The sequence below is a fragment of the Syngnathus leptorhynchus genome, chromosome 1, assembly GCF_054491065.1.
Source record: "Syngnathus leptorhynchus isolate UIUO chromosome 1, UIUO_Slep, whole genome shotgun sequence".
Taxonomy (NCBI): Eukaryota; Metazoa; Chordata; class Actinopteri; order Syngnathiformes; family Syngnathidae; genus Syngnathus; species Syngnathus leptorhynchus.
The window spans coordinates 15,764,012-16,223,354 of NC_141195.1; the positions used below are offsets into that span (position 1 = coordinate 15,764,012).

Consider the following 459,343-nt stretch of genomic DNA (forward strand, 5'->3'; position numbering starts at 1 on the left):
GCTGGAGTGGTCAAATAATTCCTGTTGGCAACTTCTCTAAAATGGATGGATGGATGGATGGATGGATGGATGGATGGATGGATGGATGGATGGATGGATGGATGGATGGATGGATGGATGAAACAAACTAAAAAGTGTATGTTGTGTTGAAACTTGACTATATTGAAACTATTGTAGTTTCTGCAAGTATTTATCGATTCTACAGTAAAAATGCAGTAGATTATGAACATTTACTAGCGTGTCGGCTCCTAAATTTTAAATTATGACCTACTCTGCTCCTAGTAATAATAAATGGTAGTCTGGAGCCCTAGTGGGGGTACAAGTTCCTTTGGTGCAATTCTAACACATTTTGTCAGGATCTTGACCAGGGGCCTCGCGCATTGAGGAGGGCTTTGAGCCACCATGGATCAAGCATCAGTGTGTGTGTGTGTGGGGGGGGGGGGGGGGGGGGGGGGTGACATGGACTCTCGCAGCAGGGAGTATCGGAGACATGTCAGGACCAGGAGACAGAGGCCTCTTGACAGCTGGAGCCCATGGACACATATACACACACACTCACGCACACACTCACGCACACACACACACACACACACACACACACACACATTTATACACTCTGAGAGCCGAGGGCAACCTGTCCGTCATCTCCAACACAGTCAATTTTCTCTCATGCATGTTAGATTTGCGCAGATTTTGTCCTTCCTGCACTGCATGCAGTGTGACTTTTGTGTCCATCACAGTGAGGGTGTGCACGGTGGCTGCAGGCCACGACCAGTCATTGAGCCTGCTCTTATAATTGTAATCACCACTTTAGGCACAGCAATAGTCTGCACACATACTGGCATGCAGCATCTTCTCCTCTTGGCTTGACAGGAAGAGCAATGGATGGCAGGTGTGGTGGTCAGCAGGACTAATAGGGGGACTGAGATCTCACAAATGAGCAATATGTAGGAGTTTGTATCGGCACTAAAGTCAAGTCTATTTTTCTTCTCTTTTTTGGGGGGCCAAATACAGTGGTGCCATGGAACGAGCGTGACCAGACATTTTGCTTTGACTTGAGCTACATAGCACTCTCAAGCAACAGTTAGACAGAGAGGGAAATTATTGGAAAAAAAAAGCTTCATGTTGTCTTTTGCCACTCTCAGCTGAAGTTTCCAGTCAAACTTCACTTAAATCAACACGAAGAGCATGTTGTGTGTTTATACCACAAAACGTTGCCTTAAAGGCTAAATTAATGTTAACACATCGTGGGAAATGCCATAGGCACAGGATAATTAACAGCATCTATGTTGCAGTGTTATAAGTCTCTAGGCAGCGGATATTTGAACTCAAATGCTGTGGAAACACATGTCGAGATATGTATATAGAGATACCACAATGCTCACTCTTTACTAAACGTCACCCTCTGTGAAAAGTGACGAATATTACAGTTATATTGAAAAGCTGAGACTGACTGTCATATTAGTGGTGCATCCTTATAATTGGCATGATATATATATATATCTATATATATATATCACATATATATGTGTGTGTGTGTGTGTGTGTGTGTGTGTGTGTGTGTGTGTGTGTGTGTGTGTGTGTGTGTGTGTGTGTGTGTGTGTGTGTGTGTGTGTGTGTGTGTGTGTGTGTGTGTGTGTGTGTGTGTGTGTGTGTGTGTGTGTGTGTGTGTGTGCTGATGATGCCATTTCCAATCATCATACAAATTTTTAATGTGGTCACAGAACAAATTCAATTTATATTTCAAGGCAAAGGCATGTAGCTACAGCTGTTTTTCATGCCTCAAAGAAAAAGTACGTCGGGGAAAGCAAAGAGAAATAAATGTATTCCTTGTTTATATTTAAGCAAAAAAAAATCATTTGTTTCCTTTTGTTGCCTTGGAGCCAGATGAAACTTACTAATATTTCCAATTTACAAAAAGTATCCCAATCCATCATCCCAAAAACCCACACTAATATTAAACATTGTACACCTGCGCACAAATAAATAAATAAATAAATAAATAAATAAATAAATAAATAAATAAATAAGCATGTCCCTATAATAGGAAACAATACATTCGAATAAATTAAGAGCATCCATCATGAGTTTATTGTATCACTTGTCATCTCATTCACAAAAAAGGCAAATGTGCACCAACATGTCATGTTTTCCCTTTTTTTTTTTTTTTTTATCAAACACACGCATCTTTTCCTCCTCAAGACCCAGGGGATGCTGGAAGCGCCTGGGGGGGGCACAACAGCATGCGCGTGCACGAGGAGAGAGAGAGAGAGAGAGAGAGAGAGAGAGAGAGAGAGAGAGAGAGGCGTTAGACAAGACCTCTCCAATATATTCCAGCCCCTCCGTCCGTGAAGTGCGCCTTTATTAGACGGGGGTCGCTTGGATCTTATCTCATACCGGGAGAGCTATAGGAAGTGTTAATATGCACATCAAGTGACTTCCCATCCCGAAGGCTCTTTATCTCAATCATCATCATCATCATCATCACCTTCCTGCACGGCGATGGAGAAGTAGCCCGCGATCCGCTTCTTTTGTCTCTTCGTCATCACATGTGGAGGAGCGAACCTTCTGACGAACCCCAAAAGGTGGCGGGCACTATCACTTGTATAGCTATAATTCCTCTCCAAACATTTCACCAGCGCGCGTTCCCAAGCGTGCAAGTTGGAAAAGAAAAAGTTGGCATTGAAGTTGCATGTGCAACACCGAGCTGGAATATGACTTCAAGTTGAGCATCCTTTGAGGATATTTGCGAGAGAGGGAAAATAAATCTGACATCTGTATCAAGGTGAGTCTCGAATTTTGATATCGCACAAATATGACTTATTTGCTTGAAATGTTTCCATCAGGATAATCAGCAATAGTTGATATTTCAATATGTTTAATTTCTGACAAATTTATTCTGAATGATTTATTTTTGCATTATCGCTAAAAAAAAAAATATTTTGGCAAGATTCAGCCAAACAGTTGCCGGTATCGCTCTGACAGATGGCCGAGTCTTATTATGTTAATTCGCCAATAAACAGACATGCATAATGGAGTTTAGAATTTCAAAAATAATAGCTTTTTTATTTTTCATTTTTTTCAAAACGAACCAAAATAAACATCTGAACAGTGGGGGACACAGTTCGAGACTCTCTTGCTTTTAAATAGAGGACATTCACTATTTATAATTTAAATGTCATCATGCGTTAAAAATAGACTGCTTTTTGTTTAGTTTCAAATAGATAAATGTCACTTTTGAAAAATAGTTGACCAAGTTTGAACACATTTGTTGCACTTGATTAAAATGTGATTAAAATTTCCACCGTTCTCGAAATTGACTTATGTGAAACCGATTTAATTGAAGTCAATTCAGATTTTTTCACTGCATGGTTACATGTGAAATAAATAATAATAGAAGAACAGGAAAAGAAGTGCTAAATATTTCTACACCCCCCACCCCCCCACCCCTCACCCTTAGTGTAGGAACTTCCGTTCAAAAGGATATTAAAGATGATGCTCAGTCCGGACCAAGCCGAGGCGGATCTGTCATGGACTCAATCTGACCCGGAGACACTGCTGAGCGGCCTCAAGTCGGCTGGATGCTCGTCCGAGGAGCTCGCGGAGGGCGACGAACGGGCCAACAAGTGCCGGGCGGATCAGCCTCTAAGCCGCGAGGAGAAGCGGCGACGGCGGCGGGCCACCGCCAAGTACCGCTCGGCCCACGCCACCAGGGAGAGGATCCGGGTGGAGGCGTTCAACGTGGCCTTCGCCGAGCTCCGCAAACTGCTGCCTACGTTGCCACCGGACAAGAAACTGTCCAAAATTGAGATCCTCAGACTTGCTATCTGCTATATCTCCTATCTCAACCACGTCCTGGACGTTTGAAAAAAAAAAAAAGAAAACATGACACGTTTGGCCTTTGAGATTTTATTGAACAGTGTTTTTCTTTCCCCCCCCCCCCCCCTTTAATTTTCAAATGTTCCCCTTTGCTCCTTGTAGTGTTAAGCGGGTCAACAATGATTTGCAAACATTTGCATGAATAGGACACTCTGTGACGTCATGGAGCGAGGATCCTGAAGCGTATGCATATAAGTCCCATTTTAATTGAGTCCCAAATTTCTAATGTGGGTAAATCGGAAACTAGAAAGATGTCTTATGAATTCTAGGTTTCCACGGGGGAAGAAGGAGAAAATGCGTAAGTGCCACTTAAGACGTATAAAACGGTGACCTTAAATTGTTATTTTATGAAGTGTACGGAATTATTTGTTTAATTGTGTTGCTATTTAAGACTACACTTATTTATGTTTACCTCGGGCTTGTGTGTATATTGATTTTGCTTCGATATCTTAGATTGTGGAGTTCAACTTGGAAAGTGGTGGTCCTCTTTAAAATTGCACTTTCTGTTTGTTTATTTATTTAACGTGAGTCTGATGTCTATGTTTTTATTATTATTATTATGATGCTCATCATTTGATGTCGATTGTCTATCAATAGCAACGATAAGCACTTCAAGATGGAGCACTTTGGCTCTATAAATTATTTATTTCCTTATAGTTAAGAAGGTTAGAAATGGACCGCTCATAACTTTCATTGAAAAACAATTATGGTAAACGGCTCCCATCACCGAGGGATTGATATAATTCAACCTCTATTTTTTGCTGTGACCAAAAAAAAAAAAAACCCAACAACAAATAATTTACACTGAATTTATTATGTTCAATACTTTGATGTTATTGGGGTTTGCGGGGTATTTGTTTTATTGTCTCTGCTTTGTATTTGTAAATTAATGATGTGGTTTTTCTAGTGAAGAGAAAAAAAACATATCCTCTATCCAAAGATTTTTTTGTCTCTTCAGGGTTGTGTAGACTACTTGTTGCTTATATGCACATCTTTTGTAGTAGAGCTATTGTGTGACTGCTGGTTTCTAAAAGACAAACTTTTCATATTTTCCGGTGTTTATTTTCAATTAAAAACGGAGATATTTGAAAGCATATGTTGTTTGTATTTTTATCTTCCTATGATTGTAACACATTTCAAAACGGGGCCTTAAGAATGGCTGGGTATATCGTCATAAAAAGTATATTTATTACATATTATGGTAAGCAATTGTAACATTATACTTAGTTTGACTGACTGCACTTTAAAGTTGGATTTTTTAAAAAAACTTTCATATGATTCATGATTCAATTATAATGTAGGCTACAAAACACAAAACAATGCACTTAAATGTTTGATAACAAACATTTCTAAAGTATAAGCCGATATGCAGTACTTAAAATTTCAATACCACTAAATTCTACTCAAGTGTTCCGTCCCAAAAAATGTTTAGGCTATCGTAACATTCTGCAGAGTTTAAACATTCAATTGAGTGATTCTTTCACAAACCACTAGAGGGAGTCCATATACAACTCATTGTACTCGTACCACATTGTGAGAAGCATTGGATGACTTCACGCTTCTGAATGTGGATGTGTGGAAAGCGTCAAACGTGCACGTGGCAAGCGCGCTGCACGCACACACACACACACACACACACACACACACACACACACACACACACACACACACACACACACACACACACACACACACACACACAAACACACACAGTGTCAGTGGTCAGCAGCTAAGACAGTAGTAGTAGGCTCCTTCGCGTGCGCTCCTGGCTGAAAGGCTCGCTCCCTCCCCAGAGAGGGGGCAGGTGTTACTCCAGACGAGCCAAGACAACCAAATTACTGGCCGTCTGGCACCTCCCGTGGGAAAGCCGGGAGGGCGGGATGCGATGGGAGACATGGAAATTTATGAGCCAGCTCACCACAGAGATGTACAATATGACCAAATGGTTTGAGCAAAAATACACAAATATTTATATTCATTTGTGATAGAGGTCTGTCTGTCTGTCTGTCTGTCTGTCCGTGTGTCCGCCCGTCCGTCTGTATGTTCGCCCGTATGTACGTCCCCGTTCCAATCTTAAAATGTTTGCTGTTCGGTTAATGGAGCCTTGACTTACGTATTGAGTTGGCTTTGTGACCATGCTCATAAATCAAAGCACTCACATCTTAAATCGACTTTCCCCAGCAAAATGAATAGAAAAGACATTAATCTGTTCCGATACCATTTTCTTATGAAGTGTACACAATTCTTCATCAGTGCCAAGGGAGCGGCACATGAAACCATGCCCTTCCTATTTTTTTTAATTTATTTATCAGAGGTGGGAAATCCAAATCCAGAAAGTAAAATCCCCGCCACAGTTTGGCTTTAGCCACAGGTGCTTCTTCTCAACCGGCAAGTAAATGAGCATTTTCCTGCCCGCTGAGCATCTGTGGTGAAAGCCAAATTGTCATATATGGACAAAATATGTGCATATGTGCAAAATACTCTAGATACTCAGGGGAGTGCAAAAGTAGGTGCAGTCATAAAAACACTTGTTAAACATAAAATAAAATAAATAATATGCATAAAAAGTAATAACAATTTAAAATACATTCATTTTAATGTATTTATATGAGAAAGGGTAAAATTAGCTTTACAGTCATAAAAAAGAAAATGTACAATAATTATTCAACATAAAATAAAATAGATAATTCATTAAAAGATTATATATAATGTCACTAATGTCACCCATGTGACACTACGATAGGCTATCCCTACTTTTGCACCCCCCAGTATTTCATTTTTTATAATAGATTTTTCACTGCATGTATAAACATTCTAACCCTAACCCAGCAACAAAGAAAAAGAAATAACTCCACATTATCATTTCTTTCCCTGGGCAAAGGGCTCTTTTTCAAAAACTGTTTATACCGTCCAAGGACAGAACGTAACAGCTGAACAAGGCAAACTCATTTTAACAAAAGAACACATTTACACAAAAATAAATTAACTTTAAATGTTAAAATGATTGAGGTACTACACCTGAACCTCGATTTTACTCGCTTTGATCCTACACAACTTTATTCGTAACGTGGTTTGGTCATGCACCGCCTGATATTGTCATCTGCGTATTGTTTCTCTCACAAACGAACCCCTTCGGCTGCATAAAAACATGCCTCTCTAAAATAACGAGACTTTCTCTACAACCCGCTCTCTGCATTCCCAAATTGTGAACCCCAAAGTCCGCATAAAATAGAGATTTAGGTGTATGTTTGTCCCGCATATTATTCAAAATCCGTGACAAGCTGTTTCGGCCAACTCACATATAGGACACAGACCCAGGGTAAGCACAACAAAGACACGCCTGCCGACTATTGGCATTTGGTGATATTACATCTAAAAACCGAAATCGACCTCTGCTTATTTACAATTCAACACTTGCAAATTCTCATATATGCAGATTTTTATGAGTACTATTTTCGGTCAGAATTTGTTGCTTATGCAGTTACAACATGCTTTTTCGCATCTATGACATTTTGTATTGTATGCCAAGTTAGACAATGTTTTTAATGTTAACTTTGACCGTAAAGATTTTTCAAGAATTGTTGACTATCTGCCAACCTGCTGCTTGTTAAATAAGTTCAGTCAATTCACTGCCACAGGTTCCATCAAAGGTGTTTTGGAATGGATTAGGTTCTACCGCTAAAGTTACTCTGTCACATGATTCAAACTTTACTCAATGAAATAGCTCAAGCGAAATAAAACATTGACAGATTGTGGTTTTCTATACAGAACTAAAACAAGCTGCGAACTTGTGGCATTGCTTGGACTTGTGCTTGATTCCAATGAAAGGCTGTGTCCATCTGTACACTTCCATTAAGGCACTGCAAGGCCATTTGTCCCCCGCCCCCTCATCTCAAAAGCTGTGCTAGCATCAGCTTCCTTCAATTTATTCCTTACCCCATAACCCCCCTCCTCTCACGCCCCATGCCCCACCCCTCCTTTCCTTCTCTCCATCCCCCAAACTGCTGAGGGCGCTGAACAGCCTGGCTGACAGTGTGGCTGCTGTTGCTGTGTGTGTGTGTGTGTGTGTGTGTGTGTGTGTGTGTGTGTGTGTGTGTGTGTGTGTGTGTGTGTGTGTGTGTGTGTGTGTGTGTGTGTGTGTGTGTGTGTGTGTGTGTGTGTGTGTGTGTGTGTGCGCGAGTTGAGAGAGAGAGAGAGACAAGAGAAAACGCGAGAGTCACATTTCACACACACTCACACACAGCACAGCGGGCTTATGTAATGGTTGAGGATGAGGAGCGACCATATGTCAGGAAGTGTGCAGTCCGCAATGCTGCATCTTCTTCTTCATCACTTGGGCGTGCTCAAGGTTCACTCCATGCCAGCATGCACGTGGCGTTCCACTCACACCCGTTTAATTCAGAGAAGTGGCACGCTTTTGTGCAAATTGGGCAGGGACAGTGTGACAACAAACAGCCATATGTTCACAACATTGGAGAGCTGTCATTTTTTTCCTCGCTGGCTTTTATACTCTGCTCCGCATGGATGTGTATTCATGTTCAAAGCGCACACGCAAACACCTGATGGAGGTGTGTGTTCAGTAAGACCCCCCCCCCCCTGTATAAAGAGGGCTTGAGCAGCATAGGTACAGAAAGTACAAAGCCTTGTCCATGTGTTGAAATGCAGCCCCCGGGATGGGCCGTATTATCCGGGCCTACTTCACCAGCCGGGTCCCGAGGCCCGAGCTGGCTCGTGGCCCTTTGTCTCCAAACAGATGGGAATGGGCGAAGAGAAGAAATGGAAAATCAGACAGCGAGAGTGTGTGTGTTTGGGGGGGGGGGGGGTAGGGGCGAGGGACGAGAAGGGGGTTGAGAAAGGGCCAGTCTGTTCTCATTAAGTGCTGTATTGAAGACCCCTCCCAACACATATACACACACAATGCGTCAGCAGCCGCGGATGGTTCCCTTCTCATTCAAACTCACGCTCGGACCATCTGTACTGAGGCTTGTCATAAAGTGTGTGTGCATACATTAGAGGCCTCGGAACCGCATAGCCCAATCTGGACACTTACAATCATGACATTTCCATTTGCCTAAGATCTTTCAAATCCAATTGTTGTCATTGCTTGTAACAAGGTGATGTCTTTCAGCATCCATTTTAGACCGTCAAAAATAATCAATAAATTATGATGTCACTTAACTACATATGGGGACCAGCGCACCAAGAAAACAAAGATATTATATCAATTACTCCTTCCTACTATAGCCAATTGAAAGCTCTGATATGATTTGACACATCATCATTAGTTTTAGCTCTTTTAAAAAGTTGTGCAGGTAAGCCAAAACAACCTCAGCTAAATATTTGTGATGTCTCAAATCAAGTTTACACATTGACATGAGTGGAAGAAATGCCATTAATGCCTTCCCAACCGTCCCCTTAAAAATAATGTGAAGAAAAAAAGCACTATAATGTTGTATTGTACTAAAACATAAATAAAGTTCATGCATCATGATTTACAGTTTTTTTTTAGTGGCTTTGGAACATTTCTCGAATCATTCTTGAAATTTGCGAAACAGTACAAATAGCAAAATATCATGGTTTGCTTGTGTCACAGAACATGGCAATGCCTTGAGAATGACAAATTATTATCATTATTATTATTATTATTATTATATAGTTCAATCTAATTGAAAAAAACCTGTACATGAAGTGATGTAGCAAAAACAGTGCTCACTCCAATACCACACAAATTCTCAAACATGTTACAAACAAGATCTCTTTTGATGAGCTATTTCAGAAAAATGGTTAATTGGTTGATCACATTTGCCGTTTGCTATAAAAAAAAAAGATTGTCCTGAGGAGAATCTTGAATAAAAATATCAAAAAATGTGCTTGATATATGACAACTTGTTCGTCCATGTTTTGCATCATTGTAAATAGTATCAATATGAATGTTTGTTGTGTTTTGTTGACATCTTATTTATTCTCAAGAGCATCCCAAACATATGTAGTCATTCATCAATGCAAAATTTATAATAAATATCTATTGCAACTTTTGGCAATGTACAAGCACCTTCATGCATGATGTTATAAAGTCATCTCTTCCCACTTTATCTTCATTTTTACACACTTTCATTTTCTCTTCCTATTTACCAAAAAGCCCAAACTCATAAACTGTGTGTCTTTGGGGAGGGATCCATCCATCTTCCGGACACCAAATTCAATTCATCGGGGAGTGTGGCGGGGGTTGAGGGGCACGGTACCTCGCCTCCTCAATCGGGGCCATCTGCACGCGTTTCCTACATTGAATAAACACGAGAAGTGGCAGCACGCGTTATGATCAGCACACGCACGCACGCCCGCGCGCACACGCAGTCACACATCGGAATTAACGCATGTATTTAGAAAAGGTACAGTATACAGTTTTTACACTTACTCAATGAGCTCTTAAAGGCAAAGTAGTGTTGCAAATATTGCAACACTCATTGCAAATATTTGAATGAAGACCAAAAACGGATTTTAAAGCAGTGGCTTTCGGACAAGTAATGAAAGGCAGAAATGTAGTTTTAAGCCTAAAAAAACTGGAATGATACAAAACGTGTAGGACACAAGTACGAAATATTATTTCTGAGGTAGAAGGAATTAAGGAGATAAGAAAAAAAATATTTTAGTGAAAAAATGGAGGAGGTGAGGATGCATGAAAAGGAAGGAAGGAAGGAAGGAAGGAAGGAAGGAAGGAAGGAAGGAAGGAAGGAAGGAAGGAAGGAAGGAAGGAAGGAAGGAAGGAAGGAAGGAAGGAAGGAAGGAAGGAAGGAAGGAAGGAAGGAAGGAATTTTCTGGCAAAAGGGAAGGTCTCTGAAAACGCGAAATCACAAGTCAGAACTAATGATTTGCAAGCAGCAAAATGATTACCGTTGTAACAGCCGATCCATACCACAGGATGGCGCCCTAATCTTACACAAAAAAAAGAGACGCCATCGCTGTCTAGTTCTTGCCAAACCAAGTACGTATCCCAGATGTTTCTTATCAAATCCACACACTCAGTAGGGAATGATTTGAATGTGGCTTATGTATCAATGTGAGTACAAACCCACATTTGTAATCTTGTAAAAGTGAGTGTAAAATGAGCAATATAATTTTTTACAATTATAGTTACATCACCCCCACCGCTGACAGAGTATTGGCTTTATTTGGTTCTCCGGGTGCATGGAGAGGGGTCATACTAAAGTCGTGACCTCTATTGTGTTTTGGGGGGCATCGGTTCTAAGGCTGTGGGGGGGGTGAAAGGAGGCCAAAATATTGATTTAATCGCTGCCACTACGTTGCTGGGGGCATTTGTTTATTCGCGTGTGTGCGTTTGAGGGTGCTTGTCTCGGAATTCTTTTGTCTCATATATATATATATATATATATCTCTCATATATATATATATATATATATATATATATATATCTCATATATATATATATATATATATATATATATGAAACATATGTCCTGAGGACATATATATATATATATAAAATCTTTTGTATATTTATATATATATATATATATATATATATATATATATATATATATATATATATATAAATATACAAAAGATTTATATATATATATATATATATATAAATTATTGGGATTCGTCGGGGTACATATTATATATTTGAGATTTAAAAAGTAGGGCGGAGGAGGCCAAAATATTGAAGTATTCGCAGCCACAGCCTAACCCTCGCTCTAAACCTAGCCCTAAGAGTTAGGGTTGGGTGTTACGGTTAGACGCTAACCCTTACCCTATCCCCAACCCCAGCACTAAGCCTAGCCCTATCACTAGCACTAAGCCTAGCCCTAACACTAGCTCTAACCCTTACCCCTAACTTCAACCCTAACCCCAACCCAGCTCTAACCCTAACCCCATTCCTAGCCCAAGCTCTAACCCTAGCCCCAACCCTAGCATTAACCCTAATCCAAGATGCGCTCTATCCTTAACTCCAGCATTTATCCTAACCCCTAGTTTTAACCCTAACTCCAACACTAGCTCTTTCCCTTACTCTATCCCCAACCCCAGCACTAACACTAGCTATAACCCTTACCCCTTACTTCAACCCTAACACCAACTCCAGCACTAACCCTAACTCCAGCACTAACACTTACCCCTAACCCTTGCACTTACCCTAACCCCTAGCATTAACCCTTCCTCCAGCACTAACCCCAACGCTAGCACTAACCCTAACACCAGCACTAACCCCAACACTAGCACTAACCCCAACGCTAACTCTAGCCCTTTACCTAACTCCAAATTTCCATTTTGGTCCCACCGGGATTTGAACTCGGGTCACTGGGGTGAGAGTCCAGCGCACTAACCACTACACTATGGAAACTTGGCTTGCATTGCATGGAAGGTACGTACACGATATGGTTTAACCTACCCTAGTTCTAACTTTAACCCTAATCCTAACTCCAGCATTAACCCTAACCCAGCCCTTACTTTGACCCCAACCCCAGCCTGAACCCTAGCCCTAACTCCAGCACTAACCCTAGCCCTAACTCCAGCACTAACCCTAACCCCAACCCCAACCCAGCTCTAACCCCTTCGCTCACTTATCCGTTCGGTTGGTGAACGGGAAATGCAATTCACGACTCGTTCGTGAACGGGAAGTTAAGTCATTTTCTTCTTCGTTTTGTTTTACGGCGAGGTGGCACCAGCTTCAATGCGCATTACCGACACCTACTGGTTGAAGTCATATGAACTGGAAAAAAGAACGAATCCCTTTAGAAAGTGATTCCGTTCACTCTCGTTCACTGAAAAGATCCGTTTCTTTTGAACGAATCGTTCACTCACGAGCCAACACTATCTCCGATCCATTTGAGCTAGCGACCTCCTCCTAGCGGCCGATCGCCCCACTTACACCCCGATGCTGCAAGCAAGTCACTGCCGCTGAACATTCCAAACTGGCGGTGTGACACCCGCCCCCCTTCCCTCTACCACCACTGTTAGCAAGGGCTGCTTCCCTCCTGTAGCCCAACTATTTTCCAGCCTCTGGATGTCAAGACAACCACAGGAATGAGATTGTTCCTCACAACAGGTGAGCCTCACTTCTCAAACGCGATGGTGCACGTACGTGATGAGCGAATTAATTAGCAAGTTAGCTCAGTGGTGTGCGTGAATAATGTCTATTGCAGTGCTGTTGACGTTATGTGTGTCTGCTTGTTTGTTTGTTTGTTTGTGTGTGTGTGTTGCCTCAGTAACCTGTGCAAATTTAGAAAGTCACTAGTTTGTTTGAAGGGAAAGACACGCCTTTGTCATCTACCTGTATGATTTTTAGGAGACTGACGCACTAACCAAAGCCGAGTACGGGGCACTTATTTTCTACAATTTAGACATGTCACATAATTATTATGGAGTCAATGTTTTAAGTTTTTGAATTAGTTTTGCTTGTAGTATTGTCGTTTCGTGAACGGAAGTTTATTTCGCTGTTTCGGGACTCAGCTGTTAAAGTATTAGCTGCGCAGGGATACATGACAGCAGTTATCAAATGCAACCCGCGGAGTGATCTATTGTATGCTCGCTGGCAATGCAGTAGTCACAGTAACAGCAGACTTCACTGTTTATGCAGTGATAGAATGTGCAAAATGATATACAATTTACCCGAACTATGTTTGACAAAAAGTAAAATAAAGTCTGGCAGAATAGTATGTATTTGAATATTATGTATTTATAGTTTGTATTTTATTTCGAGACCTACCTCACCATGGAGACAGCAAACTTGAGAGACGAGTGTGTTAAATGTTGAGAGTGTGAACTTGAAATAAAATGTCCATCAATGAGTGAACTGAAATCATTTTTTTTTCCTGGAATGCAGGTTGCTATATAAATGTGTGTCTTGATCACACTTGTTGCTAGTTCATCTAAAGATATCATTATTTTTTTCTCATATGCAGTCATTAAGAAATGTACAAAAATGACCCCTAAATTATTAACTTTAATGAGCATGTGCATAGTTTCTGATTCTACTGAGGTATAGGAACATACTACTGTGTTGTGAGAAACTGGAGATATATTTTTTTAATCAAACATCATTGGACTGTGAGATAAGAGTGGGGTCAGAGGTGGGAATAAGTCACATAGTGTAGGTGCAAGTCATAACCAAGTCTCAAGTGTTGCTTTTCAAGTTTCCCAAGTTACTGTGACAAATATCAAGTAAGTCAAGTCTCCCCTAAAATTCAAGCAAGTCGAGTCAAGTCTTGCATTAAGTCGTAAATCAAGTCAAGTCTGACTTGCATGCTTGAAAATGAATTTGGCTTCCTGCTTACTTACAGTTTGTAATTGTGAACTGAGGTCACAGATAAGAAAATGGACAGCAGGTTTAATTAGAACCTTCTTAGTTAAATTATTTCAATTAAATGATGCAAAGAAATGAATCCGAAGTAAGCTCTGTGGCCTAGAATTCAAGGACATTCTGGAATGCCAAGTGAATTCCACTGCAGTAATAACCCTCAACATCAACACAGCAAACATGTGACGCGATATGCTCATTCTCCTCATGCTGCTGCTTGTCTCGTGACTTCATCTGCAATGGAACTTTGATGTCTACTCGAGGGAAGTGACTATTTTGCAGGCGCCTTTTGCGGTATTACAGGCAGCTGAAGTCTGCCATTGCGAGTCAACTGTTAAACTCTGCTTTAAAAAGTCTTTGATTCTGCGAAATGAAAACCAGATGATTGGCTTTCTTGAAACATTTTGTTACCAGTCAATTCTAAGAGGTTACTGTAAACAAAGGACAACAATGACATTCAGTTCTGCATATCTTGTCTGCAGTTAGCTTTAAAGTGAAATAATGCAAGTACCCATGTGATCCTCATCATTTTTGTTGACCGTGTTATTATTTTAATGAATCAGAATATGTCTATATTTTATAAACAAGCTCTGTATAGTGAAAGGCATAAAAATCAAGTCATCCTTAGGATGGCAAAATGTAACAATCATTTTCATAATTTGATATTTTTGTTTATTGGTTACCCTTATTTTTTTTTATTGCAAAATGGGTACCTTGGCTCAACTAATCACAACTTTCCAAGGTATTAAACTCATGCTGCACATACCGTAGACTGACGTGTTTATGTTAACCAATTTCAAACAAACTGAGCTGGGATTAGCGCTACTTGCCGATTTACTGTATTGCGACTGACTGCAACGCCTCATTTCATAAATCCATACGACAGTTGAATGGCACCCTTTAAATGGCTTTCAAAAGCTGTTTGACCCCTGCAGTGTATGCGCTTGTGAGTGCACAGCGGGTTCCTCGTCCCTGCCGTCCTGCTTATTCTGCAGCCACTTAAATTCTGCAGATGTAAAACAGACAATCATGTATCAAAGCCTGATTTTGATCTGAGCATATCTGATTTCTGATTCCGCATTGCAATGATAACTCGACTGGGCCAAGTAAGGGAAAAAAAATTGCAAAAAGGTAATTTGAACCAAGTGGTGTGAATCAAACTATTGTCTATCTTTGTTACCATATTTGGGCTCTATGCACACAATAGCATGACGTCGCATCCATTGCGGCTAATATGATTTAGCTTTTTTTTGGGTCTCGCGCAATATGACACCCGTGTTTTCATCGTCTCGAGTAAACAGTCTTAAAATGAAAGAAGAAAAAAAAATCCTCCCAAAAGCGGCACAAACGATGAGCTTTGTGTTCCAATGTGCACATTGTCATTCAACATCAACAATGTTTTAGTGTAGCAAGGATTTCAAGCCTGCAATTTGGATTGTGAGGTTTTTCGTGCTTCTTCATGTGTCACAGGCAGAAAGCCCAGCCACTTCCTCCCGTCTGTCTGTCTGTCTGTCTGTCTGTCTGTCTGTCTGTCTGTCTGTCTGTCTGTCTGTCTTTCCTTAACAGTTTTGATGCAAAACAGATTAAATGATTCATTCAAATACACATAGAAGACAATATTGTCTCTTTTTTTACTTTTATAACTGGAAATGCTAACATGAGCGTCTGTGTTGGTTAGTTGTCAATTTTCAAAATTAGAAAAGACTGAACTGTATTTTGGAGACAAGGGAGATGATGTGCAAAGAGCTTTTACTCATCTGACAGTAATCGCTGGCATCAATTTAATAAACTGATGTGCACAAATGCCGTTTTGTTTGTTTGTTTGTTCGATTGATTCTCATAAATTAATTCTAATTCAACTGGCAATAAATAAATATTGTTTTGAAATGGCAGAAGACTGCGGAAAATTCCTGGACTCTGCACCTCAGTTGAAACTGAGCAAAATGTCATCCAGGTTGATGTGAAAAGAAGGCAAATGGACTTTTTGGCTGTTAAAGACCTGGATACGCCTTTATGGAGCAAGTGGAATACTGTATAATGGTTTTCAGCAACCCATAGAATTCCAGTAGCCTTTGAATCACTGAGATTGGACAACCACTTGAAGGACTGCCAGTCAGTGAGTCAGATGTTTAAAAATGAGTTGAAAACAGCAGCAGGGGTGTTTCTCCATCCCCCGCCTCCCCACCATTATGTTTTGAGTATCATGCAAGCAGTCATACCCACAGACCGCCCGCGAAGTCACTCGCAGCTGTCCCGATGTCACGCTTCCCCAAAACGGGTCATTGTGAACTTTATATCATTTTGGACATAATTGTAAAGTCAAGTTGTGAATGCAACAATGTTCCCCATAGGGAGAACATGCTCTCCCACTTTCTAAGCACCTTGAGGCTTTCAAAAGAAGTCATAAATCTTGAGATACTGCTGAAAGCATTGCCAGTAAGTTTCAGTGGAAGTTTCCAGCAGTGAGGCAGTGCTGCTATTCACGGGGTGAGGAAAACTTTGATTCAAACCTAGATTCTTTTTTCCTAATCAGAGATTGTTTATGGTCTTGTGGGTGTTTCTTGACAAGAAGAAGTGGACGGGAATGTGATTTACACACCCGTAGGATTGGACTAAAAAATGCGGAGACTCTTCGACAGAGGACGGAATGAAAGAACTGTTTTCGAATATGCAACAACAACATTACGAAACTACAAAGCCGCCTTGTTCATTACCACAGTGATTGAGTTTTGGCGTTGTAGAAATCCACAATTTTTCTTTTTTTTTCTTTTTATTTGCATCACATTTTGCGTGATGTATCGTAAAATATTTCTGACTATATATGGCCAATATCGTAGAAATTGTGTGTCGTATATTCTTGTATCGTGGGCCACATTTCGTCACAATATTGAATCCTAAATTGCCCACCGCTTTTTTTCACAAATCTATATACTATTGCGCAATCCCCACGTGGGACTATCTTTTTGTGAAAGCTGAAATTTTACTTGAATCTGACAAAGTGGCCATTGGTTCCACTGTAATGTTTTATGACGAGGGTGCCGAATACCTGCTGGAATTCACTTTGTTGATGTCAGGTTCTAAATGTGAATCTTTTTTTTGGTCGCCCCACCCAGGTTGGTGTTTCCCCGCCTCAGGATTCATTTCCAAGCCCACGGCCTCTCTGTGAAGAGGACAGACAGTCCAGTGGAACTGCAGCACAGTGTTGCCATGGACACAGAGTCAACCTACTCTGGCTATTCCTACCACTCTGGGCGATCACGAGGTTCCCATCGGCACGGGTAAGATTGAATCCTCCCTCTCTTTAATGTTGAGCCATGCTTGGAGCTGCTATCGGGTTATCTTGCTCATCTTCCTCTGGCGTCCCCACAACTCTGCTTGACAGGCCTAATTTGTGATGGCTCTGCAGATAGGATGAGAGTCTGTGATGAAAGAGAAGCCCTTTCTTCTCACCATTGGAAAAAACTATCTATGTCAAGAGAAGACTTTTGGCTTGAATTTCAGACTTTTTTTTCTACAGGATGACTCAATTTTCAGGGGTCTTTTTTTCCCGCCGTGATTTTGTGACGTTTGCTGACATTTCAGAGAAACGCAGCTCACAACAATTTTCTTGGTCGTAGGCCTGAATGACATGTTAACGTGAAAACTAAGCACCGCAGCCGAGGTGTCAGCCGCTACATTTATCCATTTGGCCAAGGCTTCCTTACAGTAGAGAGGCCTTCAAGCAATTGGCAAGTAATTTGCAATGGAACATTGAAGGATTCCCTACTATGTGCTTTCTCCACGGCTCTTCATTTGGCGTGCCAAATCTACCGTATGGTGCCTAGTTTGAGAGAAAACAAGCTTTCCATGCCCTTGGCATGGTCGTCAGAAGGTAATCTTTACACACCACTAAAGGATCCCACAAAAAGGGCATCTTCCCCATCACTGTTGTCTAATTACGCTCTCAGAACCAGAAGCAGGCTTTGTTTTGTTCCTGCAAAACACACACAAACACACACAATAGCTTTTCAACTATGCTACATTTTCAGCACTGATGAATGCGAAGGGCTCCAAATTTAATTGACAATTCTGAAACTAATTTGCTCCAATTGTTATTATTTCAATATGTCATTATGGGGGTTAAATATGGCCTCTTAGCCATTGTGAGCATGTCAACTGTCCTGAATCCCCACTTGTTCCTGATGGTATGTCACCAGTAGGTGAATGAGGCAGCAGTGTGAACCATTTTGAATACCAAGGATGGAAAAGCGATATATGAATGACACCCCAGCGCAATTATTACAAATATAATGTTAATGATGTCTCACAATGATTAGAAAACAGATAAATGCAGCATTTTATTTCTAAAGCATTCTGCCATTGTTTACATCTTCAAATGATTACCAAACGTCTGCAAGATTCCTAGAAAATCCCAATGTCCCGTCTTTGGTAAACTGTTTTTAGAACAGGCACATGGGTTGCTCATGTGGCCCTTGGGGGGGGGGGCTACCCACTGGCACCACTTTGGACATACCAGTGAAGATATGAAACTAATGATGTGCAGGATGATGATGATGATGATTTGTAGTGTATGTTGGAATAGTGGAGGATGTATGGATAAAGAAAATCTGCTAGGATTTCTTATAATAGACGAGCACCAGAATAAAAAAAGACTAGGTGTCAGAACTGGAACGTGTCTCCTTCTGAAAATCTCCCTTAGTGGTTCTCAAGGCCAATTGAGCATGAATTATGGTACACTGCCGGAACTCATTGGTCACATGGGAAGTCTCCATTACGTGCTGGTCAGTGGAAAAAAATGTGTTCCTCTTGTTTTATGTGCGGTTATTGCACTTTTTTTTTTGTTGCTCTGACGACCACTTGCAAGTGAGGATAGCGATTGTCCCCCACGATCGTATAAATGCACTTATTCTAAGAGAGAGTGTTCTTCTAGAGCCAAACGTCCCAGTGGGCTCCATCCAAGGCAGAAAGCCATAGCCACTTGAGGGATCCATGCAGCAGACCAAATTGCATTAATCAGACTGGAGTATCATAGGATAGCATACGGTTGGAATACAAATGAGGCTGATGCATGCTAATGAAGCAGAAGCAAGTTGTGGGAAGGTAATGAAGGATATTTTGGGGGGTAGAGAGAAGTATGTGTCTTGTTTACCCATGTTCAAAACACTCCTGTGGAATTCCACAAAGATACACTCCAAAATGTGTCTGCAGCTTTGTGATTCTTTCCCCCGCAAAGTCCAAGCAGAGGCCAAGGTTTAACTCGCCTGTACTTCCTGACTACAACAGAATGATTTAGATGCACAAATAGATGTAGCACATGGAAATGTAGTACAGAGATAATGCTCACTTTCATTTTCTACTCCATAATCCTGCCATCAAATCGGTCTCGGATACGCAAATCTCCTTGAAGCCTCCTGCCCTCTCTCGGCATCCATTAATGATTATAATCAGTGATTATAATGACCCCAACCAGAACAGCTATGACATAATCTTATTTGAAGTCATGTTAATTGTAATAGTTTGAAGCCCTGTTGCATCCCCTCTTCCTCCTAGTTTGATTACCTATGCAAAGGAGGTCATATTTTCACTTTTTAGCTGTCTGTGCGATTAGCAGTCAAGGCTGGCATTGAAAGGGAAGCACAAGAATAGAAGCGGAAAGCTATGTGGCTCACACCCTCGAATCAAAACACAGCCCCAGTAGCCTGAAGCAATCCGAGCAGCGTCACTCATTGCTTGCTTCCTCCTTTTCTCCCAGCTCCAGGATGTCCTGTAACTCTGTGTTGTGGTTTGTTATCACGTAAGGGTGTAACATTCGAGGGTCACTTGAAGTTTGGGCTCTTATTCAAGGGCACTGTTTATTAGTGCAGGTTCAGACCTTTTCCTTGTGCTTTTATAAACAAAGCTAAAAGAAAATTCCTAAAGGTGCAACAATCGTTGATCAAATTAATCCATGATTATTTTTGATCACCGATTCATCATAAAAATGCTTTTTGTGTTTTTTCAAAAATTGTCCTATTGCTTGAAATGTCAGCTTCGGTAGTCCTCCTTGAAAGTACGGTGTAGTAATCAGAAAATAATTAACAGATTAGTCAGTTTTTAAAATAACCTTTTGTTGCAGCACTAATTATTATTGCTAACGTCAGGGAAAAAATGCAGTGAGTCCACCATGATGGAGATGCAATGAAATTAAATTGTAAATCATAAAACAGGTCCTATTGACACTCATGCAAGGAGTGCATATAAAAAGCCGACATATTTGTTCAGAAGCCAGGTTTCCGTGATTGACTGTAAAATGAGGCCAAGATGGCCAAGGCTATCTTGGGTCAGTCCACAAAACCCCCCAAATTCTTCAGGAAATGCTGATAAACATTCATTAAATGTCTCCTAGGGCGATGGGGGAAATGTAGAAAATAAATCCTGGAAGCATCTGACATTTTTAAGTAAATTATCTGACCTGACATTTGAGGATTCCAGAAACAGGCCCAACCCTTGATTGATAGTAAATTAGTTGAGTAAATGCTGTCAATATTACAAACTGCTCTCACACCTCAAGCGAGGGGGTTACTAATTTGCGGCAAATAACCTCATTGTGGTTTGAATTAATTCAAGAATTGTCATTTGGTGTTTTGGTTCCATATACAAGCTGGCCGCAGCCAAAATGTGAAGGAGACAGATGAAGGATTAACTGAGGCCTGCATGCCAGCTCCTCAGTGGTAATGGATCCACTTTGGGCACAGTGCCATGTTGCCACAGTGTTGCTGGACTGAGGATTCAGATTCCTGCTGCTTACATTTGACACAGGATTAGAGTTGTAAGTGCATCGGGTCAATGGAGCTCATATGTTGACGCGCATGTTTGACTTCTTTTGGGGTCAGAGTGCCCTTATTAAGTCATAACGAATTAAATCCAACCATGTTTGAAAATTAATCACTGATTGACTACTGCACATTTCCTAGCAGAACTTTCAAGCACGCCATCTTGTTAATAATTTTGGTGGAAACATTTGCTGTATTGACAGAGGAAAAAAAAGATTTGCTAATTATTTTTGGGAATTTTTTTTTTTTTCAGGGAACGAAGCCGGGATCGCCACAAGTCTCGCAGCAAGGACAGCCGCTCGGAAAAATCAGTAACTATTAACCCCGCTCCTGTCGAGCCATTGCTGGGTGACACCGCAGTTCGGGGCGAGCCGGTTCAGGTAGGCCAATCACTCATCGCAACTGTTGTCTAAATCGTGTCACATAAATTGAAAAGTTTTCCAAACAGTGCCAGTAATATCAACTCATTTTGGAAAAGGTTTGGCTGGCGCTCAAGAGACTTAGCACAAATTAAAATGAGATGACGTGTGCTTATCGGCGTTACGACAGGCCATCTGCTATTGACTAGAGGGGACTGGTCCACTCGTGGGCTGCATTTGGTTCGAGAAATGTTTACACCAATACGCAGATTGTAGTAAGTTGCCTCGTTTGTCCCCTAGATGGACCGTTTGTCATTTTGTAGAGAAACACGTTAATCCTGAGAGGGAGACGGTCAGTTTGTTGCAAATGCTTCTTTGGCCCCCACCAGAGATGGACTATGCCAAGCTGCTTAGTTGCTGCAACTCAAACTGGGTGTTCAGTCATCATGCATGCCAATAGAAGATGAACCCTTGCACAATATATATATATGATGGACTGTTTGCCAAATGACAAACACAAGGTAAGAATTTATAGAATATTGCATTTATTAGATTGACAAGAATTATTCTGCTTTCACGTACAATTATACACACTAGTATGTGTGTGATACAGTGTGTGTCGTGTTTATGCCTTCTTATCATCATCTGCTTTAAATTGTTGAATTTGTTAAGTATTAATATCTTTGTAAAGACCGAATATGTTGCTTACATCGCTTGCATCAGATGATACACGAGTGCTTTATTTTGTGACATGCGAGTTTCAATACAGTAGTTTAGTAGCCATGTGTTTTATCGTAATAAGCACCTGCTTCGACTTCATCTGCCATCTTGCCATACTGGTCCCTGTTTTATGATCCCACAAGATTCCAGTCGTTCTTATCAATATCACATCAAAGTCATCCTTCTACCTCGCTCCTTGTATGGGCGAATGAGTTACTGAGGTCCAATGATGACAGCTTGTTACCTCGAGGTCGTGTGACCTCGTCTGGCTGCCTTGTCTGTCATCGGACATCATACGCTTCATGTAGACAAAAAAGCATCTCTGAAAGTGGCCTGGCGCGTGAGTGCATAAAAACGGAACGAAAATCAAACGCTGTAATTATGTTGACCTACTTGGCGTCTACTTTTCCCCTGTGGAAAGCTTCGGTAACGTGCCTGCGTTTGTTTATCCTCGTGTTTAATTTGAATGGAGTGCTGCTTGCCTTCCCTTCCTTTTGTGTTTTTTTCTCCATACTGTGGCCTGCAAGGGAGCATTGCTTCTGGATTTACTCTCACAAGATTGCACACGCATAGTGAGAGTAAGAGCCGTGATTGCAGATTGATGTGCATGTTCGGGCTCACTTTATCCTCTTGTCTTTGAGTTGAGTATTCTTTCACCTTTGTTGAAGCAAACCCAACTAACAATCGCCTCACCAGTACCTGGCTCTTTATGCCATAGAGTTCAATAAAGTAAAGGAAGACAGTAAACACCTGGTTGAGCCCAGTGGGAAGTCGGCATTTTGTGTTCTACTTCACATAAAGAGGATCATCTTTGTTAGACAGGGGAAAAAAATATTTTCTTCAGTTCGACTTCCATTGTTGCAAATATTTGAGGAATCTCTGGCATTGTCATTGATTATTCTTTAACTGTGTAAAGGTGGCAGGCAGCTCACTTTGGTACTGTCCAGAGAAATCCTATGAAAGAACTCAAACAAAGATCTCCCTCAAAATAGACACACCCATAATGACACTTGGATTCAGAGAAATGTAGGTTGTACTACATGCTACTGGACAAAGAAAACATCAGTTAAGACACCATGCACTTGCCTTAGAAATCTCTTTGTGCTCACCATGAAAGATCAAATTACATTCAAAACGCATAATTCATTCTCAGCAGAAGTCAAGAATGCCAGTAGTAACTTCTACATACATACAAGAGGGGGAAAAGAGGAGTGAGAGGAACATGGGACGAGCTAAAACTATCTGGCTTACTCCGTCCGGCTCCACTGACTGACTCAAGTCACCCCTTAATGTGAACATGCACCTCCTTACAGAAAGGCAAAATGTTCTGGAGGACTGTGAAAGTCAAAGGAGATGTTTTAGTATACCAAGATGACCATAATTAAACAGTTAAGTAGAGCGCATTGCCAAGCTCTTAACAAAAATGATTTATGTGCGTTTGCCCATCTGGAGGCTACTTTGTGGTTCATGACAAACAGACGAGCAATGCCTTTATGATTCTGGGGGATGGATTCTTCCAATTGATGCCACAGTGATGGAAAACTGAAAATATACTCCTTTAACCACCAGAGGCATTGAAGCGTTTAGTTAATGAGTCGACTTTACTGCTCCACATTGACATTTAATCCTTAAAGTTGACTAATCACATGTTTTGGGCATTTTGGCTTCTAACAGCTAATTTACAGACGACTTGGCCAAGCTGCTGCTGTAGTCATACAAAAGTATTTTGTGGTGGAGCAAAATGGCTGGACAACTGTGCAGTTTAAAATCTGCCTGAAGTTAAAAAAAAAAAAAAAAAGATGGTTGCAAAAGAGCAGAGCGGTGAGCTTCATTATCTTTGGTACCAGCCGTACTTTTGAGACTGGAGGCTAGGAAAGAGAGAAGCGACATGAAGTGAAGATCCATCTTTGTTGCCAAAATATTGTCTAAAATATTGTCGACTGCGGCGCATGTGCGTAAATCTGCACCCATGAGACCACAAGATCACGATGGCATCCTTTCCATTCAGATATGTATTTTCAAATTGTTCCTGTATGTGCATGTCTCTGTTGTGCACCCTAATCATATATTTTTTTTTAGTTTTGGTATGCCAATAAAATTCGATATTTTACTTTTTTAATGTTGTTTATCTTAAAACGCACGCACGCTTGCGCGCACACACACACACACCCTGACCAGTGTTCACTGGGTCAGAAGCAATGGGCGCAGAGTGGTGCTGAGGCAAACGACGAGAAGAATGCGAGAGGACGCCTCAAGGGACAAATGGAAAAAAGGGATTGGTGAAGAGTGAAGAATACTATGATGGGAGAAGTGCATCTTCTAATCGCTATTTTGTTTATTCTTAGCCTGGCGGGATGGTGTGCACCAATGTTTGTTTAGTGTGCTACTCCCCCTCTCCTGTTTTTCTTTATCTATCCATCCTTTTACCCCACTGTCCATCTTTTCTCCCATGACAACTTCTCATCACGCTCACATTCTCCCCATCTCCTTCACTCTCTCTAACCTCCATAAAGAGCGCCCCCCCCCACCCTCCTCCTCCCTGAAACACACGAAGAGGCAAGTGACGTGCATTACCTCCCAAGGCATGATGGGAAAATTGTATATATAAAGTGGTCTAATGCGTTACTCGGCTTCAAATCCACATTGCGTGGCAAATCAGTCTTACACGGACTCGGTGAGGATTGTGATGGACCGCTTGGGGACAGAAAAATGATGGCTGACGATTTTGAGACGTACACGGCTAGTGCGATGGAGACAGGCGATGAAGTTCGGCAGGTTCTGGAGGTTTCTGAACCTGTAGTTGAGAAAGCGGAGATTATTGTCACAACCATGGAAGGAGACTCTAACCTTCCTCCATTGGTCAGCACTGGTGCTAGCAACACACCAGGTCAGGTAGGTCCAATAGGCCCAAACCGGCTCTGTTTTTGTATTTACTTTGTCAACACCTTTGGGTTGTTGTTGTATGCTGGAATCTTTGAGCATTCCATTCTTCCGTACTGTATTCAAGCTAGTAAAAAAGCGCAGATACTACAACAGCGATACTGCTTTAACCTGCATGACAAAAGGAGCCACGTCATCTGAGTGGAGATACGTTTCGTTAAATGCTGACCATTACAAAGATTTGAAAACATATCCAGCTAAATAGATGGTGAAGAATACAATTGTGTGTTTTTGTTGTTGTTGTATTTTTAGGTTTCAAATATTGTTTTGAAATTTGCACTGGTGTTGGAGAATTGACGCTCAACTGTGAGTGGCAAGCCAGCTTGTGCACTCTAAAGCACAATAGCACTCGTTGACAAGCATTGAAGCAGTACAAGCCTTGTCACGCTTCTCCGACTTTGGACAAACTTTTGATAGGGTTTGAGTGGCCTTTCTTCTCCTGACAATTTCTACAGACGCACAAATACACACATCTTGCCTCCCAGGGGTGAGTTGAGTGCACTTGTTCAACGTTTTGTTTGCAGCACACCGATTGACAAAGAGGCTTTTAATGGACAGTTGATTTACACCAGCTGTTATTTTTACTCCGCTCAGAGGAAAAAGCAACAATACTCTGTGAGAAGCAGCAGACATCAAGTTTACATCGACACTGTAGTGTGTTATATTATTTACACTCACAGTTCACCATTGGAGTCTTATCTAATCTGTGATTTTAGCATTCCTAACAGCAGTAGTGCATTTCTTATATGTAAGGAAATAGATAACCAGGAAAAAATTGGCCCAGGCTTAAAAGAAGTCGCTGCTGTTTTAAGAAGTAATTTAACTTTGTAATTTCAGGCCAAGTCTTCACTGTGGCTCATTCCCTCTTCTCACTTTTAATTGTCGTCTTGTTCCTGAATTGCTCTGGGGCATGTTCTGCTCTTTGCCGCTTCTTCTCCTTCACCTCCTTTCATGTAATGAAGGAAACTCCGAACCTGTTGTTCTGTCTATATAATTGGTTTATCCTGTCGAGAAATGTGGGTCACCACTGTCTATTTTTAATCTGGCAGTCCAGAACAGATTATAGACATATGTATTCACCTACCATAGGAAGTGTACGTGATTTGAAGAGGATTTATCTCCTATTTTAACGCCCAAAATTGACTTCTATGTTAGAAATCTTGGAGAGATGTTTTGTGTTTTTGGCATGTATGAACCCAAGCCAGACATTCCACCGTCTGCGTTCACATTTGAAATATAATTCCAGAGACCGTTTCAACTGCTCAAACATATGCAACAAGGTTGTACTTGTAACATATATTTTGTACAGCTTCAAGATACAGCTTACTTTTAGATTTTGAGACCAAAAAAAAGGGAAATAATAAGTGTACAAGGCATCCATTGCTTTCCTTCTTGCTACAAAATATGATTGTCAATACCAACCAAATATACCCTCAATTTTGCTTATTTTCTAAAGAATAATTATCAGTAAAGTTATTTTTTTTTCCATTGATGGCCTTGGGTCATTCACTGCTCATTTTATGAACATATTATTTTGCAATTCAAAGAACAAAAGGTGTGGGTGGTGTGGTTTAATTGAGTTTATTTAAATCCACACATTTTTCCATGAAGACATAATCAATCATGCTGGGTTTTTTTACAGGCCAAAAAAAACAGCCAGTGAGCAATCAGTGAGTCAATGTACACACTAGCAGCCCCAACCTTTCATTGTTATACTTTGTCATGCTCTTCTCACCCTGAGGCCAGAAGCTGATTTCTTTCCCAAAGCCCCTTTCCTCTGCCCCAGACAGCCAGACTCCCCCCCTCGTTCCCCCATCACTGCCTAAGGACTCCCCCACCCTCCCTCTTCGTCAGCCGGTGTTTCCTCCTCTTTGTGCCGCCAACTTGTTGTTACTGCGGTGCAAAGAGTCCTTATCATTGTTGTTCTAAGGGCTCCGCTCCAACATGGCTGACCTTCACTATCTGCGGATACAGTCTCACCCGCACGCCAGTCAAGCCCAGTTGGCATCACGTACTGTTTTCTTTTTCTGCTTTGCATTTTTGATCCCATCCTTTCTCACATGATTAGATAACGTCCTCTTTCATTCATGGTTTAGTAAAAAAGTAAACATAATCCAGTTCTATGATGCACCAACTGTCATGCAAGTGTACCGTATAATAAACGTTAAATTCAGAAATGAAATACGGATGATGATTTTGAAGGGCTGAAGCGAATGAATGTTTGTAGAATTGATTACTTTTCTGATTATCCCATCAAATAATTGAGTCACCTAACGAGAATAGGGTTTTCACTATTAAACAGCAACATTTGATTAATATAAAAAAAGGTCATGCCAACTTATTTCTACTGAGTCGTGTATGAGCCCGCAGTAATGAGTCCATGTGGAAAATAATCACTACGAAGCTTTGAGGCAGAGATTTTGCTTTGAATGTTTGGGAATTGTATTCATTGATTTTTTTATTTTTTTTATTTTTTATTTTATTGTTTTTATCTCGCTATTTTGGGGGAGGTTTTGATTTGGAATTATAGTGTAGTTCTGTGGTTGTTTTATAGATGGATGACATGCTTGTTGAGTGCTAATTTGTATTTTTTGTTTGTTCTTTTGCTTGTATCTTGAAAGTTAAAAAAAAAAAAAAAATCTAAAGGAGCATCTTGCACATTTTATGTTCCTTTTGCAGGATGACACCTGGGGTGAGACCACCACGGCCGTTACTGGCACATCGGAACACAGTCTCTCTCAAGAAGACATTGTACGCATCACCAAGGACCTGGAGGACAGCGTGGGGCTGGACTGCCGTCGTTATTTCACGCTCACCCTGGCCGTGATTCTGGGCCTCCTGGTGTTCCTCTCGCCGCTGGCCTTCATGGTCCTCCCCCACCTCCTCTGGCCAGAGAAGCTGCAGAGCTGCGGCACAGCCTGCGAAGGCCTCTTCATCTCTGTGGCCTTCAAGTTGCTCATCCTGCTGCTGGCCGTCTGGGCCCTTTTCTTCCGACCGGCACGAGCCAGCCTCCCGCGGCTCTTTGTCTTCCGAGCGCTGCTCGCTGTTCTGGTGCTGCTCTTTGTGCTCGCCTATTGGTTGTTTTATAGCGTGAGGATACTCGATTCGCAGGTGAGATCATGATGTGCTGCCGAATGCATGCTAAATATCCATGAAGGACAAAAGTATTGCGATGTGTGGCCTGAACTAGAAATGCTTGTAAGGCAACAGACAAATCTAACAGTCCTTTGAAATATATTTGAATATTCATGTGTTCTACATCTTGTCTACTAAATGCCAGTTTTTTGCTTGGATATGTAAATCTAGTGATTCAATGTGGTCTTCTTTGGCTTCACCCACCCGTTTGTGCCCTCAAGGATGAAGACTACCAGGGGATCGTACACTACGCTGTGTCTCTGGTGGACGCGCTCCTCTTCATTCACTACCTGGCCATCGTGCTGCTGGAGTTAAGGCAGCTTCAGCCCTACTTCTCCGTGTGTGTCACACGTTCCACAGACGGAGAGACCAGGCATTACAACTTGGGACAACTCAGGTGAGACAAGCAGCAAGCAATGGGTGGCTTGGAAAGTACAGTACACAAAACATGCTCTCGGGTATCCATCAGATGTGTTATTTCAAAACTGATTCAGCTCAGACCCCAATCTCCAACAAATTTCTTGTCGCTGTTGGCCCCAACAAGATGTTCATTTGGGGGCAATAGGAATGCCTTTTTAGGTGTTCCTTCTTGCCACAACTTCCTAATTAAATGGGAATGCAACTCCTCCCAGCTTGGGAGAGGTAGAGACAGCAACCTGTTGGATTGCTGCCTTTGTGCACATTCCCTTCTTGTTCTGCTTAATAATTGACTAAATGTAGCAGGGCCACTGAACAATGTCTTGTTTTGTGAATTTTTACACACACACACACACACACACGCACACACACACACACACGTCCATGGAGTGCTGAATCCGTCCAACTTTTCTGTTTGTCTTAAGCACTACATTTATCTGGACAAAATATGAGTAAATGCACTTGTACAAAATGTTGGGGTTTCAGAATAGCAGCCGTTGCAATTTGAAAATGACAATCTTCTAATTAACAATGTCAATGTAAATGATTGTTCAGCCCCAGTTTCCATTTTGAATGTGTGGGCTTGTATAGTGTGCTCAAATTTCCCAATTTAATGGAGGTACACATTGTGTGTGCGCAGTATTCAGCGGGCAGCACTGGCCATTTTGGAGCACTACTATTGCGACTTTGCCATCCATAACCCGGCTTTGCTCTCCGCCTCCAAGTCGCGCGCCGCCAAGCACCTGGCTGGCCTCAAGGTCTACAACGTGGACGGGGACCTCCCCTCGGCCCCCGCCGAAGGTGTGTGTTGCCTTTTTGTGGAAGCTCCTGCTGTGCCTTTAGCTCTTTTGCATGTCGTTAACCGTTTCTTCTCCTGGTATTGTCTCTTTAAGTCTTTAAAGCGAAACTCAGAGCCTATCTATTGAACAGTAAGTCAAATCTATTCTGATTCTTCTTATTTACCATTTATGCACAAACTGTAGGCACTTTGTAAATGTCCAATTTGTATTTGCATGTCTCGTCACACACGCACACTGGCATGGTATGCCACAGGTTAATGTCAAATATTCAGTCAACTGTGTAAATGTAACACTCAGCTGTTGTTAAATTATCGCCCGTCCTCAAGTGGCATCACTCAAGCCCACAACCTAGCACACTTTTATATATATTTTTTTTTTTTTAAATCCCGGCTTTTGTCTTTATTTGACCAGAAAACAGCTGACAACTTGTTTCCCCACCTTGCACCGCTTCCCTTTCCACGCCCACGCATCCACTCCCAGGCCTGTGCAATTCATTTCCACTCTTCTTGAATCGGTCGTCTGATTTAACTCAATGATGCCTGACAGGCAAATGGCTTTTTTGTATTCTTCCCTAGGAGTTGCAAATCTGTAAAACCTTTGGAACATAATAATCCATAGCAAGTGTCCAAGCAGTGTCATTCTAAGCAGGATGTGCCGAAACGCTCCCCGCTGCTCCCTCCATGAATTATTCCATTCACGCGCCTTCTCTGGCCCACTTGAATAATTTATAGTGCTGCCATCTTTTAACCTGCATTTGCAACAGTCAGGATTTGGCGCTAGATTCTACTTTTGTGGTGGTACAACAGTAGCTTGTGTAAAATATACACACTGGATATTTGGGCTGTCACTTTTGGCCTATCTCTGTTACAAATAGACCAGATAGTTACGCCCAAAGTTATTAATACCCCTGGCATAGAAATAATGTTGGGTTTGCCTGTATGTATGGCAGAGTCATTCTTTCCATCCTTCCATATGCTGTGACAGGCCCGGGGAACAACGCAGCTGCAGGAATGGCACACTCCCAGTCCAGAGCCATTATCGCAGCCGCCGCCCATTGCCGGGACTCCAGCCACAACGAACTCTACTACGAGGAGGCCGAGCATGACAGGCGTGTGCGCAAACGTAGAGCCCGGTGAGTGGGGTGGGGGGAGCAATCGGCAAAACTTGCGCAACGTCTTCATTTGGCTTGTTTTGTCAGTATTGTATGAATCTCTGGAATCCTGCCAAGATTGTAGTTTGTTCCTTGAACTGTTCATAATGTATTTGGTCATTTAGGTGTGAATGTTTGTTTGTTTGTTTGTTTGTTTGTTTGTTTGTTTGTTTGTTTGTTTGTTTGTTTGTGTGCCCTGCAATTGACTGGCAACCAGTTCAGGGTGTATGTTGAACTATGTTGGGATGGGCTCCAGCACCCTCATGAGGATAAGCGGTTCAGATAATGGATGGTCAAAATTTGTCGCTGGAATTCAATGGACTTTTGATATTCGTTAGCTCATTTATGGCGATTATTATTAAGCTAGTGGATGTTATGGTTCATCTATTTAGTTGTTTTGAATACGTAATGTGTTTTGTTTGTCTACGAACGTCATCTGGTGGAGTGGCTATAATTTGCTTGGTTCTTTTTTTTTTTTTAATTGTTCACTGCCAAATTACTGGTTGTTGTGAAGTGAATTGAGTTGAGTTCTCTTCCATAAATTAGTGCTCGTATCCTGAATTTTTGCTCGCAAGTTAAAGCTTATTGCTTCTAAATATGTATATGACACCTACAGTCCCAATTTCTTCAGTAGTGTGTGATGGCCAGATATCAGGGAACCAAGATGTCACCCTTTCACTCCATTTCGCTGCTAGACTGGTGGTTGCCGTCGAAGAGGCCTTCACTCATGTAAAGCACATGAAGGAAGAGGAGCAGAAGAAAGCTCCAGGAGATGTGATGGACCCGCGAGAGGCCGCACAAGCCATCTTTCCGTCCATGGCACGGGCCCTGCAGAAGTACTTGAGGACAACCAAACAGCAGCACTGCCACAGCATGGAGAGCATCCAACAACATCTGGCTTTCTGCATTAGCAACAATATGTCACCTAAGGTCAGATCTCATCTCCCGTCATCCTGAATCAAATATTGCGGCAGGTCACTCAATGTTCCTAAAAGCGCATCTTTATAGGAAAATCAAAGAAATATGTGACAGTTTGGGCATGAGCGTTTATGATCCAAAATAATTATCCAAACAGCCAATGTGTGCCCATTGTCTTTGCCTTTTTTTGTACTCAACCAAACTTTTCCCTGTCACTTGCGCAGGCCTTCCTGGAGAGTTACCTGAAACCAGGCCCTACCCTGCAGTACAGCCGGGACCACTGGTTGGCACGTCAGTGGACTCTGGTCAGCGAGGCGTCAGTCACCAGCGGCCTTAGAGATGGCACCGTCTTTATTCTTAAGTGTGCGGACTTCGGCCTGGTGGTGACCGTCAAGAGGATCCCCTACATCCGCTTGTCGGAGGAGTACATTGACCCAAAATCACACAAGTTTGTGCTGCGGTTACAATCGGAGACCTCGGTGTAGGTCTTTTTTGTAGGTTCTTTTCATTGTGTTTTTTTTTACGGATCTATATAGCACACAGTTTTTTTAAGTTTCAGGAATTTTCATTTTGGACGGAAGACTTGTACGTACATGTGATGGAAATAATGATCTTGTGATAAGCCTGAGTTAGCCGTGATTGCAACGTTTGGACAAACTTCCATTGGATGGACCAGATCATGATTTTCTAACTTCACTCGATTCACGGACCAATATATGCGTACTGGTCAACATGTTTTGGAGTCTCAATCAACCCTGTCGCCGCTTCAGACCATCTTCACGACTATGCACAGACATACCTCATGTCCACCACGGCTGAGTACACAGCAGGATAGTTTTATCTAATGAGGTGGAAAAGAAGCAAGTTCTCAAAAGAATGAGATTTCAAAGTCACTGAGAACGTGTGGTCGGTCACATCTCCAGATGAGGGTTGCATGCTACTGCCACCTGGTGAGCATTGAACACAACTACTGAGTGGTGAACTTGTGGATGCCAATACACTGTATGTGTTTATGTATACACAGACTCGATGTATGTATGTACAGAATATTTGTTAACTTGTATTGTTATCTTTTTAAAATGATGGCCCAAATCTCTTTTTTTTATCAGAAAACACAAAAAACGAACCGCACACTGATATTGCATGGTTTAATAATAATTTCATTTCTGGGGTAGAATTGAATAATCTGTTTAATGAGAGATGTGGCAAATTTTTAGCTGAAGTAACTAAGCATCACGAGGACGTGCGGAAGGCAAAAAATATTCAAATATGACTTGTAGGCCATTATGTTAAGAAGGTGATATGTCACTCGCTGTCCGCTTTTTTTTATCACCGTTTGTCACGCTCTTACCGATTGACGGTGTGCCTGTGTGAAATACAAGAACTTTGACACGGGCCTTTGTATTGGGGAACAAAATTAAAACCCTTTTATGGCCGTTTGTACAATTGCTGTGTCTTAAGATGGTTGATGTTGAACGTTGACATTAATGTATATTATTGTTTCTAAAATGTTACGTTGCAGCACAAAGATCATAGCCTACGTCTAGTTTAAAATTGGCATGTTAGGCCTGAATATCAATGTGTGTCGCTAAAAACAAATTGCCTCGTCCCCGTGCAAATACAGTGTCTAGGTCCGCCTGTCGCAACTCATCTATCCTCGGCTCCAATCCCCGACTTCCCTTCTTCCATATATAACTGCCTTTTGCTTGCAGGATGGGAATGGACCAAGAAGAAAATGAACATTTGCATCTAAATGGAATGCTTTTCCCCCCTTCTATTTGTTTGGTAATGACGTGGTTATGTGCAGGTGGATGCATCGTCTCCTCTGTCGGCTTCATCTTCAAACAAATGTTCTGTCCCGGCTGATAGACACACGGGCTCAACTATACGGTCCAAACAACTCTGGCCAGGTAGTTCATTTCCTCCTATTGCCTCTGGGTGAGTAAAATCAAATACGACATGCAGTCTGTATTGGAGGACTAAAAGAATGCTTTTTTTTTTTTAAATGAGCCTAATTTGAGTAAGTGTACATATAACGTCGAGGTGCTCTTTTCAAATGACAAATTTGTCTGTTTTCCTTATTCCCGGGTAGGCGCTGGAAAATTAGGAGAGTCACAACAACACTTCTCAGTAAAAAGCCAGTTCTAAACAAAGCTCTTGTGTTCCCAAGAGGTGCTCGACATTTTTCAGTGCAATGAGGACTAATGATTGCTTAGAAAATGGGGGTGGGGGGGACCTTTTCAACTACTATGCCTCATGCAACAAAACCTGCTGTAATAATTAGCTTTTTTTTTTTTTTTCTTACCAGTAGTTTCTTGCCAGAGCAAATTAAACTGGTACGCCAAGGCAGCACTGAGCAGTATTTTACATTTACTTCAGCAGCAAAACCAATGTTATGACATTGCGCAATGATTATGGCATTTGACTAAGCATTAGGTGGCCGCCTTGTCGTCTCAAATCTCAGCATTCACATCGAATCTCTTAAAAGAACATCTAATATGAAAAAGATACTATATGAACAAAATTCTAACGAGCTCAGTCATCTGGGTCATAATCTTGGTCAAGGCTGTCGTCACCGTCTTCCGTCATTTCCTCGTCAGAGTCCTCTTCAAAGTCGTCATCGTCGTCCTCCGTGTTAACTCTTCCCGACAGGACGTCCTCGATCCAGTCCTCTAGCTCCTCGGCACTGGGTAGGTCTTCGTCGTTGGACATGTCTAACCACACACTGTCGGCCTGGAGCGTACAACAAACATCTCTTTAAGGTCTAGATTTTTTTTTTGTACGGTACACGAGTAGAGTTTGGCTTACATCTGTGACGTTGACCACACCAATCTGAGGCCTGAACAAGTCCAACTTGAAGGTCTTTTCCCAATAAGTGGTGAGCTAGACAATATGAAACAAGTTACTGCTCAGTGCTCACTTTGTGCTGTGCTGACTAGAAGTGGAAGTCACATGACTCATTTCAAATTCAGAGCAAGACAATCTCAAAGACTTCACTTTCATCTCAGATTGAAAGAAATTGTAAAAATGGTAAATATCAATCAAATAATAAGGACCAACCAGAGGGAAGTCGTCAGGGTCAATCCAGACAATGCTGAGATCCGGGTTGTTGGTGTTGTCTCTCGCCACGTCCTTTAAGATCTCCAGGAATTCATAGCCATCTAAGAGGTGGAGAGGTGGGAGGGGCAGAACAACAGGTCATCACCTTCTGGGCCTGAAGGAGAAGAAAATATTTACAGACCTGGATCCTCCTCTTCGGCAAATGCGACAATATGAATTCCATCCATGTCATCCTCCTGGAGGTGAGCAAAAGGTTGAGCAAGTTCCACGATTATCATCTTCTCTGCATGCGTCACAGCACTAGAAGTTGAATTCTATTTACCCATGTCTCAAACATGTTCTCTGCCCGGAGCTTCCTCAGAGTGGCCCTGCAAACATTTGCAATCCAGCGCCAGTTTTGAACAATATGAGTAAAAAGTAGCACATGAACCTCCTGTGTTGATTGACAAAGTCTACAATCTCCGTTTCTGATAGAGGTCTGCCAGGCAGGACGACGGGCTCCTCCATGAAGGGCTCATAAAAATTCACCTCGTTCATCTTGAGGGAGAGATGTTTGGCCACCTGAAAGAATAGAAATTCTTCGGAGAACTCACATGACGCGTTTGTTTTTGTCTCGTGTGTTCATTATTTTACACTTACAGATTTATCAAATGTGGCAAAGAACTTGATGTACGGTTGAAAACGCTCTGAGGCCTCCTGAAAAGCTTTGTAGTCTGAGAGGCGGGAAGAGAGAGTTAGTGGCACTAGGCAGCAGTACTCTTGCATTTCCAACAATATTATTACTCGAAAAGAACACCACCTGGCTCCTCTGCCAATGTAGAAGAAGTAAGATCTTGATTCGAAAACAACAGAGAATCAAAAGAACAAATGCTGCAGTTTGACCTAGAAATTAGCAAACTAGATGCTATTTAAAGCCTCTCATGAGAAAACCCACACAGTAAAATCAGGTGACAGAGCTCGAGATCCCATTAAAGGTCTTCTGGGAGACAGCACGGAACTATTAGAAGATACCATTTTTTTTTGTCCCAGTTTAACCACAGATAAATAGCGGCGTTACATATTGGTACACTAACATAAATCCTCTCCTTTGAAGTAACCAATGAGGCGAATGTCTTCTTCTATCCTTTCGAAGGCTCGGAGCTCCATTGCGTTGTTGATTATTTCGACTGGGTCCTCCAGCACCTGCGGAAGAAAATTTGCAAGGAATGATAATGTTTCATTGTTTTCTGAATAAATATGTGCATTGGATTTTATTTCGATTGAGAAAAATCTTGGAATCATGCTACATGTGTACCAGGTCCACTCACATCTAGGAGGAACTCCACAAGAGTGTCTGCTGACAGTTCTCCATCAAACTCAATGATGCGATCATCCTTGAAGACATACAGGCTTCCCACCTCATCGAGGCCTGTCCAAAAATGGGTTCAATCCAAAAAAGAATACTCACTGGAAAATCGAGATACTCTATGTGGGTGTAATGGCTTACCGAGCTTCTTGGCTACTTTAGCATCTTTCAGAGCATCCACCATCCCAAATCCAATATCTTTGTTCTCCAGTACCTGAGCTGTCAGCTGATAGTGTTCACATAGAGGAAATATGTAAACTAAAAGCTATTTCCAGAGATTGGAGAAAGTTCAAGTCGTAAATAATTTTTGATTCTTAACTTTCAAATTATGAGATGATACCGTTTTCTTTTTTTCCCTCCCATCCCTCAGATATTTCTTACCTCGAGGACCAGCTCGGTCATCTGGAAGCGCTTCTGCAGACCTTTGTTGGCAGGCACGGGCTCGTGGTAGAACAGACAAAGCAGGTCAAATCTCTTCAAAGCCTTCTTGTAGCTGCGCTCGTTGATATCCAACACTCTGTCCCTGCCATCAAAGTTGGGAAATTCAAGACCTTCCTCTGCCCCACAAAGCAAAACAAAATGAAGGCAGATGGTGCAAAGCAGAGACAGGTGCATTGTTGTCCAATGGGAGAGTGTTCAGAGAAAAGTCATTGGCACGTATCAAACTTTAAGGTGTGGCGATGGCATTCAAAAAAATTGCACCGATCTTATGACAAAGGCTCCACTTTGTGCTCCTGTCAGCTATTGCTGTGTTTTCTCTCTACCCAACTGTATGAGCTTGCTCTCCCGCTCTCTCCATCACCAAGTCAATCCCACTGGAGGCCTTTTTCCTCCTCCTCCTTACCCACATATGAGAACATCTTTCGTGATGATGTTGTCCGTCTGTCCATCCATCCATCTTTCTAAACTACAATGTCTTTGGGGGGGGGGAACAATAATTAAAAAAAAGAAACTACACTGAATTCAATCAAATAAGAGGCTCCATTTTCTGGGAAACACATTTGAGCTCATATATTAGACTTTACGGTAGAAAAGGTTTTGTCCTGCGCATTACCGTAATTCTTGATCTCAGAGAAAAGTAGTCGATTCCAGATGAATACACGCCTCTTTTTGTCTTAGACAAAGCTTTAATATTGAGGGAAAATGAAGCGGTGGTATTTGTGGATTTTTGTGTTTATGCTGCAAGTGTGCATTTTGTCCTTGCTCTGTGAAGCAGGTACTATTTTGTGACTTTGTTTTTGTGCGTTTAGTTAAAACTATTTCGGACGGTCGTTTTCCCCACCTTGATACCTTTTGTCATTCATTAGCCCGCCAGCTAGCTAACTAGCACCGAACTAACTCATCTAACGTATAACTACTTGGTCACATTTACATGTTTGTCGTGTGTGTATTATTACACATCGAAGTCCACATAACCCATTTAATGTTCTACTTTCTATTTGTTTTGCTCATCGTGGCAACATTGTTTACACGTGAGTTCTGCCTTAGATGGTTATCCAGTTACAATGTACTTATGGTTATAGAACTTTTAAAATGAAAGTCAATCTGAAAAACCCACGTTATGGTCTGATGAAAACAAATAAATACTAAAAGAACACCGTACCTCACCAACAGTCAAGCATAATGGAGGCAGCATCATGTTTTGGTACAATATGTAATGATGATTATAAAATGTCTGGAAATGTTTTAGACCATATAAACTTTATTAGGTGTTAATCAGATGAAGGCCTTTTTATGCAGAATTTGATTGGTTAATTCTGAACACAGTCACATCTCAGTTTTATAAGAACATACATTTCCATAAGAAACTTATTGCATGTCTTTGCTATAGTCATATTGCATAGACCAATATTGTAAACTTGAACATTGTTTGATATAATCTGGAAAATCTTGGTCATTTTTTTTTACATCACAAAAACATGGCATTTGGGTAGGGGTGTGTAGACTTTTTATAATCACCCTATAGCCATAAAACAATAAATCAAAGAACAAAATCAATCTTGTGAACATTTTTTTTCACATCATAGTAAATTTAAAGAAAAACCTATTTGAATGAATTTTAGTGAAATACAATCCTGTTAAATTAAAGACAAATATAATTTTCAAATATATTTTGTCCTATGAACAGCAGCTGGTGGATACACAGATGAATTGTACATGGTGCCATCTAGTACACAAACATATACCATAAATATTCTTCCTGTCATTTTGCTTGCGTGAATAAATCAACAAAAATTGCTTATTTGTTGTAACTAAATTGTTCTGGAATACTTGTACAAGTTCATGCATTACTCTGCTATTTCTCTCTTGCTCCAGGCAAGCTGACAATAAAGGACACGATATCCAAGGCTCTTGAAGGATATACTTGGTGTAACCCTGCCAACTGTAGTTGCCATCTAAAGTGAGTGTGATAATCAGTTATTTCAACAATCATCTGCAGAAACTGATATGATTCTTATGACTTTTACATGACATGATATTTCTGCCACAGGGTCTTGCAGCAAGACTTGGCTCCCTTTCGTGGAGGAATTTCGGAGAATCTCATGTCCTCGACGGTCCAAAGAGGGATGGGCACCCACTACCAGATCATTGAGCATAAATTGTACAGGGAACATAACTGCATGTTTCCAGCCAGGTCAGTTCTGCCTAGTAACCGGCATCCGGTTGAAGCATACGTAGCCGCAATTGTGTTGTTGCTGTTTTTAAAGTGTGGTTTCTTTTTGTGTCTTTAGGTGCAGTGGGGTTGAGCATTTCATATTACAGGTGATTGACAAGCTACCTGATTTGGAGATGGTGGTAAATGTCAGGGATTATCCTCAAGTTCCCAACTGGGTGCAACCAACCTTGCCTATTTTCTCCTTTAGTAAGGTTAGCCTCGATTCCCATGGAAAGCTCTAAAAATTCCCAGAATCTTGCAACCGTGTGTGTGTGTGCTCGAGTAGACTTCAGACTACAAGGACATCATGTACCCAGCGTGGACGTTTTGGGAGGGCGGCCCTGCCGTGTGGCCCATATATCCCACTGGGCTTGGAAGATGGGATCTAATGAGGGATGATCTCAAAAAGTAAGATTTAAGATTTCTTTTCTGTAGCCTGTGTGCATTTGCTAAAGGAAGGCATAATGATGTTTTAGGTCTGAAACTCAGTGGCCCTGGCAGAAGAAAGAGTCCAAAGGTTTCTTCAGAGGATCTAGGTAAGTTTTCTTTTTGTTTGCATAGAGATTAACTGTTTTTTGTTTTTACTTTGATTGCCCCCACCAAGTTATATATTTTTTAGGATGTCTGTAGTTGATGAATGGTTGTGAGTCAAACAAGGAAAATATTATTTATTATTAGACCAGAATATTCTGTTGTATTGTGTGATAAACTCATCTTGCTCTTTTTTTTTTCCTCGCCTGGTAGAACAAGTCCAGAGCGTGACCCTCTAATCCTGCTTTCACGAGAGATGCCAGAATTAGTGGATGCAGAATACACAAAGAACCAGGCCTGGAAGTCTGACAAGGTCAGAGTCTCATGAGTCTTCTTTTTTTTTTTTTTCAACCTGTCACCTGAATTTTCAATGCATTGCTTGTTTATTTCTCAAATGTTGACCCATTTAATTTAGGACACTCTCGGGAGACCACCAGCCAAAGAAATCCCACTGGTTGAACACTGCAAGTACAAGTACGGCATCTTTTCTCCCCATGCTTGCATGAGTTGACATAGAAAGATTTGTTTACTATCAGAATCCTTTTTGTTTCATTGTTTTTTTAAGAATGGCTTGCATTTTGTTTCTTCCCCCTTCAGGTATTTATTCAACTTTCGAGGAGTGGCCGCCAGCTTTCGTTTCAAGCATCTCTTTCTTTGCGGTTCGCTGGTGTTTCACGTCGGGGACGAATGGCAAGAGTTTTTCTACCCGCAGCTCAAGCCCTGGGTGCACTACGTCCCGGTGAAGCAGGATCTCTCTGATGTCAGGTACTGGCCAATGTCAATGACAAGTCAGCGTACTTTAATTAATTTCACATTTTGAAAATCCCTTCTGTTCACAGAGAATTACTACAGTTTGTTAAAGACAATGATTCCGTCGCACAAGAAATTGCCACAAGGTAATTGTTGCTCACTAACGTATGAGTCTCCAAACACATATTCTATTGTTATTTCTCGTTTGCTCTTTGCAGAGGGATGGAGTTCATCTTGGAGCACCTGCAAATGCACGATGTTTCTTGCTACTGGGAGCGACTCCTCACAGAGTTCAGTCAGCTTCTTACCTATCGACCCAAAAGACGCAACAACTACAGTCAGATAATGCACAAGTCCGGCAAGACAGAGCTATGATGAAGACATGTACTTTTGATATAGTGCGCTGTTAAGGGATTAGGCCGTTTTGGATGAGTGTCTGAATGTCCAGGGAGCGTAAGGCACTCAAAGTGGCCCACAATGCATTTGGAAAAGTAGAGACAGTGCCATGCACAGTGCCGGACTATCTCATGATTGAAGGCTTAGGGGACAAGACCGGACGTGCAGGACCTGTCAAGCTGTGATTGTAAACGGTACAATTGGTCAAGCAATTTTTGAACAATTGCAGTTTTTCTATTAGAGGCTCCACAAATGTTCTCATTTCTTGGGGAGCTAAAGGTGAAACAATAAGTTGAATATGTTGTAGTATTCACAGTATAGGATTGTTTACTTGACCAAGCAGCTGTGGTGATGTATCTGGTCCAAGTATAGAATATTTCCTAGCTTTTTAAATAGTATCTAGGTTTTTTTTTTTGGGTGAGATTTAATACATATTTGACCTGACATCCTTTATTTTCTGTATGTTAGCATTTACTTGGTACGTATTTGAATTTGTATGATACTGTTTTTACTGCATAAATACTCGTGCTGTTTGCAGATTTTTTTTTGTTTTACTACTGATTGAAAGAAGAGAGGGTGGATGGAGTAAGGACAATTTAGAGGAGCTTAATTGGATGTAGATTCTAATATAAGAAAAATACAAAAACAATTCTCTAAAATGAAATAAAACCAACTGTCCAAATTTAACCTTTTTTCATCAGTTAACAATTTAAGCAAAGTTATGGGAACATGATTCTGCTTAGTTTTATTTTTGGTCGGCATTACAAATCTGAATATTTTCTTTATCTTACCTGGGTAAACAAAGGTTATATAGGCCAGCTCTTAAACGGCATGCAAAATGTAACATGGTATTTTTATTTTATCTTCCAACCACAATGGAAGTTACGTGGGGATTTTTATTTAATCAAAATAGGTCAATTTTAATCAATTAGTACATCTACTTTGTTTAAGGGTTTTATTATTGTTTTTTTAATAAAAAAATATTTATTTGTACAGAGTGCTAGTGTTTTTGTCACTTCTATCCATTCATTTCATTTAAAAAATGCTCCATATCATGTTCGTCCAGTTGGCGGCAGTCGTGCAATACGAAGGTTTGTTATCCGCCATTAAACACAAAAGAAGAACAAGCTTAAAGGTGAAAGGTCGTGAAGAAGCAAGGACGATGTCGGAATAGCGACGCAAATTAATTAAATCACTCATTTAATTCCCCCCCTCCGATCCCACATATCCACGGGACTAGAGTATTAACGTGTTCTAGGTAAGTTACGTTTTTGAAGCTAACCAATACGTTAGCTGCCTGTGCATGTCTGTCAACAAAGTCCTCTTTCCTGCACAGTATCGTGTGCTGCATAGTAGAAGTTCCTTATATATTGTTTAGCTGTCATGCAATCTATAATACACCCATCACTCTAATGAGTCAATAGGTAACTCGATCATCTGCCCTAGGTCGGTTCAAATCTCGATCAGGGCGAACAGCAACATCCAGTTGGAGACCGTTCTGTGCCAAATATTGAGATCGATCAAGTTGTGGCCAATTTTTCAGTCCTTTAACTTCTTTATCTGTCTCCTAAACCATAACTATAAACCTAGCCTTTCTGAAAAACTTGCAAATGTGCAAAGAAGCCATGTCTCCTGTTAAATTGTGCTTTGGCGCCATCTAACGGCGTCTTGTTGCCATGCACCCATGGTGGGGAGGCAGCGATGGGTAACTTGAATGTTGGCGGGATAGGGGGCACAATATTTTTTTTAATCAGTGCTGCCCAACTTGTCATTTTTTATCTCTCACAAAAATCCACTTACTCATAATGTTAAAAATATTCAGGTACTACTACAGTCATCCTGCATATTATTCAAAATCTCTGATGTCGGTGCAAGTAAGGCATTTAGTGCTGACTGTTGATCTCACAAATGGTAAATGGACAGTTGGCATTTTTGCAGTTCAGCGCCTGCGGATTAGCATATTTGAATATTTTGTGGGATTTGTAAAAAACATGGGGAGGAAAATTATTCAAGGGGCTACTTAAAGTGTGGTCCTGTACTCTACAGGCTGCCTGTTGCACATCTCTGGTCTCCCGTATTTATTGCAAAGTGTTTTGTTGTCATCTAGTGTCATCGATACGTCGCAATAAAAAATAAAAAATTGTGTTGCCACCAATTGCTCACAGACTTTTTTTCTATCAGTGGCAGGGCTCAGTGATTATTCCCAGCAAATACTGGTACTTTTTTTTTTTTTAACCTATTGCACCGCTATTACGTTCTCTGCTAATTGAGCAGTATAGAAGAAGGATGGATGCTCCATACGAACACATACTGTATTATTACCTTGAAAACTGAAAGGCCATATAGAGAGTAAAAAGTATAAGTATAGCTCCGAGCCTGCATGTTTATAAAGACTTTGCACCACTTGACATCTGCTTATTTGGACGGCCTCTCTAGTATGGGGTGGTTTGTTTTGAAATGAGGGGGGGGGCTTGAAGCTGCAGCGGCAACTGTAAGCCATGTGTTTGTGCCTCTGCGCCGCAGCATGAACGCCAGCTGAAGCGTGATGCATCCAGAGCAGCCCACAACAGGCTTCACCCTTCGGAGGCGACCGGCAGATTCGGCCCCTCGGGGCACGTTGAGCACCGGGCCAGTGCGGGGCCTGAGCCAGAGCGCCAAAGCTCCTCGCTTCTGCCCCCTGTTCCCCAGGGTCCATGCAGCTGACGTGGCTTCTGCCCAGCCCGCGCAGATGCCCTCATCTCCCCCCTCCACCTGCGTGGCTCCTCCGCAACCAATCCCTGCCCCCGCCTTGCCAAGCAACATAGGCAAGCCAGACTTCCCAGACACGGGCTGGGACCGCATTAAGGATCTCTTTCAAAAAGAGTCAGTGCTTTTATATTTGTCTTTTCATCGTACAATTTTTCTCTGTCGAGAAAAAATATAGCGACCAACCGTTGATGGCAGGGGATACATTCCACACCTGCCCTAGTTGAAAAACATTTTTGCTTGTGAGGTTAAGCAGCACAGAGAATGAATGGACGTAACTGTGCCCTTCCTGCATGCTGCCAAAACATCAAAACACACAAATTGTTCCAACAAAGAAAAAAAGGAAGACTCGCACACGCAGTTCTCCAAGTAAATGAAGTAGCAAAGTTCATCCTCGGCTAACATTTACAAATAAGCAATGTATACAAATGCCAGAATATTCTACTAAACCACTATCTTAATGCTGATGCATGTGAAATGTCATCAATTGGCTCATAGAAATAGCATGGATGTTACGGTGGTTTTAAATATTCAAACAACCGCTGCAGCATCACCGAGTGGAACAATATTGGCAAAACTGTTCATTTTACAATTACCTAACTTTTTTTTCTTGAATGCCGTGTTGACCTCCACTGTATGCCGTCCATCTCAGTGCGACTCAGGGTTATCCAGAGGAGGTGACCAACGTGATAAAAAGTGGCTTTGTGGCCTCTATAGCGGGCTTGATCTACGGAGGCTTGCCGGCAGCTCGCCACGCTAAGCAGCGCTACATCCAGCTGAGCCAGGGAGAACTCTACACCAGTCGTGTGGAAGCAGTGGTAAGGGAGCGTAGCGCTGGTGGGCCCAAAATGTTTTTGAAAAATATTGATGCCACTCTTAAAAGGTCTTTTGGGGGGGGCTATACTATACCTGTCCACACATGGTTTAAACAAACACAAAGAGTAGATTTGTTTTTAAGGAATACTGTATTTTAGGGACTCAAGTCCTTTGGATGATTAAGTTATGTTAGTCGCCTTGGACTAACAGTTATGTGATTGGGGGAAATTTTATTTGGGAAAAAAAACCCCAAAGACTAAAAACAATGCACCTTAGACTTAAAAGACCCCAAATTCCCACTCCCTGTTTGTGTTGACAGCAGCAATGAGTTCAGATAGGATTCAAAATGTTCGCATTGACCATGGTTTATTTATTCATTTGTTTTTCTCTCTCTTATTTATTTATTTTCTTCTCCCTTCTCTGTGTGTTCTGTCAAATCAGCGTTTGGCCCACAACGCAGCTATCCGAGGTTTTGTGAGATATGGACTCCGATGGAGCTGGAGAGTTGCTGCTTTTGTTACCTTGTTCAAGTAAGATAAAAAATCCAATCAGGTCTGCGTGTTGATCACAAACTCATTAGAGCTGCAAGGTTGGATCGGTTCCTCATCCGTAGTTGACGGCCATTTTCAATTTTGATGATACCAAATGATGTGACTCAAAACACATTGTCGTCAATTCTGAATTGTTACACTCCAATCTGTGACACCGGCATTCATCACCACATCGTTTTGTAAATCCAGTTTGGCAACATCGTCACGGTAATTTCCCAGATGATTAAAAACAGATCATTGATGTTAATGTTGTGTCCCCATATGTTTCTCTGTCCTGCCTCCAGTTCTGTAAGCACAGGACTGTCAGTTTACCGCGAGAAGAACACCCTCAGCAATTTTGTTGCAGCTGGAGGTGAGTTGATGGATTCTTATGGTCCCCAAATGGTGGTCCATATTGTTAGTGAAGCTAAATGCTCTCAGTTAAACAATTGAATTGTGCCCATCCTAAGTACTCAAGTTGGTTGATGATGTGGAACCGCTATTGTTAAATGCTACAAATCCTCGTCAAGATGCTCGTTAACCTCCAAATTGTGCATTTTTAAGTTGTTTACGCAATGGATTATAAAATATAAATCATTGTGATTTGGAAAATCTCGGTGTGTCTGTGTGGCCATGCGTGGCGAGTGTAGCTGTGACCGGAGGGCTTTTCCGACTAAACTTGGGCCTGCGAGGCCTCGTGGCAGGCACCATCATCGGAGCAACACTCGGGTAAGCAGCCCGTCGTTCTTTTTGCATTCATCCGCAGCTCACGTCGATAACGCCACGCTCTTCACGTTTGTTGTACATGTTGACAGAGGTTGGGAGCAATGAGCACTCTGGCAGCCAGCTGCGGCCCTTCCAGCAACCCTCTGTGCCCCAGCTGAGGCTCCCCCTCCCTTTCCCGACCCATGTCCTCGACCCTGCGCTGGCTGCCAGAGGCGCTCATATCCTTGGAGTAGTGCTGCGGTTTGGCTAATAGAGCGGAGAGGCCGGCCAAGGCGGCAGCTGCCCCTCTTCTCTCTATCGGCCCTGTTATTCCAGCCTCACTTTTCCCATAAATATGGACTAATGCTTCACTTGCGCTCATTTGCCTCATCTTTCCCTGTAGCTTTGCACGCACAAGTAGGATCGTTAATGTTTGGTCAACTTTGACGTTTATACGTGTGTGATTCCCCCCACCCCACCCCCCTTCAGCGCCATTCAAGGGGAGAAGTGGGTTGGCATCAGGCAAAATGTTTGGACCTGGAATATTTTGGGATTCCTGCCCAAAAGCCATATTTGCTCAACCATTAACATGACATCTTCAATGTGCAAGCTACTTTCAACACTAAAGTTAAAAAAAAAAAAAACGCACGTGTGGACTGACCAATGATTGCTAGATTTATGAAAAAATTTATCAAATTGTGACATATATATATATATATATATATATATATATATATATATATATATATATATATATATATATATATATATATATATTTTTTTTTTTTTTTTTTTTTTTTTTTTTTTCCAATACATACATAAGTGTCAGTTCTAGACTTATTTTGTATTATCCGTAAATAGCATGGGTCCACTCTACTTCCATGTGAAATGATGCCTGCCGAACGCTGTGAAGTCCCCTGCTGCCATCACGTGGCGGAGTGTCTGGACCTCACTTTTACACCAAGTCCCAGTTTTGCGAAAATGCCAAAAAACCTGACAACCAAACCTGATTGATAATATTGAAGAACAGAAGTGTGGGTCAGATTTCAGATGTGGTTGCTTTTGGTTTGGACTTTGTCTGTTTGACTGGCATCTCTCTCACACGCACGCACGCACGTCGCCGCCACCACCACCTCCCACGTTAACGTGTGCCCGAGTGACCAGCCACCTGGAGAGTTTGACGTGCAAATTGGCTCGGCCTTGTGGCAGGTGCAGGCAGAGCAGACGTGAAAGGAGGTTAAGCTATATATCACGCTCCAGATATCGCATCAGATTGATCCAAACGTGCTGTAATTGAGATTGAATGGACAGCCAGCTTGCATCCAGTTCACTTACTCAACAGTGTGCCAAGAATCTTGTTGAAGAAAACTTCAGGCATGCAGCAGGAACACGTCATCCAAGTATCAATGAATTCTATTTGTAGGATTCCTACGGGCGCTGTAATCATCAGCATGATGTCAGTGACGGGAGAAAGTGTCCGAGAAAGGAGGCGGCGAGAACGCAGGGAGACTTACGAGATGAAACTTGCAGAGTGGTGAGTTGAACAAAGACAGACGGCGCTACGGTGCCTTCATTTTTTATTGACTCATGGTTGGTGATCATCAGGTCGGCACGACTTGAGCTGACGGATGACTTGATAGGTGACCTGACTGTGAGTTCAAAGGCAGAGGAGGTGGAACGGGACTTGAAGAGGATCCAGGACCTCCTCGATTTACCGCAGAATGATGCGGCGCAGGACTCGAGCAGCCGATGACGGTGCTACCGGTTAAATGACAAACACTAAAAATGTGACTTCACATATAACGCCGAGGAGAAATAAGGGCTTCACTTGGAGTTGACCCATCGTGCAGCACTTGTGGAGCAAGTCAAAGTAAAAAAAATAAATAAAAAGATCAAATGATGATCGCATCTTGCAGGCCCAACAAAATGAATGATCTAACGCGCTGTGACCCAAATGACACCCGTTTTTCGGCCTCTGTTTTCAGACTCTTACAATATTTCCTCGACACATGAATAAAGTTGATCAGAATTGCCTCAACATATTGCATGTTGTTTTTCATCTCTTGATTTTGACAACAATTAAGGTCAAAGGAGTGAAATTTAATAAATAATCATACATCTAGTAATGCTCCTCTTTAACAAAAATGACCTCTCTACTATTGCGAGTTATTTAGCAAAAGAAACACGTGCTGTTTTTGAATCATTTACATAATTAATTATGTTATTTAGGTTATTTAAGTCCCGTCTCATAGAAACACACACTCAGGGACACCACTGTGTCACCCTCATAGACACACATGCAATTGTTAACACTAGCAGAATATTGTCACATGCACACAGACTTACATTTTTAGGTCATGTTTTTTTTTTTTGTAACATGCCAACAAACCATACTGCCAATTTTTGTTATGTCATTGTGAGTAAAATGTGTTTTGGTAAAACAAATTTCACAACAATTGACATTAATGGCTTGTATGAAAATAGTTGGGTTGGGCGTCTACCAACCCAACAAGTGGAGTTGAGCTGATTTCTTGAACCGGATTGGCTGGGGCTAGCCGGCCCTGCAGGTCTATTCTTAGATGAAATGTCTGCAGGGCATAGAGAAGGCATGTAAAACAGTATTTACACATATTTTAATGCAGATGTTGTTTGTAACGGACTCTATAACTGACTGACTGACATTTTCTGTTGACTTTTTCCTCTTTCTCCTGGGGATTAAGATCAATGGATGTCACTGATATTTGTCAACTGTGGGCATGGGAAACTCTTAGAAACTTCTCTGTGTTAAGGGCGATACAAATAAATTTGACTTGATATCATTGTAGTTCTACGTGCAACTGCAAACCAACTTTTGTGTGCGATACATTTGGATTTAATTACGTTTTTTTAAATGCAGTCTTGGTGTTCAAACTGTGCATTATATTAGAGGCATATATTAAATCTACATTTTAGTGATAAAGCTCTTATTTGTTGTAATAATCATCATCATCCTAAATTGACATTAGGATTTCTAATCATTATCATGTTAATAATATTAATAACGATGATGTCGTTATCTCCATCCATGAAGTGGCGCTCTCCTATCAAAACAAGCGTACAGTTTGTGACATGGTCACGTGACACATCATGTGGACCCCCCATGGAGGAAACCTGAACATCTGGCTTTAATCTTCTGTCTTTGCTAATATCATAGAGTTGAAATTCGGTGGTAAATCCGCCAAATAAATTCAAATACCGGGGTTACTAATGTAAGAAAAGTTGCAGACAGGAGTGTGTTGCCTTCAGGTGTTCTTTCTTATGACTCGTTAAAATGAAAAGCATGACTATCTCAGATCTATAGCTTTTGATTACAATTTAGAATAGAATATCAAACAAGTAACCCAAATTAAGGTAAATGAAATCCTAATTTGTGGTGTTTTTCCCTTTTAACTGCCCTCGAATCGTGTTCGGCTAAAGGAAACGACTCAAGATGCGAAGAGAGACCCAGCGAATAGCTGCCGAAATTTTCCTTTTACATGATGTCCTCAAACTACACATGGCTGTGGCATGCCTGGTGTTGTCGCACGCTGCGGCGAGGTCACTCGCGAGTTTTGCTTCATTGGAAAATGTTCCCGGAGAAAAAAAAAATTGAGAAACCCAACCCTCTGGCAAATGCGGGATTTTTTTCACAGCTTTTTGTATGGTAAGTCAGCGTCCTGTCTGTGCTCGGTCGGGTTCAAGTTTTACACATGCGTCAGAACTGCATTGTATGCTGGAGTTAATAGTGAAGATAAATTCACTTTTTATTCATGGAATACTTTTATGAGTATGAGCTGGGCATTTGTATTCGTTCATCCTAACAATAACATAAATAACAAGATCAAATTGAAAATATTAAAATGGCTTTACTATGGTAAGAACGGTCATGTTCGACGGTCTCGGACATACGCGGCCGGCCTCGAGGTTACGAACGGTGCGCAATGAACTTGGAGCGTTGTAAAAGGTATGAGATAATGAGAGTTTTTATTATTATTATTATTATTATTATTATTATTATTATACTCATTTCAGTGCATTATTCTGTACCCCCAATTTACTCATCTCTACACTCAGTTTTTGCAGAGATGGGAGTAAATCAAACAGAGCAATAAAATAAAAATTAGGGCTACATTTAGGAAGTTGATTTGAACTCCTAAAGAGTAATTTTAACACTTCCAGAGTTCAGTGGTGTCCAGAGTATGTGTTGTTTTTTTACAGTTAATAATCTAGTAGGATTAAATCTGCACATATCATTTTGATCCGTTTTTGCACCTGCACTTCTCCACTGAGTCAATCAGTGTAATTTCTTCCTCCTCGCTTATGTGTGGAAAACACTGATGTTCAAACTAGTTACTTTACGTTCATACAGCAGGGCTTGATGTCCAATTCGGATTTTCTTTCTTTTGAATCTGATTTTTTTATGTACTCGTTTACATAAAATGAGATAAAAGTGATGTGACACCCATGCATCCAATGACGCGCCCCAAAAACAGACGACGGTGTTTACGGGAGTAAATGATGTAGTGATCTATTTATCTTCTCATATTGCCATTGTAGTGAGGCAAGAGGAGGTAGAAATAATTTGGGGAGATGGGGTGATTTTCTTCGATCTCTTCATTTTATGGAGACTTCTACGAATGACGTATTACCAGAAATGTCCAATTAATGCTTCATGTTTCAAATGAGTGAACTATTAAGACAACAACAGCAGATTCACGGACAATGTCAGTAGTGTCCCGAGAACTCTCTCCCCAGTCCACGTGGAGGCTTTTGGTTACTAAAAAAAATTAAAAACTGCAATTGCATTCAGTCTTCTTGGGATTGATTGGAGCTGTGCCGAATAACTGCAAATCTGCACTCAGCCCACACCGATCGTGCATTTCTTTTATTTTCCCTCTCTCTTCTCACTTTTTGGGTTGGAAAACAACCCCGCCGTGCAATTCCACCAGGTAAGTGTGACTTGACTGATGTTCAAAAAATGCTGTGTTTGCAAGACTGTTGAAATTTCAAGATGCTTGTCATTTTAGTTCGCTTTTTATTTTATTTTATTTGGCAAGCAGATGCAGTAAACATATTAGGACATCTTAAGACTGGCTAAGTGCACCTCCGGGGCTCACACACAAAATTCTTGAATCATGGGTAAAGGGAGCAATATTGTAAAGTTTGATAAATATCTGGCGCTCCCATTTTTGTGTCTAGTCTTCTATATGCCACTTGTTTATTTTAATGCACTGCACAATGTTGGCTGTGGATGTGACATAAAGTCGTTGACTGGACTGACCTTTGCACCCACGACTGAGTGATACGCCAGAGCGTGTCAGTTCCGCCTGCTTCCTTAAATGACATAGAGACGTTGGATATGTCAGATTCGTTTATTTACTTTCCACCTGTATTGATGCTGAAAAACTGTGAGAAAGACTCAGATTTGTCAAAATCCAACCAAGAAAATGCTATGTTTTATTGAGGAGGCGCCGAGCCAAGTTGGCTGTCAACGTTGCTGCGTCACTCTCAATCCCTGTGTTTGCGCTAGACGTTAAAAACAATCCACAAAGTCTGACAGTTATAGCATATTCTGTGTCTTGACTTTGAGCTGTAAAAAAAAAAAAAAAAAGAAAAGAAATATAAGACTGACTGCAGACAAATGCTAAACAGGCCCCGCCCATTGTGAAACTACAGCGGAACGTAACGACGCTATACGTTATGCTGATGGACCACGTTCAATCAACACAATATTTTGTTCCTACAAAGTTGTGACATCATTATCTTTAATTCTCCCTGGTTAAACCACTGCCATGTCGTTGCTGCCTCTGATTTCTTTCCTTATAAGAACCTAAAATTTTCATCAATGAATCATCTTATCTCAACCACTGTTGACTTTATCAGTTTCTAGTTATGTCATTGTCTTTTTCAGTTGGAGTATGAAATGCTCTCATTTTTATTTTGCAATCAGCAAAGCTCTCTAAGAATGAACCTATTGCTTTCATTTTGGTTTTATTTGCTTTCGAGAGAATGACCACCTATTGCTTTTGTTTTTTTTAAGCATTGTAAGAAAAATATTACCTCATGTAAAAAAAATCCTAACCAAGTAATAACTTATGAAAATAAACTGCTTGATTTCATATGTGTAGATAATGGCAGAACATTACATTGTGTTTTTCCTGAATGCTCCTTCTTGGTATTAAGGTCAGAGCAGGTCATGCCACATTACTGACCCAGTTACCAAATAACTGTTTGCTCAATTTTGGCACTCAGTCTATCCTGTGGTTAGCAATTCTCAGCATGGTCGCACCTGAAGCAAAGAAGCGTTAAATCCCACACTCAAACATTAAAAAGGAAGGCTCTCAATTGGTGTGCCCAAATTAAGATCCACTGATCAGTTGTGACGGTTGTTCAGTCACAGCCGCTCAACAATTCTACACATCATGCTATGCCTATTGGTGGACCTCTGTTCTCTTCTAAGAAACTACTTTTGGGGATCTGGATGTAAATTAAAAAAAAAAACTCTTTAAATCAACCTCTTCTGATGATCATGTTTATTTTTCAGTTGGGTGAGTCCTTTGCTGCACCTCGGACACAAGCAACGACTAAAGGAGCGTGACCTCTTCACAATTCTTCCTGAAGATGAATCGGAAGTACTGGGACAAGACCTGCAGAGGTACCTTTCTTCTTTGCGCCATTTCATTTGATTCATAGTGTGAATTCAACCCAAAAAGTCAATGCAGTTGAGACATGAGTGACCCAATTTAGGAATTGCTTAACAATTTTAATCTTTAAAAAACAATTTGATTCACGTTACGTCCTCAAAATATAGCCCTCGTCATTTTGTTTGGATTTGTAGAGGTCTGCCAGATGGCCGAAAATGACGTCAGTGTTTCAAAGTGACTTTCAGTTGTTAGTCTGCCAGTGACACAGTGCTAATGCAAATGTATTTGTCGTCTTATTCTATATTTAGATATCGATTCCATGCAACTTGTAAGTCAAGGTACCATCGTACTGAAATCCTGTTGTAGAGTTGTGCTTTTGCTAATTATTCCCCACAACTATGTTTTGAGTATCAAATCCAGGTCCATAATGGACAAACCCAGCAACAGTTTGGCTTTAGCCACGGGTGCTTCAACTCAACCAGCAGGTCAAAGAGTTCCAACTGGTGGTTGAGTAGAAGCACCTGTGGCTAAAGCCAAACTCTGGCAATTTTTTTTTTTCTGGACCTGAATTTGATACTTCTGCTATAAAGTCTTCAATTTTTGGTATGTGCTGGTTTATTTTCACAATTTTGCAACTCTCTCTGTGACTGACCCCACTTTGCTGTGTTCCAATATAATTTATGCTTGTGCAAACCCAATGTTTTCCCATGTCTTGCAGGTTCTGGGATCTTGAAGTTAAAAAGGCTACAAAACAACTTCGCAAGCCCAAATTGGCCAAAGTCCTTATTAAGTGCTACGGGAAGTCCTACGCCATCGCAGGAATCTTTGCCTTTTCCTTGGTATGCACTGATTGGCTTTATGACAGAATGAGGTGACTCAATGAGGAATCCTAATTTATTCATTTTATGTATTATGACTGAAACATGTAATTAGGTAACAAAAAAAATAGAGTCACATCTTTCTCTCAACTGGAAAAGATATCCCTTAAACAGAGGAAGAAGTTTCAGGCTACGTAAAACAATGTTCTGACATCACTCCCCTCAGTGATGGTCTCATTTCATTTTGGGTTGGGCAATAACTTGTAAGTTAATTTCAATGTCGGCTTCATGGATGCGAAACAGGTAATAATGGCACAATCATTTGGAACCTGTTTAGGATTTGGGCAAGTAGAGTTCAGTAGAGTTCTTCACTTTCTTACTTCGACCACAAAATTTCCCCTCACTGATCTCTTTGTCAAGATTTGACTTGAATCTTGAACTACAAGTATTGTTGTACATGTTGTTAATGTTCAAGGAGATAGTGTGGGTTTGATTTGTAGCCAGCTCTCCAATATCCAGCCGCTGCTGTTCCTAAATGTGGATTAAAAAAAAAAAGTGAGTTGCTTGAAAAATAAAAAAATTAAAACTGCGCGAAAGACATCATACAAGCTGAACGTCACAACAACTGAAAAGTCCCTCATTGACTTCTAAGCCATCCGTAATATCAGCAGGCGTCCGTCTTCGAGAGCCTATTCGATAATGTCAAATTTAAATTGGCAGACCAGGCACATATTTGCTGCTTCCAGTCCAATGAGCATTGAGGTACATGACATAATGGCATCCTGCTGATTTCACTTTTAGGAATACAACACACGAGAGCTCTTTGCTGTGCCCTACCAAAAAATAAGCGAGTGACTGTAGCAAATATTAACACCAGTCTTTTTCTTTTACAGGAGGCCATTAAAGTCATCCAGCCACTTCTTCTTGGTAGAATAATAATGTTCTTTGAGAATTATAATGCAGAGGACCAGAGCAGTCTTTGCATGGCCTACATCTGCGCGGGTGCCATGTGTCTCTCCACCTTTGGTTTGACTATCCTCCAGCATCTCTACTACTATTTTGTCCAAAGAACCGGAATGAAGATGAGAGTGGCCTTGTGTCACGTAATATACTGCAAGGTCAGTAACGATGAGGCAGACCTTTTTTTGTTTTGTTTTTCGATGACTGTCACTATTTAATGCAAGATAATACAGTAGTGAAGTATTTGTTTTTACTTCCCGGCACTGATGAAATGTCTTTGCACCTCTCCTCAGGCTCTTCGTCTCAGCAGTCAAGCAATGGGACAAACTACCACGGGCCAAATTGTAAACCTCCTTTCAAATGACATCAACCGTTTCGATGAGGTCAGGTGTGCTGCAACATTTCGAGTACCTTTTCGCATGATTTGCGATATTCTGAAGCATTGCTTGATTATAAACTGTTGCTGGATTGGTGAAGGCAATTCCAATGTGCATGGCTCCTCTCGGCACCGTAGTGAACGAGGGAGAGAGAGACGGAGGGAGAGACAGAGAGAGGGGGAGAGAGACAGAAAGAGAGAGAGAGAGAGTCCCCCATCTTCCCACCACTTGCCCTGACGGCAGGATGTCATCCCCGTGGGTAGACCAAGCACACCTCCCAGCGTGGAGTCTCCCATGAGATGACACTGGAGGAAGACAAAATAAGATTTAAAAAAAAAAAAAAAGAAATTGGGGGAGAAGCTATAAAATCTTATAGAATAAAAATAATAAATAAATAAGTAGGCCTCTATAGAACACAATAAATAGATAAATGAAGAAATAAGTGACTCTAAATGCGACTTTTTTTGTCACGTTGCGTGAATACCGAGTGCATATCTGGGAGCGAGCAGATCACGCGCTTGTACTGAGGCAGCACAGAAACCGCTTGTGCTGCAGTGTGCTTCGTACAGGAGTTGCATGACAGAATGATTCATGGTGCAAAAACTGTGCACAGCCAAACGCTGCTCTGGAAATATTTGCAAAGCTTGACTTTGGCTGAACTTTTCAGAAACCTTGACCTTTTTTTTAATAAAAACTAAATCTCAGAAGACTTGTGGATTACAAGACAAACAGTAAAAACAATATGAAATTTAAAATATGTGTAGACAAGGCCAATCGCACACCCATTCATATCTGCAAAACCTCATGGCTTAGCCCAAAAAAGGTCTGCTTAGGTTAATACTAAGAAACAATTCAAATTCCCACGGATGGCCTAACAAGTAGCATCTGTGTACATTTTCTATACTCCTCATTAGGTAATGGGTTGTCTTATATTAGTTAAATATGTAATTACTTTATTCTGAATGAAGTACAAAATTACAACTTTTTTTTGACATGTGTGATGGATGTCGTCATATTTCTTTCATAACTATGACAGTTTGCGTCAATCTCTTCAAGATTAAATATTGAAAGCACTTCCCTGTCTGCAGCGCATCTAAGGGTGGGTGGGCGTCATGGTCACTGATTGAATTCAATTCACATCTCAAGGCACCGTTCTACTGAAAAAAAATGCAGATTGGTTAAAAATGTGTGATCCTTTGGCCTATAATTAATTCTATGTATGATATCTGCTATCGTGTTACCCTGAAGCAGTACAGTATGTTCGGTATGCTATTGCCATGCGTGTTTAAACCTGGTCGTTATAGCCTTCAAGCATTGCATGGTTTCATTGCATGCTTGTCATTTTTGTATAGATTACGCTCAATCTGCACTACTTGTGGGTGGGACCGCTACAAGCAGTTGTGGTCATCACTTTCCTCTGGTACGAGATTGGTCCCTCATGTCTCGCTGGGGTGGCTGTCCTCCTTCTCATGTTGCCTGTGCAAACATGGTTTGGAAAGCTTTTTGGAATCTTCAGGTGAGTAGGTTTACATTTAGATTGGATTTAGAATGCATATCAATTCATAGTTCTTGCCTCCTTTCAATGGTGCTGCTCTTTCTGATGAAAAAATAGGTGAATATTCTTAAATTGTCTGTCTGCACGTGTTGCTCCCCCGTTTGTGTTCAATTAGAAATTCAAATTTGCTGCAACAGTGATGTTATTTGTTACCCCGTCTTTGACATTTTGTATTTTTTTCATTAATAGTACAATAAATAGACTTTGTTTAAAAATGAGGTTTTAAACGCATCTAAATTATCTTTGTGTTTAGTTTGAGTGTCGACTTCACCTGGTAGTGGCGATAAACAACTTAAATCCTCTTTTTCTGATAATTGTTCACTATTTGCTCAACAGCTGCTTGTTGTGAAGTGAGTTGAGTTTCCTGCCACCATACCAAACTCATATCAAAATACAAATGGCAGAATGTACATATCGTGAAAGAACATGTAAATAGGGCCAGTAAAGTAGCACTGTATTTTCCCCAAAGACAGTAAGTTCCACCCTGAACTTGTGTAATTTCCTAGTTTACTCCAATAAATTGCAATTAACTCATGTAATTTACCTTGGAAATTTTCTAACATAAAAAAAAAAATCCAACCCTGCATGGTAGAACTAACTAAATGTAATGCCCAGACCATGTCCTGAAATGCTGCAAAAATATGTCCTCCAAAAAAAATGCTGTTCTTTTTTTCTTTTTTTTTTTGCAGGAGCAAAACAGCGGTCCTAACCGACAGTCGAATCCGCATCATGAACGAAGTGGTGTCTGGCATCCGAATCATCAAGATGTATGCTTGGGAAGCCCCCTTCTCAGCTCTCGTCACAGAGTCCAGAAGGTAAACACAAGAGAGCTCTTTGTAATATTTGTAAATAATCAGCGCAGGGATACTTCCTGTGACAGAAAGTGATTGCCTACCGCTTGCCTACCTCAACTGAAAACAATGACAAAAACTTGCTTTTGGGGTTGAACGGCCACAAAGGTTTTTTTTTTTTTTTGCTTGGTGCATTTTTCTTTCTTGGTTCTCCAATTGTGTCTCTATTGGTGTGGTGACCCTAAAATAATGAGGTCAAAAATGTAAGAGTCAGCCTTTCTTTTTTTTTCTTCAGGCTATTAGTTCCCATGAGGCCTCACATACAAGCTTTGGAATTTGTTTGTTTAATGCAATTTAATGACCGTCTCTCATTAGATTTGGCATGATTTCCAGTTTGTTGATGTTGGAAAATATTCAGGGTTGAACAAGTAGCTGACTACAACCATATCTCTAGGACAATGGTCTGATCTCTAGCCTAGCTCTCAAGCGAGACCTTGAATCCAGGTCCACATATCAGCCACCATGTAATTCCTACTCTGTCAAGGTCTCATCGAAGTAAGTGGGTTTAAATGCTGAATGAGTCATGAGGTATGGTCAACGAGTCCTGCTGATGTCATGCTAGTCAATGCCAAGTTTTATACTAATAGTGAAGCGAATCAGCGTCGATTTTCTGCCACTTAGACTCAAATGACAAACTAAAAAAAAAAAAACCTCAAGCAACACTACTGGGCACATTTTGCTGTACAATGTTGTGACATCTAATGCAAGATCGGAAAGTTAGTTTTTCATAATACCAGATATTGATGCTGTCAGAGAGTTATTCATCCAACATAAAGTTTACTGTTATTAACTACGACTAGATGAGTTTTTTTATTTTTTATTAACCGTTAGGGCTTTTCTATTCAGATAGTGAACGCAACACGAGAGACCCAGTGTGCTGGTCGCAAGCTGTTGATTGCAACTTCCCGTTGAGGTTTACTCTTAAAAAAATGTAAAACAAAAATAATTAATTCCACTTGAAAATGTATCAGAATACTTTTCAAATGGTCTTTTATTGGAGAAATGCACACCTCTAATACAGGTCTACATATCATACATTTCATGATCAAATGAATGAATATCTAGCCGACTGAGTCAAAAATGCTTTGATACATTAGCGGATTTATGCGTGCCAGCCAGTGAGTGTTAACCAGTAATAATCTTCTTGGCTGTGTACTTTGTTCCATAATAGCGTACTCTTTTGTTCTGGTGCTTTGTCAACCGGTGTTTAGACTTGAAAGGGGATTTGGAATATTTGAACTGATCTGGTTTGCCTCCGATAAATGATGCACGTGCTATCTATTTCTTCCCTGCACGTTGCAGATTGCACCTCGGACTTCCGCCCTTTGAGATAGTGCGCCTTTTCATGAGCTCTCTGCACAGTCACAAAAATTTCACTGTTGGTGTGCCCACACTGAAAGATAACATTCTCACACTCGCTTTTGAGTATGAAATAAATTGCACGTGGGGTCAATACCGAAAGGCAAGCGTTCACATCCAAATATTTTGCCACGTGTATATGCAACCCTCAACGGGTTCATGTGTATCGAATTGATAAATTGATGACCATGTTTTGTCATCACAAACATTTCAATTCACAAAAACAGACTTTTTTGGAAAGTTGTATTCTTTCTCACTATCTTTATTCATCCATATTTTTCACTCTGGTAAAAAAAAAAAAATCAGCTTCAAACGTGTGTTTGTTCTTATCTTCAGAAAGGAAATAAACCAGATCATGAAGAGCTCCTACCTGCGAGGACTCAATATGGCGTCGTTCTTCGCCAGCAGTAAGATTGTGGTGTTTGTCACCTTCATGATGTACGTGCTGCTGGGCAACGGCATCAGCGCCAGCCGAGTCTTCGTCACTGTTTCCCTGTACGGAACCATCAAGCTCACCGTAACGCTGTTCTTCCCGCTGGCTGTGGAAAAACTGTCTGAGACCATTGTCAGTATTCACAGGATCAAGGTAACAATCTCGTCATCACAATACATTGTCGACCTTTCCTTGAAAAAATGTTTATGTCACAGTGACCGTGTACACACCGCGTTACCACTGAACATAAGTAGATTTTTTTTAACGTTCTGTACTTAACTCAAATAATATTTCTGACGACATTTTACTTTTACTCTGCATTTGAAAACAGATTTCTGTACTTTCTACTCCTTATCGTGTAGAAATAGACTTGTCACTTTTCAGCTTTTGGGGCTGATGATGCATTGAAAGAAAGAAAGAAAGAAAGAAAGAAAGAAAGAAAGAAAGAAAGAAAGAAAGAAAGAAAGAAAGAAAGAAAGAAAGAAAGAAAGAAAGAAAGAAAGAAAGAAAGAAAGAAAGAAAGAAAGAAAGAAAGAAAGAAAGAAAGAAAGAAAGAAAGAAAGGGGGAAGAAATACAGTTGAGCCCATACTTTTTTTTGTTTTGAGAACATCAATTCAGTTGTATTTAACTTTTATAGGAACAATGTGCATTTGCCAGTACTCGATATGTGTTCAAGTATTTTGGATGTTATAATCGCTGAGAGAAAGTGAAACAGTTGCAGTATTTTATGCTGTATATAATCTGTCAAACTTGTTATTGTAGCATGTGCAAAAGGATCATTCTTGTTTATAACTCACCTAGAATTTTCTCCTGCTGGATGAAATGAACAGACGGAAGTTGACACTGGAGGAAAAGAACCCAAACACCGTCGAGATGACCAAGTTGACATGCTACTGGGATAAGGTCAGATCATTCAACAGTGAAACCTTTAGGACACGTCAAACGATTTAAAATTCAACTCAAATCGTTTGACCACCGTCATGCATGATGTCATTTTATCATGAGAATCGAGATCAGTGAGCATAAATGGATTATCTCCATAATGCTTTCTCTCTGGCTTATTGTGAATTCATACTTCATACTTTCAGTTTTATTTTTTTAAATCCCCTTGCGACAAGAAAGGTACAAATGAACATCTGTCAAACGTTTGCGACATTGAATAAAACCTGACGAGAAGGCAGCAATCACAACCTTCACAAACACAAATGTTTACCAAGGATACAGGCGTTCAGCAAAAAAAAAAAAAAAAGTCCAAATATTTTCATATTCCACCAAAAACATCACTTCATCAATATTTAAGAATACGTGTATTAATACATGTGACTATAATGTGTGAACTTGTGAAACTTTGTTACGTCTTCTGCTAACCATTCGAGGAAATTTCTTGGAATGCTCATCTGAAGTATTAGGTAGTACTCTTTAACCCGTTAAGTCTTCTGCTAACCTCTCGAAAAAATTCCTTGAAATGCTCATCTGAAGTATTGGGTAGTTCTCTTTAACCAAAGGTGGCCTCTCTGGTGCTACGGGTCAAAGAAGACAAACTATAGTTAAGTGAATCATTTACAAGTTGTCGGGTTGTTCTGTACATCCACTGTTTCTGGCTTTGTTCCATCACACGCAGTCACATGCAACGGTCTCTCAGTTCAGTGGCCAAGGAGCCGCTCCCGCTCTTACTATAGCCACATTAGTGGTATTTTTTTTTCAGCGTATGATGGTGCATTGTCAATCGTCGAGAGACTGTTCGAAAGTCCACAAGAACAACAATTTGGGGGTCTGATTTGAATTGAATTATCGATTTTCTTAATAACAATAATAATAATAATATACTGATCTGGACAGACTAAAGAATTAACAGAGTGTTGAAAGAAAACAGTCCCCTCCCATGTGGAGATACCAGAAAGAGCAAGACATATTTTTCTCAGAAATCTGATTACCCAAGCACATTATAATCTTGACACACTTTTTGTTTTTGAAGTGCAAACAGCTTGCATTTGCTCAGATTTAACTGTCTGTTGCTAATAGGCTACTTGGTTGAAATCTGTTATGGCCATAAAAGGTGTCTTGTGTTCTCGCCCTTTCCATCTGAGGTCAAGGCGAGATTGTGGTTATCATGTTTGTAGGACAGTGTTAGAAGATTTCCATTGCACGATGACCAAGTTACAAAATGACCATATGGTAGTTAAAAATTGTTTTGTACCTTTACAACAGTCTCCAATATACGTACATGTAGCAACACAAATGTCCTGTAGCAACTTTCACTTTGCTTTCACTTCAAGCATGCTCGTAATCCTGCCTGTACTTGAACAGTCTTCCTGGTACAGTTCATCCCAATATTTTGGCTTTCCTGGCACGGAGCATTTAAAAAATCTTCACAATAATATGCGTTCCAAAAGAGCCCTGAGCAACTTAGTGATAGATTCAATAAGTGGATTCTTATGCTTCATTCAAAAGCAAGCCTTACCAGAATGACAACTTTACCCATTTGTATATCATAATCTAGACTTCACCTTCACTATGAATATGTTCAAGCCATGAAGTGATATTAATCAGGCTTGAAGCTGTCAAGAAAAAAAGATTTGCACCTTCGGAACCATGTTGTGTTTTAAAAAATATATACATTATAAATGTCAAATTTTTCCCATTACAGTATTAACAGTCAAATATATCAGGCCAATAAAGACTGCCCATATTTATTATTGTATCGCATGTATGTAAAATGTATGTAAAGTTAGTGAAGTCTAGAAACATTATTTCGGCTGTCTTGATGAAAATCCTTCAACATTACTGTTCAAATGCACTTCCATGAAAGTATTGAAAAAAATGGTTGTCATTTTAATTGTCAGCGTCTGTAACGAATGAAGTAATAATGGTACACTGCTGATAGTGCTCTTTGCCATTATTAATTCTTTACAAGCGTTATGTAAAAAGTGTAGATCCACGTGACGAACTCGAGACCTGCCACGCATTCATTTATCACTGCAGTCGTTTGAGCCTGCGTGTATACATTGGAACTTGTGCGGATTAGAAAATAAATCAATTGAATTCAAATTTGTTCTCCTAATTTTTGTTTGTAGTCATTAAAGCTCTACCATTGCATACTCATTTCATCTATAATGAATGTTCGCACACATTTAATCAAAACTATATGTAATTCTTTTCAGCTTCTGGATTCACCGTCTCTGCAGAACATCTCCCTCACGGTAGAGTCACATCAGCTCCTGGCTGTGATCGGACCAGTGGGGTCTGGGAAGGTGAGCTTAAAGCTTGTTCAATAATTGTCAGCGGGACTCTGTGTGTGTGTGTGTGTGTGTGTGTGTTCCACAGAGCTACGTTTTTAACCAATAGATGCATCTCAAACAACCAAACACAGCATTTAAAAAGTTACGCTAATGTCCATTTGATTCATCTATACCGCCAGTCTTCACTGCTAAGTGCCATCTTGGGCGAGTTGTCCCACGACATCGGAACCATGACGGTGAGAGGTCGATTGAGCTACGCATCCCAACAGCCTTGGGTTTTCCCGGGGACCATTCGCAGTAACATCCTGTTCGGGAGAACCTTGGATCCCATAAAGTATGAGCGCGTGCTGAAGGCCTGCGCACTAAAGAAGGTGAGTCGGCATTAGAAGGGCTGAGGTTTTTTTTTTTTCCTCAGATAATTTTACTGATATACTTCTGTCAAAGCGACAGTTTTAACAAATGTGAGGAAAAAAGTAATTGATTTGAAAATGGAAAACACCCCTTCCATTTTAAAAACAACATAATGAATGCTAAAATAAGTTCAGTACTTTCTCAGTTTGGTTAAAGATCTTCATTGGAACAAAACAGACTCTTCCTCATCTGGGACTTTCTTTATATAGCATAAACGATACCTGATTTGCTCTTTAATTGTCAAACACTTTTTTTTGTCGTTATGAAGCGATTGAATATTTGTATCAATATAGTTTAGATTGCAGTTCATTGTGAATTCATTTTGATTCTATTTCTTTAAAACATCACGTCCATGGCCTCACACTGCAGATTGTGTTGTGTTCATTGTATCGGAGCGCAGGACCTGCAGCTGCTCCCGGATGGAGACCTGAGCCTAATTGGAGACAAGGGAGGCACCCTCAGCGGTGGCCAGAAGGCTCGCATCAATCTGGCCAGGTGGGAAGATGTTGTGCATTTGCTTTCATACTAGTTGTGTTCACGTGTATGTGTTCTCAGAGCGGTGTATGAGGAAGCAGATATCTACCTATTAGATGATCCTCTGAGTGCTGTGGATGCCGAAGTTGGAAAATATCTCTTTGAAGCGTGAGTGTGCATCATACATTATGGGTTACTCAAAAATTGGAGCACAATTTAAAAGCGTCATAAGGAAGGAGTGAAATAGGGCTCGACCGATTCATTGTAACCAAGGGAATCGGGTCATTATAGTCCTTCAAGCATCGACCAGAATCATCGGTCAAATGGATGATGATTGCCATTTTTTTTTTTTTTTTTTTTTACTTTTATGTTGTCTAACCATTTACAGCACTTTGTTAACATTTCTTTCAAAGACCTTTTGAAATGTGAGTGGTTTTGTCACAATTCATTAGGTGCATCTGTGGTCTGCTGAAAAACAAGTGTCGCATCCTGGTTACTCACCAGCTTCACAATCTGTGGACAGTTGATCAAATAGTGGTGATCAAAGAGGTTGGTATCACAATTTTGACTGTCATGGTTGATTCAGGATTCAATGAAAATGTATTGCACGTACACACTGACTGATTTTGCTTCTTCTTGATGTACTTTAAGGGTCGTATCACGGCCAAGGGAACCTACAGCGAGTTGCAGAGCTCCGGCCTTGATGTCGGCATGCTGCTCAAAACCCGGGAAGAGCAAGAGTTTCCATATCTGTCAGCCAACTGTGACAAGGAGTCACTCTCGAGCAGGAGGACAAATCACTCCAACAGTTCACTCTACGCGCACAGCACCCTCCTGCCACCGGAGGGCAGTGCCCCTGACCTGCTTCCTGTAAGTAGCAGAAGTCCATATATTGCATATTTGCAGATTTTCTTTAAGTTTGGAATTAAGGAGGTTAAGACATTTGGCTTCAAAAAGTGGGCAGTCAAAAAAGCTGTTGGTAACTTTCTCCATTGTTTCAATGTGACTGTGTTGCCTGTGCAAAGCGGTGTAGGATTGTTTACGGACAAGAGCAAAGAGAAGCTGATCACCTCCTGAAAAATGGCAAAAACAATTCTGTTTTCAAGTCCCTACTTAAAAAGTTGATGACAGTGCTCGTATTATTTTGTTTGTGCTGGCGTCCGTGCTATTTAAAGTAGTATTCTAGCTAATCCTGTTGCCTCATGCAAAGAATTTTTTTGTTTGCAGTTAATTCAAATCCTTTGTTGATTGACTTTTTTTTTTTTTACAGGTTGAGAATGCACATGCTGCTGAAGAGGAGTCTCGTGCTGAAGGAAATGTCAGGCGGGATGTTTATGTCAAGTACTTTACCGCCCATTGTCACCCTCTGATCTTATTGGCTATTCTGGTGCTCAGTGTCATCGCTGAGGTGAGTCAGAACTTGTTTGGTCGTACAAAAGATACAGTCAATAAAATTCAATTCAATTGAATGTATTGTTGCACAAGTAATATACTGTACACATTGTTGTTGCTCTCAGGCTGCATACATTCTGCAGGACTGGTGGCTGGTCTTCTGGTAAGTCAGTGTGGCCTGGCACCTACACACACACACATTAAATCTCGTATGTTACCTTGTGCTGATATTGTTGTCGACAGGGCCAAAGATGGGCTCAATAACACCGACATAGTTGGGACTGTTGCAAAAAGCACCAATGAAAGTGGCTTACACCAAGACAACATTCTGCCATTTTATCTCGGCATTTATTCTGGTGAGTTCAAAAGTTCTTGCTTTGTCTTTTTGTCCGGAATACTGTCTCCAATTTGACATGTTTTGCAAGTTTGTAGATTAATTGTTCCCAGTAATTTGATTCCTAGGAATCGTTTGTCTGCACTCTTAAGTTTGGCTGTATTTCACAGGAGAAGATAATAACGGCAGCTACTTGCAACACTTGTCAATCATTTTGAGAATGTGGAAATAGAGCTGTGTGATGTCAAAACGTCTGCTGCAAGATTTGACTATCACTAGTATATTTATCTTGATGTGCGAATGATGAGCCGAGAGTAACACAACCTTGGTCATCATTCTGTCTTGGTCAGGTTTGACTGCAGCCGCCGTGATTTTGGGTTATGCCAGGAGCTTAGTGATCTTCCACGGGTTAGTGAGATCCACTCAGACGTTGCACAACCGCATGTTCAAGGCTGTCCTCCGCACCCCAGTTCGCTTCTTTGACGTCAACCCCATAGGTGAGAATTGGAAATGTAAGCGGGTCACATGTGGCCTGTTGACAGTTCATCTAAGACTTGGAATGATGATGGCGCTGTTTCAGCTCTGAGCTGATCCAAACGTTTGCTTGTTTTCCCTGCATGCTAGGAAGAATCCTCAACCGCTTTTCCAAAGATATCAGCCAGATGGACTCCATGTTACCACTCACCTTTGTTGACTTTTATCAAGTGAGGAATCATCTGGTTAGACTAGTGTTTCCCAACCTTTACTGAGCCATATGTTTTAATATAAGACGCTCACGGCACACCACCAAGTATAGCAGATGAAATCTTGAAACGCTTTTTATGAAAGAATGTCCCACTCTGCGTGAACTATACATCGCTGGCATGGATAGATCAGGTGCATCATTAAAAGGCAAAAGATGATAATAATAATGCCGGCCAATAATTTTTTGCGATTTAAAAAGAAAAAAAAAAAATTTACCAAGTAAACCTTTCCAGATTGTTTGTGCTGATTTTCAAATGGCCCATCTCTAGTACATCCATTTTGTAACATAATATAATGCTAAAAATATAAATAAATAAAGCTAAAGAAAATTTTTAATCAGCATAAAAAATGTCTCCAAGATCACAAAGACACCTGTGTACTAATTTGTGAGGCACAGTGGTTGGGAATTACTTGTCTTAGGCTGAGGTCAAAAATATTGATGTAGTAGTTTGATGAAAGGGGGAAAAAAAACTTTCCTTTTGTAGCTTTTTTTGCAGAACCTGGGTGTTCTGGCTGTGGCAGCTTCCATCATCCCTCTCCTCCTGATCTCCCTTGCCCCCCTGCTCTTCACCTTCCTCTACCTGCGCCGTTACTATCTTTCCACGTCACGGGATATCAAACGTCTGGAGTCCACAAGTACGTCAAGGCTTTAAAGCGGTTTGTGAACCGTGCCGGTTCCGTGACATGCTCTGTCTTCCCATGCAGCACGCAGTCCAGTCTTCTCCCATCTTTCATCATCCCTCCAGGGTCTGTGCAGCATTCGAGCACTGGGAGGAGAGGAGAGGTTGACAAAAGCCTTTGACTCACACCAGGACCGACACTCAGGTTTTTCTCTTGCATGCTGGTTTTTCTTGCATGATACGTACATTGTGTTTTCAATGAAGTGTTGTCGTTGATTGCAGAAGCCTGGTTTCTCTTCCTCATGACCTCCCGCTGGTTTGCCCTGCGACTGGACAGCATTTGCTCCGTCTTCATCACCATAGCAACGTTTGGGTGCATTTTACTCCGAGATGGTGAGCATGTTGAAACATTGTGTTCTCTGGTCAGTGTTAAGCGTTGAGTACAGTGGTGCTTTGAGATCCGAATCACCCTCTTGTTTTGATTTGACTTGAGAGCAAAATATTTGAGATCCGAGCCCTGTGTGGTGACAGTGAATTGCAACTGACTTAACAACAAAAGTAGTTTGGCAAATAGTCAAGCATTATTCCAAAAAAGTCTTCAAGCTGTTAACTGCTGCTCCAAGTTGAGGTTTACGCTCAAACGAAACATAAAACAAAAAGAATTGCGCATTGCATATTTAAAGCATCCACGTTCCTTTGCCCAAAAAGTCTGCTTATCTTAATGCTAAAAAAACAATGCAAAATCACACAGACAAACAAATTGCATCAATTTTTTTATAACATTAAAAATGCAGTGTCAAATGTGTAAACTAATAGAATGCAACAACGCTTCCATTTTGACGCACATGCTCTACCCTCAGAGAGCCCATACTTTGCAAGCCATACCACCCATTTATGCAGCTCAAGTGCCTTCAAAATGTCATCACAAAGTTGCTCAATTTGATCTCCTTTGAGTATCTGTAGCATAAAGATGGTAGAGAGACTTGTCAGCCTCCTGTAAGGTGAGGCGTGCTCATCAGGGATTGCAAGACCTACCTATGAAAAAGCATATTACTGAAATGAATAGTGGACTTTTAAAATCTATCAATCTTGAACAATCAAAAATTCCTACGCAAGCAACAGACATTTGAACACAAACAGTGCAGCAGCACATGGACAGACAACATAACAGTACTCACAGCCAACTAGTGGAACGCAACTATAATATGACAGCAACTTACTGAGTCACTTACAGTAGTTGTGTTTATGGCTGAGTGATTGTATTTGACTGCCCCCGGTGGTCATCAGACACACCAAGAGAAGCCGTAATGAATTCATCATCTTGCTATTCTATTTAATTACAATATGTTTATTGCTCTACTTTGCTATAAATTATCAATTTTTATTACAGTGATTGGATTCATGGCATTTCAGCTCATTTCACTGGCAAAAAGAGCATTTAACATATTGTTTTGAGATCCAAGTGTGGTTATGAATTAAAGTGATAACTCAAAGCACCACTTATAGCTATTGAACGTTGTGATTGAGTCACTATGGTGTCATGTACTTATACATTGGTCATAGTTTAAGCCAAGTTTGAATCGAGTCGCTTGACAACCTCGTCGAGTTGAGTCGAAATCCAAAAATCGGTGGGTCAAGTCATGTGACTCTAGTCCCCCATCACTGTTGTGATGTAACAAATAAATATATTCTGTCATTGCTAATTCTGTTTGTATTCATTGATTTTTGTCTCAGGCTTGGAGGCCGGCGAAGTGGGCCTTGTGCTGACATACGCTGTGACGCTGGTTGGAAACTTCCAGTGGACCGTGAGGCAAAGTGCAGAGTTAGAGAACATGGTATATGCTACCCACCATGCAACTACATTGTCCTCATACGATCAATGCAAATGATTAACCATCAAATGCCAATTGTCCTCAGATGACATCAGTAGAGAGGGTGGTGGAGTACACTGAGTTAAAGAGTGAAGCCCCCTGGGTAACCCGCACGCGGCCTCCTCTGGATTGGCCCAGCCGAGGCCAGGTTACCTTTGACCGGGTGCATTTATCGTATAGCGTCGACAGCCCTCTTATCCTCAAGGACATCAACGCCATCTTCTGCCCTAACGAGAAGGTGAGACAAATCTTCCAAAGTGTCAATTCCACTGAGAAGCCAAGAGGAAAGGTTACCCTGTCAATGTTCCATTGGTCAGGTGGGCGTTGTGGGTCGGACAGGAGCCGGGAAAAGCTCTTTGGTGGCGGCGCTCTTTCGCCTAGCGGAGCCGCAAGGGAACATCTACATTGATGGCGTGTTGACCTCTGAGTTGGGCTTGCATGACTTGCGACAGAAGATGTCCATCATACCTCAGGTAGTTGACAGAAGGCACCTGACGTGCAAATATATCTATATTTTCAGTAAAAATCAACCTTTTCATGATGAGCTTGCATTGACACGATATCAAAATTGTAATGGTGTCATTTTTTTGTGGTCTTTGTAAACCAGGACCCGGTACTTTTTACTGATACTGTGAGGAAGAACCTGGATCCTTTTAACCAGCATACAGATGGTGACCTGTGGAAGGCTCTGGAGCAGGCAAATATCCATCTTGTCCTCCGTAGATGCTGACTGTCTTTCATATAAACACACTCACCTTGTCTGACCATCTCCCGGCATCACCGACAGGTCCAGCTAAAGTGCATGGTGGAAGAGCTTCCCACAAAGTTGGAGACGGTTCTGGCTGAGTGTGGCTACAACTTCAGCGTAGGTCAGAGGCAGCTGGTGTGCCTGGCCAGAGCCATCCTGAGGAAAAACCGTATTCTCGTCATTGACGAGGCCACCGCCAATGTGGACCCCAGGTGCCGGAGAGGAACCGGTTGCGGCTACCCAAATCACATTAGGAAATAAAAACTTCAAATAATTACATGAAAAATAAAATAAAAACATCACTGATTTCATGATAGATAATGAAGTTGACTCTCACCTGGTCATTAAAAATGAGGTAAACATTTAAATGCAGCAATTTGGGGTTAAAAAAAAAAAAAAAGATGTTTTCGTGAACACTTGATGACTGTAAGTCAAAGTGTTTTGTAACTTAATTGAAGTAGATTAAAAAAAAAACTTTCATACTTAATTTTTTTATTTTTGCATCAACCCAACACCTAAACATTTACATACTGTAGAATAATTCTGATATTGTTTATTGTTATGCAGATGAATCTGATGCTTATGTTTGTTATCATTGTTGCAGGACCGACGAGCTGATCCAACTAACTATCCGACGAGAGTTCAAAGACTGCACCGTATTCACCATCGCTCACCGACTCAACACCATCATCGACAGCGATCGCATCTTGGTGAGCATCCAACTAATCAGTCCAGACGCACTTCTTGCTACGTCGTCGTAGCTAATCAATCGGAGCGCGAGATGACCACCCCCGCGTTTCCGTCTTGCAGGTGCTGGATGAGGGTAGAATACAAGAATTGGATCGCCCTTTTCAACTTCTTCAGAACAAAGATGGTGCTCTGTACAGGTTGGTCCAGCAGTTGGGCCCAGCTGAGGCTGAAGCTTTGTTGGAGGCAGCTAAACAGGTGAGGTGAGATGCACCATGTGATACATCTGGAGAACCATTTTGTTCTAAACACTATGTGTGGCTCACATGCAGGCAACAAAGACAACCTGACTGGGCAAAGCAATCACTCAAAATTGCTGATGCAAACAGTCACAGCAGAAACACTGAATGAAGTTTCTTGGGGTTTAAAGACATTCAAGAGGGGATCTTTAAAATCCAGAGGGTCTTTTTTTTTTGTGTGTGTGAAAATGTTTGAAAAAATCACTTTGGGGTCAATTTCTCTGTTTTATGACTTAGCTTGTTCCGAGGTTTGAACAAATAGCACTCTATCTCAATAAATGGAACAGATGTTTAAAGGACAATCACAACAGCAAGAAATAATAATCATTAGCTCTTAAATTGTGTTAAACAAATCTTGTTTGATACATGCTGATTGATCGATTGTATCTCAAGTGCATAAAACTTGGTACACTGGTTTAGCTTGCACTTGTACTTCAAATGAAGACAAGCCTTGCTGTCAAGCTCTACATTTTTCTTTACAATCTGCAACATGTAAGAGCTGTCCATGACTTGGACTACTGAGAATCTACACTGAAATATCACCTTGAACCTTCGGAAGGACACCCAGTGTGAAAAATGTCAGGGAACCTTGCAGACAAGAAACCACAGATGAGATGCGAACCGAACAGACTAATATCTTACCTTACGAGTCTTCAAATCCTCCACAAAGCAGTGAATAAACGTCACAGTTGGCACACTTACAATAACTGAGGTGGTCAACCAGAAGAGATGCTACTCCAACAAGAAGCATGAAAACTTCCAGCAGTAGCAACAATCACAGTCCCAGAACAAGATGACTTCCTTGCAGTAAACCAAAGAAATGACGCATAAAGAACATTTCTATTGCTTGGATTAATGGCACAGAGCTGATTACCCAAATGTATTGCAACCAAATATTTGATACCGTCCATACCTTTGAGGAAAGGCTGATGATGGAGATTTGACTCCCACTCCATCCCAAGTCAGTGAGTTTCTTCCACCGGAACTACCCTGGCACTTTATTGTTTACAAACCTTCTGTTGGTCAAACCATTAACTTCCGCATCTCCTTTTTTTTCCTTTTTTTTTTTTTTGTGTGGGGGGTATTAAATAGGTGTCAGATTTTGAAATGCCCAAAGTTTTGATGAATCTCTTTGAAACCAACCTCCATTTCAAAACTGACCAATTGCTTAATTGTCGTTCATGTCAACTCAATGCATTGATGGCGACTGGTATCGATGACTGACTGTTGCTGGGGGGGGGGGGTAGCATTCCTCCCTGCAGTAGCATCAACACACATAGTTTGAGGTTAGCGGCCCATAGACTTTAAGGCAGATTTGATAGCCACGCACTTCACCACAGCACATACGTAGTCGTCAACCACGCCAGGAAATTTGCAGACAGTCCCTCATCTGACAAAAATCCAACATCGTGTGGACTGTAGCCGCCATACGGAAAACAAATATTGACAGTGATATTTAAAAAAAAAAAAAAAAAAAAACACTCCACAAATATTAACATAGTATACAATGACCTATTTCTAAGAATGCTGTGATTATCTCAGAGGACTTAACTGAGTCGATTGCGATCTCTGCTGTACACTGTTTTTGTTTTGTGTTTTTAAAATTTATGGTGATGCATTTTATAAATCAAACATTTCTTGTTTTCACGACTTGCTTTTATTTTGTGATTTTCTTCATGAGCTATTTTTTAATTTGAATGTTTTCATTCACTTCATTTCATTATGTCAGGATTTTGTGTTGATTTTCACATTTTCACTTGTTCATAATCACTCTTCCTTTACCTCTGTAAAGCACTTTGGATCTGCTTTGTTGTGTATTAATGGTGCTATACAAATAAAGTTGCCTTGTATCAAAATCATAAACATTTTTTTTATCTTTGTCATACATATGTATGGACAAGTATGAAATGGAGAATTTTATTTTGAACGTTTGGGAATTTGCGTAACGTGAACAGTTCCCTGAGAAGTTCTGAATTACTGGAATATTTTGAAGTCAGAATAATTTAAATGGGTCAAAATATGTGGAAGGAGAAGGAAATACTATATTTGCTGAGTGTAAGAAGTGAATCGATGGAGAAATATGGAAGGAGTTGGTAAAGGTAAGTTGATGTTGGAATGGTTTGAATTGGTCAAGAAATATGGAAGGAGGAAGAGAAAAGGAAAATGCAATGTAGGTCTTAATAAAGAAAAACACGGTTGTTCGTATCTATTTCATCCACATCTCAATTTTTTACTTTGTGTCACCAAGAGACAGCCAATCAACCCTTTAAAAATCAACTGGAAGTCAGCTTGCAAGGGGGCGGTGCTTATTGCAGCAGAGGCCTCATTGTCTGAGGATGCAGCGGAGCGAGGGAGGAGGGAGCGAGGGAGGGTTGAGCCAGCAGCGACACAAAGACGGGGAGCCAAAGCCAGCGAGCGGTGGAGAGACATAGACAAAGAGGAGGCGGCCACAACTCTCTTTCTTCATATGGGGGAGGAGAGGGGGGGGGGAGGATTAACCGGCTGATCTGCAACACGCGCTCACACAACACACACACACACACACGCTCACATATTATATAGACACACTAAACGCTGGCCAGCATCACCGGGCTCAACATCATCATCACCATCGGTGGCAAGCGAGAGACAAAGAGTGAGACGGCAGGGCTTGGTGAACTGGGACCATATCGGCATCAGAGCAGAGACAGACGGGAAGACCGACAGGCATACTGGAGGAGACTGACTGACGGAAGGACGGAAGGAAGGAAGAGGGAGAAAGCCACGGCCTTCATCACCTCCAGTCGTGTTCGTGTGCTATGGCTGACCACATGTTCCTGCTGTTGCTGTGTGTGCGCTGAGTGCTCTGTCTGTGGTGGTGGGTGTGTTGGCTACAAGCGTGTGTGAAGTGTGTCTGTGATGGGGAACGCGGAGAGTATGGAGAGCCAGCTGGCCGTCATCCGGTCCAGAGCCGCACCGGTCCGACTGCCCATGCCCGACGCCGCCGAGCTAGAGGAGAGGTTCTCCATTGCCCTGGTAACTACACAGATATGGATATTGCTGCTTGTGTATTGTTGTGGTGGTGGGTGGGTGGGGGGGGGGGGCTGCGAGACAGGTACTGACTGAGACCTGGAAAATAACCATCCACACAAGATTATGTCTGCAGAAATATTGATTCCGAAATGAAATTGTGTTTCAGAACTCTATGAACCTTCCTCCAGACAAGGTGCGTTTGTTGCGTTCCTATGACAATGAGAAGAAGTGGGAGCTCATCTGTGATCAGGTACTACCTCGTCGTTAAGTTGCGTTTGAAGACGATTCTTTTTCAATGTGCTAACCATCGTGTTGGCGATGTAGGAGAGATTCCAGGTTAAAAACCCTCCGCACACATACATCCAGAAGCTGCGAGGATTCCTCGACCCGGCTGTCACGCGCAAGGTAGGATGGCCGGTAGATAGAAACCTACAAATGTAAATAGCAGAACAACTGCTTGCTGTTCTATGATCTGTGGAAATAAAAAGAAACTCGACCAAAGTGAACGCAAGCATTGTTTTATGACATTGCAACGCTACTTGACTCAGACTGCACTCTTCAGAACCTGCAGCACAAGGCAATGTGGTCCTAATCTGTCCCGGTATCGGAATAGGTGTCTATATGTTGCATGGCAGTCATTGCTGGGATCAACTCGTTTCCGCAGAAGATCAATTTATCGCCTTCTCACTTGCTGCTATGACTTCAATCAATCAATCAAAGAACATTGAGAACCATTCACTTTACTCTCTGCTTACGTGAACTGACATTGTACTTGCAGAAGTTCCGGAGGCGGGTCCAGGAGTCAACCCAGACACTCCGAGAACTTGAGATTTCTCTTCGCACAAACCACATTGGGTACCTACCATACGAGTGTCCGGCTCTTTCTCTATTTGGCCTGTCTGACCGGTTGTTTTATGCGCAGGTGGGTTCGAGAGTTTCTGAACGAGGAGAACCGAGGGCTGGATGTCCTGGTTGAGTATTTGTCCTTCGCTCAGTATGCTGTTACGTAAGTCTAAAAATGATTCCTGTATTCATTCGAACCGTTTTCTATACTTCAGTAGGATTGTGGATGAGCACGAGCTCATCCGAGCTGGATTAGGGCAAGTTTGGAAAAGCAGTTCGGAGAAATCCAGTTAACAGTGTTGCCATGGAACCCGCTGTGAACACATTAACAATCCTGTTGGGTCTGATTGCAGGAAAAAGCATGTTATCAGATTTTATCAGCTCATTTGTGTCTGTTCAACTTTGCCTTTGTAGATTTGATGGCGAGCAGTCAGAGTCTGGCGGAGACGCCGCTTCAATTGACTCTCCATGGAGTCGCTCCATAGAGGATCTCCACGGTGACTGCAGTCTCCCGTCCCCTTCGTCCTCTGCACCCAGATCAGCGCGCCACTCCATCAGGTAACAAAAGGCAAAAATGTGCAGGTCCCATTTCTGATCAGGTTTTTTTTTCGTTAGTAGTTCCACTTTGGTAACTCGCTCCAACACGCTGCCCAGTAGTCGCACTTTGAAAAATTCCCGACTGGTCTGCAAGAAAGATGACGTCCACGTGTGCATCATGTGTCTGCGAGCTATCATGAACTACCAGGTGGGACAAAAATGATATGGTTTACATCCGATTATTTGAGATAGTCAACTCAAATGATGGCAAGCATGGAAATAATACACGTATTGTTGTGATCTCCTCAGTACGGTTTCAACATGGTCATGTCTCACCCGCACGGAGTCAACGAAATTGCTCTGAGCCTCAACAACAGGAATGCAAGGTTGCTAGCACCATCATACATGATAGACAATGCAGAACAAAGAATTGTGCTAAAAGCTGATCTTTGCTCTGTGTCCACTCCAGGACCAAGGCTCTGGTGCTGGAGTTGTTGGCGGCTGTGTGTTTGGTCAGAGGTGGACATGAGATCATCTTGTCGGCCTTTGACAACTTTAAAACTGTAAAGACCTGACGTCAAAGTGACTTGAAGTGGATCGATCGACTGACTGCCTTGTTGAGTGATTGTCGATGGCTCGGTTGATGTTTTTCAGGTGTGCTCCGAGTCGATGCGTTTTGAAAAGCTGATGGAACATTTCAAAAATGAAGATGACAATATTGACTTCTTGGTAAGGTCAACAACACCACGTATTGCCTTGTGAGCATGAAAATTACAAAATGAATTTAATGATCTTGTCTGATCACAAAGACTTGAATTTGAATTGCCCACGAGTTGTTTTGTTCATCTGTTCAGGTGGCTTGCATGCAGTTCATTAACATCGTGGTCCACTCGGTGGAAGACATGAACTTCCGAGTGCATCTGCAGTATGACTTCACCAAACTCAACCTGGATGACCACCTCGAGGTAACACTTTGGGAACTTTTTCAGTCGGCATCAGTCACATGATCCCTGTTCAACTGAAGGAGAGCCAGCCAAACAATCAATCGTGTCCACAAGAGAATCATTGTCCGCCTGTCTGTCTGCCACCTACCAGAGGCTGAAGCACACGGAGAGTGACAGACTCCAGGTGCAGATCCAGGCATACCTGGACAACGTGTTTGACGTCGGCACTCTACTGGAAGATGCTGAGACCAAAACTGCAGCTCTGGAGAGAGTGGAAGAGCTGGAGGAGAACTTGAGTACCGTAAGAAAAGCTGACACGGCACTATGATGACACAGACCACCATTTCCCACTCACGTGACTCTCTACGCAGATGTCGGAGCGTCTGCTTGATGTAGAAAATGAAGCCATGTTGAAGATTGTGGAACTGGAAAAACAGCTGATGCAAACAAACAAAGAGCTGGACCAACTCCGGGTTAGTCACGTAAATAAATAAATTAATTCATACTTTTTCCTGACATGGGGAGCCCCCCTAAAAGGCATCTTTAATTTTTTTTGTTTCACATTTTCTCCACCTACTTCTAGAAGTGGAATATGTTTCTCGTACATGCTTACACTGGAGGGATTGTTTTTGTGTCGCACAGGATGTGTATGCCAGTGCCAACACACAGGTGCACACACTGAGGCGGATTGTTCGGGAGAAGGACCAGACCATTCGCCGTCAGAGTCGTCTCGAGCGACAGGCCCAAGAAGCCCAACAGGCAGGAGGTCCTGGAGCTCCTCAACCCCAAAGAGGAGAAGGTGATGGGGGCGTGGCCAATTCTGCCTCACCCTCGCCTCCTCCCTGCCCCGCTCTCTCCCCCAGGTAGCACCATTTTTTTTTTATACAACACAAAAACACAAAGAAGAGTTTTTATTCTTATTATTTCCATGATCCAGCCCAGAGACAGTCGCCTATCATAACATGGGAGCCGGAATGGGCGGTGCTCCGGATATGCCGGCCCCGCCGCCGCCGCCTCCACCGCCACCAGTGCCAGCCTCAGGTGAGTGTGAACACTACCAATAAAAAAAACAAATTTCCAAAAGTGGAGTAGATTTGCAGTTTCAAGAAAGTCCCAAATTACTGTGACAAAAAAAACAAGCAAACCATTCTCGGTAATGTCTCATTTTTATTATTTAAAAAATGTTAAAATGTTAAAAAAATGTTGATTTGCTTCCCACCTTCTTCTTTCAAGTGTCCAACGGGTTGTACCCTGCTCCTCCACCGCCGGCTCCTCCGCCTCCTCCCCCGCCTCCTCCCCCTCCTTGTCGGACCAGTGAACTCTCCTCCACCCTCCCGATGCCACCTCCTCCTCCGCCAGTGGCCCCCCCGCTTCCGGGTTCAGGGGGGTCGCCCACCGTCATCTTCAATTCTGGGCTAGCAGGTGAGCGTCGACGCAAAAAGAGTATGAATCACGAAGCCTAATAAGAGTTGCATTTCATTTTTTAAATAAAATTATAAGTATATTTTTTATTAAACTTGTACGTATTGTGTTATCATATTTAGGAATTGTTTTTAGGTGCAGTTTTTTTCCCTACATTCAAGCAGTGTTAACTATTTCTCTTAGGTCTACTATGCTACTGTAGTTTTAATGTTGGTCTTGATGTTTTTTAGGTAGTAATTGGTACTTCACTCTGATTGTCACTAACTAAGTTTGTTCTCTTTTATTCTGCTGTCAGAGGGACCACTCAAGTTATTCTGTATGTTTAATGACTACACACATATGTCAATCATCTGTCCATCATTCATGTGTCAACCTTCTATCCGTCATCCGTCTCCCTCAAGCAGCCACCCGTTTAACACTCGTCCATCTCTCACCATAGTTAATCAATACATTGTCCTTGAACCACCAGACCTTATTTGAAACGACTCACTACAATGTTTCATCCAATCCGTTTCTTCACTTGTGCAGCGGTGAAGATAAAGAAGCCGATCCAGACCAAGTTTCGAATGCCTGTTTTGAATTGGGTCGCCCTGAAGCCAAGTCAAATCAACGGCACCGTCTTTAATGACATTGACGACGAAGCCATCCTGAGGGTACCGGTTAAATCAACCTGTCGCGTTTGAAACTGTGCATCCATTTGATACCGATTTGTTTGTGTCCAGGATCTGGATGTGGAGGGCTTTGAGGAACTCTTTAAAACAAAGGCTCAGGGTCCAGCAATGGATTTGACTTTGTCCAGACAGAAACTTCCCCAGAAAGCTCCATCCAGAGTCTCATTGCTGGACGCAAACCGGGCTAAGAACCTGGCCATCACACTCAGAAAAGCCGGTCAGGGTCCAGAGGTCATCTGCCGTGCCATCCACATGTAAGTCTCAGGCAAACATAATCTGTTCTTAAAGGGGAAGTCAACCCCCAATTTTTTTTGTAAGAATATGTTCTGTTGACAATCCAACTAGTCAAAACACAGTGTTCTGGTTAATGTTGTGTTTTAGAATGTTTAAAGAGGCAAAATCCACCTGGTTTGATCTGTCTCAGGGGGCGGCCATTTTGCCACGTGCTGTCCACTGAAAATGACATCACAGTCTCAGGTCACAACCAATCACGGCTCACCAGTTTTCAGAAGCTTAGCCCTGATTGGATGTGACCTGAAACCTGGCAACTGTGATGTAAAGGTAAAATAAATATGTCCTGTACATTTCATAGACTTGAGAAGAGTGGCTGTCAAGTCTGATGGTTTTTTCCCCTTTCTCTATTTCATCTTTCTCTGTGTAACGTACTTGAAAAATCTCCTCAGCCGTCTGTGAGCAAACTCTCGTGTCTTAGCTGTATCGTGCTTGCTTAGGTTTGATCTTCGGACGATTCGAGTGGACTTTGTGGAGTGTCTGATGCGTTTCCTGCCAACTGAAGCCGAGCTGAAACTTCTCCGCCAGTATGAGAGAGACCGAAAACCTTTAGAGGCACTGAGTGACGAAGACAGCTTCATGATCCAGTTCAGTCGTATTGAAAGACTCAACCAGCGCATGTCCATTATGACCTTCATGGGGAACTTCAGTGACAATGTACAATTGTTAACACCGGTAAGTCACACATTGAGAAGCACTTGATTCCGGTGTGTGTGTGGTTTTTTTTTTTTCAACCAACTTATGTTTTCCTTGCAGCAACTCCATGCCATGATTGCAGCATCTGTTTCTATAAAATCATCCCAAAAACTGAAAAAAATACTCGAGGTCAGTTTGTTGCCATCGCGGGTGTGCACTCACCATTGTCCTTGTCATTTTGAGCCTTTATTGTTTTGTTGATCCAGATCATCTTAGCCCTTGGAAATTACATGAACAGCAGTAAGAGAGGTGCTGTGTACGGCTTCAAACTGCAGAGCTTAGACTTGGTAACACACACACACACACACGTACACACACATGACAAATGACATACAGTGGCGTGTTCAAGAAAAGAATGCTGGAATGTAAAATATGTCAATTCGTCTTATTCAAGTGAAAAGTCAAGTTGAGTCTTTCCAAATTTCTAAGTCGGAAAACTGTTGAGTTAAGTCTGACCTCTACTGACCTTTCCCTGTTGACATGGATTTAGCTCCTGGAGACCAAGTCAACTGACAGAACACAGACGTTGCTTCACTACATAAGCAACGTGGTCAGAGAGAAATATCCCACAGCGGCACTATTCTACAACGAACTTCACTATGTAGACAAGGCGGCTGCAGGTTAGAGGTGGAATGACGACAGCGTCTTTTTCCAGCATTTGCCAACGAGTACGTGTTTGTGTTTGTTCCAGTGAGTCTAGAGAATGTTTTGTGCGACGTAAAGGAGATACAGCGAGGGATGGAACTCACCTGGCGTGAGTTCAGCGTGCAGCACAATGCTACCTTGAAAGATTTCATCAGCAGGCATGAATCGCGACTCAACAAACTTCAGGAGGATGCACGCATAGCCCAGGTATGCGCACACACAACCACACACATAGACGTGCACATACACACAAGCACAACAAAAATGTGGCACAAGGCATACTTGTGGAATTCTTGCTTTGTGGGATTTTTTCCTTTGTGAACAGATGTACTTTGACAAACACATGCATGAGTGTCTCCCAATCGCATGATATATTTATTCTCTCATCGTGTTTGTTTGAACTTTCTGAAGGATGCCTTTGAAGATGTGGTGAAATTTTTTGGCGAGAGCTCAAAAACGATGCCGCCATCTGTCTTCTTCCCAATCTTTGTCCGTTTCATCAAAGCTTACAGGGTGAGTGACACAAAAAGTCGCCTAGCTTTTGAGTCAGTAAGATTTTGTGCCCTGCGCTAACTTGCTAAACTCAGATGGCTGAGGAGGAGAACGAACAGCGACGGCGTCAGGAGCAGATGATGCTGGAGAAACTGGAACAGGAGGAGCAGCAGCAGGATGAAGAAACCAAGGTAGGGTCATATGAAGATGACGGCTCGAAAATATTTTTGACTTTCTGTGGTAAATGTCGCTCAGTACTTCTGAACGTGTTTCATTTTCTTGCTCGTCCCCTCTCAGTCACCGTCTCACAAGGGCAAACGGCAGCAGCAGGAACTTCTCACCGAACTGAGACGACGGCAAGGAAAGGACAGCCGCCACGTTTACGAGGGAAAGGACGGCGCCATCGAGGACATCATCACAGGTAAATGACTTCTGACCTTATGACATCACTTAGGAAGGAATTAGGACTTTTAAGATCTTTTTGATACTATGATTAATATATAATATTTTTGTGTCCGTCTTGCTTACTCAAATGTAATTCAGTTTTCAAAGGATGAGGATTTCTTTGTCTAATCAATCTGTAGCTAGCTAGCTCACGATAGCTCTACAGCAGGGATGTCAAACTCATTTATTGTGGGCCACATCGTAGTTATGGTTTCCTTTGTAGGGCCATTAATGACTTAAATAGAAATGAATATCATCACAGACACACAACAGAATCCAGTTTAAGAAGGTCTAACAATTTTCTAATTTATTTTGAAAATGGGATTGTAACAAATATCGATTCGATTAAAAGGGAAGACAATTTACAGTTTCGGTATTTTAACTAGAAACATTGAGACACATAATTTGCCTTTACGGGCCACATAAAATGATGTGGCGACCTACAATATCTATGTATATTTTGTTTTCCATATAATTGGCACTTTCCCCTTCTTTTCCTCAGCTCTGAAAACCGGCCCCTTCACAGCTAGGTCGGCCAAACGTAGCTCTCGATTTTTCTGCGACCCTGCCCATCCCGAAGAACACTACTGAAGCGGAAAAGATGATCGTCATCGCCTTGCCCACCTTGAAATAATGGCAACAATAAGCACTTTGAACATTTGCAATCGAGGAACACAATGACATTATGCCATCGAATTGGTCATTGAGCACAGTATTGCGCCCTGGTTTTGAAATTGTTTTTGAATACTGGACTTGCTTAGCTGAAATCCTTGTACAAATTTGCATTGTGGATGATTCATCCACTTGTGTACATTGCTCAAACAACAAGGCTGATTTTTTTTGTCTCTGACAGACATTCACAAACTGAAAATGAGTTGTTCCATATGACTATTTGGGGAAGCAGCAGACCTTAAAAAGTAGCGAAAAGCACATGCTAATGTCATGCGGTCCCCAATTGTGTCCCGCCTGATTTTGGACAAGTATATGTGTGTGGTACTAAAAGCTTTGCCGCGTCTTGCAAGTCTGCCAGAGTTTTGGTCAAACTCGAGAAGTTTGTTAAGTGAAATGCGTACAGGGTTATGTTACTGGTTTGTACTGTATTTAAATTATTACTGATCAAATGTCACTTCGGGTTTTATTAATTTATATGAAACTTTGTCAAATCCAGCAAACAAAGCGACCCCCCCTCTCCATGAATATGCTGGCTACACTGCTCACTAGCACATATGAAGTGCATTAGAGAAGGTCCAGGCCCATGTGTCTTAAAATTTTAAATGCACACTACAAGGTTTTTCCTTCAACAGAGGCCCAACAATCAGCCAACTTGTCTACAAAGATTCTGCAACGTTTTCCTTGTTCCTTGCCGAGAAAAGGCAGAAATTGTGTTAGGAACTTTTCTGACATCCCTCACACGAAACCGCCAAACAAGTTCTTTGTTTCTAATGTCTCTTGCTCTCCAAGGAGGCCACGCACCCGGCACCTTCTATCAGTCTCTCGCCTGCTTGTTTCCTAACCGTCAGAGACCCCCAATATTGTCCCTTACCTGTCTTTTCATTCAAAACGTTAACATGAGCACAAAAGAGCACAAAGTTTTCTACATTTTGTAGGTTCTCCAGTTTTTGTTGTTGTTACTGTTGTTGACTATTTAGTGTAAATAAATAAAACACGTTGTTGATACAACGCTAAAATACTTCCCCTTGTTGACTAATTGTTAGTTAAACCAAAAATCTAATATCTGCTTTGTCATGTAGCTCGCATATTTCTCTTCCTTAGTTTAGATCAGTGGTCTCCAACCACCGGGCCGACAATTTGAAAGAATAAATAAATAAATAAATACATAAATACATAAATACATAAATAAATAAACGCTCGTCCCGATCACGTGACTTGTTTCCCCAGTCAAGATAGCAAAAATGAGTAAGAATGTATTTTGAAAAATATTTTTAAAATTTGGCGATTTTCTCCCAATTACATCCGTTGGTGCACCGGTGTCTCTTGACACAGGTAAATTTAAGTCAAGGCATGTCAGCCCAGTCGAGCAAGCGAAGCAAGCAAAACTAAGCAAAAAACAGAGTTGTTTGGAAAGGAGAAAAAGTCCAATGAGGAGACGGAAGAAGAGACTACAACTTCTAAGAAAAGGAAAGGTGCATTTAAAAGAACATTGACGGAGTCCTACTTAAAATATGGATTAATCGCTACAGGTGACTGACGCGCCAAGCCCACTCTGCATAATATGTGGCAACAGGCGAGTTAACGAGGCAATTAAGCCTTCAAAACTGCTTCGGCACAAGGAGACCAAGCATCCTGCATTAAAAGACAAACCTTTGGAATTTTTTGAAAGAAAAAAACGGCAGCTTCTGGTGTCATTGACTCCGATTACGCCTAGATGGGACCAGCCGGCTTGTTTCTGAGAAACAACCTCAGTGCTCCCACTTATTCAACGTAATGGTGAGTTTTATTTTTATGTGGTTTATATTTTTATATATTTATAATAAATGAGTTTTTTATTTATATCAATGTATTATTTATATCAATGTATTATTTATTTATATAAAGGCCGGTCCGCGAAAATATTTCTGACACGTAACCGGTCCGTGGCGCAAAAGGTTTGCATGCATGGTGAGAACCGCAACTTGTGAAGAGTAATACAATTAAGAATGACCGTGATGAATCAAAATGCTTTAACAGTTTTGTATGTGGGGTAAAAAAAAAAAACTGATTTGAAAAAGCACATTCATCTTATCTGTATGGTAGAATCAAGATGGAGTGATAAGAGAAAAAACATTTTAGTGGGTGCTCAAGAGATTTTTCCTATAATTGGAATAGTTAGAGATTACTTTTACTACAGCAAGTGGCAGGTTTTTATAGGTCAATTTTTTTCTTTTGTAGGTCAAATGAAAACATCACAAAAACCTGGTGTGGTAGGAAAAAGGTAATGATATTTTCTAAATCAGTAAAAAAAAAAAATGCTTTTGACCATTGTTATTTTTATTCGTGCATAATATTTGTACGAATTAAGTACAATTGGAGAATTTGTCATGGCGAGAAGCATTCACTAAACCATTTTATGCTTACCACCGTGATGATGACCTACTCAAAGCCTATCAATAAGTTCAGGCACCAGTAGAAACAAAAAAGTATGAGATAAAGATGGCATGATTCAACAAACACTGGTTTAATCACATTCATTCTTTAATTACATACATTATTTACAGACAACAAGCATTATGGGCATTAAGCATGAATTACTTTGGCATTGTGACAAATGTTATGTTGATTAAGACAAGCTCTCCGATGTCCGTCCCAAGCCTGGCTAAATGGGTGGGTTGCATCCAGCATCAATTACTCCATGTATTATAATGATGATAATGAATTATAAATAAGTTATTGAGGAGTAAAACTAGTTTGCGGTACTTCTTTCCGATGACCAGTATGACAAAGAAATAATTTGTGTCATTATTTCATATACATACTGTGCACAACTGTACATATATGATTGCTGAAAACAAATTTGATATCAGAAATCATGGACAGGGCAATGTAGCTGGGAGACATAATGCAGTTCGACTGCCACTTAATATTTCATAATTTTGCAAAGGGAGCAAATCCAACACTTGCCTGGCTAATGCAATACATGAAAAGGCATCTTCCTATAACTGATGATTATCCGGTTTGATTTGCATCTGATAATAGCATACACAGTGTCTCTAGGGTCTCTTTTTGGCAGTGGACAATTTGGCTCGATTTAACTTGTCACTCAACAACCTATCCGTGGTGGAGCATCTTGCGAGGACTGCCGATATTTCTGCTTCGTTCCTGCGCTCAATGGCTGCATCTGCAGCCCCCTCAAGGTCGCTGACAAGAAGAGCACAAATGTTTTCACATAGGAGCAAAGAATTCCCAACTTGTGTGGTTATGGTGGAGGGTTGGGGCTGACATCTTACCCGATGGCTAGGTGAGCTTTGACCTTCTGCTCAAGCGTCACTCTGGAAACGTACTTCTTGGCCTCATACTTATTATTTGACTTGATGCAGACCTCCACAAAGGCCTAAAGATGATATAAAACAACATTGAAAAAAAAAAGCTTAAAGGATCATAGTGGCTAACTGGGCTCTACTTCCACCTACCAGGTACCCAATTGGGGACTTTTTACTCTTTGAGAACTTCTCCAACTCTTCCCATTCCTCCTTTTCTGCCAAAGACTTAAGTTTCAGCCACCAATACCTGAACCGGCAGGCAGAATTTGGATTGAATTAAATATGACGTGTTGAACATATTGCAACATTTACAATTACATATTTTTGGTCACATTTTTTTCCCCCCTTTTAAATTCATCCTACGATTCATTCATTGGAATCCCTTTCTCGATATATACCTCTTGTCAGGTACTTTGAAGTCTCTGTAAAGTTGATCCGTCTGCTTGTAAAGCCCCAACATAAGCAGAGTTTCCATGGTTCCCTGGAAAGGGAGCGACATCATTGGAATAAAGCAAAATCATTTAAATGCCAACCAAAAGGATACCTGCAGTGACAAGCCCATCAGCCCAGTCCCCTTCTCGTCATCCAGTTTCTTTTGGAAACGGAGGAGACGCATCTCGTCTTCAGTGGCCTGCAAAAACGGTTGTTCCGTGTCAACGGCAATTTGGCACGCGATGACGTCATTCGTCCTCCCAGAGAAAAACGTAAAGTCATTCAAAAGCTCAGTCAGCTGGGTCATACCTTGGACGCAAACTCATTTTTGGCTTTGTTGTATTCGTCGACAGCACTTTGCAGATGAGACAAACGGCTGTCTAACCTCTACGCACACAAATGCAAACACACATCAGTTTTTCTTTGTCATGATGTCACACATACACATGGAAAAAGTCCGCCAGTAATCATAAGCGCAAAATAAGCAAAGGGTTTGAACTCCTTAATTCACTTCAACACTAGTCCTTGGCACCAAGACACCACAAGATGGCGGCAAAACAAAACTTTGGATGAATTACTCAATCCAAATATCTTTTTGATCATTGTAAGATAGTTACATCACATTTAGGAATAAATACATGTGATTCGTGTGTGCAGGTCAAACCTTCTCCCTGTAGCTGGTGGCAACATAATAATTGGCCAGCTCCTGGTGGTCATCATCCTGATTGTATAGATCCCTCAGAGTTTCTTGTTCCTGCAGTTTACAAAACTAAAACACGAGGACGCCAAGTTGAGTGATCTGAGAGTTACGTGATAGGAGCCAAGTTCCTAAAGGGGAAAAGTGCTTACCTGTCTGTAGAGACTCAGAGCGACAGGCTGGTTTCTTAGTGTCATGAAGAAATCTCCTCTGTTCATCTCATTCTTCAAGTGAGTTACAACCATGTAAACTAATACACACAATCACAAGTGTCAACAATTCTTCATAAGGTCATGTGAGCTCAAATAGTTCATTAACTGCTGCAGTAGCCAAAAGTAACAAGTAATTGACCCCGCCCCAGATTTAGATCAATCATTGAAACTGTAAACACAAAAAATGACACCTTGTGTATTTAATGCATACTGTAAGTGGACTTTAAAGTCATCTGCTAACTTAACTGTCATGTGGTTTAAGAATTGTTGTTAATTAGCAGATGTTTGCAACCAGTAGACAAACCCAGGTCAGTGTCGCCACTCTCTACAGCTTTACTGAGAGCCAGCTGACTTCTCTTCATCTTCAGTAGAAGAGGAACTTGCTCACCAGACCGAGCCTCCGAGTCCAACAGCTGGAACCCGCACAACGATATTAGATTGTGTAGATTGCTGGAATATTTTCATTCCAATAATTCATGTCCATGCATAACAGCAAGACAAGTGAAGCAATCAAAAATCGAGAAGTGTTTCGACCTTGATGGCGAGCTCTGTTCGTCCACATTCAAAGGCTTTAGCAGCGATGTGTGAGTAGGACACCCCCAGTGAGTCTCCCACCTTCTGGCACACCGCTCTGGCTATGGCTTCATCCGATAGTTCCTTCTGCTGAACCTGGCCGCGCCCACATAGAGAGACAGGACAATTCCATTGGTCAAAGACACTACGACGAGGTGAGGTGTCAACTTACTTTACAGGCGGCCCAGTGCTTGAGAACTCGGCTGACCCCCTGATAATCTGGGATCTTCAGGTAACGGCAAATTTCGATCGCCAACTGATACAGTTGGCGGTACACCAACCTACGAGCACACGTTAATTAGAATGCTGTTGACGGAAATGCTGGGACGTTAAGTCAAGTTGACTTACCTGTCAATCAGCACCTGGAGGGTCATCTGTTTGAATCTGTAACCAAATGTCAAGGAGGTCACTGAGAAATGATTTATGTGCGTGGACACTGGAGAGTGTGCAGAGGCGCTTTCCCCAAAACAAAATGGTGCCAATCAACTAGGACGGCCACTGTGAGTGCGTGTGTTTGCGAGACTGAGCATTAGGATACTGTGTGTGCGTGAGTGGCAGACCAACACTGCACTCTCTGACGGCATTCAAGACTCGCAGCTCTCGACAGGTGGATACAAAATGATCTGGACTGAAGTCTGTCAGGAAACACTTACCAAAGGATGCCGCCTGGAGACACAAACGACACCGAAAAATCACATTAAAATTGGACATGAAAAATGGGCCTGACCGAACATAGATTTTTTTTTCTAGGCCGATTGATTGATTGTTCTCACCCGCAGCAGGGACTTCTGGGTGTTGGAGTCATATTCATGACCTGCCGCCTCCACACACTGTCTAACCGCCTCTCCCAGCATGCCTTGCTCCTTGATTTCCCGCAGGTACTCATCAGCTTTTTGACTGGACTTCTAGGCTCACACACGCAGGATGTTACTTTGGAACAAAAAAGGCCAGCAGTATGAGAGACATACAACGCTACCTCATACTCGCGGTGGGCCTCCAGCAGCAATGCTCCCGGTGCCATCGAAGCAATTTTGAAGATGTCCTGACAGACGATCGGAACCTCCTGCAGCAGCTCCTGATTGGTTGAACTGATGATTCGAACGCCATCCAGCTCACCAACACAAACGCACCGACTCTCTAGTGGGAATCTGCAATGGGGTCAAGGATGAACCCTTAGGGAATGAGGCGACTTCTGGAGAACATGGATGAAGTTTTACAAGAAGAGCAGAATTTCAATCTCGGCTATTGAGGATACTGGATGATGTCGTTGCACACTCCGACCACCAGAAGGAGGTGGTCCCACACCATCACCACAGATGGCTGCTGTGATTTTGGTCTGCGACACCTGGACATACCAACAAGCATGTAAGACATACATTTGGGATGGATAAAATAAACTTGTATAAGGATTAACTGCGCACAATGTGAAATAAATCCTGATTTGATTTTTTTGTTCAACATAATTTTGATGAACATACATAGATGCAGGCATCCATCGAAAACCCTAAATTAGCCACTTGAAAAAATTAGAATATTACATTACAAGCAATCAAAATGATAACCCTGATCCCTAACCCTAAATTAGTTTTAAACCCTACTTTGAAACCTTAGCCCTAGTTAAAAACCCTAGACTCTAGTTTTAAACCCTAGATTGAAACCCTAACCCTAGTTTAAAACCCAGATCACAAAACCAGTAAATGCAGAGAGAGGTACACACCAGACCATCTGCTTGGGTGGTGTCCTCACTTTGGTGTCGACCTCACTCAGCTTGCTCTGGAGACACAGTCGCACATAAATCTCACGCAGAGACCACACCCCTTTTATAAGGTGGTTCAAACGTGACGAGACGACAATGTGGTTCACCTGAAGCTGGGCTAAGCCTGTCCATAGGTGTCCGGTATCAGTGAAGAGCGCAAGATATTTGTAGTTGAACGACGCCGACATGTGGACGATGTTGCCCAACTGAGGACTGAGCCCTGGAGCACACTGACATGGACCAAACACAATGTCTATGTCACTGTTTGCACATCTCTGTATCCTGTATGTTCGCCCGCCGGCAGTGTTCCCGTCTCACCACGGAAGTGCAAGAAGTATTGTCCAGGATATAGAGATCAGATCCAGTAGCCAACAAGACTTTAGTCTGGCGATCTTGGGTAAGAACAACCCAACAGGACGGTGCCACCTGCAAGCCTAACACACAAGACAGATCAGGTGAAAATATTATTTGGGTTGTGGGGAGGTTGTCGCACAAGGCGGGTGTTACCTGGGACGACGGGTAACCTTCTAAGTTTTAAATCAGTGATGTTAGTTGCCAAGATGAACCGAAAAGACCCCGTGACAATGGCAATGCCTGTCCCATAGGGAGAATGGAACACCTTGGCTTCTAAGACCTGAGACTGCACCACTTCCTGCAAGAAAACTCAAGTTCATTTGGCACATTCTAGGAGGAACATAACGGATTCATTCAGCACATGTAATGTGATTTGATTAAACATGAGACAACTTGACATGTCAAAAGGACGGGTGCAACCATGACCGGCAGTTACTGATGGGTGGAAACTAAGAGTGGCTTTGCTAAATAAGTGCTAGCTATTTTCAACAGCGCACAATCTGCTAGCGTTAGTGAACATGCAATAGCGCCTGCCATTTGGAACCCATCTTACCTGTCCCATGCTGAAGTGCCTCTTGAAGGACCCGAACAGGTCATAAATCAGAACAGAACCATCTTCTTGAATACACAACAACTCATCGGAGACTGTCCAACCCAGCTGAATCACAGGACCACTTTTCCACTGCCAAACATACACGCCAACTGTCAGCACACGGTAAAGCCCCCTCAGCGGCCAACAATTGTTTTCAAAGATAGCGAATGTTACCTCATAATACTCGGAATCGTGAGTTAGACAATGCCACTAGTGCTTACCGGGAAACTGGCAATGGCGATTCCAGAAGCAGAATAAATCTCCAATTGAGGACGGGAACTTGGGGAACGTCTCTGGGGTTCTCTTAGGAGAGCTGCAACAAACAATCAAAAACACTCAGTTGGGACATGAAGTCCATATCGTGCGACCACGTGTGTACCTATAGGTCCGCCGTAAGGTGCCGCCGCTACCAAGCAGTCTTTCAATCCATCTCTCAGGTTCCAACTCATCTCATACAGCTCTGTTTTACTGCCAAAACACAACACACGCACACACATCACATCTTACCCTACAAATCCGCATTCTGATTGATCGATTTCTATTGAATACTTTGACAACTTTTGATCATGTTAATCTTAATTGAAACGAACATTATATAATTGTTTTCATACAACCTGGTTACAAACAGTGGAGGAAATCTACAAAAGCAGTCAGCGTTGCTCACTTTGCGATTTAGCAGTGCACCTTTTCCAATTCCTGTGGAACTATATATGGAATTAATAAACTTTTAATTCACACTAAGAAAACAAATAAAACAGTCTTTTATTTTTATTGTATTTTCTTTTTACTTTTTTTTTTAAGGATGCCTATGTCATGGGATGACATTTCTCCAAGCATGATTTATGTTCTGCAAAAATATAATTATTTATTTCTGGGGTAGTTAATGCAGGGCTATGTTTGAAGAAAGGCGCCTTAGAAATAAAATGTATTATTATTATTATTATTATTATTATACCACCCACCCCCCAAAATGTTGTATTTATTTCTGCAAATAAAACACGGAGTCATCAAAACTTCGACGAAGATAGCACGGCAGAGTCCGCGTCACATAAGATCAAAGTAGATCCAAAGCCGGCAAAATAAATTTGAATGTGAATAAAGAAAATGTAGATTCTGACTGCAGTTTGCATGTGCCGCATCTTGTTCCCTGACAGTAGCCGCCCCGTGATGCTGAAACTTACCGATAAAAAGCTTCTTCCATCGGATTCCAGTTGGCTGTTATTAGAGCCATGCTGTACATTCCTTAGCCGGAGACCAAATGTATTATATGGTGTTGCATATACTGTACGTATTGATTTGGTTGCTCAAATTTGTTAGCTTCAACTCGATCAGCTGATTACTTCAACCATGTAACTTCTTCTTCATTTAATTTACTGGCGGAATACGTCCTTTTGGTGCATACTGCCACCTACTGTGCAGAAAACGTAAAGGGCCTTGGCAGGCTATTCTTGGTGCACGAATTGGAGGAATGTGATAAGATTTCCTGAATCAGAGCCGGGTCTAGGAATGGGCAAGAGGGGGCCTGGCCTCCTCAAATAAATGATGTGCCTCCTCAAACTAAATCCCCCAAAATATGATATTTCATATATCTTTATTATCTCATGCCTCTCTCCTCCACTCTACTTTTTAATGTCTTAATATCTTGCTTGTCCCCTCAAATATGAAATATATCAAGTTGTTTCTTCTTAAAAGGTACTGGCGCATAATGCCCCCCCCCCCCTCAAGATTTATGGATGCCCCCCCCCCCCCCCCCCCCCCATACATACCTGTCTCCCACCTGCCCAATCCTGAATGTGTGTAATTTAGGAATGGGAATTTAATTCTTTAAATCATGTGAATTTGGGATAGATATTGATATCCAGTGTCAAATTTGAAATCCGAACTGATTTTATTTGTTGAGAAACGTGGGAGTTATTTGAGATGAGTGACATGGAAAATGGGCAATGATTTTAAATTTGGGCATTTTGTCCATGTGAAAAAATGTGTTCTCAATATATTCTGAATGAGCTGAACAGTTTGAAATTGCAATGGCAAACATCAGGAACTCTTTAATAATATGCACTCACCATTTTGCATTTCACTGTGTATGTGTCGTAAATGTGTTCCCTTTCAACTGTCTCAAACTGATTAATCGCTTCCACAAAACGATATTTCTCCACCGTCTTTGATATGTCGCGTGTAAACATATTTTGTTTTCCTGCTTCTTTGTCAATGTAATTGGTCTCAAACTTCCTGTAATTGTTATGTGTACCATGATTTTTTTTTTCACTGATTCAATAACATTTCATGCATTCTTTTTTTGGCAGCGCAACAGCACTTCCTCTAAATCCTATGGTCTGTCTGTCTGTCAATAACGCTTGTCTCCTCCAACTTCCACACAAAAAGCGAGATCAGATTGTAAGACTGAACTGTGGAACTGCGAGGAAGTTGCCCACCACTCTATTGTGCTTCTAAATAATGTGACTTCCTTTATGTCTTCCTTGATTCTTGTTCAAAGTCTTTAACATGTGGACAAACAAGTTAGCCTCTTGTCATCTGTAAACAACTGCCGATTCCAAAAATCATCACTTTAAACAATGTTACATAAATACACGTTACTTAGATGTGTCATCATAGCTTAGTCTGAAAGAAGAACCAAAATTGTTGAACTAGAAGGCCAAAAAAAATGAACATTTGTATGCTTAATGAATGGATGAAAACCAACCACAACTTCATGTCAGAGAGCGGGAGAGCACGGGAGAGCACTTTCTTTCCAGATGACTTCATCTGGAAAACATGACGGTGAGAGAGATCAACCCCTTACACTCTGTTGTCATGGCAACAGACTGTAAGGTTTTCTTTTAACTCCTTCCCGACTCGAGTTGACAGCGCCACGTACTGTTTTACACCGTGAAACTTATTTTCATTACAAGATGTGGGTGTGAGTAGGGCTTTCATTTGAAGTCATTGTTGTTCTGTATTTATTTAGTCACCTAAAAGACGTGTGGTTCCATTCCACTTTATTGTACAAGCTTAGTTACCGTGTAATGCTTTCTATATAAATTGCATCTTATTTGAATGAAGAAGACATTCATATGTAAAAATGCATGTGAATTAAATGGGACATAATGTCAATAGTATAGCTTTTGTTTTTCCAGTTTTCTTCTGCACTTGCTGTCCCATTGGGGAGTTGAATTGGCTCGCAGCTCCAGATTGTTTCACCCTTGTCTTGTTTGTGCAACTTGTGTCAAGCTGCACGAGTACAAGTACTGGTTTGTTCAGGCACTGGAAGAGTTAAGGGTGTGCACTTCCCTACAGGGAAGTTAGGCGGAATGTTTTTCCAAGTGCCAACCAATCAGAGCTCAGCACACACACACGAACACACGCACACACACAGTTCGCACTGCTTTTCAGCCTGCAGAACTTTCTGACCAACTGCTGTCTTTGATGAGTGAGGACGGCGCTGAAGCCAGCAAGAACATGGTGACCACTGACACCCACCAGGACCAGGACCTATTGGTTCCTTCCCAGATCCAAGAGCCAGAGGAGCAGCTCAAAGAACAGGAGAACCCAGAGAACCAGGAAAATACCTTAGCAAGCCTGATTGGGTTGGACCCAGAAAAAATGGGCCAGGGCCCCGTCAACGCCATCACGGTCCTCACTTTGCTGGACAAACTGGTCAACATGCTGGACGCGGTGCAGGAAAACCAGCACAAGATGGAGGTGAGTGAAGGGTGGGGCTGCTTGCGTTCTACTCTACTCTGTGACAGTTACTCCAGACTTACTCCCCAATTTTTTATTAGAACTTTATAAGGACTTACATGGTCCAGAACACAGTCGCAGTTGCAACATTTGATGTAAAACCTTTCAAATTCAGAAAGACGTGATTATCCTGGCCAAGTCAAGAGCTGAGCATTCATTCCAAACAACTTGACTGAACTTGATAAAGCAGGGCCTACATAGTTGTTGTAACTTTATTGGATTACATACTCTCCAACGGAAATTGTTAAGGGCCCAAAGCCGGTCCAACTTCAGCTATCAAGCTACTTCTTTCTAATTTAAACTAATATAAAGTTGAGACTCCTTTCTTTTTTCTCCTCTTTTTATCATCGATGAAACAAGACTTTGATTGGCAGCTTGCGACAGTATTAGAAGCTTTTTTTTCATCTTTAGTAGAATGTTCACAGAAAAGGGTGTTGCCCAAGAGTTGGGCATGGAAGATGGTGAGGTTCAAAGCCCTGGTCCAATTTCTTCTCTGCTGACATTCGGTTAAATCTGAGAAGGGTGTGGTCACGCAGGCATGCGGTAACTGTAAACTCCTTTGGTTTTTAGGGGCACCAGGTGGAGATGGAGGGTGTGGTCAGGGGGATCCAGGCCGATATGATTAAACTCTCCAAGAGTCACAGTCACACCTCCAACACCGTCAGCAAACTGTTGGACAAGAGTCGCAAGCTTTCCGTCACCATGAAGGAGGTCAATGACTTTGACATGTGAAATGCCAGGGAGAACTGCAGGGATGTTTAAAATAAAACGGGATTGTGTTTCAGGTACGAGAAAGGATGGAACGTCAGGGCACGCAGGTTAAGAAACTGGAGGCGAACCATGCCCATCTGATTGACAGAAACAACTTTAAAGTACTCATCTTCCAGGTCTGTGAGCTGAAATTATTTTAGTCTCTCAATCCTTTGATGCAACAAGAGGTCATATGATCTCTCCTGATCTCCTTTTTCCAATCATGAATTACAGGGTACCATGACTCCTCTCGCCGATACACAACATTCCCCAAATTCCTTATGGTCATGTGTTAGCATGTGTCTATGTGTTAATTAAGCACAGGGGTGCTCTGAGATATGAAATCCATATGACAAAGCTTATAACTTAAAGCACACTTGTCTCAAATGATCCGATTCATTCCATATCATTTGGCATCATTTCATATCTGTCAATATCATTTCACATTTTTCACTATTGTATTGCAATTTTTTTTTAATTTTTTTATTTACGCTACATTAGTCCGAACAATGATTCGTACCTTGAAAAACTTTCAAGTCAGCCTCATATCTTTTACTCTTCTTCCATATCATTTTATGTATCCATACATTTCAGTATCCTTCTGTAGCATTCAAAAATCCTTGGCCAGCGCTCCACATCTTTCAACATCAATCCATTTAATTCAAAATGAATGACATTTTTGATCAACATATTGAACATTTCTTTACCAATAGCATTTCTTATCATTCCATGATTCAATAACATTAATTGTCATTGGATGTCATTCCAGATGATTCCATGTTTTATCACTTAATATTCCAGCATTCACACACACAAGTTTTCCAAAAGTTGCATTTTTTCAGTACTAGTCATTTATGGCATAGGATAAAGAATATTTACCTGTGAAAATAGTGATATTTACTGTCAACATGTTTTGCGCCACAGTTAGTGTTCGAATAGCCACTGCTTATAGGATTAATACACTCTTGATGCTAATAGTTAGCCTGCTCATGGCATTTTACATTATGTGTTAGCATTCAGCTATTGGGTGCAGTTGTTTGGTTGTTATAAATACACAATGTGAAACTCTCCCTTTTTTATGTTTAGGGTGACAAGAAGCTTCAATGTAGTACATTAACCAATTCTTTTTTTTGGAAGAATTGTTCTCAAGTTAGACCAAAAAAGTCACCAATGACTCGTATCTATAAAAAATGTAAAAAATTAGGTCACTGTTCGCTGGTTCGTCTCTAGTGTAGGATCAGAATGACAGTTTTTTCACTTTAGGCCCGTTTTTGGCTCACTGTGGTCATGCTATCCCTTGAAGGAGGAGAACGAGATCCCCTCCAGTGTCTTTGTGAAGGACCCGCCGCCGTTCCCTCGTGATGAAATTCTGGAAGAAGGGGATGAATCCGGTGCTGTCGAAGGCAATCAGCCCTCGGAGGGTGGACTCCACACTATTGACCTGTCATCTGATGAGGACGTGGGCCTGGAGGCCGATCTGGATGAGGAGATGTGGCCTCAAGACCTTGAGAACATGGAGAAGTCCAAGGCTGAGAAATTAAAACTATCCAGTATGAAGAGGGTAAGCCACACATTGCCCCAAATCTACTGTAGATTTTGTTGTAGTGGCTTTTTGCTGTAAAACTATACAAATTCCTGTTCTTCTAACTTGCTCGGCAGGTTGACAGCCTGAAGAAGGCCTTCTCCCGACAAAACATTGAGAAGAAGATGACAAAGATCGGAACAAAAATTGTTTCCGCTGAACAACGAGAGAAAATCAAACAGAAAACATCCAGCCTCAAGGTTCCTCCTGTGACCTTTGGCATCAAGAAGGTATGAATGCCGTGATCTGGATCTTGTCTCTGTGTGACCTCTGACCTGTGTATGTTTGCAGCCTCGCAGCAAATCAGCCTCCCAGCCTTCCGAAGAACAATCTGCCCAAATGGAAGAGTCCCCCCTCCCAGAGGATCACGTCGAGCTGTCTCCGCTGGGCAGTGATGAGCAGGAGCTCACCTTCATGGAGATCCACAACGAGTTGGCTCCAGAGTCAGAGAAAGAGCAATCGTGTGCGGAGGTCAGCGCAATATCTGAAGGGGTTGCTGAGGACTACGCTTTGTCCACCACACTGCCTCAAGACCAGGAAAGCAAGGAGGAGTCTTCCATGTCACTCCAGGAGTAAAAATTGCAATATTTTCTTACTAACACATTTCTTACACTGAAAAGCATGAACACAAACACACTATCTGAGCTGGGTAACAGAGGAGAACACTGTGGGGGACCTTGTTTGAAAATATTCATGTGCTGTTGACTGAAGTATGTTCACCCAGAAATAGAGGCTTTGATATTTGGACCCCAAAACATTTATTCAAGCTTATTATTATGAGCACATTCCATGTTTAGCAACAAAAGCAACACCTCATGCTAACCTTGAGCTACGTAGCTGATGTCTAACCACACAAAACCCAGCTCACTATGATCAACCAGTTTAAATTTGTATAAAACAAACTGGTTTTGATGGCTTGCACAAATGCAATATAACGCAAGTGTTTACTTTGATGTAAAAAGAACTTTTGCAACCAAAGAATATGTCCTGTTAAATGTGCCACAAGATTTCCTGTCTGGTGCAACACAAATAAATAACTTTAATCAAATTGATTTGAGATACTGTATATATTTATTTCTTAAACAACATTTGTCCATCACACCTCTTCACATTCTACATTTACATTCCTGTTAGTTTTTCTTGATGAGTTTGGCGACGGACGTGAAGGCTTGACGCAGACCGATTCCTTTCAGGGCGCTGCATGCTTGGATCTCCCAACGCAAATGCGGATAGTTATTCAATCGCAGTTGGTCCGAGATCTGATTGCAAATATGTGGCAATGAAACACGAGAAGGGCACAAAGGATAGAAAAAAAAAAATGTTTTGTAGGTTCAAGCTGATATGTTCCACTATGCGTCTAGAATATTGTCTGTGTTCTACCTCCTGTACAGTCATGGCGCCAGGCTGGTCCATCTTGTTGGCTAGAACCATCAACGGAATATTTCGGAACTTTTCTTCACTCAAAACCTTCTTCAATGTCGTCTGAGCCTCCGGCATCCGACGGGGTTCGCTGCTGTCAACCACGAAGATCAGAGCCTTGCAATCATCCAGATAGAACCTAAGAAAGATGGCAAAGAGGAAGAGAAAGTAGCAAAGAACAGTAATACTTCAAATTACCTCCAGTTGGGCCTCATGCTTTTTTGTCCTCCGACATCCCAAACTGTCAAAGATGTCTTCTTGTCCACATCAAATGATCCTACATTGAATCCAATGGTTGGTGATGTGCCCATCACCTGTCAGGTCACAAGCAGATCACGGTAGCGCACGCAGACAAACCACAATGCCATATTAGCCAGAGCCTCACCTGGCCAGTTAGCAGTTGAGTTAGCAAAGTGGTCTTTCCCGCAGAGTCCAAACCCATCAGGATCACCTGAATCCATGGTGGACATATGCACGTTAGCTTAGCATTTGAAGTCTAAAACTAATAGACCTTTTCACCAGGATGTCACACGTACTTCAAGGTGGCAAGAGATGAAGAGACCTCTGATAGTATTTTTAGAAGGCAAATCTTGTTCTTTGAAAAAGGCTGAGACACAGGGTCAAAATGGCTTAAATTGTGATTTTAGCCTTCTTCTCTATCGCTCTTTAGTTAATGTGGCGTGTCAGTCAAAAATAGGATGATAGTTTTTTTAAACCGAGACATATTTTGATTTTAGCAGGTATGTTTTCCAAAAATAGACATGGTGGAATTTCACACATAAATATGGAGGAATCAGAACGCACATGCTCTTTTGAAGATGAAATGGATAGTGTGCAGTTGTCTATTCAAAGGCTAGCTCTTATATTTCCCTAAACTACTCAGACAACCAAACCCAACAGGTTTTTTTCCACATACCCATGACAAATTTACTTCCACAAATCCAATGATGTTTTGGTCCCAGTCTGCCCCTTAAAAAAGTGGCTATTATCTCCTGTTATTCTGAAAAGCTCTGCAGATGTGAGCATACAGATGAGAACCAGTATGTTGGTTAGCTAACGGTAGATGGAAATCTCATTTCATTTTAAAGTTTGACATCTAATACCCTAGAAATGCCTCTTTATGACTCTGAAGTTAATCTTACCATACTATTCCAAAATCATGAACAACATCTTTGAAGTTTTTAACACTTGAAAAAGCTAACCTTGTGTGAATGACAGCTGCAACTCTGGCTGAAACACTTGAAATGCTTGTTAAAGCTTGTTCCATTCATGCATTTAAACAGGCAAAGAGTGGCGCCTAACCTGTTTCAGGGTGGATCCGCGTATCCGTCCAACACGTTAAGCCAATGTGTGTGTTACCTGTTTGTTAAGTCAACGTGCCAAAAATGCCTCGTGTTACCTGTGGACGTTTAGTTGACTGAATTAGTCCCATTAGTCCTCTTCTGCTTTTTGTCCCTTTAACATCAGAATCCAGTCACTTTCTTGCTAAGTAATTGTCTACCAAGGTAGGAAGTTACACATGACATCACAAACCGGTTGGACTACATTTCTTTATGCAAACGGCACTAAAACAAACATGTTCTTTCTATTACAAACTGTGCCTACAAATGGATACCCAAAACAATTGTGATGCAAGAAAAAAAAAAAGCATTACATCCTATACAAGTCCAGCAAAATACTAAAAGAAAGCGGCGAGGATTAACGAAAACAGATTCAGAGAAGCGAGATAGTTACATGTACGTACACTGAAGGTATAATTTGGGGGGCCTATGCAGATTTCCTTTTATATCCAGACGAGATGATGTGGAGGAATGATTGTTGGACTTCTAAAAATGCTTAAGGCAACAGTGCCTCGAGTGCAACCTTTACCCCAACTTTAGTATAGGTTACTCATAACCAACCTCTTAAGCAACAGGACATCAGCAGTCACAGTAAGCCGCTGCAGAGTACAGAAGCAAATGTTAAGGGAATACCAATGGAAAAGAGGCAATTAATCACGATTGGGGTTTTTTGTGTGTGGTTTTTTTTACAAGTATGAGTCAGGGGCAAGGCAACTCCATGCACCGGACCACCCAGAGAGGCGCAACACAGCCCTAAAGAGGGTAAACTCGACTTGCATTGGCAAGAAGATTTTTATTTTCACCCCAAGTGCAGTCTACCTTGGGGGCCTGTGATTGTTTTGTTTTGAAAAGTCCGTTTAAGAACCTTACTTTAAAAAAAAAAAAAAAACTACATCAAAAGCATGTGCAGCGTTTAAAAAAAATGCAACTATGTATCTGGAAATTATACGTAGGTGCCACTGGCGAACTGTAAGGGGGGTTCCGGGACGGGCACGACTGGGGAGGAGCAGGAAGGAGCTGGAGTTGGAGGAGGAGGAGCCTGTCCACGGCTATAAAATGGCGCCTTGCCTTCTCGTAGGTCCTTCTTCCTCACGTAGTGAATACCTATTACCATCATGGGTTTTGGTGACCTGAAAGCACCCTCTGGACTCAAAGTGCTGAATGATTTCCTTGCGGATCGCAGCTACATAGAAGGGTCAGTGCATCTGCGGCAATGTACATATACACATCCAGTTTAAAACGGGTGGATGTCCCAAGAATTCCAATGTGTCCTCGTTACCGGCGGCGCCATTTTGAATACGCGTGGCTAACGTCTTGCAAGCTGAACGATGTGAATAATAACCGAACATAAAAGTTTAATATAGTTAATTAGATGCGGCAAACTTATCGTCAAGACTACCTTGAGAACCGATGCTTTGGGTTTTTGCACGTTGCGTTTTGTTGAATAAATGAGATTCTGAAGCTATGAGCCACATGCTGGCGAATTGCTAGTGATGATTGCATAGCGTGTCGCTAAAGTCTGGACACGTAGGCATAACATTTCCCACCGTGATAAATTCCTTTGGAGTCTTGACCTAATGTGTTCAATATCTATTATCTGAGAGGGCACAGTTTGCTTGACTTGGACACAATAATTTCACATTTCTGATTATTTTAGTACACTCACTCGTGTGCAATCGTGTGTTAAACGTGATTTTCATTTAGCATACCTGCTATAAGTTATAGATCAATTCACTTATTCATTTCCTTTATCATCTATCTAATCACTTCTTCAAATACTTTGCTCACAGTCTTGCCATCACGACCAAACAGCATTACGCTGCAATAGCGTAGTGTTCATCACAAAAAAGACAAATTGTTCCTTAAAAGTATATTTATTACTGTAAGTCACTGTAACGTTATTCACAGTTTGAACTTAAATATAGGAGAGAAGAAAATTTACTTGAATACCTGTTCAGTTAAAACGTTATTAAAATGTGCACTACCTAAATAAAAGTAGCACCTAAATGTTGAAAAAACACTGACCTAATTAAAATGCATTGCAGTGATTCATTTTGTGTACAATTAAAAGGGAGCCTGCTTACCCCCAGTGTTACTACTTATGCATTGAGGATCATAAATCGATTGCATATCCTCAAAGGAAATCATTGTGGTCAACCGCTATGCTATATTTAATCCCTGGAAGGGGAAAAAAAAAATATATATAATTAATATTTGCTTGCTATGTTGTCCAGACTTTAAGGATGTCTAAGTGCTTCCATACCAATGCTATACTCACTATTGATAAATCGAAGCTTAGTAAAACAACTCAATGCAAACTCATTTACATGTTTACTGCAAAACATAATTTGAAATACTTTGCTTCTTTCCAGGATTTATACAGTCTGGTGACAGGACTAACCTCATCTTTACTTTTAGGCATGTGCCTTCCCAGGCAGATGTTGCTGTTTTTGAGGCAATCTCAGCCCCACCACCATCGGACCTTTGCCATGCCCTACGTTGGTTCAACCATATCAAGTCGTATCAGAGCCAGAAAAATAGGTGTGTAGTGTTGCTGTAGTGACAGACAGAAGCTCTCTGGAACTGTAGCTAAAGCGCCTGTTTTGTCAGTCTTCCAGGTGTGAAGAAACCTTTGGGTCAGTACGGCCCGGCAGGTGTAGGCGACTCCACTGCAGCAGTCGCTCAAAAGGCAGATGATGACGACGACGATGATGTTGATCTGTTTGGCTCTGACGATGAGGTGAGGATGCAACTACAGGGCTATTGAATATTTTTGTTGCTGCCAAACTTAAGCGCCACACTTCTGCCTATTCATTAATAACACAGTGAAAATGAATGGTGTGAATATTCAGTTGTCAATTTGAAATGGGTGACCTCAACATTTCTACTTATACCCGAAAAATGTCCCATTACGGACAACTGACTCAAAGGTTGGTTTGATCCCAGAAATATGACTTGTACATCAAAAAAGAACATTTTTACAGTGGCTCTTTAATTGCGAGTTTAATATGTTCTCTCGCCATACTTGTTACCCAAAATGCATTTCTCAGCCCCATCTTTCCTTTGTGATAAAGACAGTCTAAAGAAGCTAGCTGCAAATAAGGAGTTTTTTTTTTTTTTTTTTGCAGATGATAGGGATAAGAATATAGGCTTCAGTATTTTTTATGCTCTGGCAGTTTAGGTTTCTGCTACTTGTTTTCAAGTAAGTTGTTTCTGATTGCTGTAGCATCAGTAGCCTAGTTAGTAGGCCCATTTTGCATTGGTAGCATTAAGATGTGAGACATTTCATGTTATTGGGAGATACACTGTTAGTTTTCTCTTTGGCGTAGATTGGGAATGACAAGGAAAACATGTTTACCGACCAACATAACTTGTGAAGTCACTGCCACCACAGGTATTGCTTGGAACTCATGTTATTATTTTTGCTCACAAGAACAAAAAAAGCCAAACTGAAGGTACAACTGTGTTTCTAAAGTGCCGTTAATGCTAACCTGCCATCTGTCGTGTTGTAGGAGGAGGATGCAGAGGCCGCAAAGCTGAAGGAGGAGCGTGTCGCAGCGTATGCCGCCAAGAAATCAACCAGTAAGTGACAACTTTTTTTTTTTTCTCTTCTTCCCAGTTTTAAGTTCGACATCAATACCGCTGGTGTCAATCTTAGGTTTGGACTCTTTATGATGATTATCAAACACCATCTTTCGGCTGATGTGTGATGTACGCTATACTTACCTGACGCTGTCCAAGGCATGGCCTAGTATAGCTGTTAAGTTGTTTCCATGGTGGTAATAGACCCTGCCCTCCGTTCATTCAGAACCTACCCTCATTGCCAAATCCTCGATTCTTTTGGATGTCAAACCATGGGATGACGAGACCGATATGGCCAAGTTGGAGGAGTGCGTCCGCAGCATTCAGATGGATGGACTCGTCTGGGGACAATGTAAGCGAGTGGCGGTAGACGTTTCTTTGGATTTCAGGCCGTGCACCACTTAATGATGATTCTTTCACCATCTTTCGGCTGAAGATTGTGATGCCGCTCAAATGATCTGAAACAATTGGTGGAGTTCAGTTAGCCTCTAAATGTCGACGTGAATTCATCATGTTAATTTGTGGATGTTCTCCGACAGCAAAACTATTACCAGTGGGATATGGCATCAAAAAGTTGCAGATCAACTGTGTGGTCGAAGACGATAAGGTGAGTAATGGGCTGTCGTGACACTGAAGTAAATAAATATGTTCCAGAAAAGTTTTTCTTATTTGTTCAAAAAAAATTGACTCCAAGTACCACGACAATGAATATTAAAAAAAAACAAAAAACATTTTGCACAGTTTCGACATGAGCACTGTCTCATTTATATAGGAATGGGGAGCTCTTTGAATTATATGTCAATCAAAATGTGTTGCACAAAATTGAAAAACTCTAAATATTTTAAAAACTTCTACAACTTTAAATACGTTTGTGTTGTACTTAAAAGTTAAATGCAGATGCATTTTACAAAAAAATTTAACCTATAACCTGAAGGAGCCTGCATACAATACCGACTCGATGTTTGTAAGATTTCACCGTAATTTAAATTTACAGTGAGGTTTTTCCACACTTGTTTGGGCATATGAATGTCGATATGCATACAGTACACAATATGTCACAACATTTGTGTGGCACCAAATTCAGATCAACTGAGTAGATTCAATCGGTTTGCTGCTGTTGTGCATGCCTACCTATAATAGATTTGTATGAAATTTTTTCTGGTTTCTCACTTGTAGTTTTTTTTTGTTTTTTTTCTCCCCTCCTTTGTTTCATTCAGGTGGGCACTGACATTCTGGAGGAGCAAATTACAGCATTTGAGGATTTTGTCCAGTCGATGGACGTTGCTGCTTTTAACAAAATATGAAAAGAAAAGAAAAAAAATAAAGCACTTGAATATAGGTGGTTTATGATGTAATTTTTTGTGTAATGATTTTGTAGCACTTTGACCAACCTGCTTCAATGTTTTGGGCTATAAATTATATTGAAATGGGTGTTGATGGCATTTTTTTCTTAAAATAAACCGTATTCAGATGAAAAGAGACAAAATCAATTTACAATTCAAGTTTCCCCTCATAAAAAAAACAGGTTTTGCGTTTTCTGGGCGCTACTCTGATTAAGTTTGAAATTAAGCGAAGTGTATTTCTCCATTTGGCCTTTTGGTGGCGTCAGACACGAGAGCAAACGAGTGGCAAGCTGCAGAAGAAGGAAACAGCGGAAACTGACACATAAGCCAAAAGCGCGCGTTGGAAGATGATTTCGTACTGTCCGAAAGTAAAACAGGTAAATAAAATGATCTTTTAGATATCTTTTATGAACCAAGCCATTTTAAAATGACTTGGCTACATAACAGCACGGCTGTGATGAAGAGCCGATTTAAAAGGCGTAACACGTATAAAACCATGTCACGTGATTATTTCAGGCTAACGCGGGACCGAAGCCAGTGAGTTGCCACAGACCCAACTCCGGGAGCGATACTTAATTGATGTACCTCACTTGATGTCGATCCGTCGGCAACCTACACAGCTGTGCAACTGTCCTCGTGTAGAACAAGGCATCGCCAACTTTTTTTTTTTCCGTCCAGGGACCCCCTACTTATAAACGGGCATTATATGGGGGCCAGCCCTCAAAATCCAAGTTTCGCTCAATCCCACCTACCATACGTGCACACCTGACTGTCACAATTATGCTTTCAACCTCAATCGTTATGACGTAATCTTTCTCTGTGGCAAAGTTGAAGAATTGTGGCTGTAAACAAACCTTTTCATGTCATATGACAAATGCAGCTCCACAAATCTTTTGGCGCACTCCAATTTTAGGGCTCATACCTCTTTGGGGTTAGGGTTAAGGTGAGGTTTGGGTTGAGGTTAGGGCTAGAATTGGGGTTGAGGTTAGGGCTAGAATTGGGGTTAAGGTTAGGGCTAGGGTTGGGGTTAGGGTTAGAGCTAGGGTTAGGGTTAAGATGAGGTTAGGATAGGGTTAGGGTTGAGGTTAGAGCTAAGGTTAGGGCTGGAGCTAGGGTTAGGGTTAGTGCTGGAGTTAGGGATAGGGATAGCTCAAGCAAATAGACCAGAGACTAGTTGAACTAAAAGTCATCAGCCTTAACTCTGCTACACTCGTGATGTGGTTTTTCATTTGATTTAATTTCTTATAGAGTGTCCTAATGACGTCACAGAATTGAGAATACACCAACATCCAAGAATAATTTGAATGAAAAATAACAGTTCAAGTTTATTTATTCACTTAATAGTTTTTATTTTTATTGTATTTTAAATAAGGCCAAATCTTCAGATTTAACAACAGTCAGCAGTTTGTTTTTCTATGTCAATGATATGTTTGTCACAGTGGAAATATTTTACAAAGTAAAGAAAATATTCATAGATGCTGACAAATAATGACAAATTACATTGAATGTATGTGTATCACAGGATGTGGGCTGAGTCTCAGCCCGGGCCATCCAGATGCACACCACGTGGACCAGGATACTGCACTTACTGCCGAGTCTTCTACAATGACCTAAATCAGGTGACATGTCATCTTGTTCATGTGTTGCGGTGGGCAATTTGAAGATCGCTTACACTAGCGGTTTTAGTAGGGGGAAAAAAAAATGATGATTTTGTTTATTTGATCACAAGTCACACATACATCTAAGTGGCGATACTTTCAATGTACCTTCTAGTCAACAACAAATCTTTTGTCATTTGTCCATGGCAGCATGATTGAGAAAGCAGATTCGAAGGCTTAAATGCTGATTGCAAGACTTCTCTACTCCCCGTAGTCTTATTGTGTAAACTATCAGTTGAAAGTGAGCTACTCAGAGAGATAAATTGATTCCAAGGGACCAGAGACAGACCGGCGGCTTTTATTGTAATTGCAACAGACAGACTCAGCGGAAATTCTGATTTAGTCAATGTGATCACCCAGTACGATAGTAACTAACTTTTCTGTTACTCAGAATTTGATTCCACTAATGTTCTTATTTGACGGAAAAAATGATTAGCAGGTCGTTGCTAGCAAGTTATGTTTTCTTAAAATTGCTAGACCTATCCAAACATATTCTACATAGCCTCAATCAATCTAGAGAATTAGTGTTCTGTTTAGTTTGCATGTTAAATCTGTTGGGACCATTATGACTCTAAAATTCTGATGATTGTTCTCAGCACTTGGCCAGTCTCAAACACCTGGATCAGGTTCAAGCGTCCTCCATTGGCTCCTCCAGTTGTTCCTTTGCTGACAGCAGCCGAGCCAAAGGCAGTCTGCTGGAGCGATTCCTACACGATGTCCTGTTGCACCACCCCCACTGCTACAATGACCCTAGGTAACAAATCCCAAATATGAGATATTACAAATTGTTGAAGTGTAATGTAAAAAATTCTTTGTCAGTTGGCCATTCATGGGCAAAGATACAATAATAAGAATAAGGAATTGTTGACAAAGCATATTCTGCCTTTAACAATGTTTGATGATGGATTGTGCTGTATGTTTGTGTCCCTAGACCATCTCATGCAGACCTCCCGTCCATTCCCACTCCTCTTTTGCCCAGGGAGGAACTTGATGAAGTCTGTTGTTCTGGCGATGACAACTTATCATTGGGGACACGAGATCGCCTGCCTAGCTCTAACAACGTATCAACTAATCAAGATGATGATCTCGGCCTTTGTAGTCAATTCGAGAAGAGACTATCGGAGGGGGCAGGTCAGGAGAAGCCTTCTACACAAGCAAAAGAGCAAGAGGAGGCAAGAACCATCTACTCAAGGCATACAAATGTGCCTAAACATCAGGCCCCTCTACCCGTGCACAGGAAAGCACACAGGAAGACTGACAGGAGGAAAAGCAGCAAGTCTCTGACCTCTGCGCTTTCACCCAAGGGCCCACATCCAGGTACATCTCCCCCGCGTCTCCCTGTGTCACAGCCTTGGCACAGCTGGCAGAAGGAGCGTTGGGCCACTTTAAAAGAGGAGGTCTTCTCAGTGCCACGCGGTGACCTTGTGGACCAAACTATTGAGGAGGTTGGTTCTAATTGTAAAGGATGGGAAAAAAAAGATTTTGAAAATCTCCAAGAAATTGCCATGGGATGTTTAGATGTGAAATTTGTAAGTTGATTCTAGTCACTATGTATGTATGTTTTTTTTAATTAATCGACATTACCATCGGCCTAAGAAAATTCCTCTTCTCCTCTCCCCCCCAAATCTCTTATTAATATGAATGCTTTGTGTTGGTGTCGGGCTCCAGGTTATCCAAAGATGTTGCCATGGCGACAGCTTGACTTCCTTTCCGCTTGATGAGACAGACAGCTTCCACATCAGTCTGCCGCACTCTTTTGAAACACAGAGTGATTGGGACTCACCTGGACAGGTAAGCGAAGAAGGGAAAGGTTGGGCGAGCCAGCTTTATATATTCAAGGGTTGTTTCACTAGCTTGTCTACAAATAGTGAGGGCTCTGGAGTGCCTTCCCACTCACCATCAAGTGTGAAATAAAACAATCATGTCAATCTTTTGTTTGCTGGCTGAAAATGTGTCTGAGAGGCCAATGTAAGAAATATTTTGTAAAGACACCAAGTCACTTTTTAAAATTGTGAAACAAAAATACATAATATCTCCTCTAAGGTAAGAAATGTGTTCCCAGGTAGACTCTTGTGTCCCGCTGGTCCATATAGAGGTGGGGGATATCAGTCATCTGACTGATGCTCAGGTGGACTTGACGGACCAAGTCTACTCCACTCAGCTGGAATCCGTACTCCACACCAAGCCGCGAGCAACCAAACACAGAGTATGCAGGACTGTGCCAAGAGAAATGCCAAAGGATTTGCCAGAGTCCTTCCGAGGGAAGACATGGTCCCAGATCGAAGAGGAAGATGAGAAGAAGGTTGATGAGCTGGTCCGACAGTTCCGACAAGGTCGTTTTGTCTGCTATTTTGACAGTGAATCCCCCGCCAGGTAACAGAATGTTTTAGTTACACTTTTGAAAATACACTACATAAAACTTCTTCGTTTAAATGCTTTTATTTAATCTGTATAATTTGGCTAAGTACTTAAGCTTCTCATATTGAACAACATGCACGTTGGAAGACATTAAATGGTTAGTCTGGGTAAATTTGAATTATAGTCTCTGAACAGATGGATCTTTTTAACTTAGCATATTATAATTTATTGTGGTATACTTACATATATTTGGTTTGCTCATTTTGCTGACGTTCTACTTACAAGGAGCAAGAGCAAAAACGTGAACGCACCTGATGAGACAGTGGCAGAGTCAGACATGGGCCTCTTTCCTTTAATGGACCATCATGAAGAAGAAGTCCCAAGGAGGCGGGACTTCAGAATGGCATCTAGGTGTCAGGTGAGCATGACAGAAACATCTACAAATAGGTAGAGGTGGCAAACATACTCACACTCTTTAATTCATAGGGGTACAAATAAGCTTTAAGTAGCTTCTGTGGGGTGTCTCTTCTGACCATACGGTAAACTTCAGGCTTCCTTCACAGTGGTGAATGTGCAGGTGTAATATTTAACATATAGATAAAGTGAAACTTTTTATCCCCAGGTGGTCAAAGTGAGTCACGCCACTCAGACCGTCCGCTTGGTCGTCCCAACTGTCTGTCAAACAGCCCCGGAGGTCACGCCCACGAGAGTCCATCCAGGCGATCGGGCCGCAGAGGAAAAGACTCCCGAGGTCCGATGGTCTCGCCTGCCGCCCTCGTACTCGCCTGTCATCACACCGCTCCAGTCGAGCACATCTCTGGTTTACCTTCTCTGCTCCCCTACTTTTCCCACCACCACCTACACACCCACCCCAAGCCCCACCTCCAAACGCAGTCGCAAAAGAAAACGCCCACCTGACTTCCACAGACTCAAGGTAAAATATAAACAATTGCCTGTCCGCTATTATGACCACCGCAGCAATCGCATCATTAAGAACCCGCCCAAAGGTTTCAAGGTGGGTAAAAGCTCCACCCCCGCCAACCCCTTGCCGACACATGTACGTCAGCTGTTTCGTAGTCTGAGCCCGGACCTGAACACTGAGAGGCGGTCCGGGCAGGGTGGCTCGGATTCTCCCGGAGTCAAAAGTCAGAAGCTGTCGAGCGCCGTCATCACAGACTCTGCGCAGACTCATAAACACGAAACCTCTCCTTCGGTGCATCAAAGTCGCTTGGAGGAAGTAAGAGTAGGTGGGAAAGAAAGGCCCCCCAAGAGGAGAGTAAGACTTCAGACCACACCTCCACCACCCAGGAGAGGTGGACTCCGTCAAAAGGGCCCTGCGCCCCAGCCCTCTACAGAACCAAACCTCCGACGAGGGAGGTCTCGGAGGAGTAGGGGCTGTGAAAAGACTCACAAGTAGCACATTTGTTACGGCAACACTGAAGGACCATTTTAAAATAAAAATGTATTTATTTATTTAAAAAAAAACTAACTTGGTTTTTTGGCCCCTCGTTTACATAACACAACAAACAAAAAATATTTGTGAATTGAGATGACATTAGAGAGTACGTCTCATGGATGGATGATTATCGGATAGATCATCCCACTTGACGATTTTTCTGGAGACAGAAATGCGTTTGACACCATTGATTTCGAAGAATGGTCTCCTGTGGCATAAACCTTTTTTTCTCCGTCTAAATGGGGATTTGCCTCAAACTGTCCACCAGGTAGAGTAAAGAGTCTCCAACTTGGTCCGCAGCCTCAATAAGTGCCAAACCCTTGTTATCACCTAAGAAAGAAAATGAAAAATAAATAACAAGTTGTGACAATACAACACTAAATTATAATTTTGTAATGGGACAAATACTGTATACTGTACTAAAGTTGGGTTTTCAAATTGATGCTTTTATTTTTGGCAACTTACACTTTGACTCAACTATTATGAGGAAAAAATCTTTGTTACTTGTTAAAATTATGATTTGTACCAAACCAAGGAAACATAGCTCTCTAATCTACCAAAATAAACCCAGTAATGAAACAACAAAGACATTTTGACAAATATTTTGCTTGAGTTCAATGGACATTGTGTCACTCTTTGTAGTGTGGCCCCACGGCCACTTGATGGCAGTATAATGCAGGCATACGTTATAGTACACAGGGATGGTAACTCCACAGTAAGCCGCAGTGAGTATTGTTTTGTGGACTGCAAAACTATTTATAAGCCTGTCTAGGGCATTTTGGATTGTTTATTAGTATTAAGTTGGATTTTGCTAAGGTGTTATGGTTGTTTTAAATGCATATGAAAATAGTTGGACTCGGACTTTACCAAGGTGTTGCGGTTGTTCTAGATACATATGAAAATTCACTTTGTTTTGTTTAATTTGAGTCTAAAATTCTATTGGGAGTGGCAATCAACTGCTTGAAGGCTTTTGTTCAAGAATTATCTGCCAAACTGTCGCTAGTTGTGAAAAGATGAGTTGAGCTGGTTGCAATCGTACAGTGGCATGAATCTTCCAACTCAAGGCACCATTGGAAATCTGATATCAGAAAATAAGAGATTTTTAAATGACAACTCAGAGATACACCAAAATTGTCTTCTACTAAGACATGTATTTGTATTTTTAATCAGGTATCACTTTAATGTTTTTTATACAAGACTGCTCATTTACATGCAAAACAAAAACCAAACGTCGGTTTTACCTGATTGTTCAAACTTCTTCCTGCCAGTCCCAAAGACACTTATTAATCGGTCTGTCGTTTGCTCCAGCAACTCTTCCGGACTACAAGGTCCACAAGCCTGTTCATCAGTCGTACCTTTGTCCACCTCCTTTCGTACATCCTCTTGTTGAATGGATTGACAAAAATGACTATTACCAGCACACTTCTCCTCCTCATAGTGGATGTCGAGTGACCAATCTTGGTTTATTGTTGTGAGTGAACTTTCCTCACTCTCACTCCCCTCGTCTGTCTTCAACATGAATTCTTTGTTTTTATCTTCATTTACGCACGTGTCTACATCAGACGTTGGTGTCATGGTTCCTTCCGTGTTCTCCATCTCATTCTGGTGTTGTGGCACATTATTGGCAGATTGTTGTAGTTCCAGCTTGTTCAGTGTCTGAAGAATGAAAATGCTCATGGGTGAAGTTAAACACTCAAAGTGGGGAGAGTCAACTGAGTCAAGTCAAACTTATGTTGCCAACTTTCGGTCTTGGGACTCGACATGTGTTTGTCTTGTTATTCATTTGAATTGACTCGACTTGAGGAGTCTATGCTTAGACATTAGTCGTCTCACGATAATGTGTTCACCTGAGTGAGGGTCGTCTGCAGATGGATGTTATGTTCCTTAACTGTTTCCATAGTAACCTCCATCTCCGCACATCGTTCCTTCAGCATACACTGTTCGGATTGGACAGCGAGATGCCACACCTGCAGTTGCTCTTCCAGAAGCCTCCAACAAAGAACAAATCAAGTGTTGATGAATACACATCCTGCTAATTGGCTTTTTAACATTGGAAGGTTTTTATTTTCCACTTACCGTTTGTCTTTGTGTAGGTTCCTAACTTCAGTGAGCAGAGTGGATACTTCCAACTTAGAATGCAAAACAAATGACCATCAGATATCCATTTTAGAAAAACATCCGTGGCATTAATCAGAGCAACGAAAAAAATATAAATTATCAGTCACTCAGTGATCATGTTCTTCATGTCTTGAGATCCTACCACATTCGCTTTTGAATCAGCTAACCTGTTGGAATGTAAATTGCGCCCAATGTTCCATTTATCATCGACCCAATTTACATGAAGTTGGCTATAAACAACATTCAAGCCACATAGCCTGTTTTCTCCATTGCACTGCCGATCAAATGACAAAGAGCAGTTTGTTTACTAGTGATGACGTCTGACCTATTGCCACTCGAAATAATTTGTGACGTCACGGTCATTCTCTGTTGTGTAGCCAGACTTTCGGGTGGGAGGTAATCAGAGGTCACCTGTTCTGGCAGTGTCTCCTCAGTCTGAAGGGACTTGGATGAAAAGGATTGAAGTTGTACCGCGGAATCATGGGAAACACAGACAATGGTGCTCCCACATTCTTCCAGAGTGACGGTAGAATGGGCAGGTGGCGCACTAGGAAACAAATTTGGATTTGATTGGACTGACATTGATCGATTGATAGTCATAAAACCTGGCTCACGTCTTATGGCTGTCCTTTACTTCCTCCCTCGTTGGACTCTTTGCGCTGTCAGCTCCTCTTTGAGTAGATCGGCGTGGTAACAGCAAGTGACGAGCGCGGTGCGCAATTGAAGAGAAAGTCTCTCGCCATGTGGGCTGACAGGGAGAAGGTTTGTAGGAGATTGCTTCATTCAACCAACTATGTGCCTCTTTCAAAATTTTCTCTGTACACTTCATGTCCGCTGTCTCTCAACTCTTACCGGTGTGCAGAACTCCATCACCGGGTGGTGACTCTTGTGTTTGCGTGTCTGTTGCTCCGACAGGAAGCAGCTCTGACATATGTGGACTTTCAGACACTTCACACAGCGATACCTGAATCCACACACACTTTATTTATTGATAGCGAATAATAGAGGATCGTGAAAAAAGATGGTTACACTCACCTGAGTCCACTGATGGGAAATATCTTGCAGATATGACAGCGGACGGGGTGAACGACCTTCTGACTTATGAACAGGCGATAGAGAACAGGTAACCATAGCAACAAACGAGGCTCACTCTGTAACCATGATAAGACGTGTTCCCTGCTTACGGTGGAGGTCAGCACCTGTGAAAATTTTGTGTAAATTTTACCATGATGACCAATGACAACTTCTAGAATCTACATCATGGTTTATAAGTTTAGGGATTTTTTTTCTTACGAACAAACAACAAGCGAAGGTGGCTGAAGTGGTGATGACGTGTTAATAAAACTCCAAATAGCTGAGGAAATATTTTTTTCCTCACCTCGTGAAAACATGATTTCACTGCTTCTTCAACAGCACCAAACACTCCTTCCTCCTGGATGACCGCTGGAACCTGAACATGCATTACAGGAGTCAGATGACGAGAGCATGATGGGAAATGTAGTTAGTTTGGTTTACCTGGTTGACATCCTCCAATAAGGATCGAAGAGATGACCTACTTACGGATCCGGAAGCACTTGCCGCTGTACACACCAGGGCTGAGACACAGTCGCTCACGTTAGCAAGTGCATTTTGTCAAAAATAACAAACACATTTCCCACCTCCATATTTCAGCAGGAGTGTTTCTGCCGATAAACAGATGAGAGCAATACGGAGAGAAACAGCTCGTATATGACCCAACTGATTCCTGAAACACACACGCAGTCCACACTTAATTGAACAAACACGCACAAACCAAGCCACACACCAGCATTCAATCTGCCAATAAGATTTTACCCATCAAACATCCTGAATATAAGACTGCTCAATTTCTCGGCCGGCTCCACGGTGGAGTGATCTGCAAATTCCGGTGACACACTTCTGAACATCTTCTTCAGCTGCTGGGTGACTTCATCCTTGCATAGGACAGAGTCCCGCTGCCGCTTGCCTCTGCCCCCCGGGTCAAGGGCGGCCTCGATGTGGCGAGTCAACACGACATCCACTGGAAGCACAACAAAGAATCCATTTCTCAAATCAGTAAGTAACTTCAAGTCAAAACAGTGTTAGAAACCACAAAACCAAGATGCTTTGTATAAAATGAAAATGAAACACACTGACTCTGACAAATGTTCTGTAGACTTTCAAGCTTCATTGCAACTCTGTAGGCTGGGGGTCGGATTTTGTTCAAGTCCTCTAGCCCTGAAACTGGAAACAAACAAACAAACAAACTTACATTTCCCTTAAAAATAAATGCCTTATCGATTATTGGGCTGAGAATTGATGTCACAATGACATAACCCTTTAAGCGATGGCTATTTAAAAAAAAGAAAATAACTTACTGAGACCGTTGACGTCCATGACAGGTTACAGTCTGAAAATGAGATAAGAATGTTAAACTTTCCGACTTTGTTATACGTATAGTCATTTTAGCAGAGACTCATTCACCTGCAGCCTTTCCTAGCATGGAGTCGAGCAGAAGCTGTTAAATTTTTAATGCCATTTTGGTTTCATCTATCATCACAGCCGCTGCTCACCTGTCTGCTTCGGACCAATGGGCAGCCAGAACGGCTGATGACATCATATGGCTGAAAGAGGAGGTGAGGGGCATCAAAGTCAGGTTTGTAGCTGAAGCAAACAATCTGTGTCACTCAGTAGCATCTTTGTTTGCATTGGCGCTGCAAACCCTTGTCTCGGCTCACACTGGCCATTTGTGTCTTCTATGCTTTCTTTGTCCCGTGGCACCATGACACACTCAAACATTTCTTCTTCTTAGATCAATGAGCTTGTGACGAGGTCAGCGTGGTGCCACTCTGATCCAGACCCCAGCTTCATGTTCTCGAATTCAGTGGTATTTTATTAGTGTGCAGAAAAACTGTAGCTGGCAGGCGACTGGTCAATTGTGGCTGTTATTGGTGGAGATGAAGGCGTCTTCTTTTGCACACCTGACAGTTTGGTGATAGACACAAAGAACATAATAAAGAAAATATTTGAGTTGACTTTCCCTTGAAATGTTTTGGTCCATTCACAGATCAAACACTGGGACAGATTTTTTTGTTTTTGACATTTCAAGTAAAAAATATAGCAATTTGAAAGTATGGAAATGTGTAATATTCACCGAAGAATAATTACATTGACCTTTTTGTCTTTTTCAACCAATGGAACCCATTCTTAAACAGGCTCCTCCCCAGGGGGTGTGGTCTCACGGCCCAATTTTTCAGCACCTTACACTTTTGGTCAGTTAGTGATTGACTTGGCATCACTCAAGCTCTGCAGTTGGGTGAGAGGACTGATACACACATGCACATACACACACATTAAAATATACAAAGTGGTACATAGTCAATAAACAGTCGGTGGAATGTTACTCTTGCATCGCTTATCGTGAGTACACGCTATAAAGTAGTACATTTATCATTTCAGGATTTGTGCTACGCTGTGGTGAACATGAAGTTCTCTTTTAGCATCTTTCTGCTGACCTGCTTCACTCTCATGGGACTTGGTATGTTTCATCCTCCAAGTATTTCCTCTTCTTATTGTTACACTATGCCCTTATTCATATATGACAATTGAGTCGTTGTTAAACAATGAAAATAAGAGCTTTGTGATCTTTGTTTTAGACAAAAAAATTAATTGTTCTAATTGTGCTTGTTTTTGTAAACCCTGCAGAAAGAATGTGAAAAAAGTGATGTGAAATATGTGCTGATTTTTTTTTTTTACAGGCTCAGCAATTCGCTGTTACAGTTGTAAAGACTACACGGCCAGTTGCTCCAAACAACGAGACTGCAGCTACGACGACGCCTGCCTGACGCTCACAGAGAGAGGTGCCGAAATGATTGAATTTTGAAATCATTATTATGGCCCGTTTTCTTCTTGCGCATTAATTAAATTCATCGCTTTACCTCACCACCACTGTAACTTTGTGCATGTTGGCACTCACATAAAAGAATTTGTAGTCATGTGGCATGATCAGGCACGTTCAATTAGTGGTGCGTGCAGTATTTATACAGTTTTACAGAATATCCTTGAAGTGTTTTAAATATTTGCTAAAATGATGACTTTACTATGGTGTTGTTGTCGCCATGGTGATGGTGATAAGCTACAGATAATTCCCACTTATCACAAAATACATTCTTTGTATCCTTGGTCGGGTTTACCTTTTTGTTGAAAAATAACATTGTTTTGACAGGCATACATCAGAAACATCATACTCAACCTTTGTGGCTGTATTTGGTCTAATTGTGCTTTTACTGATTTTTACGCACACAGTTGTAATTTTTATCCTCTGGGTATGACGCTGGTCATTTGTGTCCACCTCACTACTTTTGCCGCAACCATATTTAATGCCGATGTTGATGAAACTTCCCGAGCGTGATGACGGATGTTCAACTGATTCTTTTGTTCCAGGAGGGATGACCTTCCGCCAGTGCCTCAAATATTCAGACTGCGAGTACAGCCGACTGGGACAGATGTTCCCACAGGTAGAAAACCCAGTCCTTCAGTGATGAAGCCACAATCTTCTGGAAATAATCATTCCCATCTTTTGGTTTGAAGGTGTCCAGTTTTACATTCAAGTGCTGCAACTCGGATCTGTGTAACTCCGCCCATTCTGCCACGGCGAGTTCTCTGATTGGTGTGCTGGCATCCGTAGCCGCCACATGGTGGGTGATCCGCTAATGCCGCCGGTTTGACCACTCATCCCAGCTTACTGTCAAGCTATCAATGTCCAGGTGTCTTTTTCCAATTTATTTTTTCTATAAATACTCACTGACGTTTGTAGAATTTTAATGTGTTTCCAATTTAATTCATGTTGAACAATGAAACAAAAAAAAAACAGCACTTCAAGACTGGTCTCATGATGATAAGGACATAGAAAAGTAAAATACTAGCAGTTGATGAGTCATATACATAATTGCAGGGGACTGGTTGTAATGGTAAAACCACGTAAATATGTACGAGGGTGTAAACGTACACAAAAATCACGTGAAGAAAATGCAAAACAAACTGCTAATCCCTTTTGTAAATGGACATATTTGATGACATTTAAAATGAATCAGCAACAGTGCAATAGTTAGTCTTCATTTTGGGAAATGACGCGGGCGACTACAGTAACAGTTTGAGCATTCTGAATTCTTATGCTGGCTTATTATGCTCTTTAAATGCCTCTGGAAGTTGCGTTTCCACTGTGCTACTTTAAAAAAAAAACATGTGGCTAGCCATGACGTTGTCCGCTAGCCAGAAGCTGAGCTGCACTGTGTTTGTTTGTTTGTGGACTTGGTGTGTGGCTACTCCTTGTCCCTTACCTAACTGTTCAGTGTGGGAATAATCATACAGTCATGTTCCATAACTGCCCCATGAAGTTGGTTATGAATTTAAGGCTTGATTTGTGGCAAAATGTGGCAAGCTTTTGCAGGCCTTGAGTTTGACACCTGTGCTTGAATGTTTATGTAATCTTGTGATTTACCTTGTAACTAATATTAACAAAATAAATGTGCACAATGTAAATAATTTATCATTCTACTTGGATTCTACTCTTTGAAATAATGTTATTTGAAACATTGTAAAAAAAAATATTATTATTGCAAATGATAATGATCTAAACAGGCATCAGTATTTTTTCCCTTCATTTCATCATCATGCAACTGTGTATTTGCTCCACCTAGTGGAAAATATTGTGAATTGTTGTGGTGTCGATGGTTTCACTCTAAGAAATGTTGGCGTTCTTGAAATTTCAGGATGAAACTACAGTGCACCATAACATTTACAGGTAGTTTAAACTTTGAATACATATCCAAATGTTCAACATTTCAGCACCTTTTTGAAGAACTTGCTGTCATGAAAAAACACCCACACAATTCACAACAGATATTTTTTAAAATAATAATAATGATGATAATTATTATCATTGTTATTGTTATTTGTTTGTTGAGGTAAGGTATGTTTCATTTGTTTGGCGTCCACTTGGTCAAGATGAAGAGAGAACTATTTAAGTACCAATTGCACCCAGAAATATAACTGGCCATTCATAGAGCAACTGTGACCTTCTGACAAAAACAAAATTACATTTTAAACAAAAAATTATTCCATTTAAAAGTACAAAACTATGGTGTCCTTTCCTATTGCTGCTGGTGTTGCTTGCAAGTAGTCATTCAACTATCATCACGTGTTAGCCTGACGTAGCATGAAAAGTTGTTTGCCTACAGCAGGCAGCCATGAGACATGGTTGTCACATTCAGCCCTATGTGTCAGTATATAGGTGGCTCAGAAGTAATACTAATACACAAAGGTGGCAAAACCTTTCACATTCCGCCCTTACCGTAAATAAACACCGTGCAGTTAAAAAAAAAAAAAAAAGAACTGGTCTGGTTAGTTTACCTAAGTAAAATTACAAATACATTTTCTCAAACGATCTTTAGTGCACTTTATTTTTATTGTCAGTTCCACACAGTAGCTACCCATCTATAATTAATTGCTAGTTAATAGCTATGTAGCTAGCGTTGGCTCAAAATTTTATGCAACCAAAATGTGTTTCCATATCTTTGCTAGTCAACTGGTGTGCAAATTAAAAGCTCAATAAATAATGTTTTCCGTGGAACTATTTGTGAATTCTGAGAACGGCTCCAACGAAACCAAGCCCGAGGTTCTGAGCTAAAGGCACTCATCACACATATTGCCTGTTTCAGTCAGTACTTTTTTTTATGGACCCTGGATACCTGAACTTTTCAGAGTCCTGGCTTCAACAAAGTAGCCTATTTATTGTGAGCATGATCCTGATGATGTCAGGACATGTGATCAGCCGACCTTCTCAGTTAAACGCTGGGTGATTCAGCAGTAGCTGCACTGAGGTGGGTTTCCTTTTCTCTTCACTATTTTCTTTATTCAAATGCATGGATTTTAACTTTAAACCAGAAAGCATAACATTGCTTCCTTGACATTTTGTTGGCTAGACTTAGTTTTGATTTATTCTGCATTTTAACTTGTAAAGCTTTGATGTCTTTAACTATTTAATTATATCATTTAGAATGTGCTTTAGAGAACCTTCCATTTATTTTGTATTTTGTATTTTTCAAAATTCTGAGACTGTTTACATTTTTTTTCTGATTGTCACTGACGTAGAATTTCTCTCGATATCAACATGTCAGGGTTTTACTAAACAATCGTTGGGAAATGTAGTGTCCCCATAACACAATATTTAAATGTTAAATAAATAATAACAAAAAAAGATGACAGTAAACTTGTTTCTTATATCCTCAGAAAACTGACCTCACCATGGATCATAAACTGGATTTGTCTCGCCTGACGGACGAAGAAGCGAAACACGTCTGGGAGGTGATTCAACGTGACTTTAACCTGCGGAAAAATGAAGAAGATCGACTAGGGTGGGTTTAATTATTGATCATGTATCTTAACTAAATACTTGTTAGAATATAATGGAAATCGTTTGTCCTTGTGGTAGGGTGAAGATGCACCCAATAATCGATTGTATCACAAATATATACATGAACGTGTGAAATCTAGTTTAAAAGTGTGACACAATCAATTCAGTTTTAATGCGACTTTGGGACTCAAGTCATGCGACATGTTTTCATGCAAACAATCAAGGAATGTGAGCGTGAAAGCTGCAGTACATCATGACAGTCACACGGAGAGGCCACAAAGACACTCTTGTGTCTCCAGAGCAGTTTTAAAATCCCATCAGACCTGGGGTGGGGGCACACACACGCAAACACACATACATTTGAAGGATTCTTCCCTCGTAACCCAATTCTAGCATTTTCATGAACGAAATCGGCGGTGAAGCGAAAAATTCTATTTCTGATAAGACTATCACGTCACGTTTACAAACACTATTACAAGCATACTCAATTTTCAGGGACGCAATCAAATAGGCATGAATGCCTCGTAAAAAAAAACTGTCTGTTAACTTGCATGCCGTCTTTTTTAATACACCCCTTGGAATTTTTTTGGGGAGTCAACATTTCTGCCCATAAAATGATTTCTTTGTCTGGGATCGGGAGGCCTGGGGGGGCTGTGGATGCCCCAACTCAGGCAGCATTCTGTCCGCCCTCTCGTTTGCATGTGATTGCACTGAACTAATAAGCTGCTGTGGTTTCAAAGCAAATTGAAGGACTCCATCGAGAAGGAGGACACCAAGCGTGAGCTGCTGGGGGGGCAGACCAACTTGGCCGACTCGCTGTGTATCCGCTGCCTGCAACCTTTTAAGTTCCTGGTGAACAGCAAACGCCAGTGCCTGGATTGCCGCTTGTTCGTCTGCAAGTCGTGCAGCCGCTACAACAAAAAGGAGCACGGTTGGGTGTGCGACAACTGTCGCATGACCAGGTGAGCCACGCGTGGGAGCATTTCTCGTACGGCTCAGTTGCACCACAGTCAATGGAGCTGTCCACTCCTGCAGGGTTCTGAAGATCGGTACCCTGGGGTGGTATCATGACAACATCCGAAACCGTTTTAAACGCTTCGGGAGTGCCAAGGTGATGAGGTCACTGTACAAGAGACTGAACGGAGACGGTAAGCACTGAAGTGGGTGCAGTCTGAACAGTGTTGGTCATTTTGAGGTTACAACGGTTCTTTGAGTTGCAAGTTTAATTTGTTCTGTGACCACGCTCGAGAAATAAATGGCCGTACTTTCTACTTCTATGAAATGAACATTGTGTAGACATAGAGCGGTCACAATAACTCGGCAGTATTATTAGTCATTCTTTATAGAGGATAAAGAATGTATGCCTGTGAGTAATTTTACATTGTCTGTCTACATGGGTTGCTGCAACCTTTGTGTTATCAGTTGATCATTCAAGGATGATAATGGAAAAAACAAAACAGAATATGGTTTGGTGCACAAGCATACAAATCCAGCAATTTAATCAGAATCTCGTGATCTGCCACAAATGACCATCAAAAGAATCATGCTGACAATGTTTATTAAAATGATGCTAATAGCGAATTAAGTACTTCTCTGTGACAGGTGGACGAGATGACGACACTCAGAGCATGCCCGATGTCCGCAGCAGTGAGTCCTTGCACAATGCACTTTATCTCCTTTTGTTAAGCGTGAAATCATCTCATACTTGTGGCATTTTTAGAACTCTTTCCTCCTGGCTACTCTGCAGTAACACTCAGTGTGGAAAAATAGTCATTTAAAAATTATGATATAAGTACAGAAAAAATAGGGCAGGTAATAGGGCATGAAAGGAAGAGATGTTTAATTTTTCTGCAATGTTATCCTTGAAAACAAAAATATTTTGTACTGACCAGTTTCTTATTCATTACTCTAAAATGTGCACTCTGATTTTGATTACTGTTTAGCCTTAACCTAACATGTAAATAATATTGTGTTGCAGACCACTACAACCCTAATGACGATGATCAGGGAGAAATGGAGGCTCAACGATACAAATCGGTAAAAAACAAACAAACAAACAAACAAACAAACAAAGAAAATGGGAAATTAATAATAAATTTTTTTTATACAAATTGTCTTTTAGATGCGTAAAAATAAACGCCTGTTGTCAGTTCATCCTTTTGACTTTGATTCCGAGGATTATTTCCCCCATTCACGGCGCTCATCAGTGCAGGTAAGACACACAAATGTTCAGTAGTGGCAATGACACACACACACGCACACACACACACGCACGCACGCACACACGCACGCACACACATGCACGCACGCACCCACGCACACTTGAGAGATTTCTGTTGGAAGAGTTTTTCTTTTTGAATAACAAAAAAATATACACAATACTAACTTATCTGCACGTTGAAAACAGATCATTTTTGGATATTTTCCCGCACGGCAACTATAATTTACACATCAAATGCACGTTTCTATGTTACATCGCAGCAAATTCAGGAGGATCGCGCATACAGGAATGACATAGAATACGACTTGAACCAACAGCGAATGAATCGCAGGAGAAGTTTGGATCGTTTTGCAATGAGAACAGGTGCAAAACAAACTCAAACTCCACATTTGCTCAATGTAAGGGTTTTCATTGTGTTATGTAACTAATGACGGACTTTCTACCCTGCTGCAGACGATTTTGGTGAGAATCGGATGGTTCGTACTCGATCTTTGTCCAAGATCAGCTCGATGGCTCGTCAGCAGTACATCGATACGTCTGATGAGGAGGAGTGTCAGCGCTTTCCACCCATGTACCAGCCACCCCACCACCGCCGTCGCAACAGCCGGGCCTCATCTCAGGAGAACCTTGGACAAAACCCTCCAGTAAGAAGATCAAGAAATGTGAAAAAGAAATCAAAACCCAAGTAGTATGAGGAAGAGCAACATCTGCCTCACAGTTGCATCCATGCCAGGGGTGGACAAAGCATCACATGAAAACTGGAATGTTTGCCGAGGGTTACGCCATGCAACTTTTATTTTTAAAATATGTAAAAAAAAAAGTATTTTGTCTTGTGGGCACTCGTGAGCAACCACGCCTCACAGTTCAGTGGTGCAGGGTTCGATTCCGGTTCCAGCCTTCCTTTTTGCAGTTTGCATGATCTCCCCGTACTTGCATGGGTTTCTCGGGGTACTCGGGTTTCTACTTGTGGCTAGATCGAGTGGCCTTGTTTGATATTTAATCCAAAATACCTGAAGATAGAAAGTTGTTTCTCATGATGTGTTTTTTTGAACCCCGCAGATAAACGAGTTGAACAAACGCATGTCTGCCATCGAGGGTCTGCTGAATCGTTTGGAGGAAAAGATGTCTCCTGCCGACAAGGTGATTCCTCTTTACAAGTTCTTCTCGTTAAATTCTCATCATCAGTCCCACCTTGAAACGTCAGCACAGTTACTGTTGTCACATGTGCTGGAGTAGCCCAGCAACGCAATTCATGAGCCAATGTTTGGCAGGCGTCTGAGTCATCAGGACTGAACGAGGAAGAGAAGCTAATGAAGAAGTTGAGCGAGTTGGCAGGGAACCTAGGCAACAAGCGCATGTCATCAGATGACGAGGTGGACAAGAAGGCCTTTTCGGGAGGAAAAAGCATCGCCGGTGGCAGGGCGGCGGCCGCTTTGGATTCGATGAAGAACCTGAGCTCATCCAGCGATGACGTGCCAAGTGAAGCACAGAAGGTAAGATGATTGTGCTGCTTGAACATCTGGGCAAAGCGGGAGGAGACAAGAAATGGGAAGCTGGACGTCACATCAAAAATGGACATATTTGCTTTGTGTTTGTCAGCTTGTGTCCATTCTGCTTCTGCTTGTTCCCATAACATAATCTAAGTGCATTCATATCTTAACACAGTATTTTCTTTAACAATGTCCAATTCCTTCACATTACCTTCTGTTTGCTTTGAAACACGAGCTTTGCTTTTCACCTTGTTGTTCATTAAATCAACAGATGCTTCTCCACGAGCAACAGATTACGTCATACATATTTTAAATAGCCTTTTAGATAATTGAGTACCAGCCACATCAAGAGTTTTTCTCCAGAGAGTTTATCCAACTGACAATATGGTACCTTCGTACATACAAATATGTCAATAAAAACAATTATTCTTATTTTGAAGGCAAAAATAAAATAAAAAACACCCACAAAAACATTTTAAAAATTGTTGTTATTTTTTCAAGGCAAAAATACACAAAAAAAAAACCCACTCTCAAAAACTTTTAAAAAATCTATTTTAAAATTTCAAGGCAAAAGTACAACAACAAAAAGATGCCCCCAAACAAATCCCTGCTTTTGAGTAAAGGCTTTCATGATTCCGGGGTTCTCGTTGAAGAGTCGCTAAACTGGAAGGTCAAGCTCTCCATACTCCACTTGTAAACTTTGGCCATGGGATTTGTCTAATCATAAAGTGGCCACATAAGCTGAGGATCTTTAACTCGACCTGAAGCCGATTTTACAGAAGATGATGGTTCCAGTTTGCCGCCGGCGTCCTTCTCAGATAAAGGGAGGAGGATTAGGGGTGCCTTCAGGCTGGTAGTGCTGCGCAGGTTTGATCATGTCCTGCTAACATCTGTGCCTCTACATGACTTTCAGAGATCGACCGCCGCCGCCCTTTGTGACCTCACCACTGAGGCCCTGAGAACCATTAATGCCACAGAAAACGCGATGGTTGAGTTCGGCCTGTCAGAGCCGGTGGACAGAACCCACATGTTAGGGACTGATGCTAAACAAGCCGATGAGGCGTTCAGGCAACTTGAGGAAAATGTAAGCCTCCGGCAAATTGCTCGCCTTCTTGCCTCTACCCCTCCTTCTTAAGCTCTTTCTGTGTGAACGTCAAGCTAAATTTCTTTGTTTTTAGTCTTCCGCCAAGGCAGTCATGTCCTGTACTCCGGCAATGTCCTGTCTTTCGTTTAACGGGGGAAACCAGAAAAACTCACACTCTCCCAAAATTCCTCCCATGAATACAAAACAAAACCTCAAGTTTAGAAATAGCTTCTGTTATCAGTCACCCTCAATTTATGACTCTCAGACAAAAATAAGAATTTGTTAGTGTCTTTGAGAAGGATTCTTTTCGTACGTGGGAGTGGCAATTGTCATTTTCTACCGGCTTGGGACACCTCATACATCACGCGTGTGTCACAGGTGTACATTGCCACCGGGCAGTCGTACGAACTGGAAACAAAGCTGCGACGACTGGAGCAGAGTGCAAAGAATCGCTTTGGCGGCACAACAGATTCGGAGCTTTCCGAGCTGGAGGACGTTGTGGCCTTGACAGCCGCCAGGATGCAGAGTGCTGAAAGTGAGGTAGGCGGGGCCTCACGTATCAACCAATCACAGTTTTTCTTGGATAGTTGTTTCTTAAGATGCAAGAAATTGCATCAATGACACCATCTGTTCTCTGCAGGTATCTGATATCGAAAGTAAGCTCGCAGCTCTGCGGGCTGTAGGATCGAAGAAGAAGGTAATGAAGAATTGTAATCATTGGTTTGATGCACTGTCGTGGAATATAATTATTGTTTGGGTTTATTTTAGGTTTCTGGATCACAGAGGAAGAAGTATAGCCAAGATCACATTGCCAGTAAGGAAGGCTACTTGCAATTTCATGAATGTATCAAGTAATTTTCAAAACAGTATGTGTGAACTGGCCAATATAATAAGTATGGGGGGGAAAATGTGAAATTTCTCAGATTGTGGCATAGGAGGTTTCGGGCTGGCACCAGTGATATATCATTTTAATAAAAATTATATATATGTTGTCTCTTCACAGAATCTGAAAGAAATGGAGCTGCATGGAAATCCAACATCTCTTGAACCAAAATGTTTCTTCAACTCTGTTAAGGTCTCAAAGGATTTGAATTTTTGTTTAGGCCTCCTTATTTTCGAGACAATAATTAGAACAAAATGATACAAATGTAATACTTAGCCATTGTTTCCAACAGTTAGAATATTTAAAATTTCGGGATGTTCACGATAAAATAGGTTCCAGAATCAAAAGCCATTTGAAAATATAGATAATTTCCGACTATAAACCATTTGCTGTTTTTTTTCCAATATTTTTTTTCAATATATACTTTTAGGGGGTGTTTTCCACCCCCCACACCACACACACAAGCACACACGCACGCGCACGCACACATACACACACACACACACACGCGCACACACACACACGCGCACACACACACACACACACACACACACACACACACACACACACACACACACACACACACACACACACACACGCAGACCTAAAAAAGCATTGCAGTTATGAATTTAACAATTTGCGAGCTGGCCTGGTCTCTGTCCCCTATGGATAGGGTCCATTGTGTTCTGTTCAAGGTTTCCTCCCTTAGAGGGATTTTTTCCTTGCCTCTGTTACGCATTGCTTGCCCCTTGTTTTTCTTATATTATATTGCATATAATGTACAAGGTGTGCGTGTGGCTCTTGACCTGCTCAATATGTAAAGTGCTTCCAGATTAACGTCACTCGTAAATTGGCCTCAAATGTTGATATTAGTATTATAATAGCTTTCTAATCATTATTGTGAAGATTCATGAGCATAATCAATGTCCTAATGCTCTGTAAAGAAAACGGATGGATAGGGATGAGTCTGAGCTGACCCTAACGCAAGCCCAATGAGGATAAGCACTTTAAACACAAATGAATGGATGATGGATATGACATGATGTCAGTTTTGCTCTCAATTTTAATGAGTCCTCCCAATCATTATTAGTGATTATTGGAAAAGATTTTGAGCAATCCATTCAGATGACATTATGCAGTCTTCTCTCTCTCTTCTGTGCATTATGGACATGTCATAGACACATTTTGAATAAACAATAGTTACCAACCTGTGCCAAATCTTGTGTCATTTGTGGGACAAATCCCCTGCCCCAATTGTTGGATACATTTTGGGTTTTTATTCATCTGTGTAGTTTTTTCCCCCACCATTATATTCTTTATCCTTAAAAAGACGTGTTACAATTTAGTGAGTGACTGAAATTAGATGTGACTTCGTTTTTCCATGACATGCACACAAACTGTAAAAATGGTTTATATTCTTATTAGTAATTATGTTATGGGAAGTTTTAATGGGCCATGTGATTTGAGATATGACATCACCATAACCGTTTTGATAAATGGGCACAGTTATTTTTTGTTTTTGAACTCAGAACATAATCATTTGCAATCCATGCAGTCACCTCATTTAGAAGAAAAAAACCACGCCCCCTTCGTCGTCACACTGCGGAAGGTAACGTAACGTATCGTATCGTAACGTAACGTAACGTGTTTGGGATGCAGCGATTCTGGTCCACCGGTGGCGTCCTTCTTCGCATGTCACCTGTCGCGTGCGTTTTGCTTCTTCACGTCCCGGAAGCAACGTAGGCGGCTCCCAGGCTCGCGGCGGATGTTGACAGAGGCGGATTAACGAGTTTTCTGGGCGGAGGAGGGACGACAATTGTCACGGAGCCGGTTTCAAGCGTCTTGTGGTTCCGAAGCGGAGCTGGCGTTAGCTTAGTCGTGAACGACACCGAACCTTCAATGTGAGTTCGAGCCCAGAAAAGGACTTGAAGCTGAGCCGCACCTCTGTTCCTCCGTACCTCTTTGATGGACCTGCAACGCGTCTGTCTAGGTTCGTGAAGGTTGTGATTGCAAGGCTGGTGTGCTCCGGAAGGAGACGAAGGTGCACGAAGGTACTGTACGTCGCCGGATAATTCTGTCCTGAACGATGGGGACTCAAGGACCCGGTAGAAAGAGGCTGCCCAACCAGGAGAAGATGACCGCAGAGGACGATGCTCTCATACAGATCGCCCGGGACGTGAGTCAAAATAATTATTTCCATTATTTTCACACGAATTTCCAGGATGATGATTTTTAGTAGTCATTTTTTTGTGATTACTGTATTATTATGATTATTAGAAATGTGTATAAATAAGTAATAAATACTTATATTACTGTAAACCATATTATTTTAATTGCAATTCTTTATTATTATTATTATTATTTTTACACATTTATTGTTTATTTTCATTTTCACTATATGTGTTTTCTGTACAATAATCTAATATGAATGATAAATAAATATATTAATATTATTACTGTTCTTATTAGTTGTTGTTATGATTACTATTGTTATTAATAGCAGCGAACTATTCAGCATATTTATATTCTGTATTATAATAATAACAAAAATAACATTTTCAAAAGGAAAATAATACTAATTATTATTATGATTATTATTGTAAAGCAAATTGATACACCAAACATGATAAGATAAACAAAAATGAATAAAAATAACAACCCAAATTATGGCAAGTATTATAATATAACAAAATGGGTACGACTATTACTACGACTGCTAATAATAATAATAATAATAATAATGTATTATTTTCAGTCTATTTGTATGAGGTGTCATGATATAATAATATGTAATAATTTCTGTAACAATTACAAAATGTTATTAGTATTGTTCAGAATATACATTCCGTCTCATAAACATATAATGTATTTCTCACTACGAATGGTGATTTGTGCTGTAGACAAAACGTGTGTCAGACTAGTCATGTGACTGTTGAGATGCAGATTAATGTTTAGAGGCTTAAAGAATGGGGGTCACTGGCACAGCACGCATGCACGCACATGGACACACTAGGCCAGTGTAGTGACGAGAGAAAACAAAATGCAGCCTTGGGCTTGTTTCTCACCCAGACCAGTGATGGGAACCCGCCCAAATTTCTAGCCCAAAGAATACCCGCAATCGGGATGCACACTAACTCACTCACACCTCAGCAGAATTAGTTATGCTATTTGGTAGAAATGGCTGTTTACACATACAGGCACGTCTGAAAATGACACTAATGGATAATTTGCATATCACATGAACAGTTACAGGACGTTTGAGTAATTGTTTTGCGTGTGATGGTGGTTCACACGCGTTTTTTGCATGGTAGGCTGTGTGGATTAAGTCCTGCTTGTCTGTCCTATTGTATACTCTATATGTGCTTAGATGCCATGTTCAGTCTTTTTTTTTTTTAAACAAGGAACACATTACCCAAACCAGCCTGCCATTGTGGCACTGGGTCAGGAGGAAAACAATAAAGTCAGTCTCCAGTCATGCAGTGCAGTCATGCTCGTTCATTCATTCAGTGAATTTTTAGGGTAATTGGAAGTTGAGTGATTGGGTCAAATGATTCTTTCTTTGCTTTGAGGGGATACACTCTGACACCAAATGCTTGTTTTGCTTCTTTACAATTTTGCAAACTCCTCCTTGGGGCATCCCCATGTGGCCATGACACTTGCAGCCACATTCTACCACTTCAACGTTTTTTCCACCCCCTTTGGAATGCTGCCCTGTGCTGCCACACATATCGCACATACCAGAAACCAACACAAGATGCCTGACACACCGATGTGTTTAGAGATCATAAAAAGAATGATAAGGCAAGCTGTTTCATGATGAACAATTTATAAAAATAATCAAATTATTCATATTTTACTCAATATTGCAGTTGAAATTCAATATGCAATTATTTTTTCAGTGCCCTCTTCCTATATAGGTTAATCATTCTCAATATTGCACTGTACAGTGGTAACATACCAAGTCATTGCCTAAGTAGAGCCCATTTTATAGTTTGCATGAAACGGTGAATTAATATTTTTAAAATAGATACATATATGTACAAATTGAATCATTAATTAGTGTTTTAATTTTTCTATGTTCAAGCGCAGTTCAAACTAGAGGTGCATACTTTTACACTGGCTTACAATAATGCTGGGTATACTGTTAGGAATAAAACCTGTCTCGTTTTTACGAACACTACACTTTAGTTTACTTCTAGAGGTGTAAAAAACCAAACCGCTGATGTACAGTAGATCTTGATGTGATTTACGTCTTTGACAGGCAGAAGCGCGGTTGGCAGCGAGGCGAACAGCAAGAGCAGAAGCCAGAGATATTCGGATGAAGGAGCTAGAGAAGCAACAGAAAGAGGTGAAGTGCTGTCACTCACGTCAACATCCAGTCTGAATGGCCCAAAGTGCATTTTTAAAATGGCCTCGGACAAAGTGGGCGGCTTTATAGAACATGTAGATGATATGTGTAGATATACACTGTACAATTGTTTGTTTGTGTCAATCTAAATGAGTACAAATACTGTAACAGTGGGGAATACACACACACCAGTCATCGGATCAAATTTGAGAATTTGTCCAAAAAATTATCGCTACTTATTATCCTGATCTTCTTGGAAAATAATCAAACGCCAAACCTGTTTAATATTTACCATGCAAATACAACACCAACACCAAGCCACGGAGTCAATGATTATGATGATAACCAATTAAAGAGCAACCAGAAGCTGTTTCCTGATAAAGAGAAGAAGTGGTTGTGTTGAATGTTTGTAAAATATTTCTCCCACTCCACTGCAATATAAATGACAAGTAGTATCTTGCAACCTCGTCTAGTTACCAACACGCTAACAGTGAGCCTAGCCCGCTCCATTTCTTCTCACGTTGCTCTTACTACTAAGATTACAGTGTACTTTGGTATAACATTTTAATTTGTACCATGATCAACAATAATGCAAACGAATCTGTGGCTTTATCAATTCAACTTTTCATGTTTCATGAAACCAGGAGAAGTGCTTTTGGTGTCCTCATCAAATTCATTCAGACATTGTTGGAGCTTGACCAGTATGAATTGCATTCCTTAGATCTAAACATCTACGTACTTCATAAAATAAATATGCAATGATTTAAGTTCAAATTCAAGGTCCAAGAATCCCAAGTTTATTATTTATTTATTATTATTTATTTATTTATTCCTACAGTGATATTGACTAAAATGTTTCTGCCCCAAACTTTGTAAGAAAAGAAAAAAGAGCCATTCATCACCACTAATCAACTAACTTCCACTGAGTGGCAATAAGCAGACATGTGACACACCCTGTGGTCAGAGGTCAGGTCAGACAGTAGGAGAGGCAACAGTGTGACTGTTCTTCAATCGTCAGTCATTAAAAACATTCATCCTGTGCGGTGAGTCACTTCTCTCTTGTTCTCCAACCTTAATTTATTGTCTGCGCTTTATTTGAACCTTTCTCACTAGAGCATGTAATTACTTTTACGCACTAACTTAGGTGTGGCCCATTTGGACCTCAAACAAACAATTTAGCTTAAAAACCTGCCGAGGCTGGAAAAGCACCACTCGCCTTCGACTTAAAAACAATCGAAACGGAAAAATGTTTCTAATGTGTGCTCCTTTTCCTCTACAGAAGTATTATGGTCTGGATTTTAAATGGGGTCGCATTGAGCAGTGGATGGTACGACCACACATCTGCTGCCGGCCCGTGAAAACCTCCTGCCACCTAATCTCATGAAAAAACAAATAAAAGAGTTGTATTGATCTGCTAGAGACTGTCACGTCACGCTATTCAGAATGAAGTCACTAATGTGACATAGTAGCCGTCTTTACGTTTTTAGATAGATGTCACAATTGTCACAAAGTAAAAGTCACCTGGGTGGAGTTAGAAGGTTTTTACGAGTCAGCTACACTGCATGTCAGCCTCTTGTGCGTATGCTCGCATAGTATTCAGCGATAATGACGTCACTACTGCCACCTTGGAGTTTTTCATTCCAAGTAGCTGCCGTACACTACCTAGATAGTTTTATTTTGAAATCCTTATCTTTTTCAGTTTGCATGTTAGGCATGTTATCAAGCTTACAGCAAGCTTGGATCATTTGATTTTTAAGATGTTACCTCTGCTTTATTGTAACCATCTCCTCTTCTTCTATTCTCCTTCGCGGCCTATCAGGAGGACGGCGAGCGCTATTCTCGCCACTCGCGGAGAATCGCTTCGGTCTGTATCGTTTAGGACATTTCTTCTAATCTTCCTGTTTTGAAAAAAGATGCGGTTACGTCCGGCAACGTGAAGCCACATCGTCATTGCAAGTGGTTTGTGTACTGTGTAGTCAACGTGTCTTCATGTTTGTGTTTTCAGCTGTCAGATGATGAAGAGCGCATGTCTGTAGGGAGTCGAGGCAGTCTGAAGGTGACTACGCTCCACTAGTCTATCCCTGGTTCTTCTTCTTCTTCGAGTTCACTTCTGTCTTTTCCTTCACTTCTCCTTCCTGGGACACATCCTTGTCTCATCTCCTTCCATCCTTTTATCCTTGCACTTGTTCTTCAGCCTTCAGATTACAGCTCATTTCTTGGTTCTGGTTCCCGGGCATCCTCCAGAGCTAGTTCCGCTCGTGCCAGCCCTGTGGTAAGTTTGGCTAGGTCTGTTAATCCTGATGTTTGTTGCAGCTGACTGCGGACTAAGTGGTGGAAAATAGCTGGAGTTTTCTTTGAGGGCGCGGTTAAAAAAAACAAAAACATATCTCTGGTCTGACTTTGTGTGTGCTTAGGTGGAGGAGAGACTGGACAGAGACTTCCTGGATAGAGTAAGTCAAGTTAATGGGTTTGGCTCATTTGACCTAAAATGAAAATGGCACTACAGCCATTCAGCAATTTCACATCCAGAAAACACAACTGTTTTCTTAATATACCCGACAAGTTAAGATATGAAATCAACATGGCATCGATTCATAATTGTTTCTACTCACCAGGAATTTTCTTCTTCTCTCCTACCTACTTTAAGTGCTCCTTTTAACGTAATGCCACTCAAAGTTCAAACTGAGACACCATATAAGTGAAATATCTTTTGCTACTGAAGTGGATGTGACAAGAATGTTAGAAAAACATGCAGTTGGATGTTCAGAAATGTTAGCAATGGCAAGTTGTTACCCTACAAAGAGTTATATTAGAGTTGAATGACGTATTTAATTGAAATAAAAAAAATGACGTGCCACTTGTAGCAGGGGTAGAGAGCTACTGTTTCTTTTTGACTGTATTCCTCAGCCATGATAATTTGATTTTAAGCCGCTTCCGTGCGTTTGAATTGTATCGACGTGTCTTCCTCAGGGCTCCAGGACAGCGCTGAACCTTTCTGCAGCCACTCTGTCTTCACTGGGTGGAGCGTCATCTCGCAGAGGAAGCTGTGACACGTCAGTCTCCGTCGAGATGGAGGCGTCAATCAGGGAGATGAAGGTAGCGACAATTCACTGATGAACTGATTAGCAATTAATCAAAACCATATGATCCGTCTGCTGAAGAGGTAAGTGCGTGTGTCTGACTCATGAGTGATTATCCATTGTCGCAGGACTCTGTGGCAGAGGCAGAGGAAAAGTATCGCAGAGCCATGGTTTCAAACGCTCAGCTGCACAACGACAAGTCGACTTTAATGTATCAGGTGGAAACTCTGCGGGAGGACCTGAGCGACATGGAGGAGCTGCTTTGGGAGGCGCGACGGCACGCCGATGAGCGCACAAAGGTAAGTAGGTTGATGGGATGTCAGATAACATTGTTTGAATGTCTTTCTAACAGGTGGAAAAAGTACTCCCACTCTATTCCGAAGAGGGAGTTTGCAATGTTAAACGTGCTAGCAAGATTTGAATGTAGCCTCAATCTCTAACCTCCAGTCTCTCACCAAAACCGTTCCGCTCGCTAACACGCACAAGTGTGATTCTCAGATCCACAGACAAGGCATACCTTGCTTCAACAAATATGCAGCACTAGCAATACTAAGCTATCAGCTAAGTTAGTATTAGTAGCATGACATATTCATAACAGAATGTTACTTTGAGACTAATTGCCCTATATTCATGCCAAGCGCAAGTCTAGTGCATTTGTGTGCTTACTGTGTGAGTGAACCCCTATAGCTGTTGAGGTTTACTTTAAAATTTAAATGAAGATGGCAATAACAATAATACATTCAATTAATTAATTTCTACAATGTTTCAGACGCTTTGCTGCACATAGTTTTCATATTTAGGAATGAAATAGCATCACTAGCGATCAAAAGTCTGGGGTGACCCAGAAAATTTTGTGACATAATTTCTCAAGGGTTCATCCATTAGACACAATGGCATCACTTCAGAATCTTAGAATGAGTATTTGTACATCATGACTTCCCACCACTTATATCTGATGTGCCCCGTGTGTGTGTGTTTGCAGGCATACGAACGTGAGCGTGACTGTCACATTCTCCTTCAGTTCCAGTTTAAAGAGATGAACGAGACTTTGAGACGAAGTGAAGAACTTCTGATGGTCAGTTCAACGCTGAACATTCCCAACACAGACAAAATGTACAGAGCGGAGTGCTCACATTCATCTTCTGTGTCACCTCAACGAGATTCAAGATCTTTGGGCAAACTTATCACCTTTTAATGAGCTTTTAACAGCTTTTTCTATTTTCCTTTCTGTTTCTATTTCTACCTTCCTTCCACACCCCCAGGAAGTGTCACAGTTACGAGAACAAACACACGCTTATGCTCAAGAGGTGTCTGACTTGCAGGAGGCTCTGCAGTGGAAAGAAAAGAAGATTGCGGTATGATGTGATGAAGGGTCCAAACATTGCTAATAGTAAATCAAAACAAAGAAAAAAAGCCGGATGCAGATTTAATTTCTACTAAATGTCATACTAATATTACTGCTAATCCATTCATCTTACTTAACCCACTTTCTCTCCTTTCTCCTACCTTACCAACCCCCCCCCCAAACACCGACTCATCGTACTTGGTCCCTCTCAGGCATTAGAGCGTCAGAGGGAAATCTCTGACGTCATTCAAATTGAGCGCGACCAGCTGAGAGTTGAGGTGCTCAGCCTCCAAGATGTTGTCAAGGTACAGAAAAAGAAGTCACGCGATGCCCTCGCCATGTCACTTGACACGACATGTAACCATTTGGCCCCGTTAAGCTTTTTTTTTTTTTTTTTTTTTAAAGGAAGGTCAGCCAGTCAAAAAAAGCGTGCGAGTCATTGATCCATCACTGATTATTGATCATTTCCCAAGCAGAAATACGGAGAGGTCATTCCTCCTGAGCTCGCAACCAATGGGGGGCAGAGATTGGACGATGATGAAGTCAGCAACAGCTTTGCGGAGGACGTTCCTGAGAACAGAGAGAGCATGCTGGGTAAGCTCCGATTGCCAGAAAACACAAACTATCACTATCACTCATCTTTTATTGTTCAATGACAGTCAAGCAGGGGTGTCCAAACTGTAGCCCGGGGGCCATTTCTATCCATTTTTTTAGTTGCCCTAACATTTGCCAAGGCTCGCAAGGCTTTTGAAAATAAATGTCATCTAAATTCAACACGCCACACCGAAGAGTAGTGTTAACAACACCGTCTAATATGAAAGAATGAAAAAACATGGCAAGACTACAAAATGAGGCTTCAAAAGCCTCCGCTCGCATCTGTTGTGGGCGTGTCCACCGATAATGCTGAAATCACGGCTTGTGCAAATTTCAATCCAACGTCCGTGCTTAGTGCTCCAATGTATCCTCCGTGGTCTTTCAGGCAACACCGGAGACATCACGTCCCACTATTGCCCAAAAAATAAACCCACACAGTCGCTCAGCTTCGGCTCGGCCGGCAAGCACGTACGAGCTGCGAACGTGAGCCGAGAGGCCCGCGCAAGGAAACAAATGACTCATCAAGGAAGAAGAAAAGATGAGAGGAGAATGTTTTCCACCAGACGAAAAGGAAGGTGTGTTTCTGTGAAAAGCCCAAAACAAACCGTGAAGCAGAATGAAGACTCTGATCATCAGTTGACACCTACACCTAAAGTCAAGACATTTGTCCAGTCACCGAATGAAGCCAAATTGTCCAAAAAAAGTCAAGCAAAACGCAAAAAATCCATCACTCATGTTGGCAGGACTTCCATTGGAAAAGTCCAAAAATCAGGTCAGCCCGCCTCGATCTTATATCAAAAGAACATCAGTTCTGGAAGCGCAGCTGAGACATTTCAGCGGCCCGATTCGAACCGCCTGACAGGTCGGAAATTGAACGAAAAGCCCGTTGAATGTTCATCCGCACCCACAGACTGTGTCGCAACGGAGTCTTCTTTCTCAGCAAGTCTCATACGTGAAGACTGTGAGGACTGTTCTGCAAAATATCAGCAAAGGGTCATTGGAAATACCGCTGAGAAATGTGAAGGATCACAAGAAGAAGCAGACGGTATAAACATGTCCGACTTTGTTTTCGTGGATTCCACCTTTGCTGGGGATACCACGTCTCCTGAAGACCTCCTCACAAAATTGCCTGGATCTCCGGCCACTTCCGCTACCGTCGGCCATAGTTGCAATTTCACGAGGTTTGTCGAGGAAATCAAGGTCATGGCGGCTCCTGAATGGGTGCTGCTCAAACTCCCAGAAGGGAAAGTGTTTGAAGAGCGACGAGTCAGCCAGATACTGGGGACAGATATGCAGGCTACCCAGGAGGTGGCAGACATGGACAGTTGTGAGGAAGCCCAGGAGGAGATGGAGCAGTAAGAACACCCAAAGCTCATTGCGGAGATCTTATTCTGCCAACCCCAAAATTCTAAACTTGATCATGGTTGGATGATTGGATTTTTAATCAATTGAAGTCAGATCATTTCAAAGTGTCCTATACAGTTTATCATTTTTCTGTCTTGGAAGAAAAAAATGTGATCAGATTTGCTCTAAGTAGGCATTCATGTGATTTTGTAATTTTGTCACTATGTGCCGTGTAATTGGTTGTGGTCCAAAGTCGTGCCACCCAAATAAGGACGGCACTACAATCTTCATGGACTGAAATCTTATCATATTTAAAGATACTCACTAGCTACAAATTATTGAGCTGAGGTGGATCGAATGATCTGCTACCGATGTTTGAATTGTATTTTTTGGTCGTCAAAAGCAATAAATGATTCCTGTTGATTTGAGTTCCAAGTATTTTATTCCACCCTTCCACATAACGTTTGTTGCTATATTATGATTTTCTCAACAGTGACTTCACAGAATTACACAAGGGTAAGAAATTATAGAAAACCAAGTGAACTTGTTCCTCACTGTTTACTAATTAAAATCTAACAACAGATTTATATTTTGGAATCAAACCACCAATCGTTTGATTTTAAACTAAACTATCCTAATAATTTCTCTAATAATTCCAAGTTGTCATCAAAATACAGTTATTTGAATTCCAATTAAGCATGCAAAGTGAATGAACAAATAAATAAGCTTGTGGGGAGGCTCTTTGTAACCATGCGTCCACTTCTGTCGTTTCAGAGCTGCATCTGAAGAAGCTACTTGAAGAAAGGGAAAGTTTGCAGGATCAGGTGTGACAGGAAATCAACACCGAACCATCAAAGCACAACAACAATCATGCAAATTTCATTCATCCAATCCAGCAGGATTTTCATTTGTTTTCAAATTGTGTGTGTCTTCTACAGGTGAGAATGCTCAAGACTCAACTGCTTCTGAGACAAAGAAATCTTGATGGGAGCCAAAATCCCGAGGAAGACAATCTGGAAAATGGCGCAGATTCTCATGCGGTGGACATTCAGAGTGAGCCTTCATCTTGTTCTCACTCTGGCTCGTTCGTCTTCGTCAATGTCACACGCTTTTCTTCTCAGGAGATGCAAACAGACAAATCAGCGAGCTGAAATTCAAACTCGTCAAATCTGAACAAGAAGTTACCGCTCTGGAACAGAACGTACGTCGTTGGTCTTTTCCTTTTTTCTTGTTTGATTCGTTTTTCTCAATCCACCTTCCACACAATGTTGGTTTTTTTTCCAACCCTTACATACTTTGCATTTTGTTCTCCTAATTAATTATCATCATAAATAAAAGACATTTTCAAATGTTTTCCTTTATTGGGCGAGGAAAGTCATCAGCGTCAAGCCACGTGTTTTGTGTACAAAGTATTTCACATTTGACCCAAAGTTCTAATCTTGTAGGCAAGCTTTTCAGGTTCTTGCCATATGTGATATACTGTAGATGTTTGAGAATATGAGTTTATTCCTCTGTGTCTCTAAATACACTTTTCTTGCTGGTGTCATTGTCCAGGTCATCCGTCTGGAAGGTCAGGTGACTCGCTACAGGACAGCGTCGGAGAATGCAGAGATGGTCGAGGATGAGCTGAAGGTTGAAAGGAGAAAACTACATAGAGAAGTACTGTCCTCCAAAATTAAAAACTGCTAAATCGTTACTCTTTCACATTCTTTACTTTTTCATTCTCCAAAACTCAAATATGTTTGTTTTCGGTGTCTGTAGCTGCGCACTGCTCTGGATCGGATCCAGGAGCTGGAATCGGCGAATAGTCACCTCACCAAACGTCTGGAGAAGATGAAGGCCAACCGCAGCATCCTCTTGGCCCAGCAGTGACCCCCGACGGTTCCATCTCTCGTTTCGCAATGGACTCCCGAACGACTCTCCGGGTCGGAGAGCTTGCGGAATGTTTTCTCCTGCAGCTTGACAATCGCTTGTGTTGGGTGACGGATGCTTGATTTGATCGTATGGGTGGGCTTTGTGTGACCAGCTAATGCGGGGCTTTATGCTATATGTCTTATGCTGCCCTAAGACTCCGCCCACCTGCGCTGCCAGGTGCTGAAAAGCAACTACTTCTGCCTCATAAACGTTCTCCTCCAACACTGGGGGCTCCAGACCGTCATTTGAGGATTTATTCAGTATCATCTTGGATGAGGATTCTCCTGACCTCACTAGTAAGACAATTTAGCACAACTGAATGTCTTACTAGGAAAGTTCTTCTACTGCTGCCTTCCAAACTTTTAGTGTGACGTTGGTGCCCACTCAGAGTGGCAAAATTGTGCACTCGATGCTACAACCAGTTACATTACGAAATTCAACATTAAGTGCTTCACTACTGTACGACAAGACTTGTTTGGCCTCGTCATTCTACTCGTGCCCAAAGATGTTGCATTGGAGTTAAGACCGTATTAGCGACTCAGCAAAGGAGTCCTACTACCACTTTTAGTCGCGCTGGTTATTATATGACATTTCTGCGCTCCAGTAGAATGACTTACTGTTGATATTTTTTTTCCACCACTGCAGAACATTCATGTGCACGAGTTGAACTACTATACATATTACTAGTGGCTGGTTCTCCATTTCTCTCTGCTTCTTCCTTCCATTACATTATGACATTTGTTGGGTGCACAAACAGAACTGTCTCACATTTTGATGAATGCCATTCCTTTTCACAAGTAGAACGACTTTGACACAGCTAAAGAATGACACTTCATTACGAGCAATAACAGTGTGGAGATGTTTAGTAGTGCACACTGTGGGCAGCGAGGGTTTAGTTCCCACTTATTTTGAGTGTCCCGAAAATAGATGGGGGTGATTTAGGGTTCGCCTATTAAATGTTACGTATTAAACATAGAAAATATTTTTATTCCACTTTGAACAACCACAGCAGGTTGACTACACGCAAAATATTCACATTTGCTCTTCAACTTGCCGCCATTTCTTGGTGGCTTCGGGTGACATTTCTTGAATGTTCACTTGGGTCACTTTTGAGTCCCACAATAACACACGGGGAGACGTCATGCAACGACACTTTGATTTTTTTCCGAGAGGGTGGCGCTGGTGCCGTCTGCGTCGCAGGCTTTGGCGTCTTCTTTGGCGGCATTACCGAGGACAACGGGGCCGCTGCCCACCGTCAAACGGTTAAGATGGAACGCGGTGGTTCTGGTATGAATGGACTGACTGTTCTCTGTCAGTTGGTGCTGGCAGTGGAACAGGATCAGGAAGCAGCGGTGGAACTGACAGAAGAAGAACATTGAGAGCAATCGGCTTTGATTGATTTGGTGGCATATAGAGTCACTCGCGTTAAAAGATTTTTTTTTTTAAACTTACGGAAGAAGTGATTTGATAGAAACAACCAGGATGTTACTGTTTCGCCCATAATCATGGTTGCATGTTAACAATGTGCAACTTGAATGTAACATGACCGCTCAAAAGAGTCACATTTAACAAACTACGGGAAAAATACACACTTAAACAATGATGACTTTTTGACAGGAAAACTTCAACATTGCATGGCAACAGTAGAAGCAATAAAGCAGAAGAAAAGAAACGGACAAATTCTAAGATTAAAAAAAAGCAATTAATAGACAATATCAGGTTCAACCCAATCCAGAATGCCAATGTCAAATAACAACAGTACTGGTGACTTGTTTTTTTGTCTTGCCTTGATGTAATGATTTATTTTGCTTTAATTAAAAAACCTGGTGCAAAGTAACTTGAAGTCCTTCGTGTTAATGATACTTGATGTACTGCTTATTTCAAATACTTTTCAAAGCTCTCAAATGGGTTCATGGGGGAAAGCACATCCACCTGACGGTTCTTGCCCTGGCGAGCAATCCAGGGTGGAGAGCTCCCACCTCACCTGCTTGTTCATCAGGATGTAGATGACCGGGTTGAAGACGGTGCTGCTCTTGGCCAGGATAGACGGCACCACGCTCGCCACGGGGCTGATGAGGCCCGGCTGGCCAAACGTGGCCATCATGGCGACGACGCCGTACGGCATCCAGCAGAGTAGGAAGCAAAGCACCGTGATGACAACCATGAACAGGATGTGGAACTCCCGCCGCCTCGTCCGGCGAATTCGCCCCACCTGATGACACAAGCGATTAAAACATTTAAAAGCAAAAGGAAGAAATGAAAGTACTTGAAGAGAATTTGGATAACATCCTTCTATTTGGAAAGAATGTGAATACTTTTCGCCACCTCAGACTTTGTCTCTGCTTGGCTGCTCAACTGTGGAGACCCACCTGTCTTACGGCATGCAAAAGTCGACCGTAGCAGTACGTCATGATAAAAACGGGCAGACCCAGACAGAAGACGAACAGACAGATGATGTAGGAATGAGAACAGGACGTTCGCTCGGTCCACGTCACCGAGCAGCTGGTTCCCGCGCCCTCCAGCCCGTAGCTGCTCCATCCCAGCAAGGGGGGCAACGTCCACGCCAGTGAGTAGAGCCAAGCCCCGCACACTGCGAGCAGAGGCTTCCTGTAGTCCGGGGCCCGCTTGTTGTACACTAGCAGGGTGCTGTATCGTTCGTAGGACACCAGGGCGAGAGACACCAGAGAAACAATACCTAGGGCACATACAAAGCACTTTTTTTTTTTCATGCAGTGGGACTTATAATGCAAAATGGTTCGGGTCTATTCATTATCTATGCACACATACATACGTATGTTCCGATTATTGACACAGGGCAAAAATATCCCTTATATTATGACCTCAGTGTTTGAAACAGCCTGACACTCATCAAAAGATGTTTTATCTGTGATAAGTGTTTCAGAAAAAAGGGAACTTGTCGTTTTAGATGTATTTTTTTTTTTTTTTTAGGTGCTGACCTCCCTATGACCTTTACGCCTCTTGTTTTGGATGGACAAATTATGTTATGTTGTTTTACTATTTCACACGTGACCCTTCAAAGACCATCAGGTGTTTGTTTTTGATGGAACTGACGCAAATGTGGTGGTCACACAGTTCTCAGGACTGTTTCCAATTGCCCCCTGATGGAAACTCCTTTATTGTGTTTGGGAATTTGGCAGACTGCTCCGCCCCATGCTGAGCCTTCCGGCGGGCTGGCTGCATTTTCTATTTAATGTCCCGGACGCAGCTGGTGGCTGAAAGCAGACTAAATTTTACATCAGCTAAAAGACACGATTTTTGGCTGGACCGAGGACCAGGAAGACAGATTCTGAGCCCCGCGTAAATATGTGATATCGCTTTTACTTCTACTTCTCAAAGTTTGCGTAAAGTACTTTTGCCAAGTCCAAACTCACCGAAGCAGGAGTTGATGAAGCCGTACCACAAGCACCCCAGCCGTCCAAACAACCACCGGTAGCGCAGACTGGACGCGAAGCTCAGTGTGGTTCCGCAGGCGCACACCAGCATGTCGCTGACGCTGATGTTGAGCAGCAGCATGTTGACGGGAGTCCGCAGCGTCTTGAACTTGCAGAACAGAACCAGCACCAGCAAGTTGTTAAAGAAGCCGAACACCATGATGGAACCCAGGAAGAGCGACACCACGCGGTGACCGCTGCGCGTCAACTGCTCCCGCGGCGTGTCGCTCCACCGGTCGTGCCGTGAAGCGCCCACGGTGGAGGTCCAGTTCATAGCCGGCCCATCCGAAAACATGACGGGCATGTCGGCTCGAGTGTGCGCGAGTCTGCGATCGAGTAACTGAGCGTCGGTGTCACCCACTTGACATCCCCTCTTGTGCGCCTGACCGCGCCAGCGTGCGCTTAAATGCTGTCAAAGCTGGAAGAGGCAGGCAGGCGTCAACCTCAGGCCCCGGGCCAGATACGGCCCGCCGTATCATTTTACGTGTCTTTAGGCCTCCATGGCGTATCTTGCAAGAATCTGAACCGAAATTGTAAACTGTCACCAATGTTACAAAAACCTGTACTATTTGCATGGGATTGGAGAAAATAATGCTAATTGTCTTCGCTGACAAACATCCGCATGTAATTGATACCCTCTAATGTATGTGGGGTCACCCAGAAAAATGACCCAAAGAACAGATCTCAACAAGTTTCTTGTTGAAACAAGAATCAACATCTACAGTATGTTGACCCATTGTCACACCTTCTGGTTATTTTTGCCTCTCGCCTGCAGAGACACAGCAGGGGGTCAAGACACAAAGCCACATTCAATCTTCTGAATGCTTAGATCGTTTACTAATGAATATTAGTCATGATTTGTAATTGAGTTGAATCCAGGCAACTACTACTAATACTAATGTTACTGTATAATAGACAGATTGATCCACATTTAGACTGCAACCTGCTGGCTGTCACAAACACGTGTTCACATGTGGAAAACATGTGAGGCTGATTGTGGTCATGCTTTACATTGGCCTGGACCCTGTGGTGTCCTGAGAGACTGTTGACATAACGTGACTGCAACATGAATGCCAGGTAAGCGGAAGCTTTGAGTAATTGCTTTACTCGAACTAGAAGAACATGGAAGCCGCAATCTAAACATCAGATCGGATGACTCTGATCGAATGTACAAATGCATTTTGGTATGTATTTTAGGTATTGCATTGTGTATTTATTTTTCCAAATGACTTTTAGTCCTTAGTGTTAAAAACACATTATTGTACTTTCTACTCCTGATGTACTTTATAACATCGAGGATGATGTGATTTGTTTACTGTAAACATAGCTGGATTGGTACACTGGAACAGTTTGTGCTATAGTTTTTTTTTTGTCTTATCCATTGCTCTTTCTCCCAACATATTTTAAATGTGTTTGTATTAAGTGTGTTTTAAGACCTTAAGAAAATAAGAATTATAAAAGCAAAAATAACATGGCGAGATAGCACTTAAATAGGGTTTTCCAACGCAGATTTTACTTATGGGCTTAAGTGTAACGTACATGATGGAGGGCACTACTGGGTTAGGGCTGGAGTTAGGGTTAGTTTTAGGGCTAGGGTTAGGGTTAGAGCTCGGGTTAGGGTTAGAGCCAAGGGTGAAAGTGAAAATCATTCATGAAAAGCTTTCATTTAATCTTTGACCATGATTTTTCCCTAATGAGGCCTGTTATTAGGAACACTTAAAAATGGCGGTGTACCTAATAGTGTGTCCGAGTGACGTCACAGATCAAACAGCCAATCAGAAAGTGGGGGTGAGGGCGGATGTGGCACTTTTTACTTTCATTTAAGCTTTGACAGTGATTTTTCCCTAATGAAGTGGCCTGTTATTAGGAATACCTGAAAATGGCGGTGTACCTAATGGAGTGTCCGAAAGACGTCACAGATAAAACAGCCAATCAGGTGGGGGAGGGCGGCTGTGGCACTAGTACAAAACAATAATGACGACAAACAGGTGTCCACGTTGGAATGGCTGACTGGTTAGTGTAACGGACTCTTGCTCGGTAAGACAATGGTTTGATCCCCGGTGCGGGCACGTATCTGTGCTTATACAATTGGAACTGTAGCGGTAAGCGATTCCTTTGAACAAATCTTTTGAGTGAACTGGAATGAACATCACTAGTACAAAACAATGTTGACGACCAGCAGGTTTCCATGTCGGAATGGCCGACTGGTCAGTGCAATAGACTCTTGCTCGGAAAGACCTTGGTTTGATCCCCGGTGCGGGCACCTGTCTGTGCTTATACAATTGAAACTGTAGCGTAGAATCTTTTGAACAAATCGTTTGAGTGAACCGATTCCAAAGATTTACTTCGCTTGACTGGAATGCACATCACTAGTACAAAAGACTGCTCACGGCCAAAGGCTCCTATGTCGGAATGTCCGACTGGTTAATGTAACGGACTCTTGCTCGGAAAGACCTTGGTTCGATCCCCGGTACGGACAACTGTCTACATGTGCTTTTACAATTGGAACCTTGCTCTGTAGCGGTGAACGATTCCTTTGAACAAATCGTTTGAGTGACCCCTTGACATTTGACCCCTTGACCTTGACCCCGGAAAGGTCAAGGGTCAAGGTCAATAGGGGTCAAAGGTCACGGGGTTAAAGGTCAAAGGTCAAAGTTCAAAGGTCAAAGTTCAAAGGTCATGGGGTCAATTGAAATTCTAATTGAAAAAATAATTGAAATTAAAATTGTAATTGAAATTGTAATTGGAAAAGTAATTGAAATTAAAATTGAAATTAAAATTGTAATTGAAAAAGTCATTGAAATTGTAATTGAAAAAGTCATTGAAATTGAAAAAGTCATTGAAATAAAAATTGTAATTGAAATTAAAATTGTAATTAAAATTATAATTGGGGTCAAAGGTCACCCCTTGACCTTGACCCCGGAAAGGTCAAAGGTCAAGGTCAATAGGGGTCAAAGGTCACGGGGTCAAAGGTCAAAGGTCACGGGGTCAAAGGTCAAAGTTCAAAGGTCAAAGTTCAAAGGTCAAAGTTCAAAGGTCAAAGGTCATGGGGGTTCAAAGGTCAAAGGTCAAAGTTCAAAGGTCATGGGGTCAATTGAAATTCTAATTGAAAAAATAATTGAAATTAAAATTGTAATTGAAATTGTAATTGGAAAAGTAATTGAAATTAAAATTGTAATCGAAAAAGTTATTGAAATTGTAATTGAAAAAGTCATTGAAATTGAAAAAGTCATTGAAATAAAAATTGGAATTGAAATTAAAATTGTAATTAAAATTATAATTGGGGTCAAAGGTCACCCCTTGACCTTGACCCCGGAAAGGTCAAAGGTCAAGGTCAATAGGGGTCAAAGGTCACGGGGTCAAAGGTCAAAGTTCAAAGGTCAAAGTTCAAAGGTCAAAGTTCAAAGGTCAAAGTTCAAAGGTCAAAGTTCAAAGGTCAAAGTTCAAAGGTCAAAGTTCAAAGGTCAAAGGTCATGGGGGTTCAAAGGTCAAAGGTCATGGGGTCAATTGAAATTCTAATTGAAAAAATAATTGAAATTAAAATTGTAATTGAAATTGTAATTGGAAAAGTAATTGAAATTAAAATTGTAATTGAAAAAGTAATTGAAATTGTAATTGAAAAAGTCATTGAAATTGAAAAAGTCATTGAAATAAAAATTGTAATTGAAATTAAAATTGTATGTAATTAAAATTGTAATTGAAAAAGTAATTGAAATTAAAATTGTAATTGAAATTAAAATTGTAATTGAAAAAGTAATTGAAATTGAAAAAGTAATTGAAATTAAAATTGTAATTAAAATTGTAATTGAAATTGTAATGAAAAAGTAATTGAAATTGAATGGATGGAAGTGCCCCGTCCGTCCGTCCGTCCGACAGACAGACAAAGGTCAGGGGTCAAGGGTTAGGGCTAGGGCTAAGGTTAGAGCTAGGGTTAGGTTTAGGGGTAGGGTTAGGGCTAGGGCTAGGTTTAGGGTTAGGGCTGCGGTTAGAGCTAGTGTTAGGGCTGGGTTTAGAGCTAGTGTCAGGGTTAGAGTTAGGGCTAGGTTTGGGGTTAGAGCTAGGGCTAGGCTTAGGGTTGGGGTTAGGGCTGGGGTTAGAGCTAGTGCTGGGGTTAGAGCTAGGGTTACCCTAACGGTTAGGTCCTAACCCCAGGGTTTTAAACCCCAATTTGAAATCCTAACCCTAACCCTTAACCCAAACTCTCTTCGCCCCGCCCCCTACACTACTGGATTTCACCCGGCCCATGGTAGCGGGCGTGATCCATCGGTTTGCTCCGCCAACTTGGGGGCGGGACAATTTATGTATTTACACATAAATACTTGGCATTGGTTTGCATATGTACAAATAGAGAGCAAGGTTCCAATTCTAAAAGCACTTTTAGACGCAAGCTCACACCGGGGATCGAACCAAGGTCCTAACGCAAAAGTGCCCGTATCCCTAACCAGTCCGCCATTTCGGCATGTTTGTCACTTGGCCGTCTGCACTCGGTTGGGGGACAAAACCGATGTGCATTCCAGTTAAGTGAAATGAATCGGTTCACTCAAACGATTTGTTCAAAGGAATCGTTCACCGCTACAGAGCAAGGTTCCAATTGTAAAAGCACATGTAGACAGTTGTCCGTACCGGGGATCGAACCAAGGTCTTTCCGAGCAAGAGTCCGTTATATTAACCAGTCGGACATTCCGACATAGGAGCCTTTGGCCGTGAGCAGTCTTTTGTACTAGTGATGTGCATTCCAGTCAAGCGAAGTAAATCTTTGGAATCGGTTCACTCAAACGATTTGTTCAAAAGATTCTACGCTACAGTTTCAATTGTATAAGCACAGACAGGTGCCCGCACCGGGGATCGAACCAAGGTCTTACCGAGCAAGAGTCCATTGCACTGACCAGTCGGCCATTCCGACATGGAAAGCTGTCACTATTGTTTTGGACTAGTGATCTTCATTCCAGTTCAAAAGATTTGTTCAAAAGAATCGTTCACCGCTACACTTTCTTATTTATTCATTTTTTCTTTTCTTTTTTTTTTCACCTAGTGTCCATGAGGTGAACCTAATCACAGGCCACTTCATTTGCGAAAAAGCTTAAGTTTGATGTATATGTTGTTCCCACGGGGAGAATAATGTGTGTTTACTTGATTTTTGTCTGGTGTATTGCATAGTTGTTTGTGTGCGTTATTGAAGTTAAAAAAACAACAACGGATCAGTGTGTGAGGGTTTGGGGGACGATTCGTTGAACAATTAGTTTGAACGAATTTTTCGAGTAAATCGATTCTAAAGATTCTGTTCACTTAAAAGAACTGGAATGCACATCACTGTACTCCACCTTCTCCTGCGGTGCCATCTGTTTGCTCCGAAATATAAAACATGCCATTGTGAAGGTCACCCTGCGAACCCCAGGCCTCAGCTGATGTGGTTGGTCACCAGCTGAGAACTCATCAGCATCTTCCTCATTATCGTCATCAGCAGCGGCACCAGGATGAACGTGTAAACAGCTTTTCTTTTTCAAGGTGTGAACCTCCGCAGGCATCTGTCAGGTTGTCATCTTTCATTTGACTTCCACTTTCAAATGATGAAAACATGACGGAAACAAAAAACAATAAAACTCAAACATGAGAAATTTTGTGTTGCATCACAATGCATCATAACAAAACGCACACAAATAAGTAAAAAGTAGATCAGTAGTACGCTGGGTCGACACTTTTTCGTTTGAGTAAGAGTAGAAATGAAATTTCACTTGTAACAATTTGCCAATTAAGTGGGGCATACATACTGAAAGCATTTTATCCGTTTAACTCTAAGTCGGCAAAGACTATGGGATGCTTTTGTAGTTCTCCTTTAACTGATTGCGATGTAAAACATACCAAAATAAAAATACAGGCACAATTAAACTACTTGTATTGAGTGTTTCTATTACAAGGACCAATAATAAATAGAAGTGAATAAAACCAAATAAAAAATAAATAAATTAACAAATATCTAAAAATATAATTAATTGTATTTATATTTCTGTGTTTATTTTGCTGTACACACACATATTTTTCAATGAGATTTTTATATTCATTTCTATTTTCACTTTTATTTACTTTTTATTTTGGCAGTTGTGATCATGCAACAGAGAAGGAACTCAATCCCAAGTGTGTCTTGGGTTGAACTATTCACCGATTGGTTGATCGACATATGAGCCCAAAGATGCTGTGGAAATGATTTCATTTCTTTAAAAGGTGCATACAAATAATGAGATTCAGTATATTTACATGAAGCCAAAACAAGCAAATACAAAACAAAAAAGAAACATCAGTTGTTTCTGCTTTGCAAATTGCTGTGGTGTGTTTCTTCAATTGATTGCTCCATAAATGATCACAATAATTATTATCATTACATCAAATTAACAGTCTTGAAGCTCAATCCAGGTCAGGTGGAAACCAGTGCCAGTTTGCTTTCAGATGGGGCTTCAATGATTTCCCCCGACATGAAAGACTCCTGAAAGACAAAATGTCATTGTGAGTGTTAGGCGATCTCTACTAAAAATGACAAGAACATTTTTTGTGAATTCTGTTCTCATCCTGTAAGGTGATAATTGATGATGATAAAATGATTTTAAAAAAGGCTTCAATTAGGGCTTTTCACTATTCTAAAAAAATGCTCCCGATCCCTCTTATATATATTTCTGTCTAGTAGACACGGAAACAGTTTCTCCACTTTTGGTCCCAATCTGGAAATTGCCTTCCGACAATGATGCCAACCAGCTGTCAATCACCTTGTCATAAATGACTTTGACAATGAGCGAGCAGCTCGGGCACGTGGCCACGTCCTCACCATTTTCCAGCTCTTCCTGTCAACACACACAAAAGGGAGTTAATACCATTGAAAGGTACAAAGTTGTAGGAATTTTCTTAGGGGGGAACCAGAAATTTACTAAATTGAAGGTTGTCTTAAAAGGAAACATAAATATAATTGAGGAAAAATATATTCAAACTATAAGAAGGACAAACATCTGAACATCTATGTTAATCCTCAATCACTTTAACGTTTTCATACTTAATTGATCATTGGAATATTATATGGAATACAAGTCCTTTGGCACCAAACATGTATTCAGTTACAGCTTTGATTGTGTCCTATGGCAAAGTTCTCCTGTGAAGCTCCTGAAGTATGCAGACGACACGACTCTCATCGGACTGATCCGGGACGGTGATGAGACTGCGTACAGACAGGAAGTGGAGCGGCTGGTCCACTGGTGCAGCCAAAATCACCTGGAGCTGAACCCGCTGGCGAGATCCTTCACCACTTTCACCCCTCACTATCCGCACCTCCCATACTCTCCTCAGACACCTTCAAGTTCCTGGGTACCACAATCTCACGGGACCTGAAATGGACCGGCCACATAGACTCCCAGCAGAGGCTGTACTTCCTGAGACTGCTCAAGAAGTTCAACCTGCCGCGGGAGCTGCTGAAGACCTTCTACACCGCTATCATCCAGTCTGTCCTCTGCACCTCCATCACTGTCTGGTTTGGATCGGCCTCCAAACAAGACAAGCACAGACTGCAACGGACAATCAGGACTGGAGAAAAGATCATTGGAATCAACCTCCCATCTATCCAAGACTTGTACCTTTCCAGGACCAGGAAACGCGCAAGCAACATCTCTACGGACCCTTCTCACCCAAGTTACAGTCTGTTTGAGAGACAGCTTCTTCCCCCAGGCTGTTGCTCTGTTGAACTCACACAACTCTTAGAGTCTCAGAGTCATTGCTGTGCAATAACATCCTGCCCTCCACACCCTTTTGGATTGTCTACACTGCTTGCACTGTGTCTTCTCTGCATCCATTGCAGCCTGGTCATCCTGGAAGAGGGACCCTCCCATCTGTGGTCTCTTCTCAAGGTTTCTCACTTCCCCTAGTCGGAGATTTGAGTTTTTCCTTGCCCTCATGGGAGTTTAAGACCAGGGGATGGCTGAGAATATTGTCATTGTATTGTCATTTGTCATTTTCACATGTCCTGAGTGTCACCTAAATGTTGAACAGGGACTGTGATGTAACGAAGTCAAATTCCTTGTTTGGCACGCTCAAACATGGCGAATAAATTCTTCTTGAATCTTGAAAGTTGTTCACGTGTCTCTAACGCATTGTAAAATACTTTTAGCAACACAAAGTTGATCTTTTAAGACAATATCGGTGGTAACAGTAGAACCATTTCAGGACATTTGATCAAATAGACCAAAATAATCCAAATTATAATTACGTAATTTACATGTAGAGTGCACAGTTCCAAAACTGAGGAATATGATGGCTCAACTCAAGTCGACTCACTTTGCTTATGGCGAATTTGTCTCCACATGGACACGGAAAATAATATGTTTCAGTGTCTTCGTCGTATTCGAAATCTTCGATCTCCACTTCGTCATGAAAAACTGACATTTTCGCAAATAAATCCACTTAGAAATTAATCTTGGGATGGTAGCGAGCACACATTTTACGAAACAGACTCGGGCGCCACTTGATGACGTCACGTGAGTAGTCTCAGACATATGACGCTAGAACCATAGACACCGTCTTGACTAGGTTGTCCCCTTTAGTGGGATAGGTAAATGCATCTGCCATGTTGAATGTGTCAACGCTGCCCCGCAAACTAATGCAATGAACAGAATTTAGGCGACAACTATAGTTACACACACACACACACGCACGCGCGCGCGCACACACACACACACACACCCACACACATAGCTTGCCTCTATCCAGAGAATAAAATAAAATGTGTTATTGTTGTCGCTAGAGGGAGACAAAATCTAAATTGATAAGACTGCCTACGAGCGGCGCTACAGTGAATTCCCTGTTCAAACACACGCGCACCCGATCCTCCCAGTAATAGAAACGTGGCAAGACATTTTATTCCTTCCATATACTGTTCATTTTCCATGCACAAAATTGTTTCCGGTCTATTTAGGCTCTCAATCTGTCTAGATTAGATTCTGAAGTGTGGAACCAGCATGTAAATTGAAAGAAGACAAAATGTGCGATTCCGAGAACAACGGTAAAGCTATTAAAAGTCTGTTTGTTGTGAACACGTATGGCAAGTTTCTGCAGCACCATTCGCCCCACGCGTCAAACTTGAATTGAATTACAAACTGAAATTGCAGCACCACTAATGGAACGTGAGAGCTAGACATAGGCCACTCGTTAAAACAATAGTTGCAGAATGCATCGCGTTAGTCAGTTTTGGTAGTGTGGCAGTCATTCTTTTGGTGAGATTGTCTCATCACCTTTCAAAGACTAACACTTGCATGTTCCCGCAAGAACCTGTGCAAATCAGGTGGTAAAAAAAAAAACAGTGAAAGTGTTGCGCGTGTCCCATAAAATACTATAGACATTAAATAGCGTAGTCTCACGTCATGAGTCACAATTATCATTTTTCTCAGTTGAGCTCTTTATTACTGGTGAAATCCAGATGGACACCCGGTCAAGTTGTCAAGACCAGAACATTTTGTCGTTGTTCCGATTTTCATAGGCTTTAAGAAGGGGACGTGGGTTTGTTAGGTGGCTGGGGCGTGTAATACGTTTTGTTTTGTTTGGGGAGGAGAGAAAGGGGAGATGTCGACTCCCAAGTTCCAACCGGGTGGCAAAGTCAGAAACAAACAAGCATGACGAGTGTCAGGTCACTCATGGACCCGAGGATCCGCGCGCTGGAGCTGCTCGGGGTGGCGCTTTCCGCGTGCGCCTGGATATTCACGCTGGCGGCCACATTCAGGTCAGCGTGGCTCACTCTGTCCACAGAGCTACTGCCCATGGAGAGCTACGAGCTGGGCCTTTGGGAGACGTGCGTGGTGCAGGACGTACAGGGCGCTCTGCTTTGTCAACGCTATGACAGCCCGCTGGCCTTGCCGCGCGACATCAAGTTGGCGCGCGTGCTCGTGTGCGCGGCACTGTGTGCGGGGCTGCTTGTGCTCGCGCTTGCCATCCCGGGTTTGCATGCGGTCAACGTGTGCGTGGACGGGCGAGGCAAGAAAGGGATGAAAATGTGCAGCGGGGCGCTGAGCGTCGGGTGCGCTGTGCTGATGCTTGTTCCGGTGTCGTACGTTGCCCACGCTGCGGCCTTGCGATACTTCGATGAGTCGGTGCCGGACGTGGCACCGCGCTGGGAGTTCGGTGACGCGCTCTTCTGCGGGTGGACCGCGGGCGTGTTGTACCTGTTGGCGGGGACCGCGCTCCTCGCCTCCTGTGCGTCTCTGAAAAACCATCACGCCCATGCAGGCCCACTGGATCGGCTGCAGCAGGGACCAAGAACGGAATACGTCTGAAATGAACACTTCAACAGTGTAAAATCTCACGTTTCAGTGTTCTTCGACATTTGGTCCTGCTATCACAAAAGTGGTATCTTGATTTACGCCTGTAATTCGTTCCCTAACCAAGCTCGAACCTACCTATGAAATCAGTTCCCGCTTTTGAAATTAATTGAAACATTTTATTTGTAAAAGCCTCCATGAAATTGCGACCTTGTGTCACATTTTTTTTGTTAGCGCTGTGTTGTAAAATATATGAACATAAAAGAGTGTGAAGAAATAAACTGGTTTTATAATGAAGAAAAAAGTCTCTCTCGCTCTCTCTATCTCACGTCGACACGCACGCAGCACGCACACACAAATTATTGTGAAAATGAAATAAAAAGAAGTTAAATTTGAATAATTTCTTCAAATTGGAAACATTTAGTCTTCCAACTAATCGAATAGGGAGCAAGACAGGTAGAAAAAAAACACACTTACCTAACCTCATTTGTTCTTTTGCTCATGAAATTATTTGACGTCGTTTTTTTTCTTGCTTGCATTATTTTAGGCCAACATCAATATAATATGGCATACTGTATCTCAAAATAAATATTAGTTGAATGTGTTTCAAATACAGTTGGGAAAGAAAATAAGTATTACTTCTGTCCCTTTTTGATCCAAATTTGATCATTTGGTAATCATTTTAAAATAAAGAATATTTGACTGTTTTTAGCGTGTAAAATGAAGATCTTGAAGTAACACGTCTGTGTTAAGGGATTAAAATGAATAAAATACATGCACATTTTGCACATCTGTGATGTGTCATTTACTTTGCTGCTGCACTCCATTTAAAAGAAGAAGAAGCCAATAATAATGAACCAGAACACTGCACTAAAACAACAATAAGAAGTTTGCTAGAAGCACTATTTTTGCTCACCTTACATTGTAATGTTTTGCTACAAATCATTTAATCCTCTCGGTTAACCTAGCGAAAGCGTAGATCGCTTATGCTAATCTTTTGATATCAAACACAAATGTTTTGAATGAACAGAAAAAAGAAAAAGGAATTGACTTCATTGTTTCCATACTGCAGTTTTGTACTCTATCTTTCTATCCACCTGTAATCACATTATGTATGAATAGAGAGGTCGCAGGTCAAACGTGATTGCTCAAAGCGACTACCGCAGTGCAACACCTCAACATAAAAGCGTCGCTTTAATTGCTCTTTTCCTACTCGGGACAATGGAGTTTAGAAACAAGAAAGGAAGTATCCACCTCACATTGTTCACCTCATTGGCTCTCATCAGCAGCCAAACGGCAACACTTTGTAGCCATCACCAGCCAACATTGCATAGGATGCGGTGCCCGAGGAGAGGCCCGGGTCTCTGAAGTTGGAAGGCTCACACTTGACGCTCTATGCGTTGGAGTTTATCCAAGGTGACTTTGTACGAGGGGAGGGGTACGCAGGGCATTTACACGTGTCGCACTTTTGCACCCCCGTGAAGCTGGGTGATGGAGAAGCTGGACAAAACAACTGCAAAAATTGACATTTTCAGGTTACCTCACAGCTTGTGTAAGATTGATCAATATTCTTAAAAAAAGAAATCAACTCACTTATTTTTAAAACAAATCTCACAATATAATTATCATACAAGAGCAAACATGGCCAGGTGCATGATCGAACATTTTCCAGGACCGCCATGTTGAGTTTGCTGAAGCTCAGTGTAAAAATAAAATCTGGTGGTTTTATACAAGGTGTCCGTGGCCCTGCTCTAGTGATGAACATTGTGATTTTCTAGGAATGTTGTAGAAGTGCTTTTTGAAAATTGGCTTAAATTTATAGAAATAAAAGTGTTGGATATTGATTTTATGGTTCATAGATCTCAATGTAATAACGGAAACGTGGCTAAAGCGTGGCATCGCCCAGCTCAGATCCGCTCAGTCTCCTATAAAAACGGCGCCAGGACTGCACGGTCTTTCTGGACCAGATCCAGAAGCTGGACATTATCCCAACGATCATGGTCATCAGGTACTTAATCATGAACACGGTGAAGTCCGGGGTCAGCGGAGCAAAGTTTCCCGACGGGCACGGCACAGCAAAGCGTTTGCAGGTCTGCATGCGCCAGGTGCGCTCCCACCGCGGACGCAGAGCCTGCTCGTAGAAATGGCAGGCCACCACAGCGGCGGCGGGTAACGTGTAGAGCACGCCGAACAAGCCGATCCGCACCATCAGCTTCTCCAGCTTGTCCGTATCAGCACCGCCGAGTTTCATGATGGTGCGGATGCGAAAGAGCGACACAAAGCCGGCCAGCAGAAAGGAAGTACCGACGAGGAGGTAGACAAAGAGCGGAGCCAGCACAAAGCCCCGCAGGGCGTCCACGTCGTACACGCCCACATAGCACACGCCGGTCAGGAGGTCGCCCTCCACCTGTCCCATGGCGAGGATGGTGACGGTTTTCAACGCCGGCACTGTCCACGCCAGCAGGTGGAAGTAGCGGGAATTGGCCTCGACAGCCTCGTGCCCCCACTTCAGCCCTGCCGACAGGAACCAGGTGAGTGACAGGATGACCCACCAAATGGAGCTTGCCATGCTGAAGAAGTAGGCCACCATGAAGAGGATGGTGCAGCCTTCTTTCTTAGTGCCTTGAATCACCATCCTGTAACCGTCGGCCTTGAACTTGTCCACGCAGACAACTTTGTCCTCAAGCAGAAAACCGGCGACATACACCAGCGCCACCATGAAGTAGCAACCGGAGAGAAAGACCACCGGTCTCTCCGGGTACCGAAAGCGCTGGCTATCGACAGCATAGGTGAGGACGGTGAAGAGTGTGCTGATGCAACAAAGGACAGCCCAGACAGCGACCCAGAGCCGCCCGACCTTTAACTCCTCCTCTCGAAAGTACATCAGCCCGTTGGTTGTGGAGACCTCACAGGGGGCACCGCAGTCCTTGGCGCCGAGGAAGCGGTAGCTGAGGTAGGCTGGCACCTTGAGCTGGGGCGGGCAGGAGAAGATCGGGTTGCTCGAAGGGTGAGACGGAAAGTTCAAGCGCTCAAGGAGGTCCGGTGTCGGAGCTGGCGGGGGAGCATTACTCTCAGATGTGTTTTGACCCACGCAGATCTCGCCAGCACCGTGAACAGGGAAGTTCTCACAGCGCAGCCTCTCAGGCCACTGAAAGCCAAATTTATTCATCAATGCCTCGCAGCCCTGCCTGGCCCGTTCGCATAAAGTCCTACAAGGGGGGATCGCCTGCTCCAGAACCGTGCAAACCGGTGCGTACATGGAGCAAAGGAAGAATTTGAGGTCCGGCGAGCACTGGACTTTGACCAGCGGGTAGAACTGGTGAACCTCCAGCCCGGCGTCTTCTTGGTTGGCGTGACCCAGTAGGTTAGGCATGATGGTCTGGTTGTAGGCGATGTCGGTGCACAGAGGGATCGAGATGGACTGGCAAAATCCGTGTTCTGGGATAGAGAAGTCTTTTGGTTCTTGAGCTGAACCCGTTGAGATGAGCGAGGGCAAAACGCAAGTCAGGAACCAAGGCCAGACCCCCCGTGTCGCCATGATGGTTCAATCCACCCAACGGAAGGAAAAGTAGTTGCGCTAACCGGCTCGTCACTGCTGGGTTTCCCGGATAAGTCTTTCCGTCACGCTGCACTTGTGCACGCTGTGCATCTCACACAGCTTTCAGATGCAAAGTTGTCTTTGTTGCTCAATGTGAAGCTCTATAATGTTCCCCCCCCCCTCATCCTCCATGAATCTCAAGCTTGGTGGTCTGTTTCCAGGCGCCCCCCCACTGCTCCAACAAGGGGGTATGGGGGGGTGCCTCTAGACTCGGTCTGCTCTGCGCCAATTGGAGGCTTTGTCGATCTCTTTCCTGTTAGTGATTGGCTTAGGAGGCAACGCTAGAGGCAGCCATAGGCAGAACACAAGCACTGCTGCCTTTAAAATGATTTGATGAAAGAATTTCAATCTTGCGTATAGGAGTTGAACGTAAACACAAGTTGGGCGCATTGAAGATCGCCAAGGCTCTCCAAATTAAGACAAAAGGTATCCAAGATACACAAGAAACTAAACAGCTCAGGTGGAGTTTGTGGAGGAGGCTTAAGAAGAGGAGATGGTGTGGGTTGTTCAAATAGCTCGTAGGAAAAAAGGGCGCATGACAGAGAGGATCAAAATAATTGCACGAAGTAGCATTCATGTGTCTTGACTGTGTAAAAAGGAAAACGACTTATTATTGTAGATTTAAATACTACCTACTGAGCGACTTATCCCACCCTCCAACTGTCTCATTTTCAAAACAAAACTAGCCACAAGTCGAGCGACTTTTGGCTCAACACAACAATAATTTCGTTTGATAAAAAAAAAAGCCACCCTTTACTTTATATCTAAATTTCAAATTTTTTTTTTTTTTTAGTGTTACCCTGGCCCCTTACCCTAACACAGAGGTCCGCACCGTAATCATAGTGTCCTTCAGAAGGCCATTATGATTGTCAACATTTTGTAGTATAGGCTGCACAACAAACTGATGAATAACTAGTTTTGAAATGAGAGACTAGTAAAAACTGCTCAATTATTGAAAAAATTGAGTGGTAATTAAAATTGCTAGCAATATCTCTTTTTTTTAAAACTGAAGACAATTTGTAATTTGATTGCTGACACATGAAGTCACAATTTGTCTTTGCGGGCCACATAAAATAATGTGGAGGGCCAGATTTGGCCCCGGGGCCTTGAGTTTGATAGCGATTGCCCTAACACTTAACTAACCCTTTACACAAAAACTGGAACTTCACAGAGAAAAAAAATGACCAAGTCTATAAAACATCCCCCAGCCAGAGGACACCGCGACACTTGCACAGTTGACGCTATATTATCAGCAACTTATTACGATCCCATTCAAACACATTAACATGACAAGGTGCAAGAAAGAGGCCCAGATGAAGTCTGGAACAGCAGAGACAATTGAGCTCTGGTTACAGGTCAGTCGAAAGGCCGCAGGATGAGATAAATGAGATACAAGCAAGGCCAGAGCAGTTGAATGAAGACAAAGATGCTTAAAGGAGTGAAAAGAAGAGTGGAAAAAAAAATCCCAGGGGCCTTTTTCTGATGTTAAGCCTTTAAATAGCGCAGGAAGACATTCGGTCTGGACATGGAAAGCAAATCCAAGAAGAAGTCCACCAAACTTTCATAGACATTACAACCCATTGAGAGATGTTCTTTTCTTCAAAATGAAAATTTAGTTATTGTTTTTTTTAAGAATTTTCTTTGCTGCATTGACTTTTTAACCCTGAAAATATGTAAATTTCAACCAAAACAGCTAGAAAGGAGTTTTTAGTTGCAGAAAAATGAGACTTAATCTAAAAATAAGATGAAGATTAAATTAATGACATCAAACTTGTCAATTGTCACAATCTTCAGAGGGCAAAAATCAAAGGCTAATGTTTATTTATATTGACATTGTTTGCGTGTCATGAATGAATTTTTGCTCGGCGGATAAGATCAGAGATTTGCCGAAAAACAAACACGCGGTAAAATATTCACACAAAGATTCGTCCTCTTTTATCTTTCCGAACTTTGCGTTACTTCGTGTCAATCAAAAGAATCAAACAAATGGTAATGTATTAATTAATCAACTCGTTCCTGGAAAACAACTTTTTGGGGGACGCACATTTATTTGACATCGCCGCCAAATTTCATGGCAAAACAAAAGAAACAAAGTGGAAAAAAGTTTGTTGTTATACTATGTAGCGTGGAGAGATGATGTACAAAACAAATTTGATCGGCTAGCATAATTGGTTTAAGTGCCAATTTATGTACCTGATGTGTCCAACTTGGTTTTCTTGTGGGTCACATAACCCTCAGTTTTTCACAGAGGGCCGTTATGTAAGTATGTTCAGCTATTACAAATACATATTACCTATACATAATGTTTTTTAGAGGTTAAAAAAAATGACAGGGTTGGTATTTTTAGCACAAAATATGCCCAAATGATTTACTTTCGCAGGCCACATTAAATGCTGTGGTGGGCCTGATCTGGGCCCCGGGCCACGGGTTTGAAACTCGTGAAATACAACATATTATACATATACAGGTACAAACACAAGAGAAGGCAAACCCACACACTCATCATGTTAAAAACGCATCGAACGATTTTTGTTGCTCATATTTTGCAGCTGTATTTTTGTATTTTATATAATTTTTTCGTTTGTGTAGTGTTTTGCTGCTTGTTTATTTTCGAGCGCAAGGTTGGCAATTTGTCTTTACATTTTTTCCACAAAAATCAGTGGTACAAACAAAAAAAAATCATAAATTCTCTTTCGAAGTATTTTTAGCATAGCGTATCTGCCATTATCATTAGCCTAACAAAGGTCTGATTAATGCTAAGTATAATGGAAAAGAGCAAAGTTGGACAGATGGAAATTACTATCGCATTCATTTTGAACCAAACAGCCAAAACACATACAAATAAAACACCAAACAATAGTCTGGGGGGGACAAAATAAAATATAACCTCAGTTGTGTGGAAACATTTCGAAATGTTTGTTTAGAAGTCAACTTCTTAACTAAATCTGTATGAATCACGCCACAGCCGACAGTCTGTTCAAAGTGTTTTTCTTGCATTAACTGACATATTTTGTAAATCACACAGCACCACAGCAATATTCTACGGGGCTTATTTTCCACACAAATGAGATTAATTATTCATGTTGACTCTTGGGGACAAAAGTGACAGAATTGAGTAACTGCTAAGAGACGCTCAGAGAAAGTGGTTAGATTACAGTCATTATTCCAGGGAACTTCTCGCATCTAATAGAACTTTTCCCTTTCAGTTTGGAAACAGTTTGAAAAACGTGCCACAGTCAATTTTGACATTTGACAGCAATATAAATCTTGTCCTTTTACTCTGAAATGTACCGACTAAAGTGATCCATCATACACAAAACTAGACATACGCCGAACCCGTTCCGGATCAAATTTGACTCATGTCTACTAAATTTGATCCTAGATCTACAAGTGTGTGTTAAATAAATAAATGATAGTGTGAATTGTGAACCTGTGTGAAAGGTCCTGGGGAAACTTGAAACAATGAAATGATAAAAGTAGCATAAGAATGATTGTATATACTAAACATATGGAACATAAGTCTTACAGAGGACAGATTGAGGGGGGCCTTGACATATCTGGACCCGCAAAAACTGAAAAGCACGATGGTGCAATGACATTTGAGGGTAATTAGTTCCGTGATCACACTCATATCTTAAAACACTAATTTCTCAAACCATCAGACCCCATTCAAATGAATGGAAATGCCATAAAGCCATTCCAGTATAGCCACCCCAAAAAAATAATTAATAAGAAAAATATCGGTCTATAAAATGGTAGTTCATAAAAAACAATAAAAAACAAAACAATAACCATACAGTAATGACATAATTAAATAGAATGCAAAGAATGAAACTGTCTACCAAGTTTTTTTGCTTCATTTTCGGTATCCTGCGCCTTCTGCAGTCTGTCATGCCTTGGCCACCTGGGGGCAGTATAAAACAGACAAAGTCACCCAAAAAGAAGAGCTTCATAATTAAGTCAATAAATCAGTGTGAGTATACTTATATAATCTCTGTCTACATGTGTTGCGCCACTTCAACTGGTAATCCAAATCAACAGTTTGAAGCTTCTTTTTTGGAAGAATTCCTCACTATCTGTCAAACTGTTCCTTGTTGTGAAACGAGCTGGCACATTAAAGCAAAAAAAAAAAAAAAAAAATTCAATCTGCAACCCAATTTGGTGGTTTAAAACAATGAACCCAACCCTGGGTTAAAAGTACTTTGTGACCCAGTCGACTCAAAATTCACAGTTACCCGTACTCACAGTGGGCTTGGAAAAACCACCTACAATTTTGGAATGCATATTTGGCCTGAGCAAAATTGACCTGGAACATATTTGTGCATGGAAAATGATCATTGTGTTAAAAAGTCACCTGACTACACATCTTCTTGGGCTGAAGATGTCACCAAAACTTCGCCGCAGGCAAAAGTGAAGGTCTGACTCGGCCGCTAGGATTGAAGTTGTCGCGGAACTCTGTTTCTAGATTTACACCGGGCACCTTGAAGATGGACACGGCTGGAAAAAGACGAGATGGACATGTGATGGCAAATGCTGGGGAGGAGCGAGTGCATCATCAGTCGGCTCTTACTGTCCCTCAGGTGCAGGATGGGCGGCGGTAAGATGTTGAAATACGAGTGCTGCAGGCCATCTGATGCCGAGATCCTGTCGGCGGGTGCCAACATCAGCATCTTCTGAACCAGATCTTCAGTTTTGTATGGCAGTCGACTCAACCTGATCCAGAGAGAGAACCCGTGATGTCGCTGGAATGTTAGTTCGAATGCAAGACCCTCATCATTTAGGAGCAGTGTGTTATCACGTTAGTGTGTTAAAAATAAGGCTTGACTGATACGGATGTTTATACTTTTCCTTTCTCACCTTTTCCACACGGAGCGAATAGGCTTCAGCTTAGAAGGAAGGGACCAGTCTAGAACAACAACAAGAGCACTTGAAGACTTTTGCCCCACGCATGCTTTCTGGTCATGTGATGATTCTCCTGGCTTTCCTAAGGCCGCTGAATTGTTAATGTTTTAGTAAGCTCGTTGTCATCATATGTAAAACATGACTTTTCTGGAGATCAGTAGAATGACTTGCCTGCATTCGTACAACAACTCTGTCTGAGTGGTAACATAAGTTTACAGAAGAGAAGAGTGACAAATGAATTTCCACTCATAAGTTTAAATGAATAATTAAATAAAAACATTTTAATAGCTCCTTCAAGAATTTAGTTGTAGAATATAATTGGACTTTAGAAAGCCATTCCTATTAATCTTGTACTTTAACATAAATATAACTAATTGTCGTTAAATTGTGACCTTTATTTCTGACAAGATAAAAACATTATTATATTTTGTTAACGAAATAATGTCTCAAAGGGTCCCTGGGCCTGTGGTGTGATAGCGCCGTCTAGTGGAGACCTGCTTAACTACAAGTGGAAGAATTCCATATGGAAGTGCCTTGATTTAAGAGTTTAGGTGATTCTCTGACGATGGTCGTAACTCAAACCACAGTACAATGCAATATTTTCATAATATTTTCCTCTGGGGAAAAAAAAAAAAAATATCAAAAAACGTCCCATCCTCCAAAAAGTCTCTAAATGTTTTTTTGAATAGTGTTTTTAAGGGAAAACTGTATTGTATTATACATCTAAAAAGAAACAGTAATAACATAATTTATCAAATGCAAATAAATGGACTCATTTTCCTATGACACTTTATGAAGTTGAGTCTATTTACTTGTATTCGATCAGGTGCAAATCGACGAGAATAAATAGCCGTAAAAAGCCAAGTCACTCAAGTCAGCATCTATGAACACACGAGATGAGTCTGACCTGATTGATAATTGGGCAGCCGGGTGACTCCTGTCCAGGTATCCTCTGAAGGGATTCCAAGCACCTGCAGGGACACAAGGCTGACTAGAACCGTGACAGCGGTGCTAATAAAATGAATTCAAATGTTTGTTGTACAAACCATCCAGATTTTCTGGAGCTGGTCAAACACGTCAGTGACTCCAGGGAATGCCGGCACTCCTTCAAGCATCTCGACAAAGATGCAACCTGCGCCCCTGGACACAGGTGGGACTGACTTTTATATATGCGAGCCATGAAGCTCCGGTCTTGCGCTTAAGTTTCCACTTCAAGCAAGACTGCCCCATGAATGTTCTGATGATTGACCCAAAGCCAGAACTCACCAGATATCCAGAGCTGTGGAATAATCAGTAGATCCAAGCAGGACATCGGGAGGGCGATACCACAAAGTCACCACATCTGAGGAGAAACTCTGACAGGGGACAGATTTGGAACGTGCCAAACCTGCGCACGGAACCAAAAAGTGGGTCGCTATCGTCACGCCAACAAGAGATGCAGCAGATACGGCCTAAATGTAGCGACCAACCAAAATCGGCCAGTTTGAGTTCTCCCAAGTAGCTGATGAGCAGGTTCTGAGGCTTTAGGTCTCGATGGAGGATCCGGCGGTCGTGGATGAAAGAGAGACCGCGCAGCAGCTGGAACATGAAGAGCTACGGGGAGAAGATACATTTAGGTTTACCCTCCAGAATAAACATGTCTTTAATACTCGTTATGATCCCTCAGGAGGAAATTCAACTCATACCGTTTTTTTTTTTAATTTTTTTATGAGGAAATAACAAAAAAGGATGGATGGATATACGTATGAGGGCTCATACCCGCACATTGTGAGAGTGCAGACCTCCGGGATGCTGGTTCATGTACTGGGCCAGGTCCGTCTGCTGCAATCACACGCGTGAGCAAATGAGAGTCTCCCGGTGCTCGAGGCCCGCTGCACGCCACCACGTAGAATCTCACCACGTATTCGAAGACGAAGGTGAGAGAGTCTCTGGCGTGAATGATGTCATGCAGGAGGACGATGTTGGCGTGCTTCAGGCCTTTGAGCAGTGAAGCTGCGCACACACAGAAGAAGTGTTCTATTGTCACATTGTTAATGAATCACGACACTGACACAGGCACACAATGGATCAGTCAAAGGGTGCAATAAAATGAAGAAATACTAATTCATGAAATTAGGGGACGGTCTTAGATGGTGCAGTGGTTCACTCACCTGACACCGGTGGAAGGAGTTTGGATTCACTTTATGCATGGTGAAGCAGAAATTAGTTGACTAGACTAGATGGAGAAATGTTTTCATGTGTGGCTAATCACCTTCTCTGATGGCAGTAAATGGCATGCCTTCCTCTGTCTTTGTCTGGATCACCTTCAACGCCACAAGCTGCCCATTGATCCTCCACAAATCACAGAAGCGTGGTCATCATTAATAAATGCAGCCAAAATAGACTCACAATTCATGTCTAGCGTGTAAATACTTTTGCTACCTCTGCAGTAAGCGCCGTCAAATTTGCCATGGGATTTCTTACCTGCTGATGCCTTTATAAACAGACGCATAAGAGCCTTCACCAAGTTTCTCCAGGCTCACGTACGAGTTAGCCGTTCCAAACTGAAGTCCTGCTTTCTGATGTCACACACACAAATCGTATTGTAACACAGGCCCATGCTTGAACGTTTAAAATTGAGAATGGGCACCAACCGACCCAGTTAAAGGTGTTCTGGCAGTTGTCCTGGCTCCATGGGTCACTGTTACTGCGCCCTCGCTGCACCCGAAGCCGTCGCATTTGCAGCGTGTGGAACCAGTGAGGTTGCGGACCACTGTCTGGTTCCAGCTAGGCCAGGCAGACATAAAGAATATTGAATGAAAATATCCCCAAAAAAAACAAGTGAACTGAAAAGGACCACCCAGCCATCAAATGTTTGTATCGATCCCAGGTAGACTCGTAAAAAAGTGGAAAATTTGTGGTGGAGTGGAAACATAAGAAACTAGGCGGCTCGATTTTGGAAATGTAATGCTCCAACCAATATTTCTAGGTTAAAGGAACAAAGTGAAAAATAATTGTCTCACCCCTACAAATAAAGTCACTATTGATGCCCGAAGATGGTGGCAAAGCTGTACTGTTGTCTAAATGAAACTCCTTAACTCACTTCAGCATACAAAGTAGTTCCTTGGCACTAAAATGCCACAAAAGGGCAGGAAAGCACTACTTTTGTCTAAATGAAATTCCTCAATTCACTTCAACAGAGTACATTGGTACCACATGATGTGCTGTCACAAAACATACCAGACAAACGCAGAAATTATTCCATTGTTCAAAGGACTACATGTAAGTTTCATCAGATACCTCGGTAACTGGCAGTGATGAAGAACTGTTGCTCTTCTTGACGCCCCTTTCCTCCATTCTCAACACCTCCACCTGTTCCTCCACTTCTTCCTCTCCCTCCCATGGTCCTTTGCCACCCTGATCCTCCTCAACCTGGCCACAGCAGCACCTCCTCATGCAGCAGGACAAGCCGTCCATCGCTGTTTCTTCTTCGTCTTTTTCTGCTGCTCATATGACCAACGTGCTGTCTGGAGGAGAGCAAACATGGTCTCATGACTTCTGCTCTCCTCGCTTTGCATTCCCTCGGGCAGGGAACAACAGTGTTATTCAACATGCGGGGTATTGATGCTCTCCAGTGGGCACACTCGAGAACTGACTCCAAAGTCACAAAGTACGTACTTTGTACAAATACTTTGCTATTGTACTTGGAGGAAGTAGATGATTGACTTGAGGATTTATTTATTTTGGATATTTTACTTTGAATGCCTACATTTTAAACCAGGCGTCTCCCATACAAAGACTTCAAACTAAATAACATAAATGAGAATTACATTTGAAAAAAAATGGTGACGTTTTTTATAGGGGCCTTGGTAATATTAGAGAAAGCGTGTAATTACAACAATGACCAGCAGAGGTCAGTATGACTACAGACAATAAAGAGCCAATTTGCAGAGTAGCTATGGTACGTGTTTGCGTGCGCACGCGGGTTTAAGTGTGTGTGCGTGTGCGTGATTTTAATTAATCCGATACATGTTCAAACTGTCACCTATTTGAAACTATATTAACTGCAATGGCCTATTTTTAAATGAAAATTTAACAAGATTAACCGTCAAACAAGCATAAAATTAAGTTAACTGCTGCTGACACTAGTAATACAGTGGTGCCTTGAGATACAGGTGACCCAATTTACTTTTTTTTTTTTTTTTTCGTCGGGATGCAAATTGTCATTCAGGCGATTTTCTTTTTCAGATTTTTTTGTGCTATCTTCATAACAACACGACAAGTGTTTTTAAAGAAGAATTTAAAAATATTTTTGAAAATGGCCACATTTTTGTAAGCTTTCCTTCATTTTTAATATGACAAACTGAAACACTTTTTTCCATTCCAGTCTTGCTGGGGGGGAAAATATTTTATATTTGTTGTCACCAGGGATGGTGCTAGGCCATGGGGCTGTAGCATCTCATTTGATATTCTAAAATATATTTATAAATTGTTTTGTCAAACCTTCCATCCTCCCTTATCAGTCCAGCCCAAATTAAGCTCCGGGAGTGAAGACGTTCGGGAGCCATCCCTGGCTGTCATGTACCTTTAACAGAATTAGCTTAAAGTATTTATAAACTATTTTTTTGGTGTCATTTTTAGGGGAGAGAATGTTGGAGCAGATTAACGGCATTGCCATTATTTCATTTGGGAAAGGTGATTTGCCGAGGTACTTGAAGTGAATTGAGGAGCTTCATTTATTAATTTGCTGCTATCTTGTGGCATCTGTTGGCAATTATAACCCTTTATAGGAGCATATGGAGGTATAGCAGGAGACCAGGGCAAGAGGAGGCTATAGCCTCATCAGAAACCAGCCCCAATTGAGTCCCTCCAGTATTTTACTTGCCATTCTAAAGTATATTTATAAATTATTTTTTCAGCCTCCCCCAATGTATCAGCCAAGCCTCCCTTTGGCCCCAGGAGAGAGAAAAAAATCCTGAAGCCTGAAGCCATTCGACCGCTCTCCTTTTGAAACAAAATCGTAATGTTTGTTTCTTTTAGTTCATCGTGAACATTGCAGCATTTTACGTCAACATTTATTAATGCACATGGCATTATTGAGAGCGATATAAGGTACGAAATAGTTTAGCGTCCTGAACGGTTCAATGTGACAGCCCCTGGCAACGGGATGAAAAATGAGGCAGCGACAAGGACGTAATTGGACGACGGGAGCAGGGGGGGAGGGAGGTGGGGGAGGAAGAAGGACGAGAGGATGGCGGACAAAGGCGGCGGGCGATAGAGCGAGTAGATGGCTGGGGGAGGTGGTGTATGGGGGGGGGGGGCAGGCCAAGGGAGATTTCTGTCTCTCTCGTTTCTCCCCCAGCCAATTTAAATAATGTGCTACACGCACACACACACACACACACACACACACACACACACACACACACACAGCACGCATGAAGGCAATTAAAGCGTGTGTGTGTGCGTGTTGACATTTTTCCACAAAGTTGAGATTTGGTGAAACCGCTTGTGTTAATATGACACGACACAGAGAAATAGTATGGAGGCCTATTCAGGCCACATAAAGACAAAACACATTAGTTGGGGACCTTATCTGTTTCTTCTCATGAGTCTTAATAACACATCATTTACATTCAATTGAGCACAGCAATTGTGGCACTCCACTGAAGGCGTGTAAGTATAATTTCTGACCTGCCTGAATCCTGAATGAAATTGTTCGATATTTGCTATAAATCCAGTGTACTCAGTCTTGCGTTTCGCAGATGGAATATTGTCGTGAGAGCACTCAGAAGCAAGGGTGGACTTGCCATCAGGCAAACTGGCAATTAACTGAGGCCCCGAGATTTCCAGGGGTCCCCAAAGGTCTCGTAAAAAATGATGAATAAACTTTTCTTTGATTTAAATGATCTTCAAGCTAAACTGTTTCTACTCTAAGGCAAGCGGAGCAACAGCAGCAACGTGAACTAGTTTGAAATCTTTTGGGAGCAGAAAATGTCACACAACCAGAGGTAAACAAACTAACAAGTACAGAGTGGGACAAATGAGGCTTTGTTGGGCTACTGCAGCAACGGAACAAATTGTGCTGGACTGAATCATCTGCACGACTCAAACAAGCAGCTGTTATTGTTGGTTGTGGTACAGGTCGAAATGTACGAAAAATGCCACTTGCACTTTAAAATGGTATTTGGGGTGATGATAAAGACATCATGAAAATGATTTTATGATGGAAGAGTAGTAAATTTGAATTAATGTAAGTTTCAGAAAAAATATTTTATATATAAAAAAAAGAGTTACATGAGTTATTGAAAGTCAAGTTACAAAGTTAAAACAACAGTTTTTTTTGGAGGGGCTCCACATTTTATGATGGACAGTGAGACGAGTATATTTAAGACTAGTGCTAGATGTTACATTCACAAATGTGTTTCATGGTTCTGTTAAGACTTCATTTACAAGCAAATGTTCTTTCTTGGTATTGTATGGGTCTTAGATTTGACCTAACCTTAAATTTTAAGTGAAAATAAAATATGCTAATGGCGAGGGACCTAATGCCCATCATGAGGAGATAGAGCTTGGTCAGTGAGTCGCCGGTTTAGTGTAAAAACAAGTAACACTTTGGAAACTGTTAAATTAACACTCAATGGGGTGGACACATAGAAACACACTCGTGCAATTAACACGATGTGAAAATGACTAGTCTATGACGTTCGTTTCAAACGCCCCCACCCCTTCTCATGAAATGGACCATGCCATACTCTTACTGCACTTATGCAGACTTGATTCGGGATACGGCTATAACAAAAACCGACATAGCTACTTGTTGACATGTTGTGGCGAAAAACAAAGCAGTGTTATTCCAGGGGAGCAGGAAAGAAAAAGCGAGAGGAAGGCAGAAAATATTTTATCAAGACTCTTTTCAACCTTTTTCACAGTGATGAATGTGTATAACTTGCCTGACGCTCTTGCCCTTTGCAGTAGTACTGCTGTCAGTGTCAATCGAGGCTTTCCATCCTGAAGATGTACTATTAAAGAGATCAAAATGGGTAATTATTTAAATTTGCATTCTTTTTATTTACAACAAAAGCATTGAAAGAATTCCCTCGTTAGCTATTAATCCTCCTCCATAAGACTCTCACGGATTTTTTCTAGTTTAGGGAGTTGCCATCGCAGCTGATGAAGAGAAAGCCACGATGATGTCACGTCTGTTTCATGACACTTCTCACCGCCATCAAGACGTGTGGAGGAAGTAGGGGGAGGAAATTGGGAAAGGAGGGGATCTAATTGATTTCCTAATTTTCCTCATGAAAGAGCGAGCAGGTCAGATAAGAGCAGGAGCGAGCGAGAGAGCAATCGTCTGAGAAGGAGAAAGTAGCGTTAAAAGCTTTGCCAGTGAAGCATGGAGCGTGTGTGTATGCGTGTCTGCGGGTGTGAGTGAGGGAGTGAGTGACCTTGTCTTGGTGGAACGTGTGTGACAATGCATGTGTAAAAGTGTGTTCGTGTGTGAGGGGAAAATAAAAAAAGGGAACCTTGAAACCGTCGTGATTTCCCTCCTCCGTTTTTCTCGCTCGCTTTCCCTCACAATTTTCCACTCGGTTTTGCTGGCTTCTTGTTTGGTTAAAACACGAAATGACCTTTAAGAGTCAAAACGAGCGGTCATGTGACATTCTTGTTATTGCAGGGATGGTATGCCATGATCAAGGTCAACTATTTGGGGTTTGTTATTATTTGATGGTGTCAAAAGACATGGTATAACATAAAGCTATTCTATAATGTTTGTATATATATAATAGGTGTGACGGGCTACTGAGTTGGACTAAAACAATGTCAAAAACTTGTGTTTGGCCTGAAGCCACCAGTTGCACCACAAAAGAAATAGGCCCGTCCAAAGGAAAAAAAAAATTGATTGAAGGGACGTTGTGAACAGAAGATAGCAAGCCATTGTAGTTGCTTCTGAAGGGAACCAAACTGCCATCATGTTTTCTTTTACAAGTATGAATGAAAAGTTTGGTTGAGTTCTTTTTGAGTAGTCTCACTCACAATCTGCACACACAATCACAAAATGCACCAAAAACACACACTATCAGAGAAAAACAAGGCTTTTGGTTCGCCGGGTTTGGACAACAAGCCTACACAACAATGGCCATATTTATTTTTCGGATTCCACATTCTGTCAAAAATTGAAAACCAAACAAGACAACAACGAACTTGACTTAGTGAAGTCAGATGTTGTGCACCCAATGAACTAAATGGGCAGGGTGACTGATTTTTCTTTTCATGAATTAATAGGATCTATTATCCATCCATTCGCCCATCCAGTGCTACAGTTAGCTACTAATCTAGAGGAAGGTTATAAGACAATTTGAGAGATGAGGTAGTGAGTTATTTTGTAGAGTCAATACATGTTGTAAATAATTACAAATGAATGGCCCCCTTCTAGAGAATTGAAGTCAGATGCAAACAAACTTGGTGTTTATTTGATGAGGCATGAACGTGGACCATATAGCACAAAAATTCAACAGGAAGTAGAATACAAATCTAGTAAACAATATTCCAGAACTGGAACAAATTCATCACTGAAACCGCATCAAACTGACAACCGGCAGCATTTATAAATTATAACAATTGTACACACTATGAATATTTAGTGTTTCCATTATGTACAGTACAATAACTTAATACAGCCTGTCTGATTGGCTGGCCTGTTTCTCGCCCAAAGACAGCTGGGATTCGCTCCTTCATCCGTGACCTTAATGACGGGATAGAAAATGGAAGATTGGATGGTTGGTACGGATGTTTGATCCATGCAAAGGTCAAAAAAGAAAAAAGGTCACGGGTCATTTGTAACTTTTCACCTCCCAGGCTGATTTTTGTGCAAAGTCGCTTTGGTCTCAGCGACCTTGTCCACAACCTTGACATTGCTGGGGGTCCGGCCTCCTGCAAATGTTACCCCTAAGTCCCTGATGTGAACTCTGACATTTGCCAAGTGTCTTCGCCACGCGGCATCCATCTTCACAGTGTGACCGCTGCCATCACGTAAGGTTTGACAGTTCTGCTCAGCTGCACAGCTGCTTAGTTTCTTTAAACCTTCGCCAATTACTTTGCGAGCACCATTGTTATCTTCACTCTGAGAACTGTTCGCATCTGTGTTCCCAGATAGGTCACCGCATTGCATGTTCTCCTCGGTACCACAGTTTGTACTCATTGAGACTCCATTTTGCAAGTGCTGCACTTCCCTCACAGCAGAGTCCATATTTGCTGGATTTGCGCAATCCTTTTTTGTAGATTCAGATTTATTGATGGTCTTTTTGGGAAGAGTGGGACTTGGGGCCACTTGGTTGCATGTGACGATGCTGCTCGCATCTGCCTTCCTTTCCACTGCGGCGACTGGAGCACAACGCTCGCTTTGGTCTTGCGAAACTTCGTCTAGGGTGGCAAATGCTGGCAGAACTGAGCCAGTCGACGATGACGATGGTAAGGGGGCTGAGCCTGGGGATGGTGCCGGTTCCGGCAGCGCTCGGCTGTCCACAAATTCGAGGGGAGAGCCGAGCATGGCGGCCATTTTGGGTGTAGCCTCCACCAACTCCAGCAAGTCATTGGTAACCCATTGGGAAGAGGCCTGCTTAGCAGGATGGCGCCAGAGATGCGACAAGGATGTCTGGCGGTAGAACTCGGCCTGCGGGATGGCACGAACCTCGAGATACGGGAAGAGGCGACGGAAGGTGTTAGGTGTCATTCGAAGACAGGCCAAGACATCACAGAGGAGGAGCCAGTTACGAGGACTGGAAAGAGGACACGTAGAAAAGTGGAGAAAATTAACTTGCCGCATTCGACATTCTGAAGAAGATTGGGGCATCGTACAACCCTCATCCGGCGCATACATCACAAAGTTCAAATAAAACATGAAATATGTGGTACAAACAATAGCAATCATTTGTTTCTTCAGTGCTGCTGACATTCTTTTTCGCCCCCCTCCCTCCCCCATGTTTTTAATGCTTCCTGGCTTCTGCAGTGTTGGCCTTGAGCAAGCCCCTACCGCCAGCTCAAAAAGTGCAGCGCTGTTTGTGCACCACTTTCACTTTGATACTCTCCTTGCAAGCCTGCAAGTTTGCAATCTGGATCTCTTTGAGGTGTCCAACACAAAATATGCAGTAGAGTGTTTTGAATATCCCTCGAGGGTTGACCATGAGTATATAATCAATACATTTCTTGCGTATTGAATGGAGATTTTTCATATAAATACACACATATTCTATATATATATAAATAGATATATACCTATATGTATATAAAGATCTGAACAGTACAACTTTCTTTGAAATTAGCTGCGTTACAAAATCAATGTGATCAATGTGATCTGTGTTGTTCCCCTGTCCTTCATTTGTCCTCCATCACTATTCCATCTTGCAAACAGTCAACACACGTAGAGAACCTGAAACTGTTGACCTTGGCTGATGGTCGTCCCACTTACCCTGTAGACGGCGACACATGCAATGTGTAGCAGGGTAGTGGCTTGTCAGATGGCTCAAATTCAAACTCCTCCTTTCTGCCCCGCTGCTCTGTCTCTTCCTCCTCTTCTTCCTCTTCAGGCCCAGGTGGATCGGCCAGGATGTTGTAAAGGCCACCTTCACTGGATGGTTCTACCAAAACCGTAGGAATCACCGACAAAGAAAACTGTTGAGATCTAGAAATTTTCTGCAAGATATTTTCCCAAGTATATATTCAGTTTGGTGTTTTTTGAGGCCAGTAATTGGTTAATATATTTATTAATGGATGAACAAATTAACTGAATTGCGAATGCGACTCCGGGGGCACTTTGATGTCAATTTAAGTGAACCACGGAGGGCCAGTAGCGTGTCATAATGACTCCGACCTTTGACGGATGAAATCAGATGCAAGTCTTATTTCACAAATGCAACATGAATCAGAATGTTTCAAGCAGTTAGGGCACATTAAACAAACTGCAAAGAAAAATCTTCACGACCACTTTAGAGTAAACTCATTTCTCGCTCAGTCTAACTTGGTCTCACCAGCTCATGTATGCCTCATTGCCTTTTTGGTTCTTGCACCAATCCTTCATGCAATTTTGATTGATTGTGTGAAACTAACCGCACACGGAACTGCCGTAAAAATCCCAGCAGATTCCAGAATCACCTTCCGGCCTTCCCTTGAGATCTGCGAGATATTCTGCGGAGAGAGCAAGAGAGACGGGCCATTAGCGACCCGAGACGACGGCGCCAGAAAGACAACAAAAGGAGCCTCGCTAACAGCGAGAGACGGCCGTGTTCAGACGGGGGCGGCCGAGAGAAGACGGATGCCGGCAGGTGTCTGCGCGTGTGCGTGTGCGTGTGTGTGTGTGCGTGTTTGCGCGGCGGTAAGCTGTTCTGAGATTCAGCAGCCAAGCCTCATTAAAAGCCTCTGGAGGGAGAGAACAAACACAGGCGGTGAATTGTAATCAGGCTGGCGGACGAAGGCACGCCGCAGCACTTTTCTTTTGTTTTCTCCCGCACGTCTGACTGACGCCTGTTTGATTTGTTGTCTGCTATCATAAATGGGATTTAGGTGAACGGCGTACTAGCTCACCGAGTCGTCATTTTATTGTGACATCGCCCCTCTATAAAACAACCACATAGTTAGCGTTACTTTGAGCTAAGGTGGATTGTTTAACCTTGTTTCAATCCCATATTCAATAGCACTTTTTGGGTCAACCACATCTAGTATGCAACTAGTCTCACCCTGCCCTACTTACTGGATTTTGACCTGTTGTACTGCTGCTTCTCCTCACCCACCCTCCTCGCCTGCTCAGAACGGAGGCAATTAGTGAAGTGAGATTTTTTCCTGTGGAGGATTCTGCATCGACCTAACTTTCGCTATCAACGCTGGCAAAATTGAACTCCACCGCGTCATACCATCCAAGACGCCCTTCGCCAAGCGGTCGCATTCACCTTGCTCGGTGCACACCGGGAATTGGATGACGTTCACAATCTAAGTGACAGACTATTCGCACTCGTTTGATTAAGTTGAACCAAACCTGACAAACGTTAGCCCAGGCTTAGACCTTAAACACATCTGCTATTCGTGTCCTACCCTCTAGGAAGGTTTCCATGGCAACACTGTTGGTCATGTTTATCGGTCCTCGTCCGGAGTAAGAGGTCAGGGTGGGGTCGGCGCCACAAGCCAGGAGGAAACGTACCACTTCCATGTGGTTATTCTCGACAGCGTCATGTAGCGGCCTGACGACAGACACGAGAGACGTGTCATGGGAGAAACATAAAGGACGAGCACATTGTGAACTGCTAGGAACAAATGACTTGACTTGCAGCCGTCAATAGAAGGCAAAATGGATTTGGAACTGCTTTGGTGGAAGAAGAGGCAATTGCAACATAGAGGTTTGAGACTAAGGAGCCAACTACTAGCGTGCCATGGCTTGGCAAGCATGACTCCCCTCAACAAAACAATGACGTGAAAAAATTCCTTTAGCCATCGGTCACTTGACAGCGACATTTATGTTCCCCCCGTGGCTTGTTTGTTCAATGTGCATGGAGCTACCAGCTGTGACATTGGGAAAAAAATGTTTTGGTCCACGAAAGAGGAATAAGGCGTGTGCCGTGGCCAGTTGGCTAAGCTAATGGAGCGCAAAATACAATGGAAAGACGTAATTTAATTGATATTGTGTTTTTTCGGGATATGACGCCTTGAACATGCACTCGTTTTTTGGATCAACCATGCTGTTCTGATTGGAACCTTTCTTGATAAACTGCAGCATGCTCTTGGCCAATATGAAAGCGTCTTATGGCCCCTTCGGTAATTCGGGCGCATCCACAGAAATGCCTCGGCCACCTTTGCTCGGATTGTATACTGACTACATTGTAGCAAAGTTTCATTTGTCGTCAGATGAAAATAGAACATGAACCAAAAAATGAAAGGTATATACTGAAGTCACTTTTTTGAGATACAGTATTTGCAATCAGGACTCCAAGGAAGTATTTGACCTGGTTCCGTCCTGAGCGCTGCAGTTGACGTCCGCCCCGTGCGCCACCAAGTGGTGCACAATCGTGAACCAGCCTTGGGTGCAGGCCTCGTGCAAGGCGCAATAGCCAGCATTGTCTTGATGGTTGACGTTGCAAAGCCTCAGCTGCAGACAGTAGAGCACTGCCTCCTGGTCACATGCAAAACCAGCAGCCAATGAGAAGAGAACATGAAGATGACTAGGTTTCATCAAATATGTTTCGCACAGCGGCTTCAGGGCAGATTTTTAAGCGCTGAATGTTATAATGCAGTATTAGTTACCTCGTCTCCCAGCCGGGCGGCATGTTGCAGCAGCGTCTCTCCGGCATGTTTATTCACAATTAGGTGACACAATTCTGAGGGTGCAAGTTCAACTGCAAGGTTCGGCTGCAGAGGTGGTGAGCATGTGTCGAGTGAAACCTGAAAGAGACCAAAAAAATAATAATCAAATGAGTTAGAATAAATTATGTATTACACTAAAATTGACTAAAATTTTAAATCAGATGGTTCGCCACTGTTGGTGTTCAAAATCCGTTCGTTTAACGGTTAAAATTCTGCAACACGAAGCTATTTCTCATCCCGTCAAGCCCGTTCTGCCTTGCTTTTTAGCATTACTTTAAACTGACTTTTAAACTTCACGCTGAGCCACGCTGTGAGCACGTGATTGTTTTTTTTTATGCATGTTCTGTCTGTTGATGAAAATCTTCATCACAAAGATGCTGACAGCGGCAACTGCCTCTGCTGCTTAGCAGCCGCACGCACGGCACGTGTGTCAGGGTGTGTGCGTGATGGCCGTGTGCAGGCGCCGCTCGCCGTCACGCATCGGCAGACAGGATTCAAGCTTGGCCCTGGAGGGGTGCGTGCGTCTGTGTACGCGCTACCCGGCAACGGCGGAGCGTAGAGTGACAGAAAAGTGTGCGTGTGTGTTCACTCTGCCAGAGGAAATGTCTTCTACGGCTGCTGTCGCAAAGCACAAGGCAACACAAACACTCTGATAAACAACTGAAAAGTAAATTGCTTGTGCTTCCAGGACTATACTGAAATATGTATAAAAATAGCTAATGGATAACCTTTAATGAGAATGACATGATTTTTTTTTTTTCTGGAATGACTTCTGAAGAACTTTCACTTCTCACCTGGCTGATTCTGTCCTCCACATCACCTCCTTCCTTTTCTGCTGCCTCCCTCGTGTGCTTGGTCTTGCATGGATGTTTCCCCGTGGGTTTATCCGGGCTGTCATCAGATAAGAATGGGAGGAGTGACGAGACCCTACGGTTCTCCCTCAGCTTCTGATGCTTCTCCCGGAGGCGGAAGGAGGCGACGTGGGAGGGTTGCCAGAGGCTAGCACTGTCCGTCTGTACCCCCGGGGATGAGGCCACATGGACTGATGAAAAAATATATATTCATACACACAGGTTTATGTGTGTGATATAATAAAGGCTGCCCTTAGACAGCCTTTTTGCGATACGAATTGAAACACACATTCGGGACCGATCAAATTGTGGAGCAGTAAAGGATGGAGCACATCAAAGATTTCCTATCCTAAATTCTAAAAACACAATCAAATTATATATGGAGCTAACTTGAAAGAAACACTCTCCCTGGAGAGAGACGATCAAATGAACTTGTTCTAATCTCAAATTCAAGTTAGTCTTATTGCTACATTGCGAGCACATGACGTGGTTCCTCGCTAACAAACCTGCGACTTCACACAACACGAATGCTGAGCGTGATCGTGCAAGCCAGCAGGTGAAGGCAGGAAATAGAAACCAGAAACGTGTAAATACAGCCCAAGGTTGTTTTACCATGAATGAATAATTTATTAGCTGGTTGCATTTTCTGCCCTTAGGCATTAGTGCTGTCATGGGTGAATCCTTTTCAACATTTAACTTGTTTCCTGAAAACATCCTCCGCATTTGCCTGTGAATTTAAACATTTTGTTCAATGTACTTTTGCACACTTTCTATAAGAAGCCTGCAACAGTTGACTTTCTGCTAATGGGGGATACTATCTTGAAAGAAGAGGGTTGAATACCTTTCACGTCGTCATTGGGTAGACGGGGCTTTTTGAAGCAGGGGCCGTTCAGCTCCATGCAACTCTTTTGCTTGTTCGTGTCTTCATCAGTCTGAGTCGCATCTATTGTGCAAACCATGAATTAAGATGGACAGGAAAACCATAATATTATTAATAATAATCGTAATGATAATAATAATAATAATATACCACGGTGGCACCTTTACTTGGGCGTGCAAGTTATTCTGTGACCGTGCTATTAACTAAAATCACGTTTCCTCATTGGGATGAATGGTAATGCCATTAATTCATTCCAGTCAAAAAAAACTCTAAAATGAGCTAATATTGTAAGGCCGACCGACAATGCTGGTTTTATGGAGGACGGGAAAACAACATACCGTTTTTCATTCCCATGTCTTCCGTTCTTTTTCGCTTCATCCAGCGACCACCGATGTTGCTCTGGTGAAATGGCTCCAGGCTGAACATGTGCTTGCGATTTGCTGCCATGTTGGGATCCAAACCGCTGAGGCCCTCCACAGCGGACGTTTCGTTCCAGTGAACCAGACCGCCGCTGGTTGTGGCAACATCCCGTTGCCTTTCTTCTTTGTCACTTTCTTCATTCTGGATCTTCTCTGTTGAGCAACCATCCTTGCCTACCAGGTCGTTGGCACGGTTGTACACAGATGTGACACAAATGGATGACGGTTGTGCACCTGCATCATGAAAACGATATACACACAAAAATATAAATACCATATATTTTTGAAACTTCCTTTTTACAGGTGCAACCAAATTTGTGTAAACATTCTCCTTCCTTTTACTTCCTCTTACCTTTCTGTCCTTCGTTGTGGACCGCAGGAGGGGAGCGTCCTCCCCTCCCGTCACTCTGCTGGCACAGATCCAACCATCCCCCTTCGCCCCCACCGGCGTCTGCCAGCTCAGTCTCCCCTGCTGCCGCCGTCTCGTCATTCTGGTTTTCCTTGAGCTGATAAGAAGGGAGCATCTTAAGCTTGCGGAATATATAAACAAAACAAATTAAACACTCTTCACGGTTGTCTCCTGAAAATGTGGTTGTCTGCTCTTCACGGTGGTCAGAAGTTGCAACCATAGCAGTGATCTCTTCAGAAGATTCTTTTTAAAAGAGGTGGGAAACTCTAGCAATATGGCTTGATTCAGACTTTAACCAATTTCAGGACTTTAGAAAGACTTGACTCGCTTGAAACTGAAAGGTTATGAGATGTTCTTATGACTTGCACCTACTGTATACTGACATCCGCCTCTCGAAACCAACATTGTTGGCAAAAGGCCATGGTTATTTTTGTAGATGGACGCAGGTAGAAAGGGGCGTTTGCGTTGCTGTGGGAGTGAATAAGGCCAACTTGCTATCTGACCAAGGAACGTGGCTCCACTCATTCTCTTTAAATTCAGCACGGAAGAGGCGTGCACAGTCTTTGACATTGCGCAAGCCGAAATGGACTCACTGGAGTCCAATCGATGGCGCAAAGTACATTTATATGGATCTGCAAGAAGATCACCTCTGTATACTAGGAGGCCGCCTTCCACCCCCGATGCGCATCTGTGTGCGTGACCCCGCCACCGCACACAGAGACACCACACACATGCATACAAACAATATAGTAGCTGTGCAGCAGCCAGGGAGGTGATAATAATGCATTCAATTCATTTCCACAATGATTTAGAGGGTTCGATGCACACTGTTGGGATATTTATCCACCACCAAGCTCACAACATCAAAATTAAGCTGTGACCATTTTTACATTGAGCACAGTATGCGCTGTCTACCAAAATAAGGCCCAAAAGATTTACTTTATTGTCCGTGTATTAACAATGCATTCGTGTACTGTAAAAACAAAACTATTCCAGGGAATACTCAAAAAAATGAATGAAAGGGTTCATACCTTACACTGCTCTTGACTCGGCCAGCTGGACAGGGAAACACAAGATTCTTCAGTCTCCAACTTTGGTTGACTGTCCAAACATTTGGAAAAAGGTTCTGGCTGGGTGGTGGTGCAGGTATCCTTCCCCTCACCAACTTGGACATCCATGATGTCCTGGGTGTTCTCATTCGTGTGAAAGGTAGTGTCTCTGGAATTATTGTCCAGCAAATGCTCTTGACCTAAACAATCACTAACATTGGATTCATATACAAGAGACCTATGATCGATGCCTTGGCTGTCAACTGCCATGTTTTGTTCTCTTTGGTTGATGGAGACAAAGGACCCGGCTTCGGAGTCGACGCCACCGCCTGCTACAAGCAGAGGCGTATCGCCGCTTGTTGTCTTACTGGTACAAAGTGAATGATCTGAATGAGAACCGCATCCAATAGCTTGACCATCCAGGCATTGGGTGGCAGCGGAGCACAAATAAGAACATTCTTTACTTGCACAGATATTTGAGGATGGGTCCTGATTGACTTGGTCGTCATCATCACTTTCGTCAAGTGCTTCAGCACCATGTTCATCTCTTGCCAAGCTGTTTGAACCACATGGGGCCCCAATGATCTTCTTCTTGGAAAACTGTTCGGGAGATGTTCTGGCACAACGCATCGTCCGCTCGTCTGGGAGGTCCTGAGATGGACTAAGACAATCTTCTATTGAAATCTCCTCGCTGGGAGGAGGGGGTGAAGAACACTTGTGATGAAGAGAATGTAGCTGGGATGTGGGGGCTTGTAAGCCCTGCTGCCCAACAGTCTGGTTGGCAAGGAAGCTTTTGTTGCGATTGGTGGGTGATTTGTCAACTTCTTCAAAAGCCATGTCAACACAAACGATGCTCTCGCTAACCCTATTGAACGGGTTGCAAAAAGATTTGAAGGCTTCATTTGAAGCCCGCTCGCTGCTACTAGCTCTTTGCTCGGGTTCTGGTTTCTTGGTCTGGCTTGGCTTTTGCTGGATTTCTTGGCCTCTGTTTCGCTCTACATTACAAGATTTTGACAGAGACCTGTTTGAGAGTTCTTCGAGGTCTCTCTGAGTTGTCAGAGAGGGTAAGGTATCCTGTGAATCTACTCTGTGTTGAAAACCCAGTTTTGAAGATATGTAAGTCCTACTACCGCTGTGACCACGGAGGATGGGGTGGTGGTGGCTATGTCTTTTGTCCGATATGGACATGTGCTGCAAGGACACAGTGTCCGTAATCGAGTATGGAAGGTAGCCATTGCCGCAGCCTAAATCAAGTGGAATAAAAGAGTCAGTGCGGAGTCGTCTGGAAGTGGATCCGAGTCCCACGTGTGGCTGTTGTTCCTTGGGTTGATTTGATTGTTTATCTTTTCCTTGGACCTTGGACAGTATTTGTTTTCCAGAGAATGTGTGTGCCTCTTTAGCATTTGTCACATGCACTGCTTGCTGGCCCAAATTTGTGGAAGAGAATGATTCAGAAGATCTTTTTGAGGGTAGGCTGCCAACCTCAAGTTTTCTAATGCCAGGGAAACTTTGATTCTGTGAAAAATGTGCAGCCTTATCCGACTTCAAAGAGGTTTTCACTTTTGGGGGTTCTGGGCTCTCTTTCAGGCACTTCTCATCACTCGCCTGTAGCCCATAATTTAGCTGGGCAAAGAGGTCTAATTCGGACAGGAACCTGTTTGATGAGCTTTTTGTCTTTTTTGCAGAAAGATCCAAAGGTATTGAATGTACCTTTCTGTCTGCTGATGTTCTTGCAGGTGAAAGAGACTTCGCAGCTCTACAGTGATCTGGGCTAGAGCGGTTTTGTCGGCTGCTGGTTTGTTTCAGGGAGTCTAGTTCAGAACTAAGGCTACCAATGTAGAAGGATGGAAACCCAGCAAGTTCATTAGATGATGCAGACCTTTTTTTTGAAGTCTTCCGGGAGTCCACTGATGTCGACATTGAGGTAGAACCAGGGACTGAACTGTTTACTGGATCACAGGCAGAGCGACTGTTGCTTGTAGAACTAGTCTTAGCAGAAGTGGGGAGACCGGACTTTGCGCGACTGTTGTTACGATGGCAATCATCAAAGTGAAAAGCAGAAGCTAGAGCGTCCTGGTACAGGGAGGTGCTGAGGGCAGATGTTTGCTGATGTACCGAAGGCCCCTGCAATGTGTGCAGGGGTGAGATGGCAGCTGACATGGATGCGGGTATTCTGAAGTCAGACTCCAATTGAGAAGAAACATGTGTAGGAACATACTGGGGTAAATAAAAGAATCTGTCTTCAGCTGAGCCGCCTTCTGCCATATGGCACAGAGACTGGTATGCTAACTGCTGGTATATGAATGGGGAGGCCTGGGCCAGGAATGAGGCCTTGTATGCCATGTCAAGGAAGGGGTACATGGTAGCCTCAGTGTAAGGACTCATCCAAGGGAGTTTCAAGAAGCTACTGATACTATTCAGTCTCGAATCTAGAAGCCTGTCATTGGTTGTGACTATGTCTCTAGCTGTAGGGATAACCAGTACTTTCTGCAGCTCTGGTGAAGGATTCTTGCAATGTCCATAGGCAGGCGGGAGAGATTGGCTAGGTTGGGCCTGGTTTGCAGTGACAGAAGGAGGAAGAACACTTTTGCCAAGGAGTTTTTTTCCCGTCACTGACTTGAAGTCTACACCGAGTGAGGCGACAGGGTCCATCCAGAAACCAGTGCTAGCATCCACCTGCAACAAGCATGAGAATGAATGTTACACAGGATGGGCAGATACATCTGATTCCCAGAGTCAAACTCAAGCAAAACGTTTTTTTTTCCAAAATTATCTCAAGGATCAACGTCTTACCTTTAACTCAGAAATACTGTTTGTTTTCCTCTTCCACTAATACTTACAATCCCTTCGCTTCTAATTTGATTTCAAATTTCACATGGTGATCATACTTTCTGAAGCGGAGATTGGACACATCAACACTTACACAAGGGCCACAGTGATTGTTCCATGACAGCTCTTATCTTGAGAATTGAATTGAACGGTACTGACTCCAGTGAGAGCTCATCTATTGTCTCAGTTTGAGTATTAGATTGAAACTGTTTACCAAGGTCCAGGAGGGCCTGTCAATTGAGGCTGTCAATGGTCAAAAGCATCACAAGCATTACATCTACCATACTGGTGTATTAATCATTTACAGAAACAAACAAATCTTTGTATTCGGCTAGCAATGTTTATTTGCCTGTGGAAGCAGTTATGAAAACTTTAAGCAAGTTGTACTTTTGAATAAGACAATTGTATTTTAGCTCCTTTAATTAATTGGGAAATGACTGATGTATATATACATTGGGGCAAAGGGTTATTTCTTTGGTATTTTTCCATGAAAGTACTATGAAGTAAAACACCAATAAAATATGAGGGGTGTGCACACTTTTGTGAGACTGAATGCATTTGTCTTTGGCAGTGTGGCATGATAGTTTTGCAATGTGTCTTGGCTCAATAAAGGTTAAGAACAAATCATCTCTCCTCACTGACAAGAAAGCTCTTCTTGCCACCACCCCAACATGTGCTGTGATGTCATCAATGACATCCACCTTGTCAGACCATATTGCCACAAGAACAATCACAAATTCACAATCGACCTCGACTGAAGTTAAAATTGAAGATGAAAAGCTGTCTGCGTTGGTGGAGTAAAAAAACACCTGCAACAGGAATGTTATATTTGAAAGTGCCACCCTGCACCCTATAGCAAACGATTTTAGATCCGCCCCTGCAGAAGGAATAAACCAGCTAAATTCTACCCAAAAGCAGACTGAAAAGTTCTATGCCAACTTGACACTGCTGATATAAAATGTTCAACTCACCTTTTTGTGCTCGGCGGGGAGCGTGTTATTTGTCTCCTCACGTGCCAAAGTAAAAACGTCTGTCGTCATCGCTGTGGCACGAGCACACGCACATCACCCCCCCCCCCCCCCCCCCCAAAAAAAAAAAAAGAAAGTGCCTTATCTAAGCTTGTGCGAGTGTTCTTCCGTAAAACAAATATTCCAACCTGATAATATTAAGAAAAAAAAGCATACATTAAAAAAATGGGAAATCGTCCCATGTTCCGTTTGCTTGAGCGCTTGTGCGTGCGCCGGTCAGCTTCCTCATCACTTCACTTCACCCTCGCTTGATTCCAATATTTCTCGCGTCAAATCTTTTGTGTTATACCACGTTTCCGGCCTTTCTTTCAAAATAAACAGGATATGATAACCAACGGTGGCAATAATACTTTGTTCTTTTGGAAACACAGCCCCCCCGCTTCTAGTAAAACTACAAGTACTCCTTCGATTAAGTAGAAGAAGCAAAGTGCAAGCATCATTTTTTGCTGTCATCAGAGAATTAGAAGTATTCCTGTATATAAGTAAAATTAATAATAATAAAAAAATGACTGGCATATTTTTAAGTATGAAAATATAAAATAATTTTACCAAAGGCAAAGTATTCGTACCTCGAAATAAAGATACTTTAGTGGCAAAGAATGGAAAAAGAAGCTTGGCACTGATTCAATTCGTTTACATAAGAGACAAAGTACAGACTTTGAAATGTTCTTTAGTTCAAAAAGAAAAATTAAAATGACAACAGAGGCAGTACTCACACGTTGACCTATTTAAGTAGAACACAGGTATTTGTGTAAAAGAAATCACTGGTATAAATGGCACAGAATTAAACTCCTGTATTTAAGAAGTAAAATAGGCGTATGAATTGTACTGCGTCTCTTCACATTAATTAGGAGCCCATTAAAAGAAATGTACTTTCAAGTACCTGCGTATCTGTAACCGGGCTGCCTCAAACGCAGTAAAATATGATAGGAATAATAAATATGTAATTGTGCTTTTCTTGGAAACGAAGAATCGTGAAAAATAGTCAGTTTTACAAAAAGGTTGGTGCCTCTATTTTAAAAAGTCTAAAAAGCCTGCACGTTATTGCACCGTAGCTACACTATATGTACGCCAATGCGTGACGTCAGCGCCGTCATGTGGATTGATGGAGAATTACACGAGTCCAGTTCATGAAATATTTTTTTTTTTATTAAGGTGTTGTTTTTTGCCTCACCTCACTTGCACTCGATGCTTGTTTGCTACAGGTCACATTATATTTCTGTTCTGACCACCAGTAAGCGAGCAGACGTTTTTAAGCAAAGATTTTTACTTTTTTTTTTTTTTAATTTAAGATCAGTTACCCTATTTAGAATCAATCAATCAATCAATCAATCAATCAATCAATCAATCAATCAATCCTTAAATAAGTCTAAAAATAAAATCGAGCTTCCAAGTAGATGATCGGGCCACGCATCTCAAATCAGTCTCCCAGTTGCACACCACAGATTTTTTTTTTTTTTGTCACTTTAACAAAACTCATCAAATTTTAGGAAAAAAGAATGATAATTAGAGAATTTTTATTACTGTCAAATGTCAAACTACCTGAGAACTTAAATCAATCAAAAAAAGGCAAACGAGTCAAACAAAATTATGAGCCCCCTTAAATCTTCTCTAACCGCGCAAGGTGAGGGTCACGTGACCGTTTGACACATGCAGTAAAAGAACATGTGGTTACGAGAGAACAAACATGTGGACATCTGTTTGAAAGCTCCATAAATGCTGGAATTGTTTGTTGTTTCTGCTGCGGGGATCAGTTTGTCTGCAGGGAGGTCCGAGGGGGGGTGTGGACTGATGCGTCGAGGGGGAGGCGCTCTGAGGGTCAGCTCGGCTGCAGGGGGAGGGAGGATGGTGGTTGTGGGGGGATTCTGGTGTACAGGTTGTGAGGGGGTGGTGTCCTCCTCCTGGATCTCAACGAGATTGCTGAGTGGAAGCAGATGTTGAGTTTGATGACATCATGACATCTTGGGGGTTTCCTTCTCTGCTTGTGTGCTTTGTTGAGTTGCTTAACTCTGTGAACCTGTGTTTGTGTGTGTGTGAGGGGGGTACACGTGTCTAAATATTATGACGGTGTATAAAGGAATGTGCTCGCTTCTGGGACATCACATGGGGAAATGTCAAACAGGCTACTACAACAAACCTAAAAGAAAATGAAATGTGATGAACTGTTTTTTTTTTCTGAAGCGCAATTAGTGTAGGTTGGCCCAAACCCAAAGTAAAAACAACAATGACGAGTAATACACAATTTCTTTTCTTCAATACTACATCTACAAAGTAGTATGCTCCCACCAGCCATCACAGTCTGCTATCTCACAGACTTTTTTTGTTCGTTTGTTTTGTCCAGTTCTAACTCAAGCTTGTTGTTTTCTGTGTAAATCCACTTTTGAACACTAGATGGCGGCATCTTATTGAGTTTAGCATTGAGAGTCAGAAAGAAGTTATCATCATCATCATCATCATCATCATTATTATAATTGTTATTGTTATTGTTATTGTTATTATTATGTTCCTTGGCTGCTGCTATCCAGTTTTCTATAACTCTGCCTCTCTCTCTATCTAATCATGAGGCAGACCTTAAATTCAGTTTGAGGTTTCCTCTCTTAGAGGGAGTTTTTGTTTGCCTCCGATAACAAATTGGTTATTATTGTCAAGTGCCGTTGGTTTTCCTTTATGTATGAGTGTGGTTCTTGAACTCATCGTGTAAAGCGCCTTGTGGTGAAAACCAAAAACAATTGGAACTAAATAATATTAATAATAATATTCTTTGCAATTCACCAGTTGTTTTTATTTTGGGTAGTTTACAGATGACTATCGTTAAAGCAAATCAGTCAAGAATTCATTGTATTTCTGTAGCGTACGTTTTTACAGAATGATTTACCGCCGAGACTACGGTTGTTTCACAATTGGCAAGGTGGCTGCCACTTGGGCTACGTTCTTAAATCATCACGGTAATGCTCATTTTTCCATTTGCACATATTATGTTCCAGCCAAGAATATCCCCAATAATAATTGTCTGCATTTGAAATATGAACCGCAGATTTTTCCAAATACATTATAGCCTGTCAGACAATAATACATGGATGATTAATCCTAAAAGAGTGTTTCAGACAAATATCAAGGCTACCTGTTTTGACAGGTGCAGATCTCGTGCCTGTGTCAAGACACCCTTTGTTACTTGTGTTCAGTATACGTATATGATCATCCTTAAATGCTGTTTAGAAATTCCCACATGAGCCTTGAAAGACCAGCAGGTGTTTCTGCAGGAACATCTACAAATGTGGTCGAAATAGATGGTTCTTGAGACAGTTTCAAACTCCCCCGAGAACATTACGCCCCCGTCCCATAAAAATACACATATACATAACTTGGACTCTTTTACAGTTTCAAGATTCCCCCAGACCCTTCAGAGATCAACAGTTGCATGCTTTTGCAAGAACCTGAGCAAATGTGGTAGGGACACACACTGTTCTCAGACATGGTTACTATTTGGGTTATTTTTATCACTGACAAATGTCAAAATGCATCAAATTTGACTCAAACAAATAGTATGAGATGGTTGAATGTAAGCAATTAGAGAAAATGGCATGAGGAGTAATAAGCCCTCTAGTTTCATATGTTCACCACTTCAACTCAACCACAACAAGTTCTAACTAGTTGTGACGGCAAAGCGGTTGCAAGTTCCTTTGATAAACTTGAATAAAACGATCTGGCTCTTGCACGTAAAACCACCAGAGACAAATGAAAGATTCTTCCGGCGCCTCCACAAGGGTCTTGACAGCTTTTCCAGAAACCGCCAAGACAAAAGTATTTTTTGCAAAAAAATGGCCTCTGCTTTTTTGCTTTACAGTAATAACAATCAGTCATTCTCTCCACCAGTCACCAGATGGCATCCATCACGGCGATGGAGCTTCTATTGCGAGAACCCGGGAAACTACAACGCTGCGAGAGCGATATCCATCTTGTTGTCTCGGGGGACACACGCTGAGAAGAATTAAGTTTAATGAGAAACAAGGACCGTTTAACTCCACGTAGAAATGGAAACAGCACTGCACGAGACACACTATGCGTGCATACACACCACATGCCCCCCCACTTCGACTACACACACTACAGATGCTACAAAAGTAGCCACAAAACCCTCCACTTGTGTTTGCAAACAATGATCAAATCACAATTCTTGATATTTTATTTTTGTATAGTCTTTTGAAAGACTGATTTCAGACTTTTTACGGATCTACGGAACCTCTGCTAAGTATTTATGAGACTCAACTTACACTTGAAGTACATGACTTTGATCTACTTTGTTTATAATAAAAAATCTGAATTTCCTAAGGGTGTGTGGCTCTTGTTTTGTTTCGAAAAGAAAATAGTTTTTGTGTAGTTGCATTTATTAAGCTTCATGTCTGTTGTGCGTGTACTAGTGAATATAAGAAAGTACCGTATTGGCCCGAATATAAGACGATCCTGAATATAAGACGGCCCCCTCTTTTTCAACACTCAAGTTTGAAAAAAGACTTTTTGAACTCTAAATTTAATTTTTATACAGAAAATAATTACAGTACATCTGAAACAAATGATTATAACAATATATTCGAGAGAGAAAAAACATGTTATTTTGCCTCATTCAAATCATGTAAAAACTGTGTATCACATTTTAATATCTGAACATTTAAATATGTAAACTAAAGTGCAATCACATTTGGAAATGAATGGCTTCTGGTTTTTCCATTTTCTGTTATCTCTTTTCATTTTTTCTTCTATTTTCTTTCTTACCCCTATTTTCAATTTTTCTTCTTCGTGCTACCGCTATTTTTATTTTTGTGACTGGGGTTCGCTTGGGCCTGGGGAATTAAGTTCAGCATTCGCTTTAAAGATATCTGGCGTCATCTAGCCTTGTGAATTGGTATAATGTCTAGACCCCGAATGTAAGACGACCGCCACTTTTTTCAGTCTTATTTCAATGCAAAAAAACACCGTCATATATTCGGGCCAATACGGTAACAGGCAAGACAGACATTGACTTTGGAACAATGAGAAAACTGTGACGTTAGCACAGCTAAGCACCGAGTGCATAGTAGCTAAAGTGCAAATTTATGCTGTGACTGAGCAAGATCGTAAAACTTGACTTATGACTTACTTAACCCGATGAATGAATTGACAATGAAATTTCGTGGCGACCCGACTCAACTTGCTCGGTTTACGCCACAGTGACGTAGGACTTGCTCGAAATTTGAAACTTACTGATGACTTCCACATACAGTGTGGGACTAAACCACTACTGTTAATAATACGTAATTTTATATATCTTTTTTTTTTTTTTCTTCTTGAGGGGTTGGACCTGTTTGTGTTCTTCTGTCAAGGATTTCTTTTGTTACATAACAAAGTACAGCTGCAGCCAGTTAACTGGCCAATAAATGTTACAGCGGTGTCACACGTGAGGCCCCACCAGTACTAAACTTTAATGTCCATTTCTGGCTTCCATAAAAAAATCTTCCACTCACTTGTAGAGTCAATGTGTCGTCCGGTTCCATGACCGGACGACCTGAGATATTAACAAACTCGTGTCAACAGACCTGCAGCTTCACTCATCGGTTTGTGGGGGCGGAGCCGCACGGCGACTGAAAAGGAAATTAGGAATATGAGAGTCAAACATGTCTGTGTGGGTCCTTTCCACCCAGTTCCCCAGACTAAGGAGCTGAAAGGAGATCTGTTTATCATCCCCAGGTGCAGAAGCAGTGGAGGTTCTCAGGAATAGGTTAAAAGTAGACCACAAATTTGGTGGTGGGAACTAAGAAAGGGTAGATTTTTCCCCTTCCAGCCTCTCCATCCAAAAAAGATTTCTGTAATGTATCTATGAGAAAGTAAACTAAATAAATAGAGGGATAACACATTTATAATTTCATTCTTTAATTAAATTCCCTTGCTGCTGCTTCGGGTGTGCTCGCCTTGGTCACAGGTGGTTACACAGTCATACTGGCAAACAAAGAAGAGCTAGCGTTAGCTCTTTGCCATTCAATAAGCAAATATGAGCTGTTTTTACAGAGGAGGAAGAATTAATGCCTGTAAGTGTAGTATTGTCTGTTTACATGTCCTGCTCCTCCATTTGTGTTCAAATATCCATTGTCTAAAGGTAAAACCCAGAGTATTTTTCCACGCAAGTATCTGTACTTCAACTTAAGTACAGAGTGAATACTTTTGCCAAAGCCTGAACTGGCCATTCGCTGAGAAGTCACCTTTGCAAGTCGCTGCAAAGCTAATGACAATGCCGCATCACTGCGCTTGGATCATTGACCTGCGCCGCGATTGGCCTGATCTGCCACAGGGTCTTCAGGAATGCTGCTTGGCGCACCCGTAGCCAACAAGCTTAGACGAGAACGAAGGAAGATGGCAGATTACATAACTGGATTTGATGGGAAACAGCTTGGCAGCTCAAGGCTGCACGTCCTATAAATGCCGCCTCAAGGTACACTTCCAGTCAAGGAGTCACCACATGTCCAAAAAACTCCATCCAAGGATGTCAATCAGCCAGAAACTTCAACGGCTGAAAATCTTGTTTTGATTGTGTTTTAAATTTCACTTGAAGCAGATTTTTAAAAATGGATACTAATGTGCGTATTGGTATTGCATCGATACCAAACGGCGAGTCTGGATTCTTTCTTATTCCTATGATTTTGGTTATTTTCAAATAATGTGTACAGTGACGGACATTTTACGTTAAGAGTCATATGCTTTGTTTGCTCTCTCTGACTGGCAGCAGAAAGGAAGCCTAACAATGGTAAATAAGGTTGTAAGGATTATCTTATGTAACTAATCCAATCAAAACAAGCTCAAAGAAGGTGTCTGGACTAAAGGAATTTGCAAAAGGCAGAGACTAAGAATATGCAGATTACTACGACGTACTTTGTACAATGCTATTTAAATCAACAACACTGGGTTTTCCATTGAAGGTAGTTGGTCACAGTTAAGAACCCAACAAGAATGTCTATTTGCACAAAAGATATTGAACAAGCAATTCAAAATAGCATAGTATTTAAAAGTATAGGTATCGGCAATACTGGCACCAATATTTACTTGATTTACTTGAAACCAAAATCTCAGGTATCGCAGAGTTTTATTTAACGAATCGCTGGGTCATCTCTCCCTCATCCACCTTGCATTTAGAGTGTCATGGAATTATCCTGCAGATTTTTGCTATTCATGGTCTGATTTGTTTCCTATCACCTATGAGTGGCAAAAACGCAAGCAGACTTTGATAAAAATATAATATGGGCAATTCAACAAAATATTAAAAGTTTTTCTGTGGTGAAAACTGGATCTACTGCATTTCACAACAAAGAAATAAGAGTTTAGAGAACTCATTTTCTTTTTTATTATCCCCCAACTTATAACTCGGTTGCTTTTTTGTGCCAACCAAAATTATATGCATATTCAATCAACCCCAAAATGCATATTGTGTTTTTTTTCCAGCAAATATTGGTGGGAGACAGCATGTCATTTGCTGCTTTTCATCAATTATTTACAAACCTGAAAAAAAAAACAGCTTGATACAAAACCATTGTTTTAGTGGCAGTTGTACTAGTTGGTGGGTGTTGCAACCATGGCAATTTTTCAAAAGCCAAACGTTTCACACAGCCCCCCCCCCTCTCCTCCCCCCATTTTGCATTTGATGGCTGCACAAACCAGGTGCCAATGCAGTGCCACTCTTGTTGAAATGAATCATGCCAACAGAACTTTTCCATGTTTTTTTCAGGAATGGATGGTGGCCCAGTGTTACGTAACCGTGACAGACTCAAGCTTACGTCCTTATGCTGACGTGATTTCCTGCTGATGTTTTCATTACCTCCCATCCTGGATTCCCCATTGTGGTAAAACGTTTGTCATCATTTTCCCTTTCTAAAAAAATATGCCCCCGCTAGGGGCAAATGTATGCGCTCATTGGCTACTTTATGTTTGTTTGAGAAATCAAATAGACACTAGGGGTTATAATAGCCTTGATGAAATAATTCATTAAAAAAAATATTCGATAGCTTGCATATTTGAACTGAGGTATTGCTTTTGTTCCAGCACATTATTTGTTTGAATTCTGATCCTTGGGGGGAAAAAAAACAACAAAACATTTACTCAGTGCTCATTGATGTTTGAAGTAAGCGAATATTCCCAAACATTATGAAAAATAATTGAAGTCTTTATTTGTTCAAATATAAACACAACCATATTTTCACACTGTATAAAACCGGAAAAGAGCTTCCGGTGCTTTCATGCCATCAAAATAACATGATACACACAAAACGTATACTTTGAACAATTACAAGTAAATACAAATAACATTCGGAAAAACAACCATTTTTGGGGCAAAAAGTACTTGTATACAGAAGAAAAGCACCCTGTTGTTCCACTTTTTAGACTTACAATGTTAATGCACCCATTTAAAACTAGTCAAACAGTCTTGTATTGTGTCATCTTTAACAGCACCTCGCAAGAGAAGCTGACCCAATGTAGCTGATTTAACATTCTGCTATTTACATGGACATGTATGTTTAGCAAGTTGAAGCAGCAAAATACAAAAGCTTGGCTGCTGCTTTAAGCTATCAACATTTTCAGGACAGTAAATTCTCCGTGTACCAAGAGAAAGATGTGCAAATTGCAAATATAGAAGTTTCATTTCCACACTGATGAGGTAACGTCCAACTGAGTTTGTTCATTTTAGACTTCCACATGTGGCGGCAGCCAGCGACACTTGTCACCATGGCAAAGGTCAAATAATGTTCCATAGCAGAATATGACCTGGCAAAAAATCATGGCTTACCATTTCCCTGGGATGGGAGTTCCGCACTCGTACCAAGAGACGTAGCTAATGTGGGAATGTCCGCCGATTGGACCAAAGTAAACAGGCTCCTGTCGCACTGCTCGATGAAAGCCTAAATGATAAACATGAGTCGCTTCGATATCTTCCTGTCATCTACGATGGTGTATCAAAACGGATCTTACCAGATCTGGATGGCAGCTGGGCTGCACTAATTTGTTGCCCGGTTCTTCCGTCCAGGAACGAATCAACAAACTGGCAGTGATCCTCGCCGAAGCCGCTTTCGTCGCCGATGTTGTAGAATTTACCTGAGGTGCAGATGGATCAGTACGCATGGATGCTGCATTTATTTCCAGTGGCGGCGAAGGAGACTCACCATTTAGCGAGTCGCTCAGATAGATCTTGTACCGAAGCGAGTTGCATAGCTGGACTCCCACAAATTTGCGGTACCGGGTTCTCTTGATGTATTGTTTCCCATTACAGTCGGAGTAAGAGTCTGCCTTGAAGGGGAACTGCGTCCAGATAGCATCTTTACCTGTCAAGACAATCACATCGTCACATTTGTCCTATACTGATCCCGAAACATTGAAGACAAACTGTCCTCACCTGACACGTTCTCGCTAACTCGAGGGTCGGCTGTGAGGATATGAATTGAAAAGAACACCAATCACTGCAAAACTTCCAGACTGTTTCTGATCAAGAAAAGATGCATATGCAAGACGCAAGTTTCTCGTACCTGACTCGGTGTTGAAGGACACTGGCTCACTGGATGGACCCGTGCCCAAGTCGTTCTTTGGCTTCACCTTAAACTCATAACTGTCATAAAGCACAGCACACATTTATTTAATTCCACTTTGGTTCCACTCAAGCCAATGCAAGACAGCTTTTCAAGGTAGATCTGGTTCTGATGGATCCTAAGCTTACCTGCTTTCTGGTTTCAGGTTTTCCACTGCTGTGTGCGTCTGGTCGGTGGTCAAAATGGAAACCTTCTCACCGTCGGGTCCTTTTGTGGTTGAAATGACTTCATACTCTGAAGAAACCACAGGGGTGGCTAACCGTTAGCTATTTTGGATATTGTGGTCCAAAGTCTGTCGGACATTATTGACTACTAACTAAGAATGTTGGGATGTCTTCATGTTTAACTTTTAACACTACGACCGTTTTGTACCTGTAGTGTCATTGTTGGTCTTCTCCCAGTCGAGAATGATAAAGGAAGGACATCCTTCCACCGTTACCACAGTGAGGTTGGAGGGTGGCGACTTGGGGGCAGCCGTCACATTGACGTCGCTGCGCTCGTCCTCTGGGAAGAAGTTCAAGGACGATGTAATGGAACATGGCTCGTCCGCTCTCTTGCCCGTTTGGTAGATGACGTGAGGTGCTGCCGTTAGAGAAGGGTGGGATGCTCAAGTCTCAATTCTCGCCGAGTCGTCACAAGAGATACTTACCCACGTAACGCTTTTTGCCTTTAGCGTCAATGTCTGAGGTTGGCTGTGACTGAAATAATTCTGAGCTTTCCCACGATTCTTGTTGAGGGCCTGTAAGAGAAAGCGTCACGTTTGGGCTCAAAATCTGTCCGAGCAAGGGATGCGTGATGCATCGTTTCAAAGTTCTTTACAAGGATGTTGTACCTTGCGTTGTGGGTGACGTAGTGGTGGTGTGTTTCCGTTCGTGCTTGTTTGGCCTGGCAGTGGTTGGCCTGGCAGTGGTTGGCCTGGTAGTGGTTGGCCTGGCAGTGGTTGGCCTGGTAGTGGTTGGCCTGGCAGTGGTTGGCCTGGCAGTCGTTGACTTGGCGGTGGCTAGCGGGATTTTGGGCTGGAGGGCTGCCAGTTTGTCTGTGTGTTTCCGGTCATTGGTCTTTTCTGTGGAACAAAGTAAACTTAGCAAACGGAATATGACCAAACAATAGGTGCATCCGGTTCACTGGTCACCTCACCTGATTGGTTGGCTTTTCCAAGCAGGTTTGTTTTCTTGTTGAGAGAGCCTAAAACAGCCAAACCACATCACATGTCATCACTCATCAAAACAAAAATATAACTCACACCTTCCTTATTACATTTTGACAGACGGAAAATCTGTTAGATGTGGAACACCACTTTAATTATTCCCATCCATAGTTGAGGTGCTGAGTCTTTCCCATATGAGAGTGAACAAGTCACGGCAGAAAGCTGAAAGGTATTAAAGGCCTGCAGCCACATTCCTTCCGATTAGCTTTGTGTAAACATATATGGCGACCACCATGCTACCAGGTAACATTTGCATCTTGGCTCGACTTCATTAGCAATTTTCAGGAGAAGTAAGAAAGAAGGCTAGGAGCCCAGGAAGCATCTGTCCAGCATCACTGAAGAAGAAGCGGGACTCATTGTTGCTACTCTGGCATGGTGCCATGACTATCAGCAAATTTGGCCATCGAGTGGTTTAGACTCAAGGAGGTGGGTTTACCTGGACGGGGACGTGTCCACAGGGCAGGCTTGATGAGTGGAAAATCCCGGTGTCCATTCACTTTTGAGAGGAAAAAGAGCAGTAGTACACTTTATACTCAATTACTCCATAGCGTTTAGGTGTTTATTTACAAGCACGAGATCAGGAAACTGGCAAAAAAAATGAGCCTGATGCAAAAACCTGATGCTTTGGTTATCGAATAATCGTAAAGGCCTGATATAAGCTATTGTGAGAGGATAAAAGTCAATAATCCTGATGGAGGTGCTACCTGTTCGCGGTGGGAATAGACCACGGGGCCTGAGAGGGTTCTGAAACATAAAAAACAGATCGTAGATTCACATTAATAAAAAGATCAAAGTCAGGTTTTAGCTTTGTGGAATAGCAATTACAGTTCAGTCTTCATCTTGTGGCACCTAGGCAATTATAAACTTTTTGTGTGGGTGTCAGTAACTTGTCGATTTTTATTCTTTGTTGCGGGGCCAGAGTTCACGGTTTTTACGAAAAATGAAAATGTGTCTCACTGAATCAAATCATTAAAAGGCTTAACAGAAACGTAATAATTGGTATTTTGGTGGCATTCACACCAGCATCATTGCACTTAAATGTTTTCAGATCTATCTTTGGGGTATATTTAGGGTGCAGGCTCTTAATATAGGCATTTTGCTATTTGCGGCCGGGCTTAAAAGTGCTGCTTCAATGTATTATTCCAAATAATGCCAGAATAAAAGCCTAAAAAAAAAGCATTTGTCACTTTACCTACCAGTGGCTTCACCAGAGGAAGACGCAATTTTGGCGGCCTCTGTATTTTCTTAGCTGAAACACAAAGGAGATGGACATGAAAGACAACAAAAACATACCAACCAAATAGATGAATCAACGTGACTTTGTAGTTGTAATGCTGTGAATGTCATTGGCTCCTTACCCGCCATGTTGGTATTTTGGATCTTGGCTTTGCTCCAGGCACCACTGCGATCATCCTTGTTGGAACGGACACCAAATTCATAGGGCGTGTCAGGAGTCAGGTTGTCGATGACTGTGTCGCTTGTCGGACACGTCTGATAGATCCATTTTCTGTTTCTCTCCCGGTAGCGGATAGTGTAGAAACTAATGGGAACAAGAAGATGTTCCTCAGGGTTCTATCCTCCGCACCTTTTATTTTTTGACGTTTTATGCAAGGTCAGGTGGAGACTTGAGAGTTAAAATGTGAAAATGTTGACCAGTTGTAAATCTTACAAGATACATTAAAAATAAAATAAGGCTAGCCAGAAGATAATCGATATGTAAAATCCCTTTCACATCCTTTCAAGAAGAATGTGGAGCACCTCACCTATAAAACATATCTAAGGTTTTTTTGCATTTTGTTCCTTTTTGCTCTCTCATGGGTCATTTTCTGGCAGGGAGACATCCTAGCAATGCTTTCAAAATCAAGCTCATGCTTTCCAACTTCTTCTCCAAGTGGTTTGACAGAAAAGGAAATATCTTTTTTTTTTTGAAGGTGGGAAAAGATGGAAAAAGTGACATTGACAGTAAAGGTGAGGGACAAACTGAAGTGAGCTAGAAAAACATTCTTCAACTGAACATCTCTCAGCAGCAGGATCATTGCTGAACACACCTCACATAACATGTGGAAGCAAATGTCTGTGATGTAATGAAGATGTACCATCATGTAGTGTTCCCCACTGCAGATTTGCAATTCACTACTCATGTTGACAGATTTTTCCATTTTGAGCTCAGACTAAAGTCATTTTTGTGGAATCTTGCTGTCTAGGAAGTAGTGATGTGTGATGATTACATTAGCATAGCAACAGGGCTAACCCAATAGTTCACTCTGTCAACATAGCATGCTGACGTTTTGACAGCACACAATAATATATATATCGTGATATATCACAGCACAATTAGCATTTATATTGAAGTTGAGGAGCTTCATGTCGGTCTTGTGCTTCTTGTGACACTGAGGGTCAAGCCCTACCACGAATAGCAAAAATATATGAGTGTTACTGCCCCCTGAAAAAGGTTTGGAATGGCTTAAATCCCCTCAAATCACACACACCAAAGCAATGTCAGAAAGCGAGGCTGCGGATCTCACCCGTCCTCCAGGCAATCATCCAGGATGTCCCTATTGTAAGAACTTTTCAGATGGTTCCCCCAGGACAGCAGCACGGCCGTAGGGCTGACGGTGCCAATGACCAGATTGAGTGGCTTGTCCAAGTTCGCCTTTCCTGTGCGCAAAGTGAAAACAAAGTGAGGACTTTGCGTCCAACAAGAAAAAAAACAGAGGAAGCACTCACATACCTGTGCAGTGTTTGCTCACGTCGTTGGGTAGGACCGGCTGCACGGCCACGAGGTACTTAGGCTCTGCGTCTAAAGAAACAGATGATTGATCTGTTATGGAGAAACGTTTCGACTTTTCACTCTGTGTTTCACATTTCACTCCCGCAGTTCACCCTCTTGGTAACCTAGCAACATGAAACACTTGTAAATATAACAGTCAGTGGAGCACAGCTGAGGCTGAACTAAAGTGAGGAGAAACAATAAAGGCAGACAAGAAATCCTTCGAGTACACACGTTACCATTTCTATCATACGACTTTTCAAAACAAATGATTTAAAAACACACTAAACCTTTGTTAATGACAACATTCTCGAATATTTCTCGTGAAGCTACAACGTGTATTGATGGATGCTTCTGAGCACATTTCCTGTTGCTGCTCGAATGGCCAATGAAATCCATCACCCCAAAGTCATAAGTGTAACCTTTTGGTCCTACAGGAATAAAAGTTGGGGAAAAAGGATTCGAGGCAAACATCTGTTTGCTGTTTCCACATGGCTGTCTTTACATGAGCGTAATATCACGTCAGGGTCACGCATTAGCTATGGCTTTCCTGTAAGCCAAGAGTGGGCAAACTTGTATGTCAAATATGTGGATCTCTATTTGGTTAATAAAAAAATCATTGAGTCCAATTTAAGAATTGGTTTTATTACCTAAATTACCAATGTATTTTACCAAATTTTATTGCATAATTAGATAAATGCTTACTAAAACAAAACGTGAAGAAATTCATATTAACTAATCAATTTTAGAGGAAAACATATCTCAAAAATAAAAAAAATTGCAGGACTCAATAATGAAATTGCTGACTCTGTCGGGTAAAAATTAAATAGCCTTATTTGTAAAAAAGTGTGAGTATTTACCCATCTCGGCCTGGTAGGGTATCCCGTTTTCGGGCAAAGGGATGAACTGTTTGGAGGTGAGGCTGCTGCCATAACCAAGAATGTAACCTTCCAGCTTCAAGTTGGGATTCTGTGGCACAAACTTCATGATGATTGTATCACCGGTGGCGTTGATCTTGACTTTTACGTTGTGGCGACGAACTGCAATGAGAAAGGAGACGACATCATGGACATTCGAATGCCACATAAATAATTTGCTCCTGCACTTGAGAATTAATTTTTTTTAATGGCTTTTTGCTTTTATGCCTTAGATTTGAAAAGAGATCCGTGCTATTTACAGAAATTGAAATTGCACTACAACTTTCCACCTGTCTGGTTTTTTTTTCCTGTACGGATTTGTACTTCTGTTTGAACATGATTGTGTCAACTTTTGCCCTCTCTGCCAATGAACTTCCAGGCACGACAAGCCTGGCATCCTGTTGTTCTTGGCACCGCTCTTGACAGCTTCTGACGGCCTTACGTAACTTCAAGCAGAGTGCAGTGAGGCGGACCATGGAAATGATCGTGCACACATCACAATGATCACATCGCTTCTCCTGCAATCTAAATGTGCAGACATGGAATATAACGATAATGGACCAAAATGAACTTATTTTTGCACTTTAAATCCCAATTTGATCAATTGGGGGAAAGGAAATAATTATATGGATCATAGATCCCAGCTCAACTGTTTGCTATATGTTTGTTTTATTTTTTTTAACATTCACAACACTTTTGAACTAAAAAAATACTATATAATTTGATGATCAAAACAAAATTTTCTACAACAGTTTCATGCATTGAAAAAAAACACAAAAAACTGAAAATACAAAGATACAGTGCGTTCAATGTCAAGCCTTAAAGCTGTGTATTGTTTTGACTCTGCCCCAAGGAAATATAAAATCTTAATCTTAACAAGTTAGGCCCACACTCATGTTTCATCATGTGACAAGTGGTCATCATCGACTGATTGCCTACCTCGGGTCCTCTGCGCTGGGATGCAGCTGTTCAGAGCTGCAGCTCCGAGCAGCAGGAGGTGGAGGAGGAGGGGAGCGGTGCCGGCCATGAAGTGAACGATGAAGAGCTGGAAGAATGGTGAGCAAGAGCAAGACAAAAGCTTCAAGATGTCCTTAACTCTCAAATGACTTTGGGAGTGGAAAGCTATATAGCTGCAGCAGGGGGTGTGGCCCTTCCTCAAACATTAACTTTTGCTTCTTGGATAACACTCCCACCCCCCCTCATCACCTCCGAGGGGAAAGAGGAAAGTCCCAAAACATGACAAACACACCCGAAGTTGAGGGTCATCCCCCGGATTGAATCTTAAATTAGTGCTGATTGCGATCACAAACATTCATCATCAGTCCAGATCAACGAGACCACGTGCTGGATTGTTTATATATATATATTTTTTTTTTACTCGTGAAAAGGTGGTCGACAGGAGTCGTTCTGTGATGCGTTCACTTTTGAACGACGACCGATGACAAGAATGCAATGGGCAAATTGAATTATAAACAACAAACATCTGTCGACAGGACACGGCAGATAAACATCCAAGGCTGCAGCTGCAAGACATTCAGATGTGCACAGGAAATTTGTGTTAGGTTAGAGAGGCTGGATACTGTTGCTTTGAAAAGGGCAGGCTTTACTGGTGATGAACTGACTGACAGCTGCTAGGACACGCTTCAACTCGCCTCCCGCAGTACACGACTCAATATAGGCCCTTTGCTTTCTTTGGCCCGTCACACAGTGCCTCCGTGTTTCATCTTGTAAAACTGAATTGGTCCTCATTAAACCATTTAATAAGGTGTCACAAACACGCCCCCGGCCGGCTCCAAGCTCAGGCTTCCCAACCTGGGCTCGTACTGCCTTAGACCATACAAGGGTTCTCGAAATTTGGGGTCCAGGTTTGCCCTTACAGTTGATAATTATTTTTCTAAGCATCATTATTATGTACCTTCATGAAAGAAATAATCTTACAATAACAAATTCACACATTTTGAATGAAGTCGTTGAAGTCGTATGATAAAAATCATTTCATTTTTTTCCCCCAAAATTAATCTCTTAAATAATAAAGTCCGAATACAATGATAAAGTTGTATTTTGTTATGTTGTCATATTATGATATTAAAGCCGTAGTTTAACAAATGTTTCTTTTTTTAATATTATACCTTTTTTATGAGCACATTTATTTATTTAAATATAGGACGCTACTCTTGAAAAATATGCATTTTGTTCTGGAATGAAATAGGACTTTAAAAAAGATTTTTCCACATTTGTACATCAGATGTATATTCATCTGTAAGATATTGTCAAAAGTTTCTGTCCTTAAATTTGCCTACATCTTGAGCCATCAGCAATAAAATTTGAAAATATTTAAAATACAACTAAATATTCAATGCTTGACATTGGTGATTTTGTTGTATGTAGATTTGACAGAATCATTAAGTAGAGTGATTCTGCAAATGCAGTGTATATGCTGAAAGCTGAAGTTTATTAACCAATCCAAAGAGACTTCCTGCCAAAATGTGGGCATTGCAGCACGTGCATGACATCACGGTAAGCAACAGCGGAGCTTACATAACCTGCAGAACAAAGCTGCCTATTGTGTACCACAGGACTGGTCAACATTTGAGCCCCACACACAAAGATTCCGCCTGCTCGCTCGAGGTTGTCCCTCTGAGCATGTTCATCATTATCAACACGTACTTTTGTTTGACTGCTAATTATTTTCAGTGGTGGGAAGCAAAGAAGTAAAAAGGTTTTCACCTATTTACTTGTCAGATGACTCCATTTTTACCACCTCAGTTGAGCGGTCTTTTCTAATCCTTTTTTTTTTTTTTGTTGTCCAAATGGTATTGTTACTCTTTTTAACCATTGCGGATGGCGACGTCGAAAAGATGCAATTGACATTTTGACTGATTGAGCTCTTGGATTCTTAGAAGGCAAAAGAAATGGAGAATCAAGATAATTCATCCTTGCCTGGATTTTATTTTTACGTTGGTATCTCTCCTACAATCAAAAATGATCTGCCTATCTAAAAAAAAACAATTTCCTTATTTATTTGTTATCAGTTATCATTAAGATCATTTAGCAATTGATGGAAAGATGCTAGGAACCGATCAGCAAACCATCTGCTCTGATTTACATGCTTCATTTGCGCACGAGTTTCACTAGCTGCACATCTGACTTAACATTTTAAAAGCACTATCCATCAGTAACCAGCTCGACACACTCGGTCCATCGCTTTTCCACATTAGGAGTGCGGCTGAGTTGATGAATCCTATCCCAGCTGACTCTGGGCGAGATGTGGGATACACCCTGGATTGGTCTGCAGCCAATCGTAGGGCACATACACACTTCCACGGAAAATTTAGAAAGACTTCAATAAACTTAACATGCGTGTTATACGGATGTGGGAGGAAGTTGAAGTATCTGGAAAAACATGCGCGCAAGCACGGGCCGTTGCCCTGATGTGCCGACGAGGTTCAGCAGCACAAATCACATTGAACAGCTAAATAAATATTTGAACTGGCTAAGTAAAATGTTTTTCATTTTCAATTCAGAATTTGATAAAGAAGCAGACAGCATTTTGAATTTGCACTTTTGGTTCACTGCTGGTGGATCATTTAAGGTTGGCCATTGACTGTATTTGGAAGTAAGCATTTTTTCCGAGCGTTTTGGATACATGCCAAAATAAAATGTTCTGTGTAGCAGTTAACTGATTTCATAAATGTTGACATAGGATATAAAAATGACATAAATGTTAGCCTCACTTTAGTTGTAAAATGGGTTTGGTGGTTCAGATTTTTTTTTTTTGTGAGGGAACAAAAGGCTCTGAGTATTTAAATTTGCCGAGCCCCACATTACAGTATACACACAGATAATGGCGGGACTGTGTTTATTTACTCAACAGCAGATGGCAGAGGCATATAATACAAGAACTGTATATTCAATGTATTTTTAAATGAAAAAAATACTACCGTATTTTCCGGACTATAAGGCGCACCTAAAAACCTAACATTTTCTCAAAAGCTGACAGTGCGCCTTATATATGGACCAAATTCCTAAATTTAAACTGGCCCGAAGCATTGTGTCATGAAATCAATCATAAGTGGCCCGCTGAATACTATGAATCATGAATCAAATCGACTATGGATCAATATTTTGTGATTATAATGTAATTTGTTGCGTCTGAAGTTGAAATAAAAAAAGATAAAATGGAGAATGATTTGATTTGGATTAAAAATCTGACAAGATGCATCAATGGTGCGCTTTATAGTCTGATTATAAGGACAAAGTTTTAAAATGGGCCATTCATTGAAGGTGCGGCTTATAGTCCGGCGCACCTTATATTCCGGAAAATACGGTACTATGGAAAAATAGAGAGATGCACTTTAGTAGGTGCTGCTGTTTGGATTAGCGAGTGAGTTCAAATGGGCTCAGTGATTTACTGTTTAGTGTCCGCTTCTTCTTTCAACAGTGGGCCCCCCGAACCTGCAATCTGTGCCTGTGCAAATGTAGATATCTAGCTCTCATTAGTGTAAATAAATGAAAGTGGAGCAAATTGGCCAGTGATTCTTTGGCTTGCTACGCTTTTGCGAATCACCATTCCATAGGCTGTCGGCTGGCAGCCAGCAGCCTCCGCAGGCCCTTGAGTCGAGCCCTTGGGGTAATTACCTGGGCAATTGTCGTCTTTTTCTTTTCCAAACGCCTCGAACGCTTTGCCAGAACTTCAGTACGGAGGCCTCGGGATCCTGCCGCAGGAGACCAAAAGAGGGAAGCCAGAACACAGAAAGTTCTTCAGGAGCTGCTGGGAAAGCAGTTTAGCAGTCAATCAAACACAGGTGGAAAATTCAAACAAAATAGTTGAGACAAACAACTTCCAACAAACATTGGTTGTTCGACTCGTGTTTGTTTAGTTTCTTCAGTGACTCACGCGCACATACCCAATTTGGCTCCAACGTCCCTCTTGACTTGTCAGGTTTTCCAGATGAAGGAAACACGCGTGCGACAACGAGTGGTCCCGCATCTTGACATCAACACATCTCGTCATTATCCGGAGGACACACACTTTCCTTCCACGTGTTGCAATTTTGGAAAAGGATTTGCAGAAGTTGCTTTTGTGGCCGCCATCATATTAGTTCCTCTACTTGGGTCTTGGATGGTCTCAGGTCTGGAAAGCAGAGAGGCAAAGACCTCAGCCAATTTTCCACCGCAGTTTAAACGAGAGGTTTTGTGAGCAGACACCAAACTCCGAGACGTATTCGCCACCGCACTTCCGTTTTATTCTACCCTTCAACCTTGTGTTCTTATTCTGACGTTCTGTATTGGTAATCATTTCATCACAACTTTCATGAGCCAAACCTCCCTTAAATTGAGGTGGCGGCAGATGTGACCTTTCAACTCTACCATTAAAGCTACATGTTCTTCGTGTGCTCCTGAATAAATGCCTGTAGAAAGCTTTTGCTGTCTTCAGTTATACAATGACTGAAGGGAAAAGGAAGAAACACACTTGAGTGTTTATGTTTGTATGTTTGTTATGTAACAGCAACAGACCACCTTGCGGTCTGGGCGGGGGAGCGGGAAAACAACGGAATTTACCTTTAATGAGCAGTTACAGTACGGCTTCCAACTTCTTGTTGGATGGATGGCGGGATGGCTGGATGGAGAAGCACAATCATAACCCCCAAACAAAACTAAAAAACATGTTTAGTTTGGTCAAATCATTGAGTGCCATGAGCAAACACATTTCTGTTTTGCGTGCATGTAAATATGTCAGTGAGTCATAAGGAGACACAGTAAAAAATATTTTCATTTTATTTTAGAAAAGGGTGCTGCTTGCACAAACACACCTGACAATCATTTCGGTCTACGATTGGACCGATAGAAAACATGATACAAAACACAAGACAATCTTCGGCAAAGCAGCTTGTTTGTTTCTTGTCCAACATGTAGACATCCAGACCAAGCATGTCCACCTCTGGTCCTCAAGGGCTGCTGTCCTGCCTACCTCATCCGACATGTGATTAAAATAATCAGCTATCAGCAAGCTCTGAAAGAGCCTGATAACGATCCTGATCATTTCAATCGGACGGCAGGGAAAAGAGGCAACACAAGCGGCCCTCCAGGACTGAGTTTGGACACTCCTGATCTATAGACAAACAAACCCATAAGGAAAGTCAATATAGGGAGACTAGATGTAGCCGTGCAATAAAGTTTCAAGTATGCCTTGTTTGGAGTTTTAGGTAGCACAAATTTGACTGTAAGTTTTTTTTTTTTTTCCTTATCCATATACCATTTAGTAAACCTTGACGAACCCTTGTGCCTGAAAGATTTATTCACCAACTATTCAAGTTTAATGTGATCATTTCAAAGGTGAACTTCAGAATTAAGTTTCAACATGCTAAAAAGATTCTAATGTGATACAGACACACACACACACACAAAAGTTCCTTTCGCCATCTTCAGAAAAGCGGGTCAGAATTGTTTTGTTTTTTTTGCTAAATTACCATGAAAATATAGAAATATATATAAAACAAACATGTTTGAAATGTTATTAGTAAGAGCGACACCAGGCTATCGTTTAAAAAAAAAAAAAAAAAAAAAAGGAACTGTATCGCCAGGCTACTCTTCATCTACGACTGCTGTAAACATGCAGGGTGCATGGCTGCACTGTACAGGCGGCTGACCAGACCGAGACAAGAGGAACAAGTTCACTGATCCAGGTTGAAACGCTTAAGTTGTTTCTAGGGCCCGGGCTGCTTCATGTCCACAAGCTAACAGAGCAACCAAGGCACTGAGGAGGCGCAAGTCGGCCTAAACAGAAGGTTTCTGGAAAGAGGACAAATTCACTACATTTCTTGCAGAGCGTGAGCAGCGTCAGAGGAATCAATTGACAGTGGAAGCAACAAGGACATGACATCACAGCAGCAAAAAATATTTAGGGCCTGATTTACTAAAGGTTTGCACTGGCAAGAATGTAAAATTGCTCTCTAGTTCGTTTTGCAGATTCTGGAAGGCAGCTCCTTGTGTCTGGCTCATTCCAGCACTCTGGAGTAATGGCGGTGGCCTCTACCATTTTCCATAGGATGGGGGGTGATGAATCCAATTGCCTTGCACATAGAGTAAGTTGAATCATACAAAAAAAAAAAAATCTGTGACTAAGTAATGTTTGTTTGCCTTTTACTAACACGTCCAACTCAATCACTTCAAATTTGATTGTGGGCTTGCGGCGCTCGCAAATTTTCCAGTTACATAAAGTGCAAAACCCTCTTTTAATAATAGTCACCACTTTTATACTTGTTGCCAACACGGCTCAATCTGTTAGAGTGAATGAACAAAATAACACAATTTAGCGCCCGCTAGATGTGATTTTAGTGAATCAGGCCCTTGAAGTGAAGCAAGGAAGCGTAATTATTAGATTTTCAAATAAGTTGAAAAAAAACAAATAAAACCGGCCAACAACAACCAAAAGATCAGACACGGACGTGAATAGGGCCAATATTCAAAAGTTGCCTTGCCCCCCAAAAAAAAAAGAAACTCTCATCACCACCCAGTCCAATCAGGAATTACGCCCGCGCATGTCAGCACTTTGACAGTCACAACCAAAAGACTTTCTTGACTTTGTAGAAAGATGGTAGTAACCTAACCAATGTCCGTCTACTTCAGGGAGCGAGTTGAACACTAGATTGCCAGTAAATGAATCAGGTTCATGGCGACTGGTATATTGGGGCCACCCTGAAGAAACAGTGATTGAGTAAAGTAATGAGAAAAATGGAAGTATAAAATGAACAATGAACAGATTGACTTGAGTACCCTTTAAGCTTGCAAGCCCGTTATGTGGTGGAGCTGCCTCGTCGTTCCAGGTATCTGCTCCATGGGAAAAACAAAATAAAAAACAAAATAATGATGTTGAAGAATGCCATAAAAGTTACAGATTTACATTAAACACCAAATTGAATCAAAGTTCATTTGGAATTAGTAGTATTTCATTCTTAAATGAGTAAATAATGACTTTGAATTCCATTAGTAGATTTTAATAGTGGAATCACTCACACTTGCGTCTGCCGCACAAAGTCTGCAAAATGTTGATCCCTGGCGCACAGCTCGATGAGCTTTAGACGCTCCTGGATTTCCTGCCCGAGGTCATCAGTCAGTGATTAAAAGTCCACAAAATGAACCAAAATGGCTGAATTTTGACTGCAAAGCTCAAGTGACACAGTTCCTGACCATGAACACTTCTTATTTGCACCTCGGGTTCAATTGTGAACACTTGAAGATCAAAAATAGACAGTAATACCAATAGAATACACTTACATCTTTGGTGAGCGTCATGTTCTGGTAGATATGTCGGACCTCCTCGCTACTGAGCTCGTTAGACGTGGTCGTGGGGCTGCTGTACTGGGGACGCTCGTCGTCATAGCGACGGTAATACTGGGTCGTGACCGGGTCGCTCTCAAACATGGGGTTGAATTTAGTGGCACGTTCCAGAGATGGCACGCTGTCACCTCGTCTGAAAGACAGAAAATTCGTCACCTTGGCAACGGATGAAGAAAGATACAAATGAACGCAGTCACCACCGTACTGACCTCAGTGGATCCTCCATGTCGTCCGTGTCATACTGCTCACGCAGAGTCCTGGCCAAGAAGAAGATGATTCCGGCCGCGACCGCAAGGAAACCGGCGACTGAAGCAATGGCAATGCCGACCACCAGTGGTTCTGAGACGTATTCTTCACAGTGTTCGCCACGGTACCACCAGTTCTCTCCTACACGACACCTGCGGGTGGTAATTCACAATGTCATTTTCTTAGCTTTATGTTACAGGGGGCCTTTTCCGGCTCGAACGCATTATCATCTTTTGTATCAAAGTAGTCTGACCTGCAGATGGCGCCGTTGCCAGCAATGATGTCACATTTGCCATCGTTGAGGCAGAAGTCTTCCTGCACGTCACAGATGCTCTGACAAGGCAGGCCGTCCACGCTCACATATCCAGCGTCGCAAACACACTCAGCCTCGCCGGACCACCGATTGACCATACACTGTGAGAATGCATTACATGCCTGGAACTTACAGGGGTCCGCTTTGTCACCTAAACAGGACGACAGAAGGAGGCTCATTTTTATTAACTACTTCTATCTATCATGATGAGCTCCTGTCACTCCATCACTCCAAAAATTAATAGGCTACCCAAAGACATTGCATTTGGTCCAAATCATTCTTGAGCAAGATGACATCAAATAATTATTTGAAATAAGAACATGGATGGGGAATTTCTTGCTCCACCAAATCTCTTTACAATTCTTGTTAATGCTCCCTGGTTCACCTTCCTTCATGTAGCTGATGCGTTTCCCACATTTATAGTTTCCCAAGATTTCAATCAAGTAAGATTTAAGTGACTTAACTCTGTCGTTTTACGTGAATCAACGGAGGTCAAAAAAGTAATGAGACTATTTTAAGAGCGTAAGGAGAAGACATTATAGATTATTTTCCCCCAAAAGTACAGCAGTCATCAGAAAAACAAAATACCAGTAATAGCAACATTTACTTAAAGACAATAAAGTATCCCCTAAAATATCTTTTTAACAGGGTGGGAGCTGAAATGAAGACAACAGAGTGAAGTGTGCAGACACAGGTCACAAAGATGGCGACTGACCAGTGTGACTCTATTCCGCTCACGTTCGTCCCAGACAGATTAATTGGGTCGCATGCAACCGGCCTGCAGCGCTTGCGTGTCAAGAGTCTTTGCAGACTGGAGTCCTCCTCAATAATAACGTTAGTTTTTCCAATTGAATTAGATTAGCGTTAGCTTAGCGTGTTAACAGTAGATAGGGTTAAATTAGCAAAGGGTTGCTTCTCGCAAGCGCCATACTTTTTCAGTCATCAGGCAGTAGGCAGGGAACACCCTGAACTGGTTGCTAGCCAATCGCAGGGCACACAGAGACAAACAACCATCCACATTCGCACTCATATCTAGGGACAATTTGGAGTGCTCAATCTGCCTACCAAGCATGTTTTTGGGATGTGGGAGGAAACCAGAGTGCCCGGAGGGAACCCACGCAGGCACGGGGAGAACATGTAAACTCCACACAGGAAGGTCAAAGCCAAAATCAAACCCACCACCCCTGCAATGTGAGGCAGACGTGCTAACCAGTGCATCACCATTAATGACCTATTTAAATAAAATGCAAAGATGAACATTTTTTTGCCACATTTCTGGCTTCTATTTAAGATCAACCATCCGCTATCAACTGTCACCAGTTGCCATCATCAGCATTTTTAACTGCACATTCCAACAAGTTCCAACAAGACGCTCTCTGTCTTACCTGATTCAACATCCAGTGAGTACTTATCGATGGCCAGGTTCATGGTCTGGTAGGCGGTGTTAGCAAAGTCCTCAAGAATGAGGAAAACATTATTGGCATCACCTCTCGAAACGGGTTTGCCAAATCTCATGCGGCTATTGACCACAATACTGCCATTTCTGAAGTTGAGGATCTCTAAGTTCTGGAAATTGTTTAGGTTGGACTGCAAGTGTGGAACTAGCTGAAATAAACACAAAGTCAAACATAAAATGTTATTCTCGAGTCAGGTTTTCACTCCATATTGAATGGGTTCTTACCAGTTGGAGAAACCGTTGCTCCAAAGCTTTGTATTCAGAGGAGCTCTTGTTGAAAAGGTCCGTAGAGAATGCCATGTTGGTCACCCTGAGTCTGAAAAACACCGTCAGGGCTTGGATCGGCCTGGTGGGCAATGCAATAGCATCTAGCTCTGAGCCCTGTGCCCCGCTGGAGTAGCCGCTGCTGTCACCATCTGTTACCATGTTGCCAGACTGGAACACGTCAAGGGTGACATCCATGTCTGTCACACCAGAGTGCTTGATAGTCTGGATTTCGGTCGCTTCTGTACTGTCGCTGTTTTCCGGAAGCATTGAAGTTACCGTTTTGAGGACTTCCAAATTTGTTCCTAAATCCTCATCTGTTTTTTTGACGTTGACCTCTGACGACACTGTGCTGAATAGACTATGATCTTCATGATTGGAGTGCTCGGGATTAAGAGCGTCGTCGTCTTCAGGCGCTGAATCTGACACACGGGTGAAAGGTGAATCCTTCTCAGGGGAAAGGGCAATAGGGTTAGGGTCTGAACTAACAGGAGCTGAAGTGGTAACAGGAGCAGTGGTTGTAGTTATTGTGACAGCTAAAATTTCATCTACAACCAGGTCTTCATCGAGTGGAATGACAGTTGGTGTTTGTTGCGTTAAGAGGCTAAGTTGGTCCTCTAACACTTCAACCTTATCATGATGGGTTTCTGGAAGTGGCAAACTGGGTTCTTCAGGTAGGTTTTCCTCAAGAGGTGATTGAGAAGGTATGGCCTCAAAGTGTGATTCTTCGCCTATAACTGTCATAACGTCTTCAACCGATGCCCCTTGTGTGGTCTTGAGAGCAGCTTTTGTGGATTCGCTTGTCACTGCCACTTCCAGTGCAAAATCTGGGTGTTCATCTGCCGAGGTCTGCAGCTGAGGTGCGCCCATAAATGCCACCGAATTGTGTTGATCCTGCGTCATCTGAGAATCTTCATAGAGGCCAGATGCTTCCACTGTTTGTACCGACAACTCAACTGTCAAGGTGCCGACTGGTGAAAATACGGGTGGATCGGCTGTAGAGAACGGTTTGTTTGTGCTAATGTGCGGTGGAAATAAAAATTGATCTAACAATGGGTTATCTATGGCTGGCATAGAGACCTCTGATGTAGGAAGTGTGTAAGTGTGTAACGGTGTAGAAGGGGTAGGCTTGAAACCCATGACGCCATCCTGATTGGTTAGTGACTGAGCGGAAGCTTCAATTGCTTCCTGGATACCATCATCCTCTTCCAGATCCGGTGGTGGCAGGGACTCCAGATGGCTTTCACCATAAAAGCTTACTTCTACAGACTGAAGAAATTTCTCCTGCCCGTCTCCCGAGAAACCAGAGCCAGATTCAAAATCCATTGTGACCTCAAGACCTTTCTGAGGTGAAGCATTGGTCTTCGCTTTATGGTCCTCTTGGAAGGGTTGGTTTTCAGCATCAGGAGCATTGCTCACTAGAAAACCCTCCTTTTCAATATTTTGATCAGCTGTCAATCACAGAAACGCACGACGGGAACATTAAACACGTGTAACGATGCATCGAGTTGAACTACTTTCGCTATTAGTATGATCAAAGAAGATAACAAGGGAGAATATAAACAAGTCTGTGAACATGTTTGAATTGAATCCTTTACTTGAACTCACCTGCTATCCTCTCTCGGCTCGGTGAAAATGTTGTACTCTCATCAACTGTGAAAACGTCATTTTCGCTCACAGCTTCACTCTTTATATCTTTCCACGTGGGGTCAAATAGGAACTCATCCTTTTTCAAATAAATGTCACTGTTCTCCATAACTTGAGTCGGTTCATCGGGTGGTCTCTCCGCAGCAAGGACGTTATCCTGTCCAGATGATTATCACATATTAATCAGAAGGATGAAAGATGGATTTTTGTGTTTTTGTTAGTAGTCACCATGTTGTCATAGATGTCAGCTGGTCGACTCGTCGGTTTCCCTGGAGGAAACAGATTCTCATCTGAAGGACACAGATGACAAATTTCAATAACTTGTGATTCTGAAGTTGATTAATGTGAGTGTCAACTCTGCATTCTTAAGAGATGAAATCTCAATATGTATCCAGTCACCGTTCTCCGTTCCCAGACTACTGTTGGTCAGGAAGTTGTCTTTGCGTAGAGCTTCCGTAATGTAGTTGCGTAAATCTGTGATAGTGTAAACCACAGTTGGCTCCTCGGCAGCAGCAGGGTAGTTCTTCTCCACCAGGTTGTTCTGTAGCGTGATGAAATCCATCGTGGCATCAGAGATGCCATCACTATTTGCTGCCAAAGTGATGGCATAGTGGACGTGGACCACCAGACCCCTAAAAAGACAAAAATCAAACAGAAGCAAATCATTTTCCCACCGTTACCTAATTGCTTATTGCATATGCAATCATTTTAACTCTGAAAGGTCACAGACTTACCGTTCCACGTCCTTTTGAGGTCTAACAACAGAAAAAAAAACACAGAAAAACTGGGAAAAAAGTTCTCAACACAAGTCTGTTGGCAATAATTTCAGCATGACAAATCTGCACCTGAATTCGATGACAAAGACATTCTTGAAGCCCGGCAGTTTCTCAAAGGCATCTCTAACCTGGAAACGAAAGACAGCGAGCAAAGATCATTTTGATTACTTGATTATGGAGATTTTGAAGAAAAACTGCTGAACCATTGAACATGAATGAGCACAAAGATTTTCGAGACCTTTGAATTATTTAACTCAAAGCACAACTTGCTTGTGAACGAGCATACCCTGCGAGTAAAGTGTCGAACTAGTTGCTGGTAGCGGACACTCCTCGGGTCCCTTAAAGCACCGTTATAGGATTCTTCTCTCAGTGTAATGCTCAGCTCCACCATCTGGTCCTTCAGAGGCCTCGAGAAGGTGTTGTCAATTTCATTATGAAGCTGAATGTGCAAGACCATAGAAAAGGTTTAGTGGGGTTGAATATATTTAAGCTCTGAGATGTAGGTGACTCACCGAGTTCTGCTGGTCCTCAAAGGGGAGACCTAGCAAGTTGTCATCGGCCTTCAGAGGGCTTTCTGTAGAATCTGGGAAGTTGCCATTGTTGTATTCCACAATATATGTTGTGGTGGCTAGCATGTTACTGCTCGGTGTGACCTCAACCTTGGTATCACTCTCCAAAGTGGCTTTAACAACAGCTTGATGGAGAGGTGCCTCTGTATGTATTCCTTCTCCTGTAGAGGTGAGCTGGACTTTGTCAGCAGGAACTTCTGGAAGATGTGTCTGGATACTTTCTACATCCTCAGAGGATGGGCCAAGATCTTTACCCAGAAGCCCTTCCTCAATCGCAGGAAATATTTCTGTGATATCAACTTCAAGTGTAGAACTCTGCGTGGTCATTTCAGAGGGAAAGTCCACCTCAGGGTCTTCCTGAAGTTCTTTTATAATTCCTTGCAGCTCTGATTCAGTACCTGGCAGTAACTGCTCTGAACTCTCCACAAAGATAACTGGTCTTGGATCATCAACAGACTCAGGATGTGACTCACCCATGTCCGTTTGAATTGGAGGAGTTTCAGGCTCAGAACTTTTAGTTGTGGACTCAGCTGTTTCCTCACCAGCTTCAGTGGTCTTCTTGGCAGATGTTGTGTCAAGGTGGATACTGTGTGTATCCGGTACTTCAGGTCCAGGTTCATTTCCCATGGATTGGTCAGTTCCCTCCCCGAGCTTCATATCATGTGACACTGGTGCTTCTTCCACAGTTTCTACGAGAATCTCTGAATCTGCAGCTCGAATTGGTGCTTCAGCTAGATTTTCATCTGTTTCTTCAACGGGTTCTTCTTCTTCCCGTGCCTCATCATCTAATTTGATAGTTTCTTCTGTTGCCACCGTTGGCTCTTCCTCGTTTGTGGCACTATCGTCAACATCAAATGGATCGTTCATAGAACTTATTTTCTCCTTTTCCAATATTGTTTCTTCAGTCAGGGTGACTGGTTGAACTGTGTGTGTAAAAGCGTCCTCTGTCAAAGTGATGACCCCTGTATGACTATCCTCTTGTGGGACCTGGGCAGTCGGCTTAGAGATTAGCTTTACAATAGCATCAGGAGAAACCTTAGGGGTCTTGTCGGCGTGACTTCCGACATTAGAGCCACAGTCGAGCGACTCATCTGCCGCAACAACAACAACAGTGTCATAGGTCAACTCCACAGGAGTCTTTGTTAATTCTCTTTCAAGGACTTCCTCAAGTGTAGAGGGTGAGGGTGTCCAAGTTGTGGCCTCGTGACCAGGGGTTTCTTCCATGACAACATCCAAGTGAAAAAAAAACAAACAAACAAGAAACACCATTTTTTAACAAACAAATAAATAAAAAGATGAATGATATGGCACAAAGTCTAGATAACTTTCTTTGGTTCTTCATGTACAAACATAACACGGCGTTGTCATGCTGCAGTTTGCGCCTGACAGCAATCTTCAGAGCATTTGAACTTCAGACTGCCTCGAAACCGTTTTTTTTACCAAACCCAGACTGCACAGGTCATGAAGGTCCTGTGGTTGTGATGACCCTGGTACTCGTCCAGCACTAAGCTCGAGAAGCCTTCAGCTGCATGTCCGCCATTGACCAGGCTGTGGCCTGTAAATAGGCTTAATGAGCTATTCCAGGCACAGGGTGCATGTGTTCGGGCACCCACCGCTCGCTGGTGCTTGCGGGGTGTAAGCTGAATGACGACAACTGCTCACAATCAATTTCAAATCTGCGTGCACACTGTCTCCACATCTCCATCCGTTATTGGTGGCATTTCAGATTTTGACCACATTGTCACTGGTGACCTTGGAAGACCTCAGGTGAATTTTGACAACCTCCCTTTGTCAGCTTTGGTGATCAAATTTTAAAGTTGGGTAATTGTTGAATACCAATGCAAACGGAGGCATGATGAGACCTTTCTGGGATTTTATGTTGACAAAATATTTTACATCTTGATTCTCCCTCTCTGCATTTTTTTTTGTAAATCTAATTTGATATTTGTAGTTTTGCAGTCAGAACCCATCAATAGCTCTCTACCTTGGCTCTTCCACTGTTCTCACTCATTTTGTATATATTGTTTCTTATCTGTCCAAGCTTCTCAAAAACAAAAATGCCAAATAACTGTAGGACTTTCTACAAAAGAATCCTGAATTTGAGGACTTTTACTCAGGAATTAGAACCTATCATAGACTGAGAAAGCACTACTTAAAGTTCTTATCTTGGTGTTAAGGTCTTCAAATCAGTTTAAATCCCACTTGTAAGATCGCTTACGAGTTGAACATTTTTCAACACCGGGTACAAATGTCTACCTTGTCCATCCTTGTTCATCTACAGTGGATGGCGCATTGCTAAGTGCAGTGAAAAGACCTTTATGTGTAAAGAAAAAAATCACTTTCCACTCCAAATTTAAAGTGTGCCTCAAAGCAAAACAACCTACAATTTTCTGTTACCCAATTTAGACAAAACAAAAACTATCAGAAGCATTTTTTCTTCGGGAGAAATTTTTTTAACGTAGTGTCTCTCGTTGATGCTTCAAAACTAGTGGATGCTTGTGACCTCTAGTGTGGATTATTGTCACTCTTTCTTAGCAGGCTGCTCCATCAAGTCGCTAAATACTCTCCAGCTGGTCCTGGATGGTGTGGCACGAATACTGACCAACAAGGAATAGAGGTCATATTTCCACAGTATTACCTGCTTCACCTACACTGGATCTCTCTACAATTTAGAATTCAACTTCAAATGTACTTTATCATAAAGTAAAAAAAATGGTCCGAGCTTGTGGTGCCTTATGAATCTACGAGAGCAGCGGTTCTCAGACTTTCTAGGTCTTGAAACCAATTAGTGCCCCTGCTCTGCAGACAGAGGAATGCGGCCACTCAAAATACAGTATTTCACGATTGGCCGCGTCTCGCCACTGGTTTTGCGGTGCAGTTGCATGACGTGACGACGTCAGAAATTGTGGCCAATCAGAATATGCACAGTTGACATCGCAAGTTGTTTTGTTAGTAGGGGCGAGTGGTTAATTTTTTGCGATGTTCAGGTCCTAGTCAGATTCTGAAGCATCAACTAGCGTGCAGTGGCCCAGATTGAATTTATCCACCATGTGCACTCCAACATGCTATGCAGATTTGGAACTTTCCAATCTAATTATCCATGACCCATTAAATAGGAAGTCATTTAACCTACAGTAATTGATTCAATTAAATATTTATCTATTGTCGCAAGCGAGAAATGCTGCAGACATGCAGGGTTGTCAGATTTACAGTCGGCTGGCTATGTACCGTATACGTCACAATCATATCAGAGCTTTTGATAAGCCCAAAGCTAAGGTAGGGAGAAGTAATTGGTTTAGTATGTCTGTTTTATTGGGTCATCCCCATATGTTACATTTAATGATCCAACAAAAAATTTGAAAATTATATTGTCAACCCCCAAGCTGTGGACCACCACGGAGCTCAGTTTGAGAACCACTACACTCCCAAAGTTCACATTTACACGATTCTCCCAAATCAGTGACAGTAGAACCGGATGCAGAAGTTTCACTTATCGGGCTTCCATTCAGTGGAACCATTTTTAATCGTTTTTTTCTGGGATCATTTTAAATGCAGAGTTTTCTATTCCTCTTCCTTCTCAGGGCTGACTCAGGTTTGTCCTGGGTCAACCTTTAAATAAGCTTCCATTGGTCTAGACTGCTGGGGAATCTTCTATGATGCAGGGAGCCTGTCTTTCTCGCTGAATTCAAATTGTCTGCCTAAATGTATGCCCTTGATTTAAGTTACTCAACATCAGAGTTACAGTACAGTGATCATTATTTGCACTGTTCTCTCTTCCATCAGGACTTTTTAAATGTTTGGTTTTATTTTTGTTTTTCTTTACTAATTTATTTTGCACCGTGTCCTTGAGTGCCCAGAAAGGCTGCTATAAATAGATGTATTATCTTTAGCATGATTATTATATTTATTGACAATCTTAGAAATAGTAACAATGAACATTATTAAGAATTATAAACATTAGGTGTCACTTTACCTGGCTGGGCACTGGTCAAATGTCCTTCAACCGGAATCCCTGGCAAACTTTCAGAACTGCAAGACACAAACACAAATTAAATAGGAGAAAACGTTTTTTGTTTTTTTAAACATTTAATCTTTGTACACATCTATTTATGGCAGGCAACAAAGCACAGCGGAAGCATCACACAAATGTACATGCGAAGCAATCACGTGCAACGGAAAGCGATTAAAAATATAGAGGCCAGACATTTTCTGTCGTGGATACTGTATCTAAAATACTTAACAATTTTGCGGCAAAACTAAAACAACCATTTTAATATTGAAAGCAGTTTTCTCTGCATCACAACTACTTTAATTTTAGCATCATAGCTTGTATTTGAGTTCTTCTGTCATCAGATACAGTAATGACGAAACAAACATTTAGGAAATTAAAAACACAATAAGGTACAGCCTGGCCTGCCGTATCAAATTGACTGATACATGGAGGCCTACCTGCACAGAGGGGGGCCCGAGCTGATGGGAACACTGCAGCAGATGAAGGAAAAAAAACAAAAACAAAAAACCTTTTTTTGCTACTTGCAAACAGATAGTGTATGTTTGTCTTTCTTCACTTATCCAAACCTTGAATCATTAAAATACATACCATAAAGTCATTTAAAAAGGTATTCTAATTATTTTAAAATATCTATTCTAAAAAAAAAAATTCTCAGTTGTTCTATTATAGTGCCGAATAACAATTAGAGTATAAATATTTTTTTCAAAGAAATAAAAACATCATTCCTGAACCTTTAATGAAAACTGAGGTCAACAGTCGTAATGTAATCATTCTGACTGACCATCCTAGTGGTGTAATCGTTAATACAACTTAGCTCACTGGCAACCCAAACTTTTAAGAGTGAAGCGCTTTGTGAAAAATACATTTTGACCCAACAAACAACATCTTGTACTTATAAACTCACTTGTGTCCAGCCATTTCCGCAATAACGGCTGTGTATCATTTTGACAGGGCGGTAAATTTACACTAATATGTGTCATTTCCTCGGTTATGTCCCACTAAAATTAATATTTACAAAAGTAGGCAAATTAAACTGTCCAAATAAAATGGTATCACATTTAGTCTATTTTTCTGGATTGGAATATAAATAAATAAGACATTAGAATAATTTACAATCATGTGTTGTAATTATTATCAGCACAATCCAAAAGCATCAAAATGTGCCCATCACTTGGCAAGAACATGAAACTTTACTGACCTGCTTATGGGCGCCGCCATGCCAACCCTCTGAAAGAGACACCGAGGAAGCTCGTTAAACTTGTTGAGTTGAAACATGATTTAGGTCACACCATAATGAATACTCACGCTCTTAATGAGGCTGAGGTGCTCCTCCGATTGACTGAAGAATGTGCCAATCTCCTTGATGCTAATGGAGCCATCCATGCAGCGGCCCACCCAGTCCCGGTACTGGTCACGATCTGGCAGCTGGTCCCAGAATATCTTGAAGGCCTCCCAGACTGTTTCCTGGCACACTGGAAGACAAGAGAAGCTCAAGACCGGGGGCCACCAACATGGGACCACATGAGTAGCCTGTGCTTCCTTGCAAATCATGGGAAATTGTTATTTCCTAGGCACTTTGTAGTAAGAATTTCAAAATGTAAACACTGGTTCTTACCTTTTTAAATTATTGTTGGCAATTATCGTGATCATATGCCTTCAAATAGATTAATAGGAATGACTATAGGGAATTTTGACAAATTATTTTCAAAGTGTATGTCAAACTGGTATCTCTTCACATTAATCAGTGCCCAAGAATTAGCTCACAAGTTCAAAAATGTTCGTGTCACTTCAGGAAATCCAACTTCTGTGTGACATGTATTGGGAAAACGTAACCTAGTTTGTGTGACATCTGACCTTCCTGCCATTAGTTGCCTTTAAGGATGCCAGACATGCCTTCTAAGCTGGTTAGCGTGTTAAGTAAGACGTGAGCATCACGTAACGTAAAAATGCAAGGATAAAATGTCAAAATGGACATTGGTACAATGCGACAAACCTCTGAGGTGAAAGTAGTTGAGGTGGTTGGAGACAGCTTGGTCTAACGTCTCCTGACTGCAAAGTTTCACTCCGCTGGGAAACAGAAGGTTCCTTTTCCTGCGAGTCATGGATCCATGATGCCTTAACAGAAGCTGCAGGTCTTCAGAAGAATCCTCCGTCTCATCACCTGAGAGCGGGAAGGAGCCACGGGTTGACCGCAACAGCCGAGTGAGAAGCCTGCCACTGCCAAACTGACCTGTGTCCATGTCGACGCAGCCCGACAGGAGCAGCAGCCCTAACGTCCATAGCCACAACCCGCGATGCTTTCCCGCCATTTCGAACCCAACGGCGCAGCTCACGTCCTCAGCTCATGCGTAACGTCCCTCACACTTGTCCAGACGTCGTTTGGTGACGAGATGGAGGGAGGAAGCTCGCCTGGTGGCTTCGTCTCAGGTGAGCAGATGGACACTTTAATCCTATTTGTTAAGCTGTTGGGGTGGATGAGCGTTAGCGGGCAGACGTTATTTACTTGACCCGGCTTCCTCAATTTGTTTCTCGTGTCAAGCTAGCGGAGGTCCCGAGGCCGCCTTGTCTTTCTTTTAATTACAATTGCAGTAGAAATATTAATAAGTCGTTTCTTGATGTATCGGAATTTATAAAGCTGCTGATACTTTATATTTTGTCCTTCAGTTCATTCTGTCATAAGCCTGATTTGTATCAGTTGTTATGCAGTTGCTGTTTCCGTGCTTTATCCTGTTATGTCAACCTTTATTCTGTCATATATGCCTCATGTCGTACAGTATATAACGCTAAAGAGCTTTATATACTGACAACTGTGAGAAGTTGTCAGTGTTGTTTGTTTTTTTTAACAGCGGATTTTAAAAGTCTACAAACACTTGCTCAAATGACAACTTTTGTGATCCCCAAAAAAGTTTCCAAAATTAATGTGGCCTATAACTTCTTTTTTTGCTTTTGAGTAGAAGTCTGGAGGTTTATTTTTTAATACTGACTGACATTTGTGTTTTATGTACTGTTCAAAATTCCCTTTGCCTTGACTAGTCTCCTTCTAGGAAAGAAGACTGTTCCAAATCAAAATGCTACCACCAACATTGTTCGCAGTAATATGGTCTTTTGGTGACAATAAGTGCTGTGTTTGCACCGAATGTTTATTTTAGGATCACGGCCACAATGTTCAACCTTGATTTCATTAGACTATATGAAATCCAGATTCATGATTTGGAGCAGTTTTCTTCATCTGGACCTGAGGTCTTAGACAAGGTGGAGGGGATTTTGTACAATTGCAAATGGGAATCTCTCTAGGGTTTCAGATAGGAAGCAAAAAAATATATATACATTTATTTCAGGTTAATCAGAGTCACTAATGTATTGTATATAAAAAAGTATGTATTTTATGAGTTTGAATTGAAATGGTTAATTTCGAAGACTGCCACATGCCAGTTCAGAGGCAAAGATAAAAAACAAAAAACAAAAAAAAAAACCTGTCGGATAGATTATGTCATTATATGATGGGTGTTTTTAATTTATTTGGGTCAAAAAAATTTAATATTACAAAATCTAGCAATTGAATAAGAGTGTGCAAACATTAAATGCACTCCTCATGAGGATTGCACTTAGGTAAAATTAATATTTACCAAATCTAAGAAAAGCTACATTCCCATAATGAAATAAGGGCTGCCAATAATTATGGCGGGTATTCCCCCACTATCCCCATCCAGTCAAATGAGCATTAGGTTACATTCAGAGAGAACATGAATGCGATTCCAGCCCCCCCTCCCCTTCCAAACACCTCCACCACCCCTTCGTCAACAAGAGCGGACATCTTTTATTGGATAATGAGCTTAATCGACACCACGGGACAACGTCAAGTCCTGCAGTATACTGGTCTAAGGATCACAGCACAAAATACTCAACGTCACCCCCACGACGCTTGTTTTAGTTTGAAGTCGTATGGACGCAGCCGATCAGGATCAGTATCTTAAGGACAAAGATTATTTTTGGAGTCTGGGATACAAATCCGTTAATCTTCCGTTCCCATTGGGGAGATTAGCCAAGACTACGACGGGATGAGTACCATGCAGGACTAGTTACGACCAAAGAGGGCCAGACTGAAAAAAAAAAAGACGAATTGATTTTCTGGACATCAAACGTCATGAAGAGCAGCACTAAAGAGTGAAACTCTTTGAAATAATGTTTTGAAAGACTGTATAACAGATCAATACAGAGAGAAATGAAAAATGTAACTGAAAATGTTGTTGGAAGTGAAAAAGGTTTGTGTGTAGTTATACAAAAAGAAATGGACCTACTGCTGGTTGATCCTGCTGATGAGCTGTAAGCTGATTGATCGTCTGCAAGCTTTTGCACCTGACCTTTCACCCCATCTCACATACCAAGAGCACACTGCAGTTCCGAAAACAGAAAATGAGCAATCAAACAAACTGATGATTGAAGAATCGTGAAAGGATTCAAAATAATAATTGAATAGTGTTTTATTGTGTATCTCTGAACAAAATTATAAATAATACAAATCAAACAAAAATACTGTACAATCTTCAAGTCTTTTCAGCTTGTGACTGACTCTTGTGAAGCCTCATAATCAAATGCCGGATCGCCTCGCGTTTCTGTCGCACCCGTTGTCTCGGAAACCAGCGGCCCAAAGCCACAGGTGGGTCAAAGTGCACCACAGGGTTCTGGGGAGCCAAAGATATCAATTGATGAATGTGTCACGGACTTTTTTGTTTCATTAAAAAAAAAAATTGATGGCACACCAGCAACAGGTCATCAATATGACCTTTTACTTTTACTCCCTTTTGGAAAAAAAAATCCATAATTCTGACTCCGTAAGGGTTGTTTTTTTTTCCCCTTCAAAATTACACAGACAACAACATAAAGACATATATAGAGGTAAAGTCGCATGGTAGAGATCTCGACCGATTGATAGCGATGTAAAGCAGAAAACCAAGGACAGCAACAACATGGAGGATCATGAATCAGGGAGCATTAAAGGAATCAGCGAGTGATTCAGATTTATCTAATTGATGAAGGCGTTATCTTGACCCTAGTTCAAAAGCTTCTCATATTCCAAAGTATTTTGATTCATCTAAAAAAATAAAAAAATAAAAACATACAAAGTGTAGTTTTTTTAGTTTGCATGAACTACGCTAGCATTTTTTGTTACTCAGTTCCCAAACTTAACTTGTAATTGGCACAAAGGTTGAGCCAGTGCTAGCAAGTGCTTAACCTACAGTACCATATAATGTTTATTTTTCTTCCCTGTGAGAGCCTAATGTGAGAGAAACTTTTTTTTTTTTTTTTTTTTTTTTTTGAAAGACAACATCCATTTTGAGTCAGTTTTTAACTTTTACTTCATTCCATAAATTGGATAAGTACTTGGATTATTACCAGGTCATTTTTAAACAAGTATTAGTACTGCTATGTAAGTACGGAGTTTGAGTATATAAGCCACATGGTCAAACTGCAAAACCAAATGTTATGGGATGTTTGAGGTGTGGTCATATGGCATCTATTTACCTGAAAGAAGCTCTCCACATACTGCAGCAGGTACAAACCACAGTCACTGCTGTTGTCCTGCTGCGGGACGCTGCAGCTGTAGCTGTGCATGCTGTCTGCGGTGAAGACGCGATGCAGCCCCTTACGCTCTTCCCATTCCACCTGCAGGTAGCTGCACACACCGTTGTTAATGCTCAGGTGACCTTTGTAAAGTAACCACTGCTCAAGATTGACAAGTGGCTTACAGAAATGTATTTATGTCTTCTCCCATTGACTGCAGTTATCCAGTGTTCAGAGCACTTCACCTTTTCCTACTTTGGCTTATTCTAAAATGGGATTCATTCATTTTTTCTGTAAGGGCAACATGAAAAGGTTTATACACAAAAGATATCCCCTTGTATATATATAAGTGGACTTGTAATCCTGAGAATAAGGCTGTAACAAAGTGTTGAAAAAGTGAAGCACTCAGAACACCTTTGAATATTTTCCGGGTACACAGTAAATGTTGCTGGTTAGTATAAACGCTCACTCTCGTAGAAGCTTGCAAGCGTTTTCATGCTGCCCCACATTCAGAGAGTCCATGACCAGGATGCACGGCCTGGGGGGGGGCAAGAAACACGGTCAAAACCAAAGAATGTAACATGGAGCTTATTCACCAGTTCGGCACAACACTCACTGCGTCAAGATAATCTCCCTCGTGCATCCTTGCTCTGTACATGCCTGGAAAAAAAACCTTCGATTTTAATCTTTGCTCAAATGCTAACAAAGTTAACAATCCATTTCTGCAGAGATATGGTTCATACCAACAATGTCACGTCAACAAGTTAGACTACAGTAAATTGTATGATGGCTTCTTCATGCTAAAATGTTTTATTTATTTGACTGTTGTCAAGCCTGATTCTAATGTAAAACTCCAAACCATTGAATAATTGACTTTGAATTTAAAACTAATGGAGTCATATTACATTATGTCCTACACAAAGGAGAATTTCTTGAGGCTCTATAGTCAGATTGGATTGCAAGAACATAAATCGATGCATCAATTCCTGAATCTTTGCTCATTTGTTTTTGATATTTACCGGCGGCTGCTCTGATCTCAAACTGCGGCTCTTGGTTCCACCTAAGACGAGATCACATGTCAAAGTGCCACTCCATAATAATATGTCACGCAAGCAGCCACTGAAGACTGTTACCAGTCAATTAAAAGGTAGCTTGTAAATGAGCTTACTTGTACGATGCTCATAATGGCTGCCATCCTGACCCGGGAAACAAATCACCGCTAGGTACCAGTGAGCTCTGCAGCAAAAATCCAGTCAGATGTGAGCAGGAAAAAAAGGGTATGAATAAACGTTTTGGGGATTTCTTGCCAATTTTACTCACTCCTCATTGATGGGTACAAACAGGAAGTCTTTGCTGAAAATGTCAACATGGCGAGTCCACGTCTTCACCCTCCGGTGCCGCATGTACTGATCTCTGAAAACAAAGTCATCGCACCATCTACATGTATTTGTGGTTACATTTTCATTTCCTAATCCAACATCAGATATGTTTTTCTTACAAGACCACAGCAGAACCATCGCTGGAGTTTTGCCGTCTGCTTAGGTGTTTGAAGAAAAAGCTGCTGAAAATGTGACTTCGCTCAGCCATGGCACGGGCCCCACCCTCCACAAGGAGGAATCTGAGTGAAGACACAAGCGAGTAGAGGCGGGCGATACTTCTTACCAATAATTGATATTTCCTATTAACTCACTTGAGGTAAAAGTCGATGATGACATCATTGAGGAACTGGCCACTTTCCAGACAAGCCAAATCTTCCTTTGTCACTGTGATCCGGCCTTTGGAGGGCGCCGGCGGATACTGAATCAACCTGTCCGGCAAATAATGTCAGTCATGAAATGCTTCAAAGTATGGTCCTTAATCAGACACAGGTAAAGTTTAGACAGTCTGACCTGCTTGCCAGCTGCAGAGCAGAGGTCTGATTTCTGGAGCTTTTTCTCAACTGGTTGGACATCTCCTGGTAGGCAAACACAATCCCACGTGAGAGGTGAACCACAACTGCCGCGATGACGACGAGAACGAGATGACAAGAGACTAGTCTTACCGGTGACTGACCCAGCAGATGAAGGAGATGCTCATCCAGAGGTGCTGGACAATTTTGGATGAGTAGTAGCCCGTCAGTCCACTTCAGGGGGGAGGTCAGGCCCACAGATGAAGAGGAGCGACCATTCCTGAATTCTGTCATCTCCAACATAGATGCCAGCAGTGCCGCCTGGCACTCAGAAAGCTGCTCTTTCATCACCAGTAAAAGAACGGCGCACGGTGGTCCTAAGAACCATTTACAGTCATGATTATTACATCATCTCTGCCACGGGAACAGATTTTTAGTGCCAAAAACCAACATCCTCTGTTCACATGGGAGACAGCAGACATATCTCCTTAATTATTAAAAGCAGTTGGCATCCACAGTCTGTCACTTTAGATTTGTTTTCAATGTAAAACAAATGACTGCACACCTCCACCAAAAATCATAAATGTATGATCATACATGGACAGAAAACTGTGATGTGTCATGTGCACAACTCAATTCCATCCATCAATCCACTCCCTCTGCATATCCGGGTTTGGGTTGCAGCAGCTCAACACTAAGCCCCGCCCAGATGACCGATTTTCTCAGTTTATCTCTAAGGGAGCGCCTGGGCACCCTGCAGAGGAAACTCATTTTGGTCACTTGGCTCTGGGATCTTACTCTTTCGGACTCAACACACAGTTCTAGACCATAGGTAAGGGTAGACCAAATAAAAATTGACAATTTATAATTGGCGAGTTATGGGTTTCCAAAATGGCTTTCAACAGTCTCATGGTGGCCAGTGTGCGTTTCAATTTCATTTAACTGATGACCCCCTCCCTGATTTTACCTGAGACACTAGTGCTGTGGATGATGGTCAACTCCCTGTGTAGCGCGCTGGCCTGAGCATCCGTCACCCATAGGAAAAGCAGCGATGGAGCAGTCCCAACAAGATCATCTAGCAAAGTCCCACCCAAAGCTACAGTGCCATCCCATAAACCATAGCCTTTCAATTGTGATGCAACCACAGTGACCTCGCCTTCATCCTCTCCTGTTGGACAGAGGCACATATTGGACATTTCAAAACACAAGTAGGCCATTGTGAGGAAAAGTTGGATACCTTTAAGTGGGAGGATGATTCCGCTCGATGTAATCTGGACACAAAGACACCAATATGTCATACGTTAGAACCTTACTCATTCTCAACGAGACACACTTGTCGCGGAGGTTTGGCCTAGCGGTTAGTGTGGCTTCATTCTGAAGACGGTGAGGACTGCGGCAAAGGTTGGTCAGAAAAATCCGGTCACGAGTTTTTTGTGTCTTATTTATTTTATTTTCTGTGTAGTTTGTCTGCCACCAGCCACCACTGCTATTCCTGACAGTCAACCTGTCATTTCCCAACAGGATACTTTCTGAAGTGATTTTTACATCTCACCATAATTCTTCCTTTGGCATCGGTACGCATCAAGCCGGTATGAAGGGACAAAAACTCCAGCTCTAGGAAGGGTGGCTGCTGCGGGTCTACTCCTGGCGTCTGGTGAGGTATTTGAGCTGTCTGGTCAATCGGTTTGTTCTCATCACCTTCATCTGGTCCGTCGTCCTCACTGGATAAAACAACTGAAAGAACGGCACCATTGAGACACAAATTGGGAGCGGCGAGGAAGTTGGTGGCAGAGATTGCTCGCAACTCACTTGTTTCTGATCGGGTCTGTTTCTTTCGCCGAGAATGAAGCCCAGCCACTCTGTTTGTTTGCTTCTTCTGTCTGAAGGCCATCCAAATATCTCTCTCTTTCTGCCCCGGCTCCTCATTTGACTTGCTTCTGCCGAACCTCCTGTTGAGGATTTGATGGGCATGAGGTGTTGTCTCCAGTGAGGAAGACTCTTCATTTGTAGCTGAAGTAATCTGAGAAGAAAACAAAAGACAGACATATCATTTAGGAAGCGTCTTGACAGACTCTACCCCAGCAATGTGTTACATGCTCAGTGATCATCACCTTCTGCATATCAGCTCCCTGTACTGTTTTGTCATCCGGTGAGGAGGAACTCAACCTCCCATCATGTGAAAATCCTCTCAGTTCAGCCAGGGAGTCATGTGCTTCCAAAGATATGCGTTTAGGCGGTGAACAAAACCCTGTAAAGGTAACATTTGCCTTTTAAACTCAGAAAACCTTACACTGGATTATTGCAAGAACCGACAAGCATACTCTTGCTTATATTTTCACTCTTCTGTGGAGCAAGACACTCTGAGGCCAAGACACGCTCTGGATATCTGTCTGAGGCGCGCTTTGGGCGCCATCTGGTGGACAAAATGGACAATAGCAGCTTGGTGAAAATTCGTTACGGAATTAACTCTGGTTAGAAGGTTACTAAAATAGCATTCGTCTCCATCTGCAGCATTGGCCAAGCAGCTCATGTGCATCAAAATAGAAAAGGAACAAAGAATATATTTAACGTTCCACTGGATATAAAAACACAGTACGTATTACAGTTCTGATTGGTTTACCGACCCGATCGACGCATTTTACGTAGAAGGTAATGTCCGCCGATTGGTTCTTTGGGTCTACATATTACGTCTACAAATTATGTTCCCGCAAGTGGCGGCAGCCACACAACAACATTCACAGATTTTGGAATTTAGTCCACACAAAAGGCACACCTTATTAAAAGGCACACCTTTGGATTTTGAAAATTTTAAATATACCACCACAAACTATGATTTCAAAGTACTCACACAACTGTACCCTGAAAAAAAAATGACTTCATCGATCAGTTTGATTGATAAAAAGGATGCCTGAAAAATTTATTTATAAATTACGCAATTTTTATACCTCGGCACCCGATTGGCTAAATATACAAAGTGCCCAACATAAGTGTAATTCAAACACATATTACCATTTGAACAAAAATCCAACATACAAGTGTGACCTTTCATTTTACTACTATTTTGGTGCTAGAACATTGGTTTTACATATATTTGTATGGGATTTTTTTTTTTTTCAATTCACAGAAAATGTAACATATAAACAAGGTCCCGGATAAGAACTAATTTCAGATGTTGAGAAATTACTACATCAAATAAAATGCAGGCCATGGGGGGCTTTTCTGGGGCTACAGAGATTTCTGCCAGGACTAAAGCTCATTTTAGCCCCAGTATAGCGCCATCTCTGATAACAAGTCAGGCAATTATGAGACCTCCATTAATTAAGGGAGCTTTCAGCAAAACGGACACAAGCATCAACAACTCCTGCAATAACCACAAATGACTCAGGCTAATATTAGATGTTTTGCTTGAACAAGGAAACTCACCTGTGTAAATTAACTGAAGACGCCCAAGGACATGGAGCTTCTGTTGACACCTGCGACTGTCTGTAACTGCCCCCTGCTGCTGTGCGAGTGGTCGAGGATGTTTCTGTGGGTAGGCTTTCCAGTCCCATCAGCTTTCTGACAGTGTCTTTAAAAGGCAGCTTTCCATGAGCGCTGTCACAAACACATACAAAAGATACTCAAATATCGCCCGACTATCATTTATTGTGATACCGGCAGGAAGCGCTTTGCTGACCTTTCACGATAGAAGCTACCATGACTCCACCCGCGTCCAGGTTTCTGATCGCGTTGAATAAAAAAAAAAAAAAAAAATTACACAATTTTTCTGGAGCTCACTAGGAATGCCTTCAAAAGCATTAATAATAGATCACCATGATTCCATGAAGTTGGACGCGGGGCTCTGCGGCGAGTGTAACCGTTGGTGGATGCAGTCAGAGGTTTCTACTGACGTCTTCTTGGGGATTCTAAAGAAAACGTCATTGTGTGACAAATATTGTAATAGCAAGTTCAACATAATGCACATACGCTCTTGATCAATATGTCCATCCGCTTATTAGCGAGGTGTAGGTTTTAACGTTTGACAAAATAATTCCAAAAACAAAACAAAGGGCAAAACTACTCATAATAATTGCACGGATTAGATTGGTCAGTGTATCCGCACGAAATAGTCAAATATGTCGACATCAGCATTCTTCGTTAGAATACACCGAAATGTTGATCACAAAAGCAGCTGAATGACTGCACGAAATTCATCCAATCGTTCAATAGTCCATAAGCGTTTTGCAGAAGGGAAGAAGACGCTTTTCGTGCTTGACTTTATGCAATTCGACCAACCTACTGTTTTCCCGGACTCGGTCATGTTTGCTGCTGGTCGCTCGCTAGCTATAGCTATCAGAAATAGTTAGCCGACAGCTATTTAGCAGGCTACGGTTCACCTGCGTGAAGCTGGCCCCTTACCCCAGGCAAAAGTTGTTCGCGTTCGACGTTTCCAAAATAGTCCAAAAAAAGTCCAATGATGTACTAACACTTTTGTCATTGTCCCTCATGAAAGGTCATAACTCTTCCCCAAAAAATGTTAAGGGGCATTTTGAAGGCGTCCAAAAATTCAGCTGCTGCACTAGATTACGTAAAGAACGTGCGTCATTTGCGTAGATTCACTCCGTCACTGACGTTGAAACGTGTGGAAGGACACAAGACTAAACCATCAAATGATTTGATTATTGTCGTTTATCAATTAATTTTCCAAAATTTTATTGGTCATATATTTTGCTGTGTTATGTTCAACACTGTTAAGGCTACCAAATAGCCATGACAGTGTTGAACCTAACACAATGAATGAATGAATGAATGAATGAATGAATGAATAAAAAATAAATAAATACATAAATAAATAAATACATAAATAAATAAATAAATAAGAAAAAATATCAGTTTTAATTATTTCATATGTATCTATTTTAACAATACAATGAACTACTATTTTTTCAATACTCACTATTTATAGTATGTATTTGTAATACATGTTTGTGTACTTTGCATAATTTTGGGAGGGCTGGCTTGGAATGAGTTAATGCCACCAGAGCTACCAACACTGCCTTTGTGGGTTAAGTGTACTTGATGATCTATTTCATGAGCACCCCTGCTCTAAATTGTCCATAGGTGTGAATATGGGGAAATCATATCCTTTCCCTCTTAACCGTCCTTTTAGTGTCATGAGAGCTGTAAAGTTTGAAAACAAACAAACATGCATGTTTTCTGACCCTGGGCGTAACATGGACAGAACACTCACATCTCCTGTATGGTGGCTCAAATGTAAACAGATCGAAGGTAACTGTTGTGTCACATATACGCACACACAACGGTTCTAATCAGTTTTAAAAAAAAAACACACACAGGACAAAAAGATTGTCTTCTCATTTCAAAGGCTTCTAGTTTATGTTCAACCAAAAGGGATAACGTGACATTTGACCTCAGCCAAAATCAGGTTTCTCTTTTAAAGATTCCAGTCCATCAGATGTAAACATGAGAGCATGGCGGTTTGAGCTTTGCTACTTGGTTCCTGCCATCTTTTTAATCACTTACTTGCATATGAAATGATGTTTTTTAAACCAGTTACATATTGCAAGGAGCTGAATGAACTTTGATCAGACATTCTACCAATTGATTAAACATTTAGCACTGTCTGGTTGCAGTGCATCTCCTACTTTGCAGGGGTGCTAGTTTTCTGCTGTGTACACAACATTTGCGATGACCTGCTGTTAATGATTCAGCTGAAAGTGTGTGTTTGTGTTTGTATGGGTTTCAGGTAGCGAACAGATGAATTCGGCTAGTTCTTGACGGAGGTTAGTGGAAAGGCATCATGGCAGCTGCGCTGGTTGAATGTGTCCCCAACTTCTCAGAAGGCAAAAATCAAGAGGTCAGTTCTTTTGTAGTTGTTGTAGAATTGCCTGATGTCTCGTTTGTTATTTCCTCTCCGGGAACGAATAAATGCTACTTTTCTGAAATAAAAGGTAGAAAAAAAGGGGGGGGTATATATTTTCAAAATGTGCTCATTAAAATATGACTCTCTTGATGAACTTAAACAGTTTACCTTATAAATAAAATGTATTTTTATTATTATTATTATTATTACAACTTTTCCCACCATTTAAATGTATTTTTCTTCTAAAAAAAAAAGTTTTTCCTTGATATTATCATAGCATTACTATTGTTTTTTTTTTTTTTTTAAAGTACTTTATAATCTTACGTTTCTTCTAACAAAGAGACAATTTTTTCGAATCCCATGATATTTTAGGTTACACAGGAGTAGTTATGTTTGATTGATGTTTTTGATGAGGTCCCTGAAAACAGTTCTCTCCCGTAAGGACTCCATAAATCCCCAAAAGTTTGAAAACCTTTGGTTGGAGAGAAATAGAAAATAAATGAGAGAAATGGATTTTCTCACCGTTGTCAACTTTCAGGTCATTGACGCCATCTCGGCGGCCATTAGCAGCACACCCGGATGTACCCTGCTGGATGTTGACCCCGGCGTCTCCACCAACCGGACCGTCTACACGTTTGTGGGCTCTCCTGAAGCTGTTGTGGAAGGAGCGCTCAATGCTGCTCGTCAGGCTTTCAACCTCATTGACATGACTCGCCACTCAGGTGAGTCCGCAATGTGACTGACTGGACATCATCTCCAGGTATTAGCCCTAGTTAATTACAATGATAACTTTATTCATATAGCGTCTTTAAAAACACATATTATCACATAAAAGCCAGTCTAGTGTATAAAAGTGAGTTAAAGTGATTGAGAGGATGTCCCCAATTGTCAAAAAGTCAATGTGCCCTCATAAAGAAGGCCCAGTCACATTAAATTGTGAGCCTCCAATTTTGAACAGCCTGAAGTCCAACTTCCAAATTAATGCTCAAATTGGAGTAATGCGATGACATCTGTTTAGTTTGCGCTACTTCTAACTGGAGGCAAAAGATTGATTTTTGATAAATACTGGAAAGAGGGGTGAGTTTCAGTAATCTAATTGTTAGAGAACAAGTACATGCATTACTTGACACGTATGCATCCGTCCAGGTGAACACCCTCGAATGGGAGCGCTGGACGTCTGTCCTTTCATTCCTGTCCAGAACGTCAGTATGGAGGACTGCGTCCGCTGCGCCAACATCTTTGGACAGAAACTAGCTGACATGTTGCATGTGCCAGGTTTGTTCTGAAATGAAAAGCCAACATAAATACTGAGTCCAAACAATGTTGTTTTTTCACAGTGTTTCTTTACGGCGAAGCAGCGCAAAGCGAGGCACGGAGAACTCTTCCGTCTGTGAGAGCCGGCGAGTATGAAGCTTTAGCAGACAAGGTACGACCTTGAAAGCAATTGTTTGTGGATGTTTGCCATTTGATTTTGCCATTTTCTGTGACCCTGTTTTAGGACATTTTCCGATGCTATGCAGTAAGAATTTGATCATGTAAAATCAGAAATATGCCTTGTTTGGAAAACTCTGATATATGTAGACAATTCACACGATAACTACTTTCATTGTCATCATTTGTGATATGATTTCTTATTCCTTTCTAATTGTCCTGAAAACAAGTGTATGTTTTCTGCCGTCAAGCTGAAGCAGAAGGAGTGGGCTCCAGACTTTGGCCCCGCCACCTTTGTGGCATCATGGGGTGCCACGGTGACGGGCGCACGGACGTTCCTCATCGCCTACAATGTAAACGTGATTGGGACCAAGGAGCAGGCGCATCGCATCGCACTGGACATAAGAGAGCAGGGCAGAGGAAAAAATCTGGTGCAATTCTGGAACTTCATGATACTCCCTTAGTGACAACCAACATGTCACTTTCTCATGAACTCCCAGTGACGAGATATGCGTGCGTTTGACTACATCCCAGCCAGGGTTGCTGAAAAAGGTTCAAGCCATCGGCTGGTACTTGGATGAGTCCAATATCGCTCAGGTGTCCACCAACATCCTGGATTTTGAGCTAACGCCTCTCCACTGTGTTTTTGAGGAGATTTGCAAGGATGCAGAGGTCAGATGTTCCACATTACGTTGCGTTCAGAACTGCTGGGAGTTAACACTACGTTTATATTCAGGTTCAGGTATCTTCCACTGACAATGATCATCTACCCTCAGGATCTAAAGCTGCCCATCGTGGGCTCCCAGATTGTTGGTTTGATTCCTCTCAAAGCTCTTCTGGATGCTGCAGACTTCTACATTGCTAGGGACAAACTCTTCATCGTTGAAGAAGATCATAAAGTGCGACTGGTGAGGAAAGCTTGACCTCAAGAGTTGTGTCACACGGCTCCTCTGGTTTCTAACCTTTAAATCCTTGCGTTTGTGATCAGGTGATCAGCAAGCTGGGCCTCGACTCACTGGGTCCGTTCAAAGCAAAGGAGCGGATAATTGAGTGAGTTTCATATCCACTGATGCCAAGTTCATCATGCTGGACTCCAAAATGGCTCACTTGGTATTTGTACTTTGTTCCTTCCCTCCACCGACAGGTACATGGTGACGTCGCAGGACCACGGCCGCCTGGCGTCTCTTTCCCTGCAGCAATTTGTTCGCAGCGTCGGCGCTCGGACGGCTGCTCCCGGCGGAGGTTCCGTCTCCGCCGCCGTGGCTGCTCTGGTAATTTTGCATACGAGCAAAAAATGGTCACCTTGCTAAATCTTTTCCTGGTGATGACATGTTTGCGCGCTGCAGGGAGCGGCGCTCGGAGCCATGGTGGGTCAAATGACATACGGCAAGAGGCAGTTTGAAGCTGTGGACGGTGTGATGAGGAGATTGATACCTCCGTTTCATCACGCTATGAATGAACTGCTGGACATGGTTGACAGTGACTCATCTGCCTTCAACAGCTACATGGTCTCACTTTCTGTGTTGGATTTCTCATTATTCTGATTTGTATTTTTTTTTACAATCCAGTGATCTTTCAGAACATCTCTGGTTTTGTGCTTCATATCAACTCTGTTTCGACTCTAGGCAGCGCTCAAGATGCCCAAAAATTCGAAGGAGGAAGTAAAAAGGTAGAAACACTGAAGAGACCAAGTTCGCCTTGCAGCCGCATGGAGACATTTCATTTACGTAGATGATGTTTCTTGTCTTGACAGACGAGAGGTGGCCTTGCAGGAGGGTCTGAAGCAAGCAGTGAGTGTTCCGTTGGCGCTGGCTGAGAAGGTTAGCACCCTCTGGCCATCACTTCAAGAACTTGTCTTATACGGGAACATCAGCTGCAAATCAGATATTCAGGTGAGGAATAGGCAGAGAATATATTGGTTTTGTGCTATCATGAAATGTTTGAGCTGAAAGCACCTTTGACTGTGTGGTTTCCAGGTTGCAGTAAAAGCGCTGGAGATGGCAGTTTTCGGGGCTTACTACAACGTCATCATCAACCTTCGAGACATTACTGATGACAATTTCAAAATGGAGGTAGGTTTGCACATTCCAATGGAATGAGCCGCCAGGGACCTTTTCACCATAGTGCCACACGTGCTTCTGGGTGGAAAAAAAAAAAATAATCAAGAAAATTCAACCTGTTGCTGTATCCAACATTTAATTCATAAACGCTACTAAATATGTTGATGTATGTGAGTTTATCTCCCAGTCACCTAATGTCCTATCCTGTTTTGCAGACTCAGTCCAGAGTGTCAACATTATTAGAGGAAGCAAAAAAGTTTGCCTTCACCATCCTTGAAGCTGCCGACAAGCGAGCATGAGCCTGGTAGCCTAGTTCTTCTGACAAATTGTGTTGAGCAAATCCAATGAAACCTTGTCACTGCAGATGATGGCTGAAATGTTTGAACACAAGTCATTAAAACCTTTTTACTTCGGGTCACTTTTTCCAAAGAACCATTACTTGGATTCCCTTCCAATATGCGTCTGTTTATCAGGGATGTTCAAGGGCACTGGGATGGCTAATGGTGCCATTAAAGGCAAAAAAATAGAGAAATGGACACATGACCTTTAAAAGAAGTGGAAAATAAATGGTCCACATGCAACGGAAGAGGATTTGGGCCAGAAAAGAAAAAAAAAGGGAGGGGGTGACAGGATTCTGGCTTTTTTTTTCTCAGAACTCTGACTTTCTGATTTTAAAGTCAGAATTCTGAGGAAAAAAAAAGTCCCAATCCTGTCACCCTCCTTTTTTTCTTCACTGGCCCTAATCCTCTCCCGTACAGGACAAGTTGGATAGTTGCACCCCAGTTTAAGTTACAATTGCCATCACAAACCGTTCCCATTAATGTCAATACATCCACATCCTGAAATTATGCTCAGTCTCTAATTAAGAAGACAACAAAATATCATTGCCAGCAATATGGCCTAGCAGCTAGCCACTATGCGAGTGCCAAATATCAACTCATAAGAGTCATCGAAGTTGTTTTCAAAGGTAATTTAAGAGACAAAAATGACTGGACACGTTGATGCTGACAGCACTTTTTTGGTTCCCTTTCAAAACGATCACAGCATTTAAAAATGTCTGACACAGCTGTTGTACTAACAATCAGATGATTTTTTTTTTTTTTTTAAAGTGACATTTTGAACATGCACCATGGAGCATCGGCGCATCAAACATGGCTTGCTTTACGACAGCCACCAGAGAAGACTCGTAGGGTGAATTTGAGAATTTAAAGATCGACAGCTGTGGCGCAATAACATCAGATTTGATTTCATGTGTATGGTGGACACAAGAGTTCTTAAAGTCCCTTAACATACAAAGTTTCATGAAGCGTAGAAATTAAATTTCCTCAAAATATGGAGGAATTCCTGCTTTTGTCCTTGTGACTAGTTTAAGATCACCCCGCCTCCAGCTCACCCGTGTTAAATCTGTGTGGATTGATGGATGTGTTCAGATGGTCACAAAATCATTTCCTTCTGAAGATGGTAGGCCGACAACCGAGAGATGTTTACAACAAGGTGTTCAATAGCAATATATTTGTAAAGGTTCATGAATATCAGGAAGGGAATTTTCAAATGTCGTAGTGAACCCTACAAGAGGCATGGCCAATCTTATTGAGCGATGCTGAGCCTGCAGACAAAAGGACACTGGGGGTAGCAGGTGTGCGGGTGTGTAACCGTACACCTCGGTTTGCACCTTAAAATCCCACTGACGACATCCCGACCTGGTGTTAATCTACACAATCCAATGTTTGACATTTAGCACGCAGCAGCCAATGGGTGGTGGCTTCTATGATGAAGTGAAAACCATTAGTAATGCTTTTATTACGTGGTCAATTAAACAGCAAATCTCCGCAAAGAAAGACTGGGGGAAAGAATGAACGACATCATGTGCGCATGTAGCCGTGTGTGTGTGTGTGTATCTGTGTTTGTGTGTACGTTCCGTTAGGTGACGATATAAAAGGTGGGCTGATCCAAGAGGATACAAGAACCCAGCAATCATCAGAGAACCAAGACCAAGACAGACGAGAGGTAAGACTACTTTGATTGTTCTCATTCTGTAACTGCAAAGTCTTATCAGAGATGGCTTTAGGAATGCCTAAATGTATTTGTGGTGCTGATTTAAGAAATATTTTTTCTTTTGTGGAGCACAAGTCTAGGAACTGTTTTTTAGTTTGTAAATTTGACCTATAAAAACTTGCGCAGTACAGATTTGACCATGCGTTGCAATTTATAGCTTTGATGTTGCCGAAAAATCCACCTTTTGCTATAGCCAACCCTTAATTGATAAACAACAAAAATCAAATCCATCCATTGTCTGAACCGGTTTATCCCCACGGGGGTCACGGGCGTGCTGAAGCCTATCCCAGCCGTCATCGGGCAGCAGGCGGGGGACACCTTGAACTGGTTGCCAGCCAATCAATAAAAATTTATAGCTGTATTACATATGATGATAAATGTATTATTATTATTATTATTATTATTATTATTATGATTATTATTATCATCTATCAATCCATCTGTTCTCTGAATTGCTTCACCTTACGAGGGCCACGGGCATGTTGAAGCTTATACCGGCAGTTTTTAGGCAGTCGGCAGGGCACACACCAAACTGGTCGCACGCCAGTCGCAAGGCACACATAGACGGCCATTCACAATCAGCCACGGACAAGTTGGAATGGTCAATCAGCCCAACTTCACACACCTATTATTATTAAAACTTGATATGCTTGACAAAAAAAGGGGCAGATTCAGAATCAGTTAAAAAAAAAAAAATCCTCTATAAGAGTTCATTCGCATTGCTGATTTAAACAAATGTTAGTCAGTGTTAATTATTATTTTATTATGAATTATTATTATTAATTATTAGTGTCAATTATCTTTTGTGATAAAGCTTTTCTAGTAAATTGAGTGCTCAAAATAAACACATAAAACACAACAGTAATGTGCATAGCATTCAGAAGAAAATCTATTCCTCCTTTTTTCTAGACCTCTTTACGATTGTTGCTGAGCTGGTGCTCTCTCTGAAGGTGTGTGTTTGTTCTTGATTGGCAGAAGGATGTGTCCTACATGGCTGTTGGCGACGGTGGTGCTTGTGGGTGTGGCCAGAGGAGCCGCCAGTCAGTGTTGGGAGCATGCATCCTGTCAGGAGCTGGACTCAAAAACCCTGATGGTAAAACCTGAACGTCAGCTCTTCATGCAAATGTGCAACCTAACGGAGGTGTCTTTACATCCCTTCACTTTAGGATTGTCTGGAGCTCTGTCACGCCGACCTCAGTGACTTGAAGGCCAACCCGGGACCAGTCCAGCCTCCCCCCATTCCTGAGTCTGACCCCTCCCCCCCTGCCAAGCGCTCTTACTCCATGGAGCATTTCCGCTGGGGGAAGCCCGTAGGCCGAAAACGCCGTCCCATTAAAGTGTACACGCCCAACGGCGTGGAAGAAGAGTCGAGTGAGGTTTTCCCCGGGGAGATGAGGCGTGAATTAAAGAATGAGCCGCCAGTGGTTTCAGAGGAAGAGGGGGTGATGGAGGAGGACGGAGTTCAGAAGAAAGACGACTCCTACAAGATGAAGCACTTTCGCTGGAGCAGCCCGCCCACCAGTAAACGCTACGGCGGCTTCATGAAGAGTTGGGTCCAGGCCGAGCAGAGACCACTGGTCACGCTCCTCAAGAACGTCATCAACAAAGATGGACAGACGCAGAAGTAGTGACACGTTGAGTCGCTGAGCACCAAAAAGTGTGTTTGAACCACTACTGACTGTAAATATTGATGACATGGAAACATAAAGTTCTTGCAAACAAAAGCATTCCAGCCTGCTCCTTTGAGTCTCTCACAACTCTACAACAATGACCGAGACAGTCTCACAAATGCATACGTGCAAACAGAGATCCTTCTAGGATCTCAAGTTTAGAGATGCTGACCACATTCAATCTTGGGCATTGGCTCAGTCTAGCAGGAGACACTGGTTGGATCAAACCATTTTTAATGCAAAATGAGTGGGGTCGTGCTCTATTTTTATTGGGAAAAATATTACGTTTCTACCAAGCACTATGTGGCTTTAACATTTCTCTAGCTAGTTTTCAAAAAAGGACTTACAGTAAATTAAAGCAAACTACGGAAATGCTCTGACTGCAATCCACTCACACTTTATGCTGAAATATATTCATATGAACACAACAGGAAAACGTTTTCTCATAGACACAATAGAAATCGCCTTATACAACATGTGTGCACTCTTTCAATCTCCAGGTTGAAATGTCCTTGAGGAAGACAGTGAACCTACCTCCTGTTGATCTTGATGCTGCATCATCGCTAGTTGAATGAGGGGTCGCTTTTGAGTGCCTTGTAGATGGAAAAGACCCCTTTTACCAGTACCCTCAAAAATGAACTGAATTTGCATGGAAATAAAAAAGAATATGTTACTATCACGAAATGGAGTAGCTGTTACATCTTTAAAATGAAGCTGGTTCAATTTGATGAAGCTGGAAGTGTCACGTGCCGTGCTACCTGTCGGTCACACAGCCACGCCCACTCTTCAACTCAATCATATGCACCTGCCTCTGCTCATTTTCAGTCCCTATTTACTGTTGTCAGTAAATCCCTGTATACCTTGCGGCCGCGGTTCCGCGCCCTGTTCGTGCTCCAGTTGCCGACCTGTTTCGTTATCTACCGACCACAATTGCACGCCACCGGCCCCGACCTATCGCCCGACCACGATCACGTCTTCGCCTCGTCTCTTGGACCTGATCTCCACTTCCCATCTTCCCCATGAGATCAATAAAACAGTGTTATGCACCTAGTCGTCCTATCTGCTTTGTGTGGCCTCTAGAGTGCAAAAGAAATCATGTTGCACCAGCATGATTCTTTTATAGCGAATGAAATTTTCTCTCTCACAAACACAAAGTACTTCAGACTAAATAAAATAAATGCAAGACAACCAGTCAAAATGTAAAAAAATAGCACATTTATTTACCATAGCAACAGAACAATGACAAGAACCACTGTGATGGTTACACAATGGGACAATTCCTCAGCTGCTGTCCACTCCCCCAAGGCCAAGCTCAATCTCTTCCTCTGGTTTAAATTCAGCAGTCTTCTCCCCCAGTGTCCGCCACCAGGGTAGCTTGTTGGCCTGTAGCCTGGCATTGTGGGCGTCACGGGCACGAGTGGCGATGGTACCGGAAGGGCTCAGAAAAGACTTGATATCGGTCGCCGTGACAGCAGAGAGTGGTGGGGCATCTGCGAAGGAAGAGAGGAAAAAAAATCGAGACTTTTCCATTCCGCTTTTCAATTCAAGGTCGTGGGTGTGCTGGAGCCAATCCCAGCGAAAGGCAGAAAACAATCTGAGCTGGTTGCCAGTCAATCTCAATCTCATACTGATGCCATGACAGATGTGTCCTGACATCAGTGTTAATATTTCAAACAATGAGTCAATCACAAAAGACAAAACAAAAACCTTTGAGGAAATCCAGCTGAGTGTGAGTGTGAGCCAACAGGGAGTCCATTTTCTGCTCCTGCCTCTTTTGTCGCACCGCCTGTTGCAGCAGTGCCTGAAGCCGCCACTGCACGTGGATGTGGAGCTGTTCGCATTGCTGACGACTCACGCCGCTCGACTACCCGTGTAAAAATGACATGAATGTTCAGCAGTGGCACAGATTTCTGTTCAGTGAACCTGTGTTAAAGTCATTCAAAGTAAAGTGTCTTACGGGATGGAGACGGATATATTCCTCCACCTGTCTCTTCAACACTGCCCTCTTGCTATCGGTCAAACCCTTCTGGCCAATCCAGCAAGGTCCGGAGGCCAAGACTTTAGCTGCCCGACGCTCTTGGAGAAAGCGAAGCACCTGAAAGATGGCACAGCTAGTCAGACTCAGTCAGACTCACGGTATAGGTGCTGTTCCCAGCCTTATTTCAAGGTATCAGTACTCATGACAGTGGGCGATACCAATATCAATATCGGAAAACCCTTATGGCTGTATTCAATCAGGAACAAGAAATTAGAAGATAATAAAATGCCATTCATTTCATGAAATTGGAGGAAAATTGACACATTGTGATACGTCTTTCTTTAAAACTGTCATTGTTTTTTGCGGATAAATCTTAGGTATGAAAATAATGATACTTTGTATCGTGACTCCTCAAGAATTGACCACTCAACTCTGGTATCGATTTATGAAAACTGGTATGGAGTATCCCGAGAATGTGTAAAAGAAATAAAAACAAGACATACAGCTCTCTGTAGGATTCTGGCGGCATCCTGCTGTGTGCGTGCGAGTTTCAGTGCAGGTCGCTGCGAGTCAATGCGTCGTCTGGCTAGAAAGCCTCGCCAGGCGCTCTGAATCAACACGGCTGCACGGACCTCGCATTCTAGCAGGTACGGCTGCACCTGGTCTGGACATGAGAAGGAGATACAAGATGACTGCATATGGGGGGCTGCGTGTGTCAGAAGTGGTCAAGTCAAATGACTTGACTCGAGTCAGACTTAAGTGACCATATTTGCGATTTGCTTTACAAAGAATTGATTGCCGTGATGGGACTTAAAGTACTTGCCTGTTTATATTCAAATGTTGTTCTGATTAACCACAAATAAATGATGGGCAAAAAGTTCAACCTAACGCAAAATCTCCCAAATACAAGTGGAAAATGGGTTACGGTTTGCTGAAACCACTGGCAGAACTAGAGGAGGGAAAGCGAGGGCACTGGCCACCCCTGAAATATGCTTTGATCTCCCAACTAACATTTAGGTATTTACTGATTTTTTTTCTTGGAATTTCTTTCCACATTTATCAATCTTTTTGAAGATTGTTGGAGGGTTGTCATTTTTTTTCAGATTGAGAAACCCATAAAAATACTTCACAGCATGCTTTGCTCTGAGCTGCGTGCAAGCGACCTATTGCGCAAGTGTACCAGGAGGTAGACGCTGAAGCAGTTCTCTCTGTTTTTGGTGGAACTTTGTCCTTCCCTGTAGCTGTTGCAAACAGACCTGCACAAACACACGCACACGGTCATCTTGAGCGATGGCTGATGCAGTTGTATGCTAAGCGACGGCTAGATTTTAACCTGATAATTCAACTCCTCTTGCAACCGCTGTGCCTCCCTGTGTTGTTGTCGTTGTCGGCGGCGAGCCCTGACACACACACAATTTTCTTGAACCATAAGTGGCTGCTTGTTGGCATAAGTTTTTAATCACATGACACACCTGAAGCGACGCTGCAGCATAGAAACCACTCTGCCAAGACTCTTGACTCGACGTCTGGTCACATATGATTTCCAGGCTGCCTGAATCACACACGCCGCTCTCACACGGTCAGCCAAAGCCTAGACATAAAGAAATGTCAGCACAGACAACTTGTGGACACACAAGGCGACTCCCACAAGTGACTCACACTCCTTTCCTGGGACTGGATAAATGCGATCAGCTGATCAACTTCCTTGTCAAAGCCCCGTCCTCGCCAGTCTTTGTCTAATAGGCTGTCTAAACCTGCAAAAACAAACAGCCAAGCTTGAACTTTTTGGAATCTTGCATTGCTAAAATCAGCGTTGTGAAGCAGAAACAATGTGTTAACATCATGTTGAATGCCTACGGCGGAATGGAGCATTAAAAGACTATTTCATATGGAATGGACACTGAATTATATTTAATCATACATACTAACTGCAATGGAGGAGCGAGGAACCAGGAGCAAACAGGTTGCAGATAAACTCATGAGATTTGCCCAGACATTGCCATCCAACCTTTGAAGTTGAAGAGGAAGGGCTGAAGCGGCAGTTGCTTGGCCATGTGGAGGATGAGTCTGACAGATGCTCCGCCCAGCGTCCCATCAGAAGTCACAGCTAATTGGCAAACAGCCTCATTGAGTAGCAGCAGAATGGCGTCGTCGCTTAAACTCGACAGGAAGTCACTGCACACACAAGGCGCAAAGTGTTTCAGATGGCTATTTTTGGCAACAAAAGATGAAGTGGTTTCCGCGTGTGCACGTGTGATACCTGCTCGCCGTACATATATTAATCCACATGTGGATACAGAGCAGTGACACAGTGACCTCATCGCAGCCTTGGATGAGTTCGTAGTGGGTAGAACCAAGAACTAAGAACATGCAAGTGTCGTTAAATTCATTTCAATTGCAGTTGTCACATCAAAAGACTAATTTTAGCAACCGTTTTAAATGAAAGGCTTAATAGCCTTATATATCATTATGCTACAGTAGTTAGCAAATAATAGGAGGGCAACCACCTTGTGCGGTGAGCTGTGCATGCGCTCTCAGAAGCCAGCTGACAGAATCCATCACATTCCTGAAGAGAAAAACACACTGACGCCGCACAGGTCAGTCAGCATCTTAACGTCCTGCATCAGCGAGAGGTAAACTTGTTTGCGCCACTTCACCTCTGCTCGCATCGCAAGATGACTAGCCAATGACAGGACGCCATCCATGACTGATGGTAGGAATAGCCTATGAAAAGTCTCGAACGATTCACCGGGCTCCACCCCAACGCAACAGGAACTAAAGTCAAAAGACAGAAAGTCAGATGAAGCAAATATCCTCGTTCTGTGTTTTATGGTGAAGTACAACAAATAGATAAAAGATTGTTGGCCTGTTGTTTGGCACTTGCCTTGTAAGGGAGGCCAGCGTGACGGCAGCTCCCCAGACGCTTTGCAGCCTTTGGGGACCCAGAGTGAGGAGGGTGACACAGTGGCTCAGGATACCACTCTGATACAAAAGAGACTTGATTCTGGTCCGTGCATTGCTATCCTTCTGGGCCGTCGCCATGTCCAGAAACCCTGCGTTGGATAGCAGATAACATTTACTTTTTTTCCTCTTGGATTATTCCAAGTTCCAACGTATAACAGAAGCACATCCACGCACTTGTGGACATTCATCAACTCATTAGTAAATGTTTTACTTATAACTTTAACTGCTGTTAACATTATTATTGTTGTTTATATACATGACTGTTGGTTTAATATGTTGTGCATCTTGGGTAAAATATGTGTTTTGACATTTTGGCAGCAGCTGATCCTTCATTAGTGGTGCAAACTTCCAATCATCGTTGTACTAAGTTCATTTTGTTTTACTTGTAAATCACTTTACTGGTTTCTTTATCTCAAACAATGTATTTTAGGTTGCATTACCTGACATGTTTCGGCGTGAAGGCGGAAGTACACGCCAGAACATAATGAAACCTAAAATACATTGTTTGAGATAAAGGAACCAGTGAAGTGATTTCCAATCAGTCCAATCGAGTGATCAGTTGGAGAACTTTCACTTCAGTCATAAAATTACCATACTTTGTGGCATCAGAGAAAAATTACAGAGTAGTGGAAAGACAGAAAAGGTCTCACGCTTTAAAGTATCATTCAGCAGGTGGATTCTGTCAGCAGGACTCAGAGTTGAGTCCTTCACTTGTCGCTTGAGATGCATTACTGCCTCCTCAGTCAGCTCCATAGTAATTGTAGTACGTAATCGATGAATTTAACGCTCAACGTGCCAATAACATAAACCCACTTCACGAAACAAAGTGGGTTTGAGTAAGCACCGTTTTAATGCTCCATTAGGGACCCCAAATGCCATACCATTCGCATATAAATGCACTTTACGCTAGGCTCGCTCACATGAACTAAACAACGTAAACACAATGACGTCATCTACCTACGACGATTTGGAGAGGTCTTTTTGTGGCGCTTTATGATGACGTCAGCGTGTTTTCGGTCCCTCCCTTCATATTGTTAAACGGTGCAAATTGAACAATTACAAATGTATGTTAGTTGTCTATCGTGAAAGGTATATAGTGGTAAAAAATATCTGTATGGAAATAGACCACTTTTAGATCATGTAGATGGATAGATTTATCTAGGGTAAATCAGACTTGATTTTTTTAAAAACACAATCTTTATTAGATATACTTGTATTTCACATCAGTCACAGAATTCTGACTTCTCAGGCACTTTATTGTGCTACAAGCAAAAGTCATGTCATTTGCCTTTATATTGATCAGTTATTAATCAAATGTGTTTCAATGTATATTTTAAAGGTAGGAAGAAGGACGGTCATCACACCGACTTTTTGTTGCAGTTTTGAGTACATTGTGTACAGCGTGCGCATATTTTGTGTTTTTTATTTTGTATACATACTTCCTGTGTTTGTGTATTGTATTTGAGAAATACTGAAATAACATTTCAAATGTAATAGTGGATTTATACTTCGACACATTAATGTATTGTTTTTAAAGCTGCATCTGTGTATTTCCCAGTCGTTCAACTAATACAAAAAGTCACTGAATTGTCATACTAGTGAGGACAAAGAGCTGTACGCGTGCACAATTGAGCGCATTCGAATAAATCACGCGGCTTTGCTCTACGTCGAAACGTTCGCGCGCGGGCTCGCAGCTGGTGCAGCCCTCGTGCACGGCACCTATAAGCGCGCATGCGCGCTGGGGCCACTCGGTGACGGACCGAGCGAGGTTATCAAGAGAGAACGGCGAGGGAGGGGGGTGGGGGGGGCTCGAAACCGGTTCGTGTGATGGTGCGTGCATAGGGTAACGGTAACGCGAGCATTTACGATGAAACGTGAGATGCAGTGCCGTGCGGCGGCGGCGTCGCCGTAACGAGCATCACCATCATCATCAGAAAGGAAGAGGACTGTTGAGACTGAACGTGGAGGATGCACCATCACTGACCAACACTGATCGTTACCGGGAGGAGGAGAACGCATCCGTCCCTTACGGCGGACTAATATTAGCTTAGTTCGGGAGCCCTATTTGATGTGAAGCCGCCGGTATGGACGGGTAGGCAGGGGAGGAGGCAACCAACGATACATTACAGAGGAGCGAGCCCGAGGACGGGGAGGAGGTGGAGGAGGAGCAGGAGTAGGCAGGAGGATGAATACGGTGGATGGAGCAGGAGAAACGGGCCCGGACGGCCTGGCGACGGCAGGTAGGGCGTGTGAGCGTGCGCGCGAACTGCTTTATCGCCATGATGCCTTCACATACCCCCATTGACTTGGACGATGTGCACGCGCGTGTGTGTGGGCCACGCTCAGAGAGCACCGTGCAGTCGATGCTATAGGTATTTGGTCACATGTCCATTTACGAGTTTTTCTACTCCAAAGCCAATGGGAGTGCTGCTCTCTGATTGGCTACTCGTCTTACATATCGTATTATAGCAACTGCAAACGACTTTGGGGTGATGTAATGGGGACTCCTTCATTGATCTTCATGGGGATGGTTCTGATCATCACATTTGAGAGGAACCTTGGATGTGGAATGTTTGCTAGTATCATTTTGTCAAAGCAGTGATGGCAAGTGGTGAGCTCATAAGAGTCACAGTACTGTGGTTGGGGGGCTTCAATACAAGCTCTGCCCTCCCTGTGTGGAGTTTGCATGCTCTCCTTTTGCATGTTTTTTTTTTTCCATATTCTCAATCTTCCTCCCACGTTTCAAATCATACATGTCCATTACGACGTGCGAATGTGAGTGTGAATGGTTGTGTTTTCTACGAAAGGTGTATATACCACCTCTCACCCAAAGTCGCCCGAGCCATGCTCAGTTCACCCATGATGACCCTAACGAGAACAAGCGGAATGGAAAATGGATGGATGACTATTCAAGCAGCTAACGGCCACATCCAAGTCAGCGTGAGACATTTTCATGATGGTTGTGTAATCAGGCTAATGACTCCTGACAGTTAGAGCAACTTTCTCTGAAGCCCTCCACAACACAGTTATTTTGGGATCGTCACTGAGTTTGCGTGTTTGTGTGCGTGCATCCCTCACTGATCTGCTGTCTCCTGCGCAAGCTGACAATTGATGGATCACTCAGGTTGCTAATTGAGTGTTTTGATGCTTGTGCCTCAAAGAAGCATCCATGCTGCAAACCTCATTCGTGATGAGTCACTTAGTCAAGCTCCCACACTGATAATCAAGTTGGACTGCTCTAATGTCAGCCACAGAGCCCCAGAATGGACCAGGGCAAAGAGGCGTTTAGTTCTCGAACGTCTGCAGAGCCGCTAACAATATGTCTCGGGTTTGCAGGGTCCGGTAAAGCAGAGTGTGTCCGAGCAGTCGACGTGCTGACAGTGCTCAGAGAGAAAGTGGCCTTTGTGTCAGGTAACGTTCACTCCGAGAGCACGGTGACATTCTGGTTTCGTCCTGATCTTGACCCGGTTTAAATGTCCAGGTGGGCGAGACAAACGAGGAGGACCGATCCTGACCTTCCCAGCCAGGACCAACCATGAACGAATAAAACAGGAAGATCTGAGTCGACTGGTTACGTACCTGTCAACCATACCTAGGTGTGCTTGTTTGTCTTCACACCTACCTGCATGTCTGTCCGTCCGTCCCTGTTGACCGTCTCTCTCTCTCTCTCTCTCTGTCTCAGTGAGGACGTGCGTGCACGAGGGTTCACGGTGGTAGTGGACATGCGTGGTAGTAAGTGGGACAGCGTGAAGCCGGTGTTACGTACTCTGCAGGAATCCTTTTCCTCCAACATCCATACGGCACTGCTAATCAAGCCTGATACCTTTTGGCAGAAACACAAGACCAATTTGGGCAGTGCCAAGCTCAGCTTTGAGGTACTATACTTTTCTAAATTAGTACTAATGCCATTAAGTTCCAAGAATATATATATATTTTTTACTCACAACCTCTACTAATGTAAATCCATTCTTACTAAAGCATGTTCCGAATCCACTATTATTTCTTCAGACCAGTCTAGTGTCCGTCGAAGGTCTGTCCCGGTTGGTTGACCCTTCTCAGTTAACATCTGACCTCGGTGGCTCGTTGGAGTATGATCACGTGGAGTGGACCGAGCTACGTTTGGGTCTGGAGGAGTTTTCAGGGGCCGCCACACAACTGTTGAACCAATTGGATCAGCTGGAAGTCGGCCTGAACAGCTTACCAGAACCGCAGGATGTGGATGAATCCCGCAAGTGAGGGTCTCACTTATTGATTAGCTGTCTAAAGCTCGCCAGTATGTGTCAAAAGGACAAAGACAGGGTGGCGGGAACGTTTCAGCAAGAGCATCAGAAGCTACTGCGACTTCATTGATTGCTGACGGTAACCCTTTCTTACCTCCAGAATACTCGAAGAACACAATCGTCTCCGAAACACCGTCGCCACAGCGCCGGTTGACGCCCTCGATCGAGAGGGGAAGAGCTTGCTCCAGCGCATGCGCGTGGGCCCCTCCCACGGCGACACCTCCAACGAGAGCGTCGGCGGGAGCCACGGCAGTTGGCTGTCGGGCGGGGCTGACTTCCAGAGCGTGGCGCCAAAGGTCTCTTCTCTACTAGACCGTCTGCAAGTGGCTCGCAGTCACTTGCTGCAGAGTTGGAGCGACAGGAAACTCCACCTGGACCAGGCGTTGCAGTTACACCTCTTTGAGCAGGACGCCAACAAGGTGAGCCGGAGCGTCCACAAATCATGAACCGTGAATCACGTCAAATCTTGCCCTCCACAGATGTCGGAGTGGATCGCCCACAGTAAGGAGTTGTTCATGCAGACTCTGGTGGAAGTCGGCCAGAACCATCAGCATGCCGTTGACCTGCAATCGCAACATCAGCACTTCACCTCCAATGTGATGGTATGTGAAGTCACTCAGCATTTGTCTTTGACTGTCGCACCCTTTTGCTAATGTCGTTTTCCGTGTGTGTGTGTGTGTGTGTGTGTGTGTATAGAACGGTAGTGTAAATGTGGACAGTGTTGTGACCGTGGCAGCTAGGCTTGCAGAGGCTGGTCATTTTGGGGCAGAGAGAATTGCCACGGTGTCCTCACAGCTACAAGAAGCCTGGAAGCTGTTGACCACAGCTCTTGAAGAGCGTAGCAACACTTTAGCCATGGCAACTGGCTTCCACCAAGGCGCAGAGCAGGTCAGTAGTCCTTCACTGAATGTGTGCGTGACCAAAAAAAATATTTCATTGTGCTGCTCCTTCTGGTGTGCTAAGCTTGGCCACCGGGAGGCAGTATGATGCAAAGAAGAATAGTACTTCTGTTTTAAATATTTTTTTTAGCATCAAGCTAAGCAAATGTTCCTCAGTCAAAGCCACGTGGTTGCTTTAAATAGATGTGTAACTCTCTTGGGAACCAGGGCTTTGATTCCATTTTGTGGTATTTTAGAGCATTATAGAATAGCAAATAGCTAAGGATAGGTTCCACAGAAAAAAAAAACCTCTTAAGTATGTTTGTAAAGAGCGAACTGCGAATAAGCGGGAGATTACTGTTCACCTTCATAGCTTTTCTTTTCTGTCCTCCCACCTGGTTGTATGCAGTTCCTCCACAAAACGGAGGAGTGGCTTCAGAACTATGTCGAGGCATCGCTGCCATTGGCGACAACTGAGCTCGAGGAAGCTGTAAAAAAACACCAGGAGCTGAATGAGGAGATCTCTGCCAACTATACCCAGGTGACAGACCATATTTGTCAGTGTGTCCGTCTGGACATGTGTTTGTTTTTCTGCTCACCTTTTTATGTGTAGGTGAGCGAGAGCGGCAAAGCCTTGCTGGACGTCCTAAATCGGAGCACGGTGACTGACAACAATGATTCGTCATCTAAACCGGACTTGACTGCCACCACACACGGCATCATGGGAGTTCTGCACCAGGTCATGCAGGTACAGCTCACTCGGCCTCTCGCTATTCCTGAAGAGATGGACAGGTGTTGATTAACTGAACTCTCTTTCAGGCTCACCATGACCTGGAGAATGCGTGGCAACACCGCAAGCTCCGTCTCCACCAGCGCCTTCAGCTCTGTGTGTTTCAACAAGATGTCAGACAGGTGCAATGCGGGCGTTAACTGAAATGATGGGACCTGTCTATTTCCTGGTTTGAAATCCTTTTTGTCTCACGATATCTATCTGTCCGTATCTCCCTTCAAACTGTGGTAGGTGTTGGACTGGGTGGAGCAGCACGGCGAGGTTTTCCTCAACAAACACAGCGGTGTCGGGAAGACTCTACATCGAGCACGAGCGCTTCAGAAACGTCACGATGACTTCCAGCAAGTGGCTCAGGTGAGTGCAACTCTCACTATTGTCATAGTTGCCATTACATATGTGTGACTTGCTCACTGTCCACATGTAATTTGCATTAGAACACTTACACCAACGCAGAGAAGCTTCTGGAAGCAGCTGACCAACTGGCTCAGTCCGGTGAGTGCGAGGAAGAAGAGATCTACCAGGCGGCTCGAGACTTGGAGCTCCGCATGCAGGTGACCCACCGGCTCCTGGACATGAACATCTTATGACATATGTACTTCGCAAACACGAGATTAATCGGAATGCCGTAATTAGACAAGGAACAAATTGTACAGAATATAAAGGGACTTGACTTCCATGTGTAACTCAAAGGAATTGCATAAGATTATTGATCTGGAGAGATAAACAGGTGACATACTGTGTGTCTTTCTTCTGCAGGCGTTCATTCAGAAGGTGGAACAAAGGAAGATGCTGCTCGACTTGGCTGTGTCCTTCTACACACACACCAAAGAGGTAGCGTCTTCAGGATGCCACTGACAAAATCCAAATCCTGATCTCCACACCAATCCCACGCACAGCTGTCGTCGTGGATGGAAGGACTCCAGAAGCAGCTCTCGGCTGACCTCTGCATGGGTTCTGAATCGGTGGAAGCTCTGCAGACGCTGATGAGTCAGCAACAACAGCAGCAGGCCAACACACAGGTGATGGCTTACTGTGTGTCTGATCTCACACCTAATCACTAACCCTCTCACAAAAGCCCGACATCGCTTCCACCTCTGACCCCGACTTCTAACCATCACATTAACCCGGCTTCTAACCCCGACCCGCAGGAGGCTGCGATGAGTGTCATCAGAGAAGGGGAAGACCTCATCCTGCAACTCAGGTAGAGAGTCTGGATGCATTCGAGTGGCGTCCCCATTGCTGCATGGTTGGACCACCTAATTCCCTCGATAAGATGGCTGGGTTCAATGAAGTGTTCTTAGTCATGTGTTTGTTTAGTACTTGTGTTGAATTGTTTTCAGCTCAGTGCATGAAAGTGACTGCTTAAGGTGGATTACAAAGTTAATGTAGTGTGCATTTGTTTTAGGCCCCAGGGCAGCTCTGTGGCCCACGTAGAGTCGGTGCTACAGCAACTGGAGGAGTTCCATGTTCAATTGGAGGATGTTTTCCATCAGAGGAAGATCCGATTGGATGTTTACCTGCAGCTGCGTATCCTGCAACAGTGCATACTGGAGGTAAATTTTGTGACATTCCAAAATGCCCTTCAAAGCTGCCAGTGATCCTTTAAGGTGCATGCGCTGTTACCAAGGTAACCGGCGAGATGGATGCTTGGAAGCAGGAGCTCCAGAAACAATCCCAGGACCTTTCTGCTGAGAAGCGGCTATCTGACGCAAACCAAGACAAGCAAGCACTCGGGCCGTCGCGGCTAGCCGAAGCTAGCCCAGAGGCACTTACATTAGCACAGCAACGCATTCACAGGTGGACACTAAGTTGTCATGTTAAAGAGAAAAACATGTCTGCTTGAGACTGATATTCCAGTCTTGGATTGATTGATTGATCTTCAGGCACATGGAACGGAGGCTTGCTGTGAACAATATGACCTATGAGGTGGTCCAGCAGGGTCACGACCTTCAGCAGTATATCACCGAGGTCAAGTCAACAGGTCAGTCACGCGGCTGCAGACCAAACACAAGCTGTAATCTTTTGAGAAATAGAGAGAACAAAACGGACCGAGGAATCTGGCTGATTGATTCATCCAGAGGTTCTTAGTAGGTTTTAAGAACTCACTTGCTCAAAAAGTTATGTTACCTTGGAGCTATGATGAAGGATGGATAGAATCTTTGCAGCTTCTGATGAAATCGGCCACATTTGGATGATTAGAAAATGTTGCTCTTCAACGGATTACGCACTAAAATTGTCGGGTGCTTTTCCTTGTCTGAGATTTGGTTCCTTCTACCCAAGGTTGAGTTGATTATTTTGACCCTGCAGATTGGGTTGAAGATTGAATTTGGGCGCGCTGAAGAATTTAGTTTCCCATTTTGGTTGGGTACTAAATTGAATGGCTGGATGGCTCATTGGGTTATTATTGCTGACCTCGAATATAGAGTTTTGGCTTCAAATGCTGGTCGGAGTGAATAAATCGTAACGTCTCAAAAAAGGTCCCAAGCTGAGATATAAATGGCTGTGTTGCATTGTGAAGGGCAACAAAAACTGTGTCAAACATATCATGTGAGTGAATTGCTATGGCAACACCTGACAGCGGCAACTTATTTTTTATTAATCTTATTAGACAATGTTGGTAATCATTTTAGCATAATTTGAACCACAGCTATACAACTGAATGAGGGAATTTGAGGCATTGCTTTGGGCACCATACCATGTAGATAAAGCGCTATATAAATACAGTCCATTTAACATTTAGCGTAGCATGAAAGTGCCTGGAGTGGAAACTCAAAAGGGTTTTCGGTCATGTGTTACTCCAGGACTTCGCGTGCTACCTAAGGTCTTGTGGACTTTGCAAGGTGGTACTTTGCGTGTGACCTTCAGTGATCGGGATTTACTCACCTTCGTGTGATGCCACGGGAATTAGAAACAGGTCCACTAAATGGGAGGCCTTGGTTTTCAGTTAGAAAGGCGAGGATGTACCAACTGCGTCTCCACCTTGGCGCAGATTTATGGCAGGAGCCGGGACTTTGTCTCACAGCTGGAAATACCTCAGTGTTCTCCCCCTGGTAGAACTGCAAGCGAAGTCTGGGATTTCCGGCCTCAATTGCTGCACCCAGATAAGGAGAAGAAAATGAATGGATGTTTGTCAAAATTGCAGGCTTCACTTGTGTGGTGTCACTTTGAGGGTGACACAGGTTAGTTACTGAGGTGAGGGTGAGATTTAAGGTTTGCCTGCAGACACTGATGCAGTAATTCATCCATTTGACACCATTAACAGTCGTACCATTATGGAGGCTACTGTATATGGAAGAAAATGGGCTAGATTAGAATATGATACAGCAATATCGAGTGGCCTGATGTAAGTCTGCCTGCTTCGGTAACATACAGATGATTTAAGGGTGGGGTGGGGGGGCAGAGGAGGATAATAGGGGAGGGAGAAAGGGGGATGTGGTCGCCATGGAAACTGCACTCAGCTGGTCCCCATGGAAACCGGCTCATTGACTTTGTCATGGATACACGCACACACGCACACAAACACACACGCACATTAAGCAAATGATTGGAGATTGCACATTTACTGTAATGTGCTTGAATTTCATTGATTCCATCTATTTTCTGACACGCGCACGTGTTTCTGTGTGTGTGTGTGCGTGCGTGCATTTGTGTGTCTCAGGAATTGAGCTGTCAGAGGTGGAGGCCGATCTCTCTTCTCAGGTGGAGGAGCTGCAACGCCTGATGCTGGACAAACAGAAGGAACTGCAGCAGATTGCAGATCACACTCACACACACCTTGAACAGAACCTGCAGCTTCGACACCTGCAGAACCAGGTCAAACAGGTAACACACACACACACACGCTGGCAGACCAAAATGGGTCACACGTGCACATCTGCGGGCCGATTGCGCAATCGACACACATTTTGCTTCTGATTCATGTGCATTGGTCAGGTGCTGGGTTGGATCACGGAGGGTGAGGTCATGTTGTCATCTTGCATGCTCAACTCCAGCTGTTTGTCAGAAGCTGAGCAGCTGCAGAGGGAACATGAGCGCCTCCAACAGGCCATAGAGGTTACTACACACACACACGCATACAACTGAAGACGAAGCATCTCCACTGGGGGAACATCTAACATGTGTTATGTCCAGGCTCTCCTCCATGCTGACTCTCTGCAGAGGACCCACCAGGTGGCTCTGGCTCTACAGCAAAGAGCAGAACTGCTAGTCAGGTTAGTCCGCACACGTACGGTGAATTACTAAATCTTTTCTGTTATGCATAAGAGTCTGACGATGAAGATCTAGCATCACTTTGCACTGTTGCCTTCCTTCATTGCCACCAATTCCTTGGTGCCACTCGTATGAATATGATAAATATTTGCTGCTTTCTGATTTGATCAGTCATATCTTTGGGTTGTGCCACGTGTATGTTTACTTCATCCAAAACTCGACCCCTTATCTAGGTCAGGCCATTATGATCCAGATGCAGTGAGGTCCTGTGCACAGACGGTGGCGCTCCACTGGCAAACTCTCATGCTGCGGATCGAGGACCGACTCAAACTTGTCAACGCTTCCGCTGCCTTCTACCGAACTTCGCAACAGGTAAGCGCATCTTTGACCTCCTGCCAATATATCAGTGGAGGTAAGTAATGAAGTACAAATACTTGGTTAATGTTACTATGCACCTTACTAGAATCTTGGCTGAAATTTTGACTGATTGATTGAAATTTTGGGGACATCAAGTGCAGAAGGTCAACGAAGGATCATCATCAACAAATTGTGGCAAACGCATTTTCTTGTGTCAAACTAAAAACCATAAGCCAGGGGTCGGCAATTACTTTTGGACGGGGGCCAAAAAACATTCAGACAACAGCATCGCGAGCCATTGCTTTTTTGTGGGGGGGGCCCTATTATTTAAGTTATTAATTATTATATTATATGAAAATAAACATCATCTTAATTTTAAAATGCACTTAATTTAATTCCATTTGAACAGACCTTGTTATGTTGTTAATTTAACGAAATATAGACTATTTTTTGCCTTGCCTTTTGGAGGAGGGAGACAGGACACTTTTTTTTTTTTTTTTATAAAACATGTAGGCATGGTCGCCAAAAGCAAAGAAATTGCACAGACATGTTATCTGTTCTTTTTTTTTTTTTCAACGTAGTTACCAGTTTTTACAAAAAAAAAAGTACTTATTGCAAGTTTTGTCGAGCCCCGCTGTGCAAATTTACAGAAGAACGGACAGAAATAATGGAAGTGTTTCAGTAGTGTGTATGAGAGTGAATCCTGAATCTTGAATATGCAGGTATGCGGTGTGCTGGAGAGTCTGGAGCAGGAGTACCGCAGGGAGGAGGACTGGTGCGGGGGCGGAGACAGACAGCCTGAGCATCTCCTGCCTCTCATTAGCAAACACATGGAGCAAAAGGAGGCTTTTCTCAAGGTGTTGTTTCAAGCCAGCTACAAAATCATTCAGAATCGATTTGTATTCTTTTCTCATCCCGCTGTATTCTTTCTCAAGTTCTCATGTGGGCCCCAAAACTTCAATTGTAAGCTAAGATTCACTTTACTTTCTTGTTACTATGGAAACAGGCCTGCACGCTCGCGAGACGGAATGCGGAAGTTTTCCTCAAATACATCCACCGCAACAGCGTCACCATGGCCAACATTTCGGGCCACAATGTCACAGTGTCGGGGGTCACTGAGGTGACTGGGCACTCACGGGTACCAGAGCAACAGGTCAAAGGTGACGTGAACCCAACTCAAGATGTAAGGGAGAGACAGAAAACAAGGAGCTGATCCTTCGCCTGTATATGTGTGTGCAGGTATTCTCAGTGAGTTGCTTCAAAGAGAAAACAGAGTTCTTCATTTTTGGACATTAAAGAAGCGCCGACTGGACCAGTGCCAGCAGTACGTCATGTTTCAGAACCACACACAGCAGGTATTTAACATCATTGATTATGTTGATGATCCTCACATACTGTTCTGCTCGTAATATTTTTTTCTACCACAACAAAGTTTGATAACTTTGAAGTGAACCAAAATGCACACAAGTTAAAAGATTTAAAAATCTCGCAAGAACTTGACTTTGTCATTTATTTAAGAAAAATTCTCCTGGACTTGACAGGCTCTGGATTGGTTGGCACAGACTGGAGACCACTACCTGGCCACGCACACATCACCGGGCGCAACGGCAACGGAAACACAGGAGTTGCTGAACCAGCACCGGCAGTTTTGTGTTTCGGCCAAGGTAAGAGTGTGCATCGAGCCAATATGAACATGTTTACGTTTAATACTTGCCCAGGTATGTGGGCTCCCCTAGTGGTATGTGAGAGAATCACTACCTGGGCACAGTTCAGTTGTATTTAACTTTTTACCGCCTTTACTCTGATCATAATATTAAATACCTTCAGTATACCTAAGTGATATGGAACTTTGTGCATGTCTTGTAAATCACCTCTGCGATGATGGCATTCAATCTCCGACTCCGTCCGTCATGTCCTCAGCACACACAGGAGAAAGTTCACTTGCTCATCCAATTGGCTGAGAGCATGCTGACTAAAGGCCACGCCCATCGCCTGGAGCTTCGTCGGTGTGTTTCCGCCGTGGATAAACGGTACCGGGACTTCACCGTCAGGATGGGCCAGTATCGCCACCTGCTGGAGACGGCGCTTGGAGGCTGTTCACAGGTACCATCCGTGTCAGAAGCATTTTCATTGTAATAATGTTTGTCTGTTATCACCCAAGAAACACTTGCATAATGGTTACAGCAGTGATTCACACCTACTTGGCCGCATTTCTACACTTTTACCGACTTAGTTTGAAAATTATGATCTATTTACTCCAAATAATGTATCATTATGTCTATATGATTGGGTGGCGACCAGTCAAGGGTGTACTTTGCCTCTCGCCCAAATTCAGCTCAGATTAGCCTCTAGCAAACTCGCAACCCCAAAGGGGACGTGTTGGCTGGATAGATGACATTATAAGAACATTAAAAGGGTTTTCTCCTCCCATTAGGACAACAAGGACTTGGAGCTCGAGCTAATTCCCAGCAGTCTGTCTGACTCTGACCCGGAAGTCAATCTGTCAGATCCCAGCCACCAGGTTAGCGACGAGAAGAGACGCTCAGCCCGCAAGAAAGAGTGAGTAACTAAGTGTTAGTGCAGTTATACTTAAAATGTTACATTTAATCTTGCTTGCAATAATATTAAATGACATTTTTAGGAATAAATTAAATGAAAATTTATGCTACTGTAATTTAATGCCAGTCATGATGGTGGTACTTTTTTGATGTGGTACTTGCCGTAAAAAAATACCGTCGTACATAATGTCCGCTGACACTTGCGGGCTGCAGATACATCATGGCGGAACTGCTGCAGACGGAGAGAGTCTACGTCAGAGACCTTCAAGAATGCATTGAGGTATTACGAAATCCAAATCCTGTCCAAGCACTCACATTGTCTGATTCAACTCATTCAATTAAACACAGGTCAAAAAAGAAAACAAGTACTACAGACTCTGAAAAGTAAAAATGTTAGTTTTTTAAGCTAGCATAAAACAACGTATTTGCCAGTGCTAATACGAGCGCAACATATGACCTGACGTGTTCCAGACATACATGTGGGAGATGACGAGCGGCTCTGAAGACGTCCCATCTGGTCTTAGCAACAGGGATGATGTGGTGTTCGGGAACATCCAGGATATCTACGAGTTCCATAACAGGTACAAAAAAATTAGCACAAAAGAATGTGTCCGTGTGTGGTTGAGTGCAATAATGCAGCGGTGTCTGTTCTAGTATTTTCCTGAAAGAGCTAGAAAACTACGAGCAACTTCCAGAAGATGTGGGACATTGTTTTGTCACCTGGGTAACAAAATTTACTTTGATAGTCCAACATTTCTTGATCACGCATCCCACCTTTAAGTCCTCGAGGGCAGCTGTCCTGCCTGCTTTGCATGTCTCCCTCATCCAGGATTAGTATCGACACCAGCTATCAGTACCGATACCAGCCTTACTTGAAGGGATCTGTACTCATGATACAAGTATCGACCACCCTCTTGTAGACGTTTTACGATCAGGAACTAGAAAATAGAAATTGGAAGAATACAACATTGCCATTAATTTCATGCAATTGTAAGGAAATCGCTGCATAACGATCCCGATCATTTGAATCGGGTGACGTCTACTGTAAAACATGCAGAACAGCGGCCCTTGAGAATCGCGTTTGGACATCCCTGCTTAAGTGCGTTTGTGTTCCTCCTCTTAGGCTGACAAGTTCCACATGTACGTGACCTATTGCAGGAACAAGCCAGACTCCAGCTTACTGATCCAGCAGCATGGTGTTGGCTTCTTTGAGGTAATGTCTTTAAAAAAAAACAAAAAACAAAAAACATCTAACAGGTCTCCAGATCCATCAGTATGACTTTCCGATAGGGTTATTACACTCGAGCTGGTTGATTTTGCAGGAGGTCCAGAGGAGACACGGGCTCACCAACTCCATCTCGTCAGCGCTCATCAAACCCGTTCAGAGGATCACAAAGTATCAACTACTGTTGAAGGTGAGCCGGCGACACACGGTTTAGCTGACAATTGGCTTCATTGACGCGCCTTCATTTTTGCAGGAATTGTTAGCATGCTGCGAAGAAGGAAAGGGTGAGATCAAAGAAGGCTTGGACGTCATGCTGAGCGTGCCGAAAAGAGCTAACGATGCTATGCATGTTAGCATGCTAGAAGGTAACAATGTTCCTAAGATCTGTAGACTGGAATAATGATTGCAATTCTCTGAGAAATGTAATCAGTGTTCAATTTTGGGAATTTGAATTTGAATATAAAGCTATTTTGTTATAAGAATGGCAAAAGAAGGATTGATTGCAAGTTCATTGGCCAGTTTGTAAAGGAATAATAATGACATTTGTCATTATTAGGTCTTGAAGAGGGTCTTGAGGTGCAAGGTGAGCTCCTGCTGCAAGACTCCTTTCTGGTTTGGGAACCAAAGTCCCTCATCAGGAAGGGACGTGACCGACACCTCTTCCTGTTTGAGCTTTCACTCATCTTCAGCAAGGAAATGAAAGATTCATCAGGACGCACCAAATATCTTTACAAGAGCCGCTTGAGGGTAACACTTGCTTGTTAGCCTAAGAGCTGGACTTCTGCTAACGACTCTTATTTTCTCGCTTCACGTCAGACATCGGAACTTGGTGTGACTGAACACATTGAAGGGGATCCGTGTAAATTTGCACTTTGGGTTGGAAGGACGCCAACTTCGGACAACAAGACGGTTCTGAAGGTAAACGTTCAGTGTTTTGGTTGGGGTTTTTCAATGGCGCTGTGTTTCGGTGTGCTTCAACCTGTCACGCCCTTTTCTGCTAGGCTTCGTCCTTGGAGCTGAAGCAGGAATGGGTCCGCAGCATTCGCCAGGTGATCCAGGAGAGGCGAGGTCACCTGCGGGGTGCTCTTAGGGAACCCATCCCCCTTCCGAAAACCCCCAATCTGACTCTTGGGCGACAACGCAGCATCACACGCAGGTCAGCATGCATTTGACAGGCAGTCCATGTTGACCTCAATTAATTGATCAGTATGCAAATCTCCAGTAACAATTTGGCGCATTCACAAGTAGTAATCATCAATTCAGAATCCATGCTACCTAAGCTAAAGTGAAAATTCACCTAGTAAATCATTTGAAAAAGCGGCACACTACACTTTAAACAGAAGCCTGGCTGACTTTTTAAAGCTTAGCTTAGCTAAGAGACCAGTTTACCCATTCCAAAATAGTTCAAATAAACAGGGAGTCTGCTTTCTACCCTCTGAGAACTTCTGATTGAACACATTTTTGCGGTTCCCGTTTAACAGAGAGACCAGCGAGGACGCCGACAGCTTGGGTGACGCCAGCAGTCAGCCCGACACTGTCTCCATCGCCTCCCGAACATCCCAAAACACTGCAGACAGCGACAAGGTATTGCTCACTCACAAACATTGAGCGAGAGGCGTGCGTGGAATGACCTCACCGCTGCTGCAGCTGGGTGTGTGCATACATGTGTGTGTGCGCCTGTATATGTTTGTGTGTGAGGGGGTTTCCTCCCTTCGTGGTCTCACTGTTTGAGAAAACTTCACGTCGTTGAGAGGTAGGTTTATTTCTTTCTGTGACAGTGAGCTTATTTCAGCTTACATCAAATCTTTTGCCTATTAGTTGTAGTATTAGTTTTTAAACAGGCTCATTATTGCTGACAATTTTCTCCTTTGACATAATGCCAGCCAGATTCTGAATTTGTACTTCACTTGTGGATCAGTGGTCCCAAGCCTTATTTTTTTTTTTCTTCAATTACCAGTGACCAATTTCATGCAGGTCAATTTTGCCATGGACCAAGTAAGGACGTGTTTGGTGGGCGGGGCAAGCACTACAAACAATATGACAGTGTTTCCCAGGCTTTATTGAGCCAAGGCACATGTTTTACATTAGAATAATCTCACGGCTCATCTCGAAGCAAAAGTGTTAGAAGATGAGTGACTCTTTTTGCTTTGACTTGCGAGCAAAATTCCGGGATACAGTGCGACTGCATAATGAACTTCACAACAAGCAGCGGTGTGGTGCATTGTGAACTCTTCAAAAAAAGAGACGTCAAGCTCTTTAAATGCATTCCCAGTTGAAGATTAATGTCAAACTGAATATAAAACAAAGAGAACTACAAACTATGTATTTGAAAAAAGAAAATAGCTCAGTCTTTCAGTCAACTAACTTGACGCTAACACATCATAGGAAATGCCATACACAGGCTCACAAATAGCCTCTCTGTGGTAGCAATGTAGCGCTTTTGTATATTTGAATACAAATGGTGCAGCAGCACATGGAGACAGATAATATGACCACACTCACAGCACATATATTCTTTATCCTCAGTGAACAATGACTAATATAGTCTTCTTTCCATTCCTTCTCTATGTATATTATATTTATGTATAATTCTGCAACCAGAAGAATCTGAGAGATTACATTTTAGCGTAGTTTACAAAAGTCTTTAGCAAAATACAACAACTTGCCACCACTGTTTTTCTCTCATTTTTGAAGGACAGTTCAGATTCTGTACAAACTGCAATTGCAATCACCCACCTTCATATTTGTGTACCTGCATCCAGCTGTCGGGAGGCTGCGAGTTAGTGGTGGTGTTGCTGGATTTCTCCTCTGGTTTGCCCGGAGAGCTCAGTGTCCGCTGCGGTCAGACTGTGGAGCTGGTGGAACGCTCAGCAGAGCGACCCGGCTGGTGTCTTGTCAGAACCACCGATCAAAGTCCTCAACAGGTAAAAGGCTCAGACGCATTTGTGGCGGTCCCAGCAAATGGCGCACAGAATGCACACGGCAAAAATGACCATTTGTCGATTGTTGTGCGTATTCCCAACAGGAGGGCTTGTTGCCGATGAGCGCTCTCTGCCTGTCACACTCGCACAGTGCTGCCGACATGGAAACACTGGTCCCGGCGTCCCCCGCCTCCTCAGGCAACGCCCCCTCCTGTATTACCACCACCTCCTTCAGTCCCTCCAATTCATCCTCGCTGACAAACTCTGGGAAGGGTGAGTGTCTTCAGGAACCCGGATTCTCCTACCCCCATATCTATTTCCTTTATCTGCTGTCGGCTTGACTTCCTGTTGAGGCATTCTGGTCAACACAGTATGTATTTAGGTCCTTCCCTGTCCGGTCAAGTCCTCTCAATCAGTGGTTCTCAACTGTTGTCACCCCGGGAGCCACATTTTTTTTATTGTTACTATTGGAATTTAAAGACAATAAAAAAGTTCCTTTTTCAAAAATAGTCTTTGAACAAGACTAGACTAGAACAACTAGAACATATATATATATTTTTTATATATGGATTTTTTAATCCATTTTAAAGCTCTTTGGTTCCCTAGTTGTTACTAAACAACTAATCGGAACCTATCACAAGCTCCTCAAAAACCCCGCCTCTTTGGATAAGCCCCGCCCCCTGACCGGTACTCCTTTGGACTTGGGTTGACTGTTCATAACAAGCGTGTCGCTTCTCTGTGGGGTCACCCTGGCGTTTGCTTTGTCCGCATGGATGCGCACTAAAATATGTGGCGTGGCAGAAGTGCATGCTGGGATTGTTCTGTCGTTTGGGGCTGGATTACGTGCGAGGACGGACAAGGTGGGTTCGGTATCGAAGTGTTGTGTGGGAGAGGTGGTTAAACATTGACAGCAAAGCGAGCAGGAATGTTTCAGACGTGTTAAACTGGACACTCAGGTTTCTTCCTATCAACGTGACACACCTGATGCATGAAAATGTGTCACTCGGTCCATTTGGATCCAGGCTCTACAGTACACTGTACATTGAACTTCCATGTGAAAGTGACGCCATTAAATTTAACACACCTGCACCCTAATTAGACCTGAGATACTAACGAGTGACGTGACACCACGAAAGGAAAATGTCTGATTGAGCCCAATTAGATGTTTTCACTGAGCGTTGTAGTAAATTTACACTGCTGTTCAAACTGTACACTGACTACTGTAATTACTCGTGCCATTTCTTTAGTGTCGTTCAAAAAAATGGGTGGGATGTTCTCATTTTTGAGATTAGATCGTACCTTCAGGCATCTACTGAGAAAGCATTTACTGTGACTGTTCCGCCTGCATGCCACTACTGTATATGTCGCTGGCACCGATATAGATGAACAAAGAAACATTTCTTGTAAATTCTTTTTTCGGCACTCTTTCCACATTAAATGTGTTTGTCTTTTTGTGTTTGGCTCAGCAGATTCTGGACCATTAACCCCTGAGACAGCTGTGCTGCACACTCAACCCACTCAAAGTAAGAAACACTAGAAAATGAACTGCTCCTTAGTGACCAGCAGTGGGGGGGAACTCGACTTGAGTCGGTCATATGTGGCCCTTTTAGGATTTGGGACTTGCTTGTCTGAAACTTCCCAAAGATTCAACTTGACATTGTATTCATGTGACTCTGAACTACATGACTTGAAAAGTCTTGCCTGTCTACGTTTGAAAATCTGAAGTTTTGTTTTATGGAGACTGGCCTATTTAAAATAGGTCAATAAATGAGATGACTTGATTTGGTCACCAACTGACCTGCTGGATTTTTGCCACAATAACTTGTGACTTGACAATATGAGACTCATCATTATGACTTGACCTTACCTTGACAGGTGGGACATCCACTGTGGTCTCCAATGTGGCTGGGACTCCAGGGGCCGCTGCCAGTTCCCCAGCACCAAAACGTAGTGGCTCAGGGACAGGAAACACCTTGAAGGTAATGAGGACTTGAGATCAGACATGCAGTAAGTCCACCAACACTTAGATTTATACAATTACGTGCTTGATTCGAACTCGCTAGCATGAATAGCAATAATCCTTATCATAATTTATGTGCCACATAAAAATGTATATATTTGCCTAGACTAATAAACCCCTAACTATGTTCCCCAAAACATTGATATAATTTCAAAATCATCTTACATGACCCCAAAAACTAAGTGGCTAACAAATTCTATTGGATTTCAAAATAGTAACATCATGGTTTTAGGGAGTTCCATTTATTATAGCATAAATATTGACTAATCTGATGGTAACGTGTGTGTGTGTGTGTGTGTGTGTGTGTGTGTGTGTGTGTGTGTGTGTGTGTGTGTGTGTGTGTGTGTGTGTGTGTGTGTGTGTGTGTGTGTGTGTGTGTGTGTGTGTGTGTGTGTGTGTGTGTGTGTGTGTGTGTGTGTGTCATCACAGCGCTGGTTGACCAGTCCAGTTCGGAGGCTGAGTCAAGGAAAAGCAGATGGACAGAAGAAAGCTCCAATTAGAAATAGGAGGCGGGACAACAGAGCGGAAGTGTCGATGCCCCTCACGGGGAACTCGACAATGGTAGGAAGACAAATATCATCCATTCTTTATATTGGCAATTGACATTCAAAAAAATTAGTGCAAACTTGTAAGTGATGCAACTCAGTTTGACAGATCCAACTAGGGAAATAAAAACTCTTGATAGGTTTACTGTCAAACTAAATCCAAAACACGCACAGCTTGGAGTGTTTCGAGTAAGGAGTGTGTTCACAAAACAAACTTGATTCTCAAGACGGCACTGTAGGCTGACCCCCAACACAAAGATCCAAACAACCAAGAGTTTTCAGAGTCTACATCCAAGTGCTTCTATCGAGGACAAAAACACAGCGGATGACTTTGTTGCTTTCTGTGCAAAGAAGGCCAAGAAGGAGGAAGGGGGACAAAGTGGAGGAGAAGAGGAGCCAGAGGAAGAAAATGCCACCCCTTTACCACCTCCCATGCAGATCATCAAAGATCCCAACAACACCACGGTAACACAATGACACCTTTTTTGCGCTCCACTGCGTTTCTTTCATTATACGACTATCATTGTTCCGCAGGCCCTGGATTCGGACCAAAGTTCCAACGAGTCGGACAGTGAGCAACAAAACAAAGCTATGAGAGGACGCATGTGAGACCAAAACACGCCTGACTAGAGAAGGATGACTTCAGCACCGGAGACGTGGCGACCTTAACATCGGGTGTCTCTATGTGTAGGTTTGTCGTGAACGAGATGATCCAATCTGAGAAGGACTACGTGAAGGACTTGGGTGTCATTGTTGAGGTCAGATGCCAAATGTGTACACTGACAATTGATTGAAGCCATTGATGTACTTGATGCCAATGTGCGACAGGGCTTTATGTCAAGGTTGGATGTCAGAGGGATCCCAGAGGACATGAGGGGGAAAGACAAGATTGTTTTTGGCAACATCCAGCAGATTTACGACTGGCATCGCGAGTGAGTACACAATAACGGATTATTAAGGAAGACATATTACAGTGTCCCCCCCCCGCCCAAAAAAAATCCTTCCGACAGAATTTGATTTCAAACTCATTTGATCTGTTCTATTAACTACAATAAGAAGAATCCCGACCACAACACGCATGCAACACACTCAACGTATGTCGTTCTCTAGTTTCTTCCTGGTCGAGTTGGAGCGATGCATTCAAAATCACGACCTACTGGCCGACCTCTTCATCCGACATGTGAGCACTTTTTTTTTTTTCCACAAATGAAGTGGAACAGCATATTTGAGTGATTGTTTCTTTTGTGTGTGTGTGTGTGTGTGTGTGTGTGTGTGTGTGTGTGTGTGTGTGTGTGTGTGTGTGTGTGTGTGTGTGTGTGTGTGTGTGTGTGTGTGTGTGTGTGTGTGTGTGTGTGTGCGTGCGCGCGCACTGCAGGAGCGTCGCCTTCACATGTATGTGGTGTACTGTCAGAACAAGCCACGGTCAGAGTACATCGTCATCGAGTACGAGACCTTCTTTGAGGTATTCTCAATTTCCGTGCTTAACATGATAGTTTTCTCCTTATTGATTCATTTGATAATACATTTCATATTATTATGATTTATTGGCAGCTACACTTAGTGACAGAAATAACTCAATGACCAAACGAGAAATTTTTTCAACTCGTGTGCAGAGATAATCTCTTCAAGATCTCAGCTTTGTCTTTTTTTTGCTGCTAACACTAAAAGATCATAATGATAAACCTATCCATATTCTTCCACTATTGAAAGTAGTCCTGACTCCTTTGTGTGTGTTTGTGTAGGAGATCCAGCATGAGATCAGCTGCAGGATGTCCATCAGTGATTACCTCATCAAACCCATCCAGAGGATCACCAAGTATCAACTCCTGTTGAAGGTTAGTCACCTTTACAGAGCTTCTCGCATGGTGGCAAATTTACAAGATGATTTGCATGTCTCTCAGGATTTCCTGAAGTACACGGCCAAAGCCGGGCTGGACTGCGAGGAGATTGAGGTTTGTTTCAAAAGTGCTAACTAGTCCATGCTAACTTGAACATTCTGTTACTCACCACCTCCTGCAATTTGTGTGTAGAAAGCACTGGAGCTGATGTCGCTGGTTCCGAAGCGCTGCAACGACATGATGAACCTGGGCCGCCTGCAGGGATACGAGGTATGCTTATTAGGGATGGTTCGATCCGATTCAGTGGATCGATACCGAGTACGATACAGGGCAAAATGACGAGATTGATATCGGTTTCTAATTGATTCAACCCATTTTATTCCATAAACCTAAAGTCTATCATATATCCTCAATGAAGTATAGGCGAGTGTTATTGGGCCCCATGATAAATAAAACTTTCATAGCTAATTGTAGAGGTTCATTTCAAGACAGGATTTTATTAGTTTACTATTACTACCTTGAATTTGTCAATGAGTAACGGATCTTGTAAATATGATTCCGTGTTGGATCTTGAATCGCCTCTTACAAGCGCCACTCTCATGTTGTATATCCTTCCTCTGCTACCTGAACCAGAAAAAAAAAACAAAAGCAGCTGAGGTTTATCTGATCTCTTCTACTTGGCGTGATGATCACAACATAGCGTGACAATCCCGATTCTGCTTCAGTGCAGCACAACAATCGCAGCAAACCCTGAGCTGATGTGTGTCTATCCTCAGGGGAAGTTGACCTCTCAGGGCAAGCTCCTGCAACAGGAGACCTTCTGTGTGTGGGAGCAGGATGGCGGCGTTCTGTCCCGGAGCAAAGAGCGTCGGGTTTTCCTGTTTGAACAGATCATCATCTTCAGCGAACTCCTAGGCAAAGGATCCAACAACCCAGGATACCAGTTCAAGAACAGCATCAAGGTTAGACCATGTTAAACTGGTGAAAATGAAGTTCACAGAATCCACATTTATCACGGCCGATGCGTTGCACACCTACTCGCAAAAAAAAAAAAGTTTACTGTAAAACAATATCACTGTTTATTACAACACTATTATATTCAAGCAAACCTTTCTGTATAATAACAAAAGCCCGCTAGCTTAATATTAACATAATGCTAAACGTTAAGACGGGTGAACTGAAATTAGCATACACAAGTAGTAGCATCACATAAAACTTAAGAGAATTAAACATTGTATGTTTGAATGGCAAAATGTTGAACCAAACCTTATGTCAACAAATGTTCTCGTTCAAAGCTATCTTATAATGTGAAAAAAAAATCCTAGACGCGCTAATGGAAGTTAACATTGAAAATAGAGAAACTCTAAACCTTCAAACTACTGCTACTGTAACAAACGGCGCAAACAAGAAAATTCAACATTGCATATGAAAACACTCTGCTGAAGATGTACAAGTTAAAATTCAGTTTTGCCTTAAGACCTTGAAATTCTGCAATTTAGCAGGCATTCACTGTCGTTGTGTCTTCAGGTGACTTACCTGGCCATGCAGGACAGCGTGGAGGGAGACCCCTGTAAGTTTATGTTGTGGTCTCGCGGCTCAGCAGAGCGCTTCACGCTCCAGGCGTCCTCCACTGCCATCAAGACTACCTGGGTGGAAAACATCGCCGCCCTGCTGAATGCTCAGAACAACTTCCTCTCTGGTGAGCGAAGGGAAAGACGAGCCAAATCGTTCCGTGAATCTCGTTGACATTTAATGCCACCGTTTAGCTCTCCAGTCTCCCATCGAATACCAGAAAAAGGAAGGCGGGATATCGGTGACCCGTCCCCTATCATCGGGGCGAACGCCTTCAGCCCCGCCCACACCTAATGGCCACGCCCCTCAGCCCTTGCCAGACAGCGATCAGGATGTCCAGGTGGGAATTATCTGAACTACTAGTATTACTTGTGAAGTCCTAGATGTCAACTATCCATCCATTCATTTTCTGAACCACTTGTTCATAACAAGGGGCCAAATTTAATCATGGCACAAGATGTCAACTATCCGTCCATTCATTTTCTGAACCGCTTGTCTTTACAAGGGGCCAAATTTAATGTACTCGTACTTTAGCTCAGTTGTCAACTTGTGCAGTTTGGCCTCATTTGTGATGGTTGTTTCACTCATGCAGGCAAAGGGCGTAGTAAAACTCGTGCAGTGCTAGATGGGAATTAGTAGTTGTTGTTTTTTAATGTCGCTAGTAGTTAGTCATACGCAGTTATAGTTTTGCCTGACTTGTAACATGTTTTTTGTTAACTAGGGTGCACCCCTGTTCCACTAGTGCACACATTCACTCTGAACTAGAAACTACAGCTACATAAACAAATGCAAAAAAAAAAAAGTGTTTTTGGAATGTCAATTTTGCTGCCAGCTCCCTCTAGTGGTATGAATTCACGATATTTAAGTTTTTTTTTTGTTTTTTTCCCCCACCAGGTCTAAATTTGAACTTTGCATCCATTGCGACTCACGATCTTCTTTCTCTCAGGAGTTGGTGCTGGTACTCCAGGACTTTGTGGCTGTACGCGAAGACGAGATCTGCGTGTTTCGGGGAGAGAAGGTTCAAATTCTGGCCTCCAACCAACAGGGTCAGAGTCTCGTGTACCGACCGGCCAACAGCGACTCACCGGCGGCCGAAGGCTGGGTGGCACGCAGTGCACTTGGCACGCAATGACACCCACAAATGCATACGCAGACTTCCTGTAGCAGGTAACGTTAGGCCCCGCCCTCCTTCCTGTGATTTCAGTGTAAAAACACACCTCCAGACATTCATTCAGGACTGCCATCTGATTGGTTCCCAAGCCAATCACAGATGATATCACAAACTTTTGAATCCAGGAACCTGCCGTTGCCTAGCAACTAGAGACAGTTTAAAAAAAGAAAAAAAAATACCCGGAGTTCCTTTGGATATCTCTGTGTGACTCTGCCCCTGTCATGATGAGGATGCACATATATGTACTGCATACATGCCACTGATTGGATGAAGATAATGAAGATGATCAATATGAAGAATAATAGATTCTGTTTTTCACCTTAATAGAGAAACTGTTTGTCACGTTCGTGTGAGTGTTTGAGAGAGCGCGCGCGGGCGTGTGTGTGTGTGTGTTAATGTTTCAGAGTGTGTCTTTGTGGCGCCTTCCTGTGTAGGTTTTTATCCACTGAGCGTTTGATGGTGCCCCCACTGTAGCATTGCCATGACGACCACATTGTGTTGACGGTTGAACCTCATTTCTTGATTTTGTTTGGGCAACACAGAACAGACCTTTTCACCAAGTCGTACTTCCGGGTGGCGAGAGCAATCTCAGATGGCGTTAGTATCAATAAACTGTCGCTAGACAAGTGGTTGGTTGGTCTCCAACAGATTTACCAAGGATTTCATGGTCTCACTGATACAGTTCTCCTCCAAAGGCACTGAAATTGCAAGGTCTATTCATTTGGTTTTTCTTGGATACTCAAGACATTTTCAGGATTAAAAGATGAGACTAAGGTTCAAGCACCCACAGGTTTTGGAACTGACATGAATAATTTTAGGGTATACTGTATCATAACCTCAAACACAAGTTTTGGTCCTCGTTTGGAGTTCAGCGGCACTGACTTGCGTCCTGCCCCCCGGAAGTATCCCCGGCGCCTGTTGTTTACAAACTCCCTGAAAAGGTCTATTGTCTCCGTTGGCGACCACCACCATGACCATCCCAACCTGTGGCAGCACCACCGTGGTGACTTCATACGTGCAGCTCAGATTTCCTGATTATGCATTTCTCCTTTGTGATCATTTATGTCACCGTCTGTTCACCGGCTCTCTTCCTCACCGTCATTTCGTCCACCGTCCCGCCCGTCTGACTTCCTGTTCCTCTTTTCGATCTCCTGTGTTTCTCCTCGTATGGCTCCCCGTGCAACTTCCTTTGGTTCTCTCGGTATCCCAACTTCCTGTTTCCTGTCAACCTCTCTACGTGTTCTGCGTCTTTCTTCTGGTGCCATTCTCAGACAACACCCTCGTCCTTAAGGAACTATGCAGCCTGAGAAAGTAGTGCTGGGTTAAAGGTAGAATGTAGCGCTTAGTTGTTGACAGCTTGACAGTGATATGTAATTCTGTTATGTAGAATTTACGCTTGGATGTAGTGCGCTATTACCAAGGAGTCGGGTTGCAGTCGTGGAAAATGATCTGAGTTTGAACATTTTTGAATTATTCCAAACTGCGCACTTTCTTTGGGTATTAAATGGGAATTGGTGGTAGGTAGATTAATGGGAATGCCATCTCATCCAACCACAAATGATACATGAAAAATAATACAATTAAACAATAGAACCTCTGACCAAATTTATTTGTGAGTAGAATTTTCTTAAGTTTTCAATGATTGTAGTTGAGTTATTCATCGTCACCTGTTAAAACAATTAAGCTATTTGGAGCCAATTTAAATTTTGTCAATACCTGCTTTGTTCCTGTTTATTCTTGCAGAAGATTTCCAATATTTTCAGAATTTTGCAATGATAACTGATAACTACATTATCCTAAGGCAGGGTTGGGCAAAATATGGCCACAAAAGGCCAGCATGATCAAGATATATAATATTTATGAATTTTTTGATTGGTAGTTTCTCCTCTGCTTGTTGTTTATCACGTTAAAGGCACACGATTGGGCCAGAAAGGGCTGATTTTTTTTTTTTTTTTTTTTTTTTTCCTCCACAGGTAATTTTCTTTTTGTACCACTGTCAGGTCATACTACCAGTTTTAACAAATCACAAGTGGGATTTTTTTTTTTAATTGCAAACTATCCCTTCAAGTAATTTATTGTAAATAAACAAAAGGGTTACATTTTCCAGATTATTTCATTTCATGGAAAAGTAATTGTCTTCAAATGAATGAAAAATTCATAGAATTAAAGTATTTTTTCATACACATTTTAATTTATATATTTTCCCACTTAATTTAACAATAACCCGACTCATCAGTTCATTTTAAAAATCTGATTTAGCCCTTGCATCAAATTTGCTCACCCTTGTTATCAAAAGGTATTCAAGGTGGCACTCAAGGATTTCAAACGGAAATGTTGTGCGACGACGACAAAGGGTCTGAAGGAGAACATAGCGCACTACATTTGATGGATTTAAGATGAAATGTAGTTCACCGTGAAAGATTCAAGGTGGATTGATGTATACGACTCCGTTTTTAGGACTAAACTAGACCACGAACAAAGATTATGAAAAGCACACTACGGAGGGTCGAGATGAGAAGTGAGCGTTGGTGCTATTTGAGCGCATTGATGAGCGGTAGACCCAACCAACCAGTGTTATTTCTACAAATCTAACAGCTGCTAAGTGACCACTAACAGCTCTGTGTCAAATGTTTGTAATAAACGTCATTTTTCATCCAAGACCACTCGTAGTGTTTTGTCGCGTGGAAACGTTTTTGATATCAGCCTTTGTTTGTGTCTTTTTGTCTCTTATTGTTAGGACATACAAAAGTTGAAAGTTGGCCTTAGCATGGTCGAAATAAGCTTCATCTAATCAACAATATGACAGTGCTAGCAATACTAAGCTAGCATTAGCACTGTGAACAAGATTTAGTCATGAATTATGTTGGGAGCATAATTTATTCACAAGTGTCACTGTAACATGAAATGTTACCGTTTGAAAATATTTCCATCCCTTTACTCAAAAACAGGACATTTCAACTGAACAGTGCAGAAAAGGCACAAATTATGATTTAGTTACTGGTTTGACATGTCAAAAACATTGTTTTCCCAAAGTAAAGGCAGATGTTAACAAATGTCTTACTTTGATTAAACATAGATAATCAGTAGTCTAAGGAAGGACTACAGAAATACAAGAAGATAGTCTGAAGATTTGAACAATTTCAAAATAAACAATATCTTTAATTAACCGATGATCAGAATAGTTGATTATTCAATAAATTAGTTGTTGATTAATCATTTGGTTGTTTCACTTCTAGTTCAATGCATTCACAGAATCTCCCATCTCGTTAAAAATCTGTGCAAAGAAATAAAACAATAAAAGCAATTCATGGATTAATTTATCATTTTGCTCACTCCATTTTCCGCCACAGTCATTCTCCCTACATTTGCTTTCTGCTCCCTCAATAAAGGCTTGTTACTATTTTCAACCTCTGTAAATGACACCTTGCGGATGAGCTGTTCATTTTACTTACGTTAAGTACATTTCAGTTTCTTCTTTTGAACGTGTCAAATCAGTGCTTCAAACTTTGTGAGACTATTTCATGAAACAACTATCTGTACTTCCAACCTAAAATATGTCGTATATTTATTCCACCTCAACGTGAAATTGGGGTCAAAGTTGTTTTTTTTTGGTTGTGTGTGGCATTGATAAGAGCCGTTATAAACTCATAAACCAATTAGAAGAGTCTGAAGGTCAGTTGCTCTGATTCTTTGCTTTCATTTCAACACGTAGCACTTCAAATGTGTCTGCATTTTACCAAGTAGCAACTCAGCTTTGATTTGTGTCAATGGGACAAACAGACTCCAGTAAGATAAAAGAAACATAAGTGAATTTATGACAGACCGACATAACATTAAAGATATGTGAGACATGTTGAATGGGACGATTGGCAAATGAATGATAAGCCACGAGTTAACACTATTTTTGGAGTCCTTTTATCTGTCATAAATTCTGATGTTGGCGCAATGCAGTTACGCAAACTCATTGCAGAAATATTACTGAATGAATTTATAACAGTTGAAAAAAAACAAACTAATTAATGCGAACGTAGTTTCTGCTCAAGAGTACATGCTCGGTGTATTAGTTGTCGGTCAGGACAAACTCCTCCAAAATCTGATTTGAAACTTATTTTATCTGTTCAATTTAATATTTAAGTTGGTCATCAACAAAAAGGGAAATGAGTGAGGAGAAAGGGTCCTCGAGTGCGAGTTGGATTTTAAATGAGCAAGTTTCTCTTTCACAACAGCCAGTTACTTTTTGCCTAAAGGCAAGTGTAATTGACATATTTGCATCTTTCCTTTTCAAAATTCCACAGGGGGACTAGAAAATGCTGTCTTATTCTGTCATGAGCAAGCAGCTCTTATGTAACTGTTACAGGACACCCAGTGGCAGATAAAGGCTCGTATAAGTACACACTGTCTGTGTGTGTGTGTGTGTGTCTCATCAACTTGACGGTGGAGTGATAGCAGCAGCAACGAGAAAATAAGTGTCTAGCTCAGCTGTGAAAATGCAATCCTTATTTATTCGGAACGGAAAGGAAACAGCAGAGCCTGTGGAAGCCCAAGTCAAAGGTGAGGACCAGAAGAAAGCCAATGCATATACGACTCCTTTTGTAAAATGTCGAAAGAAGTGAGCTCCCTCTAGTGGTACTGAAACAATTACTTCGAAGCGCTGTTTAGCTGTATTTAACTTTTTAATTTGTGACGATCCAGACGAAAACTTTGATCTTTGCAGGTTGTGTGCCCACATGGCTACAGGGCACGCTGATAAGGAACGGGCCAGCTCTATTTTCTCTGGGCGACTCGGAGTACAACCACTGGTTTGATGGGATGTCTCTCATTCACAGCTTCACGTTCAAAGACGGTGGGTGGGTTGTTGGTGCAGTGGCGGGCGGTGCATTTGCTTCCTGGGCCTTTAGTGCCTGACTAAATCTATTTCTTGATATCACTATTATCACATCTCGATTATAATGAGTTAATATGCACACACAGGCAATCTCAAATTCCCCCGGCATTCTGGCAATAGTGTGTTGATATCATGTTGAGATTTTTGTTTCTCCAGGTGAAGTGTTTTACAGAAGCAAGTTCCTGAAGAGCCACACCTATAAGAGAAACATTAAGGCTGACCGGATTGTTGTCTCCGAGTTCGGCACAATGGTCTATCCTGACCCCTGCAAAAACATCTTCTCCAGGTGCTCGACACAAATACAGTCGTAGCTTGATTTATGAGTTCAATTTCTTCTCAACTGGTTACACTATCAAAGATTAGAAACATTTGTGAAATATTCCCTAGGGAGAATAAAGGTAACTGTGGAAATAAATTCCTGGAAAAATATCCCAAAAGCCAATTATCGGGTTTGGCAACTAAGGATAATACAAGGGGGGGGGGGGGGGGACAGTGAACCCCCCCCCCACCTTCTAGCTCCGCCAATGCTTTGAGTACTACGTCAGTTGGAACGTTTACAAAAATGTAAAAATGATGGTCTCTTCCTCAACAGAGCATTCACGCATCTCAGCAATGTCATTCCCGACTTTACCGACAACAACATGATTAACATCATCCGCTACGGTCAGGACTACTACGCTTCCTCGGAGATCAACTACATTAACCAAATTGATCCGGTTACTTTGGACACAGTTGAAAGGGTGAATGTTACGGCAGGACTCTTACAAATTCTGCTCAATACTGTGAGATATTTCCATTTAAACTCCGCATCCATTTGAGATTAACTACAGGAATCACATTGCTGTCAACTTGGCAACGGCTCACCCTCACTATGATGACGAAGGCAACACATACAACATGGGCACCACCATCGTGGGTGTTGGTCCACCAAAGTATGTCATATTTAAAGTCCCAGCTGATGCTTCAGGTAGTTTTATTTTATGATGATATTTCGCTTATGCCAGAGGTGTCTAAACTACAACCAGGTGCCCAATCGCCATTTTTCTGGTTTTGCAACACAAAGAAAGTTGATGATAAAACAAAGTCCGTCAATAAGCTGCGGAAATATTTGTAATTTTTCTCACAGCACAACGCCTGTTGGTATTGTCACATGCTGTATGTTTACAATTACTTGTTCTATATTATAAATTTGGCATCCGGAAGTTAAGGAACCCTCGTATAGTTGCATAGCGTCTATTTACCCGGATGTTTTTGCATTAATGAAGGGAATAATTTCAAAAGGAAAAAAGTTTCGACACCCCTGGCAAGTGCTCCAAGCTCACCAATGGGGCTTCAACCAGAGCACAGTTTGGCAATATTAACACGAGTCCTTCGTTCCAGGTTCCGAGCAGAAGAAACCTGCCCTTCGGCAGCTGCAACAGGTCTGCTCGCTTCCCGTTCGCTCCATGCTCTTCCCGAGCTACTTCCACAGCTTTGGCATGACTGAGAACTTCATCGTATTTGTGGAGCAACCGTTCAAAGTGGATGTTGTCAAACTGGCAACTGCCTATTTCCGCGGCATAAACTGGGGAAACTGTCTCAAGTTCGACGAGGACGACGCTGTATGTGGACCAATCCGGATGCCGTCACCCTCACTGGTCAGTTCCTGACCTTCTGTTTTTTTCCTAGACCTTCTTTCACCTATTCAATCGGAGGACAGGAAAGAGGCTTTCAACTCGTTTCTATGGGGACCCCCTGGTGGTCTTTCATCACATTAATGCCTACGAGAGTGAGGACCACGTGGTGTTTGACCTCATTACTTATAAGGACGGCAATCTTTATGAGATGTTCTACATGAAGAACCTGAGGATGAATACGAGTAGCTTCATTGAGGCGCACTCCAACTTGTCGCCGCCAGTGAGCCAGCGATTTGTCCTACCGTTAAATGTCAACAAGGTAGGAATAAATTGGGGTGATGCACTCAAATAGAATTGGAAATGTTGTAAAAAAAAAAAAAAAGTCGTTAATAAGCAGTTAAGTTCCCCCTTCCTCTATCATAGGTTGCACATTTTAGATCAGGGGTGTCAAACTCGTTTTTTTCGCGGGCCTCATTGTAGTCATAGCAAATAAATGTATGAGCATCTCGTATTATATGCAGTAAAAGCTACAAAAAAACTGACAAATAACTCGTTTTCAAATCAGACGAGTACAGTTATTTAAAAAAAAAAAATATATATATATATATATGATTAAAAGTGAAGACAATTTGCAATTCTAGTAATGACACCAATTTGATGCACAATTTGTCTTCGCGGGCCACATAAAACGATGTGGCGGGCCGTATCTGGCCCCCGGGCCTTGAGTTTGACACAGTGTTTTAGACGTTTCCCTTTTCCAAAAAAAAAACAAAAACCCTGATTCGAATGAAAACAAACATTTTACTCTGATAAATTTAGAATAAAAGGCCACGTCTTTTAAATAGCAATCATTGAAAAATAATAACACAATCTCAAAATGTATCAAGTCCAATTGAAATCCATATTGCAACGATTTACCCCCACAAGTATATGTTGTGAAGGACTCACCAAAAGGAACCAACCTGGTGACTTTGGAAAACACGACTGCCACGGCAGTCATGAAGGATGACGGTCAAGTCTTCTGCCAGCCGCAAACTCTGTTCCAAGGTTAGCATTAGCTTTCATGAATAATATACACACTGCTAAATTCAGCCAGTGTTGCAAAACACTAGTAGACGAATAATGCTACAGTAACTGCTCCAGCCATGATTGTGTTAATTCCCGTGCCAGGTCTGGAGTTGCCAAACATCAACTACAAGTTTAATGGCAAGAAGTATAGATACTTCTACGGCTCCAAAGTGGACTGGTCTCCGCAACCCAACAAGGTCAGCACCAGGTGGAGGGCAAAAAAAAAACACTTAATTGATCCCACTTACTGTCGACTGAAAATGACATCACGTGTTCAGGAAGTGGCAAAATGTGGTTTAAAATTGTTAATCGTACATAAAAAAATGATGCTTATCAAATTCTTTCTATAGACTAGATTTAAAAAATATGAACTTTTTCTAAATATAAGAAAAATATCCCTTTAGAAAGTGCTCAGACATCTCAAGGGATATCAAAGGAGGGATGTAACAATGTGTTCCCCCCCAGATCATCAAGTTTGACACTGTAGCCATGACCCATGTGGAATGGCAACAAGACAACTGCTACCCATCAGAACCTGTGTTTGTGTCATCACCGAAGGCTGTGGACGAAGACGATGGTGAGCTTTCACCTTTTTTTTTTTTTTTTTTTTTTCTGCCCTGATAAAAACTAATTTCTAAAGATTGTCTTACTTCTCTGCAGGAGTGATCTTGTCATCAGTCATCTCTCCGGACCCCAACACTTCACCCTTCATGCTTGTGCTCGATGCCAAAACGTTGAAGGAGCTGGCACGGGCAGCCATTCCTGTCAGCGTTCATTTGGATCTTCATGGACTTTTCATCCCCAATACCAACTGACAAAGTACTCGAAGTAGATATACATGCATTTAAGATAGGGGGGAAAAAGGTCAGGATTTGGTGTGACTACCATTTGGCTCACAGTTTGAGTGCAACACTACTGCACAAGTGTGCCTTTGGCTGTCCACAATTATAGGCCGCTGTAAAATGTTTTTTTTTTTTTTTTTATACTACACAATGTTTGAACAATGTTTACCAAGTCATGTTTCATCACAACCACTTGTGTTTTAAAAGTAATGCTGTCTTATTAAATGTATTTGAGTCACATCATTACCATTCATGTAGTTTACTACTATCCAAAAAAAAAAAAAAAAAAAAAGGGCAGGTCAGGTAACCAGGCCTCACCTTGTCCATAGGGAAAGGAAACTGAATTGGTAATTTACAGAATCAGACTTAGCAGTTGTGCAAACCTTACTTAAGGGAGATTATTTACTATCATCGGTGTGCTAAACAGTTGGCGAATGTCACCAAAGAGCTAATAAGTTCGAAAATACACACCATATTAGTACTTTTTCAGATTAGAGTATTTTTGAAAGGCATAAAATGGTGGTTTTAAATTGGTACAAGACAAAAAGACAAACACCAAACATGAATCATTGGTGAAACAGAACTTCACAGAAGGTCCTGTTTCACAGTCAAATGGATGCGTCACTCGTTAAATTTTCACACTGGAATTTTTAATAAATGGGCAGCAATTTCACATTCCATTTTCCCACTCCTTGACAAAAAACACATACCTGCACACATCCACACAGTCACTGTCAAAATCGGATGGGGAATTAAAACATTTCCGTGTGTTGTCCTTTGTCCACTTCCCCCTGCCGTCAACCCGGCAAGATGGTTAAGAAAGCACAGCAAAAACTATCAACGCAGAGTTGTCTTTTTGACTGGCGACCATCGCCACTGCAGTTTCCTTGCGTATCATACGGTCCCATAACGCACCTCGGCGGACCCCAAAAGCCAGGGGGCCGGTTAAATTTGTCAATGTCCGTCTGTTTGGAGGCGAAGATGGGAAGCAACAGCAGCCACGAATCAGAGCAGAGAAAAAAAGAAAGACAACAGGCACGTTTGGGATACTGAGAGTGAAATGTTTCGGCGTGGCACTGTTTCACCCAGGGCACCCCGGAAAGAGCGTTCTCGTGGGTAAAAACCTTTCATTCCGTGTCATGACAGGAAGAGCGGTGCCTCCTATTTTTTTTTTCTTTTTTTTTCTTTTTTTATTATCTGGGAACTGCTCAGATGATCTCAAAAGTCTTCTTCAGTTCCATGATCAGCTGCCAGTCCGACTTCTGCATGTCGTCGCGGAACCAGTTCTTGAGCGCGTCGATGGATGCCCGAGTGATCTGCGACATTGTCAATTCAATCAGTGACAATGACATTTTGTACTCACTATATTGTAGATGAAGGAACATCATTAACCCTGACGAGTCAAGTCCATCTTGTGGACTATGTTTAAATCTTAAAACACTTGAATCACACCCTCATTGATTTTCACATACAACACAAACAGGTAATTACAGTGATTTGTTGAGCTTCCTTATGTGGACCTCATCCACGACAACTTTGTCCTCAATAACGCTCAAAGTGATGACATCGACTCACCTTGCTGACAAGAATGTCTGTGGCCTCAAAATGTCGGCCATACATTTTGGGCGACTCTCCGGGAATGGGTTCAATCTTGATACAGATCTCCTGACCTTTCTTTGCGGTGTCCACCGTTTTATGGTTGATCTCGATGCTGGTGACGACACCGATGTCCACAAACTGCAACGCATGAGACATGAATAGGAACATTCGCCACAGTTCAGCACAAGTGGGGGGAACTTTGGGACAGTTGTGTTGAATCTGTTGCTTAAAGGATTATAGTACCTCCACATAGAAGCTAATTAGCTAAAAGTTTCAAAATAACATTTTACCTTTGAGGAATGGTTCACGTTTAGCTACGCGCTGCTTATATACATGGTGTGTTGAATTGATTAGATTTGCATCAATCCCAGTTAATTCCCATGGAAAGCTTCCAATTTGGAATATTTCTAAAAATTCCCTCATATTAGCAGAAACCTTCCATCCCTTTGCAACCTTACTCACCCCTTTACTTGGAACGCAGATGGGCGTCCCTTGCCGTAGGATGCCAGCTTCCACAGACACGCCCATGACGATGGGATCTCTGGAGTTGAAGATGAACTGAGGAAGGATGCGGATCTTCACCGGAAACACCGCTACGTGTCTGAACACACATGGGAGCTGTCAATCAACAGCCTCGCGCCAATGACGAGTGGCAAAACGCTCACGCCTACTTGAACTCTTCCTGTTTGGCTTTTTTGTAGTCGTCGCGATACTTGGTGAAGGCGTCAAAAAGATGGTAGATGATTTCCGCAGAGAAAATGCGGACGCCGAAGCTGTCCGCCATTTCCTGGCCCTCTCGCTCCACCTTCACATCGAAGGCGAGAATCACAGCATACCTATGGCGATGCAGCAACATTAGAGTGGACACTGGCTCGTTGCGGGGGGGGGGGGGGAGGAGAAGATAAGCACACGTACTGTGGATCATGCTCCAGCATGGTTGAGGCCTTCATCACATCCCTCTTATGGACTGGACCAATGTTAATGCCAGCATACTGCACACGTAAAAATAAACACAGTCAGTTTGGTTTTCTTTCTTTCTATGCCAGTTCGCCCAAGAACTGATGCTTGGTGTAAAAAGGGGGGAAAAAAAAAAAAAAAGATTGGGGACTGATGATGTAACAAGCCCAAATGGTACTCACGGGTACTTTAGATGCGCGCAGAAATTCCAGCAGAGCCTCTAGTGATCCCAGCGTGGACGCCTGCACGTAAACGCCTTTCTCCTCCAGCTTAATGGAGCTCAGAGTTTGTTTGAGCTCATGGATGAGTTCATCCTAACGACCAGCAGTAGAGATCAGATGTGCCGATTCTAAGTGTGTGTGTGTGTGTGTGTGTTAGACTTACCCTCAGGACAGGTATTTCATCGTCTTTGTGTGCCACCAGCAAGGGGAGCCCTGCCAACGTCTTTTCCAGGTCTTTACCCAGAATCTTCACCCCCTGAGACGTGGAGACCTCTTTGTGCTTTTCATATTGGTTCTACATGAGAGAAAAAAATTAGCTGAACAATATTGACACAAAAAGGCTACATAAAATCACTGGGGACATTCATGACTCGTATTTCTGCGATTTGTAAACTCAGTCCCGACCCTTATTTTAAATTCTAATTACTCCTAGAGTTGTGTTTTATGCTTATTTGCCCTATGGAAAAAAAAAAACCATGGACATTATCAAATGGATGAGGTCCAAGTCCACGTGTGGATGTGTTGACAAGGAGCGTACCTTGACCCGGAGCTCCTTCAGTGGAGGTGGCAGGAGCAGTCCTCTAATCTGCGTTATGATTGGACCGTCCACTCCGGGGACGATGATAGTCTCGCCTTCTCGTAGGCGCCCGTTGATCAGGATGACATCGATGGTGGTGCCCATGCCGGGCAATGCTTTGACCTGACACGCAGACAAAATCGATATGTGTTCATCTCGCCGGAGGTTTCAATTTTTCAGGGCAACTCGTTTACCTCCATGACCTGAGCCCGGAGCTCGTCGCAATGCGCAATCCGGCGGGCCAACATGGTCTGAGTGCACTGGACCAGAAGCGCGATGAGATTGCCGATCCCATCGCCGCTGTGAGCCGACGTGGGAACCAGTGACACAAAAGTCCTGGGGTCCTTGTTTTCGTAGAACAGGGCGGCGTTGAGACCCTGTGGACATCAATGACGTGACAGTGGCTTAAGGACAATGTTTTTGGAGGCATATCAGTGAAGAGGAGGGTTGGAAAAAGTCTGGGAACATTCCATGCAAGTTGAAGAGCACTCATGTTCACCTGCTGCGCAAACTCCACAATGATGGCCTTTGCCCTCTCATCAAACTCGTCTTTGGTGTTTTTCTTCTGCTTCTTCAGTGTCGCAAAGACGTCCGTCTCAGGACTTCTCTTCCAGTCGTACAAACGGTCAATCTGGAAAGCGGTTCCGCTGTTAGCCAGTGCCAAAAAGACGACATACTGACAAGAAGGTCACCTTGTTAAGCGCCACAATGAAGGGACACTTTTTCTCCTTCAACAGGTTGATGGACTCGATAGTCTGCGGCTCCAAACCGTGCATGATGTCCACCACCAGGATGGCGATGTCACAGAGGGAGCTACCTCGATTCCTCAAGTTACTGATCGAGTACAAAGACTTGTTAGTCATATCGGATCGGTCCAGGCGATCCTGTTCTTCTTTGTTTGCACTAAATAATGACTCTTTGTTTGCACTAAATAATGACTCTTTGACAAACCCTCACCTGAAGGACTCGTGGCCCGGTGTGTCGATGATCAACATGCCGGGAACTTTTATGCCTTCTTTGTTAAACTAGACACACAAAGAAGGAAAACAGTGACTGGGCTCTTTCGTTGCATCTTTACGAGTGTGTTGCGACTGTGGTCATACATTTTTCACCATCTTGGTTTGCTCTTCAATCGTTTCTTTCGGGACATTTGTGGCTCCGATCTGCTGTGTGATTCCTCCCGCCTCACCGTCCTGAACGTGGGTATGTCGCAGCTGTGTGAAGGGAAGCAACAAAAATGAGCCGGAACCATGTCAAAAAACAGAAATCCATCTGTCCATCCATCCATCCATTTCAGCAGAGGGAGCGTTAGGGTAACCTAGGACAGTACGCGTGTCATCTGCAAACGCACAAACAGGTATGTGTCGCCAGTGGCGTTTTTATTTGTCCTCTAAAATTTGTGTTGCTTAATCTACTAGTAAGGTTTTAAGCCGTTATGCTACACGTAAACCTTGCAGGAGAAACACTTAACTGTCCAGTTTTAGTTTCAAATTTTAAACTGCGTCACATTTACATTTGCACTTTGTTTGCATTTCAAATTGGGGGAAAAGGCTAGCATAAATATTTGGTGCAATAAAAATGCTGCTGTTCTGAAGGACCTGAGCTCTGAACCACTTTCTAAGCAGTGGCTCTCCAGTTGATAAGTTAATACCAATCAATAGTTAGAACCAATCGAGTAGCGGGCAATAAGTTAGAGATTTATCAGCTGGGTGTGTACCTTATCAAGGATCTTGGTCTTCCCAGTGTCGACGTGTCCAAGCACACACACGACCGGCGCTCTCAGCCTGGTTATGTCGACGTTCTTGAGGTTCTCCGCTCTCCGTATCTATGAGAACACAAATATCCAGTTAGAGGTGCGCAAACAAACGTGATCGTTCCCGACGCTCACCTCGATCCGCCTTTTAGCTCGATCGTACAGACGCTCCTCTTTGGTCCTGTCGTTATCGTCATTGTCACTGCTCTCATCTTCGCTCTCCTTCGCCTGCTGCTTCTTCCCCTGACCTCCAGCCGTCCCTTTTGCAGTCTCCTCCTCTGGCGCTGTCTCGCTTTCCTCTTCCTCCTCCTCCTCGTCCTCCTCATCATCTTCTTCCTCTTCTTCATCTTCACTGGGGGTGCTCTGGGGCGCCGCGACGGGCTCTTCTTTTACCTCAATGTGGACTTTCTTTAACTCTGTTAGAGAGTCACCCAAACAGTGAGCAGCGGCAAACGGCAGCAGATGCTTCTCGCCCCTTCATGCTCCGACACGAACCTTTCTCCTCATCACTAGCAATGGCCTCCCAGTCGTCAACTGCAAAATCTGCCTTCACCTCTAAAAATCAAAACAAAAAGCCAGGAGCCACCAGTTAAATCTCGCCGCATCTATCCTTCACATGTCTGCACCTCCTACCTCTCACCTGGCTCTATTAGCGGCGTCTCTGCCTCCGTCTTCGGGGCAACAGGCTCTGCCGTCTCTGATGGTGGCGCGGTCACGGCAGACGTTTCTGTTCGAGAGAATACAAATGAATGACAACGGTTTCAAAAGCTAAATCTGGTTCCCCGTACCTTCTGGCGTCGGCGTGATCTGCGGTTTCTTCTTTCTCTTGTCCGTATAAACGGGTTTCTTCTTTGCCACAGATTCTTTGGATGGCACTATCACTCCTGCATAGTGACACGGGTCAGTGGATGACATGGCAAATACACGCTGGTCCACTATGAGAGAAGATATCAGACTGGCCAACAAACCTTGAGCCTGCAACATTTTAAGTGTGGCTTCGGCCCGAGCCCGTGCCTCCTTCTGGGATTTAGTCAATAACTTCCCTTCCTTCTTCAGCCGCTCCTTCCGCTCCTTCTCCTTCTGCTTCTTCTTCTCCTTGCGCTCTTGCTCAAGACGCTCCTGCCACGTGTCAGATGCAAATTGAGTTCCGTGGAGAGACCATGAAACAAATTAAAACAATCTCTTTGTTACCTTCAAAAACTAACAGACCTGAAACAATCGGATAACGCAAATCATCTGACTAAAAAGGTAAATGCTAAATAACTTGGCACCCAAAAAGAAGATAAATTGTAGCTTGTCCTTGCAAAGCACAACTAATTAAAGGTACCACACATAGGGACACACCGCCACACAGCTAGCATATGGTTATTCTGAGATTTTGCAGTAGAGCAAAAATATTATAGGTCCATTTTTTAATGGGACATTCTGATGCAGTGAAGTTTGTGTGTTTTTTGTTTTTGTTTTGTTTGTAAACCTGTTCCAGCCTCTGTTGCTCCAGCTCTTCCAGCCTCCTAATTCGCTCCTCCTCCTCCTTCTTGGCACGCTCTTCCTCCTACAGACACAAAAATGAGTTAGAACATCTGAGGATGACAATGCCCAGCGTGTTCCCCTCCCCACACCTCTTTCATCTTGGCCAGAGCTTCCTGCATGGCCTTCACCGTGGCCTTGCTTGGACCCTTTTTCTTCTCCTTCTCTTTTTCCTCTTTCTCTCCTTTCTTCTTCTTCTTGTCCTTCTTCTTCTTGTCACCATCATCTGTGAGAATAAAACCAAACTTGACTCTTTTTATCCATTGGATATGGCGGTGTGGGTCGGGTAGATAGCTTACCCTCGCCTGCTGGCTCTGCTCCTTCCTGTTCGTCCACTTCAACGTCCGCTACTGGGGCCGCCGGTAGGGCTGTGCCATCTTCAGTCTTCTTCTCTGGTTCTTTTTTTACCTCTAGGCCGGCCTCTTTCTCCTTCAGCTTCTTTAGCTTGAGCCTCTCTTCCTCTTTCTTCTTCTTCTCTCGTTCCTTTTTCTCTGCCTTCTTTTGGGCAGCAGTCTTCATTTTGAAGCTGCCGTCATCCTCCTGTTCGTCCTCGTCGTCACTCTTTGCAGTTTTGCCTTTGTTCTTGTTTTTTTTGTCCCTCCGAGAGCTGAATTCTTCATCTTCCTCTGATTCGCACTCTTTCTTGTCTCTCGCTTCCTCGTCATCGTCAGCAGAGCCAGGTGTCTTGGCAACTTTCTTACCTCCTTTGGTCTTCAGACGAGAACGTGAGGTGCTCTCCTCATCAGACTCGGACGGAGCGGAAGGTGCCACCTTGAGGTGAAACACTGACATGATTAACGACAGGCAGGTTTTAACAACAACAGTAACATAAATGAACGCTTGATGTAGCAGTCAAGAGTTTGGAAACACCCTCTGATTCAATGTTCTTTCATTACTTAAAAATTAAATCCAGAATTGTCGATTAAGTATTAATAAGTCATTGATGGAATTATTTGATAAACAAAAATGTTATTCAAACCACAATATGTTTCATTATTCTAAGTAGGCTTCCATTGCCCAGATTCTTAAGATCTTAACGTGTTTGTGGATGTTTCCAAATGTTTGACTGCTCCTGTATTAGCGATAACTCCTATTCCGCCCCACCTTCTTCTGCTGTCCGTTCCTCTGCTCATCATCTACACCTTGAGCTTCATTGTTTTCCATTTCCTCTGGGCTGGCACCCTGCACCTTTCCCTTCCTCGTTTTCTTCTTCTCTGCTTTAGGAGGCTCCACATCATTTTCCACAGCAACATCATCTTTCTGCATAGAAACAAAGTTGGAGGCAACTTGGTGAAGAAACATTTTTATGGGAACTAGGGTGGCAAAGGAAGGGAACATTTCCATGGCGAGTTAAGATGGGGCACTTGGAAAAGGTATCATATGGTGTTCAAGTATACATATATGCAAGTTTTTGTATAGCAAGCTATAAGTTCCCTATTAGAAGGCCAAGTGTCAGTTTGGACATTTGCTAGTCTGTTTTCAAAAAATCCCAGGGAAAGTATCCAACTTTGAAAACTCCAGCAGTGTTGGAAAAAAAATGTAATTAGCATTTTGAAGACTGACTTACCTGTCCACCACGTGTCTCCAGGGATAATTCCTCAAGTTCCTTCAAGATGTCATCCTCACTGCAGCAGCGAACAAACAAACGTATTGAGAGAGGATTCAGTAAAGTAGGGGCGAGATGAAGGAATTAATGTGGCATACTCAAAGTCGTCCTTCTTGGCTCCCTTTTTCTTCTTTTTTCCTTTGGACTCCTTTGAGGATCCAGCTCCTTCGATCTCTGCCGCCAGAGCATCGATGTCGTCATCTTTAGCGCTGATAGAGTCAAAATCAGCCGGTCAAACACACACTCGCAAAAGGGCAAAAATCTGCTCAGTCTGGTCCCTCTATGGAAACAAGCGCACACGCTGCTGACTCATCAACTTGCTCAGCGTTGATTCCACAGTTGCTCCCGTGCAGAATTGACTTACTCAGTGTGAAATCTGGGCCTGTTTAGTTCAAGCTATTATTCTCTTGTATGAATGGCAACAGGTGGACACAAAGCTTAATTGTACCTTCTGCCATCTAGTGGGAGATTGTTCAACAGGTCACTAGACGTCACTAGCAAAAATCATTGGCACAAGTGAAAATCGACAATATCTCATGACACGCTAATGTACCAATGCACAGTTGTTGGGAGTCACTCAACTACACTGGATATCAAAAGTAAACACACCCCTGTGAGGTGTGATTTTGTCAAAAAACAAAACAAGACCATGATGAAGAATTGTGAAACATCTGTCAATAATGCAACAACTGTACAACTTACCATTTTGTAAAAATCTATGTAATTATATCATTATCATATATATATTTTTTTATAAGTGTACCACGACAGTTATCATTCTTCAATCACAGCAGAAAAGCTTTGAGTTTAATTTTGACCTGGTTGTGAACAAGTTCATTTATTCCCATATTAAACTTTTGTACCATAGTTTCTGAGAACCACCCATATAGCTCACGATATTGAGCAGTTATCTTTAAATCAGCAAAACATGATTTTGATGAATGAATTTGTACTGGTCTGGTTGGGAATGTTGTCAGGTAGCTAGTGGCTCTACACAGTCACGTAGTGGCCCCGGGTCACAGATCCTTCAAGTTGAACCCAATGTTTTGGCCAAAACGTTACTCAATCTACTATTTTATGTTAACAAACGTAACAAAAAAATGTAATTGTATTTTGGAGGCTGGAACGATCGATCATCACGTAACAAATTAGACACGTAAATAAAGGTAGCCACTGTAATCTTTCGGTGACTCTTGGCTTGGTTAAATAGACAGCTGGCTGCTAACGCTAGCCACATAACATAATTGACTTTCTCCTAACACGCACAAGCAGAGCGCCGAAACAGGCTTTGAGCAACCAAGGGGCGCCAAATGTGATCACCCTGATACACTGAGTACAATTTGATAAATTGCACGTTTTCAAAAACAACTTCCTATCGCCTCTCCACTCTCGCAGGCGTAGACTCGTGGTTAGCTTTAGTTAGCTGCTAGGCTAACCGAGGAGCTGGCGGCGCAAAACGCACACGTTTCGGTCATGGCGCTCAGTGCCGTCGTATGTCAGCGAGCGCAAACCCTGCGTTGACCCAAGCAGAGGCTTTCCTTACCTATCCTCTCCGGATTTTTTCTGTTTCTTTCCCATCTTTCAAGCCGAGATTCTCTGGTACTCCACGCACACTACTCACGGATGGCTCACATCGACCAAAGATCGTCTGTTGAATGCGTGGACAAGAGGGCTTCCATTTGCTTTTCCTGATCATCAAACGAGAAAGAAGCCAAAAATTTAGATCATTTTAATTTATTACTGCTGCAAAAGGCGTCGAGTACACATAACGCAGTCTTGAGCGCGATGCTACATGGCAAGTCGTGGTACTATAAAATGGGGGGAAAAACGACAACGACAAATTATGAGTCAGTTTGGTCGCTAGAAAAATCACAAAGTGAGAGACTTTCGGCATGTGATTCTGATGCGCATGGGCGCCTGCGTTGAATGTCACGTCATGGCTTCACTTGTCACAATTTGGGCGCAAACAAGTCATTATAATAAATAAAAAAAAGTACAAGTGGTGTTTTAAAACCTTTATTAAGTTCGGGCCCATCCAGTCTACTATACGTATATCCAAAAGTATTCGCTTACCAGCCTCAAGTCACAACTTGTGATTCTAAATATAGCTCTAAAATTACAGAAGAAACGTGCATAATGTTCATAAATAAATATATTTTAACACGTGATGATCTCTTTTTAACAAGTTCCCCCTGGCACTATTTTAAGACAATGCATTTTAAAAAGAGCAAAACATTTGTTTTCAGTACTGTATCGTTTCTCCCTCACTCCCGATTCTCTGTCATGCGCCAATCAGGAGAGGGGAAAGGTTAATTGGAGGTGTGTAGTCATAAGAAAGATGCTCGGCATTCACTTTCCCCAGGTTATAGAAGTGACATTTGACAATTTAGCAGGCTGTGGGGCGGCACCAACGTACGAGTGTGGAAAAACCAGACTGACTTCTCAACTTTAAGGCCTTCATTTCATTGAAATTTGGCAGGGTTGCTCATTCACTTCCATTGGCAGCAAAATGACAAATTGTAACTGGGATAGTTAGCGGTCCTAATCTCTGCGATGTGAGAAATTTAGAAGACATTTGACTTTCCAGAGACTTCCAAATAAATCAATATGTTGCTCTGCACATAAATAAAAATAAATGATAAAAATTCAAAATATGAAAATTCTGCAAAAAATACAAAACTAGGGAAGAAGGTTAGCTTTTCAGAAAAAAAGTTACGAGTATAAACAAATAAACTTTTAAGTGTCTTTGCTCTTCTGCCAGAACTGGATTTTTGGCATATTTTACTTAATTTTACTTTATTTATTTCAATCGTGTTATGATTACGATTGCAAGTGAAAGTGTTCATTAACCCATGACAGCCAATATGGCATCACAAAGTCTGTGCAGTCTTTTCTGCTTCTCGCCACTCTCGCAATGCAACAGCATCGCAAAAGCTGCAGCGGTGCGTTGTGGACAAAATCGCTCTCCCTCCAGTACATCGCTCAGCTCACTGCTCAAGTGGTGCGGAAGCCAGTCTGGTGGAACGTCCAACCGACAGTTCTCAATCACACCGTGCTTGACTTCTAAAGACAGTTCAACCGTGCGGCCGGCTGATGAAAGATCGTCTGTGATTTTCAGACGGGTTTGGATGCTGAACTTGGGTGTCTTTCCGAAGATCCAGTCCCATCCTTGCAGCTCTGCGGACGTGTTGTTGAGACCAGGAAACGCTGAGTCATTGGCGGGATTCACCAAATTCATGACAGCGCTGCCGCCAAACTCTGAGGAGCCGTGCAAGATGGAAGAAAACAGAGTATACTGATGAAGGACCACATTGATCCAAACTGACATTCAAAGAGAACAATACGGTGGAATGAATTATAGTTATGCCCCCCACTTGCAGGGTGGACTGAAATGTAACACCTGCAAAGGAGTGGGATTACTGTAATTCCATATTCATTTATTTTAATTTGTAAACAAAAAAATCTCTTTGGTCCATGAATATTTCAGGTTGCAAAGAGAGTCTTGAAACAAAGACGAAGCAAGTTTCCACCGTACCTGAACTGTATTGATGTGCCAACGCGTCAAGTAGCGCCTCCCACGTGATTGTGGGGTCATGGTCCACCAGGTTGGCCACAGGAGAGGGCACGCTGGGTGTGGCATTGCTGTGGACACCCTTGCAAGAGGAGCGCAACACAGGGGAGAGAGCGTCGTGGTCAGCCGAGTGGAGCAGGGTGCAATGATGGTACGACGACTTCCTGCTGATTCTCGAGGCACTTCCTAGGGTCAACAACCGTATGCTAGTGAGGCGAAATAAAAACATTTCACTAATTCCGACGGGACCTTTCCAACTTGGAAACTTTAGATACCTGTGATTTTGTAGTGTCCTTTCAGAAAAATGTCAAACCTCTCGGTTGCTGCAACCTCCAATCCGGGCCGGAGCTGTCTAAGGGCCTCAGTGATGACCTTCAGGTTCCTCTGACGGTCGTACCCCTTCTTCGAAGCAAAGAAGGTCAAGTTCAGGTTCCCTAGATCATGGAAAACGGTGCCTCCACCACTTCGCCTGCGGGCTAGAGATATCCCCAATCGCCTAATAAGCGACAAGTTGCACTCCTTCCATGGATTCTGGTGTCGCCCAATGACCACAGCTGGCATGTTGCGCCACAGCAACAGAATGTTGCGATCCCGCAGGTCCACATTGGCCTCGATCCAGTCCTCCAAAGAAAGGTTCTCATACACGTTGGTGGACTGGGAATACAGAACAAGGCTCCCCTTGCTGTCAGTCAATAGAGTGCTACAGGTACGAGTCATCCCAGGGAGCGTTGTACAAGTGCATGTTCTTAAGGAGCCTCTGAAGTAAGGCCATGTCCTTCTGATGTGCAACAACATCCCCATCAGCTCCACATGACGTTGCACTCTGAAACAGTCAGGAATGATAACACAGGTGAGCCATTTGATATGTAGTGATTCACATAGCTGACTTGTCCATTTGACATGGGCTTTTCCCATTCAATAAGATATTCAGTCACCCTGTGACCGATAAGAAGTCAAAGTAGCAATTTTGTCATTATTTTGGATGTCTGTATATGACAAAACAATGTTTTATTTGCAAAATTCCACATGGAAGTTTACTAAAACTTTCAGAAACTCTTTAGGTAGTTTACTCTTTTGCAACACAAGGCTAGCGTGCAGTCTGCCTAACATCAAAAGACCGTGTTAACACTTGACAGATTGTGATTATCTCATGATGCTCTTCCATTGGTTTAATAGGAATGTTACCACTGGAATCCTGGTGTGCAGATTATTTACATATTATACGCATAATATGCGTGGATGTATAATGGGTAATGTTATGAAATTAATGGCTTGCAAAATTTCATTTTTCTGTGCTGTTACATGACGTACTCGCCGAGTGCTACTTTACTAGCCTAATATTAGCATCGCAGCATTGTGAAACAAAACATATATTGTTACGAGTTTATTCCCTATAAACAACAGCAAATTTAAACTTCTTCACAGGCTATTTAATAGAACCAAACAGAGATTCATACGTGCCTGGGCGTAGATACTGTTGTCCTCAGAAGTTGTTAGCGTACCGGTGAGTTTTGACCGTTACCGTAAAGTTCACGTGTAGAAACAACTGGTTAGCAATTGGTTCCGAACAAAGCGGATTTACTTTTATACACCCGGATCTTAAAATGTTATCATAGAGAGAGAGAGAGAGAGAGAGAGAGAGAGAGAGAGAGAGAGAGAGAGAGAGAGAGAGAGAGAGAGAGAGAGAGAGAGAGAGAGAGAGAGAGAGAGAGAGAGAGAGAGAGAGAGAGAGAGAGAGAGAGAGAGAGAGAGAGAGAGAGAGAGAGAGAGAGAGAGAGAGAGAGAGAAAGAGAAAGCGAGAGAGAGAGAGAGAGAGAGAGAGAGAGAGAGAGAGACCCTATCAGCCAAAGCTTGGAAGATAATTAACTAAATGCTGACAACAGGCTTCCTAACAGTGACTGCAATAGATCAGAGGTCAAAACAAGAACCTGAAGACAACCTGGAGAGATAAAAAATCTAATTGCGTGATAATTCGAGGAGGTCCACATTGTGTCTCCAACAATCTCCCCAAAAAAATACAAGGATTCTCTTGGTACAGGTGCACTCTGCAGGACTACTTGGGGTCATGGTCCTCCATGTTCGGCAGTGAGTACATAAGAAAACCATTCAAGATTGTTTGTTATTAGTAAGTGTCTCAAGTTGTAACAGTTGTGTTTGTGAAACTTCACTTGATTGGCAGCAAGCATTCAGGAGTTTGTTAAACCAACAATACCATTTTTTTTAAGATAAATAGATTCTCAAAGGGGATGACATTTAAACATTACCAGATTATTTTTAACGTAGGGTGCTAAAATTATAAATGTTCTGTTACAGAGATCATCTACATAAATTCCTATTGACTCAGTGACGAGTTTTGTGTTTATTTTGTAAAACAAACATGGAGAAGCTCCCGCAAAAAGAACATATGTATTTTGGATGAGCTGAGAAGGATGTCAAAAGTTGAAGGTAAGCAAGAGAAAAATAAAATATTTGTACATTCTTTGTCTAATCCTGCATTTATTTCAAAGCCAACAGAGCCTCAGCTTCGGGCTACTAATAAAGTTGGAGTCCCGGCTCCAAAGGTCCTCAGCTGAGGAAAGCACAAACAACAACTTGGCCACAAAGACGAGCGATGGGAAGCGAGCAGAAAACCTCGAAGGAAGTCTATTTTGCCGTACTGCCAGATAAATATGAACCTTTGATTGAAGATGAAGGAATCCATGAGACGCAAGAAGAAAGGTTGAGAAGGAAGGAGAAGAGGAAGAGGAGGAGGAAGAAGTACATTCGGGTAAGAGAAAGATCTACTTTTCATCTGGTTATGACGTACTACTGCAAACAATGAATTTCTACTGTCAAATATATTCAATAAGCATTTTGATAACTTGGCACAACAACAAAAACTAAATCTGCTTACAAAATAATTAACCTCTTTTATTAACATCCGTCGTGGGTGTACCAAAAAGATGAAAAAAACAAAAACAGGTCATAGGTCACAGACAGATGAGGAGAGAATACGTAATGGCATTCCTTTAATACTGAGTCATTTAGTATGATAAAATATGGGATTGATTTTACTCAGAATTGGATCAGAAATTAAATCAGTGGTATCGAACATCACTAGTAATGAAACAAAACAACACATGAATCTAGAAACTAAATGTGAGGGTTTATTTGTTTTAACAAACATTTTCAAAATGACAATCAAGTGCAGCTTTGAACTTGAAAACGCATTTGACAATTGACTGTAGTCTCAGCACCCGGCCGGCTCTGCTCAACAGAATGTCAAGAAGGCGTGCAGCTTCAGCTGGCGCAGCCTGGTGTATGGCCTGCAGAGCCTAGCCGCCTCGTTCTCCACGCCGCTGTCAGTTGCCGTCGTGGTGATGGAGCATCGAACGAGAAGGGACCAGTGAAAGCGTGAATGGAGCCTCACTTCCATTTCTCCGGTCAAACGTTTGGAATGTAAAATCCAACATCACTGCAATTATTTTTTGGTGTGTTTTGTGAGTGTAAAGATATTGATAGATGTTGTTTTACATAATATTTGTTCCTGGATTGTATCAAATAAAATGTGTGTGTAAACCTTTAACTACTTGATAATCAGTAAAGTAGAGCACTACTTTCACTTTTAAAGAACCTGTAAAGTGAATTCCAGGATGAAGTCTGAGAACATGAAAAGACTGAGAACTAGTCATTCTTGGAGTTTTATACTGTAAACTGTTTTTCATCATTTTAGTTTTCCAGGGCACATTTCTATCACTACGTACAGTGTGAAGTTAGCTAGATAGATACGTTCACATCCTGAAAAATCATCGCGCACCCGACTGATTCTCGTCCTCACTTACGCCTCTCTCCGTCCGGGCTGGATTGAAAATTCATCCCTGCTTAATTTCATTATTTGAGGAGAAAAACCGGGAGATATTGTGTGACTGGACAAGCAGTACATGCATACTTTATAGATGTTGATGAGCATAAATTGCCCTTTCCTCAGAATCTAGGGTTAAGTTCATATTTTCCACTTCTTTTCCTTTTCCCCCGTTGTGGCTCATCTGGCCCCCTCCACTGCGTCTTCATGAGGCGAAGAAGGGGGAGCCAAAACAAGCTTGAAGTTTAAAAAGTAACATTGTCCAAAGTCCTAACAGCAGACCTTTGGCTCGGAAAGTCAAGATGGCGCCGGGTTGTTGAAATCCACATAGCAATCCACATGTCTCCGCTTCAGCTGTCTGTCTTCTGGCGTTTGTCGCTTGCCTTCTTCTACAATGCGTTCCTCTTCTTCCTCGACATTTTCATTGCCACTTTGGATGGGGAGAAGTGTCAGCATGGCAATGGCACAAGCCACTCTGGAACCAACCCGCAAAACCAATCAGAGCACAAGGAACTTTTGGGAGACGAATCTGATTGGATAACTAAAATTGGCGACCGAGACGTGAGTGACTCATTAAATATGCTATTAATAATAATAATAATAATGAATATCTAAAATATCTCACATTAAATCTATCTAACGTAAAAATAAAAAAAAATAGCAAGTTTTGATTACCTTAGTTCGTATTTCATTTTGTTTGTTTGTATTTAAATCATTCAAACTTTAAAAGTGCGATTAAAGGTTGGTCGGAGATTTTTTAGAGTGCCATATTTGTGTCACAATGTATTTCAAATACATGTTGATGAAATGTGTGAATTAACTACGCCCCATAACTCTTTGCGTGAAATGTGGGAGGAACTTTATTTCGATGGAGACTGTTGGTGTGTCTTAACTTTCTATAACAGTGACAGACTTCACCAATGTGGGAACGTTAGTCGTTGCCACTTTGAAGAGAAAACATTACGATCTCGCTTCCTGCTTATCGAGCGGAATAGGAGCATGACATAAATAAAGAGGCCAGTGACAAGGTCCAACTACATTCTGATATCTGTCACTTTAGATGTGAGGAATCTGAAAAACTAGAAGGCGTATCAATACCGACACAGTCGTAAAGTCAGTCGTATTTTGATAAACATTGAGTTGGTCTTTTCGAACGGCTCCTCTATGTTCCTCATTCCATTGAGAAACAAGTGAAAAAGAATTGACAAAACGCGAGACCAAATTAAAGCTAACTATAATGAAAAATTCCAAACTATGAGTTCAATCATGTGTCCGCTGCATGTGCAAGCAAAGAGTCAGCGACCATCTGTTTTTCTATGCGTCAGTCAGTGTGTAGCCGGACTCCATGGTTGTCCTACGGCCGAATCGTCTTCATGGTGGGTATGCTGCTTGGATCGCTGGTGGGCGGAGCACTGTCTGACAGGTACAATTCTCACCAGAGTTGGCAAAAAGTACTCACACGCAGTACCGAAGAAGGATTTAAAAGGGCACAGTCACTTATCTCAAGGCACTACTGAACAGATACAAATTTAGAGAGGAAATGTCAAAAGTTGTCAGCAAAATACAACATGTTATTTTCTTTACTTTTCTAACCTGTCAAAGACCCCACCGGTTATCTGCACTGTCAATTTAAAACAAAAGAGATGGATGGATGTTTTCCAATTGGACATATTGATTGAACACTAAAATATCCATTTTAAAAAATAATTGTTAGTTGCAAGCAGCCCTACTACTTTATAAAAACGTACAAAGTATACTCTACACATTATCAGCATGGAAAATGCAGGTGCAAAACACTGTTGTATTTCTTACTTTGTTGCACACGTGCGTACGTGTGATTGTTTTGTTTTGTAACATGCTCTTTTTGTCTTCAGGTACGGGAAGCGTCCAGTGTTGCTGTTTTGCGTGTGCGTGCAGGCTCTGTGTGGCCTTGTGCCAGCTGTTTTCCCTCAGCCAATCCTGTTCCTCGCTGTTCGTTGCTTGACAGGCGTCTGCTGCTGCTGTATCAACAATTGCGCCATCTCTCTTGGTAAAAACAAACAAACAAACAAACAAACAAACAAACAAACAAACAAACAGAAAATACAAGCAAACTAGTAGAACGTCAACTACAAGTACTTGTAGATGTTTTTAGTCTTCAAGCTCACTGACCTCCCCTCCACACAAGTGCTTCAACTATTGAGGCCAATATGAAGATACAGTAGTATAGTAGCCATAAGTGTTCAAGGCAAATTCAATAGCAGGAGAATGTCTGGCCAAGCCTCTGGCTAGGGGCTTACATTTTACATGAATGTAAGCCACAAGCTATTGTGAAGGCCGCCTAACTCAACATAACAGCAAGCGTCGCTAAATGATCATATCAAACGCTCTCGGCTTTTGACGAAACCAAAATCCTCTGTTTGAGCATTGCAGCTGTGGAGTGGACCGCCCCCTCCGCCCGCCTCTGGTCGCCCGTCTTTTTGGGCTTCTGCTTCAGTCTCGGGACAATGGCCGGAGCTCTGTTGGCCTGGCTTAGTCCCTCTTGGACACAGCTTCACCTGTCTCTCGCGCTGCCCCATTTCATCTGCCTGCCGCTCTTCCGGTTTGTCCTCGCCTGCCCGTGTGTCTGTCCTCACTGTCCATTCACCTACGGTGTCCAGTGTCCGGACAATAATTTGCCCGACTCAGGCGTACCTGTGTTTATCGACTACACAGTTCACTTCCGGAGTCTCCGCGCTGGTTGGTGCTAATGGGGAGGACGGATGTTCTCTACCGCTACTGTCGCGGAAGTGCTGCCAACAAGGAGTGTGTGGACATGGTACACACAGACACAAACACAGACATGACCTCCTTCTATGGGAATAATCTACTCGTCTGTGTATACTTAGATTCTGGGCGTAGACTTGCTTGAGAAGCAGAGTGGCGCTAAGACAGCCCAATCACCAAGTGACCTCCTGCCCTTCAAACATCCAACTGTCTTGCTGCGGCTGTCAATCATGGGCTATCTAGGGTAACACAGTTTTTATACAACGCTGTAACTGTAAAATGCCGAAAGATGGCGCCAAAGTCCTAGCTAATACAGCCACAGCCCTGCATCATTTGTGAATAACTTCCACAAGAGATCTCCCACCGTCTTCTCTAATGGCAGAACATTCTCACTTGGCCAGTTGTCTAGCAATTGTGTGAGGATGCTGTATTGCAGATATGAGAGATGTCTTGACTTGTCAGTCCATGTTGAGTCAAATTCAATGTTGTCTTTTTTTTGTACTGGTCAGCGCTGCGACTGCGCTGACTTACTATGGCATCTGTATGAACATTGGCTCCTTCGGCGTGAACATCTACTCGGCCCAGTTCTTCTCCGGACTTACAGAGGCTCCCTCTCTGCTCATCCCGCTGGTTCGCCTGGATCGGCGTCCCTTCAGCATGTTGACTCTGTGCCTGAGCGGAAGTGCCTGCTTAGTGTCTTTGCTGCTTTCCAGATATCAATGTAAGAGTTCAACAAAATAACTTCATCAACAGATAATCTCTCAGGCACAGTTGTTGGGATTATAATCATGTCTGTTCTGCAGGTGACTCAATGCTCGTGATGAGTTTGGCACTGCTGGGCAAATTCAGCATCCTAGCCACAATCTACATCTTGTCTCTGTACAGCATCGAGCTGTTTCCCACAGTGGTCAGGTGACACTGGGCGACTGACTGATGGGCAAATTCATCATCCTCTGAAGCTTAATTGTTTTGTGTGTTCTACTCGCAGGCAGCGTTGCACGGCGGTGGTTGATTTGTGTTACCGCCTCGGCTGTCTGTTTAGCACTCTGTTCCCACCCGACCCCGAAGGAGCCATCCCACTGGTCGCCATGCTCATCTACAGCAGCGGGCCTATCATAGGCTGCGGATTGTGTCTTCTGCTTCCCGAGACTAGCGGCACCCCTCTCCCTGACTCTCTGGACGACTGTCTCAGGTCAACTCAACACTCCCACGAATCAAGGTGAGCACACAAATGCCAATTGGAGGTGTGACAAGCATAAGGTCATGGACACTGCTGGAAAAAGCAGAGCAGAGCTGGCCCCAGGCACAAGCCAACTAGGCACTCGACCGCTAGGGGGCATCGCAAGGGCAATTATTAGGCACCATGTCATACATTCAGTACTCCTTGACCCCACGTTGGCCTTCACCCGAGCTTCTTTTCTGTCATACAGAATTCACTCGTTAAGACTATCTTGTCCGTTTCTTATCAGAGGAAAAGTTACTGCTATTGGGAAGAAGTTAGAGCAGTTGGAAAAGTAAGTATAGTGATGGTTGACAGTTTTTGTAAATTAGCTTTATATGCCCCACGACAGCGGGGACGCACTTTGAACGATGCAATAATCGATTTTAAAAATATATAAATAATCTACATTTGATTCATCGAGTGGTATTGAAAAAAAATCTAAACCGTTTGAAGAGAAAAATCAAGTCTCATCTACTGTCTTTCCAGGAAGCTGCAAACCCAGATGGCTGTCGTTGGCGCAACAGAATGAAGGCAAACGCAAACATCTCTCGGGCAGCGTGAAACAGCTGTGTTTCCTTTTTAATGAGCCACTTTTATTTTTATCTTTGTACTGTGCCAATTTTGTCTTACAAGACTATTTTATTTGGTTATAAAGCAACACACGTGGGTGGTGAATTAGTCGTATTTGTCACAGAATTAAAGGGCTACAAATCATCATTCAAGATTTCAAGCGGAACAGACGGTTTCCTCCACTGCTGTGAAACTTATACAAGCACACTTCCTTATATCGAATCAACTATTAACATGAATCACTTCTTCAGCTTCTTCAATACAAAATTGATTTTATTTTAAAGATTCTAAGAAAAAATGTAAAAGCAGCTGAAGCGAAATGATATGGGATTTACGAATAGATGGTTGACCAGTGAAGGATTTATGTACAAGTATGGCAAACGGTTAGAGCATTAGTTCCAAATCTGTGTATCAGCACGCTTAGTCTTGACACAAAAGACAATGTTGTAATCAATACTAGTAAGAGAGTCATACTACTAGTGGGATGAACTGTGAGAGAAACCAGTGTAACAGTACAGCTGAATGTTAAGAACATATACGTAAAATGTTCAAACAGCTTGCTGTAGTTTCTGAGCCAACGTGCAGCTACTTTCCTCCTGTAACCGTGCTAACCAAGTGGCAGCGGTCAATAAGTGACATAGTTTGCAGGAAAGATGCCCTGTCGACCACCCAATTGCCCCTCCCACCAGTCGTACTGGTTCTCGGTCTTGGTGATGATGGTGATGCGGTCGCCGGGATTGAAGCTCAGGTCACCGGGCTGTTGGCCAGCATATGCGTGGACTGCAGTGACCACCAGTGGTTCACTAGCTCCTTATGGATAGAATGTTTGTATGATTATTAGCATAATAAATGTCAGGATACTTCCAGGTCAACTGAAACAATGACAAAAATGTATAGTTTGGGGTTGAGCAGCCACATAAAAGGTTTAAGTTTAGTTTTGTTTTTTTTACCCATGAAACCTAAATCATGCCAATGACGGAAAGGGTTGTACAGAGACTTCTTTAGTTGATAGCCTTTTAGTCTTTTTCTTTATTCTCTGGCTGTCAAAGAGACAGATGAGTTTGTTTATTAGTAGTGCAATAAGAGAAAGCCTTTTGCTGCCTGGAATACCATGTTGAAAAGTTGCACTTATTAACATTTATCTTTGATGTTTTGATGATTTGTCACATGCATCACAATCCTATGTGTCTTACCAAAGTTTGGAGCTTTTCTGGAGGGAAAATCACCTGAAACAGAAAGCCCACAGTTATTCATTATAAGCTAAATCCACTAGGGGGTGCAGCAGCCTGAGGAAGCACTTGAAGACCAACTTACTTGAAGTGTCAGATTTATAGATGGAGATACTTGGGTAGAGTGACCTTTGTCCTACTGCACCTGCACACATACAGTTGCCATGGTTACGGTGATGACTAACTGGAGACATTCAGACCTGCTTCTGCATGGATGACATTTATTAGATGGACATGCATTTGAGTACTAGTGCAGGACTTGTAATGCAGTCATTTTACCAGGAACATTAGGAGACTGGGAGGTGTCGACTACTCGTGAAGGAGTAGGAGCTGGAGGTCTGGTTGGTGGAGGACGTGATGACTGCAAAGAGACGGTTGAGGAAACATTGTTAATGCTCAACAGAAAAAGGCTGTCGCTATTGCCTTTGGCGAGCCCAGCTCCACATTTGGAATTAAGAGACCTTCTTAAGTACAAACAAGTTTGCCTTGCCGTCATTATTGAGATGACAATCAATACTTTTGACTTCACCCTCATACCAGTCACACCACAGTGAGTTTAAAACAAATTTACCTTTGTGGTCACTTTTTTGCTACTCTGGTCTGCAACACTGGCCTCCGCGTAGGAATTCAGCATATTGTAAAGATGGTCACACTCCCGTGGTGGGTCCACAGCTCCATTCAAAATGGCAGATGCTCGTATTTCCCGAGAGTAGAACCTGCAAGCTCAAAGCAACAGCTGTATTGGAATTCAGAATGAAAACAAACAAACAAAAAGGTCCTGGCTGTCAAGCTGTCCCACTTGCGGTTGGTCTCTTTGCGTTCAATCAGGTACGAGCCCTCCAGAGACAAGCCGGCAAATAACCCTCTGGACTTGCAGTAGGTGTAGACGGCGGCCGTATTGCGAAGCGTAACATCGGCCTCCATGTTCCTGGAGGGATGAGAATTGTCAAATTCTTCCTTTAAAGCAGGGGTGTCAAACTCATTTTTGTCACGGGCCGCATCGTAGTTGTAGTTTCTTTCTGAGGGCCATTATGACTGTCAATACATACAGTATAGGCTACACAACAAACTGAGATAACTAGTTTTGAAATCACAGACTAGTAGAAACTATTCAAATATTTTAAATAGATGAATGGGAATAAACATTGCTAGCAATAGCTTTATTTTTTCAAAAGTCAAGGCAATTTGTCATTTTAGTATTGAGACATGAAGTCCATTCACAATTTGTCTTTGCGGGCCAAGTAAATTGATCTGGCCCCTGGGCTTTGAGTTTGACACCTATGCTTTAAAGGGTCCACAGTGAACAAAAAACACGAGAACGTGCAATTTTGATTGTCTGGGAGGACCTGATGCTCATTAAGACAAGGGCCTGCTGCCCAAGGAGACCATCTGATGTCATTTGCATGAAAACCGAGCAAAAAAAAAGACAACACTGATCACACATCACCAAGCACCTCCATTCCAATACAACCAACCTGCCCATTGGACCCACAGCGACTGTAAAGTTCCCCCCCAGGGTCAAGTTCCCCCCCTTTGTGAACGCGTCAATGGCTCGCCGATGGTTTAGGACGATCACCAGGTCTGAAACCTAAAAAAGATGGAGGCGGTGAATGGTTTGTCAAAGCGGCCATTGAACAAGAATCAAAACCACTCCTCGCTGGTGCAAGACATTTTTTAAATGCCATTGAAATGACTCACCTCCACACCAATTTCAAAGCCACCGCCCAGGCCGGCGATGCCAATCGCCGAAGGGGCCGACCAGCCTGTGCACAGAAACATCAAGGTGTCGTTAAAAGAATGACATTTTTTAAATTCACTTGCTGAAATAATTTCACGATTTTCTCTTTTCGTGCAGAGATGTTTGTTTCTGTAACGATGACAATTGTTTTCTTTTTCACATTTTTTGTTCTGTGACCATTGCAACCTCAATCAATTTTCAATTTCTATTGTAACGAGGTCTGCACCTAGTATTATGCTTGTAATATACTTATGAGGAGGATCTTGGAAAAATATAAGAGATTCCTATAACCCAAAAGATTGAGGAAAAAAAATCAGGAAAAAGTATGCGAGGGTACGCTTATCAATTGTTTTTCACAACATGGTGTTTTGATATGCCCATTAACCAATCCTTGGAGTTAAGAAAAATAAATCAATCAATAAATCAATAAATAAATAAATAAAATAAGAAGCATTTATAAAGATACTTTATAAAATTACCCCTTCCCTGGTGTCAACATCGAATTAATGATTTGGACAAAATCAGGTGGGTGAAAAATAAGAAAAGCCTCTCATTGAACAGCGGCCCCCAGAACAGAACCCGGCCCCTTAACTCACGTCTGTCACCCAGCCTGGCGATGACAATGCCGCTGCCTCCTCTTGCTGTGATCACGAATCCCGCCTTCACCACGGAGATGATGGCGAGCCCCTCAGCAGATGCAATCACATTTGCTGCACGCACAACAAGAAGGCAAACAGCATAAGCACACTTTGCTTTGCACTAATAGCTCCCCCCTCCCCCAGACTTGAACCACATGAAATAATGTTTTGTTTTTCAACAAAAGGATGGAAATTAAAACCTGTTTATTCTCACTTTAATTCATTGAATAAGCAACAAAATAGTCACAGCCTACCATATGGACAGTCAATCAAAGGACACAACCCCTCACACTCACACTAAGACAATTTAGTCTTCAATGAACCTATTTTTTGGGGGAGTGGGGAAGCCCAAGTACCCAAAGAAAACCCACACAAGTATGGAGAACGTCAACCTCACACAAGAATTTAAGAGCCCAGACTAAAAACCACACCCTCTAAATTGTGGGGTGGATGTGCCCCACCTCCACTGCACCTTCTTAATGATACACAATAATTCGAAGAGAACTGAATGAGTGTTAGGAAACCCCTACCTGGAATGAGTTTGTCCAGCCCATTGCCGGAGGAGATTTCGGTGAATCCTCTGAGGATCTTGGAGACTTTCTTGACCTCAGACGCCAAGTCAGATGGAAGTAGGCTGTTCACTGCACACAGTGGCATAGTCGTTATGATTTACAAATACAGGACAAGGTTAGATGCCATGTTGACTTTGACTAAAGTCATTCACACTGAAGTCAAGAGAAAACTTTGGAAGGAAAAGACAATTACAGTCACTGACATTTCAGCTGCCCTTTGTATGACTTTTTAGATTGAGAAGACTTTTAAAAGACCAGAGGAATGTGCTGATTCTGTGGCGGCAGGTGGAACGTTGGCAGACTGGCCAGGCAGGACGGACAGTTTTGTCACAATTCTAACAGGGGCGCGTCGGTGCTAGATCAATACAGTGTATTTCCACAGGACAATTTCTATCCGTGCGACAGTTCTAGTGTTTCCATCCACATCTGGATCAAGCATTGGAGGTCACTGTGTTGTGTGACTGTTTAGTCATGTAAACAAAGTTCATTCTAGAGCAGGGGTGCCGAACAAAATGTTGTCACAGACTACAAAATGCTTTTAGTTTCATTCAGAATGCAAACTGTTACAACAACAAAACTTGTAATCGGCCCCATTCTATTCCTGAGGCCAGGCAAACTATTGTACGTAAACAACAGAAGACAGCACCTCCGTGAGGCCGATGAGGTTCTCGGTTCCGGAGTGATCAAAGGACTAAATAACCAAACCAAAGCGTCCCTCATTTAAAAAAAAAAAAACTATGACAGTAAAGCTCGAGTAACAAGTTACTTAAATCCCAATTATTACACTGACGACAAACATTCACATAAAACATCACTCTTGGAAGCAAGCTTAGTGCACACATAATAGAAAGGAAGTGAAAAAGTTTGAATGGTCAACGTACTTCTTTGATTCCACCGTACCAAACGCGAGCAGTTTCTGATTTTTTATTTTGTCCTCCATGAAAGCAAACTAATTATCGTACACTCCCTAATAGTCAGGCACTGATGAATTTGGCAAGTTGAGCAATTTATAAAACGATCCTCGGCAGCACTATGCCTACTTTGCCAAATGGTTACTGTCAATCGCACATAAAAACACTTGACGTGGTTACTTCAATCGCACATAAAAACACTTGACGTACTCGCGAAGATCTTATCTATTCCCCAAGATGAATTTCTGAAAAACTTACTTTTCAAAAGCAGCGTCTCGTCAGATTGTTCACTTGTGACAAACGTCCCTTCACTTCCGCTTCACCTGTTGCGTCGTCTCACGAGCCAATCACGAGTGAGCTTGAGTGTTTACGTGCCAGGTGGCCACATAAAGAGGCGTTACTGGCGCATCCGGGTCATTCCAGAATTGCAATTAAGGCAGTTCATTTTTGAACAACAGGCCGTTTGTTCAATGACTTTTTGTTATGTTTTCAAGCATGTCATTTCATTCGTCCTCCCCGATCAATGTACACTCGTGATATTTTTATTTGTCTTATGTATTTTGCTGTGTTAATCTCATTATGTATGTTTGGGTGCCACGGTACTGGTTGGCGAGTCTGCCTCACAATGCAGAGGCAGTGGGTTCAAATCCGGTTCTAGCCCAGCCCTCCAGTTTTTATGATCTCTCTCTGTGCCTGTATGGGTATCTTTGGGAACTCTTGTTTCTGCCCACATTCCAAACACATGCATGGTAGGCCAATTGACTGTTCGTGTGAGTGCGAATAGTTGGTCGTCTATGTGTGCACTGCGATTGGCTGGCCACCACTTCAGGGTGTCCCCTGCCTACTAGTCAACTTGGGTCATGAAAGAAGCTTTAGAATTGTCCATAGGTTTGAATGGTTGTTAGTATAGCATGTGTGCTCACTCAGAAGTGACCTGCCTACTATTAATGAGCAAAAGTTGACAAAACTGGTTGACAACTACACTATGAGTTACTAGTTTTATAACATTAGCAAAATCAAGTTGTTCACAGAACTCTAAAAACATTCGGCTTAGTCATTTTGCTAGTGCGGCCTAGTCTTTCTACTAGTGTGCTGAATTGCTTACACGTGAGGAAAAAGAGCCTGTTTTACATCAATCTTAAAAATGCCTATAATGGACATGAAAGAAATGCTCAAATGGCTTGCCATGTTTTATGTTCATACAGTCAAGTTTGTTTTGAATCCTCTTGAAATGACAGTTCCAAACTGCAAAGGCCTGGGGACATGACACAAAGCCATAACTTATCTTTTTGTTAAATGTCAAGCTAGTTGGCAGATGCTAGTCAAATTTGTCTTTGAAAGTGTTGGTCACGCTGATAACATTTAAGAAAGAGCAGAACATTCTCAATTGTCTTGAAATGGAACCAGTCTGAAAAACATGCCTTGGGAGCAAACCAGTCACATCTGTCCGGATGGACACTTGGCATGTGTCAAGCAGCATGACAAACAAATTACCATGAGCACACGCTCCTCTTTGGTAGTTAACGGTTATATGTTTTTTTTAATCCTACTACCTCATAAAAGAAAATGCGCAACTCTCTACCGTCGTCATGATCCACATTCAAATCCATCGAAGAAGTCAGTACGAAAATCCAAACACAGTCCCGAGAAAGATAAGTTTTTACAACAAAGTAATGTATTTTAATTAAATGTAAAATACGACCGACCCATAGGCAGTAATTATTTTAGTATGTTGACTGCCTCTCTTCTGTTTCCTTCTATTTGGACAATGATAACAATCAAATACTCAAGTACCAAATGAGTCAGAATGATCAAGTCCCTCTTCCCTTTCATCTCCCCATGTCATTAGAATTGCTTTCAAGTCAAGTTTCTTACTTTAGCAGACCTAAAAAAAACCAAGCCATTTTAATTCCTTTGAACCTTTTTACAACCCATGACGTAGTCAATTATGTAAATCCTCAGGTTAGTGTAGTCCTCAACTCAGATTTGCTGAAATTACGGCTAAATTTCTGGTGCAGTTTCGTGTGCGCTTTCTCGGAAAATACACAACAATAGCTTCAAGAATTCGTTTTTAATTGATTATAAAATGTGAATGATCCAGCATTGACATTTGCTCCCAAATGTGCAAAAAGCTGTCACAAGCAGTTGTTTGGTTTGCAGTTTCAATATCCATTTTTCTTTGAGACACAACACGACACGATGGTATTGCTTTTCATTAATGTTCTTTGCCGTACTCCCTTATATACCATATCTACTTCCCGTTGCTGGAAACAAGGTTAAAACCAACGTAAAATGTCCACGGTACATACATGAGAAAACTTGCAGTAAACACAAAATACGGCATGAAACACAGAACAAATAACACAATGACATTCAGGTGTACACTCCATCACAATATAATGAGGGCACAAAAAAAATTCAACAGCAGTGTTAAAGATACATAAATACCAGTGGTAACAACAATGGTCATAAAAATGGAAATACTACTTTTAATCCCCAACTCCCAACCCCTCAAAAATGTTTTTTATGATGTAAAATAGCACTCTACAAAATTGTTCTTTGGAAAAACATAGAAGAGTAACACTGAAACAAAATGTAAATATTGTAATACTTTGTTTGTACGTATGTATATAATTTTATAGTTTGTGTTATTCTCTCTGTTTATATGTGTTACTCCACCATTTGTGTTCAAAGATGCATTCCATTGATTTACTTTGAAATTGGACAGAACGAGAACAGTTGCTGTCAACTTTTTCTATGCTTTCACATTTATTTGCTTGGACATATCCCAACTGGACATCCATGATGTGTGTTGATCCAAGACGTTGAGCAAAAGAACACAGAGCTTTCGCCAAAGTCAACACAAGTGCAGCAATGTGGTTCTGCCTGTCGCAGTGGAGTTGTAGCCTCGATGCCCGAACCGACTTCCTGATTACGTTGTAAGGTGTGTGTGAACAATGTACACTGGATAAGGGCAAAGAGCTTGTCACGCTATTTAAGAAGAGGCACATGGAGGGCTCACCTGAGCTCTAAAATCTGATTGTAAAGTTATAGGAAGATGTGAGTTTAAAAATAAAAAAAGCATTCCATCCGCCGGAAGACGGCGAACAGAAAGCGATTCTCTTAAGTAAAAAAGTAAATTTTTGGAGACAGTCCATGCTCTATTACACAGCGTAGAATAAAAAAATGCAAAATCATCATGACACTTGAAAGAAAATTCACTGAGCCAAATCTCACACAGTTCTTTGTGAAACACTTAATCATTCATTATTTTATCATCTTCTCGGCACATTTCTTGAGAGATCAAGCATAAAATCAAAATAATCACAAAGGACAGAACAGCAGGAATCAATTCACAGTGTTGAATCTGAGAACATTTTTAGTTTGGGTAGTAATGATTTCCATTTACTGTGTTACAGTTGCAGAACACACCAGAAGTGATGGCATTTTGACGCTTGGTTTATTCGGAGGCAATTGAGGGAAAACACAACTGAATTAATGACTGAGACTGTTTAGTACTGTTCTTATTGTTCCGTAACTTTTCCTTTTGGTGTAAATAACCCTTTTAAAGGCAGCTGAGGAAAGAAATTATTATGGAATTGGTAGAGATCAAAAGACAGCGATCTTAATTTGGAACGAAACGCGTTAGTAAAATTCCAGCAGCAAATTCTCACAATGCATTTTTCTCGATTAAAATAAATGATGTTACGCTTAGCCATTCAAAAAAAAAAATGTACATGTAAACGGCGACAGAGTATCAACACGGTGGACATTTTTGGCTAACACTAGCACATAGTGGAGTTTCACTTAACAACATAGTAATTGTTTATAATTGCTTATACAATGTGCAGTGAAAGAAAAAAATATAGAATAATAATAACATATATATTGTATATAAAACTTTCAAAACAGTGTAAATATAGTGTAAATATTCATACATTCATTCAATCATTCATGTTCAATACAATCATGAAATCACAAAATACGGATAAATCGAGCAACGAATGTTTTTCATGAAGTCAGATGTTCACTTAGCAGTTTAAGGAAAATGATGTTTTCTGCTTTGTATTGGACCACATCCATATTTCTGTTACGCCTGCGAGCAAGGAAGAAAACGGCACCGATGTGAATCGCAGCGCCTGACCATCTGCTGTTTTGATACAAGTTAGTGTTGAGGCACTTTCTGTGATCTTTACCCACCCAATCACAAATCAACAAGAGCTATTTTGCAATAATATCTAACCACAACTATTCAGAACTTACAAATTATTTTTGTTGAAACAAATAGAATGGATCATCCTGCTGTGGGCAGACATGTGACTGAAACAGCTTGCTTGTGAGTTTCAGTTTATGAATATTGTCATCAGTGAATATGTGACTTTTTTTTTTCTGAAAACAGAGAATTGGATAGAACTGGAACACAATATAGTTGTGTACATGAGTGTTTCCCAACCTTTATTGTGCCAAGGCACTCAGTTTACATTAGAAAAATCGAACTGCATGCAACCAAACAAAAAGATCGCAAAATGAATACTAAAATATAATAAAACCCCTCCATCTGGCTCTGGGTTCACAAACGTGCTATTTTTTTTTGTCATAGTGCAATTTCGTTGTTGATTTTTGGCTGTAATTTCCCTTTCTGCCTCTTGGCAGCACAGTAATGTGCCTAACACTGAATATGAAAGATGAAGAGAATAGTATGGGACTGTCCAAGTTAAATGACAGAGAAATATTTGGAGGATAGGATTCTTCAAATATTACAAATGCTTAAGAAAAGTGCCTGGATGCAAACTTTGAGATGCCTTTAGCTAGCGAGGTTAGGATGCACCTCTGTAGATGAATATGTACCATTCCAGTGTTCACCTCTCGGCACAACGAAGGCTGTTGGCCAGTCGAGTCAGCAGACGAGCACATCTTTTAAAATCTGCAGAGGGTGGCAACATGACAACATTTACAAAGTGTGTTGATGTTTTCGACTCATTCATCTAACAATGTTCTGTCTTTTTCTGAGCATTTAGCAAACGGTGCACATCATGGAGAGGAAGCGGAAAAAAGGAATAGAGTCAACTGTTGGGATTTACTTCCGGCACCTGAGTTTTTGCGCCGATATATGTCCAAATAAAAGATGCTAGACAAATTTGCATCCATTTTTCCAGGTTGTAGCAGCAAAATTTGATTGAGCGTTGACAGTTGAACGGAATGTGGTGTTACCGCATTGAGCGGACACGGCCACAGAGTCTGAGCAAGGAGAGAAGAAGCTTGACTTGGCTGTTTATTTAATCATTACAGTTTGGCAGGATTGTTGACAACTTTATTTATTCACTGTCAATGTCCTACTTCCTATCTGCAAAAAAATATTGCTCAGTTGAGCAATCCAAAAGGCCCATTTAGGCCATTTAACCGTGACAGGTGTTGTTTCATTGAATCAGAATCAGGTAGCAAATTTAAGACCCTGGGTACCGATATTTTTATCATTTTATCTGTCCCGCAAAGACAAATTGTGCATCGACTTGTGTCATTGCAAAAATGACAAATTGTTTTCACTATAAAATAAAAAAAATCGAGATATTGCTTGCAATTTTTATTACCATTTATCTTTTTAAATTATTCAAACAGTTTTTACTCGTCTCTGATTTCAAAACTAGTTCTTCATCAATTTGTTGTGTAGCCTATACTGTATATAATACATGTAAGGCGTTGACAGTCATAATGGCCCTTTGAAGGAAACTATGATTACGATGCGGTATCGTAAATAAACATCAGGTTGACACCCCTGAATTAGAATAATGGAGAGAGTGTTTCACTGAATTAGTAATAAGAAATATTATAATCAGTTGAAGGGCTTTCTCAGTATTTTTGGCACGTATGAATGCTTGAAATCCCTGGCTCATGCGGCAAAGCCAACCAAAGATTGGTTCAATAAAAAACAGCCTGGAGTTTTGGCATAGCCTGCTAATTCATCTGATCTAAATGTCATTGAAAACCTTTAGGCGATCGTTAAGTGGAAAATTTGTGACAGAAAGTCAACTACGCTGGACAGACTTCAAAGCGATTCATCTGATTATACAAAATTTTATTTCTTTCTTCTAATTCGATGAAACAACTGTGTCACAGTTAAATGGCCTAAATGGTTTTTATGGGAATCCCAGATGAACTTTTTCAGATAGTAAGTTCTGATTGTATGCTGCGTGCTAGGATTTACTTTACTAATGCTGTCTGAATCATGTTTATGTGTTGAATTGAAATAGTATGTTTGTTTTATTGGCACGCTGGTCCTCACGCATGAGCGTAGATATGTATTTAATTCATGCAATATAATCTATTGCAGAACGCAGATTATTGTTTTGTGGAGCCCAACATTATCACTCTCTGACCCCCAGAACTTGACAGAGCCTAGCCAGGGAACTGATTTGAAAAGATTGTTTTTAAAAAAAATATTTCTTTTAAAAGGTAAAGTATCATTGTAAGTTTGCTACAGTGTTAAAGGGGAAGTCAACCCCAAAATATTCTTGACAATATGTATTTACAGTTTCTGCCCCCACGAGTCCAAACATTCTGATTGATATTGCGTTTGGCGGAATATGAGTTAAGCAACAAAATCGAAACATTTTTATCCATCTCACATGGTGGCTAGTTTACCACTTGCTGTTGACTTCAAATTTACATCATAGTTGCCCTGGAAACTGTGATGTCATTTTCGGTCAACATCAAGTGGCAAAATGGCCGCCCCCTGAGATGGATAAAAACAGGAGGATTTTTCCTGTTTAATTCATATTCCACAAATGAAACATTGATCAGAACACTGTGTTTTGACGAGTTGGGCTCCACAGAAGAAAAATCTGGGGTTGACTTCCCCTTTAAACAATCTAGCAGATTCAAAGGTGGCGATTAAAGTCAACAAAGTCGCCACAGGGGGTGAAGCTCCCATGTAGATGTGCTAATGATTGTATACCCATGTACAGTCGATGTGATCATGATTGTACAGGTACAAAGGTTAAGGCCAAAGGTGATGCTGGCAAGTGGCGTACAGTAGTTCCGAGTTGTGGCAATGTGCAGGCTGAGGCACTCACATGCTGGTACCACACAGTCCTTGACGTGGTAAAGTCTATGAAAGTGACTCCTGCACTTTGGGTTGACATAAAGAGGACCTGAAGGGGACAGAAATTTGTAATATTAGTGTGACATAGCAGATTTTATTATCATTCTTACTCATTATTATTATTATTATTATCATCACCCTGGACTCCAATCATAGGAGACATGAACAAACAACAAGCATTCCTATTCCAATTCAAATCTACGGACAATTTAGTCTTCAGTGAATCTAACATGCATGAGTTTAGAATGTGAGAGGAAGCCGGCGTACCCACGGAAAACCCAGCTTTAATGCCAACAGGAAGGCCGGAGCGGACATTGAAAGTACACATACAACTGATGCTGAGAGATTTCCTAGCATGAGTGCATGGGTGGGCGCACAAAGGGCCTGACCTGTCAGATGTTTGATGATCTTGTCTCTACGCCGCAGATCTATGCTCTGAACCGCTGAAACAAAATGGAAAAGGGATCAATATCATTTTCCTTTATAGTGCAACGTCAATGTTCAAATTGTGCTTAATGGTATTTTTTTTTTAAATTAACCTCTAAAATTTGAATCTCTTAAAAGGGGTTCAATTTGAGGTGCTTGAGCTGAGCATCCTCTAAAATGGGCTAGAAAACACCAATGAAATAAATAAATAAATAAATCATTAAAGAACCACAGAATTTGGCAATGTCCATTGCTTGTTATTTGAAAAACAAAAATAAGTCACTATTCCAGTTGAGTAACCACCAAACGGCAATTATCCAAAAGCTATAAATGGGTATGATTTTTGTTATTGGTTCTTCGATTACCCTGACTGGTCTCAGTTGATTGACTGGAGGATCTGTGCGCGTTACACGCTCCGAGGTTGATGGCAGTGCTAATGAGATCATTCTAAAGTCCCAACCGAAGAGTCAAATCTGATGGGTTAACCGTAGCATTTATCAGAGCTTCCCAATTTGCAAACTGGACTATTACTAATTGAACCAACTAATGGAACTTCAAGGACAGCAATTTATGTACCTCCTAAGGAAGTTATTTTATTTTAACACTTACTTACTATCTTAGCATTGATCTCGAAGCCTTTTTTTTTTCTTTTTAGAAAACCCAAAGGCTTTATCTTTATCTCAAGGCTTCCCCGTATCAGCCTACTGAACTGAACTAAACTAAATAGCTACAATAACTAGAACTCTACTGACCTAGTTGAGCGCTGGACCTGCTCTTTGTGTGCAGTTCTTCTGTGTTTTCGTGGAGCCTCTGTGTCACCTCCACTGATTCATTGGAGTGGTGGCTCATCAATTTGAGGACGCTGTGAGCTTCTTGGCGACCAGAACTTTTTAGCAGGGTAGTAAAAGTGCAACAACCAATGACCAGCAGCAGTACAAACTTCAATGACAGCCAACGGAGCATTGTCGCTGATTGAGAAACAAGCAAATGTTTTTCAGCTGTGATGGATGACTTTCGGGAAACGCATTTGGCCTTCATATAGAAGGCCTTGTTTAACTTTAATCATCAAATATTCAAATATGCCAAGACAGATGTTTAGTTAGTGGCTCATTCCAGAATTGGAGCACATTTTCTGTGCGCCGCAAGACATTTCAGGTACTCCACCCAGAGAATACAGAAACATGCACTTGCAGCTCCTGCAGTTGTCATTTTGTGTTACCACAGACATTAAAAAGACAACTTATTCAGTGCCAGACATTTTTAGACTCCCCTTTACCCAAAAAAACAACAACAACATAAGAACATATCTGGGATTGCATTCATGAATTGTTAAAATACACGGGAAAGAAAGAAACACGGAAGAAACCCACGCAGGCCCGGGGCGAACATGCAAACTCCACATAGAAAGGCTGGAGCCAGGATCAAACCCTGAACCCCTGAATTGTGAGGCGGACCTGCTAACCAGTGCTCCACCTGTTACTACAATTAGTCTAAATTAAAAGTATTTAATTGTAAATGTCTGATTACACATTTCTTTTTCATATTTTCATGAATATCTGTAACAAGGATTCACTAAACTCATCCAAATTTGACAAATAAAACAATCAACATTGGTGGTTGACCAGGATAAATCAAATTTCATACAATGTTTTTATGGTGCTTACGTATTATCGGGAGGACCTTTAAAAAAACGACTCAAAAATTAAAGTAAATTATTTATTGAAACGATAACATTACATTTGTAATTCCGGAGGCCAGAACGTCGCAATTGCTTCCAAAAGTGACTCAAAGACATCAGTACAGGCAACATGCTTCCGCCACATGAATTCGGCCAAATACGACTCCAAATGGTGACGTGCAGTGCCACAGTGCTTCTTGTTTCGCCACTTTGCCGATCCCCATAGGCGTTCCACTGTCTGCGTATGAGCCCCGGTGTTCGGATCCACAAAGTTGTACTTGTGGTTGACGTTGAGGTGATGAAAGCCTGATTTTTCCATGTGAAAAAAAAGAAAAAGTAAAAATCAAAGGTCCTCCCGATAATACGTAAGCACCGTTTTTATTTTACTGTATTGGATTGAGCAGTTAGTTAAAAAGAGCAAAACCTATTTAATGATTTATCAAGTGTTTGATGATTTAATTAATTAATTACCCCATTGACTTTTGGACGGCTTCCTCTTGTCTTGCTTTCTCGGGTCCCTTGGTCTGATGTGCCACTCCCAAAACCGCGCACAGAAGTGGTTAGTTTCTCCTCAGCCTGAACTTTATTCTCATGTCAAATTGATTGCGATCGACCACTTCTCGTCAAGGTCTTCCTTCTCTTCTTCCTCCTCCTCCTCCTCCACCCCCTTCTCTTTTTCCTACTCCTAAGGGAAGGAGGAAGAAGAGACCAAATTTAAGAGGCACGTGCAAGAAAGTTTTGTCTCCAGAACTGCATGACAAAGTCGAGAAAAAAAAAAAAAAAAGACAAACTCACCTTCCTTTCTTTCTTTCGCTTACCTGCTTTATATACTGCATGTCTCCTGCTACGAGTGCGTGAAATAAAATCACCGACGAGGTGTCCAATCACAAGGTCGCACCAGCTCCGCCCCGTTTAATATCGGCAAAGATTTTGGAAGGGCGGGAGCGGTGGGCAATTAACACTAGCTCGCTGTACGTATAGATTATTTTTTTTTTACCTTGTGGCTCCAATGAGACCCCTGAAAGTTATTGATAGATAGATAGATAGATAGATAGATAGATAGATAGATAGATAGATAGATAGATAGATAGATAGATAGATAGATAGATAGATAGATAGATAGATAGATAGATAGATAGATAGATAGATAGATAGATAGATAGATAGATAGATAGATAGATAGATAGATAGATAGATAGATAGATAGATAGATAGATAGATAGATAGACAGATAGACAGTTTTGCATCATTATTTCTTGTAGTGAATCATAAAATGGGTTTCGTTCTAGACTTAACACAAGCATGATGGCAGAAGACTCAACTTGCTCAACAATAAGTAGCAATTTGGCAGATAGTCAACAATTCTTCAAAAAAAAAAAATTGTTTCAGTTGTGATTGGTGGTTACCACACACGTGAGGGAAAAGCTATGAGCGCAGTTTTTTTGCTCAGCATTTTTGACAAGTTTATTTTTTCATACCTTCTTCGCCTTTCGCCACATTACATGTCATTCACTCATTTATTGCTTTTTAATACTATACTAGAAAAGCATGATACTACAATGGCCAGAGGTTCCACCCTGGTTCAGTTTGTGCACCTGCACTACAGTACAGCAGATGATAAACCCTGGAGAGTTGTTTACACGCAATGAAACTAGAATAGGCTGATATGACATTTTTATATATTACCTATGTTGATTAAACATTGATCTCATGTCAACGTGAATGTAAGAAAGAGGGGGGAAAAAAACATCTATAAAGATGATGGGACATGATTACAAGTCTTCTGAGACTTTAGGGATACATAAAAGGAAGTTTGGTTTTCGGGCGAAATTTCAGGATGAAACCAAAAAATGCACAACAAACTTCAATCTAATCTGAATGCCATATGTCCAACTCTGCTGTTTCAATACATTTTTTCAAACATTGCTGCTTTCTAACAAGAAGCTTATTGGTAAAATTCACAACAGGTGTTCTTAACTTTGAAGAGACAGATGATAAATAACAGACGTTCATCCTGAGATTTCATGCAAAAAAAACAAATGTCCCAAATTATTGGTGAGTAGTGTGCATCTCTCTACTCCTCTTCTCCTTCCCTCTCAAGGATTGCAGTCATTGGGCTAGAAAAATGGCGGCGGCGAGCAGGTAACCGTCGACTCGCTGAGCGGCTGGGTGCGGCGTGCAGGCGAGGTCGCGTGGCAAGCGAGGAAGGAACAAATTGTGCGCTTCTTTGCCTCGTGGTCACGTTCGGGTGCGTTTGTGACACATCGAGAGTCAGGTGAGTGTTGACGGTACACAAGCATGAGGTTTGGATGCAGGCATGAAGTGGGGCGGAAGCAGCGGGAGAGGCAACGACGCAAAGTCGCTCGGCGGCCGATAGACGGGACGACGACTGCGAGCGGCTCCCCTTTCTGAGCAGTAGCGTCTTGAAGCTCTCACTTTTCGACCGTCTTTTATCTTTGAGGGTGACAAAGGTTTGCGCCGTTGGTCGAGCTCGCTGCTCAGCTGAGGTCAGATTGGAAGAATCTCTTCGTCCAAACATCTTCCGCTTTGACCTGAGACAGAGGGACGGACATTTTACTTTGTTTGAATGACCTCTTGCTACACAAGGATAGAAGAGGGAAGAAGCTAACTAGAATGTTGAAGGTACATCTAAGGTTCTCAAATAATTATGTCGTACCCAAAGGTTTTAAAACCTCCAGTCTAAGTCTACGGGAACTAAACTCCGGCTGCTCTCCTTCACTTACTGCCAATCAAGCTGTTCCTTCCCATAATGCACTGCTTCATGCGGGATGAAACAAGCACGTGAGTCGACCTGTTGGACACGTCATGCGCCGCTTGTACATGTTTGTCGTGTGTACCTGTGTATGACGGCGAAGAGGTCCTCGGTCGTTCGGGGTCCCGTCGATCCACCTGTGAAGAGGCCATCGGCACCATCACAAGAGAAGCTGCGTAGTGACATCACAGCTTGCATTAAACAATGACCGCAGGGAGCAACGTACCTTCGGAACGCCGGGCGACATCCGTCTTCCTGGCCGCGACCTCCGCCTGTTCATCCTGTGGCTCTTCTATAAGGAGGTCTCCCAGTGATACCGTCGCACGCAGGTTGTCACTTGACAGCAGACTGCTGAGGGAGCAGCTTCTCGGGCCGATGAGAGCACACAAACTGCTCTCCCTTATCTGTGACTCATCCTCTTCCTCTGAGGATGAAGATGATGAAGAGGATGAAGACAGCCTACTCGATGACATCATTAGCAGGCGCCTTCCCGCTGCTCTTCTCTTCTTTCTTGATTTGTCATGTTTGGTGCTCATGGTTGTCTTTCTCTGCTTCTCGTCTTCTTCTTCTTCTTCCTCCTCTCCCAGTGACCTCATCATGCTTCTGTGACATTGTCTGTCCACTTCTTGCTGGAGTGATGTCCCAGCATTAATTTGGACTGCTAAAGTGCTATGTGTCAAAGTCTCAAAAGCGCCGTTGAAGGAGTGCAGAACATCTGAATGGCAGCCCTTATTGCTTGACGAGGGGTCACCGTGCAACATGTTATCTGTGGGTTCAACGACACATTGGGTGGGATGATTGGCTTCCGGGAAGCATTGAGGATTTCTAACATCAGATGTGACCGACACCCTGCCACGCTCGTCGTTTGGCTCGTCTCTGGCCACTGGAGATGCTATCACCCCCGTAATGCCAAGATTGGGCTTCTTCGGAAGGATGGACTTCTTCCTCAAACTTACACTCTCACATGGCCGGCACACTAAATCACGAATGACTTGATGGTTGTCGTGTCGTAGCCCGTCTGGCGACACAGTTAACTCTGCTTCCGATAACACTTGGGTATGGCTCTGCTGTTTCCCGGAAGGAGCATCAGACATTTTCAGCCCGGAACACTCATGACTCTGATTTGTCATCGATCCGCCGGAAAGACGAGAATTCTCGGAATGGCCTTTTGTGAATTGATCATCTTTGTTTACAGTGTGGTTTTGAAAATAAATTGACTCATCTCTGGACAATATTCCAGGTTGTTGTAGTTTTGAATTAACGTCTAACCGAGGAGTGTCTGAAGGTTTGGCATCGGCGAGAAGACTGTTTGGGCGTGGTCCTTCAGGGTTGGTAATGGAGCGAAGCTTGACGCTCTGCAAAGCCTGTGCAGTGACAACGGGGGAGGACGCTAGTTTTGAACATTTCGCAACGTGATTTGGGGGCATGTCAAGGCCCGCTGGCAGGTGCAACCCGGCAACGGGTGGGTGGGTGACAGCGGGAGACATGGAGAACAGCGTGGCGTGATGGGAGGAACGCTTGACTGCATGGGAGTATGGAGGAGGAGGGGGTCGAGAGACCAAAGAAGGTGGGAGAGGTGGCGGGGTTGATGTTTGTGGGAGGGAAGGAGGAAGGGAGGAAGGTAGAGGAGATAAAGGAGATGGTGGAAGAGGGGGTGGAGGAGGAGGAAGAGAAGTTGACAGAGGAGTGGTAGGTGGGGGAAGAGAAGGTGGGAGATGAGGAGGAAGAGATGAGGGTGGAAGAGGAGGGGGAGGAAAAAGCGAAGATGGCAAATAAGGGGCGTCAGAAAGAAGAGAAGAAGGTGTCAGAGGACTGAGATGAAGGGATGATGGTTGGAGAGGAGATGACAGTTGAAGATGTGGGGTAGGATGAAGAGAAGGTGGGAGAGGTGGGAGAGGAGGAGGGGAAGGTAGCTGAGGTGTGGGATGAAGAGATAACATTTGGAGAGGAGGTGGGAGTGGAGGTGGAGGAGGGGGGGGTGGAAGCAAGTGTTGAGGGGCGTGAGTACGTTCGGCAGAGGAGTTGGAGGAGGAGCAAGATGACAAGGAAGAGGTGGAGGAAAAAGAGGAGGAGAGGAGAGAGGAACTTCTCCCTGGAGGGTGGGATTTAGATTTTTTGGGAGACAGGGGGAGGGAGGTTGCACAATGGTAGAAGAAAGGGGGGGGTTGAGAAAGAGAGAAGTCTCCTGGCGGGGTGCCCATCAGCGAGGTATTGGACTGGCTGGAGTAACCACTGGAGGAGGAAGTGAGACACTCTAGTCGGGCCGCCTCTTTTGAGACCGAAGAACCAGGGCTTGGACGGAGATTGTTGGATGAAGCTGCCTGTTGGTCCACACCAAAAGGTTCAAAGATAGTGATTGTGCCATTGTCGATGCCACTTTGCCGTTGTTTGGGATGGTTCCGAGGCACCCAGGGATCTTGCAAGGGTGGCGTTAGTACGCCAGGACTACGCTCCACACTAATGCTGGATGTCGAACGACATGACTTGCTGCGGCTTCTTCGACGCCGGAGGGAGTCGGAGCGCAAAGGTGGCGGAGGCGGACGTTTGGGCTTGCGGAGGGAGAAGCTACGGCAGGAGGAAGTGCTGGACAAGCTAGTTTGACTTTGTGAGGAAGACAAGGTCACATCTGAGTGCACTGAGCCAAAGTTACAAGGGGAGGAGCGAGCAGAAGAAATGACAGAAACAGGACTTGTCTCTTGGTTGATGGGGCTCCAGGTATCTCCAGTGCGACACAAGGGCTGGAGGGAACAATCGCTCTGGCAGCGAGAAAGGGTTGACCTCCCATCCAGAGACTCTGCGTCTGCTATTGAAATGGAAGGGGAGCGGTATTGAGGGCAGTTTTGAGACGGGCCGACGTGATCACACGAGCAAGTCCCCCCCCACTTCCGAGGACAGGGAGAGGTGCTGAGATGAGAAGGGGAAGGACACTGAGAGGGCAGCAGGGGCTGAAGATCACTGGGGAAATCCTACAAATGGGGACAAAATCTTAGTTACGTTCACTTCATCCAAACTTCATTGTCCCAAAGGGAAGCTTGTCTGCTGAGTTACTTATCAAGTAAGTCCTCAAGCGCTACCGTCCTGAAAAGGTTCCTCCTCCGACACACTTGAATCAAAGGATTAGCTCGGCATCGGCAAGCTACGTAGAAGCCTGAAAACAATCTTGATCAATTGAACAAGGTGTGTCGGAGGACGGAAACATCAAACACAGGCAGGACAGCAGATCTCGAGGACAAGAGTTGCCTACACCTGGCTGAGGGGAACAAAGGCTTGTTGAAACTGACCTGGGAACAGGATGACGAGGCGCTGAGTGTCCTGTAGGAGACACTGTTATAGCTGGCGCCCGAGTCCAGAGAGGAGCTGCTGGTCATGCGGGGCAGGCTGCGGACATCAGAGGGGCAGGAGAAACGTGGTGAGGTAAGGGACATCATGAGGCTGGATATCCCCTCCTCTCTCGGTGCTCGGATTCTCCTAGTCAGCGACTCTCCCTTCTTCGTGACCGACTCCTCCTCTTCCAGTTGGCCATGTGAAGATGCAGTAAAGCACTGATCCCCGGGTGAATCTGAAGTGGAACACCGGAAGAAATGTTATGGAACCAATTGTAGTTGGGAAACACAGATGTGTTGTATTGCCATCTTCTCCACAAATTGAGAGTGTTACCTGTACCCTGTTGATGAACGACACCGACAAGGTTTCCAGTGCCTGTCATGCAGCGAGTTGGATTGCGATGGCGGCGGGATAAGGAATCTGCGTTGCAAGACACTTTTCGGAAGCTGGCTTGCCGATCAAAACTCTGACCTGTCACCGAGTTGGAAAATACACCTTGTTAGATTAAGGCTCAATCCCATTGTTGGTTCTTCCCTCTAGAAATGCGTGTTCACGAGGACCAAGGTTTGGGTTAAATGGAAGGAATAGACCTCATCAGTTGTTTCAATTTGAATTTGGCCCAAATGACCTTTTGACCAGGCCCAGTTCTCACCTGTTATGTTGATAGGAATGATTTCAGCTGTGACAGCATCTGCCTGTTGCCTCATCTTCTCTTCCGGCGTTGGGAGTCGGGGGATCGACTCTGCCTTCACACCGAGCTCCGTCTCACGAGCAAAGAGGTCCCAACAGGAGGTGAGCTCGATTGGGTTGAGGACGAGTGGGGTCAGAGGACGTGTGTCGTTGAGGTTGACTGATTCATCTTCATCCGACGAGGCTGAGGACTGGAAACAATACCTTGGTTTATTCACCTGAGTATATCCAATTTAGTCCAATCTACCAGGGCTGAAGTCACAAAGATGAGTTTAAATCTACTTAAAATCTTGCAGCTCTTCTAAGCAGGGTAGACATAGCTTGATAATCTTTTTATTACATGTCTGGAAAATGATGCTGTAATGGCCAGGCATGTGTCAAGAGGTTTTCACTGGCTAAGTGAAACGCTCAAGCTTATAAACAATGGATGTTCCATGATCAGGTTTAGCATCAAGCTCAAGGCCCAAAAACTGAATACACTGAAAAATCTGAGTTGTTTGCCTTTGAAATACACATTTAATTAGTATGTTGGAGGAACAACTGTGGGTCAGGATACTTTTCTACTCTATAGTCTAGTCTAGGGGTCCGTTTTTACCTTTTGTCTCCAAACTGACCACTCGAGACAAAGAGAAAAGCACGACTGAGAGAGAAAGTCCCAAAATGTGGACCTCTGAGGCGACAGAAGGGCGAACAGAAGAGACAGTGAGACGACGACAACAGAGACTTTCAAATTGATGTTGTGCTCAATTTAATAGTAAGTAGAGCTTTAATTCAATCATGATGACGTAAAGTTAAAAAGCTCATTTCTGTTGAACCGTGTAAAATATTTCTGAGTGGCTCTCACCACCTTCCTGCTTTTGTCTCTCCATCGCCTGTGCACATTGGCCTCTGGCTGCCGGAGTCCCGGGGATGCGCAGGAGGTGGGGCTTGGGGTGCGGAGTAGAGAGGTGGTAGCTTTGCTGTCTCCATGCTGAGTCACTCTGCTAGAGGCTACACAAAACATAACAAAACAAATCATTTTGCTGTCCAAAGTCTTTGTCAGTATGTTCCAGGCCATTTTGAGATGTGTGATGTTTTTGACTTCATTTACCACATTCAACATCCATTTTATTTGTATTTTTTTGTGGAGCAACATATGAAGACAGACGAGGCATCATTTAACAATCCTCACTGGTATATATTATTTATCTTCTGTGAAGAATGACTACGGTGGCTTACTGAGGAGCTGTGGCCATCTTGTCAATGAGATACAAGTCTTTTGAGATACATTATGGCCACAGAATAAATTGAGCTCATATCTCAAGGTGTTACTGTAACTGCAAAACGACCTCTTAACCCCTATGACCTCGTCACACAGCTTTTGCTACCCATTGATACGTTCAGTCTTGACTCTGACCTTGCAAGTCCTCGGCGCTACTGTGTTGCCGTTTTGCAGGGATGAAGAGCAGACCCTGCTGGGGTTTCTGGGTAGTGTAGTGAATGGACCAGCAGTCGCCGTCCTTTGCTGCACACAGGAGGAGGAAATCAAGACTTGGGTCTGTGGTGGACCTTGACACAAGGTGCTGAGAGGGTTGCTATAGTAACCAGCACGTCATGCACCTGAACATGTCCTTGCGGTCAAGCTACTGTATCCGTACGCACGCATGCACGCACAGAACCAAGCATGCAAAGATGAGAACTAACTCACCTGTGTTCTTTTTGAGATACTTGAAGACACATTTAATAGCTGCACCGATCAGGACCATCCCGCCAACGCACACACACACACGACCGCAGCAGGCAGCCGTACACACACATACACACGCTCACACACACGCAGCCGGCACTGCAGCGCAAAGTGGCGATCCTCCTCACACTTCTCTTGGTCGCCCTCTCAACGTCTTCTCTATCTCACTATCCTCTCTCTCTCTCTCTCTCTCTCTTTCCTAACCCTCCCTCACTAAGCTCTGTCCTGTCTATTATCTCTCTTTCATTTCCCCCCCCCTATCAGTCTGTCTATCTTCATTCAATCTCAAATCTTTCTATCTACTCATCTCTTATTTTCTCCTTCTTATCTCTGTTTGTTTCCCCCTCACTTGTCGATATCCTCTCCCGTCTCTCTTCCTCTGTCCTCGTATCTATAATGCTGGTAATCCGTTACAAAGTAACGTTACTCCAAAATGTGCAATTTTCGGTCATGTAACAATTACTCATCAAACTCGCAAGACGTTACTATGTAGGAGTGTTACCACTTGAAGGTGATTTTAGCGTTTCATGATGTTCATTTTTTCATCTCTCCTTCTTTCTCAATCACCTTTCTCTATTCCATCTCTCTCTTTCTCTCTCTCTCTCTCTCTATTCTATCCCTCTCCTTTGTCACACACACAAGCACAAATGGAGTGGCAGTCAGCCAACGAGCATGAGTGCCCTTCGTGTGTCATCAAGTGATAAAGGTTATCCTCAACATTGCAGATGTGCTATTTAAGAAACACACACACAGACACAAAGTCTTTGAAGATAAAGGCATTATTAATAGTGTGCTTTTTATTATTTATTGTTTGTCTATGCTCTATTGTGTGCGTCTCTGTGAAGTGTGTTTTGATCTAACCACAAGCACACTCATTCATCACATTTAGGCCCACTAGTATGCACGATTGTCCCTCTTATCTTTGGACGGGATTAGATGGAAATAAATGTTTCTTTAGTCAACCAAAATGAAAAGAGCGCTGATAGTCTCCAAGAAACATGTGGTTCGCTTTAGTGGACCACATCATTTTATGCGGTGGACCACATCATTTTCTGCGGTGGACCAGATCTGGCCCCCGGGCATTCAGTTTGAAAGCGACGGTGTGAATGATAATAGCGTCTTTAATTTGAGGCACTGACTTAAATGGTTCCGGGGGGAAGTGTGCCAACTATTGAGGCCAGTGGAGCAACTAATTGCGTCTCGATGCCTGACAGCTTGTCTTTCTTCTATGCACGTTTAATTAGTTGTAATAATTGAACAGTAAGTAGGTCGCATTGTAACAGCGGTAAAGCTGGTGCACGGTCACTTATATTTTTTCTTCAGAGATCTGGTGTGTCCAAAGTCTGGCCAGAGGGCCGTTTACACAGTTTATACAGGGCGGCTGTATATTTGAATGATAAAATGGAATCTGGCCTAAATCAAAATATTCTCGGAAAAAAATTAAATGGTGATAACTATATTAAAATGTGTCATTAGATCATTTTGATTTAATTGTTTTGTTTTAAATGTTACAAAAAACTGCAAATTGTTTTTTCTTTAACTGTCACCCAAGCGGACTTTTTTTTTAAAAATACATTGGTGCCTTGAGATATAACATTTCATCATGTTCCACCATTCATGCATGAATGTGTTTTGAGTTTTTCCTTGCCCTTTTGGGAGCCTAAGATCAGGGGATGCTTTGAGAATTATTGTCAATTGATTGTCTATGTGAAGCCCTTTGAGACTGCTTGTGATTTAGGGCTATACAAATAAACTTGACTTGACTTGACTTGACATGAATGTCACTTTGCACTGCTTCCTGATGTTGACACCATCAAGAGTAACTGGGGCTTCAGTGTCTTCTTCAAGGTCTGTCTTCAGATCAAACTCCCAACCTCTGGCCACACATCTCATTTGAGTGTGTGGGGAGGTTTAAAGCAAAATGTGCTCTGTCCTGAGTATATAACATCTGGCCGTAAATATCTGGGACTGAAATTTTGAACTTTTGTGTGATATTCACTTCTTGATCAGAAACCCAAACGTGTTCGGTATAGAACATAAACAAAGGCACCTTGGCGTTCCACTACTTTTGGAGACGAACGACTGTAGGTGTGGTTTTGCCGATGCATGTGAGTGAGGCTCATAGGTGAAGCTGCTAAGTAGCAGCTGTTCAACGGTAAAGCCATCTGTCGGCAAAATGAGCTGTTAGCTTGGCGTATGGAGCTGCAGCTAATCCTTAGCAAACGCATACAAGCTCAAACAAAACAGGGTTACATAAAGGACAACTTGGTTGTGCAGGTCAATGGTATTTAACTAGAAATTCAATAGATTTGCATTTAAGCTACAATTTTTAGAGATATTTTTTCAAGTGATAACTTTTCATTGAATCAGCGATTTAGGGTAAGTCTATTAAAATCGGGACCTTGTTTAGGGACTGCGGCGCTCCGCTACAAGCCTGCCCATGTTTGGAAGTGGTTGCTTCGCAGTAGGTTGGATGCTTTTTCAGCTTATCTATTGCTCTCAGCACTATCAGAACAATGACAGAATACCTTTATGCAAAAGGGGGGTGGCCTCCCTCCGTTGGTGCTTCTTGAAGCTGAAGAATTTGCTCTTGTGCCTCTTGCTAGGCCGGTAGCCGTACTGCGGTGGCACCTCCAGATCCCTGATGAAAGGAGACGGGTCCCGAGGGGTGTAGATGGGGCGAGGCTCTGGGTTAGGAGGGCACGAGCTAGTCCGTTGCCACTGGCTGAGGGCTGGGTGAGGAACCTGATGGGAGTGCACCAGGTACTTTCCATGGACTTCAGTAAACAACAGTTTGCCGTGAGTCTCTGAGGAGACACCTGCGTGGATTCGGGCTTGTGGCCCGCAGGGCTGGCCGTACCAGGGGTTGGGATATTGCGCTTGAGATGGGAAGGGCTTTTTGTCACCCGAGGGTGGCCAGCCAACCATTCCTGCATTTTGTCCCCAAATGGCTTCATGGTGTTGGTGGATTTTTGCCGTCAGCAGACGTCGCCGAAGGCTGCCCTCCGTCTTGGGCTGAAGCGGGGTGATCTTCCGAGGAAGAAGCTGGTCTTGCTCTTCATCAGGTCCCGAATTCCAGCACTGGGACCCCATATTGCTCCCCGTTCCGTCTCTACCCAGACACTCAACGTAAGGAATCATCCTGCCATGAACACTGAAGGGCTAGTCAAAAAATGTACAATGTAGGATACTTCTTTCTTCAAAGTAAACTAACATTTTTAGTCAGCTGCAAATTAAAAACTGAAAAAAAAAATCCTCCCGTGTTGGAAGCGGCATGTCCGACCTTGCCCCAGCGCCGAAGAATCTGAACACAAATGGGATCGTCCTCTGAGTGTCGCCCATGTGTGTCGCTAATCTACTAATGAGGATTATCCAGGTCTGCAGATGGTAGCTGACCTGAACACATGTTGCTCCAACTTCATTTCACCCTGGGTCGTTTGGAATGAGTCATTGTCATCCAAATCAATCATTGCTTATGTCAAGTTAAATCAAAGCGAGGTGGCGAGAGTACTTTGTACATAAGGCAGGGACACCCCAAATAAAAATGAAATAAAAATCAATTGCTGGCTAACTTGTTGTTCATTATGTCACATTATTTCCAGTTCTTTACAAAACTGGAGGCATTCCTAGCATTTATGAGTCAGGCTTTTCTTTCAACATTCTCATAATTATGGAAACCATTCGCCGGCTAGACTGAATGGTTTAGCGGGCCAAATTAGGCCCACGGACCCTCAGTTGATGATCCCTGTATATAAACTGCTCTACGATGCTTTAACAGATGAGCGCTCTATTTTATTTTTAAATTTTTTTTAATTTTATAAATAAAACTATTACAATTCTATCTTGCGTTACCTACATTAGTGATGTACATTCCAGTTCTTTTAAGTGAACTGAACCTTTAGAATCAGATGTCCCTGATCGGTGATATTGTTTGTCATTTTAATTACCTTTTCCTTCACTGTCGGAAAATAGGCACTCTGATATTATAGCTAATCAAACTGATGAGAAGGCAGATTTTGAGAACAGACATTTCATTCAAGCTGCTATAAATTGTTACTTCTTTTTTTTTTAACTGTCATAGCAAAGGTCGTTCAGATTTTGACCCCAATGAAACATCCCAAGAGTCCACCAATTGTAAAAAAAAAAAAAAGTTCGGCTTAACAAAAGCCCACAAAAACTCAGGGCAAATCTATAATATGACTTATTGCAATCGCATCTTTTTTCCAGCCTTCCTATGTGGAGTTCGCACGTTATTCCCGTGCGCATTCCAAACAAGACGCTTCTGGCACATGTGACGAAAGCGCAGCAGAGCAACAAACACACAGTCTGATTGGTCGTTTAGAGGCGAGTCGTGACGTCACTGCTCGTTGCCAGAAGCGGTGAGTACGCGTTATTTTGTGAAAAAAAATGGAAAAAAAATTTGCGCTGAGATTCTCCTACACGTACTGAGCAATAGATTTTACACCGTGACGGCTTCCGACAGGTGCAGGTCGATTGAAGTCAAGCCTAAAAACGTGCACGTTAAAGAGCGAGCAACAATTAGCCTTTCGTTAGCCTCATTTTTGTTTTGGAAAAAGGAAAATAACGGTTTTGATTTAATCATTCGTCATTCATGTATTTATTTCTCAGTGATTTAGTCATGTTATAGTCAGCAGATCAAGCTTTGACCCGGAAGTAGACGATGAAGGCTTTATTAATACAGTTATACCTAGTTCTGTTATAATTACTTAATATTTGAGGATCTTCCCAACCTTCTTTTCCAAATCCTATACTTCTGGTGATGTATACTGTTAAAAGAATGAAACCAAGATTAACCCTCTCCCCAAAAAGAAAAGTAAAATAAATACAAACAATCAAGATAATGTGGTTGCGTTAGTGTGCACACCCTCTTTGAACCAATCATGTAATCATATTACGAAGGCGAAAAAACGCAGTTCTAGTTATGTTCTTCATGTGTTTTTGAAAAGAGAGCGTTTGGTCAAATATAACCCCGAGATTAGTTACAGTATCACTTTGAATGATAGTACATGTATCCATCTTTACAGTGGTTTCCTTAAATAATAATAGAATATGGAATAAATGTTGAAAAAAGCTTTCTGTATCTCCATGCAGTCATGTCAGTCGTCAAACAGACTCAAGGGGAAGCGGGAGGTGGTGTGGCTAACCATCTCCAGTGTCCGCTCTGTGGTCATTTTGCCAAAAGTCACGCCTATCAGCTGTCCCACATGGCCTCCGCCCATCCCACCTACTTGGACAGTGTGGCGGTGGGTCGCCTCGGCAACATCTTGATGTACCAGAGCGGTGCCCAACTGTTCCACTGCGCCGAGTGCTTTTTCACCACCCGCGACTTCGCTAAACTGTACCAGCACATCATCACTAAGCACTGCTTGGACGAGACGGTGGCGGCGGAGGGAGGAACCGACGCCGAGTACAACGGGAGCAAAAAAGGGGACAAGGAAGCAGATGAGGAAGTAAAGGAAGCAGACAAGGAAGATATGGAAGTAGATGAGGAAGTGAAGGAAATAGATGAGAAAGTTAAGGAGGTAGATGAGGAAGTGAAGGAAATAGATGAAGTGAAGGAAGTAGACGAAGATCTGAAGGACACCAATGAGGAGGAGGCAACTCCTCAGAGACTCAACAGCGAGGAGGAGGTGAAGGATGAAGACAGCATGTCAGAGAGAAAGATCTGCGACCTGGATGAACGCGTGTTGCTCTTTGACGGCGCAATGTATCAATGCCTGATTTGCGGCGTGTGGAAAAACAAACTGAAAGGTTCGGCCATTACCCATTTGGTGCGCAAACACGGGATCCCGAGGGAATTCGCTTCCCAGAGGATCAGACAAGACAACGGAGCTTCGACCTCTACCTTTACGCCCAAACGGCATCCGAGCAACGGCATGGAGGAAGAGGAGGAAGAAGGGCTGAGTGTCGACCTTCTCAAAGAGGAAATGGAGGCAACGGCCAAAGTGGTCCACTTTCGCTTCAATCGCTACGTCTGCGTGATATGCGGCTGGAAGACCAAAATGAAAGGTGAGGCCAGAGTTCATGATGTCACATGAGTTAAAAGGTCGTTAGCGGAACTTGATTTCTTGAGCAGGTTTTGCCATCAGTCACGTGGTGCGTCGCCACAACGTGGCGCGTCCCTACAGCTGCAAAGACTGCAACTCCTCGTTCTTCCTGCCCAGCCGACTTCAGCAGCACATCCGAGCAGCTCACCGGCCGGGACGCTACGCCTGCCCCTTCTGCAGCTTCAGGTCACACTTCCTAGCCGGCTTCAGGAGACACTGCGGTCGATGCACTTCCCGCGAGGAAGGGGAATGGGGACTGGGATTGATGATGGGCGAGGAGGGGAGAGAGGTGGTGATGGTCAAAGAGGAGACCAAGGAAACGAGAGCTGGGAGGAAAAGAGCACGGAGGCTGATTGAAGAGACGGAGGATGAAGACGAGCTCATGTTTTTCTAACCGTGCTTCTCCATTTTTTAGAAAGAAGAAAATATCTCACAATCTCCCCAGTGACTATAAATCTGGGATTGTCAACCGGTGGTCCATCTAGTGGTCCGTGGGAGTATTGCAGGTGGTGCGCAAAATTGGAAATCGAAAATAATTGTAACATTTGTGGCTTCCCACATGTTATTTCTGTTCATTACTACAGTTCAAAGTGTCGATGAATATTCCGCCGGAGCAATGGTCACCGAGTTGCTTCTTGGTTATAATGGTGGTGGACAAAACCAGTCGTACTGTACATCCAACTAGCCCACCGATTCGCAAAAACATTCCTTTACTTAGCAGGGTTTTTTTTTTCTACAACTGGTTGATTAAAGTGTATTTTACGATTTGTAGTGTATTATTCTATCTTGTATCATAATTGGTTGTAACAGTTAAAGTAAGGGTAATGAAAATAGATGTTTTGGTCATTGCACATCCAAGTACTGAATGATGAAATTCTTTTACATTTTTTTGCAATTATGTCAAATACAGCCGGACTAGTGTCCGTGATAAGGTGAAGCAGCAATGAAGATTTATTGAATCATCACAAACAAAAAACAAAGCCACCACAAAGTGATGTCACTTTACCATCGAAACTGCAAGAAATCTGTGCTTCTTGTAACAAAAGGTGGAAATATCATAATTAAAGCCACCACAGGAAGTGATTGAGTTTAACATTTGTTCTGCGACTTCAGACTAAAACCACACTCTTGACAATACCCCCAATCTGTAATAAAAGACTACTATTAAACTAAAGCATTGATGGAAAGCCCCCCCCCCACACACACACACACACACACACTTGCAAAAAAAAAAAAAAAAGACCGGCATATGCCGGCTAAAAAATTATTCTGTTCTGGCTGCTGGCAGCTAAAGAGTTCAGAAAATATAAACTGAAAGTGAGGCATCACCATCGCATGCCTTCTCTTGAAAAAGTCAAACGAGCGCCGTGAAGTTGTGCAGATGAGACAAGCTGCAAGGCGATAATGTCCCAATGGCTTTGCCCACAACCCACCGACAACAAAAACAACCACCGACCAGCCACAGCAACGCAAACATCAGATGTGTCGGGGGCACCACGCTCCTTCCAGGGCGGCCATGTTGATTCCCCTCAGACCATCGTAGTCGTCCTCATCTTCTTTGCCTGACGTGTAATCGCTCGACTCCTGACGAAGAAAAGAAGGAACACTCTCGCAAATGTTCCATTGGGCTGTCTCGGTGTCACGCCCTGTCAACTCACTGTCTGCAACGTGGGCTCTCTGAATGGCGGGCACACCATCTGGAAGCGAGGGATTGCCACGTTGAAGACTTCCTTGTTGTCTGTGGCAAGAAAGAAAAATGTCAGCAGCATTTCACGAGCGCATGTTAGAAGTCTGACTTGCGTTACCAAGTCGGTGGAAGGTATAGTGTCCTTCCATGTACTCCGACGGCGTGGAGAAGGTTGTGCAGCTGGCATACTCGTGAACCTTTCCCGGCGTCATGACTGGAAACTCCCCTGCGCACATACACACGTACTTAATCGCTCACCTTGCCCAATCAGAGTCAAGCGCACGGCGGCGTCAGCAGCGTACCGACCACGCCGGGCCCTTGCACCTCCTCCACATTGCCGTCGGACGTGGTGATTTTCCAGTAGCGGCTGTCCAGTTGGCAGGCCACCTCAGGCGGCGCGCCACTCGCCATCTCTATTCTGAGCGCCACATTTGGCTGGTCAGCGCACGGCAACAGTGGCGAGTGGAAGCTAACAAATACTACCTGATGCGGTAAGTGAAGAAAAAGTGAGGCGGGTGGACGGAGGAGAGCTCAGGCAGGAAGGAGGTGGAAACAGATACGGTGATATCCCCCGTGGTTGTCACGCAGCTTTTATCGTGCACGTACCTGCAGGAAGTGACATCACAATTGGTTGATGAATTGCACTACATTGTGGAGTTTTAAAACTATGTGTGTCTTTTTTTTTTTTAACAGATTTAATTTATTTATTGGCCGATTTTTGGAATGTCAATGTCTAAATAGGAAAGTAGTAGCATAACATCCTTGACCACGGGAAATATGTTGCAGTGATGCATCTCATTGGTAAAGTATTTAAGGATTTAGGACATTTACAGCTTATAAACAATTCATATTGGCAGTTATTGGGGGGGGGGGGGGGTGCTCTTTGCAGCAGAGCTCAGACCCCAAGTTCTACAAATAACATCAGACCATGTACCTGAAGATCTGGTCTCGTATGATCGGGTACTCCCCTGTAACCACGTTGTTGACATAGGTGGTGAACCACTCCAGAAAGGAGGAACCTGAACGCAATCGACACTTTTTACACAAAACAGCACGCTAGGCGAACATGCCAGTAAGTGTGGCAGATCAACCCACCTGTCATGAACATGTCTACGACTGAGGGATCCTGGGCTGTCTGATCCTAGAAGAGAGAAAGGTGATGGTCACACAAGCGACAGCGAGGTAACACTCCCAGGGGCTTTCTGCAGCCATGAAATACAAACAGGGCAGGGGTAGAAGCTCTCAAACATGCGTCGCCCTTCCACGTGCTCCAGGGCCATGTATTGGCTGAGGCCCGTGTGGAAGCAGAAGGTGAGCGGAAGGCAGCATCTCATCCCCTTCTTCTGCTGGAACCCCCCCGCCGCCGTCTCCACGTCCAGCAGCACTTCTGAACGGTAGTGATTGGATAGTGACATGCTCCCCATCAGCCTAAGAGGACACAAAAGGCATGAGGAGGCGCACGCAGATGCAAACACACACCAAACACAAATAGGAAAACACGCAGTCACGAACATACTGACCCCGGGATGACCAGCATCTGGCCATTGTGGATGCGGTACGAGCAACGATAGTCATCCGGAAGGTGGTAGCCGATCTGAGCCTCTACGCTAGTCAGCTCTCCCTCCGTGGCACCTTCTGGACACCCAAACAAATAGAAACCATCGGTAAACAAGACAGACAATCAATGAATGGATGGTTATGTACGTATGTTGAGTGTGCCATTGGCAGTCATTTGGGGTAAAGAAATGTGGAAGTTGAAACACATCAACAGAGTGATGAGAATAAAATGTAAAGTATGCAGCGGGTAGTTAAGTTAGAATAACATGCTATGTGTGAATGCTTTCACTATTCACACAATTAAATGCTACATTGGATGTGCGAAGTGAAAAAGTATCATGCCGCCGTGACATTACCTTTAAGTGACGCGATCATGCGTGGACATCTCTGCCGCAGGAAACTAGTCAGCTGTTCCCAGGCTTGCTTCAACACCGAGTAGTACTGGATGTAGCGGCCCAGGTCAGCGTAGTACTCCTTGAAGAGGTTGAACCAGGACTGGCCGCTCTGTAGCCGCTCATCTCTGAACAATGAGGCAAATTTAAACACGCACAAATCAGTTAATGCCGCACAAACACTTTCGTGGAATGAGAAAGGTACTATTGTCCATTTCTACAATGACTTACTCTGCGATCAGCCAGTATTTGGAGCACAACGTACGCCACAGCGGATTGTGTTTGGACAACTCATTCAGCCTCCTATTGGTGGAACTGACGCTGTAGACCAAGCATAAATACAAACTCGTATATTATAAATAAAATAAAATTGCATTCACTTTAATGAGCAGTGCTGAGAAGTAGCAAAATACAGACGTCATAATTGTAATTCAGTACATTTTTGCTTTGCTTCAGAATATGGCTGCGGCCATCTAATATTTTCAGGGTTATTCCATTTATTATTACTTGATGAAACACAAAATGATCTTACATTATGATACAATACAATCACGCTATACAATTAAGTGCACATGAGGTGCGGTATTTTTTTCTTTTTTGTTGACTGATGCATCAGTTGTGGGCCATAAGGTCAGATTGTATTTAGAACTTTTTTACTCATGTAAAGCAGTTGAGATGTTTACACACTGCCTCAAATGAGTGAGTACTTGTGCAAAACCTCTTGATGGTAGTTAGCTGTAACCAGGTGTCAAAAGTAATGACATTCAGCAGTTTGTCATCACTTCCGTGTTTTCTAAAACTTATTATTTGACATAACCATTCTGTTAAACAACAGCTGTCGCTATTGGTTCTGTTAGTTGGCTGACAAAATGCTATCTCTTGTTATTAGCCGTCTTAGCGCCATTCGGCCTCTTCACTTTCGGCTTGTTTTGGGGGAACAAACATCATCAGTACGTGCAGTGGCGGTGTGAGGCGTTAAGTATCACATACTTACTTGACCAAGTCTCTAAAGTCAAGGAAGGACAATATGTGCAGAAGCGGGTCCGAAGGGAGCAACTCGATCCGAAACTCGGGCTCCATTGTTGACAATCTTTTTCTTCTTCTCCCCCGCCGCCAGAGTCAACCGTTGGCAAACGGTTTTAATGTACGAGGTCGCCCCCGTCTGGACAGTAGAAACACTACATAAACAAACAAGACGATAGACGTGTCTGGTAATAGTGCTGTATTTAAATAGGTAGTACTGGTTGAGTTCAACCTCTAAAATATCAAAATTGGCACTAAAAAGAAGAAAAGGACAGTCGCTACAAGTAAATACAAATAATCATAAAGTATAATCAATTACACACATTTTTAAATATAATTTGGAAAAAAACCTTTCTGCACACAAAATACTTTTCCTCTTCTATTAAACGACATCATGGTCATTTTGTACTGAGAATCTCATGTCACATGTTTTTTTTTTTTCTTAACCTGCAGCTCTTATCTTGACGCACATACTATTAAAACATGTTGTCATAGCTGTGATAACGTGGTGAACTGAGTAGCAAAACAGCTAAATTAGGCACAAAAAAAATAAAAGAAATGAGATCTTGTGTATTCCATATTGCATGATGTTTTTCAAACCAAGCGTTTGCTTAATTTTTGTGCTGTCAAGACAACAAGCTCCCATTTGCTAATTTTGTGAACCAAATAACACAAAAAAGCTACATTGGTTTGTAACAAGTGAAAAGTTACACCTGGATTTCCTGCAGATCAACCGCTGGCAACATAAGCATTCACATCTATTGACAAAGTAAAGTCTTCAGTTCACCCAAGAAGCATATAAATGGAAGATCGGAACAAAAATCTCTTAGGTGTGAAACTAACCATTTTACTATTTATTTTTTTAAATGTAACCTTTATTTACCCAGGCAAACAATTAAGAACAAGTTCTTATTTACAACTGCAGCCTGACTATTTCTGATTCATGATCTTGGGTCTTGTAGCCTCAGGCCAAATGTTCATGCAGTGAGTTTTGAACACTCACATAACCATGTGAATGAAGTGTAGGCCTGCCTTTTGCTCTCAGAATGCACTCCTCTTTCCGTCAATATTTGCTCTTACGTGTGTCAATCGGACATGCCAGATAAAGTTGATAAGGTTCAAAAGAATCTACAGAGACAGTCGTCAACTTAATATCCTATTTTCACCAGGCTTTTTATATTATTTAGATCACCCGGTAGCTTGAAGAGAAATGGAAGACAAGAATGCAAGAAAAGCCTCCAAAGCTGATCATTTCACTCCTAGTACTTCAAGAACTTAGGTACAAAAGTTCAAAATGGTCACTGTGATGTCAGAATGGGGGCGGCAGGTTTAAGATCATTATGCAGGCCGATACATTTCCTTGGCCATTGAAAACAAACACTCGGAATTCTCGGATTCAAGTGAGAACGGGTCATAGCTTTTTATCTTCAGAGAGAAATGTTTGGATGGTCTCCGTTCGTGTGACCTCTCTATGTGAGGAGTGCGCATGTGTGAACGCTACATCCATGTTAGGTTTGATTGGATGGTCAAAAGTGATTGAGTGTGTATTTAAATATTGAATATATTAAGCAGTCAATCAATAAGACCCATCATGGCAGCGTTAGCATTCTAACTACAAACGAAACGAAGTCAAGAGCCAAGATGGACGCCAGACCTAATGGATGAACTAGCTTAGCGCTAGCTAGGACATGGCTAGTATGACACAACTGGGATAAATTTAAAATTGGATCCAACTGGGTTCTGGGATTGGCCAGGTTACTGTGCAATATCCTCGAGCTTCAAGTTATTATAAACATAAAATGAAAAGCTACATTCAGATTAATTCAAATGAGATAAGGAAATATGGCGTCCGGTATGATGACGAAAAAGGGTGAAGTGCACTCTATTTGCCATTTTTCATCAATCGCCGACATGAACGTGAATGGCAAACGACATTTTGGGTGTGAGTCTAAGCTCTTCCACCAAGTATTGGGAGCTGGATGAGTTTGAGTAAAAAAAGTGTGCCTCATCAACCTGAATCATACTTTGACCTTGCAGTCAATATTCCCGCCCACCAGATGACGCGGGTCTACAAAGAGACTTAACGGGAATCTACTGGATTTGGTTTGGAGGTCCTGCTTGGCGGTGAAGATCATGGTGGGACCAGCGGCTCTTCTACTTTTGTTCCTGCTGCATGGCTGTCTGACGGAACATGGTATTTAATCCTTAAACTTTGGTACCAGTAATTAAGTGACAAGATGTTTTTAGAACATCTGGTCAAACAGAAAATGATTTCACAAAGTTAGAGTCAAGACCAAGCGGTCAAAACAGCAAGAAGACTTCTCAGAAGAACCCCAGTTTGTGTACTAAAAGTCACATCTACTATTTGTTTGTGTAGTTTTTCTCGACAGCCAGCGGGCCTCAGAGGTTCTGATCCGAACACGACGAGCAAACCAGCTGTTTGAGGAGGTGAAACCAGGTAAGAGACCCGCTCCACAAGACAAAAAAACTAAAAGGCAGTCCATGAGTGTTAGTGTTTGCCTGTTGTACTCAGGGAACCTGGAGAGAGAATGCATCGAGGAAATCTGTGACCACGAAGAGGCCAGAGAAGTGTTTGAGGAGCCAGATAAAACAGTACGAACGCACTCATTTTCACTTGCTGATTGTGACAGCTACTCCGAGTTAAACTATGATTTGGGATTCCTTTTCAGGAACTCTTCTGGCAGAAATATCTGGGTGAGTACACTGCAGCATTTAGCATCTTGTACTTTTGGGTTGTCCTACTTTCACAAAAACAACCCGCAAGAAGCTAGCGCAGCTGCACGACAGCTGGATACGTTCGATTCAAGTTCTTTGACTCGTCGAGAAGTTTAATCAAACATGAACAAAGTCCAGTGTAGCTGAACTCGCACAAACACACAATTGTGCAAATGTGTCCCTCTACAGACTGCAAGGGAACAACACTGCTACGAACACAGACCAACATCGACTTGATCAAAGATTGTATAAAAGGTAAAAGCAGAAATAAGGACGTGTGGTGGAAGAGATCCAAACATCTATACGCCAGCGTACCTTTCTGTGTCCAGGTCAGTGTATTTCCGGCAAAGGCCTCAACTATGAAGGAGACGTCCACATCACAAAATCTGGTAGACTCTGTCAAAGATGGAGTAGCGGATTCCCGCATCCCATAATAAGGTATCCGGCTCCATCGAGCGAGGCACTCAAACACAAATAGTTGAGTTCAAAGTGCTTGGCGGTATGCTTTAAAGAACGTTTGTCTTTGCAGGGAATTCAACGCTTCAGAACCAGACAGCATCCTGAAGGAGAACTTCTGTCGGAACCCAGATGGAGGAGATGAAGGACCCTGGTGTTTCACTCTGGACCCAATGGTTCCGAAAGAGACCTGCACGGTTCCAATATGTGGTAAGTCTCGTAGGGATGACTTTGTACTGCAATCTGAACGATTTCCACTGTGCCGTGGTTCAGAACATGAGGCAGCTTGGATTTTTAGTTTTTTTTGGGTCATTGTGTGTCTGGTAGTACAGAAAGTTGTACTGGCGTCCGTCAAACTGCCACAGAAGGGAACTTTCTCTTATTTAGCCGCTTCAGTGGTTCATTTTTGCTTCTGGCCTTTTCGGCCCGGCGTCAATTTAATCCCATGAGGTTTTGGATAGTCATGCTGGAGAGTTATGGTACAAAGCAGTCTTAAGACATATTGGGGGGCAGTACAAAGTGGTCTTATGCTGTATCATGGATTGTTTTTCCTTCAAGGGCAAACCTTTGTCCCCCCCACTGTGGCCCCTGCACCAAAAAGGGCCAGTGACTGTTTACTGGAGAATGGCGTGGATTACACCGGTGACCTGGCCGTGACCCTGGGAGGCCACACCTGCCTGCAATGGTCCCTTCCGGAAGTCAAGAAACTGAGCCAGGGCAAGGACTTTTTACCCGAAGTCAGTCTCGAGGGCAACAAGTGTCGTAATCCTGACAACGACCCAGAAGGCCCATGGTGCTATATTCAGCAAAAGGAGAATGTGACAGTGGATTACTGCAATCTCCATCTGTGTGGTAAATATGATGCCAGTGGCGCCACTTCAACCAGTGCAGCAGAAAGCAATGGGGGGGCTTTGTGTCTTACCTGCAGAAGAAGACCTGATTGACTATGAGTCGCCGCCACAGCCTGCTGGTCGCGAGCGCTCTGTCGGCGGAGCACCTGCCAGGAAGGCATTTTTTAACCCTCGTTCGTTTGGGCAAGGGGAGAGCGGTAAAACCTTCTTATTTTCTGGCCACAAAATGAGCAAGCAGAATGAAACGAGTTCATACCTGGTGGAGAAAATGGATGCTTCTGAGTTTGATGTGTTGCAGTGTGTGGAGAGAGGCCCCTGTTTGAAAAGCAGAACAAGAATGATGCCAATGAAAAGGAGCTGCTGGAATCATACCAACAGCAACGCATTGTTGGGGGTAACGATGCCGAGGTGTCCTCAGCGCCATGGTAACCAGACTTGAACTACTGTCGAAACTTCAGTTGATTGCAAAACCTCTTTTCACGCTTTTAGTTGACGATGAACCTATTAAATCTTTGCAGTAGATGGATGTAAATGACTAAATAGGCCCCTGGTCAAGAGTGATATGGAGGTAAAACATATTCATGTCCTTCAGGCAAGTGATGTTGTACAAGCGAACCCCTCAGGAGCTGTTGTGTGGCGCAAGTCTTATCAGCGACCAGTGGATCCTCACAGCTGCTCATTGCATCCTATATCCTCCCTGGAACAAGAACATGACCACCAAGGACATCTTAGTGCGCTTGGGCAAACACAACAGGGCCAAGTAAGACAAAACCTTTTCTTGCCACCACATGCAACCATTTGCGGGCAACACGTCGGCGATGCTGTTTGTGCCATTCCGTTCATCTCCAGGTTTGAACGTAACATTGAGAAGATTGTGGCGATTGACCAAATCATCGTCCACCCCAAGTACGACTGGAGGGTGAATCTGAACCGAGACATCGCACTACTGCACATGAGGAGGCCGATCGTCTTCACTGACCAGATCCACCCCGTCTGCTTGCCCAACAAGAAGGTGGCCAAAATGTGAGCACACAGACACCTCAAGTCTGACACCGGAATCAAATCACAGTTTGAATCACAGGAAAAATAACTACAGGTGTGATGGCGAATCCAAAATGCCATGTCATGTGTACCAATGGGTTAAAAAGCAAAGCGTGGAGAGCCTCTGTCACTAAAATGCAAGAGGGCCAAGAGCTGCTTAAATATTCTTCTTCTCTCCCTTATTTCTCACCCGTTTCCACTCTTCCGTTTCTTCCGTGACAATTGCTCAATCTTGTTTGTGGTTCAATGAAATCATAACATGGAGCCTTAAAATAGTTTCCTGTTTAGAAGTTTTGCAATTACCCAGTTCAGTACGAATACAATTCCGTGGTCGTGTCAGAATGATGGGTTGCTACGACGGACTGACATTTTTCGATTGCCGACAGGCTGATGAATGCAGGATTCAAAGGTCGAGTGACCGGCTGGGGAAACCTGAGGGAAGCCTGGAGCCCGTCTGCGAGAGCCTTGCCGACGGTTCTTCAGCAAATCCATCTGCCCATCGCCGATCGCAGCATCTGCAAAAGCTCCACGAGCGTCAGGATCACTGACAACATGTTCTGCGCTGGTACTATCTCTTTGTTCCTCTCCAGTTTTCTTCTTTCAAATAAATAAATCTGCTGGGGCAAAGGCAAATTATATTGATCCCTTTTAGGATACAAACCTGAAGACTCAGAGCGAGGTGACGCCTGCGAGGGAGACAGTGGTGGACCCTTTGTGATGAAGGTGAACGCAAGGAACATCATGTTCCATCGATTCTTTCTATCATCCTGAGAGATTACTACCTTGAACGTTTCCTTGTTGTTGCAGCATCCGGAAGAAAACCGTTGGTACCAGATCGGAATTGTGTCGTGGGGTGAAGGATGCGATCGCGATGGAAAGTATGGCTTCTTTACGCATGTTTTCAGGATGAGCAGGTGGATGAGGAAAGTCATTGAAAACTCTAATGACGAAGACTAGAGTGTGAAGCAAATCATGCAAATAAAGTTTATCCTGTTCAGAAATGATTTCAATTGATAGGACACAACATGCAGCAGCAACATTCATCTACATTTACAATAAATACACATTTCGGTTCATATTTCTGGGAGAAATGTATCATGTAAAAGTAGTTTTGGACTTGCAGACACCAACACTATGTCATGTCTCAGCTAAATGTCTTTATGATGTCGTTTGTGCTCCAAATTATGCATGATTTGTGAAGTAAACAGTTGCTTATCTGTGGAGGTTTCTGCTTATGTTCTCATTTTAGATTCTTGATATCAATTCTCAGACGGCTTTGAAATTGTGTCCCCCCCCAAGATGAGATAAAATATTTGAAGGCGATCAAGTCCCCCTTAATAACCTCTAAATGCAGAATAATCCGGCCACTCATCATCAATCTCGCAAAGTGAATTCAAATACATGAAACGTATTGTACATTTTTCAAATCGTTTTATTTCCTGATGAATGCCATGCTAATGGTGATAAAGATGGGTGATGTTCGAAAGTCCCAACATCGCCAACAAATCAGTATTTGTCAAGCATTGGAAGGGGGGGGGGGGGGGGAGAACAATCTGAACTGGTCGGCAGCCGATCGCAAGGCACGTGTAGGAAAACAACCATTCATAATCACAATCACACCCAACTAAAATTCTATTCGCAGTAAAAAGAGTCAAGCTATATCTGTTGGTTCAAAACACCCCCAAATATTTTTTTTAAAAGACATGGATGAAAAGCTGCACATCATTCAAAGATAGTGAAGAACAGTGTCAAACCTTGTCAGGTGCCATTGCTTTCGCTGTCAGCTGGCGTGTGTGTCAGCAGGTGTCTGTTAAGGTGAGTCCTGCGAGTGTAGCTCTTTGGACACAAAACGCAGGCGTACGGACGATTGGTGCTGTGACCCAACAAGTGTTTCTTCAAGTCGAACTTCCTCCGTAAACATTTCCCGCATTCGGGACAGGAGAAGGGCTTCTCGCCTGGATGTCAAGCATTTCACAAACACCAATCAGAAGTGCAAACCTTCAATAAATCAGGCCCATCAGAGCGCAGAGCGGTCGGTCCTACGTACCCGTGTGGATGCGGCGATGTTCGATCAGGTGGCCTGAGTTAGCAAAGGACTTCCCGCATTCCTGGCAGGTGTACGGCCGCTCACCAGTGTGAACCCTCATATGTTTCTGCAGGTCGCCCCCGGACGGCCAGCCCTTGCCGCAAACCGTGCATACGTACGGCCGCTCGCCGGTATGTTGCCGCACGTGCACGTTGAGGCCGGCGAGAGCCGTGAAATCTTTGGAACAGTAAGGGCAGCGATACGGTCGCTCGCCACTGTGCGTCCTCAGGTGGCCCTCCAGCCCGTCACGTGTCTTGAAGCGTTTACCGCACTGAGAGCACAGGAAGCGAATATCTGCGTTGTGAGTCGCTTTGTGCGACTGGAGGCCGGTGTGCGAGGCGAACATCTTGTTGCACTGCTCGCACCGGTATGAGCGGGGCGTGTGCGAGCGCTGATGGATACGAAGCAGAGTCACTCCTGCAGAGAAACCGACAAGTTAGACTTGACATCACAGAAAGATGAGTGATCGAGTGTGATGTCACCCATATTGGCATCAATGGGCATCAGATGTTCACTAATCGCGGGACAGCCCAGTCCCCATCTCATGTGATTAGCTGGAGTTGACCCGAATGGCATTTCCTCACATTAGGGAAAGATGATTTGTCATACTTCTGTTCTGAGTCACAAGTGGAACTCCTATCTCAAGGCAGCACTGTGTTGCTCCTTTTGCCAGACAACGATCTGTACAGGTACTTTTGGCCATCTCTGTTACCTGAGAAGGTCTCCTCACAGAAACGGCAACGGAAGCACGGCTCAGCACCCTCCACCGTGTGTGTCTGAAGATGGCGCAGCAGCTGCGACTGGGAGCTGAACTTCTGCGAGCACACTGTGCAGGTGAGGTCAAGCGGCCGGTGCCGTTGGCGGTGGGCGTCTCTCTCTTTGGCCGAGCTGAACTCTTTGCCGCACTGGCTGCAGATGTAAGCGGCGCTGTCGCGGTGGGTCTGCTTGTGATTGGTCAAAGAGGAGAGGTGAAGGAACTCCTTGTCACACTGGCCACATCGAAAGACGGGCCGGGCGCGGTGGCTGCGCTGATGGGACAGCAGCTCGGCTTTAGTGCCGAAGACATCGTCGCACTGGAAACACATGTGGCTTCTGGTGGAGCGAAGGTATTTGTGTTGGCGTTCTTTGGAGGGGAGCGCCTTGTCCCCAGTATGTGCTTTATCTTGGCGTGCTGTTACAATTGTGCTTAAGGTGGAACCACAGGACTTATTGGCATGCAGGTGACGGATCACCTGCAGACAGAGCGCTCATTAGTGCCGTCAGGACGAGCAACTGACTGATATCGATTTTTTTGAAAGCAGAATAAAATTCTCATAGACCGATTGATACAAAATAACTTATTTTTGGGCCAAGTACAATAGATATGAATCTGTTTTTTTTTTTACAGTAGTATTTATATTGTTTTGGGGCATTTTTTTTGGGGGGGGGGGGGGGGGTGAATGTCATTATTCTTTGTCTCATGTCTCAAAAAGTCAATTTTTGTTATTTTTATTTTTCCCAAAATGGGTGAGGTAAATTTCAAGCGATTGAACTAGTCCAAATCTGGCCGGACATTGTGGCAACAGATACCTGAGAGCGGTAGATGAAATATTTCCCACACTGCGGACATTTGTGAGCCACTCGCTGAGAATGTTGGGAAACGCCGGATATGGCATCAGCGTGCGGCTGATCTGGCACATGTCCTGATTGGCTTGCACCCGAGTCCTCAACACTGATTGGAAAAATTGATGAGAAAGATAAAGGACGTGAAATGTAGCATGAGTGACATCAAGCGGGAAAAAAGATCTCACCCGCCTCCCTCAGGGTTCTCGTGTGTGACGGAATCCACGGCTGAGCTGAGGTTGGACTCTGGTTCAGCTGGTGGTGACATCTGATCTATCACAAAGTCCTCTTTTTCATCTTCCATCATCACGGTTACCTCCATATCCACATCCAAGGCGGGACTCCCCGTGTCAGTGTAAAAATCCGATTGGACTTGTACGCTGAGCTGAGGAGGCTCAGGATTGGTCAGCTGTGTGATGAGCGGATGGGACCAAGCAGAGTGGAGGATGTTCTCTGTGTCACAATCAACTATCAAAAGAAGAAAAATGGGTTTCCAAATTTTTCTTCAAACGAGACGCACGGCCATTTATACCTGCGGGAGTGACTTGACCTAACCAACAGCTCGGATTACTTAGTAGTATTTTCAGGTCCTCCCTGTCAGCCAGACTGAAACAGTCAGCCAGGCAAGCAGGGGCAGCACTGAGCAATGATGCAGCCTGGAAAAAAAAAAACAGTTTGCATGTGTGCACTAGGTAGACCACAACATTCAACCGCTTCTTGCAAACGAAGGAATAATTATGTATTCATACACATTGTAGGAAGGTTTGATTCAAATCTTATATTATTTTGACAAGGTTTCAAACAAGTTTATTTTCCAGCTCCTATGGTCCATTTTTGCACGCGACTTCAAGAGAACGACCAAAATCCAGTCCATCCCCACCCCAACGATAAAGTCTTTGTCCATCCCATAAATTGAAGGGTACCTGTTTGAAGTCAGGGACAGGAAAAAGCTCCTCCAGCCGGGCCAAGAAGTCAGAGAGAAGGGTCTGGAGAGCCTCATCAAAGGTCTGGTTGAAGACATCCTTAAAAGAGCAAAGGCAAAATAAAACATGAAAGAATCTTAAGGTATGGCATCATCATCTTGTTGCGACTCTGACCTGCAAGAGGCACTGTCTATCCAATTGACTGGCTTTTTCAGTCAGAGTCAATAACGCAGAACCACAGTCGACAATCTGTGAGCCTGCACCGAGCTGGAGAACAAAATTCAGAGAAGTGAAGCACAGTTCGATCATGCCAACTTCAATATGATGATGGCTACATGCAAAAATTAATCAGGTTGCTTTGCTCGTAATCACATTGGTCTCGTGACTTTTTCTATAGACTTTGTCCATAGATTTTAGCCCAATCTATTTCATGAACTACATTATTGTGAAGTCTTGATTAGTCAACAAAAATACATACTGATTTAGTCAATTATTGTTTGGATGCTTTAGGTCGCTAGTTTTTGTCCGCTGAAAACTGTGCGTCGACGAATATGTTTTTGTTTTCGTTAACAAAACGAACACTATGTGGCACCATAAATAGTTTTTGCTTCCATATTTTTCACAGTTTGTCTAAGAAGTTGAAATGGATTTTAAATGTTTGTTTTTGACGCGCTGAGGGTCTAACTTGCCCATAAAAATTGCAGTTACCCACTCTCCATGCTTACCTCACTGAGATTTGCAACATTCATTGGTGAATAAAAAGTCGAAAGTAAAATAAGATTCTCAAGAACAGCCTTTGTTTCAGTTGATCTATTGCAACAGTTTTTAAGTGTGTGAGAACGATGAAACTCAAATGAGATGATACTCGAATGATGAGACCAGAATGTGTGTCTCTCACTGCTGTCATGGAGATGGAGGGAATCCCGTCCTGGTTGACCTGGTGGTCAGTTTGCGCTTCAGCATCATGAAGGCTCATCTGTGGTAAACGACAAAACTTTGATGCTTGTATTTCTTCAAACTACAATGAGATTTACATTTAGACATGGGATTTTGTTGTAGTGAGAAAGGAAAAAAAATATTGGTTGAGAAAGGAAAAAAAATACTGGTTGAAAAGGGAAAACCACACAAACAGGACAAGATTTCTAATAATTGGGCAATAATAAGAGCCACACCTTGGCCCTGAGCGCAAGCAGCAGCAGGCTTCTCTGTTTTTCAGTCAGCAATTGGGGAACTGCCTCTGTCATCAGAGACACAAACTCTTCCAGAATTCCATAATCCTTGACACTCTGCTGCTGTGCCACCCGCCACATTGCCGCCGTCAGCAGACGAAGAGGAGAGACGAGAAGGCGCAGTGAGGAAAAGGAGAGTGGAGAGGCTGCGGAGCGAGAACACCAGTACAATTTTCAATGAAATGACATGGAAAATAATGTTAGATTCAAAAGTGAGTATCATTCTTTTTTTTAAGAGCAAAAGCAAAGTTAATTCAAGAGATTCTTACGGCTGAATTTGCCTTACTTATTATTCCATAAAGATTAATATTTTTTTAAGAGTGATATTCTTCAGCAGCTTCTGGATTTTCATGTTCCTATTTTGTCTATTTTATGTTCTACAATTTAAAAAAAGAATAAATAAATCAAAATTTACAAATTACTCTATATATTAGTATTCTATGGTTTGAGGGAGGGTATTTTCTAGCCACCTTCGATGAATTTTGACTGAAGTCACACAATCCAAGCAACTGTGACAAAGATCAATTGCTCACGTACATATCTTATTTATGCGGTTTAAACATTGCTCAGTCATGTACACTATATATGGGTGACCAAGGGAACATTTCAAGCTCATTTCCAAGGAAGGGTTCTGTGTATATCCATGCAAACTTAATGGTGTGATTTTGGAAATATTCCAAGATCAATTTCCATTGGAATTAACGTGTCATAAGCAGAAATCCATGCCAAGTTGCATAACGGCAAAATTTAATATTGCCACTTCACTTGAGGTCATTAGCCAAGTTTAGGCTTGCAACAAAAAGCACAATAAATAGCTACACGACACAATTTATACATTATTGCTCAAGCAGCATCATGTAAAACCTCTTAGTTTTTATCAGGATACCACTGAGTTTGCATAACATCTGGTGGTTAGTCAGGATGACAGCGAAATGGGTTTGCCAAAACTATATTTAAGTTCTTTATCAAGAGAAATACGGTGCTACTAAATGTTTTCCTCAAAACGTCCAAAAACGACGATTTTGACGATATACACGAGGATAATAACTTTGAGCAATGAGTGAAAGGAATAAACTTGCTAATATTGGACATTATTTCACAAATATGTATCCATCCATCCATGCATCTATTATCCGAATTGCTTCTACTACTCAAATCATTACTAATCTGTGCATTTACCAAAATGGAGGTAAGAATATCCAAACTTTTTCATGACTCATGTTTTGTTTCATGGCATTTGAGTACTCGAAAGCAGACGCAGTTGTATGCTAGCACGCTAGCTACATCATCCGAAAATGACGATTTTCCACATAATGCAATAATAATTTAAATACATCGAGACGAACCCATTTTGCGTTTAGGTCGCAGACTGGAAATTCAAGTGAGTAATGATGCTGACAAGTTAGATGTATTCATCATATAGCCCAACACAGGACATTGCCGCCATCATACCGGAAGTTTAAAATCTGGTTGTTGTACACATCCGGCCTCACGCACGCCCACATATATCAGCCAATCAAAACATTATTTGAGCTTGCTCGATTTATTAACAACAATAATAATACTAATAATACTAATAATACTAATAATAATAATAATAATAATAATAATAATAATAATAATAATAATAATAATAATAATAATAATAATAATAATTACAGTTACAGTTTGTTTTCACAAAGAAGAGATTGTGCAACAGTCCAGTACTTCTACAGCCAGCTGAGGCAACTTCAACTTTCTAAATAAAAATATATTTATTGTCCATGGTCATGCTATTATTTGCTCCAATGAAGTTATTGAGAAGTTATTGAGCAAAGACACACAAGAAACATGTCTGCGCACACCACCATCAAAAACAATTATCTAGTATCAGTGCACTAACTATGCTACTTGACTTACACGGTGTGAAATCTTGGCCTGTTTAAAACATCATCAAACGCAAATAACACCTACCTTAATTTACTAGTACCTAAATCAAATTAAGTGAATATTTGCAACAAAAAAATTAAGTAATATATATATATATATATATATATATATATATATATATATATATATATATATATATATATATATATATATATATATATATATATATATATATATAAAATAAAGTTGAATGAACATAAAGTACCTTGTGTCTGCGGTGCACTTTATTGAAATGAAAATGATGTCCCGTCTATTTTCTCGACGGCTTTTAGACCGGAAAATGCTCAGTGCTGGAGTGTAGTATGGTGCTAGAAAGTAGTATTATTGAGGTATTCAAACTATCGTGCTACACTTCTTTCTCACTGTTGGGCTCCTTTGACACAGATACACTAAACCAGCTTCATCCATCTTTGCCTAAATGGATTATCAGGCTTTTGGCAAGAGCAACACAAGCAAAGAGATTGAAGCAGAGAGTGCATTTGATATAGAAAGACTAGCATTGGGTGAGTTTCTTGCAGCCCAGTTACAAGTAATGTGACCTTTGCAACATAAATGCTGGCCTATTAATTAACTCCTAGTTATCTAACAACCGAGCCTTTCTTGGGTTAATGGATTCTGAAGACGAAAGTCAGGTCTTTGCACAAAACCAGAACCCTGTGATTTCAGGAGAGGAAGATGAAGAGGAGGAGGATGAGGAAGAGGATGCCAACATTTTCAATGCCTGGATGCAGCGCTACAGAGGTAGCGAAAAGCAGAAGACAACTGATGAAGAGCAAGATGAGGAGGTTGAAGAAGGTAGAGCTGAAAGCAGAACCAGCTTAGATTCAGCAGCTCGTCTTCAAACCAAGCGCCGATCATCTCTGCCGTGTCCGGTAAGATCCAGCATGTACAATTCTTTGGCGCTGTGATTTTTAATAAATAAAACCAGATTTTCATTGGTGAGCGCAGACGACTCTCACGGCCATGCAGCTCGCTCGTCTGCATTCCTGCACCAGAGCACCCGTGACCGCCAAGACTCTGCTGCGACGTTCCTCCTCTCGTCGACTGCTGCCATCTCAGCAGGAGGGAGCCTCTTGTGCGCCTGCTGCTGAACGGAGACCCTCTCTCATACCTACAATCCCAGAGACCATTGCGCCTGAGAAAAAGAGCCAGTTCAGGAGACGCAACGTCATGTCTTTGGTGAGAGAGAGAGAGAGAGAGAGAGAGAGAGCTATGGCTTGTGTTAACCGACATTTGTGTTTGGTTTTCAAAAATTCATCCTTTTCAGGCCCTCACCTTGTACCTCTTGATATTGCCCCGAGTAAAAACAACCTCACAAGGCTGAAATTCCAAACCTCGCCTTTAACGCTCAGACATTACGTTGAAATTCAAAATGGTTTTGCGTCCAATGACAATAACTGCTTGTGTGTACTGCAGAGCGATGCAGACAGCATGTGTCTGATCTGCCATCACGACCTGAACCGAGGAGCCGGCGGGGTCCGAGAGCTACAGTGCACACACACTTTCCACAAAGAGGTAATTACCAACTGCCAATTCCCATGTGAAATGAAGCAGATGCTTATGATAACAACAAAAGGACAAATGTATTGTGTATGTTGTGTCTTAACTTCACAGACAGTATCTCATATGGTAAAATGAGTGTTCTTTTTTTTTCAGTGTATAGAGGAATGGTTATGGAGGAAGCAGTCATGTCCTACATGTCACATCCAAGTCCTCGCGCCTCAGCAGGCGGCCTACTGGAGCTCCACAAGGGTGATAGTGCCCTGAGACACCCACTGGAGCTCCATCAAAAAGGAGTCAATCAAGGATGCAATGGCCTTTAAAATTCCCACACATCATGCAACAATGGCATGGTCAGCGAGTGACTTGATATAGACCATATTCAAGACTACCGTGGGCACTGGGAGGCTGTGTTGATATTTACAGTTATTTTCTGTACAATGGTTCAATCCTAAGTGTAAATGACCATTGTCTGAAAAGCTTGTGATTTTTCAATAGATGACAACTGTTACTAACTGCATGTAATATTAGCGGTGTAGTGCCATTTCATTTGTTCTCTTTTTTTGTTGGTTCATAAGAGCAAACTACCGTTATTTTGGAAATGAACAGAGTGAGTTTACTAATTTTGTAACTGCATAAATTGCAGCGGCAGCATCGTGACGAAAACATCCGTGCGTGTTCTGAATGGATGGATGGATGGATGGATGGATGGATGGATGGAGGGATGGATGGATGCATGGATGGGTGGATGGGTGGATGGGTGGATAGGTGGATGGGTGGATAGGTGGATGGGTGGGTGGATCTTTCTGTTTTTAAGACATACAACTGCTTTGAGGAGCAAAAATCTTTACTCTTTGACTCTATTTAAAAATTTGACTAATGCAGTAACTTCACATCAATGTGATAGGACCAAGGTGGGGTGCAACATTCCAGCGCCCAAGCTGACTTTATAGATGTCCGTATTTTTATCCTGTCTCTGTCTGTACGCAACACGTCCGTGCGAACATATCAACTTCATAAGTCAAACACGGCAAAGTTTATTCCCTGTCTGCCGGAGTCGCTCTTTATGTTTTACATCTCATCGTACCGCTGCAATGTTAAAGTTAAGAATGTTAACATTGTTGTTTGCTTGCTAACATATGCTGACTTTTGTGTGGCACTCACTCACTCATAAGCATGTGGGGAGTAGCAACTCCCTTTCTATAAGTTGTCATTCATGCAATCAATGTTTTAGCTCAATGGCTTTGTCAGGCATTTGCTTTGTGAGTCCATGCATGAAAATAGAAATATTCCTCCAGGCCGTCCTTCTCCACCCTTACTCTCCACTGCTCAAAACGAATACCACACTCAATGATGAGTGCTAGAGGAGTCATGTCTGTATTATGGCGGGCTAAAGTTAGCCCACTAATGCTATTTAGAGGATAAGTAGATGTACACCTTCTAACATGCAGCAAGAGATGAAGAACATACCAACAAACAAAGTGAAGACTAAACATAGGAAGAAGAAGAGAAGAACTTTGTGGTACACAAGTTGAGTGAAGTTCAGGATAATAGAATGAACTGAGTTGGTAACTTTAAGAGGAAGAGTTGGTTGTAGCTAAAAATCAAATGGCTCTAACACTTTGACCCGCCTGCCCCCTTATCACGTGTTAAATTAAACAACTAACTGAATCTTTCATAATTTGCTTACGTATTTCCTGTAATGGTTGGTGAGCAATTCCCAAAACAACAACAACATTCATAAAATTGACATAATTTCCATTCTTGAAACTAGTCCCTAAACTTTATTGGCCCTTACTTTGTATGACAGCAGAGTTTGCAAATAGGTCCATGTTAGGCAAGACAAAGTTTGCTGCATTGGGCTCAGGGTCATTTTAGGAGATCTTACTGTAACTCACATTCAAACAAAACAAAAGAATGACTTTATGTTGATCAGATACCAAAATGGGAATGACTTACAAATTGACATAAGTGAATCAGTTAACATTTCTGTATTTCTATTGTCTACAATAGCACAGTTCATGACACCTACAATATCATACATTATGGGCTTTCCGATTAACAATCGAGACGCTGTTATTTGTTGTTCCATAGTTCAAATGTAAGTAGTCAACAATCATCTTGTTAACTGAACCAAACAGGAAAGAACCAGACAAAGAGTGACCTCGTCTAGCAAGTGATTCCACAGGTTTCCATTGTTACTTCTTCAGACCATCTCGTATTGGTTGGTGTTGATGAAGTGAGACAGACAGCAGGCCAACGACATGCCGACGAGCTGAAGCAAATACCATGTAATTGTTAGAATGGTTCCATATTTTATTTGCTCTGATTTACAAATCTACTTCATTTATGTTGTTTTTTTAGTGTGTGTGTGTTTTGTCTGTACTGGTGTGATGGCATTTCCAAGGTGGTTTGAATTGTTTTGAGATACAAGTCCGGTCACCAAATGAACGTTTGAATTTGTATCTCAAGGTACCACTGTGTTTGATTAGCATGGTTTGTCACGCTATTCTGAAGACGGATGAGCACCTGAGAGAAGGCGATCCCAAAAGTGACCCCAGCGATAATTCCCATGTTACTCTCGATGAAGGACGTCACCAGCTCGTAACAACCCTGCATACACGCAATTTTGCCTTTTAATCATTGATCGATTACGAACGTGTGACTGCATCGCTCATTACCTGCTTGTGGACTTTGCCAGCTGCCAAAGTGGCGTTCTTCAAGTCTGTTTCTTTGCAGTCAGAGAAAGTCACACAGCAGCTGACAGGGATCCCCCCGGTTGGGAAGTAGTCGCTGGCGAACCAGGTCGTATAGTTATGAACACCGCAGCATTGCAACTACACAAAGGGGACAAAATAAAACAATGCAGAGCTAAAGTTAGCTATTCAATAGTATGGGGGTGTAACAAGACAGACTGTAATGCCTTTTATTACTAGATGCAGGGACACTGACTTTGCGTTGAACGTCATCCACAGCCACACTTCTGTCGCTTCGTCCGTCGTATCTCAGCAGAGCTTCGCTGTATGTGGTGAGGAATGTGCCTTTGATCTGAACACCCACAAACAAACACACTGACTTTTCCATAACAACAATGGTTTATCAAATGAAAACGTGTGGGTTCGGTTGTCAGATTTCAACCTCGTGGCGGAAGATGAAGCCTGAGATTCCAGCGATGAGCTCGATTAGGAAGACCAAAGCCAGAAAGACGGCGTACTGTTGGGGTCAGACATGCAATCAGACAGAGGTCAGACATTATCGACCAAGTATGAATTCTGGAGGTGGGGGTTAACTTTTCTTCCGCAATCTGGCAGAAAAGGCTCCATGGCCGTGTCTCGATCTTTCTGGCTTACATAAAATAGCTCAACTGCTGGTAATTACAATTAGCATAGCGAGCATTGAACAAATTTGCTGAAACAACATCAACAAAAACATATTTGGGAAATGAAAGTTTAGAAGTGTCATTTATACTATGGTGGATCTTTGCTTTTTGTGATCAATCCGTTCCAAAAAGCCTGACTAAACCCAAACGGTGCCAAAGCCAAAGCAATATTTCACCAGTTTGAGCATCCAAGGATGCCCCCGGCACGTGGCGAAGCATCCAAACAGGCCGAACAGCACAATGGCAACGCCGGTGCCGGTCAGAACAAAGGGAGCGTTGGACGGTGCACTGGAGATCAACAGCGTATAAGGACTCAGCATGAACTTCCACCACAAACCCACCGCCAGCAGGACCACACCTGTCACCTGTCAAATTCAATAAAGCAATAAGAATCATAAACAAATATGGAAAACCACTAAACCCAAAAATCATTAAAAAAAAACCAACAACCTGATAAAATCTCAAGGCTTGGTCGACCACAGAAGTATGAAAATTATGCTTTTAGAAGCTTCCTGTGCATCACGTTTTCGTAACCTTTAGCTGACAAGACTACTCACCGAGAGGAACAGCCAATAAAAAGAATAAAAAATTGAACAATCAATTTGGTTCAGGTAAATCTAGATCGTTTGTCTTATTCAAATCGGTTTTCATTACCGCCATTTTTAAATCTGTGTATTATCACGTTTAGAGACAGATACACTAAGAAAATAGATTTGTTTAGCATCTCTTTAGGTACACCGATGGATTGGTTTCCAACTGTGTAACAAATTAAAGGTGAAGAATGTCTAAGTGGCAGCATCATTCCATTGTCTACGCCCTTTTGGAAAAAAAAAGTTTGGACACGCCTATGTTAGCCACTTTCTTCATTACCAAGTGGGTGAGATGGCTTCGCCCTGTTTCTCATCATTCCTTGAATGATTCCATACCTGAACTCTGCCCTAACCTTTTTAATAAACAGCTTGAATGCTCATGCAATCCATTAGAATCGACACCATTCTCCCACCTCTCAGGATAAAACTTAAGCACTGAGTGATAAAAAAACACACACACACACACACACACACACACACACACACACACACACACACACACACACACACACACACACACACACACACACACACACACACACACATGCATATCTTTCAGCTCAAGACGCAAAACAAGAGATTGCAAACTTTTCTATGGAGTCGAAAAGGCATCTCACCCAGAAGATGAAAGAGTAGAAGAGTAGTAGAATCTTCACACATAAGATGAGCGGTTTGGTTTCCATCCTCCTCGGTGCCATTGCTCCACTCGCTCCCCCTCTCTCCCTCTCTCCCTCTCTCTCTCTCTCTCTCTCTCTCTCTCTCTGGCTGTCAGCCTTGCAAAGAGACACTTGGACCTACTTTGCGTTTGGCAGCCTCGCACACCCGCCTGCCATGCTCACATCTGAGCACGGCGGTGGTGCACAAGTCCTCATATGCCGGACAAGCTCATACTTCACACTCAGGCCACACAATTAACATCAGAGTGAAGCTGTAACACCGTCACGCCAAGCACATCCAACTACTGGCTGCCAAAATGTTAATGTCATTAAGAGCTTCTAGCTCCTCCCCTAAGAAAAGAAAAGAAATTGGGAATGTTCTTTTTTTTTAAGCAGGAAATTACCATGGTATTATTGTACTTCATAAAAACATCCAGCAATGACATAAGACAATTGAAAAGAATTTTTGTAAACAATTTAAACTGCTGAGTCCTAATGCTTGGGTTCTTAAAACTGAGTGAATTGGGTTGAGGATTTGACCCGGCACGTTGGGTTATATTTTTTATTCATTTATTATTTATTTATATCATTTATTATTTATCATTCATTTTGACAAGTGTGCAAACAAGTAACAAGTCCAACTGTCAACGACCTCCCTCAAACAGCGGTGGTGAAAGTTCACCTGCACAGTGGCGTGGATTTTTTTTTTTATCCCGAATGGAAGCCGGTGGAAGGTAGGTGCAAAGGTCGTAATTGCCCCTGCTATAAATGATTTATATGATTTTATTTATTCTTTTACAATCATACATTTATGATCAAGCGCAGTGATAAATTGTGACGCAACAAAATTTGAGTTGATTAGCTCTTTGAATCTTTTGTAGGATAACGAGAAGATCTTTTATGATATGCTTAATGAACCCGTTCCGTGGACATGATATTCTGCCGTGCTCTTCAATATGTGCTTCAACATCCAATGGCATGGGGTTCTGGTTTGCGATAGATTCAGACTTGGACAGACCAAGGCCGGAAGGTCCCAGGGTCTGCAGGAGGACACTGACACACAAAGATCAAGTGTTGCTGGTTTCCACGTCGACCATAAAAATGCATTCTGTTTGTGGAGTCATTAAAAAGTGATTTTTACCAGTTTGGTGAAGCGGTCGTTGCAAGCATTTCGTATCCGTTCTGCAGAGGCGGGGCTGTCCAGCCTGAATGGGCCTGTGATGCCCGATTCAGTGCGAGCTGCACTAATGGCGTCTTTGATGGCAAAGAAAACAGATGATGCGAGGAACAAAGGAGGCTCGCCCACAGCCTGACCAAGAGAACACATCACATTCATCATCTTTGACTGAGAGACACTTATTTAATTTGTAGTCTTTAGGACAAATACATTTTGTTCATCTGAATCGTAGCATGACAATCAAAAGTGGTACTAAGTCACATACGTATGTGCAAGTCTATATTTAAAAATATTGATATATTATCAAATCACGGCATTCAAGTCAAAGTCCAGTCGGGTCATTTAACTTTTGCCAACCAAGTCCAAGTCTTAAAATCAGCCAAGACATTTGGCTCAAGTCCCCAACCTGACGGTTGAGTTACCTTGGAGGCGAAGATGGCTTTGTCGTGAGGGGCGTCACGAAGCAACGACACGGTTAGCTCGGTGGGAATGTCACCAAAAGCCGGGATCTTGTAAGAACCTGGACCCCGGGTGAGGAGGACACCCTGGGGGGAATAGTGAAGCTCCTCCAGGGTGAACAGACCCAGACCCTGCATAAATGCCCCCTCCACCTTGAGACAAATAAACACTATTGCAGCTGCACTCCAGAATATAGCACCTTGTTTTTGACCACCTGCTAACTTACTTGTCCGATGTCTATTGCGGGATTGAGGCTAACGCCAACGTCCATCACGATGGTAGTGCTCAGGTTCTAAATCAATCACAAGTATAATGTCAAGCTGACCTATTCATTGGCAGACATTGAAATGCATTAGGAAATATTAAGTATAATATGATTACTCTTTTTGAATGTTCTTGTTACTGACAAACGTCTGCTCCACATGTCAGTAATAATAAAGGTACAGTAAAAAAAAAAAAAGAAAAGGGAAAGCATTGTGACCTTGTGAGCTCCAGTCAAACAGTCCACCTCCACTTCAGAACAGGCGACTCCATAGCTGAAATAGTTGAACACTCGGCCAGAGTTGGTTTCAAAGCTGTATCCTATATTTGGAGTCCTGACACAAAACAGCCAATTGTGAAACTGAACTCATCATGTTGACCACAGACAAAAGAGCTCAAGCACGGACGCACTTGTAAAAGCCGTTGGCACTCAGGTTGACTCTGTCAAAGTACGCTGCTTTCACCTGAAACACAGTCGCGTGTAGAAACTCAAAAGGAGTAAACATTTCAGCCGAGCTATGCTCAAAATGACTCATACCCATTCTTCCCACGATCCTTTGGGATTTTTGCTCTTGTAGGGTTCCAGGCGCTCATTCAGAAGCTGGCAGGCGTTTCTCACAGCAGCTCCGTTGAGGTCCGAAGAGGCAGAGGCAGCCGTCGGACTTGTGTTAGGGACAGTTTGGGTACTAGTCTCCGATATGTGGATCTTAGAGCAGGGAACACCGAGAACCCGGCTTGCAACCTGGAATGGTAGGATTGGTTCAAATTCAAATGCTTAATTTCCTCAAATGAGTCTATGTCTGAAAACTACCTGGATCATCTTGGTGTGGAGTCCCTGTCCCATTTCTGTCCCACCGTGAGTCAGCAGCACCGACCCATCTGTGTATATGTGTACAAGCGCTCCCGCCTGTGAAAAAATGTCCATCAAAGCTGAATTTTTTTTTTTTGTGAGCATCCATTATTTGATACAATGTTGCCAATGAACCTGGAAAAAATGGAAGCATGGCAGAACATGCAAATGCAGTTCATACCTGGTTAAGAAAGAGAGCCGTGAAACTGATGCCGAATTTTGTCGGTATGATGGCAAGGCCTCGTTTGGTCCATCGGTTTTGTCTGGCAGAAAGATACCGACGTTGATTTAAGACCGCCGCTTTTTTTTTAGCGCTAACGTCTCTAAATGGTAACCTACTTATTGTACAGCTCGACGGCAGCTCGCTGCTGCCGGTACCGTGATCGGAACATGCACTCATCCCAGCAACGATCCAAAGTAGACAGGTCCAGAACCTGGTTGTACGGTGTCACGTCACCTTCTTTATACAGGTTCATTTGTCGAATCTGAGAGAAGACAAACATAGTGACAGGACACTTCCTTCCCAGAATCTCGCCATTTTTGTACAGACCTCGTCAGCCGGTCGGCCCAGGCTCTGAGCCACGTCGTTCATCCAGGACTCGGCAATCATCATGCCTTGCGGACCTCCAAAGCCTCTGAAGGCTGTATTAGATGGCAGATTGGTGCGGCACAAAAAGCCACGACCACGCACGTTTGGAATGCTGTACGAGTTCTCCATGTGGAACAGAGCACGCTCCATGATCTCAATGACAAAGCAGAAGGCAACTATGTAAATGCATCATCACGAAGATACGAAGTGATGATGGATACTCACTGCTTGAGAGAGGTCAAGGGAGTTTCCCGCGTTACTGTACATTGACACATCCAGGGCTAGCAACTTCCCGCTCTTCAGGAAGCCCACCTTGAGAAGCAAGGGATTGTTTTAGTGCTTGCATCATTTTTTTTGGTCGCTGTAGTTCAATTTATGATCAAAGGCCATTGCTGATCGGCATGCGACTGATTTCACAAAAAGTAGCAGCGAATGATTCTTCAAAATAAATGCTTTAAAGTATTTCTTGCAATCCCAGTTGAAGTTTCCTGTCAATCCAAACTAAAAGTTGTACTCAAAACAAGGAGATAGCCTCTGTTAGCTTAATGCTAACCCAAAATGACAAACGCCATAAACACTGTTGCTGTGTGGTATTAAAAATTTTACAAGGTACCATCTTCAGTCCAGGCTTGTTCTTCAAAATCATTTATATTATTTATATTTATTATATAAACAACATTTATGATATAAACAATGTCTGCGCTCCAATGTTTAATTTTCATCAATTTTTTTATTGACTATTATTTTTATCCCAAGTAATTTCTGTGACCAACAATTTAGTCCACGTGTGCATAAACGTGTGACCTTGACCCGGTCAATGTGTGAAGTGCTTTGAAATCATGCATTTGAACCTTATATTTTCCGTAGAATGGGTGTCTTCCTCCAGTGATCAACATATCTTCATCTCTGTCCAACATGCACCTGACAGGTCGTCGCAGCCTGGCACGCAAGCAGAAAAACCCGCGGGTATGAATGTACAAGCCCGAATCAGAAGTGACCGATGGACGTACTTGTGCGCTGCCACGGAAACCACAGTGGATAATAAGGTGGTCCGACTCTCTTTGCCGCCGAAGCCTCCGCCCATCCTTTTGACTCGCACTACCACCCTGTTGGAGGGGATGCCCAATGCCAAGGCCACCAGAGACTGACATGCAAACAATTAAAGCCTTGGTCAAACCATATTTTCACTCCATTTCCTCTCACCTGCGTTTCAGAGGGATTCTGAGTGGAGGAAAAGAGCTCCATTTCGTCGTCTTCCCCTCGAGGGACAGCCACAGTCACGTTGGTCTCCAGGTAGAAATGTTCTTGGCCACCGATGTGCATCTCACCTGTCAGTCAGTCATTAATGTGAGCGCTTGGCTCAAGTTCATTTGCAATGGCGGGCTCACCTTCCAGAATGTGGTCCGCCTGTTTGAATCCTGCCTCCAGGTCTCCCTTCTGGAGTGTTCTAATTGTCTTGTAGAAGGACTGGGCGGCAATGGCTTCCTGTTAAATCCACCAGAAGCTTTTCAGAAGAATATTTGTGAAAGGCCAGAAACGTTTTGGAGTTTCTATATGATCTTGGAGCTGACCTCGAGTCATGACGTCTTACCAAAATTCATTTCAACATTTGTTTGGAAGTAAATCGGGCCCGTGGTCTTCTAACCTGTATGGTGATAATCGGCTGCAATTCCTCATACTGGATCTTGACGGCTTTGGCGGCTTGCTGAGCATGAACTTGAGTGTCAGCCACAACGGCACCAATGACGTGGCCCACACATGTGACCTATCATGAGAAGTGACACCTGAACAGTCAGATCATAATGGAGCCTTGTGAGTGACTCAAAAGAAACCCACCAGGTCATCCGCAAGGACGCTCTCATCATGCCATAGCCCGCTCTTGTTGCTGCCCGGAATGTCACGAGCAAAGACGCAGCAAATGAAGCCGGGCGAACACTCTGCTGCCGACGAGTCAACGGAACTGTGACACAAAGCTTGTGAAGACTCGAGAATGGGAGAACTCGTGTACAGCAGCCGGAAGCCAACATTATGTCTGTGAATTCTTACAGGATGCGAGCATGCGCCTTGCTGCTGGTCACGAGGGCCAAGTACACCTCGTTCTCAAACAGCGGGATGTCGTCGCAGTAAACCGCCTCACCCGTCGCCTGCTTCAGAGCTGAGAGGTGCATCATGGGATGGCCCAGCACGTCACCTTGGTTCTGGGCCTGTGGCACCTCCTGCAGATCAAATGGTTGTTTCTTTCCATGCCTCGTGGGCAATGAGCGCATTTGTTGTACCTGGTAGATCTGAACACTGGATGGCGTCTCTTGATGGTAAATCTCTGTTGCGCTCAGGAGATCAGATGGGACCTCCTCCACGTTTAAACCCTGACAAACGACCAAGCTCATGTCAAGATGATTCACGAGGCGGCTGTGTTACTTGGAATGGAAATCTATTGCCAAAGTTGGGGCCTAGGAGTCACGTGGCTGGACTTGGGTCAGACTTTAGTCGCCAATTTTAAGACTTAACACTTTGTTGGCTAATTTTCTATCATAATGGGATATCGGTAGTAGGAAATTGACTTGCTTGGTTTTTGCCACCATAACTTAATGTACATTTGAAGACTTAAGACTTACAGTCATGTGACTGGCCGCCAACTCTGCAAGTGACACTTCAGTTACCTGCTCTCGCAGCTTCTGCAGCACTGTCAAGTAGAACTTGTAGAATAAACTGAGGCTAAGAGTTCGTCGGTATGTCACCATGCCGCCTGGCGCAGATGGATCAACGCTCAACTCCTCTGCCAATGAGGAGCAAGCTTCTTCCAGTAACGCCTCCCCCCAGGATCTGAATGACATCATCGGGCGTTACGATCTCCTTTCCTTCCTCTATTTATTTCTATTCTTTATGTTTGTTACCTTCCCAACAGTTTGTTTGCTGTCTTTTTTGCAAGCACTGTGGTCGCCGCCATGCCACCGTAGCTTAGCCTCACATCCTCCACAACGCACGTCCCGGGTGTGAAAGTGACACTCATGGCGGTGGTGACAATGCTGATGTCGTCCTCTCGGCGAGGTGACTGCTTGAAGGCTGAGAAGAATTGATTCTAAGGAGGACAAAGAGGAATCAGCAGCAGAAAAAATGAGGGAATGACAGAAATGATCACTGATGCTTTTGATCATCTACTTTTCCCATCCTTTTTCTTTCCACATACAAACATCTGTATGTACTTTTAATGCAGCTACCTTCTTGCTATAGGGAATCTCAATGGATAGCAGGATTTCTTGTGGGCGCAGCACAGTCCTCCTGTAACCCACAAAAAAGCCGTCGTCCATCTGAACCACACGACTGCCATCTAATGAGGAGCAAGAGTGGATAAGCTGCGGTAAGGAGTTTCAAAGGCAGACTGAAAAGTCATTTTGTGTCTTACCTTTGTCCATAAGTGTGAGTTTACAGTTGGCTGCCATAAAAACAGGATTAAGGTCTGATATGGGACTAGCAGTCATGATGTTCCCACCAACAGCCTGAAAAGCAGCAATGGTGATCTTATTTATTCATTCATTCATTCATTTTCTGAACCGCTTAGTCCCCACAGGGGTCGCGGGCGTGCTGGAGCCTATCCCAGCCGTCATCGGGCAGTAGGCGGGGGACACCCTGAACTTGTTGCCAGCCAATCGCAGGGCACACAGAGACGAACAACCATTCGCACTCGCACTCACACCTAGGGACAATTTGGAGTGCTCAATCGGCCTATCAAGCATGTTTTTGGGATCTGGGAGGAAACCGGAGTGCCCGGTTTTATTGTTTATTTTGCATTATGCACATGCCAGAAACACCAGAATGAAACCGTGAGCATTGTAGAACATTCTATATCACTGGAGTGGAACATGGCTGTTTTTTTAAAAAAAAAAAAAAAAAAAAAGAAAGGTTGTGCCTTTATTTTCATATCTCGCAACGGGCTGTTCTCGCTCACCGCAACGTTGCGTATCTGCTGTCCCGCAAACCAGCGCAACTGCTCCAGGACAGCAAGGAAGACCTGGGTTTGGTGTGAAGGGAGTTCCTTCACGGCCTGCTTCAGTACCTCACCCACTTGGGTGAGAGAGCACGCGGCGCCAAACACGATACCTAAAAGCATGACCCACACAAACTCGGTCTTCAAACCTCATTTGCTAATCCCTTTTTTTTATGTTCTGCCTCAGTCGTTACCCTCATCAGTGGATATCACTTTGTGGAGTTCCGGGATGAAGGCTGGAGCCAGAATGACTGGATATAACATGTTCTTGAACTTTACTTCTATACCTATACACACACACACACAAAATGAGCAAGTGGTTGCGAAAACGACTGTGTGTGTGTTTGAGTGCATGGGAGTTAACACGTACCCACTTCTGTATTTCCCACCACCACTCGGGCATCGGGATGTTTCCATTTCAAAATGAGGAACTCGTCCAAGGTGGCAGGCTGCAACCACACTACCCTGTCACTGCAAAACTGCAGCGAGCAAGTCTTCTGATTTTTGCTCAAGGTCTACAAAGTGCAAGCAAAAGTACTCATAGTCCAAATATTTCAAAACGTCAATACAAAGACTCGGATGAAAGTACATACAAAAAAAATCTAGGTAGGTCGGGATTTTGAGCAGATTAGGTTAAGAATATTCCATTGTCTGAAATTGTTTTACTTGAACATTTACAAGATAATGAGTTGAATTATTACATCCAGGCTTTTTTTTTTTTAATATATAAAGCATCAGAACTCAAATACAGAGTGAGACTACATTTGCCAGCTGTGGATGTCAGACGTGTAGTTGTATGTTCTGTTTCTCACCATCAGCTCTGGAGGGAAGATGACCTCCTGCGTGGGGTCAAGTGGTGCAAAGTCAGCAGTGTTGAACAGCTTTGAAGCCATCTAGAAAAATACTCCAATTGTTACTCCACTTGCAATTAGGCGGCATCTTTACAGTGAAGATACACTTACGTCCACATCTGCCTCATTCTCCTCGGCTTTGTCATTTCTCATACAGCAGCCGCCGTCCCGTCCTTTATCCCCACAGCATCCGCCTTCCTAAAGTGACATACTAAATTGAGTGTCATCGGAAATCATACAATTTTACTTCATTGGTCAGTCAATTATTTATTTAGGACTAATAATATCTTTCCAGAGATGTTCAGTGATGGGAAGAAAAATTAAACGCTTGATAAAAGAAGGATCTAGTTAACTTTGTAACGAATTAATGGCATTTCAATTCATATCAATGGGGAAAGATGATTTGAGATAAGTGTTTTGAATTACAATTGCAGTCACAGAACAAATTAAACCTGTTTCTCAATCTACAGGCTCAATAAAGATTGGTCTGGTCTAGTCTCACCACAGTAAAGGTCTTGTAGCCTTCCAGGATGGGCCGATATCCAGTGCAGCGACAAAGGTTTCCTGAAAATGAGTACTTTGAAACTAAGCACACAATCCGCAATATACAATCACAAATTCTAGAAGTACATACTCCCTCCCTGAGTTAAATCACGGTGAAATGTCCTACCTTGGAAAGCCTCCTCCACATCAGCCATTTTGGGGCTGGGGTTGTTTCTTAGCAAAGCGTACATGGACATGACGATACCCGGAGTGCAGAAACCGCACTGCGAGCCGTGAGCCTTTGCGATCCGTTCCTGAATAAATCCGGGGGTCACCAACCTTTTAAAACGCAAAGGTACTTCTTGCCTACTGCTCAACACCAACCTGTACGGGATGCAGCTGCCTTGCAACACTGCCAATTCCTTCCACGGTGGTCACAGCAACCAGATGCAAGGAGCAAATGGGGGCAAGGCAGGCGTTCACGGCATAATGACTAAGCAGAGCTAAGGACTTCATTTCTCAGTCTCAATTTATCAACTTGAAATCAGCACATGACTTCCAGGCGGCAGGATACGTCAGGTTTTGCGTGTGAGCTTGGTATTTGGACAGCATCACTGTGCACGCTCCGCAGCCACCTTCAGCACAACCCAGCTTGGTCCCCGGTAAGCCCACTGAAAGAAAACATTCAATGAAATACATATACACATGCATCCAAAGTCCTCAAAGAGTCACAAGGCAATGATTGATTCATGTAGTGTCTGTGTGTAACGCATTGATTCCACTGCCAATGAAATAAAGCAGGGTGAAAGGAGAGACTTGCGTGAGACCAAATACGTTAGTTCTGCTGAAATGTGCAAAAGAATGCGTTTGGCTTTGTATGTATCCAGTGATGGAAAGTAACAATGTACAAATACTTGGTTGTGGCATACAAAAAAATTTCAACCATCTTTACTTGAGTATTTTGTTCCTGATGACTCGGCGCAATTCACTTTTGTTTCATAGATTTCTAAAGTCTAGTTTATTTCTATAGCCCTTTATAAAAGAGTTCCTATTTCCACATCTAAGAAAAAACAGCCACTTAAGCAGGAAAATGTGAATACTTTTGCAACATCTGGTTTCATTCTGAGTTGGAGTGTGTGTGTTACATACGCTTCCTCCTCAGATAAGTGAGCAAGGTCATTTCAGGATCGGCATTTGTCTCCACAATCTGCACAACAGGGACAAGAAGTTTCATTTCCGCTTTGCTTTGACTGTATATCAACAAGTCACATATAAATTGCTGACACTTTGGCTTATCATTTGAGGAAATAAAATCTAAGGCAAGATTGTGTTGAACGGATGTTGCAGCCCAAAACTGGCGTAGTTATTTATTAAGAGCTGCAGGCCTGTGTCCAGACCACACTGTTCTCTAAAAACACAGCTGTTGTATTTATTAGTATTTGTCATTCGTAAACAAGACTATCACAAGTTCTAAAACCCTCTCTAAAGAAGCACTTAATACAAAAAATCTTCAGAAACTAAAGCCAGTTTCATGCCAGTAGATTTACATACAAACACACACAGAAATAAATAAATAATCTACATAAATATATAAATATACACAAACACACGCAGTAGATTAAAATGGCAAAGATATAATCTTGCAAAATGCATCTCTACTTGTTGTTTTCTGTACATGGTCCCTAACATATGAACACCTCACATATGTATAAACAATTGTAATTATTGATGTTCAAGTTGAATTAAAGACATTTTTACCTTTTTCCCATTTACGTAGAAGACGAGGTCATCGGAGGAGGACCGGGGACAGGTCGTGCAGTCCCTCATGTTTTTGTCAAGTTCCCTCATGTTGTGAAATCTTTCTGTCCTCTTTAGACTTTTGATTTCAGATGTTAACTCTCCAGAGGGGGCATGTGCTTACAGGCCCGCCCCTCTAAGCAACCCAACAAGTTTTAAGTTTTAGCACCCCGTATTATGTAAAGAACGAGAATTAATTGGAATCTAGCTCGGTGGTTGGTAAACACTGATCTAGACTGCTGTAAATGAACTTTGATACCTGGCAAAGCAGAAAAAGATCTCAGGGACTGTATAATTATTGACTGTTGGCCTGGTGTCTGGAGACAAAGGTCCAAAAATTTATTGTCGCCAGCTCTTTATTGGGAATCTGACTTACTGGACAAGGGAAAACTTAAGGAAGAAAGTTAAAGCACATATACATACCACACATAGATAATAGAGGTCAGTGTAATTTTCATGTCATAAGCAAAATGGGATATCTTATTGTCTGGTAGTAGTTGTTTTTGTCCAATAACAGCCTTTTAAAACATTTTGAAAATGTCTCTAGTTAATAATTGGATGTAGACTATACTATAGGGATATTCTTGGCTCAAGTCAAAAGTGACCAGGAAGATAGTGTATGTGCATAGAAATGGTCATTATGCATGGATTAAAATAGAACAAAAATGGTGTTCTGCGTCAGAACAATGCAAAAATTTGAATATCAGAATTCAGTTCAATTCAGTGGATGAATTGGAATTGACTCCATCCGAAAGGTTGTTGAATTGAATTGGAATTAATATTGGAATTGAAGTGGATACTGCAATTCAGAGAAACTATTTCTTATAATAATTTGTTCTGTAACATGTAACGAAATGGGCAAAAATCTTTTCTAAGTAAAAGCAAATGTTTTATCTGGAGTCCACACAAAAAATATTTATAATTAAATATTTGAAATAATTATGGAGGATGACAGATCGGAGAAAATTTACTGTTGACAGGATGAAATTCGGTGACAATTTTATCTAAACAATGAATTGATTAAAAAAAAAATCATCATCAGTTAATTTAATAACTGATTAGTTGTTGAGTCATTGTTGCAACTTTACTTTTAAAGCTAATATAAAACAAAAACCCACCGAGTCACGCATGTTGTTGCAGCAACCCGTGTTCAACTTGTGACCATCCTAATTAAACACGCCTCTGACACGAGGCGTCAACACATATGTGACTACAATTCTTTGTCTAAGTGTATTGTTGCCCGTTACTCAATTTTTGAACTGTTATTTTTTATTCTAATGAATTATTGTAAATTATTTACTTGAATTTAACTTGTAAACATGTCAATAAACATCAAAATGGATATACAATGAAACTCCATTTGTTCAAAACCACCCGAGCTAGATCAAAAAAACTTTTAAACTACTTTGATACTCATTTAGATTCATCAAAACAGTCAAACTTAAAAAACTCTTTTAAGTATTCATTAGTAATATTAGTAATATAAATAAATCTTTAATTAAGTAGTACCTTAGGTTTCACTCTCTCACCCGCACAATTCTCCAAAAAGAGCAGAGCGTGCTTGCATCAAGTCTCCCCCAAGTAAAGTTTACCTTGAAATTGACAGATAATCTATTTGTCAAACGCAGTTGAGGTCTACTGTAAAAGTGAAATAAAACAAGAGAGAGTCAAACATATATTTAAACACCAAAAAAAAACAACTAAACCATTTCGGAAGACCAAACTTGAGCTCGTGGTCAATGCTAACATGTACAGTAATTATCATAGCCTCATTTTAATTATAAACCTTTAAATGACGACTACTTCAATTAAAAATAAAATTAAAATGGAGCAGCTGAATAATATCCAGTCAATGAAATATTTTCGGGACACCTTTTGATGCACGTTGGTAAAAAGCTAGTGATTAACTGATTGTATGTCCTCAGAACAAAAACATCCATTCATCTGACTCTCAAGGCTTTTATTCTTCTCCATTAAAATGTGCCCTAAAAAATATTTTTTTTACATCATAGTCACATGACGCTGACATAATTTCACGGTCATGCATTGCTCACAGATAATACAGCGACACAAATACATTTGAACAATTTGTACATAGATAATTTTGCAAGTTGTTTTGTTTTAACCGGGCTATCCTAAAAAAAAAAGAAAAAAAAGATTTAATATGATTATTTTATAATTTACATTCTTTTATCAATACTGAGTGTCTTTCCAGTGTTTTCTATCAGTGCAGTCTCTAGCCCTCTTGTTTTTTTTTAAATAATCACAGATTAAATTGTAGATTTGTAAACATAGGAAACAAGGCCTAAAATTTGCTGCCCCATCTTAAGTTTCAACGCTGACTAATGCACAGACAGACAAGCACAGACATCACTTGTGGGAGGAGCAAAGCAGACAAATGAGGAAATCTGTGATTCTTAAAACGTGTACGTGAGCAAGTTGCTCAGAATTTTTCTGGATCGTTAACACTGATGAACAACGCTCACATCATATTTGTCCACCATTAATCCACCACTTTCCTGCTCATGGTTTGACTATGTTGCATTGACATTTGCTGGATTAACAGAATTAGCATTAGCTAGCAACTTCATTTGAGTTGAGGTCATTTGTGTTTGCTAATGTGTCTGCTGCATGCACCACATGCACAGATCAGCTACACAAATGATCTTTTTACAATGTTTATTTTCCGGGTTTGACATTGGAAATCATGCTGAGAGGCCCTAATGATTAAATAAATTATATGAATTTTAGTGTGTAAAGTGCTGCCAGCACGCCTGCGACCCTTGTGAATAAGCGGTTCGGAAGATGAATGAATGAAAATAAATGCTTATTAGTCTCATTTAAATACAAACATGCATGATTAGCAAAGCTAACTGATGCATTTGCATTTAATTGGAATTCGCATACATTTCGGAGGTAGAGATAAATCCATGTAACAATCCAAATATAATAACATAATAAATTATAATAATTTAATATAAATGACCTTTTCATGTCTGTTACCTTACTGACATTTTGTCTAGATCAAACTTAACACTGAACTTGGATCTCCTTTTGCTGACACATTTTCCTCATTAGAAACCCTACTTAACATAGTGAGATGATTTCATGTTGAATGTGAATTCTTGGACACACCACATTCCGTACATGCATGTGTTTTCAGAGACGTCGTAAAATGGGTTTGGCAGAGCATATCATGGCACCCAAAAGGTGGAACACAAAGTGCTTATATAGAAAAAAAGAAAAAAAAAATTGTGAGACTGGATGTTTTATGTGTGTTGGCGCTATTTGATGTTCTTCAGCAGTGAGGTGCGTGCGTTCACCACTGCCTTGAATGCATCTTCACTCCCGGGGGCCACACATTTGTCTGGGTGCAACAGTACCGCCAGCTTCCTGTAGGCCTTGTTGACCTCCTCCCTGGAAACCAGCATATAGGAAGGAAAAGGAAAAAAATGTATTTTTCTACTCATCCAATTTTGCAAAAGACCATTTGAGAGCACTTTAACAGATTTTTTTTCAAGACTCTCGGAATATTGTGATCTATTTGTACATCAACTATATTGATTGATTGATAGAACTTTATTCATCCCACAGGGGGGAAATTCACTTGTCACAGCAGCACATATGACAAGATGAGAGAAAAAAATATTCTTCCACCAGAAAAAAAACTTTGATTCTAACTTTTTCCATTCATTAGTCAACAGTAAAACATAGCTAAGGTGTACGAAATTCAGCCACTTCTCACATGATCTGGAGAAAAATAGCTGTTTGTGTAAAAACAGCGACGATTATGCTTTTTAGTTTTCATGATACCTCGAACATTTGTGCACGACTGCCAAATGAAATTAATGGACATTCACTTCTTCTCAACATTCACTTTCTTACGATCCATTTCATAAGGAGGAACAAACACAACAGTTACTCTCACACCAATGGTGGCCGGATGTTGTGAAGTTCACTGCTGCCATCTAGTGGCAGAATTACTGATTAGCAGATGGGGGCGAGCGCTCACTTATTTTCACGAGACAGGCCCAACCCCTCCAAACAGGCAGATTTTGGATGAGTCGAGGGTAACTACTGTCATCAAGACATCTGAGAAGCTCATGTCTATTTGGCCGTGGCCAATTAACTCACCGTGTGGCGCCGGGTTTGACCCCCAGCATATCCCAAGAGTCTTTGCTGTTTCTGATACGTCTGATCGTGTCTGCTTGCTCTTTGGTGAAACCTACGCTGACCTCTGACACAGGGCGCTTACCGCCATTCTCACACATGTCGGTAATGGAGGAGAAGAAGGCCTGCACACAAAACAAAAACACAAAAGAATTTACATTCCCGTTTAGGGGCGGCTGAGTCTCCAGTATGTTCTCCCACCTGGAACATCTCGTTGATACCTTCTCCACTTTGCGCTGACGTCTCAAAGTAATGAAAGCCTCGAGACTCCGCCCACAAACGCCCCTCCCCCTCGTCCACCACGCGCCGTTTCAACAGGTCCACCTGTGGACACAATCGGTTGGTTCACTTCATGACTTGCGCGTTTGCTGTAACTCAGCTCTGGGGGGACGAGTCGGACCTTGTTGGCGCAGACCACAAACACGATGCTGTCCATGTTGGCCTGAGAGCCCATTTCCTGTTTCATTTCACCCAGCCAGCTATCCAAGGCATCAAAACTGTCTCGAAGACCAACATCATACACCAGAAGCACGCCTTGACTGTCCTTGTAGAACTCATTCCGCACCTTGCAGAAGAAATAGATTTGTATAATACAATATAATATGTGTAAACTGTATATAATTTATTTAATATTTTGTATTAACTTGATATTCACAGAAAAGCATCGCAAAAGCATTACTCCAGGTTAATAAAAAGTTGACAATGTCGATAACAGTAAATGAGTTCAATTTTATGGTGGCTGTCAATTACTTGCAGTTTTGTGCAATTTACTATTTTCAGGAAAATGAAACCTTAACACTGAACTTGGTCAGACTCACTTCGTAGAAGAATGGATGGCCAGCCATGTCGAAGATATTGACTTTGATTTCTCTGTCGCGAACCTGCACCCTGATAACACAAGCCTTATTAGGGTCATATTGCAAATACATTCAAATGCAAAACTGCACACAATTACAAAAGTGAATACACTTACTTGGTGACTCCGTAGTCAATTCCAATAGTGGCCAAATATTTGGGAACAAACCTCTTCTCACAATAACGTTTAATGATGCAACTCTGCAGGGAGAAATGAGAACGCCATTAGACCGAAATCCATTGAACATTGTTAGACAATACATTGATTTGCTATCCCTTGTAAAAATATATTTGTTTAAATGAACAGTTCATCAAAATCGAACTGACATACAAATGTAGTAGAATGGAAGTATATTAAATCTAAAGCACTACACAGTTTGATATTTTATTTCACAAATACACAATGATTACAATGATACTTTTATTGTAAATCTGGCACTGGAATTTCATTGTATAATTAATTTATTATTTTTTCACCCCTTAAGCCATTTATTGAATGGGGGAAAACAGCCAGACAGAAACACTAAATGACAACTAGCGGACAGCCTAAAGGCCACGCCCCTTAACGGTACACCAACACACGAATATTGCGGTGCAAATTACACTTTACTTAATTAGGATAAGTTGTTCAAAAATGGATTGATGAGTGGACTTATTTCTTTAGTTCTTTTTTTATTATGATATATATTGTCTTTATTAATAACGCGTTACAATTGTTTTCTTTCATGGAATTAGAAATTGTTCACATGCAAACAATACGTCGTCAAATTACCCATACATGCAGTAAACTACACGTCACTAAGCAACTTTACTAAATGATGACCATTGATTGATTGAATTGTTTATTTTGGCACGTACACAGTGACACTTCATCACAGTTTTCATTTTGTATTTCATTGATCAATAAAAGCTTATACCTTCCCAACTTCGGCGTTGCCAAGGCTTATTACTTTCACGCGGAGTGGCTTCTTGTTGTCTCGCCTTTTAGGCACGTTCGTTTCCATTTTTGTTTAATCCTTGAAAACTGAAACTTTTGGAGGAAGCAACGAGAAGGACGATGTTAACAACAAGCCCGTGCGGCTAAGGGCTAACGTTAGCATTTAGCACGACCCATGGACACGCGACTGAATTTACGACACAATTACCGTTGTATTACTTATGATAAGTAATTATAATTATGCTGGGCACGATTGACATGATTTGATCATCTGTCGGATAAAGCAGCATAAACACAGCGAGCAGAGTCGCCAGCGCCATTGCCTAAATGCTAACGTGCTGTTCATAAATGCACTTCCGCTCGTTCGTTTCAGAATAATAAACCAATTTGAAGAATCAATCGTGCTAAAATTAAAAGCATAATGTTATTCATCATTTCATTTTACGTTGTACGAAAAACTAAATGTATTAAAATTAATCTAACAAAAACCCTGAAAACATAATTGATTATATATCATGTCATTTATTAATTAAAATTGGAGATACTATTCGTTTTCCATTTACAAAGATAACTAAGTAGAGGTGGGTAGTAACATACACTCCATTACATTCACTTCATTACATTAAAGTAACTTTTGGGCTAAATTGTAATTGCCAAAGTAGTTTTACTTCAAAATTCTTAGGTTTTGTTTTTTATCAATATGGTAGAGATCTAGGTGACAAAATACAATGATGAATAAAACTGTAAGGAGGAGGAAAAAAGGATCTCCCTGATTAAACAAACAAACAAACAAACAAACAAACAAACAAACAAACAAACAAACAAACAAACAAGATAAAGCATAGCCCAGTGTGGTTTTGTTGTGCCTTTGTGCTGATGGCCTTGGGGCGGTGTCACCAGCAAGAACCAAACAGCAGTAGCAGTAAATAAAACAGTCATGCTTCAAAAAGCCAAACCTTCCATCACTGGGCAACCCATTCTATGGAGTCAGCCACAGTGGGCCACTCAAGAGCTGGTGATAGCTGGCGACCGACCGGTCTTGCTGGTGTTACCAACTACCAGCAAGCAAGGCAAACCCCATGATAGTAGACCTAGTTTGTTACACGTGCACATTTTTTAGCAGTAAAATTTGAAGTGCCCGACACCTCTCCGCAGACAAAATGCTTCATCATAGTTGCTCTGGCGCCAAAACTGTCAATAACCCAAAACTTGACCCCCCCCCCACACACACACACACAAAGACACACTAATAAAATTGCTTTTGCAAAAAAAAAAAATTGTACATAAGTTTCACTGTATTGTTTTGTATACACATTGCAAAAAATTAAGATTCAGCAGAAATGTCACTTTATATTATTTCATTACACAATTATCTCATGTATTATTATTTTATGATATAGAACAGTAGAGAATGATTAGATATTGAAAGGAACAATGAGCACGACATATTTCTAGCGGCTTGGAAATGGCTGCATCTGGACGGAATCGTAGGTGTCTCTGGTCGCTTTGCTGAGACCCTGAAGTCACATTTCAAAGATGACATTTCCATGTGAATGGGGTGAAAATTCAGATAAAAATCGAATTCATCTACAGAACTTGAAATTGCACTCACCTGGTAAACCTGATCGTTTTTTCGGGGTCGCTATAGGAAGCAGCAGATGAACGTGAACAGTTGGATCATTTCAGTCAAACATTGAGATAAACAAAACAATCTGTGTTATTTGTTCACAAACAAAATATATTTTCAAAAATGACCGATCAAATCTTTGCTTGTATCTCAAAAAAAGGGGTATCTTAAGTCACCACTATCTGAAAAATTAGATGTTTGTCTTCAAATAATTTGGTTTTTGATTGCCAATAAAAAATGGAGAAAAGACAAACGATACACAGATTGCCATGAATGGTTCTGAAGCAATAAAGGTCAAGCGCACCTCTCTTTTAACAGGAAGTACTTTGTATTCGTCTTCTGCTCTTTTGGTCAAGCCCTAAAACGGGACATGTGCAGACACACACAAACACACACTGTTTTATTTTGTTTTCAAACGATAAACTTAACCCAGAGGTACTGGTACCGTGTATGTCGCATTTTCATTCTCCCAGCGGTTCTGTAGGACACATATAAGGGAGAACTTTGTGAAACACGATACACATGTACACTACAGCTCACTAGGAAGTTGAGTTCTTTAGTTTTAACTGGTTCTGCATTATTTTACATTTTTACGTCTGCTTTTTGGCACTTTCTTTGGGATACTTACGCGCCCTCTCTCCGGGTCTCCTCTCGGCTGGCCACTTCCACCCTGATGAAGGCGAACGAGAGAGCGCCGATATTGTCACAATTTAGATCAAAATGGCGACAGGAGAGGAGGAGACGCTCTGCTACTGTTTGTGGGTCTCACCGTATAAGCGCCGTCCGACTTTGTTTTGAAGAACTGCACAGAGACGTTGAGAGGTGAAATGGCTGCAGAAGATTGTGTGTGGTTAGGGTTAGTAGCAGACTGACCTTCTCCTTGATGAACATGGCGGTGATGACCAGGCCGTAGAGACCCAGGAAGCCGTCCAGAATGTAACACAACTTGGGGTCGTATAGCGTCAACATGGCATCTGCACATGAAATTGTGCTCAGCGACAATCTTTGCCAATTTGCCTCCCTTTCTCTGTCTGAGGAAATATATTTGTCTTCTTCTCGAAAAGGAACGCATGTTCCTGAGCAGCCGACTTGCTAAAAACCACAGTTGCTTCCTGGTTGGTCGCTTCAAACAATTTTTCTCATAGTTTGATGATTACTTTGAACAATTAAAGGAAAACTATCTGTTTGGACTCTGGTCAAAATGCATAGCCAAAGTTTAAAATGTGGATGAAATTTGTCAGCTAAAGTTGACTATTTTTTTTTTTAACCCATGAGGCGAATCATCTCAAGAGCTTCTTGTGTGCTTCAAAGAAGCGTCAAGCACCAAATAAAGACAATTTGAATTGATGACTTGTTTTACCTGCAGGCTCAATCGCCAAGACCAGCACGCTTGATGTCCACCAGAACGCCATCCCGACCTCCGTGGAATCTCTCACACAACGTTTTTGCTTTAAATTGGGGCAGGAAGTGGTGAGGAGCAGCTGTGGTGGGTGACATAGAACCCACGTCGACTCACACAGTTTTGAAGTAGCGACATCTGACTCAAAGTACAGTTTATTACCTCCACCAAGCACAACGTGTTATTTTTTAAGTGTACCACCATTTTAGACTGAGGACATGGAGACATTCTATTCAACAACCTTTATTCATCACAAATAATATATTCATGTTCTCTCTAAAAATATAATTCATCAAAATGATCAGGACAAAAAACAACGCAAACAATGTACAATTGTAAATGTATAAATTGTGGCACTGTATCAAAAGATTTAAGAACACTACATTCATGAGAAATGGGCAGATAAGTCACATATATCAAAACCACTGTCCTCGAAGTAGAGGAGGCCTAGGGAGTGGTCATGGCCACCCCTAGCCACCATGTAGCTCCGCCCCTGTGTACCTGTACCATTTTACACTCTTAACAACACCTCATTTCAACTAAACACTGTCTTTCAATCTTGATAAGAAGGCAATCCAAACATTCACACCGCAACTATAAGCATGGCACTCATAAATAACAGCAAATCAGTGATTCACTTGAAATAATTCGTAATATGATTCACTGCAAAGAACACACTAAATCCCCGTGAATGTTACTTAGTTGGAGAGGCTTGGTAGTACTCATCGGGACTGACTGTCTTCACCCCGCCAAAATAATCCAGGACCCACACCTGTAACACAGAGGGGATGACAAGATTATTATTTTTTTCATTGTACAACAAGTCCCAAATTTGGGTTGTAACTTGGTTGTGCACAAAATATTTGTGGACTTTGATGTCATATTAAGAAAAACATTACCTGTGTGATATTGAATTTGGCAAAGAACCAGTTGTGGTCTGAGGGCCAGCCGATCATCTCTGGGTGTCGACTGAAGAGGGCTTTCTTGGCAAACTCTGCCTCTGTGCCGTTCACCTGACGAAGATAAGTAGGTGGACGTGAATGGTCTGACAATAGAAGACGAATAGCGTGAGGAAGTGGCGTGCGTGTGGGGACACACCTCCAGCATAGATCCGGACAGGATGATGTGAGCGCACAGAGGACTCTGAGGGTCGAAGCCCTGCTGGCGGCAGTAGTCAGTCTGAGCCAAAGACATGGACAAAGACGCCTGTGGGTTCACCTGGATTGATACAAAGTTTCATTACGTTTCAGTCAAGCTTTACACAGGGCCCACAACTCAATTTGAATTGAAGTCCTTCCAATATGGAGGGGTTTTTGTTATGCTGATCACGATATTTTGAAAAAAAAAATCTAATAACCGATTAATTGACCGATTATTTAAAAAGATGTACAGTGAATGAAATTTTTTTTTTCATTTCATTACCACTTACAACAATAAAGACATGAATTACAGACAGAATTTTCTATTGTTTAACATTACTTTGTATTTCAGTATTTAATTAACCTGACAACAGAGAGGAAAAAAATATTTATAAAAAATGTTGAGATGCACATTTGATTCTCTCATGTTCAAAAGCTTTGATCGTATGACCCCTCCTAAATTTAGTGGCAGAAAAAATAATAATAATCAACTGATCAATGTTACGCCACGTTATTGCATTTCCATCATGTGACTGGATGTCAAAACTGCTGATGCACAGTTGAAAAGCTGCTGAGTCATGGTGACTCTTCTACAGTTGCATAACGTTTGCATGTTGACTTGGTGAATGGACACTTGAGCAAAATTGATTCACTTTTAGAGGTGTAAACCGTGCCAAAAAAATACATGTTATATGAGGGGCGGATTGCGACAAGAAAACTATTTTAGGTGACATAAAAGGTTTGATAAATCATGTGAACTATAAATGATTACATCAATTAGGGGAAGATGTGCAAAAGTTATCATGCAATTAAGGATTATACCAAGTTGTTAATTTTTCAACTGTAGTTGAGTGTAGAAATGTAAATTACAAAGTGTTGCAAATTTAGTACACGAAAGATTGTACTTAATTCAAAAGTTGCTTAAACTGTCACAGTTACGGGCACTTGCTTTAGGAATTGTTGACATTTTGTAAATCACAGTTAAACATAGAATACCTGAAGGTCCTGGACGGAGATCTCCATACGGGTCAAGTACAGGTAAGGCACTCCGGAGCTGGAGCCCGGTGGCCCGTCGCTTACCGAGAACACGTTAGAGAAGGGCTGCCCCACTACTGGCTTGTGGCTGCTTATGGTGGCCATAGAGGCCCAGTTACACTGGTGGGTGACGAAGCGGGCGACCCGGGCAACCTGGTCGTGTGGAGGCAGGTGGAACCTCGAAGAGGCCACGGCGAGGCCGAGGAATAGCAGACACAAACCCCGCAAGAAAGCTCTCATTGTCGGTTCTAGAATTCAAACTTTGAACGCCTATCGGAGAAGTAAGCAAAGAACGCGCAGGATGAAATTGTAAACAACTGGAGAACTAGAAGATCCGGTCCAGATTTCCAAAGTAACAGAAAAGCAATTACATCCGTAAACAAACTCTAAGATGTAATGTACCCAAATAAGAACGCGAAGATCCTGTTTATATTTTCGAAGTAAACGTCATTAATATTACTCGAATCATTTCAAAATAAGATACAAGGATATTCAAAGAACACCTTTGGTCGTGGGTCGGACACAATAAATATTTATTCAACACACTGAAACAAAACATTTTTACTAATACATCTAAATTGAAACTGACGTAAACTACAACTTAAACTAAAAAAATCTTACTGTAGTGACAGTTGAAATGTTGAAAGCTTTGGTTGCTGGTCAGACCTTTTCTTTTAACTCGATCAGATTTCAACACACATTTTACACCGTGATTGCTAGGGGACAAATATATATATATATATATATATATATATATATATATATATATATATATATATATATATATATATATATATATATATATATATATATATATATATATATATATATATATATATCTTAATTCAGGTTAGGTGTAATTAATTAAACTCAAAATCGAATCACAAACAAATTGATTGCCTGATCAGCACAAAAGTAGTCAAAGCTAAGTATTTATCAATACTCTGTCAATACTGCTGTGAATATTTAGATCGTTTTTATCTCGATGCAGTTAAGATGCTAAACAGCAGTAAACTTACTAAAGTGTATATGATTGGATAAAGTGTATAAAGGTGATGGATGGATGGATGGATGGATGGATGGATGGATGGATGGATGGATGGATGGATGGATGGATGGATGGATGGATGGATGGATGGATGGATGGATGGATGGATGGATGGATGGATGGATGGATGGATGGATGGATGGATGGATGATTCTCTCGCAGAGTAGAAACGTTTTATAACGTAATTTATTATTTCTAACTTTTGTTATCCTTATTGTAAAAATATGGTTTTAAAAGAACTCACAAAAAATATAAATACATCGTCCTCTAGGGGGTGATGATGCCATCAGCACTAAATATAAGTTAGCAGCATCGTCAAGAGTAGAATGTCAGTCATTTATTTTCAAAATCAATTTTGTATTCGCGGCAGTAACGTCGACAAAGTGACGTAAACACGCGGTCTGACCCGGAAGTGACGCAGACGGGCCCGTCAGACTATGTTGATGTTTTGTGCACGAGCTCTCGCCCGGGAAGACAGAGACGTATTTTTGTTTTTTTCTCGTTTGTTTGTGTGTTGTGTTCCGTCCAAACGTCGATGGGAATCGTCGTGTTGTCGACGGGCAACATTCGCTCGATGATTCGCGGCTAGCCAGACAGTTCGACGCCGAACACAGCCAATCTTTTGATCCAAAAAGGCGGACAACTGACTCGTCGCCCTCTACCCCTCCACCCCACCCCCACCCCTTCTCCTCCCGCTCCTCCTCCTCCCCACCATGACGATCCTGCCCAAAAAGAAGCCCAGCTCCGGGGTTGGGGTCGCGGATCACGCTGATGACAGCGACCGGCGGAGCGTCGCGGACCCTCACCAGCACCCGCACCCTCACACAGGGAGGGCCGGAGCCCGGCCGCGGGCTTCTCCCCCGCCGTGGACGTACCAGCCCGCGCCGCCCTCTGCCAGAGACGAGCGGCGGAGCATCGAGGCGAGCTCCCGGCCGCAGCAGGCCTCTCCTCCTCCCGGCGGCTCCGTGGCCTCCGCCGGGCCGTGCGACGGCGGCGGCGGAGTCGGTGGCGGCGGCCTGGTGCCGACCTCCCGTGGGGACCTGGTGGTGCAGGCTGGCGTGGTGGGCTGCGGCGGGAGCATCGGCGGCTGCTGCTCCGGGCCCGGACTCAGTAAGAGGCGGCGACAAGCGGGCACCTGCTCCGGCTCGGCGGCGCTGGCCGGAGGGGGGCAGGCCGGTGTGAGCGGTCCCGGCGGCTCTAGCCAAGAACCGGACGAGGGAGCCGGCGGAAACAACAGCGAGGATGAGTACGAGAACGCCGCTCGCCTGCAGGCCGTTGACCCGGCCACTGCCGAGCAGGTAAGCGCCGGAAATCTAATCTTTCTGTGGGGGTCCTGGGTCGCGTCTAAAATGGTTGCTCCGGGAATTGAGAGTGGGTGAATGACGCTGGTTTCAGGGTCACGTCAATCATGTCGTTGCCATGGCAGCATGTATCAGGTATCTGGATTTGATTATTGATCTTTTTAACCACTGACGCCCCCTACTTTCGAAAACAGATATTTGTACTTTCCACCCTAATTCTCACTTTTATTAAAGTCGACCGTTTTCATTATGTTTAGGTGCCAGTATACCTCAAGTGGCTGAAAGTGATTGCATACTACTGACTTGAAGTGAAAACTTTGTCAAAAAGTTGTGTGGGGTTGCACCGCCACATGTACAGATGTGTACATAGTTTTTTTCAAAATCTTTAATAGAGACAGAGTGGGACAAAGTTACATCATGTTATTGAGGGAATGTTCTCACAGGTCTGTATAGAATACTTGGTTGGGTTGCCATTGAGCAATATAGCATCACGTAATTGTCAGCCACCTTGAAGACAACAGTGTCATTCATTGTCAAAAGAGCGCATGTGCACAATTGATTGTCGCACCAGAAGTTAGACCGTCCATCAATGACTGTTTACATGCAGTCAATCGCTCTATTAAAACTGGCAGTATTCCTATTAAGGTCCATGTAAATGCATGCAGATCGACGACTATGTCCTTCATCGAGATTTTGAAATTCTGAACAAGACCACTGGCTTTCCTATTTTCTAACCCGAATATCTTGGCTTGTAAATGCAATCGAGCCTAACTTGAATACATTGATTTGTCCTTGGCATTTCCACATTATTTTCTATCTTTACGGCAAAAATCACGCTGTGTGTGTGTGTAGATCGACAGTGTGTATAAGTCTGTACGTCTGGCTTACAACTCACATAAGCATGGCAGAGCTCAGAGATGTGGCACAAAAGCACACTTTTGGAGCAAAGGTGAAACAAGGTGGTGGGGGACATGATTAGAATATGTTTTGTTTAAGGTAGAAATGAAAAAGCGGAAATGGTGTCTATTTGCGCCATGACGTCAATGTGCGGGTGGCTTCATGCCATTTCCCATTTGGGCAAGTTCTGTGATTGTTCAGTGCATACAATAAAATCTGATGAAATGTGACTATGTACATGCTGAAATAAACAGATAAGTACATTCTGATTGTGTGTTGTCTGTGTGTTGTGTGTGCAGCAAGAGCACTGGTTTGAAAAGACCCTTCAAGATAAGAAAGGTTTTGTCATCAAGAAGATGAAGGAGGATGGAGCGTGTCTCTTCAGAGCTGTCGGTGAGTCAAATGCTTAGGTGTCACTGTTGTGTTTGGTTCAGCCAAAACACCGAGACTTTTTTTTTTTTTTTAGTTACATTCACTTGTTTTGTTGTCCTTTCATTTTTGTGTATTTTAGTTGGTTGTGCAAGCTAGAGTGTTCCGCTACAAATTGTTGCTTTCGCGCCATTTTGTGTTACCTTTGCGCCGAGAAACTCGTTTCAAGTGAATGGAAAAGGTTCTTTTTGACAAAAGTAGTGCTTTATTTGTTCTGTTCAGACTTTTACGTCTTTGGTTAGAAAGTCAAAAGTATTAACAAGCATTCAGTCATGTAGTCCCACACTGAAGATAAAATCATGCTTGTCTTGCAAAAGGTTTAAATGTTAGTTTCATAGACTTGCAATTCTCTGGTGGCTTGTTTGCTAACTTGATGCATTTAAATGAGACATAGATACAAATACACCTAAATCTTAATTTTACTCGCTTCGATCCGACGCGACTTTCTGTCTTACAGGGTTTGGTCATGGACCCCAATTTTATAAATACATTTTCAATTAGAATTTTAAATGGATGATATAAGGACCGTACGAAGCTAAATGACTAGCGCGTAAACCTTAGCGCTAGTGATTCGATGAATTTCGGTGACCAATTTAATGGCGTTAGATAATAAAACGTCCGGCTGTTTGGTCTTTATGACTGTTTTATTACAGTGTTAGAGATAGCTAAGGTTGTTTGGATTTGGAAAGGGGGAAGTTCGCGGAAAAGCCTCATCCGCACAGTCACTCTCAAGTCAAAGAGTGTGGGTGGACACAGTAGTAGAATAAGTGGCTGCTTTATTCCCTCTTCCGGCCAATTCACATAGCATCAAAATGACTTACTCAATCTGCCGGATATTGTCATCTTTGTGTTGCTTCTCTTTTAATAAAATGTCAACAGACTTGGATATGTGCCGAGCATCCACGGACGGCAAACAGACCCCTTCGGCTGCCTAAAAAAAAAAACGCCTTTCCAAAAAAACTAGACTTTCCATATACGCGCTTTCGGGGTTAACGCAATTCCCAAATTGTGGACCCCAAAGTCCGTGTAAAATCGAGATTTAGGTCTATATGAAATATTTCGTTATGCACTGGTAACGTCATTTTTCAGCTTTTAGCAACAAATAGAGCCGCCAGCAAGCAACATCTCTGGAAAATTAGTTGGGAATACTAAATGTGTTTTTGTGCGTGTGTGTCAGCTGACCAGGTTTATGGTGATCAGGACATGCACGAAGTGGTGAGGAAACACTGCATGGACTACCTGGTGAGTGACACTTCTTGTCATTCCTACATGAGGTTAAAAATGTTTTGAAATGCGTATCAAATTTGTCAAATAATTTGTTTCACAAATAAAGCAATTCATTTCGAGATTTTAATTTGTATTTTTTGTAAATGACGATTTAACCAATTATTTATTGAAACAAATACAAACTTTTTAAATCTGTAAGATTTTTTGGGAGTCTGGATTGTCGGATTACACACGCAACACGGGCTGGCATGGGCCGGGTGTGTTTCTGTCAGTCATTGCTTGACCTGTTTGGGGGCGATTACACAGATGGATGAAAACCCACTTCCGTCCTTGCTTAGTCTGTCCATTTTTGAAAATGTCTCCTCCTCCGTCCGCAAAACGGCCAAATGTCTTCGACAGATGGATCGTTCCATTTCTGGGGCATCACTGCAATTTGAGCGATCATTTTGTGTCGTGCAGTCTCAAGTGCTGCCAAGTCAACAACAGTGACAGAAGACAAGGATGTAGACGGCATGGGCAATCCATCCATCCATTTTCTGTACCGCTTAGTCCCCACGGGGGTCGTGGGCGTGCTGGAGCCTATCCCAGCCGACATCGGTCACTAGGCGGAGGACACTTTGAATTGGTTGCCAGCCAATGGCAGGGCACACAGAGACGAACAACCATTCGCACTCGCACTCACTCCTAGGGACAATTGGCACTCACACTCACTCCTAGGGACAATTGGCCTACCAAGCATGATTTGAGATGTGGGAGGAAACCGGAGTGCCTGGAGAAAACCCACGTGGACACGGGGAGAACATGCAAACTCCACACAGGGAGGGTCGGAGGTGAAATGGAACCCGCACACTCCTAACTGTGAGGCGGACGTGCTACCCAATGCGCCACCGAGCTGCCCGCATGGGCGATCATTAATTTAAATATGTCATGAGAGTACATTTCATGTTAAATCTTACTTGATATGATGAAGTGTGTGCTGCAAATACGAGGGTTGTTGATGATACTCTTAAGTCCATTTTTTTTCTATCCATCCATTCTTTCATCCTTCCATAAAATCAAATTTTAACCAGGCTAGCTATTAGCCAAGCGCATCAGCTAGGATTAACGCTACTTGGCTATTTGCGTGACTGACTGCTACGCCTCAATAAATCTGACCGAACCATATAAACTGGTTTCAAAAGCCGTTCTACCCCTAGTGTGTATGCACGCTTGTGAGTGCCCACACTCGCACAGCAGTGAGCAAAAGCTAGTTCAATGTTCACCACTGTGGCTTGCAGAGAAGGCTGCTTTGATGCGGTGAGTCGTAAATGTTTTAATTTTTTATTTATTTTAAACCTTTTTCCATCATGTCACGTAAAAGTTGGTGTAAACAAGTGACGCTTCGCCTGGCGAGGCTGTAAGAAAAGCCTGGCGCCCCATCAGACCTAAGAGAATGCACCTTGAGTCGTAGTAATATGTGAGTTGTATGATTTTTTTTTTTTCTGCTTTGCAGATGAAGAATGCAGACTATTTTTCCAACTACGTGACAGAAGACTTCACCACGTACATCAACCGGAAGAGGAAAAACAATTGCCATGGCAACCACATTGAAATGCAGGCCATGGCAGAAATGTACAACAGGCCTGTGGAGGTGTACCAGTACGGCACAGGTATCTGCTGCTCGTTTTTGTCTCATTATGACATTCTTAGTTGTCGGGCTGCGATGATTAATCGAATACTGTAACTCAGTCACAAAATTAATAGAATAATTTTCCACACGGACTGATGTGCTGCAGTCAAACACCACTCTGTGTAGAAATAAGTCAGCATGTAGATAAAATGCAAAGTAGACCACAGCAGCATGTCTACCATTGCCAGCACAAGGTAAAAGCTGACGGCCATGTCACTAGCCATGTTAGTCCCGCCTTTAAAAGCCATACCTGCTCAAAAACACAAGATACTGTGGTAGAATGTGAGGATGGGTGGACAAAAAAAATACCTGCATTTCACTTTTCACTTCTTTGACAATGTTCGATATCTGCAGCCGTACTTAATTTCATTATGCTCATTGTAACTGCCAATCAGCTGCATCCACGGTAAGCCCCCCCTCCTCTTTCTGACACAGAGCCAATCAACACCTTCCACGGCATCCACCAGAATAACGACGAGCCCATCCGAGTGAGCTACCATCGTAACATCCATTACAACTCTGTGGTCAACCCCAACAAGGCCACTATTGGCGTGGGCCTTGGTCTGCCCGCCTTCAAGCCAGGGGTACGAACCTGCATGCCCCCACGCCATTTTTTATTTGCCCACGCATAGTGTGTACTGCTCCAGTAGGTGCACTTGAAAAAATACGCCACACGTTATATCGAGAAGTAACTCGCAGTGCTGCTTATGGTAATTAAGCCCACTCTTCGGTCATTTTGCAGCTGAAGTCCATATCAACACATTTAGTAAAGTAGTCAGTTAACTCAAGATCAAATACATTGGAAAAGTCACTTGACATATTATGACCCCTTTAAACCACGTTCCTAGTATGCGGACCAATCCCTGATGAAGTCGGCCATCAAGACCTCCGAGGAGTCGTGGATCGAGCAGCAGATGTTGGAGGACAAGAAACGAGCAAGCGACTGGGAGGCGACGTGCGAGGCCATTGAGGAGCAGGTGGCCAGGGAATCTTACCTGCAGTGGCTTCGGGACCAGGAGAAGCAGGCCCGGCAGGTCAGCACCTTCTCTGCTATTTTCCTTCCCTACTTTTGATTTATGGAAAGCAGAGTGAGAACAATTTGTTTGTGGTTCCTTGGTTCATCATGAGTGTCCCAACCTATGACTTTTTCAAGTCATCGCTTGGTCGTTTTTGTTGGATCATTTTTTGCTTTTTGTCACGAGCTAAATGTGTAGTATGGGTGAACTTCAGCTACATCATCACTCGATTATCTCCACTCCTCCAGCCCAGGAAAGCAAGCGCCACCTGCAGCTCAGCCACAGCAGCAGCCTCCAGTGGCCTGGAGGACTGGACGGCTCGGTCTCCGCGGCAACGAGACTCTGACCCCTCCCACTCGGACCTCCCCAGTGCCCCGTCAACAGTCATCAAACCACCTTCCCCTGCCGGCGCTGCCCTCATCCTTAATAAGCCGCCCTCACCTTGTGCGCCAGGTAACGCCCACTGATTAACGCCCACCGGTGAGCATCGGCGAGTGACTCGGGTAGCAAAGGGGTGAAATATTCTCAGTAAATTTCTAGGTCATCTGGTAAATAAAACTCAGATGTCTGGTTCTACATTAGTTTTTTTTGGGGGGGGGGGGGGGGGGGGGGCTCTTTTTTGTGAGTACTGGCAATAGAAAATCTGGTCAAAAATTGCTTTTCAGTTGAAAATATCTACCAATAAGATCACACGAGCCAAAATCAGAGTTCTCCAAGTCAAAATTACTGTTCGTGTTTCATATAGCATCACTTGCTATTTGAGAATTTTGCAACCCTACTGACTTGTAGCACTTGCCTGGGCTACTTTGTGTGTGCATATCTTAATGCTTGTGCTAACGTGCATGCATGCGTGCGTGTGTTTGCAGGTCCCAGTAATCAGAGTCGTCATCATTTAGAGTACAGAGCCATTATGCAGGAGATGTCACCTACAGCATTTGGTGAGGAAGATCAGAGAGAGAGACCTTCCTAAACATTTTAATATGGGAAAAAAAAAACATTTCCATAATGCCATTCAAAATGTTAAACGTTCATAGCTTATAGATTCATGGCCCACAATTTAAACAATTTCAAGTATCGATATGTTTTGGGTTTTTTTTTTTAATTCGGGCTTCCAGCTCATGAAACCCACAAAAACAGGAAAAGATCAAATCCTTGCAATTGTACAGTACCTTGAGGAACATTGATCTTAAACTTTTCAGCAAAAGCCAGTATCTCGTCATGTCAGTCATGGTCATCTGTGGAGCAGGGAGAAGGAGAGAGACACCACGTTTGTCTGTGACACGTCTATCGACTCAAAATCCATGGCTACATTTGTGCAGTCTGACGTCTTCATTAGACTTGTCTGTCGCGCCCCTGAACGTCAGATCCTAGAATTGCCGCTGATGTCGTGTCAATGTTTTCTCAGGTCTGAGCGACTGGGAGGACGACGAGATCCTGGCGTCAGTCCTGGCCGTGTCCCAGCAGGAATATTTGGACAGCATGAAACATCAGAGCGGCGCCGTACAGCATCGAGAGCGAGAAGCGTCGCCTGACAGCAGCTGATGGACGCACACACATGACCTATAAGCACCCCTTCCCCGTGAACCACTGAAGACAAAGCCTGAAGAAAGAAATGCAGTTATTTTTTCTCTCAACCCTTCATCCATCCTTCCCTCCCTTTGTCTATTCCTCCGAGCGGGTACTTGAGTGGATTCTGGCTCAACGAACACGCTAACCACAGATCAAGTCACGGGAGAGATTGAATCCATGGGAACAAAACACGCATTTCTTCTGCTTGCATTTTCCGCGTTATCACATACGATCACTGACCCGCTACGACGGCAAGCCGGACGGCTTTTGTCCACAAAAAACAATGTTGTCACATGACCTCACGTTGATTTTGTCGTAATTTATTCTGGTTTGCACAAGTTACACTGCTCACAAAAAGTTAGGAATACTGGGCTTTCGGGTGAAATTTCACAAAGAACCTAAGATGCACTATAGGAGCACATGGCGACTGCCACTCAGCCACTACTGCATCATTCTGATTGGCTGTCGACCCAACTGCAAGTTGATTTTGTCCACAGTAGCCAAAACGCAACAAATAACAAGGTCATAGTGTCATCGTTAAATAGTTGCTAATTAGCTGCTATCCTAATCTACTTTGGTGACATGAGATTTCCTTGTGTCGTGTTATCAGCTAACAGTTAGCCGGGACATAGAGAAATTTATCCCAGGTTGAAATGTTTTTGACTCTTTGGATATTTTGTTCTACTTCAGTGAGTTAGCATAACTCTCCTAACTGCATCACCATCATGTCATCGCTTAGTGTGGCTGAACTTAGGCGGTTCTTTTTGACGAGGTAGTATTCGCATGTTTTCTGCTGACTGGCAAATTAAGTTTCCCTTCCGGTTTGTATAGAAAGATCGTTATTGAACATGTAGCACAATAAAGTGAGTAAGGCTAATCTGACATCATGCTACGCTCTCAACGCCTGAATTCTACCCCTTGGCTTTGTACAAATTGAAAGGACTTCCTGTTGGCGACCAGTGTGTTTGAGTTCTATTGATAGGTTGGAAATCTATTTTTTAAAAATGTCTGTCTTCCTCTTACCTTTATCATCATCATCATTAGCTGCATGTTTGATCGAGACCAATATCGCCATGGAGACAAAGTGACAAATGAGAGACAAAAATAGAATTGCCACCTCTCAATGATTGATTATTGTTATAATTAATAATATAAGTTTGTTTTTATTTTATCGCTTGGGTTGAAAATAACTTTTTCTTGGAATAAAAAGAGGAAAATATTTCAGACAGATTGAGCTGCTGATTATTGGTTTTCTGCTTCTCTTGGTCAAGTCAAGTTGTATTTGGAATCTCTCCATCACCTATAAGCTGCCATATCTCAATAGGCAGTTGTCCATTTATTGTGTAGAAAGTGTCATTTGGGTTGTTCCAAGTATTGAGTATTCTCAATCATGGATGCCTTTTTTAACTATTCTTTTTATTAAGCTAGAAAATCAAAAAAGCATACAATACTATGTTAGAATGCAACATTTTAACAACCTTGCTTGGAAACTGGTTTGATATATCCTTCATATTCTTTACCTTTTTGACTGCTTTGAGTTGGCTCTGTGTGCTATGAGGTGGTGTTTTGGTGGTTGGTCGATGATCCCTAGCGAGGGACCTGGATTTTTTTTTACTTTTAAACTTTTTTTTTTTTCGTAATCTGATTTGGGGTTGTGTCCTTTAACATAATTTGAAAATCTGAGTATTTCAATTTGTAAACGAGCTGTAAAAGAACTTGAGAATTGGATGAGGAGTGGCCAATATCATTGATTGTGCTATCCTAAAGTTAACAGATCAGACCACCAAGTGTAGCCAACCCGATATCGGCAAACAGAAGAAAAAAAACCCGGACAGCCGCACACTACATATACCACCGAACCTGTTCATTAAGAACTGTATTTATTGTGAATAAAACATTTATATTAGATCGTTTATTTGATTTGTTGTACATATCTTCAATTCAATAAAATGAACGCTTTGATTTTCGCGCTTGCGCAATGTTGTCTTCCTCTTGGCAATGCATTGTTCTCCAGACGTCACATCACACACGAATGCGGACGGGGAGCGGAGCGCACTTTGCCTCTCCGAACACGCCCACTCGCAGTGTAGTCCATGGGCGTCAATGTGAATTCCTGAACGCGCCCATAGGAGACTCCCTGTTTAAAATAGCCTATATGTCTTCACATCCGCAACTGTTCGAAGTTTTTTACTGGTGTGGTGGGCCTCAGGACTTTCACGCACCAGGCCTGCAGTTATTGGGTGGGGCTATGTGTTTTTCCTTTGTTTGAAGTCTGTCAAATTAGATTTGGGAATAAAAACGTAATCCTCACCTCTGTCACACTGGTGGCCAGCAGCGTCAGGTGAACTTGTCCTCAGCCAATGGGATTCCTTTCTAGCTCAAGCAGCCAATAGAATCCTCTCTGAAACAAACAAGCACGCGCTTGTTTGTAGATAAAATCAACGAAGAGCTCTCACTGTTGCATATTACTCGACCACCTTGTTGATGTTATATGCTTTCTTCAAAGACTATATTCTGAGAGAGTGATTCCTCACGTCAAGGTGTCTCGCACTCCAACAACTCAAGGAGTTGTCTGCTGCCCGAACGTCACGGCTACTCGGCGGGTGGCCTCCTTACAGCAGAGCCGGCGGTCTTCCCGGGGCTGCTGCAGTCCTCCGCTGTCTCTTGGATCCAACACGTTCGTCCGTCCGTCCGTCCGTCCGTCAGCCCCGTTAAGGACGTGCGCTTGGACCTCTGTTTTCTCTTAACGCCGTGAGCCGCTGCTAGCGGGGCGTTAGCCGAGCTGGCGCTAGCATGGCTGATACAAAACTCAACCTAGTGGCCGAGGACCGGACAGCGAGGCGTGGGCACGATGAAAGTAAGTGAAGGTTGGTTGGGGGGGGGGGGGGTTGATGTTCCCATAGAGGCCGTGTTAGTTTTAGGTGGAGGTTTTTGAGTTAGTTACATTTGTGACTTTTGTTTACGGTTTCTTGCTGGTGATCACTTGTACAGTTTTCTGTTTGTTCTTGGTGTAATACTTCTACAAGTAGCTCAGCCGTGACATCGCGGAGGTGCTAATGCTAAAGTGCAAGTGACCAGGTGATGACGTGGCCAGGTACTGTTCGTTGAAGAGGGGTCTCATTGCTGACATTACGCCCCTGGTTACAAGTCTGTATTTCTGTAGTGCAGTCCAGTCTCGTGTAATGAGCGCTATCCACATTTTCCAGCAAACAAAATGACAGGTCGCGAGCAGATGTTTTTTTTCCCCCCTCAATTTCCTGGATGATTATGGTTTTGGTACATACCTGACAGTGACAAGATGTTTGTGTATGTGTGTATCAGTGTCAGTGAACCACAAGCTGAAGTACATAAGTCTGGCAGTGCTGGTGGTCCAGAATGCGTCGCTTATCCTCAGCATCCAATACGTGCGCACATTGCCAGGCGAGGGCTTCCTGGCCACGTCAGCCGTGGTCATGGCGGAGGTCCTCAAGGTGTTGACGTGTCTCCTCATTGTCCTGTTGCAGAAGAGATGTAAGTCTCATTGTCCACAATACCGGCATTGTAGATATGATGAAAATAAGTGTAAAAGAAAAACAAAATTCACCGATACATGCCGCAAAATCATTGCAGATTGTTTCATTTTTAATCTGACAAAATATAAAAACAGCAAGCCCTCTGTAATATTTTACTTCAATAAATGGTTTGCTGATTTCTGACGAGTAATGAAACTAATTGTCTTGTTTGTTTGCGCGTGTGTGTGTATGTGTGTGCACACGTGGTCCATCAGTCAACGTAAAGGAGACGTTGTTGTTCCTGCTGGACACCATCTTCTTTCAATACAGGGACACGCTGAAGCTGGCTGTTCCATCTCTCATCTACACGCTACAGAACAACTTGCAATACATTGCCATCTCCAACCTGCCTGCTGCCACCTACCAGGTCACTATATTCATGTCCTACCACAAGACAAAGACTATCACAAATATTGTCAGAACTGATAATAATTCATCTTTAGGCCTTATTTTTGTTGGACTTAACCACCTTTTCAACATACAGAGACATTCATAGTAACGTTTAACAGTTTCCAAAATGGTCAGAGTGAACGAGAGTATTTCTGAACGTGCCCAGTAGCCAACCAACCAACCAGCTAGCTAACTAACTAGCCTAACTGGACTGAACTCCTGAACTATTTATCCATCCGGAGGTGTTTTAATTAGGTTAGTAGGTCCAATATAATTTATTTGGCTGCTTCTTCTCCGTGTTTGGAGGGACTTGCGCGCTGCCTACAATACATAATGAGGGTTTGCGTTCTGACTTTATTTCGTTTGTTCTACATTTTTATCAAAGACATTTTCAATTGACATCATTCACGTGTCACTCGTCATACATATCAATTGTGACTTATCTTCCATCCCCATCTCTGTAAAACATTGTTTCTTTTATAGTGTACTATTTGCGAAGTGTAGGTTCTGAGCCCCTGCTGCAAGTATTAAAACGTCATATGGGGTCATTGTTGTAATGAAAGCATTTGGGGTCATATTTTCTCCAAAGACGAACATATTCAAATAATAGCTATAAGTATTGTGTAATATTCCTAGTATTGCAAGAATGGAAGTGGTAATTTTTTTTGGGCGGGGGGGGGGAGAAAAGTGGGCTAACTCTCGGTGATGATGCTGACTATGGTGGCTGGTTCTCAGGTGACGTACCAACTGAAGATCCTTACCACAGCGCTCTTCAGTGTGTTGATGCTGAAGAAGACTCTGTCCAAAGTGCAGTGGTTTTCACTACTGCTGCTCTTCGTTGGTGTCGCAATTGTGCAGGTAGGTGCCTCACTATAGAGGACTGAGTGCCAAAAATATTTTGTTCTCTAAGTAATTACTTAATAGACCTACTTTGCATTGTTTTCCACATTTATTGTATTCGTCAAACTTGCCCTTTGAAGGTTTGTGGGCGAGGCTAAAGCTGGGCTAACTATTCTAAAGCAGTTTTTCCACTTCAGCGGCTTAGGCAATATTTGGCAAGCTTTAAGTATGACAAATGACTATAGGTGTCATAATGGGCGGTACGATCCGGCCCAACCCTCTTCACCACGTGGGTGTCTCCACTTGTTGATTGCAGGTCCAGCAGGGGGCCAGCAAGGAGACGGACAAAGCTAATCAGAACTATGTGGTAGGCCTGATGGCCGTGGTCATCAGCTGCCTGTCGTCGGGATTCGCCGGCGTCTACTTTGAGAAGATCCTGAAGGGGAGCTCGGCGTCTGTGTGGGTGCGCAACGTGCAGCTGGGCATCTTCGGCACTATGCTGGGCACGTTGGCGATGTGCTGGAACGACGGTGCCGCCGTAGCTCACCGCGGCCTCTTCTCGGGCTACACATCCATGGTGTGGTGCGTCATCCTCAACCAGGCGTTTGGTGGCCTCCTGGTGGCTGTGGTGGTGAAGTACGCCGACAACATCCTGAAAGGCTTCGCCACCTCCTTCTCCATCATCATCTCCACCATCATGTCCATCTACCTGTTTGCTTTCCACGTGGACCCACTCTTTGCCGCCGGTGCTGGGCTAGTCATCAGTGCCGTCTACATGTACAGCCTCCCTAAATCGTCATCCAACCTCACTTCAGCTTTCCCGACGTTGACAACTGAGGACGTCGCCAAGGTGGAGACCTTTCAGACAAAGTCAGTGGTGGTCAAGTGACTCTTGAAATCCCCTCCTCTACTCTCTGTCGCAAGCTGTGTTCGGAATCATTCACTCATCCCCTACTTCCAAATGGCAATTACTGTGTTGGGTAGGGACAGAGCCATGCTGCCCATTGCAAAAATCTGCGCGTGATTAACACCTACGCAAAGAAGTTTAGAGTTGCTTGTAGATGCTGCATGATAGCGCCAAAGCAATACTTTTATATTCCACTCAGTTTTGGACTGAGTGCAAATACGTGCGTTTTTAAGCTGATAACAGATGATCGTTTCCCCAAAACAACGTATCAGGTATTGGTGATACCATAAGTGTGAATCAAATTGAACATGTTCAGGGCAACACTGTCGAGAATGTTTTTTTTTTTTTTTTTTTTTTCTCCCTCCCAAGACTGTCGTGCGCTCGCCTGTGAAATTTCGGCTGTCGTCACTGTTGCAGAATTACAACATACCATCACAATTACTAAGTGAGCTACGTCGAGGGCACCCTGAAGAGCAGGCGTTCCCAAGTTTTATGAAACTGAGAGCTGCTTCTTGGAAATTGATGATTGCGGAGGGCTTCTCATTTCATACACTCAAATAACAAATTTGCTCAAATATCCTTATGTCGTTTTCAATGCCAAATGATATTCAACAAGGGGAAGACCGGGGTCAGAAAAATGAGCACATTTTTTTTTTTTTTTTGCTTCAATTGCCTTGATGGAAAGTACAACCAAGGCTGGCATGATTGGCATCTGTTCAACATTTTCAGATTCTGGACCTTTCTCGACTCCCAGCAAAATGGCCTTCAGTGTGCACACTATCAGCCGATAAACCTGATACTGATACATTTATGTCAACCGGGGGAAACAATCACACCTGCAGAGTGTTGGGAAAATGTGAAAAGTGTTTTTTTGTTGTTGTTTTTGTTGTTTGTTTTTGTTTAATCACAGCCTCTCCCCGCTTACTTCCGTCTGCTTTTGACCTCGCCCCTAACATACTAAACGCACAAGAGCCAGAGAAGGAGCCTTACATGGAGAATGAGGCCTTATTGATCACTGATTGTTGTTGATCCTGTATGCACCAAGCGCTCGCCAAGGATCGATCGCTTGATGTTTGATCGGCTCGGACTGAATAAAGAAAACGTGCCGTCCTGTTGGAGGGTCGAGAGCGGCCCGCCTGCGAACCTGAGACTGGTGCTTCTACTCGTCTGAACCCAGCCATATATCCGCTGAGTCACGTGATTAGTGGCCGCAGCATCCGCGAACGTCATGTCACCGCCGGCCGACCTCGTGAAATACTCCTATTTGTGCCCAAATATTGATTGGCGACCAGTCATTTATTTAGATGTGCCCTGGGGACTGGCAACATTTGTCTGTATGTACAGCAACCAGTCCACTGTTTGTATCTACTGAGATTGGCAACGAGTCCTAGGTCAGCTGGGAGAGTCTCCAGCTCACCCATGACTCAAATGAATACCTCAAAAAATGAATCACAGATAGAACAAAATCATCCTATGACACAAGTGAATGCCAGATGCGGTTTTGTGACTCAAGTGTGTGGTCAACAGAAAGAACTTGTTCACACACCTTGGTAATGACTGACTTCCACTGGGCTCCTTTGTTATTCTATGCACAAAGTGTAAAAAAAAATAATAATCTGCTCACGTCTGTTTCTTCAGTGTCTTGGCAGCCATGTTCTTGTGTAAAACTTGGGCTGTCCTTTCAATTATGGTGGCCACTTAAAATATATATGTGTGTGTTAAAGTTTTGCCACCAAATTTTGAGACAGTGCAACTGAAATTTTCATCCACTCGTGCCAGTGCAACCAGTAAATTTGTTCATTTAAAAAATATATACTATTCTTGAATAGTTTTCATGAGAAACTTATGTTACCTACTTATCAGCCCATTTATCAGTAACGTGGTGAAGATTTATTGGATAAATATTACTTTGCAAGTCAATTTACAGTGCGCACCCCGACAATTTCAGATTGGGGGCAACAGTGTTTCTAGCAACAAGAAAATATTTGTCTGGAGCCATATATATATCTATAATGTGGGAATTTGTGAACATTAACGTTTCGGCAACGTTGAATGCTGCTTTGAGAATTTGTATCAATGAGTTTGTACTTGAATGATTTTTAAAAAAAATCTATATGTAAATATATGTATTTCAAGTATAATGCGAGAATACGGATTTGTATGTGGTTTACACCTTTGTTGTTAATGCTGGTGGAAGTAAAGACTGTATTCTGCCCTTCCAGACCAGGTTTGACATCCCACCAAGTTGCAATAAAAGTGTTGTTACCTACTAATATGTATTAACATAAGTAGTGAAGTAGTGACGTCCTGTATATTGATAGCCATCTAAATAAGGGGGAGGGTGAATGAAGAACATGTGCACCCATTGAGTTTTTATATTCTTGCTTGAAAACAAACAATATCAACTTTCCGGAAGTGCTAACCTCCAGGGTTCTAACCATAAGCCTCTTCTTCCTCCTTCTCTTCCTCTTCATCTGTCTCCATCCTGCAGGTGCGACAGGAAACAGAAAAGATCTTGAGACGGGAGCTGTCACGCTGTCACCTACATGAGAGAACCACCCTCTTATCTAAATTTAAGTCTTTTTTATTTCAATTTTAATTTGAAATGACCGAAAAATTAAAAGTATTTTGTATTTGTGTGTTAGTACATACAGTGTGCTTACATGCGCGCATGTCACTGGATATGCGCAACATGTGCAATTTCAATTTTCGGCCGTAGGTGGCAGTAGCGATTAGAAACCCAATCTCCTGCGGAATGCATCTTAATGCTGCATTCATGGAAAGTAGGAAGTCGGACTTTTCCGACTTCCAACTAAAGTGCACAAGAACGCCCCTAATCTGGGAGGTCTGAGTTGCGAAGTCGTTTAAAAGAAAGACCCCAACTACAACGTGACGTAGCTGGACGATGGCGACTGCATGGAGACCACGGTATATCCATTCATTTTCAACACTGCTTATGCTGTTCAGGGTCACCGGGGTGCCGGAGATTCTCTGTGACGGCGTGCATGTGGGTATGATTTGTTATTCGTCTCTACATGTGCCCTGGTACTAACTGGCGACCAGTTCAGGGCCTGCCTTTGGCCCGATGTCAGCTGGGCGGAACTCCAGCACAACCCTGAACAGAATAAATGGATAGTGATTCCATTTCACGCAGAATCACCCCTGGTGTAAGAGTAGTTTCATTTTAGTGGGCGCTCGGGTTTTACATTTGGTTTCCAACCCTGTTGTTGTTTTTTTTGCTTCTAAATAGGGTTTCAAGCCAAGTTAAGATTTTAAACAAGGCATAAGGACTCAAAGACTAAAAGAAACAGTTTGTGATTTCAAGCACGGATTAGTGTTTAAGGTCAGGTTTAATTTCAAGTTAGTTAGGGTTTCTTGTCCTCGATTAGGGTTTTGAACAAGGATTGGGGTTTTAACGAAGGGCCTCAAGTTAAAGTTAGGGTTTTGAACAAGGATCAGGATTTTAACGAAGGGCCTCAAGTTAAAGTTAGGGTTTAAAGTTAGTTTTTTGGGCCTGGGTCAAGGATTTCAACAAGTGCTAGGGTTTAAAGCCAGACTTTGAGTTTCAAGCTTCGAAGGACCTCTTGCCATGTGAACAGTGCGCACGGTTGGAGTTTGCGCCTGTGTCCACTGGAGGGAGACAAAGACTTGATTAAGGACGGGGAAAACGAGCGCAATTAGTTATGACGTCAAGCATAATGCCGTTGCCTGCTGGTTGATGATGTGAATAAAAACATTTAACGTTGAACAATTTCTATTTATTGAATTCATAAACTTGATTCATATAAAGCTCTTCAAGGGACCATTAATTATCTTAAATTGAAAATGAAAGAAAAGCAACACATTGTGTGTGTGTGTGTGTGTGTGTGTGTGTGTGTGTGTGTGTGTGTGTGTGTGTGTACTTTCTTTGTGCATGAGAGTGTGTAATTGTGTTTTTGTGGATGTCTGCGAGTGTTTGTTGTGCGTTTGAGCGCCCATTGGTGTTTGCCCACGTGTTTTTGTGTGCGAATATTGTATGTTTGTTTGTGCTTGCGTCTGTGTGCGTTATTTCAACATGCTCCACACCACGCATGATATTTTCCCGCCCGCATTCCCATTAATGAAGCTCAGTCATTCATTCCAAGGGAGACCCCTACCTGTGACGTCAGACATAAAGCGGGGGCAGGCTTTGCACAGTGACGTCACCCTGAGCAGCATCCCCTTTAAAAGGCTCGCACTGGACGCCCGGGCGCTCACAGGATCAGCAGCAGGATCAGCCAACCCCCACCCAGCGTGCGTTTGGTTCCATGAAGACGTGCGCGTTTCGGTGAAGATCCTCCACCAGCCACCCCGCTTGGATTGGAAGGAGGACTCGGCGACCCCATGCTCCTCGGGCGGTGACCCTCACCCCCTCCCTACTCTGAGTCTGCCCGCCGATGAGATTCTTTAAGCTGACGTTCAAGTGTTTTGTGGACTGTTTCTGAACGTCGACGTCGGAACACTTTGGGCGTTTTATTTGGGTTTGATTCTTTTGGACCGTTTCCATGTTGTTTTGATTGACGGCTGACATTCAAGAGGGGAGAGACAGAGAAAGAAAAGGAGAGAAAGACGGACGGAGAGAGAGAGAGAGAGAGAGAGAGAGAGAGAGAGAGAGAGAGAGAAAGAAGCTTTTGGATATTTTTGGCCGAGCGCCTTTTTGATTGATGGACAGGCAGACTGCGCCCCCCCTCCCGTCCACCTGCTCGCTGCTGCCCCCGGAGGAGGCCGGGAGGACTCACCTCGGAGGTGGGCTGATGGCGGCTGCGGCGGCAGGGGCCGGGCAGGACGGATCCGGGTCGGACTGCCCCGGACTCGGACCCGAGGGCAAGAAAGGTGGCGTGATCGTGGGGCCACCGCCGGTGCGTCAGGAGCGCGAAACATGGAGCAGACAGATGGACTTTATCATGTCGTGCGTGGGCTTCGCAGTCGGCTTAGGGAACGTGTGGAGGTTCCCCTACCTGTGCTACAAGAACGGAGGAGGTGAGCAAATACTCCAGCGCTCAAGCCCTCACTCGCGCCGCCTCCACGGCTGTTCACCTTAACGCCGACGCACAGCAAACGAATAACCGTTCAATAGCTTAGTAGAATGGCGGGGAAAAAATCTGATGAAAAAAGAGAACGAGTGGGTTTTTTCCCCCAAAAAAAGTCTGAATATAACCAGAAAGAAGTTCATTTAAGAGCTGTATGTGTGTGTGTGTGTGTGTGTGTGTGTGTGTGTGTGTGTGTGTGTGTGTGTGTGTGTGTTTGTGTGTTTGTGTGTTTGTGTGTTTGTGTGAATGGGGGGTAATGAAAACAAAACAAAAACAACCAAACAAACAAATGCAATTTTTTTCAAGGATAATGTTATAACACCACCATAATAGTTGTATTTTGTGATGATTAAATTCTTAGCAAAAGTATGAATGGAAATCATTGAGTCACTTTTTTCACCAAGGTAAAACGTTGTCATGAAACGAGAAAACGAAATCTATTATCAATGTCAGGAATTTTGTGTTTGTTGCAATTTTCACATTTTATTTGAATGATTGAGCCCCTAATTGGAGAAAATTAACGAGTAAATGAAGCTCACTAAAACGTTGCTTTCTTACTTGGATTTGTTCTCGCTTGATTATGAGTGTAGTGGATTGTTATGTGTCCATTTTTTTTCTTTCATGAAACACTGAATGTGGATTTCATAGTATTAGTATAGTATTTCATAGTAAAAGCCACACCTCTCCCACCCAAAAATGTCTAGCTACGCCCCTGTGCACACCGAGACATACACACACTTACAAAAAATGTGTTTGCACATACACAAACATAACAGACACTATGCCCAAACATAACACACAACCATACACACACACAGGCAGAAAGATAAAAAAAACACACATAGGCACATGCACGTGCCATCTGCTGACTCAGTGGCAGTGTTTGGGAGAAGGACGTCAAGTGATGATGGGCTGAGGAGGAAAAGGTCCAGTTTCTCTCACGGGATGAAAATGAAGGTCACTATTTGCTTTCTTTGTATCCTGCGTCTGCGCTGTTGAATACAACCACAAGCAATCAATCACTTTCTCACAAAAGACACAGATGAAGGTCAGTTGAATGAAGCCTATAGTTGCCGTGCATTGCCGCACTCCTGCTGACTTTGGCACAGTTTGAAGGTCACACTTCTCTTGAAGGTCTAGCTGCCATTTATCAATGACTCTGCATGTGGGTGGCTCCAACCTTTGCAATGTACTCCTTCCTTCCTTCCTTCCTTCCTTCCTTCCTTCCTTCCTTCCTTCCTTCCTTCCTTCCTTCCTTCCTTCCTTCCTTCCTTCCTTCCTTCCTTCCTTCCTTCCTTCCTTCCTTCCTTCCTTCCTTCCTTCCTTCCTTCCTTCCTTGTGGGTTGTTGTGCATGTGTGTCTTTCTGGAGATATTCCAGGATGCAGGAGTCTTTGGGCTGAGTCATCAGTCTGGTTGCCAGGGTAACCTGTCTCTTGCCCTGCCCCCTGCTCCTTTCTATGGTTTGTTGCCACGGTGACGAGCCGCGACGTGTTACGGGGTTCAAAGACGTGGGATATTTTCAGTGTGTACAAGCGTGCCGCGGTTATTCCTGACACCACGTGCATCGCAGTTAAGCGTCACTTGACAATAATCCTTTAATCCTATTGGCCGGCCCTCAGGTGCCGCTGCCAAAAATTGCTGACCGGCGACACCTGTTGGCAGGGAGGCTTAGTGGAGACATCAAATCTCATTGATAAGAGTTCACCGGCATGCATCGAGTCGTTTGTTTGCTTCTGTGAATCATCCACTTATTGGCGTCAAATCACAAAGCTAAAACACGTGTCACTGACTTGTCACACAGGTCAGGCTGACAGAGTCGCTCGCATACATATTTAGTGAGTAAATCAATGGGTTATCACACCAACACTTAGGCTAGCGCTGTCCTTTCTAGTTGATGTGCATCAATTAAAGGTTGAAATGCTCTCAGTAGGGTAAGGCCTTTAGCATGAGCTGATAAAACCTGCTTGGATGAGAGGAGAAACATCTTCTAGAACAGTCCAGTTGTGGTCAATTCAGTGCCCTAAAAATGGAATGGCTTAGTTAAAGGAGAATGTTATCAATATCTTAGGTGTCATTTTCTGTGACACGATGTTTATTTGAGGGGCCAAATTGCAAGAAGCAGAATGCAGTCAAAGACGCGATTTGCACGCCAGTGGAATTGTAAGATGAAAGCAAGGTTGAACGTGTAATTTTTTTCTTTCTATAAAGTGACAGGGAATTTGAATCATTTTTTAACAATGTTGGTTTTTAAAGGGATTTTACGGAGCAAGATGAATTGTAAGTCATTGCACTTGTTGGAGGAGTTTGCATGTCTTGGTAATGTTACCATGTCTTTCTGTTCATTTTCTTGTGTAAATAAAGTGTTTTTCTAAAAATGAAAACTCAATTAGCACACTGACTTAGCTGGGATCAGCCAGATTATCTTGCTAACTGTAGCATTGGCTGCATCTTAGCACGTTAACACTTTCTGCTCTCAGCCAATGGTGCGTGCGATGTGATTCAGTAGACGCGAGCGCTAAATATGAGCTTGTCATGTTCTATGATGGCCATGTGTGTTGCCTTTGAACTGTTTTGGCCGTAGCCATGCAAATGAAACTTCTCAAAGATTTCTGTCTAAATTTGTCATCTTTTACTTGAGGTCTTCAAATATATCAATAAATATCATTTACATCTTCTCGTTACTGTCATTAGCTGGTCTCCAACCTGTGATTGTTGGTCAACGAGTCAAAACCACCATGCGACCTATTTGCATAATTTATTTCATCACATAGAGTATGCCAACAATGACAACAGCTTTCTTAAACCAACTACGCTGACGATGATGTGTTGGCCCACAATACATATTGCACGTTGAGTGTCGTGAGTTAATCGTTATTGGCGGCGTACGTGACAAAAGGTAGAGCAGGTTAATTGTTAACTTGCCAAGGTCATTTAGCGACACTTCTACTTCTTCTGTGTTCCCGGTCAGGCGTCTTCCTCATCCCTTACCTGCTGATCGTCATTGTGGGCGGGGTGCCTATCTTCTTCCTGGAGATCTCACTGGGTCAGTTCATGAAGGCTGGAAGTATCAATGTGTGGAACATCGCGCCGCTATTCAAAGGTAGATCACATCTTCAAGAAATTGAAAAATGCATCCCGCAAAGAGGACTCACAAAGTGCTGGAGAGAAAAAAAAGTTGAAAAATGTTGTAGATCAGAGGTTCTCAACATGTGGTACAAGTCAGACTGAGTTTGACTTTTTGTAATAATAATCATTAAGGGTGGATGTGGAAAGTTTGAAAAGGATTGTCCAATACTTCTGTTCAGGTCTGGGCTATGCATCCATGGTGATCGTGTTTTTCTGCAACACCTACTACATCATGGTACTGGCGTGGGGTTTATACTACCTCATCAAGTCGTTCAGCGCCGACCTGCCGTGGTCTACGTGCGACAACCCCTGGAACACCAACACTTGCGTGGATGCCTTCAATCTCCACCAATGCAACAACGCCAGCGCCAACGCCTCCATCGTCGGCAGCAACCTCACCTGCGCCCAAGTAGCCCAAGCCAGATCACCCATCATCGAGTTCTGGGAGTGAGTTGTTTTGAATTGTACGAGTTCATCGTTTTCCTCGCTCACTACAGCTTACTGGCAAACATGCTAGTTTCTTTCCATAACATGGTAAATATTGCGGCGAGCCTTCTAATAATTTCAGAAGTTGACAAATACTCAAATGTCTAACACATATATTTGTTGTGTCACATGACCTTTTAATTGTTATTTATGTTTAAAAGAAAAGTGAGATTATGAACCTCTTTTTCAAGGGAGTTTTGGCCAAGAGGCATCGAAAAGTTAGTTACAGTTTCAACTTGATGAAAACATCACGTGTCAACAACAACAAAATTACACAATTTAAAATGACTTCAATTAGATGAAACATGTTACATGTTAAAGAAGCTGTCTCAAATGTTCTCATCAATGTCATTCAGTGATTTTACTTTGCCTAATATCTGGTCCTCCTTCAACAATTTCCTGTTAAAAGGGGTGGTGAAGACAAAAGCCTTTTTTTCCCAAACTCAATCCAGCCTAACGGACCTGCTAGCAACATGTTATTTGAGTGTAAGAGTCAACACTTCTCCAAGTGATTAGGTGACAAATGTATGAGTCCGAGAATAGCCTTGTAAATAAAAGTGTACCAGTGAGCCAACCTCCTGCTGGCCAAAGAAGGCCATCCCACTCGAGGGTACACTTCACAATGATGGGACGAAGGCTAATAAACCTCAACCTAGCATGCCACACAGAATCAATCCCTGTTTTGTTCATATATGTATAACCGGTCCCCATAATCTAAAACGGACAAAAAGGGAGCAGTGACGAGTCGCTTTCTGAATCATCCACTTGTTACGTCCACCTGTGCAAAGTCTAGCAAAATACAAAAAGAAAAAAAACTCCACCTGTGTGCTCTGAAAACAAAAATGGGACCTATCAGGTGATATGTCTGTCACTGTCACATAATATGTATGCCTGTGTGTCAATGTGTGCTCGTATAGGAACAAGGTTCTGAACATCTCATCGGGTTTAGACGATCCAGGTCAAATCAACTGGGAATTGTTGTTGTGCCTGATGGCGGTGTGGCTGCTCATCTACTTCTGTGTGTGGAAAGGCGTCAAATCTACCGGAAAGGTAAAACACAACACATGATGCAGAATCCCACTGCTCGCATCATCAGTCAGCGACATCACTTACAATAAGGCCCCGACTCATACTGACCTTGTCTGCGTCATTGTGTGAAAGTGGGCACGTGTGTTTCTGCGTGTGTCTGAGTAGGTTTGTGCATCTAAGTGTGTAACATGCATGCATATGTTTTGGCATGTGCATGCATGTATGTGTGTGTGGGGGGCGCCGTGGTGCACGTGGTCAAAGGTCACGTGATCAGCTGTCAAACCAAACCAGCCAAACTCAACCCCGAATGTGTGCGCGCATCCGATTTGACTGCACAACCATACACACTGCACGCATGTGGTCACATGGCAGACTAAGCGTTCCCATGGCAACGATGATGGGAGGTGGCCTGAGTCGGGACACGGCGAGGCTGTGATGTGGCAGTCTGTGATTTGTCCTTTGTGGAGGGGGGAGGGGTCATGTATTCTGCAGTGGGACGTGACTGAGAGACGCTGTGTGTGTGCGTACGTACGTGCGTGCGTGCGTGTGCGTGCGTGTGTGTACCAATGTTACATAATGCGTCACATGAAGACGTGTGTATGCCTGTATTCTAGCTATGACATCACGTCACATACCACAATAGGACAATAAAGCTTTGACCTCTGCATTGAGGGAAAGGAAGGTCACGACAGAGCTTTGCTGTCAAAGTAATTAAACTGGGGCCCGCATTTTAAACCATGATTTGAACATATCATTTGATTTTCACTTTAATAGATGAACCCATTACATTGAAGATTGTATGACTATTTAATATCATTTAATGTACATGCATTTCTTAAAAGATACAACTTTCTCATTTTTAAAATGATATTTAATTTAATTCAAATTGAATTTTCATAAAATAAAAAAACATTCAATATCTAAGTAAGTCTTTTTAGTAATAAAATGATTTGAATTGTGATATCATGAAGTGAATAAATTGAACAATTGTTCTATAAAATAAAAAATCCAAATGTAAACATCAGACATTACCAATATTAATTTGTATTGCAATATATCAATTAACCAATTATTTTATGGAAATAAATGAAACATTGTTGGTGTCACTGATTGTGTGCTTGCATGTCCTGTGATTGTTCAAGGTGTACCCAGTGACCCTGAAACCGACAAGTAGTATGAATGCTGTCATCAAATCATTGTTCTTTTTACTGGTAGATATAAAATTGCCAACAACTATATCAAAGGACTGCAAACAAGCTTGACTAAAACAAGCACAGGAATAATAAATGCAGTTTTACTAACCTAAACTCATCGTTAACACGAATGCGGCAAAAGTAGTGAGTCTTTTGAAATGTGTGAAGTAGGTCACAATGGCCAATGAACCAGCCCAAATCTAGAACATCAAATGATGAGTAATACAGTCCTCTGATAACAACTTCATGCCCTCTATGCATGTGTGTGTGTGTGTGTACTTGTGCACTCTCACGGAGCTTGGCTCTCAATACAAACATTCCGTTCAGTGGGTGGTGCAAAATGATATGAGGTGCTCAAGGTGACTCTGAGGCGCATACACACACACACACACAAAGAATGAGAGCAGTAAAAACGTTGATAGAAAAAAAAAGTCGTAAAGGATGAAGCCACATGAGCTACTTGTTAACCCTCACGTACTATTCCGGTCAGATTTAACCAATGAAAATAAACTTTTTGCCCTGAAAATGAGCTAAAATCCAACATTATGTATTTTTGTAAACGTGCCAGTGGAATCAATGTTTAAAGGGAGTTTGAAAGACTCGAGAGAACTGTCTGTGTTTCCACCATGTTTGCTCAGGTTACCATAAATATGTTCACCTGCTGGTCCTTGAAGAGTGATGTTGACAATAACGAGAATAACATCTCCTCAATGTATGCTTTCCAGATTGTGTACTTCACAGCCACCTTCCCATACGTGGTGCTGATCATCTTGCTGGTCCGCGGAGTCACGCTGCCCGGAGCGTACGACGGTATCATGTACTACATCAAACCTGATTGGTCCAAGCTGGAAGAGGCTCAGGTCAGTGGAGCCTCACTGAGATCAGATTCATTTCAGGCTTGACTGTGAACACAGAGACATTTCATTAAGCAGATTGGCCGTTTCTGAACTACAATTAAGCTTCCTCAATTAAGTTCTATTGGCAAGAGAATGATCCAGTTCCCAGGGAAGTTGGAGCCCTGAGGGAAATTTCTTATGCATGTATGAAAATGTGAAGGGGGTTATTGTAGATGGTCAACTTTGAGACTTGAATCTGGCAGGTATGGATCGATGCCGGCACGCAGGTGTTCTTCTCATACGCCATCGGTCTGGGAGCACTGACAGCTCTGGGTAGCTACAACCGCTTCAACAATGACTGCTACAAGTACGTGGACCGTGCTCGGGTGGAGGAACCATAAAATGGGAGAAGCTCGCTCAGCGTTTTGTGTTTTACCGCCTCCAGAGACGCTTTTGTGCTGGCACTGATCAACAGCGGGACCAGCTTTTTTGCTGGCTTTGTGGTCTTCTCCATCCTGGGCTTCATGGCGGCTGAGCAGAATGTGGACATTTCGCAGGTCGCCGAGTCAGGTGACCTCTATTTGCCTCGGACCTTGTGGGGCTAACTTAAAGTTTGAGGTTTGATGAGGCCGACGATTTCCATTCACTGTCACAAATCGGAATGGAACAGGGCGATCAAATGCAACTTAGACCAGGTCTTTTTTTTTAAGGGAAAGGTAGTTGGAAGGGAGGATAAGGGGAACAAGTCAACAGAAGCCGTAAACTAACATAACTTAACATTATTGTTTGTGATAAAAGAACCCAAAAAAGTGATTGACAAGGGAAACAAAATGAACTTAGCACAAGTATAACTTAACGGCCTAACTAATATCAACGCGACTGACCGACAGGGCTGGCAAACAAATACAGAAGCGACAGAGACACGAGACAAGAAACAATCCGAAAAGGGTGTGACGCGCCCACAGGACTTAAATACGCGACAGGTAACGAGAGGCAGATGACTGTGATTAGTATATTGATTGTGAGTAGACACAGGAAGGGAGGGGCGAGTACACAGACACGGACAGAAACCGTGACAACCTACACATAATAATACAACCGGGGACATTCACTTCTAAAGTATATGTGTGTTTGGCCACCCCAGGTCCTGGACTGGCATTCATCGCATATCCAAAGGCGGTCAGTTTGATGCCAGTTGCACCACTGTGGGCCGCGCTCTTCTTCTTCATGCTGCTGCTGCTTGGTCTGGACAGTCAGGTGACACACACAGACACACACAGACACACACACAGACACACACAATGCGGTGTTCACGGTGTCCTGTGTGCGTGTGCTCAGTTTGTCGGCGTTGAAGGTTTTGTGACGGGCATTCTGGATCTGTTTCCTGGTAAATATGAGCACCGCTACAAGAGGGAACTCGCCGTCGCCCTCTGCTGCTTCCTGTGCTTCATCATCGACATCTCCATGGTGACGCAGGTCGGTGGCCGCTGCCGGCACGTTGGCCTCACGCCGCATTGGGCCGGGATTCCGACAGCCGACTTTGTTGCGCTGGCAGGGAGGAATGTACGTGTTCCAGCTGTTTGACTACTACTCGGCCAGTGGGATGACGCTCTTGTGGCAGGCCTTCTGGGAATGCATTGTGGTGGCCTGGGTCTACGGTGCGAGCAATCATGCATCATTACATACAATGTACATACAAAGACACCGTCAAGTCACAATAGCTTCATAGCAGGGACCTCCCTGATTTTGATGGCTGTGAATAGTCTACTCGGGTCGTACGAGGACGCAAACGTCCAATTCTACCAAAGCAATGTCTACCAAAAGAAAGAACAGGCTACTCGTGCGCACATTTAGACTACGCTCTGCGCTACTATGACAATAACGCTAATTCTATTCAAGTTGTATGGCGGTGGTGCCGCTTCTCACAATGTCGTCGTCTCGTGGCAGGCGCCGATCGCTTCATGGACGACGTGGCGCGTATGATCGGCTACAGGCCACTGCCCTGGATGAAATGGTGCTGGTCCTTCATCACGCCGTGTGTGTGCATGGTACGTCCTCATTTAGGAATTTCATCGTTTGGGAACACTTTGAAATTGGAATGGTTTTGAAAGAAATGCGCGAGCTGGATGTCAACGTGCTAAATAGTAGGATAAACAAAACGTGGATGGCTTGCAGGGCATCTTCCTGTTCCATCTGGTCAACTACAAGGCGCTGACGTACAATAACACGTACGTATACCCGTGGTGGGGCGAAGTGATCGGCTGGTGTCTGGCGCTCTCATCCATGTTGTGCATCCCGGTCAGTCTGGTCTACAAACTGTTCCGCGCCAAAGGCTCCTTTGCACAGGTCAGAGTTCACAACAAAAATAAGATGTTTGAGGAGTTGGGAAGGGACAATTCATTGTCATGTATTTTGTTGTTGTTGTCCTTGAACTCCCTGTTTTGTGTTTGCAGCGCTGGGCTCATCTGACCAGCCCAGTGTGGGGGAACCACCACCTGGAGTACATGGCACCAGACGTCAAACCGCTCAACTCGCTGTCGCCCGCCAGTGACGAGAACAAAGTCATCATCTTCGAGAGCGTCATGTGAACCCTGAAAGTCAACCTGCTCGCTCACTCGCACTTTATCACACTCGTCTTCCTATCCGATCCGCCAAATTCAAAACACTGTGAAGCATCAGGTCTGGCACCAAAGCCAGAACCGGGTGCCGCCCACTCCGCCCGCACCCCCGGCAGCCCCAAAAGAACATACCAGCAGAGGAAGACAAAAGAGTGGTCGTGTGCGTTGCCTTACACTGCTGTCTTAATGCAATTTGTTGTTCACCAGCCAATCAGTGAACTTTAATTTTGTTGACGCAAGTAAGAAGTATGTTTAATGCAGTATGTTATGAGTATTTTGGGGCAGTAGGCCTACTGTAGGGCTTTAACAAGGACTAAAGGGAATTTTCTTGTTGGTTTAAACGAGATAGATAATACCACGCCCATTCACAAAATAATAGTGTTGCAATTAGTGTCATATTTTTACAATTATTATTGAATTATTTCTATTTGGATGCAAACAATATGGCACTTTTACTTTCCCCCCTAACGTTCAAACTTCTAAAAACGTATTTGTGTTTGATTATTTGTGTGTGTGTGTGTGTGTGTGTGTGTGTGTGTGTGTATTGTCCATTTCTGTAAATTATAATCATCAAAATCAGAAAACATACCAAATATGGGTGATGTAGGATCTTCTTCCAACAGAGGTGTCAAATCCAGGTCCAGGAAGTAATAACGCTGCCACGGTTTGGCTTTAGGTAAACAAATTCCCAGAAGATATCGTTTACCTGCCGGCTTGTTTACCAGCAGGATGATTAAAAGCAATTGTGGTTAAGGCCAAACTATCACAGGGTTTTTACTTTCTTGACATGGATTTGGCACCTCTGACATTCAGGCGGTGGGCCAATCAACCGAGCCGCAGCCCCTGATGCTTCCTGTCGCCTTTTGCTTTTACAATTGTGAGTGATTTTCTTTGAACGTTCCACACATCACGCAAGTCACATGACCAGCAAGCGACATGGAGCTTAAAGCAAAAACACTTGAAATCTGGAGGTATGTAAGAAAATGTGAAAAAATTGTAAATAATGTTTTTTTTTTCGTTTTACTGTGAAATGTGACTGGCAGGAAGTGGTGTTGAACCCTCCTGGATGTCAGGAACAGCAATAATGCTGCTAGGGCGTGCTAATTACCCTTTAGTGTCAAAACCAGGAAAACTTCCCAATAAACATTATATCTCTCTCATTAACTCAATAAGCAATATTTATATATGATTACAATGATTCAGCCATAACAAATTCTGCTTCTCATGTTATTTTCTTAAAAACGGGTGTAATAGGCCCACAGTTAAACAGGGGGATTAACCACAAAAATGAAACTCATTAAACTATTGAAAATATGTATACTTATATATATATGTATTTATATATTAATAAGGGTTTTTGATTTTTGTTACTGTGAATCACCCCCCCAACACACACACACACAATGCATTTCGATGGCCCACAATTATGAAGATTTTTGTTGGTTGTGGGTCATCCTGGTCCCTAGGAACCTGGCAAGCCAGACCCAATACCATACCCTCGATTGGTTCAGCATTGGTTCTGGCTTGCCAGACAAATGCTATACCACCCACAAATACCAGGAGTTTAGACAAATAACCAGTTAACATCAGGGCACAAATAAACCACTTTGCAGTTACTCCCAGGAGACGTAGTATCTTTCAAGAGATTGAAAACACTCTTCAATTCAGTATTTTTGTATTATTTAAAAAATGTCCTGAATTTTAGATTTTTATCTGTCATTGAAATTATGAGGAAAAATTGATATCATTACTTGGTAAGCATCAGTAAGTGCCATTGTTTAGTTTATAATTGTACAAATCCTCCAATTTTTGCCTCTCAAAAGAAAACATCCTGACGTCGATAGTCCTTCAGAAAAGCAAAGCGATTACCTTTGTGTTTAACCAAAATAATAAACTTTAAAATGCATAACTGATGAACATTTTGGATCTTATTTCAAATGTATCTAATTTCTAGGAATCTTTTGCATCTTATCGGTATTTGTGTATTTGCGTGAGGCAGACGTGCTAACCACAAGGCCGCTGAATAGCAGAGTTTTATTTTGTAAACAAAGGCGAACAAGCCAGGTGGTCTCAAATGAAATGGAAGCAAAGCATCTACTTCCCAAAGAACCAAGAGTGGTGAATGTTGACGCCGGAGTGTTCCCAATATGGCGCCGCTGTCATCAATAGGTGGATGACGGCGCCAACTATAAATGACTTGGCTGCTTCAAGTCAGCACTTTGAGGAACAAGATCCAAGAGGGAGGTGGGGGTTAAAACAGTGCTTTCTAAAAGAAGGCCAACAGCTGTCTTTCAACACCCACGAGCCCTTTTGCAGCCACTGTGTGCATGTTGAACATGTGTGGGAACACACACAACACGTGCACACACACAGAGAATTTGTGCCAAGTTGTGTATTGGAGGTGACACTACATGTTGTATACGCAGTTTCCATTGCAATGTGACACACGAATCACTCCCATGTTACACACAGAAGCATCACATTAGCGAGTGCGGCTAACAAGTCATGCTTAAGGCTATGTACGCGAGAACCTAGAACCGAGAAAGTCAAACACTTGTCGAGAAGATGGGCCACTTGGGGGTGGGGGGACCTTCAACAATGGGAATAGGAGCTCTTACGTGAGTGAAAAAAAAACAACCAAAAAGCCAAATGAAACAAAAATCAAGAGACGCCATCAGGAACCAACATAAGACTATGAAGCTGGCCCGCCACCATGAAGATGAAGAACATCCATCTTCATCATCCTCAGTCAGATTTCTTATCACCACTAGCCTGCAGACAAAAACAAAACAAAAAAAATCAGCGCCTCTTAAAGTGACAAAAATAATACATAGTGATTTTTATTCACCAGACAAAAAAAGTATTGTGTAGTAATTGTTAACTTTTGCTGGGATACGCCAGGCTTTGGAGCTTTATAGGCCACGACGTAGTGGAAAGGGAGGAAGACAGAAATAAAAAAAGAAAGAGATGGGAAGGGGGGGGGGAAGAAAAAAAAAAAAGTGCGTTTACAAGTAATTTGCTGTGCTCGTCCAACAGTCTGTCATATTCCACCGTCAGGTTGGCGGCTTGTTTCTTCATAGCCGAAACATCGCCGTCACTCTTGCGAAGAGCTGTGAACACACACATGCAATTTCATCAAAGGGCTCTTGTTTGAAAAAAATAAATAAAAATACAGGTGCATAATTGTGGACCTTTCGGGTATTGCGACATATTGAAACGCTTTCAAATTGTGAGGAGGAACAAAAAGCTTTTTCCCCAGCAAGAAATCCGAGAGCATCCCTCACCTTTCTTGGTGGCATCCAGTTCATCCTTCAAAGTCTTTACTTCCTCCTTCAGAGCCTTGTTCTCCTCGTGGACTCCGCCTACTTTCTTCCCCGCCTCTGGCACCTCCACACCAGCCTCACGGAGTTTCTGTCAAAAGGGGAGGAAGCCTTGGTCACGTTCGAAAGAGGCTGAAAAATAGAGCGGCGTGCCCTGGAGAGCAACAGGTGTTCGAACCAAACGGCTGAAAACACGTCATTGCGACGTGACGAGCACTTGATACTTTATCATCATCATCATCAAGTATCCCGACTGTGAAAGGAACAGCGAAGGCAACACAGCGAGCGACGAGAGCAGCTGAACGGCAGCTGCCGACTTTGTCATCTGCTCACTTTTCCGTAGCGACGTCATTGCGACTCTGCCCCGCCCCTTTTCGGCCTTTGACTTCTTTTTGATCCCCAAATTCACCTCTTGCAGCATCTGATTTTCATCGATGAAGCTTTTGGCGGCGGTGCTGGCGCCCTCCGCTTGCTTCTTGAAGGCCTCGTTGGACGCCATCAGGGAGGCCTGCTGGGAAAGCAGAGTGGCCAGACGACGCAGCAACCTGCAAGCACGCACGCGCACACACAAACATTCAATCAAGATAGCGTTCACATATCACGATTTGGTTGACTTCGAACAAAACTCGCAGATGGTTTAGACTAGAGGACCTGGCTTCAACGGAACCCCATTGTTTTCTGTGTTAGTTTGAGGGCTTCAGCATAGTGTGTGTGTTCACCCCCTTTCATAGGAGTCGTGACAACTTTTCAGAACATGAAGATCATCACGTTTTTTTACAACGTATCTTTGTGAGTAATGGGAGCAGGTTAAAACGACATGACTGGCAAAGGTGAAGGCGAGCGTGAACGTTACTCTGAAAGGCAACAGCAAAAGTTCCATTGATTTTGCTACAAATCACATTTAGACTAGAGTTGAGAACCATGTTTTGCTGCATAGCAAAGGACTTTCGAGCTTTTCATTTGTTTGGGGAAGGTTGCATGGATTTAGACAATTTCACTTTCAAATGGGTTTGGATCAATTTTCCACTCCATTTGAGAGGAAGGGCGTTTCACTTTGGCATTTGCGATTGCACACATTGCATTGCAGTACAGACCAAAGTTGTGTGTGTGTGTGTGTGTGTGTGTGTCATCAGCTTATATTTAGTTACACGCACACACACAGCTCGTGGTGTCAACACGTGGTGCTAGTGATGGAAAAGTAACATGACCGAACCTTGTCGTTTATGTAAAGGACCGGACGCTACGTGAAAGGACAAACCAACCAGGGCGGGTGCGTTCGCCGTTACATTATCAAAAAGACCAAAAGAGTAGAGAGGAAGTGATTTAGAGTGATCAAATGTGGCCTCGGGGTCATTGACAGTCCAGAAATATCGATCAGCTGCTGACACTTTCTGCGGCTTGTGTCAGTACTAACATGGAAATCCACCAGTCACTGTCTATTACAGCACAGCCAGTGTGTATGCGTGTGTCCATGTGTACGCGTGTGTGCATTGCCCCCTGGTGGTCACAGTGGCATTAAAAAAAAAAAAAAAAACAACACACACATTCCAAAAGATCTATGCTCGCAAATGAGAAGGAATCACATACAATAAGCAAAACATGGAGTGAATGTTTGTGTTATTAGTATATTTTGTTTCTTAGATTTTCACATTGGTTAATGTTTTCAGTTTTCGACGCCAAGTGTCGGGAAATCTTTGGCTCAGTTCGCCGACAAAGCTTCGGAAAACGACGTGAGTTGGCCATATCGTTTAGCGGGTTTTAAACCATCGTGACGCCCGACTGCAGTCGCGCGCGGCGTGCTTTTGGAAAGCTGCCCCCGTGAGACCACGAGATCACGAGGGTTTCACGCTGAGAGTTGAGTTCATGGGATAAGAACTGGGGGAAAAAGAAAGCTAATGTACGTACGTTATATTTAAGAGGCTGGACGACAAGCAATCTTAAATGCGGGGCTTCATGTAACGAACATATCCACGTAATGAAACGGCACACAAGCTCAACGGCCGCACATGCACAATGACACGGTACGGTACGGGTGCCTGTGTGCATTATTATTTCCCGGACTTCTGCCATGGGTAAAGTACGTTTTGTGTTCAAATAGTGTCATTTTGTCATGTTTGATTTATTTTGAGCTCATTACTTGTCTTTTTAATGTCTGACGTGTCAAGTACAGCAAAAAGACCGCAATGTTTATCTAGTTGTAGCCCAGACTGCATTTCAAATGAGTTTAGACTGTGTTTAAAGTAAACTAAGTTCTGCTCACTTTTGTACTGTGTTCAAATTGAATTTAAATTAGTTTTGGAATGTGTCTGCTAATTTTGTTGTGATGACTCGGGAAAAACAAGATGGACTCTGTGTGTGTGTGTGTGTGTGTTCTCACAGGCAAAGCAAGAGTGCGAATCCGGCGATGTAAAGATTCCTCTGCGCTCTGAACAGTTTCATGTGAATGTGTTCAATGGCAGTGGGATTGTTGGTGAGATCCACCTTCTCCGTCACGCTGTACTTGCTCACCTCACGGAACGCATCTACACAACACAACAAAACAAACCGCACACCGGTTATGTGAATTCATCGGACACATCATGTATACACACAAACACAATTGCACACATACGGAAGGAAACTCACCAATGAGCAGGAAGACAAGGATAGCCATTGCCACTAGGAAGGATGTATTACCATATAGGGCGATGGTTTGAACCAGCCGAGACCTAAAGACACTGCTCCATCTGCACGCACACACAGGCACACACACTTTTAATGCCATAAACTAGAATTAAGTGAAGCGAATAGCGCTGTTTTGTAATATTTCAATCTGAATCATAATTGTATATAGTTATCCTAATGAATCATTGTAGTGGATCGTAGAGACGTACACACACAATTGCAATTGCTGTGAATATAATTCGGAGTGAATTGCATCGTAATGAACGAATCGTATTAAAGAAGTGAATTGTAATCAGAGTGAATTTCACTATGATATAGTAATTGTAATAAAGAACTAACTGTTTTATTCATTGGTGATTAGTTGTCAATTAAATGTTGAATCCCGTTAATATGTGTGTTCAAGCACGTGCCTCTTGGCAGAGATGAACGGAATGCAGAGAAGGAGCACCAAGAAGACCTCCACATATAAGAAGGAGGCCACGGCTGTCCACTGGAGACTCATCTCTGTGAGAGACACACGCGCGCGCACGCGCACGCGCACACGCACACGCACACGCACACGCACACGCACACGCACACGCACACACACACACACACACACACACACACACACACACACACACACACACACACACACACACACACACACACACACACACACACACACACACACACACACACACACACACACACACACACAGTCCATCTTTAACTTTCATTAGTCATCAATGTCTGAAGCTTATCTGAATTCACTCAAAACTTATCACAGTGGAAACATGATCTGAAATCATTGAAAACTCACTATAAATCTTGGGCAAATTTATTTGAAATGCCATCTAAACCTGATTTAAATGCACTAAAACTAAAACTCAGTGTAAAGTTAATATAAAACTCAATTGAAACGCAGTTTAATGAGCAAGATTACCCTGATACTCGTTCGAAAATTACTAAACCTAACCCGAATTAATTTCTAATTGGTTATCCATCAAGTGTTTTTAAAACCATCTGTTCTTTGGAGTCCTAACTCCACTAAAGCTAACAGTACTGAACACAGGCTGCTAGCTAACTAAGTTGGATGGAAAAGCACTAAACGCGCGCTCTCTTTGTTCCATCATACACACAAGCAGTTGCGATCCAATGTTCACTGTGTTGTCCACGACTACGAACAGGTTTAAAATATGTACAGTATGTGCTGCAAAGGCACCGTCTATCTACTGGAGAAGGGTGCAGGTAAAAACCCTTAACTAGCTCCACAAAAATACGGTGGTGGTAGAACACAACTAAAGAATGGTCCATGACACTCACCTGCAGATGAATCACTAACACGTACTATTAATAGGCGTAGTAAATTAGCAAATGTGACAAGATGATTCAACTTTGGACCTCTTGACGCTTTGCGATTTCAGCTTGTGAGGTAGTCAACACGTTCTACTTCCGGGATTAAAAATGCCTGAGTGTCCTGAAGTCGCCGTGTGATTGGTTATATATGTAAAAATGGGCGGAGTTTCACCCGACAATAATAGTTGCCTTCACGTTGCATCTATTGGAGGATTGCGTGGATGCCTTTTTAGTTGAATTTACACGTAACTACTAAGCTACTACTAACTACTAAATATATATTTTCAATTGATCCCTTATCTGTCGTGTTTACATGACGTCATAACGATTGCTCAAGCCGGGGTTTGGAGAGCACCGATGACTGTCATGGGACTGAAGTTACTATAACATCCAACAGAGGGTACCACAGTCCACACATGCTTTATGAGCCTTTTTTCGTATACGTACTCCAAACAAATGCCCCCTTAAATTCATTCCTTTATTCATTGCAAATAATCCCCCCCAAAAAAGAATAAATAAATAAGTACGTAGATAAACAATAAATAAATGAATAAATAAATAATTTTGGGGTTTGCATCATGCGTAGTTCTCTCCTTGTCTTATGTGAATCATCGTAATTGATGATTAAGTCATCGTAATTGTAAAGAACGTCATAGAAGTAGTAAAATAAAACAAAAAAATTAAAACAATTGTACATTTATTTTTGAATGATTCAATGATTTTTTTTAAATGATACTATAAAATAGTATAATAAAAAAAAGTTGAACAAGATTTTAAAATGTATCACATAGTTGCTTAACTGTAAGTAAGCAATGAAAGTAAAACAAACATGTTTCCATATAAACCAGATATATATTTCTACGAATAATTTGGTTACTTCATTATTAATAATGCAATTAAAAATAGTAAAAGAAACAAAATAATTATTAAACATTATTATTCATTTTATTTCAATTTAACATGATTGTTTTCATACTTTCATTCTTCAAGTGTCAAATCTTTGTTTCGTTCATAATTAAATACATTATTAAAAATTCAATTAAACATGAGATTTATAATTAGTCAACTATTTGACATTTTACTCGTACATTTTAGCTTTTCATTGTAGTTTTATACTTTAAAAACGAGTGAGCATGTCCATCGGCTACAAATCAAATGTGGCCCATAGCACAAAAAGTTTGGGCAACCCTAATCTACCCTGTGTGTGTGTGTGTGTGTGTGTGTGTGTGTGTGTGTGTGTGTGTGTGTGTGTGTGTGTGTGTGTGCCTGCGTGCGTGCGTGCGTGCGTGCGTGCGTGCGTGCGTGCGTGCGTGTGTGTGTGTGTGTGTGTGTGTGGTGGGGATGAGTGGGGGTCTTTTATGTTTTTGTAGGACACATTTTGTTCAGCATGAAGCAGCAGCCATGTTGCTCCACTTTTATTTAGCTTGGCTTCTTTCCAAATCCCCCACCCCCTTCATAATCCGACACCCCCCAGAGTGCTGTTATCAGCAACATGCAGTACCCCAATCCTGGCAGTTCATTCTCAGGCTAATGTAGCTTTCTGTTGGAGGAGGGGGTATGGATCTTGGGGGTGTCACGGTGCTTGATTCAAATGCTTAAGAAACCCCAGAAGCACACAGACAGGAGGGGACTCACCAACAAGCTAAGGCTATTAGCTGTGATGGCCTTGTTTCTTCATTTCCAAGCAGTCTACCTATCATTTATTAAACATGGCAGCTGTCGTCATGTGACTGGCCACCACCCAATCATAAATGATGCACAAGACGGACCGGCTGGCTGTTGCCAGGCGGATTAACCCTGACAAACCACCGAGGAAAGAAGCCAGTCGTTTCACTCGATTCCCTCGATAGCTTGGAAGTTTTTTAAATAAATATCAGCCCACAGTGATGCCGCGGTGTTAAAGTACTGTGTGACTTCCTATCCGAGTGAGACAGCAGCATTGATTTTTGTCCTGACGTAATGTCATACTTCATAAAGGTTACTACGGTAACAGATTTGTTCCGTTGGGAGGATGATGGTGACGTCGACATCCGAGATCTCGGGTGCTATCGGAACTATGTGCTGCCTCTCTGAGCACACCACTCAGTCGTGTTTGGCATCAAAAGTGAATTTCTTGACGCACCCCTCGCTCGTTGTTGACCCTTTCCAGCCCATTTCTAGATTGGAGACAGTCGTGAAGAAAAGGAAAGTTGAAAGAGAAGGTCGTTGCTTCCGGGACTAGTGGAAATTGGCCTTTTCCCCCCTCACTGAATTACGAAACAATGGTCTGCCCAATTTGGAAAGACTATGGCTGTTTTCAAGGAATCCAATATCAAGAGGTACTTACCAGATGAAACGTGTAAAGAACCCCATAAAAAAATGAAAGCAATTGGAAGCTGAATGGTCAGCCCCCAAAAATTGTCACCTCACCTCACCAAACCTGGCCTTCAATGGAAAACGTTTGCATAACACTGCCCTAAAGTATTTTGTTACATTTACATTTTTAAAGATGTATTTAATTTAACACAAAAACATTAAGAAATTCACAAGTAATCATTCTGCTCCAATCCAATCAGTGCTTCCTTGTTTGTGAGGGCAGGGGCGGAGAGTCTTTCATTCGCTAGCGTGTTAGGTTCAAGATTTTCCCATTGCCCTGTGGTCACATGATTATTCTGTGAAAGTTTTAGGGCCAAATTAGTTATTACTCCTACTATTGATCATACTCATACGGTGTAACATGATTTTATTGAAAAAAAGAACCTCTTTAAGTGATGTGATGAAAATGGATTATTTTGTAGTGGCACTACTTGCTGGACTGCTGGTGTGTAACTAACCTAACCATATTGAGCGTTAGAAAGCAAAGTTGCCAACTTCTAATTTATAGGCAGAGTCAGGTGTAGTTTACACTTTAGTAATGATGTCACAAAGTTCAAACAAAGGCAATGGCGATGTAGAAAAAAGACACAGGCTATTACATGGACATGGTGTTCATGGTTACATTTCAAAGTAAAAATCAAACAAGGCAATGCTATCAAACATGTTTTCACAAATAAACATGTTTTTCTTTTTTTTCTTCTTCTTCTGATGACATCATGGAAAATCCTACTGGTCATCAAGTGTATTGTCCAGGCAGAGTCGACCGCTTTTTGTGGTTGTTTCCTGACGTGATGCCGACCGGACGCTCTTCTCGGGGTCAGAAATGAGTCACGAAACACGTCCCCCGCCGATAGAACATTTGCACGGCAACAAGAATAAGCGTGTCTGACCAACATCCCGTGAAACGTCCATATCATCGACAACAATGTCATCAACACCTGGTTGGTTGGCACCAATAATAAATAATGTGTAAACAATAATTTAAATAAAAGTTTATCAATAAATACCCTTGTGTGCATGTGATTTCAGTAAGTAGACCTGACCCCACAGCCACCCCATTAGCGTTTTCAGAATAAACTAACATTTTCAAGTCTGCTGATTTCAATTAGATGTCACTTGACCCAACAAAATAAACCAGCATTTTCATGCAGGAGATTTCAGGAATTAGACCTGAACCAACAGCACTAACGTTTTCAGATTGTTGATTTCTGAAATGAGACTTGATCCAACAGCACAAACAACATATTGATTTCAGTTATTAAATCTCATCCATCGTGAACTCGAATTTTCGGGCTGTAGGTTTCTGTATTTGAAACTGGCCCAAACGTACTTGCTAACACTTTCAGCCTACTGAGTTAAGGAATAAGACCTGACCCGACATCTTGAACGATCATTTTCAGTCTTTTGCTTCCTCCCACACATACGCACGCACGCACACACGCACACACACACATACAAACCACAATACACACATGCACACAGTGGCGTTGGTCCAGTAGTGGCTTTCCTTCCTTCTCCTGGTGAAGAGCCAATCAGGAGCTTCCCCACATGCCAAGTGTAAACGTCATTGTTTTGTCTTTTTGATTCTACTTTACAAGGTCAATGAATTGAGTCCATTCCAGCTTCGATCTTTGATCTCGGCTCTGGTTCGAGTCTTTTCCAATTTTTGTTCTGGTCTAAGTTCCGGTCTTTACATGGCACTGTTCGCTGGGCAAAGTATTGGCATCATGGCGTTCTGGAAAAAGGGCGAGGCTGGCGCCGGAATGTTCCGCAAGTTGGTACAGTCCAGAGTCGTCAGAGGGTGGGGTAGTAAACACTAAAGAGTTCTCCCAGCCAATCGAACGTCAACGTGGCTGACCAATGAGGGATGAGGGGACACAGCTGTGGTCGGTCAGCAGGCGCGGCGTGATCGGGTGTTCACTTCCCGGTAGCTAATTTTCCCGGCTGTGGTTATTTACACGGTGTCGAGGTCCGTAGCCCCGTTTCGCTCTCGAAGATAATTCCACATATGGGTCCCAGCCCGTCGCTTAGCAAATAAATAGCAAATTCATTGATTGATTGGTGCAGTTCAGAAAAATAAAATAAAATAAATCAGACCCCCCCTCCCTCAGTTAGCAGGCATCTTGATTTGCCTACTCAGCTTCCAGACATCAAGTTGATGGCTTGTTCCAGTTTGTGGCGCAGTTTGTGTTTGCGGCAGTAGGCGTCGCGGTCCAGCGCAGTCAGAACCTGCGTCATCGTTATCATCATCATCATCATCATATGACTGGAACATTTGGTGTGAATTTCCATTGAATTAGTAAGCAACCTATTGTTATGAACTCACCTCCTCCTTGTACTTGTTGATATAGAAGTAAAGCTCACTGAGTGCGCTGAGCGTGTTAAACTCATTGCCGTGAAGACGTGACTGCTCCACCAGGTAGGCATCCATGTCCTGGTCGCTGATGCTTGGCATTTTGGCAATGTCTCTGTAGTACCTGCGAGATGCACGATAAAAGCCTTAGCCACACTTGCTGGGCATTTAGCAATGTGCTAGTTAGCATCTTAGGTTATAGTGAATTATTGAACTCCACTAGCTCGTGAGTGTGTGAGCTACCTCTCCACCCAACTCTTATAGTTGGGGATGTCTTTCGCGTAGAGCAGCTTGTTGGACGGTGAGTCTTTTCCAAGTCGGTGTTCAGATGTAGAGCACGAGTCCATGAAGGTCTGAGCCACGACTGACAGGCAAGCGTCAGTGATGCTACTTTTGTGGATGTCGAAAACAAACTGTGGATTCTTGATGACGTTGACCCAGAACCTGAGAGGAAGACTGGAGACACAGACAGCAAACTGTTACAGCTTGCATACTCCAACCACATCGTATCCTAATTGCCCTAAATAAAATGTCAGATCTTGTATATTTTTAACTAAATTGTAAGACAATATTGGATATTTATAAATCAGTGATGAGTGAATTGTATCATCATCATCATCATCATCATCATCAGAGTGAATTGTATGGTAATCCTAGTGAATTATCATCCGAGTGAATCATACAGCCTCTGGAGTGAATCGTATCTTAATCGGGCAAATTGTATAATGACAACGACCAATACATTTTTACAAAAAAATGTAATCAGCCATGCAAGTAAATTTTCAAGATGATTTTTTTTTTCCCGCTGCCATCGTTGTTTCTCTATCAGATAAGGTATTCTTACTAGTACTACTATTATTAATAATAATATATTAAAAACATATAATGTAATATCGAAATTTATTGAGTATTATTTATGAAATAAGGGTTAGGTTCAGCAACAGGTGGATTTTTTTCTAAAACATTAGCGCTATACATTACAACGCGCATTAAACAAGCTTTTATAGTTCAAAGTTCTGCATCCCCCCATTTTCTGAAGCTTTTCAAATCTGATATGCTAGGAAAAAAGTAAAGACTTTTTTTTTATATTTGGGGGGACACATAAGCCATCTCTGATGAACATTTGCTGTTGACATAATCCAAGTAAATCCTACTGTAGTTGTATTGTAATTGCAACATAACTGAAGTGAACCGTGTTTCTGTATAATCATAGTGAATATGAACATAATTGTAGCCAACCGTATCCTAATTCTAGTAAATGATATGGGAATGGAAAGAAAAGACAAGCTTGGACTCCTACCAGTTGCTCTTCCAGGTGTGTCGCACATCCGGGTCGCTGATCTGTCGTTTATCAGCCTGCTCGTCCAGAAAGTCAAACATGTATTTGATGGCCAGCGGCAGAGCGGACCCTCGATGGGCGGTGCTGAAGACTGTTTCGAACAGGTCATCCACAAACTTCTGCAATGTCCCCTGGTGGCAATATCAGCAAAATACATCCTTGTTCATGATCAAACTCTACAATAAAACGCACAGAAATTTGCAATGTCCTTCAAATGTCAGGTGTTTGTATGACACCTTAGTGGCCAGCAGGCGTGTCAGGTAGATTTCGGACACCATCTTGCTGCCACGATCTCCTTCACGCTGGTCACTGTGCTCATGGTTCTTGACCAAGTGCCATAGTTTAGTTCCTGAAACACACGGATTCAACGTTATCACTAGAGATGGGCGAGTACCGATATCAGGGTGTTATTGGTGCAGATACCAACATTATTTCAAGCTATCGGTACTAATGACCATTTACCAGCAAAAAGTAGAATTGAGAAATCATTAACTTTATAGAATTTCAAGGAAAATTGTTATTTGGGAATACTCTTTAAAAGTATTTGTCATTGTTTATTTTTTTTGTGTTATGTATCAAAAGTACTCGTGGTATCGGTGCTTTGTATCGGTAACCATGAAAGACGTGCATTGACTATACCTACAATATGCTATATGCACATTTATCCTCGATCACTGGTTATTAAACAAAATGGCACCTACCTGTCTCCTGGTCTGGTGTGATCATGGGCGCTCTGGACCTCAGACTGTCAGGACTACTGGAAGTGCGCAGTAGCGATTCTACATAAAGAGTACAACAAGCTGTTAGTTTGTATGTGTGGTTGTGTGTGGAAGTTAGTTAGTGACTTAGTGACTTGCCCACATAATGTATGTATCTCTTGTAGGTTATTATCTTCAATTGGGGACACTGCATAAGTAGAACTACAATTCTAAAACTATGTTTATTATGGTTCTGATATATTTCACTCTGATTATGATACAATTTAGTAATTGTGACACAATTACCCTAATTTGTGGACTTTATGCCACACTCGAATACTAGTCACACCAGCTAAAATTAGGGGAAAATTCAGTTTTGTTCATATATAAGCCGCAGGTGTTTTAATGTTTACTTTCCATATATAATAGAATATGCACAAATCATACAATATCATAAAAATCATGAAAAATCAATGGATAAGCTGCACTGGCCTACAAGGTTTCAAAGTTTGTACAAAAAGCAGCGTCTTATAGTCCGGAATATACGGTACTTCAATTGTTATATGATTTACTCTAATTAGGATGGAATTCAATACAATTCACTACAATTATAATACAATTCACTGCAATGATAGTATGATTCAATGACCGAGCTAGCGAATAAAATCTAAAGCCAACTACAGGAGCTAGGTGGACAGGTTGCTAAGACAATAACTCGCTAATATCGCCTAATATGTGTGATCTATTAGAATATAAACTAATATAAACAATATGTGTGATGTCGTATCATGATTTTGTGTATGTGTGTGTGTGTGTGTGTGTGTACCATATCTGCTGAGGGATCTGGTGAAAGTGAAGCTATTGGCAATGTTATAAGCAGAAACCTGCTTCTGGACCAGCGCCACCAGGGAGCCGTCTGTTACCTAGCAACACATTAGCATTGAGGTGAGTGTCTGCACGCCACTTCCTGGTCACCTGACAGGCGAAGGAGAGAACAAGGCACCTGATAGTGAGCAAGTGTGTTGAGTCGCTTCCAGTCGCTTTCAATCTTTGTGGTCACGTCTTCGTCCTGTAGGATTATCCTCGTCAGACGACCTTGACGCCACTCTGAACACGCACAAAACACGTGAAGATATTAACATGGAGTCGTAACTGAAATTGCAGTCAATAATATCACAATCGTGAATGATAATGTAATCAAAGTGACTTCTATCATCATTGGAACAAACTGTATTGTAATCGGAGTGGATGGTATTACAGTCTGGGGTGAATCACATCATAATTGAAGTGAATTGCTTTGTAATTGTAGAAAATCACGTCGGAATTTGTAAAAGATATCATCGCCGTCGTACATCGTAGCAAATTTTAGGGAAATAATATGTATGTTGTAATTGGAGTGAATATTATGGTAATCAGTTCATTGTATCATAACCGTACACAATCATATCATCATCAGATGTATGGCAAAGAATGTCAATACATGCATATGCCAATTCCTAAGGAAAAGAAGCATTACCGAGGTCCATATCGTCGGCCTGCGGTCGCTGCGAGAAGGGGATCCCCTTGTAGACAGCATCCAGCAACTTGTCTTTGACCTGCGTCACTGTATCGCAGTTCAGCACTTTGACCGGCACCTCCGTGCCCGCCTCACCCTCCGGAGGGATGCACGTCAATGTCTAAAGGGAGATGACATGGTCATTGGAGAGAGGCGTGCGTACCAATGTGCATAAAGAAACATATGCATGTGTGCATTACCAGCTGCTTGTAGTCAATCTGCTGCCTGATGAGTTTGTCTTCACTGAGGGAATAACGCGCTTCGCCCGTAATGGCGTCGATGGGCCCTTTCTCCATCTGCTGCTTGATGGCACAGTACAGCATAAACAGAGGCTCGCCAGCACACTCCTGGCGATGACAGGGGAAAAACACGTTTTAGGTGATATTAGCGATTAGTGACCAGTCCAATAGACTCTTTTGGTTTGCACAGTGTAATGGTAGTGAATTGTACGGAATCGTATCATGTGCATTCACATCACGGTTCGTGCAAGGGTGTAAATCTTCGCCAAACGTTTTAGTGGTGTAGTGTTTTTTTTTTTTCTTGTCGCAAGGAAACTTCGAACATGTTCAAAATTCACTTGGGACAAAGAAAGTACAGCAAATCCTGTCATTCGCATGGTAAGTGTTGTGAATTCTGCCAAGCTCTGGTTGACTAGAAGGCTCTATTAGCTAGTTAGCGTGTTGGCTCCCCGCACACAATTAAACACCAGCAATCACCTTGAGGAAGCGATACAGGAGGAAAGTGAACCAGTTGGTCAGCATCTTCTCAGCCACAGACTCTGTCCTGCAACACAGCATTAAAGGGTCAAACGGAGGGTTAGAGCAGAAGCCCACACATGACCCTAGTCGCCTACTGACCTCCTCAGCAACAGTTTGGGGTGGTTACGGTTCTCCAGGTTTTTCTCGATAAGGTCTGCCAACAGCTGTTTGAGCACCACCGTGGCGTACTCCATGCGACCCTGATGCAAAGCCACGCCCGTTAGCATAGCAAACACGGTGGGAGCCCCATGTTCAAAATGCTGTATTAGCTTTGCATGCTAGCTAGGCCCCACGGCAGAAGTACCATTGCCCTTTGAGAAACCGCGGTGTCTTTGAAAGAGTTATAGACCATTTAGCAACGAGGCACCGGTACCTGTAGCGTGGCCATCAGCAGCGAGGCCACGTTCCCGCGGTCCCGCATGGAGAACGACCTCTGAGCCTCCAGCGTGTGTATGAAGGTCAACAGGAACATTTTGTTGTTGAGAAGCTGACTGAAGAGTCGGAGGGCTTTCTCCACGTTGGCCGGTGACTGAAATACACACAACCATACAAATTACAAATCACAAAATTGACAACAAATTGTATTTTTGTCAACTAGCTCATCCGTGTGGGTGTGTGCGTGAGACATACGTCCAACTCCTTGAGAACTGGATGCTCTTCTATTCCTGGGAACATGACTCTCATGGTGTAAGTGCGATATTCCAAGAAGGGAATCTTCACTCCGTCCATATCGTTAGTCAGTTCCTGAATATCGGTCTGCAGCTCAGCAAAGGCTACACAACCCCAAACACACAGATGAATGTGAAATACACACAGACACACACTATTGGTTGTGGGTGTGGCGTGCGAACCTTCTTTGCACTCAAGAGCCACCCTGCTCTCCAGGTTGTCCATTTGGAGTTGAAGACGCTTTAGTGTGCGGTCAGCGTCCCGCGTCTTTCGCTTGTAGGCGATCAGCACGGCGATGATGGCTATCAGCAGCACGCCACCGCCCGCGCCGATGCCAATGATGGCGGGCAGCGTGAGGGCGCTGTCTGAATAAATGTGGAGTGTTCCCGGGGAGAACTCCAAACCTCCCACCAGGATCTATGGGAAATTACAGCTGGAGCTTCAGGCAGACTGCCGATGGACTGAAATGCTGTAGAATCGACTTAATTGTTGAACTATAATGTGTGAAATTTGAAGTTGGAATGGTTTCAGTCTGTCAAGTAACGTGGAAAGAGGTTGATGTGTAAAATATTGGAGCTCATAATTCGATTTTTTTTTAAATGCAAAAGGAGGTGGTAAATGTCACTAGGTCTAAGAATATTGGTTGGAATTTGGGGGTCTGTGAAAAAGTTTGACGTTGGAATGGTTTGATCCAGTTGAATAAGATGCAAAATACGCACAGGTGAATTAAATTTTGGAAGGAAATTTTATTCCTTTTCATATAGTATTCATGGAAACTAGGAATTGGGGAAATGTGGAAAACAAATTCATCAATTTCATGAATATTTGGAAGAAGAATTGGTTGGGATCAATAAATAATTGTGGGGTAACAATAGATGGATAAAAAAAAGATAGATTTATCTTCTTATTTATTCCCTGAACATGGATTTATAAGTTAAATCATGTGGCTGTGGTTTGTGGAGACCTAGCTCACCATCACGCGTTGCTCTCCGGTCAACTCGGGCGAATCACAAAGCAGCTGATGTTCGGAGACCGTCAACAAGCACGGAGACTCGCCAATCAAAACGGTGTAATTGAGACGGTTGTTGCCGGGCGCGGCCGGGACCAGGTTCTTACCCTGCACACAAACGCGGTTCACACATCTTGTGACTTTCTGTGCGGTTGCGTCTCACCTTGAGGATGATGGGGGACCCTGGCTTGACCTCCAGGATTCCTGAGATGCCCAGGGCGTCGAAAGTCGGGTTGGGGTAATGCGTGAAGGTGGAGTTAAGCACCAGCACGGATGACACCTACCAGTCGAGATATCAACACAATGAATGAATAACAATATTGATTTACCTTCGCTTAAGTTGAATTGTAGGAGAAATACAACTCTAAAAAGACTTTTTAAAGTGTGAATCTGCAGTCCGCCACCCCACACACTGCTGGGCCAATGGCAAGGCCGACTTTTGCCAGATTGGCAACCCGTGACCCCAATCTTAGTCAATTTTCCATGCTATGTCCATTTTAATGTGCAGAAGAGATGTTTCTTGGCGTCGGTGCAAGGTTGTGTCACGTCACACACATCACCTGATCCAAGATGAAGCCAAACTCATCGGCATGCAGCGCCCCCTCTGGCGGGTTGGGCTTGCCGTACACCAGTCCAGGCGCCAAACACGTCATGACGCTGTCGTTGACCGCCGTGCAGAACTGAGGAGATGCAGGATGGTATAACCTTGGTGTTAACCATGTGATGTCATTTCAATTTTAGATTTGAGTGGTCTTACGTTGTTGGTCTCAACTCCGCCATATTTGGCTCTGACTTTGGGTTCCTGGATGGTGAGCAGGTTGGTTCCCGTTACTGTGATCACTGTGCTACCACTGTGCACACACACAAACACACACATAGGGTGTTAAAAATCCGCCCTGTAAATGGTGGACAGTGAAAGTGGGCAAAGGCCTACTTGAGGATGGACCAATTGGGTTCTATGGCGGTGATGGTTGGGTCCTCCGTGTATGTGTATTTGATCTCGGAGCTGGTCACTTCTGCCTTGTCGATCATCAGTCGGATAAAGGCGGGGCCGACTCCGGATGGCGAGGCGGGAGTGATGCAGACCACCTCCCGATTGATGCGTCTGGATGAATGAAGGAAAAGGAAGAGTGTTCATCTTTTGACTGCAGTTGCTGTGAGGAATGATTTCTGTTTTTTTATGACTTACTTGACAAACAGACACTCGTCTTTGTCGATGAAGACCGACACACTGCTGCCGGCGTCTAGGTTTCGACCTGCCACTGTCAATCTGGTTCCCCCGGAAACTGGACCTCTCTCTGGACGAACGTTGTTCAAACTGGGACTCTGTGAGTGAGTGAGTGAGTGAGTGAGTGAGTGAGTGAGTGAGTGAGTGAGTGAGTGAGTGAGTGAGTGAGAGAAAATTTGCTTAGAATTAGCTTGGCACTCGTGACAACAATGAGCATACGTGAGGACATGAACAAAGTCTCACCACGAAGGCATAGGCTTGCGTGGACATGGTGCGATACTCAGCGCTGCACACGCCGATACACAACTCCACTGCACCGCCGGGAGAGTGAGGCAGCAGCGCCTCGGCCATGTCACACACCACCCTGCGTGTATGACAAAAAAGTTGTTTGTTCTCAGAAAAAAAAAAAAACTTTGAGAAAGACTTGTCAAGCATCGATTTTGATTCCGTGTCCATTAACACAATGAATACTCGAATAGCAAGTACATGTCAGTCACATCGTGTCATTTGCTGACTGAATACACGTGAGAGGTCATGTTAGCAATATGTCTGCTACATGCTGACTATTTGCCAGTTACGTGTCAACCACTTAGTGAGTACGTGTGAACTGCATGTCCATCAAATGTCAGCATGATGACTTCCAATAGGCAGGACACACTCTGCTGGAATATGATTGGCTGCCTGCCGCATCGCTGGAAGGATATGACGCACGTCCTGTCCTGCTTTAAACGAAAGCGTGAATCATGTCCTATCATGTCATATCCCGGGGATTTTTTTTTATTTATTTTTTTTACCAATTCGTGATTTCCTGTAACTTGGCAAAATAGCCTCGAAAGATTTTTAGATTCATGGCAACATACCGTCCCCAGTATGTATATCTATTTTATTGTAGTGTCCCTTTGATTGAGACAGCAATCGATTACTGTTGTCCATAAATTTGCCAAAAACTCATCAAACTATTTGATTGCTAATTCATGAAACTATTTGTTGGCGGAATCAAACTTCTGTGGTGAAAGGCAGAAGGCATTCAAGCAGGAGTTTTGAATACTATTCAAATGGTTTGGGACAATCATTTGCGGACTTTTGGTTTGGAGTAGACGATTGAGATTTCAGCAGAGCTTTAATTCGTCGCAGAAATTCGTTATTGACTCAATCACGATCCACTGTGCGCATCTACTAAACGTCAACTACACGCCAAATACATGTCAGTCACATGTCGACTTCACAAAAACGATGGTCAGCACACGCCAATAGATGTGCTTGTTTGGTTCACACTGACCTCTCTGCGCTGATGTACAGCGAGGGGACGGGGTTACAGCGAACGCCGGCCACTTGCACATGCGTGATCTCCTTCACTTGAAGACCCAGGTTTTCCCCCTCGATCGTCACTCGAGTCCCTCCCTCGCGAGGTCCTGTCAGCGGAGAGATCTGCGGGACGCAAGGTTTAACGGAGGGGCGGGTGCGGGTACGCTGCCTCGGCGGCGCGTGGGCGCTCCTACCTTGTTGATGCGCGGGTGGCTGCAGCGCAAGTTGTGGCGTCCGTGGTGCATCCAGCTATGTTCGGGCGCCGCGCAGTGCTGACGCAGCACGCACTTCCTGCTTTCGGCGCACCAGCCGCATTGGAAGGCGGTCGGCGCTTTCAGGCACTGCCCGCAGCTGGAGCGTTGAGCCTCGCACTTGTACAGCAACGCTGAAGCAGAAGGGGGACAAATTGTTCAGGAGGAGTGAGTGAGACATTTGCTTTTTATGACTGAAACACAAGGACGGTAAAAGTAAAGCAGCCAGATAACCAAATTAGGCAGTCAAATATCATTTCTTGCCAGCAAGCGTATTGCACACATAATGGAAACAAAGTTAATGTTTCTTGGTGATTTTTAACAAAACAAGTCATTTGTGGATACGAGAAAACGGATCGACGTCGACAGAGCGGACAGATTTGGAACGTCAACCGTCACATTACCTTTCATGGACGCCGGCTTGTCGATGAAGAAGTCTCCATCCCAGACAATGTTGAAGTCCACCGGAAGGTCAGCTGATTCGGTTCCCTCGTACCAGTACTACGCAGCACAAGAATGTTCATGTCAGGCTTGCATTTCATTTAGTGACCTAATTGAAGTTAACACGCTAGCATGTTTCCGGAATGTGGGAGGAAAAATCCAGTCAAGCACAAGATTCAAACCCAGAACTTATCTACAATGTGGCAGGTGTGCCAACCACAGTTTCACCATCCAGTGGGAGCTCCAAGGCCAGGAATTTTGCAGTGTGGTCCACCTTTTTCACATGGAACTATTAGAATGCGCACCTTACCTTGCTCGATCTCATTTCAACCAGCATCAAATGATTGACTCTGCGTTCTACTTCCTGTTTTTTTTGTTCCGTTGTTGTGATGGAGATATTTTCTCATTTCAATCCATCTCTTTGTGCAATGATTCTGTGTGTGCGCGTGTGCCTAATGCTTCCATTAGCATCAAAATCATCCAGCTGAGCCCATCCAACAGAATCAGCACACGTGCACTCACACTCGCATTCTCATGAGACTTGTTATTAGAGACCAAGCGATGAGTTATCTCCAATCAGGACTTGCGGTTGTTGCTACGAAATAAATACAAGTGATTTCAAATCAATCTCACAAACGGTTCAACAAAAATACACCTATTTAACGATTTGGTTCGAGATCAATTGACAGGACATTGACAAGAAAATTGCCCACAAAATGTGAATAAATTTCCCTCGGAAAAAACTCAACAAGCAATACAAACATATAATGGGCTACTTTAAAAACAAATGTTGTTTATGTTGAATATGCTGGCAATGTCAGTGTCTTTTGGTTTTATTGAACTAATGCACCATTTCCTCTTTGTTTCAACACACACACACAAACACACCACTCATTTATACTATGCTGGTTTGCTGAAACAAGGACAAGTGAAGGTCACTGTGCTGAGAAGTCTCAGTCAGAGGCAAGAGTGTGGGGGATGTGTGGCGTTTTACTGTAACGTTTTCAAGTCAGTAGGGCTTGTGAGGGGAAGATATTGATGCCGCGGCACAACTGGCATCTTGGCGTAATCTCCTCCCCCCCTCCCAAAAAATGTCTTTTTTTTTTTTGCTTGCCTCATTGTGCAAAAGATGTCTCGACTTTATTGATTAATTTGGCAGCCCGTCGACACATATTACGCAGCGTGTGTGTGTGTGTGTGTGTGTGTGATAGCAATTGATTCATTAATTACAGGAAAATACAATACATTTTTAATAAATGATCAATTCTAAGAATAAAAGGCTAAATTATTATCCTAAATATTACTGTACTCTTGATCATTTCAACAGACTAGCTTCATTGTCATTGCACCACAAGGTGCAACAAAATGGAACAGACACAACCCGTTGTCCAAGAGAACAACGAGGATAGAGAATGAGAGCTTGAAAAGTTCAGGCTGCACCAACCAAATTTAGTATGCTATGCTAAGTTAACTCTTGATTTAGGTCCATAAGTAGGTCTTGTATTATTGTGTCCATCTTTGTGTCTGATAACATGCACGTATTCGGATTAATATGCTGCTTCTGGATTGAAATAATCGAGTAACTTTCAATCAAAAGTATTGAGTAAAGCCTTACCGAAGTGTTCTGACATTGGATGCAGGACGAGTTGAAGCGCACCGCCGGGATGCGCTGGACTTTCCCTTGAATATGGAACACGCACTCGTAGTTCTTCTGGCCCGACTGAGGCTGCGGCAGGTTGCGTGCCCGCAACGTGATTGGACGAACGAGACCAGCTGGCACAAGAATGTCCGACGTGGGAAGGATCTGAGGACAGCCCTGTGGATAGAAAGTCACACAGTCAAAAAGACGGTGCATGTTTTTCATAATTCCCAGTTCACGGAAATGGTGAAAATGACTTCATCTTGATTTCTTTTGACAACCTGCAACAAATGGAAAGGAATGCAGTCTGGCGGTCTAAGTGTGAGTTGGAAATGAAAAGGTTTAGCGAGGCATCATATTTCAAACGTTCGTATAGATTTAAAAGTAAATGATACTATATTTCACATCTCTGAGCTCTGTTGCTGGATTCTTTTTGTAATATTAGCAATAGGATCAGTAGCCAACAGTTGGAAATCAGATTGATGCGGGAGAACAAACAACATGTATCGATTTTATATCTGTTATATTCCAAGCACAACTCAAATCGGACTTTTTTTTTAAGTTGTCATTTCATTGACAATTTGTGATAATGCCATCGTTCAGATCATTTTGGTCATGATCACCCTGACTTTACATTTCATGGCATTTCATGTTTAGTGAGAGCCTTGTCAATTATTGAAGCTTTGACTGCGGAAAGCACAAAAAGCGCACGTGAACACACCGTTTTTCGATGAGGAGATGAAGCTCCACAAATGCTTTACGGCAAAGTAATTAATTGCAATGTGACTGACAGAAACACCGCAGGAAGCGGACCTGAGCACAGCATGCTGCAGTGACTCTGGAGAAATGCTTTAAATGGACACGTATCCACGTGTGCACGCAGGGACAAAGACACACACACACTCGTACATCAATCTGTTTTCTATAGTGTCCCCATTAGGGCTGCGTGTGAGCATAGAGCCTATCCCAGCTGACTTAATGGAGAAGCTGGGGACACACCGAGCTGGTCGTATGTATATACAAAGGAATGGTCACCAATCAGTCTTAGTGCACAAAGAGACTTACTAACCAGTAGTGCTGGCATATTTATTTTCAGACTTATTTTACTTACTTTCAAAGCCTGCCATTTAAAAAGACGAGAGAGCACCAGCTAAGCTTTCAAAGCTCACGGAATAGTGTTTTGTGACTATGTAAACACAAAAGAAAGATGATACTCCCTTCTTTCGTCACCCTCCTCGCAAAAGGTTGATTTTGACCATTTTCTAGTAATCAGCGGTAGAAAATTCATCTTTTCATCATCAAATCATCTTTTTGGACATTCAGATTGAACAAGATCAACCAAAAACTGCTTGAAACAGTTGAATTGACGACATTTCACGTCAACGGCGCTTACCTGGGCCGTGCTGACACGTCCCTCCAGAAAGGAGCAGTCCTCCAGATTGTTGGTGCACATGTGACGATATTTGCACCAGTGACACGGAAACATGCTGCCCACACAGGAAGTGCACCTGCAAACAGGAGGTGAAGATGCCATCTTGCAAGTAGCGGGAAGAAGAGGAGGAGTGGACGACGAGCTTACGAGTTGAGCACGGAGCAGTTGTAGAAGGTGAAATTGGTGCTGATGAAGGTGCGCGTGGTCTCGCTGGATCGAAGACTGAGTTGGACATCTCGTTTCTCTCCTGCCAAGACAACGCCTTGCATTAGCCTATGTGTGTGTGTGTGTGTGTGTGCGTGTGTAAGCCGATTGCGTACGTATTTGCGTGTGTTTGAGGTGCTGTCATGGACATCACTCAAGATTACTGAAATCCTCTCTCTCTCTCTCTCTCTCTCTCTCTCTCTCTCTCTCTCTCTCTCTCTCTCTCTCTCTCTCTCTCTCTCTCTCTCTCTCTCTCTCTCTCTCTCTCTCTCTCTCTCTCTGTGTGGGTGTGTGCACGTGTGCATGTGTCACCGTAGGAATGTGGCGGCAGGTCCCTCAGCGTGGGCGACATGCAGGTGACTTGACCGTCGGCCCCCACTTGGGCCGAGGTTTCACTGATATCCTCAAAGACGCAGGACACCCCCCCGGACAACGCGGGAACGTGGTGGACTCGTACACTGAGCTGCACACACACACACAAATCATCCAATCAATCGACACACAAGGAATTGATCAGCCTTCTACCTAAACATGTGGCAATTGGTATACAGTCAAAGCTAGATCTCATGGGGCTGAACCTTTGATTATTTTTTATTGGATTTGATCATTATAGCATTATTTTGCCATGACAATTGGCTAACATTGCGATACTCTCGTTCAGTCACGTGGGGTACATTCCACTATGAATTCCCAGAGTCCAAACAAAGACGCTTTTCTTATGTCACTAAATTGCCACAAAGTAACTACTCTGATTGTTTTGACTTGCTTTCTCATACAAGATGCAAGACGAAGCAGATAGTCCATCGACACTCATCGATCGGCACTATTACGTGTTAATACAAATCACGGTGCTCCTCATTTTAAAAAAAACGTCACGTCTACGTTTCAGGATTTGCTGAATCTGAAGTTGATTGACTGAGTATTGACTGAAATATTTTGTAATGTTTAAAAATAGTACCATTACAGTGATGGTAGCAGGAAAAACTCATGGAAACATTGGAAAAAATGCTAACATTGGATTGGCACTTAGTTATATATACTATATAGTATAATATAGTCAATACATATAGTTGTCAGATTAACCTCGAGTTGAATTTATTTGGTGACCAAGCTCGGAGGTAAATTGTCATGCCATTCATGTGGATCGCAAAAACAGGTCAAACTGCTCAAGGCAGTGTCGACGCATCTTAGATGTCTGCGATGGGACGTACCTGCGTTGCAGGGGCGGTGACGGACATGTTGCTGGGGGTAACGGAGATGTTGACACACTGGTCCAGCTTGGTGTTGAAGTGCAGAGGCTCCTGCCATTTCTCACATGACTCCATTCTGGAACATCTGGACGGGCCACATGACATGATTATCTTTGACATTTCATTTCTCATAGTATATACAGTATATAGTGTAGCAACATTGTATATTGTAGTAGTTTCATATCTTCTGGAGAGAAGGTAGAAGATGGAAAGACAGAGGGGGGAAATGCTACATTTTCATTCCTACTCTTCCAGAACATCTGGAGTGTTTTGCAGAAGAACACAAATCAGCAAGGTTGCACTGTTGTATTATCAAGTGAAGCCTGAATGAGTGCAGACACTTTTCTTCATGAGCACAGAGAAGTGCTCTTTAATTCTGAAGGCCAATATGATTGATGTTACAGCAAAGAGGAAATGACTCCACCTGGACTCTCAACATCAAAGAGGCCCACCGACTGTGTGTGAGAGTGTGTGTGTGCTCCCATGTGGCATCATTAATGTTTCTATAAATGCCCTGCGCGTGCACGGCACAATATTCGAGCCAATCAGAAGTGAGCGTCAGTTGTTAGCAGCAAATCCACATCATTTTTGTCTTTTTGAATATTGAGATCCATCCATCCATCCATCCATCCATATTTCACCATCTCAATGCATTTGAATTGATTTCAATCACGAGTGAATTTTCATATTGTGGGTCTTTTATAGAATAGTCCTGTTATAGAAGCATTTAAAATTGTTGATGACTTCAAAAAAAAATCCTTTTAGGGGACATAACAAGAAGAAAAATCCTTTATAAATAGATAGATGATATCATAGTGTGAGTCTTACTTGTTGTAGAGGACACACCATCCACAGTGAGGGTCTCCTGAAGATAAACAGCTCGAACAAGAGTGATACTGCTCGCATGTCTCCACAGGAAGTCTGCTCACCTGAAACAGCGACATGGCTGAACATGTCAGATGCGTGTACGTGTTGTGCGACGACGTGCTCCTGCGTGTGCATGCACACCTGTCTGTCACTGAGTAGGTAGATGTAGAGGTGGTCCGGACTGAACATCATATCTCTCAGGATGGGCTTTCCTTCCACCACCGTTACACTCTCGTACAGCAAAGCATTGTGGGATGGCGGCGGAAGTCCATCTACGCGGATCTTAAACACATATACATCTGGAAATTTAGCAAGCAGGACATTCAAAAGGTCTAGAATTGAACTTTTTCTATGGTCCTCTTACAACCACAGGCAGCAAAGGACCAAGTGGTGGAAAAGATTATCCAGAATGATTTTTGATTGTTCCAATAGATTTACTAAGTACTGTCATGATGTTTTTGTTTTGTTTTTAATAGTGAGACTTTAAGAGGGGTGGGGGTGCAATCTTTTATTTCATTTCATATTTATGTTTAACTGAATAAATAGCGTGAATTGTTCATCCCTGCTATTGTTTTTTTTTATTATTGCTATGGTTCCAGAAAATAGCTTTTGTTTCTTCAGGAGTCACGCTGTCCATTTTTTTAAGTTGTTTGTATTCTATGTAAAACTGGTATCATTTTTGTGTGTACAGTAAGTGTCTGTGTATTTAAGGACATCATCACACAATGATGTCACAGTGCAGTAAAATGAACCATTCCATCGTCTTCCACACTCAGGAGCTCCGTGTACCTCATCTGAGTGTGACCCAGAAAAACAAGACTGACGAGGATGAGGGGTGTGGGGTTTGTGTCAGCTTGCGGTCTAATATGAGGGGCTGGAAGGAGGGAAGCAGGTGAAAGGAAGGAAGGAAGGACGGAAGGAAGGAAGGGAGGGAGGATAGACAGAGAGAGAGAGGTGTGTGTAGTTGTCAGTGTGTTAATGAGCTGTCTGCTTGTCGTGTATTTGGTCTTAATTTGCGCTGATGAATCCCCCCCAGACACACACACACACACACACACTGAACAGTATGGAAGATGAGGGGGATTGAAAGTAGGACACTGCAGCAGACAAGGATGATACACACTTGTGCTGTCTCTCTCACACACACACACACAGACGCACACACACTACACACAGTCCCACATCACATGCACGTGCGCACATTCACAAACAACCAACCAAACAAACAAACACGAAAAAACACACCCAAAAATGCACCCAAAAACATGCAAGCACAAATGCTCAAACACACACACACACACAAACACACACACATACACACACACACAAAACAAAACCCACACACATTCAAAAACATACACGGACATTCGTACACACACGTTCTAAAAACACACGTGGACAAATGTACAAGAAAAACAACATGGCTGGTGGTAATCACGCAGATGTTATTTAAGTTCCACAATGCAGCTAACATGACACTGGAGTCGCCACCCGATATGCTCCTTCACACTCATGTGCCCCCAATGCAAGAAGAAGAAGAAGGGAGTGATTCAGGAAGAAGTGACCTTTCACCCGTGACTGTGACTCAAACCCTAAACACACACGCTCAGAAATGTGCACACACTGACCCATGAACTTTAACCCCTAACCCTGAGACAATCTGCTAGTGCGTGTGTGGTGTGTGTCTATATGTGTGTGTATATGCGGGCTCCATTTTAGGCACCTTGACTTCATGTTAATGATGCTTCTCCTCCGCCAAGATCATATATATAAAAAATATATACAATTTGGAGTGCTCAATCGGCCTACCAAGCATGGTTTTGGGATGTGGGAGGAAACCGGAGTGCCACCGGAGTGCCCGGAGAAAACCCACGCGGATGCAAAATCCACACAGGGAGTGAGGGAGATGGAATTGAACCCGCACCCTCCCAACTGTGAGGCGGACGTGCTACCCAGTGCCCCACCCAGCCGCCCATGTATATTATATTTCATCCATTATTTCATATATTTTATATTGGTCCAATTTTTGAATTCTTCGAATGGACTGATGAAGGGCTGTTTGTGTGACTTAAAAACATTCAATAAGAATGTATTTGCATAAGAAAATAAATCTTCTTCATGTTAAGGGTATCGGGGGGGGGGGGGGGGGGGGTCTCACGAGAATGAATGAAAGCCCTCCAAGTATCATGATAAGCCTTTCTCTCCACAGTCATTTTATAATTGGGGGAGAAAACAATTCACATTACTGGAAGAGCTACTGTATAAATCATTTACCAGCCTAATTTTGAAATTGAAAAATTTCAAACATTTGAATACACAAGTTCAGATTACATTTATGATTCGTCTCTAAATTCAGTAAAGTAATTTAAAAAAAAACCACACAGTTCACGGCTGTCATGAAAACCACATTAGGAAAAACAGGGATGGACATAAACAAGGAATTCTGTGTGTGTGAATTTTGCCGACATACACACACTACACATTGTTCATTGAGCCATCAGAGCCTGAGGGATGAAGACGAGAAGGAGGAAGGCCAGTGAGGGGTGACATGAGGGGGGGACTGTTAAGCTTATTAACCCATTCCCATCCCCCTAACACGCACACACACACACCTACACACACGCACGTGCACACACACACACGCACGTGCACACACACACTCACACACACATGCACTCTGGATAATAACAAGACCACCAACTGATGCTTTCCCACCCTCAAGTCACACAACAAATAGTATGTATATTTTTGATGTTTGTTTTTTTTCTAAACGCCTTTCAGTAAGCAGGAAGCACTTTTTTCTAGTGCTGCTCTAATGGCCACTTCAGCTTTTGTGAAGTTGTTTGTCATTCGTGTGTAACACAGGACTGCAGTGAGAAATCTGCCAATTCAACCCGCCTGTTCATGACGTGATGCAAAGAATACATCCTTAGAAAACTGGAGAAAAATTCACAGGTCCTAAAAATCCCCTTTTCACAGCAAAAGTACAAATTGTCTAAAAATAGCTACCTCAAATCAAAATGGTTGTTTGACTTTCTGCATGGATCCATGAGACTATATTTGAATAAACATGGTCATCCAATTTTGTGTCACTTGGTCATACTTGTGTACTTGCAAAGATGTGTGCGTTTTCAGGGATGTTGAGGATGGGAAAAAAAGTCAAGCTGACAGCTACTTTTGTCTCCAACATGTCATCATTACTATGGTAACATGTGGAGACCACAGAACATGATCCAATGTGAAGAGTCTTCACTGACACATCCGCTAATTCTCCCATCGTCTCCATGGCAACAGAATAATAATTAATCCTTCTGTGTTTTTGCGCGAGTGTATGTGTGTTCCAGCGGGGAATTCAAGGAACGCTAAGTTATACACTTACTGAGACACCATCCACGCACATACATCCATCCACATGCACAATGGGAACAGGAAACACAATGTTAGAAACAAAGAGGTTTCTGTCAAAAATATACACACACACACACACACACACACACACACACACACACCATCCATTTTCTATGGCACTCTTCCAGGTTAAAGACGCTGGAGCCTAGCTGGTCTATCATCTGAGGTTGGGTTCACACTGGAATGGTCGCCTCCCGATGTGGGGCACATACAAACAATGGAATGGTTACCATTTAAACACATTATTGTATACTGTATGACATTAGGGCAGCAAAAGATTTATTGTTTATTATTTCAGCACTTAGACAGTAAAACCCCCTTGATAAATATTTAACATTTGACATCCCACCCACAAACACAGAATGGAGGATGGGATTTTAGTAAATGGATTACGAATTACAACATATGTACGTGACCATGCAGATTGAATTCAGTCAAATAGCAACATGAGTTTACCAGCATTGGTTTTCTTGTATGGCAGCTTTTACAGATTGTTCCCCATCCCACATTTGTGGAGGTTTTGGAAGTTATGAAGGCTGGCAAACCCGCAAAGTGGCATGAGGTCTCCAGTAATTATGAAGTAACAATACGCTGAATGACATCATCTGCACAATCTGAGGCCTCCCTCCGCGTACATTTTTCTTGGAAAGGACACACGCTCTGAATCAGGGGGCTTAATTTGGCACGCCCACTCTTGCTCGAGACAAGCTCGGAAGCATCGACGCATTTCATATCATCACTAGAGAATGGGAGCGAGAAAGTTGCCGTATCTGATGCAGCTCTTGAACTGTTAAGCGAGATAGCATTTAGCAACCAAAATGATAACACAAGCGCCACTCAAAGCCCGTCCCAATCTGAACCTGATAGTAAAGCCATGCCAATCTCTTAGATAACCTAAGATTGACACGGCTAACGCATTTAACACCCGAATGAATGGCTGGGACCGTGTTAACCGTAAGAGAACAACCAACTTTGCACGGCAAAATAACGAGTAAATTAATAAGGGTCTGGACTGTGGGGAGCAAACTTTCTCGCTGAACCAGAAATGAATTATGTTACGCTGCGGCTACGCCTTTTGCCTATAAGATTAAAAGTACATCACTAATGTTCTTTGTTTGTTGATTTAGCTTTGACCCAAAAAAATATAGTCCTTTGCCAAAGAAATGGCTCATTTAAGATTTCGATTTTGTAACGACAAATTCTGCTTCCTTTTGTGTGTCTGTTTCCATCAAAGCTAGTCTAGCGGCTAGCTCCATTGGGCTGGTAGCTGGCTACATTAGCGCAGTGACGCCATCCGCGATACTAGCGTGTGGCAGGCCCACAGTGGGTTTCCTCCCATGTTCGCATTTAGACTGGGTGTGTCAGCCCTTTGACCACACGCATGCACACGCGTACACAAATACATACACAGCACCAAATGCGTCCTTTTCTAGTCAGACCACACACTTTTGTGGCTGTGTGTGTTTTTTATGTGAGTCCTTGGGGACAATATTTATGGTTTTGGAACATTGTTGTGGAAGGACAAGAGACCACTAGAACGTGCCAAGGGGGGGTGAAAAGAACGCATGCGAGTGAGTGTGTGTGCACGAGTGTGTGTGTACTGCAGATATGTTTTTGAGAGAGTTTAACTCATGCCAAGAAGACACGCACACACATATGCACATACCCACACACAGTCACACACACACTGTGCTGGGTAAACATTTGTTAGTGACCAACAACTTTTCAGCGCATGTCGTGAGTCACATGACAGCCAGATCATCATGTACATCAATCAAATAAGAAATACGAGAAAGATTTCACCCCGTTTCCCCTTTGCAAATATAAGTGCGAGTGTGTGTGTGTGTGGTCAGTACAGCGTGTCTCCTCTCTACCCTGTGCTGTTTGTTTTGAAAAGATGTGTGAACACACACACACACACACACACACACACTCCCACAAACATACACACTCATAGAGCCAATCAGCCAACATTTGAGTTCTCTCACTATCTCTCCATCAAATTCAGTTACTCTATTACTGTCTCCTATGCCCCCCACTCTCCCAGACCTGACATCAAGATGGGTTGGCGCATTTGTTTTGCGGTCTGCGCACACACAGGAAACGGGAGCTGCGCACATGCACGTTCAGTCTTGTGGATTTTTCAAACATCTGGTGTTGTGAAGAGAACTTGTCCATTGTTCCACTGTGACACTAGTAGTAATCGGATTTATTTTGGCAGTATAATTTATTCATTCATGTCATTTTTAGCAGATTCCGTAGTTCAACGAGATTGTAATATTGTGTGTCTATATGTGTTGCTGCACTGTTTGCGTTCAAATAGCCATTAAAACAGGAAATAAAACACCACCACATTGATGCTATGCTCAGTCTAAGGTATTTCCCATTAACGTTAGCATTAAGCAGGCGACCTTAAAGGCAATGCTATGTGGTTGTTTTAAATACACGATAATTCTCTTTGTTTTTGGTTTAATATAACAATAAACATTTAACTGCAAGTATCATTAAAACAGTTTGAAGCCACTTTTTTTCTTTTGAAGATTTGTTCACTATGCCAAACTGCTGTTTGCTGTTAGGCGAGTTGAGTTGAGTTCACTGCGCTCTTATTTCAATATTTTGCTTACAAGTCAAAAGAAAAAAAATGTTTATCTGAATGATGACTCATATCACGAAAAACTCGAAGTAGGCTCATTTTGGATCTGAAGAGGCCGCTGTACTACAGAATCTGGAGATACTGATCCAAGTTAATGTTTCAAAAAAGAAACTGTTTCAAAGCTTGTTTGGTATCAGAAAACTAAGGAAAATACCATAAAGGAAAATAACCTCGTTGTCCTTTGAGGTTTTTTATTTTAAGGCCATATCACTCAGGCCTAGTCACTAGTGTGGTTAGAGTTGAATACATCAAATCCATCAAAATTATAATCCCCAAAAAAGAACTCACCTTCTTCAGCTGGCCGCTGCGTGTCCCCACAAAAACCACCGTGTGCTCGCCGTATGTGTACGCCGCCACGGCGCCCATACCCTCCGTGCGGTCCTCAAACAACGGACTTCCTTCGATGACCCGCAGACCCCCCAGTGGCTGATTCAATACCAGACCGCAGAAGTCGTCTCCAATCTGCTTTGGCTGACAAAAAAACAACATACAACAGCTCTAACATTGTTTTTTTTTTTTTTTTTTAAGAGGAGTGTCGTTTGATGAGATATGACGTGACTTACTGTATGGATGCAGGGCAGCTCCTTGTTGAGTAACCACGGCAAGGAGAGGCGGCCTTCCCCACGGTAGCAAGAGCGTATTCGCTCTCTCATGGCCAAGTTGATGTCGTGCAGCGTGAACAGACACAGGAGGGTCTCTCTGGGGGGGTTCGAGCGGTTCTTCTGACCCTGAATAACGTACACACGTGCGAACAACCAATCAAATGGAGTGACATCATCTGGAGGTGAAGCGTGACCAAGGCAATCAAATATGTAAATAACTTTCCACGTCCCACCACTAAAATGTCCGACATTCGAATTTAAAAGTGTGATAGGCCAAAGTGTTCATTAAAAATGAGACAGACCTAACATGGAATATCATTGTAAGCCACTGTACTCTAACATTATGCCTAGTTTGAAGATTTGAATGCGTTTAAATATAGGAAAATGAAAAACTGTACTGAAATAATGATTCAATTAACATGTGTTGAAAGTAATGACTATAAATTATCTCAAAATACATGTTTAAATAAAACTGTTCTTATAGTTAAAATTGGGACCGTCATTTCAGTTTCATTCATTTGAGTTGACAGCACGTGGCAAAATGGCCGCCCCCAGAAATGGATAAAAACGGGTGGATTTTTGCTACTTAATTCATATGAACACACAACATTAACCAGAATGGTGTGCTTAGACAAGTGGGGCCATAAAAAAATAGTGTAAATCAAATGTTTGACTTGACTTCCCCTTTAAATGTAAATTACAACTAAATGGGTGAAAGAAAAAAAATTTTTGTCCTTGTATGTTTGAAGTAAGTTGGCATTACAATTTCAAGCAGTTACTGCGAAGAACTCTGCCACAAACAACAAACTGTTTAGCATTAGAGAGACATCGCAAACCTCATTTTGACAATCACTGCAAAAGGTTACCTGAGAGAAGATGACAAACAGAACATCGTCGTCCTCCGACAGGCCAAGTGCCTGAGCCAAGCGACGTCCCGGTTTCTGTTTGTAGGCTGCCTGGACCAGTCGGTACTCCACACCGTCTTTGGTGCATCCGAGAGGAAATTCCACGTAGGAGTAGAACTCTGTGTCATTGGAGCACATCCTCACAATCTTGGAGGTGAAAAATTTCTCCCCGCCGGCATCCATCTGCGTCAGCTGTGTGTCTAGCTGTAGCGTCAGGAAGTAGACGTAAGTGCGGCTGGAGAAGCCGTAAACATAGTAGATGTCGAAGGCCGGGTAGAGGGACAGCGTGTCCGAAGGGATCTTGATCTGCGATGACACAAACTCGTCCTGGTAGACCAGCGAGAACATGTTAACGCTCTCCTCGTCGTCCACCAGCTTCCTGCTGGACAGCGTGGGGAAGTACTCCGATTTTCCGTCGATGGCGGCTCCGATAAAGAGGTGACTGCCTCGCTTCGCCGTTTTCTTTCTCTTGGGGTCAGTGGTCCAGTCGTCCTCACCGACAACCACACCTAGAAAGAAGGGTTATAGTTACCATGGTAACACCTGCTGACCAACACACGGGCTTATCCTAGCCGACCTTCAATCGTGATTTACAGTTCATTACCATTATCCGCCAATGTGACCGCACTCGCTGATGTCACCTACTGATTTCACTGACTTTTAATTCCGCCTTGATTCCATTATCTATTCCGCTGATTGGTTGCGGGTGAGTCGGAGCCTATACCAGCTGAGTTTTTGTAGATTACACGCTGCACTGTTTCTTTTGCCTAGTCCTTTAAGACAGTCATGACACTTGCCCCTGATCTGGCTTCAAAACCCAAACAGCGTTTTGACAGCTGCTGGCACCTACCTGCCATGCCATCAGCCTCTCTGGCACCAGACAAGTAGTGCTCCTTGCGGTGGTGAGGCTCCCCCAGTTTGAAGAGGTCCTCCAGTCGGAGGAACTGGCACACACCCTGCCAGATGGATCCACATGCCACCAGCCTGTTACCAGTGTAGTCCACCAACAGCAGCTTGTTTACGTTGTCCAAAGAGTCCAGGCTGGAGAAATACACAAGTCAGTTGACAGACAGACAAATACACAGACACACAGACAATTGTGGCCCTTAAGGTGAGACAGACCGGTGAGCACAGGCCCTGACGCTAGGTGGGGGGTAACACTTGGCGTTGTCCTCCACCGGTCCGGTCATGTGACTCCTCATCTCGGTCAGATTGGCCGACAGCTTGAGGACTCGGTTGACGGCTCCCACGAAAACCTCGCCTGTCCTCTTGTGGACGGTCAGGTGGGTGAGGGAGGTGTCAAACACCCGGTACGCCGCTCTGCCACCTGCCGCCACCAGGGGGGCAGGCGGTGCTGCCGGAGCACAGGGGAGGAGGCGTGGCCAGGAGAGCAGGAGGAGCAAGAGGATGGGGAAAGGAGAGGGAAGCATGGTGGGAGATGGACCAGACGGGAAAGGAAGGAGGGCTCAACAGGTCATGACTGCAAAAAAAAAAAAAAAGATTGTCGGCATTAGTAGCAGTGACAGTGAGCAATCATAAAAAAAAAAACATCCAACTCAATGTAATAGCATCCATCCTTCTTTTACATCAGAATTTGTTGTTTGTGTAGGTGCTATATGTGACTAAATACATACTACACAAATAACAAGTGTGACTGGAGGTTGATGGATGGTCAAATGAAATTGAAGAGCACTTCAGAAACACACACACACACACACAGGTCCATCTGCTCGACCCCTCCTCTCTGGGGTTCCCCTCAGCCCGGCAGGCTAATTAGTTAATGTGCTGATCTTTCACTGCTTTCTTGGGCTTCAGTGTGTGTGTGTGTGCGCCAATGTGTGTGCGCTGCCATGACTGCTGCGCTGGACCAAAACTTTATTAAGGTGGCATGGTGGTGGATTCCGTCTCATTAACCACTAATCATGTCGACGGCGATGCAAGCAGGAAGCAACGGCGTACATATGCTAACTAGCGCATCAGCTAAGACAATAAGCTTGCTAGCTTGTGGCTTGTTTTTGCATCTGTTACTGATGCTTTAATCCAGAGGTTGGCTTGGGAAAACTTTAATGCTCAATTAGACATTTTAGAAATGGGACCAACAGACCAGGTCATTAAAAAAATAGATATATTTTTTAATGGTATTATTTAATACCGCTATAATAGATCTAATCATGCGTATATGTAATAAATGCTAAGAATCATGTCATTTTGTCCATTTTTGAAGCGCAAATTGTTAAAAAGATGTTTTTACAGTGATCTTGTTGTTTGGAAGTCCTAGCAACTGTTGCTATAGCATCAGTAAGCAAGGGAATGATTAAGGTCAACAAATGAGACCCACACAATACAAGCACATCAGTACAACACACTGTTAGCATCAATCCAGGATGGGTGTGCTGACTTTGAGCATATATACAGAATAAGTATGCCGATGGCTGGATGATATAGCCCAAAGATAAAATAATCTTTTTCGACACAAATTGGATGCTAAGAATATGTAGAAGCCTTGTTCGGTGCTTGGCTGTGATTGGCGACTCGAGTTTGTGGGGAAATGACTTTCAACACACCAGTTGGTGTGAGAAGTGAGTATCAGGTGTTCAAATTTGTGAACTTGTTACAGCTTGCAGGGCTTTCCTTTCACACAAAATACATTTAGCCAATATTCAAGTTAATATTCCTATACATTGGGAATAACATTGGGAGTTACCTGCTGCATTTGAACGAACAATTTCAACTGCAAATGCACTAACGTTGTGATGCAAATATCATTTATAGAAAATAATGTGAAAACATCATGGAGAAATCAATGTATTCAAGTTGGGCTGGCTATGGTGAGGATGACGCGCTTACAACTACGTATTTAACATCTTAACCCAGCTGGGTGAGACAGACGGTCGCCCCACAGCGCCTGGGTTCTTTTCGAGGTTTCCTCCTTAGAGGGAATTTTTCCTTTCCTTCGTTGCCAAGTGCTTGCTCATGTGGGATTCCGTTGGTTTTATTTAATGTATTAAAAGTATGGTTCTTGACCTGCTCAATGTGTTAAGGGTCTTGAGATAACTTCTGCTGTGATTGGCTTGACTCCCTGCACTTAAAATGAGCCAATTTTACCCATGGCAAAATATTGAGACTAAACCCTGCTACAAATAGTGTAGCAGTTGTGAAAACCTGCCAAAAACTCCCTTCCACAAATGTTGATGATTGCTCATATCAATATTTCAAAAGCCATAATGTACCACAAATTCCCCCTAAATGACAATTTCATTTCAAAGTCATCTCACGGCATTAAAATTGAAAATAAACTGCTAGTTTGACAGACAAAGCTTGTCTTTCAGTCGAGATCATTCCTTACCACATTCCCAATTAGATGGGGCTTTTTGGTGGCATTTCAGAAAGAGCACAAAGACTACAAACAGGTGAGATTTTCCAGCATAAAGGGGCAGGGATAGGGTCTCCAGAAATGAGAATGAGAATTTATGAATAGTTGAGCTCAAATATGTGGGTGATTACTGTATGCTAAAAACAATTGTCAATAATTCATGATAACTGTGGTACGTATTTTGACAAAAATGTCACAGATGAAGAACTCTTAAAATGCACAATGTCTCCTTGAATAATAAAGCTGTCTCTCTCTCTCTCTTTCTCACTCACTCACACACACACACACACACACACACACACACACACACACACACACACACACACACACAGTCCCGTTGCAGGTCAAGGTTCATGAAGAGCGGAAAAGAAAAGGGCCAAATGATTGTTTCCTTTCAGTTGTCCAGCACATCCTGTCTTCAGTATGTGTATGTGTGTGAATTGTTAAAAGTCTCACAGCACTGACAATAAGCATGCAACCAGATGAACTTTGACCCCAGCCACCTGCAACATGTGCTCTCGGTTGAGAAAACAAATGCACACAAATGCAATCGATATTACATAACTGCAGTGACATCTTCCCCTTAATAATGAGATGATGAACATTCTAGCGAGCAGATAAAGGAAATCTCATTATCACTGCTCAAATGTCATCATGACAGCACACACGCAAACAATCACATGCAGTAAATTTCCAATCAATAGGCGCCAGGTTACCTTTGGTTGGCGGAACGTCAAAGCCTCTCTGCTAGCCTAAATACTAGAAACCTCCATAGACAACTTACATGATGTGGAATCTATATATTTCCAGGTTCAAGTCATGTTCAGATTCTATGTGTTGCCATAACTATCAAATCTTCCCAGGCCTTCATACTCGGGACAATGCCAAATAGACATAATAGAAAAGGCTGTTGTTGTTTTTTTCTTTACCAATTTGAACCAATCAGTTTCCAGATTCAATAAACAGTGCCAGCGAGAAGGCTCAGCATTTTTCCATCCTCTGTCTTCTGTCAAGAGCTACTCAAGTAGGATTTTCCCTAATTAGGTAAGCTGGTGAATGAGTAAGAAGAGATGATAAACATGATGGACATTATTAAAATGTCATTTTCAAGGCACATTTTTTTTTTCTTTTAACTGTACAATGTGAAGATTATGCTTGCAGCCGGATGAGTTACCTGGTAAATTATATATTTGGCAGCAACAACTAACTGGGTAGCGCTGACTGTATCCAACACAACTAGTGAAGGAGGAATGATTTCGAAGGAGGATTGATTTCGTATTATTTATTTCACATTATGTTTTTACATTTTTGTCATGTTGTTTGATAAATAAGTAAAGCCAGTTGCTCTTGTAGTCACAGATTCAAGTTATTCTACTTGTTAGCAGTGCAACAAGCTCCCAAGACGTGCAAGAGGTTTTTCAATGTAATGAGGGCTAATGATCGTTTCGAAGACAGGGTGTAAAATAACGTTCAAAAAGCACTCATAACAAAGTGAATGATATACTTTGAAGTTATTTTTTAGCAAATTTCTTTATTTGTATTAATTAACAAAATTCTCGAAGAAGGCTTGCTGGAGGTCAAAATGTATTGTGATAAACGAGAACAACTAACAATCGATCAGAATCAGTTATCTTTGTTGTTGACATTCGCGTTGAACGCTTTGAGGTCGGAACTGGGAAAATCCGAGTGAGATAAATCCTGACTTCCCACCCCCTTGGAATGAATCATATATGGACTATTTAGTGTGCAGATATAGAGTTGAATGTCGTAATGGATGACAAGCAGATATTGACAATTAACTGCTTTGATCACTAGGTTAGTGGCTACTTGTTTCCAGAAGTTACGGGACGCACACACAATTTTTAACCATCCACAATCTCAGAGAGTATATTCCCAACCGAGGAAAAAATTGTGTTTGAGTGAAAGCCAACATCAAATTTGCACCGCCCGCCACCGCCAGAAATTGAACGACTACCGCTGACCGGAACTGAAATTATGGGTTTATGTGCGCCCCCCCCAGCACTGGCGGGCTGCTTGCCACCCCACCATGCTAAGGCGGGCTCGACGCTGAGCCCAATTTGGGTGCGTAGGCACCCAAATTCCACAATGAGGCGACTGAAATGAATTATAGGTTGTACAACCAGCCTGAGTCTCCTAGATTCTAAAAACCATATTCCTAAATATTGAAGCTTGGGGTAAAAATGTTCCCGAGTGCACTCTGGCCAAGTTCCATTGACTTGACTGAGAGCTGCAGCCAAAGCCGCCTCATCGGTCAATGGGCTGACGGTTGTAGCCCCGCCTTGGGGGAAGCGACAAATTTGGAACGAGGCGCAGGTAGCGGGGGCAACGTAAACAAAAGTAAGGTCGCCCAACTCGTGGTTAATTCGGCTAGCCACTCAGATCTCTGCCGACGAGCCTGTCCACCTGTGATACCAGACCCGTAACGCACAAAATGGGTGATCTGGAACAACAACTAGCGGGAAATGGCTAAGTTTGGGAGTCAGGACTGTTGCATTTTATCAACCACGGAAACCTGGCAACCCATCCGATTTCCCGAACTTTACTGCAACCTTTCTTGAGGCAAACGGCAGCACAAAGTCAAAAATGTCATCACCTGAGCATTCCAGTAATGCACAGACTACAAAACGTATCACTTCATTGCATGCATTGGTCGAGCGATCAATAGATAATATTAGGTTATGTATAATAACAATAATGATATCATGATTACTATTATTATTATATTGTACAAAAAATATGAACACACAAACAACGATCGCCAAGAAATGCTTTGAAATGAAGACAAAACAGTGCAAAAAATGTCAATTGAATCACAATTACAATTGTTACATTCCATGATTACAAATTGGCATAATCATAAAAAGTAAAAAAAACATGTGTATCAACCCCAAGTTTAATTTATATGTATTTTATACAGTATGCATATCATGTATATACTACTATATCATGTAAGGTATGTGTGTATCGACTGCATGTGTGTATACAGGATAAAAAGACTCACGGCAACCGCAGCCAAGTAGAGACTGTGGAGAAGAAGAAAAAAAAAAATACTGCAATGTCCACAACTTAGAGGCTTATTATAAATGAGCACATGTATTTAGTTGATCAAAACTGCTTAAGTCGCGTGGTTTGAAATGATAACAGGGACATTTGTTCCTATTTTTATGAGCAGTGTCATGTTCTGATCAAGACAGACTCAAGTAGCAATGACTATACTATAATTATTATTCATAACTAAGCAATATGATGACATCATGCAGCACACAGGTTCCCACCACAGACCATGCATCCGTCCGTGGCTCAACCAGAAATGACTTTTCCTTGAGCTCAATGGATCGCTGTTGGTGACGTCAGACGTGATCAGTCACTTTATCGATGATCACCAAGTGGAGTCACAGGTTGATTTAGTGATTGATTAATTGATGAATTGATGGATTGACTGATTGATTGATCGACTGGATCCTTCACGGGGCAATCCGTTTTCATTCAACACTTCAATGCGATGTGACGTGACTTTATTGATCGCTGATAAGCCGCAACACTCCCCTCCCCTCCCGCAGCACATGGAGGTGGAATGACAAACATGGACCAAGCCTTGGTCTCCCCCAACCCCTCGACCCCCCCTTTGTTCTTTAATGGATCAGTGTCTGGAGTCCCTCTGCTTGGAGGACACCCCCCACCACCCCACTCCTCACACACACACACGCAGATACCTCCCCCTTTTTATCCCAGCAAACGGACTCGCACAGGCATTAATGGTCTCTTTAACCTCCTCCCTTTTTTTAAGGGGGGGGGGGGTGCCCCGTCCCCCACCAGGCACGAGGACACCAACGTTCCGCGTGTCGTGGGTCAAAGCGAGCAGCCCCACCTGGGTTAATCGCCTCCCTTCCTCTGCTTCCCAATGCAATGGAGGGGAAATGGTGAAAAAAGGCGCACAAAAACACAGCACAATATGAGCGTGGATGCGCGCGTGGAAGCGAGACACCGTCATCCAATGCAACCCCCCCACGCCTCACCTCCCTCTATTTTCCACCCCCCAACCTTTCCCTTTCCCACTACCACCACCATGAGTTAGCGGACGTACCTGGAAGCAGACAGGAGGGAGGGTGGGGGGTTGGAGGTCCAGTTAGCTCGTGAATCCAAAGTGTCTCGTGTTGCGTTCTCCTCTCATGAAGGCTGCACGAGACCAGCCGGTACGGCAGAGATCAATCGCAAAACGGCTCCGGGGCTACTGGTACCGGTAGCGACGACAACAGGGCGGATAATCCAGAGGAGAGAGATAGACAGCGACGGCCCGCCTGCTCGTTCACACTCAACCTGCTTCGGCACGGCTCGGCTCGGCTCGGCTCTGTGTGTGTATGTGTGTGAGCGCGTGTGTGTGCGTGTATGCGCCCCCCCCCCCCCCCCCCCCCTCTCCGTGGAACATGCCACTCCTCTGCTCATACAAGGGGGAGTTAAGTTATTTTGCTGAGACATATTTCATGATATACTATTTTAATGATCGATAAATTGCAATACGACATTCCATGTGTCTTGCGTGAAGTGACGTCATATTTAACTTAAACACGTCACTTTCAAGGCAAAGAACCTCCCCCCCAAAACTGCGAGTGAATGGTACGCTCCATCCAGATTCTGCTGTTTTCCCCCTCTTTAAGCAGATGTGAAGAGAGGGAGCGAAAGGGAGAGATTGGTGCAGCACTTTGGATGGAGAAAGCAACATGGACGACACACACACACACGCACGCACGCACACACACACTTTCATCACACATGAATATATAAGGAGGACAGAAAAATGGATGGATGGACACATATATGGTTCCTAAGGTGCAGAAGACCTTTGGTCAAAGTGTATAAATAGTGATGATGTCACCAAAGACAGAAAGCAACACATTACAGCGCAGCATATTACAAGTCCAGTTCACTATGTCAAACACGCCCCTTAGTGGCTGTGCAGTGTATAGAACTTTTTCAGAGTCAAATGGAAATAAAAAGGTTGAACCGATTGAAGTTATACCTAATTAGTGAATAATGGATGGTATATTTCCCTGACTTGTGTGCAGCCAAGATGGATTTAGTTCAAACAACCCTTACCCTTAGTTCTGACCAGACTGAGTGAGATGATACTTTCTTGGAATGCTGATATCTTTGGTCAGATGAAGCAGAGTATGGATAAGGACAAATAATGCCCTCATCCCCAGCCAATGGCAGGGCAATTATGTATCGATAAAAATTGGACCATTCATTGGGAAATGTCAGCGCACATGCGGTCTGTGGACACCAGTAAATGTCAAGGTGCATATGCATGACAAACATTGACACCAAATTCATCCTTGTTGACAAGTTAGAGTCCTTGGTCAACTCATCTAATAGGATAAATGCTCATTAATATTCAGAGACTAGGTGCTAATTAAGATGCTAAAATCTGCTTCATATTCATCAGCATGGCTATTTGCTAAGATTAGAAGATTAATGTTCTTCAATATGGGGGAGAGGGGTAATTGCTGAATTATGGTATTAGATTTCTCTGTGCCAAAGGGATTATTTGTCATTTTTCCAACAAATAACGGACTGGATGTCAAATAGTACACGCACATTTATACCTATGAACAATTTCGGGTCTTTATTAAAGCTAACTTGATAACATGTTTTTGAAAGCAAAACTGGAATGACTAAAGAGCTGCTATTCAAACCAGCAACCTTTTGACTGTAGAGTTGGAAAGCATGACTCTGTCTCAGCCAAACTCAAACCACCCTTTTGGATTCGACTGCTGACTCAGGCATATCCTCGATCATCATCATAGTCCAAAAAACATATTAGGTTTATGCAAAGATAATAAAATGTGTATGAGTGCGTGGGTGTGTGCTGATTACTATGACAACTGCCTCTTCATCAGTGATGACTGATGGGTCACATGGTCGCAGGGTGTGAGCCAGCAGAACCAGCAGCATTCCTCGGCGGAGGCCCCGGCCCAAAATAACGTCTGCTGACTTTTAAGGTTTCAACATTGAGGCCTGTAATCATTCCACCGCTTCTCCCCCCTGTCATTTTCTTCACTTGATGTTTTCATTTTTTTTCCACTTTAACACACGCGCACACACAAAGAGGCGGGCTGAGAGGAAAAGAAAGATGGCCTGGAAAAAAGAACCACAGATGAGGAATGCTTACTTCTGTGGTTGGAAGAAGCAGGAAATGACATCGTGACAAGGACCGCTACTTCCCATGCAACATGGACACCTCTCAAGACTGTCTCCAACCCGTGACGGAGCAGCAGAAACGGAGGCTGGGCAATGGTGATGATGAGGTTGTTGCCGTGGTTACCAATGAGCTTCACTTTGACCTGATTGTTTAAAAAAATACAACAACAAGCAGGGGAAACTTGAAAGAGGAGCTGCTCTGTTGCCTAGCAACAAGCTCTGCTTTCGAAATCACATCATGACGTGAAATCGAATCACTCATCGCGCTCGTTTTGTCAGTCTCACGTCTGCTTCTCTCTTCATGTATGTGCATGCTATGCTGCAGCTTGTGTGGACAGGCTACACGCTACCTTCCTAAATCCTTCTCAGTGTCGTTGCTGACATGCCAAATTATTCCATAATGTATGGCTGTGTCTAATATGTACGGAAGAGGATTAGGGCCAGTGAAGAAAAAAAAAAAAGGGGGGGTGACAGGATTCTGACTTTTTTACTCAGAATTCTGACTTGTCCGAATTCTGACTTTAAAGTGGGAATTCTGACTTTATTCTCAGAATTCTAATTGAAGTGGGAATTCTGACTTTAAAGTCAGAAAGTAGGAATTCTCACTTTAAAGTCAGAATTCTGACTATTCTCAGAATTCTAACTTTAAAGATTACATTAATTACTGACTTTAAAGATGAATGTTTATCTTTATTCAGGGCCTCATTGATAAAGATAAATGAAACGCTCATGTTTATGTTAAGTGTAGAAAATGTGTTTTATTTTAGACACAAATGAACATACATGGTATAAATTCTGAATAAGTCGTTTGTGCCTGTCATGTCCAGCCAGCAGGTAGCGGCCTTGGTCCTCTTGGCTTCTGTACACGGTTGTTAAATTCTAAAACAGAACCCAAATTGCATGCCATTAACAAATTTTCCTTGCTCACTTTCACTTGTCACCTCTTTTCTTCCTTCATATTCTTCCCGCCTCACTCATTTGTTGCCTCTTTTCTTCCCTCATTATGTTTTTTCCTTGTTCAGTAGTCATCACTTTCTTTCCTTTGTCTTCTGTCCGAGTCCACTTTTCACCTTTTTTTCTTTGTCCTAGTTCCAAACCTACTTCTCACCTCTTTCCTCATTCACTCATCACCTATTTCCCCGCTCACTTGTCACATCTTTTTTAGGTAGCTCGGAAAACATTAAAAGACTGTCCACTGACCGAGGCTGTCGTGCACACACGTGTTGTTCATATCAGTCACCGAAGTGGACAGGTCTTCGTAATCGTCGTACGTGCCTGGAAGGAGAGTGTTACAATAATGATAATAATAATAATAATAATAATAATAATAATAATAATAATACACCTAAATCGCCATTTTATGTGGACTTTGGGGTCCAGGATTTGGGAATCGCATTAACACCGAAAGTGCGTTGTATAGAAAGTCCTAATTTTTAGAAAGGCATGTTTTGAGGCAGCCAAAGGGGTCTGTTTGCCGTCCATCACTGTGAATGCTCGCCACACATCCAAATCTGTTGACATTTTATTCGAAGAGAAATAATACACAGATGACAGTATCTGGCAGATTGATGCTATGTGAATTGGATGGAAGAGAGAATAAAGCAGCCACTTATTCTACTACTGTCTACACTCTTTGACTGTGTAGATGAGGTGCTTCCGCAAACTTCCCCCTTTCCGAATCAAAAACGCACTATTCATTTATTCATCCATTTAAAATACTACTTGAAAATGTATTTATGACCAAACAAATTGGGGTCCATGATTAAACCCTGTTAGACAGAAAGTTGCGTAGGATAGATGATGATTTCTGTGAATATTCAGTATTTTGAATGATTTGAATTGATTGAGAACTGTACATGTAAAATTAAAAAAAATCCGTGAAATAATAGAATTAAAGAATTTTGCTCTTTTTTTGCATTCTCACAATCAAAGTATAATTTTGATTTATAATGTGCCTTCCAAGCGAATAAAGAACACTTAATAAGAATGAGACCTTGCTAACATGCTGGGTGGGTTGGGTTGCTCATTACCTGACACCTGCTCCGCACCAGCGCTAACTGCTAATCCCGCTAATCCCGCCGTGCGTTTGGCAGTACAAACTGAGCTCACACCGCTCTCTGGAGGTCCGGCCATGCTGTACAACGGCACTGCTATCCTCGGTGGATCGTTGTCATAGTGATGGGAGCTGTGCAACATTCTTGTGACCGTCCAAAGAAAGGGAACAGGAAAAGAGGGGATGATTGAAGGAGGGAAGAAGAAAATAAGGGATGTGGGACAGAGGTGACAAGTGAGCATGGTAAGGAAGGGAGGAAAGAGGTGCAAACATGGAAAAGGAAAGAAGGTGACAATTAAGTGAACAAGGAAAGAGATGAGAAATAAACAAGAACCGTTGGATGAAAGTAAAGAAAGAAGAAATGACAAATGACGAGGGCATGACGTGAGAAGTGACCGAGGAAAGAGAAGAATTAAGGGACGGGGTGAGTTGAGAAGTAAATAAGAAAGGGAAGCAAGAAAAGACAAGGAGAGAAAGGAGAGAGTTAGCACAGAGGTGTCAAATCCAGGTACAAAAAGTAAAAACACTGACGCTCGCTGGGTTTGTACTTTGAACAAAGAAAGATATGACAAGGAGAAGGAAAGAGGTGACAACTGAACAATGATAGGCGGCATTAAGTGCAAAAGAAAGTGATGATAAGTGAACAAGAGGTGACAAGTTAATGAAAAAATATATAGAAAAAAGGCAATGAATGAACAAGGAAAGATTTGAGGAATGAATGAAAGAGTTGGCAAGTGAACAAGGGGGGAAAAAAAGGACAGAGGAGGTGATACGTGACTAAGAACAGAGGTGATGTGGACAAGGAAGGAAGGAAGGTATATGAATGGATGCATTACCTGTTCTCAGGTGGTGGGTGTGGTTTAGGCTTGTTGACGACAGCGTACGTCACCTCACTCATGTTGTCAATGATATTGCAACTCTGCGCGGTGAGACAACAGACAGGTCAGCCATGAGGAAGGAAACTAAGTTGAATCGCTCTTTTTTTCACCCCTTGCTTACTCGTTGGCTATGCGCATTATGGGGAAAATATTCCATGTAAATCATGTACTGCAGTCATAATAAAAGTCATATAATTATGAATACACAAAGCTTCCTTGTCGACTAGTCATCTTCTTCCTCCTTGCTCTTCGCTTCATCCTTCCCTGTTCTTTTCTGTTCTCTTTCTGTCTTTATGTTTTATTCCTTGTTAACGTCTCCCTGTTTTACTTTCTTCTTCTTTTCATCACTAACAGGTCACAGAGCTTCACATCACGCGCACACAAACCAACAATGCAAAAGTTAAGAAAAAGTTTGCCAACCTGGGAGGTGATTGAATTCTCTATGCTTGTCGTTTGCAAAGATTAAAAAGTGAGGTCCTGCCTAACAGGAGATTCACTTCACTCTCTGATTTGCATGGAGGAAGTTTCACATCCTCTTTTCTTGTCACAATGTACATTTGCCACATCTCTTGTCAACCAATCAGCACCAGCCAGACATTGCATTTCATGCAAGCAATGTCACGTGACGCTCAGAGAACAGCTGGTGGATGTAACTGTAGCAACTGGCACACATAAGCGACTATTGGATCACTGAAGTATATAACGGCTCATTTAATAATTAACATTCACTCACCCTTACACAAAATCGCACACACACAAACACACTTGTGGATAATATGAAGAAAGACATCTGTTCCATAAACTGCATCATCTTCTCACAGCACCAAGGGGTGGTTGTGATATTTTTGCACGAAATGCTGCAGTACTGTCGCACTATTATTGTGGTACTGTTGTGCTAATTGTGTAAGAACTGTCATGGGCTGTGTCCAACTGTTTCTGATATAGTGCACTATTGAGGGGTTACCCCATTTTGTAGGGGTGTCAGAATGTCCAAAGAGCATGAATGTAGGACATGCAAAATCACCCAAATGCAAAAGTAGGATGTACCCTAACCTTCTGCCACAGAAGAGTGACGTTGCACAACGAAGGAGACGTCACAAAAAATAAAAGAATTTGATTGGATGGTTTGTTTTGAACCAAGGCTCAGTTGGGGTGAAGGGCGTGCTCTCCAAATCTACTTTCCAGGCGAGGATGTTCCAATCACATTGCAGCTGGGCTTTCATAATTAATTTATAATAAAGCATCAATGATGACTATTTTCTACATCTGTCTTATACTGCCCCATGTGGCTAATGCAGCACAGTACAAGCTGATACCTGCTTAACTTAACAAAAGGGTAAAAAGTACAATATTATGGCGTGCTAAATTGCCTAATTAAATTACAAATACATTTTGTTGATCTTTTTGGTAAGAAGGTTGGAACGCATTAATGACGTTTTCACTCATTTCAGTGGGAAAAGATTATTTGGTTTGCAATTGTTTTGATTTACTGGCATAGTCACGGAAGGAATTAAATTCATATCTCAAAGCACAGTACATTATAGTGTATACTTATTAATTTTAACTACGTAAAGCACTTTGTGATACTTCTGTTAAAAGTGACATCAATACAATATTCTTACTTCCCCTTTGTTTTGGTATTATAAACAGATGAGGGTGGTTGCGAATAAAGAAATTAGATTTTAGCAGTGAAATCATGTCATCAGATCATGTCAGACTTCTTTTACCTTCCATTATTTTATGTGTGCAGGTGAATCACTTGGCTGCACGCTGTTACGTCACGTACCTGTTGTCGCTCCGGTGACGCTAATTACACAACATGAGCATTCCCTTTGTGCGGTATTATAATAAGCCAAGTTGTCTTCTTCCTGAAAGTGGCCAAACAGGTGATTGTTTCGACACGAAGGAGAAATCTTGTATTGGCAAATATATACATCTATAAAATAATAATAATCATAAACGATGACGTCACACGTACTGGTGGGTGAATGTCGTGATTGGAAGAAGCATCCGAGTGGGAGCTCTGGCCCGGATTTCTCCCTGTGGCTCTTCCCATCTCTGCTGCTAGGTGCTAGCTCGTCGGTCTCCCCTTAGCAGAAGCTGAGCCTAGCGAGCTGCTAGCCGCCAGCATCATGTCGCAGGCGCTTTCGGAGGAGGAGTTCCACCGTATGCAGGTAAGAATAGCACGGCGGCACGCCCGTGTCACGCCTTGCCGAGTTGTCGACCCAGTTCAAGTTGTCTCTCAGCCGCCAGGTGAAAGGTTTGGATGCTAACTAATGTTAGCTCCTTCGGGTGGGACGAACGCTGTGTAGTTAGCTTAGCTTAGCAACCCCGTGACACACGAAAGGATACATTAATATTGTCGTTGTTAGTATCCATAAGGTGTGAGAGAGTTTATTTAACAAGCTGGTCTGCGGTGCACGGTCAACACTGCTGTCCGTGCTAGCCCTGTCAGCCTCTGTAAACATCCCCATGACGAAAGCACTCTCAACCACATCCGTTTTATTATTAGAATGCAGTCATACGTAACATGCAGTTCCAGATCATGTCACTGATCAACGGAAGTTTGAAAAGACAGTTTGCGTATTAAAAATAAAACAATTGTACAGTTGCGCTACAAAGTAGCGCGATGCTAATCACATGACTTGGCATGACGTATTCGTTTGTGTCGCACAGGCTCAGCTGCTGGAGTTGAGGACACACAACTATCAGTTGTCTGATGAGCTGAGGAAGAACTCCGCTGGTAAACAAAACAAAACTGCTTCTGTTTTGTGCTCTAAATTAGCATCTTCATCATGTGACATGATGGTCATGAGAATGATGCTCTTGCTGTGTGTTTCAGAGTTGACCACCTTGCGTCAGAAAAATGTGGTGTTGGAAAGAGATTTTGTCAAAGCACAGAAGGTAAATGCACACTTGCCAACTTTGGATTGTGGAAAATAGGAAGATTTTTTTTTCATCTGCATATCGGCTCAGTTTCTTTGCCAGGTTTCCAAGTTTTTTTTTGCTTTATATTTACCACATGCAGCAAAGTTATGCAGATTGTTTTTTTCCTCATCTTCAATAATTTATTCTGTTGACCGTTAAGGATAATGGATAAATGAGCAGTTTGAGTACCTGATAAGGCAAAATCACAAGTTAGTACTGCAATGTGTTTAATATGCCGTTTTTCTTGCACATCAAATTAAAGTGTGTGCCACCGACTACTCTATGTGACCAGCTTATTGACAAAGTATAAATAACAGCATACAATATTTTGAACAAAGTGCAAAAGGACTGCCTGGTGATGAGCATTCATTTCAATTAAAATACCTTTGCACCGCTGGGATACCGCTGTCAGGTTTCCATAGCAACCAGCTGTGGAATTTTGTGAAAATCTGCATGTCAGGTACACTGCAAAGAAGGTTGAAAATTGTGAATCTCTTACATAAATTAGGAAATTTGGCAAGTATGTGACTGTGTTTATTATTATTATTATCATCATTATAAATATTATTTTTATTATCTTTGTTCTAATTTTTACTTCTTTTCTGTCTGTAGGCTCTGAATAAGAGCAAACGAGCCCAGGTGAGTGGTTCTCTTACTTGTTGTTACTATGATTACCAGTCCGTACAGTATGACTGCAACAATTGTAGTAGAACTACATTCCAGCAAAAATAGTACAACACACAGAAACACATACCACAGCACGACTGTAACATCACAACGCTGCTACAACAGTACCACAGTAACAGAACTCAACTGCAAAAGAACCACAGAGCATCAGTAACATAGTAGTCCCACAACAGTGGCACAAGACTAATACAAAGGTAGCTTAACAGTATCACAGCATTTGGACAACAGCAGCACAATATTAGCACATAACACTGTTGTAACAGCACAACATTTCCACACTCACTTACTCATTTAATTAGGCACCCCAGAATCAAAGTTAACCTTCTGCAGGAAGTGGAAGCGCTGCTGAGTGAGAACGAGATGCTTCAGGGGAAACTTCACAGTCAGGAAGAAGATTTTCGACTTCAGAACAGCACGCTCATGGCGGAACTTTCCAAGGTAGTGCCTGTGACGACTGTAAACAGATCAACTATATCGGGGTGATGTTTGCCACTCTTGTTTTCTGGTCATTTCCAGTTGTGTATGCAAATCGAGCAGCTGGAACAGGAAAACCAACGTCTTAAGGAAGTGGGAGGGGTGGCAGCTTCCCAGCCTCTGCCCAACACCACCTCCAGTCCTGCTGATGAAGAGCTGCTACGTCTCCAGGCTGAGAACGCTGCGCTACTGAAGAAAGTGCGAGGTTTGTTTGTTGAGACACCTCTAAACACCGGGGTCTTCTAAAGGCGATATTTTAGCCAAATGTATTGTCATGCAAATTCAGTAGTCGATCATCTTGCCCTGTTGAAATAAATAAAAATGGAATTCAGCCATTCCAGAACATCCACTCACCCCTCCCTCATAATGTGTCTCGCTTAAAGTAGCATTCAGTTCGTTTTTCACTCTGAAGGTCCATGTGAGGTGTGTTGTTCCCCTCCAGCTCTTCAGGAGCACTGTAACGCAGAGCAGCCGAGATCAGTGCTTTCTGATGGCGACCAGATCACTACCTCACTGAAGGACAGATCAGTAGGGGCCAATGGTGTGTCTGATGTCAACAGCAAAGGGGAGGAGCCTGCATCAGAAGGGGACAATGTGAGCGGGCAGCAGGTGATTGGCATACACTGTCTTCGTCAACTTGCCTTCTAGTTAGCGTGGAAACTGACTTCCATTTTTCTTTTTTTTGCAGACCACAGCTCAGATGGAACAAACACAGTTCCATGGTGAGAGCATCTGTATTATTTATTTACACCCCATTGATAGTCATAAGCCGTTAGACGATGTAGCTTTATTGAAATCCACCAGGTGGTGCTAAAAAGCCATCATAGTCACCAGCAGTGGCAAAACAAATATGGCTGTATGACTTCAGACTGATATGTATCGCAAACAGTATGTTATATTGTTGTGGTACTATTTATACTACAAATAGTTATTTGGCGTCACTATACCACTGCTAGAACCCTACTGCAACAGAACCAAAGCACTATCACTACTACCATAAGTAAACCTCCAGAGGACACTGCCATCTGGCCCCAAACATCCCAACCTTCGATGGTGTAAATGGTTTCTTGTGTGTCTGGCACACTAACTGTCAGACTGCCCCTGCTGTGTCCAGCGCCCCCTTTAGGCCTGTCAGAGAAGAGCGTAGAGGAGATTGTAGCTAAGCACTCAGCGCTAGGCTGGTCGGCTGCTCTGTGTCCAATAACTCACTGCTTTGGAGCAGAGCTGGAGGTCGCCCTGAACACCCAGCATGAGGAGAAGAGGCTGCTGAGGGAGCAACTGCGCGACCTGGAGGTACACACACACACGCACACCACTTACCTGTCATTCAGCTGTCACTGGCACCCACCTGATGTTTGCCTATCAACCCAAGTCATCATCATCTTCTGTTGTTATGTGACTTCAAGTCTTTGTCCAATCAACATTCAGGTGAGCAAACAGGCTGAACTCTCCAAACTGCAGGAGGAATTGTCAAAGGTAAATGCTCACCAGTGGGTAACTAGTTCTTTGACCCATCCTAGAATGATGCGACTTTTGTCTTTCAGCTGTCTGACAAGTTAAAGAAGAAACAAGAAAGGTGCGACCTCTTCATCAGTTTTTGACCTATTTTGCTTGTTTTTATGAAAGAATTTATTTCGCCTTTCATTTCACCATTTCAAACTATCCACAAGTTCTCAACTCTTGCTAGACCAGTGCCAAGTATGGGTTTTACTTTTAGGAGTGGGTACTTGTTTTGACTGATTCTTGATGATGCGCTCACCACTTCAAATATTATTTTTTGCTCGTCACAGTTTCCAGCGTCTTCAGGCGGAGAAGGAGGTTCTGTACAACGATAGCAGGTCAGAGCAACACATTGTCACGGCGGTGCACTCTGACAAGTCTGAGACCCATCCACTGTGAACTTATCGACTTTTCCTTAGGACAAAGATTGAAGAGATTAATCAGAAGAAAGAGGAGGAGCTCAAGTTGATGAACACGCGAATCCAGAAGCTACAGTCAGACTTGGCGGCAGCCAATCAGGTCAGAGGGTAATCTCTGGCCGTCACCATGAGAACGATTGCGGTAATGTGATGTGAAAGGGGAATCATCCAAGTTGTTTTTCTTCTGTGGTAGGTGACGACAGAGCTGAGAGAGCGCTTTCAGACCAGTGACAAAGAACACCAGCTGGCTGTGAATGCTCTCAAAGAAAAGGTCAGTTGACATCTTTTGGCAAGTCCAGCACTTCTTCCGCTCTTTCTACCATATTGGACATTCTGCTGTTTTTCGGCTTTCTCTTTACTGGTGTCTTCCCCCATTTTTATCTGCCTTTGCCTCTTTCCTGCCCTCTGCTGTCGATGCGCTGACACCGCAGGTAGCAAGTCAGAGCGCAGTGAGTCAGGAGCAGGTGGACAACATCCTGCAGGAAAACGATGCTCTGAGGACTAACTTAGCTGCTCTAGAACAGGTAATCTACAAGGAGAACATGCAGAAAACTACACCTTAGAAAACAATATGGCTGAGTGATTATGAGTCAAGATGACCAAAAAGAAAAACCACTGCCCTCCAAGATGAAGAAAATATACTGTGATACTTTGTTGGTGCTTTGTGTGTTTCCAGCTTTACGTTCTGTCCTCCTGCTTGTCCTTTATGAAAGTTCTTGTCGTGCTTTCTGTCTGCGCGGCTCCAAATACTCTCGAGGTCATATGGCTTTGTCAACCGCAGAGAAGAGCACATTTTCAGGTGTAACCATTGATTGCAGATTCAGGCCAGCAAGATGCAGGAGCTCAACCTGCTGCGCGAGCAGCAGGAGGCGCAGGCGGCCGAACTGCAGCAGAGTCGAGCGGAGCATGAAAAGCTTTTGGCCCAGAGGGATGACCTGGACTCGCAACTGCAGGTGATGTCGATGACCTTCAACATCAGCACTTCTTTTATTGGTTACTTTCAAAGCAGTGCATTTTATTGAGTTATTAATTCAAATCGTTATTAACTCTGCTGGAAAATGCACACACAAGTTGGTTATTACGAAATAACCGCGACTAGGAAGAGTAGCAAGATTGTAAATCATAAAAACACCTACTTTTTTGGGGGCAGACTGTATATCTTATATGAAGATAAAAAAAGTATGACCAATATATGCAAACGTTTAGGTTATTTCATCGGGTTAGCATAAGGTTTTCTTGCAGCTGTCTCCTTGATTTTGTCCTTGACTGCCCCCCCCCCTCCTTCAGGAATCAAGTTTTGCAAACAGGAAGTTGTTGGAACAATTAACAGAAGAAGGACAAGAAAAGGATAAGCTACTCAGGGAGTTGGAGGAGAGCAAGAAGGTACACACACACACCATTTGATTTGATGACTCCAGCTAATATGTGTAATTTGTGTGTTTCTATGCAGACAGCAGAGAAGAGGAAGGCCATGTTAGACAGTATGGCCATTCAGCTAAATCAGGAGACGTCCAACCACAAGGAGGCGCTGTCAGACCTCAAACTTCAGCACGAGAAGGAGGTGAGCTGGACCAGCACTTTTGTTGTTTCTTTGCACAGTATGGTCAAGACTTTGAAAATGTGCTCTTTGCTGCCTCAATGGAAGCCACTGCAATACTCTGCTCACTTCTCCTTCAGATCCTTGGCGTGAGGGCCCGCTATGAGAAAGAACTTCGAGGTCTTCATGAGGAGAAAAATCGTTCAGAGGAGGACATTCGGCAACAGCTCAGAGACGAAAAGGTGCAGAAGAAGAAGAGGATTTAAAGGCAATATTATGAAACATTTTTGCCTTTTAGGCTCGTAGCAAAGAATTGGAGAGTCTTCAGACCAAAGTGATAGAACTTCAGAGTCAGCTGCAGTCCATGGAAGAAACCAAAGGATGGTTTGAACGACGGCTCAATGAAGCTCAGGTGGGTATTGAGAAAATAATGATCATGCTTTGAATCACAGGTGGGCAAAGTACATTGAGCCTTCTTTCTTCTTTAATTTGATCATTTAAATGATCAAGAATACTGAAGTGTTGAATTTTATAAAGATAATGAAATTTGACATGATATATTCTGTGAAGCGCTGGAATCGGAAAGGAGTGCCATGGTCGCCAATGCACTTTTCAGCTTTTTATCGAATGCAGGGGAAGTTTAAAATGCAGAGTGAGCATAGCTGCGCAGGACCTGTTGTCACCCACAGCTCACACTCAGACACTCGTGACAGTGTCACAGAGATACAATACAATATATATGTAGTATTTTCTCTCTGTTTTATACTTATATATTTTTTTATTTCTCTCCATTTTATACTACACTAATTTCATACTTTAATACTATATTTTCCATATTCAAATACAATTTCTTGAAGCGTGTTTCAAACATTTGTGTGTCTTTATGAATTTAAATGCGGTTAATGCATGTGAAAGATAAATGGGGATTCATTGCATCTACTTGCGTGTGTGCGTGAGCAGGAAAACACAGACAAGTTGATGTTGGACCATCAGGAAGCTGTCAAATCTCTCCAGGAACAACACATACTTGATCTACAGGTAACAGACAGAATGGGTGGTGCTCTGTTTATATATGTATGTATAAATAATGATTAAAATAAGTGATTCAATATGGTATATGACATAAATTATAAATGATGTTTTGTTGTTTAATGTTTACATTGTGTAGATTACCGGAACAATGGCTTTTACATTGTGGAGATTAATGGAACAGTCAATTTCCTTTGTGTATCAATAGAGTAGCTATCTAGCCATCTACAGTGTCTAAACAGTTTATTTAGATCGCCAATATTTTGAAATAATACTAACAAGCACAATAAGAGGTAATAGTTTGTCAATTAGATCCAATTGATCATGTTGCAATTTTTTAAAATGTTGTGTGAGAGTGTCCTTCTCACGTTTGCTAGATATTTTACACTTTTAGGCTCGTAGCCTACAATACAATCATTGAACCCGTAGTTGTAATAAAATCAGCCTAATTATTTCAAACACACAAGTATGATAGATATACACTACAGGACAGGGGAATTACTTTTTTTTTTTTTTTTAAAACCGTATGTTGTCATGTATGTACACCTCAGGCTAAACAGGCCGAGGCGGAAGCGGTCCACAAGCAGCTGTTAGAAGTCCAGAATCAGAGAGAGGAAGACCACGGCGCCATTGCCAAACTCAAACAGGTCAGGAGGCACACGATATCCATATTGCAATAGATTTTTTTCTTAGCTGATTTTATATACTATCACTTCATTGTTGTCTTGTGAAATTGTTGTTGGCAAAATATGAGGACAATATTGCACCGAATTAGCAATTTTTACATTGCAAATCAACACAATGTCATTTAATCCTCCTGTTATGTTGTTTCCCAGAAACTACCTTAATGTTCATTAAATTGTGACGAAGGGCATGGTAAATGATACCAAATTGTCAAAAACTACATTTGATGGTATATAAATGGGTCAGTTTGGCCTGCACCATAAATGAAGGGTTGAAATACATCAAAATACATAACCGTTGAGAAGAGAACTTTTTCTTCTGCTTCTGCAGGAGATCAAAGACACAGTGGATGGCCAGAGAATCATTGAGAAGAAAGGAAGTGCAGCGGTGAGTGTGGGTGGGAATGTGTGCGCGCTCATGACCGACCCGACCGGGGTTCCCCACCCATTGCTTCATTTCAGAAAGTTGCATGGATTTTAGCATCAGCATTGTACTGCTTAGTCATCATTCCTGGCTCCAAGGGCCTGTTTATACCAGGATGCTTGCTGATGAAAACTGCCAAATATTCCATAAGAAGTGCCTTTTGTTTAGTCAGTGACAGCATTCAGGGGGGAGGGGCATGAATCTCACAAACTACCCACCAAAGTGGAAATTGGACTACGCTGTGTCATTAAAGCCATTTTGAATTGTTGGTGAAGGGGTCCGCCGAAGTGCTGACTACTTTTATGCGGGAGGATGAAACAAATGAGATTGACATATTTCTATTTATATGTACGTGTGTTGATAGTTGAAGGACTTAAAGAGGCAGTTGCACCTGGAAAGGAAGCGAGCAGACAAACTACAGGAGAGACTTCAAGAAATCCTAACCAACAGCAAGAGCAGAACAGGTACGGGCCCCTCACACCTCACCTGCTTTTTCACAGCAAAGCCTTGAAATGATATCCAATCTTTGACGCCGTCATGCTCAATCCATATTGATGGCCGCGGACAAAAATCTTCCCATCAGGGCTCATTTAGCAGCATCATGTGAACTCACCAGGAGGTTCTGCCTCATTGCGGAACCTTCTTCTAAATATTTCATACAGCGCTTTGATTCCCTCTGCCCACACACTCATACGCACGCACGCACACACACACACACACACACACACACACACACACACACACACACACACACACACACACCATGTATAATCTATAAGGACAGATAAATGTTGAAAGAGCATTTCTGGACGTTGGCGAAAGCTGACAATCAGACATAAAGTAGGACCAGGGCCGAACCGATTTTTAGCCTGATGTCAATTTCAATCTTTGGAAAAATAAAATTTCCATGCACAATAGAAACGAATTACATTTCTGTCCCTTAATGCAACAAAGATATGAATTGAGGGCGTAATGTTCAATTTAACAATGGTTAGTTGGTCGGGCCGTGTGTTTTCTTGCCCAAAGTTGGATTTGTCTTGTTAGCTTTAAAAGGGGCATGTTTTTACCCAAAGACATGTCCTTTCTTTTAAGGTCACGTTTAGACGGCTTTTGCGTGCTGCCCAGAGTACACACACAGTACATCCTTGGCAATGTCACCTACTGGCAAAGGATTCAGTCGAGCATAACTATAACTTTTAGGTGTAAACGGCACGGTGTTACTAGCTAACAGGAAGTGGCGCCTTCTTCTCCCCGCAGGTCTTGAGGAGTTGGTCTTATCGGAGATCAACAGTCCCAGTCGTACTCAGCAGACCGGAGATTCGTCCTCCGTCTCGTCTTTCTCCTACCGAGACGTAATGAAGGAGAGCCAGAGCGTCGGCCAGAACAAGGTGCATCGCGCCAGCCCAACGAACGTTTGGTGACGTAGGGGACATGTGTGTCAACGTCTGTACTTGTCACCAGTCGGGAGGAGGAAGTCCTCAGTGTCAGCGTGCCACCGAGCTGTCCGACGACGAGCTGGGTGAACTATTCCAGAGGCTCGCTGAGGTTCAGCAGGAGAAGTGGATGCTGGAGGAGAAGGTCAGTTCAGCCATTGACATACTGAATACATGTCGTTCAGCGCACATCGTGGGTCGGTCAATTGCTCAAGTCAATGAACGGTTATATAATGGTTAAATAGTTCAACATAATGGTCTAGTCCTAAGAGAATGGTTTAGTACAAATTGAAGCTTTGAATCATGAGAATAAAGTACTTAGGTCAAGAGAAGATTCTGCCCTGTAGAGTCCAGAGAGGTTTTAGTCCCGATAGAAGCTACGAGTTCTATCCCAAAGGAATGTTCTAGTACCTGAAAGGTGATAGTCCAGTGAAGGTTGCTGTCCATCACTGGCCTCCTCTCATTGGTCGGCGGTCATGTCACATGACCACGAATGTGTGATTGACAGGTAAAACACCTGGAGGTGAGTTGCTCGTCCATGGCAGAGGACATCTGCAGAAAAAGCGCCATCATCGAGACCTATGTTATGGACAGTCGCATAGGTGAGCACAGGCCAGCCAGTAGTCCGCATACTAATTCAGTCATTTTCAAAAAGTTCCAAAAATGCTGTGACTATTATTTTTGTACTATTTACTGCAAATCGAGTAACTAATCATTTAATCAAATTAATCAAACTGGTATGAGATTAAGTTTATTGATGTTTTAATTTGATTATTTGCAGTAAATCAAGTCACCTAAAGAAATACACTATATATTATTTATGGTGTCAGAGATTATTGCTGTTGTGTCCTTATGGTGTTTCTTCCCTCCCTGGTGGGCTTAGACGTGTCAGGCGGTGCCGCGGGTGGTCACGGAGTTTCTCAGGTTGACCGAGGAGGTCTGGGTTCCGTCTTGAGGGATCTGGTGAAGTCTGGGGACGAGAACCTGCGCGAAATGAACAAGAAGCTGCAGAACATGTTGGAGGAACAGCTGACCAAGAACATGCACCTTCACAAGGTAAAATCCAACCCACTTGGCTCAGCACTCGCTCCAACTTCCGAGCTCGATCAATGAGGACACAGATTATTTATTAGTGTCATAAATTCTCAAAGTAGATCTCTGCTTTATCAAGCATGTGTGCAGATAGACAACAAAAACGTGTTATTTTCTTTCCCGGCGATAAAAAAAAATATATATATATGATAATAAATAAATACATTATTTTGGTGGATGTTTTACTAAGACGCTTCATTCACTAAATCCCCGCCTTTGCTCTAGTCTCGCACATTTGTAGGACATCTAAAAAACACATAGAAAATAATCTCAATGCACTAAACAGCAACAACTAGTACGTGAGCAAATTGCAATGGGTACGTTGAAACATTTCATAATTCATTTGATGCACCGAAATCAGAACATCCGCATGTCAGCTCAAGTTGCAGGGACAGCTACTCCGAGAACAGGAATGCTCCAAGATGAGTAAATGGAGGAAAACACCACTTTGGAGGTGTTTTGGGTCAGGAATTTGCATGTTAATATGGATGAAAGCTCAAAATTGATTTAGCATCATAAATAAAATAAATACATCAACTATTTAGGAATAGAATGTCTGTCTCATGTTTGAATATCCGTTAGGCTGGCATTATTTTATTTGGATGACGGTCATTATAATGATGATTGGAGAGCTAAGTGTTTTTGTTTTAAAAAAAAAAAAAAATCCATGCTTTCTAGTCCACTTATGGGCGACACCTCCAGCAGCCATCTTTGATAGGGACTCCAGGGGCATAAAAAAACAGAAGACATATGTCTGTTTGTCTTTCTTCCAGGACATGGAGGTTTTGTCCCAGGAATTAGTCCGTCTCAGTAAAGAACCAGCTCCTGATGGCAGTTCAGCTGGCTCCGGTTGAAACGACTTCCTGAGTCATCCGTCCATTCATATTCACCTCAGATGGAAGACCAAGCTAAGACCCGAGACTGATTTCTGACAGGTCTAGAGTGGTATTTAAGTGAGTGATTCCCAACCAGTGTGCCAGGGCACATTCATGTGTTGTGAGAAATCATCAAATTTCACTCAATTGATCAGAAATTTATTTATTTACAACCATTTATTGTTCTTGTTTATTGCCAATGACTAGTGACGGACAGAACAAATAATTGAGCTTCTATTAGATGGCAGAAAATTATATAATTGACATGTATCCAATTTGTGTGACATTTTTATTTGATGGTGTGCTGTGCCATGAGAACTTGAGTATGTGCCTTGGCTCAGAAAGGTTAGGAATCACATATTTAGGCCATTTGGGCTATGTTTAAATGCTGGAATGTCTTCATCCATCCATCCATCCATCCAAAGCATGTAGAGAATGGAAATGTTCAGCTCATCATTGTTCTTAACGAATGTACTGTAATTGAATGATAGAAAACTCACATGATTAGGTTCCACCTGAATCCGGCTACAACCTGACAACCTCCGTTGCAATGAAATACTTGATTCCATTCTACGGGCAACTCCCCCCACCCTACACTATATGAAATAGAACTGTTTGAGGTATCTGATGTCTATGGCCGTATCAGTTCAGCCCGTCACGTTGGGCTACGTCTACGCCCTGGCCATGGACCGTTATGTCATTTAGTATGTGGCCGCGGCGACTATTTGCCGGAGCACCTTTCACAGTCTTTTACTTCGAATCAAAGCTTATATGAATGTGAGTCAAATATGAATATATATTTAAAAGAACTGTTGTTATTTTTATTGCTTTGTTTTGAAACTGTTTAACATCGCGTCTGTAAATGGAATGGTCTTAATTGTTGTTGGGCTGTGTCTATGTCCTGCTTACTGTATCAGATCTTATTTATAAAAGAAAACAAAAGTTTGCTATCTGTTTTGCCTTCACTCTTGAACACTACTTGGTGACGACCCTTGACTCTTTTCAGTACTACTGTCACGTGCCCATGGATTCTGTTTTTCAGCTCTCACATTTTCTCGGCATTCTAGGAGTCTGTCTTTCTCTTCTGGGCCTTGGAAAGAAAGTGAGCTGAAATTAAGCAGGAAACGTGATTTCAATCATGAAGCAAAATAAAGTGAGTGAAAAATCACCTTCATACCTTTTGCATCATTGGTTAGGCTGTGCTGAAATTAAACTTTTGAAGAACCACGGTGTAACACCCCCCCCCCCCCAGTTTGTCACGAGATGAATATAAATAGAAGCCTCAATTATCAGTTTGAATGTTCACCGATGAAACCTCGTAAAATTAGCCGCCAAATTGCCGTGTTTGGCCGGTGCATGTCTTTTCTCTACAAGTCACATCACTCCAACTCAGGGTCAAAAGTTTCAGACGTTAATTTATTTCGCTTGCGATGTAAATGTATAAATGGGCACCATGTTGTTGCCAATTTTCAGCGCCGTTGACTCCGTGATTGACGGCTGCTTTCTTGTCATACGCAAATCAACGTGAAAAAGATTCCACTCATGTTTTCTGGTTCTTGGCAAGAATTAAAGTCATTAGTCGCTTAAAAAAAAGGAAAGAATGGTGCTTAGAGTTCTTGAAATATTGACTTTAATGACTGTTTTTCATAGCTGTGATGTTAGCTTCAAAGTTAGCAAGCTAGATGATGTCAAGAAGGGGAAATGCAAGAAATTCTGAACAAACTTTGATTGAAAAAGTTTCTTCTTTACCAGGGAATGTGACTCCTTCCCCATCCCTCGCTTTTAGAGTAAAAAGTCACAAAGTTCGGAGGCAAGTGTCCGTTGGGAGACGACACTAATTAACCGTTCACGACTTCCTGTTCCGTCGAGAGACGAGATTACGCAGGTGAGCGCTCCGCTTGGCCTGGCAGCGTCTGATTGGCTGAGAGTTAATTGGGTGTACTCTTAATTAAAGACAAGCTCATGCGGAAGGCTGCACTTCAACTAAACACTCACCATGCATCAGTGATGTCATTAACCTTTACTACTTTCAAACTGTTAATGACTTTTTTTTTTTTTACTTGGGGCAATACAGTATGTTTATCCACACCGATCAAGCAATTAGTTTTTGTTTTTTTTATGGTAGCATGTTGCTTATCATTAAGTATAATCAAATTCATAATTATGGTCCAACTACTACCATGGTCATCACAAAATTACAACTATATTAATAACTACATTGAAATAAAATGACATATATTCCATGTTAGTTTCATTTCAATGTTACTCTAATTCCAATAATGGTTGCAAATCAATGCTAATGTTGGCATACATATTAGCGGCAATGCTAACTGGTCAAGAACATGATATAATAGAATAAAACTAGTTTCATATCAATGACACGAATGTGAATGATGACATTTTTGCTGTCATTTTTTTCATCTTCCTCTAGATGGCTTGAAAAGTTTTACTAACAGGATCTCTGTTGAGAGAGATGCTATCAGAGCAAAATTGCACCTATTTAAAATGTGTCTACCCTAAAATAACGTTTTAATAACTACCACAAATTTCCTCAAGAAGTCTGTAAAAAAAGATAATATTATGCTTATTATCTCTATTCTATTTGCTATGTAAGTCATCACAAGAGAGAGAAAAAGCAATTTTCGGATGCGCCTGAGAGCTAATTGGTTTTTAAAAATTATTTCGGGAGCACTTTTTACGAAACGCTACAGTCATATCTTGGAGCAGGACAAATACATATTTCTTGATTTTGTCAATATATCATTTGAAATTTCATGATATGGTGGTGCCAAGGATGACCTGGATCTTATCGTTTTTGTATCCAAATTGACAATGTTTGTTATTTAGGGGGAAAATGAGCACAACCTCTCAAAGGTCACCCAGTAGTAATTCCAAAATCAGGGCCTTCAAAAATGGCAACTGTGACACTTTATTACAAACACAGCGATGATGTCACTAGAATGGCAAAGGGAACGACTGCCTTGCAATAGAAATCCCAAGGTCTGGCAGCCAACAGAGGAAGTCAGTGTCCAAAGTTTAAAAAATTCACGAGTTTTTCTCTTGCAGCGCCTGGCTAAATATAGAATGTGTGTGTGTCTGTGTGTGTGTGCGTGCGTGCGTGCGCGTGTACATAACAGCCCCTCACTGCTCCGAACAGGAAACTGTTATTAGTAGAGGGCACTCACATTTCCACTGTGACAGTGAACACATCACTGGTTTCATCTTCTTGTGCTACTAAAAACACACTTTTACAGTGAACAGAGAGAACACACACACACATATACAGTACACATACACACAGAGCCTGAGGAGTATTGATCAGACTGTAATGAGAGCCTTCACGTTTGTTTTTAGCTTGAGTGGGAGAGGGAGATGTGGCACTGCGGCACGCATGTGTGTATGTGTGATCTGTTCAGTGTGTGTGTGTGTGTGTGTGTTGGCGGCTGTAATTGAAGTGCTGGTGTGATCACATGATGGCGCCCCCGCTACTTTTCTATCATGGCGGTTGTTGTGCGGAAGTGGATGCACACCGATAGGTGGTTGCTACCAATGACTCTGCTGCAACTCTAACCACATCTAAGTGAACCACTAGTAGCACTATTGCAGTCAAGGGAACCACAACACTAGCAGTGACTGTGGCTAACTGTATAATAGGCTCATGCAGAGAGACAGTCAACACTACTCTCGATGACTCCTTTGATATGAGTCGTTTTGTGCCGGGTATAAAGAATAATCCCTGCTGTCTGTCTACATGTGTTACTGCACCGTTTGTGTTCAAATGTCTGTTGTCTAAAGGATTTGTAACACAGTGAATAGAGATGCTAATTGTTAACACACCTTTGATGTTTTCAATGATGTCTTAACATTAAGCTAGCAGTAACATTTCTAAGGCAAGTTGCTTAGTAGTCTTAAATACACAAAGTGATATTTTCTTTGTATGTTTTGTTTGACTCGTGCAGACCTACATTTTCTAGAATGATGGAGGCCTATGGAAAGTCTTAAAATAAGACTATAATATTTAATAATGATAATGGACTTTGATGAGATGAGCATATTTGCAAGTGTTGTGGTTGAGTTCCCCACGCGATTCCTCCTGGTCGCGCCGATGCATTATTTACGAGTCGGACTCGGCTGACGATCGATGCGACCTTCATGCAGGTCGTCCTCAGCTCAGTCATGACCAATCAGGACATTTGCTTCATTACATCTGCTCTAATTGACTTTATGATGATCTCTATTTATTTTGTTTGGGTTCAAAGGGAATGGCTGGATCAGTGCTGACAAAGTATTTTTCCAACATTATAGCCTTCAGATGGTCATTGGGTCAGTTAAATAAAGTACAAATACTCAGTCACTCAATTTAAGTATGTTTACGTAAGTCATTTTTAATTTGCTTACATATATTTACTTTCTGACCATTTTTTGGTTAGTTATACTCACATACCGAGATACCGAGTAGATCTGGACTGTTATGGACTCTAGTTATGGACTCTAATTGACTCCTTTTGGCCTAGACTTTGGTAGGACTCGACTGTCTCAGGTTGAAAGTGTCTTAGTGGTGGTCTTCCTATTGCTCTGCCTGTCACTGTCTGGGTGTACTCCAGAGGGAAAAAAACTCATAAAAGTGAAGATGTCTGCCTTAATGTAAACATGGCCTTTTATTATTTTTATTCTTGTATTATTGACTTTTTCTCTGTTGCATTTATTACAGTTGTTCTCTTCGACACAGGATAGCCTGGATCATCTTATACCATCTTTTCCTAGGTGCTCTTTTCTAATCTTCAGGAAAGCCAGTTTGAATCTGTACAAATCTATTTTCGGGTCAGTGTGAGTGTATTTGCGTCAGTTTGAGCCTTTACAAGTCAGTAAATTGGAGTCTGTAATTGTCAGTTGTCACTGTGAGTTCATGAGTCACATTGAGTCTTGGCAATTCAGTGTGAGTCAATACGAATTAGCCTGAGTCTGTACGAGTCACTGTGAGACTTGAAGAGTCCATTTCAGTCTGTACAAGTCTGTATGAATCTTGAAGAGTAAGTCTGAGTCTTTACAAGTCAGTGAATTTGAACCTTAATTTGTTCGTTTGATCCTTTAAAAGTCAGTCTCAGTCAATATGAGTCAGTTTGGATTCATATAAGTCAGTATAAATTTAGACTCTTCAAGGGTCTATATAAGTGAATGTGAGTCTACTGAGTCACTTCAAGTATTTACAAGTCAGTATGAGTATGGATGTCTCTGAGTTTCTGTTTCAACCAATTTGAGCCTTTACGAGTCAATTTGAGCCTTGACGACTCACTGCGAGTCTAAGGTCCACTTCAGTACACACAAATCAGCGACTGTCCATACGATTGAGTCAAGGAGTCAATTGGACCATGTGGCCCGCTCCCTGGCACACATCCCCCTAGTGGACACGTGGCATATTGCTGATGAGGTAACTTTCAGCCATAAAAGTTTGATGATACGAGTGCGACGTTGGCAAAACGACAGCTGACCAGCACGCCCTGGCATTCATTATTGAGTGTGTGTGTGTGTGTGTGCAATTTTGCACAAAGGTTTGATTCCACTTAACTGTCTACTGTTTTAGTATGGAAACCATTGCGCAATTAACACATGATGACAGCGTGATGAGGAGGACAATGAAGTAGATGATAAGTGATGACCTCAAAGTGTATGTAAAATGTGTGCTTGCATGCATTTTTGTGTGTGTGGGCGTATACATGCATGTGAGAGTGTCTGAGCATGTTATCACGTGTGTGTGTGTGTGTCCTTGTGTGTATATCATATGTCTGTGTTTGCTTATGCATGTATGTTGAGGAAAAAAAGGAAGTGAGAAATGACAGAAAGAGAGAAAGAGAAGCAAGAGGGTGGAGCGAGCCAAAGGAGGTGGAGTCTCAGTGTGTGTGCGCGTGTGTGCGTGGATGAGAGAGAGAGAGAGAGAGAGAGAGAGAGAGAGAGAGAGAAAGGGAGAGAGAAAGGGAGAGAGAGAGAGAGAGAGAAAGAGAGAGAGAAAGAGAGAGAGAAAGAGAGAGAGAGAGAGAGAGAGAGAGAGAGAGAGAGAGAGAGAGAGAGAGAGAGAGAGAGAGAGAGAGAGAGAGAGAGAGAGGATGACAGCAGATGTGCTTGTTGCCGCGGCGGCAGAGCACGACAGCCCGAGAACGTAAAAGAAGACTCGTCCATCTTCGTCTTTGCTTCATCACTCCCCCCCCCCCATCTTTTAATTCTGGAAAACAACTTCTTCTTTCTCATCACCTTCATCCTCCTCTTCTTCTTCTTCCTCCTCTTCCTGGTGGCAGGGTGTCAGAAGCAGCGGAGGTAAGTAGGATGAGATGTGTTCCACATTCACTTATGCCCAGAATAGAACGGGATGGAGCAGAATAGAATAGAAGTTGAGCACAGGCTGCAGGAGGAGGATCAACAACATCATAGAAGTAAAGTCAATCGAACACATGTGCATGTGTGTGTGACATAATCCAGTTGTATAAATTAGTGATGAACTTTCGTGTGTTTACATTTATGTTTGTTAGTGCGCACTCACGCACACACGTTATTAATATCAATAATTAATGAACATTCACACACACACTGGCCTCTCTAGTTTCCTCTAGCCTGGAAATGACTGGTTTTTTTTAAAGCACGGAAAGTTCATTGAGTTGTAACTATGCTCTCGAGTCAATACTTGGGAGTGCTATGTTCTCCTGGCTCGTTTCGCTCTGTGAATGCGACTCAGAGTGACTCCATAGTGAAGTCAGAATCAGAATCAGCTTGATTGGCCAAGTTTGTGGATGCCAAACAAGGAATTTGACACCGGTTGAGCTTAGCTTCTGTACAAGATTTAAGTGACTTACAACATTCAGGTGACTACGAATATTTAAGTGGCAAGAGTCTCCCTTGATCAGTTTTAGTCCAAACTAGACAGTTAGTCAGTAGTTAGTCAGTTTGCATCGATGAGTGTCAGGACAAGGCAGCTTGAGTCTGTGCAATCAGTGTTCAAGTTCGTGAATATAAGTCAGTTTGACTCTTTGTGAGTCGATATTTGGCTATGTGAGTCAGTGAGTGCAGGTCTATACGGGTCAGTACAGACGCACAAACAAAATTTCCTGATTGTCCATTTGGCTGCATGACTTGGTGTGCAGTGGGCCTGTGTCAGTAATTTTCTATGGGAGTCAGTGAGTAGGCAATGTGAAGCTATAGGAGTCAGTTGAGTCTGCAAGAGTTTGTTCTGGTGAGTCAGTGTGTCTTTAAAGGTCTCTAGCTTTGAGTTGTCAATAAACCTGTTAGTGTGAGGCAAGTGAGTCAATGAGTCAGCTCGTGCGAGTCTATTTGAGTCAGAGTGGGGCTTTATCACTCAGTATAGATCTCAGAGGATTACTCACAAGGGTGAGTCTTGTTGAGTTAGTCTGAGTGTATGCAAGTTAATATGAGTCTATGCAAGTCAGTATGAGTCTCCATAAGCCAGCTTTGACGAGTCAGGAGAAGCTTTGAGGTTCTTTTAGGTTATTAGGCTATGTGACTCAGTGTGAGTCTTTACAATACGAGCGAGTCTGTTTGACTCAAAAGGAGTCTGTGTGAGTCAATACGAGTTCGTTTGATGAGTCGGTGTGAGAGTTATATCTTTTTAGGAGTATCTGAATCCGTGAGTCTGAGTCCAATCGATAATGTTTCTATCTTCTACATGCATCCGACTCTAAATGCTTCAGGCTACACTTTTTCGTTTTTTGAGGGTTTCTGTCTTTTACACGCCTCATTTGTTAACATGCTTCCATCGTAATACTTAAGTCTATAGGCCTCAGAAGCATGTAATAGTCTTTATGGCGTCACGCTTCTGTTTTATGTATGCTTATGTCTTTACCATCCCATATACATGCTTCAGTCTTCTACGTGCTTCTGTCGACATGCTCCCGCCTACATGCAGGCATCTGTCGACTTGTCTCAATCTTCTACATGCTTCTGTCCTCATACGTGAATCTTTCATGCTCTTTGTCTTTTACATGCTTCTGAATACAGGCTTCAGACTTCCACATACTTTTTTTCTTCATGCTTCAGTCTTTGTGCTACTGTTGGGTTCAAGTTCGAGGTTTTCATCCAATACATACACACACACCCACCCACAGCACAAGTCAAAAGTCTGTTCATGAATTATGAATCAAACTTTCAGCCTG

The 459,343-nt window shown here is 42.5% G+C and overlaps 54 protein-coding genes and 5 long non-coding RNA genes across 105 annotated transcripts; 26 read left to right on the forward strand and 33 right to left on the reverse strand.

The window, feature by feature from the left end:
- Window positions 1-3,492: 3,492 nt before the first annotated feature.
- nhlh2 (nescient helix loop helix 2) lies at window positions 3,493-3,917 on the forward strand. Its single transcript, XM_085920634.1, has one exon. The coding sequence runs from the start codon at window positions 3,493-3,495 to the stop codon at window positions 3,865-3,867; it is 375 nt and encodes a 124-aa protein (XP_085776760.1). The 3' UTR covers window positions 3,868-3,917.
- An 8,726-nt stretch (window positions 3,918-12,643) lies between these two features.
- Window positions 12,644-32,891, forward strand: LOC147062170 (vang-like protein 1). 2 transcript variants are annotated; one of them, XM_085923303.1, is made up of 10 exons: window positions 12,644-12,943; window positions 17,308-17,472; window positions 21,260-21,386; window positions 27,705-28,136; window positions 28,382-28,557; window positions 29,218-29,378; window positions 29,471-29,506; window positions 30,362-30,509; window positions 31,223-31,457; window positions 31,670-32,891. In XM_085923303.1, exons 2-10 carry the CDS (start codon window positions 17,402-17,404, stop codon window positions 31,928-31,930), a joined length of 1,647 nt encoding a protein of 548 aa, XP_085779429.1. In that variant the 5' UTR covers window positions 12,644-12,943; window positions 17,308-17,401; the 3' UTR covers window positions 31,931-32,891. The 2 variants fall into 2 exon arrangements, with proteins under 2 accessions (XP_085779429.1, XP_085779438.1); XM_085923312.1 differs by lacking the exon at window positions 29,471-29,506 and having other exon boundaries at window positions 12,650-12,943.
- Window positions 32,892-33,811: 920 nt separating this feature from the next.
- On the reverse strand, window positions 33,812-36,465 carry LOC147062171 (calsequestrin-2-like). Its single transcript, XM_085921473.1, has 11 exons — window positions 36,232-36,465; window positions 35,992-36,076; window positions 35,813-35,913; window positions 35,579-35,687; window positions 35,145-35,218; window positions 34,936-35,066; window positions 34,828-34,873; window positions 34,687-34,741; window positions 34,506-34,606; window positions 34,254-34,328; window positions 33,812-34,178 (listed from the first exon to the last, which is right to left on the reverse strand). Exons 1-11 carry the CDS (start codon window positions 36,463-36,465, stop codon window positions 33,981-33,983), a joined length of 1,209 nt encoding a protein of 402 aa, XP_085777599.1. The 3' UTR covers window positions 33,812-33,980.
- A 457-nt stretch (window positions 36,466-36,922) lies between these two features.
- On the forward strand, window positions 36,923-40,870 carry poglut1 (protein O-glucosyltransferase 1). The gene is made up of 11 exons (XM_085913252.1): window positions 36,923-37,066; window positions 38,167-38,251; window positions 38,342-38,485; window positions 38,583-38,718; window positions 38,793-38,914; window positions 38,983-39,042; window positions 39,251-39,350; window positions 39,453-39,511; window positions 39,635-39,802; window positions 39,877-39,933; window positions 40,006-40,870. The coding sequence occupies exons 1-11, from the start codon at window positions 36,994-36,996 to the stop codon at window positions 40,160-40,162; spliced, it is 1,161 nt and encodes a 386-aa protein (XP_085769378.1). The 5' UTR covers window positions 36,923-36,993; the 3' UTR covers window positions 40,163-40,870.
- A 405-nt stretch (window positions 40,871-41,275) lies between these two features.
- Window positions 41,276-47,017, forward strand: timmdc1 (translocase of inner mitochondrial membrane domain containing 1). The gene is made up of 8 exons (XM_085921485.1): window positions 41,276-41,441; window positions 42,707-43,045; window positions 43,581-43,746; window positions 44,186-44,274; window positions 44,580-44,647; window positions 44,925-45,003; window positions 46,403-46,513; window positions 46,585-47,017. Exons 2-8 carry the CDS (start codon window positions 42,729-42,731, stop codon window positions 46,730-46,732), a joined length of 978 nt encoding a protein of 325 aa, XP_085777611.1. The 5' UTR covers window positions 41,276-41,441; window positions 42,707-42,728; the 3' UTR covers window positions 46,733-47,017.
- A 1,506-nt stretch (window positions 47,018-48,523) lies between these two features.
- On the forward strand, window positions 48,524-70,677 carry LOC147062174 (ATP-binding cassette sub-family C member 4-like). Its single transcript, XM_085908288.1, has 31 exons — window positions 48,524-48,661; window positions 51,542-51,652; window positions 52,360-52,480; window positions 53,353-53,577; window positions 53,713-53,802; window positions 55,149-55,312; window positions 56,041-56,166; window positions 57,898-58,147; window positions 58,797-58,898; window positions 61,157-61,246; window positions 61,414-61,605; window positions 62,046-62,140; window positions 62,201-62,287; window positions 62,572-62,668; window positions 62,771-62,989; window positions 63,390-63,527; window positions 63,637-63,674; window positions 63,755-63,867; window positions 64,196-64,342; window positions 64,470-64,549; window positions 65,075-65,225; window positions 65,295-65,414; window positions 65,492-65,602; window positions 66,944-67,044; window positions 67,127-67,318; window positions 67,398-67,553; window positions 67,688-67,777; window positions 67,868-68,040; window positions 68,433-68,538; window positions 68,639-68,773; window positions 68,848-70,677. Exons 1-31 carry the CDS (start codon window positions 48,585-48,587, stop codon window positions 68,863-68,865), a joined length of 3,915 nt encoding a protein of 1,304 aa, XP_085764414.1. The 5' UTR covers window positions 48,524-48,584; the 3' UTR covers window positions 68,866-70,677.
- A 1,035-nt stretch (window positions 70,678-71,712) lies between these two features.
- fmnl2b (formin-like 2b) lies at window positions 71,713-80,389 on the forward strand. 2 transcript variants are annotated; one of them, XM_085909936.1, is made up of 28 exons: window positions 71,713-71,829; window positions 71,993-72,076; window positions 72,151-72,231; window positions 72,605-72,681; window positions 72,749-72,832; window positions 73,084-73,227; window positions 73,285-73,414; window positions 73,516-73,592; window positions 73,676-73,769; window positions 73,861-73,935; window positions 74,061-74,171; window positions 74,302-74,451; window positions 74,522-74,623; window positions 74,793-75,013; window positions 75,088-75,191; window positions 75,384-75,572; window positions 75,868-75,888; window positions 76,101-76,225; window positions 76,295-76,497; window positions 76,975-77,209; window positions 77,291-77,359; window positions 77,437-77,517; window positions 77,721-77,850; window positions 77,922-78,082; window positions 78,287-78,388; window positions 78,463-78,558; window positions 78,665-78,788; window positions 79,314-80,389. In XM_085909936.1, the coding sequence occupies exons 1-28, from the start codon at window positions 71,713-71,715 to the stop codon at window positions 79,400-79,402; spliced, it is 3,276 nt and encodes a 1,091-aa protein (XP_085766062.1). In that variant the 3' UTR covers window positions 79,403-80,389. The 2 variants fall into 2 exon arrangements, with proteins under 2 accessions (XP_085766062.1, XP_085766071.1); XM_085909945.1 differs by lacking the exon at window positions 75,868-75,888 and having other exon boundaries at window positions 73,288-73,414.
- A 437-nt stretch (window positions 80,390-80,826) lies between these two features.
- On the forward strand, window positions 80,827-94,529 carry cavin2b (caveolae associated protein 2b). Its single transcript, XM_085910049.1, has 8 exons — window positions 80,827-81,259; window positions 81,701-81,743; window positions 89,711-91,106; window positions 91,716-91,856; window positions 91,931-92,032; window positions 93,199-93,456; window positions 93,555-93,707; window positions 93,769-94,529. The coding sequence occupies exons 3-8, from the start codon at window positions 90,831-90,833 to the stop codon at window positions 94,051-94,053; spliced, it is 1,215 nt and encodes a 404-aa protein (XP_085766175.1). The 5' UTR covers window positions 80,827-81,259; window positions 81,701-81,743; window positions 89,711-90,830; the 3' UTR covers window positions 94,054-94,529.
- Window positions 81,986-88,781, reverse strand: vps16 (VPS16 core subunit of CORVET and HOPS complexes). Its single transcript, XM_085910037.1, has 24 exons — window positions 88,586-88,781; window positions 87,784-87,872; window positions 87,626-87,717; window positions 87,366-87,494; window positions 86,966-87,110; window positions 86,777-86,892; window positions 86,566-86,688; window positions 86,420-86,475; window positions 85,958-86,047; window positions 85,679-85,850; window positions 85,476-85,607; window positions 85,241-85,368; window positions 85,051-85,086; window positions 84,875-84,983; window positions 84,664-84,798; window positions 84,434-84,542; window positions 84,070-84,167; window positions 83,885-83,989; window positions 83,530-83,607; window positions 83,333-83,419; window positions 83,187-83,269; window positions 82,939-83,035; window positions 82,756-82,859; window positions 81,986-82,666 (listed from the first exon to the last, which is right to left on the reverse strand). Exons 1-24 carry the CDS (start codon window positions 88,642-88,644, stop codon window positions 82,519-82,521), a joined length of 2,520 nt encoding a protein of 839 aa, XP_085766163.1. The 5' UTR covers window positions 88,645-88,781; the 3' UTR covers window positions 81,986-82,518.
- arl11 (ADP-ribosylation factor-like 11) lies at window positions 94,157-96,454 on the reverse strand. Of its 4 annotated transcripts, none has more exons than XM_085910063.1 (5): window positions 96,099-96,202; window positions 95,282-95,347; window positions 95,095-95,210; window positions 94,858-95,035; window positions 94,157-94,736 (listed from the first exon to the last, which is right to left on the reverse strand). In XM_085910063.1, the coding sequence occupies exons 1-5, from the start codon at window positions 96,165-96,167 to the stop codon at window positions 94,608-94,610; spliced, it is 558 nt and encodes a 185-aa protein (XP_085766189.1). In that variant the 5' UTR covers window positions 96,168-96,202; the 3' UTR covers window positions 94,157-94,607. The 4 variants fall into 4 exon arrangements, with proteins under 4 accessions (XP_085766189.1, XP_085766217.1, XP_085766206.1 ...); XM_085910091.1 differs by lacking the exon at window positions 96,099-96,202 and adding an exon at window positions 95,433-96,073 and having other exon boundaries at window positions 94,171-94,736; XM_085910080.1 differs by having other exon boundaries at window positions 94,173-94,736; window positions 96,199-96,407.
- Window positions 96,455-97,263: 809 nt separating this feature from the next.
- eef1b2 (eukaryotic translation elongation factor 1 beta 2) lies at window positions 97,264-101,156 on the forward strand. The gene is made up of 7 exons (XM_085920758.1): window positions 97,264-97,431; window positions 98,655-98,777; window positions 98,847-98,976; window positions 99,749-99,818; window positions 100,045-100,170; window positions 100,358-100,425; window positions 101,036-101,156. The coding sequence occupies exons 1-7, from the start codon at window positions 97,352-97,354 to the stop codon at window positions 101,120-101,122; spliced, it is 684 nt and encodes a 227-aa protein (XP_085776884.1). The 5' UTR covers window positions 97,264-97,351; the 3' UTR covers window positions 101,123-101,156.
- A 268-nt stretch (window positions 101,157-101,424) lies between these two features.
- zdbf2 (zinc finger, DBF-type containing 2) lies at window positions 101,425-106,662 on the forward strand. The gene is made up of 8 exons (XM_085921841.1): window positions 101,425-101,538; window positions 102,684-102,780; window positions 103,416-103,573; window positions 103,751-104,264; window positions 104,488-104,610; window positions 104,882-105,192; window positions 105,463-105,595; window positions 105,800-106,662. Exons 2-8 carry the CDS (start codon window positions 102,685-102,687, stop codon window positions 106,592-106,594), a joined length of 2,130 nt encoding a protein of 709 aa, XP_085777967.1. The 5' UTR covers window positions 101,425-101,538; window position 102,684; the 3' UTR covers window positions 106,595-106,662.
- A 10-nt stretch (window positions 106,663-106,672) lies between these two features.
- dytn (dystrotelin) lies at window positions 106,673-111,308 on the reverse strand. The gene is made up of 15 exons (XM_085921854.1): window positions 111,233-111,308; window positions 111,127-111,158; window positions 110,906-110,992; window positions 110,585-110,789; window positions 110,410-110,495; window positions 110,267-110,346; window positions 110,130-110,201; window positions 109,787-109,950; window positions 109,604-109,715; window positions 109,366-109,499; window positions 109,163-109,298; window positions 108,710-108,762; window positions 108,481-108,622; window positions 107,875-108,289; window positions 106,673-106,963 (listed from the first exon to the last, which is right to left on the reverse strand). The coding sequence occupies exons 2-15, from the start codon at window positions 111,143-111,145 to the stop codon at window positions 106,869-106,871; spliced, it is 1,800 nt and encodes a 599-aa protein (XP_085777980.1). The 5' UTR covers window positions 111,146-111,158; window positions 111,233-111,308; the 3' UTR covers window positions 106,673-106,868.
- LOC147062182 (CD59 glycoprotein-like) lies at window positions 107,318-114,304 on the forward strand. Of its 5 annotated transcripts, XM_085921875.1 has the most exons (9): window positions 107,337-107,358; window positions 109,817-109,874; window positions 110,165-110,824; window positions 111,311-111,384; window positions 111,561-112,064; window positions 112,208-112,286; window positions 112,507-112,608; window positions 113,192-113,265; window positions 113,339-114,304. In XM_085921875.1, exons 6-9 carry the CDS (start codon window positions 112,232-112,234, stop codon window positions 113,459-113,461), a joined length of 354 nt encoding a protein of 117 aa, XP_085778001.1. In that variant the 5' UTR covers window positions 107,337-107,358; window positions 109,817-109,874; window positions 110,165-110,824; window positions 111,311-111,384; window positions 111,561-112,064; window positions 112,208-112,231; the 3' UTR covers window positions 113,462-114,304. The 5 variants fall into 5 exon arrangements, with proteins under 5 accessions (XP_085778010.1, XP_085778001.1, XP_085777993.1 ...); XM_085921884.1 differs by having other exon boundaries at window positions 107,318-107,358; window positions 110,686-110,824; window positions 111,311-112,064; XM_085921867.1 differs by having other exon boundaries at window positions 111,311-112,064.
- Window positions 114,305-115,612: 1,308 nt separating this feature from the next.
- mlpha (melanophilin a) lies at window positions 115,613-123,013 on the forward strand. Its single transcript, XM_085913839.1, has 16 exons — window positions 115,613-115,629; window positions 116,039-116,163; window positions 116,903-117,124; window positions 117,198-117,310; window positions 117,765-117,809; window positions 118,141-118,199; window positions 118,285-118,374; window positions 118,644-118,746; window positions 118,837-119,027; window positions 119,443-119,523; window positions 119,655-119,876; window positions 120,787-120,957; window positions 121,336-121,497; window positions 121,598-121,654; window positions 121,726-121,771; window positions 121,961-123,013. The coding sequence occupies exons 2-16, from the start codon at window positions 116,054-116,056 to the stop codon at window positions 122,002-122,004; spliced, it is 1,716 nt and encodes a 571-aa protein (XP_085769965.1). The 5' UTR covers window positions 115,613-115,629; window positions 116,039-116,053; the 3' UTR covers window positions 122,005-123,013.
- A 512-nt stretch (window positions 123,014-123,525) lies between these two features.
- On the forward strand, window positions 123,526-136,293 carry lrrfip1b (leucine rich repeat (in FLII) interacting protein 1b). Of its 8 annotated transcripts, XM_085913817.1 has the most exons (17): window positions 123,526-123,741; window positions 123,831-124,016; window positions 126,102-126,188; window positions 128,194-128,244; window positions 128,383-128,460; window positions 128,603-128,638; window positions 129,159-129,284; window positions 129,397-129,567; window positions 130,251-130,343; window positions 130,531-130,623; window positions 130,826-130,918; window positions 131,090-131,207; window positions 133,326-133,375; window positions 133,490-133,604; window positions 133,673-133,752; window positions 134,106-134,210; window positions 134,313-136,293. In XM_085913817.1, exons 2-17 carry the CDS (start codon window positions 123,927-123,929, stop codon window positions 134,421-134,423), a joined length of 1,497 nt encoding a protein of 498 aa, XP_085769943.1. In that variant the 5' UTR covers window positions 123,526-123,741; window positions 123,831-123,926; the 3' UTR covers window positions 134,424-136,293. The 8 variants fall into 8 exon arrangements, with proteins under 8 accessions (XP_085769943.1, XP_085769951.1, XP_085769890.1 ...); XM_085913825.1 differs by lacking the exons at window positions 130,531-130,623; window positions 130,826-130,918; XM_085913764.1 differs by lacking the exons at window positions 133,326-133,375; window positions 133,490-133,604; window positions 133,673-133,752; window positions 134,106-134,210; window positions 134,313-136,293 and adding an exon at window positions 131,593-133,283.
- On the reverse strand, window positions 135,298-138,225 carry LOC147062185 (opsin-3-like). The gene is made up of 4 exons (XM_085913852.1): window positions 137,858-138,225; window positions 136,835-137,160; window positions 136,450-136,677; window positions 135,298-135,823 (listed from the first exon to the last, which is right to left on the reverse strand). The coding sequence occupies exons 1-4, from the start codon at window positions 138,219-138,221 to the stop codon at window positions 135,605-135,607; spliced, it is 1,137 nt and encodes a 378-aa protein (XP_085769978.1). The 5' UTR covers window positions 138,222-138,225; the 3' UTR covers window positions 135,298-135,604.
- Window positions 138,226-144,105: 5,880 nt separating this feature from the next.
- Window positions 144,106-146,454, reverse strand: dph3 (diphthamide biosynthesis 3). Its single transcript, XM_085915983.1, has 3 exons — window positions 146,225-146,454; window positions 144,673-144,747; window positions 144,106-144,395 (listed from the first exon to the last, which is right to left on the reverse strand). The coding sequence occupies exons 1-3, from the start codon at window positions 146,330-146,332 to the stop codon at window positions 144,327-144,329; spliced, it is 252 nt and encodes an 83-aa protein (XP_085772109.1). The 5' UTR covers window positions 146,333-146,454; the 3' UTR covers window positions 144,106-144,326.
- Window positions 146,455-147,555: 1,101 nt separating this feature from the next.
- Window positions 147,556-148,212, forward strand: LOC147062187 (claudin-24-like). Its single transcript, XM_085920166.1, has one exon. It carries the CDS (start codon window positions 147,556-147,558, stop codon window positions 148,210-148,212), a length of 657 nt encoding a protein of 218 aa, XP_085776292.1.
- Window positions 148,213-150,082: 1,870 nt separating this feature from the next.
- LOC147062188 (frizzled-7-A-like) lies at window positions 150,083-151,735 on the reverse strand. Its single transcript, XM_085909896.1, has one exon. It carries the CDS (start codon window positions 151,733-151,735, stop codon window positions 150,083-150,085), a length of 1,653 nt encoding a protein of 550 aa, XP_085766022.1.
- A 4,444-nt stretch (window positions 151,736-156,179) lies between these two features.
- On the reverse strand, window positions 156,180-160,153 carry cdk15 (cyclin-dependent kinase 15). The gene is made up of 13 exons (XM_085916571.1): window positions 159,977-160,153; window positions 159,335-159,463; window positions 159,161-159,255; window positions 158,949-159,028; window positions 158,595-158,689; window positions 158,456-158,518; window positions 158,167-158,290; window positions 157,964-158,084; window positions 157,744-157,837; window positions 157,605-157,668; window positions 156,653-156,701; window positions 156,366-156,508; window positions 156,180-156,292 (listed from the first exon to the last, which is right to left on the reverse strand). Exons 1-13 carry the CDS (start codon window positions 160,151-160,153, stop codon window positions 156,180-156,182), a joined length of 1,347 nt encoding a protein of 448 aa, XP_085772697.1.
- Window positions 160,154-164,863: 4,710 nt separating this feature from the next.
- On the reverse strand, window positions 164,864-177,500 carry LOC147062190 (uncharacterized). Of its 2 annotated transcripts, none has more exons than XM_085928511.1 (12): window positions 177,432-177,500; window positions 173,614-176,307; window positions 172,526-172,679; window positions 172,093-172,407; window positions 171,716-171,817; window positions 170,818-171,065; window positions 169,964-170,101; window positions 169,666-169,832; window positions 168,761-168,906; window positions 167,783-167,860; window positions 167,145-167,313; window positions 164,864-166,455 (listed from the first exon to the last, which is right to left on the reverse strand). In XM_085928511.1, exons 1-12 carry the CDS (start codon window positions 177,498-177,500, stop codon window positions 165,525-165,527), a joined length of 5,211 nt encoding a protein of 1,736 aa, XP_085784637.1. In that variant the 3' UTR covers window positions 164,864-165,524. The 2 variants fall into 2 exon arrangements, with proteins under 2 accessions (XP_085784637.1, XP_085784646.1); XM_085928520.1 differs by having other exon boundaries at window positions 165,941-166,367.
- An 8,149-nt stretch (window positions 177,501-185,649) lies between these two features.
- abi3bpb (ABI family, member 3 (NESH) binding protein b) lies at window positions 185,650-193,062 on the reverse strand. Its single transcript, XM_085917635.1, has 18 exons — window positions 192,918-193,062; window positions 191,922-192,101; window positions 191,023-191,091; window positions 190,817-190,949; window positions 189,650-189,831; window positions 189,488-189,540; window positions 188,996-189,035; window positions 188,728-188,787; window positions 188,222-188,269; window positions 187,917-188,147; window positions 187,734-187,823; window positions 187,457-187,666; window positions 187,213-187,318; window positions 187,025-187,104; window positions 186,895-186,924; window positions 186,665-186,823; window positions 186,474-186,596; window positions 185,650-186,403 (listed from the first exon to the last, which is right to left on the reverse strand). Exons 1-18 carry the CDS (start codon window positions 193,003-193,005, stop codon window positions 186,288-186,290), a joined length of 1,998 nt encoding a protein of 665 aa, XP_085773761.1. The 5' UTR covers window positions 193,006-193,062; the 3' UTR covers window positions 185,650-186,287.
- A 4,729-nt stretch (window positions 193,063-197,791) lies between these two features.
- LOC147062192 (interphotoreceptor matrix proteoglycan 2-like) lies at window positions 197,792-213,993 on the reverse strand. 2 transcript variants are annotated; one of them, XM_085917570.1, is made up of 21 exons: window positions 213,900-213,993; window positions 211,832-212,063; window positions 211,595-211,762; window positions 210,907-211,073; window positions 210,800-210,828; window positions 209,563-209,618; window positions 205,533-206,806; window positions 205,307-205,459; window positions 205,090-205,148; window positions 204,979-204,999; window positions 204,644-204,876; window positions 204,473-204,534; window positions 204,206-204,401; window positions 202,559-204,048; window positions 202,263-202,482; window positions 200,818-201,028; window positions 200,528-200,716; window positions 200,256-200,451; window positions 199,995-200,074; window positions 199,755-199,808; window positions 197,792-199,676 (listed from the first exon to the last, which is right to left on the reverse strand). In XM_085917570.1, the coding sequence occupies exons 2-20, from the start codon at window positions 211,908-211,910 to the stop codon at window positions 199,775-199,777; spliced, it is 4,917 nt and encodes a 1,638-aa protein (XP_085773696.1). In that variant the 5' UTR covers window positions 211,911-212,063; window positions 213,900-213,993; the 3' UTR covers window positions 197,792-199,676; window positions 199,755-199,774. The 2 variants fall into 2 exon arrangements, with proteins under 2 accessions (XP_085773696.1, XP_085773687.1); XM_085917561.1 differs by having other exon boundaries at window positions 211,595-212,063.
- Window positions 213,994-214,067: 74 nt separating this feature from the next.
- Window positions 214,068-221,506, reverse strand: LOC147062193 (sentrin-specific protease 7-like). 4 transcript variants are annotated; one of them, XM_085917584.1, is made up of 21 exons: window positions 221,450-221,506; window positions 220,864-220,956; window positions 220,728-220,771; window positions 220,475-220,645; window positions 219,373-219,464; window positions 219,163-219,299; window positions 218,861-219,071; window positions 218,604-218,785; window positions 218,289-218,322; window positions 218,019-218,219; window positions 217,205-217,428; window positions 217,053-217,117; window positions 216,854-216,970; window positions 216,662-216,781; window positions 216,484-216,576; window positions 216,332-216,399; window positions 216,183-216,223; window positions 215,780-215,823; window positions 215,633-215,701; window positions 215,125-215,275; window positions 214,068-214,283 (listed from the first exon to the last, which is right to left on the reverse strand). In XM_085917584.1, the coding sequence occupies exons 2-21, from the start codon at window positions 220,864-220,866 to the stop codon at window positions 214,146-214,148; spliced, it is 2,205 nt and encodes a 734-aa protein (XP_085773710.1). In that variant the 5' UTR covers window positions 220,867-220,956; window positions 221,450-221,506; the 3' UTR covers window positions 214,068-214,145. The 4 variants fall into 4 exon arrangements, with proteins under 4 accessions (XP_085773710.1, XP_085773727.1, XP_085773718.1 ...); XM_085917601.1 differs by lacking the exon at window positions 221,450-221,506 and adding an exon at window positions 221,331-221,376; XM_085917592.1 differs by lacking the exon at window positions 221,450-221,506 and adding an exon at window positions 221,327-221,366.
- A 542-nt stretch (window positions 221,507-222,048) lies between these two features.
- Window positions 222,049-230,915, reverse strand: LOC147062194 (uncharacterized). Of its 2 annotated transcripts, none has more exons than XR_015066900.1 (6): window positions 226,597-226,759; window positions 226,301-226,483; window positions 226,073-226,218; window positions 224,038-224,196; window positions 223,437-223,683; window positions 222,049-222,990 (listed from the first exon to the last, which is right to left on the reverse strand). It is a non-coding gene; the product is annotated as an uncharacterized LOC147062194 (long non-coding RNA). The 2 variants fall into 2 exon arrangements; XR_015066899.1 differs by lacking the exon at window positions 226,597-226,759 and adding an exon at window positions 230,665-230,915 and having other exon boundaries at window positions 222,052-222,990.
- Window positions 222,687-226,883, forward strand: ftcd (formimidoyltransferase cyclodeaminase). The gene is made up of 14 exons (XM_085918103.1): window positions 222,687-222,908; window positions 223,453-223,636; window positions 224,061-224,189; window positions 224,252-224,340; window positions 224,597-224,776; window positions 224,880-225,017; window positions 225,122-225,253; window positions 225,334-225,395; window positions 225,490-225,616; window positions 225,692-225,853; window positions 225,971-226,014; window positions 226,099-226,237; window positions 226,322-226,417; window positions 226,621-226,883. The coding sequence occupies exons 1-14, from the start codon at window positions 222,852-222,854 to the stop codon at window positions 226,702-226,704; spliced, it is 1,623 nt and encodes a 540-aa protein (XP_085774229.1). The 5' UTR covers window positions 222,687-222,851; the 3' UTR covers window positions 226,705-226,883.
- pomca (proopiomelanocortin a) lies at window positions 228,298-230,123 on the forward strand. 2 transcript variants are annotated; one of them, XM_085918117.1, is made up of 3 exons: window positions 228,298-228,412; window positions 229,436-229,553; window positions 229,627-230,123. In XM_085918117.1, exons 2-3 carry the CDS (start codon window positions 229,440-229,442, stop codon window positions 230,086-230,088), a joined length of 576 nt encoding a protein of 191 aa, XP_085774243.1. In that variant the 5' UTR covers window positions 228,298-228,412; window positions 229,436-229,439; the 3' UTR covers window positions 230,089-230,123. The 2 variants fall into 2 exon arrangements, with proteins under 2 accessions (XP_085774243.1, XP_085774252.1); XM_085918126.1 differs by lacking the exon at window positions 228,298-228,412 and adding an exon at window positions 229,131-229,197.
- A 413-nt stretch (window positions 230,916-231,328) lies between the features above and the next one.
- iqcb1 (IQ motif containing B1) lies at window positions 231,329-236,028 on the reverse strand. The gene is made up of 14 exons (XM_085915080.1): window positions 235,723-236,028; window positions 234,993-235,161; window positions 234,766-234,883; window positions 234,616-234,691; window positions 234,369-234,468; window positions 234,117-234,283; window positions 233,768-233,862; window positions 233,581-233,699; window positions 233,442-233,508; window positions 233,289-233,364; window positions 232,612-232,772; window positions 232,088-232,225; window positions 231,838-231,994; window positions 231,329-231,620 (listed from the first exon to the last, which is right to left on the reverse strand). Exons 1-14 carry the CDS (start codon window positions 235,823-235,825, stop codon window positions 231,412-231,414), a joined length of 1,755 nt encoding a protein of 584 aa, XP_085771206.1. The 5' UTR covers window positions 235,826-236,028; the 3' UTR covers window positions 231,329-231,411.
- Window positions 236,029-236,881: 853 nt separating this feature from the next.
- On the forward strand, window positions 236,882-261,403 carry LOC147062198 (kalirin-like). Of its 3 annotated transcripts, none has more exons than XM_085907049.1 (57): window positions 236,882-237,312; window positions 238,409-238,483; window positions 238,554-238,668; window positions 238,755-238,947; window positions 239,081-239,304; window positions 239,453-239,771; window positions 239,832-239,954; window positions 240,049-240,240; window positions 240,640-240,771; window positions 240,844-240,978; window positions 241,050-241,142; window positions 241,252-241,374; window positions 241,455-241,571; window positions 241,777-241,851; window positions 241,917-242,039; window positions 242,169-242,221; window positions 242,426-242,573; window positions 242,648-242,817; window positions 242,904-243,001; window positions 244,679-244,842; window positions 244,954-245,073; window positions 245,152-245,231; window positions 245,463-245,601; window positions 246,309-246,443; window positions 246,593-246,746; window positions 246,826-246,941; window positions 247,128-247,250; window positions 247,507-247,689; window positions 248,021-248,145; window positions 248,358-248,424; window positions 248,616-248,725; window positions 248,799-248,868; window positions 249,268-249,357; window positions 249,467-249,559; window positions 249,623-249,734; window positions 249,926-250,116; window positions 250,186-250,287; window positions 250,371-250,525; window positions 250,851-250,953; window positions 252,132-252,293; window positions 252,395-252,563; window positions 253,757-253,813; window positions 254,166-254,269; window positions 254,740-254,871; window positions 255,207-255,320; window positions 255,390-255,460; window positions 255,547-255,613; window positions 255,684-255,787; window positions 255,966-256,035; window positions 256,231-256,317; window positions 256,598-256,690; window positions 256,757-256,807; window positions 256,886-256,963; window positions 257,470-257,655; window positions 258,221-258,392; window positions 258,460-258,605; window positions 259,212-261,403. In XM_085907049.1, exons 1-57 carry the CDS (start codon window positions 237,258-237,260, stop codon window positions 259,395-259,397), a joined length of 7,044 nt encoding a protein of 2,347 aa, XP_085763175.1. In that variant the 5' UTR covers window positions 236,882-237,257; the 3' UTR covers window positions 259,398-261,403. The 3 variants fall into 3 exon arrangements, with proteins under 3 accessions (XP_085763175.1, XP_085763195.1, XP_085763185.1); XM_085907069.1 differs by having other exon boundaries at window positions 255,210-255,320; XM_085907059.1 differs by having other exon boundaries at window positions 253,760-253,813.
- LOC147062199 (uncharacterized) lies at window positions 240,594-242,484 on the reverse strand. The gene is made up of 4 exons (XR_015065620.1): window positions 241,757-242,484; window positions 241,464-241,586; window positions 240,830-241,006; window positions 240,594-240,718 (listed from the first exon to the last, which is right to left on the reverse strand). It is a non-coding gene; the product is annotated as an uncharacterized LOC147062199 (long non-coding RNA).
- LOC147062200 (uncharacterized) lies at window positions 243,811-249,371 on the reverse strand. Its single transcript, XR_015065617.1, has 4 exons — window positions 248,919-249,371; window positions 248,622-248,707; window positions 247,458-248,376; window positions 243,811-246,399 (listed from the first exon to the last, which is right to left on the reverse strand). It is a non-coding gene; the product is annotated as an uncharacterized LOC147062200 (long non-coding RNA).
- Window positions 256,523-264,017, reverse strand: LOC147062201 (uncharacterized). 2 transcript variants are annotated; one of them, XR_015065619.1, is made up of 4 exons: window positions 258,230-264,017; window positions 257,443-257,571; window positions 256,863-257,317; window positions 256,523-256,791 (listed from the first exon to the last, which is right to left on the reverse strand). It is a non-coding gene; the product is annotated as an uncharacterized LOC147062201 (long non-coding RNA). The 2 variants fall into 2 exon arrangements; XR_015065618.1 differs by having other exon boundaries at window positions 256,863-257,571.
- bco1l (beta-carotene oxygenase 1, like) lies at window positions 263,924-268,504 on the forward strand. The gene is made up of 11 exons (XM_085907187.1): window positions 263,924-263,987; window positions 264,151-264,279; window positions 264,478-264,607; window positions 264,914-265,061; window positions 265,141-265,288; window positions 265,702-265,922; window positions 265,990-266,256; window positions 266,879-266,984; window positions 267,108-267,202; window positions 267,471-267,582; window positions 267,666-268,504. Exons 1-11 carry the CDS (start codon window positions 263,924-263,926, stop codon window positions 267,818-267,820), a joined length of 1,575 nt encoding a protein of 524 aa, XP_085763313.1. The 3' UTR covers window positions 267,821-268,504.
- On the reverse strand, window positions 268,476-277,775 carry eif5b (eukaryotic translation initiation factor 5B). The gene is made up of 26 exons (XM_085907081.1): window positions 277,631-277,775; window positions 276,186-276,296; window positions 276,049-276,106; window positions 275,586-275,741; window positions 274,781-275,252; window positions 274,574-274,707; window positions 274,429-274,506; window positions 273,923-274,073; window positions 273,743-273,838; window positions 273,595-273,681; window positions 273,450-273,509; window positions 273,090-273,370; window positions 272,919-273,026; window positions 272,305-272,415; window positions 272,159-272,226; window positions 271,894-272,035; window positions 271,701-271,832; window positions 271,396-271,578; window positions 271,163-271,324; window positions 270,788-270,919; window positions 270,586-270,717; window positions 270,362-270,438; window positions 270,118-270,282; window positions 269,909-270,047; window positions 269,423-269,584; window positions 268,476-269,163 (listed from the first exon to the last, which is right to left on the reverse strand). Exons 1-26 carry the CDS (start codon window positions 277,663-277,665, stop codon window positions 269,056-269,058), a joined length of 3,540 nt encoding a protein of 1,179 aa, XP_085763207.1. The 5' UTR covers window positions 277,666-277,775; the 3' UTR covers window positions 268,476-269,055.
- Window positions 277,661-281,267, reverse strand: lipt1 (lipoyltransferase 1). Its single transcript, XM_085907155.1, has 5 exons — window positions 281,120-281,267; window positions 279,934-280,481; window positions 279,623-279,844; window positions 278,102-279,345; window positions 277,661-277,775 (listed from the first exon to the last, which is right to left on the reverse strand). The coding sequence occupies exons 2-4, from the start codon at window positions 280,457-280,459 to the stop codon at window positions 278,933-278,935; spliced, it is 1,161 nt and encodes a 386-aa protein (XP_085763281.1). The 5' UTR covers window positions 280,460-280,481; window positions 281,120-281,267; the 3' UTR covers window positions 277,661-277,775; window positions 278,102-278,932.
- Window positions 281,268-281,451: 184 nt separating this feature from the next.
- Window positions 281,452-283,285, forward strand: LOC147062205 (required for drug-induced death protein 1). The gene is made up of 4 exons (XM_085907197.1): window positions 281,452-281,743; window positions 281,972-282,103; window positions 282,166-282,425; window positions 282,916-283,285. Exons 3-4 carry the CDS (start codon window positions 282,270-282,272, stop codon window positions 283,045-283,047), a joined length of 288 nt encoding a protein of 95 aa, XP_085763323.1. The 5' UTR covers window positions 281,452-281,743; window positions 281,972-282,103; window positions 282,166-282,269; the 3' UTR covers window positions 283,048-283,285.
- Window positions 283,286-283,757: 472 nt separating this feature from the next.
- LOC147062206 (organic anion transporter 3) lies at window positions 283,758-289,000 on the forward strand. 7 transcript variants are annotated; one of them, XM_085907144.1, is made up of 11 exons: window positions 283,758-284,060; window positions 284,825-284,922; window positions 285,374-285,528; window positions 285,912-286,102; window positions 286,194-286,283; window positions 286,367-286,488; window positions 286,754-286,965; window positions 287,048-287,156; window positions 287,233-287,463; window positions 287,675-287,758; window positions 287,953-289,000. In XM_085907144.1, exons 1-11 carry the CDS (start codon window positions 283,839-283,841, stop codon window positions 287,993-287,995), a joined length of 1,557 nt encoding a protein of 518 aa, XP_085763270.1. In that variant the 5' UTR covers window positions 283,758-283,838; the 3' UTR covers window positions 287,996-289,000. The 7 variants fall into 7 exon arrangements, with proteins under 7 accessions (XP_085763270.1, XP_085763221.1, XP_085763231.1 ...); XM_085907095.1 differs by having other exon boundaries at window positions 283,762-284,060; window positions 285,912-286,080; window positions 286,194-286,296; XM_085907105.1 differs by having other exon boundaries at window positions 283,762-284,060; window positions 285,912-286,080; window positions 286,194-286,296; window positions 287,714-287,758.
- sh3yl1 (SH3 and SYLF domain containing 1) lies at window positions 288,289-293,478 on the reverse strand. Of its 3 annotated transcripts, none has more exons than XM_085907177.1 (11): window positions 293,383-293,478; window positions 292,172-292,282; window positions 291,600-291,713; window positions 290,964-291,028; window positions 290,741-290,853; window positions 290,065-290,193; window positions 289,837-289,981; window positions 289,545-289,626; window positions 289,351-289,410; window positions 289,230-289,262; window positions 288,289-288,843 (listed from the first exon to the last, which is right to left on the reverse strand). In XM_085907177.1, coding segments are annotated over exons 1-11 (1,035 nt in total). In that variant the 5' UTR covers window positions 293,384-293,478; the 3' UTR covers window positions 288,289-288,661. The 3 variants fall into 3 exon arrangements, with proteins under 3 accessions (XP_085763303.1, XP_085763291.1, XP_085763294.1); XM_085907165.1 differs by having other exon boundaries at window positions 288,289-288,846; XM_085907168.1 differs by lacking the exon at window positions 293,383-293,478 and adding an exon at window positions 293,095-293,373 and having other exon boundaries at window positions 288,289-288,846.
- A 2,897-nt stretch (window positions 293,479-296,375) lies between these two features.
- alkal2b (ALK and LTK ligand 2b) lies at window positions 296,376-301,702 on the reverse strand. The gene is made up of 4 exons (XM_085921147.1): window positions 301,402-301,702; window positions 300,613-300,666; window positions 300,195-300,272; window positions 296,376-298,048 (listed from the first exon to the last, which is right to left on the reverse strand). Exons 1-4 carry the CDS (start codon window positions 301,685-301,687, stop codon window positions 297,984-297,986), a joined length of 483 nt encoding a protein of 160 aa, XP_085777273.1. The 5' UTR covers window positions 301,688-301,702; the 3' UTR covers window positions 296,376-297,983.
- A 613-nt stretch (window positions 301,703-302,315) lies between these two features.
- Window positions 302,316-303,213, reverse strand: LOC147062209 (uncharacterized). The gene is made up of 3 exons (XR_015067315.1): window positions 303,123-303,213; window positions 302,799-303,012; window positions 302,316-302,633 (listed from the first exon to the last, which is right to left on the reverse strand). It is a non-coding gene; the product is annotated as an uncharacterized LOC147062209 (long non-coding RNA).
- A 597-nt stretch (window positions 303,214-303,810) lies between these two features.
- Window positions 303,811-314,087, reverse strand: nhsl1a (NHS-like 1a). Of its 2 annotated transcripts, none has more exons than XM_085918777.1 (10): window positions 313,369-314,087; window positions 310,511-310,618; window positions 309,959-310,104; window positions 309,710-309,784; window positions 309,077-309,305; window positions 308,758-308,895; window positions 308,382-308,659; window positions 305,327-308,066; window positions 305,186-305,237; window positions 303,811-304,879 (listed from the first exon to the last, which is right to left on the reverse strand). In XM_085918777.1, exons 1-10 carry the CDS (start codon window positions 313,979-313,981, stop codon window positions 304,402-304,404), a joined length of 4,857 nt encoding a protein of 1,618 aa, XP_085774903.1. In that variant the 5' UTR covers window positions 313,982-314,087; the 3' UTR covers window positions 303,811-304,401. The 2 variants fall into 2 exon arrangements, with proteins under 2 accessions (XP_085774903.1, XP_085774912.1); XM_085918786.1 differs by lacking the exon at window positions 303,811-304,879 and adding an exon at window positions 305,078-305,105 and having other exon boundaries at window positions 305,186-305,248; window positions 305,308-308,066; window positions 308,764-308,895.
- A 1,072-nt stretch (window positions 314,088-315,159) lies between these two features.
- LOC147062211 (uncharacterized) lies at window positions 315,160-318,093 on the forward strand. 2 transcript variants are annotated; one of them, XM_085912297.1, is made up of 3 exons: window positions 315,160-315,219; window positions 315,953-316,870; window positions 316,938-318,093. In XM_085912297.1, the coding sequence occupies exons 2-3, from the start codon at window positions 315,955-315,957 to the stop codon at window positions 317,300-317,302; spliced, it is 1,281 nt and encodes a 426-aa protein (XP_085768423.1). In that variant the 5' UTR covers window positions 315,160-315,219; window positions 315,953-315,954; the 3' UTR covers window positions 317,303-318,093. The 2 variants fall into 2 exon arrangements, with proteins under 2 accessions (XP_085768423.1, XP_085768433.1); XM_085912307.1 differs by lacking the exon at window positions 315,160-315,219 and adding an exon at window positions 315,510-315,674.
- fbxo3 (F-box protein 3) lies at window positions 317,837-321,676 on the reverse strand. Its single transcript, XM_085912275.1, has 12 exons — window positions 321,539-321,676; window positions 320,776-320,865; window positions 320,509-320,672; window positions 320,116-320,230; window positions 319,819-320,023; window positions 319,691-319,736; window positions 319,530-319,614; window positions 319,079-319,201; window positions 318,898-319,013; window positions 318,714-318,821; window positions 318,567-318,646; window positions 317,837-318,492 (listed from the first exon to the last, which is right to left on the reverse strand). Exons 1-12 carry the CDS (start codon window positions 321,622-321,624, stop codon window positions 318,385-318,387), a joined length of 1,326 nt encoding a protein of 441 aa, XP_085768401.1. The 5' UTR covers window positions 321,625-321,676; the 3' UTR covers window positions 317,837-318,384.
- Window positions 321,643-333,961, reverse strand: LOC147062213 (uncharacterized). 3 transcript variants are annotated; one of them, XM_085912181.1, is made up of 12 exons: window positions 333,838-333,961; window positions 332,435-332,637; window positions 332,161-332,238; window positions 331,437-331,529; window positions 331,263-331,361; window positions 330,872-330,995; window positions 330,528-330,807; window positions 330,307-330,448; window positions 329,450-329,969; window positions 328,699-329,154; window positions 328,406-328,606; window positions 321,643-321,722 (listed from the first exon to the last, which is right to left on the reverse strand). In XM_085912181.1, exons 1-11 carry the CDS (start codon window positions 333,839-333,841, stop codon window positions 328,410-328,412), a joined length of 2,196 nt encoding a protein of 731 aa, XP_085768307.1. In that variant the 5' UTR covers window positions 333,842-333,961; the 3' UTR covers window positions 321,643-321,722; window positions 328,406-328,409. The 3 variants fall into 3 exon arrangements, with proteins under 3 accessions (XP_085768307.1, XP_085768299.1, XP_085768315.1); XM_085912173.1 differs by lacking the exon at window positions 321,643-321,722 and having other exon boundaries at window positions 325,882-328,606; XM_085912189.1 differs by lacking the exons at window positions 321,643-321,722; window positions 332,161-332,238; window positions 332,435-332,637; window positions 333,838-333,961 and adding an exon at window positions 331,988-332,126 and having other exon boundaries at window positions 325,882-328,606.
- On the forward strand, window positions 323,648-327,872 carry f2 (coagulation factor II (thrombin)). The gene is made up of 15 exons (XM_085912288.1): window positions 323,648-323,761; window positions 323,945-324,025; window positions 324,101-324,180; window positions 324,258-324,282; window positions 324,493-324,558; window positions 324,633-324,741; window positions 324,833-324,969; window positions 325,318-325,611; window positions 325,688-325,807; window positions 325,909-326,035; window positions 326,203-326,370; window positions 326,460-326,633; window positions 327,038-327,216; window positions 327,304-327,374; window positions 327,459-327,872. The coding sequence occupies exons 1-15, from the start codon at window positions 323,701-323,703 to the stop codon at window positions 327,606-327,608; spliced, it is 1,842 nt and encodes a 613-aa protein (XP_085768414.1). The 5' UTR covers window positions 323,648-323,700; the 3' UTR covers window positions 327,609-327,872.
- A 1,067-nt stretch (window positions 333,962-335,028) lies between the features above and the next one.
- Window positions 335,029-336,187, forward strand: LOC147062215 (uncharacterized). Its single transcript, XM_085912395.1, has 4 exons — window positions 335,029-335,292; window positions 335,369-335,599; window positions 335,837-335,935; window positions 336,077-336,187. The coding sequence occupies exons 1-4, from the start codon at window positions 335,029-335,031 to the stop codon at window positions 336,185-336,187; spliced, it is 705 nt and encodes a 234-aa protein (XP_085768521.1).
- A 982-nt stretch (window positions 336,188-337,169) lies between these two features.
- Window positions 337,170-341,167, reverse strand: LOC147062216 (tetraspanin-7-like). The gene is made up of 7 exons (XM_085912368.1): window positions 340,507-341,167; window positions 339,476-339,664; window positions 339,059-339,133; window positions 338,873-338,968; window positions 338,602-338,757; window positions 338,450-338,533; window positions 337,170-338,195 (listed from the first exon to the last, which is right to left on the reverse strand). The coding sequence occupies exons 1-7, from the start codon at window positions 340,585-340,587 to the stop codon at window positions 338,127-338,129; spliced, it is 750 nt and encodes a 249-aa protein (XP_085768494.1). The 5' UTR covers window positions 340,588-341,167; the 3' UTR covers window positions 337,170-338,126.
- A 145-nt stretch (window positions 341,168-341,312) lies between these two features.
- xdh (xanthine dehydrogenase) lies at window positions 341,313-351,189 on the reverse strand. The gene is made up of 35 exons (XM_085912104.1): window positions 350,959-351,189; window positions 350,350-350,407; window positions 349,775-349,871; window positions 349,585-349,693; window positions 349,388-349,514; window positions 349,220-349,281; window positions 348,829-348,915; window positions 348,679-348,759; window positions 348,237-348,381; window positions 348,061-348,153; window positions 347,828-347,979; window positions 347,285-347,378; window positions 347,100-347,209; window positions 346,776-346,960; window positions 346,542-346,704; window positions 346,158-346,247; window positions 345,928-346,097; window positions 345,718-345,841; window positions 345,527-345,646; window positions 345,270-345,366; window positions 345,085-345,209; window positions 344,892-345,025; window positions 344,733-344,820; window positions 344,107-344,193; window positions 343,843-344,034; window positions 343,632-343,777; window positions 343,474-343,555; window positions 343,254-343,349; window positions 342,981-343,184; window positions 342,854-342,906; window positions 342,663-342,777; window positions 342,408-342,473; window positions 342,145-342,333; window positions 341,687-341,854; window positions 341,313-341,598 (listed from the first exon to the last, which is right to left on the reverse strand). The coding sequence occupies exons 1-35, from the start codon at window positions 351,046-351,048 to the stop codon at window positions 341,548-341,550; spliced, it is 4,050 nt and encodes a 1,349-aa protein (XP_085768230.1). The 5' UTR covers window positions 351,049-351,189; the 3' UTR covers window positions 341,313-341,547.
- A 1,739-nt stretch (window positions 351,190-352,928) lies between these two features.
- Window positions 352,929-357,266, reverse strand: dnajc27 (DnaJ (Hsp40) homolog, subfamily C, member 27). The gene is made up of 7 exons (XM_085912357.1): window positions 356,940-357,266; window positions 356,141-356,223; window positions 355,986-356,055; window positions 355,568-355,732; window positions 355,369-355,491; window positions 355,132-355,292; window positions 352,929-354,414 (listed from the first exon to the last, which is right to left on the reverse strand). Exons 1-7 carry the CDS (start codon window positions 357,024-357,026, stop codon window positions 354,282-354,284), a joined length of 822 nt encoding a protein of 273 aa, XP_085768483.1. The 5' UTR covers window positions 357,027-357,266; the 3' UTR covers window positions 352,929-354,281.
- Window positions 357,267-357,460: 194 nt separating this feature from the next.
- Window positions 357,461-360,054, reverse strand: cd247 (CD247 molecule). The gene is made up of 8 exons (XM_085912465.1): window positions 359,947-360,054; window positions 359,460-359,560; window positions 359,356-359,388; window positions 359,215-359,256; window positions 359,032-359,064; window positions 358,891-358,944; window positions 358,572-358,601; window positions 357,461-358,476 (listed from the first exon to the last, which is right to left on the reverse strand). The coding sequence occupies exons 1-8, from the start codon at window positions 359,996-359,998 to the stop codon at window positions 358,411-358,413; spliced, it is 411 nt and encodes a 136-aa protein (XP_085768591.1). The 5' UTR covers window positions 359,999-360,054; the 3' UTR covers window positions 357,461-358,410.
- A 158-nt stretch (window positions 360,055-360,212) lies between these two features.
- On the reverse strand, window positions 360,213-362,528 carry creg1 (cellular repressor of E1A-stimulated genes 1). The gene is made up of 4 exons (XM_085912409.1): window positions 362,121-362,528; window positions 361,084-361,203; window positions 360,885-360,998; window positions 360,213-360,757 (listed from the first exon to the last, which is right to left on the reverse strand). Exons 1-4 carry the CDS (start codon window positions 362,397-362,399, stop codon window positions 360,680-360,682), a joined length of 591 nt encoding a protein of 196 aa, XP_085768535.1. The 5' UTR covers window positions 362,400-362,528; the 3' UTR covers window positions 360,213-360,679.
- Window positions 362,529-363,386: 858 nt separating this feature from the next.
- Window positions 363,387-372,545, forward strand: otud5a (OTU deubiquitinase 5a). The gene is made up of 9 exons (XM_085912240.1): window positions 363,387-364,505; window positions 365,705-365,798; window positions 367,012-367,076; window positions 368,554-368,710; window positions 369,166-369,314; window positions 369,579-369,764; window positions 369,995-370,199; window positions 370,613-370,684; window positions 371,152-372,545. The coding sequence occupies exons 1-9, from the start codon at window positions 363,921-363,923 to the stop codon at window positions 371,286-371,288; spliced, it is 1,650 nt and encodes a 549-aa protein (XP_085768366.1). The 5' UTR covers window positions 363,387-363,920; the 3' UTR covers window positions 371,289-372,545.
- A 1,124-nt stretch (window positions 372,546-373,669) lies between these two features.
- Window positions 373,670-380,754, forward strand: slc35a2 (solute carrier family 35 member 2). Its single transcript, XM_085912316.1, has 6 exons — window positions 373,670-374,172; window positions 374,637-374,825; window positions 375,082-375,233; window positions 375,992-376,114; window positions 376,413-376,966; window positions 379,495-380,754. The coding sequence occupies exons 1-6, from the start codon at window positions 374,109-374,111 to the stop codon at window positions 379,520-379,522; spliced, it is 1,110 nt and encodes a 369-aa protein (XP_085768442.1). The 5' UTR covers window positions 373,670-374,108; the 3' UTR covers window positions 379,523-380,754.
- Window positions 380,755-381,251: 497 nt separating this feature from the next.
- Window positions 381,252-393,247, forward strand: slc6a8 (solute carrier family 6 member 8). Of its 3 annotated transcripts, none has more exons than XM_085912208.1 (13): window positions 381,252-382,001; window positions 385,021-385,152; window positions 385,358-385,625; window positions 386,582-386,714; window positions 388,612-388,746; window positions 388,986-389,089; window positions 389,168-389,292; window positions 389,867-390,198; window positions 390,278-390,380; window positions 390,670-390,770; window positions 390,898-390,950; window positions 391,026-391,068; window positions 391,176-393,247. In XM_085912208.1, the coding sequence occupies exons 1-13, from the start codon at window positions 381,686-381,688 to the stop codon at window positions 391,308-391,310; spliced, it is 1,980 nt and encodes a 659-aa protein (XP_085768334.1). In that variant the 5' UTR covers window positions 381,252-381,685; the 3' UTR covers window positions 391,311-393,247. The 3 variants fall into 3 exon arrangements, with proteins under 3 accessions (XP_085768334.1, XP_085768342.1, XP_085768326.1); XM_085912216.1 differs by having other exon boundaries at window positions 389,867-389,979; window positions 390,061-390,198; window positions 390,898-391,068; XM_085912200.1 differs by having other exon boundaries at window positions 390,898-391,068.
- A 110-nt stretch (window positions 393,248-393,357) lies between these two features.
- On the reverse strand, window positions 393,358-398,828 carry bcap31 (B cell receptor associated protein 31). The gene is made up of 8 exons (XM_085912384.1): window positions 398,630-398,828; window positions 397,735-397,828; window positions 397,286-397,386; window positions 397,038-397,182; window positions 395,070-395,205; window positions 394,625-394,751; window positions 394,350-394,450; window positions 393,358-394,112 (listed from the first exon to the last, which is right to left on the reverse strand). Exons 2-8 carry the CDS (start codon window positions 397,824-397,826, stop codon window positions 394,086-394,088), a joined length of 729 nt encoding a protein of 242 aa, XP_085768510.1. The 5' UTR covers window positions 397,827-397,828; window positions 398,630-398,828; the 3' UTR covers window positions 393,358-394,085.
- Window positions 398,829-401,309: 2,481 nt separating this feature from the next.
- On the reverse strand, window positions 401,310-433,309 carry plxna3 (plexin A3). The gene is made up of 38 exons (XM_085912092.1): window positions 433,062-433,309; window positions 426,706-427,063; window positions 426,434-426,624; window positions 425,545-426,092; window positions 424,640-424,804; window positions 424,365-424,547; window positions 418,157-418,297; window positions 417,977-418,077; window positions 417,110-417,233; window positions 416,211-416,361; window positions 415,842-415,941; window positions 415,656-415,770; window positions 414,239-414,439; window positions 412,587-412,683; window positions 412,126-412,316; window positions 411,906-412,054; window positions 410,870-410,990; window positions 410,588-410,724; window positions 410,333-410,503; window positions 410,156-410,249; window positions 409,959-410,078; window positions 409,562-409,678; window positions 409,363-409,506; window positions 408,572-408,806; window positions 408,351-408,493; window positions 408,094-408,249; window positions 407,820-407,920; window positions 407,679-407,745; window positions 407,163-407,309; window positions 406,924-407,083; window positions 406,411-406,514; window positions 406,234-406,330; window positions 405,411-405,488; window positions 404,946-405,058; window positions 404,671-404,840; window positions 403,614-403,826; window positions 403,344-403,494; window positions 401,310-403,246 (listed from the first exon to the last, which is right to left on the reverse strand). Exons 2-38 carry the CDS (start codon window positions 427,011-427,013, stop codon window positions 403,154-403,156), a joined length of 5,697 nt encoding a protein of 1,898 aa, XP_085768218.1. The 5' UTR covers window positions 427,014-427,063; window positions 433,062-433,309; the 3' UTR covers window positions 401,310-403,153.
- A 2,598-nt stretch (window positions 433,310-435,907) lies between these two features.
- On the reverse strand, window positions 435,908-440,602 carry LOC147062226 (uncharacterized). 4 transcript variants are annotated; one of them, XM_085912434.1, is made up of 6 exons: window positions 440,085-440,602; window positions 439,893-439,974; window positions 438,065-438,147; window positions 437,206-437,372; window positions 436,376-436,450; window positions 435,908-436,054 (listed from the first exon to the last, which is right to left on the reverse strand). In XM_085912434.1, the coding sequence occupies exons 3-6, from the start codon at window positions 438,124-438,126 to the stop codon at window positions 435,993-435,995; spliced, it is 366 nt and encodes a 121-aa protein (XP_085768560.1). In that variant the 5' UTR covers window positions 438,127-438,147; window positions 439,893-439,974; window positions 440,085-440,602; the 3' UTR covers window positions 435,908-435,992. The 4 variants fall into 4 exon arrangements, with proteins under 4 accessions (XP_085768560.1, XP_085768568.1, XP_085768551.1 ...); XM_085912442.1 differs by having other exon boundaries at window positions 439,834-439,974; XM_085912425.1 differs by lacking the exon at window positions 439,893-439,974.
- gripap1 (GRIP1 associated protein 1) lies at window positions 440,116-452,340 on the forward strand. 4 transcript variants are annotated; one of them, XM_085912118.1, is made up of 29 exons: window positions 440,116-440,280; window positions 440,783-440,849; window positions 440,949-441,010; window positions 441,647-441,673; window positions 442,052-442,159; window positions 442,238-442,400; window positions 442,608-442,804; window positions 442,884-442,917; window positions 443,310-443,488; window positions 443,624-443,671; window positions 443,740-443,771; window positions 443,986-444,033; window positions 444,115-444,214; window positions 444,308-444,385; window positions 444,546-444,638; window positions 444,933-445,067; window positions 445,402-445,497; window positions 445,565-445,675; window positions 445,792-445,893; window positions 445,950-446,063; window positions 446,612-446,689; window positions 447,232-447,327; window positions 447,695-447,751; window positions 448,152-448,251; window positions 449,045-449,175; window positions 449,249-449,365; window positions 449,729-449,822; window positions 450,104-450,276; window positions 451,086-452,340. In XM_085912118.1, exons 1-29 carry the CDS (start codon window positions 440,239-440,241, stop codon window positions 451,164-451,166), a joined length of 2,763 nt encoding a protein of 920 aa, XP_085768244.1. In that variant the 5' UTR covers window positions 440,116-440,238; the 3' UTR covers window positions 451,167-452,340. The 4 variants fall into 4 exon arrangements, with proteins under 4 accessions (XP_085768244.1, XP_085768270.1, XP_085768252.1 ...); XM_085912144.1 differs by having other exon boundaries at window positions 443,418-443,488; XM_085912126.1 differs by having other exon boundaries at window positions 442,638-442,804.
- Window positions 452,341-459,343: the final 7,003 nt, after the last annotated feature.

Bases quoted from the DNA above. Each gene is read 5' to 3' on its own strand.
- nhlh2 (XM_085920634.1), top strand. From the start codon at position 3,493: ATGATGCTCAGTCCGGACCAAGCCGAGGCGGATCTGTCATGGACTCAA.
- LOC147062170 (XM_085923303.1), top strand. From the start codon at position 17,402: ATGGACACAGAGTCAACCTACTCTGGCTATTCCTACCACTCTGGGCGA. The intron at 21,387-27,704 runs GTAGGCCAATCA...TTCCTTTTGCAG, and splicing joins TTCGGGGCGAGCCGGTTCAG to GATGACACCTGGGGTGAGAC. The intron at 30,510-31,222 runs GTGAGTGGGGTG...TTTCGCTGCTAG, and splicing joins GTGCGCAAACGTAGAGCCCG to ACTGGTGGTTGCCGTCGAAG.
- LOC147062171 (XM_085921473.1), bottom strand. From the start codon at position 36,465: ATGCACCTGTCTCTGCTTTGCACCATCTGCCTTCATTTTGTTTTGCTT. The intron at 35,688-35,812 runs GTGAGTGGACCT...TTTCTTCCGCAG, and splicing joins TTGTGGAGTTCCTCCTAGAT to GTGCTGGAGGACCCAGTCGA. The intron at 34,874-34,935 runs GTTCATGTGCTA...AAATGTTTGCAG, and splicing joins TTTGTCAATCAACACAGGAG to GGCCACTCTGAGGAAGCTCC.
- poglut1 (XM_085913252.1), top strand. From the start codon at position 36,994: ATGAAGCGGTGGTATTTGTGGATTTTTGTGTTTATGCTGCAAGTGTGC. The intron at 38,719-38,792 runs GTTAGCCTCGAT...GTGCTCGAGTAG, and splicing joins CTATTTTCTCCTTTAGTAAG to ACTTCAGACTACAAGGACAT. The intron at 38,915-38,982 runs GTAAGATTTAAG...ATGATGTTTTAG, and splicing joins ATGAGGGATGATCTCAAAAA to GTCTGAAACTCAGTGGCCCT.
- timmdc1 (XM_085921485.1), top strand. From the start codon at position 42,729: ATGCATCCAGAGCAGCCCACAACAGGCTTCACCCTTCGGAGGCGACCG. The intron at 43,747-44,185 runs GTAAGGGAGCGT...CTGTCAAATCAG, and splicing joins CCAGTCGTGTGGAAGCAGTG to CGTTTGGCCCACAACGCAGC. The intron at 45,004-46,402 runs GTAAGCAGCCCG...TTCTATTTGTAG, and splicing joins ATCATCGGAGCAACACTCGG to GATTCCTACGGGCGCTGTAA.
- LOC147062174 (XM_085908288.1), top strand. From the start codon at position 48,585: ATGTTCCCGGAGAAAAAAAAAATTGAGAAACCCAACCCTCTGGCAAAT. The intron at 53,803-55,148 runs GTCAGGTGTGCT...ATTTTTGTATAG, and splicing joins ACATCAACCGTTTCGATGAG to ATTACGCTCAATCTGCACTA. The intron at 55,313-56,040 runs GTGAGTAGGTTT...TTTTTTTTGCAG, and splicing joins AAGCTTTTTGGAATCTTCAG to GAGCAAAACAGCGGTCCTAA.
- fmnl2b (XM_085909936.1), top strand. From the start codon at position 71,713: ATGGGGAACGCGGAGAGTATGGAGAGCCAGCTGGCCGTCATCCGGTCC. The intron at 74,172-74,301 runs GTAACACTTTGG...GCCACCTACCAG, and splicing joins ACCTGGATGACCACCTCGAG to AGGCTGAAGCACACGGAGAG. The intron at 75,014-75,087 runs GTAGCACCATTT...TCCATGATCCAG, and splicing joins TGCCCCGCTCTCTCCCCCAG to CCCAGAGACAGTCGCCTATC.
- vps16 (XM_085910037.1), bottom strand. From the start codon at position 88,644: ATGTACAGCATGGCTCTAATAACAGCCAACTGGAATCCGATGGAAGAA. The intron at 87,718-87,783 runs GTACACACGTGG...TGTTTGTTGCAG, and splicing joins ACCTTACGGCGGACCTATAG to CTCTCCTAAGAGAACCCCAG. The intron at 85,608-85,678 runs GTAGCGTTGTAT...GTGTGAGCCTAG, and splicing joins AGGCCCACCGCGAGTATGAG to AAGTCCAGTCAAAAAGCTGA.
- cavin2b (XM_085910049.1), top strand. From the start codon at position 90,831: ATGAGTGAGGACGGCGCTGAAGCCAGCAAGAACATGGTGACCACTGAC. The intron at 91,107-91,715 runs GTGAGTGAAGGG...TTTGGTTTTTAG, and splicing joins AAAACCAGCACAAGATGGAG to GGGCACCAGGTGGAGATGGA. The intron at 93,708-93,768 runs GTATGAATGCCG...GTATGTTTGCAG, and splicing joins TGACCTTTGGCATCAAGAAG to CCTCGCAGCAAATCAGCCTC.
- arl11 (XM_085910063.1), bottom strand. From the start codon at position 96,167: ATGAATGGAACAAGCTTTAACAAGCATTTCAAGTGTTTCAGCCAGAGT. The intron at 95,036-95,094 runs GTAATTTGAAGT...CATCTTTCTTAG, and splicing joins AGCATGAGGCCCAACTGGAG to GTTCTATCTGGATGATTGCA. The intron at 94,737-94,857 runs GTAGAACACAGA...ATTTGCAATCAG, and splicing joins GCGCCATGACTGTACAGGAG to ATCTCGGACCAACTGCGATT.
- eef1b2 (XM_085920758.1), top strand. From the start codon at position 97,352: ATGGGTTTTGGTGACCTGAAAGCACCCTCTGGACTCAAAGTGCTGAAT. The intron at 97,432-98,654 runs GTCAGTGCATCT...CTTTACTTTTAG, and splicing joins GATCGCAGCTACATAGAAGG to GCATGTGCCTTCCCAGGCAG. The intron at 98,977-99,748 runs GTGAGGATGCAA...GTCGTGTTGTAG, and splicing joins TGTTTGGCTCTGACGATGAG to GAGGAGGATGCAGAGGCCGC.
- zdbf2 (XM_085921841.1), top strand. From the start codon at position 102,685: ATGTGGGCTGAGTCTCAGCCCGGGCCATCCAGATGCACACCACGTGGA. The intron at 102,781-103,415 runs GTGACATGTCAT...GATTGTTCTCAG, and splicing joins TCTACAATGACCTAAATCAG to CACTTGGCCAGTCTCAAACA. The intron at 103,574-103,750 runs GTAACAAATCCC...TTGTGTCCCTAG, and splicing joins CACTGCTACAATGACCCTAG to ACCATCTCATGCAGACCTCC.
- dytn (XM_085921854.1), bottom strand. The intron at 109,716-109,786 runs GTGAGTGTAACC...GTGTGGATTCAG, and splicing joins TTTCCCATCAGTGGACTCAG to GTATCGCTGTGTGAAGTGTC. The intron at 106,964-107,874 runs GTAAAACCGACG...TTTCTTTCTTAG, and splicing joins GAAGAAGTTTGAACAATCAG to GTGATAACAAGGGTTTGGCA.
- LOC147062182 (XM_085921884.1), top strand. From the start codon at position 112,232: ATGAAGTTCTCTTTTAGCATCTTTCTGCTGACCTGCTTCACTCTCATG. The intron at 112,609-113,191 runs GTGCCGAAATGA...CTTTTGTTCCAG, and splicing joins CCTGACGCTCACAGAGAGAG to GAGGGATGACCTTCCGCCAG. The intron at 113,266-113,338 runs GTAGAAAACCCA...TTTGGTTTGAAG, and splicing joins TGGGACAGATGTTCCCACAG to GTGTCCAGTTTTACATTCAA.
- mlpha (XM_085913839.1), top strand. From the start codon at position 116,054: ATGGATCATAAACTGGATTTGTCTCGCCTGACGGACGAAGAAGCGAAA. The intron at 119,028-119,442 runs GTAAGAAGATCA...TGAACCCCGCAG, and splicing joins ACCTTGGACAAAACCCTCCA to ATAAACGAGTTGAACAAACG. The intron at 121,772-121,960 runs GTAAGGAAGGCT...GTCTCTTCACAG, and splicing joins TAGCCAAGATCACATTGCCA to AATCTGAAAGAAATGGAGCT.
- lrrfip1b (XM_085913764.1), top strand. From the start codon at position 123,927: ATGGGGACTCAAGGACCCGGTAGAAAGAGGCTGCCCAACCAGGAGAAG. The intron at 124,017-126,101 runs GTGAGTCAAAAT...CGTCTTTGACAG, and splicing joins TCATACAGATCGCCCGGGAC to GCAGAAGCGCGGTTGGCAGC. The intron at 128,639-129,158 runs GTAAGTCAAGTT...TGTCTTCCTCAG, and splicing joins ACAGAGACTTCCTGGATAGA to GGCTCCAGGACAGCGCTGAA.
- LOC147062185 (XM_085913852.1), bottom strand. From the start codon at position 138,221: ATGCCCGTCATGTTTTCGGATGGGCCGGCTATGAACTGGACCTCCACC. The intron at 137,161-137,857 runs GTGAGTTTGGAC...TATGTGCCCTAG, and splicing joins CTTCATCAACTCCTGCTTCG to GTATTGTTTCTCTGGTGTCT. The intron at 136,678-136,834 runs GTGGGTCTCCAC...TTGTGTCATCAG, and splicing joins TTTTGCATGCCGTAAGACAG to GTGGGGCGAATTCGCCGGAC.
- dph3 (XM_085915983.1), bottom strand. From the start codon at position 146,332: ATGTCAGTTTTTCATGACGAAGTGGAGATCGAAGATTTCGAATACGAC. The intron at 144,748-146,224 runs GTGAGTCGACTT...GTGTGTTGACAG, and splicing joins ACAAATTCGCCATAAGCAAA to GAAGAGCTGGAAAATGGTGA. The intron at 144,396-144,672 runs GTGATTGACAGC...TTTGTCTTTCAG, and splicing joins TCAAAGTCATTTATGACAAG to GAGTCTTTCATGTCGGGGGA.
- LOC147062187 (XM_085920166.1), top strand. From the start codon at position 147,556: ATGACGAGTGTCAGGTCACTCATGGACCCGAGGATCCGCGCGCTGGAG.
- LOC147062188 (XM_085909896.1), bottom strand. From the start codon at position 151,735: ATGGCGACACGGGGGGTCTGGCCTTGGTTCCTGACTTGCGTTTTGCCC.
- cdk15 (XM_085916571.1), bottom strand. From the start codon at position 160,153: ATGGACGGCTTGTCCTGCTGCATGAGGAGGTGCTGCTGTGGCCAGGTT. The intron at 159,029-159,160 runs GTAAGAAATCCC...TGATTTGTGGAG, and splicing joins GTTTATAAAGGCATCAGCAG to GATCAATGGGCAGCTTGTGG. The intron at 158,519-158,594 runs GTGAGATTCTAC...GTGTGATTGCAG, and splicing joins CCTTCGTCTTCGAATACGTG to CAGACGGACCTGGCCCAGTA.
- LOC147062190 (XM_085928511.1), bottom strand. From the start codon at position 177,500: ATGACGACAGACGTTTTTACTTTGGCACGTGAGGAGACAAATAACACG. The intron at 172,680-173,613 runs GTATGAACCCTT...CCTTCTTATCAG, and splicing joins CGAGTCAAGAGCAGTGTAAG to CTCAAGGAAAACCAGAATGA. The intron at 170,102-170,817 runs GTGAGAAGTGAA...GGTCTCTTTCAG, and splicing joins TGGAGGACAGAATCAGCCAG to GTTTCACTCGACACATGCTC.
- abi3bpb (XM_085917635.1), bottom strand. From the start codon at position 193,005: ATGGCCGGCACCGCTCCCCTCCTCCTCCACCTCCTGCTGCTCGGAGCT. The intron at 187,667-187,733 runs GTAAGTATCTCT...CTCTAACGGCAG, and splicing joins AGGCAAAAAGCGTTACGTGG to CACCTCACGTCATCTACCAA. The intron at 186,824-186,894 runs GTGAGGACAGTT...TTGTCTTGACAG, and splicing joins AGTTAGCGAGAACGTGTCAG to GTAAAGATGCTATCTGGACG.
- LOC147062192 (XM_085917561.1), bottom strand. From the start codon at position 211,910: ATGGCGGGAAAGCATCGCGGGTTGTGGCTATGGACGTTAGGGCTGCTG. The intron at 206,807-209,562 runs GTAAAGTGACAC...TTGTCATGGAAG, and splicing joins TTTGACCAGTGCCCAGCCAG to AAACCCCTGGTCACGAGGCC. The intron at 204,049-204,205 runs GTGAGTTCAAGT...TGTGATTGACAG, and splicing joins GAGCCGAGAGAGGATAGCAG to CTGATCAAAATATTGAAAAG.
- LOC147062193 (XM_085917584.1), bottom strand. The intron at 219,465-220,474 runs GTGAGTTTCCTT...TTTGTCCACCAG, and splicing joins TCTTCAGTTAATTTACACAG to ATGGCGCCCAAAGCGCGCCT. The intron at 216,577-216,661 runs GTAAGAAAAACA...CTTTGTTTTCAG, and splicing joins GATGGTTCTGCTGTGGTCTT to AGATCAGTACATGCGGCACC.
- ftcd (XM_085918103.1), top strand. From the start codon at position 222,852: ATGGCAGCTGCGCTGGTTGAATGTGTCCCCAACTTCTCAGAAGGCAAA. The intron at 225,018-225,121 runs GTCAGATGTTCC...ATCTACCCTCAG, and splicing joins AGATTTGCAAGGATGCAGAG to GATCTAAAGCTGCCCATCGT. The intron at 226,238-226,321 runs GTGAGGAATAGG...TGTGGTTTCCAG, and splicing joins GCTGCAAATCAGATATTCAG to GTTGCAGTAAAAGCGCTGGA.
- pomca (XM_085918117.1), top strand. From the start codon at position 229,440: ATGTGTCCTACATGGCTGTTGGCGACGGTGGTGCTTGTGGGTGTGGCC. The intron at 229,554-229,626 runs GTAAAACCTGAA...CCTTCACTTTAG, and splicing joins TGGACTCAAAAACCCTGATG to GATTGTCTGGAGCTCTGTCA.
- iqcb1 (XM_085915080.1), bottom strand. From the start codon at position 235,825: ATGGAGCTGACTGAGGAGGCAGTAATGCATCTCAAGCGACAAGTGAAG. The intron at 234,884-234,992 runs GCAAGTGCCAAA...TTTTGACTTTAG, and splicing joins ACGCTGGCCTCCCTTACAAG to TTCCTGTTGCGTTGGGGTGG. The intron at 232,773-233,288 runs GTACACTTGCGC...TCTCATGTCCAG, and splicing joins GCTTCAGCGTCTACCTCCTG to ACCAGGTGCAGCCGTACCTG.
- LOC147062198 (XM_085907049.1), top strand. From the start codon at position 237,258: ATGAATACGGTGGATGGAGCAGGAGAAACGGGCCCGGACGGCCTGGCG. The intron at 238,669-238,754 runs GTGTGCTTGTTT...TCTCTGTCTCAG, and splicing joins TACCTGTCAACCATACCTAG to TGAGGACGTGCGTGCACGAG. The intron at 255,461-255,546 runs GTGAGACCAAAA...CTCTATGTGTAG, and splicing joins AAAGCTATGAGAGGACGCAT to GTTTGTCGTGAACGAGATGA.
- bco1l (XM_085907187.1), top strand. From the start codon at position 263,924: ATGCAATCCTTATTTATTCGGAACGGAAAGGAAACAGCAGAGCCTGTG. The intron at 263,988-264,150 runs GTGAGGACCAGA...TGATCTTTGCAG, and splicing joins TGTGGAAGCCCAAGTCAAAG to GTTGTGTGCCCACATGGCTA. The intron at 265,062-265,140 runs GTGAATGTTACG...CATCCATTTGAG, and splicing joins CTTTGGACACAGTTGAAAGG to ATTAACTACAGGAATCACAT.
- eif5b (XM_085907081.1), bottom strand. From the start codon at position 277,665: ATGGGAAAGAAACAGAAAAAATCCGGAGAGGATAG. The intron at 272,416-272,918 runs GTACACACCCAG...CCCTTCACACAG, and splicing joins AGACCAAGATCCTTGATAAG to CTGCGACATACCCACGTTCA. The intron at 270,718-270,787 runs GTAAGTCTAACA...GCTGGTCGTTAG, and splicing joins ATGAAATACCTGTCCTGAGG to GATGAACTCATCCATGAGCT.
- lipt1 (XM_085907155.1), bottom strand. From the start codon at position 280,459: ATGGGGATGTTGTTGCACATCAGAAGGACATGGCCTTACTTCAGAGGC. The intron at 279,845-279,933 runs GTATCTAAAGTT...TGTTGACCCTAG, and splicing joins AGGACACTACAAAATCACAG to GAAGTGCCTCGAGAATCAGC. The intron at 279,346-279,622 runs GTACGGTGGAAA...ACGGCTCCTCAG, and splicing joins GGCACATCAATACAGTTCAG to AGTTTGGCGGCAGCGCTGTC.
- LOC147062205 (XM_085907197.1), top strand. From the start codon at position 282,270: ATGGGAAGCGAGCAGAAAACCTCGAAGGAAGTCTATTTTGCCGTACTG. The intron at 282,426-282,915 runs GTAAGAGAAAGA...TCTGCTCAACAG, and splicing joins GGAGGAAGAAGTACATTCGG to AATGTCAAGAAGGCGTGCAG.
- LOC147062206 (XM_085907144.1), top strand. From the start codon at position 283,839: ATGTCTCCGCTTCAGCTGTCTGTCTTCTGGCGTTTGTCGCTTGCCTTC. The intron at 286,103-286,193 runs GTCTGTCCTCAC...TCGACTACACAG, and splicing joins TTGTCCTCGCCTGCCCGTGT to TTCACTTCCGGAGTCTCCGC. The intron at 286,966-287,047 runs GTAAGAGTTCAA...TCTGTTCTGCAG, and splicing joins GCTGCTTTCCAGATATCAAT to GTGACTCAATGCTCGTGATG.
- sh3yl1 (XM_085907165.1), bottom strand. The intron at 290,854-290,963 runs GTGAGTCATTTC...CATCTTTTTTAG, and splicing joins GCTTTGAAATTGGTGTGGAG to GTTTCAGACCTGGTGATCGT. The intron at 290,194-290,740 runs GTTGGTTGTATT...TCATCCCTCCAG, and splicing joins GCTGTGGGTCCAATGGGCAG to GAACATGGAGGCCGATGTTA.
- alkal2b (XM_085921147.1), bottom strand. From the start codon at position 301,687: ATGAAGGCCAAATGCGTTTCCCGAAAGTCATCCATCACAGCTGAAAAA. The intron at 300,667-301,401 runs GTCAGTAGAGTT...ATTTTGTTTCAG, and splicing joins CAGGTCCAGCGCTCAACTAG to CGGTTCAGAGCATAGATCTG. The intron at 298,049-300,194 runs GTGAGTGCCTCA...CACCCTCTGCAG, and splicing joins GGACTGTGTGGTACCAGCAT to ATTTTAAAAGATGTGCTCGT.
- nhsl1a (XM_085918777.1), bottom strand. From the start codon at position 313,981: ATGATTCCTTACGTTGAGTGTCTGGGTAGAGACGGAACGGGGAGCAAT. The intron at 309,306-309,709 runs GTAAAAACGGAC...TATTGTTTCCAG, and splicing joins GGTCAGTTTGGAGACAAAAG to TCCTCAGCCTCGTCGGATGA. The intron at 308,067-308,381 runs GTCAGTTTCAAC...CCCCATTTGTAG, and splicing joins CCTCGTCATCCTGTTCCCAG to GATTTCCCCAGTGATCTTCA.
- LOC147062211 (XM_085912297.1), top strand. From the start codon at position 315,955: ATGTCAGTCGTCAAACAGACTCAAGGGGAAGCGGGAGGTGGTGTGGCT. The intron at 316,871-316,937 runs GTGAGGCCAGAG...TTTCTTGAGCAG, and splicing joins CTGGAAGACCAAAATGAAAG to GTTTTGCCATCAGTCACGTG.
- fbxo3 (XM_085912275.1), bottom strand. From the start codon at position 321,624: ATGGAGCCCGAGTTTCGGATCGAGTTGCTCCCTTCGGACCCGCTTCTG. The intron at 320,024-320,115 runs GTCAGTATGTTC...GTGTCCTCTTAG, and splicing joins CAGATGCTGGTCATCCCGGG to GCTGATGGGGAGCATGTCAC. The intron at 319,737-319,818 runs GTTTGTATTTCA...TCTCTCTTCTAG, and splicing joins AGAGCTTCTACCCCTGCCCT to GATCAGACAGCCCAGGATCC.
- f2 (XM_085912288.1), top strand. From the start codon at position 323,701: ATGGTGGGACCAGCGGCTCTTCTACTTTTGTTCCTGCTGCATGGCTGT. The intron at 323,762-323,944 runs GTATTTAATCCT...TTGTTTGTGTAG, and splicing joins TGGCTGTCTGACGGAACATG to TTTTTCTCGACAGCCAGCGG. The intron at 326,634-327,037 runs GTGAGCACACAG...GATTGCCGACAG, and splicing joins AACAAGAAGGTGGCCAAAAT to GCTGATGAATGCAGGATTCA.
- LOC147062213 (XM_085912181.1), bottom strand. The intron at 331,362-331,436 runs GTCAGAGTCGCA...TGCTCTTTTAAG, and splicing joins ATAGACAGTGCCTCTTGCAG to GATGTCTTCAACCAGACCTT. The intron at 330,808-330,871 runs GTATAAATGGCC...TTCTTTTGATAG, and splicing joins AGGTCAAGTCACTCCCGCAG to TTGATTGTGACACAGAGAAC.
- LOC147062215 (XM_085912395.1), top strand. From the start codon at position 335,029: ATGGATTCTGAAGACGAAAGTCAGGTCTTTGCACAAAACCAGAACCCT. The intron at 335,293-335,368 runs GTAAGATCCAGC...TGGTGAGCGCAG, and splicing joins GATCATCTCTGCCGTGTCCG to ACGACTCTCACGGCCATGCA. The intron at 335,600-335,836 runs GTGAGAGAGAGA...TGTGTACTGCAG, and splicing joins GACGCAACGTCATGTCTTTG to AGCGATGCAGACAGCATGTG.
- LOC147062216 (XM_085912368.1), bottom strand. From the start codon at position 340,587: ATGGCACCGAGGAGGATGGAAACCAAACCGCTCATCTTATGTGTGAAG. The intron at 338,969-339,058 runs GTTGAAATCTGA...GTGGGTGTTCAG, and splicing joins GCTTCATCTTCCGCCACGAG to ATCAAAGGCACATTCCTCAC. The intron at 338,758-338,872 runs GTCAGTGTCCCT...CCCTTTGTGTAG, and splicing joins TGGATGACGTTCAACGCAAA to TTGCAATGCTGCGGTGTTCA.
- xdh (XM_085912104.1), bottom strand. From the start codon at position 351,048: ATGAGGGAACTTGACAAAAACATGAGGGACTGCACGACCTGTCCCCGG. The intron at 348,760-348,828 runs GTAAGTGTATCT...GTATTTTTCTAG, and splicing joins AGAATGAGGCAGATGTGGAC to ATGGCTTCAAAGCTGTTCAA. The intron at 344,194-344,732 runs GTTCAAATGCAT...TTGCTTCTCAAG, and splicing joins CATTCTACGGAAAATATAAG to GTGGGCTTCCTGAAGAGCGG.
- dnajc27 (XM_085912357.1), bottom strand. From the start codon at position 357,026: ATGGAAACGAACGTGCCTAAAAGGCGAGACAACAAGAAGCCACTCCGC. The intron at 356,056-356,140 runs GTAAGTGTATTC...TTGTGTTATCAG, and splicing joins ATTGACTACGGAGTCACCAA to GGTGCAGGTTCGCGACAGAG. The intron at 355,293-355,368 runs GTGGGAGAACAT...TTTTGTGTGCAG, and splicing joins GTATCAACGAGATGTTCCAG to GCCTTCTTCTCCTCCATTAC.
- cd247 (XM_085912465.1), bottom strand. From the start codon at position 359,998: ATGGCGTTCTGGTGGACATCAAGCGTGCTGGTCTTGGCGATTGAGCCT. The intron at 359,561-359,946 runs GTAAAACAAGTC...TTTCATGTGCAG, and splicing joins CTTGGCGATTGAGCCTGCAG to ATGCCATGTTGACGCTATAC. The intron at 358,945-359,031 runs GTACCAGTACCT...GTCCCGTTTTAG, and splicing joins ATGAAAATGCGACATACACG to GGCTTGACCAAAAGAGCAGA.
- creg1 (XM_085912409.1), bottom strand. From the start codon at position 362,399: ATGAGAGCTTTCTTGCGGGGTTTGTGTCTGCTATTCCTCGGCCTCGCC. The intron at 360,999-361,083 runs GTGTGTCCCCAC...TATCTTCGTCAG, and splicing joins TGTCCGGATCTATGCTGGAG to GTGAACGGCACAGAGGCAGA. The intron at 360,758-360,884 runs GTAATGTTTTTC...TCTGTGTTACAG, and splicing joins CCAAATTCAATATCACACAG to GTGTGGGTCCTGGATTATTT.
- otud5a (XM_085912240.1), top strand. From the start codon at position 363,921: ATGACGATCCTGCCCAAAAAGAAGCCCAGCTCCGGGGTTGGGGTCGCG. The intron at 364,506-365,704 runs GTAAGCGCCGGA...TTGTGTGTGCAG, and splicing joins ACCCGGCCACTGCCGAGCAG to CAAGAGCACTGGTTTGAAAA. The intron at 367,077-368,553 runs GTGAGTGACACT...TCTGCTTTGCAG, and splicing joins AACACTGCATGGACTACCTG to ATGAAGAATGCAGACTATTT.
- slc35a2 (XM_085912316.1), top strand. From the start codon at position 374,109: ATGGCTGATACAAAACTCAACCTAGTGGCCGAGGACCGGACAGCGAGG. The intron at 374,826-375,081 runs GTAAGTCTCATT...GTGGTCCATCAG, and splicing joins TGTCCTGTTGCAGAAGAGAT to TCAACGTAAAGGAGACGTTG. The intron at 376,115-376,412 runs GTAGGTGCCTCA...TGTTGATTGCAG, and splicing joins TTGGTGTCGCAATTGTGCAG to GTCCAGCAGGGGGCCAGCAA.
- slc6a8 (XM_085912200.1), top strand. From the start codon at position 381,686: ATGGACAGGCAGACTGCGCCCCCCCTCCCGTCCACCTGCTCGCTGCTG. The intron at 386,715-388,611 runs GTAAAACACAAC...TATGCTTTCCAG, and splicing joins GCGTCAAATCTACCGGAAAG to ATTGTGTACTTCACAGCCAC. The intron at 389,090-389,167 runs GTACGTGGACCG...TACCGCCTCCAG, and splicing joins TTCAACAATGACTGCTACAA to AGACGCTTTTGTGCTGGCAC.
- bcap31 (XM_085912384.1), bottom strand. From the start codon at position 397,826: ATGAGTCTCCAGTGGACAGCCGTGGCCTCCTTCTTATATGTGGAGGTC. The intron at 397,387-397,734 runs GCACGTGCTTGA...GTGTGCGTGCAG, and splicing joins CCGTTCATCTCTGCCAAGAG to ATGGAGCAGTGTCTTTAGGT. The intron at 397,183-397,285 runs GTGAGTTTCCTT...TGTGTTGTGTAG, and splicing joins CCTTGTCTTCCTGCTCATTG to ATGCGTTCCGTGAGGTGAGC.
- plxna3 (XM_085912092.1), bottom strand. From the start codon at position 427,013: ATGCTTCCCTCTCCTTTCCCCATCCTCTTGCTCCTCCTGCTCTCCTGG. The intron at 412,684-414,238 runs GTAAGGCTTTAC...TGTGCTGCGTAG, and splicing joins TCCAATGTCAGAACACTTCG to TACTGGTACGAGGGAACCGA. The intron at 404,841-404,945 runs GTGTCATACAAA...TATTGCCACCAG, and splicing joins CACGCCTGCTGGCCACTAAG to GGGACATTGCAGAAGTTTGT.
- LOC147062226 (XM_085912425.1), bottom strand. From the start codon at position 440,162: ATGGGAAGAGCCACAGGGAGAAATCCGGGCCAGAGCTCCCACTCGGAT. The intron at 438,148-440,084 runs GTACGTGTGACG...CTCACCGCGCAG, and splicing joins ATCACGACATTCACCCACCA to AGTTGCAATATCATTGACAA. The intron at 436,451-437,205 runs GTAATGAGCAAC...CTCTCCTTCCAG, and splicing joins TGGTGCGGAGCAGGTGTCAG to GCACGTACGACGATTACGAA.
- gripap1 (XM_085912118.1), top strand. From the start codon at position 440,239: ATGTCGCAGGCGCTTTCGGAGGAGGAGTTCCACCGTATGCAG. The intron at 442,401-442,607 runs GTTTGTTTGTTG...TTCACTCTGAAG, and splicing joins GCTACTGAAGAAAGTGCGAG to GTCCATGTGAGGTGTGTTGT. The intron at 443,772-443,985 runs GTGCGACCTCTT...TGCTCGTCACAG, and splicing joins TTAAAGAAGAAACAAGAAAG to TTTCCAGCGTCTTCAGGCGG.